We start from the raw sequence: 487,587 nt of genomic DNA, 5'->3' as shown, positions 1-487,587 counted from the left end.
ATTTCACTAGGAGGGTGGTGAAGCACTGGAATGGGTTACCTAGGGAGGTGGTGGAATCTCCATCTGTAGAGATTTTTAAGTGATCTGGCTAGAGGATGGGGGCCAAAATGGGAGGGGTGGGCCAACAATGCCCAACACTAGTACAGGAACCTTTTCGCCACCCCCTACTGCCCAGCTGGAATTAAAGCAGTCCCAGATCCCAACTCTGGCCCCTTGCTGCCCCCTTGGGGTCATTCTACCATATAACTATCCCTGTGGCAGCCCTCTCCCTTTCCATGTTATGAAAACAGTCACCCTCTAGGCACAGGCCATTGTCCTGGCTCAACCAAGCTCTAAGCTAGGAGAAGAGGCAGCCGTGTACCAAATTTGGTGGTCCTAACTCTTACCATATAGGAGGAATTCTTGAACAAACAGACAGATGGGCAGACAGACTCACTTGCTCACAAACAGACAAACTCCCTCAACTATATAGTAGATTATGCACATTAATAGACAGACCATCACATTGTTATACCGAATCAGGTTAATGAAGCATCAGAAAGGGCCAGGGAGAGACTCAGTGTCAGTGGAGAACAAAAGTCAGCTCACACTAAGCATGTCTGAAGTTGCCTCCTTACCATCCAGAAGGAATGTCAGCATTAACTCAAATTCACTCATGCACCTTCCCTGCTAGAGAGAGACTAAACCGACCAAGCTAGAGGCTTAATGTCCAAACATCACTGACACGTTCAAGAGGCAAGAAAGGCAGATCATAAGGTTTGGAAAAGGAAAAGAAAAAAAGAATTCTGAAGAAAGAGAGGGGGTTTGGAAAGAATAAAATCAAAGACTAAAAAAGAATGACAGAGGAACTAGACTAAGGGAACACATGAAATGCTGATAAAAAACGGATGAAGGGCTGAGTCATCAAGACAGCTGCGTGTATGTTTTTGAATTGTCTCCAATTCATCCCATGAAGTGCGTTTTCCCCAGAAAAGCTCATGATTCTATATAGGTTAGTTAGTCTAAGGCTACGTCTTCACTGCAGGCTTCTTGGGCAAGAACTTTTTGCGGAAGAGATTTTCTGCAAAAAGTGCTTGTGCAAGAGCGTGTCCACACTGCCATGTGCTTTTGCATAAGAGATGTGCTTTTGTGCAAGAGAGTGTCCACACTGCCACGGACGCTCTTGTGCAAGAAATCTTTGATGTTGGCCATCAGAGCACCTGTGCTTTTTCTGATGGGGGTTTCTTGTGTAAGGAACCCCTGAGCTATGTCTACACTTGCGGCTTCTTGCGCAATATGCAAATGAGGCTAAGCATGGAATATCGCCGAGCCTCATTTGCATATCTAATGAGCCACCATTTTTTTCAGAAGAGGCTCTTGCGCAAGAAGAAACGTCTACACTGCCCCTCCTTGCACAAGAAAAACCCTCTTGCGCAGTGTCGTTCTTCCTGAAAAGTAATAGGTGTAACGGCGTTGCGCAAGAGGGTTTTTCTTGTTCAAGGAGGGGCAGTGTAGACGCTCCTTCTCAAGCAAGAGCCTCTTCTGAAAAAAATGGTGGCTCATTAGGTATGCAAATGAAGCTCGGCGATATTCCACGCTTAGCTTCATTTGCATATTACTCACGCAAGAAGCCGCGAGCGTAGACATAGCTCTGTTTGTGTACATGCACCTTTTTGTGCAAGAGCTCTTGCACAAAAAGGCTTACTCCTCATAGAAAGAGGAATAAATAACTCTTGCTCAAAAAGCCCTGTTTTCTGATGATTTACTGTACTTTTTCTTGCGCAAAAACACGCGTGTAGTGTGGATGCTCCACAAGTTTTTGCTCAAAAACTCTACAGTGTAGACGTAGCCTAAGGTGCCACAGGACCACTATTTTTTTAAAAACACACTTTAATAGTATTTTATAGCAAGTTTGATTTGTACAACATTTCTGGATCACTGATCATTATGATGTTTCTAGTTTTAAAGCGTCTGAACATTTCCCCAGCTTTGGATGGGGCAAAATCCTTCTGACAACTTGGACACTCTAAATCCCCCCGTTTCTTTCTGAGTGACACACAGGCTCCGCAAGTGTGTCTGTTAACAGCTGACTCCAAGGATGCCTTCCTGGAACAGACAGCATGTGGGCAGGCATATGTGTTGCCCACAGCTATAAGCACATTACACTGGGTGAGTGCCACTGGTTCCAGAGGATGAAGCAAAATGGGCAGTGTGTCCTACTCCCATTTGAGAGAGCCTAACTTTGTGTCCAATATTTATGGCAAGGTGTGATGTCATGTGTGTTCATTGATAAGTACAAGAAGATGAGAAAGGCCAGTCTTAATTTACGTGGCCTTTATTATGTCACAGGCATAATCTTATTACATACAGAGGTGTGGATGTTTCTGTTCATGGAACTTTTGGTGTTTTTACAAATCGATGTATGGAAGCAGAGGTGGGCCAAAATTGGTACCTCATATGTAACCACCTTCAAATTTTTGGGTGGGGATAGGATTTGAATATTCAGATCATAGCATCATAGGGTTGGAAGAGACCTCAGGAGATCGAGTCTAATCTCCTGCTAAAAGCAGGATCAATCCCAAATAAATCATCCCAGCCAGAACTTTGCCAAGCCAGGACGTTAAAAACCTCCAGGGATGGAGATTCCATCACCTCCCTACAACCCAGATCTCATCCCTGAGGTTCTGGTTATGCATTGGACCCCGTACTGGAAAAGGCCAAATCAAGATAGGATGGAGCAGAAATCTTAAAGATTTTGGTACCATCTAAACCAAACCCAAACCTCAGTTTGCTCTAAAACCCTACCCCAAATCTCAGCTTAAATCTAATATAGGCCCAGATGTGGCCACAGACAGACTCCCAGCCACCTTCCTCCCGCCTCCGCCAGGCTTCTGCGCAATCACAGGCTCCCAGTGCCAATGGTGGCCCCGCCTCCCAGCCTGGGAGTCCCAGCTGGTAGGCAGGGCCGCGATCACTGCTCCGGGCACTTCAGAAGGGTGCCGGGCTTGCGGGGGCAGACTCTTAGCCACTCCCGCCGCCCCCACCGGGCTTCTGTGCAATCACAGGCTCCTAGCGCTGATCGTGGACCTGCCTTCCAGACACACACCCCACCCACGCCAGGCTTCTGTCCGGTGCGCAGCCAGAAATATCAGAGAATACTGGACATTGCACGTCTGGTATTCTCTGATATTTTTTACTGGACAAAGAGCGCAAATACCGGACTGTCTGGTAGAATACCGGACACCTGGCAACCCTATGCTATTGTTATTACTTATATACCATCACAAGTGTGTCTGACACCACATTCTCAGAGCCAGATGTCATTAGTTTCTCCATGCTGGACTTTTGGCAATAACACTTCCAGAGACATCTATGCAACTCAATCCACAGAGAGCTCATCAACCCCTGTAATAATTGCAAGTATGTGTACACTTAATTGGGACCTAAAGATGGCCATACACTAGAACAGAGATGTCGTTCGCAGCGATTCAAGCTACACAGAGATTCTACTGGCTATTTCCATATAAAACCCATTTTGCACCTTGATTCGGTTTGTGTGGTATGAACCCCTGTAAGCCGGCCGCTTGAGTCCTGGGTCCCTGACCTGTGCTCAGGCCTGTAAGTAAGGGTCCATTGGTTCTGTTCAAACCACAGGCCCTGAAAGCAAGGCTGGCAGCAATATAAATACAATCCCATTATCAATAAGACCCCAGGTCCTGGTTCAGGGTGGGGCAGCCAAAGAAACACAGTCCCAAAGTCAATACGGCCCAGGCCCTGGCTCAGGGCGGGGCAGCCAGACAAACACACTTCCCCAGGCACAAGGGGGAGGCTGCCACCCAATATGTGGTGTGGCAGGGGGGATGTGGGCCCTCCCTACTCCACCGTGTCCTGGCCCAGTGCCCTAGAAGTGGCAGCATTAGCTGCCACTGGGGATCCAGCCCACAACATGCTGACACACTCTAAAGTGTTATTAGATCAGCCTAATAATCATTGGCTTCCCCTGGGCCTCTTCCTGACTTCCCCTCAGCATCTACCTGGCTCCACTCCGGCTGCTGGCTCTCAGGGGCGTAGTAGTCTGCACCCTGGGGCAGGGTAAAGAAGGTCCGGGCTAGTCCTCAGCCTCTGCCAGGTCCTCAGGACCCTCCTGGCTTGGGAGCTCAGGGCAGGACTCTGCTTCTTCCAGAATCTGGGGCCTTACTAAGCTCCTAGGCTGGGCTTTTATCCTACCTGGCCCACCCTTTGGCCTCTGTGGAGTTAAAGGGGCAGGACCCAGTAGGCCCACCCAGCCTCAGAGAGGGGTTCTTCCCCCTCAGGGTCAGTGAGTGGCCACCCCTGTTCTCTACAACCCTCACAGCTGTTTCATGGCAAATAACCCCTAGCATCTATTCTTCCAATGCCCTACAGGGTGAAGCAAAGTACTTCCTGATCTCTCCGGGGCCTCCACCACACACTTCCGGGGGTGGGCGTACCAGCGGATTCCCCTCAAAATTGCACGAACAGTAATTATATCCCCAGTCCAAGTGGACCAGCTCTCCAAACGTTTCAGGAAGGGCCCTTAGATGGTTATAGCCCAGCCACAGAGTGCGCAAGTTTCTTAAAATACACACATTCCCCGGCAGTTGCTCGAGAGAGTTGAACAGCAACAGCAGCGTCTCCAGCCTCTCCAGATGCTGAATGCTGGGAGGAAGGGTGCTTATTTGGTTATCACTGACATCCAGAAAGGTGAGCTGTCTCAGCTGGCAGAGCTGGGCAGGCAGTTCCGTGAAGTTGTTGTTGGCCAGATGCAGGCTGTGTAGCTTGCCCAAGCCACCGATCTCTGGCGGCAGGGAGCGCAGGCTGTTGTTGCTGAGGGTGAGTCTCTCCAAGTTGCTCAAGGTGCCAATCTCGGCAGGAATCTCCTTCAGGTTGTTGGAGTCCATGTAAAGGAGGGTCAGGTTCCTCAGGTGGCTGATTTCTCGAGGGATCAGCTCCATCCTGTACCCCAGGCAGCTTTCTCGTTCCGGGCTCATCTCCAGGGCCTGAAGGCCTTCCAAGCCAAAGACCCGCAGAGGCACCGACACCAGATCCTTGCCTTCTATTTTGAGTTTCTTCTTCCTTTCACACTTAGGGTCATGCTCTGTGACGTATTTCCACTGTGGATCATTCCCTGGATTGAAAGAACCAAAGGATCGAGCTGATTTCATTCTTCCACCACAGATGGATTTGAGGGAACAAGGAGAAATAAGACCCTTTCTGGAGTGCTACATTCTCAAATTCTTTATCCGCCTTGCCCCAACTGATGCTACTCTTTCTTCTCCGCCAGGCGAGTTAACCACACAAATACTCAGTGCTCAGGTTGCTCAGTTACGGCCATTAAGTAAACACGTCGTCCCGGTCAGCTGGATTCCTTCCCTTTCAGCAGCGGGCTCACAGCCAAGCCCACAAAAGGGGCACTACCTCCTCAGAGTCTGTGATGTTCATCTAACCCAGTGAGCCATGGGAAAACGTGCGTCTCACTTTAGCAAGCAAACCGGAAACTCTAGATCGGCGCAGCCCACCTGCTCTCTTCTGACTGTGTGTTTTACTAAGCAGGTGCTCCAAGACAAACTTGGGGCCTGACCCAAAGCTCAATGAAGTCAATAGGGGGTCCACTGACTTGGCTGGTGCTCTGGATCGGGCCCTGAACATCCTACTGCCTCACTTTCTCCGTGTGTAAGAGGAACAATAATAGTTGCCCACCACACAGTAGTTTGGGAGGCTGCATTCATGAACGTTTGTAAAGTGCTTGGAGATCTGGGGGTGGAAGTGTCTCTGGAAATGTAAAATATCTCTTATTAGAGGAGGGCCTAAATGTTCATGTATGTGAAGTCAAAGCTAGGCAGATGACACAGCAGGTGAGTATCAGGAAAATACACACCAGTTTCTAATGGTTCCCATTTAACACAATCCCCTTGTAAGGGAAAGGGACATGATAACTTGGAAAAGTAACATTTACCTGAAGCAAAAAGAGCCTAAGGGAGTTTCTTATTTATATGTGAAAATTCCTATCCGGAACTGCTGGCTCTCACAACGGTCTGGAACAACTCAAACTAAAACCATCCTGCATTATTATACGTGGGGGAGAAAAATGACATGTCCAAAAATACAGTGCTGGTGTAATGATATGTATTGTACTACCGTAGCTGTGCAGCCTCCTAGACACTTAGACGGGTCAGTATCTCAGAATCTGGGTCCTTCAGTCAGTGTTTCACAGTGCAACACCCATACAAGTTGTTGTTTTGTATGTCTGGGCGCTGTTCAACTTCAGCTACCCATCTGAACCATGAGCTGGATGTTGGGCTCTGGCTCTCAAGGGCTGGGCTTTTAGGACCATAAGGCACTGGCCTGGCAGGGTCTTTCTGCATCATCGAGTTGCAGGATCCCTTGCAATCACAATCCTATAATTCTTTTCATAAATTTCTCCAGCTCCAGCTTCAAACTAATTGTTTGCCCCCATCACTCTGGCTGAGTGTCACTCCTCTGTTCAGTCTTGTTTCCAGCAAGCATCTTGGTGGTAAGCAAGGGATATCTTCAAGTCTCACCACTGCCAACACCCTCTGTTGGTTGGTTTCCTACCTCTAAATAGATTATGCCCAAGGTTGGAATCCTGTGTGTTCAGCTTCAACTCTTTCACAGCCTCACAGAAAAGTACCACAGAAAAAAGGGTCCCAGCATCAGGAGGCCTGGTCACATGTCTTGGTCGGATTAACCCTAGTCAGACCCACTGCGGGGGAGGGGATCAAAAGGGAAAGTTGCCCCGGGGCCTGGTGACTCAAAGGAGCCCAGGGCACCTGGCTGCCACCATTGTTCTTTCAGGAGCAGCAGTGGCTGGAGTTCTGGACCCTATAAATCACCACCAGAGTGCCATACCACATGCTCTGGATGGCTCTCAGGGCTGTTTGGAGGATGGGGGAGCCACTGTGGTACACTCCGGGCAGCGCTGAGGGCTGTCTGCCCATCTCTGCTCCTTCCATCTGAAGCCCTGTCCCTTCTGGGGGTAGAACCACCTCCCCTCTTAGCCCAGGGAACCAGCAAGTCCGTCAGATCTAGCCCAGGTTTACAGGAAAAACAAGATTATTCACAGATTATCGACTTGAGCACTGGGCCATTAAGTTCCTTAAGTAGCACTAATAGCTTTCTCTAGCACTCCTAGATCAATAAATAGGTTTATACTCCATATTTCTAACTTCAAATACAGGGATAATACATGCACACAAATAGAATATACATGATTAGGGGATTACGAGACTTCCAACGATAGGTTACATGCCCCATTCTGCATAAAGCATATCTGAGTAATGGATATACATATTCAAAAACATATTTCTGTAAAAATATGGATGTGCAACATCACACACTCCCAATCTCTACTGGAAATACATTGCCTGATACATCCTTGGACTGCATTCACATCCTTGGACTGCATTCACCATTTTTCCATGGCTCACATTAGTGACTAGATCCTCTTGTAATTTAACCAGTACACCCAGGTCTTTCTCCTGTTCTGTTGCTTCCAACTGTCATGTCCCCAGCTGATAGCAAAATTTTTTGTTGTTAGTCCCTAACTGCAGGACCTTTCACTTTGCACTATTAAATTTCCTCCCTTTGGGTATGTCTACACTACAGCACTAATTCGAACTAACTTAGTTCGAATTAGTTAATTCGAACTAAGCTAATTCGAACTAACGCGTCTAGAACTAAAAACTAGTTCGAATTAGCGTTTTGCTAATTCGAACTAGCAAGTCCACATTGAGTGGACTCTGAACAGGGCTTAAGGATGGCCGGAAGCAGTGCCGGCAGGGCATCAGAGGAGGACTTAGAGCGTGGAGATGCTGTCTCAGGCTAGCCGAGGGCTGCGCTTAAAGGGTCCCAACCCCCACCCCGGACAGACAGTTCTAAGGGGTGCCCCGCTTGCAAAGAAGTTCTGGCTTGGAGTGCCCGGAGTACCCACGCTGGGCACATCACACCACTCGGCCATCAGCCTGGCTGCACTTGCCGCAGGCTGCCATCTGGGGAGAGGGGGCAATTGGGGGGCTGCAGGAGAGCTTCCACCCCCAGAAGCCCGCAGAGCCAGCCCAGTCCTCCCCATCGGGGGCTCGTACCCCATTCCTCCCTCACCTCCTTCCACTTACCCTTCCCTAGCCCCCCTTCTTATTGATGTACAAAATAAAGATAACGTTTCTTCCAACATTGACTCTGTCTTTATTGAACAAAACTGGGGGAGACTGGGAAAAGGAGGTGGGAGAGGGGAAGAGAAAGGCTGGGAGAGGGAAGGGCAACTAACATGATCAGGGGTTGGGAACAGGTCCCAGATGAAGAGAGGTTACAGAGACTGGGACTGTTCAGCTTAGAAAAGAGGAGATGGAGAGGGGACAGGATAGAGGTCTCTAAAAGCAGGGGTTGGGTGGAGAGGGTGCATTCAGAAAAGTTCTTCATGAGTTCCCATAAAGAAGGACTAGAGGACACCAAAGGAAAGGAATGGGTAGCAGGCTTGAAACTAGTAAGAGAAAGTTGTTCTTGACAAAGCAAATAGTTAACCTGCGGAACTCCTTGCTGCAGGAGGCTGTGAAGGCTACAACTAGAACAGAGTTTAAAGGAAAGTGAGATCAAGTCATGGAGGTTGGGTCCATGGAGTGCTATTAGCCAGGGGGTAGGAGTGGTGTCCCTGCCCAAAGTTTGTGGAAGGCTGGAGAGGGATGGCACGAGACAAATGGCTTGGTCACTGTCTTCGGTCCATCCCCTCCAGGGTCCCTAGTGTTGGCCGCTGTCGGCAGACAGGCTACTGGGCTAGATGGACCTTTGGTCTGACCCCCTTGATTTTCATGCACACCTGCTCCTGGGTGGCCAGGCTGGCAGCTCTCCTGCCCTAGACGGCCACTTTCCTGTGCCTAGTGCGGAGATCGGGTGGGTGGCTCTGTGCCGTGCCAGGTGCAGGGTCTGCTGGCTGGGTGCTGGCAGGCTTGCACCTGGCACGGGCACCGTAGCCAGCCTGTGCCCCTTTAAGGGGTTTGGGGCCGGGAGGGGGGCATAGAGTTTCCCTGGTGTTGGCCAGAGTGGACACCAGGGAAACCTGGGGAGGGCTAGCCTCCCACTAGTTCGAATTAAGGGGCTACACACCCCTTAATTCGAACTAGTAAATTCAAACTAGGCTTAATCCTCATAAAATGAGGTTTTCCTAGTTTGAACTAAGCGCTCCGCTAGTTCGATTCAAATTCGAACTAGCGGAGCGCTAGTGTAGCGGCTATGAATGTTAGTTCGAACTAACGTCCGTTAGTTCGAACTAACATTGTAGTGTAGACATACCCTTTGCTATTAGTCCAGTTTTCAAAGTTGTCCAGGTCTTATATGAGATTCTGGTCCTCCTCCATATTGGTAATACCTCCCAACATTGTGTCATCTGCAGATTTTATTAGTACACTCCCAGGCTACGTCTACACTGGCCCCTTTTCCGGAAGGGGCATGTAAATTTCACTAGTCGTCGTAGGGAAATCCGCGGGGGATTTAAATATCCCCCGCGGCATTTAAATAAAAATGTCCGCCGCTTTTTTCCGGCTTTTAAAAAAGGCCTACTTTGAAGTAGGAATAAGAGCCTCCGGAAAAGGGCACTTTTTCCGGAGGATCGGGGCCAGTCTACACGCTCTTTTCCGGCTTTTTTAAAAGCCGGAAAAAAGCGGCGGACATTTTTATTTAAATGCTGCGGGGGATATTTAAATCCCCCGCGGATTTCCCTACGACGACTAGTGAAATTTACATGCCCCTTCCGGAAAAGGGGCCAGTGTAGACGTAGCCCCAATGTTTTGTGTCAGGGTCACAAATAAAAATATTAAATAAGATTGGTTCAAAGATTGATCCCCAAGGAACTGCACCAGTAACCTCCATCCAGCCAATTCAATTTTCAGCATGAACCACTTTAATCTCCCATTGAATCTGTTCCTTATCCATCTTTTACTTCTTTTATTCATTCTTATCTTCTCCAGTTTAATATTTTCTCATGTGGAACTGTATCAAATCCCATACTGAACTCCAGGTAGGTTAGATCTACTGCAATCGCTTTGTCTAATCAAGTTGGCGTATTTAGCAACCCAGGGGGAAATGAAGCACAGAGACCAAGTGATCTTACACAGGAAGTCTATGGAATTAAATCCAAGTCTTATGAGTCCTAGTTTAGTACTTTTCTCATTGTGCCATCCTTCCTGTCCACTGGAGTTGATAGTGTTACAGCTAGGGGCATCTCCCACCTGGTCTTGTGCTCAGCACATGGACCCAAGTTATACGCTGCATTGGAAAACACAAAATAATTCAATTTACTCTTCTACAGCAGCCTGTTCATTTTTGAAACACACATTTCTAAATAAACCACCAGAGCAGCTAGTCAACTTTAAATAGTTTAATAATCCCACATTAACAGCAAGGGGAAAAATATGCTCAGTAAAATAGCACCATGAGACTGAATTGAAAAGAACCATTCACAAATGTCAGGAAGGGAAAATTACTGACCAACTCCTAAAGTGGCAGTGAAAAGCTAATACAGGCTAAACAACTTAAACCACAAAGAAAATATCCTTAAATAATTTAACAAACACATTTATTTCCCCCCCCCCAAAAAAAGATTTTGGGGTGCTCATTTTATAGGGTGTTTGGAATAATAGCCTTTTTATTACAATCACAATAATTAACATAAAATTTTAAAAGCACTGATGCCATAAAATGCACATACACTTAGCACCACTTTTAATATAGAAATAAAATATTGTCCGTAGCCCCAATCCTATTGAAACAGTAAAGTCCACCCTCTCTTTGTAATACTGGACTACGTGATGGGGGGAGGGGCGCAGCGCTACTGAGGTATATATTTCAGCTTGCTGTGCCGATGGTGTAATAACAGAGCCCACTGCTGTAGTGTGGTACATCTCATCCTAGAGATCTCAGGTCACTTTATCAAGGAGTATATCACCTTTTCTAGTTTATAGCTAGAGACACAGTGGCCCAGGCAGGTTAAGGCAAGAAATGCCAGTGCTGGGTGCAGAACGTTTGGCACCCAAATTAGCTGCTGACCATACAAAACCCTACACGCTTGCTTAACAATAAGCACTGTAAGTAGCCTGATTTCAACTGAAGCACAGGTATAGCATTTAGCAGAACTGGGGCCTAGGTGACCTCCCCAGGGGAATTGGGGGCATGCAGCACTTCAGGAAATCATGCAGCACACAAGGGCCCACAGACGTGCCCCAATATGGCTTTAGATGTCTACTTTTAAGTAGCCATTTTCAACCCAAGTGACTCTCAGTCATACAAGGCCTGCTCCAATGGCAACTGGTGTTTACAGACAGGCTCCCATTGACCTCCCTGAGCCCTGGATCAGGCCTACTGTGAGTCTGTGGCAGGGCCGGATCTCCTAGCTCCAGTCCTGGGCCAAGGCTCCTTGTCTATGGTACCTCTCTTGTATATGGGCTACCAGAGACAGGCTCAGCTGCTTCCTGAGCTGGGTACCTGCCTTCCCGTGACCGGTACGAAGGAAGTAAGCTTTAAGGAAATGGATGGAACTGGAACTGAACGGCTGCAAAGCCAGCTTAGGGACAGCATGGGAGCAGGGGACCAGAAGAGAAAGCAACCGCTGGGCTCCCCTTGTGCTAGTTAGGGTCTTAATGGCCAGCACATAGATGCTCAGTGGTTAGATGGAAATGAAACAGAAAGGTCAAATTTTCTTAGTCAAATTCCACTGATCTGAAACTATGTGCTAGCAGAGTTTCCCATGGCATCTTCCAGGGCAGCTTTAGACACAAGCTAAACAGACACTTCCCCTGGGACTCTCTAGCTAAGGGGATGCAGGAGTAATCCTGGGGTGCCTCCAGTCCCTCGGCACAGACTGGACCTAATCCCCCTCGTTCCAATCCTGTTTCTCCTTAGACATGCAACAGGCAGCATTTGGCCTTCCTGGAGCTGCCAGGGAGCCTTTTCTGCGGGCACTGACAGTGTCAAAGGTTTGGAGGCGTGTGTGTGTGGGGGGAGGGGGCAGAACTAATGGGAAACAACCCTGGGGGAGGTAGGGAGGAAGGGAACAATTTGGCAGGGGTACCAATCTCATCTACTTGTACACTGGTCCCTGTAGAGCCAGGTCTGAGTATGTATGCCTTGGTCCCCGTCCAGCCCTTCCAACAATAAGGCTGTGTCTAGACTAGCAAGTTTTTCTGCAAAAGCAACTGCTTTTGCGGAAAAACTTGCCAGCTGTCTACACTGGCCGCTTGAATTTCTGCAAGAACACTGACGATCTCATGTAAGAAATCAGTGCTTCTTGCGGAAATACTATGCTGCTCCTGTTCAGGCAAAAGTCCTTTTGTGCAAAAGCTTTTGCACAAAAGAGCCAGTGTAGACAGCTCAGATTTGTTTTGCGCAAAAAAGCCCCGATTGCGAAAATGGCGATCGGGGCTTTTTTGCGCAAAAGCACATCTAGATTGGCACGGATGCTTTTCCACAAAAAGTGCTTTTGCGGAAAAGCGTCCGTGCCAATCTAGACGCTCTTTTCCGCAAATGCTTTTAATGGAAAACTTTTCCATTAGAAGCATTTGCGGAAAATCATGCCAGTCTAGACGTAACCTAAGTGTTTTATTACCAGGCCCAAACTGTCACCTAATTAGGCTGTGCACGGTCCGCTCTCACAGAGCAGGCACTTGGTTTCAGAGCAGACATTTTTGGCCTGCTGCTGGAATGAGAAACAGCTGTTCTTAGAATTAGTCTAGTAGTTTCTCTTTACAGGACAGAAAAGTGGTGATTGAAAGAGCCCTTTTAACTAACTGCCGCTTAGGCCTGCTGATGTAGGGGCAAAACAGGCAGTTGACGCAGTGCCCAGTGATTCAAAGAGGTCCAAGACTCCCAGCTACCATTACTGCCACTGGGCTCTTTAAATCACTGCTGGAGTGCCATGCCATGAGCTCCAGGCTGCTCTGAGGGCCCACCACAGTCCGGGCAATACTGAGGGCTGGCTGCCCGTAGCCCCGCCTCTTCTGCCAGAGGCCCCGCCCCTTCTGGGAGTCATGGAGCTTCCCTCCCACACATTACCCTGGGCCCATAGAAGCTGTCACTTCTCCTGATGCCCCTAAGAGTGCAATTTTAACCCCACTGAAGCCAGTCTCAGAATTCTCATTGACTTCAAAGAAGCCAGAATTCACCTGAAGTATTTAGGCTGAAACACTTGTCTTCTTCCTGCAGGCTATTCTCTCCTCAGTGTCCATCCACAGCTCCCAGGAACTGAAGTTGTGTCCATGGACACAGGGAGGGAGGACTAGCTCTCTTCTTTGGTGACTCAGCTTTGCCAGCCGTCTCGCCTGGCTATCATTTGTTTCTAAATCCCAAGCTTTGTTCCTGGAGTGGGAAATAAGAGCTGGTTTTGTTGAGAAGTGAAGAGCTGCTTCACAGGGTGGCATTAATACTATGAACCCCTTCCCTTCCCCCCCCCCTCCTCTCCCAGCAGAATTAATGTGATTTCCCTGCATAGGAAGCCCACCCCGATGTTTTACATGTTTTCCTTTTTCATTAAAGCTACCCCATCAAGCTTCTCTTTTTAATAACAGCAGCCTTTTGGCAAAAAATGCATGTAAATTTCCAAGATCAAGACACTGCAAGAAACGTAAAATACCTCTCCCCAACTCAAGCAGTCACTTCCCGAGTACCAACTGCCCTCAAAATTAGATTCCACTGCATAGTCTCATGGAGAGAAAAGGGTCTGGACCTTGTTGAGCATGAACCTTTTTATACATTTCCCTGTATAGAGGTAGGGGGGTGGGTGACAGAGCATCCTTCTCTTCCCTCCCCCCTCCGTTTTCCTATTTATTTCGAGTTTTCTTATCCCCTAGTCATAACTCCAGTCATCTGAAGAAGTGGGCTGTGCCCATGAAAGCTCATGATCCCATCTACATGTTTTGTTAGTCTATAAAGTGCTACCAGACCATTTGCTTGCTGTTCTTTTCTGTAACAGACTAACTCGGCTACCCCCTGAAGCTCATTCACCCAGTGTATAGGATCCGGACTCTGTGGAAACCAGGGCTGCTTTGTTCTCAGCCATGTACCACGTGTAGGCATGTGAATGTACATCACTAGACATGATGTACAGACAGTCTGATGAGTTACCGAAGTGACAGCAGTGAAATGTCACATTAGCATGGCCCAGTTAACAAGCCAGGCTGCTGGAAAAGCCTGACTTCTGTAAAACCTGAGAAATGAGGTCTCAGGCTACCAAGGGTTTGGTTGGGTGTGAAGCATGCCCTACATTCCCACGCGAGTAGGGGAATTGAATCCTGGCCTGGCCTGGCCCAGCATCATGCTGTGAAATATTGTGACTGACGCCTCTGATGTTGAAATGGAGACAATACAGTGAGGCTATGTCTACACTCATGGCTTCTTGCACAAATATGGCAGTTCTAATAGAGATTGCCTATCTCCTAGAACTGGAAGGGACCTTGAAAGATCATCAAGTCCAGTCCCCTGCCTTCTCAGCAGCACCAAGTACCATCCCTGATGGATTTTTGCCCCAAATGGCCTCTGCAAGGATTGAACTCACAACCCTGGGTTTAGCAGGCCAATGCTCAAACCACTGAGCTATCCCTCCCCCAGCTCTTGCACAAGAATCCGCAGAGTGTCTACACTGTCTGCCCACTCTTGCACAAGGAAATTTACAGTACGGTGTGGTAAGAGAGGGCTCCTTGCGCAAGGTCTATGCTCTTTTTTAACAGGTGTAAGCTCTCTTGCGTGAAAGCTCTTGCACAAGAGGGCACTGTGGACGCTCGGCCGGGGTTTCTTGCGCAAGAAAGCCCTATGGCTAAAATGGCCATCAGAGCTTTCTTGCACAAGAGAGCGTCCACACTGCCATGGGCGCTCTTGCGCAAAAGCATAGCAGGCACATGGCAGTGTGGACGTTTTCTTGCACAAGAACCCTCACGCAAGATGTTCTTGAGCAAGAAGCCACTCGTGTAGACGTAGCCTGAGTGTACTGCAGAGGGCTGCCCTGCGAGGAAGTGGCACCAGTAGAGGCATTCTCTGGAGTTACTTGGAAGCAACAAACGCTTTGCTGCATAGAACTTCCATGTTTACTAGCCTTTATAAAGCACAGGGACAGCCACGGCTTATTTGCACAGGGGTGACACACTTCCAAACTACAGAGGCAAGGTTTTTACCAGGGGATTTAATCTGTTACTGTTATTTCATGTTTAACAAACAAAATATTACCCATGTTGGGGGCGGGGAAGGGATCCAATGTGTCAAAATGGTGATGTCTGTGCCGTGCACACTGGTTCTATGTCTGGGATGGACCCATGCCCCCAGCTTGTGGTGCCTGGTCAGGTTCAATACCTTGGAAGGCAATGCCATCAAGCGAACATGTGCTCTGGGGATGGATGTTTCAAAAGAGATCTCACTGAGGCAACAAGAAGAGCTGCTCAGATTTTCAGCACCACTCAACATTCAGCGGTTCCCACTGAGAGCACTGGAGAATGCCTCACCCTCATTGGGAACCAGGTGAGGATCTGTGCACTGGAAATCTGGGAACTTCATTCACATGCCTTCACAGGAGCTGAGTTTTTCCAAAAATCCGGCCCAGCTGGTGTTGGCTATGTTTGAAAATCCGTCTCGTGTGTATGTCTGGGTATGCAGGAGTTTAGAATGAGGAAGGACTTATTGTAGAAGAGATTGTCTTCCCAAAACCCAGCCTGGCCAATCCTAATCTTTATTCATTCTGTATATATGTACATCAATTTCTGCAGCCAGGCGGTCCTGTTAGCTTAGGAGCTAGCTTTGGGGGGCAGGTGTTATTGACCTCTTGGGATACACACAGAATTTCCTTCTCCAAATGCTTTGTTGCGCTCACCACTCTGGAAAAGACAAGACTACATTTTCCACTGCCCGTTGTCCACTCCTCTTTCCAAAAGGCTACACCGCTTTGACCGTGTTCCTCTAGATGACCAGAAACAGTGGCCTGCACATCCTCTCAGATTTTCTGTCCAGACACAACCAAGCTAATCACCTCCCCTGACTTCCTACAGAACATATCCCCAGCCAAGTACTGGAAGATCACTGTATTCCCTCAAATGGGTGTGGTCCATGCCCCCACGGCAGGGCAGCAATAGAACTCTGCTAGCTGAAGATGTCGAGGAGCATGCACTTGGCACTTGCTGGCCGCTTGCTTCTCCTGGACAAGCAGAGGCCCCGGTTACCAGGAATAAAATCTTTGCCTTTTGGAGTGGAACTCAAGAGCACGTACAGGGTACAGGGAGAACAATTCTACTGGAAACCGAATCCCTCTTCATCTTCTCAGCTCTCCTTTGCCTCGTTTGCAGAGCACTCCTCATGCTGAGAAAAGCCAGGCAAGTGGCTATTTATGATTAAAGTTGGTATCCTTAATGAGCAAGGAGAATATAGTTCTGGGAGATCCTACACTTGTTGTCTGTAACTTATTGTCCATTGTTAGCTGAACGCAGTGGGGACTAGCTATTTTTCAGTCTCCCCACGGCACTGTTTTCCCCAGTGCGTTTTAGCAGCTTGCAATTAGTGCCAGCAATCCCACTGTCGGCTTGTTTCTCACAGTCCCTAGTGTGCGCCACACAGTGCACTGCGATTTTCATATTCGAACATGGAAAGGAAGCCTGGAAAGGAATTCACCAGCTGAGCAGAGGTTTCACCCCTCACATGGGTTCCATGTCAACCACAACGGTTATGCTAGATATCGATATCATAGGTAAAAAGTTATTTTTAATTTTTTAAAATTTGCCCTGATGTTAGAACAAAACCAAACTCATTTCTCACATCAACAAAGAGATAATAAAAATAATCATTAATAATAATAATCTGACCGACCGGCAGCATATGTTGGCTTTGATCATTTCAAAGGCCTCCCATACAGAAATGCAAGAAGGCAACACTCCAAGAGCTCCTGGTAGCTTTGCTGAATTCAAGTTTTAGAAAGCAGACTGGAGAAAGTCCCCAGGGCTGCTTAGGGCCCTTTGACATTGCCAGGCCGGGCGGCCAGACTTGCATAGTAAGCACACTGAGAAGGATCGCACTGTCCATTGGCTCCCGGAGGTCCCTGTGGGCCCATGAGGCCTGGCACCCCTGCTTCTCCTTGTGGACCAGGTGCACCTGGCATCCCATCTTTACCATAGCCAGGTTCTCCTGGAAGGCCTGGAATGAAAACAGAGGGCCATTACTCTCAGGACTGACTCATGATGGGGACTAATTTAGCTACCACTACTCAAGAGAGAGATCTTGGAGTCACTGTGGATAGTTCTCTGAAAACATCCACTCAGTGTGCAACAGCAGTCGAAAAAGCAAATAGAATGTTTGGGATCATTAAAAAGGGGATAGAGAATAAGACAAAGAACATCTTATTGCCTCTATATATAACCATGGTATGGCCACATCTTGAATACTGCGTACAGATGGGGTTGCTTCATCTCAAAAAAAGATATATTGGCATTGGAAAAGGTTCAGAAAAGGGCAACAAAAATGATTAGGGGTTTGGAATGGGTCCCACATGAAGAGAGAATAAAAAGACTGGGAAAGTTCAGCTTAGAAAAGAGGAGACTAAGGGGGAATATGATAGAGGTCTATAAAATCATGACGTGTGTGGAAAAAGTGAATAAGGAAAAGTGATTTACTTGTTCCCATAGCATAAGAACTAGGGTTCACCACATGAAATTAATAGGCAGCAGGTTTAAAACAAACAAAGGAAGTTTTTCTTCATGCAGCACACAGTTAACCTGTGGAACTCCTTGCCAGAAGATGTTATGAAGCCCTGGATTTAACAGGGTTCAAAAAGGAGTTCATGGAGGTTAGGTCCATCAATGGCCAGGATGGGTAGGAATGGTGTCCCTAGTTTCTGTTTGTCAGAGGTTGGAAATGGATCACTTGATAATTTCCTGTTCTGTTCATTCCCTCTGGGCACCAGTATTGGCCACTGTCCACAGACAGGATTCTGGGCTGGATGGACCTTTGGTCTGATCCAGTGTGGCCATTCTTATGTTCTGATGGCAGCCACTCTGGGATCAGGAGGTGAACTTCAGCCAAGTGCGGAGGTATGTGGCTCAGGCCCATTTCGCCAGGCCAGGCCCAGTTGGAGGCACTTCCCCACATATCACTCATAGCAATGCTCACTTCCCTCACTGGTAATTTGCCTGCCTTGTGGTTCTAGGCTGGTACACGGAGCACAGTGAGGTATTAACAAAAAACCCACCTGGAATTCCTGGAGGACCAATTTCACCCCTCTGACCAACGCCGGTGTCTCCTCTCTCACCCTTCACACCTCTTTCCCCTGCAGGATACAACCCAAACAGGTTAGTGTGATCTACACAACCCAAAGAGGGGCCCTGATCCTGTCTGGAGCCATAAGGCCCCGCTGTCATTGGAATACAGACATTATGCAGAGAGCTCCCCAGTTCCTAGCTGACAGATGAGACCTGCTGGCTCAGGCTGGGACTGGTCCTGGAGAGGCTGGAGAGCTCTAGATGCCTCTCTGCATTCTTCAAAGGCCCTGTGCAAAGGTCAGTCTCATTTCTGACTCCTCTGCCAGGGACTGCTATGGCAAGGGCTCTTGGGGGCCCATAGCCTGAAACGAGGTGAGGCCGAGAGGAGGAAAGGTCCAGCTCATCATCTAGCAGGACTGTATTGCTGGGCAGCTGCAGCCATGGGCTCCCTCCCCAGGGCCTGGGATGCAAATCGGTTGTGTCACAGCACGAGATGTTTTCCTCCCCGCTGAGGCAGGCAGGGCCTGATTCTGCACTTTGCTGAGCGCTCAGAGCCTGCTCCAGCGGAGCCTAACCTACACACATTTCATTTGACACATGGGGATTACCCCGCCTACAGCAGTGAGAGGACTCAGAAAGTGCATGTTGCTCAGGCTCTTAAGAGTTTTGCTGGATGGAGGTCAGAGAGGGGTCCAGAGAGACCCTTGCAGGGTCCGACAATTGTTTATTGAACCAACGGGTCTGTGTGTGTAGAGCTTGTGAGCGACAAGCTGGGGTGTAAATCCACAGCACTCTAGCGTGCAGTGCTCAAATAGCCATGTAAGCATGCAACACAAATGATTAGGAGTTTGGAACAGGTGCCATTAGAAGGGAGATTAATAAGAGAGAGAATTTTCAGCTTAGACTAAGGGGGGATATGATAGAGGTCTATAAAATCATGACTGGTGTGGAAAAAAGGAATAAGGAAAAGTTATTTATTTGTTCCCATAACATAAGAACTAGGGGTCACCACATGAAATTAATAGGTAGCAGATTTAAAATGCACAAAAGGAAGATTTTCTTCACGAAATGCACAGAAAACCTGTGGAACTCCTTGCTGGAGGAAGTTGTGAAGGCTAGGACTTTAACAGGGTTGAAAAAAGAACTGGATAATTTCATGGAGGACAGGTCCATCAGTGGCTTGTTAGCCAGGATGGGTAGGAATGTTGTCTCTAGCCTCTGTTTATCAGAAGGTGAGAATGGGCAACAAGGAGTGGATCACTTGATGATCACCTGTTTTGCTCATTCCTCGGGGGCATCTGACATTGGCCACTGTCAAAAGACAGGACACTGGGCTAGATGGGTCTTTGGGCTGACCCAGATTGGCCATTTTTATGTACACCCTGTAATTGCCCAATAAAAATCCCAGGGAGCTGTTTGTCCTGCTGCTATTTCATTGTACTAAGCACTTCAGAGTCATCCCAAAGCAATAACATGACACCACAGATCAGCGGGATACTTACATAAAGGGTGGCTCTCTCCAAATTCTCAGGATGCATTTTACACCGCACACATATTTGTTATTCCTAAGCCAGAGAGCTGCGTCTAGACTGGCATGATTTTGCGGAAATACTCTTAATGGAAAAGTTTTTCCATTAAAAGTATTTCCGCAAAAGCGCGACTAGATTGGCATGGATGCTTTTGCGCAAAAAGTGCTTTTGTGCAAAAGCATCCGTGGCCATTCTAGATGCGATTTTGCGCAAGAAAGCCCCGATCGCCATTTTAGCCATCGGGGCTTTTTTGCACAAAACAGTTCTTCCCTGTCTACATGGGCCCTCTTGTGCAAGTATTCTTGTGCAAGAGGGCTTTTTCCCAAGAGGGAGCTTGAAAATATTTGCACAAGAAGCACTGATTTTGTACATTACAAAGTCAGTGCTCTTGTGCAAATTCAAGCGGTCAGTGTAGACAGCTGGCAAGTTTTTGCGCAAAAGTGGCTGCTTTTGTGCAAAATCTTGCCAGTCTAGATGCACCCGAGATGTTTCTGAGAACTGTGGTTTGGGAAACAAAGAAAAAAAAACTGATAGAAAGAGTTCTCTGCAAATACTGAAAAAGGGGCAAGTATTGTTTTAAAAGCAGCAGAACAAAGCAGTTCTTGCTGCTCTATTCCCCTCGCTCCTCCCATACTTACTCTCTAAGAACCCTTGGGAGCTCAGAACGCACAACAAGCCACAAAGCTTTGGGACAAGTACCTCAGCATTCAGGCTGCCTCAATATGTTCTCTGATTCACTCACCTTTTGGACCCACTGGGCCGGGGGGTCCTTCAGACCCTGTCTGTCCAGGCCGGCCTGGTTCTCCTGATGGGCCTGGTCTTCCTGGGAGTCCTTCCTTGCCAGGAGGCCCCGGAGGCCCTGGTCTGCCTTGTGGTGCTTTAATATGTGCTGGCTGCATCTGAGCCATGAGGTAGGCTAGTTTGGCTGATGATAGAGACAAAGGTGGTTTTGTTAGGTTAGAACAGTGGTGGGCAACCTGTGGCCCATCAGGGTTCTGTGTGTGGCCCATAATACGTTGTGTTTTCTATTGCCTATGCACAGGGTTGCCAGATTCTGCGGGTGCCCCTCCGTGGAGGGGGTTTTCCCTACCAAAATTACTGAATTGACATGCATACAAAGCAAGGGCATGTGAAGTGAGGTAGGTGTTGATTGCACACAACAGTGTGAGAGCCGTGTGCTCCCTCTGCATTCAATCAAAGCACGTTCAAACGGCACACCCTGCAAATTATATTCTAGGTATATAAGTGTAGTTAGCAAGTGTAGCTCCCAGGAGACCATCTTGGTTACGACAATCCTGCAGCCCTCTGAGCTGAAGAAGGGCCACTCATGCAGCCCACTCACTAGCCCAGGGTGCCCATTGCTGAGTTAGAAGGCTCTGAGAGACAAAGCCAAGCGAACACAGGCAATAGGGCCAACATAAAATCATGTTTTCACTGCCGAACTCTTTGTACTTTACAAACTACTTCCCCTGGCTTCCCCATACAGTCCTGCAGTACCAGCCAGGATGGGGCATCTCCTAAGCCTTAGATCACTTTAACCAACCACTCTGTTGTCCCTGCAGTCAAGAATATTTTCTGAATCTCTCCTGCAGACTTTTTCTTCCTAATCCCCATCACATGGCTTGTAGAACTGGTTATTTCCTTTCCTGCCGCTGCATTGTTACCTGGCCGGCACTCAGGCAAAGCTGAGTTTGTGACATCATAATTATTTCCATGGCAACAGGCTCTGTTCCCAATAGGGTAAAATGAGAACGTGGGCTGGAGGGGGCGAGTCCTTGTACTAACAGAAGCATCCTCCGTCTCAGTAACTAGAAGAACGTTGGCCAAGACAATTTCACTTCACAAGTTGCCCTTTTCTCAAGTTGCTTCCCTCTCAAAATTGTCCTTCAATGCTTGAGGACACAAAGCACATGAGCTGGGGCTGTACAAAGCATCTTCTGGAGCCCTGGACATGGGGTGGCTTGCCTGGTATCGACACTTACCATCTAGCTGCTTTCCTAACTCTTCTTGGATGAGCCTTCTCAGAGTCTCCAGTGAGGGAGAGTCCCCCTGGGGAGAAGAGGAATAGCGATATCAAGAAGGGCAAACTAAACCCTTCCCCGGGGGTGCTTAGAGAAGCTGCAAAGAGCCTGAGTCAGTTCCCCCTGGTGGAACCGCTAATGCTGAAGAGTCTTTCAGGGAGCTCACGGGGGGCACAACTTACCTACAATTCACACCTTGCTGGGAAGTCCAGGCCTGGATTTATTGGTTCAATGCATTTCCAGCACAACATCCACCACCACAAGTATCTGGTGGAGATTAAAATTACCCCACCCTAATGGGACCCATCAGGAATACCACTGAGAAAATACTGCCACCTTTCCACATGTGAATCTTCCTAGCTGTCAAAGTTAGACAGGACTCACAGATTTGTCAGACCGCTCTGTTTATTCAGCAAAGCTGCTCTGCCAAATTAACCCAGAAAATGTGAGTACCATACAAGGTTCAAACCCCTTGATTTATACAGTCAAAAGAAAGCCAAGTTAGCAGGATTAAAAGGAGGGGCAAAACTTCACATGATTAGTGTGAGACTTAGTCAAGTATCTTCATTTCAACATCAAGCACACAGTAATCTCGGGTCCATATCTCCCTGGTTATCTCTAATTGCTTTCTGCTTAACACTTAATGTTCCTTTTCCTGTTAACTCAGGCCCACCTGGCTAGCACATTGATCTGCATACCTACAAACAACATTAACATACTTTTCTTCTTCCTGTTCAGAGACAAACAGTATTCCTTCAACTTATTCAATTATTACAGCACAATTCATCTTTCTCTTACATTATAATTCTTTCTACTTTCACATAGTGAAGGTGCTGCCGCGTGGCCATATGCTGTGCTTCCCTCCCACAAGGGGGCAATCAAACTCATCGTCTAGATGATGGTGTTATAGGCATTGATTCAGAATGTGTAGCAGCACACAGAGATTGTAGCAATCTGACCTCATGCCAGATGCATCTACACAGAATGCAAACCACAGTTTCTTCCTGGCTTCCCCTTGTTTTGATTTCCGGCCAGATGAAATTTGAAAGCAAATAGAGTGAGTAATTATGTACTGCCTGCCTAAATTCCCTTCTGGAATTCCAATGGTAGGTTGTAGTTTTTTCCCCTTCCCCTTCCACAATGTTTCCTCTAATGTTTTTATCCATGTGCACATTTTTTCCATCTATGTCCAGAATACATTTTCATGTGTTCCTAGGCTTGTGTGAATATCCACTACCGATAGAAACACAAAATCTACCTGTGTGCACTCTACTAATCAGCTTGGGTACGTCTACACTGTAGAGCTATTCTGGGATACTGCAAGTATCAATATTCCACATCTACTGAAGCAGCCTGTTATTTCAAAATAGATTTCAAAATAATCTATGCAAATAAAATACACAATTTGCATAGCACAAATTACGTAGCTTATTTCAAGCTAAGGGTGTTGTGTAGATGCACCTCTGGGTAGTATCTGAATTTCTCCAGAGCCACTGCACAAGCTCACAGCTTTCTGTGAACACTACTGTCCTCTTCTCTTCTGTGCAGGTGAAGTGTGTTGTTCAACATCTGTTGTATTGCATCAGAAGTGAATGCATTTGAGGGTACAACATTGTATAATCTGTGCTGTACATCGGTTTTGTAAAAAGCTTTAGGACTCTTCTGAAATTAAAGTTCTTATTCTCCATTATTGATTGTAGAACACATTCAATATTTTTTGTAAAATTAAACTGTTTCATGCTATTAAAATTATACAAAATGTCTTTCCCAAATATGGACAGCTTGGTCCCTTTGCCCCCTATCTCCACGCCACACATTAAACATAAAGTAAAGACATCCCCCAGTGTCAACAGAAGTGACCTCATTACAATCAACATATGTTTGGAATGCCTCTTCCTGACCAATTTAGAAAATACTTTTCAAAGTTTAGACATCTCTTCTGAAACCCAGAAAAGGAATTTGTGGATTTTTCCATTGAAGATTTTTTCAAAAGCTCATTACTTTTAGTTGTTTTCATTATTCATAACTCATTCCTGTATTTCATCATGTGTCTGTTGTTAGCCAATAAAGATGTGCTTTGTCTAAAACGTACCCGTTCTTTACATCAGGGAATATTTCACTTCTAATTCCTGTGAGGTAAAAGCCTCAAGGCAGAATTAATTTCTCAAAACATTTAGTCCACTTTTACTAGTATAAAATATTTGTCCTCACTCTTCTAAATACTCAGTCTGCAGGCACTTTAAGTGAGTAGTGTTATTTGTTACACAGAACCAATTATTCAAATATAATGTGAGCTCTTGAATTTTCATGAGCTAGTTCCAATAACAGAACCAGGAATATATCAAGGGTCCCTGTAGTACATCATCCTCTCTTGTATTTCTATGGTATGTATGGGCCAAAAGTGACGGCATAACCCAGATACTGTTCAGTGCTAACCCAGGTTTGTAATCTGATATGCAGAGAATTGAAGCCTGCGTAGTACCATGGGAAGCACACCATTTAAAATCCTTTTTGCTTTTTACTAAAAATACAGAAAAGAAGCAAAAAACAGGTACCGTATGTGAACTGTAAAGTATTAAGTCAGGCTTTCATTTTTATCAATCTCCTTTGTTTTCTTTAGCTGAGGTTGATTTTCACTTGAAATCTCACTGCTGGAAAAGATCTTGTGCTGGGGAAGATGAGGGTTTTGTGGGGCGCAGGGCAGTGCAATTTCACAGGGCCCCCATGTGACACGGCGCATGTGCCGTGGTGCCACGGTGCATGCGCGGGGCCTCTTGAAGCGCGGGGCCCGGGGCAGCCGCCCTGCTCGCCCTGCCCTGTATCCGCTGCTGCCTTGTGCGGTACCTTGTGTTATCAGACCATGCCAAAATGGGGCAAACTTCTACCTGTTTTAGGCTGTTTAGGACATTGCTTTTAGCTGCCTCTTTCTGGTTACAGGGCTTACAGCAGTGTTGTGAACTATATTCTTGGCCAGCAAGGCCAGACTCTTATTAGACAGAAGAAAAAGGTAGCGAGAGCTAACAAAAAGAAGAAATAAATTAGGGAATGAAATGGGCACATTGGGGGAGAGATGCATCCACCTCTGGAGTTGACCGTGGCACCTGCTGAACACCACACAGCAATGCCTACAGCAGTTTCGTATAGGAAGTGAAGGAGATCATATGCATCCCACTGCAGAAGTTTCAGGCCAGGAATATTTTCTTTCCCCGACTGGAATTTGCCAACCATCCCCAAATTAACTTTCTCTACTTAAAAAACAAAAACAAAAAAACACGGGAATTTCAATGACCTCAGTTGTCCAAGATCTCAGTTTCCTGCCTTGGTTGACAAACACTCCGGTTAGTGGTGGCCACTTAATTCCAACATGGTTTAGCGGGAGATTGCCAGCAGGTGCAGCATTCCTTCATTGTGTGCAGGGGATTCAGAGCGATAGAGGGGAGCCCTACTGCACATACGCTCCATGCGTACCTAACAGAGGAAGAACGTGCTGATAGCACTGCAGAGTAAACTGCGACTCCACACAGGTCGCTCCGCAACAACGTCGGGCTGTGGTCATGTCATTAAGGGAGTGTTTCTATACAATTCTCTGGAAGCTCACAACCACCATTCTTACCCTGGGTCCGGGGAAGCCTGGCTGTCCTGGAGGTCCTGGTGGGCCAGCTTGTCCACTGTCGCCTGGAGGTCCCTGGGGACCCATCAATCCAGTGTGGCCTTTATGGCCAGGTATGCCAGGATCCCCAGGCAGGCCTTTCTCTCCCTGTGGGCCCTTGTCACCTTTGACGCCAGGATCTCCCTACCAGAGAGAACCAGCATATCAATACAGAAAACAGCGTGGCCCTTCTTCCCCAGCCTAATGAAACACAGCATGGTTACTGGGCAGAATGGAGCAGGTTGCCAAGTGGCTCTGGCTCCTACCCCTGCGGTGAGTGTGTGAGGGGTGACCCATACTGCCACACCACGTCAGACACCCTGGTAATCTTCCAGCTCACGTTACACACGGAAGGGGCAAGAGGACGGAACAGGGGTAGAAATGGGCTTGAGGGAAGGGGCGGAGTGGGGTGTGCATGGAGCAGAGACGGGTGGGGATGAGGTGCGTGACGGGGGTTGCCCTGGGTCCCGTGCCTGGAGCACTGGGGAGCAGGTTGCACCTGGCCTAATCCTCCCCCCCCCGGTCAGGGACAGCTCTGCTAGTAACACATCCCAACACACCCTGTCTCCTTTGGGTCCATGGTTGCCTGGTTTCCCGGCGGCGCCCTGTAATGAAACAATAGGTATGAGTACACAAGAGCTAGCCATATATAACATTAATGACAGGATGCTAACCCTTGGGATGGCGCCCAGGCCCTCCAGAAAATGAAGGCCTGTATACGCCACAAATCCCTGCGTATGACACATTTATTTATTCTTGTCAAACCAGTATCTCAGGAAGAAACTAGCGCAACCCTGGTGTGCATGCCTGGTTCTACCATTGAACAGAGACACCAGTAGGGCTCTGAAAGCAGGAACTGAACTCACCTCTTTTCCGGAAGGCCCCTTCTCTCCTGTGTCTCCCTAAGAGAGGAGAAGAAAGTACATAATACACAACACTCACAACAGTACAACAACGCAGGCCCCCCCAAAGTCACACACCAACAACCAGTCCCCATTCTTATCCCACAAGTAAGGTGATTTCACTTGCTTTCTATGGAATGGATAAGAACACAAGAACGGTCAGACTGGGTCAGACCAAAACTCCATCTAGCCCAGTATCCTGTCTGCCAACAGTGGTCAATGCCAGGTGCCCCAGAGGGAGGGAACACAACAGGTAATCATCACATGATCCCTCTCATGTCACCCATTTCCAGATAAATAGAAGCCAGGGACACCATTCCTACCCATCCTGGCTAATAGCCATTGATGGATCTAACCTCCATGAATCTATCTAGCTCTTTTTTTAACTCTGTTAAAGTCCTCATTTTCACCACATCCTCTGGCAAGGAGTTCCACAGATTGTGCGCTGAGTGAAAAAAAGCTTTCTTTTGTTTATTTATACCTGCTGCCTATTGATTTCATTTGGTGACCCCTAGTTCTTATATTGTAGGAATAAATAAATTACTTTTCCTTATTCACTTTTTCCACGCCAGTCATGATTTTATAGACCTCTGTCATATCCCCCCTTATTCTCCTCTTTTGTAAGCTGAAAAGTCCAAGTCTTTTAATCTCTCTTCATGTGGGACCTGTTCCAAACCCCGAATATTGTGTCAAGCACAAAACGTTATAGATCATTAATCCTTGGATTTCTGATACTCTGTCACCAAGTGACATCTTCCTGATTGGTGAGCCAGGAATCCAATGAGTCAACACTAACTAAAGGGAGTCCCTATGGTCAAAGTGCATCTCCAAATATACTGCCTCCCATGTGAAAGATCCTAAATGTAGGGAATCAGCCATTCCTACAAAGCAAGCAAAGGTGTTGAGATGGATGTATTGTTAATAGGGGCTTCTAGTTTTTCTTGCCATACAGTTCACTTTGCTCCTGAATGTTTTAGCAGCCTCTGTTAAGTTTTCTTGAGCTAGTTTCCTGAATTCTTGGATAGCGCGGTTAGGTTTCAATAAAGCACTCCCCATTTACCACTCTCTTCTATTCTGTATATACCATACCAGAATAAATAAGTATTATAATTTCTCTATTTTGGCATTCACTGCAGGATCTACCACCACAATATTGAAGCATGGGACTGAAAAGGCAACACCAGTATCACTGTGGCTGATGTTAAGTTCTGAGCACATTTTCACACAACTAAGGAGAATAGAAAAGCATCTGTAACACGTATAGGTCAAATTATGTGTATTCATATAGCCTTTGAAACACCTCTTCCCTGATTAGATTGATAGTGTGTTTGTGTGTGTCTCTGTAATTGATACATCTCGGATAAGTTGGAAGTGTGTGTAATCAGTTGCACAGGCACGAGGTGTATTTATTACATATCAGTGCAAACAATCACGTGCTGAGGGGCATATCTCTTGCCAACCAACCCAAAACTGGGACGTATTCCAACATTCCAAAACCGCATAGCAGATATAAACAGCTACTTTAGTTTTTAAAGAAAACAAACTTGTTTCTTCTTTCTCCTCTCTGCCACTAAAAATGGTTCCAGCTTGAGACAGGCTAGGGAAGATTCAGTCCTGCGCTAGTGTGATGGTTTTAAAGTCTGTTACCCTGTGTCACTGAAGGGCTGGAAACAAGAGCATTAACTTAGTGGGGAAGGAGAATCCCAGCTTCTCACTGGGATCAGACATTTGCCTCTAGATCTGGAAGGGCCCAAGAGACAGGATTTTAAGGGGTTGATATTTTTATGTATAGAAAAGCTGTTAGATCACGTCAGGAAATATTTTACGTTTAAGTTACAATATACATGTTGAACCTCTAAAATCTGAAATTCTCTGGTCCGGTAACATCCGTGGTCAGGCATGACCACAGATGTTCCAGGATCAGAGAGTCTCCAGAGGGTGGGGGCCCAAGAGCTGGCGTGTGGCTCAGCTGGGCTGTGAGAGGGTCTGGGGGCCAGTGCATGGTTCAGCTGGGTTGTGGGGGAGGGAGGGCAGGAGCTGATTTGCAGCTCAGATGGTCTGCGAGAGATGGGAGGGGGGGTGGCAGTGCCAGGAGCTAGCACGTGGCTCAACTGGGCAGGGGGAGGGAGGGAGGAGTGGAGTGGAGAAGGAAGCCCGTTGGGAAGGCTGGCAAGGGGGGACGTTAGGAAGCAGGGGGCCTGAAATGACCTCCCCTGGTCTGGAAAAATCCCTCATCCGGGACCAGTCAGGTCCCGAGGGTGTCAGACGAGAAGGTCCAACCTGTACCTCTATTGCTGAGCCTTGGACAGTTGGTCTCAAGGTACCTAGGGCCTTTAGCCTTAGTAAAAGAATACAAGAAATAGTCTGGATATTCTTAATCGCTCTAACATATTCCAGCTGCAGCTGTTCTGTAATATCCATGGCCCATGCAGAATGCTCTAGTGAGTGATGTGACTGCCCCAAACTCACACTGTGCAAAACATTTAAACCACTCCTTCATGAATACCACATTCCTACTCAGAGCCTTAGGATAGGTGTCCTTACTACAAGTGGAATGAGGAGTAACGGTAGTTCGAACTAGGAAGCCTAGTTCGAACTACCTAGTTCGTACCCCGTGTAGCTGCGCTGCACGGGGTTCGAACCAGCGGGGTTTTAAAAATGGCGGCTCCCCGCTTATGCAAATGAAGCCCGGGAAATTCAAATCCCGGGCTTCATTTGCAAGTGCGGTATGCCTACATTACCCTCCTAGTTCGAACTAGGAGGGTAGTGTAGACATACCCAATGAGATTATACTCCTTCTGTGGGCTATGGAAGTGGACATAGTTCTCTTTGAAATAATACACAGGGCTCCTTGGAATACCAAGAGGGCTTCTGGGTAGTTAGCAGAACACACAAGGCTCCAGTGATATTTTGTCCTTCCCTCCTCCAGGCTGAAGAGTGAAAACCAGGGAGTGGGTGAATAACAACCACTTTGTATCATTCAACTGATCCTTACCGGAGGGCCTCGAGGCCCAATAAATCCAGGAAGTCCAGGACTGCCATTTTCTCCTTTGTTTCCTTTTGGGCCCTTGGAAAAACAAAATGAAACATGAACACCAGCAGCTCCTTCCCCCATCACCTTTTCTGAGCTGCCATAGTTTGTGGAGAAACTTGAATCCTCATCTGCCCCTCCTGTTTTTTCTCAAAACAAAGTCCCTAAAACTCTGCACGGTGCACTGCTGAGAATATTTGTGTGAGTTCAGAAAGAACTGGAAGTTAGCTAGGCAGGGGCCCACAGAAGGAAACACCTTATGTTCTAAACTTGCTGTGGGGCTGCCCTTTGTGTTGGGGGGTGAGGGTCATTTTACCAATGTTAGAGAAGTTGGATAATATCAATGAGACCAAAGCCATTCGTGCTGACCAACACTGTGTCAGCAGCATACACCTTACTTGTGTCATTGTTAAGAACATGAGAGTGGTTCATTGGGTCAGACCAGTATCCTGTCTGCCAACAGCACATGCTTCAGCAAGCATAAATGGTACAGGGCAGTTATTAAATCATCCAGTCCCATACAGTCTCTGGCCTTTTACCAGTTAGAGGCCTAGGGATACTCAGAGCATGGGGTTGTATCCCTGACCATCTTGGCTAATACCCATGATGGATCTCATGATAGTACAATGTTCACAAGACCATAATACATTTTGTATCAAGTATTACTTGTGAGGTATCATTTGAAAATGTATAATCTGCTGAACATTATTATCCTGGTAACAATTATACAAAGTTTTAGGATTCTACTGTATGGCATTAATAAGTTTAGAAAGACAGGCCCAAAACAGTTCTTCAAAGACACACTGACATCTCATCTAGGTATTGACAAAGCCAAGGGGACTAGTTAAACAGCCACTATTTAGCTTGAAGTGAGAGCTTTACATACTGGCAATGAAAACAGCTAGATGCCCCCTGTAAACAGATTGGCTGTTGCCTGAACCCCAAATGGAGATAACGTTCAATGAGGAGAAAATGATGTAAGAACAGAGAACACACACAACACAATTTACCCCTTCCCCTCATCTCTATTTGCAGAAAGTACAATGTTAGAAAGATAAAGGAAGCATCATTGAACTGAGAAGGTCCTGACTCTTACTGGTTATGCCGTTGGCTTTTGTCTGAACCTGAAATCCCAGTGAAACAAACTGTCCGGACAGAGGAGCTCCAGCAAGCAAGAAGGGAACTGACCTGCATTTCATCAGAGGCACTGAATACAATGGGTTTACTATAACTAACTACTGAACCCAGAACAACTTTGGGGAACAATAAAGGAAAGCCTCTTCAGTGGCCTTCTAGCACCTCAATGCTGGCAGACTAGTCTCACATACAAAAGGCCCCCTGTGAGGTCTGTCCCCTGCTATGACCTTGCTTTAAGCTGTTGCCTGCCATTTCCCAGAGTGAGTTGTTCTAATGCTACTTCCCCCCTCTCCACAGAGGCTGTTGCCAGCTCCCCCAGGCCTCTCAGCCTCTGTGTCACACTCTGTGGGGGCTGATCTCAGACAGGCCAGTCACATTAAATACATTTGTAAGGCTGTGACATGTAACTCTTGTCTCTGGGCTGGGTTATAAATTACCCCCATAATTGTATCAACATCCCTGACTCACTGTGATACTTACTGGGTTACCTGCAGGACCAGCTTCCCCTGGGGCACCGGGTGAGCCATTCTTGCCCTGGATTGAAGGGAAAAAGAACAGACTGGGAATCAAAAAGGATGCAACTGGGAGCTTCTTTGTGGCCACACATTTTGCCCAGACAATGCAGGTTCTTGCCCAGAAAGGTTTTCCCCACTGCCTCCAGGACACCTCCAGGACACTGGCACTCAGACGCTAAATGGTGCCCTGATTCTATGGTGATGGGCACATTAGATAACACTGGGTAGGTGGCTAGATGTGACCCTTAGCCTGATTAGGACAGAGTTCTGTTGTAGACTATGATAATATCTAGTGGATGAAGCCTAATAAATGTTTTAAAAGAAAGTACAAATCATTCATTGGTGATAACAGGCTTTCTCCACGGTGAGGTATGAGAGTTCCTTTCAATCTTATGCTACCACCTCGAAGAATAGTGAAGAACAGATGAAGAATGCTTATATGGTACCTCTCCTCCTAGGGTCCCTGCTACTCAGACTTCAGAAATCACAAGTACAATTCTCCTCTGGGATCAACGTGCAAACACTCAGCTCTGACATTCTCCTGCATTCTTCACTCAAGGATCACTTTGGCCATCTCTCAAAAGCAGCCACCTCTGAACCAAAACACAGCAGCGTTTCAAAAGCGTGCAGCAAAATGGTTCTTGAGTTAATTCAGGCTGATGAGCAAGAATAGGTTCTCCTCATATCTCACATTCATCCAGGAGAAGTTCCAGGAGGAGCAACATGTGACTGCATAGGTAAGAGTTTGGCCTTATCATAGTGGACCACAAGTTGAATATGAGTCAACAGTGTGATGCTGTTGCAAAAAAAGCAAATATGATTCTAGGTTGTATCAATAGGTGTGTTGTAAGCAAAACTCGTGAAGTCATTCTGCCGCTCTACTCTGCACTAGTTAGGCCTCAGCTGGAGTACTGTGTCCAGTTCTGGGCGCCACATTTCAAGAAAGATGTGGAGAAATTGGAAAGGGTACAGAGAAGAGTGACAAGAATGATTAAAGGTTTAGAGAACATGACCTATGAAGCCAGGCTTCATGAACTGGGCTTGTTTAGTTTGGAAAAAAGAAGATTAAGGGGGGACATGATAGCGGTTTTCAAATATCTAAAAGGGTGTCACAAGGAGGAAGGAGAAAATTTGTTCCTCTTGGTTTCTGAGGACAGGACAAGGAGTAATGGGCTTAAAGTGCAGCAGGGGAGGTTTAGATTGGACATTAGGAAAAAAATCCTAACTGTCAGGGTGGTGAAATATTGGAATAAATTGCCAAGGGAGGTGGTGGAATCTCCCTCTCTGGAGATATTTAAGAACAAGTTAGATAGACAGCTGTCAGGGATGGTGTAGACGGAGCTTGGTCCTGCCTTGAGGGCGGGGGGCTGGACTCGATGACCTCTTGAGGTCCCTTCCAGTCCTATGATTCTATGATTCTATCCTCTTACAAAAAAATTAAAGTGTCAAAAATGGTCACAAACCCAAAATCCCCTCCTCCTGCCCCTCCCCCCCACATTGGTTTAGGTCTATCAACCCATTTTGTTTCAATTTTAACCTGTTTTCCCTTTTAGTGTAAATTGAGTAACATTTGGAAATGAAACGTTTCAAAGAAAAGAAACCCCCAAGCTTCAACAATCTCAAAACAGGATGTTTTAACAACCCAAACATGTTTTCTAACTAAATCTTTTTCGAGTCAGGTGACTCATTAAATGAAATTTGCATTTCCTTGACTAAGCAGCATCTTTCAGTGTAAAACATTTCACTGAAAAATTTCAGATCAGCACTACTTGGCATCTCAGTTTCACATGATAGAAACTCCATCCCCACGGACAGAAGGACTCTGCTCCTCTGAGAGACATCTTTGAGATGACAGCCTGGCCCCTTGCCTCAAGCCTGGTAGCATACAGGAGACACAGAGATGACCTGGGAAGACAGCCGGACATTTCTCTCACACAGAATCCTGAGGTACCATAACGATGAGTTGTTGGATTGGATTCCATCTCATTTAATCCCTCATTCAGTCATGGGAGACATGTAAACCAGGCATAAGGAGAGGGCAGAGCCAGTACACCATATATGGAGAATGTTGGGGATAACTGGAGAATGTTGGGGATAACTTCTTGACACAGGTGCTGAAGGATCCGACCAGGGGCCATGCACAGCTTGACCTTCTGCTCACAAACAGGGAGGAACTAATAGGGGAAGTGGAGGTGGGTGACTACCTGGGAAGCAGTGATCATGAGATGGTAGATTTCAGGATCCTGACCAAAGGAAGAAAAGAGAGTAGTAAAATACACACCTTGGACTTCAAAAAAGCAGATTTTGACTCCCTCCGAGATCTGATGGGCAGAATCCCCTGGGATGTTAACATGAAGGGGAAAGGAGTCGAGGAGAGCTGGCAGTATTTTAAAGAAGCCTTATTGAAGGCACAGAAAGAAACCATCCCAACGCGTAGCAAGAGAGGCAAACATGGTAGGAGACCGGACTGGCTTACAGGGGAAATCCTTGGTGAACTTAAGCACAAAAAGGAAGCTTACAAAGAGTGGAAACTTGGACAAATGACCAGGGAGGAGTTTAAAGGTATAGCTCAAGAATGCCGGGGGGGTTATCAGGAAGGAGAAAGCGCAAATGGAATTGCGACTGGCAAAGGATGTGAAGGATAACAAGAAAGGTTTCTACAGGCATGTTAACAAGAAGAAGGTGATCAGAGAGGGTGTGGGACCCTACTGGATGAAGGAGGTAACCTAGTGACAGATGATGTGGGGAAAGCTGAAGTACTCAATGCTTTCTTTGCCTCTGTATTCACGGACAAGGTTGGCTCCTGGACTTCTGCGCCAAGTGACGCAAGATGGGATGAAGATAGACAGCCCGTGGTGGGTAAAGAACAGGTTAGGAACTATTTAGAAAAGCTAAACGTACATAAATCCATGGGTCCGGACTTAGTGCATCCGAGGGTACTGAGGGAGTTGGCAAATGTCATTGTGGAGCCTTTGGCTATTATCTTTGAAAAGTCGTGGAGATCGGGAGAAATCCCGGATAACTGGAAAAAGGAGGCCAAGGAGGTTGGAGCTCCAAACAAGGGAACAACTGCAGTGCTTTAGTTCTCACTAGGGGATATTTACACTGGTAGCTGCCAAGAAATGGGAATCCTCTCTGGAGTGAAGGGAAGTGAAGGGGAGAGCCCATGAGCCAGAGGTTCTCAGATGGTTACATCCATCTATCTGGGATTTTTATGCGGTGTTAGGACGGTTATACCTACACACGAATCAAAGCCCTCAACACCCTGTATCCAATAACCTTCCCAGCTCATCTGTGAGGAATCAGAGCATGCAGCAGAGCCAGGCTGTGGGCAGCCTGACAAGCACAGCTGGCCTGTAGCAGGCTCCCTGCTTAGCTATGTTGCCTGACTGGTGGGAAGAATCAGCAGACCACCTCTTAGACCCAGCAGCAGCAGCAATTCAGTGGCTACTCAATGCTCAAAACTCAGAGCTGCTCCAAGCATCTGTCCATTGCTGTGATAGCTCCTCTTTGCTCCCAGCCTTCCTTCCGTCCTGTTCCTTCCTCAGCTCCAGTCTTGCCTCACTTCAGGCAACCCAGTCCGGACCCTCCGCATGGATCCTCACTTCTGATTCCAGCTCCAACCGCTAGAGGTCACTCTGGCTCCAACCAATAGGAACAACTGCCCATGCCCCAGTCTCTGATATCATTCATTAAAGATAAGAAAGTCTCACCACAAGGAGAATGGAGAACACCAACATTTGCATGAACAGAAAATCATGCCATTTACAATTCAGAAGAGAGAATAAATCCTAAACCTCAATCCCTCCTTCTGCAGTATGCAAGGGCGTTGCATATTTAATTAAAGTAGCACTTCCAAAGTGGCCCTCCTATCTGTCATACTCTGAATGGCTTTCTTATGCAATACTTTCCTTCTTTGTACTCAAAAGGACATGAAGCAGAAAAGGAACAAGAAGGACTGCTGCTTTGCCCTCTCACAGACCCATCCATAGCCTCTCCAAAAGGAATTTGGCTCATCTAGGACCAATGATCATTTTATTTCTGATTATTTTTCTCTGGAAGCCCCAGGGCCAAGATGCATTAGTGAGTGAGGCCAGCACCGAAGGATGGGCATGGAACAACAGGATATATTACAAAGCAGATGCAAGGGTCGTTTTAGCTAACCCCCTAAGCTCGTTGCTTGGAAAGTCCCAGTGTTCCAGTTCCTGGCCTTGCTGCCTCAGTCAGCACATGGTTCTGATTATAGACCAGGTCTCAGAGTTTCTGTTTCAGTAGCCTGCTTTCCCAGAGAAGAAAGAAACTGCTGTCCCTTTAGGGATGTGCTCAGGTCTGGACAATCTTGTTTGTATTCACATTTGGGAAGAACTGCTTTTTAAAACACAAGAAAGCAATGGGAACAATTTATCTGCCCTCCCGAGTGATGCCTCATGAAGTTTAATATGACTTTTCTGCACGGAAAGCCCTCTAAGCACTCGTTTTCTGCAAGGTTTCAATAATGACGAGGCATCTTCTCTCAAAAGTGAATCTCATTCTCTCATTTCCACAAGAAAATATATTCATAGAATCATAGAATACTAGCACTGGAAGGGACCTCGAGAGGTCATTGAGTCCAGTCCCCTGCCCTCATGGCAGGACCAAGTACTGACTAGACCATCCCCGATAGACATTTATCTAACCTACCCTTAAATATCTCCACAGATGGAGATTCCACAACCTCCCTGGGCAATTTATTCCAGTGTTTGACCACCCTGATAGTTAGGAACTTTTCCCTAATGTCCAACCTACACCTCCCTTGCTGCAGTTTAAGCCCATTGCTTCTTGTTCTATCCTCAGAGGCCAAGATGAACAAGTTTTCTCCCTCCTCCTCATGATACCCTTTAGGTACCTGAAAACTGCTATCATGTCTCCCTCAATCTTCTCTTTTCTAAACTAAACAAACCCAATTCTTTCAGCCTTCCTTCATAGGTCATGTTCTCTAGATCTTTAATCATTCTTGTTGCTCTTCTCTCGACCCTCTCCTATTTCTCCACACCTTTCTTGAAATGTGGTGCCCAGAACTGGACACAATACTCCAACTGAGGCCTAACCAGCGCAGAGTAGAGTGTAAGAATGACTTCTCGTGTCTTGCTCACAACACACCTGTTAATGCATCTCAGAATCACGTTTGGTTTTTTTGCAACAGTGTCACATTGTTGACTCATATTTAGCTTGTGGTCCACTATAAACCCTAGATCCCTTTCCGCTGTACTCCTTCCTAGACACATGCTTCCCATTCTGCATGTGTGAAACTGATTGTTCCTTTCTAAGTGGAGCACTTTGCATTTGCCTTTATTAAACTTCATCCTATTTACCTCAGACTATTTCTCCAATTTGTCCAGATCACTTTGAATTATGACCCTATCCTCCAGAGCAGTCAGAACTCCTCCCAGATCGGTATCATCTGCAAACTTAATAAGCGTATTTTCTATGCCAATATCTAAATAGTTGATGATTCACAGATATCATAATCAGACCCAGGTGTCTCAGGTTGGATGCTCAAAAGAAGGTGGTACCCAACAATTAACACCAGGTTTGAAAACTGTAGCCGAAGGAAATTGCCTAGGAAGTCAAGCGTTGGGGGCAAGATCAGAACTCAGAAGCAACTACTAGGCAGCTCGTAGCTGAAACCATTAGACCTCTCTGCTTTTATACAGCTACCTGTTCCTAGATACTACTGGTCACCTGCTGCCATTGCAAACATCTCTCAGCTCCTCCTTTCCTAAAGTGAGTGAAACGTTTTGGCCAAATTAATCAGATTCTGGTTCCAAACCAGAGCTCTGGATTCTGTGACACCCCTACCGCCAAGAATCCATCCTTCAAAGGCCGCTTGTCTGGAAAGGAAACTCACTGGCTGCCCTCTGAGTCCTCGAGGACCTTGAGGTCCAATGGGGCCCATATCGCCCTGGAAGAAAAGAGAAATTGTTGTACTAAGTGAAAGACACTGATGCAAAGGCAATGAGAGCACCATCTAAATATTACACACTGCTTGGGCCTGACTCCTACAGCTCATGGACCGGGAGGAAAAAATGCAGAAAATGTCTGTGAATAAGAGGTTCTGGCCCGGCAGGAGGGAAGACCAGCTTGTTGCATTTCAAAAAGTGTGTCTTTAGGGTCAGTCCATGGAGCAGGGTATTTGCTGGCCACACTTAGGTTCTAACTATACTGGCTTATTACTGCGTTTCTCAATCTGGGATCTGTAAACCCCATGAGTCTGCCAGCCCTGCTGATCAACTGCTCTGAGTCAGCAGTGCAATAGGGCTAAGGCAGGCTCCCTGCCTGCCCTGGCTCTGTGCTGCTCCTGAGAGCAGTTGGCAATTCCCTACAGCCTGAGGGGGAATCCAGGGGAGTACAAGGGGTCTCCGTATGCTGGCACTTCCCCAAGCGTCAACTTTACTGCAGCCAGTGGGAGCTGTGGGGGTGGAGCCTCTTCCTCTGCAGGGGCCGCAAGGACCATTTCCAGGTGCAGCATGGGACCAGGGCAAGCAGAGGGTGTGCTTAGTCCCTCTGACCAGGAGCCATCCAAGGTAAGCAGCACCCCACTGGAGCCCAGCCCTGAGCCCCAACCTGCACTCTGAACCCCTCAGCCCCAGCCCAGAGCCTGTACCCCTCCCATAACCTAACCCCCTGCCCCAGCCTGGTGAAAGTGGGCGAGGATGGGGAGGAATGAGCAACAGAGGGAGGGGGGGATGGAGTGTGCCCAGTGAGGCTTTGAAAAAGGAACAGGGCCTCGGGGAAAGGGGCAAAGTAGGTGGCAGGGCAAGGGTGTTTGGGTTTTGTGATGAGACAGTTGGCAACCCTACAGGCCGTGGGAGGGAGGGAGACAAAAGAGGACACGGCATTTGGGGGAGGGGGGGAGCGTGTAGCGGAAGGGGCAGGGATAGCACCTGTGGCTGAGCAGGGATTTGGGAGTCCCAAAAATATTTAAATAAAATGGAGGCCTGTGGGATGCTCACATTTGAGGACTGCTGGCTTATGGACCTGTTATTGAGTCTGAAAAAGGGGGCAGGGACACAGCTCCGATCCCTGCTCTGCCGGACCTTTTCATTGGCTACCATGTAAGACAAATCCCACAGTCTGGCAGGCAACATTTGCCAGGGACGAGAAGGGGAGGCAGTCAAAACCATTTTGCACGGAGCTGGCAGGATGGCTCATGTGGCCCATCCCTCAGGGGCCCCTCCAAGATAATACAGTTCTCACAGGATGCTCCCCAGGGCTTTGTTTGACAAGGGATGTCCTATGACATGATTTTTCTGCCCTGGCTCCCTCTGAGTAGTGCCTTGCCCTGCAGGCAATCTCATGGATTCCAGTGGGGCTATTTGTGGAATAAGATGCTTCTCAGGATGAGGAGATGAGACAGAATCAGGCCCAGGAGAACTAGGCCAAGTAAAGTACTGCTCAGTGGGAACAAGCATGGCAGAATGAGGCACAAGAGAAACAGGGACCTTCATTCTGCCGTTCCATTCAGGATCTAAACCGCTAATATTCCAAAGTCACAGCTAGTACTTCAGTGTCAACAGGTTGTAGGGTTGCCAGATGGTTCAACAAAAAATACCGAACACCACCCCACCCTCAAAAAAACACCTCGGGAAAAGATTTTGTTGAGCAAAAAAAAAATAAATGGGGAGGGAAACCAAAGTTGCTAAGCAAAAAAAAAAAAAAAGAGGGTGCTGTGCCTTTAAATGGCCTCGTGTTCCTCACTCCCCCGTCCCCACCAAATGCGTCAGGGGAAAATTGTCCCCAACGGGCTTCCATCTGAGGGAAACAAGAAATACTGGACATTTCACATGTTCAGTATTTTCTGGTTCTTTTACCGGATGGGGGACCCGAATGGGGGACAGTCCGGGCGAAAACCGGAGGACACCTGGCAACCCTAGTGGGTTGAGAAGAGACAGAGCCCCTCAAGTATCTACCCTGAGGAGCACTGCCTGTAAGTCCCCTCAGTCATTCTCTCTCTCTAGTACAGTTTTTCCAGTTTTCTCGTTTACTCTGAAACAGTTTTCACTTGTCAAGGGATGGAGACTTGCTGCCATGCCAAGAGTACACTTACATCCTTCCCCGGTGGGCCCTCACGACCGGCCGGCCCGGTCCCGCCTGGCTCTCCCTGGAACACAGAGCAAAGGAAGTATTAATGAATTCAGTGCATTGCACACGATAGAAATGCTGGATTCTGCAGTCCTGGAGTGCGGTTTGCGGCCTCGGGGCATGAGATCTGGTTAAATGGTGTAGGGGTGTAGAGAGTCGTGCATCTTGCTTTCATGCCAATAGGCACAACGCGGTTACAACCTGGGAAGAGCTGCTTTAAAAATGTGTCATCTGCAAGGCTGAGCAGCCCTTTCCAACAAGGCCTTTGCTAGTGAGAGTGCAGTGTCTGTGAAGGCAGGTGACACACTCATCACGGAGCAATCGTTTTAGGGAGGAAGAAGGGAGGGTCTAGGTCATTGGGGCTCTCTGACCATCCTGCAATGTGCCACTGGGCCATCATTTATTTCCCAAAGAGAGTCAGAAGTAGGCAGACGGCCACTCAGTTTTCCATCTCACTCCTATGGCAGGGATCCCTCGGTGCTGCTCTGCAACATGAGAGTTGAGAATGAAGCCAACTCTTGATGTGAGACTTGAATTCAGGACTTTCTGATTGGGAGGCAAGTGAGCCTAAAAGCTCCATTCCCCTCATCTTTGAAATCAGCCTGAAATGCGTGGTGGTGTGTGATTTCATACTAGTGCAGCCTGTACGGTCAGTTCTCTGCCCCTCTGGTCCGCAGCTACGAACCAGGTACTGTGGCTTTCGGGCCAGTGCAGAAGGAGGTGTGCTGTGAACCAGACATGCACAGGGACATCAGGAAGGGAGCACGAGGTTGTGCTGCACTAACCCATCAGTGACCGCTCAATAAGCCAGTACTGATGTTAGCTGGGAGTCAAGGCAACAAAGTGACCTGGAGTGCCACTGACTCTCCCCTATACTGTGCCCGACACACACAAAGCTGGGCGTGTTACTCACCCTGGGTCCTGGGGGACCTGCATCTCCTCTGGGCCCCTTGAAACCCTGCAGAAGAGACTGACATTAACACCAGCCAGAAGCATGGACCTGCGGGAAGGCCTTGGTTGAATGGTGCATGCCCACTGGCTGCCCTTAAAACCTCGCCAATTTGGCCCTAGAAAACCAGGCCCTGGTCTGCGTGGAATTGCACCGTGCCAGGAAACGCCCAGGGAGGGCTGTATCCCAGGGAAGCAGCATCGACTTAGCAGCACGGTGTGTGGGCGGAGCCTATGCAGGTGTAGCTACTCTTCCAGGTGAGCATGAACCAGAGCAATTAGGGAAAGGGGTGGGGACTCGCTCTCCCCTGACCCATCCACTTTGGAGATGTGTGATGCATGGCTGGAGGCCATGGCCTGAAGCAGTGAATGACCCTGACATTTGGGGCACACAGACGGCTTCTTGTGTCCTGACCTCCAGGCAAAGAACCTGCACAATCTGCTCCGGGGAATTCTGAGGCAAAAGACCCAGAAGTGTCCTGTTCCATTTCCTGGATTATTTTTCATCCTTTATGCCGTGGAAATGCCTAGATGCTTCAGCCAGGCCAGACCTTTTGTATTAGGTGCTGTACACACATATAATCAAAGACCATCCCCGCCCAAAGATATTCCAATGTATAAGATAAAACAGTTTCTGAATTAAACCATCTGCTGTAGCACCTACCGGTAACCCTCTGGCCCCCTCTTGGCCGGGGAGTCCAGGTTCTCCTGGTTTGCCCTATTGGAAACAAGTACATTCAGATTCCGATATTGTTCCATCATTCCTAGCATATGCATCATCATCATCCAAAAAGGGATTCTGCCCTTCCCTGTTGGTTGCAATGCGGGTTCTAGGGATAAGTCTAATATGAATGCAATGGAGATGCTCTCACAAAACTCACACCTGAGTGCACACAAACCGGACATATGGAACACAGGAACCCTGCACCCAGGTGTAAACCTACCCTGGCTTCTAGAACTGTGAGCTTTGCAAGTCTAAGAAGCACCCACACCTGTTGCCAGGCATACCTGACTGGACCAGATTTTCAAAATTAGGTGCATGCATTTGCGTGCATCTCTGATGCACACATATAAAAGGGGTATTTTCACAGAGAAACGGGGCATGTGCAATTGTTTATGCAAAATTGTGTGCATTGGACTCTGAAAACATGGCCCTGTCTATACAATACCTTTAACACTGAATATTTGTCCGCTGTCAGGATAAGGAAAGAACTCATATTTTGGAAAATCACTGAAAGGGGATAGGGGCAACAGATCCAGGAAGCACATTCTCAAAAAAATATGCACATGCTAGGGGAATGCTGTATCCTGCCCACCTCATTAACAATACCTTTTGGCTGGAAAATGCCAGGTCAAGTCCTTTTCCTCCCAGCGCCCAGTTAAAAACAATGGGGGCAATCAAACCCAAAACTTCCTATCCAATTTTCGCTCTGTAGCCCAACTGAATTTCTCCTGATTCCTTCTCCATAATCTTCCATTGGCTGGTAAAACCTGGCTCCTTTGGTTTAGTATTATATAACAGACTGGGGTCTCCTTAGAATTTACAGTGACATAACCAAGAGAGAGCCACTTTGAGCTGCAGATACGATTCCCAGCTCCAGGAGACGTGCCCATAGTTAGCACTGAGTTCCTGCACTACAAATAGAGCATCCCTGCAGCAGCTTGAGCAACTGGATACTCAGCTCAGCTAGCCCCTCCGGCAGCTCCCCCCACTACAGCTGCTTGTCCTGTTAGCTCTTCTTAGCACGGCAGCTTGATGCTGTGTCCATGGGTGTGATCACTCCCCCAGCTCAAAATGCACACCTGCCCTAAGAGTAAGGCGGCCAGGTCTCCTTTCAGGGCAAGATTTGCATGTTAACAGATCGCTTAAAGCACTGCAGCATTAATCAGGTGCATGCAAACAGGCTTCCAGGTCCTCTTGGGAGTCTGAAAGCAACAGCCAGTGTGGCTCTGAATGCCTGGCTACATTAGGGTGTCTACAGAGTGAATCCTTACTAGTTCCCCGGGAGATCCAGGCTTGCCATCCTTGCCGTCAGCGCCCTGTAAGTGAAACATCTGTTAGGGGTCCAGGTGGCGATAACAGAAGATGGGTGCACCCTTTGTTAGGGTGAATCTTGAGATGACTGGCCACTGTGAACCATGAAATCAGGTCCTGTGTGACACACCATTCTCACTTCTCCACCTCAGCTATTCACAGGCAACACAGTCTGTCTGGCCACACGGTCGCTACGCCCACACCCTGCCAACTCCAACTCTGTCTCTCTCCAGAATGGGACATGCACAAGAGCCAGATGCATGATGCTTCACCTTGTTAGTATCCCTAGTGGTGCTTTAAGACAGGAATGTAAGGCCAGAGCAGCAGGTGGCTTAAATCAGCATTGTTCCACTGCTACATTGATTTACACCAGAAAAGGCTCTGGCCCATAGACATTAGCGATAGACAAGCCTCACTAGATCCATGCAGTTGCCAGATGAATGGGGTTTCAGCTATTAAATTGATCCTGTGCTTGTTCTTGAGCTCAGACCAGGGGGATCATTACACTCTGGACACTAAGCCTTAACAAAATCCCTGTAGCAGTATGAAGTGCTGACAATTATCTATGCCCACATGCTTGGAGGCATTATCTCACATTAGTGCCCCTCCGGGAAGGTCTCTGCCAGGGAAATAAGAGTCAGGCAAGAGGAACAGACAAATCTCTTTTGGAAACTATCCCTTATCTGGCAAATGCTTGACTCAGAATACACACTGAATGGAGTCCCATAAAACCGGAGTTAACTCAACAACATCAATCTCATCTCTGCTCCGCGGCAGCTCAGAAACATCACTTACAGTGGACACAGGCTGGCAGGAAACGTAACATAGTGAATGGGAAGTAATTTGCAATTGTCACTTACCTGAAGGCCAGGCAGTCCCGGTGGGCCTGGGGGACCAGGTGGGCCATCTTTACCCTGTAAAGTGGCCACAGATGGGTTATTGTTCAGACAAGATTTTCAGAGGCCGCATCAGGAAGAAGAACAACTTAGTAAACTAAGAGTTGGAAGGGAAGGGGGAAATTAATTACACGTCTCTAATGCCTCCACAGATTTCCACTCCCTGATGGACCAAACTTTGCTTTGCTGTATTCACAGTTATTGGCACAAGAGGCCAAATTCAGCCCTCTCTCCCACCCCAGATAAAGAAATGCAACTCTCATCGAATTCAGTGGGACTTGCAGCCTTTAAGATGGGGCTGGATTTGGTCTCAAAAGTGTAAATTGCATTGTGGGAAATGGGGAAGATGTGGATAACAACACAGCAAGTCTCTGCCCAGCTTTGTGCTGTAGGGATTAATATTCAAATCAGCCAATGCATGTTTTATTGTCTGTTTGCATTACACTGGTGGTTATGAAAGGGGACTGTCCCAGTGCATGAAATCCTCTGGTTATCCATGGGATTGTAGAGCACACAAGTTCTCACACACACTGCTGTGACTGTAACTGAGTGGGCTGAAAGAAAAGCACATCCTTGGTCTCTCTGCTACGACGACGGCTAACTCATCTCACCACAGCCAGCGGGTGGGCAATTCTTGATTGTTCCTGATGAAGGCTACAGTTGAAGATATGGACAAAAGGTGACAGGCTCGTTAGCCAACCCAGAACAATCCAGTTCCAGATTTGCATCATTAATTACACACTGCTGCATTATTCTGACTCAACAGCCTGTGTGACTCTAGGAAGCCTCCTTTCGGAAATGAGACACTTTGCGGTAACAATCAGCCAGATTCGGGAGTGAAGATCAGTCACAACCAGATCAGATTCTGTCTCGCCCAGGGATTTTTACTGCCATCCATCACTGTAGTATCTGAGCACTTTCCTTGTACAATCAGCAGCAGTAATGAAATCCCAAGAAGGCTTTGTGGAGCCTCTAGTATTTCACCCTTATTATCCAGCACTGTGTCAGCAAGTGAGGGTCCTGCTGGGAAATTAACTGTGGTTTGTTGATTCATTGTTGCACTAGGGTCAATTCCTGCATGGATAAGAGAGGCGGTAGAGACTCTCTTGAGAGAGAGACCTAGGATGTGGGCTGAGCAGCTCTGAAAGTAACCATAAGAGATGACAAGCCTGAATAGAAAGCTTGGACTGGATTCATGAGGCTTAAATAATTCCTACCCCAGTAAGGGAGTAGATTTTATCCTGCTGTAACCTATGTGAGCTGACTTTGCAGAACAGTAGGGAACCTGCTCCCTGAAGAGTTTTCCCATCATATCCCTGCTGTATCAGGAATTCTCATTCTGGAAAGCTTGGATTGCATAGAAATAAAGGAAATAAAGAGTTTCCAGCAGGGCCTATTCAACATGAAGAGCATTTTAAATATCACTTGCGGGGCTTGGGGAAAATACCCTGTTTGCTTCAGTTCAGCCTTACTTTAAAGAAGCTAATATTGTTCGCGCGGGCCTATGGCTTACTATATCCCCTGGCATTCCTGGGGGTCCTGCAGGTCCTGGTTTGCCATCTGGTCCCTAAATAAAACAAAGCAGAAAGAATATGAATTGCTCGTACATAGTGTATCCTTGTCAGCACAGTCAGTACCACAGATGGCAACGCTACCACTTTCTTTCGTTCAGTCATACTAGTGTTCATTCAGATTAATTCATCACAGAAAAGCAGCCATCAACATCTGTATATAATTACCCTTCTGACCTATAAGCAGATATTTTAGTTTGTTTGCTGTTCCAGAAAATATACAGTAATTAGAAAAAAAATATTGTGCCCCAACTAATTTTGAGAAGAATAGAACTGCTGGTAGAAAGATCTCAGAGCACATACTACAGAAGGCAAATCTTGGAATCATTAGGCTAAGAAGCAATGGAATAGGACATGAAGTAAGGGGCTTAATTTGCAGCAAGGGAGGTTCAGGTTGGATATTACGGAAAGCTTCCTAACTGTCAGAGTGGTTAAACACTGGAATAAATTGCTGAGGGATGTTGTGGAATCTCTATCACTGGAGATAGTTAAGAGCAGGTTAGATGAATATCTATCAGGGATGATCTAGATGGTGCTTGGTTCTGCCATGAGGGCAAGGGACTGGACCTTCCCATTTTAGTAGTCTATGATTCTATGCTTAGTCACCGTGGCCAGAACAAGACATCATGGGCATAGGCTGCAGCAGGGAAAATATAGGTTAAACATTATGGAGAATTTCATTCATTACAAAGTCTCTGTGAGAAGCAAGCTGCTCAGGGAGGCTATAGAATTATCATAACTTGAGATATACAAGGCAACCAAATAGCCTTCATTGGTAACCTCACACGCCCTTCCTGGTGAGGTTGGTGTCACAATGGCAAAGCAAACGTGCAGCATAAATCCAGCCATGATCAGAATGCTGTTGACTTTGGGATTAGGAGGGGGCTGCAAATATTTAAGAGGTGGAGGGTCAAATTGCAAAGGGGCCTACCTAGCTTAAGCAGTGGTGGCTTCAGGGAATCAGGGAAAAGATGGAGCTCTTGAGGGACACAATCCACTCAAGAAAACATGTTTTAGTCAGGTCTCCTTAACACTATCTGGATAAGACTTTTTTCATGTAAGGAAACACCATTGCTAATATGGAGACTGGGGAATTTGGAAATGTGAGGAGTGAGACCTGGGAGACATTCCGATTGGAAGTAGTTTTAGAGAGATAGCTGTGTTCGTCTGTAGCTTTAAAAAGGAGTAGTTCTATGGCACCTTAGAGACTAACAAAATATATACAGTATCATCAACTTTTGTGGGCAAAACCCACTTGTTCAGATGAACCTTAGTGGAGAAAAAATAAGCCTAGGGAAGAAGCTATCCACAACATGAAACACTTGAGATCTTTGTTCTAATATCATTGTATATAATTTAAGGAGTCAAAGAGCCAAATATCTTCCCTTTTGACCTTTGTTATTTCTAAAGTCAACCAGCAGCCTCCTATAGTACATATGGGAAACACCATTATTTTTACCATGTGATCTCAGTGAAAAAAAAAATTCATGCCACTTGCCTTTTCTATCAAACAAGCAACTGAAGCTTCACATAAATGTACATAGGTGAGGCAAAGTGATGGCTGCAAAATGCTTGCATGATGTGCTAAGTATCATGAGTGTGGGACTCTCAGATACTTCAAGGTCTATTACGAACCCAAGCATCAAAGAAATGGCACCGGTGTGGGTGGAAGCAGGTCTCTGTGGCATATATAGGCTGCAGTTACATTTATTAGTGACACACATACACATGAAGCATGATTTGCTTTTCAGTATGAGGGGGAAAAGTGGAGGAAAACTTACAGGGGGCCCTGGGTTTCCAGGAGGTCCCGAGAATCCAGGCATCCCAGGGTGACCCTGCAGAATCAGAAGACAACTATTACATTCGTGCCAGATCCATTCTTCCCTCTTAAGTCATGTCCTCCAAATTTTAGGGCAGTAAATGGCCGTCATAAGGAAGCAATGATGTAAATGTGAAATGAGTGAATGCACAGAAGGGTTAGTTGGTCCTACATTACCCTGGGATTACAAAAGCCTGGACTTGCAAAGCATGCACATTTATGCTGTCTCTAGGGGTACATCTACACTAGCTCGTTAGTTCGAGCTAGGTAGGGTAATGAGGGCAAGCGGAGTTGCAAATGAAGCCCGGGATTTAAATATCCCAGGCTTCATTTGCATGTTCCCGGGTGCCGCCATTTTAAAATCCTCCTTAGTCCGAACTCCGTGCCCACGGCTACACGCGGCACTGAGTAGATAGTTTGAATTAAAGATCCTAATTCGAACTACTGTTACTGGAATGAGGAGTAACGGTAGTTTGAACTATGATCTTTAATTCAAACTACCTACTCCGTGCCATGTGTAGCTGCGGGCACGGAGTTCGGACTAAGGGGGATTTAAAAATGGCGGTGCCCGGGAACATGCAAATGAAGCCCGAGATATTTAAATCCCGGGCTTCATTTGCAACTCCGCTTGCCCTCATTAACCTACCTAGCTCGAACTAACGAGCTAGTGTAGACGTACCCTAACCCTTTAATATACATTGGCTTTGGATAACTTGTCAAGAAACCTAATCGCAGCCTTGGTATGAGTTGCATATTTTGTATGCAAAGGAAATATTCACTAAGCAATTGGTGCAAGGTTAGCAGTCAGTCAAGAAAGAAGCACAGTTCGAATGCAGATGTACTTTTCCTGAGGCATCTGCTGTTCTGTGTTTATAGGAGCTGGGAGAGAAAAACCAAAATGCCAAAGTGGAAGGATGCACAAAAAGAGAGCTGGGCAAAATGTTTGTAACTTCACACTTAATGCATTTGCTGGCTTCATTACTATATCCAAAATCTTGCCCTCCCTCAGTGGTAAGGTTAACAAAACCTTCAGGAAACTTTGGCTTAGTTTTGGTCAAAATGTGTCTTAGTCCCCTGTTCCTGTGGGATCTCATTTCCTCTGGAAATTACCCCGTTTCTTTCCCAGACAAGACAGCAGCCTCTCCTTAATCTCTTACCCAGCATATCTTTGCGTAAGCAATTTGGGTAGCTAGGTACTCACACAGCCTGGAGTGTTTCAGGTGCTAAGGTGAGAGAAAACAGCAGTATAGCAGCACCAGGATATGGTGGAACCTTCTGGATCCTGATGCTGTAAAGGCTGCCCACCCCCATGTCTGACCTGTGCACTAGCCAAATGGTCAGCCCTTAAAAACCAACAAGGAGTGAGGCAGCCAAAGGGATGCCTGCCAGAGGTATCAGAGGTGGTGGTGACAGTGGGAAGAAAGGCCACATGACTGCTGCTGGTCACTAGACAGAACATGAAGATGCTGGTGCACAGGGGTTTTAGGTGGTCAGCATCCTGATGAGGAAGATTCCAGCTCAAGTCTTCTTACTCCAGCTCCTCTGGAGGTTGTGGGAGCTGAGGATCTTCATCTTTCTCCCCACTGAGGAGAAAGTCGCCAGGGAGAGAAACCTAGTTATGTCCTATACTCCAGTTGCACTACTTGGGAAGCAAACACTTTTACCTGTCCACCTTTTTCACCAGCATCCCCAGATGTCCCACGGTCTCCTTTAGTGCCCTGTTAACAAACAAAGCCATTAAAAGCCATTAAGATTTATGACATTCTGAGCTGCAGGATCCACGTCAGCCAAGCACCTTACAATATGCTTAACTTTAAGCCCGTGCTTAAGTCTCATTGACATCAATAGGACTCACGTATGTACTTAACGATAAGCATTTGGTTAAGTGCTTTGCTGAATTGGGAGTCTCACTATCCATCTAACATACATTTATTTGTCCGCTCCTCTCCCCCTCCCCACAAAAAGCCAAAGCAAACAAAAAAAAAAAAAAACCCAACAACAAAACATTGTCTGGAAACTACTCTGGCTGGGGAGCCCAAATATGACTTGACCAATGTCCCAACTTAATACTAACTTGCCAGGTGTGGAATCAATATCTCCCCAACACAGCATTGGTCAATATATTAGAACTGTTAGGCAAGTGTAACTGTTGGGGGAAAATGGTCTGTTGTTTAGTACTTAAAATGCATCTGGATGTTTGTCATTGAGAAGAGCAGGAAGGGACGGACTGACTTAGGACCAGCCATTCCACTTAACTACACTATTGGGAGTCCTTTTTACCCCACCAGAGTGTACCATTCTGGGCCTTTCAGGAGATCAGCACAGTCTGTGCATTACATCCCAGCAAAACACTGCCATGCATTTTGGAAGGAATGCCAACAGATGCTGGATTCCGGGTTACGTTGCTGTGATGTTGCTGAGGAAGCTGCATGATTCATGGGAAAAGTCAGAGAGGCAGCACAGGGCTTGTCTACCACTCAAGTTCTACATAAGTTCTGCCCCTCCACATTCTGCTTTGGCCTTTGCTCTAAATAAGAATAGAGTCGATCCAGGTGACATTAATAGAGGAGAATGACTGACCTTTGGACCATCCACCCCTGGAGGGCCTGGGAGACCCCGGGGTCCAGGATCGCCCTACAAAAAAGAGGAAAGCGCTCAGTCACACCTGTAGCTTACAAAATCAGAAAGACACTCTAACTGATCAGTAACCCATCAAGTGCAGAACCAACAGACACAAGGGTGAGCTATCACTTCTGCAGCTTAACACAGTCGAGTCTGAGTCCAGCTAGCCAGAGTGCTCTAGGCCTGTGTGACACACTCCTGATTACATGTATTCAGCAGCAGAGGGACCCATCAATACCAAAAAGTGCCTGTCTTAAAGCAGGCTCTTCTTCAAAAGACAGGCCAGCCACTAGAGGGAGACATAATCATAGTCACAACAAATTTCAGACATATCGTAACTGGGGCCAGGTCTACACTACATCTGGAAGGTTGGCTTAAGGTTCGCAACTCCAGCTACATAAAACACATAGCTAGAGTTGGCTTACCTTAAACCAAGTTTGGTGCCATCTTCATAGAGCAAGGCCGATGGGAGCAAATGCTCTTGTCAGCTTCCTTTATTCCTCTCAACTGCAAGGAGTACTAGTGCCAACTGGAGCTGTTCTCAGTATTTGATTTAGTGGGTCCTAAGTACACCCGCTAAACTGAATGCCAGGAGATCGATCTCCAGTGTGGAATGTGAAGATGTGACCTAAGAGATTTATGCTCAGATCTGGGATGGGAGACTTCCCCCCCCCCCAAAAAAAAGGTGATGGGAATCTCTCCTCTGAACTTGTACTCAACCGATGTCCCAACTTAGTACCATGAGGCCTGGATGGTGGATATAATAGATCAGGGGGCATGGTGGTACCAGAGGTGCTTTGTTTTGCATAAAATATAACAACAGAGGTGTGGTTGCTTGTGGTGATTAAACATCCCTTGAGGCTTTCTACAAAAATAAGTGTTTGCTGAACCGGAGGACTCACAGTGTGCCTCCCTAGCTTAAGCTGGATATGGCGCCTCTCACATCCTGCCTTACACAATCCCTGTGTTCCACTCCAACACAGCAGCCCTCCAGTGGCCAGGAGAAGTGATGCCCACATAGGTTGAGTGCTTTGGAGTGAGAGGAACCATGCAATTGGCAGATGTGAGATGCCATGAGATGTGCAGGAGAAAGCACAGAGGACGCATGGGGCCGGACGATCAGGTACACCAGTCACTCCACTGAGTTCTATGCCAATGTATGTAGAACACACAAGCTGGTGTAGAGGAAGAGGGAGCCTCTTAGGCCTTGTAGGGAGGCTGAGAGAAAGAGCTGAAATCAGAGCACAGGGGAGACTAGAGAAGTGGGTACTTCTGCGGTTATGGACATGGTATATGTGGATTGAGAGTGAAGCCCCAAGATGGTCCCTCTCCCACTTAGATCCCTAAGTCTCAGCTTGACAAAACCCTGTCAGGGTTGATTTAGTTGGGATTGGTCCTGCCTAGAGCAGGGGGCTGGACTTGACGACCTTCTGAGGTCTCTTCCAGTTCTATGATTCTATAAGGGGATGGTTTGAGATAACATGATCTTGGTAACTAATTGACCATTCATTATCAGAGGTAAATAGGTCAATGGAGGGATGATAGGAGTTACTATAGAGAACTTTCTGGGTGTCTGGCTGATGAGTCTTGCCCACATGCTCAGGGTTTAGCTGATCGCCATATTTGGGGTCGGGAAGGAATTTTCCTCTAGGGTAGATTGGCAGAGACCCTGGAGGTTTTTCGCCTTCCTCTGTAGCATGGGGTACAGATCACAGCTGGAGGATTCTCTTCATCTTGGGGCCTTCAAAGTATTTGAAGGCTTCAATATCTGAGACATAGGTGAGAGGATTATTCTAAGAGGGGTGGGTGAGATTCTGTGGCCTGCTCTGTGCAGGGGGTCAGACTAGATGATCATAATGGTCCCTTCTGACCTTAAAGTCTATGAGTCTATATGTTAAGGATGCAGTCCTGCAAACCTCATTCTCATTGAGTATCACATATTCACAGGCCTCCGCCACCTTCTTGTTCAACTCCCTCCTAAAAATTCACTCTCTCCTTCCCGCAGGCTTCCTGACAAACAGAAAATCCATTCAGCTATCTTGGAGCTACTAGGACTGTCTTCTCCTGTCCTCTCCTCTCCCTTTCTGATTTGGTTGTTTCCCTCCCTCTTCTCTCTGTTTGCAGCCTCTTGCCCTTGTCTGCAGAGGGCTTGGCTGAAATGTCCTTTCTACCTTTAGCAGGCTTCCCCGAGGGATATATAGGAGGAGCGAGACAAGGGGGATGGCTCCTGTAGTCCAGGCTGCTTTCAGGATGGGAGCAATCCCCAACACAAAGGCTACGTCTACACTGGCCCCTTTTCCGGAAGGGGCATGTAAATTTCACCAGTCGTAGTAGGGAAATGCGCGGGGGATTTAAATATCCCCCGCGGCATTTAAATAAAAATGTCCGCCGCTTTTTTCCGGCTTTTAAAAAAGCCGGAAAAGAGCGTCTACACTGGCCCCGATCCTCCGGAAAAAGCGCCCTTTTCCGGAGGCTCTTATTCCTACTTTGAAATAAGAATAGGAATAAGAGCCTCCGGAAAAGGGCGCTTTTTCCGGAGGATCGGGGCCAGTGTAGACGCTCTTTTCCGGCTTTTTTAAAAGCCGGAAAAAAGCGGCGGACATTTTTATTTAAATGCCGCGGGGGATATTTAAATCCCCCGCGCATTTCCCTACTACGACTGGTGAAATTTACATGCCCCTTCCGGAAAAGGGGCCAGTGTAGACGTAGCCAAAGATTTGCTGGAGGGCAGAGTATTCCAGTCATCCCCTGCCACCCTTTCATTTGTCCCATTTGTCGTCTAAGCTCCTTCATGCTACCCGAGCAGGTTAAAGGTGCTGTAACAGAGCTGGAATCCTATTTCTGGCCTTTAGACATGTCTATGAAGCACCTAGTGCCTGAAACTGAATACAGGACTATTAAAATCAGCGATCAAAATGGTCCTGAAGCCTGGACCTTACTGCAGATCTCTCACCATTTTCCCATTCAGTCCATCTCTACCCGGAGGTCCTTGGGCACCTCTGTCACCCTTGAAGCCTGGCATTCCAGGGAGCCCCGGCGGGCCAGGCGGGCAGTCGTTGCACACATCCTGAAAGAGATGAGAGTATTATTGAGGAAACTGAGGCTCCCTTCTAGAGCTACTGACATTCAGTGTGAAGTCAGCAAGGTGGCACCATGGGCATGGAGCGGTAGGTCTCTGCTCCATTCAGATTAATGGCAGGCCATGGCATTGGTGTGGTCCCTGAGTAGGCATTATGGGCAGTCCTCAAATGGGCCAGCTGAGTCATAGCTCAGATTAAAGCCAAGAGCATGGAATGCGGGAAATGTCTATTCCTATGGGGGGAGAGAGAGGAGAAACGTGAAGCAAGAATACAAAGAAAAACAGCCTCTCTTGTGAACTTATCAAATCAGTGTCTTATCCAACCTCAAAAGCTAGGCTGGGGGAGTGCTGAGAGGGCTGCTCTCTAGGGAAAACCCAGGGGCTGCAGAGAATTCGAGGTGGCTTCTATTCTATTTTCTATAGGTTCTTATACCAGGTGGATCCCCATAGTATCTCAGGAGTAGTGCACTGAGCAAGGTGACTACACATCGGTTGTGCGCTGTTTGCTGTCTCTCATCCTCTTCCTGCAGGGCACAACGTGCAGTGGAGTGTCTTGCTTTGCTAGAGCACGTGGTGGTTTTACATACACGTCCCTTGCTGTGTGCTTATGTGAGAGAAGGCAGGTTAAAGAGGTGAGGTTTTTGGTGGTCCTTCACTCCAAGAGGAGTTCATGCTACAGTCTTACCACCTCTAAAGAAAGCAGGTTAGGGGGCACTTGCCCTCCCCGTGAGTACCGCGCCTATACTCAGCAGATTGGGGGCAGGCACTGTGGAATAAGACGGAGAAGTGAAGCGCTGCCCACTTGAGGTCATGAAAAGGCTCTTGGTATTTGTTGCAGGGGCAGATGTCTGCCACAGTGCCCTGGCCAAATTCCACCTGGAGCATTACGCTCTTGCTGCCCTTTCACTACATATTCTATATCTCAAGAAACACCGAGCAAGCATACAGAATTCCGAGCCTTTCATACAGAGAGGCAGTGCAGTCCAGTGGATAAGGCAGAAGGGTTAGATTCTGTGCCTAGCTCTGCAGAGATCTATTGTCTGATCTTGGGCAATGCACTTTGCCTTTCTTTTCCCTGCTACTCCTCGGATGTCTTACCTACTTTAGAATAGAGGCACTTCAGAGAACGGTCTGCCTCCTACTTTATAGCCCGTAGAACAATGGGGCTCTGCACAAAGCTGGGGTCTCAGTGCTACTGTAACACAAAACAACCTCATACAGTGCACATTGTGTAACGATATTTGGGATCTTTCGAGAAGAGATGCAGTGTAAACATCAGGTTTCATCTCAAGATAGTAACCAGAGAGGGCTGCTCTTTTCAGCTCTAAGAAGGAGGCCAGTTAGCAAGTCATTTTTCAGTGCTTTTTAATCAATAGGTAAAGATTTCTCGCCATGTCCCTAGACAGCTTTAAAATTTCTCCACTGTGCTCACGGCCATCACTAAAGATTTAGCAGCTGCTCAGCATCAAATACAGGATCATTTCCTATGAAATCGTCTTCATGGACTGCAAAAGGAAACCTGCAAACCCATATTTTCAAACATGGGCGTTTAATGATAGACATTACCGCCCCTATTAAATACCAAATGAAAACGTGGCCTGATTTCAAAAAGGAGCTGAATACCGATAGCTCAAACGGTCTTCGGTAGGAGACGTAGGGGCTCAGCATTTTTGAAAATTAGGCCCCGTTATTTAGATGCTTTCAGCGGTGTTTAAAGTCTACCTTTAGGCAATTCTTTTTGAAAATATTTAATCCCAGAAATTCAGAGTGTCAGTTAGAGCTAAAAGAACAGCAAACTTTGGGATGTTCTAATTTACACTAGTTGGAAGGGACCTTTGAATGCTGTTGCACTGGTGGATTTTACTGAACAGAGCCCCTTTGGTCTCTAACATGTCCCTGCTGGCACTAGTGTGACTGTACAAACTGCTTGCACATGTGGCTGTTTAGAATGTTCAGATGCACACCTGGAGCTGACGGTTCAGATGAATCCCCATCACGGAGCATTAGTCCAGTTAAAAGCAAAAAACAATCTCATTACAAAGGCTATTTAAGCCATACCTTGACTAGGAGATTTATGTCCTCAGGAGAAAGCAGGGAGGAGGCACCCTGTGGAAAGATAAATCCATTGGTTAATACAAATGTAATAAGTAGCTCTATAAAATGAGACACTGAAGGTAAGTTTGCATGAAAATATCCTGTGGTTTGGTACTGATTTCCCTTGCACTGTCTGGTGCTCATTAGGGCAAATATGTCTCTTGTCAATTGCATTATGAATTTATTCCAGAATACAGGGACGGACTGGACAGATTCTAGCCTGGGGCTTGCATGAAAATACTAAGAGACTGTTGTTCGGGGCTTTTGCTTCCATTCACATACAGCATATTCAATTATTTTTGTACCGAGCCAAACCTACCATAGACACTTCTGCCATAATCACTCTTACCACTTGTAACTGTCCTCCCAATAAGAATAGCAAGCAAGCAAAGTTTCACTGTCCTCTGCGAAGAGTGGGGTATATGGAGGTGAGGATATAAAAAGGGAGAAGAGCAGAACATTTTGGGATTTAATCTAAAAGTGAAATGACGTACTGGCTTTCCAGGAGGTCCTCTTTCCCCAGGATTTCCAGGTAAACCCTATGGACAATGAAAAGAAAAATCAATAAGATTATCTCACAATCTCCTCTTCCCTATCCTCATACACACACCATCCCAGGATACTGCTGGGGTCTGGGATGACTATACATCAGTGGGCAAGGGATCTAGTCACAATAGGCATTGTCATTGCTCTTTAAACATGTTTTTCCCCTTAGTCCTGGCAGCCTTGGAAGATGGCTGCACTGAACAGTGTCTTTTTTTTGGCTTTGCACTTGTCTGTAAAAACATTTTCAGGGTTGAAGAACTTTCCTCCTCCCTATGAGCTGCTGATGAAGACAGTATGTAATGCTGATTCAACTAAAAACCAGTAAACAATCAACAGGGGCGGGTATAACTATATTAATCACCTCCTTATTAATATTCATTGTGTAGGAGTTAACATTACTAAATAAGGTTTTAAGGAAAATAGTGATAGATGTATGAATTAACATACTAAAACAGATGAAAGGGTGTAATTGTTGGCAATTTGTTGCCACTCGGCCATTTTATTGAATGTCCGAGATTAATGTGGATGGGCAATAAAGCAGCTCTCTTTACCCTATCTGCTCATGAGTCACCTGTTTCTTCTCTAACAGTGAGTAGATACCTTGAGGCTTCCCTTGAGAGTCCAGGATTTTTCTCTGAGGCTGTGTCTACATTGGCACCCCTTTCGGAAAAGGGATGCTAATGTAGCATTTTGGAATAGGCAAATCCGCAGGGGATTTAAATATCCCCCGCGGTATTTGCATTAACATGGCTGCCGCTTTTTTCCAGCTTGGGGAAAAGCTGGAGAAAAGCGCCAGTCTGGACGTTATTCTCCGGAAAATAAAGCCTTTTCCGGAGGATTTCTTATTCCTACTTGAAAGGGGTGCCAATGTAGACGTAGCCTGACAGTACACCTTCTCCGGTGTTGTTCTACCAGGCTCAGTAATGGGACTTTCCTGACATTGCACCGGCTAATAGGTCTTTTAGATTGTTCTCCCAGATGTTTGACCTACATATTTCTTTGGTTCAGTTTGTTCTATTGCTAGTAACTATCTCATTGGCCCACCCGAAAGAACCAGCTCCTGGACTGGGACAGACCATTTTGTTTATTGAAATGACAATATTGATGGTAGGCAGACTTTTTTACTATAATAATCTCTCGCTTTCTTTACTTACATCCTGCCCAGTTGGCCCCTGCGGGCCTGGAACACCCGGTAAACCTCGAGGGCCCTGGTAAAATGGGAATAAATAAAACTCATCAGAAATGTTGGCAGCCCATTTATACCCTGTGCTCCTATTTAACAGCTGCTCTATTCCTGTCTGCTGCAGAAATGGAGCTCTCCGCCATTTAACTACCAGGACCCATTTAACTAGCAATACTCTGGCATTTGAACTGATTTTCTAGAAAACCCATCACACTCCATGCTGATATAATATCTCCCATTAAAGGAACTCCAGGAACCTTGCAGCCTCACAAGCCCTTGGTGCTGTAGGCATTCTAGCACTTTCAGAGCAGTGAAAGGTTAAGCAGTGAGTCAACTGACTCATCTCAGGTCATGCTGAAGAGAGGAAAACAGAACCCAGATAGCCTGTCTCCCTGTCCCCTGTACTCAATGACAAATACAAGGAGAATGATTCTGATCTACCAGTATCACTGTAAATCAAGATTGACTCTAGAGTATCAGCAGAAATCAGGTTAAACAATATTATCCCAACAAAGTAGGAGACAGGTGAATCCTGGCTGTCTTGTGACTGGTTAGATACAGCAGGACATAAAAATGGCCATACTGGGTCAGATCAAAGGTCTGTCTAGCTCAGTTTCCTGTCTTCCAACAATGACCAATGCCAGGTGTCCCGGAGGGAATTAACAGAACAGGTAATCAACAAATGAACCCATCCCTGTTACTCATTCCCAGCCTGTGATAAACAGAGAGGCTAGGGACATCATTCCTACCCATCCTGGCTAATAAGCTTTAATGGACCTAACCTCCATGAATTTATCTTGTTCTTTTTTGAACCCTGTGAAAGTCCCAGGTCTTCACAACATCCTCTGTCAAGGAGTTCCACAAGTTGACTGTGAGACAATGCATTGTTATTTTCTACCTAAAGTCCAGCAAAATACTTACAGGCAAGCTTAAAATTTAAACACATTCATAAGTGTTTTGCTGGACTTTAGGCAGAAAGTAATAATGTGGTGTAAGCATGTGAGTAGTTCCAAAACTGAACAGGCACTTAAGTGCTTTGCTGCATCGTGGCCTAAATCATGTAGCTGTATCTCTCCATCATTACCAGGCAAATGGGAAATATAAACACATCTTAACAAAATCATCACTATAAACGTTGCACCATTGTAAAAGCTGGTGTTGTTAGCAAGACATACTGTACCGATGGCCCTTTGTCTCCTGCTGGTCCCGCAGGGCCCTGCAAACAAACAGCAACAACACAGATGAAAAGGCCAGTAGAACCTGAAATCAACATCCTATGTGATCAATTAGAGAACAGCAACATAAGTTTAGGATTAATGAAAAGCACAGGTGGAGCAGTCAGGAAAAGGAAGAGAATCAGCATGGCAGGTGGTCTCCCTGAAGCAGATGAAGCAAGCAACAAAGACAGTAAATGGAGGAAGAGAAGTGTAAAAGAAACAATCCAACAGTCTTCCAGGCAGCGAGTGACGCTAAGGTAACACAGCCCAGGGGGGTCACAGCAGCTGCTCAGTGCAGCTTTACAAGCTGTCTAATCCACCAAGCTGAACCCCTGAGTAGTTATGTTGCAGAGGGAGGGAGAGGGAGAAATCCCTGTACAATAACCAACATCAAACAAGTGGAAACAGTGAAGAAAACTTCCATGTAGAAATATCCTCATGAGAGTTCTCCCCTTTGTGCCATGTGGAAAGCTCCCGGGCAGCTCTGGCAGGATGGGCACATATTGCTAGTATGTAGCACTAGAAGATTTACTCAGCATTGCTCAGGTCCTTAACTCAAATAGGTCTTTTTCTTCACTGAAATCATTGCTCTGAGGTGGGGCTGGGGATGAGGGGTTCAGTATACAGGCTGCCCTGCAGACAGAGGACAACCCAAGCCTCCTCACCACAGCAGGCTGGGGCCAGGTGGGAAGCTCCTGTCCATGGCCGCTACAACAGGTACTGCCAGGGGAGGGGTGCATGTCCTCCCATTGGGGGACAGTCACCCAAACAGACAAACGTTCTGAATTATATTGTAGATAGCTGTCCGTTCCTCCAACGCTGCCCCCTGCTGGACCAGTGGGGCTATAGTTGTCCTGGTTGCCATCTCTGGCTCCTTGCTGCCCCCTGTGGCCATCCGGCAGTATAACTCCCTCGTATCAGACCCCACCCTTTCCATTTTATGCGACTCAGTCAAATTTCACACACATCCTATTATCTTAGGACAAGCAAGCCCTTTCCATGCTTTAAGTTACAATAAGAGGAAGTTGCAAACCAATTTTGGTGGTCCTAGTTCTTTCCATTTAGAAGGAGTTCTTGAACAAACAAACTTACAGACAGATGGACGAACAGACAGACACACATTTCTAAATATATAGTAAAACAGTGTTTTGCAAACATTCATTTTCTCAACCCAGAGGTAGAAAAATCAACATTTTACCTCCCCTGTACAGATGGCAAAGCAGAGACAGAGGTTAAGTGACATACCAAGGCTGCAAAAGAGTGAGATGCAGAGCTCAGAGATGGTGACTTTGGGTCCTGAGTGAGGAGCACTAAACACATCCCTCATTCACAGTGCTGTTAAAGGGTCTGATTCTGCAACCTTTACACATGACAACAGCTTCATTGAAGTCACCCGGAGTCAGGCCCTCCAGTTTGCAGTTTTATTTACATATTTTGTCTATTGGTGCTCACCTACTTTTTGCCCCACTTCGATCTTTTACATCAGTGCAAACCTCAACTCCAGCTAGATCAAAACTCCAGACTGAGCAGCAGCCAGTGTGCTGAGATCAGAATTAATGGGGAGTTAGAGATGAGAAGAATCCAAAAGAAAGAAAGAAAGAAAGAAAGAAAGAAAGAAAGAAAGAAAGAAAGAAACACACACACACACACACACACACACACACACCCCCTAGGGGGAGAGAGAAAAAAGTCTGATTTTTTTTTTGGAAGCAGAAAGGGAAATAAAAGTCAGAACAGTTCTGGGACTAGCCTCACATCATCACTGAGAGCAACAGGTCAATACTCATGATCAGGCTCACTGACCAGATGTGGGGGAGGCAAAGGGGGCAGTTTTTCTGGGGCCTATCAATACAAAAAGGCTTGGAGCTTCCAGATGCCACTTCTGCCACTGCAGTAGCAGTGGCAGCTGAAGCTCTGGGCCCTCTAAGTTGCTGTTAGAGCAATGCATAGCAAACTCCACTTAGCACTGAGCGCTGCCTGGGAGAGGCACAGAACTCTTCAGGAAGTGCTAAGGGCTGCTTTGCCCCAGCTTTTAGGGGGCAGGGAGCAGACTCCCGCCATCAACCTTGTGCAGGGGCCCAGGGAGGCTGCCAGTCCCATTGCCCATGATACAGACTGGTAGATGGCAATACCATATTTGTTGTGAGCAACACACTAATTCTTTCCAACTTAGGAAAAAACAATGCTTTGAAGTAAGGAGAATGATGTACACAGTTGAGCAAGATTCTGACACTCGTAAGCCTTGTCTACACTAAAAGGAAGATCGCCACTGCCGCGCTCAATCTTCCAGAGTTCAATTTAGTGAGTCTAGTAGAGACTCACTAAATTGAACTCAGAGGGCACTCCTGCTGGTGTCCAGTACTCCTCCTTTTGTGAGCAGTAAGGGATGCCAGTGAGAGCATTTGCTCCTGTCAGCCTCCCACTGTGGAGACACCACCAAGCTTTGCTTCAGAGAAGCCAACCACAGCTACGTATTTTATCTACTGGAGTTGTGTACCTTAAACTGAGTGCTTAGTCTAGTCATTCACATAAACAGATATTAAGTCCAGAAGGGACTATTAAATCATCTAGTCTGGATTCCTGAAAAAGGTAGGCCTTAGAATTTCGTCCAGTCACCTGTTGTGAGCCCAGTAACTAGAGCTCTGTGCAAATAACAATTTTTGGCGGGAGGAAGAATATAGGACAGTGGAGATACAAAAGTAATACAATTTCATGGAGTTTGCAAGGACTGAATTTTACATGTAACTTTAATCATTTTCAAGGATACAATTTTCAAGGATACAGAAGGAAAATGCTTCCTGTTCTTGTAACTGACTACATTTATTTGTAAAATTCATTGTGTCCTTGACACTGACCAGTGAAAGTAATGTTTTATAGTAAAGACTTTGTTGCAGACATTGTCCTTTGAAAAAAAAATATCTAAAAGATCAAGGCTTGGGGGTGTTTTCAGAATTTCCATGCTGTCAGTGAAATGGTGATTTATAGAATACCCTACCAATAACTAAAAAATAACAAATCATAATGGCACACTAGGCTTCACAGAAGCTAATGTATTTTCTTATTTGAGACGTTAATTTCAAAATGTTCATTTGTGCAACTGAAATTAATTAGCCTGGTATAATCATAATCACATTTAAAGGATGAGCCCTCCTGTCTGAGACGCTTTTGGCTTTCCAATGGAAAAACAAGATGTCATTTAGAAATCATGGCAACAGGATTTTGTAGGTGCAAATATAGGAGAAGGAACAAATAAGCCATGTCTAAACGGAAGATTGATGCGGCCACGATTGATCTTCTGGAGTTTGATTTAGTGTGTCTAGTGAAGACTCACTAAATCAAACTCAGAGGGCATTCCTACTTCTGCAAACAGTAAGGGAAGCTGATGGGACTGTTTGATCCGAACGGCCTCCCACTGTGGGGATGGTGGGAAAACTCAAAACCAGGTACATCAACTCCAGCTACCTAATTAACATAACTGGAGTTGCGTATCTTGACTCTACCTTCCCTTTTAGTGTGACCTGGCCTCAGGAATGGGCTAGCTAAATACCCCGCACATCTCATTCACAAAAACAATCCCCAGCATGGGAAATGCAAACTTTACAGGTCAGCACGTATCAATAGTTATCACAAAGTGATACAGTTTGCCATAGCAAAGTTACTTCCTGTTCCGAGTATAAAGGGAAAGAGCAATATCTAGATACCACTGAATGGTATTGTTGGGAAGTATTGACTGAAGTAGGGTCTATTAACCTTAAGACATAGTATGTGGGGATGCACAGATTTTAGGATGTTTGGGTTTGCTACCTTCTCAGGAGTGTGATCAAGAGTGGAGTTTGTTTACACACTTACACACCTGGGGCCTGAATTTGCAAGATTCTAAAAAGCATCTGAAAGGTGAGGAGTGTCCTCAGATCTCACTGATAATACCAGGGGACAGACTCACTCATTACCTGGGAGGAACAGACCCCTCAAGGCCATAAAAAAACAGGCTACAGCATAGCTCCAAAGATGTACTTTGTATTCTATGGAAGGGGTGAAAATCCCAAAGATGAAGACACTAGATGGCGCTGTGGACATAAAGGGGCATAACTGTATAGGATTCACACACATCTCAGTTGAAAAGTATAATATGTGCTTAAATAGTTACAGTACTGCAGACAAGTAGATCTTTTGAAAATTGGGTTTTAAAATAATGTATTAAGACTTCTGACCACAGAATAGACTTTAGCCAGGATGCCTAATCTTTTGCTTCAATTTCCCAAAACATAGTACAGAAGGAAAATAATGGCATTTATTTAAAACATGGTTTTGGTTTTCTCTCTTAACCAGCCTCAGCACGCAAGCTGGGGAAATGTGAAGTCAGAAAGGCCTCCCTCGCACAGTGAAAATGTCACTTGTGGTCTATTGGTATTAAGTGATAATCTGTATGGGAGCTAAGTTGCTAGCGAGACATGCTGTGCAAACAAAAACAAACACCTCCCAAAAGACCAAAAGACATTTGGTGTGAAATGACACGGAACTCTGGTGTCACACAACACCAACATGATTGTTTCTGGAACTGCAGAAACAGATATTAACCACTTTGAGACCATCACCTTGCCTGCCTGTTTGGGCACGTTTATACTACAGAGAAGATCGGAGCTGCTGCTGTCAATCTTCCAGTGTTTGAATTAGCAGGTCTAGTGAAGACACACTTATTCGAAATGAGTGGGGCACTCCAGTTGACACCGGTAGTCTCTCTTCCACAAGGAGCAAGGGAAGTCATAGGAAGAGTGTTCTCCCTTCAACTTCCTGCAGTGTGGACAGCGCCAAAAGTTGGGTTAAGCTACTTCAACTTCAGCTACGCAATTAACATAGCTGAAGTTGCATGGCTTAATTTGACCTTGTCCCGTAGTGTAGACATACCCTTTGGGGGAGGGGGATTGGGGTGACAAATTTATAAACCCACCAGCAACTCCCTATGACCGATGTGTTAAAATCTGGCCAATATCAGTTTCTGGAAGCTGTCAGCAGTTTGCAACTTCATTAGGTAAACTAATGTTAGAACTGCAAGAGAATTCACCCTACAGTGCAGCCTTCGATGCTCATTTCAGCAGCTGGCAATGGCCATGCCCTTGTCTTGTTACCAGTGAGGGAGCTCTCTTTAGTACTTACAGGAAGCCCAGCTTCTCCAACTCCTGGTGCACCTCTGTCTCCCGGCTGGCCAGGGAGACCAGGAGCCCCTCTATCTCCCTGAAACAGCAAGAGACAAAAGATTTAGAAGCCACGAAGAGTCTGTATGTTTGAGAAAAGCAACCAATGGCTAACACTAATTTTCAGCTCAGAAAACATCACTGATGCTTCCAACGCATCCCACGTGAAACCACCACACAGTCATTACAAATACGCTGCGGAGGCACTATGATAACATGGCGACATGGAAAAGTCACCGGTTCTTTATACTAGGGAACATTCACTGGCAACTCGTCATATTCTGCAACTGCTTTCCCTCTTTCAAAAGTGCTCAGCCCCATTTTCTGAGTATACGTGTGACTCCATTCTATGCCACACCATGCAACAGAATGGGAGCACAGAGCCCATAATTATTTATCCAGTATGTGGATCAGCTAGCATATCGCATTCCATTTCCAACAAGGTTCTTCTTTTGCTAACTGGGTTGACCTGATGTACAGAGATGAGGTGAGGACCTCAGATCTTTGCTGGGACAACCAGCGTATAGAATACTGCTGCTTTCATGTGGTTTTATACGTGGAACTCTGATGGCCTGCAGGATAGCAAGTAGTCTGCAAGGCACAGGAAAACGTCATTCTTGTGAGCAGCCACTTACTTTCCTATAGTAGGTTGTACACACAGGTAACTGCCAGGTGTTTATTCTGAAGATCATAGAAGATACAGTTGGAAAGCAACTATAGAGTAACAGAATAACATTGCCCATTCCATTATCAGTGCAGAGTTGTTCCTTATGATATATTGTTAAGTACTTTATCCAGGGCAGTTTTAAATTACTCAAGAATAGAGTTTCAACCACACCCTTTAAGAGACTATTCCATAAGCTAAAAGACCCCATTGTTAAAAATTACCATATATACTCAATCATAAGCCTAATTCTTTTGGTAAAAAAAAATTACAATAAAGGGTGGGGGCCATTGCATTTTACCAATTTTTGTTAACTTGGGGGATCTGCAAACTTTAGTTCCAGTTCAGCAGGGCAAACTGCTATTGCACTGAGAAGTTTTATGTACCTGAAGTATCTGCAGGCACGGAGCCCATCAGCTCCCAGTGGCTGCTGTTCTCCATTCCAGGCCAAAGGGAGTGGTGGGAAGTGGCAATCAGCTTCCTGAATCTCCCATTGGCTGGGAAAGGTTAACAGCAGCCAATGGGAGCCGAGAGCTCCATGCTCATAGATGCTCCAGGTAGACAAAACGTCCCAGTGAGTCAGTGGCTTACGCTGATGAGCTGATACCAGAAGTTTGCAAACCGCCTATATAGAGTCAGCTTATGAATGGGTTATTGAAACTTTTACAATTTTTTAACTGGAGGAGGGGATTGGCTTATGACCAAACAGGCTTCTGATCAAAAACATACAGTAAATTATTCATAACAGAATTCAAAAGCAAGACCAGACTTTTGTTGTTTCAACCCTTTTTTTCCTGCTTACCATTTACTTTTGGGTGAGTAAATCATGTTCATTTTGAAGCTGTTTTCAGTCACTGTAATCAGCCTTTGTTCACAGGCTCCCGGATGGAAGTTTCCTACAGATACTGAATACACCGGGGCCTGCTGTATTAACATGGTGGGGAAACAGCAGGGTGCAATGGGGGAAGAGAGCTGCAATCCAAAGGTCCACTCCAAGGGTGGATGAGCAGCAGAGCGTGAAGGAAGCAATGTCTGTCATATGAGGGGAACACCTGAGCGACTGCAAAGGAATCTAAATTGCAGCTGATCCTACAACTGTAATGAGTCCATCATTATATTGATTCAAGGTTGCCAGTGAAGTTAGTATGAGTTGTGTCTCAGGAAGCATGGCAGAACTTGGCCCCTCATCTTAGTTATAGCTTTATACCGAGATATAAGTTATTTACTAAGCTACTATTTCCATGTACACAACCAGAGAGACATTACACGGGAAATACGTAGAGTTGCTTGGAAAGTTTCTCTTGCAACCTTTTTCCACAGAAAATCAGGAAGGCATTTTGAGTAAATGTTTCACCAAAAATATATTTTCCAGTGAAAAACGGACCATATGTTCAATGAAATCTTCCACCAGCCCCAGTGACAACGTGCAAATGTGTCCTGATTTCTGAGTACGATCCACAGAGGGATGGAGGTAAAGGCTCACCTTGTGTCCGAGGAGTCCTGGTAAGCCTGGGGAGCCTCTTTCACCCTAAATAGCCATAATCGAAACAGAAAATAGTCAACACGTACCATGCAGAAGCTTGGCCTTTGAAAAATAAAGAAAAGCGATTCTTACATCAAATGAATAATTTCGTGGGATCCACGAAGGAACTTAGCAGTTGTGACACTGAGCGTTTAACTTTTAGGCATCCAAAGAATCACAGGAACAAAACATGGTCCAGAAAGCCTGAGTTAGGAGCCTACCTATACAGTGAATGGGGAACGAGAGACACCTATGAATATAATCCCCCAAAGCCAGTCTACTAGGTGGGGAGCTGCCTAGTAGGAGATTCCAAGAAGAGGGATGTCTGTGCTAAAGCTTCAGGGATGTGTCCTTCTCTGCTTAGAGATACACAAATGGGAACCCACTACCAGGAGTCTGGTGGCTTAGGCACCAAAGATGATGTCTCGTGGGGACTGAGTTAAGTCCTTGTGATGTCCTGAATCCACTGAAAATGGCAAGGGGTGGAAGAGGAATAGCGGCAGGAGCTCGCCTTCTAACTTCTATCTTAATAGAGCACTCACCTGGGGCATGGGAGACCCAGCATCAGCACCCCCCTCTGCCTAAGAGGGAGACAGGACTTGAACAGGGAGGGATGGGTGTCTCCCACATCTCAGGAGAGGGCTCTAGCCATTGAATTACAGGATATTCAGATGTGGGGCTCCTTCAATCTCTCCCAGTGAAGCTGTTCTACTGTGGATAACTGCTTAAATAGTCATTGGCCAGAGAGAGAGAGGAAGAGCCCACCTGTGAGGTAGGAGAACAGCAGAGGCGAGCAAGTTTCCTGTAGGTGCTGATATTGACAGCCGTATCCACTCAAAGGGTGGCTGTTGTCAGTCTCAGCGCGTAATAACATAATGCTGCACTACAGTTTTATACTCTGCCTCTGCCGAGGCAATTTCATTTGAATTCCTCTAGAAACTGGGCCTAGTCGGATGCAGAGTGCATAAAGAGGACTTACCCGTTCTCCATCTTTACCCTTCCCAGGTAAACCAGGTATTCCAGCAGGGCCAGGCTCACCTGACAGCCCAGGTAGTCCTGGTTTTCCTTCCTTTCCTGGGTCACCCTGTGGAAGGCATGCCAATTGTGAGCTAAGGTCCATTTCTGGAGCATATCTCCCAGGAGGATAAATATGTCCAATGCTTCCGTCTAACTTGTACAAGCAGAACGTTCCTCAGTGTCATAGGAAGCCCCGTTGTATGTTATTACATGAATGTAATGATGCATCTTCACCTTTATAGTCAATACTCTCATGAGGGTGTTGGGATTTCTCCCTTTAAAAGAAAACTTTAGTCCTAAATGGTTTGGGGCTTTGCTAGGATAAAGTTTCCTCCAGTCTGTGTAATATCGATGCAGTTACACTCAGCAGAAGAGCTTGAGTTACTAGTCCTCTGCTTTAACAAGCAGGGGAGAAAGGACTGGTAGCAGGGTGTTCCTTGTAAGGGGTCCTTCCCTCTTCCGTTGGAGAGGGGTTCTTGATTCTAGAATACCCTTTTCCTTCACGTTTCTATTGTGGTGCCACCGTTTGCTTTGGAAACATACTAGAAGACGCATTTAATTCAGGGAACATTCGGGTTGGAAGGAAATTGAGGGATCTGATGAATGTTGGGAACATGGATGGTGATTTGGTGGGAGGGCTCGATATACTGGGACTTCTCTACATTTTGCAATGTTATCCTTCTGTTGTGTGCAGCTAATGCCAATGTTACTGTTAATCATTTCTAATATGGAGCCCATTCAAGGATCAGGGCTCCATCATACCTGGCTTGGTACTGGTGACAGTCTTCACCCAAGACAATTTACAGTCCAGAGGCAGACCATAAAAGTTGGATGAGACAGACAAATGGAGGGGAGGATGTGCTGGGAGGAGAAGGGAGCTGTACAATTAAAAGAGCTTGGTATGAAAGCAGAAGAAGTCGCAGCTTGCCTAGCTGGTGCTGTAAGATTTTGCTTACAGCTGGAGATTTACAGATTGAAACAAAGAGCTTAGAACCCCCCACAATCATCCCAGAGCAGTTGTGTTTTCAAGCCAATGACAAAAGCGAAGAAGGTTTTTTCACTGCAAGATCTCCTGTCCTATTAATACTGGTAGTGGTTTATACAGTGAGAATCAAGAACAATTCTATGGCCCGTTTTACATAAAAATTCAGACTACATGAGCTAATCATTCCTTCTGGCTTAAAAGCTATTAATCCTGGTCACCACTCAGAGTGCTAAAAGTCCAGACACACATTTATATGACAGACATGAAATAACTGCTGTACCTTTTCACCCTTTTGTCCATCTTTCCCAGGTTGGCCAGCATCTCCAGGAAGACCCTATGGATTAAAAAAATGCTACTGTTTAAAACTGTTCTTTTGGGTGGTATTTGATTCTAAAGGAAATGAGATAGACAGAGGCACTGGACTTTGCGTCTGGAGGATTTGGACAATTTATACATTGTGGTTTATGACGCTCGCCTTTCCTAGTACAGACTACTTGTTATCCTGAGACCAATGAACAAGAAGAGATGTACATCAGCTGCCTGGAAAAGACAGAATGAACTGCAAAGCAAAAGCGAACACTAAATCGTTCCAGATTTGTGCGCCACTTCTCCCCTAACCAAAATATATCTCCCTCCTCTGCAAAATCCTGCTGGAACTTCCTGGTTTGCTGAAAATAACCCAGAAAGCACGTTAGAGATCAGAGATACCAGAAGCCTTATTACAACCAAAAGACTTACCACATTTATCGTTGTGTCTGATCCCCTACCCCAATATTCAGTATACAAGGCGTCCCTGCTATAAGTCACCCCAGTATACATCTGTTCCTCACTAAAGTCATCGACACTTATAGGAACTGATGCATTATAAATCCTCTCATTCCATGTTCTTAATTCACACAAAAAAAATGGGCAAATGGAAGTCAGCCATGGGGAAAAAAATCCCTGCTTTATGTTGTTTTGCTATGAGTTCAAGGTGTTTGGACCATATTATAGAGAGGACAGCCTGTAGTGGGAAATTCAATACACAGCTGGGATTAATTCAGTGCGCATGTTACCCTTGTATTTCACTTTTCATTTCCTTGAAATAATAGGCGGATGGGCTCATATCAGACTTCTCCGATACTTTCTAGCTTGGACCAGTGGTTTTCGAACCACAGGTTGTGACCCATTACTGGGTCGTGGAATATCAGGCCCTGGGCCTCATTGCTGTAGAGAGATCAGGTGACCCGTGGGGGTGCTATGGCAACTACCTGCCTGTCCTGGTGCCGTAAACTACACTGCGCTCCTAAATGGAGGGGGGAGTGCACAGGTCTCCATGCACTGCCCATACTCCAAGCTCTAGCTCCACACTCCCATTGGTTGGGAAGCTGCTGCTGCCGGTTTCTGGGGTGCAGTATGGTCTGCGGTGCCAGGAGAGGCAGTAACCTGCCTTAGCACCCCCACTGCACTGCTGACCAGGAGCTGCTCAAGGTAAGCCCCTCTTGCTTCAGCCCTGACACCCTCTCCTCACACACACAAAACTGGAGCTCCCTCTTACAGCCCAAAGCTCTCTTCTTCAGCCCCACCTCGGAGTAGCCAAATTATGTTGGGTCATGGGCATCAACAATTTTCTTCAACTGGGTCATGAAAAAAAAAGTTTCCCTCCAAACTGAAGAATATAACATTCCTTTCTCCTTCCCTTTCTTCCATGCTGAAAGAAGGCCGCGATTTGTAAGTCGGGAGTTTCAAGACAGGTGCTTTCAGGAGGTTGTGGGATGAACTAAACCTCACCAATAAGGCCAGGGGAGGGCTCGGTTTGAGCTCATCACTAAGCAGTGCAAATATTTGGAGTTATCCAGCATCTGTTAGTGGTACAGCCCGCCCTGTGGGCTTGTATCGGTTGTTCTGACTGCAAGTTAGAACACAGTATTGAAATGAATATTATTTTCCCACTTCAGCTGTCTTTCACCTCATTCATGAATATGCAAAGTATCTTCATGATGTTAATACAGCCCAATTTAATTAGAATTGGCAGAGAGAACCAGTAGGCAGCTGATCTAATAATAGTTAGATAGTCTATTAGCTCTTATCACGTCACCCAGCACTTCTGTTGCTCTCATTTGCACAGCTGATGTCCCTGAATGTGTTGCAATTAAAAGTTCAAACCCTGTACTAACTCACACAGGTATAAAACTAGAGTAAGACCAGAGACACTAAAGGAATTATTGCAGATTTCCACAGACCAGCCTCTTCAGGCTTGCACCTGGACTGCCGTTACTGTTCTGATTCTGGCTTGACTACAGATTCTGAGCTTGTTTGTGACTCTGGACCTCGATTCCAGCTCCACCCTTGGCCCATTTCCAATCCAACATCTGGCTTCGACCTCTGCTCCAACCGCTAGGCCTGGCCAGGAGGCAGTGCCTGACAGTGAGAACGTCCTATTGAATATACCACTCCCAAGCTATCCAGGACCACTGAGTATCTCAAAGAGAGTAACAGGCTGCAATTCAGAGGTGGCAAATATTGGCCCATGGGCCAAATCCGGACCATCAGGCTTAGCCCCTGGTGGGCCCCAACTGCTATATTTACCTGTACCTCTGCAGGCACCGGTGATCATAGCTCCCATTGGCCACAGATCACCGTATCTGCCCAAGAGGAGCTGTGGGAAGTGGTATCCCATTCCACACCACTTCCTACTGCTTTTAATGGCCAGGAACAGTGATCCGTGGCCAATGGGAGCTCTGGTCGCTGGTACCTGCAGAGGTACAGGTAAATATAGCAGCAGACCACCAGGGGCTAACCCTGGTGAACTACAAAAACAACAGCAGCAGAACCTGAGAGATGGAAACCTCAGAAACCAAGCAAGAGAAATGTGGCAGGGTACAGATGGGGCTCAAATCCATTGATGAATACATACCACATTTCCTGACAAGCCTTGGAGACCTGGGGGTCCAGCAGGACCAGGAGGACCCTGTTTTAAGAAAAAACCATGAAAATATTATTTGTATTATTGTAGGAGCTAGAAGTTTCAAATGAGATTGGAGTCCACCTTTTCCTAGGTGCTGTACAAGTACAGAGTAAAAGAGAACACCTGGCTCAAAGATTTTACAGTCGGCATTAGGATTCAACAGTACACAACAGGTTAAGACATCTCTTGGGAATTTAAAAATTATCCATTGCCACGATAAATCCCGACAGATGCTCCACCAGCTTGGGGAAAACAATCTCACCCTGAGAATAAAATACAGAGGGTCTGATCACGGATGCCATTATGCTGATTTATCACAACGATACTGGCTCTAGGGCAACAACGTCTTCTCGGACATTTCCACCCTTTCCCTGCTTTTTATATGTGCAGCGAGGTCGCTATTTCAGCCGGTGAATATTCGGAATCGGTAGCACAAGAACTCAAAGGCTTCGACCCCCAAGGAACAGTCAGACACACGTCCAACTTCCTTACACTGACGTGGCAATTATGGACCCCATCCTGCAACCAGTTATAGGGCCTGATCCACAGCCTAATGGGAAGACTCATACTGCCTTAAAGGGCTTTGGATCAGGCCCATAATGATAGATCCTTCTTTGTAGAGCACGGTGAGATCTATGGATGAAAAACGCTAAAAAAGAACGAGGTGTTCTCAGCGTTGTTGCTATTACTAAGGCTATGCCTACAGTTACACTGATGTCAAGTATGTGCACTGCATGCCCCTTAGATGAGATGCTAGTTAGGCGAGTAAAGACATACCAGGGTACGTATCCTACATTGCTGTCCACCCCCCCACCCAGTGCCTTCCCCAGCTACACTGCTACTTCCAGTGTTGTGTCTTCCTACTGGTACCTTTTCCTGCCCCAGGGAAAGGCTCTAGCAGAGGGAGGCAGCAGGGAAAAGCTCAGGCCATTCCCCCCGACTCAGGGGTTTCCCCTTTGCAGGGAAAGTCTCCAGCAGTGGGAAACTGCTCAGGCCTGGGAAGATAATGGGGAGAGGCTCCAGCAGCTCCCCACTGCCAGCGACTTTCACCTCTGTGTGTAGTGACACCCCTTCATGTGGATGCAGCCTGTTTTTCACGGCAGCATCTACCCTACCCTGGGCACTCCCACCAGGCCTAGAACAGCCTGATAGACTTCAGTAGGGGAGCAGTCATGGTACAATAGGCCGTAACTGGGCTGAAGGACAGAAACGATCAAGGCAAGGACATTTTCTGGTATCGAGCCTTCACCAGACGGAAGGCTCCTCAAAACCATTTCTCTACTGCCTCGTGCTCTCTTCAGCACCTCCTTTTCTGCTGGGCTTGGCTTGAGCAAGGCGTAAGAACCTGCCCTCCCTGGGGTACACTGGGATCGGAGTCATTAGCGCTCGCTTGCACTCAGCTCAGCCCATGGGAACATCGCTCCCCTGACAGGCGTGTGTGGTGGTTTTATGGAAATAATTCGCCTTTTTGACAAAACACTGAATTGACGACGCAGGAGGAGAAGCGTAAAGCTGCCCCAGATCAAAACCAGGTTGTGGCTCTGGAGGAGCGATAAGCTCTCGGCACCAGATGTTAGCCTGCGCCTGAAAGGCATCCCCAGAGCTTTAATAGGCACCATGCCTGGAAACAGGGGGGGGGGGGGGGAGAGGGGCTCATCTGAGTATCCGACTACACAAACAAAACTCGGGCAATCTGGAACCATGTTCATTGAACTGCCTGGAGCACCTATGGCTGAGCAGTTTGTATTTCTCTTTGCTCAGAGTCACAACTCTTGTTGGAGCTGCAGAATATTATTAGTCTGTAAGGCAGCTACTTCTGAAAGCCGTCAGGTGTGTTTCCATGGAGAAATCTGCCCTCAGTGAAGCAATGACTCACAGTATCTCCTGGCTCTCCTCTGGCTCCTTCCTGTCCCTTGGCGCCCTAGGGAGAAAAAAAAGGGACTTAAATGGATTAGAAACCAGACTCATCTGCTTACCAGACAAGCAGCCTGGGACCCTCCAGACACTGGAACATGCTCAGTCTAGGCAGCAGGTTGAGCCAATCAATTCACAAAGGACTTAGTGCCAAGCTGATGGCTTCCAGTTCTCTACCCAGCAAGAACAGGTGATGTAGCAGCTCCAAGAATTAACCGGGTAAAGAATTAACAATAGTTGATCAGTTCAGAGGCTGTTATTCAGCACGGATGTGGGGACTGATGGCTACTCAGAGGGTATGTCTACACTACAAAGTTAGTTCGAACTAATGGATGTTAGTTCAAACTAACTTTCATAGGCGCTACACTAGCGCTCCGTTAGTTCAAATTTAATTCGAACTAACGGAGCGCTTAGTTCGAACTAGGAAAACCTCTTTCCATGAGGATTAAGCCTAGTTCGAACTAGCTAGTTCGAATTAAGGCGTGTGTAGCCCCTTAATTCGAACTAGTAGGAGGCTAGCCCTCCCCAGGTTTCCCTGGTGGCCACTCTGGCCAACACCAGGGAAACTCGTATGCCCCCCTCCCGGTCCTGGACCCCTGAAAGGGCGACGGGCTGGCTACGGTGCCCGTGCCAGGTGCAAGCCTGCCAGCACCCAGCCAGCAGACCCTGCACCTGGCACGGATCGAGCAACCCACCCGATACCCCCCAGCCATCCCTCTCTTCCCGGGACCAGGCTGGCGGCTCCCGGGAGCTTGCCCGGAATCGCAAGAGGCGGGCACCCGCCTAGGCTAGTGCGAACATTGTGGACCTCATTCACGATCTCCGCACTAGGCACAGGAAAGTGGCCGGCTAGGGCAGGAGAGCTACCAGCCTGGCCACCCAGGAGCAGGTGTGCAAGAGAATCAAGGGGGTCCACTGAGACCCCCGACCCTGAGCCCTGAGCTTACAATGGCTGTCCTGGGTCAGACCAAAGGTCCATCTAGCCCAGTAGCCTGTCTGCCGACAGCGGCCAACCCTGGGGACCCTGGAGGGGATGGACCAAAGACAGTTACCAAGCCATTTGTCTCGTGCCATCCCTCTCCAGCCTTCCACAAACCTTGGGCAGGGACACCACTCCTACCCCCTGGCTAATACCACTCCATGGACCCAACCTCCATCACTTTATCTCACTTCCCTTTAAACTCTGTTCTAGTTCTAGCCTTCACAGCCTCCTACAGCAAGGAGTTCCACAAGTTGACTCTGCTTTGTGAAGAACAACTTTCTGTTACTAGTTTGAAGCCTGCTACCCATTCCTTTCCTTTGGTGTCCTCTAGTCCTTCTTTATGGGAACTAATGAAGAACGTTTCTGTATGCACCCTCTCCATCCCACTCCTGCTTTTAGAGACCTCTATCCTGTCCCCGCTCCATCTCCTCTTTTCTAAGCTGAAAATTCCCAGTCTCTTTAGCCTCTCTTTATATGGGACCTGTTTCCAACCCCTGATCATTTTAGTTGCCCTCCCCTCTCCCAGCCTCTCTCTTCCCCTCTCCCACCTCCTTTTCCCAGTCTCCCCCAGTTTTGTTCAATAAAGACAGATTCCATTTTGGAAGACACATTATCTTTATTTTGTACATCAAGAAGAGGGGCTAGGGAAGGGTAAGTGGAAGGAGGTGAGGGAGGAATGGGGCACGAGCCCCCGATGGGGAGGACTGGGCTGGCTCTGCAGGCTTCTGGGGGTGGAAGCTCTCCTGCAGCCCCCCAATTGCCCCCTCTCCCCAGATGGCAGCCTGCGGCAAGTGCAGCTGGGCTGATGGCCGAGTGCTGTGATGTGCCCAGTGTGGGTACTCCGGGCAATCCAAACCAGGACTGCTTTGCAAGCGGGGCACCCCTGAGAACTGTCTGTCCGAGGTGGGGATCGGGACCCTTTAAGCACAGCCCTCGGCTAGCCTGAGACAGCATCTCTACGCTTTAAGTCCTCCTCTGATTCCCTGCCGGCACTGCTTCCGGCCATCCTTAAGCCCGGTTCAGGGTCCACTTAATGTGGACATGCTAGTTCGAATTAGCAAAACGCTAATTCGAACTACTTTTTTAGTCTGGATGCGTTAGTTCGAATTAGCTTAGTTCGAATTAACTAATTCGAACTAAGTTAGTTCGAATTAACGTTGTAGTGTAGACATACCCAGAGAGGGCAAAATGCATGCCCACCTGTAGGGCCTACGCACTACCTATATCCCCGTTCAGCTGGAATTTTGGCCCTGACTTGCAGGCTGTGTCTACACTGGCCACTTATTCCGGAAAATCAGCCGCTTTTCCGGAATTACTTGCCAGCTGTCTACACTGGCCCCTTGAATTTCCGGAAAAGCACTGACGATCTACTGTAAGAAATCAGCCACTTTTCCGGAAATACTATGCTGCTCCCGTTCGGGCAAAAGTCCTTTTTCCGGAAAACTGTTCCAGAAAAGGGCCAGTGTAGGCAGCACAGTAGTGTTTTCCGCAAAAAAGCCCCGATCGCGAAAATAATGATCGGGGCTTTTTTGTGGAAAAGAGCATCTACATTGGCACGGACGCTTTTTCGGAAAAAGTGCTTTTCTGGAAAAGCATCTTGCCAATGTAGACGCGCTTTTTCCAGAAATATTTATAACAGAAAACTGTTCAGTTTTAAGCATTTCCGGAAAAGGCTGCCAGTGTAGACGTAGCCGCACGGTGTAACTATAGGCACAATAATAACACGCTAAGGATGAATGTCCATGCAAAGGGCCTGCTCTGGCCGTGTGAACCACAAAAGTCAATGTGGATAGTCAGGAGAGCTAACAGGATCTCCCGGCCCCTGGGAAATGTGTGTGGGGGGGGGGATTGGGGGGGCTCCAGACTCCTGGACAATGTAGGGGGTGGCTCCTTGCCCCCAGAAGGGGCAGAGCCTCAGGCGGAGCTGGGCTCTGAAGTATATGATGCAGGGAAGGACCCAGGCTCAGGCCCTCTAGAATCACCGTCCTCCAGGGTAACTGTCCCCTTTGCCCCCCCCCCCATCGGTGGAAGGTTCGTGTGGGATTTGCTGTGTGTGGACTTCACCAGCAGAGCATTCAGTAGCATTACAGCTTTGGCTGCCTTGCCATCACTCAGCCTGCCACTGCCCTCAAACCTTTCTTCTTCTTCTTCCTTTTTTGTTACGTTCGCCACAGTGCTTGTTTAAGGCAGCTCGAGACTGACAGTCCAAGCAACAGTCAATTTCTATCCCCGGGCCAGGCACAGCGCTGGCACTGCGGTTTTCTCCAACACTACCTAGCAAACTGGCTTCAGCCCTAAGCTGGCGGGACCATGACTAGGGAAGAGAGTGGTAATGCTGTGCCCTTTCTGGTGAGACGGTCAACAGGAGCTGTGATCAGGGCTCATTTGCAATGGTGTTTTTTGCCGTCCCGGGAATTTTTCAGTGGCAGCTAGCCTAAAACCGTGTCCCCATTTCGCATACACCCAGGAGACTCTGAACCCTGCCCTGGAATCCTTTTCTAAGGCGTTGTAATCCCAATCGATGTGTTAGCCCAGTGGGGAAGTGGAAACAGAGCAGCCTCAGCTCTTGAGAGACATGGGCTGAGAGAACTGCTGCTTGCAGACCAATGTAGAGACACTTAGGGCTCCACTCTTTTCTCCTTCACCCTGGGGTTAAGCAGGGGGCACCTAATTCCATAGAGGTTAATGGAGGGCTGAGAGGGGAATCGGACCTTCGGCATCCAGGAGCAGGGAATGTGTGAAACCATGTGCACCAAGACAGCAAATAGCTGTCAGTCCAAGGAGTGTAGTTGAGGTGGCTCACCTGTGGTCCTGGAGGTCCTGGCAGCCCCATCTCACCAGGGACACCATGCGGCCCCTGCAAAGGAAGGGGAGGAAGGAAACAACTCATTTATTCTCCTTGGCAAACGGTGGTTTGGCTCATTTTTTCCCCGCTCTGGGGAAGAAAAGGATTTTGTATGTTGGGAGCTACCATAGCTTGGGTTCATTCCAGATAGGAGGGAGAAGACATGCCCATTTCTCTTGAGCTCACCCAACCACTACTGTAGAGGAACAATGGGTTAAAAACTTAGCATTTCGTAGACACACACACACTCTCTCCTGCTTTCTTCCCCCGCCCTTCCCAACACCAGGAGACCTTACAACACCCTCCACAAAAGAATATGATGCCTATCCACATTAAGTTAGCTAGAGGGCAAGGGAGGCTCAAAGCTATTTTGGAAGAAATACTGTCGTGCACTTACAGGTTCCCCTCTGCCTCCTCGATCTCCTTTCTCTCCTTTCGGCCCAGTTTCTCCCTGCCACAAAACAATGAGAGGATAAAGAATGAAAAATAAATGAGTTATCTCTCCGGCTAGCCTGATAAAAAGCCAGCACTCTGTTCTTTGGCAGAGGCATTAGACCTGTTTCCATACTGAGGCTGATATTAGGAATTTCTCATCCCACGTTCACAGCTGAATGGATTTTTCATATGAAGTGACTATGAGCTGCACTGAACTTAGAGCCCACCCTGTGGCCTGAAAGCAGAAAAGAGAACACCCCATTAGGGGTATGGCCATGAATGCTATCTTTACAAAGGGTCTAAGGTTAAGACCCCTCCAACCAATTAAACAGGCTTTGGAACAAAGCCAAATGAATGAGAGAAAGAAACTTTTTCAGCTCAACCACTACCATTGCCACTCATAGCTAAAGGACTCACATTGGAAAGATGAACAACCCCATGCCTTCTGTCCAGAAGAGAGACTTTTTTGGGGAGAGAGGTTGTTAGTGGCTACAGCTCAGCACAATAGCTGTGAAAAAGCCCCCTGCTTTTCTATGTCTAGTAGAAATACATTTTCAACTAAAAAATGGTTTTTCGAAAGAGAGCATCGAGACTGCCTGAGTGCTCTCTTCCAAAAAAGCAGCTTGCTTTTGCGAAACTACTGGTTGTAGTCTAGATGTTCTTTTTCCAAAAAGGCTTTTTCAAAAGTATATTTCGAAAAAGCCTATTTCGAAAGAGGCTTGCAGTCTAGACGTAGCCGCTCAGAGAGGATGTTTACATAGCATCTGCTGTCTTAAAAGTTATATTACAACTTGGTAAATTAAGGGCCAGAGAATTCTCTCTTGGATACATTTATTGTCCTGATAAGTCAGAAATGAAACATCCACAATAATGGTACCAGGGTCAATGATTAGAGCCTTACACAAATACAAAATCTGTGTCCGCATCAATGAGCAGTGGATATCTGTGTTGACATCCATGAATGTGGATACCCATGTGTCATGATCATGAGGGTTAACCAGCATCCTGTGGACTAAGGGGTTAACTATATCCCTTACCTAAACCAGGTGGCAGGCAGCCAATAAGAATGTAGGTAGGAATTTCAAACTAGGACAAAGGAATATTTGGTTTCTCCCTCCTTTGTCCTGGGGCAGTTCCTTCCAGCTACTGAGACAGACAGACATATGTCTCTCTTCAAGAAACCCTTCTTCACTTTCTGTAAGTAGGGTAAAGTTTAGATAAATCCGTTAAGTTTTACTGTTTTATGGTTTGGGAAATGGGATCTTATGTTTGTGCATTTAAACATGGGTTTTGCTCTCCTTTGTAAGTTCCTGGCCCATGGTAAATTTCTCCTCCGTGAATATATTATTTTGTTACTTTTCCATCTAGTTATTATGCTTGCAACAGGAATATTGTGGTGATATTAAAAGTTCTTTCTCTTTCCTTTTTATTAACCTGGTAGTGGTGAATGATTGTGTCCTGGTTTGTATTTTAGGGGTAAGATTTCCCAAGTGATCTTTCCCCTGATTTTTTTATCAATACTTGGGTGATGGCAGTGGAGATTTTATTCCCAAAATCTAGGTTGTTAAGATTTTGAGGGGAAGTCTTATACCAAAGCCTGGTAGATAAGGTTTTGGGGTACTTTTACTGGCCCCCACTTCTGGATTTATCGTGCCAGAGTGGGGAAGGAGCCATGACACCATGCATATAAAGAAGATATATGCAAATCTCCAGGGTTCTAAATACAAAATTTGTATCTGCCTCCGCATCCTTATCTGTAAAAATGAGCTGCAGATTAGGGATTAATAGTCAATGCAATAGTCTATAGGGCTTCTCCGCCTTTGAAGTGTAGCAACAGCCCCAGGGTGGTTTCTACACATCAAAGGTGAAAGCACTGTGGGGAGCACGGGGCCTGCAGTCCCCCCGCTGGCCCTGTGCTCCTCATGGTGTTTCAAAGTGGCAGCACCGCAGGGAGCTCAGGGTCAGCTGCCGCTTTGAAATGCCTTGTGCAGCCTGGGGACACCCCAGCTGGCCCTGCAGTGTTTCAAAGCAGCAACGCCACATGAAGCCCAGGGTCTTGTCCCAGGCATCCCCTCCTCACCCGTCCCCTACCCCTCTGCTTTGCTGCCTCTTTCTGATAGAGGTAGCAAGCGGGGGTGGCGGGGGGAGAGCAACTAGTCAAGTAGCCTGTCGACTATCCGATAATCATTTGCTTATCGGATGGTTGACTAGTCCTTCACATCCCTACTGCAGATAACCACATCCACCCACGAATATAAAGCCAATATCCGCAGATTAGTGGTGCATCTACGTAGCACCCTAAACTCAAAATAATATTCGCAGTTTGCGCTACACAAATTGCGTATCTTATTTCAAATCTATTTCAAAATAGCTTATTTTGAAATTTGGCACGTGTACACAGCGCTGAATTTCGAAATAATGCACAATTTCGAGACATCCCTTAACCCTCATGGAACAAGGGTTACAGGTATCCCAAAGTAGACACACAGTGTAGATGTATCCTTAAAGGGTTCTACCAGTGAACTATCCCATCTCCCTACAAAGTTACAGAGCTAATGCCATTATTCCTGACTCATCTCTGAAAGATGGGAGTGCATGGGCTAGCCTTGGGTATCACCAGTGATGTGGATTCAACAGCCACTCTTTGCAGCTTCTCCCATAAACTTCTTCTTGTGTTCATAAAGTTTCCCCTCCCTGCTGCAACATCACCACATCACTATTAGTTGGAACCGTCTAATGGGATTCATTTACCCGGTCTTTCCTTTTTATGATGTCTGCATATTTCCATGCTGGTGGAATATGATACAGCAGGAATCCACCTTTGCTTTGGATTCTGAAAAGCCAATGGTCACATTCATGCTATTTGCCTATATTTTAGTGAATGGCACAGTTACTGGAGAAGCGACTGTCCTCTATTGGTGTGAGCCCACTACACTAATGATTCTAATGGTGTAGGACCAGGCTACTTAAGAAATTCCAAATCTCTATGTGAATATATGCTTTCAGGCAAGAACACTCAAACTTTTTTGGTTACATCATTGTATAAAATCTTTTAGTTGTCCAGTCGAGGAGCAGAAGCAATATCATGCAACACCACAACTAGTCCAAACAAAGAGTTCATATAGTTCTTTGTGGTTTGAAGTTTGTTCACAAGATCTGTTTCTCAAATCATTTCCACTAGCAACAGATTTGTGAAATTCACAATCTATCTGAAAACTATTTTCCAAACAAAAAAAATAAAGACTGAACTTACAATAAATATGATTTACAATAAATAATTCAACTCAACTTAACACTCGTCCTATTCAGACAGTCTCAGATGCCACCTAATGGCCTACAGAAACATGGCAAACTGGTTTACTAAATTTATATCAGCCAAATATGGTAGCTACACTTTGGGTGAAATAACATTTCAAACGAGTATGCGTTTTTGTAAATCTTCTGCATGGTGAGAATACCCAAAGTGTCGTCATATTTTAACAAGGTCAAAGAAAAGGATGTTCTTAATAACTGTAAATATAAACAGGTATTCCCATGGAAACTAAGGCTGCAAGAGGAAGTAATCACTCAATAGTCTAAGGAGGCAGCTCATTATTAGTCTTTCAGCCTCCTTTTTGCCTCTGTATTTACATTTTAGTTGAAAGATAGTACCATCCAAGTGAGCCTCCGGGCTTGGGGCCCGATTTTTAAAGGAACTGGGAGTTAGGAACCTATTCTTAAAAATCTGTCCCTAATGTCATTCAGTAGCCACTACATAGGTAGAATACAGGCAGGGCAAATTAACATGCCTCAATCTGAACAGGACAGGATCACCTACATGGACCCTCCCAATTAGCTGAACACATGGCCAATCTGCTGAGATTGTCAGTGCTGTCAAACAAAGCTACATATTACATGGGTCTGGATTCCTATCCAGGGCACATGATCTTAAACCCCCTCTCATTTCATACAGCTCAATGAACAGAGATGGGACGGTTCCAACTAATAGTTGGATTGGATTGCAACCAGCAGCTGGATTGGAACTAGCGGCCCCCATTGCTAACCCCTTAGTGACTGCCTCTTGCTGTTTTCATAGAATCATAGAGCTGGAAGAGACCTCAGAAGGTCATCAAGTCCAGCCCCCTGCTCTAGGCAGGACCAATCCCAAATAAATCAATCCAGGCAGGACTTTGTCAAGCCAAGACATAAAAACCCCTAGGGATGGAGATTCCACCACTTCCCTAGGTAACCCATTCCAGTGCTTCACCACCCTCCTTCTGAAATAGTTGTTCCTAATATCCAACCTAGACCTCTCCCACTGTAACTTGAAACCATTGTTCCTTGTTCTGCCATCCATCACTACTGAGAACAGCCTCTCTCCAGCCTCTTTGGAACCTCCCTTCAGGAAGTTGAAGGCTGATATCAAATCCCCCCTCATTCTTCTCTTCTGCAGACTAAACAAACCCAAATCCCTCATCCTATCCTCATAGGTCATATGCTTCAGCCCCCTAAACATTTTGGTCACCCTCCGCTGGACCCTCTCCCATGCGTCCACATCCTTCCTGTAGTTGAGGGCCCAGAACTGGACACAATACTCCAGATGTGGCCTCACCAGAGCCGAATAAAGGGGAATAATCACTTCTCTGGATCTGCTGGCAATGCTCCTCCTAATGCCCCTAATATGCCATTAGCCTTCTTGGCTACAAGGGCACACTGTTGATTCATATCCAGCTTCTCATCCACTGTAATCCCCAGGTCCTTTTCTGCAGAACTGCTACTTAGCCATTTGGTTCCCAGTCTGTAACAATGCTTGGGATTCTTCTGTCCCAAGTGCAGGACTCTACACTTGTCCTTACTGAACCTCATCAGATTTCTTTTGGCCCAATCCTCCAATTTGTCTAGGTCACTCTGGACCCTATCCCTGCACTCCAAAGTATCTACCTCTCACCCTAGATTAGTGTCATCTGTAAACTTGCTGAGGGTGCAATCCATCCCCTCATGCAAGTCATTAATAAAGATTTTGAACAGAACTGGTCCTAGAACCAATCCTTGGGGCACGCCGCTAAAAACCGACTGTCAAGCTGACATCGAGCCATTGGTCACCTGCTGGGACCAACCTTCTTGCCAGCTTTCTATCTATCTTACAGTCCATTTATCCAATCCATATCCGCTTAACTTGCTGGCAAGAATATTGTGGGAGACCGTATCAAAAGCTTTGCTAAAGTTAAAGTATATCACATCCACTGACTTTCCCATGTCCACAGAGCCAATTACCTCATCATAGAAGCTAATAAGATTAGTCAGGCATGACTTGCCCTTCATGAATCCATGCTGACTATTCCTGATCACTTTCCCCTCTTCCAAGTGCCTCAAAATGGATTCCTTGAGGATCCTTTCCATGATTTTTCCAGGGACTGAGGTAAGACTGACAGATCTATAGTTCCCTGGATTGTCCTTCTTCCCTTTTTTTTTATATTAACTTCTGCCCCACTAGAAAAAGAAGCAGAGTGGGTCAGCTTGCACCCCACTATTTTGTGAGTGTGCAAGAGATTGGGGAAGACTGCAAGGAGGACTACTGCCTTCCTGGTTTATGCAGGACACGATCAAAACTACAACACTGGCATTCCCAGAATGCAAGATGTCTCAAAGAGCAGAGGGGACAGGGCACACTGCACCTTCTACAAGGAGTTCTCTCCAGAGCTACTCCTCTGTTAATACAATGAGGAGTCCTGTGTCACCTTAAAAATTAACTGATTTATTTGGGCATAAGCCTTCATGAGTAAGACCCACTTCATCAGATGCTTATGAAGCAATGCATCTGATGAAGCGGGTTTGTACCCAAGGAAGCTTATGCCCAAATAAATCTGTATAGTCTTTAGGGGTACGTCTACACTGTGGACTAAAGTCGAATTGAGCTACACAGCTTCACCTACAGCTTCACCAGCAGGCCTCAGCTGGAGTACTGTGTCCAGTTCTGGGCGCCACATTTCAAGAAAGATGTGGAGAAATTGGAAAGGGTACAGAGAAGAGCGACAAGAATGATTAAAGGTTTAGAGAACATGACCTATGAAGCCAGGCTTCATGAAGTGGGCTTGTTTAGTTTGGAAAAAAGAAGATTAAGGGGGGACATGATAGCGGTTTTCAAATATCTAAAAGGGTGTCACAAGGAGGAAGGAGAAAATGTGTTCCTCTTGGTTTCTGAGGACAGGACAAGGAGTAATGGGCTTAAAGTGCAGCAAGGGAGGTTTAGATTGGACATTAGGAAAAAATTCCTAACTGTCAGGGTGGTCAAATATTGGAATAAATTGCTAAGGGAGGTGGTGGAATCTCCCTCTCTGGAGATATTTAAAAACAGGTTAGATAGACATCTGTCAGGGATGGTGTAGACGGAGCTTGGTCCTGCCTTGAGGGCGGGGGGCTGCACTCGATGACCTCTTGAGGTCCCTTCCAGTCCCATTATTCTATGATTCTATGATTAATTGAATAGCTGAAATCATATTAGCTTAACTCAGCTTTAGGTGCTCTCTACAGTGCAGGAAGTTGAAGGAAGAACACTTCCTCTGACTTCTCTTACTCCTTGTGAAATGAGGGTTACAGAATTTGGAATAAAAAGCCTGTCCTTTCCAAGTTATTTGAACATAATGGGCTTGCTGTGTAGAAGTGCACTTGGTTATTTCGAAATAATGCTGCAGTGTAGACATGCCCTAAGGTGCCTGTAAACAGGTTCGACCCTCAGAGTCCACTACGAGCTAAGTGTGGTACAGAGAGTTCAGCCTGAGCAGTCACCATTAAGGCCGGTGGCCCTTTTATTATGCACATTCGCGTTTACACCCGAGCCGGATCGGCCTGCTGGCGGAGTAGGGGGGTTCGGGCCCACCCCCTCTCCGAACCCCGGCCCAGGGCCCTAAAGGCAGGGACCCGTGGTCCCTCCCTCGCGGATGGGGGAACGCCCCAAAACACACCCGCTCACGGGCTCCACGACCCCGCCCTGGGCCGCTTCCTACTCCACCAGGCCTCCCGGCCCGTCTCCCTTGACCCCGCTTGCCTCACCTCTCCTTCCTTCTCCCCTCCTCCAGCTCCGTCTGCCGCGCTCCCCTGCACCGTGCCGACCCCGGGTTTAAATCCCCCGCCGGCTCCGTTCCCCCTCCACGTCACTTCCCCTGCGACGCCTCCCAGCCACCCTTCCCCCGTGACATCATCCCCCTGCGCCTCGCCGGCCCCTCCCTCTTGGGCCCCGCCGGGAGGCGCCCACTGCCTCCCGACGCTCCCTGCGCCGGCTGCCGGCGTGTTCCTGTAGCCCGCCGCGGCGGGCTGGGCCGTGTTCCCCGCCCCCCGGTGTGGCTGCCCAGCGCCTCCCGGCGCACTCTCCGTGCGGGGCGCGAGTGCCCCGCCCCACCGCCCGGCATCTCCCGGCGCGCTCTCAGTGCGGGGCGCGAGTGCCCCGTCACAGTGCCACAGGACTCCTCTCTGTTTATGCAGCTACAGACTAACACGGCTGCCCCACTGAGAGCTGTCCTATTATAATGTCATTCTGCACAGCTCCCAAAGACAGCACTGTGTCCTAAAGGAACAACTCAGCCCTTATGGCTCGATATAGACCCAAACCCATTTGTCCTAGTCACGGCATTCCATTGATGATTGACCAGCTTTAAGGTAAACGTATTTAACTAATAGGGAACAATGAATGAGTAAAGAGAAGACTGTTGCTGCTGAGATCCCGTAATCCCTGGTTCCCCATCACTGTGAGAGAGGCAGCAGGAAGTATCCTGCAGGATGCCTGGCACTTTCTAACTTCCTCCTGAAACTTTTGTCTTGAGAGCACGGCCCCAGTGATGGCCAACCTCTTGGCTGACACCGCAGAGTTTGAACCAGCAGCCTCTGGAGCTAAAAGCATGATCTCAAGCTAAAATTCTGTACCTAAGGACTAGAACAACTCATATGCCAATCCACAAAGGAGACATATAGCAGACACTCATCATTGAATTACACCCCTCTGCAAACATGTCATAACTTTTCTGAGCTTTTTAGTCTGTGAATATGCAAAGTGAAGCTAACTCTACCTACACCTTCCCTATCTCTGTTGTGGATACCTGGAATCGTGGAATTATATTTGCTGATTTCCCCTAAATTAAATGCCATTGTTGTCATTTTACAGATCAGGAAACTAGACCCAGAACTCTCTGCCACTGACTCTACGGATTTAATTCTCCACTGCATTGCAGCTGATGCAGTTATTTACATCTGCACAAAGTGATGGCAATACACCGCAACAGAAGAACACTGAGACCTTGTATTTACACCTGTACAAAAGTGTTACTGGGTATTCCATAGGGCTTTATGAAAACACTTGTATAAATATGACTATGACATAACTGGACTATGCTTTATTTGAAAGGTGGTATCATTGGAAAGCTTGTAATCTACTGAATAGGATTATCCCATTTGTGTGCACGTATCATTCCTGCATTTGGGGTTAGAAATATGGAGTATAAACCTGTGTTATTGAAGTAGTTATGCTAAGGAAATGCCACTAAGAGTACTCGAGGGTTTTTATTATTCATTGGTAAGAAAACAATGACTTGTAAATGGACTTGTTTTTCCTGTAAGCAAGGGAGAAAGGGCTATTGTGTATCCTTCCAAAAGGCGGCCATATCACCTAACACTGGGCCCCACCTTGGACGCTGTACTTTTCCACTGAAAATGAGAAAAAATTTAAACTGAACACAAAGGATTCTCGCCTTTGTCAAAATCTCTATAAATGTAGGAAGCCAAATAATAGGGGCAGCTGCCAGATGTCAAGACACTCCGGAGTAGCACCCAGAATGGCTGCTGGAAACATCTAAGACTGAAGAGAGGAGAGGATTAAGCCCAGACTAGGAAGCTGTCCAGTCTGAGAAAGAAGCTTATCAGAATAACCAAAGGTGGGATTGTCCATGTAACCTGTTTCTTAGTTGTAATAGTTAGTGGTGTGGTCTGTTTTATTTTATTTAGTAACTCACATTGTTCTGTCTGCTGTCTCTTATGACCATTTAAATCCTATCAATAAAATCACTTTTGTTTATTAACAAGCCCTGTATAAAGTAATTTTTACTGAGAGGAGAGACAAGGAGTCTGCAAATCTCTCTTTACCCTGAGAAAGAGGGCAAACATGAGCTTACTATGTAACAAACTTTATACGGAGCAGGATGGATTTATCTGGGGTTCAGCTCCCATTGAAGCTGTGCATCTGGGTGCTGAAGTGAGTCCTTTAACTGAGCCTTCTCAGAGTTGATCTGATCTCAGTGTCGCTATTACACTGCAGTGGGCTGTGACTCCCATCTCCGTGTCATTGATGGAGGAGGTTGGAGGTCCTGGTTCAGCAGACCAGAGTTGAGAGGAACCTAGGAGGGCAGTTAGGTTGGCTCAGTGGGATTTCAGCACCTCAAGTGACAGTCTCTGTGACTGAGCCCATGACACAAAGCACAGACAAAATCCCATCATTCTGCTCTGATAGCATGTGTCACTTGCATTGTGTAGATATAAATAAGTTGCAAGACCATGGAGAATAGAGATAAAGTGAAATAAAACCTACGATCTGTCATGCTGAGCTCTACCATTTTTGTTTTTGTTTGTTTTGTTTTCAAATATCACCCCTGTGACCAACCAGCTGTGCTCTGTGTTGTTTGTTCAAATCGCCCTAGGCTCTACTGGTCTCCAAAAATTATCACCCTGCATTCCTATGTCCCAGTCCTGTACCTCTGCACCTCTGAGAGCTCTCACCATCTTGTTGGGCTGGGACAGAATACACCTGCATCCCAACCAGTTACTGGGGATGTTGTGATTACTGGGACAACGGTGGCATTTTCATGGTGACTGGCCACAAAATGGTGATATTGCTTGGAGCCAGACACCAGCTGAGTTCTTTTGCACAATGCCTTTAAATTACATGTAAAAACCCAAGATGATTTTATCTATCTAAGAGGCTGGTTTTATTAGACAACTTTACTTACAGGAATCTGAGGGCGTGGAGTAAACAAGGTTGTCTGGAAAGAAAAATCAAAAAATTAAATAAAGTTAGTACAAACACATTCACAAAAGTCGTCCTTCAAAGTGATTTTCCTAAAAGGTCAATCATCCCTCTCTCTTAGCTGGCAGGTCCTTTCATCTAATCTAGCGATCTTCAGAAAGAAAGGATCCCAAACATGCCTGAACGCTGTTGGGGTATTTGAAATATGAATCCCGAGTTTTCAAACGAGCCCTATGGTAATAATGAAGGCAACCAAAATCCCAGATTCAAACAGTTTTGGAATCTGGATCTAACTTTTACTCTTGATCCCATCTCTAGCATAATTAAAATCCCCCCTTTGGACCAAATTCAGGGCCAGTATAAGTAAGGGCACCTTCCTCTGAAACTGACAGGTGCTTTCCTATTTCCAGGAGGGGTGCGGGAAGCGGACAAGTTTCAATTTGGTGATTCGTCGGGTCCTATGTTGAACTCAAACTAATTCCATTTGTTTCACAATGGGTCCCTGGACTCTGCAGGTCTCCTAGGCCACAAGCACAATATGGTTTATCAACTGGAGCTTCTCTCATAAAGGACTGGAGGGTAGATGGGCACTGGATTGGGATTCCCCTGAGCCAAAGGAATGCCTTAAATCTATATTGGTAATGCAGTGCAACCCAGTCTAGGATTCCACCTGCTATTTCTATGGGCATGGTAAAACTCAAGTGGCATGCTCTCTGCAAGATCTGCTCAGTTTTCCATTGAACCATGTTGAAAATAAACTAGTTTCTTTGGGAAACCACCAGGAAATCCTGGACTGAAACACCTTGCTTGGTTTAAAAGAATCCTGTATGATCCATGCAATAAACCTGCAACTTGTAAACTCTTTCTCCACCTCTGAGTAGGCACAAACACACACTCTTGCCCCAGCTCGTACATCTATTATACATGCCACTGATAGGAAGAGATGCAGAAACTCTGTGAAACTGATGCTATTGTATGAGGGAGCAATGCATCAGAGAGATACGAACACACCAACCTCTTAAGAATTATTGGACCAATTGCATCCATGGTCTAGCTCCAGTGAAGCTAACGGAGTTATACAAGTGTGAAATAAATAGTTCCTGGTAAAGGAATGAGAAACCTGGGAGAACTGAGTTTAGGAGGTTTGTGCAGAAAATGAAACTGCCACCTATTTGTCTGTACACCATCTCTGCATTAGCACATGGGATGGATGCAGTATTACTTACTGTTCCGGGTAAACCTGGGGGACCAGCAGGGCCCACGTCGCCCTAAAGAAGCAAGGGTGAGGAGGCATATGTAAGGAATAGGATGGCAACAAACTAAAACACAACACAACTACGATTCTGCAACATTGCAGCTGCAAGATGTGGCTGTACCAGATGAGACCTACACAAAGGAGGTCCTGTCAGCTTAGAATGGATACTATAGATCCCAGGACTCTTTTGCTGACAGATGGATTTTACCCCAATGTCCTTGGCCAAAATTTTCTCTCTCGTTGTTGTGCAGTTTAACACATGAAAAATGTCAGTTGGCTTCCCCTTTTATCCCAGGGGACTGGGGGTGTCCATGCACTATTTTGGGGGCTGAAGGGGTGAGAGGCTGGGCTCTGGGAGTGAGTTTGGGTGCTGAGTGCAGGCTCTAGGATAGGGAAGGGAGTGGGGGGGGGGGAGGCATGAGGGAGAGTGGGGGGGACAAGGAGCAGGAGAATGGATGTGGTGCTTACCTGGTACCTGGGCAGCAGCTCTTAGGCATGGGACAAGGGGTTTCTGTGTGCTGCTGCCCACCGGCACCTCCCCCACAGCTCCTACTGGCCACAGGGAAGCTCAGGGTAGGGCCAGCGCATGGAGACCTCCCTAAGGGGCCACAAAAATGTGCTGGCAGCCACACAGAGAGTGAGCAGGCAAGAAGCAGTTCTAGCTCCACGCTGCTGGTGGTTGTGGAGGGGGGCTCTGCCGGGCCCTTTAAAATGACCCAGAAGCGGGCAGGGCCACAGGATGCTGTGAGACAGGCGCGTGGGGCAGAAGGCAGAGCCGGGGGGAGACCCAGCCCTGAAATTTGCTGTAGCTAGGCTACTGTGCCAGGAATATTCTTAAAGTCCAGGCACCATGGGTCCATACACTTCACCTTCCCTGCTGGGGGGGAAGGTTGCATTATGTGTGAAGGAAAGCATAGAATCAAATGAAATAAAAATCTTAAATGAACCAAACTGCTCCATAGTATCTCTATGAATCATAACTCCATGCTCTAATAGTAAGATTACAGCAGCAGGGATATATTACTGACCACCTGACCTGGATGGTGATAGTGACTGTGAAATGCTCAGGGAGATTAGAGAGGTTATAAAAATAAAACCTCAATAATAATGCGGGATTTTGACTATCCCCATGATGACTAGATACATGTCATTTCAGGACAGGATGCAGAAATAAAGTTTCTTGATATCTGAAAATGACTGCTTCGAGCAGCTGGTTCTAGAATGCACAAAGGGAGGCACAATTCTTGATTTAGTCCCAAGGGAACACAGGATCTGGTCCAAGAGGTGAATATAGCTGGACCACTTAGGAATAGTGACCATATATAATTAAATTTAACATCCTGGAGGCAAGAAAATCACCACAGCAGTCCAACACTGTAGCATTTAATTTCAGAAAAGGGAACTACCCACAAAAAACGAGGTTAGTTAAAAAGAAATTAAAAAGTACAGTGCCCTAAGTGAAATCTCTGAAAGTCGCACAGAGATTTTCTAAAGACACCTTAACAGAGGCTCAACTTAAAGGCTACGTCTACATTGGCCCCTTTTCCGGAAGGGGCATGGTAATTTTTGAAATCGCAATAGGGAAATGCGCGGGGGATTTAAATATCCCCCGCGGCATTTAAATAAAAATGTCCGCCGCTTTTTTCCGGCTTTTAGAAAAGCCGGAAAAGAGCGTCTACACTGGCCCCGATCCTCTGGAAAAAAAGCCCTTTTCCGGAGGATCTTATTCCTACCTTGAAGTCAAAGTAGGAATAAGATCCTCCGGAAAAGGGCTTTTTTTCCGAAGGATCGGGGCCAGTGTAGATGCTCTTTTCCGGCTTTTCTAAAAGCCGGAAAAAAGCGGCGGACATTTTTATTTAAATGCCGCGGGGGATATTTAAATCCCCCGCGCATTTCCCTATTGCGATTTCAAAAATTACCATGCCCCTTCCGGAAAAGGGGCCAATGTAGACGAGCCCAAATGGTATACCCCAAAATAACAAAACATAAAAAGAGAACAAAAAAGTGCCACCGTGGCTAAGCAATAATGTAAAAGAAGCAGTGAGAGGCAAAAAAGCGTCATTTAAAAAGTGTGACGTTAAATACAAGTGAGGAAAACAGAAAGGAGCATACATTCTGGCAAGTGATGTGTAAAAATACAATTAGGAAAGGCCAAAAAAGAATTTGAAGAAGAGCTAGCCAAAGACTCAAAAAGCAATAGCAACTTTTTAAGTACATCAGAAGCAGGAGGCCTGCTAACCAACCACTGGGGGTCACTGGATCATTGAGATGCAAAAGGAGCATTCAAGCATGATAAGACCATTGCAGAGAAACTAAAATAATTATTTGATCAGGCTTCACCACTGAGGATATGAGGGATAGTCCCAAACCTGAGCCAGGCTTCTTAGGTCACAGATCTGAGGAACTATCCCAAATGGAGGCGTCATTAGAAGAGACTTTGGAACAAATTGATAAATTAAACAGTAATAACTCACCAAGACCAGATGGCATTCACACAAGAGTTCTAAAGGAACTCAAATGTGAAACTGTGGAACTATCATCTGTGGTTTGTAACCTATCCTTTAACTCATCTTCTATACCATATGGCTGGAAGACAGCTAACGTGATGCCAAGTTTTAAAAAAGGCTCCGGAGATTATCCTGGCAATCACAGGCCAGTGAATCTGACTCAGTACCAGGAAAACTGACTGAAACTAGAGTAAAGACCAGAACTGTCACACACATAGATGAACATAATTTGTTATGGAAGAGTCAGCATGGTTTCTGTAAAAGGAAATCATGTCTCACCAATCTATTAGAATTCCTTGGGGTGGGTGTGGGGGGTCAAGAAGCATGTGGACAAATGAGATATAATGTATTTAGAGTTCCAGAAAACCTCACCAAAGGCTCTTAAGCAACGTAAACTGGCATGGGATAAGAGGGAAGGTCCTCTCATGGATTGGTAACTGGTTAGAATATAGGAAACAAAGGGTAGGACTAAATGGTCAGTTTTCAGAATGGAGACAGGTAAATAGTGGTATCCCTCAGGGGCCTGTTCTGGGACCAATCCTATTCAACATAATTATAAATCATGTGGGAAAAGGGGTAAGCAGTGAAGTAGAAAACTGTGCAGATGATTAGGCCCAGCTCTAGGGCAAGGCGAGCAAGGCAAATACCTTGGGTCCCGCACTGCTGAGTATTCACCATCTTCCGGCCGGCCCAGGGGCCCCGCTTCCCCCACCCTGCCTTGGGCCCTGCAAACCCTTTGGCCAGGCCTACAGATGATGCCATACTACTCAAGCTAGTTAAGTCTCAGGCAGACTGCAAAGTATTATTAAAAGATTTCTCAAAACCAGGTGACTGGGCAACAAAAAAGCAGATGAAATCTAATGCTGATAAATGCAAAGAAATTCACACTGGAAAACATAATCCCAGGTATACATATAACCAGGGCTTGCCGAACCGATCATTCTGCGCATGCGCGGATCGCCGGAACCCAGCTCTTCCGGGTTACAATCTACTCACCACGGGCGAGTAGACTGTATAATTTGTCGAGCCCTACATATAACATGGGGTATGTCTACACTACCCCGCTAGTTCGAACTAGTGGGGTAATGTATGCATACCGAACTTGCTAATGAAGCCCGGGATTTGAATTTCCCGGGCTTCATTAGCATAAAGCCGGCGCCGCCATTTTTAAAAGCCGGCTAGTGCGAACCCCGTGCCGCGCGGCTACACGCGGCACGGGCTAGATAGTTCGAACTAGCTAGCCATTCCGAACTATCTGTACGCCTCATGGAACGAGGTGTACAGATAGTTCGGAATGGCTAGCTAGTTCGAACTATCTAGCCCATGCCGCGTGTAGCCGCGCGGCACGGGGTTCGCACTAGCTGGCTTTTAAAAATGGCGGCGCCGGCTTTATGCTAATGAAGCCCGGGAAATTCAAATCCCGGGCTTCATTAGCAAGTTCGGTATGCATACATTACCCCCCTAGTTCGAACTAGGGGGGTAGTGTAGACATACCCATGATGACTAAATTAGCTGTTACCACTCAAGAGACAAATCTTGGAGTCATTGTGGATAGCTCTCTGAAAACATCCACTCACTGTGCAGCAGCAGTCAAAAAAGCAAAGAAAATGTTGGGAATCATTAAGAAATAGATAGATTATAAAACAGAAAATATATTGACTCTGTATAAATCCATGGTATGCTCACATCTTGACTGCTGCATGCAGATGTGGTTGTCTCATCTCAGAAAAAAATACTGGAATTATAAAAAGTTCAGAAAAGGGCAACAAAAATGATTTGGGGCATGGAATGGCTTCTGTATGAGAAAAGATTAATAAGACTGGAACTTCTCAGGTTAGAAATGAGGTGACTAAGAGGGATATGACAGAGATCTCTAAAATATAACTGGTGTAGAGAAAGTAAATAAGGAAGTGCTATTTACTCCTCATAACACAAGAACTTGGGGTCACAAAATGAAACTAATAGGCAGCAAGTATAAACAAACGAAAGGAAGTATTTCTTCACACAACGCTCAGTGAGCCTGTGAAACTCCTTGCCAGAGGATGTTGGGTGCATTTAGATTACAAGTTTTTTTTCAGAAAAATGTCCGTTTTTCTGAAAAAACTTCACCTGTGTCCACAGTGAAATCACATTCTTTTGAAAGAAAATCGAAAGAATGGAGGGGGTTTTCCGACACTGGTAAACCTCATTCTATGAGCAAGAACTCCTTTTCTGAAAGAGCTCTTTCAGAAAAAGGCATGTGTGGACGCAGAAGAGGGTGGTTTTTTTTTTTTTTAAAGAAAAGGAAAAAAAGCACAGGTGCTATGGTGGCTATTCTGCCCAGAGTAATCACAGCTTACATGCGAGAGAATGTCCAATGAGCGTGCAAGCATGTGCAAGCTTCTTTCGAAAAAGAAGATCACTTTTTATGTGCTTTTGAAGTGTGAACACTTTTGAAAGAAGCTTGCAGTCTAGATGTACCCGTTGTGAAGGCCAACATTAAAAAAAAACTAGATAAATTCATAGAAGATAGGTCCTTTGATGACGATTCTGTTTATTCCCTCAAGGGTAGCTGGCATTGGCCACTGTCAGAAGACAGGATACGGGGCTTAATGAACCATTGGCCATACCTGTTATAGTCAATCTTATGTTCTTATGTTTTCTTAATAGATGTCTGTCCAGGCTACTTTTGAGGCTGGGGGCTGGACTCGATGACCTCTCGAGGTCCCTTCCAGTCCTATTATTCTATGATTTCCATTGTTCCACTGACACTGTAGCTTGCCTATTTCTGCTGTACTATGCTTTACCCTCAATCCTTTGTTCTTCTTTCTTTTTGGTATAAGTGTCTGCTGCTTTCTGTGACTCACCTTTTCACCTCTTTCACCTTTGAATCCAGGGAGTCCATCTCTTCCTTTTTCACCCTAGGAACAGACAAAACACTCTGATTTTACCGGAAACACCCATACCTACTGCACCATGACCACAATGCCATGGTACTTTTTTACTGTTGTTTGATCTTATGGAGTTGGTTTAACTGCAGCACTAGCAGTTAAACCAACGAGTAACATCTTGAGATTAGTTCACAAAAAGAAACAAGCACTATTTTCCATAGCTAACAGTTTGCACGTCCATTTATGGAAAAGAGATTGAGAACCCTAATTCAATTTGCAAATAAAAATGATGTTACTTGAAACTCTTGAAGAAAACATAATTTAACATTATTTTTCTGTTGGGAACAGAAGAGGCAGTAGCATGATCAACCACGCTGAGGCTACACATTTGGCCCTGTGTAGACGGGCCAAATGTGGGGAAAAACCTCTTCTGAAAAAAAATTGGAAAAAAGTACACAAATTAAAGTTTGCAATTTGCGTACCTTTTTCTGAAAAAGAACTGCAGGGTAAACATAGTCTGAGTGACACTGTGACAGGGTGGACTAGGCCCAGAGGCCCCCTGATGAAGGGCCTGTGATCCTGCCACATCCTGCCCCCAAAAGGCCATATAAAAGTCCTCCAGGAGTCAAGAGTGGCTGTGGAGGAACCAGCCAATCAAGAGCCAGGAAGGCCTACAAAAGGAACTGCAAAGCACTGTAGCAGTTAGTTGCAGGGCAGAGCTCAAAGAAAGAAGACAGAGGGTGACTGGCTGGCTGAGGGAAAAGCAGTTGCTTTTCCGGAAAAAGTGGCCAGTCTAGCCAGCCTGGCTTATTTTAAGAGGAATAAGGGATCTTTTGGAAAAGGCTTTATTTTCTGAAAGATCCCCGTCTAGACTGGCGCTTTTTTCTGGCAAAGCTCCGAGCCGGAAAAAAGCGGCAGCTATTTTTATGCAAATGAAGTGGGGGGGATTTAAATCCCCGCTTCATTTGCAATTGCGATGTGTCTAATTTGCATCCCTTTTACGGAAAAAGGATGCAGTCTAGACACAGCCAATATGAATGGCAATGCATATGCATATGGGCTCCAACACCCAGTGAAGCCAATGCCAGGATGCCCATTGATTTCATTGGAGATTGGCTCAAGCTCTATATACATAACCACCTGTAAACACTATGGGCTAGATTTTTAAAGCACCAAAGTGACAGAAACCCAAATCCCATTGAATTTTTCAGTGGGACTTATGTTCCTAAATCACTTAGATGCTTTTGAAAATCCTGATGCATTTTCTCTTTATAGTGCATTGCTGCTACTTCCTCACAACCATTATGAAATCAGCCATGACCTGTGTCAATCCTGAACATATATTGACCGATTGGCCCCTAGCTTGTGAGCTCACTGGCTATCTGTGTGTTAATGGAGGGGAGCCGATGTGCTTTCCAGGGGCTGTTCAGCTCTTCACCACAAAGATCACACCCAGCGAGAGGAACTGACAATGGCCCCAGTCAAACTAAGCAACGCCTCAAAGTCACTCACCAGATCTCCCTTCTCTCCCTTCTTCCCAGGTAACCCTGGAGGACCAGGAAGGCCTGTTTCACCCTGTAAGAGAGCAAGAACATGTGCAGTCTGCCCAGGAAACTTCGCTGCCTGGATTGTTGTTGAACTTTGGGGAATAATGAAATAATCAGAGAGGAAATTGTGCTAGAAATATGCTGGATCTCCTTATACTAGGAAGCAGGATTTGTGCTGTGACAACTGGTGTATGGCATTGTCCTTCCATCCCATAGCTTTCTCCCCCGCAGAGTCAGAAGAGGTACATATGTAAGGGACCCCCCAGGCCAGATGTCTAGTCCCTTTTTCCCACCCCAATAAATTGTGGATTGTCCCTGATAGTCAGTGCTCAGGCATGGCTCAGTCTAGATTTCAGTGACCTGCACTAGGTTCCCATGTCCTCCAGTGGCAGACTGTTCCACTGCTTCATCAACCACAATCTCACTTCAATTAGAGTAATGGGGGAAAAATCCCATTCACTTCAATGAGAGTTGGGCCAGGCCTACAGAAGCCATCCTACCCCATACCCATGTGTCTCACCAAATAATTGCCCCTCCTTAGTGTTTCCAGCGATCGGTGCCTGCAGCCAGTTATCACATTCCCCTTGGTTGGCCCTGAGCTGAGTTCTTTTAATCTTTCCTTTGGCCCGTGATGCTTTGCACTTCTAGATACAGTCACCCAAGGTGGTGGGAGGGCAGCTGCTGGGTACCCACCCCACTGCCCCAAGATTTCTGACAGTACTAAGTTCCATCCAGGATTCCCTGAATCAGCACATCCTCTGGCCAGCCGGATTCTGTCCTTTCTACATCTGGGGCTCAGCTGGGCTGCTCCAAGCCCCCTGCCTTGCAGCACACTTCCCACCACTAAGAGTTGCTGCAGCCAGAGTCCTACCCTGTCCCTCTCCTCAGGCTCCCTGGTTCTGGCTGCTGCTCTTGCTAAGGGCACACTGGGATGCAGAAAGATCCAGCTGCAGGGGAATATGATGAAAGTCTGGAGGATCTGCCTCTGGCTCCCTTTGAAGCCAGCGCCCTGTGTCCACAGTGTGGCCCTACCGTCTGCTACCAGTGCCAGTCCGTGAGTCTGCTGCTAGGGTCAAATCAATCTCATTTTATCTAATTACTGACGGAAGGATGTATTCCCATCTCTGGTTCCTTCACAATGCTCTGGCCGGTGGCCTTGTTTTGCTCAGTTTTGCCTGCTCACCTTCTCACCAGCTAGACCGTGATCTCCTGCATCGCCCTGGGAAGACAAAAACACAGCTTTGGTATTACAGGGAAGTAGAATCATATGATCCTAGGGCTGGAAGAGACCTCAGGAGGTCATCGGGTCCAGCCCCCTGCCCAGCAGGAAAAATATAGCCTCTTATAATCACTATGCTACATTCCCTGTCACATACACAAAATAGATATGTCACAGGCGTTCCTCCCTCCCTCTCTGGCCCAGATCTAGAAATGGGCCCAGCTACATGGGTTAAGTTCCAAAACCACAGGGAGCAGCCAGGATCCAATATGCTGAAGCAAACCTACCAAAATGTCACATGTGAGCATCAGGCCTTGAGTTCTACTTTGGTTCCATCTCTATTTCCAATGGTACATTGTGACGAAATCATCAGTGTGCAGGAGAGAAGGACGTGCTTCTCCTTTCCCTTACAGTGGTGTTACACAAATGCAAGCCTACCAATCACAGCAGAGCTACTCCTGAGCACCGTGGCATCAACACAATCAGAATCCATCTCTGGCTGATTCGATTCATGCTTACAGAGAGCTCCGGGACTTGGACTTCCTTACCTTGGGACCAGCTTGCCCAGGAAAACCGTCCTGTCCCCTCTCTCCTTGTTCTCCCTGTAAAGAACACAAATGGAGATTCAAAGAACAATTCTCCAGAGGTGCAGTAAACGTGAAGACAAGGGCTTCGGGTGGATCTCCAGGGACTCCATGGGTGTGTATGCATGCTTTGTTTGTTTCCCGAGATGCTGTCCCTGCTCTTGAAAAATGTGTGCACACAATCCCAAAGCTGACTCGATTTCACTCTGGAATAACATGGAGCCAAGTTCCTTCTCTGAACAGCCTCAATCCATTGTGTAAGAACAGCTCATCATCAAAAGTTCACTCCTTATTTCCATTCTGAATTTGTGTAGCTTCAACTTCCAGCAAATGGATTGTGTTGTGCCTTCTCTGCTAACTGAAGAGCACGTTATTAAATAGCTGTTCCTGTACTTGTAGACAGTGACTAATCCCTTAACCTTCTCTTCGTTAAGCTAAATAGATGAAGCTCCTTGAATCTATCACTGCAAGGCAGGTTTTCTAATCCTTTGATGCAGGCCAGCACCTTCAGGCAGAAGAGATGTAGCACCTGCCACCAGCATTCCAAATCTGCTCTAAGGCTTCAACATTCATACTGCCACCACCTAACACGAGTGGAGAAGATAGTTGCTTAAAGCCTTACAGAGAGCCCTTTTCCTTAATGTAACCATCAATACTTACTGACGCTTCCCCTTCTAAGTCAAGACACGTGCTAATTCTCCACCTGGATAGCCAAGTAGGGAAGAGTGCGTGGCTTTGACATCTATCATTTTGAACAGAATTTATTGTATTGTGTTCCTGTTGCACTTAGCCCCTCTGAGAGGGTACAATATCTGGGGCAGGGCTTGGAAAGGAAGGGTGCGTTCTCTTTCCAGTAGCTGGGACAGGCGAAAGAAAAACCTGGGGTAACCGCGGCCCATATTTTTGGTTGTTACTCATGAGCTTTAGGTGTTTGAATAATAAATTGTGCCCTGTGAAAAGAGCTGTGGCATCTGGCAGGATTGTAACTATACCTAACAAAGTGCTGCATCAGCCTCACAAGGGCTGGCTATACCAAATTCAATACAATAACTTCAGCTCATTTGCCCTGAAGCTGTGCCCAATGGCTCCATGAAGTGGAATGGACAAACATTTAGCATGGAGGAGTCAAACATGCTGTCTGCAGAGCAAGGTCAGGAGGTAACTAGTGTAAAAATTGACATAGCCCGTGCCACTTGCCTTTTGGCCCAGAAGCCCAGGAAGACCATTTAATCCATCCTTGCCAGGCAATCCCTAAACAAGAGAAAATTATCAGCTGCAGGAGTTCACTTATGTTCAGACCATTGTAAACCTGGACACAGTTAGCGCCCAGCCGCTATGAGATACAGGCACATATGACCTCACTGTGCTCTCGTTTATGCTGGTTTTAAGGACAGCAGAATCAGCCCCATTGATTCTTTGCTGAGTTTTCACATTTCTGTTCTATTTTCCATCTGGATCACAGGGAAACATCATGTAATAAACATGTTCCCTAGACGAATAATGCAGCTCCTATCCAATAAACCAGTCTTGGTAAATGGCCACTGGATGTCACTATTGCTACAAAGAAAGAACAGCAAACACTTTACAGACTATAAATAGACTAATTCTTAAATAAGTTTAGAGGTGGTATCTTTACTCAGCGGTTTCTACTCTCTTCTGCTTCCAAAAATAAAATAGTCTGTGTCTTTCTTTGAGCATCAGCAATTTATTAAATGTATACTCTATTGCATCTGTGTGGAAGTATCAGTTAGCGGGATCATCATGAAAAAGATTTCTCTAATGTACTGGTAATATAGGAAAGAATCTAGTCTTAAATCTTGCCACTATAAGAACCTTACAGTTTGTGGGGCTACCTAATTGATCCTAATTGATCTGCCTTGACATTAAACACACCATGGAAATTAATTTGCTGTTCTAAAATAGAGCTTTTGCTTCAATTCAGATGCTAATTTAGGAAGTTTCTAGCTTTTTAAGGAAATGAATTTTGCAATAATTTGAAGGCATAAAATATAATAATAATAAAATATAATAAAATATAATAATAATAATAATTTAAAAACATTATTGCCTGAATGCAATCTCTCATCCCTAGAGGTTTTTAAGTCCCGGCTTGACAAAGCCCTGGCTGGGATGATGTCTTGTTTTGGGCAGAGGGTTGGACTTGATGACCTCCTGAGGCAGGGGTGGCTAACCCACTTAACAAAGAGAGCCAAAACAGTGGTGGAAAAAATACGAAGAGCCGCACTAGAATTGTCAAGCAAAAATTATTTTAAAAAAAGGACGCTGCTCCTTTAGGAAACAAGCTTAGGCTTTTTGGCCATATCAGGCTCCCATCAACAGCCGCCATCTTCGGTGCCATTTTGAATTGCCGCCTTGGTGAGCACAGGGGAGCTGGAGGCCAGGGGAGGGACTGGGGGCGGGAGGGTAGCCGGGGGCCATTGGGGGAGGGGCACATGAGCCGCACTTTTGGGAGAGAAGAGCCGCATGCGACTCACGAGCCATGGGTTGGCCACCCCTGTCCTGAGGTCTCTTCCAACCTTATGATTCTATTATTCTTGTACTAAAATCCCAAAGCATATGTAAGACAGATTCTTGAATTAGCCAGCAGAAGGGTTTGAATCCATGATTTCTCTTGCTGAATGCATAAGTCTCTAGTGCATGAAAAGGAATTGTCCAAGTGGTTACCTGTAGAAGACTCATTAACTGTTTTTGTGGACAAGCTACCATAAAGAGGGTAGAAGTCAGGCCTTGTCTACACTAAAGGGAAGATCGCTGCTGCCATGGTCAATCTTCTGGAGTTTGATTAAGCAAGTCTAGTTAAGACTAACTAAATCAAACTCAGAGAGTGCTCTGGCCAGCATCCAGTACTCCTGCTTTTGTGAGGAGCAAGAGAAGCTGATCAGAGCATTTGCTGCCACTGGCTTCCCACTGTGGAGATGCCACCAAGCTCAGTTTAAGGTAAGTCGACTCCAGCTAGGTATTCTATGTAGCTGGAGTTGCTTACCTTAAGCCAAGCTAGTGTAGACCTGGCCTTAAATATGCACAATCAGAGATGATGGAAATGAAAACAGCAGTTCTAAACTTACCGCTGGTCCTGGTGGTCCAGTTTTACCAGAAACACCAATTTCTCCAGGCAATCCCTAGAAATGAAACCACAACAGGGAGCTATGTTCAGCATTTAGGCCTTTGCAACACAATGACATTTACACACTTTCTGATATTGCAGCTTACTGACTTCTGCTCAAATAGATAAGCACAATGTGCTCACTTACAAAGGCCAGCTTCTACCTTAGGAGCTGGGAATAGTTGTAACAGTTAGTTTACTTCTGAGGGAATTCTGTGCCAAAAAATGAAAATTCTGTGTACAATATTTTAAAAATCTGCATATTTGTCAAAGTAACACAATATAATCACACCATTTTTAATTATTTGCTGGCAAATATTTTGAAATAAATTTACCAAAATAATTGAAAATATTACAATTATGTTGTTACTGTGTTATTTTGACAAATACCATTATGCAGATCTTTACTACAGAATTTTAAATGTTAAATATTTTTTACCCAGAATGTTTAATTTTTGGTGCAGAACGCCCTGAAGAGTATTAGGTTTCTATGCGGCACAATCTGGGGGTTGGGGGAGAAATCTGGATACAAAAAGGCTTTTCGAGGGTTCTAAGTGCAGGGGAAATGGCACTCCGCAGAGGAGACCAGGTAAAGGTGGCTAGGGGTTAGCAGGGCGCTGCTGGGGAAGTGGGGCTTTATGGGGTTGGGATCAGGGTACACCTGGTTAGGGCTCAGAGAGGTGGGGATCCTGATATGAGGGTCTCCCAATGCAAAACATGCAGCTTGCTGGGGTGGAGTTCAGGGGGCTTGGGTGCAGGGGGCTCCCACTGGGGGTGGAGGGGCAAGATGGGGGTTTCCAGGTGCAAGAGGGTCTGAGACTCAGGGAAAGGTGCAGGGTAGTCCAGATGCATGGGGGCTGGACAGATAGTGGGAGCAGCTCCCTATGCAGTGACCCCTGGGGAACAGGAGGTAATATATGGGGAGCTGCACCCACTGTCTCCTCAACCCCTGTGCCTCTGCACTCTCCTACACCCAATCCCCGATTGCTAAGCTTTACCCCCCAACCTCCAGACTCTTACCCCCTATCAAGCCCTTTCCACGATGGGAAGCTTTCTGCAGCCAGGGAAGGTTTCTGAGGGTTGATCTGATCAAGCCCTGACTGCTCCATGCAGGAGAGAAAGAGGGTGAACTCTGTCTCCACAGTCCCTCTTCCCTTACCACCGATCCAGCTGGGAGTGACAGCTCTGGTGGGCTATGGCATCCCCAGTCCCTTCCTCCCATCCTGACTTACAGCTCCTCTGGGTGCCTGAATACAGGCACCCACACTGCTGGGAAGGGGTGGGAGAGCCCTGATGCTCCTGCTCTTTGTTCCCCTCAGAAGCCATTTTTCTGCAAGGAAGGGGAAGCAAGGAGACTCTGTGGGGGACGCACTTCTACACATGTGCAGTGGCACAGAATTCCCCCAGGAGTATGTGAAGAGGCACCATCACATGAAGTCAACCAATGGCTCCCAACAAGGAGATGCGAACATGAATGTGTCCTAGCTAAAGGCCCGATCTCATTGAAGTTAATGGCAAAGCTCCCATTGATGGGAATAGTCCTGCAACTTAGTTACTTCAAAATGTTATTTCTATCCCCTTGGAAACAATCAAACAAATCTTAAGCAAGTTCCCTTACTGGAGCACCTGGAGGTCCGGGAGGGCCAGCGACACCAGGAGACCCGGCAAGACCCTGCAAAAAAAGAAAAAAAAATGTTTTATCCAACCCACTGACATTCCATCTTGAGTGTGAAAGGAGGAATCTTCAACTAGGCACAGGACGTTCTGCTCCCAAATGCCGATTTTAACCACACACAATAGTGGCCTTTATTTCATTAATCTCCATTTAAAAAAAAAAGAGGACACAGGCCAGAAGTGAGCTGCTGCGGGGAGATGGGGAGGGACGGGAAGGGGGCTGTCCTCACAAGTAGAACAGAATGACCAGCTTTGCACAGGCAGCTTCTTAAATCACTAACGACCCTACCTGCAAGATGAACTCCAGATCTGGTCGTGATGCAAGAAACAAGTGAATCTCAGGCAACCGCTACTCACTCACAAGGCAGAACCTGTCCAGGGACACATTCTAGCCAGAGCAAACTTAATGTAATCCTGATAGATGTTGTTTCACAGAGAAGCCGAGAAGGAAATGATTTATCTCCAAGACTGGCTTTTGGGAGTAAATACGAATGAGACACGGTAGGTTGTTTTGTTTTTTTAAATATGACTGTGCCCAAATTCCTTCAAATGACTGGACCTGATGCCATTGAGCCAATACTTTACAAAAGAAAACTCCACACCTATAGCTCTGCCATTTGAGTCATAGTCAACACAAACATGGTGCAGAAAGTGGCCTCAATGTGTTATACCAGAGGGAGATGTAAATACTCCAGCTGTTCATCTGGGCCCACACGAGACTGCCTGCAGTACTGCAGCAAGCTGGTCCAGTCTGGTTTTAAGCGACTCAGGCAATAGGAATGACACCGCTTCCCTTGGGAAAACATTTCCTACTCCTGTGTCCTCACGATAGCCATGAGATTTACTCGTGGACTTTAAGGCCTGAAGGCAATGGCATAATCATGTAGTCTGGCCACCTGCACATTGCAGGGTGCAGTGCCTCTGCTACCCACTCCTGGAGTAGGCCCCAAGCCTTTGGCTGAGGTGCTGAAGTCCTCAAATCTTGAGGTAAAGTCTTTCAGAGATTGCACTCTTTAATCCAAACCAGCAAGTGAACTGCGCCCCATGCTGCAGATGAAGGCAAAACTGGCCAGGGTCTCTGCGAATCTCACTGAAAACACCTTCCTGACCTCAAACACGGTGCTCAGCTAGACTGCCTTTGGAGATATTTGCTCATAATAATCCCAGAGAGGCACCCTCCTCAGACTGTCTCCTGCATAAACTTACTGGCAGAGGACCCCCCCGCCCAGCTACCCAGTATGCCACTCTATGTTGCTTGTTTCTATCCTTGCATGGCCATAGACATGTGTGCCCTCAGGCAAGGTGAGGGGGGGGGCACTTCTGCTCTCTCAAAAGAGCAGAAGGGGTAGGGCTGGGGGCAGCCAGCCCTCCCCTTTAGAGCTGCAGTAGAGGGTAGAAGCCCCGCCAGGCCCCTTTGAACCATTGGGTTTGGGTGCAATTGCTCCTTTCCCCTCCCCCTGTTGGCGGGCCGGTAGACAAATCCAGGTTGTTTTCCTTTCACCGCGTGTATCTTTTATTCCACATCACTTTTACACACAGAACATCCCATTAGCATCACGTTGCCTGAGCTTCCCCTTCTTGCCTCTTCCTTCTACTTACCTCCTCCCAGTTACATCATTAGCCCAGCAATTACCACCCAGGTGCTCATAAGCTGCCATCAGAAAGAATTTAATTGCTCACAGCTGAGCCTGCAGTTGTCTTCACACTGCAGCCGCCTCAGTGAGTAGGGTGCTGTTGCTAACACTCGGTTGTATATCAAGCTTATCTTGACAAAAGTTGGCGGGGTTTTTTTTGTTATTGTTGGGGATTTTTTGCTTTTTGTTTTTTGCCTCCACTGCTCCACTCGGAAAGATGTCCCAGAGCTTCACTCCTCTGGTGGTCAGAAACCTTTGTCTTACTTTGAGCTTAAACATGTTGGTTTCCCAATTATTTCCATTTGTTCTTGAGCCAACACTGGTTTTAAACATACTGTGGCTGGTATAAATGTCAGTCAAAAGTATCAAATGCAGGTGCCTAAAGTTAGACACCAACATCCGTAATTAGACACCTTAAGAAGTGGTTTGAACTCCAGAGGTGTTGAGCCCTCTGCTCAGGATGGAAAGGGATGTGGGTCTCTACTCAGAGAGAGGTGCTGGCTACAGACCTGAGAGGGCATTCTGTGAGCAGAGCATGGAGGGGGTTAAAGGAGTATATGCCCCAAAATTGCAGTACTGAGGCTCACTGAAGACCTAGGATGGAATTACTCATGTGCTTAAAGTTACGCACGTGTCAAAGAGCTTTCATGGGTTGGGACCTAAACAAATAAAGTAAGGAGGAAATGTAGCCTGCCTGTTCTGTTAATTTTCAGTTTTCCAGCAGCAGTTTGCAGAGAGCTCTGAGGCTTATTTCGAAAGTGCCCAAAGAATGAAATGGAACTGGAGACAGACACAGGAGCAAAAACAAGTCAGCACTTTGGCCAACAGATCCCATCAATGCCACTATTCAACATCACAGGCCGCAGGCTCCGGGACTGGAATATCACAGGTCACAGGCCAATGTAGTGCTTCTTCTTGAAGGAAGAGATGAGAGGGGGGAAGACGGCGGCAAGAATGAAAGATGAGGCCCTGGTGGTGGTGGTGTTTTAGATAAGGTCGCAGGCATATGAAATGAGGACGTTAGGATACATTGACTCAAAGGGAGTCGAAAAATTGACAATGTCACACCAGCAGAGGGGGTAATGCACTCAGGAATTGGATCAATTGAAATTCACTGGCCTTGCTGCAGTTCTGTATCGTGCACAGTCATTTTCTACAGCATCTCAAGCTACAATAGATGTGAGGCCATTACCAGAACAGTAGTTACAGCAGGCCTGAAGTGCAGGTAGAACTTGACAATCACAAGGGAGATCTGGAGCTGAGTCCCTAGGTTTTACCAACTTCTGCTGGCGTGATCCAAGCCTAAGCTGGAAGTCCTATTAAGGGGAGTTGTAACTGCACAAAGTTCCTATAAACTTTCCTACATGGAGGCTCCCGCAGCCAGAAAGTGCTACCCCAAAACTGGATCACGCTAGCCAGGAAGAGGCCACAGCTAAAACTTGCACCTTGCTAAGCTAGCAAGAGAGAATAAACTTTAAGAAGCAACAGCATAAATCAGCCTAGTGCAAGAGACAAAGCAACAGGTACTGGTAAAATAATCTGTGGTGACCATGCAAGGACATTTAGAAGATGGGAAGTGAAGGGGCTGGTGTTAAAGAAGACAGGAAGCTCAGAGATGGAGGCAGAGAAAACTGATCCCATTCCCGCAAGAGCCAACACCACATAGACACAAGAGAATCAGACCCATTGTGAGCAGGACATAGAGAAGAATGAGTTGGGGGTGGACCGACCTGGGATGGTCAGAATGCTGAACCCCTCTCTCCCCGAGCTGCAGTTTGTTTTTAAAAGGCCTCTCAGAAGAGATGGGTTTTACAGTGGAATTTGAACAGAGAGGGGATGGCTCTGGCAAGCAAGGCAAGGCAGAATGTCTTAAGAACATAAGAACGGCCATACTGGGTCAGACCAAAGGTCCTTCTAGCCCAGTATCCTGTCTGCCGACAGTGGCCAGCACCAGGTGCCCCAGAGAGGGTGGACCGAAGACAATGATCAAGTGATTTGTCTCCTGCCATCTCTCTCCAGCCTCTGACAAACAGAGGCCACGGACACCATTTTGTCCACTGGCTAATAGCCTTTTATGGACCTAACCTCCATGAATTTATCTAGCTTCTCTTTAAACTCTATTATAGTCCTAGCCTTCACAGCCTCCTCTGGCAAGGAGTTCCACAGGTTGACTACACGCTGTGTGAAGAAGAACTTTCTTTTATTAGTTTTAAACCTGCTACCCATTGATTTCATTTGGTGTCCTCTAGTTCTTCTATTTAGGGAACTAATAAATAACTTTTCTTTATTGGCCCTTTCCACACCACTCATGATTTTATAGGCCTCTATCATATCCCCCCTCAGTCTCCTCTTTTCTAAACTGAAAAGTCCCAGTCGCTTTAACCTCTCCTCATATGGGACCCGTTCCAAACCCCTAATCATTTTAGTTGCCCTTTTCTGAACCCTTTCCAAGGCCAAAATATCTTTTTTGAGGTGAGGAGACCACATCTGTACACAGTATTCAAGATCTGGGCGTACCATAGTTTTATACAAGGGCAGTAAGATATTCTGGGTCTTATTTTCTATCCCTTTCCTAATAATTTCTAGCATCCTATTTGCCTTTTTGACCGCTGCTGCACACTGTGTGGAAGTTTTCAGAAAACTGTCAATAACTCCAAGATCTCTTTCCTGATTTGTCTTACACATGGCACTCTGTGGACGAGGGCACAGAACAAAGGAACTGTCACACTGGGTTAGACTCCTGGGCTATCTAGACTTGCATCCTGTCTAAGACAGAGGCCAGCACTAGATACTTCATAAGAAGATGAAAGAAATCCCACAGAAGAAGGCAGATATGGAATATCTGCTCCCCTGCAGATGAGGTTTTATAGCCAATACAACAGTCTTTCGTTATTTATTAACTATAATAAATCTGGATGATCTTGCTAGCCACATAAGTGTCTAAACCATCTCTGAATCCTACCAAGTTCTTGGCCTCAAAAACATCATATAGCAATAAGTTCCACAGGCTAAGCATGATTATTGGTACCACTAATCATTCAAGTGCAATCTTTTTCTATCGTAACCATCATGATACTCTGAAGTAGGTTGTTTATGCACAAATACATGACCAATTCACCTACATAAGTGAAAGCACGGGCAATCTACAAAACCGCACCCTTGTGGGACAACTATCTGGGCAGAGGTCTCCTGAGGGGGAAGGCAGCTTTAATTTATATTGCCAGAGCTCCTTGGGAGATGCACTGAATGGGAATACTTTCTGAGCAGCCTGGTGCAGCCAGTTTTCTGGGCAATGCTGCCATCTCTAGAGCAAAGGAGTTGTATGCCACTAGAACTGCTGCTCCTGACAAATTTATTGTCACCAAAGGCCTGCAGGCTTGGCTGCCCGAACTGATCAGGGCCAATGGATAGAAAATGCCGTTGTGTCACACCAGAATGTGCAGAAATCTGTCATGCCCTTGTCCCTTTTAAAGTCATTTCTGCCACGATGCTTACAGCAAATCGATTTGACTTGTATACACGTTGACACTTCTTGTTCCCCTTCCCCTGGGTTCTGCTGGTCTTTCGAACCATAGCAAGGACTTCTCTTGAATCTGTAAAAAGGACCTGCCCCATAGTGGGTACTACTACAAATAAGTATAATATATAAGCTACATTGTACCCCTAATAATTCACCCAAGCTCATACCATATGTCTGCTATACGTCTTTTCTCCTTGTTGCTGATAATCAAGATTAAATAGAATTTGGTTTCTCTGATGACCTCTTCAGTGATCATTCAACCCTGCAGATCAAAACTCCCTTTCCCAAAGCCAGTTCCCAGGGCTGTCACATTTAAATTCCAATCTGGGAGAGACAAGGACACTGAGTTATAAGAGTATTTCACTTTGATTTTGTTTGATTTTTTTCCCAAGGCCCAAACAATTTCATACCCTTCCAAGTATCACTTAGCTGCAAAGCAATTTAGAGCTTGCAGGAGGTAGAACCAATTATAACCTGGCTAAAATGCCCTGGCATTAAAAGGCAAGACAGCTACTTCCATATTTTGCATGTAACTGACGTGGGACATTCACTTTTCTTTTAATCTGGATGCATCCACTGCCCACATGAGCTTGAGGTGCAAACAGGATTTTTCTCCTTTATGGTCTGCTTGCTTTTCCTATGTGAGTCACTTGCTGACATCACAACCCCATCCTATGTATGTGACAACCTATCACTCTAACACAGTGGAATAAAATTTCCTTTATTCAGCCATTTCTGTTGATATTAATTTTTGTTTACATACTAGCAAGAGATAAGGGGAGGAAGCACAATATAGAAGTGCATAGAACAACGCTGGGAGAATTATGTTCTATTCTCAGTTTTGCTAGTGTGACATCTTGTGGACTGTCATGCTCCATGCCTCAGTTTCCCCATCTGTAAAATGAGGATAAAGCCAGTCTCACAAGGATTTTGTGAAGTTGAAATCATATTTTTAAAGTGAGATGAGCTCACCTGATGAAAAAGAGGCTATAAACAAGTAAAGCATTCCCATCCAATATATTCCACAGGAAATGTGCATACAAACCCTTTAACCTGGTTAAAGCTCCAGTATAAAACAAAAGTCAATATATATAAGTTGTACAATGAAAAGGCCTGAAAAACTTCCATTTTGAAACACTTAATGGGAAAAAAAAATCCACATTTTTGATCAAAAAGAAAATGTTTCAAAATTTCAGAACAACTTTTTACATTTTGAACTGACATTTTGAACAAAAAAATATTTTTTCCAAATGTTGACTTAAACTGAAATATTTTGTTATGACTTTCCCAATGGAGATAATTTTTTCCCACACAACCACATTCTCCAATGAGACAGTATTTTGGTTGAAGAGTTTTACTCAGCTCTCTATCTAAGGACATTAAGAAAATAAGAACGGCCGTACTGGGCCAGACCAAAGGTCCATCTTGCCCAGTATCCTGTCTGCCGACAGTGGCCAATGCTAGGTGCCCCCAGAGGGAATGAACAGAACAGATAATCATCAAATGATCCGTCTCCTGTCACCCATCCCCAACTTCTAGAATACAGAGGCTAGGGACACCATTTCTACACAACCTGGCTAATACCCATGGGTGGACTTATCCTTCATGAATTTATCTAGTTCTTTTTTAACCCTGTTAAAGTTATGGCCTTCACAACATCCTCTGGCAAGGAGTTCCACAGGTTGTCTGTGCACTGCGTGAAGACATTGTGCATTGTGTAATACAGGGGCTGTTCTCCATGTTTAAGAATTTAATTCAAGTAGTTAAAGCCTTCTGAAACATATCATTCTCTATATGCAGAAGGATGGTTTGCCTTGTTATTTCTCAGTTGGGTACCAGAAATGAGATAATGGTAGATGTTTCCTCCTTTTGCGATCTGCATGGTTTTGAAGGATATCAGAGAAAGTGAAGTTTACTCTGAGGCTGTGTCTACACTGGCCAGTTATTCCAGAAAATCAGCCGCTTTTCTGGAATAACTTGCCAGCTATCTACACTGGCCGCTTGAATTTCCGGAAAAGCACTGACGATCTAATGTAAAATCATCAGTGCTTTTCCGGAAAAACTATGCTGCTCCCGTTCAGTCAAAAGTCTTTTTCTGGAAAACTGTTCTGGAAAAGGGCCAGTGTAGACAGCAGAGATTTCTTTTCCGCAAAAAAGCCCCAATCGCGAAAATGACGATTGGGGCTTTTTTGTGGAAAAGTGCGTCTAGATTGGCACGGACGCTTTTCCGCAAAAAGTGCTTTTCTGGAAAAGCATCCTGCCAATCTAGACGCGCTTTTTTCTGAAAATACTTTTAACGGAAAACTTTTCCGTTAAAAGCATTTCCGGAAAATCATGCCAGTGTAGACGTAGCATGAATGTTCATGGATTGCTTTCCACTGTCTCATCAATAATACTACAAGGTTCTCCTTCCCCATAGAGAGGTTTGGGAAGGAATAAAATACTCATCTATAAATGCTAACAGAGCACTAGGAGTCTTGGCCTGAGCTCACTTTTTTTGTAAAAGATGGGGGAAGAGGTGAATAGATGTACCATGTATGATTCATATGAAGGCATAATGACTCCTCCAAAGAACCACCATTGAAAATGAAGCTGCACAGATTTAGCTCACATATTCCATACTGCTATGTAAGAAATGCTTCTGCAAATACTTAACCTATGCAACCAACACTGCAATGAAGGTTTGTTTAGGCATCTCATAGATTTGTGAAAGTGAGACAGGGGTGAGAAATAATTTTTGAAGGGGGGGGGCACTTCACAAATTTCTGAAGAGGTCACAGGCCATCCCAAAAGAGGTAGGGCCAGAAAACGTCCCGTACTCCCCCACCCACTGACCCTGATTGGCCTGGGGCGGGGGAGCACATGAAGTCTTTGCCCCCTGCTCCCATCCTGCCAGGGGTACACAGCACCTAGAGAGAACCACCAGCTGTTTTGAACAGCTGGCAGTTCCTTCTAAGCATCCTGAGCCTCTGGCGGCAGAAGGAAACTTCGTGTGGCTTGAGGCGGCAGGGGAGCAAATGAAGTTTCTCACTCCCTGCTCCACCCTGCCAGGGGCATGCAGTGTCTAGAGAGAACTGCCAGTTGTTTTGAATGGCTGACAGTTTCCTTTGGTGCTGCATGCACCTGACAGGAAGGAGACACTTCACACATTTCCCCTTCCCCCGAGCCCATCCTTTTATGAGTGAGACAAGCATTTAAGCCACGCAAAATTATTTGGCTGCTGATATAATGCTAGCAAAATACATGGCACTCATGCTAATAAGCCCTTAGCTCCAACTTCTATATTTGTCTTTATACATCTGCAGAGCCAGTCACAGCCTCTGAACCTCTGAAATGTCATCTCTTGTTGTATCTGCACTCGCTCCATCAAGCACCTCATCTCAGGGCTTGACTTCATATCCAGCACTCCAGGGGCACAGATGCAGCACTTAGCAAAGATGGCACCTTCCCCAATGTGAGACTTTCTCTCATCAGTTGGATTAATCTTCCGCCCCAGGATGTGGTAGGTATATTGATGGGAGAAGCTCTCCAATCAAAGCAGCACTATCTACACAAGGGTATGTCTACACTACCACCCTAGTTCGAACTAGGGTGGTTAATGTAGGCATCCGAAGTTGCAAATGAAGCCCGGGATTTAAATATCCCGGTCTTCATTTGCATCTTGCCGGGCGCCGCCATTTTTAAATGCCCGTTAGTGCGGACTCCGTGCCCGCGGCTACATGCGGCACGGAGTAGGTAGTTCAGATTAGGCTCTCTATTCCGAACTACCGTTACACCTCGTTCCATGAGGAGTAACGGTAGTTCGGAATAGAGAGCCTAATCCGACCTACCTACTCTGTGCCGCGTGTAGCCGCAGGCATGGAGTCTGCACTAACGGGCATTTAAAAATGGCGGCGCCCGGCAAGATGCAAACGAAGCTCGGGATATTTAAATCCCGGGCTTCATTTGCAACTTCGGATGCCTACATTAACCACCCTAGTTCGAACTAGGGTGGTAGTGTAGACATACCCCAAGGGATTAAGTCAGTAAGTCAACATTAGTCTACACTACAGATCTATTTCCATATAACTACAATGGTCAGGGGTATGGAATCCATAGATGCTAGAACTAGAGCATCTACTAAAGCAGTGTTTCTTAAACTGTGTTCCGGAGCACACTGGTGTGCTGTGAGACAATCGGAGGTGTGCCACAGAGAAAAACAGAATTCAAAATGGCAGCCCTTAAAGGGGGAAGCGACTTTTTTTTTTTGGTTCAATAAATTTCCCCCGACCCCTTTTTTTTCCCCTCAATTTCCCCCCGACTCTTTTCCCCCAACCCTTTTTCCCCTGACCTTTTTATTTATTTATTTTTGCGCAACAAAAAAATTCTTGGTGTTCCCCATTAAAAACACAATATTGTTTAGTATACCTCCGTCTTAAAAAGTTTAAGAAACACTGTACTAAAGCAATCCAGACTTGACAGGGTTTCCCTTAGATACTGGATTTGCAGTTTGGTTCGTTGACTCTCAGCACCTCCACTATATAAATTATTCCTGCACGTGGTGGATTTTTCACACCCCCGAGTGAGGTAGTTATATTGATATAAATCTGTATGGCCTCAGTCTCCCGTTTCCTTCACTCCTCTATCAAGCCTTCACTGTTGTCACACCAAGATCTGCAATCCTTCTAAAAATGTGCCTCAAAACTCCCCTTTTCTATAATGCTTGCCACAAGCAGCTGACATCGGAACATGAGTTCGTTACAACTGTTCTTCATTCCCCGCCCCCCCCCTTGCCTGCTGGCCGCATCTCCGTACACTAACATTTCCAGTGCTAGACTTTAGATGAATGCTGCGTTACAACACTGAAGTGAATCCTCTGCTTAAATCCAGTTTTGTAAACCAAGATTAAAAATGATAAAAAAAAAGACTGCTGGCAACACAGAAAACCAAGACCCCAAGAGCCATTACTCCTGCACATCTAACTTGCATGGCTTTTTAATCATTTTAAGTGCTTGCTGCATTATTCATAATGGACCAGGTCTCTAGTTATTAAGTCAAGTGGCAGGATAACTGGAAAACCAACATTATTTTAAAAAAACCGTTCTGAACAGAAATTACTGATAACCTCCCGGGGCCATAAGAATGCAGAGGCTTTGTACCTTGCTATTTCTTACAGTACTAAGAAAATCTTCTTTTCAGCACTAGGCGATGTTTGCTTAATTTTGTATCTTAGCATAAGGCACAGCCTGGGATTTCTTATGTTTATTGATGAACAAGCTTAATTTCTCCTTTTGGTTTGTTTTTATTGAGTCAGTGCAACAAATGAAAATGTAAAATCTTCATCTTTTTTTGGTGTGTTTGTTTTTTGCTTCAATGCTCTCAGTAAGCCAACAGGCTCCAGGTTTTGTTTTTTTTCCTGTTTCAAAATACAAAATCTTATCAAAGCTGTTCCTGTGCCAATTCCCTTACCACAAGTATCTTTGGGAGACTTTGGAATTAGACCTGAACGTTGCAGTGCAGGTGTAACGCCAACAGGCAGAACCAAACTGGGGCCCTATGGAGCTTAGTGCAGGAGCTTCTACAGCCTGAGCTAAAAGCCAGCTGGCTCTCAGCTAAGTCTGTAGAGGAAAGCCATTCTCTCAGTAGCTGGACTAAGTGCCACTACATGGGACAGTGAACCACACACAGTAGATGTGTGGGTTACACAAGCCTATGTCTGCTTTTTTACACAACCCCTTACAAATGACTTACCTTGTAAACAGAAGCTCAAGAACTCAGCACATTCCAAGGTTTATACTCAAGGCCTCTTTAAAAAGGCAATAAGCTTGAAATCAGAAGTGCTCCAGACTTATGTCTACACTAATCAAATTAGAATCCAGATTCCAGCGATTGTCAGTACTGCTGCTGCTTGCACCAGGGTTAATCTATTAGTGCAGATGTTTTTATCACTGCGTCACACAAATCTATTCAGAACAGAGAGATAAACTGCCTCAGCCTGTGCATATTAGCTCTTCTCCTACTAGCAGTCTGTGCTAGTCTGCACTACTTCTTACCGAAATACAAATATGAGTTTTACTTACATAGGCAAGGGAGAGGTAGCAGACATGCACCCAAGAGCTTGGCTGAAAAAATTCCACTTTCTTGGTTTTAACAAGTTTTCAGGTTGAAACATTGATAGGAAAAAAGTGTGTTTGTGGGGAGGGAGGGGGATTCTTTGCTGTCACAAAAGCTCTATCCTGTTTTTCAACCAGCTTCTTCACACAAGTTGGGAAGGGGCGTGTGTTTTGTGGGGGAAAGGGATGTTATCACAGGCACTGGTGTCATCCCAGAGTCTTCTCAGATGTGTCACAAGATCTTTCCCTTCCTCCGGGACAGCCAGCAGTGATGGCCAAGAAGGACAAGAATCATTGCAAGGTATCCTGCTGTCCGAAGCAAGCTCAGCTCCCACTCGCTGTCCCCTCTTCTCCAAGACACAAATTGTTCTCATTCAGTAGCCCCAGATAAAGACGCACACTCATGCCCATATGTCCATGTGTTGGACCTCATCATTATATCTGATCTGGGTGCTGCTCTAACTAAAGTGGAGTAAAATGCAAAGCCTGTGATTAAGAACATAGGAACGGCTGCACTGGGTCAGGACAAAGGTCCATCTAGCTCAGTATCCTGTCTGCCAATAGTGGCCACTGCCAGGGTTCATCCACACAGCAGCGTTATTTCGGAATAACGGAAGTTGGAAATAACACAGTCTGCATCTACACGACAAGCAGTTATTTCAACATTATGTCAAATCATGTTGAGCTGGAGGACTTTTTACTCCGATTCCTGTAACCCTCAGTTTACGAGGAGTAAGGGAAGTTGGAGGAAGCGTGCTCTTCCTCAAACTTCCTGATTGGTAGACAGTGCCAAAATCTGAAATAAGCTATTTTGACTTGAGCCAAGCAATTGATGTAGCTCAAGTTGTGTAGCTTATGTTGGCTTTAGCCCTGCTGTGTAGATGTTCCCCCAAATGCCTCAGAGGGAATGAAAAGAACTGATAATAACCATTGATGGATCCATTCCCCATGAATTTATATAGCTCTTTTTTTTTTTGAGCCATGTTACTGTCTTGAACTTTACAACATACTTTGGCCAGGAGTTCCACAGGTTGACTGTGTTGTGTGAAATACTTCCCTTTTTTTGGTTTAAACTTGCTATCTATTAATTTCATTTGGTGACCCCTAGTTCTTCTGTTATGGGAATGAGTAAATAACTCTTCTTTATTCCCTTTTTCCACACCAGTGATGAATTTGTAGACTTCTATCATATCCCTCTTTAATTGTCTCTTTTCCAAGATGAAAATTCCCAGTATTATTAATCTCTTCTAATAGGGCAGACGTCCCATGCCCAAATCATTTTTGTTGCCCTTTTCTGAACTTTTTCCAATGTAGAGACACCTTTTTTTGAGATGAGGTGCATGCAGTATTCAAGATGTGGGAGTATCTAGAGTTTATATGTGGGTTTATATAGAGGCATTAGGATACTTTCTGTCTTATTCTCTATTTATTTCTTAATGGATTCCTGATTCTGTTTGCTTTTTTGACAGCTGCTGCATATTGAAGAACACATTGATTATTATTTAAAGACCTTGTCTTAGACATTCTCTTTTCCCCTTGAATATATTCTCTGAATCCATGCACTGGTTTACTTCAGCTCTTTTTTAATCAAATGTTTCTGGAAGTCTTCTGTCATACGCACAGGTCAGGGTGCTGTTGTAAGAATATGCATAATTTTCTTTATTCTTAAAGTTAATATACGTGGTGGAAGAGCAAATGGTCAGTCAATTTAAAAATCTCTTGATAGCACTGTAGTTTTATCTTTTTCTGATCAACATAAAATTTGCAAGCTTTGTTTTGCTAGGGCCAAGGGAAAAGCTGCTTAATGCAAAATCAGCAAACTTTTCCTACAATTAATATTGAAATTGTGCCATGAAAGTATATAAAAAGCCCTGCAGAGCTTCACTTAAGGTAGAGTTATGTTCATTGCGTGATCGTTAATTATTGATTAATTCACAGACAGATATCCGGAAATTTATTCTTTTAAAGTGGGTTGTTCATAATGTCTGTAGCACTCAGCAGGAAGCTTTAATGTCATCCAGCATTACAAAGAAACCATCAAAATGCATTTGAAAATACGTGAATGTATTCCCATTCCAGGCAGCTGGTGAACAACTGGTAAACCAGATGCTGCGGAATGAAACACAGCCTGAAAAGCACAGACATGGCAAAAAGCAGAATCTAAATGACAGCATTCTAAATTGGAGATAATTGGCTTCACCTGAACCCACATAGCAAACCATCGGATTTTGTCTCTCATGGCTTTCACAGTCATCTTAACACCTTAACACAGCACATCTGCTAAAGAATCCATTTCGTGCTGATGTTTCCTAGTAACAAGAGCATTACTTGCCAGGGGAAATAAAATAAGTATCAGCAAAGCAAAAACAACCGACAGCTCACGATGCCCTGGTCACTGTGTACATCACCAGCCACTGCAGAGTCAAAGCTCTTCTGTGTCTGTCCCAAGTTTAACTGACGGTAGAGCTAAAATCCTCACTCATATGAATGAGGTAGGGTGTATTATCAAGACGACGGTTAATGGGTTGTTATATTCTTGCCAGGGTACTCAATCGTGGTGTGTGGGCAAACGGTGGAGAAGCTTTGTGACCATCCTCCCTTTCTTTATGGCAAGAAGAGAAGGGATTCCTGTCAGAGGGCAGCCACCTCCTAAGAACTCCCTCATGGCCTTTGGGAGGGCTGTGGTACCCTGCCTCAGTTTCCCCCTTCTTCCGGACTCTTTAATAAGCTCCACACAGGTTTTCTTGCTGCCCTGCCAGGGCCTGTTTAATGGCATAAATCACTGAAAACAATCCTCAAAGTCCCCAAATGAAATCCATCACTAAAACTCATACACAGCTTGGGTGACTTTAGCTAGCCCTGGACCTCTGTGATGAGCACTCCAAACATTGGCTGGTTTCCCTAGAGTACTGTTTTGCTGTAGAGCCTGATTCAGGACCTCCCCCCCCCCCCCCAAAGGAGGCAGCCCACCAGCTCCCTGCAATTCTTCCCCCAGACTGATCTCTCTCAGCATTTATATAAGGCCCAGCTGTCCTTTTAAGACAGGGTTTCTCAAAGTGGGCCATGGGCCTGCTTTGGGAAAGCTGCCAGTAGACCTGCATCACTTTGCTTATCTAAAGAGTCCATAACCACAGAGCCTTACTGCTCCCATTGGCCTCAGTTTGCAATTCCCAGCCAAAGGAAGCCGTGGGAAGTGGTGTGGGCCAGGCCTCCGCTTCTCCTGGCTCCCCTTGCCTAGACATGACAAACCACAGCCAATGGGAGCCGCCAGGCTCCATGGCGATGGACTCTTTAGGTAAACAAAGCAGCACAGGCCTGCTAGCGGCTTTCCTAAAGCTTGAGGAACACTGCTTTAAGGCGTCAGCTGACTGCCTTAGTCCTATCTCCTCAAGCTGGGAAGCAGCTAATTCATTAGGGCTGAGGTGGAGTCGTCCCCATCTCCCCTTGAAGGAGTTCCCCGTGCTGTGACAAGTTCCCCAAGCCTTTTTCTGTTGCCAGATGGTGTCACTGTGTTGGGATAGCTGTGAATCACTGCCCCCTTCCCCTTAGCTCATCCAGCTTTGCTTACAACAGCAGCTGGAAAGGAAGGAAAGTTGGAAGCAACAAGCGTTAATGTGGCTCCCCAGCAGGGTATATGACACCCAATAGGTGAAATTCTGCCTTAATTTACTCCTCAGGCAAACCCACTGACCACTCGTGGAGCTGCAAAGCTCTGGTCCAGTAGCCTTAAACCCAAGAGCAGGAATCACCCTCACTCTCTATCTTCTTTATCGCGCATCCTCCTCCCCCTGAAAGCTTCTTTGAACACATCTTATTCATATACTTGTGTCACCTTTTACTGAAACTCTGTCGCTTCTGATATTATTGCCTTTGTGTTATAAGGAAGAAGTAGAAATGTCACATACCCGAGGTCCAGGCAAGCCATCGAGTCCTGGGAAGCCAGGTTCACCCTTCTTGCCCTGTGCAATCAGAAGAAAATCAGACATTGAAAACCAGCAGCAGAGATTGCTTCTCTCATAGTCCAGACTCTCTCTGTGGAACACAAAAGGAGCAGAAAAGTAGTGTGAACATTAACCACACGGAACTGTTAGGATTCACAGGCCAGATTCTGCCCAGGGTTTGTGCACACAGCTCCCAGTAACTTCACTGAGTCTCTCAAATGTTCAATTGGGCTCATATTGCACTGCCAAATTAAGAAATTCTCTGGAAAACAGGACAGAGACACAACAAAGCTAGGCTACATCTACATCGTTGCCTTCTTCCGCAAAAGCTTATGCAAATGAAGTGTGGAGTGGAATATCGCCACATTTCATTTGCATAATTAATTAACAGCCGCTTTTGTGCAAGAGGCTTTTGCGCAAAAAGGAGCTGCGTAGACGTCTCCTTTTTGCGCAAAACCCCACTCTTGCGCAAGAGCCGTTCTTCCTCATTTTTTCAGGAAGAATGGCTCTTGCACAAGAGGAGGTTTTTGCGCAAATGAAGCGCAGCGATATTCCACTCCATACTTCATTTGCATAAACTTTTGCGGAAGAAGGCTACAGTGTAGACGTAGCCCGAGAGTACCAAGAAACTGATGGCTTGGTTGCGGTCTGTCAGCAAGAAGATGAAATTCACCTGAATTAAAACTCAGGCTCATAACACAAAGACCGGAAACACTAATTTATTACCACATTCCCCCAGTGCATCTGTAGAGTAGTGGTAAAGATTAATGATTGTTGGCTAGACACCATCTCCTGATACCCACCTTCACCTGGTGCACATAGGCAAGAAGTAATGCTATGTACTATGTTTGCATCATATACTTTTCTCCACCTCAGAGCCTGATGGGGGAACAATGCCAGTAGCCAAGTCTGTTATGGCAAAGCTGATCAGATACCAGAACCAGGCCTGATTATACACAGCCTTAGGAGATGTGCTCACTTCTGGGATCTCTACCCCAGCCTGTATCCACCATAGGCTCTTTCTTGCCATTTACTGAAGAGATCTTAGATTCAGAAAAAAAAAAGACCAAACAAAACGCCAAGTACTTTATCTATGATTGAGTGCTTAATATCAAATATTCTGATTAAAAAACCCAGAGAGCTCCAGTGACCCCACAGTTAAGCATAAAGTTGACCTGTGAAAGGCTAACACCTGTTTAAACAAACACATTTAATGGCTACAATAGGTTCTTAGCCAAAATTTCCCCTCTTCCCACAGATTTGCATAGAGCTGTGTGCAAGCTGGCTACTCTTATCCTAGATGAGGCTGCATTTTAGCACCGCTGTATCTCTGTGATTGTAAAGAACTTTCAGATCTTCTGAGATGAAAGGTACTTTAGAGAAGAAAAATACACTCTTATTTTTTGGTACCTAACACCTCACCAGCTCCATAAGCCAAAAGAGCCCTCTAGCATGACTGCCTGTGAAAATAATACAATGGGCTCATATGTTTACTATAATTTCACTGGCCTTCCCTTGTCAAATGTGCATAAAGGGCTCAAGACTGTCTTATCTGTCCCCAAGGAATTCCCTGACTGCTACCTTTAAAATGTTTGTTCTGGATGTTAGCAAACCTGCAGGTGGGTGAGTGGGGAAAGGGAATGTTGCTACAGGAAAACTAAGTTGCTGAAAATCCTTAGGGCATGTCTACACAGTAGGGCTAAAGCTGAAATAAGCTACGCGACTTGAACTATGTCAATTGTGCAGCTGAAGTCAAAATAGCTTATTTTGGCTTTTGGCCCCATCTACACAGCAGGAAGTCCAAGAAAGAGCACTCTTCCTCCAACTTCCCTTATTCCTCATAAAATGAGGGTTATGGAGTCGGAGTGAGAAATCCTCCAGCTTGACATTATTCTGACATTATGTCAAAATAACTTATTTGTAGTGTAGTCCCGAACTATGTTATTTCAGTTATTCCAAAATAACACTGCTGTGTAGATGTTCCCTCAGGCTATGTCTAGACTGCAGGCTTCTCTCAGAAGAAGCTTTTCTGGAAGAGATCTTCTTCCGAAAGAAAGCGTCCACATTGCGAAAGGGCATCAAAAAAGCGATCTGCTTTTTCAACAGATAGCATCCAAACTGAATGGATGCTTTCTTACATGTAAGCTGTGGTTCCTATGGGCAGAATGGCCTCCAGGGAACCTGTGCTTTTTCCTCTTTCCTCTTCTTGCAAAAGAACTCCCTCTAACCCAACCACAAACACCTTTTTCTGAAAGAGCTCTTTTGGAAAAAGGCTTCTTCCTCATAGAAAAAGGTGTACTGATGTCGGAAAATCCCCTCTGTTCTTTCAATTTTCTTTCGAAAGAACATGATTGCAGTGTGGACATAATTGAAGTTTTTTCAGAAAAACGGTTGTTTTTCTGAAAAAAACTCTGTAGTGTAGACATACCCTTAGAGACTGAACTCTCGGTCTCCAGATAGTTTCTGTAGGAGTTGGGTTTCTTTTAGGCATTGGAGAAAGGCAATGAAGTGAACTCTAGCACGCCCAAAGTTATCTTAGGAAAGCAGAATTCACCTTTCCTTGGCTTGCACACTCAACAGTCACACCAGTTTTTGAGGGATTACCAGTTCCAGTGCTAGTCCCTATTCTCAATAAAAAGACAGCACTAATTAAACTGGTAACACTTCTAGAACCGGTAAGAATTCTGGAACTGCCAAACTCTCTGTCCCAGAAAAGCACTGCACCCTGCACCCTTTTAGGCTGTGTCTAGACTACATGGCTCCATCGATGGAGCCATGTAGATTAGGGTTGTAGGCAAAGGGAAATGAAGGCGCGATTTAAATAATCGCCGCTTCATTTAAATTTACATGGCTGCCGCACTGAGCCGACAAACAGCTAATCAGCTGTTTGTCGGCTCAGCGCGCTAGTCTGGACGCTCCCTTGCCGACATCAAAGCCCTTTGTCGGCAGACCCGTTATTCCTCGTGGGATGAGGTTTACCGGGGCTGCCGACAAAGGGCTTTGATGTCGGCAGGGGAGCGTCCAGACTAGTGCGCTGAGCCGACAAACAGCTGATCAGCTGTTTGTCGGCTCAGCGCGGCAGCCATGTAAATGTAAATGAAGCAGCGATTATTTAAATGGCTGCTTCATTTCCCTTTGCCCAATAAACAAATCTACATGGCTCCGTCGACAGAGCCATGTAGTGTAGACGTACCCTTAATGTCTACACTCCTGCTAGTGAAAATGTTTTGTGCCTGGGAGGATGGAACAGACACCACAAACTGGCATCAAGCAATGACATCCAACAAAACCACTTGATTCCCCTACGGGGGGGACCTATGGAAACATCTGGATACCCCTGAGGCATGTACATGGCTGATGACGAGGGGTGGGGGAGAGGTAGCTGCCCCATGGCTAGTGGCTGTTGAAACTAAAATTGAAATCCCGGTGGCGTGGACTGGGCAGCTCGGAAAGGCTGGCTAAGGCAGGTTAGCTCCCCACCATGCCCCTTCCACCCAAGGTCTACCCTTTCCAGAGGCCGAGAGCAGGCCCCTAACCCTGCCCCAGGGCCCGACAATACTGGCAGCAGCTCTAGACACAAAGGCTGCATCTAGACTGGCAAGTTCTTCTGCAAAAGCGGCCGCTTCTGCAGAAAAACTTGCCAGCTGTCTACACTGGCCGCTTGAATTTGCGCAAGAACACTGACGATCTAATGTAAGATTGTCAGTGTTCTTGCGCAAATACTATGATGCTCCTGCTCAGGGATAAGCCCTCTTGCACAAATGCTTTTGCGCAAGAGGGCCAGTGTAGACAGGTAAAAACTGTTTTGCGCAAAAAAGCCCCAATGGCGAAAATGGCGATTGGGGCTTTCTTGCTCTAAACCGCGTCTAGATTGGCACGGAAGCTTTTCCGCAAAAGCGTCCATGCCAATCTAGATGCTCTTTTCCGCAAATGTTTTTAACGGAAAAACTTTTCCATTAAAAGCATTTGCAGAAAATCATGCCAGTCTAGATGCAGCCATAAGGTGTTTGCATTCATGGCTGGCATAGTCCCCAAGAGCCAGATCCAGCTGCTCTCTCTCCACTGTGGAAGGGCAGTTGGATGCAGGAATGGGGATGCACACTGAATACTTATTATGGAATCCCGTGCTACCAGGTCTCACAGCACACTGATGGACAATGCAAATCCGGTGTGTGGTTCCAAGGGGAGGCTGGTGTGTAGAAAGGATAGCTGAGGAATTGGATTACACACAGGATGTCTAGGCTCTTGTCTCAGCCTTGCCACCAATTTCCTATGTGACCTCAGGCAAGTCACTTAATCACTTTGTGCTTTAGTTTCCCATCTTTAAAACAATGGAAACAACCTCTACATGACAGCACTACTGTATGTATAAAACCATTAATAGCTGTGAGATGGACACATGCTACTGCAATGGGGACATAGAAGCACCTAACAAAGAAAAGAAGTTCTTTTTCTATTCTTAGAGCTCACTGAAAATGTGGCCCTTCATCTTAGGAAGGGTGTTTTGATTAAATAAATGCCTTGTGCTAAATGGTGAGATTTCTTCTACAGATGTCTCTCTTAATCCCACGTTTTCTGCATGTGATAGTGTCTAGGGGTATGTCTACACTACCCTCCTAGTTCGAACTAGGAGGGTAATGTAGGCATACCGCACTTGCAAATGAAGCCCGGGATTTGAATTTCCCGGGCTTCATTTGCATAAGCGGGGAGCCACCATTTTTAAAACCCCGCTGGTTCGAACCCCGTGCAGCGCAGCTCAATACGAGGTGTACCGGTAGTTCGGAATAGGAAGCCTAGTCCGAACTACCTAGTTCGAGCCCCGTGTAGCCGCGCTGCACGGGGTTCGAACCAGCGGGGTTTTAAAAATGGCGGCTCCCCGCTTATGCAAATGAAGCCCAGGAAATTCAAATCCCGGGCTTCATTTGCAAGTGCGGTATGCCTACATTACCCCGCTAGTTCGAACTAGCGGGGTAGTGTAGACATACCCTCAGAGTTTACAGTTGAGAGAGATTCAGACATTTGCTGATGTTTTTATATCTTTTGTTTGGGTCAAATTCTGTCCAGAGAGGGACACCTTTGGTTCTCAAGGGGAAGAGCAGGTGGAAATATGTCAGAATTAACATATTCAGTGAAAGTTATCCACATTTTGAATTTTACTGGGGGAACATGAAAAAAGAGCAAATTTTCACATTTTTCAGTTTTTTTCACCTGTTCTGTTAATTAAGAGCCTGGGGGCAGAATCAGGACCTTTGCTTGTTTTTCTCTTAATAAAAATAAATACTGTAAAATGTCCCAAATTGAAGGAAGCAACTGAAAAGTGATTAGCGGGACCTGCTATGACAGAAGGAGTTCATTCAGCCAACTGTCCATCCCATACCAAACACGAATATGCTATGCTAGTCATCCAAATATGTGTCTTATTTTCCCCCTCATTATCCCCTGCACCTCCAATATTCTGTAATATCATATTGAACCAGCTATTGGCCAGGGCAATTGATTGCTGCTGAACTCCTGGGGTTTAAATCTGCAGCAGCCACACCACAAAGAGAGCCAACCATTTTAATACAAGTAGCAATGTTCATTTCACTGTCTGGCAGAAAGAAGCAAGTATTGAAGGTCCTGAAAAAGAAACCCCACTAACAAAATATTAATGCACAAAGACTGGATTTGTGCTTCCACCACATTAACAGGAAACCTACCAACTGTTACACTTATCTACGTGCCTCTACTTTCTATTCAAGACACATTTCCCAATCAATTGTTTACAACCAGGCTCTAAAATACAACCGGATTTGCTCCAATCCCACAGACAGAAACAAACACCTACAGGATGTATATCAAGCATTCTTAAAACTAAAACGTGCACCCAGAGAAGTGGAAAAACAGATTGACAGAGCCAGATGAGTACCCAGACATGAGCTTCTTTAAGATAGGCCCTACAAAGAAAACAACGGAACTCCACTTGTCATCCCCTACCACCCTCAACTTAAACCCCTCCAGCATATAATTAACAGTCTACAACCTATCCTGGAAAATGACCCCTCACTCTCACAGGCCTTGGGAGACAGGCCAGTCCTTGCCTACAGACAGCCCCCTAACCTCAAACAAATTCTTTGCAGCAACAGTGTAGCACACCTCCATCATACTCACCAAGGAACCCACCCCTGCAATAAACTCCAGTGCCAACTCTGTCCACACATCTACACAAGCAACATCATCACAGGACCTAACCACATAAACCACTATATCAGCAGCTCATATAACTGCACTTTCACCAATGAGACCTGTGCCATCAAGTGCCAGCAATGCCCCTCTGCCATGTATGTTGGCCAAACTGAACAGTCCCTACGACAAAGGATTAATGAACGCAAATCAGATATTCAAAATGGTAACACCCAGAAACCTGTTGGGGAACATATTAACTTGCCCGGGCACTCATTAATGGACCTCAACGTTTCCATATTATTACAAACCAATTTCAAAAACCAGCTTGAAAGGGAAGCTGCAGAGCTTAATTTCATTTGCAAGTTTGTTACCTACAATAGAGGTTTGAACAAAACCTTAACATTCCACATCCTAATGACATAAAAGAACCAAACACCAGTACTTAAGGGTACTTAGAACCCTTTCGATCAGCTTCATTTAACATGGAAACTCTAATTGACTATTCTTTCCCCTTTTTTCTCCTTTCCTCTCCTCTCCTTTCTTTGCCCATCCCCTCTTTCTCTGCTATTTATTTGGAACCCGGACCCCTTAAACTCTGTTCATCTGAAGAAGTGGGTTCTGCCCACGAAAGTTCATGATACCATCTACATTTTTTGTTAGTCTCTAAGGGTATGTCTACACTTGCAACTCTTTCAAGAGAGGGATACAAATGAAGACATTTGAAATTGCAAATGAATCTGGGATTTAAATATCTCATGCTTCATTTGCATATTTGCATTATGGCGCTATTTGGAAATAACAGATGCTGTTAAGATGCGGTTATTTTGAGAGAAAACCCTTCTCTCGACATAACCCTTATTCCTCATACAATGAGGTTTACCAGTTATTTCAGGAGAAGTTTTCTCTCGAAATAACCAAGTCTTAACAGCATCTGTTATTTCAAAATAGCGTGAAATAGCACGATAACGTGACAATGCAAATGAAGCACAGGCTATTTAAATCGCGGTTCATGTGAAATTTCGAAAGTCTTCATTTGCATCCCTCTCTCGAAAGAGGGTGCAAGTGTAGACATACCCTGAGGTGCCACAGGTCTATTGGTTGGTTTTTAAGGTTTTCCTATTACAGACTAACACGCCTACCCTTCTGAAACTCATGAATGGCTCTCAGGTTGCGACCCCCTCCATACAATGCAAAATTATAGCAATAATGAAGTACAGTGAATGTGGATGCACTAGCTCTGGCTCCAAATGGATCGAATAAATTGCACAGCCCAGCACAGTAATGGAAGCTTTAAATCACACGTCACATTGTATGCCTGTCTCCACAATGGATCTGCCAATTTACAATCAAGGAGTGCTGAGATAAGTACGGCACATAGCCAGATGCTAGGGAAATGTATAGGATTATACACAATCAGGATATTTTAGTCAAACACACTGCTCAACTTCAATTTCCTATGAAATTAACTAAGGCAGCTTTTCTTTGGGGGGGGGGGGAAGCACATTTAAAATATGTTGGGATTTTACACCACAGGTCTGGCTCTTGATGTCATTTGGCTATTCCCATGCATGACCACCCTTCTGGCTAGTTATGTTTTAACAGGACTAAATTATTATGGATGAATCTAGGTGCCTGAATGCAATCCCACAGGAGATACTAGGTCCATACTCCAGTAGTTAGCCTAAGCCACCACCTGCGCTGCCTTGCCCACACTGCTCTGATATGCTAACTCCATCCACGCTGGCATGTTTGTAATAAAATAAATATTTCTGGGAATCGTGTGATGATGGGGGACTTTAATTTCCCAGCTATCCATTGAAGGACAAGTGCTACTAATAATGGTAGGACCCAGATTTCCATCGATGTGATAGCTGACAGATTTCATCACCAAATTGTCACCAATCCAAGAGGAGATACCATTATAGATTTGGTATTGCTGACTGAGCTGGATTCACTCTTCTGGGGCCCAGAGCTATAAGATTTTGGGGGGCCCTCGAGGCTCCAGTGTGGGACCAAAAATGAGGGGTTTAGAGTACTGGTGCGAGCTTCAGGTTGAGACAGGAGTGTGGCTGCGGGACGGAGTGCAGGCTCGGGCGAGGGGGAGAGGGAGGCTGGGATGAGCTTTCTTGGGTAAAACCCACTTCCTCAGTGGAGATGAGTCTCTGTATGGCAGTTAAAATGAATTATTACTCCAAGTTCTGTATTCATTTGCCTAGTAAGGATTCTATTTGTTAAAGAAAAAATGTTGCCTGATTCTGTTTTGATGTCTGTACTGTTATAGACATGCTTGTCAACTGTATTTTGAAATAAATCACCAATTTATTTGATACCGACATGAACGTATTGTGTTATTTTGACAAATAAAATATGCAGAATTTTAAAATACTGGGCAGGGATTTTTTTTTTAATTTTTGGTGCAGAATTTTTAGTTGTTTGGCACAGAATCCTCCCAAGAGTAAGTAATTCCTCCAGAGGTGAGTGGTCTATTACTAAAATGAGCGGGTGAGGCTTTGTGACCTGCAATGAGCAGGAGGTCAGACTAGACAACCAAGATGGTGTAATCTGGTTTAAGACGTTAAATCTATGAGTATGTCTATCTAATCTGGGAACTCTATAATAACGGGGGATTTTAATTATCCCCATATTGACTGGATACATGTTGCCTCGGGAAGAGAAGCAGAGATAAAATTTCTCAATGGCTTAAATGACTGCTTCTTGGAGCAGCTGGTGCAGGAACCCACGAGGGGAGAGGCAATTCTCCATTTAGTCCTGAGTGGAGTACAGGATCAGGTCCAGGAGATAACCATTACAGGACCGCTTGGGAATAGTGACCATAATATAATAACATTTAACATTCCCGTGGTGGGAAGAACACCTCAGCAGTCTAGCACCCTGGCATTTAATTTAAAAAAGGGGAATTACACAAAAATGAGGAGGTTAGTTAAACAGAAATTAAAAGGCACAGTGACTAGAGCCAAATCCCTGCAAGCTGCATGGAAACTTTTTAAAGACACCATAATAGAGGCCCAACTTAAATGTATACTCCAAATTAAAAAACATAGCAAGAGACCTAAAAAAGAGCCACCGTGGCTCAACTACCATGAAAAAGAAGTAGTAAGGGACAAAAAGGCATTTTTTAAGAAGTGGAAGTCCAATCCCAGTGAGATAAAGAGAAAGGAACATAAACACTGTCAAAACAAGTGTAAAAATGTAATGAGAAAAGCAAAAAACAGATTTTGAGGAACAGCTAGCCAAAAAACTCAAAAAGAAATAACAAAATGTTTTTTAAGTACATTAGAAGCAGGAAGCCTGCTAAAAAACCTGTGGGTCCCCTAGACGATCGAGATTTAAAAGGAGCAATCAAGAATGATAAAGCCATTGCGGATAAACTAAAGGATTTCTTTGCTTCAGTCTTCACGGCTGAGGACAGTAGGGAGATTCCCAAATCTGCACCATTCTTTGTGGGTGATGAATCTGAGGAACTGTCCTAGACTGAAATGTCATTAGCGGAGGTTTTGGAACAAATAGAAAAACTTAATGTTAACAAATCTCCGGGACCGGATGGCATTCATCGAAAAGAACTCAAATGGGAAATTGCTGAACTATTATCTGTGGTTTGTAACCTATCCTTTAAATCGGCTTCCGTACCTAATGACTGGAAGGTAGCCAACATGACACTAACATTTAAAAAGGGCTCTAGAGGTGATCCTGGCTATTACAGACGGGTAAGTCTAACTTCAGTACTGGGCAAATTTGTCGAAACAAGTAAAGAATAAAATTGTGAGGCATGTAGAAGAACATAATTTGTTGGACAAAAGTCAACATGGTTTCTGTAAAGGGAAATCATGTCTTACTAATCTATTAGAGTTCTTCGAAGGGGTTAACAAACATGCAGACAAGAGGGATCCAGTAGATATAGTAAAAGCGGCAAGGAGTCCTGTGGCACCTTATGGACTAACTGAAGTGTAGGAGCATAAGCTTTCGTGGGCAAAGACCCACTTCCTCAGATGCATGCATCTGACGAAGTGGGTCTTTGCCCACGAAAGCTTATGCTCCTACACTTCAGTTAGTCCATAAGGTGCCACAGGACTCCTCGCCGCTTTTGCAGATTCAGACTAACATGACTACCCCTCTGATAGTAGATATAGTATACTTAGATTTTCAGAAAGCCTTTGACAAGGTCCCTCACAAAGGCTCTTGTGTAAATTACATGGCCATGGGATAAGACGGAAGGTCCTTTCTTGGATTGAGAACTGGTTAAAAGACAGGAAACAAAGGGTAGGAATAAATGGTAAATTTTCAGAATGGAGAGGGGTAACTAGTGGGGTCCCCCAAGGGTCAGTCCAGGAACCAATCCTTTTCAACTTATTCATAAATGATCTGCAGAAAGGGGTAAGCAGTGAGATGGTAAAGTTTGCGGATGATATCAAACTGTTTAGGATAGTCAAGACAGAAGCAGACTGTGAGGGACTCCAAAAAGATCTCACCAAACTGAGTGACTGGGCAACAAAATAGCAAATAAAATTTAATGTGGATAAGTGTAAAGTAATGCACATCGGGAAAAATAACCCCAACTATATGTACAGTATGATGGGGGCTAATTTGGCTATGACAAATCAGGAAAGAGATTTTGGAGTTATCGTAGATAATTCCCTGAAAACTTCCACACAGTGTGCAACAGCGGTCAAAAAGGCAAATAGGATGCTAGGAATTATTAAGAAAGGGATAGAAAATAAGACCCAGAATATCTTACTGCCCCTGTATAAAACTATGGTACGCCCACATCTTGAATACTGTGTACAGATGTGGTCTCCTCACCTCAAAAAAGATATTTTGTCCTTTGAAAGGGTTCAGAAAAGGGAAACTAAAATGATTAAGGGTTTGGAACGGATCCCATATGAGGAGAGGTTAAAGCGACTGGGACTCTTCAGTTTAGAAAACAGAAGACCGAGGGGGGATATGATAGAGGTCTATAAAATCATGAGTGGTGTGGTGCGGAAAAAGAAAAGTTATTTATTAGTTCCCATAATAGAACTAGAGGACACGAAATGAAATTAATAGGTAGCAGGTTTAGAACTAATAAAAGAAAGTTCTTCTTAACACAGCGTGTAGTCAGCCTGTGGAACTCCTTGCCAGAGGAGGCTGTAAAGGCTAGGACTATAATAGAGTTTAAAGAGAAGGTAGTTAATTTCATGGAGGTTAGGTCCATAAAAGGCTATTAGCCAGGGGATAAAATGGTGTCCCTGGCTTCTGTTTGTCAGAGGCTGGAGAAGGATGGCAGGAGACAAATTGCTGATCATTGTCTTCGGTCCATCCTCTCTGGGGCACCTGGTGTTGGCCACTGTCGGCAGACAGGCTACTGGGCTAGATGGACCTTTGGTCTGACCCAGTACGGCCGTTCTTATGTAATTACTCCCACCCAGCTGCAGTGAAGCCATCCCCTAATTCACCACTGTGCTAATCCAATGTACCCCCTACATCTCACTTTCATGCTCAGATAAGTCTTTAGTGGTACATTGACCACATGCTGGTCATCTGAAGAGAGGCGGATTTCAAAGCTTATAGGCTGCTGGACATACTGCTGTACACTCCCTAAGAATCCACTCCTCCACAGACCCAATGATGCAAGAAACCTCCACTGAAACGCTGCCCCCCCCCCCAAGCCTAGGTCAAGAGGTGGGTATGGGGAATAAGCAGATTCTGGCCTTGCAATGAGCAATATATAGGAGATGATCTATTTCCATACAGATAACAGAAGAGGTTAATTTGTGCTGCAAAAGGAGCCTGTCTTTCCCTCCTGTGCAGTGCTGCTGAACCTTTCGCATCTTGCAGAATGAGACCTCCTGTAAAGCAGCATAGAGATGCAGAGGCAGAAAGGCTAAGAGGACAGTTTTCTCCATTGCGGGGGGACGATTTGGCCATTTGCAATTGAGTCAAAAAAAAGCAACAGCCGCACTGCTCTGCGATGTACCAGCCTGTTCGAAAGGCAATGAAGAAACTCACCGGGAGAAATTATACCTACGAGAGGAAAGCTCCGCGAAATGTCACGTCGCCTATTAATGCAACAGTCAGAACCACCAATTACGCTCTGCTGCACATTGCGAGGCTCGGCGAAGTGAAGATCAGTGTGTAGCCTTTGACTACGCAAGAGACATGTTATTTGCCTTGATCAGCAACTTGAATAATAACACCGTAAAATATGTGTTTGATTGGGAATGAATATATTTACCCAGCTGGCAATTACAGTTTTGCCCTTGATTTAATCTAGATGATCAATCACATTATTGCTCTTTTTGTTCATTTGCCTACATTTCCGTTCCTGAGCGGTTTGTTTCGCTTGCCTTTGCAAGGAGAGATGCTGACATTTCCATGGTCCAAAGAGCAGCCCAAAGAGCACAAGGTTGCTAAGGAAGCGTTTACCCTCGGGAAAGAGGATTAGGGATGCCTGGGGAAATCTGGGGCTATGGATTGGTCGGGCGAGAATTCGAACAGATATTGTAGCACAAGACTATTTTCCAGTTCACTGTCTAATGGAGCTTAAGCCTTAGGACAGCTGGTTCACTGCAAATCGCCAAATGCACTTCTGGAGCAGCCATTGTCGCAAACCAGAGATGGGTTGGGCTCCAGGCATGAATGCCAGGTTTGCATAATTGTGGGTGGTGCCCAGATCTCGTCCAAGAAGAGCCATCCCCTCCACAGGACAGACTGCCCCGGGCGCTGCACTTTGGGGAGCCCTGTGCTTCAAGGGATCGCGGGGTCCAGGGCAGTCTGGAGGGTTAGCAGGGGCCTGGCGCCGGCTGCAGCAACCAACCTGGCCCCAGCCTGCTGGCTCCCAGAGGAAGCAACCGCTTCCAGAAAGAGGCAGGGCAGGGGCAAAGGAGCGGATTGGGAGCAGAGCAGCCTGGGGCTGGGTGACTCACTGCTGCTGGCACTAGGCTACCCTGGACCCTACGTCTCCCTGTAGCTCTTGGCCCTCCAAAGCATGGGGCCTAAAGCAATTGTGCGGGTCCATCCTATGGATGGGCCAGCTCAGGCTGTCTAGACTGCACAGTTTTTCCGCTTCTTTTTTCAGAAGAGGCTTTTCCAACATTTGGCCAAATGTTGGGAAAACATCCTTTTTTGGAACATCCCTTCTTCCTCGTAAAACAAGGTTTACAGGGATGCCGAAAAAAACCAAGTCTGCTCTTCCAAAAAAAAAATTGGAAGAGCAGACATGTTCCTTGGATGCAGCAGAGTTTTTCCGGGATGCCAGAGGTATTCCAGAAAAACTCTGCAGTCTAGATGTAGCCTCTGAAAAGAGAAGATCAAATGCTGGCGGAGCTAGACCCACGTTCCAGAATATTGGTGGAGCATGAGCACCATGGGCACATTTAACTCACCGCCTATGGCTTCAGGGATAGATGTAGCTCTCATAAATTAGGAGGTGTATGGTAGCAAACATGTGGCCTGTTTGGGGGCAAAGAACTGGATGGCATGCCTTGGCTGTATTTTTCTGTGGCCTGTACCATTAAGGTCTAGCATGAGCTACAGCCTGGGCCAGCAGGGTGAAGCCACAGTACCTTCTGGAAGACTCTCCAACAGTGGAGCTTCTGTTTAATACTGACCAAAATTGTAATAAAATGCTCCAGTTTTAAATGGCGCCCTGTGCTGAGGGTGAACCAGCCTGTGAACTAGCCAGTTTGTAGGAGCCACGGAGAGGGGATGCTGGGCCAGAGATGAATGAGGGTTTCTGGACACTGGGGAGTACAATAGCGTGGGACTGGGTCCTTCCACGTGTGCTACAGCTTGGCCCCTAACTCCTTGCACAAACCCCCTTGCTACCACGGTCTGCCTGCCTGACATGATCCCTCTCCCTCGGCTGTTGGTTACAGATTACTCCCTCCATCTGGAATGAACATGGTTGAGATGGTTCACATGAGGAAGTCATAAAAGACGCCACAGAGAAATGGGCAGTCAACTGATCCATAGTAAGTTATGATCAGGAGAGATGGGAACGAGGTGGGGGCATGAGGGCTCTCTTCTGGTGGAAGAGGGGAAGGCCTGGGAAGGGGAAGGAAAAGGAGAATCTGGTTTCACCTGTCATACCCTCTCCCTCCCCATTTAGAGCATGGAGCTGAGTACCCAGCTGGCCTGAGAATTCTAAGGATTAAAGCCTGAAACTGTCATCTGACCCATGTCTGTTGAGCATATAGATGAATGTTGTGGTAATTATCAGGTTAGCTCAATGGTCCGGGTGGAAATCCAAGCTTACTCATACCAGTTGTGTTGGAGGAAGTTTAATGCACTAAACTGATAGTGAAAGTTAGGGTTCAACAGAAACAGCATTACTATAGCCCAGAGCAAAATGGCTTGGAAAGAGCTGCCTTTAGAGAAGTCCACCCGGAGCATATACACTGCTCCTTCCTGCAGCTTTCTCTTACTGTCAACGCCCAGAACATTGGCCCTCACAATTCAAGGTACCTCTGAGCAGTGGTATGTTGCAACACAACGGAAGCAATGTGTGCATCATATCACACCTCAGGTCAAGTTTACCAGCCTCTAGGCAAACTAGTTAGAACCCAGCTGTAAACCTTAGTGCCTCTTCATTGTGTTTAGTATGCTGCTAGCATGATGGGCCCTGATTCTGGTTGGGGGTCTCTGATGTAATAAATGATACCAATAATTATTGTATGCAGGGTGCTGGAGTTGGTCTTAGGGCATCAGAGACAAGGTGGGTGAGGTAATATCTTCTATTAGAACAACTTCTATACAAGCTTTCCAGCTACACAAAGCACTGCTTCAGATCTGAGAAAAGCACCGAACCCTGCATAAACGATCAATATAGCTCAAAAGTCTGTGTCTCTCACCAACAGAAGTTGGTTCAAAACCAGATATTCCCTCAGTACCCTTTTCTTTCTAACAATAATTATTGCTTTATATTAGACCAACAACTACAACTCACAGCACCACAATAAATTTGTAAAAAACCACACAGGATATAAAGAACTCTTCATACTGCTGCAATGTCTGACATGAAGATGCAATAGCGGTGGGTATATGTGCTTCTGTAAAGTCTGTTTAATTTAGCTGTCGGGTTTCAAGTAGTAGAGGTTGCATATAGTATTCACATAGAATCCCTTAGAATACATTATACATCTGGAACTCGATAGAGTCCAATTCTGAGGTTTGCAGTTTATAGGGAAATAATTCTGTAGTAAAATTCTGAACAATAATCTTTATGAAAGAAATTTCACCAGTTGTGTTTGTATAGCTCCTCTGATAGGTTAGCTGCTGCATGAAAGAACATGAGCAAGGAAAATATTGGCGTTATTAGCAAAAATATTTCTCAGTATTTTAGCTTGGGGATAGTTCATTGTTAAACAAAACAAAACAAAACCTTCACAACAAACCTCCACAACAAACAAGAGCTTTATGGGTAAAAAGGGAAATGCTATTGCCTAAAATGTATCTCCATGAATTAGCAATAAATTCTGATTGTGAACTTGCGCCATGGATTTGAGTAGTCTGGAGTTTTGTTAAACCATTGGCAACATTCCTGAATTTCAGATGCTCACATGCACTTGCTCTCCTATGACTTTCCACTACGTTCTCACAGTGTCTAAAAGCAGACTGTCTTCTGGAGGTCGCTGATCATATTGGCTTCTCACACTGTGGGTCAGGACACCAAAGTGGGTCATGAATGGGGTCACCAGGGCTGTCATTAGACTTGCTGGGGTCCAGGGCCAAAGCCTGAACCCCACCACCCTGGGCCTTAGCCCTTGGGTGTCAGCTTTGGCCCACCCACATAGGTGGTGGGACTTAAGCTTTGACATTGTTCACACACCTTCCACTCAGGTAGACTCAGGCTGGCCTTCCTTGGGATTATTTCCTAATTTTTGTTATCAGAGTGGGGTCATGGTATAATGAAATTTGAGAATCCCTGTTCTAATGTATAGTTGAGCTATTCATTAAATACCCCTAGAGAGTGCTCCAAGTGCTCCAATAATTTTTGCTCTTTTTTATGTTTCTGACTGCTAGACAGGCAATATCAACCAAAACGGTCTTATTTGTCTTCTTTTCTACAGTAACTATGCCCGGCCTCTTTGCCTAGACCATTCTGCCTGTGACTGTTGCCAGATACCATGTAAGCTTAGCCTCTTCCTTCTCTAGAATGCTTTTAATTCAGTGGTTATAATAGCTCATGTTTCATGTAAATCCATACTTGCCTCCAATACTCCAGTGCAGACTCTGGGCGAGCTCATTGTATTCTTATTAGTAATATTTGTATTCCGTAGTGCCCATGTACCAAACTTATGGGCCCAGGCATTCATTTAAAAAGTACTTATTCTAAAGAAACAAAACTCTATTTCCTTGTTACTGATGATTTATTGTAATTGCTCCAATCTTTTCCATTGGCTCTGACAAAGTCTTGCTTGAGTCTATGAAGTAGACAAGCTGAACTAAAATACAGTAGATCATACTGAAAATGCATGCAGGAAGCTGTCCTCTCATTCCTAAATAGGATTTACTGTCTCAGGGTTAATTCAATTCGCCTCTTGGTTTCCTATTGCCATTTCAATGTTACAAGGAGGAGAGAGGAAAATTATTCTCTTTAATGTCTGTTGATAGGACAAGAAGCAATGGGTTTAAACTGCAGCAAAGGAGGTATAGGTTGGACATTGGGAAAAACTTTCTAACTCTTGGGGTGGTTAAACACTGGAATAAATTGCCTAGGGAGGTTGTGGAATCTCCATCTTGGGAGATATTTAAGAGCAGGTTAGACAGACATCTACCAGGGATGAGGACAAGGGATTAGACTTGATGACCTCTCTACGTCTCTTTCAGTTCTAGGAATTCTATGATTCTATGAGGTAACTTGAGTTACTTGTGAGAAGAGAATTGGACCTGTGGGTTCTAGATAGTGATAAATAATCCTCAAAACCTTTTGTGCGAAAGTCTGGTTACCCTAAAGTCTGCATGTTTTTTTGAAGTGCATCCAGACTATCTACACTTTCTGAATTGATTAAATTGTGTGGGACATCCAGCAAGAAGAGACTGTCCTGGCTCAACGTATGCAAATATTTAAGCAGCTCCATCAATGGGCAAACAGTAAGAAGCCTTTTATTTTTCTAAACTGTTTCTCTGGTATTAAATTCCACCCCCGCTCCAGAAAAAAAAAAGTACATTCAAATGCTCACAACTGCATGTCTTTTAGGACAACTGCAGTGAGTTCAAAGATGAGGGACAGATGAGAATGGCAGATAGTTGCTGTTCCCACTGTGCAGTCTGGATATGAGGATGTCAGCATAGAAATTTAGACTGTGGCTGCCTGTAGCACAGAGATAGTCGGAAATTCCTGGCTGATGAATCAAACACAATAGTGCTATTTGGCCTAGGTTTCAATTATTATTTACTAGCCCCAAGAGTGGATCAAAATATTCACTGACGAGAGGCTTCAGTTTAGCATTTCAGCAGATGTAGGAGGAGATCCTGGGCAATTTCCATACACCATTAAATGATCCTTCACAACCTGTGACTAAAGGAGGCTGTCAGACAAGCCCTTGTAAATACCAACTTCTCTGCCACATTAGCTAATCCTCTCCCCAGCTTCACTCCGGAGCTGCTAATTTCTCTCTCATTTATAGGAAACACTGGGAAACAAGGTTAGTGAAATCCATGAATGTGTGCCCAGTAAAAGTCTTTGGTACACAGAGACACCATTACCATTAAACTGAAAGCTCGCATGAATTGTTTCCAAACTGGGGGTTCCGGGATCACTGGCGTATGTGTGTGTGAAATAGAAGGGCTATTCCCTTTTTCTGAACATCCCACTACTGCCACCATGTCAAGGCTGTTCTCCACTCTGGCACTTCATGGGGGCCTAGAAGAGACTTTAAAATACCCTGCCACTAAAGGCTTACAAACTCCCCAGAATCACACACACACAGGATGACTGATTTTAGAAAGGGACCAAATTCATCTCTGGTGCAATTCCACTGACTTCAACAGAGCCTATTGCCCCCAAAGCTCCTGGGTGTGTTGAAGGAGCACTCTTGCTTCTTCATCCCTTGGAGGAAGGCAGTACATCCACCATCCTCCCGCTGGTCTTTCTCCCCGGGCTTGTGGGGGGGCAGGCCATCATCTCTGAGTTTAACCTTGCTCTGCCCAAAACTTCCTGGGGCAACATGCACCCCGGTAATGCTCAGAGACTACAATTCCATCAGGAGCCACCAAAACAACGTACCAGGTGGATTCTTCCCCACTGACGTCACCCTCATTCCAATCAGATGTTGTTGAGTTCAATGCAGGAATCCCTGAGTAGGGTTTGCTGGCCAGTGTCATGCCAGAGGTCAGAGCAGGGGATCACAATGGGACCACAATGGCCTAAAAATCTATGAAATCCATCTCCATTGGTGGGCCCTGCGCTTGGGCTTCTTGTGTGCTACTCTCTCCCACACTCCCGTCTATCGGCCCCAAGGAAGAGTCCAATAGAACAACAAACAGCAGCAATACCAACGCTGCCCTTTTCCCCAATCAGCTAACACTGCTCTCGTGTCCTCATGCCCAATAACGACCAACCCCTTTTCTCTCCTCTCCCCAAACTCTCTTGCAGCTACAAGCAGGAGTTCCCACTCTTTTCCACAGGCAGGCCTCCCGCCCCTCCGATTCAGGCATTCAAAGACTGTATACATCACGTACTCTACAGAATCCTTTGAGATGATGCTTCAAAGGAGGTGCTGGGAGAACTGGTACTAGGTTTGGGTATGTCTACACTAGCTCGGTAGTTTGAGCTAGGTAGGCAAATGAGAGCAACCGGAGTTGCAAATGAAGCCCGGGATTTAAATACCCAGCATTTCAGGCAACAGCGCCGCCCAGAGGGAACAGCCAGCATTCCAGGCAACAGCACCGCCCAGAGGGAACAGCCAGCATTTCAGCGTTACAGAGTCACAGACATTGGGCTTTTATATATATGACTAGCCAATTAGCCTGTCATAAGACTGGATTTTCAGGTCTCTCCTCCACATCGGTCCTCTCTCCTGAGACTCTCTCTCTCCTCCTCCTACCACCTCCCCCTCCCTCTCTCTCTCAGCTCTCCTCCGCCTCCTACCTCTCTCTTTCTCTTCTCCTCCCCCTCCTGCCTCTCACTCGGGGGACCATGGAGCCATTTGGGCTTTGCACTCCCTGTGCTGCATGGGGAGCGTGGAGCCCAAACGGTCGCTTGCAACACTTGCTCCCACGTGGCGGCCCGGCTGAATGGCGCAGAAGTCAGCCGAGCGCCACGGCGGGAGGCGAAGGGGGGCGAGGCGGTGATGTTCACGGCCAAGGGGCGGGGCCTGGAGCCGTTGTCACACTGCACGCCACCGCTCCAGCCCCTTCCCCTCCAGCCGTGGCACTCAGCTGAGTTCTGCGCTGCTCAGCCAGGCTGCCGCGGGGTAGCAAGTGGAGCAAGAGGCAGTTTGGGCCCTGTACTCCCCATTCAGCATGGGCCACCCAGAGCAAACAGCCAGCATTTCAGGCAACAGCGCCACCCAGAGGGAACAGCCAGCATTTCAGCGTTACAGACTCACAGACACTGGGCTACTATATATATATGATAAGTGTGGTGTAGACAGCACCAAATTCGAAATAAGCTACTTCAAATTGCATAGCTTATTTTGAGGTACGCACTACAGTGTAGAGGTACCCATAAGGTTTACTTATGACAGAAGTTTCTATTATGATTTGGAATTTAAGATTGTAACTTATTTGTGTGTGCCTGTGCGTGCATAACTCTTTTCTCTCTGTATGTTACCTTCTTTCATCTTGCAAATAGCTCTTTTTCCTTGTTAATAAACCTTTAGTTAGTTTGTTACAGGACTGACTACAAGCATTGCCTCTGATGAGAGGTCTTTGATGAGTAACTGACCTCTGCAGTAAGTGGCTGGTGCTTTGGGGCTGAGAGTAACTTGAATATTGTTGGTTTTGTTACTGCAAAGTAGGAACTATCACAGAGTGGGTGGCATGATAGATCAGGATATCCAAAGGAATTGTCTGTGATTCCATGTTAGATCTGTAAATGCCTGAGGCATTTATATTTTTTACGTGATTGGCGAAACCCAAGTATAGAACTCACAGCCAGCTTGAGGTTTATATCCAGCTTCATAGCAGTGTGTGTTTTTCGTCAGCATCAGCCACTGTTTACTCTAAGGGAGAGCTTTTATACTGTAGCCCTCAAGTTCTGGGATGCATTTGTAAATTAAATTGTTGGATATGTGGTGGCATTTGCTATTTGCTCAGAATTGGCCTCCATCTTCTCACTGTAGGCTAGAGAGGCGATTGATCTACAAATGAAACCACGGCAACAGGTAATCTGCTCCTCTGTACCCTGCTCCTCTATAATTATTATTTATGTTATTAGAGGCTCCAGCTGTAATTGGGGTCCCATTGTACGCAGTATTCAAAATGTGGGCATACCATGGTTGTATTTACAGACAATAAGAGATTTTCTGCATTATTCTCTATCCCTTTTTTAGTGACTCCTAACACTCTATTTGCTTTTTTCACTGCCACTGCACATTGAGTGGATGTTTTCAGAGATCTATCCACAATGATTCCAAGTTCAGGGGTTTGCATACCTCAGATATTCACAGACTCATTGAATGGCTATTTTTTTTTCCGTTACAAAAGTCTGTCCAGCTAAGTTTCTTAACAACTCACAAAACTCCCTCCCCTAGAAAGTTTCATGATTCAATTCAACAAAGCAGCTAGGGAAACTCTCAAATACAGTGTGCACCCTAATGACAGCGCTCATCAACTGATCATTATCATAAGCATTTTATATTGTGCCACAGACACTGACAGATCACAGCCCTTTACTCAACGGATACTGTCTATTAATCTGATTAGAGAAGTGATGTTTCCAAGCAGGCTTTAAAATCAGGGACAACGTGGAACATCTTGCTTCATAAATAATGCACAACGTAAGTATTTGCTAAAGAGATCGCAAGGGCACTGTTTCCTAAGCACTGGAGGAAATGAGAGCTAAAGGAAGTGCCCTTTTCAATTAAGGAATTAACCTGGTCCATCCTGTGTACCATCATTTCCATGAGATGATTCCTCAGTCAGTCCTTTATGTAGTTTGATTCTGTGACATGTTCTCTCCCTTGTCTCTTTCTTCTTAGATCACAAGTAGTTTTAATGAGAGTTCTTTAAACAGCTTTGCTGCTGACTCAGGTGGCAGATGTCTAGGAAAAATATACCTCTAGTGTGTACAAAGACATGGCCAAGTCGCTATGAGTGCAGGTCAAGGTTGCCTCATCAAGCTACCCAGCAGCTACACAGAGACTGGAGTGACCATCTGCAAAGTGGTTAAGCATGTACTTCACTTTCAACCTTGGACTCTGCTGGCTGATAAGATGCTTCTCACATCACTGGGTTAATACAAGGGGAAGTGAGTTCAAAGCTTTTGTGTGATTGGATCAACCTTAGCCGCTTTGCTGTTATGTTTACACAGTGCAAACGAGGGGCCTCGGTCACAACAAACATGACGAGAATTCTACAAGAGGAATCTAACTAAACACTAGGTGAAGCGTGGGAAAATGATGAGCTACCACTTTGGGAGCATTTTAGTTTAGTACAGACCAACAGGAAATAAAACTAAGCACAGGGGGCTAACGATCCAAAGCAGATTTGATTAATTTAGTATTACTCAGACAAAATTACTTCTGCGCTGATTACATTTCTTGGAAGATCTGATTTACATGCATAGATGGTAGCTCTTCCTGCTCTCTATCCAGGGGCACTGTTCTGATGAAGTCAATAGGCTCAGGGAAGAATTCCATTCTTGCAAGTTCTGATGTTACACACACACACACACACACACACACACACACACACACACACACACCCATCACTGGAGTAAATGTAATCACCAGTTTACTAAGTCTGAATCTTTGTTTTGACTTGTACTCTTACGTCACACTTCCAAAGCCAGACACTGCAAGGGAATGTCTATTTGTCCCTAAAGTTTCCAGTTGAGTATTAAAATCCTGGATTCATTTCTATTGGTTTCATTTACAAAACTTCCCCATACTCGTCATGTTTGATCCAACAGCGCCCCTTCAAAAGATACATGCTGGGGAGAAATAAAGCCAGAATTATTTTGACCACTGTGAGCCATGGACATACAAGAAATGATCGGGAATGCCAATACATAGTTACTTCCAACACGCAGCTAGAAATCCACCTTTCTGCAGTTAGTTCCTTACTTCCTTTGCTCTACTGCCCTACCAGGCTTATAGTGGTAAAGTCATGGTCACCGTTTTTTGATCTGTAGGACAACTCAAGGTTTCTCCCCATTCTCTGCCTGTTGGACTGAACATCACCTTTGAGGACAGTGGAGAACTGTTCCATTCAAAGGAAGTGAGCATTCTGAATGTGCCCCAAAGCCCCCATTACCCAAAAGGGAGCATGCCCATTGCCTACTCCTTCCTGGGATATTTTACTGTCCATGTTAGTTCCACTCCACAAGCTAGTGCAGAAAGGGCATTCAATTCTAACAGTCCCTTGCTGTTCTTAAAATCACTCTGATTTTCAGAGTGTTATCAGTGTGAACAATTATTGCTTTGTTGTCGATCACTGAGAACCTCATTGTTCAACTCTCGTTCCTGCTGAATACTTGCACTGAATCTGAAGGGACTAGCGGTGGGAGTTATTCTCAGTGCACAGGCTACCCCTCTGATGCATGATTCCATAGTCTATAGTTCTATGATTTCAAAATAACCCCCTTTAGGTTGAATTTATAAGCAGAATGTTCACACTACCAAACCTGTTATTTTGAAAAAATGGGTCATGGAATTCGAAATCTGTGCTTCTGTTTTACATCAGGACTAATGCTAATTCTGAAATAGTTATTTCAAAATAATGGTAGTGTGGATGCTCCAGTGCAGCTATTTTGAAATAACTACTCCCCAGAGTAATGCAAACTAATTACTCCCCCATGCTCCGTGGGGCTCTAAGTCTGAGGTAGTGTATCCACATTAACGGAGCCTGCCTCAGACTACTTTTGAGGCTTCCCCATAGTGTGGATATGCTGGTTTGATTTTTTTTAAATCAGGAGTTAAGTCGAATTTAGTAATTATACTAAATTTGAATGTAGTCGAATCCTTGCCAGAGGATGTTGTGAAGACTGGGATTTTAACAGACTTCGAAAAAGAGCTAGATAGATTCATGGAGGTTAGGTCTATCAATGGCTAATAGACAGGATGTGTAGGATTGGTATCCCTAGCCTTTGTCGGTCTGGAAATTGTGGCCAGACAGCCCGCCTCCATCACATCCATCTTATTTGCCTCCCTGAAGCATACAGGACAGAGAAGGAGCAATAAAATCAGCATAGTCTATGCTGGCTCATCTGATCCTGAGAAGCTGAAACATAGATATGAGGAGAGATCAGGATATGCGAGACTGCCACCGGCTGGCACCTATGTTGATTCGAACACACACACAGTCCCTGGAAGAGGAATTTCCCACTGAGAAAAGAATCCCCAGTAATTCCAATTTAGTTATCTTTCTTACAAGTGTAAATTAAGTTCACAACTCCCTTGTAAGAACTGGTCTCACAAAAGACAGACAGCCCCATTTGGCATGACAGACAAGAAAGAGAAATGCATGACCCCATGGGTATATAAGATGGGCCCAGCACACACTCACTTTGAGTGTCATTCTACCCTCTACCTGCTGGTCGGGTTAGGTGTTTGACCTCCCGAGGTTCTATGGGGACGCCCACCTCGTATTTTCGTCTTTCCTAGGAATTGAGGGACCGGCCCTGGCCTGACATGCTGGAGTCGAGAGGCACAGAAGGGGGTAAAAATGGTACCTGGATGTGGTCCTCTGTCTTAAGTGTACACATAGAAAGAGTAAGCTGTTACTTGGTACCATTATTTCTATTTTTCTATCTTTATCTTCTTTGTAACCATTTTTAAGATCTATATTTTGCTAGTAGTTAAGAAATAGAACAATAGCCATTGCAACCATATGATTTATAAGCTTCTTCAAATAAACCTGTAACTGTTTAAGCTTTAACCTGACTCCTTCAGTTGCTGTAACAGAACCAAGCACAATTTAAAAGAACTTCAGCCGGTCATAAAGGGACAAATATAGGGAGAGCTTGGGCGTTTGGATTTGTGTCACACCCAGGTGGCACAATCCACTGGGGCACCTTTCAGCCTTTCCCCAAGGCTGCCCTCTGCGAAGGAACCCCTGTGTTCTAGCAGCTAAAATCTAAGGTGTAATAAGCTCTTCCTATATAACGGGGCGTCTGTTGGCCTGCAGGCCACCCTCTGCGATGGGACCCAGGTCCTAGCAGTAAAGGCACGGACGTTAAACCTTTTCTCGGAAACATACACACACACACTGCCCTGACCGTCGGCTGACAGAAATGGATAACAGGAGAGGGATCACATGATGATTAACTTTTGTATTCTCTCCCTCTGGAACATTTGGTATTGGCCACTGTCGGCAGACAGGATATTGGGCTAGATGGACATTTGGTCCAGTGTGGCCATTCTTATGTTCTTAATTTCAAAATAATTTCCTAGTCTAGACATGACCCAGTATGAGGGAGGGTAACAGACTCAGCACAAAACAAAGCAGATGCATGAGAGAAGGATGGATGCATGAGAACAAAAAAATGCAAAATAATATTGTAACTGCATCTTAGATCACAGGCAACATGAAAATAATGACCAGCCACGTGTAGACCAGCACTGATTAATTAGTACTCCCCTAGTGTAGGTGAAGTTTTATTCATACAGAGAGGCCTTCTATCTTGATAGCCATTGGGGAATATGCTACACCAGTCTGAGGCAGCTTTGTATTGTTATAACTGCATCCAAACTTTACTGATTTAACTTTTTGGATAGAGAAATGACATCCTTAATTGAAATAACTAAATCACTACAAAACCTGTGTAAACCGAGTAATGTGTCCCAACCCTATTGAAACAAAGCAGCCACCCAGCTGAGCTACTGAGAAGTTTAGGAAATAAAAATGCCAACTCACCCTTTGACCTTGTAAACCAGGAACTCCTGCCTTGCCTTCCAGACCAGCTGGACCCTTTCAAAGAGAAACCGTTTACAGATAAAGTAGTACGTAAAAAAATACTGATGAGCACAGGCAAGTTGAATAATTTCAGAGCGATTGCCACAGAGCATGGGTATCCAGATGCCTTTTATCTGAAAAGCAAGTTATCTGGTGAATGCTTAAGAGGATAGAATAGCACAGAAAAGGTGAGTCAATGTGCTGATTTAATAAGGGGAGCCAATAACCATACCAAGTTATATATTTTAAATCAGATTTGCCTCGCTGACTTAGTGATACATCTTCCTAATGTTGACAACTTTCCAAACCATGATGCAATTGTCACAGCAAGACAGGACAGTTCACAGCTTCAGGAGTGGGAACAGACTGTATAAAAATGAAGCAGCAATTCTGGTATGATGGGTACTGGCTTGTAGAACTAGATCATAAGATATAGCTGAGGGAAAAAGTCTACAATTGAAGCCCAATGGAGAGAATTTAAGAAGCCTAGATTTTCATAAGAAAATTTATGAAATTCACTCCCAAGTTCCTCCCCCCACTATCTATATTAATCATTTGTGATTTTTGCAATGATTTAACTCTCATCTGTAGCAATCATAATCTGAGATTCATGACATTGTTGTCTAGGAGATAACAGAAGGTTCCTGTTTGGGAGCTAAGCTGAGAGGTGCTAAGTGCCAACAGCTTCCTGGAAAATCAGTAGGTGTTGAGGGCAGTCAACACCTTGCGAGAGGAACCTTGTGAGTGAAGCTCACCCTATGCAGAGAGCCAGCCCAAGAGCTGTACAGCACCTTCAGGGATCAAGTGGCACATGGCTTTGAGCGGCTCATCCTCAAAGGGTGAATTCCTCTTGCTAATGCAGAAGACATAAGGTTGCGTGCACCACACACGCTACTCTCCTGAGTAGCGCCCAGGGTTTTGGGCGGGTCTCCAACAGTGCTAGAGAGAATTTCAGCCTGCATGACCCAATATTGCAGGAAAAGAAACTACTTACCGGCGTCCCCGGAACTCCAGGAGGGCCTCGTGGGCCTGGCGCCCCCTAGGAAAATAAATAAAAGAAACCCAACATCAGTGTTCAAGAAACTGATTTCCCCTTTGAGAGAATGGATTCAAGGGCACTCGCTTGTACACATGCCAGGTCTCCTTGAACAGCCCTTCTATATGGGTGTGGTGTGAAATTCACCCCAAGCACAAGGGCCATGTATATAGTTTGAACCTCCCTTCCTTCCACAACGATGCAATGCAGAGGCCCTGTGTGCTCATTCACCCAGCACAAAGGTCAGCCAGTACAAAGTTTATGCACCATGATGACTTGCACTTGAGCCCTATACTGAGGGGCTATGTCTAGACTGCATCCCTTTTCCGTAAAAGGGATTTAAATCCCCCCCTGCTTCATTTGCATAAAAATGGCTGCCGCTTTTTTGCGGCTCGAAGCTTTGCCAGAAAAAAAGTGCCAGTCTAGACGCGGATCTTTCGGAAAATAAAGCCTTTTCCGAAAGATCCCTTATCCCTCTTAAAATAAGGAATAAGGGATCTTTTGGAAAAGGCTTTATTTTCCGAAAGATCCGTGTCTAGACTGGCGCTTTTTTCCGACCAAGCTCCGAGATGGAAAAAAGCGGCAGCCATTTTTATGCTAATGAAGCGGGGGGGGATTTAAATCCCCACTTCATTTGCAATTGCGATGTGTCTAATTTGCATCCCTTTTATAGAAAAGGGATGCAGTCTAGACACAGCCTGAAGGTATAAGTGGGCTGTAAGTGGTGCATGGAGTGTGTGCTGATCCTTTGTACGGGGCCTTACTGACCCTTTGCCCATGGATGACTTTTTCTCTTAGGCCCCTAATTAATTCATGAGCCAGTGCAGAGCCCAGCTGGTATTTCCCGCAATCCTGGGGTTGGCCCAGGCCCTCATCCCAGTTAGGGCTGCTCTCAGTTGTGTTGAGATGCCCAAGCCACCTATGCTGTTGTGACCACTGTGGAACACCCACATCACAGAAGTACCCTGGTCCCACCCAGAACATCCCATGCAACAGAGCCGTTGGAGGTGAACAGGGGTTGTTTCAGAGTCAGCTCCCGCAATGGGTCTCCTGCACCAGGGTATTCTCCAGGGCCTTGTGAGGCCCCTTTGCACTAACAGAGCCAGGCATAGGGCTCTGAAAGTATAAAATATATATTTAAAACACAATGGCAGTAAGAGACAAAACCAAATGGCTTCCTGTCACTCTCTATGTGTCTGTGTTCAGTGACACCATCAAGACAAAAATCTAATAGGGTTGCCAGGTGTCCAGTTTTCACCTGGACTGACCATTATTCGGGTCCCCCGTCAGGTTAAAAAACCCAGAAAATACCGGACATGTGAAATGTCTGGTATTTGCTGTTTCTCTCGGATGGAAGCCTGGTGGGGACAATTTTCCCCTGATGCATCTGGTGGGGGCAGGGGATTGAGGAGCGTGGCAGAGGCATGGCGAACAGGGGGCACGAGTGGGCACTTGCCAGGCGCCTCACAAGGGGGTGCTGGGCTGGGGTGGGAGCAGACAGCACACTGCTCTGGCCCTCGTGATCCTTTGAGCAAAGACCCGGGAGCTGACCATGTGATGCCTCCCTCTACACACTGTGAGCAGAGGCAGCCGGGCCAGGTAGCAGAAGCGGCGACTTTAAAAGTAAGATTTCCTTACCCGGCCATCCTGTTCCTCCGGTGCTTGGCTCTGCAGGGGGGAGGGGAGGATTTGATTGGGGTGGGGCACTCCCGGCACTGGGAACCGGGGATGCCTGGCTCTGGGGGAGGGGTGAGTGCACTGGGATGGGCGGTGCCTGGCTTAGGGGGAGGAGCGAGTGCATTGGGATGGAGGGACTGGCTCAGGGGGAGGAGTGGGTGCATTGGGGGCTAGTGTGTGGCCCTACTGGTGTAAGAAACTCTGCACTTTTTTTTTTCTCTCTCAAAATAAATTTTTCCCGGTGTTTTTTCTGGGAGGAGAGGGGGGTGTTCGGTATTTTTAGTTAAACCGTCTGGCAACCCTAAAATCTAATCAAGTTTTAAATCCCTATTCACACCTTTTACTCTATTAAAAGCAGAAAGGAGCTTGACAAAGTAACTGACTCTTTGCCATTTGTCCTGTTTATGTTCTCTGTTAGACTGACCCAGCACTATGAAAGTAGCCTGGCCAACTTCACTTGCTGGTTCTCAGCCATTAGTAAACAAGATTTTTTTTTCTTCCATGTCATGAAAATATTTCTACTCACATTAGACTTTGCAGCATGCTTTGAAACCAAAAACTGATCTGGGCAGCTGAGCTACCTGGTAGCATCCCTTCAATTGTTAAAAAAATACTATTACTTCTTACAAAGTCTTAGAGGGGTTGCTACGTTAGTCTGTAACTTTATAAATGAGTAGTCTTGTGGCATCTTAGCCCTGGTCTACACTACGGCTTTATTTCAAAATAACCCTTCGTTAGGTTGAATTAATAAGCAGAGTGTCCACACTACCAAGCCCACTATTTCAAAATAATGGGCCACTTATTTTGAAATCTGTACTCCTGCTTTCATCAAGGAATAATACTAATTTCAACATAGTTATTTCAAAATAGCAGTAATGTAGATGCTTTGGTGCTGCCAAAATAACTACTCCCCAGAGTCATTCAAACAAATTATTCCCCATAGTAATAGAAATGCAGCCGTGTTAGTCTGGTGTAGCTGAAACAAAATACAGGACTATGTAGCACTTTAAAGACTAACAAGATGGTTTATTAGATGATGAGCTTTCGTGGTCCAGACCCACTTCCTCAGATCAAATAGTGGAAGAAAATAGTCACAACCATATATACCAAAGGATACAATTAAAAAAATGAACACATATGAAAAGGACAAATCACATTTCAGAACAGAAGGGGAATGTGGGGGGGGGGGGAGGAAGGTGAATGTCTTCCACTATTTGATCTGAGGAAGTGGGTCTGGCCCACGAAAGCTCATCATCTAATAAACCATCTTGTTAGTCTTTAAAGTGCTACATAGTCCTGTATTTTGTTTAAATTATTCCCCAGTGCTTCCTGGGGCTTTAAATCCAACGTAGCACATCCACATTAATGGAGCCTGCCTCAGACTAATTTTGATACTTCCCCATAGTGAAGCATTTTGATTTTGTTACACTGGGAGTTAGTAAGTTGAATTTAGTAATTTCAAAATAGTTTTCTAGTTAGACATGGCCTTAGAGAGTAACAAAAATATCATGAGCTTCTGTTAGTCTCTAAGGTGCCACAGGACTGCACATTGATTCTTACATTTAATACAAGAGAGATATTGAACAGCTCTTACTTACTTGCTCTCCTTTCAGACCTTCCATTTGTACCTGAAATTAAGATGCCTGAGATGTAAAACAGAGCACACTGGAGGAAGGTGTATCTAGAAAGCTTCAGGCACATAATAATTCTCTGTTTTCCACATCTAATCTCACTAGCTGCCCCTCCCTCATGATGCCTTCTAACTTTCACTGCTTACATTAACCATGCGTTAACACTGCCTCCTTTCCCCACACATCCTCGAACTGTGCTGTGCTGTCTGTGTAGCTAGCAATTCCTGGCCCGGACCTTGAACTCTTGGTTCTCTATGCCATGGTTCACATCTTTGTGTTGCTATACAATAACAAGGACAGTACTACTCGCTGTGTTATCTTCATAAAGGAGATTAAAAGCTCCTTGAATCTTGTCTTATTTTCTGCTTGTAAAGCATTATAAGCACCACTGGTACCATATGAACAATGGGCCACATTCAGGGATGATGGGCAAGTTAGATCCCTTTATACTAAATTAAGTCCTAATCCTGCAATGACATAAGTCAGCATGTGCATAACTTGAATCATAGAACTGGAAGGAACCTCAAGAGGTCATGAAGTCCAGTCTCTTTCACTCCCGGCAGGACCAAGCACTGTCTAGACCATCCCTCACAAATGTTTGTCTAACTTGCTCTTAATGGAGTTTCCGCAACCTCCCTGGGCAATTTATTCCAGTCTTTAACCATCCTGACAGTTAAGAATTTTTTCCTACTGTCCAATCTAAACTGCCCATTGCTTCTTGTCCTAGCATCACAGGTTAAGGAGAATATTTTTAATCCCTCTTTGTAAGAACCCTTTAGGTCAGGGGCAGGCAATAAAGACACAGTGGACCACCAGGGATAGTCCCTAGAACATTTACCTACGCCTCTGCAGGTATTGGCAATTGCAACTCCCGGTCATGGCCAATGGGAGCAGTGGGAAGCAGCGCAGACGGAGACACCGCTTCCCACTGCTCCCATTAGCTACGAATGGTGATCCAGCTAATGAGAGCTGTGATCACTCAATGCCTGCCGAGGTGCAGATAAATATAGAGGTGGGGACCCACCAGGCCCACTTCTTTGAAATTGGTTTATTACTGCCACACATCCCTTACACCTGGGTATTTCAGACCCTCCTTTCAGCTCTCCACATATCCTACTTCTTCATAATTCCAGGTCTACCAAATACTGCAGTTGACCTCCTTACTGGGATCCTAGAAGCCAGGAACTCTTGCTCTCAGGAATCTTCATAGGCTTCAGCTTCTTGTCCATTTGGAAATCCCATACGATACCCATCCCTTCATGTACAAAATCCTCCTAGCCCACCCCTGCTTTCTGACAAGTTCACAGCTTGTGTTAATGCTAAAGCAATGTCTTACTGCAGAGCCCGGCAGTCCTGGGAGACCCGCTTCACCCTGCATGGAAAGGGAAAAGACAGACAAGCAATGAAATAGAAAAAAGTCTTCAAATTACTTTTCAACAGCAGCCTCTTGCCCTTATAGTCTGTCTGCATCATGCTGCAGCTGCGCCCACACACTTCCCGGGCAGAGGAGATTTGAATATACAATCCAATTTGCATATACAATTCAATTCAATTTCCCTGTTTTGTATAGGTGGCATGAAAGGCCTGATTCACCCCTGGGAATTTACCATTCCAATTGTACCCCAGTGTGAGACTATTGATTTCAGTGCAATTGTACCAGCACAAAACTGGAGTAATACAGGGATGAATTGGGTCCATAAGCCCTAATTTGGCCAACAGAATCCTTATTGTTGGGTCTTTTATCTGCTAGATGGGAAAAAAAACAGCTTGACTGTCACATCTCAGAGTAAGCAGGGCTGGAATTTAGAAAACACACACACACACACACACACACACACACACACACACACACACAAACACACACACACACACACACACACACACACACACACACACACACACACACACACACACACCAGGAAAAAGCTGATGCAAAGATATCATTTCATTTCTCTACAATGTCCTTCCATTCATTAATTGCTCCCTGACAGACCTATGAAGTCTTTCATGGAATTTCTGGTTTCTTGGTTAAGTCTCAGTTGCTGGAGGAGGTTTTGAGTGGGGGGTGGATATGTATATTTGGGGCAGCATTAGTGACAGGATGCATTGTCTGTCATTACTGTCAACATTTCCAAGAAATCCCAGGAATACATACATGGGCTTGGCTCCAGTTTTATTTAGGATCAGATCCTGCTCTAGCTGAGATCAATTAGAATGTTACTTTGGCTTCCATGAGCACAAGCATTTACATCACACTTTGAAGTAGAGTTAACTCTGTGTACTTCAGTGGGGTTACTCAGGATCTGTCTTAGTGAGAGAGCAAACTCAGGTTTCAGGGCCCAATCTATCAATTCGCTGCCATTCATCAACTGGGTAGATGCATTTGAGACCAAGGAGATTAACCAGCAGCACTGTAATTTCTAGACATGTTTATTCAAAATGGAATGAGTCTGGATGCTCCTTGGGCACTTTCTCCAGCTCACCTTTTCTCCTTTGCGTCCGTTGGCACCTGGAGGGCCCGTGCTACCCTTAAGGCCCTGAAAAGAGATTGACAAGATAGCATGAATTACCATCAAGGACAAGAGGAAGGCCAAAGAATAGCTGGAGAAGAGACCTGGATGTGAATGTGAGGAAAATGGGCAAAAGCTGGAGAGAATTAGAAAAGGTGGCACAAGACAGAGAGGCTTGGAAAGAAATTATTGATGGCCCATGATCCCATAGGAGCTAAGGGTGAACAAGAAGATGATGATTTACCATTCAGGGGACACACAGAGCCTTAGGTCTGGAATAATTTTGCCAAAGCGCAAGCTGGAGCTGTCTAGTGACTTAGGATATATCTACACAGCAATCAAAGACCTGTGGGCCCAGCTGCTGCTGGTCCAGTTTGTCTAACATGGGCTGCACGCCTCACAATTGCAGGGTGCATGTTCGAGTTTGCGCTGGAGTCTGGGCTCTGAGGGTGTGTCTAGACTACAGAGTTTTGTCGACAAAAGTGGACTTTTGTCGACAAAACTATACCTGCGTCTACACTACCGCTGAGTTCTGTCGACATAATGTCGACAGAACTCAGCAGTTTTGTCGACGCTGGTAAACCTCATTTTACGAGGCATAACGCCTTTTGTAGACAGAGTTCTGTCGACAGAAAGTGTTATTGCATGTAAACTGTCCTTGCATCTACACTGCTATGTTGACAAAGCAGCTTGCTTTGTCGACAGAACTGAATGTAGTGTAGACGCTCTTTGTCGACAGAAGCTTTGTCGACAATATGTGTCGACAAAACCCTGTAGTCTAGACGTACTCTGAGGGTTAATGCAATACAGTGAAACTAAAAAAAAAAGCCCAGTTGATCCAAATAAAAGCAAAGGAGGAATTTTTGCACAGACAAAGGTTTTGGCTAAATGGACTCAGTCAGAGGAATGGAGAAAATCATCAAACTGCCTTTTCTGGCATCTAGTTTCCGGGACAAAATCCCCCCCCCCCCCCCCCCCCCCGAGAATTCACTCCACATGCAGGAGCAACGGTAAGGTACCACAAGTGTACTTCACTAATAGAATTCATGAGCCCCGACCGCACTGGAATATGAAGGGGGAGACTGGCAGGAAGAGGTACAAGTGGAAGGATTCCTTCTGTTCAGCTCCATAGGGAGTGGAATGCTGGAGCAATGCTATAAAACAGGGGTCTCAAATTCATGGACCACAGGTCATCTACAGCCCAAGCAGTTGCACAATCTGGTATGTGTGTGGCTGCTGGAATATGAGTCCCTAACCACTCGGCAGGATGTGGGTGTCTGTACCCCTCTCCCAAGCCTAGCTCCTACTCTTCCCCCCTCCCATGCCTCTTCCAGCCCCTGTTCCAACCTCTTCCCTCCGCTATTGCCCCTCCTACCTCAAGCCCCCTCCCCGTTGGACACAGCGATTACCAAGGGGCCTGCTGCAAGGTAGCAGCAGGGGTCGGGCCCACCCGCATTCACTGTGGCGACAGGAGCCATGGTGAAGTGGAGTGACTGGGCTGGCCTGAGAGATGGCAGTGGAGCAGAACAGAGGCTGCTGCATCGCTCTGCTTCCCTGAGGCTCCTGTCGCCATGGTGAGTGCTGGGGGGGACCCGACTTCCACTGCCAGTCCCAGCCCACCCAGGGCCTCATGGGCTAACCTAAGTATGGTGGACAGTCCCGACCACAGAATGGTCGGAGTGGCCACTGCCAAGCTCCCAAAAGTGTGGGGCCCGGGGTTTGAGTTTGAGACCCCCTGCTGTAAGCCATTTTCCTCTGCCCTGCAGACACGGGGGTTGCTGCAACCCTGATGAGTCGGCAGCAGTTGCTTCTTCATTTAGGCTGGTTTTGAGGGAGCAACAGGATCTCCTAATTCCTGTCGAGGCCAGCCCACATGTGCAGCCTATGCCCAGGGATAAGAATTGGCCTCTCTGCTGCAGACAAGCCTCACAATGCACCAATTGTGCAACACGGTATCATAGAGAGAAATCTCTCCTTAGGAGCCGCGAATGGTCATCTTCTGCCCTACTATCCCATTGCCATTTCTCAATCCAACCAACGTAGCCACAAATGTTAACTAGTTCTGTAAATAATTGAAATGGACACACAGGATCCCAGTGCAGTGTCACATCCCCTCTTGTCGAGATACTGGCTAAATAGTAATCAGAGAAATAAAATCACCATAGCCCAGGTTAAAAATTGGCTGAGGAGCAAAGAAGAGAGGGTACGTCTAGACTACATGCCTCTGTCGCCAGAGCCATGTAGATTAGGCTACCAGGCATAGGAAAATGAAGTGGTGATTTAAATAATCGCTGCTTCATTTAAATTTACATGGCTGCCGCACTGAGCCGATCAGCTGTTTGTCGGCTCAGCGCGGTAGTCTGGACGCACGGGGATCGACATCAAAGGCATTTGTCGACCACCCAGGTATGTCTCCTGGAAATAAGCTACGCAACTTGAGCTATGCAATTAGCTAATTGCAAAAAACTAATTGCATAGCTTAAGTCAAAATAGTTTATTTCAACTTTTGGCACTGCCTGCACGGCAGTTATTTTGAGATAGAACACTCTTCCCCTGACTTCCCTTACTCCTCCAGCAGTCCTCCAGCTCCACATTATTTCGACTTTACGTCGAAATAACTGCTTGTATGTAGACACAGACTTTGCTATTTTAGAATAATGCCAGCTATTCCAAAATAACGCTGCTATGTAGACATAGCCTTGATGGCCAGATTTTTCCATTTCCTTGTGACAGGGTGTGTGTAAACCCCTTCCATCCAGTCCAGTTTGGCACTATTTCACACATCCACTTTACATAGGGAGAAATGACTACACAAGGTATGAGGCAATGGAAACAGAAACGTCCTGAGGGTTAATTTTAATAAACACACATGGAGAAACAAGGGAACTATGCTGCAGCATGATGAGTACAAAAGTAGCCACATATTTGAGTTCCACCATGGAACCTGTAATTAATTCTGCCTTTGGTATCACCTCTCTTACATCCAGTGCAAATGAGCACGCTATCTCTTCAGAAAGGATATTTTTAAAGGGCACTAAAGATTTGTTGACAGCTTTGACTCAAGTGCTTGGAAAATGCTTCAGATCTGTAAATATCTCCACATCGCTCCTGGAGCACAAGGTGACATTAAAGATTGCTTTCCTTGGAGGAAAGAAGGGGATGGTGGCTAGAGATGGAGACACAAACTGCTTTGTGTCGACTCTGGCAATAACAACAGGGCTATTGTTGTCTCCTGGCCTTTAAATATTCTAATGCCTGAAGGCTAGAGCGGTAAGAAAATAAAATATTTCCCTCCATTGCTGCATAACTGTACAAAGTGCATCCTCCTTTTTATTTAGTCACTAGAAGATCTACCTGACATTGCTCGGGTTCTTAACTCAAATAAGTGGGTTTTTTTTCCTTCATTTGAATCATTGCTGTGGGGTGCGGCTGGGGCTGAGGGGTTCAGCAGGCAGGTTGCTCTGCAGAGAGAGGACAACCCCAGCCCTCTCTCACCACAGCAGTTTGGGAATAGATGATAAGCACCTGTACATGGCCATTGCCACTGCAGGCACCAGGGGACGAATGCATGTCCTCCAGCTGGGTGACGGACAGACAAACAGACACACAAACAGACAAACTCTCTGCAATATATAATAGATAGCTTCCCCTTTTTCCATCTTTACCCCTGCTGGCCCAATGAGGGTCCAGCTGTCCCACTCCCAAGCCCTGACCCCTTGTTGCCCCCTGTGGGTCATTCTACAGTATAACTGTCCCTCCTACCTGACTCCTTTCTTTCCATTTTATGACACACAATCAAATCCGGGCACATCCCATTGTCCTGGCTTTAAGTTATGAAAAGAGGAAGCTGCATACCAAATTTGGTGGTCCTAGGTCTTACCACTGAGAGGAGTTCTTTGAAAAAATAGACTCACAGACAGACGGACACACAGAAAGACAGAGAGATGCACAACTCTCTCAAATATATAGTTGATATGGCTGTTCTACTCCCCACACTAGAATCACACTGCTCCTCGGTTGACATGAGATTGGTCAGTACAGAACAAGGTTGTTGAACGCAGGGACCCGTCGGGTCAGAACTGGGTATTCAGAAAGACCTTGATGTTTTAATGAGATGCTCTTCTGCTCCTACAGTCACAATATGTCAGGAATAAGTCCCATTTCAGTAGCCACCTTCCTATTTATTGTGCATGAACCCCTCCTTCGGAGAACAACTTTGGAGTATGTATTTACTACATACCTGTTTCCCCTCTACACCTGGCTTCCCTGGGAATCCATCAAGGCCTCGTTCTCCCTAGGGAAAAAGAAGAGAGAAGATGATAACTTATAGTTCAAATCCTTTACCTCCCTCTTTTGCAAGAGACAGATCAGTCCACATAACCTTCTCTGCTACTCACCTGCAGACCTGAGAACACAAAAATTGATCTAAGTCTGTTATTTTGGGAAACACCCATCTTCAGAAAGGATGGAGAGGCCTATCTACAGTAAAGAGGTGAACTGTGTTGTCATCAGGCAACCTAGTAGATATTTTCCATTTCTAATTTCTGTAATTTGTAAATTTCATACCACTCTTCATCATCTTTTTTTTTTTTGTTAACTGGGAGAAGTGTCATGGCATGGTCTGGGGAATAAGGCCTGTCAGTCAGAACTGCCTTCTCCCTGTCTTACTAATGTTGTTATTAGGTATTTCATAATAATTTATAACACAACTTAATCCATTTCTGAACCAAAATATTGTCTTAGCAGGTTTTCATGTTGCTGTTCCAAGTCCTGCAACTCTTATTCAGTGGAAATCCCCACTGAGGGAAATGGCAAAGATACTTGAGTAAGGACCAATTTAGGCTTTCAGGGCAGAGCCCAGTAATAATACTTTGCATCTGTAATATGTCTCTTTTCATCTGTGGCTCTCAAAAGGATGGTCTTTGGACAAAGGCAGCAGACCGATTCAGCAGATCTGGGTTCAATTCCTGTCTCTCCCACAGATTTCCCATAGGACTTCGTCTCTCTGTGCCTCAGTTTCTCATCTGCAAAATGGGAATAATTGTTCTTCCTTCCTAACACCCTTTGTCTTTTCTGTTCAGATTGTCTGATCTTTGGGAGTGGGACTGTCTCTAACTATGTGTGTGTTCATCATCTAGCACAATGGATCCCTGATTTAAGCACTACTATTAAAATATTATATTATATTATAATTAATCATAACAGATTTTGTTCATTAGCAAATTCTACCAGTAGAGGCAGTAATTGGTAATTAAATACTATTTTGAGTTTTGGCTTTAATAATCTCAGTTGTGATTTATACCTCTTCACATAAATGTTTGAGTTAGGCTATTATTGGTAAAGCAGTACTTATAGCATTATTATAGCATTAGGTTTAACTACCAGGGAGGAAGGGTGTACGTGTGTGATTACGTTAGCATGCTGAAAATGGATTTATAAATCAATGAATTGATGGGGAGGGTTTTTTTTAGAACGTCTATAAATCTTGCATCAGAAATGCTATTTCATTCTGCACATTAGGTGACATAGCCACCTGAGGGAAGGACTTTCTAATCTTTATCTATTGTAATTATGAACTTGTGTTGGTTCATTTTTACACACACACACACACACACACACACACACACACACACACACACACACACACACAGCCTGCTTGAATTAACCTCTTTGTATTCTGCAGTGTAGATCATTTGAGACATCACAACTTTACAGACTGCTGACCAATGGAACACTGACATCTTTTTGGTGCATCTATGACATCAGCGTGGGGCCTCATAAGACAGATTCATTGCCAGAGGATGGTAGACGTTGTCAAATCCTCTCAATATCACACAAAAAGAGGGCTGAATAAGGATATGGTGCTAGACTTGGTTGAAATTTTTCCAACGATAATGATTTTTGTTCTGTTTTATTTTTGTCATAAGGTAGGTTTTCAAATGAAATGAAAGTGTTCCTTGTTGGTGATGTGGAGAAAAAACAACTGATTTTTCTTTATCTTTCCTTTTTTTTAATGCAAATCTGTCAGAGAACCAAAAGCACTTCTTCTGAATTTTCCATTTCAAAACTGTTGTGTGACTCTATCCACTTTCTATCTTCCAGCTCTTGCCAGGTGGAAGAAAACTATCAAAAAGGGTGAGAAAGCAGGTAAAACCCCATTTTCTAATACTTTGTTACTAATTCCCAATTTCTACAACCACTTAGAGAGCAGTATCAAAGTATTTAAAGTACTACTTTCTGAGGGTATGTCTTCACAGCACTGTTTTTTTCAAAATAACAAAATGAGCATCTACTCAGCAAGCCATTATTTCAAAATAATGTCGAGATGGAGGACTTCTTACTCAGACTCCTGTAACCCTCATTTCACGAGGAGTAAGGGAGGTTGAAAGAAGAGGGTTCTTCCTTCCACTTCTTGGTGTGAAGACCGCACCAAAAACCGAATTAAGCTATTTCAACTTCAGCTACGCAATTGACGTAGCTGAAGCTGCGTATCTTACTTTGACTTTTCCCCTTCAGTGTGACTTTATTTTTAAGGGTTAAAATATTTTCCTCCCAACTTTTCTATCATTTTTTTTCTCATTGGGGAAATAGCAAAAAATCTGGGAAAGTGGTGGTGGGACACTCTCCCAGGAAAACTGCATCTTCCCAATGGGAAACAGTTGAAAGGCAAATTTCTATATCAAAAGCTCCCAGCTCAAGTATTTTGATATGTCCAAGTTTCTGATCAACGCTATATGACCTATAACAATATTATCCTTTATTAAATGTTGTATTAATCTTGTGATTTTATGTGGAAACTGATCACTTACGCGATGAAAACAATGTTCCAGGGAAATAGCCTACAGATTTCTGATCCGGACTTTGGTTTACCATTACAAAAGACACTGAAAATTCATCCCAGATTTCATATGAGGCCTGCTGGGACAGGACTTTGGGATGTTAGTGAATGCTGTATGGGGACTCTATACAACTTCAGAAATGATCAATAAGGCTCTAAGTTATGTACTGCTCCATAAAGTCAATGCTTTGATTTAAGGTGCTCCCAGTGTATAGTGACATAAGAGCCTTGTGGGAGATTTCACTTCTCTCTGAAACATCAGGATAATGGTTTGATGGAGCAATATTCAATATAGAGACTAATGTTCCTATTTAATATAACAATTCCTATATTCCTTAGGCTGGGAGAAGCATACATGATCTTTATTAATGCTTTAAAAATGGTGCTGAAAGTGGCAAAAATTTAGATTCTGATTTCTCAGAAGCAATAAGCAGTTGCAGACTGAAAAGCAGACAGGGAGCGATCTTTGGCCTGGCTCTTAACGCCCACTACTTTCACAGTGGTTCCAAGTGGTGGAAATTAAAACTAGAGGGATAAATGTTCTGAGTGCAGTATCGATGCACTGTAAATGCCCAATTGTTATAGCAGAGATCTTGGATTTTATGCCGAGGCCAGAAGGGAAAGAAAGACACTGTAGCTATGCCAATCCCTCAGAAGGGAACAAACCCAATTCACTTGTTTCTCATTTTAATTCTTGTCTTGTTTTGTCAGTTCCCTGCCCCCTCACTGTTCTATCCCTCTTCCTCAGCCCAGTGATGGGAGAAAAATCCATGTTCCTCAGGGATGCAAACACCTCCACAGACCAGACAATATTGTCACAGGAAAAAAGGCTGATGGAATGGCTAGACACAACCCACTGATCCATCTCTTCTGGCCTGACCTCTGTAGGCGAAGGCATGAGGAAGATTAAATGATAACGGGCATCTGTCCAGTTGCAATGGAAAACATAGAACAAATGAAAGGGAAAAATGGCAACTTGACAATAAACAACCATATGGATGTTGGGAACAGAGCACTAGCCAATGGTGAAAGAGAGAGAGCTGGGAAGGAAATTGGACTGGGAGACTAACTGTAACACCAACAGGCAGAACTGAACCTGGGACCTCTGGAGCTTAGTGCATGAGCTAAAAACCATCCGGTGCTCAGATAAGGCTGTAGAGAAAACTCATTCTCTCTCTGTATAAGTGGTCTCAGTGCCACTGCATGGGACAGAGAACCACACCCAGTAGGTCCCTGGGTTGCCTAACAGCCATAGCTGAGGAAACAATTGATGGGGTTTTTTTTGGTTTAGTGGCCATTTTGGGGAGAGGATTTTTTACCCTGTTTGTGTAGTTCAAGCTAGTCACATTTCAAACTAAAACTGTGTTTCAAAAGAAAAGTCAATCTGTTTCGTTTCATAAATGTCTAAACTGAATGTTTCAACGTTGGGGGAGTTCCCCTCCTTTTTATTTGACAAGTTCAATCTAAGATTGCATTCTTAGCGAATCAATTATTCCACCCTTTTTTTCCCAGCACTAGTGCAGGTTGTTCCTCTTTAGCCCGGCACCCTCAGGACCTGACCAGTACCAAACCAGAGAATTTGTCGGACTACAGGATGTCAATACTGTCTAGTACCATTACCAGCACTTCCACTGCTTACTGGGCTCTTAGAAGACATTTAGGGGTAAATTAGAACTAAATAACAGCACAGAACATTGAGAGCCAGGACTGGTGGCTGTAAACAAACTTTATGGGACCATGGAAAACTTGGCCACACCCATGAAAAGTGGACATCTGGCAAACTAAAATCATGCTGGACCACCGTTGTTGCTGGACCAGAGACTGCCAGACTAGAGAGACTTAGAGAGGTTTAACCTGTAGTGAAGTATCAGAGGGGTAGCCGTGTTAGTCTGAATCTGCAAAAGCGGCGAGGAGTCCTGTGGCACCTTATAGACTAACCGAAGCGTTGGAGCATAAGCTTTCATGGGCAAAGACCCACTTCGTCAGATGCATGTAGTGGAAGGAACCTGTAGTGACACTCCACGAATGCCTCTGCAGCTGGCTATCAGCAGAGGGAGCTCAAACACAGGCAAAACTCCCCAGCTAACATTGTAAAAGGTCTTGCCAAATTCCCAGAGTTGACTGGCGTGAATCCCCTTGCTATTCTCTGCACCCTGCGTCTCTAATGGCCTGGCAGCTCCGTACCTCAGAGCTGGCTGGAACAAACATGCCTTAACTGCATCATTGCTCTCTAACATAAAAATAAATCACAGTGCGTGTCCACCCTTACTATGCCATCCCAGCACAGAGACCCCCACATTCAAGGAGGTCTGCATGCAGGGTTGGGCATTACGTGGTACTGAGTTCTCATCCCAGATAACACAGTCACTTGCCCACTCATCCATAACATGAGGGTGCTGATAGTCACTGGCCAAGGCACCTCTGTGTCCATTTGATTCCCTAGCTGCTGCACTGAGCCACTGACAGTCACCTATATATCGGAGCAGCCACAGATTGCTTTAAATTACACTGGAGAGTGACCTGCAGCCCACTCTGGATAAAGCGAGCGCAAAGCCACCTTTGCAGTCCAGCCTCCTGCGCTGCACTGCATGCGCCTCAGAGGACTGTGGCTTCTACGTTGATTGTTGGTGGCAGAGAATAACAATAACCCAACTCAATGAATGTGACATCAGCCCTAGGCCATTCATCTCTACCCAATCAGAGCCAGCCGCATGCCCTGCCGCCTATCGGGATAGGAGAAAATTCACCAATGCAAAAAGCATGGAGCAAAGCACTTGAAAGTGATGCTACTTTTTGGGAACCCAGGACTGGGAGAGCACTTACCTGTGGTAGCCAAGCCAGCAACCCATGCCAACTTGTGTTTATAGACAAAATAAAGATAAAGGAAACTGGGTGGCTCAGGAAGCAGGTCATCAGATGGAGATATCTGTATTTCTAGGTTAGCAGCTCTGGTCAGTAGCGTGCAAAGGTCATTATCACCTATTAGGTGGGTAATACCCCATGTGAACACATCATAGACTCATAGACTTTAAGATCAGAAGGGATCATTATGATCATCTAGTCTGACTCCCTGAACAGTGCAGGCCACAGAATCTCATCCACCCCTCCTAGAATAATCTTCTCACCTATATCTCAGATATTGAAGCCTTCAAATACTTTTAAGACCCCAAGATGCAGAGAATCCTCCAGCTGTGATCTGTATCCCATGCTACAGAGGAAGGCGAAAAACCTCCAGGGCCTCTGCCAATCTACCCTGGAGGAAAATTCCTTCCCGACCCCAAATATGGCGATCAGCTAAACCCTGAGCATGTGGGCAAGACTCACCAGCCAGACACCCAGAAAGTTCTCTATAGTAACTCCTATCATCCCTCCATTGACCTATTTACCTCTGATAATGAATGGTCAATTAGTTACCAAGATCATGTTATCTCATCAAACCATCCTCTTCATAAACCCATCTAGTTTAATCTTGAAACCAGATAGATCTTTTGCCCCCACTACATCACAGCAGTCTCAGAGGGATAGCTGTCTTAGTCTGTAACATTACAAACAACGAGTAGTCCCGTGGATCTTAGAGACTAACAAAAATATATAGGAAAAACTTGAAAAACAACAAATGGTGTGGTAGCACTTTAAGGACAAACAAAACATGTAGATGGTATCATGAGCTTTTGTGGGCACCGCCCACTTCTTCAGATGACTGGAATGTTCGAAGTCCAGAACCAAGAATAAATAAGGGAAGGGGTGGCAGGGGGGGAATTGGAAGAGAGAAGAGGACATTGGGTAGAGAAGTTTCAAAGGATTAGCAGAGCCAGTCTGCAACAGGAAAAAAACAAATATTTCAAACACTCCGGTCATCTGAAGAAGTGGGCTGTGCCCATGAAAACTCATGATACCATCTACATCTTTTGTTAGTCTTTAAAGTGCTCCCAAACTATTTGTGGTTTTTTAAGTTTTTCCTATTACAGACTAACTCGGCTACCCCTCTGAAGTTTTTAAAAATATATTGAATCATGAGCTTTTGTAGCCTAAACCCACCCACGCAGGTGGCACTTGTTGGAACTCTTTGCAGCGAGCCCAGGGAACAAATCGGTCTGGGGTTCCGAACTCCCATGTCACTCTCACGAGAGGTCACTCCAGCTCACAACTGCACGGGGCGGGCTGTAAACCACAGGGTACCAGCCCCACACTCTTCCCCCATGGTACATTCATTTACAAAGCAACAGGCAGAGAGGGAAAGCAACACAGCAATTTCCTAGGCGGTGGCTCTGACGTGCTCTAGTGATACCTTGTCTCCTCGAGTTCCCTTTTCTCCTCTTTCTCCCTGCAGGCCCTAAAAATGAAAACAATAAAAAAGGGAAATTACAAGGCTTCATACAACACGGCCCCTATTCTCTTCCTCAGAGAAGGAGCTGGGTTATTCACTAACCCTCTGGCAGCAAAGGACGATATTCTTGCAAAGATCTGTCCTGTAAACCAACAAGGATGTTAATGTTGCACTGAGGTGGTGCAAGAAACTGGGGTTAAGGAGAAACTGGAAGGTACAGTAGTGGGTAACAGTGAGCACTGACTGCTGTTGAATAATCCCAACCCAACAGGGCAAACACAGCTGGATGAATGAGTGACAATGTTCATTTGGGCACCACGTGCAAATCCACAGCTTTCCAATTAACATGAAAGCTATAGAAGGGTTTGCTGCATCTCAGATAACTGGATGGCCGCACATTACACACATAATAGTGCTGACACACCTACAAATAATCAAATGAAGGAAGGGGCAGAAATGTAACCTTTCCTGTGAATAGTCACACGGCATGGTAGGTGTAGTTCACGTCTTTTGTAGCAACTGAGCAAACAGCAGGGAAAACCTGCAGCAACAGGACACACACACTCAGTTGATGGTGACCCATCAGGAATGGCTTGTTCATGGAATGTTTTACACTCTGGTGACTTTGTATTTTAATACTTCACTTATCTCCATGTTACAGTGCAGCGGGCTTAGCTGAAAATTAATGAGAGTGGCCCTGCTCAGGTTTGCTTGGTCCAGAGGACAGGTTAGATGCTGTTATGATTTCAGGCTGTACGTGAGCGCAATCAAATGCCGGACAAGCCTCTTCGTGTCTGACAGTATATTTGTGATCAAACTGCTCAAATGGAAAAACCAGCTATTTTCTCTTGAGATGAAGTCACTGGATTTTATTGCACACTTGACACTCCATGAAAAATCACTGCTTTCTAGCTGCCTGTCTCTTTTTTCCTCTCTTCCCATGCCTCTCTAGGGGTTTAACATGTGCAAACATGCTTGGGAGAAAATCAGGCAGATATTTTGTTCTTGAGTTCCCCTTGCGGTTCACTTTCAAAGCTTATTCCTATCTGCTCATCTTATCAGCAAGGGTAAGCACAGGTCTAATTGTCAGTGCTCATCTTTAGTGCCCCATTGCTCAATTACTAAGTCATGGTGTGTCCCCTCCTTTCATTCATGAGATCCAAGTCATCCAAATGCATTCCCTCTTACAGTACGGCCACAGAGTTATACCAGGTGTGAGGTCACGGAAACCTTCTGGGTGTTAAGAATTCCCAGGTCAGAGAGAAACTGACCATCCCCCGATGTCTTGTGGTCAGTGCCAAATGATTTAAAATAATCCACTTCAGGCACCCTGATGCATCTAATTTGGTGTGTGAGTAGAGATGTTTCCTCTAGACCCCTTGTGGTGCCTTAAAGCATGTGGATTCATATAGCTCTTTTGAGTCTATCTTAGCTACAGCAGATGCAGTTGAATTCCCTTAGACCTGTGGTCACCAAACAGTAGACCGCAATCTACCAGTCGATCTCAGAGGCTCTAAGAGTCGCTCTTGAGCCCTCTCTGAACTGTGCACCTGTGCAGTACTTTTACATTTGCTTTCCTCATTTGAGGAGCAGCTACTCACTGAGCAACAACACAGGTGAGAGACTATGCGGAATGGTGGGAGGTCGGGAGGGCTGAAACACCCCGGCCAGCTGGCTGTGGCTTTCCGCTGAAAGAGGCTGCCCCACGCTCCAGCTGATCAGGCAGCTTCTCCTCTGCGCCTGCCCACGTGGAGCGTGGGGCACCCTGGCTGAGCGCCATGGCAGCTGGGGGGCGGGGGTTCAGATTGTTAAGCTAATCAAAAGTGACCAGAAAAGCATGACTTACGGGTGCTCCAACGTAGCCTTTAATTCCTGGTGGACCTCGTTGTCCCTCAGATCCCTAGGGAGGATATAAAACATTGAAAAAGACAAGAGGTTAATTCAACAGAGAAAGCAATAAATAACGTAGTCAAGAATTAAACTGGCACTTCCTGTGAGATGTTCCAGGGAGGTAGCTGTGTTAGTCTGAGTCAGCACAAACAACAAGGACTCTGGTGGCACCTTTTAGGATATGTCTACACTGCACGCTTATTTCGAGATACGCTATTCTGGAATAGTTATTCCAAAATAGTTTATTTTGAAAGAGCACATCTACACTGCTGGGAAGTCTCAAAATTAGTCCAAAGAAGGCCTCCCTAATGTAGACGTGCAATCTCGATTTAGAGCCCCAGGATGCAGTGGGGAGGAATAACTTAGAATGGCCCTAGTAAGGTATTATTCCAAAATAGCAGCAGTGGAGCATCTACACACGCCTTATTTTGAAATAGCTATTTCAGAAGAGGCATTATTCCACGTAGAATGAGGTTGACAGATTTTGTCTGTTATTTCAAAATTATTTAGAAATAAGGGAATGGCTGTGTAGACGCTCACATTATTTCAAAATAACACTAGTTATCTTGAAATAACGGTGCAGTATAGGCACACGCTTAAAGACAAACAATTTTATTGTGGCATAAGCTTTTGTGAGTTGCACTTCACTTTGATGCACAAAGTTAAAGAAATAGATGGTAGAGATACAGAGATGGGAGTATTATGCTAGTGCTAATTCAATCAGGGTGGTGAATTTGCACTGATGTAACACTCCCTACCATCAGTTGTTAAACCTTTCCTTTTGCCCCCAGTGTTCAGACACCAATGCCCGTTATTTGTCACACCTTGCTTTTCACCGTTTTACCACTTGGTTTTCAGACTTGTCCCTTAAAGACAAATAGGTACACGCAGATTTCTGTATAAGCTGTTTCAGTGTTGCTACTAACTGGGGGCCAATTACATTAATTTGGCACTTCCCGGCTCTCGACTGGGTGAGGTGGGGTTATTCTGAAAACAGGATGAGAAGGGCACAAGCCAATAAAGGCAGCATGTTTGACAATAAAAGCCAATTCTTTGTGAGAAGCGAGCCTCGGAGTTTAGAGAAACACATACAATGCAAGCAATAGCATTCCCTTGTACTCTCAGGCTGGGCTGGAGAGTGACAGATGTGATTCGAACTTGTTATCACTCTCTCTGTGTTTATTCCAACACATAATTTCTAAACAAATGGTCAGGTTCTTAGCTGCACTTGTGTCAGAGGGAGTGCAAGGAAACCAGTTACAAATCTGTCCCAACCCTTTCGGTGTTATCTACCAGATGGGGCTAGTCAATGCAGCGTGTTCTCCGGTGCTACGTCTATACTACGATCTTCTTGAGGAAGAGGAAATGCAAATGAAGCGTAGTATAGATGTAGCCCTGACGTTTTCATCACACATTAGGCTCCAGGTGGGACAGGGCAGGAAATAGAGTTCTTTGCTGGCAGGAGTGTGTGTGTGGGGGGGGGTACTATCCATTAGACTGACGTAAAGCATACACCCAGGTCAGTGAATGTGGCACCGATTGTTTTGAGATTGTACTGTTAAGCCAGCTGGCTTGGTGGCTCGCCAAATAAACGTTTTCCCTTAAGTCAACTCCAATTTTGGACTTTCTTAACTCCTAAAGCTTCAGCTTCTGAAAGAACGTGTCCTCATGTCCAGCCTACGCTGACAATGCCAATGGCTGATAATTCCAGCAAACTGAAACTATCCAAATGAGGATGAGGGGCGCGCGGCATCCCTGACAGCTGCCATCAGGAGCCGCGTGCCCGGCTCCCGCAGTGCCGGCCCCAAGGCACCGGCCAGCAGTGCCCTTCCCCCTGCAGCTGCGGGGCTCTGCAAGGCCCGGCGCACACACCAGCAGCACTGGCCGAGCCAGGCAGTGCATGCGCCATGCACCCCGGGGGCGGGCCCTGGGCTGCACGCTAGCTGCCGTGGCCGGCGCGCACATGCACCGTGCGCCCCGGGGGTTCTGTGCAGGAGGGGAAACGATCTGTTCACTGTGATGACCTAGATGCAAATGACCAGGAACTTGGTGATGTTACAAGTCCTGTTTGCACCACAATGTGAACCATGCAAGTTACAACATGTGCATGGTACTGGCACAGAAGGATGCTGTCCCACAAGCAGGGCCGGATTAAGGCATGGGCTAGCTGGGCAGCTGCCTGGGGTGCCAACCTATGACAGCTGCCATCAGGCGCCGCGCACCCAGCTCCTGGATCGCGAGCTGCAGCAGCTCCCAGCGGCCAGCCTGTAGCAGCCGCCCGGGGTGGGAGCCGCGTTAACCCCCGCAGCGCTGGCCAGCAGCGCCCTTCTCCCCGCAGCCGCGGGGCCCTGCATGGCAAGGCTCGGCCTGCCCCGGGCGGCGCACCAGCGGTGGTAGCTGGGCTGGGCCGGGCTGGGCACATGTGTCCTGCTGCCACCAGCTCCAGGCGGGGCCGCGCATGCGCCCTCCCCCAACCCGGGGTGCAATTAAACTGTCTGCCCCTGGTGCTGGAATGGCTCGGTCCGGCCCTGTCCACAAGTACCCATGACCATTTTGCGGAGTGAGGCTATAGCAGTTGGGGATGTGTATTAAAAGCTCACAGGGGGAGATGTATTTTAAAAGTCAAACTACCAACTGAAATCATGGGCTAGACCACTCACAGATCGAAGAGCTGATTAGCACTGCCCGACTGTGGTTGGGGACTGTGCCAAACACAGAGGCAAACCCTTGGTACAAATGTGGCTAGATTCAAGCACATCTATGAGGCCTCACACAGATGCTTTCCTGAGGTGCAGGGACTCATGCAGAAGAGTGTGGGTGTGGCTTCGTCCCCTCAGGCAGACAGGGGTTTCCTTCTCTTTGCTTTCTCTCTTCCAATCAAGGGGCCTCTTCCCTGCTCTTATTTGGATGTTTCTTCCCATCCCAAAGCCACTAAGTCTCACACAATTCAAGGCCAAGTCTCAGCTGGGTTTTGGGGGAAGCGTTGACAGTCTGTTTACACTATATCTGTCTCTAACCCGCCAAATCAGCTCCTCATTCCTGACAAGCACCAAGTTTTCCCACAAAATGTGATGAGAGAGAACATTTGTAATATTATGGGAGTTGAGCGAGGGACAGGAATGTGCCCAGGAGACCTCACTGAACAGTGCAAGCAGTTAACTTCATTTAAATTTTTATGAAAACAAAAAGGTACTCTTATTAGATTTCTATTGGCATTCCTAGCTAGTCTATCTAGTGAGGATATTCAGAGGGGATTTCATTACTGTCCTCCTCAGCTATCCTAGGGAGATTAAGTCCTTTGGGGATGAAGTACTATTACCATAAAACTGTAGTGCCATTAGCCCTGCTTCTGGAAGTTTCTGTGATACAGTTACTGATGTCTGCAACAATTGTTCACTATGTTTCTGACAGAAAAAATAAATGCATAAGATTGACCCTAGGCAAGAGACTGGAAAATCCCTCAGCCAAGTAGTTTAGCAGCTCACTGAGTTTCCTGAAATGTATCCATAGTGCCTGCATTGTTGTCTGTGAGTGTATCCTTCGTAGCTGGGAGTAAATGAAGACTAATTGAACATGGGAACCACTGTGACTCCACTGATCAGTGAAACTGCAAGTTAGCTCTCCTCAGAGCCTGCAGCAGAACCTGGAGATCTCAAAGTCACCACAATGGTGCTGCTAAATAAAGATAAGTTACCTGACTAAAACCGAATCATTACAGCAGCAATAGGAGATGTGACCTTTACATTTACCAGTGTCGTCACCTTTACAGTCCCAGTTATCAGCTCTTCACTTATATATCCATGTAATAAGAAGATGACTTGGGGACTTCTTTTAAACCCTTAGGCTATGTCTACACTGGCGGGTTGTTGCACCAGAAATATGCAAATGAGGCTAAGCGTGGAATATTGCCGAGGCTCATTTGCATACCTAATGAGCTGCCATTTTTGCGGAAGAGGTAATCCCTAGTTCTTATGTTATTCCTTATGTTAGTTCTTATTCTTTTTCTCCACACCAGTCATGATTTTATAGACCTCTAGCATATCTACCCTTACTCTCCTCTTTTCTAAGATGAAAAGTCACAGTTTTTTTAACCTTTCTTCATATGGCTGTTGTTCCAAACTCCTAATCATTTTTGTTATCCTTTACTGAACTTTTTCCAACACTAAGATATTTTTTGAGATAAGGTGATGACATTTGTATGCTGCATTCAAGGTAAGGGCATACCATGAAGTTACATAGAGGCAATAAGATATTTTCTGTCTTATTCTCTATCCTCTTTTTTTAAATGATTCCTAAAATTCTGTTTGCTTTTTTGACTCCTGCTACACACTAAGGTCACATCTAGACTGCATTCCTCTCTCGAAAGAGGAATGCCAATGAAGGACATTGAAAATGCAAATGAAGCGTGGATTTACAAATCACTTCATTTGCATAATTGCATCCAAGCGCTTTATCGAAAGAGGGTTTTTCAGAAAAAAACCCGCAGTTTAGATGGGGTTCTTTCAAAAAAAACCACCCTTATTTGAAAGACCCCTTACTCCTGAAAAAAATTAGGTTTAAAGTTTCTTTTGAAAAAGGGTTTTTTTCCCCCAAAAGAACCCCGTCTAGACTGCGGGGGAAGGAAGGGGGAATTTTGAAAAACACTTTTTGAAAAAAAGAGCTCAAATACGATTATGCAAATGAAGCATGAGATTTGTAAATGTGGGCTTCATTTGCATTTTCGATGCCCTTCATTTGCATTCTTCTTTCGAGAGCGGAATGCAGTCTAGCCATAGCCTATGTGGCTGTTTTCAAAGAACTATCCACAATGATCCCAAGATCTCTCTTGAGTGGTAATAGCTGATTTAGTCCCCAACATTTTGTACCTATAGTTGGGATTATGTCTTCCAATATGCATTGGTGCCACAGAGCTGGCCAGTATACATAGGTGACAAATTCAGTTCACGTCACCTGCCACCCATTCCCCCGAAGGATGAGTGTATCCAGAGTCATTAGGAAATAAAGGGCTTGGGTTACAAACGACTATATTAAATGCTTCCCCTTGTTCTCCCAGCCAAGCCCTTCATTCACAGCCGCCGTTCATCTTTCCACAACGCCCTGTCATGCAGCTTCCACAATGAGCCCCTCTGTGCCGCTGAATGTAATCCCCGTGCTGCCCCTGCATTCGCTGGCTCGCTGCCAGGCATTTCAATCCAGTGATGAGGACATGAGTAATACATGTGTGCTTCTGAGCGGGCCCTATGGGATCCCTGGCAGCGTGTAAACATTTATCCACAGAAGTGACAGGCAATTAGGGAACGGGCCTGTCCATATCTCCATGGCTAACAAATCTAGTGTGCCCTGTACAAATGAATGCTGCTTGTTGGCTTCATGGTTGCAAAAACCAGGATTTTACCAGGGTGCAGAAAAGTACTAGATACGTTCATGGAGTTAGGCCCCTCTGGTAGCCAGGACAGGTAGGAATGGTGTCCCCAGCCTCTGTTTGTCAGAGGCTAGAAATGGATGACAGGGAGGGATCACTTGTTGATTCCCTGTTCTGTTCACTCCCTCTGGGGCTCCTGGCATTGGCCACTGTTGGCAGATAGGATACTGGGCTAGATGGACCTTTGGTCTGACCCAGTGTGGTCGTTCTTATGTTATTTCTCTCCCCCCTCCCCCATTATAAGGCAGTAAGTCAATAGGAGCTGGATCTATGGAAAGTGAGGATACAAAGAGGCTATAAACATGGGCCTGTAGATCCAGGCTTGTTCCCAGTGTAGGGCTTAGCAATGCATTTACTGAATCAGACTCCCAAATCCCGGGGGGGTGTAAATGCTGTTGTACATCACCAAGTCACTGTGAATTGGCAAACACGGAGGCACCCAAAATTAATGGAGATTTGCTGGTTCAAGCCTGACGCTCTCTGAGTCTTTCTGATAATACTCACCTATTTCTGTGGGTGCATGAGTGGATGTACTGATGTTTTAACAATGTTTTGTAGGCAATATGCAGTATCATGCTAATACTGTGCACTTGTTCCCTCCTAGTCATAGAATCATAGAATACTAGGACTGGAAGGGACCTCAAGATGTCATCAAATCCAGTCCCCTGACCTCACGGCAGGACCCAGCACTGTCTAGACCATTCCTGGTAGACATTTATCTAACCTACTCTTAAATATCTCCAGAGATGGCAATTCCACAACCTCCCTATGCAATTCATTCCAGTGTTTAACCACCCTGACAGTTAGGAAGTTTTTCCTAATGTCCAACCTAAACCTCCCTTGCTGCAGTTTAAATCCATTGCTTCTTGTTCTATCCTCAGAAGCCAGGAAGAACAAGTTTTCTCCCTCCTCCTTGTGACACCCTTTTAGATACCTGAAAACAGCTATCATGTCCCATCTCAAACTTCTCTTTTCCAAACTTAACAAGCCCAATTCTTTCAGTCTTCCTTCATAGGTCATGTTCTCTAAACCTTTAATCATTTTTGTTGCTCTTCTCTGGACCTTCTCCAATTTCTCCACATCTTTCTTGAAATGTGGTACCCAGCACAGGACACAGTACTCCAACTGAGGCCTAATCAGCACAGAGTAGAATGGAAGAATGACTTCTCGTGTGTTGCTCACAACACACCTGTTAACTAGTCAACGTGTAAAGACTCACACACATGCTGCCAACATAAGGACACCGAAATGCCCAGGCAGGAAATACAAGTTTTGACTTCAGAGCGATGAAAGACTCACCTTAGGGCCCACTGGACCAGGAAGTCCAAAGGCCCCTGGCTGTCCTGGTTCCCCCTGTAACAAAGATTACATGGATTAGTCATGTGGTTTCTAAGGCCTGGACTCCATTTTGAAATCTCCACAGCTGAAGGATGCATGGGTGTCACCGATGGAGGCTCTGCATTGCCTCCAGTGCTCAGCTTCCACATATCATGTGCTAGTGATTTCTAAAGCCCACAGTGTGCTTTTTCTCAGGCGCAAACATGATGGGGTCACACCCAAGTAAATATACCAATGAAATACCAGGTCCTTCATTAGTCCTCTGCAGGCAGCTTCCCGAGCAACAAACTGTCTGCTCCAGTGTTCATGCCACATTAGGAGTTACAGCTGGTCAGCCCTCTAAAAGCTACCCCACAAATGTGAGCATTAACTGTCGGGCCAGTGCAGTGTACCTGCCATGTCTCCCTATATCATAGGCACTCCCAGAACAGCCTCATGTATGAGATGATGCAGTTGCATGGATTCAGCAAGGTACTTTGGGACGTTCTTATGCCTTGTAATATTGGGAGGTGCCTCTCAAAAACCACCATAGGCGGCAGACTCGGGCTATCCACAGACACAGCATGAGAAGGATGGGAAGCAAGAGAGCATTCTGCTTTGTACCTACTCCTGCCCTATTATGTATGTCTGCCCTCCCAAAGGAATCCCTTACCCAAGTGGTCCCCAGCGGCAGCTAACCCACCACCAGGGAGCAAGGCCTACACAGCCAATGGGTTCCTGCACCAGGAAAAGCAAACAGAGAGACAGGCAAAGAGCACAGATTAGCAGAAGGGAGGTAAGAGAAGAGGCTACACAGGAAGTTGATTTAAGCATAGACGGGGTAAGGTCAGAGTCCTGGAGGGCAGGGCTAACGTCCTGGAGACAAGCTGAGAAAGGTGCCCTCATAAAGGATGCTGGAAAATACACGGACATTTGTCCTATTCTGCAACATTCAGGATAAGGGCCTTTTATGCAGCATGCTTTAGGTTTCTCCTGCAAAGCCTGTAGTTCTCCCCAGTCCCAGAGCTTTGAACAGTGTCCGCCTCACCCAGACACGCCCAATCCTCTGCTTTTTGTGACTGGGATGCCTTTCCTGCCTTTCACTGCCTTTCCTGTTTGCCCTTCTCAGCCACTCCAATCATTCTCCCTTCCCACCCTCTCCCCAGGCTGGTGGCCCTTTGCCTGGTGTGAAACAAATGGCTGAGTTTCACGCCTGCAGTTCTTAACCCACACAGCAGCAGCAAGTCCCAAACCGCCCCCTCTCACAGCTTAATGAATTGTTACGGTTCTGCCTCTGGAGTCCCGCAATATGCTTAATCCATATGACATCTGAAGTCTTCGTGAACCTGTAAGGAACAATGCTGAGGTCATTAACCTCTTGTCACTTGTTTCTCTTCCTCCTAACATGGCCACACAAATCCCCGAGGCATGTCCCATTCGATATAGATTGATTTCCACTGCCGGGCTCACGCTGAAAGGAAAGGATTACAACAAAGGAACAAAAAAGCTTACAGTTTCTCCTTTCGCTCCATCCCTCCCGGGGGGGCCGGGCGAGCCTGGGGATCCCTGCAACACAACAGAATGTGTGTCAGCATAATAGTCACATCAGCGGAAAGCACAGAGGTGTGAGTCATATGGCAAGGGGAGAATAGGAGAGGAGGAAAAATCACTGCATCATGGGCAGGAACTATTTACAGTCTCATCAGGGCCCACTGTCAACATTAACCCTCTCTGGTCAGCAGATGAGCTGCGAGGGACGCACCCTTGTCCATTTAAAAAGAAAACAAGATAAAAACACTGTCACTACTAGAACATGTAAACTTGCTGTCGGATTATTGTCGCCTTTTGCTTTTCCCTATGTCCCCATTCCATTGCATTTTGTACCATCAGTTGGGTCTTGGCCATAGATAATATCTCTGAGGCAGGGACCATCCTTTACTACCTATTTGTCCAGCTTCCACAACAACCCCAGGTATCCTGCAGCAGTGTACCCTGTAAGCTGAGCACTTGGGTGGCTGTCCAGAAGAGATTCAGGTGTCACCCAACTGATTGGCAGAGCACTCCATAGCTGGCTACAGCTGCCAGCATGTGTTTCTGCTAGTGAAGCATATCCACATATGCCTTAGTGCACATAACAAAATTTATTCCACCCAGGGATGGAAAAAAATAGAGGAAACACTGCCCTGCAGGCATTGCTGTAGAACAAATAAAGTCAGAGTGGCCGAGCACCCAACAGCTGCCTACAGGTGCCAGCATGCGTTTCTGCTGGTAACACACATTTGCACATGCCTTGGTGCACATAACAAAATGTATTCCACCCAGGGATGGAAAAAATTAGAGGGAACACTGAGGTAGGGTTGCCATATTTGAACTTTCAGAAAAGAGGATACCCCTGAGAGAGAGTGTATCTGCATCAGTATCTACCAACTCACGTTGTATTATATACATACACAACCTGAGTTGGTAGAAACGGATGCAGATACACTCCCTCTCAGGGGTGTCCTCTTTTCTGAAAGTTCAAATATGGTAACCCTAAACACTCCCCTGTAGGCATTGTTGTAAAACAAATAAATAATAAACGGAGCCTACCACAAACGAAGAACATAGGCTCTTGAAAAGTTAGACAAGGCAACGCTCATGGAATAACCACAAGAAAATGAGATTTGAACAAATGGAAGTGAAAATCCTATGGAACTGAGGAACCTCTAGGTATGCTTTATTTTTAATTCTCACTGTTGTTCTTATTAGTGATAGTAAATATAAGGTATGGTGCCCCACTGTACCAAGTGCTGGGCAAACACAGAATACCTAAACCTTGCCCAGCAAGATACACAATCTAAAGATTCAGGATAGGGTGTTGCAGGATATGACAGCCAAAGGTATGATGAAGAATTGGCCCAGCATGGGCCACACTGCTGGCTAATTTTTTAATTGGGGTAAGAGGCCAGAAGGAAGGGAGGAAGAAAATGAAAGTAAAAGGAATAGGCACTGGAAACAGTCTTGTTTATTATTAGAATGAACTAACCTGCTGTGCATTTTTGGGGGGGGGAGGGGACTCTAAGCAGGTCATGAAGTGCTGCTATTTTTCAAGGGTAGTAAGCCCTTAAATGCCTAAATCACTTCTGACAATGGTACTAAGTTCAAAAGTTATTTGAGCACTTTTGAAAATTTTGCCCATAGCAAATGATACCTTTGACAAGAAGTTTAATTCCTGGAATAATCATGTTTATAGGGGAGATTTAGGTTGAACATTAGGAAAAACTTCATAATTGTCAGGGTGGTTAAGCAAAGAAATAAATTGACTAGGGAGGTTGAGGAATCTCCATCATTGGAAATATTTAAGAGCAGGTTAGATAGACATCTATCAGGGATGATCTAGATGGTGCTTGGTCCTGCCATGAGGGCAGGGGTCTGGACTTGATGATCTCTTGAGGTCCCTTCCAGTTTTAGTGTTCTATGATTCTATGCTGTTCCTCAAACTATTTGTTTAGACAAAAGAGAGATCATGTTAATCATGACTTTGGACCCACTGCAGATGGTATTTTAGAGCAAGTAATTTAAGGCATCAACAGTAGTGGCTGAAAAAGGCCAGCCAATTCAAGCAGGAAGGATTTGGTCTTTCCAGACCAGCAATTCACAGGATTGGCTTTGTGTCGGATCCCATTGCTCCAGAGTCATGAAATTCTGGGTTTGTAACACCCTCTAACAGTGGTTAGTTCCAGAAATAAAATACCTGTTTTGTCAGGATTAGTACTAACAGCATTAGCGGGGCCCACAACAATGACAGATGTGTCAGAGTGAACTCTGAAAGCAGGTCATAGCTCCCAATGTATGTGATGAGCTTTATAAGCAGATGGGGATGCATCACAGAGGGGAGACAAGAAGGAAAGCCCAGGGAATGGGCATAAAGTAATATTGGCACTCACTGGGATTCCCTCTGAGGCTCTGTGCAGAGAGGACTGAGGTTTCTTAGGTGATGTGTATCAGTGCCCCACATACCATCTAAGGGTTCGTTTACAATAGCCCCTAGGGCAACCGAAATTGCAAATCAAGACCGGGATTTAAATATCCCCCGCTTGATTTGCATGTTCCCGGCAGTCGCCATTTTAGAAATTGACTAGCCCAAAGTAACTGCCCGCGTCTACACATGACAGTGCAATGGGATTCCGATTTAAAGCCCTAACTCGAATTAGCTGGTATTCCTCCTGCAATTTCGGTCGCCCTCATTAGCCTCCCTAGATCAATCTAGGGGGCTAGTGTAGATGTACCCTAATAGTACAATTGTACAGACTGCAGGTGAAATGAAGGATGCCTAAGCATTTGGGGAAGAGAAGTGGTTAAATGTCTAACAAATTCTCCACTGTTCCCATCAAAGCTTCTTTGGGAACTTTGATGCAATCCTGAGGACTTTCTTCTCCTTTGACCACTCTTGGGACCAGGACAGACTGAAGGGGCTAGGGACAGAAAGGTCTGTAACAAAACCTAAGATTCTTGAGAGCATGTCTACACGGAGCTGTTATTGTGATAATTTAAAGCATAATAGCTAGGCCACACTAAACGCCCAGATGGAGTCCATTGCCAAAGTAAACAAAACAAAACAGGACAAAGGCACTCAGTGTAGAATAGGAGTATGGACCCAGGGGGTTAATATCAGAGCAGATATGCTACATTTGTCCTTCAGGGCTATTTCCTCATGCAGACCAGCTCAGAGTCTCAACATTCCTTTGCTGTTGGCCAATGGCTAGGAATCCAACTGGTAAAAAGTGTATCTCATGTCTTTCTAGAAGCTAGCCCACAGAGGATAGGACAACTTTCTACTGTAGTGGTTCTAAAAAGTTTTGACCAGCTGATAAATCATGAGGGAGACAGTGTGGCAGCTTGTGATGGACTTTCTAGGATTTTTGTTTGTTTGTTTTGTGTTTGTTTTCCAGTTTGCGTGTTTTAAAAACCTACAAAATTGCATATAAAAATGACATTAAAACATTAAAGTAGTAAAGTGAAGTACTCAGAAGTCCAGAGATGTCAGAATTAAGGTTCCAGTGTATATATTATCTGAGAAGGTTGCCTGTACACATATGTACACACAAGAGCTACAGCTACACACACAACATGTCTGATAAATTAAAAGCCAGATTCTGCCATCCCTACTCACTTTTCTAGTCATTTACTCCATGTGTGGAACCACTGCCTTCAAAACACATTTGTGGAGTAAGGTACTAACCAATGTGAGACAGAGAGACTGGATCTGGCCCATATGTATTTAAAGATGCATATGGCAACTTCTTAGGGGTTATAAAAGCTGGCATCCACAAAATATCTATTGCATATACATAAATTAAAGTAATTACTTTCACTGCCAAGCCAGATTTCTTGTGAATTGAACCCTCATGGAAAGCACTTATTTTGGATTTTCTAATGCATTGGGAGGACGGACAAGGAGGATCAGGTCTGCTCTGTGTGAATGGTTCCCTAATGAGACAGAAAACCAGCAAATAGCAAATTTGATTTTCAAGGCAATCACTTGCTCAGAGAGGTCAATATATCTGGGAAGGAACTGCTGTTTCCTGAAAAAACAGCTTGCAACATATGTAAGAAGGCAGTTTCTTTTCTTTTCTTTTCTTTTAGAGGAAACAGGAAGCAAAATCCTCTTTCCTCACTATTTGTTTCCCATGATGTGGTGACACTAGCATGGGTGAATGGAAAAGTCCTCTTTGTGTCAGACTGGCAGGTGGTAGCCAATCAGCATGCATGATTTGAGGCACGGCACTACAAGCATGAGAAGAACAAGATAGAAGGTGGCACCAACGTTTCAAGCAGAACAGCTTGGAGTGGACAGCTTGGATCTCTGTGAGCCTCTGCCTGTCTGCCTAGTGGTCCACAAAGAGCAGCTTGCATTAGGAATCTGGGTGCCCTTCCTGCCTGGATGAGCATTTAAACACCCCCTCTCACCTGCCTATCCTGAGCAATGTGAAGGAATGCACCAGCAGAGGCAGCTCTGCCTGTACACCGTGCACCTCCCTGCCTGGCACTACAAAGTTACACATGGAGGGTTGTGCATTTCCACTTCCGTTGTTAACCCAAGAGAGTTACTTTCCATCCCTCAAAACGAGTGCAAATCACCTGGCCCAATCAAGGGCTGAATCAGCAGCTGCTGGTGCCTTAACAAAAACACAGGGGTGGATTGCAGTGTCCGGTTCACGGCTGTGCTTTCAGCAAGTGAAAGATGCAAAAATTTGGAACAGATTGGGATTAGAACAGCACCAGGCTTGGTCTACCATAAAGTTTAGCCCCCCGTAGATTATCAGTTAGTACTATGAGAAAAATACAAGTCAACGGACATAGCTGTGTCAGCAAAAGACCTACTGTAGACATAGTCATTCTAGCAAAAAAGTCCTTAGGCACCTTATTTTTCTTTAAGAACTGATATTAACTATGCCAGTCAAAAGACATGTTTTTCCCTAGTATAAACTGTGTCTACACCCAGAGAACTTGATAGTATGCCAGTAATTCTGGCTAATCCTTTTTAGTGTAAACAAGGCCTTAGTGATAACGAGTCAATACAATCATATTTAATAACCATTATGTTCTGATTTGGTTCACTTGTATTTATTATTTTAGGCTGGAATTCACCACATGCAAAGGGTCTGGCACAGGGTCTACACCCCACTTACATCATTCTGAAAACAGAGCTTACAGGGGGCATACTACTTGTAGTAGTACCTCGCAGAGAAATCAATTTAATCTTTAATGAAAAGAGGTGGCTGGTTGACCTAAATGTCAGTCACAAGGGAGGCAAGAGAGTTAAATTGGCATTCCTGTGCCTTAGGAAAATGTATTAGAAATACAATGTATTTCCTATGTAGGATTAAAGTATGTGTATCGCAATACTCAGAATTCAAAGGGTCTGTTGTAAGTAACAATTCCATCACACACAGGCAGGATTTGAACTTCCTACTAAGATCCCCCTCTCCCAATAGATATTGCAAAATATACCAGACAACTTAATGCTAAGATCAAAGTACAGCACTCTGTGTTGTTGGAGGTCCTGTCTACATTGATCACCACACTATTTCACATGAACTACATTGAGACCCTGGGATAGACAGTGCTACAGAAGTAACTTGAATGCAGCTTGTCGTATGTGGCTCTATACCGGGACCATCTACGTTTATATTGGAACATATCTGTATGTTGAAACAAACTCGTTTAATAAAGGAAGGGAAGTGGCTTGCACTTAGGCTACGTCTACATTGGCAAGATTTTGCGCAAATACTTTTAACACAAGAGTTTTTGCGTTAAAGTATTTGCGCAAGAGAGCATCTACACTGGCATGTGCTTTTGTGCAAAAGCATCCGTGCCAGTGTAGATGCTCTCTTACGCAAGAAAGCTTCGATGACCATTTTAGCCATTGGGCTTTCTTGTGCAAGAAATTCATGTTGCCTGTCTACACTGGCCTCTGGAGCAAGAACAGTTGCACAAGAGGGCTTAATCCTGAGCAGGATCATCATAGTTCTTGCGCAAGAAGCCCTGATTTCACACATTAGAACGTCAGTATACTTGCACAAGAACTCCCTGCCAGTGTAGACAGGCAGTAAGTTTTTGCGCAAAATCATGTGCTTTTGCACAAAATCATGCCAATGTAGACACAGCCTTAGAGTTAGATCCTAGACTGCCAATGCGATGTCTACCGAAATAAAAGAATATCCCCTCAGTAACTTTTTAAGCTAACTAATCATTTTATCTGCCTTTATCCCATTCACTTGCAACTCCTCAAGTAGCTGCCAAGTTTACAAACATTTCAGCTTGAAAACAGCTGTGACCTATAATCACATATTTTATTTGAAACTCTGGGTTGTGACCTATGATAATGGAGATGAGAACTATCTAAACAGGAAAGTAATGGTAAAAATCAGCCCTAAACATGCACTTAAACTGTAATTAGCCCTGCTGCCTTCCAATTCAAACAATAATTCACTTGACTTTTCCTTCTCTTATTCATTTTATCGAGGGGGCTATGGGAGAACTGTTAGTGCAGAATCTCTCTTCTTTTTGTTGTTTCTGTTATACAGGCTCCTTTTCTATGTGTAGGAGCCTCTTGCTTTAATAAAAATGAAATCAAATTTCTGAACATGTTATTACACCATCAGTAGATGTGTCCTCCACTGGCATTGGGAGTCCTTCAAAAGTCAATCAAATAAGATTAGGTGAAAACAACCCTGAATCAGCACTGTCATGAACTGGGAGAACTAGCAGGCCTTTTCCCTGCCTCACTTGTATGAGTCTGTAATTGGCTAGGGATCTTTTACCACCAGCTCCAGTCCAGCCCAGTGATTGAAAGAAACGTCCATTTCGGGAATATTCAGTGGCCTCTTTGCAGTAAGATAGGGGTCACAATCTAACTGAGAAGACTGCCACTGCTAATTGGCGCACTCGGCTAGAGGCCACGAGCTGATCAAGACAGGGAAATTATTTACTGTCTCTTCCCTACAGATGGTCTCTCCAGCTCGGAACAGAGGCTCTTCAGCTGAGAATTGTGGGGAATTCTGCTTGGCTGTGGTTCATATTTGTGTGGGCTCCAGGGCTGCCCCCTGCTACCTTTCCCCAGAACTATTTATACATTTTGGGTGCGTCTAGACTGGCAAGATTTTGCGCAAAAACTTGCCAGCTGTCTACACTGGCCGCTTGAATTTGCGCAAAAGCACTGACTTTGTAATGTACAAAATCAGTGCTTCTTGCGCAAATACTTTCACGCTCCCACTCGGGAAAAAGCCCTCTTGCACAAGAATACTTGTGCAAGAGGGCCAGTGTAGACAGGGAAGAACTATTTTGCGCAAAAAAGCCCCGATGGCTAAAATGGCATCGGGGCTTTCTTGTGCAAAATCGTGTCTAGACTGGCCACGGATGCTTTTGCGCAAAAGCACTTTTTGCGCAAAAGCATCTGTGCCAATCTAGACGCGCTTTTGTGGAAATACTTTTAACGGAAAAACTCTTCCGTTAAAAGTATTTCCGCAAAATCATGCCAGTCTAGACGCAGCCATTAGGTTTTTTTAATTGGAAAAGGTTTTTCTTAGTATTTTCAAGGTCCCAGAGGAAATGTTGCAAAGATGGAAATTCAGTCCGGGTCTCCTGAGTCTCAGTCTATTTAGTGCCAAGCTCAACTCTTCTTCTCTCCTGGTTCCCTGGCATACATTTAATACATTAATATCTGTGGTTCACAACCAGGGTATGCGTATCTTTGGGAATATGCTGAGGTCTTCCAGAGGCTATATCAACTCATTTAAATATTTACCTAGTTTTACAACTGGCTACATAAAAAGAACAAGCAAACTAAAATTTCATACAATGATTTGTTTATAAGGCTCTATAATACTATATGCTGAAATATAAGTACAATATTTATATTCCAATTGATTTATAATTGTGCAATAAAAATGAGAAAGTCAACAATTTGTCAATAATAGTGTGCTGAGAAGCTTTTGTACTTTTTTGTCTGATTTTGTAAGCAAGCAGGTTTTAAGTGAGCTGTAACTTGGCAGTACGCAAGACAAATCAGACTCCTAAAAAGGGTACAGTTGTCTGGAAAGATTGAGAGCCACTGCATTAAACCACATAGCTTTAGGAGGCCACCAGCACTTTTTTTGTCCTCTTCTAGCTTTTTGTTTTTCAGAGTTAGCACCCTGTGAATTCTGGCGTGTATGAGGCTTTAAAAAGTTGTCACAAAACAGCCAACCTGTGGCAACATTCCTGTGCAAAGTGTCATCAACATTTTTAGAAATTTCATTGAACTTTGTGGATGTTCGGTGAAGGGTTTTGTTTTGTTCTGTTTTGTTCTGCAGTTGGTATTTCACTCAGCTCTGAAAGCTGCTGACCAGAGGCAGCACAGATGACTGAACTCTTGAAAGCACAGGTGCAGAATTCTATTAGTGTAATGAGGTTAAAACCCTATTAATATGTTGGCAGATTTCACATCAAAGCGGGCATTACCTTATGCCGCTACAGAAGACCAGCAATTCATCAATTCATCTCAACTAAGAGTTTGCTTTAGATCACTCATCCAAAGAAAAAAAAAGAAACTCAACAACAAAACAAACCCAAAAACCAGCCCACCTCAGTCACTGCCCATCATTCTGATTTAATAAATACAGATGCCATATGGGTCTGCTTTTCAGGGTTCAATGAGAACTACAGGTGTTCTCAGCCTCTCTAAAAATCAGGCCGTTATTGTACAGGGAATTGATAGAAGTCTGGCTAAGAACCCTCACCATATTGTAAGCAGCTATTTTAATGATTTCATTCATTGCAGAGGAAAAATACGAAGAGCTCAATCGTCCTAGAAGGTCCAACCCTACTGTGCATGCACACTGCCCCCAGCTGGGGCTCCAGGAGGCTCCAAGAGTCAGGGAAACACAAGGGCTTCAGGAGTTTCCAGAGAGAGGAGGTGCTTCATCCTTTGTGCGCTTCTTGGAGTACGATGGAAAGACCACAGGCCTAAGCCACCTCTGCATTACCAAAGTGGGGCAAAACTGTCCCTGAAAACCAATGATTTTGGCCCATGAATTTGTACATCAGGTGGGGAAGGTGAATCCAGTAACTAGTTACAGCTTCCCAATTCTGTATCCAGCTCAGCAGTGGCTCTAGCTCCAGCCGAGTTTAGAGAAGCCATGGAGCTGCTTTAAAGTCTGCCAAGCCAGTAATGGTCCCTAGCAGACTTTCTACCATTCCCATCCTGGCCATTCCCTCTGCCAATTCCTTACCATCCCGCACAGTGGGCATTCTGAAAGAGGAAGAAGCTAGTGGCATAATGTTCCCTTTGTCAGCTGCATGCCCAGCAACGACTCTTCCACCTCTAGGATCTCACCTGCTGGGAAGAGGAGGCCAATTTCTACTACTTTCCACAGCAGATGGTGCATAGAGAGTGCAGCGGGGAGAAATTTTGAGACTAAGCGTTTCAGTGTACACGGCCTGATCTCATTACAGCTCCTAAAACAACTCCCTTCCACAGCTCCAAGATTTGTTTGATCGGCTGATGAGTTATTAAGAATTTCTAAAGTTAAAGAAGAAACCCCAGCACATTGTTTGCTGATCTGTTATTGGCGCAACCTACAGAAATCGAGGCCAAAGATCAGCTAGAATCGATTGATTTACTGGGCTCCAAAGCACTCCACGTTTCCAAGTTGTAGTGAGGAAAATTACTCAGTTTCAACAAGAGAACGGCTGTAAGAGAACGGCTGTTTTTTGTGAGCTCCTTTGGAAGGACTTACAGTGGTGAAAAGGCCTTCTGTTTTTATAATCCTGAACACACACAACCCCACAATAGCAGAGTGGAGTCAAGCCTGCATTCCAAGGAGCATGTGGCCACTGTACAGGGAGTTGTACACAATGGGGTTTGTTTTTAGAGTAGCAGTGCCAATATTCCTTTGATGCGGCATTACATGCAACTCTCAGAGCATATTCGGCCAGGTGAAGTCACTGGAGGAAGGCCAGCAAAGAGTATGGCTCATTGTGCCTGTGTGTTGTTAGATTCCGAGTGTATTTACAGTGCCGGGTAAATAACAACAGCTGTATGTATCTCTGATCAAATCCTATTTAAATCAACATGCATGTAAGATGCACACAGGCTCCTGCCAAGTTGCCCAGGAAGACCTGTGTGCTGAAAAAAATGATAAGAGGGTTGAGATGGTATTGTAACATCTCTATACCAACCTGCCACAAGGTCTGAAACACTAGACACATGGATGCACGGAGCCAAGCACTAAAGACAATATAACTCTATCCTGGATATATGCTACTGACACACACTGGAGGGGTCTGTCCGTTTCCTAGGTAACTTGTTACACACAGTCTCATCGAACTGAATCATTGTCCTGTTCCTTTGCCCTTGCAGATGCAAACTGCAATTATCAGTTGTACAGATTAGACATTATATTTTAAAAAACCCTAAAACTCAAACCAACCCCAAAACAAAACCAGACACAAGTTTTTGTGATTATTGTTCCTTAACATTCTTCTGCCTTTTCAAAGTCTGCTTTTAAAAATTTAGATATTTGGGTTAAATTTTGAACTGAGACAAAGCGTGAGCTGTTGTGCTACATAACGTCCCATTTGTCTCTAGGAAAAACGACCCTCTCCACTGTGGCTGTCTTCACTCAGGATCAAAGCTTCAATCAGACAAACAGCTTGCCAGGCACTGGCGAATGAGCGTGCCTTGAAGCAGAACAAAAACACGGTCGCCTTTAGCGTGACATTGATTAATTTGTAGCCTCCGGCCTATAAATAGGATGTGGTGATTGTAGATCTGAAGCTCGCAGATGATATGTAAGGTACCAGGCAGATGTTTTTTCCCTGCCGGAGAAACCTATTAACTCGCCTTGCCCCACTTCAACACAGACACCAACTCTGGCTCTTTTTTGTTACCCCAAGGTTTTTATTGTAGGTTGCCCTGGGTCCAAAAGGAGCCAGAGGTAAAAGTAAAGGGATACAGGCCAGTGTGGTATACTGGTAAGAAAGTGGCTGAAGCATTCAGTACTTTCAGAACCAGCTTATTTTCAACTCTGCTTCTCCCCCAGCCCTCGGCTCTGCACTGCCTTCTGCTGGTGCTACCCAAGTCACCTGGTCCTGAGGAATAGGCCAGCCTGCTGTGCTAGCTGCCCCAGGAAGAGGCCTGGCTGGCACTGTGTTGAATCACTCCCGGTTGGCACCCAGCTGGAATAAGGACGGGTGCTAAGGAACAGCCCTTCCACAGTGTCACTGCCATGGGGCTGTGAGGGAGCAAACCCCAGCCCTGGGCCTTTACTCCCACGGGGCCTGAGGCAGCTGAGTACGCTGCCTGTCCCCGGCCAGGAGAGGGTCTTGGAGCACCTGGAGGCAGCGCGTGCTGGGCTGTGAGTTATGCCATCCAGCAGCATAACCTCTAGTTTGTGTTTGCACAGGGGGGAGGAGAAGCAGACGTTAAGTGTGTAGGGGTGGAGGTGGGTTGCAATACAATCACACCAGTAAGAAATGTTACCTTTCACCCCTAAGTATGTGTCACTGAGCAAGGAGATGACACAGCTAATAGGTCCCTCTGAGTGGAGCCCTAATTCTGCACTTCCATCCCCATGGGTTGAAGCCCTGTGCCCACACAGAGCCCTAGTGATTTACCCTGGTACAGCCCCACGGTCTGGGGCCTGGCCTTCCGTAGGCTGCCCAGGGCAGATTCTTGCCAGGAGGTTGTGAGCTACTGAGAGTAGGTCGTCTCAAGGGTCCGTCAAGTACTCTGTACCCCCCGGTGCTGTAAAACTGGTTGACCATCATCATGTGCACTCCTCCGCTAGGCTGACTAAAAAAAAATGTTTCTGATCAAGAGAGTGGTTTTCTAGCAGAGCGTTTTCTCATCCCACTCTTGCTTTATTACCCAGCAGCATCAGACAGACAAATTAGCCGCTTTCTGCTGACATAAGAGAGCCCAGACAATGTTGGCATTTGAAGTTACAGCATCTCAGTTATGCATGGCTGGGGCAGAGTACCGGCGATTAAAGAGAGATGAAACATCAGTGGGCCAGAGCGGTGGTGTCTGCTGGCCATGGTCTGTTGGCTCTAGGACCTTATCTGCCCTACCAGTCTTCATCCTCCAAGAGGAAGATGAGTCCGGCAGCAAGCTTTGACATGGGGTGTGTAATATGGAGAAGGGGGGACCTGACAGACAACTGCCTAACTTTATCAATCCATTGCAGCATATGGCACTGCCCCTGGTCTTCTTTTGATCTCATGAATGGGGAAGGAGGGGAAACTGGTTCATCTGGCCACAAGGACAGGTCTCAAAGCTTTTAGTCTGGGGGAAGACTGAAGATCGCATGTGATGGGGGTTGATGTGTTTGACGGACCACAGGGCTGGGGGTGACAGCGACCTGTTTTGTGCAGCACCTCGGGAGGCTATAATTTACCAGCATTTTATATTGTACACTCACATTAGAAGGTAACATAGGAGGGCTCTTTTCACCTCCCCCTGACAAGCAGCTAATCTATACCTGTCAGTCGTAATATTGTGTTAGAAAGAGTTCTGCATCCCGGCACCCTTATCAGTGACTGAATCACAGGAATGGAGAGGCTCAGGAGCTTTCCGACATGATTCGGTTTCCCCCTCAGAGTTGAGCTTGGCAAGGAAATGCCCGAAAGAAAGGTGGTGGAGAGTTCACAGCTTTGTCACTGCCAGCAGATGTCATTGCGTACCAGCAACAGGCCCGGCAGTGGGAGACTGGGACCGAGATTCACTGAGATTCTCTAAAGGGGAAGGAAAAAACCCTCCATACGAGCCTCAGAGTTTCTGTAGTGTTGAGAGCTAAGCTGTCAGGATGCAAAATTATTATTATGTGTGATCTGGCTTCTAGTTGTTTGTTACAATCTGCAGCTGTTATTCTGGGTCACAGAAACCACTGGTTTTATCTAAAACCCTTTAATTACTGTTTAAGGGGAAAGAAGCCAACCCAACCTCCACTCCTCAGTTATTTAGCTAACCATGCAGAAGGCACTCTGAGTACAGGAAGGAGGGTTTAGAAAATACTAGAATCATAGAATTAAACTGTCCTGACCAGCCAAAGCGATGGAGAGTACAGGCTGAAAGCACTAACTCTTAACCATTGTGGATCAGCTTCTATCTGAGACTCTGAACATTACAACTACTAACTATTCACACGCCACGTGACAGCACTGAGAGGTAGGTGAGCTGTTATTCTACAGGGGAACCTAGGACACAGAGGGTGTCTCTGCATGGTGATAAAAAACCTGCATCTGTCCTGGATCAGCTGACTCAGGCTCATGGAGCTTGGCTCCGGGGATGAAAAATTGCAGGTAGACATTCAGGTTTGGATTGCTGCCCGAGTTCTGGGACAGTGCAAGCATGGAGGGTCTCAGGGCTGCGGCTCCAGGCTGAACCCAAACATCCACACGGCAATTTTAAACCCCGCAGCCCAAGTTAGCTGGCTTGGGTGAACCATGGCTCAGCATCAAGGCTTTTATCCCTGTGTGGACGTACCTAGAGAGGACAAATGCTGTGTGATCTTACAGTCACAGTGGTGGGGGGCAGAAGAGACCACCAGATCATGTAGTTTGACCTCCTGCATGTCACGAGACACTGACACTGCCCAGCACTTGCAGATGGACAGAGAGCTAGGAATGAAACCCAGAAGTCTTGATTTCTAGTTTTCCTGCTCCAACCAGTTTATTTATGAACTAAAAAAAAAAAAACCAACAACAATGCATCCCCGTCTCTCCCAGCTCTGCTCATGAAAACCACCAGCTGCAACGTCCTCAGAACTTAGTTGATTTCTGCTGTGAATCAGGATCTAAGGTAGGGGTGGGCAAAAGGGCCTCCGTGGGCTAGATCCGGCCCGCCAAGTGGGTGGATCCGGCCCACAGAGGCACTGCTACTTCCCTGCCCCCAGGCTAATTAAGGAGTGTGCCACGCCTCTTCCATGGCATGGGTGCCTAGTGGAAAGGAGGGGCAAAGGGGTTCCCCCACACCCAGATCAATCATGGTCTGGGTGTGGGGTAGCCACACCCCTTCCTATTTAGGCCCCACCCTTTCCAGGGTGACCTGGGGCTACTTCAAAAACAATTTTGAAGTGGCCCCCAGGCAAAATGTATTGCCCACCCCTGTTCTAAGGTCAGCTTCTCCCAACCACTCCCTGTATGTGAAAAATGCTGACTAGAGGCATTTCAAACAAGGATCAACTTGTTTATGCTTTTCCTCTCACTTTTAAGTGTCCAAATGTAGTGAGGAGGGAATGAAGAAGCCACCCATCCGTTGACTCATTCCACAGAGGCCATCTCTATATGAAAAGGGATTTTTATTAATTATCGCTATTATTGGGTTATGGTAGCAAGTGGAAGGCCCAAGTGAGACTAGGAGCCCATTGTACAAGGCACCTTACAAACACAGAGTGAGAAACAGTCACTGCCTCAAAGACATGCGAAGTGCAGGAGAAAGAAAGTATGAATACCTCCACAGAGGTACTGAGGTGCATAAACCCCAGGCTTTAGTCCCACTCAGCTGCTGCATACCCCTATAGATGCCTTAGAGTTTTTGGCAGCTAGTGTTTGCAGGAAGTATTAGTGTTCCCTAGATACCCCTGTTTCTGACTCTGGGAATCCAAACTGTAGCCCCACCCCAGGTGTCTGGATAAATGTCTCCCACTGTGATCCAGGAACTGGGGGGGATAGATGGATTTTGCTTGTGGAGGCCTAATAAGATAGGTAGACTTTAAGAATACCTGCCCTGTGTGGGCCCCATTCAATATCTGGCCAGAGAAGCAGGTAGAGGTGGTGTGCCCACTGAATAACTTTTAGCTCAGAGACTAACCCACTCAGCTGGGACGTGGGAGACCAGGGTTCAGCTTCTGATGGGAGAAAGCATTTGAACAGGGATTTTATACCCTACAGCAGAGTGCTCTAACCATTGAGCTGTGGGAAATTCTGACCTGGGGCTCCCTCACTCTCACCTGTGACAGGGAACGACTCTGTAGCCTGGTGCTAAGGGCACCGCAGGTGGGAGACCAGAGCCCAGTCCCCCTGCTTCATAGCCCTGTAATTATGTATACACAGTGAAACAGCTTTAATACTATTAAGCCATTATCATCCATAATGAAACCCGCTCCCACGGCTTGTCCACTTCTCCTACAGCCCATTCTCCCACAGAAAAAAATCAGTCGCACAGGAGCTTCCCAATGCTAGGGGGAGGAGCCCCAATCCAGGGACCACATCTGGCCCCTGGGCCTTAGGTTCTCCATCCCTGCTCTACCATCTTTGCCCCATCTTCCTGAATAGGGGCAAAGATGGTAGAGGAGGGATGCTGATGCTCCCAGGCTGATGTTGATCAACAAAGATGTTGATCCTCCCAAGCTGATGGGGACTTGAAGGTTTGTGTGGCAGACTTTGCTGCCAGCTCTGAGTAGGGCAGATTATGTCAAGTGTGGGAGGGAACTTTTCAGACACCGTGTGGCTGTGTCTAGACTGGCAAGTTTTTCCGCAAAATCATCTACTTTTGCGGAAAAACTTGCCAGCTGTCTACACTGACTGCTTGAATTTCCGGAAAAGCACTGACGATCTCATGTAAGATTGTCAGTGCTTTTCCAGAAATACTATGCTGCTCCCGTTCGGGCAAAAGTCTTTTTCCGAAAGACTTTTGAGCAAAAGGGCCAGTGTAGACAGCACAGTACTGTTTCCCGCAAAAAAGCCCTGATCGCAAAAATGGCGATCGGGGCTTTTTTGCGGAAAAGCGCGTCTAGATTGGCCACGGACACTTTTCCGCAAAAAGTGCTTTTGCGGAAAAGCGTCCTGCTTGTGGAACACACACAGAGCACAAAGATACTGGCTCATGAATTATGCCTTAGGCTATTAATCCAGATGCAATCTGCATTCCCACAACATACAAGATCTCATTTAGGACTAACCTCCGTAGCTGGCAGCTGAAACAGACTCATCCGGGTAAATTAGACACAGCAGGAAATGTGACACATATGGTAGAGTGGTTATTCATACACATCACCACCACTGGGCAGATTTGAACCAGGGATCTCTGGAGCTTAGTGTAGGAGCCACTACAGCTTGAGCTATAAAGCTAGCTGCCTCTTAGCTCAGGCTGTAAATCTTCCTTGTTCTTGTCTCTCGCAGTAAGCGGTTTAACTGCCACTACATGGGACAGTGAACCATACTACGTGTGTGGGTTACACAAGCACACCTCTTTGCAGATGCAATTAACTGCTTGTGTGTACAAGTTCACATTGTGGGATGATGGCGTAATATTTGGGGCACAAGGCCTAGGCACTGTGCCTGTCACTCCTCCGGTCTGCACATACATATTTCAGCACTGAAGGTGCAACACACAAGTCATCTCTGTAATGCCTAGACCAGGGGTGGGCAAATTCTGGCCTGCAGGCCGGTCCTCAGGGTTAATCGTTGGCGGGTCCCCACTGCTATATTTACCTGCACCTCCACAGGTATCACACGAACGGTGATCCAGAGCTGCGTTCGTCTGCTACCTGTGGAGGCGCAGGTAAACATAGAAGTGGCAGCCTGCTGGGGCTAACCCTGTGGGCGGCTGTTTTTTTATTACCCACCCCTGACCTAGACACAACAAAACCAGTTATGAATGCTGTTTCAGCCTGCACTATGAATTCTCTCATCTTCTACATCAAATAATTTCTTATTCCTAAACTTTCCAATGCAGAGTTGAGGATTACAGCCTGCAGTTGCTGGTTTCCTATCATTAATATGCTCGGGGCTGTGTTATATTGAAATATAAAGATGCTCCACACCCTAATTGTTGTCAGTAGAGTTACACTAGTATAAAGCTGGCATCACAGAGTAGAGAAGCCTCACCTTTCAGCCTACGAACTGATTTCTGATTAAACTAGCCTGAGCCACCTGCACAGACATAAATGTTTATGAAAGCAACGCAATCTCACCATTTCCATTGTTGGAAAGAGACGGGAACTTCTTGTACATCGGCACTGGAGAGACAACCCCTGTTCTTAAAGAAATTGCAGTGCAAAACAGAACAAAGGAGGCCTCCCTTTTGGCTTCTGAGTGGAGTCTCTTTTCTCCAGACTGTATTTCTCGGACAGCACCAACATACCAAACATAACGCTTAGGGATGAATGACCCTTGCCATGTGAGAAACACAGGCTGATGTCTAAGGCTGCATTGTGACACTCTGTCTAGAATGCCTACGGTAGGCCAAATTCTGCCTGTTGATGGGAGGGGTTGCACGTAAATGCCAAAATTTCACCTTTATTCTTCCCATCTCTGTGGATGACTTAGTAATACTTCCTCTAAAAAACAGCCTTCATCTGGAATGTGAGAAGGTCAAATGGTGCATTTCAGATGCATATGATCAATAGATTATAATCAGAGAAAGTTGAGATAGGAAGGTTCAAATCAGGCCTGCCCATGGAGATGCAAAGGGGGCAATCACCCTGGGCCCTTTAAATTACTGTCAGAGCACACTCTGGGCAGCTCTGAATGCTGGAGGAACATGTTGTGGTCCTGGCGGTACTGAGGACTGGCTGCCTGAGGCCCTGTCCCTTCCAGGAGCATGAAGCCAGCCCCCTACCTTACCCAGGGGCCCCAGGACCTGAGTGCCAGTGAAGCTGTTGGCTCTACTGATTCAAATGGTTATAAACTTTACTTTTCTCTACCTATGCAGGACTCTTCCCTATAAGAGATTTACAAATGCCTTGTCCAATATAGCTATAAATATTCCAAGCAGTCTGATTCCCACTGCATTGTTCCTTGTACAGTGCATTCCGCTTGTACAGCTGAGATTTATCATTCTGATTAGACTGCATTTTACACACTCTGCACAGCTGGAATGGAGACTACACAAGAGGCAAACAGTGACGAATCTTAACTTTCCGGTGAAGTGTGTATGAGAAAATATATTGCTTCTTTTACTAAAATCCAACCAGCACATATCTCCTGAATTCTCTTTGTTCATATGGTCTCCTGAAGTTCTTATGGGCCCCAAAATTAGAATTTGAGCCAAACAAAGTAGTGGAGTGAGATATGATCTAAATCTTTTGTATAATTAACAATATCATCATACCTGTTCTCCCTTCTCTCCTCTGCCATATGCTCCTCTGCCCTAGAAAGGAGGGGAAAAGGTACATTTAACATAAAATAATGCTGCATTGCACTTTTATTCAAGGATCTCAAAGCACTTTATGAATATTAATTGACAAAAGATTCATGCAGATTCTACTACTGATTATTTATAAAGGCGCATAAATGTGGATGAAACCTTATTAGCAAGCTTTTTGAAACATGCATCTGTTTACAAACCCTGAAGCCATGTGTTAATTTGTTCTGAGACTTCTACTCTTTGAGTTGGTGACACACACGAGGTAAAAGTTTCAAAGGAGGAGAACTTTTATCTGTTTTCACAGCATGGTTCCTAAACATTGCCAGAGACACTGTATAAGCCTTACTGAATGCCTTTTTACTCTCCTTTTCAGTGTCAGTAAACATTGTATTTATCATGCACTCTTTGCAAATACTACTAAATATTAAATACAAAATAGAGACAATGTATTTCAGGAAGGCAGATTTTGGTAAGCTCAGAGAGCTGGTAGGGAAGGTCCCATGGGAAGCAAAACTAAGGGGAAAAAGAACTGAAGAGAGTGGGCAGTTTTTCAAAGGGACATTATTAAGGGTCCAAAAGCAAGCTATGCCACTGAGTAGGAAAGTATGGCAAAAGACCGCATTGGCTTAACCAGGAGATCTTTCATTTTACTGTGTTTACTAGCTCATGTTGTTAGAAAGGAAGATAATACATGTACTCCAAGGTTAGTGTTAATTTTCTTTTTTATTTGATTTCATATTAAATATCATAAGCATTGTTCCTCGTTAATATATCCCTTGTTTTAATGTATTTCCTTCCTGTGTGTGTGTGTGTGTGTGTGTGTGTGTGTGTGTGTGTGTGTGTATTAGTGGTGCACATCGACACACTGCCTCAATATTCATGTTGAACATAAGAAATTTCAACCCACCCCAAAAGAAATTTCAATCCACCCAAGGATAGAAAAAGTTAGAGGGAACACTGGAATACACACATCCTAAGGGATGCTGAATACAAAGAACAGAGGGAGTCTGCTGAAAATAGAATTCTAGTCACCAGGGCCCACTCACGCTATGTAAAAGCACTGCCCCTTTCTAAGTCCCATCTAATCAGTAGGAGAACACCCATTCTCCCATCTCTCACATTCCACATTCTGTCAGCCTCCAATGACTCTGACTTACTGAGTCTCCTTTTTCTCCTTTTAGACCAGGAAGTCCTGGGTTGCCACTTTCTCCCTAGAAGAGAGAAAAGGGATGTTAGCATCACCAGATGTAAAGCACATTGTTCTGCCAAGCACACAGCTATTACTGATGGTGCCTAACAATCGATTTAATTGTTCCATTCAGTTGTTCCATTTTAACGTTTGTATATTCGATATTTTAATTATGTATTTAAGCATATCAAAGATTCATCTCACAAGACTGAAACCAACATTGTCCCAAGCCTCACCATATCATCTAGCAGGGCAAGGGCTGTTGCAATCAAAAATCCCATCCATGCATCATCTTGATTCCAGTATATGGGAAGCTTGGGTTTTGGTGTATGATTTATACACAGGCATTGATTTTAAAATACGCATGGAATCCTGAAAGGGGCAATGGCAAGGCAAAAAGATTTCTTGCAGCTCCCTCAGAAAACCTTAATGTTACAATTGCTATTCAGCACAGCAAGGACCCCCAGCCCTTTAAATGTGGGTTGCATTAAAGCCACAGAGACCTCTCCTTTAGCTGTTAAGATGGCCCCCCAAAAGGGGGGAAATAATGAAAAATTTCTAAAATGTCAGTCATTTCTGTTTTTCAGGTTTCAAAAACGAACCATTTTTCAGTTCTTCGGAATTTGCCATGAACATTTTTATTTCAGATTTTTCCCCCATGCTGTGGGGTTTTCTTCCTTGTCCCCCCTTTATGCTTCTATTTTGAAACAAGCAGGAAGAAAGGGAAAGGGGGAAATAAGAAAGAGGGGGACATTTTTCAATGTTATCCATAAAACCCAGAAAATTATATATTTGTGACCCCCACGCTGGCCAGGAGGGGTTAATGAGCTATGGTGGGCAAGAGTGGTTAGGTTGGGAGGGAGCAGTTGAAAGGACAGAGCCAGCTCAGTTGGGCCACCGTGTGGGTAGACAAGCAGACTGGAAGCTCCTGTCTCATGCAAGGGTCAGGCTACAAACTGAAGGGTGGAGTCAGCCAGGCCCTCCGTACAGGAAAGTGCCAGTTTGTGTTTATGCCGGATTGTGAGTTGGGGACTCCACTACCCCGGTAGTGATTGAGTTTTCACAGTGACGAGGGCAGAGAATATGCTGCATCCAGAAGAGCAATGTGCAGAAGACACCACGGGGAAAGCGTAAGCAGAACTGCCATGCCACGAGGGGCATGCAAGGACAGCACTTCTGTGACACCAGCTCTTATAATTTTACTGTCATTCTCATGACATTTGCTGTTTTTTTCTTATCGCTCCTGGAGTCGTGATATAGATGAGACTTTTGGCTTCCATTTTAAAAAGTATATTTCTAGCCTTTGTGGTGGCAGAGAAAATCTTAAAAATATGACTGGGTAAGGCACAGAAACCAGAAGAAATTGAGCCTGGTTTTTTTTGTCTTTTCAAATCTCATAAACCAAGCACATAAATGTTGAGGCCTGATTCTCAATTTCTGAATGTTTAGCACTGGCTGTACTGGAGAGGGCAGGACCCAGGTGAATAGCTCTTGATCTGCTCTCAAGAGTCAGTCAGAATCTGAGCAGGATAAAAGGTATATGTACCGGCTGGGGGAAGGAGGATACTCCTGCGTAAATCTAGCCTAGATATTAACTGGGCCAGAAATGGCATAAAGGGCTTTACATCCATTTACTAATTAATCTTCACAGCATCCCTGTGAGGCAGGCACAAACAATTAGCACTATTTAGTGGATCCAGAAGGTGAGCATAAGAGAGTTAAATGACCTCCTCTTCTCCTACATTGGACAAACTTCTCAGACACTTCGCCAAAGAATCAATGCACACAAAACAGACATCAGACAGTTTCACAAAGAAAAAACAGTTTCTTGCTATTTCAACCAGAATGGGCATAGTCTCAATGACCTGATTACCTGCATCCTGCTTCAAAGAGACTTTAACACAAGACTTCAAAGAGAAGTCTCTGAACTGTCATTCATGCTTAAATTTGACACTTTACGAATAGGCCTTGACAAAGATGCTAATTATCTTGCCCATTACAAAGATAGCTTCCCCAATTATCATCTCTAATATCATTAGCTCATAGACATTAACCTCCCCGCCTCATCCTCCCTCTGTTCTAAAATCTGATTGGTCTATTTTATATGTGTTCACATTTTTTTATTGTATCCCTTTGGTATATATGGTCATGCCACTTTTCTTCCACAATTTGATCTGAGGAAGTGAGTCTGGCCCACGAAAGCTCATCACCTAATAAACCATCTTGTTAGTCTTTAAAGTGCTGCATAGTCCTGTCTTTTGTTTCAGCAAGACCAGGCTAACACAGCTACATCTCTATTACTCTCCTACATAGTGACACATTTGCAGAGCTTGTATTAAAATTCAAGAGTCAATTAGATCACTATTCAGTTAGATCACTATTAAACAAACCTCATAGGTCCTTGGATGCACATGGATTGCGGAACACCAAAGCCAGGTGATTACTAGCCTAGATCAGTAAAGAAGGATTGCTAGTCAATCCTCCATCTACAGTACTGTGTTCGTGTCATTTTACTAAGAGTGAAGTGGGGGCAGTGGTCCCCAACCTTTCGGGGCTGCCGGGCACCGGGGGTGGGGCTGCTCACATGCCACGCACCCAGGGTGGGCCCACACATGTGCCGTGCACTCGGGGGCGGGGCCATCCATGCGCTGCACTCTCGGGGGCGGGGATGCCCATGCACCACACACCCGGGGGCGGGGACGCCCATGCACCACATGCCCAGGGCAGGGGCTGCCCATGCGCCGCGTGCCCAGGGCAGAGGCTGCCCATGTACCACACGCCAGGGGCCGGCACCACGCATGCACCACGCGCCAGGGGCGGGGACAGCCCAGATCATTTGGCGGGCGCACATAAATGCCCCCACGGGCATCATGTTGGGGACCACTGGCTAGTCACTCATGTTTGTTACAGGAATTTGCCAGTGGGTAGAACAAGATACATTTTCTTTCTTTTGTTTTACCATTGCCATCCTTTTGTGTTCTTTTCACAGTCATTTCTCATGGTCCTGCCATTCTAAAGAATAGCCCGTCATCACTTAAATTGTCACAGCCTAAGATAGGAATGGGGCTATTTATAGACCCATGAACACAATAAGCCAAAGTCTCAGCTATTTTAAACAGGTGCAACTTAAATTTCAACAGGCTTGACTCTATTTACTGCAGCAGAAAATATATACCAAAAGCATTTCTTTCTGCATCCCTGAAACGTTTAACCAGTGCAGCGAGTCTCTCCAAAAGGCCAGGGTTGGGTCTTTTAACCTCAAAAGCCACACAGAATAAGAGACTCCATCAGAGGTCAGCATCATCCAGCTAAGTATGATTTAGAATCATCCAGGAAAAGAATGGTTGCTTGACTCTGTGAATTCTAAGAAGAAGCCTGTCTAGAAATATAGCCCAAATTTCACTTCAGCCCATTACTCAAAATGCTTTAGCTAGGATACCCCAGTTTCAGTGAATGTCTAGAGGATGACTAACAGTAATGAGGTGGCCTATTGGCTTGGAGACGGTGCAGAATCCATGCAGAATTATTGGAGAATCATTAGAGTTGTGATGTCAGTCTCTTAGGGTACGTTTATGCTACAGAGTTTATTCGGGAAAATGGCGGTTATTCCAAAAAAACTTCAATTACATCCATACTGCAATCACGTTCTTTCGAAAAAAAATCAAAAGAACAGAGGGTTTTTTCCAACATTGGTAAACCTCTTTCTACAAGGAAGAAGCCTTTTTCCTAAAGAACTTTTTCGGAAAAAGGTGTGTGTGGACGGGGGAGAGTTCATTCGCAAGAAAAGGAAAGAGGAAAAAGCACAGGTGCCCTGGTGGTCATTCTGCCCATAGTAATCACAGCTTACAAAGTAAGATAGTGTCCATTCAGTGTGGACGCTATCTGTCAAAAAAGCAGATTACCTTTTCGATGCGCTTTGGGAGTGTGGACGCTCTCTTTCAGAAGAAGCTTTTTCAGAAGATCTCTTTGGAAAAGCTTCTTCCGAAAGAAGACTGCAGTCTACACATAGCCTTAGATGATGTGTTTGAGAAACATAATGTAGAAACAAAAATGTTGCCTGTTAGTGAGTGCTTCTACAGGCTACATAAAAGTACAATTGAGCATAGTCAAGACACATACACACACTCACAAATTAATTTGATTTTGTTCCTTAAACTCTTCATGTCATACAGAATATCCCAGCATTCAGTACTTATAAATAGAGGTACTACTGACCTTTTGACCTCTGAAACCTTCAGGGCCTGTTGGACCCCTCTCACCCTAAAGAGAGAACAAGGAGAGAATTTGGAGACTGCTCTTCTTACTACATGCCAGCACACTAGGGTCCACCAGAGACAATGGCAACAACCCCACCATGGAAGAGTCCATTTCAGTGGGCAATGGATAGAAAGGTAAATGTCCTCAAAGTATGAGCAACAGCACACACAAAAGAAGTCAACGATAAACACATATTGCAGCAGTGCTAATATCTAAGTGGCCTCTTCTGACATAAAGTGGCTCAATTCCACACCAGGCAAGGGTATGGTTTCCACCTGGCTCACATTCACCCTATGAGCCTATTCCTAGTATGTCCTACAAAACCCTCACTTAATAGGGGAGTTAAAAATTGCAGATTCATGTTCTAGGTTGATCTCCAGAAGCCACAATCAGGATCAGGATCCAAGGAAGTAGGTGGTGAGACAGTCTTTCCCCAAACAACCTTACAAGCCAGGTGTCTGATCCTGCCTGGAACTGCATGTCAAGCACCGTGACGGTCCCCTACTAGATCCTACTCCACAAATGAAAGGAGCCTGCCAGAAAGAAGCAGCAAAGGTTCCCAAAAGAGAACGGAGTCACTCACCTTTTCTCCAGCAGGACAGGAACAGTTGAGGGTATTTTGAGCACCCACTTGTTCGCTGCCAACAGTGGGTCTTATTTCAGGAGGTGGTGGTTCAGTGACGACTGTCACCTGACACTAAATCCAAACAGCTCATATTATTATCAGGTTGTCCCTTTTAGAAACCTCACTTGCCTTTGAGCTACATTGATATTTATCAAGACGTGTTGCTAACTACGTCAAACTCCAGAGACTAGGGATCATAGATTTGTTTGGATTAGGGGTTTTTAAAACTACTGAAAGGCACAGTCTAGATTGCACATCTGATTATCCCAATAATAACTACAACAGTGATTGAGGCACTGCAGACTTCTGCCATACTGTGACAGTGTTTCTTGCAACACAAAAATCTTTCCATTGGGAACTGTACAGAGACTACTAACTAGCAATGGTTGCTGCCTTCGCTTTTCCCATGCAGCAGCAACGGGAACCACTAACTACTTTTAGGTGGAATTGTTATTCTTTCATCAGCAATCGAACCCTTCAGACTTTTCTGTTTCTTATGAGAGTTTGACAGGGAAACAGGACATGAACATGTTTAATTCTTTATACTTTTCCCTTTTTCGGTAAACTCATCACAGTCACGTTACTTGATTCACTACCTTTATGACATCAGACTCACACTGCTGCATCCCCTTATTTGGATGAGTGAGTGAGTGAGTGAGTGAGTGAGTGAGTGAGTGAGTGAACAAAACATCTTACTGGTCCAGAGGGAATATCACAGCAGGTTTCCAGCTCAGCATGTCGGGAATCACAATAAATCACCATCCGCTGAAGATCAAACTAGAAAACAAAGACAAACAATAGGGCCATGTTTGAGACTGTGTATTATCAATGCCAACTTATGCCTAGTGTTTTGATACTAGCGGTATGTCTAGACTGCATCCCTCTGTCGGTAGAGGGATGCAGATTAGGCAGGTCGACATTGCAAATGAGGCAGAGATTTAAATATCCCGCACCTAATTTGCATAAAAATGGCCACCGTGTTTTACCAACTCAGCACTTTGTCGGCACAACGCAGCCGTCTAGAGAGGGATCTGTCAAGAAAGAAAGCCTTTTTTGTCTGATCCTGTAAACCTCCTTGCAGGTTGCATAAAGGATCTGTCAAAAAAGGCTTTCTTTCTCGACAGATCCCCCTCTAGACTGACGCTTTTTGCTGACAAAGTGCTGAGTCGGCAAAATGCAGTGGCCATATTTATGCAAATTAGGCACAGGATATTTAAATCGCTGCCTATTTGCAATGTCGACCTGCCTAATCTGCATTCCTCTGCCGATAGAGGGATGCAGTCTAGACATACCCTAAGAGTGCAAACAATACAAAGGCCAGATGAGGGTAGACCATGATGATTCTGGAGGTTCCATAGCTGACACCCATTCCTCTCTGTCAATACCCCCATTTACTGTGAAGGGCACTATGTTAACGAGATCCGATCTGTGTTCATTAAAGATTCTATGGAGCTTTTTACATTAATGAGCATTTATATTAACCTCCCTGTTCTGGCCAAATTCCTATCTGGAAAGTTACGTCTGCCTAACTACATTACCCTTGCAATTTCAACTGGATAAGCGGATGTTCATTGTGTTCAACTCCCATACTCATTTACCCCTAATGATTTTACATGCACACGATGTTTACTTTTCACAGATCCCTTCTAACTTCAGTAGCGTTCCCCTAACTTACACACATCTAAGAGAACCAAGCCTGCTGTAAATATCTTGATCTTTTCACTAAGACCAAGCACGGTACTAAGTTTACCACTGGATGTATTTTCTGTGAGGTGAGGACAAATCTTGACATTGCAGGAGAGAAACTCAGTGATTTAATGAATATTTTCTTCCACTTCTACCCATAAAACTCAATGTAAATGTAACACCAGCAGGCAGAAACAAACCTAAGACCTCTAGAGACTAGTGCAGGAATCTCTACAGCTTAAGTTATAAAGCCAGCTGGTACACAGCTAAAGCAAAGTCACTCTTTCTCCCTGCAGGTGGTCTAAATGCCACTACAGGGAACTTGCCACACCCAGAAGGTGTGCTGGTTACATAAGGCCAGGTTGGAACAGTAAAGAGGTGTCCAGTCGCTGTTTGGCATTATGCAGATTTGGTGAATATGTTTGTGAGTGATCATTAGGTATGAATTTGGACGTGAGTTAACAATGGCAAGCTCAGACTGGCCAGAAGCTCCCTTCTTATATCCCTGCACTGCACGCTTCAGTATGCTCATGGTAGAGGACGGAAACCCTCGTTTCAGATGAGATGTTGGCCATTCTCAAACTGTTCCTCAAACACAAAGATTAAGGAGATGACAGTGAATAAAAAGAGGGCTCAGAAAGGACACCAGAAAACCCCATCAACCTTGGCTAGAAGGGCTCACCCCCTTGGGGGATGAATCTGCAGACTCAGTACTTACATCTATGGGCACGCTGTCATACAGGCGTTTGCCAATCACAGTCTTCCCTTGGATGTCAATATTTTCTCTGTCTTCAATAGGCAATGTCTGCACGAGTTTGCAGTCAATGTAGAGGGAGACGCTCTTGGACTGAATGCTGAGGGCGATCTTATGCCAGTTGCGGTCAAACAAATCGCTGACTCGTGCACTTCGAAAGACCACTCGCACGGCGTCCTTGGTCAGCCCAATGGAACTGTACTCCACGGCTTTGTTCTCCCCATCCAATCGGATAGAGACCTGAGTAACAACAGAACGTTGCCAAGAGAAACACAACTTCGCTCTCTGTACACGTATCCTTTTGCATAAACTGTGCCCCAACGTGCTTTATAGAGTCAACATTTCTAATAGTAAAGGGGAAGGAAAAGAGAAGTAGACAGAGTGTGGGGCTCATAGCTGATGATGGGAGAAGAAATTAGATTGAGAAAAGACAAGGTGTGTTAAAGAGATGGCAATGGCCTACATTATCTGCCTTTATGACTAAAAGAATCAAGCTGTGTCCAAAAACAATAAAAAACTAAAAAGGAAGGACTGAAATTCAATCAAGTTTTCTAATGAAAGATAAACAGCCCAGTTTAATCAGTACTAGGTAAATTCCTGTCCCCTCTAGCATTGTAGAATTCACACTCTACCCACTAATTGTAATTATCTTTCTCTTTCCAAGGTCATTGCTAGGAGCATATTATTTCTCATAATTCCTCTATCAGATGGCTCAAGTACAGTGTATAGTAGGCCATGGGATGTAGGAGCAAGCAGATAAAGGGTAACATAGCACCTAGGTAAGCTAGATGCCTAAGTCCCATCTTTAAAAGTGATTCAGGCATTTAGGAGCCTATGCTGTATTGATTTTCAATGAGATTTCAGGTTCTTGTCAAAATCACTTTTGAAAATGAGGCAGGCATAGGCCTTTTTGAAAATTTTACCTGTTGCTTTTCACTTTCCAAATTTCAGGAGGTCAATTATTTTAGTTGTAAACAACAGGAAGTCACTGTCTGGTATACAGGATTTGGAATTAAGGTGGTACAATCTCACAATAAGTTACATTTCCTTTTATCAAAGAGCATTTGGTACTTTCAAAAGATCGTGACAGCTGCATCAATCTTTTTTCACTGGCTACTTAAGAATCTAGCTAGCTAGGTTCTTATACTACCCCCATCCCCAGTGCTGCCTGAATGCCTCAAATATCTGCCCACATCCTTTGGAAGTTTAGATCCAAAGGAATAATAATATTTAGCTCTGTGAAATCAATCAGTGGCAGCCCACTCAAGAATTATGAGTAACTGTGCAATGAGAAAATAAAATGTAGGAAGAAGACAAAGCAAAAAAAAAAAAAAAAAAAACCCACAAAACAAAAAAACAAAACCTCCCAAACAAAAAAGGGAACATGAGAACCTTATATAATGAATAAACTTCAGTATCATGAGTGGTCCTATGTATGTCGGGGATGGGCAATAATTTTTGTTGGGGGGCCACCCCAAGAATTTGGCAAGTGGTGGAGGGCTGCTTTTTACCATTATATTAACAAAGGAGGTAAGGGGGTCTGAGATGGAGGTTGGGTGCAGAAGAGAGCTTGGAGTAAGGGATTGGGGTGTAGGATCTGGGAGGGAGTTTGGGTGAAGGAGGAGTTTATGACCTGGGGCAGTGAACTGAGGTACAGGAGGGGGTGCAAGGTCTGGGAGGGAGTGCAGGAAGGGTGCAGGGATATGGGTTATGACCAGGGATAGCAGTTTGGGTCTGGGAGGGGATTGTAACCTGAGGCAGGAGTGCAAGAGGGAGTGCAGGGATTTGGGCTGTGACCAGGGACATCCGATTGGGGTGCAAGGTCTGGGAGGAGACTGTGACCTGAGGAGGAGTGTAGGAGGGGATGCAGTGTCTGGGAAGATGTATGGGGGCTGGAGCATGGGTGCGAAAGGTTTGGGTTACATGGGGCAGGGATACAGGAGGGGGGTAGAGTGTTAGGGGAGGAAAGGCCTGGGATGCCAGAGGCAGGCTGTGGCAGGGAGACCTTACCTGGGTGTCTCCCAGCCAGCAGCCCAGCAAGTTTCTTAAACAGGACCCCTGCCTTCCACGCCCCTGTATCGCTTACCAAGAGCCATGTTTGCTGCTGCTGCAAACACTGTGAGCTGGAGGGATGAGGGGGAAGGGGGCACTTCGCATGCTGCTTGTCCTGCAAACAGGCAGCTGCTATTGGCTGGAAACCGGCCAATGGGAGCTCGTGGGGGCTGGAGCAGTGTGAGAAGCCTTTGCCCCTTCCCCCAGGTTCTCACGGTCACTGAAAAACATGGCCATGCTGTAGCTGGCTTCACTGCATACCGAGCAGGGGTGGAGCAGGCTCAGGCTCTCCTGGGCCGAATCCAGCCCACAGATCATATTTTGTCCAGGCCTGATGTATGTGGATCCACCACTGCTGAAAGTCATGTGGCTGGTACACCCCAGACAGGGACAAAGGGGAAATACTGAAGATCGATGATAGTGTTTTAAACTATACAAACGTTATGCTAAAAAGCCGTTCAAGCCTTGGAAATCTATTCTAGCTTACCCCCCTGAATATAGGGGGGATGGTAAGGGCCGTGAAAAGTTTCCAGGAACAGAACAAAAGAGAAAAGACCACAAGGAGGGAGAAACACATAAGGAATAGGGGGAACCAGGGAGGAAACATAAGTCAGGAGACAGCAGTAAGGTCACAGATGCTGGGTAAGCGACTCCTTGAGGGATGGACCACCCACCATGTAAAAGCAGACATAAGGCAAGACACAACCTGCCTGCCTGCCTTTCTGCCCAACGAGGGTCCCAAAGGACTCCCAAGTGAAGGGCAAAATAGAAAACATCCTGGCTGTGTCTAGACTGCATCCCTTTTCCGTAAAAGGGATGCAAATTAGACACATCGCAATTGCAAATGAAGCGGGGATTTAAATCCCCCCCACTTCATTTGCATAAAAATGGCTGCCGCTTTTTTCCGGCTCGGAGCTTTGCCGGAAAAAAGCGCCAGTCTAGACGCGGATCTTTCGGAAAATAAAGCCTTTTTCGAAAGATCCCTTATTGCTCTTAAAATAAGAAAAGGGATGCAGTCTAGACACAGCCCATGTACGTAGCGTTTATTGTTTTGCATGAGCCACACTCTCTTGATTGGGTATGAAGGAAGAAACGTGCTGAATTCTGTGCAAAGTGTCACAGTGTGTGTGAACTGCTTCCCAACTGCTGCCTGCTTCTGAGAGAGTTAAACTCGCACCTCAGAGGTACAGTTCTGGGGCAGGGTGTATTTAAGTAACAGGGGCAACCTTGGGGGCTTAGGGCAGGTGGGCTGAAAAGCCCCATTTCCAAGGAGGGGTTACAGGCTGAGAGTTGGTGCCCAGGAAATGGGCAACAGAGGAATGAGCACAAGAGCCTGGTGAGGCTCTAGACGTGTGTAACCCCTGGTGATCCAGAGTAGCAGAGATTGGATTGCCCCTCTCAGTTATCCTAATAAGTGGCCAGGAAGGGGCTCTCACTAGGTTCTGTGACTGTACCACTGTATTATTTTCTATCTGAGGAATTGGAAGTGTTTTACAAGCATTAATGAATTAACCTTCATAAATCTCGTATGGGGTAGGGAAGCATCATTATGCCCATTTCACAGGGGAGTAAACTGAGGCAAATGCCTGTTAAGTGACCTGCCCAAAGTCACCCAGGATGTCTGTGGCAGAGTCAGGAGGAGATGTCACCTCTCCTGAGGCCTAGTCATGTGCTTTAACTGTGAGGCCATCCTCTTCCTCTCCGGGTCAAGCAATACGTTTTCTATACAGCACCAGCTGAATGAAATGATTGAAAAGCTCAAAGTGCTTTTAAAAAATTAGGAGAGTGTCTTTCTCTGCCCATTTCCTCCTAAGCCCCGCCACTCTCTGAGGTGCAGAAACCCAATGTCAGTCATGGGCCCTGTTCAGTTTCATTGGCAAAGGCAGTTTGGCAGAATCAACTGGCAGTGTCAGTCAGACAAAAGGAATGTCAGAAGGGGGAGTGAGGGGTTAAAGCAGAAGAGTCAACTCATGTGGAAAAGACTGGAAAAGGCCCCATACCTGTGGTATGCCGTACTTGTCAATAATCTGCCAAATATACCAGTCTTCTCTCCTAGAAGCCTTCCGAAATTTGAAGGTGGCTACAAAGGCATATTCATCAGGCAGGCCCTGTGGGAATACACCCCTGGGGGAAAGGAAGTGGCAGAGAAATGTAACAGACAACAATGAAGAGCAAAGACTTTAACAGACACCCCGGCATGTCCTGGCAAGATTTTCCAAAAGTATATGAGGGGAATGTGGGGACTGTCTTTCTTCTCAGTCGGTGGCCATATCAGTGAGGGTTTGTTTTTGGTATTGCTTCTCACTTGTGTGTGGCCCCCTGACTGATTTTTTCTGTGGGTCATTGACCCCTGAGCCAAAAAAGGCTCCCCACCCCAGTCCTCTAGGGAGACCTGCAACCAGACACAGTCAACCCGTTTGCTAGCTGCTCACACAAATGCTTTCCCCCCGCCCCAGACACACACACACACAGCACACCATCCTGACGTGGCTTCCCCTGGTGCCAGCATCCGGTCTGTGGCACAGCAAAAAGAGAGAACCCAGAGCTCCCTCCCCTCCAAGTTGTGGAACCCACAATAATTCCACATCACAAAAGAGCAGGCCCATGGGTTGCCACTGTGCTGCCAGAGCTCCCATGGGGAATAAATCTGGCATGAAAGTGGCAACAAAAGCTCCTGGAGCCATCCGGAGGAGGTGACGAACAGCCAGTTCAGTCATAGCTTTCCTGCCAAAGGACACACAGCTAGGCCTCGTGTACCTTTGACATGTATTTGTGTGAACCTCCTGCCGCACTGCTGTCTGCTTTGTACAAAGGGTGTGTTTCCCTTCTCTGAAGAGGGAAACAGGCCCCTCTTCAATCACTCACAGATTCAACTGGCCTCTCCCCCATTCCCCAAGGAGCCTTTCAGAATAATGAACTAACCACCACAAGGTCTCCATGCATTTATTTCAGGAGAGAAGTGCATCCCAGCTGATGCTTGGCTGTGAAGCCCCATTTCTTTGCTGGAGAGCCGGCATGGGGAGTGCTTCCCGTACTAAGCCAATTACACTCTGTGTTTCCATTCATTCTCCTTGCCTGCCTATCTTCCTGACTTCTTTCCTGGGCTTCAGTGCCACCCAACTGACTCAGGCTTGCAGGCCTGGTGCTACAGGGCTAAAAACAGCTGTGTCTATGTGCCTGCTCCTGCTGGAGCTTGTGCTTTGAAACCCAGGGAGGGAGCATTGGTTTGAGAGCCCAAGCTCCGGGCCAAGCGGGAAGGCCTACACTGGTATGTTTAACCCTATAATACAAGCCCTGCCATCCCAAGTCAGTTGACCCGGGCTCTAGGACTCACTGCCATGGAAGGGTTTTTCAGTGTAGATGTTCCTCTGTCTCCTGCGGGTTTCTCCCCAGCTCTCTGCTCTTTTTTCCAGTCCCCTAGGGCCATGGGGCTGCAATCCCCTTTTGTAACCAACCACCTGCACTCCCTACATCTCTTTGCTCCAAGGACTGGGCACTTTGTGGTGAAGCTCCTGTTCTGCCTTCTGTCCCCTCTGCCCCTGCTCCCTGGAAACACAGCAGGAAGTGAGCTAGCTCAACCTCTGTTATAGGAGACAGCTTCTCACCCCCAAACCTTTGGCAGAAAGTCACATTCGCTTCTTCTCTGGCTACACTTCCCACATCCATTCTGAAGCTTCCTGTAATGAAAGACAAACCGACCTACACACTTTTAACTTAGAGTACGTCTAGACTACATGCCTCTGTCGCCAGAGGCATGTAGATTAGGCTACCAGGCATAGGAAAATGAAGCGGCGATTTAAATAATCGCCGCTTCATTTAAATTTACATGGCTGCCGCGCTGAGCCGATCAGCTGTTTGTCGGCTCAGCGCGATAGTCTGGACGCGCAGGTGTCGACATCAAAGGCATTTGTCGACCACCCAGGTATGCCTCCTGGGATGCTTCATTTTCCTATGCCTGGTAGCCTAATCTACATGCCTCTGGCGACAGAGGCATGTAGTCTAGACGTACCCTTAGTGCTGGCAAATGATCAGATTCACAGTCCTGAGAAGATGTCCCTTGTATTTACCCACCAAATGGACATAGGATTGGCAGAAGCAGTGTGAACATCTCTCTTACTGGCCCCTACCCAGGGCCTGATTCTGCAAAGCATTTATGCTCATGCTTCATGGTAAGTATGTACGGAAGTCCCATTGAAATCAACAAGACTTCAGCATGGGCTTTGCTCAAGAGGGATGTGCTTAAGCACATGCTGAAAGTTAAGCTTGAGTGCTGAGCGGATTTTTTTGGCCCAAGAGCTCCCACTCAACATTGCAAGTGGCCAGTGAGGAAGTAAATAAACTAACTTAACTTAGACTCCATGTTCTCCAAATGAGAAGCATTTACAAGTGTTTACCCTTGACTACACTACTGGATGTGCCCATTCTTGGCCACTCAGCTTGACAAAACCCTGGCCAGGTTGATTTAGTTGGAATTGGTCCTGCCTAGAGCAGGGGGCTGGAGTTGATGACCTTCTGAGGTCTCTTCCAGTTCTATGGTTCTATAATTCTATGAGTGCCGTGTGGTTCTGTGGAGGCCTCTGTGCTAGGAACTGGCCTGAAACCACTGATTGTTTACACAGAGATTGCTGAGTGGTTCCATCATGTGGATTAAAAGTGCTGACAAGTAATAATCACCTGTTACCAGCCCCCCTCAGCTGAAGAGCAGGCTGCAAGTTCCCATCAGACACAGCCTTTGAGCTGAAAGCAAACACAAAGGCACCTATGTTGCTGAGAAGGAATAACAAAACCTGGAGTTGAAGTCCTTTGCCCCTGAATCTTTTGTAGAAATGCAGTGGCTGATAAGTAACAAAAGCGTTGCTCATGAGATTTCATTTATTTCCCTTCTAAAAACATTGTTATCCACCAAGGGGCTCAATCTGGTATCTGGAAATCCAAATACTGTGAGTAAAGTCTCAGGAAAGGTCTTATTTCCCTGCCTTCACCTAAGCTGAAATGAGCTGATGATCCATCCTGCAGAGTATCTGAAATCTTGCTTTACAGGTTGCCTGGTATCCACAGGGAGCTGGCTGCCAAGTTTGTAATTTGGTGAACACAACAAGCCACAGAAAAGTTCTCTATAAAGCTCCAAGCTGGAAGAAATCCCAAGTGCAGCAGGTTAGCTTACGAGTTAATTAGCTCAAGTTCAAGCTCAGATGAATCACAGCTTCAGCATAGAGAAAATGACAACCCCCCACTTTGGGGACTTCCTAGTCTCACCTTGATTGCTCATTGCCTTTCATTTGCCAAAAGAACACGGACTCCTCCACCCACAACCATCACATCACACAGTAACAGTCACCAATTTTTGTTCCTGATATGAAATGTAACCAAAGCACGTTCTTTGCTTGTGTTTACGCAGATGCCTAACATTTCAGAGATTTTGGAAATTAGTTGACAAAAATTAAAGCCAATACTGAAGAGCAAAGGGAACACCTGCACAGCTCAGACTTGTAGGTCACTGAATGCTCTGAGCCCGCTGAATCAAATCCAGCCGAGGCCAACAGTGGCTACAATTCACTAATGGCCGTTCAGTGAGCAGTGTATCTGAACCAAGGCTGGTGGGTTCATCCACAGGGCTAAATTACTCTCACTGGCCAGAAAACTTGCGGAATAAAGCTTTGGAGGAGGAAATCTCCATGAGAAACCTCTGTAGAGATTTCCCCCACTGGAGAAATGGGGCTTGCTCCCCTGAGTAACCCCGTTGATCTCCTGGGACCTCATCAAGCGGCTGTGATCATCTGTGAAGGGGATCTAAACTGATTTGTGGGCTCTGTGGCCTGACTTGTGCTCACCTCACTCCCATCACCAAGGTTCCAAGTCCCCATTTTAGTCACTTTTGGGCTGCAGGAGTGGGAGGAGTCTAGATCTGATCCTAAAAGGAGGGCCTTGCTGCAGAGGTGCTTTGGGAGAAAGACAATAGAACTGCAGCTCCAAGGTTGACCTGTCTTTCTTCAGAATCTCTGCAGGGCTGGAAGGAGAGGAGGTTGTGCTGACCTGGCACCCCCTTCCCTACCCATAAGTCCCAGAGCCTAAGGAGTGCTTTCTGTAGCATCCAGAGAAACAGTGCCACAGAGATAGCATTGGGTGCAGGGAAATGTAGGGTCAATTTCCTCCTTCATCATGCTCATTCTCAGGGAGCAGCTGTCCATATCCCAACAGCTACTACGGCAAATCTCCTCACAGGGGCCTGCTGCTGAATGAGCCAAGGAGAGGGCTCCAAAGGATCTCCATACACGTCAAGTTTGAGGCACCAAGGAAAGCCTGCAGAGCTTGTGCCTACCCCCACATTCTAGAACTCAAGCACCTGCTTAACTTTCAGCAATAGGGTTGCCAGGTGCCTGGTATTGACCCAGATAGTCCAGTATTTTTGCCTCCTCTCCAGTAAAAAAATTCAGAGAATATTGGACAACTAAAATGGGGACGGGAGTGTTAGGTATTTTTGGTTAAACCATCTGACAACCCTATTCAGCAAGTACTCATGTCTCACTGAAGTACAAATACTTGAGCCGGGGGCCTACTTCTGCAAGATGAACAAAGGGTTTCACTTTCCAGGACCACCAGTCTGGTACCTTTTCCCAGCACAAAATGCTCACATCTAACTTTATTTTTTTCCAAATGGAAAATAAAACCATTTAAATATATTACTCAGTAAATTAATCAATTGGTACCTAATTATGAGAAATTGCCATGAATTGGTAAACACTGTTATTAATTATTTGGAGGTAGGGGGTCTTTGTTTTAGTGCTATTCATAATTTCTGTTCCAGGTTTTATGTAGATATATGTGATTTCATTTTCCTTGAATGGTGTTCCCACAGGAATCTTCTTGGAACCCACAATTCCTCTGGCTGCTGAAGACAAAAACAGAATAGACTAAAACTTCATGGAACTTGAATTTGTTTTGCTTCCAAACTGCTGGAGCTTGCAAGTTAAAATACAGAAGAAGAGTGAAAATAGGCAGGATTTTTCCCCCTTTTTGATCATGTAAAAAGGGAAATGTAACTTCTAAAAAATGTATCTATACATGTGTAATGGATATGTGGAGTACTGGCCATCACTTGGTGACTAAAGGGTTAAACTCAGGTAGCTAGAGGGTATTGGCAGGGAGCCAAAAGAACCAATGGGATACAGTGCTGAAATTTGAATTGTAAGGATATACTTGCCTGCCGTTTCTCTTTTGTGTGAGTTTTTAAGCCAGGAGCTAGGAGAAGCAGGATGTTTTAAATCCAGGCAGGACTACAATGGAATGAAAATGGACTGGACCTTGACGTGGATCATGAGTAATAGGGAAAAATGTATATTTGGTTGTGATCTGGTTATTTCCTTTGTTTTGTTGTTTGGTTAACTTCTCTGTGCTAATCCATGTGTATCTCCCTCTGCCATTCATTGTATCTAAACTGAAGCCAGGAGAAACTAAGTTTCTCTGTGTTTGAATTTGGTTTTCTTAGTTGCTCTGTAACACTTAGCAACCAAGTGTGCTTTATCAGTCTATCTTTTTTGTTTTGGTAGTAAAATCACCTTTTTAAAGGCGATGATTTGATTCGTGTGTCCTGGAAGGTAATAGGAGGTCTGTGTATGCGTGCCACGACTGAGAGGTCAGCTATCAGAGACTGTAGTTTGTGTTTTGTTGTTGTTTTTTTTCCTTTTTCAAGCTCTCTTGTGGTAAAAGAGCTTGGGACACTCCTCTGGAAGAAGTTCAAGTGTTTCTTCCTGGGTTTCAGAAGAAGGAGTTTTTACACTGGATGGTGGTATCTCCAGGGGAAGGGAATCTATGACCTGAGGGTGTCTGTTTAAGCAGAAGCCTAAAGAGGCAAGGTATTTTTAAGGTCTCTTGAGGGTCCCCACCTTCTGCACTCAGCGACCCAGAGTGGGGAACAGCCTTAACAACGTGCAACCCAAACACCATCTGGGATGATCCATCATCCCACCTAGTGTCACTTAGACCATATCCAAAGGGGATGAATGAGTTTGCTCTACAGCCTTAGCTTTTAGCCCAAGCTGTAGAGGTTCATGCACTTAGCTCCCGAGGTCCCGGGTTTGGTTCCTCCTCTCCACGTTACATCCCACCTAGTGTCACTTAGACCACATCCAAAGGGGATGAATGAGTTTGCTCTACAGCCTTAGCTTTTAGCCCAAGCTGTAGAGGTTCATGCACTTAGCTCCCGAGGTCCCAGGTTTGGTTCCTCCTCTCCACGTTACATACACCAGCTATGTTAAAAAATGATGCAGCATAAGTAAAAGCAATGCCAGAATGCCCCATATCAATGCCAGTGAAACCCCAGCCTGTCCTGGAAGGACCACTTTGAATGACTCAGAATGTACTGCTAGCCCAACACCTAGTCGTTGGCTGGCATCTGATCGAAAGCAATGGAGAAGCTCCCTTCAGCTTAAGAGGGCTTTGGATTTCCCCTTCATCCACAAGGATAACGATTGATATGCAAGATAGTAGGTGGAGCTGAGATGTGGACAACTAGCTATGGGAGCTGGCCGTAGAACACCAATTCATTTTATACAGACCACTGAATGGCCATTAGATGGCCACAATTTGAAGCCCAAGATGCCAGTGTTGTCTATTATTCATCGTAATCAAGGCTTAGATGCTTAATAAAGGAACTTGATTTTCAACCCAGCTGAGCCCCAGCTCTCTCTGAAGTCAACAGGGCTTCCTGAACAAGGGAACCAGCAAGAGACGACAGCAGACATGCCTCTCGGTCTTTTATCACTATTCTGCTTTAATCAACTCTTGTCTCGCTAATCTGTCATCTCAGTTAAACTACAAGAGAGCCCTGAGGAAGACAGAATTCACCGCAGAGATAACCACTGCCCTGCAATGCCGGAAAAAACTCAGCTCCAAACAGTTTCTTGCCTTACCCTGAGGGTAATTTTTGGTGTCTGTCGCTATAAACTAAAAGGCCTTCCATAAGCGTTTGCCATTTGGGAAGGCAAACGGAGCCTGTGACTTGATAAGACACTGACATGTAACGATACTCACTAAATAGTTGTAATGCCTTCCTGGAGCAAGAATGGCAATGAGCCCTCCTGCTGCACGATTCTAGAAGGGCTTCAAAACATGTTGATACCTGCCTCAAAATAATTTGTGGATTCACCCTCGCTCGTCCACACACTCAGGTCAACACCACTTCGTGATGAATAGCCACTGAACACAGCTAAGTGACTGAGCTACTATCAATATGGAAAGTTGACCTGAATTCATCTGGTCATCTGAAGAAGTGGGCTGTGCCCACGAAAGCTCACGATACCATCTATATGTTTTGTTAGTCTATAAAATGCTACCAGACCATTTGTTGTTTTTTAAGTTTATCCTGTACAGACTAACTCGGCTACCTCCTGAAGCTTCCGAATCCATCAGTCACGCATCACACATATCAGTCATGCGGTCCTCATGTTATCCTCTCTTCCTTAGGGGTTTGTGTTAGTGGCCAATGCTATAGGATCATAGTCTTATCCTGGGATCTGAAATTAGACAGAGCAAGACAGAAAGCTTATCCTGTCCAGATAACTCCATCGCAGCTTGGCCACTAACATCCAGAACCTGTTCCCAGCCAAGAGGAGGTTCAAAACTGTCCAATAGTCCAACAGAAAATCAAAATTAAGAGACACTTTATTCAGCACATGTCAAATCTCAGCATATTTCAGTAGGGATGGCATTCTGCCCCCTTCGAAGGTGCCCTAAGTGAGAACGCCCATCTAATTTTAAGACGCTACTGCCTTTCACAAGCTCTACAAGACACGGATCTTGTTGGCGGTACCACCAGATCCCTCTGCACAACAAGCCAGGAGACCAAGTTAAACCAACACAAATCAATTTACACCCCTCATTATAAACATGCCATTAACACTGACTGGCAAAGAGGTGTGCAAATTTTTCCCAGCGCTGCAACATGAAATCAGATTCAAGGAAGTGATTTTCTAGCTGAATCTCACTCTTCATGTCTCTGAACAGCTACCCTGGGCCATGATTCATGCCATCTCTAATAGATTTAAGGAACTTCTGTTCTCCTCACAGACTCAAGGGAAGCTCTGGTCAGGGGCACCATTTCAGATTTTGGAAGGGGGGTGCTGACCTGCCTATGCCTTTCTGACAGGGTGGAAGACAGGGAGAGCATGGAGGAACAGATGAGGACAGTGGCTTCAGCAGTGTTACCGAGCATGCTCAGTACAAGCCAAGCAGCAAATTGGGAGTGGGGGACCGATCCATTTGCCCCCCCCCCCCCCCCCCCCCACACACACACACATCACATCACCTCTTTCTCGGGCTACTAAGGCACTGGAAAATTCTCGGGTTTTTTGCAGGTAACTTAGCTGACAGGAGCCCTATATCTAATTCCCATATAAAAGAAAGAAAATTTAAATAAATATTAGACCCACTCAGCTCTAATACTAATGTGTTCTGACATCTTGTAGCAAGTCACTTAAGAGACACTGGTTAGGCTTAAAATTTTAATATATAGCTTTACTTTCTTACTAACTGCAGAGAGAGAGAGAGAGAGAGAGTCAGAACTCCTGGGCGCGCTCTCAGCTTGGAAGCAGAGTGTGGTCTAGTGGGTTACACAAGGGGCAGATACATTCGGGCTCTATATAGGTTCAGAATGGCCATACTGAGTCTGACCAACGGTCCATCTAGCCCAGCGTCCTGTCTGCCGACAATAGCAATGCCAGGAGCTTCAGAAGGCATCAACAGAAGAGGCATTCATCAGGTAATCCACCTCCTGTTGCCCATTTCCAGCTTCTGGCAAACAGAAGCTTGGGACACTATTCCTGCCTATTCTGGCTAGCAGCCATAGATAGACCTATTCTCAAACTTATTTTGTTCTTATTGGAACCATGTTATATTATGGTCCTTTCCACCATCTCCTAGCAAAGAGTTCCATAGGTTGATTGTGAAAAAATAATTTGTTTTAAATCTGCTGTCTATAAATTTAATTTAATTCTTGTGTTATGTTAGTGAAGGAGTAAATAACATTTCCTTATTCTATTTTCCCACACCATTCATGCCTTTCTAGACCTCTGACATATCTCCCCACTTTTAGTCATTTATTTTCCAAGCTGAAAAGTCCCAATCTTGTTATCTCCCCTCATATGGAAGCTGTTCCTTATCACTAATAATTTCCATTGCTCTTTCTGTATCTTTTCCAAGTCCAATACATCCTTTTTATTTTAGATGGTGTGACCAAATCTGCATGCAGTATTCACAATGTGGGCATACCATGACTTTATATAGAGACAATACAATATGCTCTGTCTTATTATCTATTCCTTTCCTAATGATTCCCAATGTTCTGTTAGCTTTTTAGTTTTTAGACTGCACATTGAGCAGATGTTTTCAGGGAACTATCCACAACGATTCCAAGATTTCTTTCTGGAGTGGTAACAACTGTTTTAGATCCCATCATTTTTGTACGTATAGTTGGGATTATATTTCCCTACGTGCAATATTTTGCATTTCTCCACACTGAATTCCATCTGCCTTTGTGTTGCCCAGTCGCTCAGTTTTGTGAGATCTCTTGTGACTCTCTGCAATCAGCTTTGCACTTAACTATTTTAAGTAATTCTGTAGTATCTGCAAATTTTGCAATCTCACTATTTACCCCTTTTTCAAGAACATTTAAATGTTTAACTGTACTGGTCCAAATTCAAATCCCAGCAGCACAACACTCAATACTATTTCCCTTCCCCCACCCCCTATTTTTAAGTACCTGGAAATGTTTTCATGATGATCTAAGGATCCCTTGATTACTGGAATGACCAGTCTTTTATTATTCTTAATCACCTGCCTCCCTTTTTTTATAACAAACTCCCAGTCCCAAAGGCAAAGCTGCAAGCAACTCAAACTCTACTGCAATTCAGAGCTGCCTTTGGAGCCAGGGTATGCAGCTTCAAGCAGCCCTCCAGTATGAAATCTAGAGGTTCAAACTCAGGAGGGGGACTACTAGTCCCCTAATTCCCCATAAATGGTGCCCATGATTCTGGTCTCCTCTGGCCAGTTTCTAAAATCTGTTTCTGTAGTTGCCATTCTCCCTAAGTTAATCATTCATTCTCATGTAGCACTTTCCATTCACATACCCCAAGCACCTTAAAAATAATATCATCACCATTATCCCCATTTTACAGATGAAGAAACTGGGGCACTGAAATTGAAGTGACGTGCCCAACGTCACTCAGCGAGTCATGTCAGGTAACCAAATTGAGGCTAATTGTTTTAGGGGATTCTCTGAATGGACTCTTTTCAGATTGTAAATTGCAAATCATCCAAACACTTCAGGCCAGCCTGCATAGCTAGGGCCTTACCAAATTCATGGTCATGAAAAAAACACATCACAGGCCATGAAATCTGGTCTGTCACTATGAAATCACTCTCTTTTGGTTTTTTGTATGCTTTAACCCTATTCTCTACAGATTTTATGGGAGGGACAGCAGTGTTTCTCAGACAGAGTCCTGACCCAAAAGGGAGTTGCAGGGGGTTTGCAAGGTCATGTTAGAGGGGTCCCTCTATTGCCAGCTTTACTTCTGTGCTTCCTTCACAGCCGAGTGGCTGAAGAGGGGCAACTGTTGGCCAGCTCTGAAGGCAGTGCCCCACTTGCAGGAGTTGAGAAATAAGGGTTCTCATATCATACCATTCCATGGATACTTCTGTGCTGCTGCCTACTGAGCTGGGTGGACAGACTGGTGGCTGTTGGCTAAGTGCACAGCTCTGCTGGCAGCAGCGCAGAAGAAAGAGAGGCAACACCATGCCACGGCGTCCTTACTTCTGCGCTGCTGCTCTGCCTTTAGAACAGGGCTCTCTGCCAACAGCCAATGCTCTCTTGCTGCCCAGTGTAACCGCCACCAGGCAGATTTGAACCTGGGACCTCTGGAGTGGAATATAGGAGCCTCTAATCTCTGAGCTAAAAGCCAGCTGGCTCCCAGCCCACCCTGTAGAGGTCTCTTGGTCTTAACTGTTGCTGTGGTCTCGGTACCACTTGCATTGCTCAGTAACCACACTAGGACTGTGTCTACACTCGCGGCTTCTTGTGTCAGAAGTATGTAAATGAGGTTAAGCATGGAATATCACTGAGCCTCATTTGCATACCTAATGAACCATTTTTGAAAAAGAGGCTCTTGTGCCAGAAGGAGCTGTCTACACTGCCCTTTCTTGCGCAAGAAAAAACCTCTTGTGCAATGCCGTTGTGCCAATTATTTTCAGGAATATCTCCGAATATCATTTGCATACTTCTCGTGCAAGAAGCCGTAAGTGTAGACATAGCCTAAGTGTGTAGGTTACACCAGCTCTGAAGGCAGCTTCACCACCAGCAGCACAGAAATAAGGGTAGCAGTAGCCACAACCCCCCTTGCAACAATCTTGCGACAAGCCCCCACCCTACCCCCCTTTGGCATCAGGAGCCCTACTATTACAATACTATGAAATTTCAGATTTAAATGGCTGATGTGAAATTTCCAATTTTTAAAATCCTATGACTATGAAATTGACCAAAATGACTGAATTTGATAGGGCCTTAATCATAGCACTTAGCACATAGCTTAAATCTTACAGTGAAGTCAGACCTAATGTACATGCAGAAGCTTCAGGGGGTAGCCATGTTAGTCCTATGAAGAAGTGGGCTCATGGACTATCTACGTGTTTTGTTAGTCTGTAAAGTGCTAACACTTTATAATGTATGTGCTTAAGTGCTTTGATAAATAAGATGGGGATTATTCATGCCCTTAAGACTAAGAAGATATTTAAATGATTGCTGAATCAGGACCATGACACATTTGTGTAGAATTTAAGCAAACAAACCAAGACACTGTCCTCTTCTCTAATTTTCCTGAGTCATACAAAATTAATCTCGGCCCATAATATGTAGCTCAATTATATCTATCCACATTTCACTGATCAAGGGTTATTTGGTACACAGAATTTATCCCTGTTCCTAAATTCATTTACCCTGAGACTTGACATAATTTTCAGACTTTTTTCCCCTGAGGTCATATTTTCACTTGTTAATATTTTTTTAAGAGAGAAGAGGGAGGGAATCCAGGTTGGTTCCTGGATGACCAAGCTTATGAAATCAAATAAATGTAAATGACCAGAGTATCTCAAAAATCCAGTGAGCCAAGGAGAAGAGTCAAAATAAATTAGAAAAATAACTCTTGTCCACAAGAAGGAACATAATTAATATTGATTTTTTTAATATTAAGTGTAAAACTATATCAGTGATATTTACTGCAAAAAAAGTTAATGATGACAATTCAATCCATTGTTCCATAGATCCTCAGTGAAATTATGCACTCATTCTTCTCAAGGCTAATGCTAGCAGAACTGATATGACAGGTTGAAGAGAGCCCATTTTGATGGATTGTGACACAGCTGGCAGCCTCGTGTTATAAAGGACCCTGAGAAACAGATCCATGTTGACAGAGGATTATTAACTGCTGTTCATTCTTTTAAGAGGTTAAGAAACTGTATTAGCAGCCTGATAACTACATCCAGTGGGAATCAGTCTCTTGCTGTTAGCAAGTACACACCTTGGAGAAAGTGTCACAAAATGTTCATTTTAGACTGGAGTGATTAATGGGATTAGAACTTAGGCTGCAGGCTGTGATAGGGTAATGGGAGCAGAGTTGAATGGGCAACTCAAAGCCTGTAGAAACTCCTTTATGCATTTCCCACAGATGCACTGCCTGGAGACAGCTGCTAAGACTCTGGGTTAACTTAAAAGAACAAAATTACAGACATCAGCGGCTCAAGTGTAAACGAGACTGGGAAACTTACTCAGTTTTCTGCACGATGGGGAAGCTTCCAAGTCGCACATAAGAACTCCGAATTCCATTTTCTTTCCTTCCAAAAATCTCCATCACACTGAACAAATCCACCAGGTCAAACCCTGTCCCAAAGTAGAGGGTAAAGACAAGACTGTGATCAGGTGACTGTGCAAACCACAGAAAAAAGGTCTCTCTCAGCCATGGATGCCAAACTTCAGAAATGGGTCCCAGTTCTGCTTTGAAGACATCTGAACCTAGTTCCAGCATGATTTAGTCTGTCAAATTACACCAAAATCAGAGTGATAAACACATAGAAAGAGGAAAAGAAACTGCAAATGCCTCAGAGATAAGAATGAAAATATACATGGAATTATTATTATTATTACTTGTATTACCATAGCACCTAGGAATGGAAGATATTCAATTAATTCATTAGAATTACACAGGTAAGAAGAAAAAATAACAATAGATAAAAATTAGGGAAGCCTTTTATTGAGCCTTAGGGAAGCCTTTATTAGTCGAAAGGCTTGTCACCGCATGATTTCTGTACCAGTTTAACTATATTCATTTTAAACAAATCCAACATAGATGATTTGGGGCAACCCTTTGTGTGAATGCAGTTGTAACAGTTTAGAAGTGTTTATATTGGAACAGCATATTATGATAAATTTCTATTAGGCGTTTCCACCAATTTAAGTACATCCGTTTTTAAACCAATGTAGTTGAATTGGAACAAGGATTGTATGTAATCCAGTCATGAGACAGAGTAATAGATAGTAGGAGACAGCAAAATATACACCTGAAGTATGCTGTCTGTTGTGCTGCAGGAGGAGGGGACCTTTTTAAAGTAGCTGATCCTTTGATTTTCATGAGTTTTCCTTGTTCTCAGCAGCCTTCCCTTCTTTCCATTCTGCTACTGCACAATCAAGAGGTTAAATAAGACAACTAAGATACTCTCAGGGCTTCATGACTTCATTCCATAACCACTTGGGTGACAACTCCAGTGACGGACCTTCTGACATACTGTCATCAGCCATGATTGTGTCTATAAATTGTAGCAAATAGAGATTACCAGGACATAAAAGCTCCAGACTGGCTATAATATAAAACCAACATGACCTGTCCATAGAAATGTACCGATATCGCTCATTTCACCCTGCAGTACATATTTTTCATTTAACCAAACATATTGACATGAGGAAAGAGCACTAGTGTTGTCTGTGAGAAATGCTTTGCATTGATTGGCAAGGAAGTTTTGTTAGCTGTCCACCAAAGCTAATTTGTGAAGGGGCAGGTTGGATCACTGCCAAGACTGCAATTCCAATTCTACATCAGCTGCCAGACTTTTCAAATGATATAGGAAAAGCTTTGCTATGTAGATACAAGTTATGGTGATGAAAACTTCTTCCAGGTCTCAGATGCCCAACATGCTTTAATCTTTCCCTGACAACTCAAGCAAACATTCTTATCTTAAGAGACTGTTTATTGCTTTCAAACTGTTACAGTTGATGTAAATGAAGTGTCAGGTTCAATCAATCGCTCCATCATGCCGAAATCCCTAAAAGAGAGCAGGATCCAGGCTGCTTATGCTGATAAAACAACACAATGAAATGGGCAAGCAAGCTTGTTAAAACTACTTTGCAAATAGAACCTAACGATAATTTTAATTGTACATCATGCAGGCAAATTACAGCAGAATCTCCTCGTTTCACACTAAAGATGGATGCACTGCAAATGACTTTAATTTTAGAGAATTGACGAGTAAATGAACAAACAGTGAAACAGAATCAGTCTCGCTTAGCAAAAAAACTTTGTTCATCTACCATGAGAATAGTACTGAAATTATATATTTATGATGCTTCAAAGCATATTCGTAAGGACACTGTGGGGTCATAATTTTCCAAAGGAATGAAGCTTTCTTAAGGAGACATTGCTGTGTGGCTTCCCATCATGGTTTTCAACTAATACATTGTAGGCTTAAGATCAGAATAGCAAGTATTAAAGTGTTTATTTTTCACTGCCCCATCCATCTACGACATAACCTCCCCCCTTAAACCTCCCCCCTTAAAGAGACACCCATCACATTTGCAAATTACAATTTTGCACTATTTCTTCCCCAGATTGTTTCCTTTCTGTGTCTGGGAGTATGTCTATTCTGCATTCCTCTGTCAGCAGAGGGATGCAGATTAGGCAGGTCAACATTGCAAATGAAACGGTGATTTAAATAGCCTGTGCTTCATTTGCATAAAAATGGCCACCACGTTTTGCCGACTCAGCACTTTGTCAGCAAAAAGCAGCAGTCTAGAGGGGGATCTGTCGAGAAAGAAAGCCTTTTTCGACTGATCCTGTAAACCTTCTTGCAGGAGGCATAAGGGATCTGTCGAAAAAGGCTTTCTTTCTCGACAGATCCCCCTCTAGACTGCCACTTTTTGCCAACAAAGTGCCACGGTGGCAAAAAGTGGTGGCCACTTTTATGCAAATGAAGTGCAGGATATTTAAATCCCCACCTCATTTGCAATGTCGATCTGCCTAATCTGCATCCCTCTGCCGAGAGAGGGATGCAGTCTAGACATGCCCTGGAAGAGAGAGGATGGCTTCTTCTCAAGCTGCAACTCTCTCTGGCCTGCCCTGCAAAGCACTGAGACTAGCTGGCTACTTAGTGATGAGTATGCTGCTAAGGGATGGAGAAGCATGAAACTTATTTATTAGTTCCCTAAATAGAAGAACTAGAGGTCACCAAATGAAATTAATGGGTAGTAGGTTTAAAACGAATAAAAGAAAGTTCTTCTTCACACAGCGTGTAGTCAACCTATGGAACTCCTTGCCAGAGGAGGCTGTGAAGGCTAGGACTATAATAGAGTTTAAAGAGAAGCTAGATAATTTCATGGAGGTTAGGTCCATAAAAGGCTATTAGCCAGGGGATAAAATGGTGTCCTTGGCCTCTGTTTATCAGAGGCTGGAGAGAGATGGCAGGAGACAAATCGCTTGATCATTGTCTTTGGTCCACCTTCTCTGGGGCATCTGGTGCTGGCCACTGTCAGTAGACAAGATACTGGGCTAGAAGGACCTTTGGTCTGACCCAGTACGGCCGTTCTTATGTTCTTATGTTCCCGTGAGAGTCAGCAAGTGTCTCCTGGCCTCCTTGAATTTCCTCTGGAAGGGAATGAGCCATGCAATGCTGTTGTTAGCAGGCACAAACCAAGTCCTGGGAAAGGATTATACAGATCTTAGCTTTCTGACCTTTTCCACAAGTAGAACAGGCTAACACATTCCATTCTTGGATAGCACAGTGCATGGATATACTATTGGTTCGCCAGTAAGGGTGGTAGACTTCAGCAGGGAAGATGAACTTTTCCTGTGTTTGATTGAAAATGTGGCCGCCACCAGCAGCACAGATGTGGTTAGCTGGATGGCTTCCGAGCTGTTTAATCAGCAAGGCTATAAATACGGCAGCTAATGAGATGGATAATACTCTTTGATCATCAGGAGCCTACTTCTTTATGGCCACTAAAACATTATGAGGCTACTGAAAACATCTAGCCTGATTAAGTCTCATGAAAAGCAATGTGCCCTGGTCAGACCAATAACATTAGAACAATGACCTGAAAGACAGGCTCTGTTTCACAGTGACAAACCTGACTAGGAAAGTAATTTCTCAGGCACTGCTCTGCTGATCAAATCAGACCGATGTCTCTTTATTTGCAGTAATAACTTTTTACAGAAAGAAGCCAGCTACTCTGGGTGCAGACAGCACAGTCTTACTGGACGATGGCAGGAAGAAAGCAACCAGACTGTGGCCGGGGTACCATTCACTTTGTCCTAGCTATAATCATAGAATCATAGAATACAAGGACTGGAAGGGACCTCGAGAGGTCATCGAGTCCAGTCCCCTGCCCTCATGGCAGGACCAAATACTGTCTAGACCACCCCTGATGGACATTTATCTAACCTACTCTTAAATATCTCCACAGATGGAAATTCCACAACCTCCCTGGTCAATTTATTCCAGTGTTTGACCACCCTGACAGTTAGGAACTTTTTCCTAATGTCCAACCTAAACCTCCCTTGCTGCAGTTTAAGCCCATTGTTCTATCCGCAGAGGCCGAGATGAACAAGTTTTCTCACTCCTCCTTAGGACACCCTTTTAGATACCTGAAAACTGCTATCATGTCCCCCTTCAGTCTTCTCTTTTCTAAACTAAACAAACCTAATTCCTTCAGCCTTCCCTCATAGGTCATGTTCTCTAGACCTTTAATCATTCTCGTTGCTTTTCTCTGGACCCTACCCAATTTCTCCACATCTTTCTTGAAATGCGGTGCCCAGAACCAAACACAATACTCCAATTGAGGCCTAACCAGTGCAGAGTAGAGTGGAAGAATGACTTCTCGTGTCTTGCTCACAACACACCTGTTAATGCATCCCAGATCATGTTTGCTTTCTTTGCAACGGCATCACACTGCTGACACATATTCAACTAATATTTGAGAACATTTCCTTTTAGAACTGATGTATCCACTCTGTGGTCTGAGGATCAAATGTAGCCCTGCAGGTACCCTAAATCGTGGCCCATAGTTACTATCTTCCTTCATTTGCAAAGCATGGAAGGTTAGAACTGCTCACCTGCAATTTTTCATTGCTGATGAACCTCTATTAATCTATGAAGGGAGATGCAATTATTCACAAATAGATTTCTCCAGTTATTTGGGGGATATTAATAATAGTTTATATTCAGGCAATGTGTTCCAGGTGATTGAGCATGGGTCTAGGAACTTCTAATTTCTATCCCACTTCAGAAAGTGACTTGTTATGCTGAGCATCGACAATTTGCTTAGCAGATCGGTGCCTCAGTTTCCCCCCTCTGTTTCTAGCACTCAAAAGCTACTTGTAAGTCTGGAGGACTGACAAGCATCCATAATTCACAAATTACAAGTTCTATTATTCACTACCAGCAGTGTAAACATCACACCAATTATTAAATCAATTTTCAGAAACAAGTTAAGCAGTAGTGATAGAGATGCAGCCGTGTTATTCTGGTCTAGCTGAAACAAAAGACAGAACTATGTAGCACTTTAAAGACCACGAAAGCTCATCACCTAATAAACCATCTTGTTAGTCTTTAAAGTGCTACATAGTTCTGTCTTTTGTTTAAGTTAAGCAGTTTGATTCAGCACCTTTAGCCAACATCAGCTTCTCTGTCTCCCAAAACCATATCTGCCCCATTAAGGGTTTTCATCTTCTGAGTGGCGGTTGTGGGGGTGGAAATCAAATGGTTTTCAGGCAAAAGAAATTAAAAATCTAATTTGCATAATCATTTTAGAAATACTTTGTTGATTTTTACAAGTAACTTGTTAAGATTTTAAACATTTAAATTCCTTAAATAAAAGAATTCCTAAAAAGCACACTGTGGAATAGGAATTCCTAGAAAGAGCACTGTAGAATAGGAATCGTTGAACAGAATGTGCCATTAATGACTTTAGCCCTTGTTTGCATACAAACTACAATTGAGGTTTTCATAGGCCCTTTGAACTGGCCTAACCCTATTCCCATTGAAGTCAAAATGGCTACGTCTACACTGGCACCCTTTTCCGGAAATGCTTAAAACAGAACAGTTTTCCGTTATAAGTATTTCCAGAAAAAGAGCGTCTACATTGGCAGGATGCTTTTCCGGAAAAGCCCTTTTTCCAGAAAAGCTTCCGTGGCCAATGTAGACGCGCTTTTCCGAAAAAAAAGCCCCTGTCGTTTTCCGGAAAAAGGACTTTTGCCCGAGCAGGAGCAACATAGTTTTTCCGGAAAAACACTGACAAATTTACAGTAGATCGTCAGTGCTTTTCTGGAAATTCAAGGGGCCAGTGTAGACAGCTCGCAGCTTATTCCGGAAAAGTAGCTGCTGTTCCGGAATAAGTGGCCCAGTGTAGACACAGCCAAGGATTTTTATCACTGACTGCCATGGGGGCAGAGTGACACACATGCTGAGCAGTTTTTCAAATCCTACCCTACTGTAGAAAAATTGGATCAGGCAGACTACCAACCCATATTCCCAATATTTTGTACAGAGGTCTACCCGAAATGGTACAAGGAGTCAGGGACTTAGAAGACTATAGATTTGTAACAATATTAAAACATTCTTCACCTGTACCACCAAGAGCCACCATTCACATTGTTTACTTTGCAGAATTTGCTCCATTTGGAAGGGGCACTTCAGCTATGTCTACACTGCACAGTTTAAGTGCAAAACCAGCTGTTTTTGTGCAAAAACTCATGGAGTGTCCACACCTCAAGCACATTTTGCGCAAGAACAATTACAGTGAATTGACAGAACAGAGGGGTTTTTGCGGCATAGGTATTTCTTTTTCTACGAGGAATAAGCCTTTTTGTGCAAGAGCTCTTGCACAAAAAGGTGTGCGTGTCGACGGGAAACAGGTTTTTTTGTGTGCAAAAACAGACTATCGAAAGAAGCACAGGTGCCCTGGTGGACATTCTGTCAATGGCAAGCAGAGCTTTCTTGCAAGAGCGCGTCCATGCAGTCTGGACACTCTCTTGAGCAAGAAGTCTGCAGTGTAGACGTAGCCTTGGATGGGCCAGTTTCCCTTTTGTTTATGGTCATTTGAATTTTCTCGTTCTTCTGCTGTGTAAAATTGGGGCTACTGCCATTGCCAAAGCCTCCAAGCTACATCTACAAAGTCTGGATTTTAATCTGAATTCCAGCTTCAGCAAATTTGGGAATGTGAGAATCAGGAACTCCAGCTGAAGCCAATCACTAACGTATGCCCAGAAAAATGATCTGATTATCTCCTACTCTCTAAACGGGAAATGCTCATCCACTGAAGACTCTTCTTCTAGAACATTTTCCTGAAGCATTAGTAAAAAAGGGAAGGGAGCAGATAAAGGTGGAGAGAGCAGTACTGGACAAATAAGGAGAGCAGTAAAAAAACAGTGAGAAGTTGAGACTGAATCAACAGTAAAAGAAAAGGAGGATTCAAAGCCACAGGCAAGCAGGCAATGGAGAACAAATGGGTACTATAGATATGGTGACCATATTTTCTGAACCAAAATTAGGGACCTGTTAGCCACACCCCCTGCCACAAGAAGTCCCACCCCTGGCGGTAGTTCTTCCGGGGTCAAGATGGACACATGACCAGAAGTAAAGGGTGTCATGTGACTCCTCTAAGAATTCCTCCCACCATCCTCTACCAATAGGGATGGGTTTGGACCCATGCAACTATCCTGCAATTGCATTAACCCAACTTGCATTGCATTAACTCGGGGGAAAGACACTGGGGGAAAGTGTTCCCGCTAAGATTTTCCTCCCATGAGTAGAGTGAATTTTGCCTTCTGCACAAGTACTGAGTTCATGTGCACTTGTTCAAATGTGTGCCATGGTGGCACCCAAGTTATTAATAAATATCTCATCAATCTCTCCTTTTCCCCTCTGCTGCCATGTCTCCCACCCTCCCCTTGCCCAATCTGCTCCCCTGGTGCCTGCTGCTGCCCCTGCCCCTACCCCTCACCCTCCTCTGCGGTCCTAGCTCCTGCCCTTCTCACTCCCCTCAGTCCTTTGGGGACCTGTCCCCCTCTCCCCCCCCCGCACCAGCCCTTCTCTACCTCCTGTATCCACTCCTCTTCAAGTCCTACTCTGATCATCTGTAGCTACCCCTCTCCTCTCCTAACACCTCCCTTTACCCACCTTCCCTGCCTCTGTCCTCTGGTGCCCATCCCTCCCCTGTCTGTATCTGCCCTTCTGTTTCATTCCCACAATCTCCTGGCACCTGCGCCTTCCCTTACCCCTGCACCTTCCTGGTGCCTCCCCCTTCCCTCACTTCCCCTGCCCTCCTCACTCTCTTTCTCCCTGGTGCCCACCCCCTCATCTCCCTCTGCCCGAGTTCCCTTCATGCCCCTCTGTGCCCTCACATGACTTTCTCCATTCCCTGCCTTCCTCATGCCCACCCCTCCTTTCAACCCCTCTTCTCCTAGCACCCACTCCTCCCCTCTCCTTTTTGTTCTCCTTGCTTCCATTTTCCCTCCAAGTATCACCCTGCCCCCTTCGTTTCCACCTCCCCTCCTTTTCCTCATTATCTCCTCTTGGCCCCCTGGCATTTGTCTCTCGTCCACCCTTCCCCTTAGTGCCTGCTCCTTTCTTTTCCTGCTCTTCCCCCTTCCCCTCAGCACAAACCCCTTTCTCTCCTCACCCCCACCTCCCTCTTAGTTCTCCTCCTGCCCCTTCCCTCACCTCTGCCTTCAATATGGAAAGCAGTTTCTGGGGGCTGGAACAGGGGCCATAGTGCTATTTTTATTACCACAGTCTGGCCCCGGAAGCCCCCATGCCCAAGCCCCTGGATGCTACCAGGGCAGGACTGTGTGCCAGGACTGGAGCCAAGGCTGACCACGGTACTCTTTTTAGTACCATGGTCCCGGTCCCCGCAGGCTACCCAGCTCCAGATGGAGTCAAGCGGCAGCCACAAGGCCCATTCCAGTGTGGCTGCCCAGCTGGAACATGACTTGTGTGGCTGCCACTTGACTCCAACTGGAGCTGGGCCATCCGTGGGGACCGGGACTGTGATACTAAAAATAACACCGCAGGCGGTCTCTGCTCCAGTCCCAACAACTGCCGAGCCCAACTGTGTCTCGCCCCACTCTGACTCCATGCAGCTCCTGCCAAGGCTCCAAGTTTGGGAGAGGCTCCACCAAGTTCTGCCTTGAACCTGCCTGGTCCTTGGGCAACAGCAGCAGCCACTGTACTAACAAGCAGCCTGGCGGAGAAGGAGGCTGTGCAACTAGACCAGGACCCTGCGTGGTAGAGGCGGTCCTGCGGGGGGATGGGAGAGGCCACACGCCACTGGAAGCCGGCCTGGCTACCTGCTGGCAAATCTCCAATGGAGCTTCCTACATGCCCTGCTTGGGGCTGGGGGGAGGAGGCTTCTGCATGGCATGAGGAGCAATGGAACAGAGCCATTTCTTGGTCACGTCTTCCCACAAGCCTGTGTCCCCATCAAGTAGTGAAATGTCCGGTGGGGCTTTCCATGACATTTCTCTACTTGATGGGGCACTGAGAAAGAATATTTAAATTCAGGACTGTCCCGGAAAAATTGGGACATATGGTCAGCGTAACTATAGAGTCACAGAATCATATAAAGGGCTGCTTTAATAGAGTTGGTAGCCTTTTATAATAACAGGAGATAAATAACACAAAATTGTTGTTTCCAGGGTATCATATTTTATCACTTGATCCCATGTTTATAACACTCAATTCTATTCATTTTATTGTTTTATTTATCTCTTTCAGCCCATTCATTCTCTCTCATCCCTTTACCCCTTCAGTTCAGCTGGTTGCTAGTGGCATATTGAGCCGCATTCAGAGTTGCTTTAGATGGTCAACTCTTTGCCTCATCACAAAAGGCTTTTCTATGTGGCAGACATGCTGCGTTTTCTGAATGATGGACATTTGGCTTGATGCCGCTAAACTCCTTTCTGCTACTTTCCTGCTTCAGCGAAACAAGATTAAACAGGAGTTAGTTGTCCCTTTGATGTCTTTTAGGCCAGATAGACTTGCGCTGGTTGAACTTAGCAGAACTATGTGCAGTAGATGCCAATTTTAATTTGTTCCTATAATTTAAAGCAGCTCAGGGCAATAAGCCGGATGCGGTTTGCCAGGATTAAGCCTTGGTAGGCCGCCGGCACATTTACCTGTGCATTCGCAGGTACAGCCATGTGCAGCTCCTATTGGGTGTGGTTCCTAGACAATGGGAGCTGTGGGAAGCATTGTCCTGATCTGCGCCACTTCCTGCAGCTCCCATTGGCTGGGAATGGCAATTTGCTGCCAAGGGGAGGTGCAAGTGGCCATACCTGCCAATATACAGGTAAATAAAGTGCTGAAGGTCTGCCAGGGCTAACCCTGGAGAACTGCTGCTGGCCTATGGGCCACTTATTGCCCACCCCTGGTTTAAAGCTTTGCTTGGATTCCATTATATCTGTGGTAGTGTCAGCTACTTTGGGAGGGGAAACCTCCTTTTGGAGTGGGGGGCATGAAGGCAGGGAGCCCCATGCATGTAGCCAGAGAAAAGTAGCAGATCGGGTGGAGTTTTCTGCATATAGCTAAAGCAAAGATGAAAAATCAAGGAGTTTTGCACCGATAGCCTCAGTGTCTAGTGTCTTCTTGCTCAACTTATTTTATATTTGAATTGCTTGTTTGCAATAAATGAATACTGAGAGTGTTGAATTAAGTCTCAGCACCACTACCCCCTGAGTGAGGGCATTACTTGAGGGTTGGGATTTTTTTGGAAAATAAAAGGAAAATGTATGTTTATTTCTTTCATTGTATTTTTCAAAAATAGTGTTATATTTATGCAGTTAATTTTTATTTCAGATTTCTTTAAAAAGGGAATGGTAACATTTTTCCATTTATTTGTTTGAGTAATTTTTTAAAAATGGGAATTCCATCAAGTGTATTTTTTTCATCCCTATAAATTGTTACTTTTCACCGGGTTTTAACAAAAAAGGGCTATAGTCAATGTGGTTTCCAATAATATTTTCTTCTAGTTTTCAAATCTTAAGCAGTGAACTTGCTGTGCCAAAACAGAGCACTACTTCAATTTCTCTATTTTATCTCTTTTCTGTACAGTTGATTGAAAAGCAATCCTATTTCAGGTTCATCCTATTTTTCTGGCTCATGTTGGTTCTGTTACTTTCAACATTACTCAGTTATGTCATTTTGGGGGACTGTACTTGATTTGGTGTTTCTCTTTTTAATTTGGTTTTATGAGACACAGTCCCATTCCAGGCACATCCAAACCCTTATGTTGCTTTAAGTTATGATAAGAGGAAGTATCAGAGGGGTAGCCGTGTTAGTCTGAATCTGCAGAAACGGCGAGGATTCCTGTGGCACCTTATAGACTAACTGAAGATGCATCTGACGAAGTGGGTCTTTGCCCACGAAAGCTTATGCTCCTACACTTCAGTTAGTCTATAAGGTGCCACAGGACTCCTTGCCGATAAGAGGAAGCTGCATGTTGAATGTGGCCGTCCCTAGCTCTTACCGTTTAGAAGTTTGTGATCAAACAGACAAACTCTCTAAAATATATAGTAGAGATAGACAAGAACACAGAAGGACTGCAAAAATCTCTGGATAGGTCAGGAATTCCTAGTGTCTGAATAAAGAATTGGAATCCATGCAGCAGCTAGAATTCAGTTGCCACTATCAGAGGACTTCCTTTCCTGGACTCCTAGCTACTATTATTAAACATTCCTTCCTACACAATTAATTCAAATGTGGCAGGCACATTAGTAACAGCCCTACTAATTCCCTTTGTTTATGAGCATTGTCAAAGTGTTGCTTTCCAGCTGCCTGGCTGTATATGATACTGATGCATAGTAAGAGTCAAGTGAAATAAGCTTTGCCCACAGGGGTAAGCCCTCACTCACGTGATTAGTGCCTCTGAAGTCACCAAGGTGACTGGACCTGGGAAGGAAGGAAAGGACCTCACGAGTTCCAGCTCTGTCACTTCGGGTAGACATTGAGGCTGTGTCTACACTGCACCCCTTTTCCGGAAAAGGGATGCAAATGAGACAAGTCGGAATTGCAAATGAAGCGGGGATTTACATTTCCCCCGCTCCATTTGCATGAACATGGCTGCCGCTTTTTTCCAGCTCGGGGCTTTGCCGGAGAAAAGAGCCAGTCTAGACAGGGATCTTTCGGAAAATAAAGCCTTTTCTGAAAGGTCCCTTATTCCTCTTAAAATCAGAAATAAGGGACCTTTTGGAAAAGGCTTTATTTTCCGAAAGATCCCTGTCTAGACTGGCGCTTTTCTCTGGCAAAGCCCCAAGCCGGAAAAAAGCGGCAGCCATGTTCATGCAAATGGAGCGGGGAAAATGTAAATCCCCGGAGCATTTGCAATTCCGACTTGTCTCATCTGCATCCCTTTTCCGGAAAAGGGGTGCAGTGTAGACACAGCCTGAGTGTGACTGCAGCTCAGAATGACACATTCAGGTTAGCTTTTATCTAGAGCAGTGAAGCCTTGGTAATCACCGAGGGTTCTGCATATTTTTGACCAGCTTGCACTGAACTTGGTGCTGGTGCAACTTTACCAATCTGGGGCCTGCACTAGCCAAAATAAAGCTCGCTCAGATGTGTTGGCTCAAGTGGCAATGACACCCCGTAATGGCAGGCTAGACACAACCTGCATCACCAGGTGACTTGGGGGGTGTCCCAGATCTACCTCAGCTGCAAATGTGGCAATTACTTCCCTATCTCACATGGTTATCAGGAAGTTAGAGGGTATCAAAAAAGTCCCTAAATGTTGGCACATCAGACAACTCATCCATTTAAAGCTCTTTCAATTCAAAGGTTCATGCTATTATATTCAGATCAGCTATGGGTTAATAAATAAGGGGTTAGTGATCACATCTGATGTGACAGATCATCTACCATGACCTACTATAGGTATAACCGTGGGTAGGGAGAAGGAACGGGAAACAGATTAGACAGAGCCTGCCTATACAAATTGAAAGCCACCTCCTTGCTGCATGTGTGTAGTGTAGTTGCCAAACATTGTGTTTGTGCATCTACTGTATGCAGCTAAGGGTCTCTTCTAGACCTCTCTTGCTATTCTAGTATAGCCCACTTCCTCCCTCCCCTGGAAATTGCCTAAGGAAGTGAGGAGACCGGCAATTCCTAATGCAGAGTGCAAAGGGAGGATAAAAAAAGACGTCACATTAGGATCCCCTGGACAACAAATGGAGCGACTTTGCATTGTCCCAAGATCACACCAGTGGATGGTGGCTCTTCTCCCCACAGAGCCATGATCCATATGCTTCTTTTCCCAGCGGCCAAGACGTGTCAGTGTCGAATATAAATAGTTTGAGCAATGTCATAATTAGCTGGTGAGTCAACGGCATCTTTGGAATTCAAACCCTACTCTGCTGATGGTTGGACATCAGAGAAGTGCTGACAGTCAATCACAGCTATCTCCGTCTATAATTGTAGGCAAGTGGGTTTTACAGTCTTGTTTTGCTTCAGCAGTACAATGTCCTTTACTGAGTTATAAATAAGCGGAGATTACAATACAAGTGTTTGGCTTGTTGGTGCCTAGAGATTTCAGTTGTGGGAAAAAGAGTCTCCAATTAGGCTACAGTGGTCAGTATTAGAATACAACCCAGAAAGCAAACAGCCTGGATGTCCCTCTGTGATGCCACTACAGCACACAGTACGTTCACTTGTGCAGGAGTTGGGGTGAATTAATTCTTATAATTCCACTGAGCTCTTTGGTATTCATGTACGTGTATCTTCTCTTCTCTTGCAGATTCCCCCTTCCGGTCAGCAAAGGATCGCTTAGTTCTGGAATGTTTCCTCCAAATGTGGCTAATTCTGGGACTATTATTTAACCCCATTTTGTTTCCATAGATTGTCCGGATATCATGGATTTCTAGATTCCAAGGCAAATAGGGGCTATTCTGACAATGTAGCCTGATCTCTTGTCACTAGCGGCCACAGTAGCAGTGATCCCTTGAGCTCAAGGAAGATCTCTTTCACGGGTTTTATTTTTTTACAGATCCTTTGGTGACCAAGGAGTCTAAACCTTGACCTGCAGGCTCATTGGCAGAGGTTGTAGGTGGTGTTCAAAGTCAGGGGTGGGCTACGATTGCTGCGTCACTGTTCTCTGCTGTGATGGGACATATCTACCCCGCACTGAAGGGCAGAGAGTAGCCCGGGCTCTGCTGGCTGAAAAGGCCCCACCCATTTAGCCCTGCTGAGCATGCTCCCAGCAAAGCCAGGGTGTAAGAGCTCAGGGAACCCTGCAGTTGGGACAGACAGCTGGGGGAGAAGGAGCTCAGGCCGCAGCTCCCAAAGTGTTCCTCCAGCAGCTGTCACCAAGTCCGCAGCCTCCCAAGGAGCAACGCCTACAGCCGCAGATGCTCGGGAGCAGCATCCGCAGCCATAGCGACAGTCTCGGCCATGGACCATACTGAGTAGGCAAGCAGACTACGGGGACGCCAGAGAGTGGCAGGAAGCAACCCAGGGTGGGGGATTAGCCTCCGGGGCTCAGTGTGTAGCAGCAGGAATCCCCACCGAGCAGGCAGTAGCTATTGTCTTTGCCTACAGGGCCCTGGACTGGGACCTGGTGGAGTGGGAGGGCCCGGGTCCCCCTACCACCCTTTTTCCCTACCCTGGCCAAACCGCTCCCTAGCCAGGAGAGGCTTACCTGTGACTAGGCTTCAGGGCCGCAAATCTCCTGGTAGAGGGGCACACACTTTTGAACCTAGCCAAAAGGCCGTAATTACCTCAATAGAGGGGTCTGGATTGCTGACTGAGCCTCAGGGCCGTAACTCCCCTGGTAGAGGGGCAGATACTTTTGGATGTGGCCAGAAGGCCGTAAGTACCCCAATAGAGGGGCCAGAACACCTTACTATAGGGGCAGATACGGTGGGCCGTTAGTTGCAGAGACATTCATATCGTCAAGAGGGTACGTGCCCCTCGACATCTGCCCTTTCTTTTCTGGAGATTTTCTGCAATGAGGCAGTTTTCCTCCAAAATGGCCAGTTTTCTGGCAAATTTTCACCAGTTATGCCTATCCTGGGCTACTGTCTCCCATTGTGTGTTGTCAATGTGACATCTCTTGCTGTTTGTCCAGAGAGTGTCTTTTTAATAATCATAATGGAGATTGCCTATCTCCTAGAACTGGAAGGGACCTTGAAAGATCATTGAGTCCAGTCCCTTGCCTTCTCAGCAGGATCAAGTACCATCCCTGATGAATTTTGCCCCAAATGGCCTCTGCAAGGATTGAACTCACAACCCTGGGTTTAGCAAGCCAATGCTCAAACCACTGAGCTATCCCTCCTCCCTAAAGAGTCTTTAAAGAGTTTCTTTTGCCCTCACCATTTCCTTTCTCCTTTGGTGAGTTGAGTGTACAGCCATCATTTTGGTAAGCATGTGTAACCACCACCAGACAGATTTGAACCTAGGACCACTGAAGCTTAATATGGGAGCCTCTACAGCTTCAGCTATAAAGTCAGCTGGCTCTCAGCTTAGGCTGTAGAGCATCCTTGCTCTTATCTCTCGCTGTCAGTAGTCTATGTGCCACTACATGGGACAGTGAATGGCCATTTTTGTGCAAAAACTCGTGGAGTGTTTTTTTGCAAGAAAAAGTACAGTAGATCATCAGAAAACAGAGCTTTTTGCACAAGAGTTATTCCTCTTTCTACGAGGAATAAGCCTTTTTGCACTAGAGCTCTTGCACAAAAAGGCACGTGTGGATGGACAACTGGGGTTTCTTGCACAAGAAACCCCTAATGGAAAAAGCACAGGTGCTCTGATGGCCATTGTGCGAATGGCCATCAGAGCTTTCTTGCGTAAAAGCATCCATGGCAGTGTGGATTCTCTCTTGCGCAAAAGCACATAGCAGTGTTGACACGCTCTTTCACAAGAACTTTTTGCAGAAGATCTCTTCCACAAAAAGTTCTTGTGCAAGAAGCCTGCAGTGCTGACGTAGCCTAGGTGTGTGGGTTACATGTGAATCAGGTGTGTGCACACTGTGCTCGCGCCATGCCAGCTGGTGTTATGGATAGCCAGGACCTCAGCAGCTGAAGATGTTGACCTCTGTATGGATAATGACATTTTATGTTGAAGAGCTGAAGAAAGTGCTGGTGTTCCAGGTTTTTCAGGTAATTTTGGCAGGTCACAGCAATAGAGGAGAGTTGGGATTACTCCTGCTTTATAACCCAGCGAGACTACCTACCACGGGCAATGATGGTGCAGTAGATTCCATGCTGAATCTCAACATGTATGTTTGCACTCTCACAGATGACTGCCAAGATAAGCAAAAGCGACAAGGAGTCCTGTGGCACTGTATAGACTAACAGATGTATTGGAGCATAAGCTTTTGTGGGCAAAGACCCGCTTCGTCAGATGCATGTAGTGGAAATTTCCAGAGGCAGGTATAAATATGCAGGCCAGAATAAGGCTAGAGATAACGAGGTTAATTCAGTCAGAGAGGGTGAGGCCCACTTCTAGCAGCTAATGTGGAGGTGTAAACACTAAGAAAGGAGAAACTGCTTTTGTAATTGGCTAGCCATTCACAGTCTTTGTTTAATCCTAAACTGATGGTGTCAAATTTGCAGATGAACTGCAGCTCAGCAGTTTCTCTTCAAAGTCTAGTCTTGAAGTTTTTTTGCTGCAGGATGGCTACCTTGAAATCTGCTACTGTGTGTCCAGGGAGATTGAAGTGTTCTCCTACAGGTTTTTGTATATTGCCATTCCTAATATCTGATTTGTGTCCATTTATTCTTTTACGTAGGGACTGTCCAGTTTAGTTGATGTATATAGCAGAGGGGCATTGCTGACACATAATGGTGTATATTACATTGGTAGATGTGCAGGTGAATGAACCAGTGATGGTGTGGCTGATCTGGTTAGGTCCTGTGGTGGTGTCGCTGGTGTAGATATGTGGGCACAGTTGGCACTGAGGTTTGTTGCATGGATTGGTTCCTGAGTTAGAGTTACTCTGGTGTGGTGTATAGTTGCAAAGATAAGCAAAGTTTTTCACATTTTCCAGTTCTTCTCCATCTTTCCAGATCTTTCCTTGCTAGGTCTGAGGATTGACCAGGAGTTGGCTGATGGAGAACTTTTGTTTTGCCAATGTTCAGAACTAGTCCTAGGCTTTTATAAGCTTCAGAGAATCAACTGTGGGCTGTTTGTAGATCCTCTTGAGTGTTCAGCTACAGCATCATCATCTGCGGACTGGAGTTTGGTTATCATTCCTGGTATTGTTTTAGTTCTGGCCCAGAGACCAGAAAGGTCAAAGAGGTTGCTGTCAGTCCATTATAGGATGCCAGCGCCCTATGGTACAAGGTCTTGGATTAATATTTTCACAGATGCCAGTATACAAACTTGTTTTATGCCAGTTCAGATGACAAAGGAGTCAGAGGTAAAGCCACTGCACAGAAGAGAGGCAGTCATCTGGCTGTGGAGGAGTCTTGCAATGGTGTTACATTTGCTTGGGCAGCCAAACTTTGACATGGTTTTCCACAGAGCCTCACAGTTCATAGCATCAGAGCTTTTGGTCAGATCCATAAAGGCCATATGCAACTCCTGGTGTTGTTCTGGACATTTTTCCTGGATCTACTTGTTTGCAAATATCATGCCAGTGGCACCTCATGATGGTTTGAAGCCACACTGAGACGTTGGAATTGCTTCTCTGTGATGGGGAGTAGGCAATTCAGTAAGATTCTCCCAATAATCTATAGGTGCTTAAAGTAGGGTTGCAGGGGTGGGATGCTGCAGCACTGCCAGGTTTTGGGCATCCCGGCCACATGCCCCTTCTACACAGGTTCCTGGCCACTGGCCCTGTGCTCTTGTTGCCCAGGGCCCAGTCACTGGGATCACTGTTCCATAGGGGCTCCACTTCTGGCTCTGGGTCCTGCTCGATAGCCATCTCTGCATGTGGACTCAGCGGCCAGCTCCAAATCCTGCTCAGATGCTGGGCCTGATGCCAGGCCTTGCATGCAACATCCTGCCCAGCCATGAGGCCCAAGTTCCTGGCCACCGTTCCCACATTCAGGGTCCCAGCTGCCGGCCTCAGCTCTACAGGGCTCTGAGGAGTGCAGACAGAGGTAAAGGGGGTAGGGCTCAGCACCCCATCTTAAAAAATTGTTCCCAGGCCACTGAGTAATCTTCTCAGTGAGGGAGAGGAGAGCAATCTCTCAGTAGCTGCAAATTGGCCCAATCTCCCTTTTTTGAAAACGGTAACAATATAAGCATTCTGTGGGTCAACAGGGATTTCTTTGGGGTGCCAGAGGAGCAGCAAATGAAGTTTCTTAGTCAGTTTTGTCCCCCCACTTTCAGTATTTCAGCTGGTATCCCACCAGCACCTGGTGCTTCATTGTTCATCATTTGCTTAATTGCTTTCCAGAACCCCTCAGGTGATCTCTTAGGCTACCTCTATACTGTAGCCTTCTTGCAGAAAAGCATATGCAAATGAAGCGTGGCGTGGAATATCACTGTGCTTCATTTGCATATTTAATGAGCAGCCGTTTTTGCACAAGAGGCTTTTGAGCAAAAAGAAGCTGTGTAGACAGCTCCTTGTTGTGCAAAAAACCCCTCTTGTGCAAGAGCCATTCTTCCTGAAATATGAGGAAGAACGGCTCTTGCGCAAGAGGGGGGTTTTGCGCAAAAAGAGCCGTCTACACATCTCCTTTTGCGCAAAAGCTTCTTGTGCAAAAAGTCTGCTAATTAATTATGCAAATGAAGCATGACAATATTCCACGCCACGCTTCATTTGCATATGCTTTTCCTCAAGAAGGCTACAGTATAGACGTAGACTTATATAACATAGAGTTCCTGTGTGATCTAGATGTAGCCAGTTATCTTATTTAATAAAGCTTTTATTGTTGTGGATAGGTATAATTAATTAATGTGTGATGGATAAGTTCAAGCAGGATAGGATCACATGAGTATAAGCTTGACAATCATTTATAAGTGAGAAGTGTGCATTCAGTATTTAAGCACAGTAAAGCTACAATGCAAAGTCTGGAAGCTGAAGCGTGTAAGATTTCAGTAGTCATATCAGTCTTGGGCATAAAGAGGGTGAGATGAGTATGTGACTCAGGAATAGCCCCGTATCAGCAATGTTATAAGATTACTGTGAGAATATTTCAGTGGGTGATTGGAAAAATATGCCAAAACGTACCTGTAGAGACTGCAAGACACTTGATTGTAACATCATGCGAAATTCTGCTGTTACCGCAGGTTACCATGGGGATATGTCTGTGCAGATGCTAATGAAAATAAGGGGAACTATGAGGATAGCCTATGAAAAGAGGAGCACCCCAAAGCTTATTGAGTGTGGAAGTACAAATAGAGGAAAATGGGATGACCCTTTCTTAGGGATATGTATGAGTCTTAGTCGGCATAAGTATATTTCAGTCTGTGTGAAGGAGGGAAGAAACGCCTGTGATGACCAGTATGACTACCATGCGTGAGGAGACTAATGACTGACTCCTGAGGGTCTCCCCACAGCAGATGTGAGATACGAGTGCGACTGGTCAGAGGGCTAAACGCCCCACAATTTCTGTCTGTTGTTGTATTTTTAGTATTGGTGGGACCGTTAATCTGCTTAGTGAAGCTGTTAATAAAGGAAATGGTAATAAAGTAGTAGTTTCTTAGGGTATGTCTACACTACCCCACTAGTTCGAACTAGCGGGGTAATGTATGCATACCGAACTTGCTAATGAAGCCCGGGATTTGAATTTCCCGGGCTTCATTAGCATAAAGCCGGCTCCGCCATTTTTAAAAGCCAGCTAGTGCGAACCCCGTGCCGCGCGGCTACACGCAGCACGGGCTAGATAGTTCGAACTACGTAGCCATTCCGATATATCTGTACACCTCGTTCCACAAGGCGTACAGATAGATTGGAATAACTAGTAGCCGCGCAGCACGGGGTTCGCACTAGCCGGCTTTTAAAAATGGCGGAGCCGGCTTTATGCTAATGAAGCCCGGGAAATTCAAATCCCGGGCTTCATTAGCAAGTGCGGTATGCATACATTACCCCGCTAGTTCGAACTAGTGGGGTAGTGTAGACATACCCCTAGCTACTCTTAGGGTCTCATAATACTAATAATATTCCAGATGCTGTAGCTCTCAAGAGACTGCCTCTTTAACCAATGCAGTCTAAGGCTATGTCTAGACAGTGGTGCTATTTCAGGATACAGCCAGTATCCTGAAATAGTGTTTTCCGACTCTTAGCAACAAGCCCGTTATTTCAAAATAATGGGCTTGCCATTCCAATTTCCTGGTAAACCTCGTTCTGAAAGGATTAAGGGACTTGTTGGAATAGTGATCTATTTTGAAATAAACTACTTAAACTACACAATCTGCTGCACCTGGGGTGGGCAGGACTCAAACCCCTAATTCCCCCAGGCAAATACTCAGGGCTGGCCTTACCATGAGGCGAACTGAGGCAGCTGCCTCAGGTGCCAGACTGGAGTGCGGGGGCACCACTAGGACCCACAGAACTGAGACCTTTTAAAGTTTTGGCCCAAGCAAGGGGGCATAAGGGCGTCATTTGAGCTCCCCGCCTCAGGTGCCAAAATGTTGTGGGCCGGCCCTGCAAGTTCCCTATCCCCTCAGGCGCTTCTCCATCCCTGGAGCAACTGGTGTTGGCTGTACAGATGCTCCCAGGGTGGGTGGAAGGGGGGCAGAACTCGAACTTGAGTTGCATAGCTTATTTTGAGCTATGCAGCACTGTATAGACATACCCTAAGGCTTTGTCTACACAGCAGGATTTTTGCACAAGGAGCTTTTTGCGGAAGAGATCTTCTGCAAAAACTTCCTGCGCAAAAGCACATCCACACCTCAAAAGTGCATCACAAAAGCCATGTGCTTTTGCACAAGAGAGTGTCCACACTTCACAGAATGGCCATCAGAGCACCTGTGCTTTTTCTGATAGGCTCTTTTTGCTCAAGAAACCCCTGTTGAGCCTCCACACACACCGTTTTGCGCAAGAACTCTTGCACCAAAAGGAGTTATTCCTCGTAGAAAGAGGCATATCTACACCACAAAAAGCCCTCTGTTCTGCCATTTTACTGTAAATTTTCTTGCTCAAAAACATGCTTGAAGAGTGGACACTCCAGGCGGGTTTGCACAAAAACCCTGTAGTACAGACATATCTTAAGAGATTAATCAGGAATAAGTTCACCAATCCATCTTTAAATCTATACAAGAACTTATAAACTGCCAGTCTGGGTCAGATCAAAGGTCCATCTAGCCCAACATCCTGGCACTAGCTTCTATCAGAAGACAAGTGCCCCAGAGGGTATGAACAAAACAAGTAATTATCAAGTGATCCATCCCCTGTTGCCCATTTCCAGCTTCTGACAAACAAAGGCTAGGAGAAAACATCCTGCCCATTCTGGCTAATAGTCATTGATGGACCTATCCTCCATGAGCTTACCTTGTTAATTTTTTGAACTCTATTACAGTCTTGGCCATCACAATATCCTCTGGCAAGGATTTCCACAAGTTGACTGTATATTGTGTGAAGAAATACTTCATTTTCTTTGTTTTAGCCTGCTGCCTATTATTTTAATTTGGTGACCCCTGGTTCCTGTGTTGTGAAAGAGTAAATAATACTTCCTTTTGTACTTTCTCTACACCTGTCATGATTTTACAACCCTCAATCATATTCCCCCTTAGTTGTCTCTTTTTTCAAAATGAAAAGTCCCAATCTTAATCTTTCCTCATACAGAAGCTGTTCCATGCCCCCTAATTACTTTTGTTGCCCTTTTTTGAACCTTTTCCGATTCCAATTTGCCTTTTCTGAAATGAGATAACCACATCTGCACATAGTATTCAAGATGTTAACATACCATGGATTTTAGTTAGAGACAATCTGATATTATCTACCTAGTTATATTGTAGTAGCATTGTCTAATTATCTATTCCTCTTTAAATTAATTTTAATTAGTCCAATATTCTGTTCACTTTTTTGACTGTCACTGAACATTGAGTGAATGTTTTCAGAGACACAATGACTCCAAGATCTCTCTCTTCAGTGGTAACAATGAGGCTGTGTCTAGACTGGCAAGTTTTTCCGCAAAATCATCTGCTTTTGCAGAAAAACTTGCCAGCTGCCTACACTTGCCGCTTGAATTTCCGCAAAAGCACTGACGATCTCATGTAAGATTGTCAGTGCTTTTGTGGAAATACTATGCTGCTCCCGTGCGGGCAAAAGTCTTTTTCCGAAAGACTTTTGCGCAAAAGGGCCAGTGTAGACAGCAGAGATTTCTTTTCCTCAAAAAAGCCCCGATCGCGAGAATGGCGATCGGGGCTTTTTTGCGGAAAAGCGCGTCTAGATGGGCCACGGACGCTTTTCCGCAAAAAGTGCTTTTGCAGAAAAGCGTCCTGCCAATCTAGACGGTCTTTTCCGAAAATGCTTTTAATGGAAAACTTAAAATAAATACATCGGGAGGGTGGAGAATTATTTCATGTTTATACATTGCCTACAAAACACTAAGTGTCACTAAATTCCTTGACATTTACTATACTAGACATTTTCCCTAGTGTCATGACCTGATCCCATTCTTCTTTCCTACATTCCCCTTATATTGTCTATTGTGTGTGATTGTTGTCAAATGTCCCTTAAGATTTTAGAACTACAGGTTGAACCTCCCTAGTGTGGCATCCTCTGGTCTGGCAACATCCGTAGTCAGGCATCAGTTTAGTTAGCCGGAAGTCCACTTATCATGGGTGTGGCCAAGTTTCCCATGGTGCCATAAAGTTTGTTTAAGCCACCAGCCCTGGCTCAGTGTTCTGCGCTGTTATTTAGCTCTAATTTATGCCTAAATGTCTTCCAAGAGCCCAGTAAGCAGTGGAAGTGTTGGTAATGCGTCTAGACAATATTGACCTTCCGTGGCTTGGCAAATTCTCTGGTTCATCATCGTTCAAGTCCTGAGGGTGTCAGACTAGAGAGGTTCAACCTGCAGTAGCTATCCTCTCATACTCAGTTTTATTCATAGACTGGAAGAGGAAAACAAGCTTTCCTGCCTGTTCCATCCCAAATTGTACCTCAAGTCCCGGCTTGACAAAGCCCTGGCTGGGATGATTTAGTTAGGGTTCGTCCTGCTTTGGGACGGGGATTGGACTCGATGACCTTCTGAGGTCTCTTCAAACTCTTATGATTCTAACTCCAAATGAACTAGTCATTTCACTGGACTAGTTGAATAAACTTGAAATGGAGGTATCATTCAGCCTGTACCCACACAAGAGAACACTGTCAGGGGATGCTGGAATAATTGTTATCCTGTGGGGTGTTAAGAGTCATTGAATCAAACTAAACCTTGTATGTAACAGAAATCATTTCAAGCCAAGAGGTGCTGCACCCTTAGTTTCACCACCGATGACCACTGCTGTCAAAAACTGGTTTAGCATTTCAACCACTTCTGGTTCTAGGTGCTTAGAACATAAGAACGGCCGTACTGGGTCAGACCAAAGGTCCATCTAGCCCAGTATCCTGTCTTCCGACAGTGGCCAATGCCAGATGCCCCAGATGGCCAATGGCTTCCTCCTGTTATGCGCTCTGCCTTTCTTTAAAGCTTGGCGCAAACATATACTGCTTCAATATTACTTTTTTATGTTGACTAGGTGATTATTAATACATTTTAATAATATTAACCTTTAACTTCTGTTGTCAAAAGTTCAGAATTTAATTTTTAGATAGGTTTCTTTTTAAAAGGAAAAATGAATTATATTTAATTTTTTTAAAAAAATCAGTTCATTCCAATAATTGATTTTTATCCATCCAGCTTACATTTCATCTACCTCCAAAAGCAGAGTGCTGGAACATTGAGTCCAATCCTGTCCCACAGAGAAGACTGACTTCTCTTGAATCGCAGGAAGAGAAAAAAATCCTGCTTACTTTGAAGAACGGAAAGCTGGCTAGTTATACCATCTCATAAAATTAGTAGGGACCCTGAGTCCAATTCCCTACCCTCATTGCAGGACCAAGTACCATATGCCCCAGATCCATAAGTGGCCCTCTCAAAGACTGAGCTCACAACCATGGGTTTAGCAGGCCAATGTTCAAGCCATTGAGCTATCCCTCCCTGCTAAGAATTCTCACCTGGAAGAATTAGCTTGATGGGGGAAAAAAAAGCTACCCGCTACTGTAATCTGTTACTTTAATAATCTGGTTATGAAGTCACTACACAGTCCTGACAACCTTTTTATTTTAGATTTAAGAGAGAGACACTGGCCTCAATAAATGACTGCCTTGTGCTATCAATCTGGCCAGAATAACTAAGTATATATCATCTGGGAAGTGGAAATGTGGGATATCGATTTATTGTCTATCTAGAAGAAGAGATGAGTAAAAGAAGAGTTAACATTGAAAACTAACTTCATTTTACTGGGAATTACTGCAATGGACCAAAAGTGATTGATAAAAGGGATGTTTTGCTTTTTCAGTGCTCAACTGAAAATACATTGAAAAGTTACTGAAGGCAAAGTGAGGCAGAGATTTATGAAACAAGTGACCCACCGTACCAGTCAGATACATAGTGGAGGACTTGCCATTTACAACACCTGTTTGTTGGGAAAGACTACCCAGTCGATATTACTTAGGGGAGACATGCCAGTTTTCTTGCCTATTATGAGTAGCAGCTAACACTGTGAACAAACTGATTTAATATCAGTGGGGCTACTTGCAGAATCAATGCCAGGAGCTGGACTACAGTCCTGCAAAAGTTAAAATTCAGGCCAGAGATGATTTATGGGGAATTCCCTTTTAGAGGAGTCCATGGAACAATAAAGATGCTGTCACCCTGCGATGACCGAGGTCTAGATGAAACCCTACCATTGCTGATAAAAGCAGCATGAAAATGGGAGTGACTGAACTGACACCCCATACCACCTCCCAAGTCTAGGCCATGTTAGTCCTGGTCTGCTCCCTTAATATTCCCCCTTATTTTGAAATAATAAGCCGAGGGTCCACACTACTAAGTCTGTTATTTCGAAATCTGTACTCCTATTTTCCTCGAGGAATAATGCTAATGTTGAAATAGTTATTTTCTAATAGCGGTAGTGTGGATTCTTCATTGCTGCTATTTAAAAATAATTACACCCCAGAGTAATTCCAAGTAATTATTCCCCAGTGCTTCCTGGGGTTCTACATCAAGGTAGCACATCCACATTAACAGAGCCTGCCTCAGACTAATTTCGAGGCTCCTCCATAGTGGGGAGACAGGCTATTTTCGATTTTGTTATTTCTGGAGTTATTATTTCAAATTTAATTATTTTGAAATAATTTCCCTAGTGTAGACATGCGCCCAATGGCTCCGAGAGCTGTGGCCAGACTTCTTGATTCAGACAAACATTCCAGGAATTTTCCTGATGGTTTTCAATCCCAGGATTTCCTGCCACCATCAGCAAGCTATAAAAGAGGCACAAATTATGCCCACTTGTGAATGACCGAATCTGGCCCACAGATGGCTGAAAAGACACACCAAAGCTCCCAAAAAAGCTGTCCTGTTACTAGCCTTGCTAGCCCTTTGATGGACTATAATTGTTCCACAGGAAATGAGTGTTCTTGGGGCTTTATTTATTATCCCTGCATATCTCTGCACATCTGTGACTGGCTCATGCCTGAGCTTCTAAAAAACCACTGCTGGGCCCTGGTCAGGTGGAAAAAAAAGTGGTTTACTGGGCTGGTGTCTCCTTCACACAGTCGAACTCAGCACCAGCAGGCAAGTCACTGGTATCAGATCAGAACAATAGCCCTGTGTCATGCCTACCTTCCTTCAGGGCAGTTCTGGCAGATAGCAGCCACTAGACAGTCCTTGACCCCAGCCTACCCCTCTGACAGAGTGGAAGCTGCCCAAGCACTCTCCTTGCCCAGAGAGCTCACTTTTTTAACCAGGCTTCTAAGCCTGACACTTACTAGGGGTGTAGTGGGGAGGGGCTGACTGAAGCCGCAGCAGCTTGTTAACTCTTTCCTGGCCACAGTGGGATTTGTATAACCCACCACCAGTTTCTTTAGTAACCCATCACCATTGCATCTAGGGACCTGAGAGCAATTACAGAGTCATAAAAGCTGGGAATGGGTGACAGGGAGTGGATCACTTAATGATTACCTATTCTGTTTATTCCCTCTAAGGCACCTGGCATTAGCCACTGTTGTAAGACAGAGTGCTGGGATGCATGGACCTTTGGTTTAATCCAGTATGGCCATTCTTATGTATGGAGCCCTCAATTAGCAGCATGGGTAGCCAAATAAACTGCTCTCTCTAAGATTTCGTACCTTAATACTGTATTTCTACAGTGATATGCTCCACTGCTCTTTCAATTTGCACCCACATCACAATGAAAATTCACATTTCATTTTCTGCCCACCATCAGTTCTTCCAGCATTGCTGGTTCCAATATTTCTCTCCATCACTGGATATATATTAGATTAGGGAAACCATGACAAAGTCAGAACATTTCAGTAAGCCCTACACCATTATGTGATTTTTACGTGATTATAATTCTCAGCTGCACTGCAGAAGGGAAGTCTCTGCGATTACCTGGGATTTCATCAGTCTCTCCATTGGTGTGTTTAAATCGATCTCCTTCTACATGGACATTTGGACACAGCACATCTACAAAGAAAAAGAATAAAAAAGCAATGACTATAAATGAAAGCGTAGTCACTCGATGGAAAATTATATCAATATAAGCAGTATCCATCTATCCCACTAGATGCCAAAATTCTAACCACTTTCAAATCAGTCAGAACTTGATTATGGTTATTTGCATTATGCTAGTGCTTTAAGGACATGGCTGAGATCGGGGCAGCGTACAAAAACATAGCAAAAGACAGTCCCTGCTTGGAAGAGTTTAATATCTAAACTCACAAAACTCTTACCCAAGCTCCTACCATTTTGTATCTCAATTCCTGCACCCTCCTTTGGTCTGGCCTGGATAAGTGGACTCAGAATGATGCTGTGAAGATCATTTCCCTAGACTGTTGCTTTGACCATGTTACCATTCCCTTTGCGTCGTTCCCCTCGCTCTCTCTTCATGATCATGGCAGCTACTTGCATTCACTTCTAAGGACCTTCATTGTCAATCCCCACCCTACTTATCTTCTCTCGTTTACTACTGAGTGGTCAACTTCTGCTTGGGATCAGTCCATGTCCATCAGTGAAATTTTCAAACAAGTGTAACACCTACTGGGTGTGGTTCATTGCCCCACCTAGTGGCACCTAGACCATTTACAGAGAGCATAAGAAGTCTGCTCTACAGCCTTAGCTGAGCGCCAGCTGGCTTTTAGTGCATGCAGTAGAGACTCATGCACTAAGCACCAGAGGTCCCAGGTTTGGGTCCGCCCATTGGAGTTATACAAGCACCTTTTTGCTTTCCCCCCAGATTGCTCCTTGTGCCCGGAGAAAGCTCCCTGTAAACACTGGCAAAGTAACCTCATTATACTCTTCAATAAACTCCTCCATGGTAAACCTTACAGCAAACTTGACAACAGTTAGGCTGCACCGAGACCACTGCGTATCATGGTGATCAATGCTGTCTCGTTCTCTTGGGCTTGGTCTCATTCTCTTGGGCTATAGGGTTTTTTTGGAAAAGGCTTTTCCGTCATTTGGCCCAGTCTAGATGGGGCCAAATAGCGGAAAAGGCTTCTCTTCTGGCAGAGCCCTTATAGAGGGCTCCCCAAAAGAGCGCATATGCTCTTCTGCAAAAAAAAAAAAAAAAAAAGTGGATGAGCAAATGCATTCCTTGGACTTGGCCGAGTTTTCTTGGAATACCTCCAGTATCCCGGAAAAACCCCACAGTGTAGACGCACTCTTGTACTTCCCTATCTGTCCATCTTTATCTATTTATTGTTTCTTGTCTTACATTGGATTGTAAATCCTTTGGGAGAAGGCATTGACTTTTTATTCTGTGTGTGATGGAACCTCTGGGCCCTGCACTTCCCCATCACTGCTGCCCTTGTGCGGAGGACGGGAGGTGCCGTAGCAGCACCTCGACTGTGCATGCACAGGCGTGCTGAGTCGCCGTGGCGGGTTCACGTCGCCCGCACACGGGGCAGGAAGGGGGAAGGAAGAGAGGCGTGCCACGGGGCACACTGGATGTCGGGCACGGCGTTGCTGTGCCTCCTTTGAAAAGGACACTGCCAACGGTAAGGGGAGAGGGAGAGTCAAGCCAAAGCGGTGAGACTGGCCAGGAATGCGCGCCTTGATGTCATAGTGGGTGCATGGAGACTCGGGACGATTCAGGCGATTGTTCACGATATGCTTGAGCTATAAGGGGGTCTGCAACCCTAGGGACTAACTGTGTAAATGGGAGTGTGATGAGCCCCACCAAAGTAGGAAGTGACCCGGGGTAGGGTTTCTGAAGGCCCATGGGTCGACATGTTATGGGTGGCGTCCCCATCAACCTTAAAGAGGTGGAGAGAGCGTGATCTCTTGCCTCTTAGGCCCTGGGCTGGGACCCAGTGGAGAGGGCAGGCCCGGGTCCCTCTACCTTCCCCCTCCCTCCATTGCTGAGAAGCAGAGGCACGGAGGGGAAGTGATTGGTGCGTTGACCAGAGAATTGTGGACCATATTAAAGACTCCGGTTGTTTTCCCCAACGGGATTGTGGACTTTGTTAAAAAGATAGCAGGGTGCACAAGGAGAGGGGTGAGAAATTGAAGCCAACAGGTGGCTGGGGAAGGAGGCTGAGGAGGTCTGCATCAGGATCTGGTGACACTGAGAGCCTAAATAGACAACTTGTCAGTATTCCAGCAGGGTACGCCCTCACACTGTGTCTTTGCAGTGCTTGGCACAATGCAGTTCTTGCTCACAATGGAGGCTCATAGGTAATGCTAGAGAAATACGAAAAACAAGCAGTGACTTGCTGTAAATCACAGAGGAGGTCAGTAGCAGAAAAAGGATCCAGATCTACTGAGCCGCAGTCTAGCGCCATATTCTTTAACTGCCTTGCCTCCCAAACTTTGGGCTTTGAGTATTTCCCAATGCTCCTTTATTTTGCTCATCCACAAAGCACTGCTGAGAACACTGCCAGGTAAGCCGTGTCAAATAACATTTGATACAAATCACACTAATACCCAACCTCTACCTAACATTTTTCAGTCTCCAAATTGGTGTCAACTTGATCTTCGAGTCCATCCGTCTATGCACAGTAGTGTCTGCCTACCTATCTCTTTACTGTCATAGATCTAAAGTAACTTTTTATTTATATTTTGTTTTCCTAGATCAATACCTAATTTCACACTTCTAAACAATGGGACATATGGCTCAAGGAGTCTGTTTAATGAGAAAATGAAAAATGTGCATACCAGACTGTGCATTAGAAACCATGCTACTATTTTTCTTTTCATACTTTAATGTTCAGCCAGGTGGGAATTTAACAATAAATACATCCCATGGTTTTCCAGTGTTATAATTCCATCCTTATATATCTTTCCTCGCACCTTTTGCTGATTATTAACCATTGCTGTGTTACAAAATGCATCGTTGAAATAATTTAATTCTTAAGGAAGAGACCTATCTTTTCTGTCTATCCATAAAAATTATACTCAATTTAGGAGTGATACAAACACAAAAACATGATCAGCAGTATTGATTTCAGTGACAGAGATTATGATACACTTGTTCCCCAAAGGAAGCCAAACCTGATAAGAAATGGACAAAATGTACACTCTAGAGCAGATACTGAAAGCAATCTCTCATATTATTAGTACAATACCTCTTCACAATCGTTTATGTACAACAGACATGACCAAAAAGCATAAATTAAACATCTGATTGGTAAGTATATCTTGGGACTGCAGCACAATGATAAGACAGCAGATTTGCTACCAACCCTCACACTTCTATGTGTGTTGCCTCTGGAAACTCTTTTTTATTCAATATGTCGTATTCTCCATTAATCCTGCTTTGGAACAAGTGTAACACAATGTGACGAGGGATGGATGAACTGATTTGGGTCATAGTCACCCATTCTGTTTTCTTTTAGTTTTTGTTCTGAACCCTCCAGTTCTCTTCTTCTAAGACCTTCAGGCACTCTAGGCTCTGGATAGAAGCAAAAGGCCCCCCAAATCCAAAACATGCTGTTTTGTGACATTCCCAGCCAAAACTGAAACAGCAAATTCCACAGATCTCAAAAGGAAATCTTATATTCCCAATTTTGTTGGTAAATAGACAATTCCCACCTCCTCTCCCTCCACACACACACACCCAAAGCACTAGAACATGTGCTATTAGCCAGAGTAGTGTTAACATGACCTAAATGATGGCATTTCTGCTACCACCCTTATAGACTATTCCACAGCCTGAAATATTTCAGCACTGGGAAGCTATTCCATATATCAAGAGGAAAATTTACATTGCTCAATTTCATTGCTTCTTCCTTAGTGAGACCCACCTCTACTATCACCGTAAGATTTCCTCATCTCCTTGGAGCTGAGTTCTGCCTTCATTTCCACAGATCCACCTCTCAGCAACTTCACTGCTGCATTTGCATAACAGATTAGAGCCTGCTATCTGTACCTTTCAACTACTCCTAGATAGCTTCGATTCACCAGAGTTAGCCCCTGGTGGACCACTGCTGCTTTATATACTTGCACCTCCACAGGTTAAAGCTTCCATTGGCTACGGATCACCATACCCAACCAATAGGAGCTGTGGGAAGTGATTGTAACCAGGTTAACTTCAATAAATTATACCAGAGTAAAATGGGAGTAGAATTTGGCCCCTGTATTTTTATTAATACAGGGGCCTTCTCATGAAATCAACCCCAGCCCTTCAATTACTCTGCTTCCTTTCATCAGGACAGATATAGTGTCCTATAATTAGCCGTAGTGTTTTAACTAATGAGTGAGTATCACCAAAGTAGCACTGAAGATTTTATTATCCAAGCTTTTTGGATGAAAGCTTTCAGGCTCAGCACAGATACATCAGTGAGTTTACTGGTGTACTGAACATGTCTCCACTACAGGTTTGCACCTCTATAAACCAGAACTCTCTGGCCCAGCAATATCTGTGGTCGGGAAGGATCATGGATGTTCCAGGATCAGAAAGTCCCAGCACACAGTGGAACTGGGGAGGCCAGGAGCCTGGGAGAGAGTGGAGGAGTGTGTGGCTCAGCTGGGCTGTGGGGAGGGGTGTCAGGAGCTGGAGTGCGGCTCAGCTGGATTTTGGGGGGTTGGGAACTGGTATACAGCTCAGCTAGGCTGTGGGGAAGGGAGGAGCCGGAAAGCCAAAGATAGGGGACTCACGCCGGGTCCCACTCACCTCACTTCTGCTTTTTAAATGTATTAAGAGGCAGCAGATGCACAATGTCCTGAGACTCAGCATGAGCCAGGAATCAATTGATTCCTGGCTCTCGCCCAGCCCCTGCGACCTCCACTGCCTCCTGCAGAGATGGTGCTGGGGGGAACCGGCTTTTAAGCCAGTTCCCCCGCAGCAACGGCTCCTGCTCCCTCAGATAGAGGCAGCAAGTGGGGGGAGTGACTAGTTGAGAGACTAGTTAACTCTCCGATAAGCTTTTGCTTATTGGATAGTCAACTCATCGCTTACAACCCTAGCATATAGATATAAAACACTTGAAAGACATAACATGCTATAGTGTTCTCAAAAACCGGAAGTTCAATTTTGCTCACTTCAATATTCCAGAACAGTAGTAATGGACAATGGATCACAGTGTACTGCAGCAGAATTTTAGTCATTCCAAACAAGATATGATTTTGATCATACTACTAGCCACATACATTACACACAAGCAAACAGAGGAACGGAAAGAGCTTAACAAACAGTCAAGAAAATCCACAACCAGAAAAACCTTTCCTTACTCTTCTGAGTTACAGATCAACACCAGTAGCAGCTACTGCATATAGTCCAGTACAAATCCTGATAGGAAGGCAACTCAGATTCTTTTCTGAATTTGAAACAATGGTTCTAGCTCCAAAGGGGCCAGACATCAACAGAGTAGCCTAATTACATAAAAATGCTAAAAGAGCTTATGAACACGTTTACACTACACAGCTAGAACTCATAGAACTATTAGGAAGAGAAACGGATGACCATCTACATGTCCAATTGGATGGAGAAAAATGATGCACAAGAAGAAAAGAAACTCAGTGCTCCAATCACATTTGATTGAGACTAACAGAAGACAGTTCAACAGAATCAATCAACATATACAGTTGGTCCCTCAGAAAGAAGTATCAACAGAGCAGATCAGGAAGAGAACTCAAAAAGGACAAAGTAATCACACCCCAGTCATTGCAACTAACAGCCAGCCTGATGACCAAACTGTTACACTTTTGTGGATCATGTAGTTGGAAAATCAGTACAACACTTTCATACTTCAAAGATGGTGTGATGGTGTAAACACTGTAAATGGCAGGAATGGAGAAATTAAGGGGGAGATGTAATGGACTGCTAGTCTAAATGATACTTTTTGGCCACTCAGTGGCCATGTGCAAAAAATACATTGTTTACATTAACTTTAGCCATATCTGGCAGATCATTGAAGGATTTGGGGATGAATACACTTGGTATAGAAGTACCTGACAGCATGTCCCATTTGTGTTCAGCCAAGAGAAGAGTCCAAATGTTCAACTAAGAAACAAGTCTAGTGTTCACGTCTCAGCTGCAAAACAACTCATTCTGGCACAAAAGCAGTGATCACTTTTGCACAATTTAGCATGCTTTAACTTATTTGGAGCAGACAAACAATTATACTGACGGAGTGTCTAGATATGAAAGAACTAAGCCTGCAACTTAACAGCCTGGCCACTTGCGCCCAAAAGTTTTGAATGCCAATCTGGCAGCACAACAATCAGTGCCGGCTGGCATTCACGTTTAAGTGCTATTTCCAGAGGTGGAATTAGAGGAAAGGCAGGACAACAGCTGTTATTCTACAGTCTTTATCCAAGATCTGAGGCAAATGTGATTGTCATCCACAAACAAGAAACCCACTTGCAACAGTGTTTTCAATAAGCCCTAAATCAAACCTTGTATGAATGTTGCAATCCTTTATACAACTCCTCGGGAAAGCTCTGTAGAATTGGGTGTCTAATACCGATGATAATTGCTAGAGAGAAATAAAGTCTTCTCTGAAACAAACTGCCTCCTTTCGGGGCTGCCAAAGCCCTCCTCCAACTAGCTCTTAAAAATCCAAACAGTCTATAGATGGGAAGAACACTTACATACTGTTTCAAAACCAGCCAACCCCCTACTTTCCATCTACAAGGGAAGCCAGTTTCCTAAAAGCTTCTGCTCCGTAGCACACTTCCCTGGGCTTTTCACAGAGCCATCAGTTTATAGTCAGAAAGGGATCACTTGTGGCTTATTCCAATTTGAATTTGGCTGGCTTCAGCTTCCAGCCATTGGTTATTGCTTTCCCTTTTGCTGAGAGATTAAAGAGCTTTTGAGCCCCCAGCATTTCCTCCTCATAAAGAAACGTATACACTGTAATCACATCAATCTTCTTTTTGATAAGCTAAACAGATTGAGCTATATAACTGCATTTGGCTTTACTAAAACACATGTTGTTTGAATGGGCCCACTTTTACTAAGCTCTGTATGACTACCCTAGACTCATTATCTGACAAACCTTGTGCCATCCACAAATTTTAACCGCAGTGATTTTTATTTTGGTGTACATGCTGAAAAGCATCAGGACAAGACCCAATCCTTGCAGAGCCTCATGATAAACCTTCCTATAACATGAGGATTTCCCTACTCATAACTACCTGTTTAGATTGGTCAGTTATCCAGTTTTTAGTCCATCTCACATGTGCTCTATTGATATTGTATAGTGGTAATTTTGTTTTCATAAGACTGTCCTGATACTAAGACAACTCCTACCTATGCATATTGCATCTATATAGTTATGTTTATCAAACAAACTTGTAATCTCCTTGAAGAAGATTACAAGGTTGTTTCTGCACTGATTAGGCCTTAGTTGAAGTATTGTGTCCAGTTCTGGGCACCACATTTCAAGAAAGATGTGGAGAAATTGGAGAAGGTCCAGAGAAGAGCAACAAAAATGATTAAAGGTCTAGAAAACATGAGCTATGAGGGTGAAGGAATTGGGCTTGTTTAGTTTGGAAAAGAGAAGACTGAGAGGGGACATGATAGCAGTTTTCACATATCTAAAAGGGGGGGGGGATTATTCTCCTTGGCCTCTGATAATAGGACAAGAAGCAATGGGCTTAAACTGCATCAAGAGAGGTTCTGGTTGGACATTAGGAAAACTTCCTAACTGTCAGGGTGGTTAAACACTAGAAAAAATTGCCTGAGGAGGTTGTGGAATCTCCATCACTGGAGATTTTTAAGAGCAGGTTAGACAGACATCTATCAAGGATGATACAGATCGTGCTTGGTCCTGCCATGAGGGCTGGGGACTGGACTCGATCTCTCGAGGTCCCTTCCAGTTCTAGTATTCTATGATTCTAAGAATGAAGTCATGCTTGTTTGATATGACCTGTTTTTCATAACATCATGTTGGCTACCAGTAATTTTATTTCTATCCTTTATTTCTTTATTCACTGAACCCTGCATCACTTTTCCCATTTTCCCTAGGGATTAATGTTAGTTAACTGGCCTATAGTTACCCAACTCATCCTTTTTGAATACTGGCGCACTATTAGCACCTTCCAGTCTTCTACAGAATTCCAAGAAAATGAAATTTTGATGAAAAAAATAACGTGAGCAGGCCAGCTCTTTTAGGACTCTTGGATACAATTTATTCAGGGTTGCTGAAGGTGACTGCTTGCTTTCTTATGATGGCTGAAGAACCTCTCTTGTTAGCTGCTTGTTTTATTCTACAAGGACTGCCATCAGGAATATCCCCATAGCTTTCTGTTCCATTCCTCCAGATTGGTTCCTCAAGAGCTGATTCATGATAATGGTTGATACATCTACTTGGGCTTAATGCCTCCTGGTTCTCTTTCCTGTCCTGGTAACAAATCTCCAAATTATTCATAACCATTTTTGGCTTCTCCACCAATGGTATGCCCTTGCTGCCTGTAAGCCAGCAGGGAGGTCAGTGCAGGGACAATGAGAGCTGTGCCTCCTCTATTCAGAGTCTGATGGGGGCCCCTCTAGACTGCTGTAGGGGCCCAACATTAACAGGGTATAAGAATACCCCCTGCATGCCTATGCCTTTTCATACACATGCTGCCTTCCCCATCCTACAATGCCCTCTGCAACAGCGGGGTTCCTGGCATAGAAAACACTTGCAATAATGCTCTTCCCAAACAAGCAGAAGAGGAAATATAGGGAAGAGGATTAATCTGTTTACTCAGCCTAGCAGATAAATGGTTGCGGTACTTCTGTGGGGAAGCACTCCGTGAATATAAAATTCTGTAGCATGTTGGGTGATCCTAGTGCCTATGGATGTTGTGTATACCGAGTTTCTCTCACAAATGGCTCAGAACTTTACATATGCATATTAGAGCATTATTAGTATCAATAATTATCATAAAGGTGGGTAAATCACAAGAGTAGGATCACAACAAAGATAATTATTGTAGAAGTACATGCTTTGCTCACCCCTGGCGGGTCACAGAATCTTGCGTAGATGCCCATCCACTCCTGTGACAAAGTGCAATTTGTGTAGCTTTTTTTGATAGATAAGTATAGTTGAGACCTAGCCTGAGTGAGTGAAGTCATCGAATAATGGTTTAAAGACTTCCAGTTTCAGAGGATCCACCATTTATTCTACTTTAAACCTGATAATGACATGCCCCATGCTATGAAAGAAGGTGAAAATCTCCCAGGGTCTCTGCCAATCTGACCTGGGGGGAAAATTCCTTCCTTACCCCAAATATGGCAGTCAGTCATTTTCCCCAGGTTTGGTTCTTCTCTCTGCTGAGATATACTCCAACACAAATGCCACCACACTTATCTAGAGATGGGAAAATTCAGTGTGAAATTTAGACCTCGCACATAAGTTGCTGCTCCTGGATTTCAAACAGAACAGGAAATGCTTGAGTGGCAAGACTGATTTTTGTGTGTGCTGTATCAAAACATGAGCTCTGGGGTGCTACCTGTTTTTATTTTATCTCCTGTTAGTGCTGGAAACAAAGCAACAATTGCTTTCAAACAACAGTGTTTATTGTTTGCACAGCACAAGGGTCTCACTTACTGGTAGTTAAAATTGTATGCTTAAGTAAATCAACTTTCCTTTGTAAACTACAGACATATGTTAAGAGGGAAGAGTTTTATGAGAATGAAAGCTTTTTCTAAACAAAATTAACTCTGGGGGTTTCACGAGGTCTGGAATGCTGCCTGGTTCTCAGAGGAACTCCCTTCTGGCCCCACAGTACTGCATCTTGATCATTCAGGGCATGTCTATGCAGCAGGGCTAAATCCGAAATAAACTATGCAATTTGAGCTACATTAATTGCTTAGCTGAAGTCGAAATAGCACCAAAAGCTGAAAGAAGCTATCTACACAGCAGGAAGTCCGAGAAAGAGCACTCTTCCTCCAACTTCCCTTATTCCTTGTAAAATGACGGTTACGGGAGTCGAAGTAAAAAGTCCTCCAACTCGCCATTATTTTGACATTATGCTGAAATAACTGCTTGTAGTGTAGATGAGGACTATGTTATTTCGGAATAACATTAGTTATTCTGAAATAACACCGGTGTGTAGACATACTGTCAGAGAGGCTGATTCATGGCAAAGCCAGACACTTCGGCTACGTCTAGACTGGCATGATTTTCTGGAAATGCTTTTAACGGAAAAGTTAAAAGTTTTCCGTTAAAAGCATTTTCGGAAAAGCGCGTCTAGATTGGCATGGATGCTTTTCCGCAAAAGCACTTTTTGCAGAAAAGCGTCCATGGCCAATCTAGACTCGCTTTTCCGCAAAAAAGCCCCGATCTACATTTTCGTGATCGGGGCTTTTTTGCGGAAAACAAATCTGGTCTGTCTACACTGGCCCTTTTGCGCAAAAGTTTTGCGCAAAAGGGACTTTTGCCCGAACGGGAGCAGCATAGTATTTCCGCAAAAAGCACTGATTTCTTACAGTAGGAAGTCAGTGCTTTTGCGGAAATTCAAGTAGTCAGTGTAGACAGCTGGCAAGTTTTTCCAGAAAAGTGGCTGATTTTCCAGAAAAACTGGCCAGTCTAGACCGACCCTTCAGGTACATCTGCACTGCAACGCTATTTCAGGATACTGGAATATCCCGAAATAGCTATGCTGCATCTTCACAGCAAACCTGTTATTTCGGGCTCGCTATTCCGACGTCCCTGTAAACCTCATTCTACAAGGAGTAAGGGACGTTTCGGAATAGCGCTTTATTTCGAAATTTGGTGCTGTGTAGACAGCACCAAGTAACAAAATAAGCTATTTCAAAATAGCATTGAAATAAGATACGCAATCTGCGTAGCTCAAATTGCGTCTCTTATTTCGAGTTACGGTGCAGGGTAGATGCACCTTTCATGTCCTGTTTAAATCTCTGTGTGGCTGATGCTGCATGCTGTTTGCAGTTCTCTGCACTACCTTTGTTTTCTTCTCTCCTTAAATTTTGAATTTCAGTCTCAAATATAAAATTTCATTCCTCTTTTTAAAGGCTTCTTTAAGCTACCTTCCTATACATATTTTATACACACACACAATCTATTTCCTGCAAAGTTAATTTTCTGAGCTGTTCCCTTTGAGAATGAGCCAATACTTCAAGTGAAATGCCTCCTTGAAAACAAATTAATAGAAAAGACACTAATACCTTTCACTTTAATTATAGTGGTGGCCCTGACAGGGTAACAATACAGCAATCGCTTCAGACACTAGTGGGATAATTCCTAGGGGAAGCAGATATGACAGTATTGTAGCACTTAGATCATTCCACAGCTTTAGTAGCTACGGCAGCTCTTGCTTCCTTTCTGAAATCACTCTGTGTAATGCTGCTGAGCAGTGGATACCATCCAAATCCAACCCCACTAGGAAAATGATCTTTTTCTAAAATGGGCTCTCTCAGCTTCCCCTCCAATGGTGTGAAATGTGATGCACCAAGGTGCTTGGATTCTGGGGTGATAGGGCTGCTAAAAAGCAGAATAAAATATGATAGGAAGGTGTGAAGAAGGGGCACACAAAATTGTTCCTTTGTATGGACTGGACAGACACAATCAATGGCACTCCCAGGACACCCACCCTCGACATGACTGCAGAGAGGCTGAGAGGAGGTATAGCCTTGACCCAGTCCTGTTGTCCCTCCAGGCAGCAAATCCACTCAAGCACATAGGGAAGCATCCTAGGAGATGTGCAGTGAGAATGCAGACCACATGTGCCTGCAAAGCATCAGGAGGAATTTTTCTGTCCTGCACCCTCGGCTGCCAGTAGAAAGGGCAACATTATCAACACCCTTAGCGTGACTGGAATGGGGTAGCTGCAGCTGGATCTTTTGTTCTACAATTGTCATGTTTCAACCCAGGGGGGGAGCAAAGTGATTCCTGTGTTGGGGATACAGCACTGTCTCCAGGCAACCAACATGTCAGCAGGCCAGTTACTAAGCCTGGTGGCAGCAGCAGATAGGTGGCAACTCAAAGCCTTCACTCCTGGCTAGGATAACTCTTGCGTCGTCCTGGTCTGAGGACAGGGCTACATTTACAAGGCTTCGCCAGTGTTTTAATGAAGATGTTCTGTGCTGACAGAGCTCTCCTCTCCACATCGTTAATCCACCTCCCAGAGGTGGGAGCCATGTTGACGGAAGAACCTCTCCCACATGTAAGGGAACTGTTAGCCCCTTACTAAAACTCTGTGGGAGTTTTTGATTCTCCAGCTCCCAGTGTCAAAAGAGGAAGGGTCCATGAGAAATCAGGGCCCTGGGACTGACAGACCCCAGAGACAATGGAAAGCAGCCAACACTCCAGCTCAGCCTGATTGACAGGGTGGACAGGCCAGTGAGGAAAGCAAGAGGCCAGGCCCCGTCCTCCCTGTGAGCTGGGATTGTTCTGGGTCTCTCTGAGAAAACAGAGAGCTGAGAGACAGCTAAGAGCAGTGCAAGCTGTGTGCAGAAGAATTCCGGCAGCAACAGAGAGCTGAGAGACAGCTAAGAGCAGTGCAAGCTGTGCTGAGGGGCAGTTTTTGCAGCAGCAGAGCCAGACACACAGCTCAAGGAGCGCAGACCCTGTGTTGAGCAGCAGACTGGCAGTGCTCAGAGAGCCAAAAGGAACAGAGAAGCAACGCAAGGAGCCAGAGACTGGCCAAGCAGCACAGCCTGCCGCTGGATGTGGTGAGCAGCTGGGAACTGCAAAGTGTGGGGAGAGGCTCTGGACTGGGAGAGGGGTCTGGCTACTTAGAGCATGAGGCTGTGTGGTCACTGCCAGAGCAAGCATGTCCAGCCTGCAGCCCCCCTGCAGCACATCCAAGGCCTCTAAGGGGCCTCTAAGGAAGAGACTGTGGACTGTCCTTACACTCTGCAGGCTGCTGTTTTGATGTCCCTGTGCTACAGAGCAGGGCTGTGTGTTCTCATTTAACCATTCTCATTTTTTTATTCTTTTCTCTTTAATCAGTTGATGTTTAATAAATTGTATTTACTTTGAACCTTATGAAGCGATCACTGGGCCAAGAAGGCCTGCAGTGTAAAGAGAGCACCTCGGAGTGGGTACACCCTAACTCCTGCCCCTAGTGACTACAAGGTCAGGGATTAAGCCCCAGGAAACCTGGGCCCAGCCTTGTTGGGGTTTCAAGGGCTCTGCTACTCAGGAGAGTGGAGGGGGAGCCCTCAGGATCAGGGAAGCCGTGGGGTAAAGGAAGTGGGAGTGGGGACTCAGATCCTTTCGCTGGTCCATTTCACCGGGGTGGTATAGAAGCCAGGAAAGTTCCCCACAATAGCAGGACCATTCCCCCGCTTACACACAGACACAATACTGTCTATGTGGGGGGGGTTAGGTTGTCATAACTATGTTGCTCAGGGTGTAGATTTTTCTCAGCCAGAGCAATTTATTTATATCAAGGAAAGTCTGTAGGGTAGATCAGATCTAGGACTCAGCTCTGCCTTGGAACCACCTTTGCCCTACTCCCAAGTTACCTGTCTCTGGTCCTCAGCTCCAAGCAGGGCCGGACTGAGCCATTGCAGAGCCCCGGGCAGACAGTTTAATTACACCCCGGGTTGGGGGAGGGCGCATGCACGGCCTCGTCCCCGCGCGTGGGAGAGGGCGCGCGGAGCTGGTGGCGGCAGGAACATGGGCCCGGCCCGGCCCAGCCAGGCTCCCGCCATCAGGCACCCCGGGCAGCTGCCCGGCTAGCCCATGCCTTAATCCAGCCCTGGCGCCAAGTCATGATTTCTGACCCTAGGCTACCACCACTAGGCCTGACTCATGCTCCAGCCACACACGCGATCTTAAGCTGTTCATTAAAAACAACGAGCAGTCCTTTGGCACTTTAGAGACTAACAAAAATATATAGTATCATGAGCTTTTGTGGGTAAAACTCACCTCACCAGATGATGAGTAGTATCTCTCTCTCCTTTTATCACAGTGCCTCAATTTTGATTCTACTTTATGCCTGCTCTGTGGTCCATTTGTCTTGCAGCCAGGACAGTCCTTCAGGCTATGACTATACTGCGGGTTTTTTTTTGCGGAAGAGGATATGCAAATGGTATGCACATTTGCATATCTTATTCCGATTCTTTTTGCAGAAGAGGTTTTGCCGCTAAAAAGCCCTGTGTAGACTGAGCAATTTGTCGGAAAAAAAACCCCTTTTTTGCAAGATCCTGTAAACCTCAATTTTTGAGGAATAAGGGATCTTGCGCAAAAGGGGATTTTTCTGACAAAGGGCCCCGTCTACACAGGGCTTTAGTGACACAGCCTTCTCTGCAAAAAAAATCAGAAGAAGATATGCAAATGAGTGCACAAACCCCCTTCCCCCCCCTACACACACAATGTAGACATAGCCTTACTGACAGGCTCACAATCCAAGCAGCACCATCTATGGGTGACTTACACAACCGGAACTGTCACCAACATACTACTCAAATCAGACACACCACAGGAAACAGCTCTCTGCCTCTCTTGCCACACCCAGTCCTCTGCTTTAACCACTAGTCCATGCTTCCTTTCTTCATTAAAAGCCACCAATGAACCTTTTACATCCTAAAGCCATCTTGGCAGAGATCCAATCCTTTCTCCTATCTCGAGCATATTTATTTTGTATTCCCCCCATCATCCTGACACACAAGCTAGTACCCCTTTGGGTCGCTGACAGCAGATTTCTATTGTTGAGAGGGTCGGTGGAATTAGCTCGGTTTAAGTGAGCAGCATCCAGAATTAATTTGCACACGAGCCTACGGGAATAAATGACGTGACTGGAGCAGGGAAAGCGGCACAAGAGCTCTGTGCTTCCAGGTTAATTTGCGTCTGTCTGCCTCTATCCAAACCTGCTGCTGGTGTGCAGGGAGCGCCTAGGCAAAGAGGGCAGGGTTTAAAGAAAGGCAATTAGCAGCAGAGCATTATCAGCCAGGGATTGCTGTGCTGGCTGCAAGGCTTCTGTCTGGAAGATTTTGCCTCCCTTGGGAATGAAGCAAGGTGAGGCGGTAAGAGGTGAAGCACGTTCAATCCCATAACTGCAGGGTTGCCTGAGTGGCTAATCATTGCCTCAGCAGTCAACTCCACATCAAAGCGGCTTCATGCTGATGCTGAGTGAAATAGTCAGGATGACATCATGCACAGAGTCTGGGCAAATTCGGGCAGAGGGGAAGAGCGGAAGCCCCGCTATACTTTTCCCCAGCAGCTAGCTCAGTTCACCGGTGTGAATAGCCGAGGTCTAGCTCTCTGCTTGCTACCTCAGCAATCCAGCATCCCTAGACAAAGCCAGACGGAGTCTGATTGTGCAGCTGCCTTATTGCCTTATTGCAAGTGCTCTGGTCTGGGTGCAAACTGAACAGAAAGACAAGCTAATTATATGTTGCCTTTCAAAGTGGAGCCAGGCAGATCTACGAGCCAAAGGCTTCAGCAGTGAATGCAAGGCCACTGGGGCCCAGATTCAGTCCATCCCTGAAGTACCATTTGGTCAAGGGGTAGCCCTGGTGCCAGGGATTTAGATGGGAGACTGTTGCTTGCCTCAGCCAGAAGTCTGGGCCCTAGACTATGTGCTGCTCTACTCTGCCTAGAAGGTCAGAGTCTTAGCCAGCCAATTAATTAATGGACATAAGAACATAAGAACGGCCGTACTGGGTCAGACCAAAGGTCCATCTAGCCCAGTATCCTGTCTACCGACAGTGGCCAGCACCAGGTGCCCCAGAGAGGATAGACCGAAGACAATGATCAAGCGATTTGTCTCCTGCCATCCCTCTCCAGCCTCTGACAAACAGAGGCCAAGGACACCATTTTATCCCCTGGCTAATAGCCTTTTACGGACCTAACCTCCATGAAATTATCTAGCTTCTCTTTAAACTCTATTATAGTCCTAGCCTTCACAGCCTCCTCTGGCAAGGAGTTCCACAGGTTGACTACACGCTGCGTGAAGAAGAACTTTCTTTTATTAGTTTTAAACCTGCTACCCATTAATTTCATTTGGTGTCCTCTAGTTCTTCTATTATGGGAACTAATAAATAACTTTTCTTTATCAGCCCTCTTCACACCACTCATGCTTTTATAGACCTCTATCATATCCCCCCTCAGTCTCCTCTTTTCTAAACTGAAAAGTCCCAGTCGCTTTAACCTCTCTTCATATGGGACCCGTTCCAAATCCCTAATCATTGCCCATCTGGAGATTGCCCATCTCCTAGAGCTGGAGTGGACCTTGGAAGATCATTGAGTCCAGTCCCGTGCCATGCCTTCACAGCAGGACCAAGTACCATCCCTGACAAATTTTTGCCCCAAATCCCCTCTACAAGTATTGAACTCACAACCCTGGGTTTAGGCCAATGTTCAAACCACTGAGCTATCCCTCCCCCTACTTCTCACACACCCCTTTTCAGTGGCAGATTAGCCAGCTGGCCACAGAGGCCTGTGCACAAGGGCCCCAGAAAATAGTGGCGCCCTGGAAAAATGGGCACCTCTGCACCCTGGTCTGCTCTGCCCACCAGGTACTAGTAGGGCAAGACCCCACGCCCTGGCCCCAGAAGCGCCGAATGGGCAGGGGGAACCCCCATGCTTTGACTTCACTCTCTCGCAGGAGTGCTGAGGTGGCAGGGGGCAAGCCCCAACACCCTGCCCCATTTCCCTGGCAGGAACTCTGGGGAGAGCAGGGGGGACTGCAGTTGTAAGGGAAGGGGCCCCCATTTGCTCTGGCCCAGGATCTTACAAAACTAATCTGCCTCTGCGCTTGACTGTGTGACATAATGAGACGGAGGCTACGTCTAGACTACACTCTCATCTGAAAAAGCTACGTGAATTGCGTTCCGCAATTTGAGTAGCTTTTTCCCATTGTTTTTTCAGAAGCAGCTTTTCCGACATTTGGCTCTGTGTAGATGGGGCCAAATTGTGGAAAAGCCTCCTCTTTCAGATGAGCCCTTATTCCTCATGAAACGAGGAATACAGGGCTCCTCGAAAGAGTGTGTCTGCTCTTCTGCAAAAAAAAGCGGAAGAGCAGACGCGTTCCCCACAGCGTAGACATACCCAGAGTGGTCTCCCTGCAGGCTCGACATGGAGGAACGGCCACAGATCCACTGCACTCCATCAGGCTACGTCTGCACTACCTGGTTATTTCGAAATAATAACTCCGAAAAATAACTATTTTGAAATAAGCTTATTCGTCTTCACAAGCAGGCATTATTATTTTGAAATAACAAGCTTGACAGTGTGGATGCTCACTTTGTTATTTCGAAATAAAGGGAGTGATTTCAAAATAACTCCCCAGTGTAGACGTGACCTCAGTGTTGGGGCATGTCTACACAGCAGGGCTAAACTCAAAATAAGCTATGCTTATTCTGACTTTTGGCACTGTCTTCACAGCAGTTATTTTGAGATAGAAATAACTATCTTTCCCCGACTTCCCTAACTCCTCGTACAGTGTGGGCTACAGGGGTCAGAGTAAGCAGTCCTCTAGCTCAACATTATTTTGACATGATGTCGAAATAACTGCTTGTGTGTAGACACGGACAATGTTATTTCAGAATAACACTGCTGAGTAGACCTAGCCTTGGTGAATGTCACTTGGTTTTGCATTGCAACTACACAATCACTTTGTCTACCTAGGCACCCCACTCAAAGGGCAGGATACCAGTGTGCTAGGCATGGCAAAAGTCCAGAACAGAGTGTCCCTGCCCTGAGAAGCTAACACATCCTCTTGAAGGCTATTTGACCCTAAGCAGATAGCCAGAACACCGGAATCTATGAACTACTGTGAGACACTAATACTGACACATTTTTGATCAGCCACCCAAAACAAGGTTCTAGTCTGATTCACACAATCAGCAGAAACCTAACCCTGCAGGTTGGCTAGGACTAGTCGTCACATCTCAGCTTGGTAGAAGTGCTACACAACTTTTAGCTACCACTGTAAGCAGCCCCAGCTTTACAGCTCATCCAAAAGGCTGTGAGGCTGCTTCACTGCAGCATTGGGAACTATTTGGCCATCTTTCATCTGCTGATCTCTAAACAGGGAGCATTTGACCCATTGACTGATATTCCTCCGCCCCCAGCAGTCTGGTACACCTTACAAGATTAATGGATGGACTCTAAGCCCTGGTCTATACTAGGGCTTTATTTCAAAATAACCCCCCTTAGGTCAAATTAATAAGCAGAGTGTCCACTCTACCAAGCCCACTATTTTGAAACAAGGGGACGCTTATTTAGAAATCTGTACTCCTGCTTTCCTTGGGGAATACCGCTAATTTTTGAAATAGTTATTCTGAAATAGCAGTAATGACGAAGCTCCCATGCCACTATTTTGAAATAACTACTCCCCAGTGTAATTCAAATTAATTACTCCCAGTTGCTTCCTGGAGCTCTAAGTCGAGGTAGCGCATCCACTTTAACGGAGCCTGCCTCCAACTAATTTCGAGGTTTCCCTGTAGTGAGGACACGTAGAATATATAGCTGAAGTCGGCTTATCCCGCTTGTCCACCCAGCAGGATGCTGACAGGAGCAAATGCTCCCATTGGCTTCCCTTACTCCTCACGTCTGTGAGGAGTACCAGCGCTGGCTGGACCTGCACTCAGAGTTCGATATACAGGTCTGTACTAGACCTGCTAAATCAAATGCCAGAATGTTGATCTCCAGTGTGGCAAGTGAAGACATACCCTGAGGTACCACAGGACCACATGTAGCTTCTGACCGGACACAGCAGATTTTTTTTTAAATGTAGCAATTCCGTTCCAGTCCTAAAATTGAAACGGATAGGAATAAAGAACAAAAACTGTGAAGGTTTGGCTCGTACAGGTTATAATATCAGAATATTTAACCTGTAGAACACTTGCACTCAGAGAGAAACTCACTGCCACAGTGAGCACCAAAGGGTAATATGGTTGCATTGTTAGCTAAGCCTCTTACTCCTGTTGCTTGTTGGAACTTCAAGCAAACCTATCCATTGTGACAAAACACAAAGGAAATTAGATCTTGTTAAATGGGCACTGTCAAACCAATAAGGGCCAAAGGGTTGCCAGGTGTCCAGTTTTGTACCAGACAGTCCGGTATTTGAGCTTTCTGTCCGGGAAACAAATTGAGACAATACCGGACATATCAACGTCCAGTATTTTCTAATTAAGTAAGTTTTATTATTAACATGAGTATCAGTACCTAGTTGCGTAGATGCCTTCACACTGTGGTGGGGGTGGAAGGCCAGGGCGGGATGGAATCCCCGCAGCCGGACTCACCCGTGCGCCCCGCCAGGGCCGTGTGCGGGATGGGCAGCACCCCAGGATCTGTGTGCGCCTGGTCCAGCCCCACTTCCTGCCAGCCAGTTTCCTCCCCCCAGTCCTCCCCCAGCCAGCCCCATTCCTCCTGACCCCCTCCCAGTCAGACCCCTGCCAGCCAGTTCTCCCCCCGGCCAGCCCTGCTCCCCCCAATGCCTTCCTGGCCAGCCCTGCTTCCTGCTGGCCATTCCCCTCCCTCCCGATCTCCACTGGCCAGCCCCACTCCCCCCGACCTCCTCCCGGCCAGCACTGCTCCCCCCAGTGCCCTCCTGGACAGCCCTGCTTCCTGCCGGCCATTCCCCTCCCCCGATCTCTGCTGGCCAGCCCTGCTCCCCCCGACCTCCTCCAGACCAGCCCCATTCCGCCTCTCCCCACCTGAGATCAAGTGTGCCTGGTATTTTTTCGAAATCATCTGGTAACCCTAAGAGTATGTCATTTCTTTTAAAAAGAAAAGCCAAAAAGGAAGAGAAACACTTGCATGGTTATCTAAAATCTCAGTTAAAACTTTTTTTTTTTACTTAAACTTTCTTTTGGAATGTGTTAAATAATAGGAAGCCCTAACATAGCATTTTGTTACAGCATACAGCAAGAAAGTGAGCAAATTAGAAACAGGTGAAACAAAGCAGTTTAGTTTCCAGCTGATGAAAAATAACTCTATTTGTACTCTGAAAGTGGAAATACAGCTGGAGGGCTTGTCTACATGGGGAAATTTATCATCATTACTGTATCAGCATAATTATACTACCAAAGTTAAACAGGTGCAATTCCCTGTTTGGACACTCATTCAGATTAACAGCAGCATTTGTTGGTTAAGCTTACATAAAAAGCAACTTATTTTGAATAAAGGTGTCCAGATAAGGAATATTGGACAAAGTGTAGCAGTTTAATAATTCCGCTATAACAGGGTTGGTTCATTTTGCCATGCAGTTAAGCTCTGAGTCAAGTTTTTGTTTTGTTTTTAGGCCTTTTATTGTGACATTGTACCTTTGAAATAAAGGCATATTGTGGTGGTGTTTTCTTCAGAAGACAAACTGATAATTAAGGTAGATTAACATACCAGGACATGGGCATTAAATAGGATTTTCCTTTTTGGGGCTGAAACTGGTGAATTTTAGCAGCTATGCCCATGAGAGAACATATGCATGGCATCCACCTAACAATAAGGCTGGTTCTACCCAATGTTTTTTTAAACAACAAAACTCTTCCAGAAGCACTGAGGTCTAAGGGTACGTCTAGACTACATGCCTCTGGCGACAGAGGCATGTAGATTAGACTACCCGGCATATGAAAACAAAGCAGCGATTTAAATAATTTAAAATTTAAATGGCTACCGCGCTGAGCCAATCAGCTGTTTGTCGGCTCAGCGTGGTAGTCTGGATGCTCCGCGGTCGACATCAAAGGCATTTGTCGACCTCCCAAGTATGCCTCATCCCAGGCACGGATGAGGTTGACAAATGCCTTTGATGTCGACCGCGGAGCGTCCAGTCTACCGCGCTGAGCCGACCATAAGCTGATCGGCTCAGCGTGGCAGCCATTTAAATTTAAATGAAGTGGCGATTATTTTAATCACCGCTTCATTTTCCTATGCCAGGTAGTCTAATCTACATGCCTCTGTTACCAAAGCCATGTAGTCTAGACGTACCCTAAGTGACTCCAGCTTGTGTCAACCTGTTCCCTTACAACACAAACAGAAACAATCCTTCTAGATCAATCCACACTAAGTGGCATCTGCACCTAATCATTTTTGAAAGAACAAACAATGATATCAGGTCTGTAGTAACAGTGCATAATGTCATGACATGGAGTACCTGCATGTTGTGAAGTAATGTAAACATAATCTAAACTCTTCTGAAAGGAGACGTGTCCATCACGCCATCTGTCACAGAGAACATTTGAGAAGACATGAGACATTTCTACCAGCCCCGCCCCCTCTGTTGAGGCCCCACCCCTGGGAGGGGAAGAGGAGAAGCAGTGTGTCAAGTGCGCACATGCCCGCCCCCCCCCCCCACCACCACCACAGGGAGGAGAAGAGCAACATTGGTGCCCCAGCATCCCCAGAGCAGTGGGGAGGGAAGAGGATGCATGACCTGAGCCTCCCCACCCCTGGGAGTAGCAGGGAGGGAGGAGGCCATGTGCATGAACCCACCACCACAAGGAGGGGAAAAGCACTCACGTGTGCACCCCAACATCCTCAGAGCAGTGGGGAGGGAGGAAGCCACAGGTACGTCTACCGTCACAAAAGGATGGGTAATGCTCGTACACACATAAAAAACCATACAATCAAATCCAAAGAAATGCTAAAACAATAGCTAAAAATCCAAACCAAAATTCTTCTTTTTCCCAAATAGAAATATTTTCATTTTAATATACTGCCCCAGAAATGTTCATCAAAATGGAAACATTTCAAAAAAGTCTTGGTTCCTGACAAAGAGCATTTTCTGCCCCCACTATCTCCCCCCAAGTTATAATAAAATGTTTCCAATGTCCTCAAGTAGGGGATGTGTTTCACCTGCCTCAGTAGCAGCTTCCGCTCACTCCTTGGTGCAATGCAAAATATTGACTGTGACCTATCAACCCCTCTGCAATATGAGAAGTGACTCGCTGAGATTTGCTCACTTCTCCAGGGCAACGCAGTATCTGAGACAGACCTTAGATTTAAACACATTCCCAGTGCAGGGCACACCACTTGGAAAGAAACAGACCAACAGAATCCATTTGCTGACCTTAGGAACCTGGTGTTCTTGCTACAGACTGGATTCTGCCACCTTTACCTCATGAGGGTGTGTCTAGATGACAGGGTTATTGTTTTTTCGGAAAAGCGGCCATTTTCCCTGAAAAAACTTCACTTATGTCTATACTGCTTTTGCATTCTTTTGAAAGAAAAATCGAAAGAACGCAGGGGTTTTTCTAACATTCGTAAACCTCGTTCTACGAGGAAGAACGCCTTTTCTGAAAGAGCTCTTTTGGAAAAAGGCATGTGTGGACGCAGAAGAGGGAGTTCTTTCGAAAGAAGAGGAAAAAGGAAAAAGCATAAGTGCTCTGGTGGCCGCTCTGTCTGTAGTACAGGCAGTCCCCGACTTACGCGGATCCGATTTATGTCGGATCCACACTTACGAACGGGGCTTTTCTCGCCCCGGAGCTCGCGGGCGGCGGTACCGCCCAGAGCGCAGCGATACCGCCACCGCGTCCTCCGGAGCAAGAAAAGCTGCTCTGGGTCTCCCTGGTGTGCTGGGGACTCCCCCCCGGCACAGCAGGGAGACCGGAGCAAAGCCGCAGAGGCGGCGGGACCTCTGCGCCTTTGCTCGGGTCCCTGGTCTGCTGGGAGGGGAGGGGGCGCAGCTAGTGCGCCCCCCCCCCCCCCAGCAGGCCAGGCTTTTGTTGCGGGACGCCTGGGGTAGAGCAGCTGGGGTGCTGCCGGGTTGGTCCTGTGGGGACCTACTCGGCAGTGCCCCAGCTGTTCTGTCCCAGGAGTCCAGATTCAGCCGCTGTTGAAATTGATCAGCGGCTGATTCCAGGAAGCCGGGGGCAGAGCAACTCTACCTAGGGCTTCCTGTAGTCAGCCTGTGATCAGTTTCAGCAGCGGCTGAATCTGGAGCCAGTTCCGACTTACATACAAATTCAACTTAAGAACAAACCTATAGTCCCTATCTTGTACGTAACCCGGGGACTGCCTGTAATCACAGCTTACATGCAAGAGAGCACCCAATGAGCGTGGATGCTCTCTTTCAAAAAAGCAGATTGCTTTTTCAATGTGCTTTTGAAGCGTGGATGCTCTCTTTTGGAAGACGTTTTTTTCAGAAGATCTCTTCCTAAAAAGCCTCTTTCGAAAGAAGCTTGCAATCTAGATGTACCCTGAGATTCTTTGCAGGGTAAGGTACTACTGAGGATGCATGAAGATGGTGAAATGAAGCTAAATGGCATTCTCCCTAAATGGACGATTGAGGAAAAGGCTTTTAACTTTATTTTAGGGGGTGAGAAAGGCATCTGCAGGCTGGGAATGGACATCCCCAGCAGTTGTATATTTGGTTACTCAGAGAGAAACTGCCTTTTATTGACTTAGAAATCATCAGAGAAAGAACCCGTCTGAGTTTCAGTGAGTTCTGAAGGAAGATTCAGTTCAGTTCTTATTGTATCCAAAGCGATTTGCCCAAAACCAAGCCTCCAGGTCTTTTAGCTCAAATTTTCAAAGGAGAATATCATCTGCTGGGCAATTTCTGGTTCTAGGAAGTAACACAAAGCTGCATTTGGGTTTCTTATAATTTACTGTACTGTAGGAGAATGCTTAAGTAAAAAAAGTGTATTGAAATGTTAGCTAACTAAAAATCTATGTCAACATGAGATTTGGACACCAGGTGCTTTTGAAAATCCTAGCCTTTGGGTTTTGAAATAACAGAAGAGACCAAAACCTAGCAGAAGGATCTTTTGATCTCAACATTTCCTGCCACAGCAGAGCACGTGGAAGTGCCTTAGAGCACAAACGGGTTCGGGGTTATAAATCAAAGGGGCCATCAGCTAAGCTATGTCCTTCTGACCAAGAGCAGACATTTGTCAGACAGTTCTTCCCCGCTCCTTGTTCCATGACAATCACTGCTCATTCAGTCCCATTTCTTAGAGGCAAATAAAAGGTGCACACCAATGCTTTAGTCAAGATGGCTCTTTGGGGGAAGCGGTTTAAGAACAAAACACAGGAAAAAGTGAAAATTCTTTCATGACCCTGTCCCACAAGGGGTCACTAGAGGCATTTGATTGGCTAGAATGTATATGCTTTTGATTAAGATATTGCAAGGTGGGTCCTTTAAAAATAAGCTTCAGAGGGGTAGCCGAGTTTGTCTGAAAATGGAAAAACTTGAAAAAATGATTAGTCTTGCAGCACCTTAGAGACTGACAAAATATGCAGATGGTATCATGAGCTTTTGTGGGCACAACCCACTTCTTCAGATGAATGGTGTTATTAAAGGTCCAGTTTCTAAATAAATAGAGGATCGGGGGAGAGGGGGAGAAGGAAAAGGAAGAAAAAAAGAGAAAAGGGGGAAAGAAATAGTCAATTAGCATGTCCATGCTACATGAAGCTGATAGGCAAGGTACTAATTGTTCCTATGTACCCATTGTTTGGATTTTTATGTCATTAGGAAGTGGAATGTAGCGGGCCATCCAGCCAATGTCTTTATTCATACCTCTGTGATAGGAATCAAACTTGTAGATGAAGTTAAGTTCTAAGGTTTCCCTGTGGAGTTGGCTTGTGAAATTGGCCTGAAACAATACGGTGACTTTGAGCTCCATTAATGAGGGCTTAAAATAAGCTTTGGCTCATTCTATTCAGACAGCTGTGCCTTATTTCCTTGCAGTTTAGATGGTCACTCTAACCACTATCACCTCATACAAGGAGATGGGACCTACAATGTCCTCAGGAGAGCAGCACAGACCAGATCACCAGTTCTAAGCTTAGTTCTTCCTGCACTGCTCTCCCATTCTTCCTTCAGGGTACATGTGGGCCACATGGGGAGAAATGGCCCTGACATTTCCTCAGAGAGACACTCCCTGTCTAACTAGGTGTTTATAGAGTTACTGGCCTTAATATATACCCAGGCTATGCTATACCTTGCTCAGAGATCCTTTAAAGGATCTGAGAAGTGAACTCAAATCGACAGTTCATCTGGATCAAGTTCCTGAGAAAGCCAGTCGTGCACTCCCATTTTATGTGAAAGATTAACTTTGCATCTGTGTTTTCCCTGCCCCTAACTGACTGGGGATTCTGGCAGCTTTCCAGGCCACTGCAAAAGAAAACCGCTCGGCTGACTCATGTATAAAGTCTTTGATTTCTCTTTAATCCTCTCCATTAGAGCATGCTTTGCCTTCTAATCAGCTGCATGTTTGCCATTTTTCCCCGGTCTCCATCCACTCTGAGGATCAATTTGCAGCATCCCAAGAATCCGACTCCTCACTTAGGGTATGTCTAGGACTGGCATGGTTTTCCGGGATACCAGAGGTATCCCAGAAAAACTCTGCTACATCCAGAGAACGCATTTGCTCTTCCGCGTTCTACGAAGAATAAGGGCTCCTCTGAAAGGAGGCGACTTTTCCGTCATTTGGCCCCATCTAGACTGGGCCAAATGACAGAAAAGCCTCTTCTGGGAGAAGTATCAGCTTGAGCATTCCTCTGACCAAAGCCTCAGTGCTAGGGGTCTCACTGACAGGGTTACTCTGATGTCTGAATAACCTACTTATAGCCTCCTCTGGAGAGAAAGAACCAGTGAGTGAGTGAACCTCAAAGTGGGTGGCTTATTCATAGAATGATAGAAACATATGGTTGGAAGGATCTTAAAGGGATCAGCTCATCTTACCCATGTTATTCTGTGACAGCACAGAGGTTCTGACTATTAGAGATTTCCAGGAAGTGTATGAAACTTTATCAAAGCGGACAGGATCATTATTTTGACATCGGCATATTTGTCCAATGGTATCATGGGTGCTAACGGGTTATATTACTTAATCCATTTGCCTTGTTTGTTTATAGTATAGGAGGTTTCTAGCCTCTGGTCATTAACAAGGCTGGTGTTTTATGTATTTAACAGGCCAGGTTATGGTTAATGGTATTTCCAAATGATATTATCACCTGAAGAAAAAGGGGCGTGTTGAACATAAAAGCTTGGATTTAGCAAATGGTGGCTTTTCCCCCTTGATGATCCGACCGAGTCTTACCGGCAATATTGTTTTAAATAAGGAATAATTTGAAATAGCTGGATGAGAATCTTCATTTTGAGAGTAAAAATGAATTGCACTCCTGTGGAATGCAATCAGAACAAGGGAACTCTCATTTTAAAAATAGAGTGCATTTCCATAACCAACATTTGTTATGGCAATTATGTTTCTCTGAAAATTAATAAAATTCGCAATGCGACTCCATAGCCCTTTATCTGTAAGCCTGCTGTGAATGGGGCGGCAGTTGAGGCCAGACAGTCTTTAATTAATAGAGTATCTACATCCCACAATTAGACTTCATCTCTGAGTGACACACTCAATCTGCTGTAGCAGGCAGTTACGTTGTGTGTGTGTACACTACGCCTTATGTTGGCATAAATTATGTCGCCCAGGGATGTGAAAAAGCCACAATAGGAGCCATGCTGAGTTTTCCCTGGTCAAAGTTTTTTTTGTGTACGATCTTTATATTTCAGTACTCAACCCACACATTGTATTGTCTCCTCTTAAGAGTGCAGTAGCGGTTATAACATTTATGCTATGCAACGGCTTTTCAAATCTAGGCTTAGGATACATCTACTCTGCACAGCTATTTTGGGATACTGGAGGTATCCCAAAATAGCTACCCAATGTCTACACAAGCCACCCATTATTTCGAAATATTTTTCAAAATAAGGGGCGCACTATTTCACCATCCCGGTAAACCTCATTACACAAGGGATAAGAGTTGACTCAAAACAGCACGTTATTTTGAAATTTGGCACTGTGTAGACATGCCAAATATCAAAATAAACTATTTGTGTAGCACAAATTGTGTATATTTTTCCCACTTTCCTGTCAAAAGAGGCTTTTCCAAAATTTGGCGTATCTACACAGTGCCAAATTTCAGAAATATGTCCTCTTTTGACACATCCCTTCTTCCTCGTAAAACAAGGTATACAGGAATTACAGGAAAGATTACGCCTGGTTTTTCAAAAAAAATTCCGAAAAAGCAGACGCGCTCCTTGGATGCAGAATTGCTTTTCCGGGATACCTCTGGTATCCCAGAAAAGCAGTTCAGTCTAGACATAGCCTTAGATATGTCTGCACTACAGCTTCTGTCAGCATAATTTAGGTCATGCAGGGGTATGAATAAACCACCCCCGAGTGACATAAATTATACTGACACAAGCATTCATGTGAACAGCACTATGCCAGTGGAAGAGCTGTTCCTGCAGACACAGCTTCTGCTGCTCACAGAGGTGGTTTCTTTATGCTGGAGGGAGAAAACTCTGCTATTGGCATAGAGTAGGGTGGCCAACCCATTATAGGGAAAGAGCCAAAATAGTTGTGACTATAGCATTAAGAGCCAGGGGGAAAAGTTGTCGTGACCAAAAAAAAAAGGCCTGCCCCTTTAAGAAACGCGTTTAGAGGCTTTTTGGCCACATCAGGCTCCCGTCAGACTTGAAGATGCCACTTTTAATGGCCGCACCGGATGGCTCTCCTGCCCCAGTGAGCACAGGGAGCCAGGGGCCGTTTTCTGGGGCGCAGGGTCTGCTTCACGAGCCACGGGAGCATCTTCGTGAGCCACACCCTGGGAAGAGCCGCATGCAGCTCACGAGCCGTGGGTTGGCCACAGCTGGCATAGAGCACCTTCATCAGACATGCCGCACTGGAGCAACAATGTTGATGTAGCAATGGCGTACATTATGCAATGCTCTTTGGCAACACAACCCCAAACATTTGGGGTGTACAAGTAGAGTCTGATTTCAGTGTGCTGTGCCCAAGCCGTCCTCTGCCTTCTGTATCAGTGTGGGACATGTACAAACTTGAGTGTTGTTCCCAACATAGTTCTGACGCTGGGAGTCTCACGACAAGAGTCACTCTCCTGTCTGAATATGCTCCCCAAAGTTTATCTCCAAAGCAGGCAGCTGATTTACAGCCAGGCATGGGAATATTTTTCCATAAATCAGCTACTTTTCTATATTCCCTTCCAGGACCAGGAAAATCTTATAGAACCTTTAGAATAAAAGAGCTTAAATTAATTTATAGTTGCACATGCTATTTATACATACACACATAGTGACTGACAGGCACACATTTGCCCTGCAAACGCAAAATTGAACATCAAGTGGTATACTCCCAGCCACCTCCCTTGCTATTCTGAAATCTGGGTGCTTCACTCCCCTAGCAGACCACAGACCCACCCAACATGAATAGCAGGGTTGGTGACCGCTGTGGCTACAGTCCGTAGATTTTAGTAGCTGTACTCTATTGACAGCCTGATTCTCAAGCAGTTTAAAAAAAGAAGCCCGGAGCTGCAGCTATAAAGGGAGCTGGGTGTAGCATGGGAGGCGGGAAGGGACTGACTTTTCACTGAATGGGCCTTTTTCTGCCAAACAGACTAATTTCATATCAGGAGACTCCAGCGTCAGCAGGAGGCCTGGAATCTGAAATAAATACATAAGAGATGACACCTAACCACACTTGGATGATCAGATCGCAGGTTTTTATCTACTGCTTGCTTAGCTACTCTACTTAATTGATATCAATGTCCTGCCCCATTTCGCAGCATTCAGTAATGGAGGTAGGCTCCCCAGGATTAAACAAATTGAAACTAACCAGTCAGTCTTCTGCCTGCCCTCTATCTACTTGACATACTTAGCCCTACAGCAACAGCCCGTTTCAGTGTTTGGAAATGCATAATAAGTCACCGAGAGTTTCCTGGCATTAATCTTTCAGTCTCTCAAGGAAAACCCTTTCTAGGAGCAAAGTGGTGGGGAAAACACACTTCTTGGCAACTATTTTTTCTTGTACATTTTGTGGGCAGATGGGGATTCTATTTGGAAAGGGATTCTATTTGGAAAGAACAAGGAAAGAGAAGAAGAAAGAGCCCATCATGCCCAAATATAGCCTGTATTACTCTGGCATGAATTAGCTTACCATGGTACAGTCAGTACACACTGACTGCTTGGCATCAATTGGCCCTTAACTGGGGTTCGGATCTGGAGTGAAAGGGAAATGAACGGCCTTTGTAGTTGGTGTAGGGCAAAACTCGGGGTGCCTGTTAAGTGCTAGACTGAGCCCCAAAGAGATGTGCACATGGGGGAAGAGACAAGGTGCCTTTGCTGCTCTTGCATCCTCACAGAGCCAAGCACAATCATCATTCCTCCATTCCCCATGGCTCACTGATGACTCCTTGCTCATGAACTCTGCAGTGAGAGCTACAAGGCAGGTGTTCGGGGAGGAGGCAGAGACCATAGCTTCACCATCTCTCAGCTTTGGCCTCCACCACAGAGGAGGAGAGCAATCTGTGTGTTCCTAAGGGCTGGTCCAGCTTGGTGTGTTCTCCCTATGCCCCTGGGAGCCCTAGGGGGCATTGGGTGAAAAGCCTCCCTGAGTTCCTCAAGGAGCTGGGAATTTTATCAGCGCTATAGGTAGGCCTGTGCTTTCATGGCCTCCTAGTTGGGCTAATCTAGTGAAAGCCACCTCAGCTGGCAAGCCAGCCTCCTCCTCAGTGGAGAAGACAAAGCATGGAAACTGCCCTCTTGGCAGCGCAGAGATTGTCCCCTCAAATCAGGCCTGAGGTCCACTGGAAGGGGGTCAAGTGGAAGCTTGTTTGACTGCTTCCTCAATGGCTGACACAATGGTGACAGGGTGAAGAACTGGAAATGAGTGCTGGTGTGCCTGTAACCAGCTAGGAGATGCTAAGCAAGTCACTTCATCTCTGAGACGCACACCTATTGACCCAGGTGTAAATAACTACAAAGCAATGAAGAATCAGGGTTTAATAGGAGCCTGGCCATTTTGATTTAATAACCGACCTGACACTGGAGGCTTCACTCTTACGGTGCGTCTACACAGCATCCTAAACTCGAAATAAGATACGCAATTTGCACTATGCACATTGCGTGTCTTAGTTCGAATCTATTTTGGAATAACTTATTTTGAAATTTGGTGCGTCTACACAGCACCAAATTTCAAAATAACACACCGTTTTGAGCTAGCCTTTATCTCTCATGCAACAAGGTTTACCAGGATGGCGAAATAGTGTCCCTGTTATTTCAAGAAATTTTGAAATAATGGGCAGCTTGTGTAGACTTGGGGTAGCTATTTTGGGACCCCTCCGGAATCCCGAAATAGCTGTGCAGAGTAGACGTACCCTTACACCAATATCTTACTCCACAAATTAAATGAGTAGTAAGGAACTTTTTACCCTGAGTACTGATGACAAAATCAGGCCTTAAGTCATTAAGCTATGGTCCAAGAAAACATCCAGATCCCTGCCATTCCTTCAGTAATAGTCTGAATTGAGAGCATTAATAACTTCCAAGTTGCCAGAGCAACTGCCATAGAATTTGATTAAGGAAAAGTGGTTTTGTTCCCGGGAGACTAAGAGCTTCTTTTAGAAGCTTTAGCATGGCACGAGATTTTATAACCAAGTCATATGCCCATGAAAAACAGCACCAAGGGGGCAGAAAATTGAAAAAATGACAATCTCTTTTATCACAGGCCGTCCGTAACTAGCAGGAGAAATATATCCAAAGCCAAATTACTTGAGGCACAAAATAAGCTAAAACACTAGGTTACAGAATGTGGCGAAAGGGTATAGTAAGCCAACCACTAATTCCACTTATTTAGGGGTTATAGGTTGTATTCAGATGTAAGTGGTATGTACCCAAAACAGTATATTTAACTAAATAAGAAGTTACAAGAAGGATTTTAAAAGCTGCAGTGTAAAGGAAAACCCCAGGGCGGGACAAGCTAACTGTAGTTGATAATGATTCATAATTTTGAGCATTCCATGGATTAAAAAGACTCCTGTATGCCTGTTTACATAATGAAGACTGTGGTGCCTGCCAATGTATTAAGCAAAGAAAATAATGTGAAATGGATAGAAATGTCTTTAAAATATAATATTAAGCGATGGAAATCACTGCCACAGGGTATTAATTGAGGTCACGGGTTTACCAAGAGCCCAGGTAGAGTTAGATATGTGTAAGTAAGCAGTGCATCTGCAGTTACGCTTGCTATCAAGAAGATGAGCAGAGCCAAAGGACGTATTGTGAGGAGATATGCAGTTCTACAAAGGCGGAGCCATTCTCAATTGGTCCTCATGCAGCTCTGCTAGCACTCACCCATCCTGACTTGCTGTTCCAATCCAGAGGCCTTTATACAGTGCAGGGAAATCAGCAGCTGATATCATAAAGAATTCTCTACACATCCTGTTACAGACAAATGCACAATTGGCCCTACACAATTTGCAGGCACCCTTGTCTTTCTTGTGACACATCAGAGCCCTACATCTGCTGGACTACCTGGATCACATGATCTGGCAGGCCAGTGTGAATAGTCTCTGAAAAATCTTTGCCCACCCACTCCTTAGTGCATTTTGGGTTACAAGGGTCTCCACATGAGCTGGCTGATCAGATGTTGTTTACACGTCTCAGGAATCTAATTAGACTGCAAAGCACTATACAAAGCGGGGCGGCTTCTCTGATGAGATACAGGTAGAGAGATTTTGCTGCCATTATGACCGACAAAGATTTAATTAATTGCAAACAAAAGCCAACCACTTGTTATGACAGTATGAGAAAACAGATGCCTGCATTCTAATTGCCGTGATAAATTATTTGCATGGTTCTGGCTTACTAGCGTCTGCCCCTGACCTGGGCATATGCCACCCTGCCGTCACTGTGAGACTGTGTGACTGATAAGTCTCTTGCACACTGCTGGGCAAATCTCTTTCACGTGCATTGTAACATGCCCACTGTGCAGTGAGGATGCCAGCTAGATCACTGCAGTGCTGATAGCTCTCCAATACCGCCCTGAAATTCCTCCTCATGCCTAGAAGGACAGACAAGTGCCCTGCAATTCCCTGGGAATGAATCATAAAGCACCTCAGCTCACCGCAGCACTGAGAACCTCCTCCGAGGGCCTAACATCACACAGGAGGCAGCGTGGTACCAGTGAGGACACAATAATTCGGGTAGAGCTTTGCAGTGTGACGACTCACACCCAGCCAAGGCTAAATTCGGTTCTCGGTCAGATCCAGGGGCCAATCCCTCCTGCAGCAAATACATCCTCGTGCTAGGAGCTGCTCTGCAGGTGTCCCAGCAAAGATCCTCACTCCAGATGCGCAGCTCCTTTTGCTCTGCCTTGCCATGCAGGCTGCCAGCTGCGCAGAACTGTGCCGCACTGTGCAGTAGCTGTTCTCCGGACATCACTCCCACTGCAATGAGAGGCCGACTGCCAAACTCATTTGCATGTGTGACCTAAGCCAGTGGGCTTTCAAACTTTTTTTCTCATGACCCAGTTAAAGAAAATCATTGATGCCCATGACCCAATGTAATTTGACTAAAGTGTGGGGTCCGGGGTGGGGCTGAGGATGAGAGTCTTGAGGGTGTAGTAAAGGGCTTCAGCTTTGGTGGGGGGAGGACAGGGCTGAGGCGGGCTTACCTCCAGCAGCTCCCGGTCAGCGGTGCAGTGGAGATGCTAAGCAGCTTCCTTCTTGTCTTGGCACTACAGACCATGCTGCGCCCCAGAAGCAGACAACAGCAGGTTCCAAGCCAATGGGAGTGCAGTGCTAGTGCTCAGGACAGGGGCAGTGCACAGAGTCCTGTGCACTCTTCTGCCCCAGCCCTCACCTAGAAGCCGGGCCTGCTGCTGGCCACTTCTGGGGTGCAGCGCCAGAACAGGCAGGAAACCTGCCTTAGCACCCCCACTGCTCATCCTGCGGCAACAGGATTCAGGGCCTGACATTCCACAACTTAATACAGGTCAGGACCCATAGTTTGAAAACCATTGACTTAAGGCCTATGTAGGGCTATGCATGGGCAATGAGGCTGGGGTTTTCCAAAATGGTCGCTGCTGGCCTACCACGGTTCATTCTGAAGTCAGTAGCAAACCACCCATTCAATTTAATGGGTGTAGCATCAGGCTGAGGCCAGGGGCCTTTGAAAAACCTGCCTCAAAAGAGCCATTGTACTCTGAAGGGCGAGGCTGGAAGGGTGGTGATTCCCCCTGTTAACTGACTCTTACTAACTAGCCAATAGCCCATCATAAGACAGGATTTTCGGGTCTCTTCTCCACGTCTTATTCCCTTTCTACCTCACTCTTCTCTCCTGAGTCTCCAGACTCTCGCTCCGTCTCTCTCTCTCCTCTTCCTACTGCCTCCCTCTCTCTCTCTCAGCTCTCCTCCGCCTCCTGCCTCTCTCTCCATTTCTCTTTTTCTCTTCTCCTCCCCCTCCTGCCTTTCACTCTCTCTTTCTCTTTGGGCTCCATGGTGCCCATGCAGCACTCATAGAATCATAGAATCATAGAATAATAGGACTGGAAGGGACCTCAAGAGGTCATCGAGTCCAGCCCCCCGCCCTCAAGGCAGGACCAAGCTCCACCTACACCATCCCTGACAGATGTCTATCTAACCTGTTCTTAAATATCTCCAGAGAGGGAGATTCCACCACCTCCCTTGGCAATTTATTCCAATATTTGACCACCATGACAGTTAGGAATTTTTTCCTAATGTCCAATCTAAACCTCCCCTGCTGCACTTTAAGCCCATTACTCCTTGTCCTGTCCTCAGAAACCAAGAGGAACAAATTTTCTCCTTCCTCCTTGTGACACCCTTTTAGATATTTGAAAACCGCTATCATGTCCCCCCTTAATCTTCTTTTTTCCAAACTAAACAAGCCCAGTTCATGAAGCCTGGCTTCATAGGTCATGTTCTCTAGACCTTTAATCATTCTTGTCGCTCTTCTCTGGACCCTTTCCAATTTCTCCACATCTTTCTTGAAATGTGGCGCCCAGAACTGGACACAGTACTCCAGCTGAGGCCTAACTAGTACAGAGTAGAGCGGCAGAATGACTTCACGAGTTTTGCTTACAACATCACTCGCTTGGCTCCTGCTCAGCTGAGCACCACAGAAGTCAGCCGAGCACCACAGCAGGAGGCGAAGGGCATGACAGAGGCACCAGGCCCCTCCCCCGGCCATGAACATCACCGCCCCACCCCCCTTCACCTCCCGCCATGGCACTCGGCTGACTTCTGTGCTGCTTAGCTGGGCTACCACACAGGAGTAAGTGGCACAGGTAGACTGGCTGAGCAGCACAGAAGTCAGCCGAGTGCCATGGCAGGAGGGAAAGGACCTTACAGAGGCAACTGCGCCGCCCAGAGGCAACACCAAACACGACAGCATTACAGAGTCACAGACATTGGGCTACTATATATACGACTAGACAATTAGCCCGTCATAAGATGGGATTTTCAGGTCTCTCCTCCACGTCGGTCTTCTCTCCTGAGCCTCTGGTCTCTCGCTTTGTCCTCCTACTGCCTCCCCCTCTCTCTCAGCTCTCCTCCACCTTCTGCCTCTCTTGCCTTCTGCCTCTCTCTCCATCTCTTTCTTTCTCTTCTCCCTCTCCTGCCTCTCACTCTCCCTTTCCCTTCTCCTCCTCCTCCTGCCTCTCTCCCCCCTCCGTCTTTCCCCAGCCCCTTTCCCCTTCCCCTCCCACCGTGGCACTCGGCTGAGTGCTGCCTGCTCAGCTGGGCTGCCGTGAGGGAGGGGGCAAGGCGGTGACGTACACGGCCAGAGGGCGGGACCAGTTACATCACCACCCCATCCCCCCTGCCCCTCCCGCTGCAGGGAAGCCCAAACGGCTGCTTGTACCGCTGGCTCCCCTGCAGCAGATCGGCTGAGGGGCACAGCACTCAGCTGAGTGCCACAGTGGGAGGGGAAGGGGGATGGGACGCTGACGTACACAGCCTGGGGGCGGGGCTGTGTACATCAGCGTTACAGACTCGCAGACATTGGGCTCCTACATATGAGGTCCAGATCTGATTTAAATCACCTGAAAAGTTCTAACTACATTAGGTTGGCAGAGTTGCCCCTGGGAGTGTGAGATCCGTCCTGTTCTTCTCATTCAGCTGCCACAGAATAATTAGCTGAGTTCCAGTTGTGATGCTGAATTCTGCCCTGTGCAATCTCCCTTGAATATCATGTGTTTTCAGATGTAGCTGAAAGCATGTTTGGGAGACAATAAAGGGGTTCCCCAAGCATCATTCTGAAACATCAAAATGGCATATATGTAACGGAATATATGGCATATATGGCCTGTGGAAAACGTGTTAATAGTGATGATTGCCAGAGAAAGAATGAATCCAGCTTTATTTTCCTAGCCCAGGTGCAGTTTGATAAATGCCTTAGTTATACCCAGAAAGACTGAGGTGATTATAAGCCCATCAAGCTGTAAAAATAAAATGATGGAACAGTTGAGATGGGACTCAATTACCAAAGAATTCTAGGAGAATAATGTAATTAATGCCAGTCAACATGGGCTTATGGAAAACAGATTTCAGCAAATTAACTTGACGTCTGTTTTTGATAAGATCAGAAGTTTTGTTGATAATGGTAATACTGTCAGTCAATAGGATACATTTTCGATTTCTGTATGCCATTTGGCATGAAACTGCATGGCATAAGAAACCAGGGAAATAGAACATTTAACATGGCACGTGTTAAATGGATTATAAACAACCTAGCTAATAGCTCTCAAAATATAATAGCAAATAGGGAATCATCACAGAGAATATGTGTTTTTAATGGTGTCCCATAGGGATTGGTTCTCAACCCTATGCTATTAAATCATCATGATGTAAAATACATTGCTGGAGTCAGCTTATCTTAAGGCGAGCTTGGCGCCATCCCCACAGCAGGAGGCCAACGGAAGTAAATGCTCCCTTCGGCTTCCCTTACTTCTCACAAGAGCAGGAGTACCAGATGCCTGTAGGGTTGCCCTCTGAGATCAATTTAGCAAGTCTTAACTAGACTCGCTAAATCTAACTCTGGAAGATCGAGGGAAGTCCAGTTATTTCAGGGAAGTCCAGACTCAAGACTTCCCTAAATTAATTCCTGTTTGAATTAGGCCATATCTTTTATTTAAAAAAAATCAAATTGAGTTTTTGTGTACTCCAAGGAAGATCTTCAGGCTATCTTTAGTGTGTTTCCTGATGCTTATGCATGCCTTGGTCTTATGCTCAAAATCAAAAAAACCAAAGTGCTCCCCCAGCCCACTCCAAAGGAGGGTTCTTCCACCCCGTCTATTAAAATCAAGAGAGAGGCACTGGAGATCATTTTCTCTACCTTGGAAGTTGACTTTCATGCAGGGCAGATATTGACATGGAAATCCAGCATCATCTGAGCTGTGCCAGTGCAGCCTTTGTTCGTTTATGGCACAGGGTCTTTGAAGATCATGATGTTTGAACAGACACCAAACTTCTTGTCCATCAAGCCATCATTCTCCCAACACTGTTGTATGGGTCTGAAACCTGACAATCTACTGACATCACTTGAAAGTCCTTGAGAGGTATCGCCAACGCTGCCTCTGCAACATCTTGAAGATCAAATGGGAAAACAGGTGTACTAACATCAGTGTTCTGGAAGAGGCAAAGACCACCCGCATTGAGACAATGATCATCCATCAGCAACTTTGCTGGACTGGTCATGCTGTTCAGATGCCAGATCATTGCCTCTTGAAACAGGTCCTCTTTTGTCAGATGAAAGGAGGATACCATAACATGGGAGGACAATGGAAGCTTTATAAGAACTTGCTAAAGGATAACTTAAAGAAGTGCAACATTGACATTGACACCTGAGACACACTCGCCCAGTATCGCTCAAGATGGAGACAAGTCCTATGCAATGGCCCCCTGCATTTTGGATTTTTCCCTCTGCCATGCTGAAAAAGAGAAGGGGAGGAAGGAGAAACTGGCTTCTAGTCATGGTCAACAGCCTCCTGCTGTACCTGGAAACATCTGTCTTCACCACCATAGAACTTGTGGTTCAAAGATCAGCCTGATCAGCCACTGAGTTATCAGTCCATAACTCCCATGGAAGATGATCATACTCGGCAACGAATGACTGCCCATCAGTAGGGCCTGTGATGTGGTGTACGGCCCGACACTAGTGTACTGAAGGTTAAAGAACAATTCAAAACATGGGAGGCAGGGCTTAGACATGAACGATGGCTTACTTCATCACGTGTTCCAGAGCTACTGTTTTACCAGGTTAGGGTCCCTGGCTGGTTGGCGAGGCCTTCTTCAAGGTCTTCCAAGCCCTACTGCCAAACTTTCTCAAGCCACTCACTCCACAGAAGCCAGAAATGAGCCCCAGCTGAGCGAGGAAGACCCTCTCAAGTGCAGTCAGAAAGAAGTCCAGGAGAAATCCAGAAAATGACTAATTGTGGTAAGGGAGGGCTCAAAGATAGGGTAGGAAGTGCCCCATAGGACAGGTATAAGGGGACCCACCCTTAGGACACATATCTGAGCTATTATTCACTGGGCACTGGGTTGGAACCCAGGTTTCCTCTACCCCAGCCACTGCCTCTCCCCATTGGGTGGCAGGCCACTAACTCACCAGGTTCAGATTTCAGCCCCCCAATTATCGAAACATATTAGAAGATAGTCCTCACCTTAAAGAGCATTAGGGCAAGAACTTAAAAAATGGGGGCCTCAAATTGCATCCCATCCATTATTTTAGTGTCCCCAAAAAAGTGGCCTGATTTTTCAAATGTTCTGAGCATCCAGCAAGTCTCATACACCTTTTGTAGAGCTGCTGGTTGCTTAGAATTTTTTAAAACTGGGACAAAAACTTACATGCCTAAATATGAACTTAGAGGACTACATGTAGACACCCATTTTTGAAAACTTTGGTGTCTCAGTCTAAGACATCAAGTCAAGAAAGTCCTTAGCTATGTGCTTAACTGTAACGGCATGCTTAAGTTCCATTAAGTATGTACTTTCTGAATCAGGGCCTAACATTGTTTTAGATTTGTATCCATTGATGTTTTCACCATTGCAGGAAATTATTGTGGGGGTCAGACAGACAGTTGAGACGGAGAGTCAGAAAGTTAAACCTTTATAAATCGTTAAAACACAAATAGTCAACATTATGTGTCAAAATATAAATAACACACATTGTTATAAATCAAATTGTAATAAATTCTCAAGCAAATTTCTGCAAATTTCATTTATTACTAATAGAAATATTTTCAATGTTTGTGAATATATGGACAAAATAGATTTTTAGCAAGTTTTCGTGATTAAAAAATGAATCCCTCCAAAACACAATGCCCCTCCACATACACTCTCCCCCCCCCCCCACACACAAATTCAAAGATCACTGACATAAAATGAATTTATGAGCCTGTCCCATTGTCTCACATATAGGGTACGTCTAGACTACATGCCTCTGTCGCCAGAGGCATGTAGATTAGGCTACCCGACATAGTAAAATGAAGCGGCGATTTAAATAATCGCCACTTCATTTAAATTTACATGGCTGCCGCGCTGAGCCGACAAACAGCTGATCAGCTGTTTGTCGGCTCAGCGCGATAGTCTGGACGCGCGGGTGTCGACATCAAAGGTATTTGTCGACCACCCAGGTAAGCCTCCTGGGATGAGGTTTACCTGGGTGGTCGACAAATACCTTTGATGTTGACACCCGCGCGTCCAAACTATCGCGCTGAGCCGACAAACAGCTGATCAGCTGTTTGTCGGCTCAGCGCGGCAGCCATGTAAATTTAAAAGAAGCGGCGATTATTTAAATCGCCGCTTCGTTTTACTATGTCTGGTAGCCTAATCTACATGCCTCTGGCGACAGAGGTATGTAGTCTAGACGTACCCATAGATTCTATTCTGCCTGCCTCAGCAGAAAAGGCAACTCCCAGCAAAGGTGTCTTCAAGGACACTGAGTAAAACTGCTCTGTCTCCTTCCCTGGACTGTTAAGTGTACTTCAGCCACTAGCTTGTCTTTAGTACATTGTTTCTGTGTAGGGTTGCCAGATGGTTTCACAAAAAATACCGAACCCCCCCCACCCCCCCAAAAAAATCTGTTGAGCAAAAACAAAAACAAAAAGGTGAGAAAAAAAAAAGACTGAAATATAGCCATGGCCCCTTTAATACCCAGGCCACTCCCCTCTCCCTCCACCCTAGAGGAGTTCTGTCAAGCACCCAAACTGGGCCTCAGGAAAAATAGAATACCAGACATTTTAGACGTCCGGTATTTTCTGATTTTTTTTTTTTTTTTTTTTTACCAGATAGAAGGTGCAAATACCAAGCTGTCCAGTTCAATACCAGACACCTGGCAACCCTATCTCTGTGCTGCACGGAGTCAACAGACTGCAGCATTTGGTAACACAGTTCCTTGGTTTTCATGGGTCCATTTATCACAATGTTCAGGGAAAGATGAAAAGAAAGGGATTATAACCCATTTCTTTCTCAGGTGAAGACTTGATTGCAACATGGAAAGATAGTTAAATAGTGGAAGCAACCGCTCAAAACATAATGTATGCCTGACAATAGACCTCTAAATGGGAATTGTCCCCCATAAATGAAAATATTATGAACTTGAAAAGCTGGATGATGAGTGCAACATAGATACATGCGGAGTATGTAAGACTGTGTTATGGAAAAAAACTGAGGCTGATGCCCACAACCGTCCAATGTAAATACAATTGCCGGATTGAGTAGCTATGGAAACTAAGAATTGCTTGATTTACAGAATAATACGTATTTTAAAGTAGAGGTAAGATCTGGTGTGAGTCCTGATTCTGGGCCCGCACCAGTTTAAACACCCTGATTCAACTCATAGTGTAAATAGAAAGCTCGTTATTGCGAAATAAATTAGAATTAACAGGCTTCTTTTTCTGATTCCTGTAATCCTCATTGTACGAGAAGTAAGGGAAGTTGGAGGAAGAGTGCTCTATTTTGAAATAAGTGCTGTGTAGACGCTCCCTATTTTGAAATAAGATATGTAACTGACGTAGCTCAATTTGCGTAGCTTATTTTGAATTAAGCCCTGCTGTGTAGACATACCCATAAGGATTACATTGATTTTCCCAAACTAACACTAGAATTTAGAGTCTTTCTGGATTCAAATTCACAGTTTAGTCCTCTGCACCATGCTGCCTGCAGTACAGTATCAAAATTGTTTACACAGAGACTGTTTTGTCACTGCCAGAAAAAGTGTTTTTTCACAGAGACCTCGGACATTTATTTCACTGTAAAAATCCCAGTGTAGGCAAGGCTGTTTACTGTGATGTCATTTGACAAGGGGAAATCCAGGTGTGGTTCATAGTGTTGTCTTTGTCTAGTTACATCATCGTAACAAGTGCCAGCAGTTTTTCTGCATGAGGATTTTACAGTGATTTTTCCGTTAAAAGATGTTACACACGTTAGTTATCTTGTTGCAAACCCTCCTCCCCTTTCTGGCCATGAAGACACAGCCTGACTATATATAGTAAAAAAAAAAATTCAAAGTATTTCTCAGCATATGGATCAAGTTATGACCTAGCTCTCACACAACTTAAATCTGAATAATAAAGTTACTCAGGGTGTAAATCAAGGCAAAAAAGTTTCCCCCATATGCAGCCATCTCTAGAGAGGAAGTCTGTATCTGTCTAACATTGTACAAGAATACAATGCAACAGTGTAGGACATACAAAGGATGAAGAATGGTATATCAGGGCAGGTTATCCTGCTGGAAATGTCCTCTCAATATTTCCGATCTTGGGGGCCCATGAATTCAACAGTGGCAAGTTCTCTGATTATTGGGAGACTTTTGGCAGCACACGCACATATTCTATTTCATCTTTTGTAAGGTATCAATAGGGCATTAGTAAAATGGACTTTGTTACAGTCCTTCATTTGCATTTCAAAGCAACCAATTAGTGAGCAAAATAAAAAGTCTGTCTTGATGTCCAACATCTTTCCAATACTTTTGCACTACATTCCAAACAGATCACCAGTTGGAAAGCGGAGAATTTGGCCTTTGGATGTAACTCGTAAAGCCCCTGGTGAGATTGAAACACTAACCCTACAATTTACTAGCAAAAATAACCCATGCTTATAAATCAAGCTGTGCTCTGCATGGAGGGAGGAATATTCTTAGCAGACCAGTGCAATGTGATGTACTTTAATTATTATGTCTGTGTGTATAGTCTGTGTGTACAGTACATGTGAGGACAAAACGAGGCCTGAATTCATTTACAGAAAAGCTCTTTAATATTGTTATAAACTTGCCACTGGGTGGAATGTCTTGTTGCTGTAAAGTGGGAAATGGCCTGTCCAGAGTGGCTCACAGTCATGGATGCCTACCACAGGGCAGGCAGGCAGAAAACAGGCAGACACTCCAAACTGGTGGTGGGTTCTGTCATTAGAATTCACCAAGCCAGTGCCAAATCTGAACTCCTGGATTACTGTAACAGTCTCACAACGGAGTCAGACAGTCCCCTTCATACTCTTCAGTCCATCTTGGGGCCCAGACAAATTGGACTTTGTGATAAAATAGTTACTTACACCAAAAATCACATCACATTTAAGCAGCTTACAGTCCTGAGACACCCCAGATCAATTGGGTCTCTAGCTCTTATACCAAAGACAATGCTGGCAGTCAATTCTATAGTAAACTCACTTAGAGAGTAAGTGAATGATTAAAACAGATACAAATATATGCACAGGTGAGTCACACGTTGCAATTCAAAATGGTGGCAGTGATGTAATAAAATGCCTATTTCTCCAAAGTCTTTTCAAGGTACCCAGATGGTCTCTGGGGATCTCCACTTAGCATCTGTTACACTTCCCTGTAAGAATCCAAGCAGTCCACAGATAAGGGATCTTTCCTTGAATCCATACCTTTAACTTATTCTCACAGAAAACAAGCTGACCATGTCGATACCCACATAGAGGGTGGAGAGTGAGGAATGTATTTGGAGTCTTTTGATCTCCAGTCATCACACACAATATCACTGGCTTTGAAATTAGCACTTCTCTGTTAAAATTCTTAATTTACATTTCACAAGGCTTTTTGGTTTGATGGGTTATATATATATATCTACAGAAGGAAAGATAATATAATGATTGCTACTACATCATAACAACATACAGATAAGTGAAACTAATACAAGTGACATCCCAGTAGATTTCATGAACTTAAACTCCAATTACACCATCAACAATTACTTTGATCTATATGAATATACAAGTGAATTGGCCTAGGTCTCAGGCAAATGTCAGACCTAAGATTTCGGTATGAATGAATTTTAGTACCTGGTCAAAAATGAGATACTTATTGATGGAAATCAATCTCATACAACATAATAACTCCTGGATAAAATTATTCCCCTGGGCAGAGGGCCAGTTTAAAGCTCATGCATCATCTAAGTCCTAGCTATGGCTCCAAAACCAGAGTTTTAAAAGAGACGTAGGTCTTAAAATGGAGGTTAACTTCATTATGGAGCTTAGGGGTGTGAAATATCCATACCGCTGACTGATTCAGCTATGCTTATTTAACCCCCAGGGTGCACCGTTACATCAATGGAAAATATTTTTCCTAATATCCAACCTAAACCTCCTAATATCTAATCTAGGTTGATGAAAGCCCATTTCACGAGGAGGGTGATGAAGCACTGGAATGGATTACCTAGGGAGATGGTGGAATCTCCATTCCTAGAGGTTTTAAAGTCTTATCTTGACAAAGCCCTGGCTGAAATGATTTAGTTGGGATTGGTCCTGTCTTGGGCAGGGGTCTGGACTTGATGACCTCCTGAGATCTCTTCCAGCTCTATGATTCTAACCTATCAACTGTTGCTTGAGGAAGTGGTGTTCCTACAGGAACAGAAAAAGCCCTTTTGTCCCTATAGTCTGCATCGATGCTTCAGGATTTCAGGGCATAGGTACAGTCCTATGGGGCTGTTGAATTGTGCTGTAGATGTTTGGGCTCAGGATAGAACCCAAACTTTGGGGCTCTTACTTTTCCATTTTTAGTCCTGCGTCTCGAGCCCAACTTAGCTAAAGTAGGCCAGCTGCCACTGTCTTTTCTTCCAATGCAGATGTACCTTTCGTGCACCATGAAGGGCTCCCTACAGACCTGGTTTGCTTCCAGGACCCTATCATCCAAATACCATGATGTGCCTAGCAAGTAACTCTGCCAGCCCTGGCAGCGAGAGGGAAGTCAACTCCCAACACTGTGCTCTAGAGTGGTAGTGTTGTCACCTGTGTGGGAGTACATCCCTGAGCCAAGGGCAACTGGAGGAAACCCCAGGCTTTCATCTGCACCTGAACGCTTCATGTAACCAGTTATACCTATGCATAGTGGATGTAGAATGATGCCATTTGGATTTGTGCTTGTGTGATGTAGTGGGCAGGCTATACCCTCTGGGCATCCGCTGGTGGCTGTGTGTGGGCTGGGGTTGACCCCTACTGGCCGGTACCTGTAGCACTGCCCAGCAGGACAGCTGCCTTAAGTCACGTAGGCAAAAAGACCCGACCGGTTGAGGGCAGGCAGGGAACAAAGGAAGGGAGGTTTTGGGGGAAGGGGTAGTTGCTGGCTGGAAGACATGAAGGAAGCAGCCTTAGCTGAAGGCTGAGGGTCTAGTGTTGACAATGGACCCCCTAATTCAAGGGGTCTGATGCATCCTGGCCCTGACTCCTGAAACCACATCATGTCTATGAGGAGCAATAAGCCCTTTCTATATTACTGCTTGGCGGAGTCTCATCTTGCTGCAGGCAGGGTGCAGGATCGGGGGGTACCCGACGTGCCTCCACACCTTGTCTACACTTATGCAAGGGTGCCAGGCAAAAAAAGAAGCAGCCCCAGAGTGTTAAAAGGGTGGATCCCTTGCTGGGTGGAGCCAGCTGCTTGCTTAGAAGCCAGAACAAGAAGCCCAAGATACACAAAATCTGCCCAGGACACATGGTTTTGGTACTTACAGGCTATTCAGCTGCTTGAGGGGAACATGGTGAAATTCTCTGGTAATCTATTTTGTTTGCACCAGAAAAAGCCTATAAATAAACCTGACATCTCAGAAGGGCTTTTTGTGCTTCACCTGCATTCCTGCTGAGTGTTAGCCCAGGTTTTTGGCAGACCTTTCCTTCACAGTCCTTTACCAAGTAAACACCAAAAAAAGATAATGTCACCCAAAGGATAAGTGTCCTATCTTTTACCTCACAACTAAGAGCCTCATCAGATTCCCATTGGAGTCCATGAAAATGGCTTTTGTATCAGGCCCCTCTGGCTATGTTTACACTGTGGCGCTATTCCCGAAAATAGCTATTCTGTGTCTTTTTACCGTACCCATTATTTCGAAATATAACGGGGTTGCTATTCCAACACCCCTGTAAATCTCATTCCATGAGGGTTAAGGGAAATTTTGGAATAGCCCTTTATTTTGAAATTGGGTGCTGTGTAGACAGTGCCAAATTTCAAAATAAGCTGTTTCGAAATTACCTTGAAATAAGCTATGCATTTTGCATAATTGCATAGTGCAAACTGTATGGTTTATTTCAAGGTAAGGGTGCAGTGTAGACGCATAGACACTCTCTATGACCCGATTTCAGAAAAAAATAGAGCTCCAACAAAATCAAAGAGAGTGTAGGTGCACAGGGCCTTCAAAAAACAAGCCACTAATGACTTCCAGCACATGACAATATGTTGCGGGTTTGTCAGTTTCTATTTCACTGTTTCTCTTTTTTCAGTCTCACACGATTTAGAAATGGCTCCCATATTCACCACATTTCTCTTTCTGTTCTCTAAAATGCATGTTTCTCATAAGATGTAATTTCTCCTACATCTGAGAGCTATCCATTTCCTGATGATCTCAATTTTTTTCCAATGTCTATGACTTCCTTTATCTATCATCAGTGTAATCTTCTTTCTGCCTTTTACTATAATTTAGACATTGTTTAGCAAGGTTTCTTGCAAGAGCTGGGAGAAAGAAACCTTTGAACATATCTCAAAATAGAAGTAGAGATGCCAAAGTGCCAATAAGAAGAACATGAGCTTGCTGAAGTGGGTGTTTCATTTTTTTTAAGGCTTTGTTCAGTTTATATTGGTGTCTCCTGTTTTATGTTGCTGTTATTTGTATGTGACTATCTTAAGATAAAGTAGGATAATAAACCAATAGGAGGGCAAAGAAAATGCAAAAGATTTAATCATTTATTTTCTAGTAGGCTGGAACTCTGCCTTGGAAATTATTCCTTGTAAAGATCCCAAAAGTCTGGCCAGAGCTCAAGACTTTATTCTGTTGTTAGTTACCCCAGAATAGATTAGATGTAACTAATACAGCACTTCTGCATCTATTTTGTGTAAACATTAGAATTAAGTCCTCTATTCCCTGGACACCCAGGAAGAGAAATAGAGCTCACAGCAGTCATCCTGACTGCCCCTGGGCTTCAGAAGGATCTCAGCTGGACATGTGAGTAGTTCCCAGCAAGGAGGGAAGGGAAGGGATAAAATCACCTTCCAGTGAGTTTTCCAGCAGAGCAAGCATCAGCCCTCAGAAGAGAATTTGCCCTGTTGCAAAATCCATAGTACACTTCTTGGCAGAAACGAAGGAGCATCTGTAGCTATGCTGCATTCTAAGATACAAATTACTGCCCCTGCCAAGTTGTGTCCAGCTAGACACACCCAAACATAAGAGAGCAACACCACAGGAAGTGTAACACCAACAGGCAGAACTGAACCTGGGACCTCTGGAGCTTAGTGCATGAACCCCTACTCACACTGCAAGTGCCACTACATGGGACAGTGAACCACACCTAGAAGGTGTGTGAGTGACACAAGCAGCAGTTAACCAAGAAGTATGCTTGTTTCAAAAGTACAGCTAATTAAGATCCATGGGAGTGAACTGGACTGCATGCCCCCAGAGAGTCAAAGAACTTCTGAAATGTAGTAAAGTTCTCCTGAGGCCTCGGACTGCTTCTGAAAGTGGAAGGCCCTGACCAACCCTCCCCACCTTTGTCTGTTGCTAGTGCTGGCACTTAAGAAAAAATAGCCCTAATAAGTCTGGGCATTTTCATTGTCCAACCACTGCGTTCCTAAATCTCAATCAAGAGCATTTCCAGTGTCAAGCAACAACAGCATTTCTCAACCTCAGTTAGCCACTATCCATGTGCATGCACGGATCTTCTTGAGTCTAGCTTCAAACAGAGCCTCATTTTCCCAAAGGGGGCTACATTCGCCCTTTGAAAAGCATCCTACTCACCTATCAATGGCAATATATCTTTCTCTTCTCCATATCTTCCTGCTCTCAGTTCTAAATCATACACCTGTAAACACTATTTTGAAAGCATGAAGACCCATGGATCATCCCCAGAATTTGTACAGAAATATCTCTTCTCTTGCCATCATTTAAAGCCATCACCCAATTTGGTCACTAACTCTAGTCCAGAATGTAAGTGGAGTAGTTTGGTAAAAATATCAGCCACTGACACAGGGTCTTCTGAGTGCATGTATTATTTTCAAGTATGTAATGTTTATTTCCATAGTACCAGATCAAGCCTAAAGTATTATTAATGTACTCAGTGACTCACTCACAATGTTAAATCATAGCCTAATATAGCAAGGCATAATGGAAGTTCAAAACAGAAATCCAATGAGACCGGAAACAAGTTATTCTGTGCAGCTGTAATGCCAACAAGTGGAACTGAACCGAAGACCTCTGGAGCTTAGTGCATGAGCCTCTACAGTTTGAGTGAAAAAGCAAGCTGGTCCTCAGCTAAGGCTGTAGAGCAAATTCATTCTCTCATGGTAAGTGATCTAAGTTGCACTACATGGGACAGTGCACCACACCCAGTAGGTGTGGGAGTTACATAGTTCCCCTAGCTGAGGAAGCACATCCTGAGCTTCAGGGACATCCTGGTTGAAATTCTAGACAAGCCCCCACTTGTAATGCCAATAAGTAGAACTGAACCTGGGACCTCTGGAGCATAATACATGAGGGTCTACAGCACCTCACCTAAGGCTTACTCTGTGTAAGGGGTCTCAATACCACTAAATTGGACAGTGAACCACACCCAGTGGGTATGTGGGTTACATAGCTGCTGCACAAACCTCAGGATCCATATCACTGCTGATCCCCACATTTGTACAGTATAGTAAAAGGTAGAACAGTGATAGAAATGTAGCCGTGTTAGTCTGGTGTAGCTGAAACAAAATACAGGACTATGTAGCACTTTAAAGACTAACAAGATGGTTTATTAGATGATGAGCTTTCGTGGGCCAGACCCACTTCCTCAGATCAAATAGTGGAAGAAAATAGTCACAACCATATATACCAAAGGATACAATTTTAAAAAAATGAACACATATGAAAAGGACACATCACATTTCAGAACAAAAGGGAGATGCGGGGGGGGGGGGGCGCGCGAAGGTAAATGTCTGTGAGCTAATGGTATTAGAAGTGATAATTGGGGAAGCTATCTTTGTAATGGGTAAGATAGTTAGTGTCTTTGTTGAGACCGACGCGTAGAGTGCTGAATTTTAGCATGAATGCCATTATTGGACCTAACCGAGTTATAAGATCAAGAACACATATTCCTGCGCACCCAGAAATATAATTTATGCTATCATGTGCCGAAAGTGTCCGTCTGCTTTGTACATTAGACAAATGTCTCAGACACTTCGCCAAAGGATCAATGCCCACAAAACAGATATTAGACAGGATCACAAAGAAAAAACAGTTTATTGCCATTTCAACCAGAAAGGACACTGTCTCAACGACTTAATTACCTGCATCCTGCTTCAAAAGCCTTTAAAATCTGCACTTGAAAGGGAATCCTCTGAACTGTCATTCATGCTAATATTCGACACTCTACGTGTCGGTCTCAACAAAGACACTAACTATCTTACCCATTACAAAGATAGCTTCTCCAATTATCCCCTCTAATACCATTAGCTCACAGACATTTACCTCTCCCCTTCCTCCACATCTCCCTTTTGTTCTGAAATGTGATTTGTCCTTTTCATATGTGTTCATTTTTTTTAAATTGTATCCTTTGGTATATATGGTTGTGACTATTTTCTTTCACTATTTGATCTGAGGAAGTGGGTCTGGCCCACGAAAGCTCATCACCTAATAAACTATCTTGTTAGTCTTTAAAGTGCTACATAGTCCTGTATTTTGTTACAGTAAAAGGTAGGACTGGGAGAGCCATTGCTGGCCAGTACAGTGCAGAAATTTCAGCTCCACCATTGTTCTTCATTCCAACCATGTGTTCGCACCTACCCCTTCATCTGTAAAACACCAGTTCTCCTCTACATTATTCACCCTAAGAAAGTTATCTGATCTCAGACTTATTGTCTCCTTTGATGATGTCTCCACAGCCTCGCTCTCCTGTTTTATCAATGTCAAATTGCTCTGTCCATTGGGAGATTTTTTTTTCTTTAGATCTAATCGGACCCTAAATATTTCACTCATTAAAAAAATAGCAAGAGCAGTTGCACCACATCGAGAGACAATACATCATCGTGGCAAGCCGAGTTGGATCACACACAACTGTGTCTGGTGAAACTTTGCTTCCCTATTCAGTCATTGCTCCTTTCACGCTGTCTGCCCTTCCCTCCATGCCGTTGGCAGACACTGTCCTATCCCGCACTCCAGAAATCTTAATTTCACTTTGTCATTTGACGCCTCAAGCAGATCTAACTGTCCAACCAGTGTCCTCTCCTGAAATTTGCACATTTCCCGCTAGCTCTTAGTTTTAACAATGCTGCCTTCTCTCTTCCCAAATGTCATTACCAGCCATCTGGATCTCTTTGGTTTTATATAGAAATCAACCCACTAATTTAGTAAACTATCCCTTCTCTGAGAAGATCCCTATGTTCAATAACACTAAACTCCCTTCTTTTTATCCACACTTTAGGATACCTCCTTTCTCCCCATCTGTATTATTCCTGAAAATGAGGGTAGATAGTTCTAAATAGTGTCAGTCACAGTTTTCAGGAGGCCAAATAATTTCCAGTGGACCACAACACAATGAACAGAGGAGTCAAATGAAAAGTGGAATCGTATATAGAGAAAAACATATCATTTCCATTCCCAGAAATAAATAAAACATATACTTCTATCTCTGATTTGATCCCACTGGAAGTGGGCCCTCAGTTAATGTTGCTTTGGCTTATCCAACCCAGAAGTAAACAAACCATGACTGCAACTGATGGTAAAGTAGCTTTTTAAAGAATGGAAAATTCAGAACACTAGTGGATGGATGGATATGAAGAAAGAGAGAGAAGAGGACCTACAGTTAAAACCGAACTAGAGTTGATAAGCATATGTATAGGACTTTCAGAGACACACAATAATTACCCTATTACAATTCTGTTTATTAAAGTAATATTATCTCTACTTACTTTCACAAAGCCGTCGTCTCAGTTTCCCTCGTATTTTATCAATGGCATTGTAATCGGAGACATGGAACACATGGGCAGATTTAGGCTCAGAAGCAATTTCATCCAGTTCCTCCTTTAAGGCCTCACCAACTCCCACAGCAAAGATCCTGATTCCTGCCTTACGGGCTGCAGTGGCTGCATCCATGACATAATCCTGACTTCTTCCATCAGTCAAAAGTATAGCCACTTTCTTAATGGTTGGATCACTAAGCCTCCCACCAGCCTCTTTGGAAAAGCTATAGGTGTTGATGTACCTAAGGGCATCCCCAGTGTTTGTATTGCCTCCATAATACTTAATGTTCCTTGCCGCTTCTTTGATTTCCTCACGAGTTTGGTACCTTCCCAAGTCAAACTCCGTGGTTGGCCTGTCGCTGTAACGTACCACTCCTACACGGGTCTTGTCCGGTCCAATCTCAAAGGTATCGACCAGATTAGATACCCACTGGCGGACCTTCTCAAAATCTTCTTTACCCACACTGGAAGAGGTATCCAAGATGAAGACAAGGTCATAGTGGACATTCTTGCAACCTGCAGGATCAATGGAAGATACTGCTAAGAGAAGCTGAAAGAGGATCATCACATCTATCTTAACCTCTTTAGTCATGTCTATTTAGTGTACTGACTCTGTACTGAAGGCATTTCTCTCTGTCCCACATAGAGAACACAAGCTTCCAGCCATTCTTCTCTGTGATTTTCTTCCCATCAATTTAGGAGATCTATTGTAGATCTGTTGCTTTCAGTTCATTGCCTCTCCTTTCCTGTTCTGCTTGCTCTGTCTCCAACACTCTCTTTTTTGCCTACGCTGTCTGCATATCTATGAGGCTGGTCTTCTCTTTTAAAAACCTAAGCAGCCCCTTTTCCATTCCCAATTCGAATGCAGTGCATTGAAAAGATATTGTCACAGCCAGAGATCTGTGTTGACCAAGCCTGCGCCAACCTTGACCTTCAACGTTCCCTCTCAAATGATAACGCTAATTTATTTCTGCGTAGCTGCAGGTAATTATGTTTCTGTCCACAATGTCTCAGAGAATAAAAAATAATTTTGTTATGAACTTGTCTCTTATTCTGTTTGCCAATGTGTGTTGACTAAGGGACCATTCCTGGAATAGTAGACTGGCTTCCTTGACAACAAAGTACAGCTCCTTTGCAAAGGAAGCGTTTCCCCACCCCCACAACCAGCCTCATCTTCAGTTAAAATATTCATAATTAGAAGTCTGTGTAATCCAAAAGGCCCACAAGTTTTAATTGCAGTTGTCTTCAACTAGGAAGCCAGACTAGTTGGATATTTCACAGACACCTTCAAGGAGGGCTTCTCACCAAAAGTGTTTTCTGCTTTGTGTGAGCATTTGCAAGGCAAGGTGCTATATAACCATAAGACCAGGGGGCAGGGGAAGACAGACAACACAAGGCATAATCAGAGTGCCCTACTCTGTGGTAAATTAATGAAGTCCCACATATGTCTGAGTTTATAAAAGGCTAGATGATTCTTCAGGATGAAAACTGCTATACACATGTCGGCTGTGTCTACATTGGCACCCCTTTCCGGAAAAGGGATGCTAATGAGACACTTCGGAATTGCAAATCCATGGGGGATATTTAAATCCCCCGTGGATTTGCAATTCCGAAGTGTCTCATTAGCATCCCTTTTCTGGAAAGGGGTGCCAATGTAGACACATCCGTCATGTATTGTCATGTATTAAGTTCATGGCCCCAGATCCTCTAGGGAGAAGCAAGTGCTTTGTGCTGCACTGCCAACAAAATGTGCCCATAAAGCCAGAATGCCCTGCCATGGGAAAAACACCTTAGAATAGAAGGATGGAGAGCTGGCCTGGCAGCTCCTAGACACCTCTCCTTCGACTGCAGAGTCAGAGCTAAGGGGAGCACAGTCAGAGTTTTCTTGCACAATAGATAGACATTATGTCATGTGATTGTAAAGTTCAACTCATCATCAGCTGTAAAGATGATGGGAAAAGTCCAGCATCATTAATTTATCCTGTCCGGGAAAAACAGGGTTAAGCCCAGCTAACTGAAGAATATATCATTTCAAACATATTCAGCAATGGCTATGCATGTTGTGTCTTTTAACGCATCTCAGCCGGTGACAATAAGTGTAACTTAAAACAATACAGAGTATAGAGAAGAAATCCCATCTCTTATCAGGGATGACTGTCCAGAAAACGGGGTGGTTGAGGTGAAGACAGTGAAGTTTATTAAGGAATTAATACAGGAAAACACTGTGTTCAACAGGGCTAATCCTTAATGGGTCAGTGATTCTTTCTTTATATACTTGACAGAGCCAGTTGAATGTTTCAATATTTGGTTCAAAAGCTTCAGAAGGGTAGCCAAGTTAGTCCATAATTGGAAAAAACTTAAAAAACAACGAATAGTCTAGCAACACCACAGGGTGTGTCTAGACTACAGGGTTTTTTTCAAAAAAAAAGTAGCCGTTTTTCAAAAAAACTTCACCTGGGTCTAGACTGCAGCAGTGTTCTTTCAAAAATAAATCAAAAGAACATGGCAGGTTTTTTTGATCACCGTAAACCTCATTTTACGAGGAATTACACCTTTTTTTGAAAGTACTCTTTCAAAAAAAGGTGCTATTGAATGCAAACTGTGCTTTTTTGGAAAGAGAGCGACTAGACTGTCTTTTGAAAAAGCGGCTTGCTTTTTTGAAAAATCTGCTTGTAGTCTAGATGCTCTCTTTTGAAAGAGGCTTTTTCAAAAGAGTCTTTCAAAAAAGCCTTTCAAAAGAGGCTTGTAGTCTAGATGTAGCCTTAAAGACCAACAAAACATGTAGATGGTATCATGAGCTTTCGTGGATACAACCCACTTGGTTGTCAGCACATACCTGCTCTCTGTGCCTCAATTTTCTCTCCGCTTAGGAGGAGTGCAAGAAGAATCAGCATGTAAGGCATCTCTCTCTTCTTCTCACACAGCCTCAGCTCTTCACTGTGGTGAGAAATGGACTATAAATCCATCCCTTGCCTAGGAAAAGAGAAAATAATTGAGGAGTGATTATTAACTTACAGAATCATGAGACTGTGGAGGAAACAAAAGCAACAATACAAACTCTGGAACTACACATTTAGGGTCGCCTCCGCCGGCTCTCATTTTTCTTGAATAGGCACTGGCAGTACAGAGACAAAGAGGCAAAGAGTTCACTCTTCAAAAACTAAGGTTTTTTCTCAGGCTCCTATCAATACCCAGCAGCCTGAGTGGTCTGAAAGGGAGAGATTAATAGATGATTTTAGTTTAAATGAGCCCACCAGCAAAGGGATAATCAATTCATCAAACTTGAAACCACTGAGTCTCTCATGTTTCTGCCTCAGGAGGTACTCAGTTCAGGTCAGAGACATGTTTATAGCCATACGCATCCCATTGCTACCTCACCAGTGACCACTTCCAGATCTTAGACATCAGAACTGCTGTGTGCTAATAAGACTGACTTTGTCCTCATATATGAATGCCTCACCATCAGGTAGCTTTGTCTACATGAGATGGTTGCACCAGTTTAACTTAAGTTATATCTACACTATCGAGACAATACCAATATAGCTGTGCCAGCAAAGCCCAATGGTATGGATGGAATCTACTCTGGTGGAAGAGGTATTTCCTAAGAATACTCCTTCATCGAACAAAGAAACAGAACCATTTATCCAACTGACATAGCACAGCTGTGTTACACTGGGTCACCACAGTGACATCAGATTGAGGTGTGGATTTTTCACACCGCTGACCAACATTGCTATGTCAACCTAACTCAAGTATAGGCTAGGCCCAGAAGTGGTATTTTAAACCAACTAGGTTAAATCCAGTGTAAACAACTCTGTGGGTGGTAGTTTGATTTAAGAGTGACTTATTTTGATTTAATTTAGATGAAGCTAGTGAAAACTCCCCTGCTTTTGATACAAATTAGAAATTCAGAAGGGTTTGGTAAACGATTTCCAAAACTGGGCCAGCTCCATTTTTTAAATTGAAAACACAGTTGGTGAATGTTTAAGTGTGTGCCTTATATTATTTGTCTTACAGTAGGGCTCACAGTGCACTCGGTGTCGTAAACCCACATCCAGGCACCAGTCCTACTCTGAAGTGCTTCCAAACGAAGGAAATATTTTAAAAGATACTCTCAATGATTCTAGAATCATGCTTCCCTCACTAATGTACAGAGACGCCTTAGGCTTGTTTCCTCACTGAATTTTTATTTCCTCCATCACTTACAGGCACATCGAGTACCAATTGCAAGACTGTGATATTTAAGCGATAGGCTGTGAATGTTGGTGTATTATTGTAGAGTTGCTCTTGAGTACGGGGCTATTTCTTTTCCTCTTGGAACCATTTGTTTTGGTGGAAAACATCTCAAAAGAATTGTGAAGGAGCCAAGGCTATTCTTAAAAATAAGCTTAGCAGGTCTAAACTTAGATCTATCTTGTCAATGTCCCTCTAAAGTAAATGAAGGCATGATGTGGGCTAGAGGAAGTAAAAATCTAAAAGCCCAGATGCAACTCTCGATACACCTGGGTAAATGCAGGCAGATTGGCTACGTCTACGCTACATGCTTCTTACACAAGAAGCCTTTTGCACAAGAGTTTTTGCACAAAAAATTCTTGTGCAAGAGCACGTCCACGGTGTGCTTTTGTGCAAGAGAGTGTCCATACTGCAAGAAATCTCTGATGTCCATTCACAGAATGGCCATCAGAGCACCTGTGCTTTTTCCCATAGGGGTTTCTTGCACATGAAACTCCTCTGGAGCATCCACACTTGCCTTGCTGCACAATAGCTGTAGCGCTAAAAGCAGTTATGCCTCAGAAAAGGAGGTTTACCTATGGCGGAAAAAGCCCTCTGTTCTGCTGCTTAACTGCCCATTTAATTGCATAAGAGCTCATTTGAGGTGTGGATGCTCTGCAGGTTTTTGCGCAACAACAGCTGTCTAAACATTGTAGTGTAGACATAGCCAGAACATGCTATATTTTCCACAGCTGATAAGACATCTGGGCATGGAGAAACAATGCTTATCACACCTCCTACACTCATTAGAAATAACATTTTAGAGGTGACAAATAAATGCAATTGCACATTCTCTTCAGACACCTGAAATGTAAAGGCTCAAGCATTTGAATAGATTAAGTGATCACTATAACATATGAAGATATACCATCTCACAGAACTGGAAGGGACCTTGTGAGGTCATTGAGTCCAGTTCCCTGCTATCGTAGCCAGACCAAGTACCATCCTTGACAGATTTACCCCAGCTCCCTAAATGGTCCCATTGAGGATTGAGTTCATAACCCTGGATTTAGCAGACCAATGCTCAAACCACTGAGCTACCCTCCCCCCAAATCAAACATGCTGGTAAAAGTTATTGATGTTGTCCTTGATGGGTTGCAGCCTTGAGGCCTATGAAATGCTGGTGTTCAGAAACTTTCCAGCAGGTGTCACTATGGCACAATGAGGCAAAGAAACTTGGTGCTAGGCAACCAGACCTAAGGATGACTGAACTGAAATAGCTTGGACAGTTATAGTCAGGGTTTACTTTTAGATAAGCACACTACTGACATTCCAATCGGTCAGTCTCATTCATAAGACTAAGAGCCAAAAATATTGAAAATTGCTATGGGAGTTTTCATCCCAGTTTTTAAAACTTTGGAATTGTGGCTCTGGAAAACTAAGAGTGGTCCAACAGCACTTATGTAAAATCAACCATCTTTTCAGTAGTCAGCTGCTCCTTTCTCGAGTCTCTGTCATCATTGTGCAACTAGACATGACAAAACACTCAAGTTTTATGAATAATTTTAAAGAAACAACCTTTGCTAATTTTAGCCCATGTGAGCCCCAAAAGAAAGGGGACAGATTTCCAGCTGGTGTAAATCAGAAGAGCTCCAATGAAATCAGTTTACACCAGTTAAGAATCTGATCCACAGTGTTTACATTGGTGATCATGTCTGGCTTATATGTGTGGCTTGTAATAGACTTCCACTTCCAATGGACACCAATACCTTCAAAAATCATACATTACCAGACCACAGAATTATGTGTTATGTGAATTAAAGGCAACAATGTGAGATCAAGAGATTCTTCCTTGCTAAACATTTGAAGAACTAAGTATCACTATCTTAAAAGATATTTCAAAATAAATTGCTATGTCCAGGAGAAAAATAGTGGGACTCAAAACCAGAATGCCTGCTCCAGATCTAGGCAGGTGATGACTATTCAATATACAAAGAGTGCTCAACACCCTTTTTGCTGTAGACCCTGGCCTCATTTGAACAGAGAACCAGTTGTATGAAAATATTGCATATTGTCTGTATATAGAGAGGAATTAACTGAGTCTGACCCACAACCATTTAAACATGTGTGCAATTTTATCTTGAGGGGTGTATTACTCTGACGGCAATAGGATTACTTGCATCATTATTGTTACACTCCCACATGCACTAATAGAATTGGAGACAAGGTATTTTCGGTGAGGGCTCTAATCTGCTACAGAATTTGCTTCCCATTTTATTTCATTGACGTGAGAATGTGTCAACCCTGAGGGTGCAGTGGAAGGTCAGTATTTTTCTCTCGGGTTGTTCCTAGACAGAGGAATAAAGAGGTGCATGGTTTTTCCTTGCTGCAGTGAAAAGGAGGAAGCACCTCTGGGATCCTCTCCAGACTTAAAAGTTTTCCATCTCTGCCATGCACCTCTTTATTCCTCTCTCAAGGAACAGCCTGAAAGAAAAATACTGACTTTCCACTGCACCCTAAGAGTCGACACATTCTCACTTCAATGTTCAAATAACCAAGCCCAGATTAGTGGACAGCTCCAGACATTTCTTCGGGTGACTCTAGGATGCTGCTGGTAAAGGACTGAAGAGGACACGACATAAGCCATAGTTTGTGACTGGTGTCTAGACTGAGGTGGATTAGCCACTGGGACAACAGGGTCTGTGCCCATGGGGAGCTGGAAAAATGGGTTCCTCTGTACCTCAACCTGCTTTGTCCACCTGCCTGGGGCTCCTGCTAGGTTGGAGAGTCGTGGCTTGTGCCAATCTGCCCACCCAGTGCTCCTGCCAAGGAGTGGGGCAGAGTTTCATGGGCTTGTTCCGCTCTACCCACTTAGTTCACCTGCTGAAGGGTGGGGGAAACACACCCATGACAGCTCCAGTCCCAGCTAGAGTGCCAACAGGGGGGTATGGTGGGACAAGCCCCTGCTCTCCAATCCCATTTCCTCAGCAGGATGGTCAGAAGGGGTGGGGAGGGACACCCCCTTGCTGTGGCCAAGGGCCCACCCCATAAAAGATTATAGACAGAGACAAATCAATCACATGGTGAATTGTCTCTTGTGCTCCAAAGGTGAGAGATGGCAGCATCTGCCTCATGGGGCTCTGAATTAGTTCAATGCTCACCACTGTTCTCAAGGCAGGTTGAAAGCTTGAAATACCTTTGTGGAATCAGCAATCAGCTGCGTCTCTGGGACATTAGCATGATCTCCGAAATCTCTGCAATATTTCAGACAGGTCTCTGGAAGATTCTGGAGGTTCTCATTAATTGGGACATTCAGCTATGTCGCCACTCTCTAGATTTTGGGTGAGGGCAGCCATTCAGTGGTGTCGATTGTAAGGTTCTAGTTAAGAGTCTCATCGTATCCCCACAGAGTTGGTACATAAGGGCTGTGTCTAGACTGGCAAGTTTTTTCCGCAAAATCATCTGCTTTTGCGGAAAAACTTGCCAGCTGTCTACACTGTCTGCTTGAATTTTCGGAAAAGCACTGATGATATCATGTAAGATCGTCAGTGCTTTTCCAGAAATACTATGCTGCTCCCATTCGGGCAAAAGTCTTTTTCCGAAAGACTTTTGCACAAAAGGGCCAGTGTAGACAGCACAGTAGTGTTTCCGCAAAAAAGCCCCAATCATGAAAATGGCAATCGGGGCTTTTTTGCAGAAAACCGTGTCTAGATTGGCCACGGACGCTTTTCCGCAAAAAGTGCTTTTGCAGAAAAGCATCCTGCCAGTCTAGACGCGCTTTTCCGAAAATGCTTTTAACAGAAAACTTTTCCGTTAAAAACAGAAAATCATGCCAGTGTAGACATAGCCGAGCTGCATATTCAGCAGCCAAGCATATCAGTACAAGAGTCACTGTTCAACATGTGCCCACATCAGCACCCCATGTTGTACCTAGGAGTTTTCAGGCAAGACTAGTCCTTACTTCTTTCTTTCCACAAGGAGCTGTAAAAGTTGACCTTCCGGCCAAGGTTACTCAACTGCTTTTGAGTAATATCATTAGCCCACAGACATTTACCTTTCCCTCCCCACATCCCCCTTCTATGAAAAGGACAAATCAAATTTCAGAACAGGTGTTCGTTTTTTAAAATTGTATCCATTGGTATATATGGTTGTGACTATTTTCTTCCACTATTTGATCTGAGGAAGTGGGTCTGGCCCACAAAAGCTCATCATCTAATAAGCCATCTTGTTAGTCTTTAAAGTGCCACATAGCCCTGTATTTTGCTTCAGCCTTCTAGTATATGCTAGACACAAAGCCCTGACTCTGCAACTCAGAAGACACTGAAACAGCAGACCCAAAGCTGAATTACATTGCAAGCATATTGCAGCAGGAGTCCCTCTTACCCAGGCCACTGCTGGAGCCAGCCTCTCACTCCCAACCCCAGGGGTTGGGGTTTGCAACAAGTCTCTGTAGTAGGGAGCCCAGCCACTGGTCCTGGGACCCCCTCCCCCAGCTGTTTCCATTCTAGTGCTGGAATGAATCACTCTCTAGCCTTTTGCTGTCTATCTCCTGCACTTCTCTTTCCGTCCTCTCATTCACCACCCTCCACTCCCCCAGCTTCCAATTGATGAGGCTTTTAAAGGCCTTCAGACAGACAGCAGTGGAGTCAGCTGGCCCCAAAGTGCCTGAGCCAGATCCCTCTCAGCTGCTGTTAATTGTCCTGCAGCCCTCTGCTTCTATAAACAGGTCTTTTAGGCGTTTTGGGCTACCTTTTTCCTCCTCTGCAATAGCCCTCTGGCCTGATCCTGCCACTTTATGCATCTATTTTTGTTGCATTTTATGTTTCCTTGATGTCAATTTATTCAGCACATTATGGCCTTCCCTCCCCCCACCCCTAAGAGCTTAAAACAACAAACAAACAAACCAGAGTACAGGGAGAAAAGAACCCCCTGCCCTTGTTGGCAGTCTGGCTGTAAAGAACCACAGAGGTGTTGTTCAAGTCACAAATCTAGCCCTCTGGTAAAACTTAGTACAATTTCACCGCAGTGAAAATACAGGAGCAAATCCACAGAAGTCAATGGAGTTACACTGGTAGAAAACTCGTGCAAAAGAGGGAAAGCTGACTTGAGTATTTAAGAAGGCGTCACTTGGAAAATTATGTTTGGAAAAGGGAATATAAGGGATAGACTCAAAACACTGATGCAAAAGATACAGCATAATCTCTTGCTCTGATGTACAGCTAGTACAAAGTCTTTATATTCAAAACAGTTTAATTCAGAGCCTTCCTACTTCTGCTTTTATGACAAACTTAAAGTTCAGACACACTGCAGAAGTTAAAAGATAGAAAAAGACCTATTTGGCCATCTATTCCATTTCCTACCACTTATAGCACCATTCTCTATATTTTCTAGTAGTTTGACCAGTTTAAATCATTTGAGTGATGGGGTTTCCATTGGTTGGCTGAAGACAATTTCCACCTGCTAGCAGCAAACATGCACAGATCACACACGGCTACTGCAAAAATCAATTATTCAGGGTGAAATATAAAGAACATGGCCTAATTATAGACACGGTTGTATCATGCATGCAGGATCCTTGCACATTTGCTGGGACTGGGCAGTATAACAGAGCACATAAATGAAACATTCTTCTTGCTGCCTAGGCCAGTTTTTTTATTAATTGCTTAATTTCACCCCATTATGCCTATGCCACTAACTGTGACAATGGGCCATGTAAATTTAATGGCCCAGGTATTCTGCATTCATAACATGACTTTGCACTGTCACCTTAACGAACGTCTGCAGTAGCCATCTCTAAAGAAGAGGTTAGCTTGAGGTGGAAAAATGGTGTCTAATTATATAGAACTTCAGAAAAATAACACAGCACATTAATATATTCTGCATCCCAGTATAGCCAACGTGTTCTGTGTGCGCCTTTAGACTACTCAACTAGGCAGTTTATTATCTGAATTGTTGCTGATGAGCAGGAAGTGGACCAAGTAACAGGCAGATAAAAGAGAGGATTTTTATCAGTCTGTGTTTCCACAGACCTTTGTCAGAAGCTTTCTAAAAAATTCTTAAACAAAAAACAGGACTATGTAGCACTTTAAAGACTAACAAGTTGGTTTATTAGTGATGAGCTTTTGTGGGCCAGACCCACTTCCTCAGATCAACTTGTGGAAGAAAATAGGCATGACCATATATACCAAAGGGATACAATAAAAAAAAGTGAACACATATAAAAAGGACAAATCAAATTTCAGAACAGAGGGGGGATGGAGAGGGAGGTAAATGTCTGTGAGCTAATGATATTAGAGGTGATAATTGGGGAAGCTATCTTTGTAATGGGTAAGATAATTCATGTCTTTGTTAAGACCCTGGTGTAAAGTGTCAAATTTAAACATGAATGACAGTTCAGAGGTTTCTCTTTCAAGTCTGGTGTTAAAATGCCTTTGAAACAGTATGCAGGTAATCAAGTCGTTGAGACAATGCCCTTTCTGGTTGAAATGGCAAGAAACTGTTTTTTCTTTGTGATACTGTCTGATATCCATTTTGTGTGCATTGATTCTTTGGCGAAGCATCTGAGACGTTTGTCCAATGTACATAGAAGATGGACACTGTGGGCACATGATGACATAAATTATATTTCTCGATGAGCAGGAATATGTGAAATTAAATTAAATTGATCACCAAATGAAATAAATGGGTAGCAGGTTAAAACGGATAAAAGAAAGTTCTTCTTCACACAGCGTGTAGTCAACCTGTGGAACTCCTTGCCAGAGAAGGCTGTGAAGGCTAGGACTATAATAGAGTTTAAAGAGAAGCTAGATAATTTCATGGAGGTTAGGTCCATAAAAGGCTATTAGCCAGGGGATAAAATGGTGTCCTTGGCCTCTGTTTGTCAGAGGCTGGAGAGAGATGGCAGGAGACAAATCGCTTGATCATTGTCTTCGGTCCACCCTCTCTGGGGCACCTGGTGCTGGCCACTGTCAGTAGACAGGATACTGGGCTAGAAGGACCTTTGGTCTGACCCAGTACGGCCGTTCTTATGTTCTTATGATCTTATAACTGAATTGGTTAGGTCCAATAATGGTGTCAGCAGAGTAAATATGTGGACAAAACTGGCAACGGGGTTTGTTGCAAGGAAAAGTTCCAGGGTTAGTATTAGTGTGGTATGTACTGTGGTTGTTGGTAAGAATCATCCTGAGGTTAGATGGTTATATGTAGGAGACTAGGGGTCTGTCTCCCAGAGCCTCTCAGAGTATAGTATCCTGTTCTAATATAGGTTGTAGTTTATTGATAATGGGTTGGACGGGTTTAAGTTGGGGGCTATAGGTGATGACAAGTGGTGTTCTATTGTTGGTTTTCTTGGGTCTGTCTTTAAGTAGATGGTTTCTGGGTATTCGTCTGTCTCTTTCAATTTGTTTTTTTATTTCTCCAGCTGGGTAATTGAGGTTTATAAATGCTTGGTAGAGATCCTGAAGTTTCTGGTCTCTGTCAATGGGATTAGAGCAAATGCGGTTGTATTGAAGGACTTGGCTATAGATGATGGATCGTATGGTGTGTTCTGGATGGGAGCTGGAGGCATGAAGGTAACTGTATGAGTCGGTGGGTTTTCTGTGGAGAATGGTGTCTAGTTTACCATTGGTGATTTGTACTGTGGTATCCAGGAAATGGATCTCTCGTGTAGAATGGTCCAGGCTGAGATTGATGGTGGGGTATAGGTTGTTAAAATCTCTGTGGAATGTCTCCAGTGTTTCTTGGCCGTGTGTCCAGATCATAAAGATGTCATTGATGTAGTGTAAATAGAGAAGTGGTAAAAGGGGACGGGATTTGAGGAAATGTTGTTCTAAGTCAGCCATAAAGATGTTAGTGTACTGTGGGGACATGCAGGTACCCATGACTGTGCCACTGATCTGGAGGTATAAGTTGTCCTCAAAGTGGAAATAATTATGGGTGAGAACAAAGTTACACAGGTCTGCTGCCAAATTGGCAGTGGTGTCCTCTGGGATAGTGTTTCTAATTGCTTGTAATCCGTCTTCATATGGGATGTTGGCGTATAGAGCTTCTACATCCATGGTAAGAAGGATGGTGTTACCAGGGAGGTTATCTGAGAGTTTTGATGGAATAGTTAAGACATTACAGGCCTGATCCAAAGCCCACTAAAGTCAATGAAAAGACTCCTCTGGAGGGCAATGTGGATTGTATCAGAAGGTCCACATGTGGCAGCCAATCTAGAGTTTTGGAACATCTGTACCAGAGGGAAGATGGGCCCTAATGACCGATCCATTCTAAATCCATCCTCAAGACCTACTTCTGCCGAGATGCCTCCAAGAAGTCGTCCAGGCAGCCAAGGCTGGGATGAGCGGCAGCCAAAGACAGCTGGTTTCATATACTTGAGAGAGTTTGTCCTTGAGTCAGTCTGCCTGCCTGTTCAAGAACTGCTCCTAAATGGTAAAAGCTAGGACAACCAAATGTGGTATGCAGCTTGCTCTTATCATAACTTAAAGCAAGGTCAGGGTTTGAGTGTGCCAGGAAAATGGGATGTCCCAAAATGGGGTTGCTTCTCAGAAAACCATAAAGAAAAGAAACAGAATCACCAGGCACATGAAAGGAGAAGGCTGAAGCTCTTCCCCCCAGTTTGTTCGGGAACATTGCTGGCTGTTCTCCTACGTCAGGGAGTGGAAGGAAAGTGCACAGTTTGCTGCATTCCTCACTCTGGCTGGGGAGCGCAGGGGGCAGACGAATCTGGACATGCCCCAGCCAGGAGACATGCACCCCTTCCCCGGCTATGCCCACTAGAGCTGCAGCATCCATGGCAAGGCAATTCTCATCTGGCCCGAAGCTGCTGTGGTGAGAGAGGGCTGAGGTTTTCCTCTCCCTGGGCCAGCCTGCATCCTGAACCCTTCATCCCCAGCCCCACCCCAGAGCAATGATTTAAATGAAACATGGACATTTTCATTTCATTCTCCCTCTACCCCCCCCCCCCCCCAAAATTGAGTTAAGGTCCTGCACAGGAGAAATGGGAGGTGACCTTCAAGTCTCAGAACTATCAATTTGTGCACAGTTGAGCTATCTAAACACTATTTCCTCCAAACTTCCCTCCCTTCCCTTCTAGTGCTTATTATATTTAAAAGTTATTCCCTGTCTCAAATTAGACTACAAACCCTTCAGAGCAGAGAGCAGGTATCTTCAAGGCCTCTGCGTGGTAAGTGTAATATGAACAATAGTCAGAACTACGTAACCCCAGCTAATTCCAACATACTGTGGAGAACCAACATTTTACTTGCATCCTCAAAGAACTCCACTTGAATCCCAGTCACTTCTGAGAGCGCCCAGCTGGACCTGCTCTGGGAATGAACCCTGGCTGTGGAATGAAGGAGGCTGTTTGTCAGATCCCTGCTGCATTAACTGAAGAAGTTGGAAGGTATGTAGGAAACGAGGCAGAGGACTGCAGGAAGAGAACAGACAGCCGCATGGTCAGTGCAGCTGAATGCTGCCTTGGAGATAGGGCTGTCAGGTGTCCAGTCAAAAAGGGGAGTTGGCAGTGTCCAGTCAGATCTACTGAGCGGACACCCAAAGTCTGGTTACCTCAGCAGGAAGAGGTGGGGCGGCACGGGCTTATCACCCACGCCAGTCCTACTCAGCCAAGGCTGCCTCTTACCTGCTTTGGGAAGTTGCAACTCCCAGCTCTACCTCCTCAGGAGAGCCCCTCCTGACCTGAGCAGATGAATCGGGGTGATGGGGGGCAGATGAAGGGAAAAGCCCTGAGTGGCAGGAGACATGGGGAGGTTCTGGTACTCCTGCAGGAGTGGGGGCAGGGGAAGGATGACAGACTCGCCAGGCCCCTGGACGAGGTAGGGGCCCTGGCTCTGTACTAATAGAAGGGGCAGGACTGGAGGGCAGCCAACCCTCAATGACACCCAGACTGCATTGCACCCATCACCCACCCAGCCCTTTGGCCACCTGAGGCTGCGGCAGCGATTTAAAGAGCTCAGGGATGAAGCAGCCAGGATCCCTGGGCCCTTTGAATCATCAGGCCCCAGGATAGTTACCCACATTGCCTCTCTGCCCATCGGCTGGAGTGTCTGGTTTTTAAATACAGGCAGTCCCCGACTTACGCAGATCCGACTTATGTCGGATCCGCACTTACGAACGGGGCTTTCTCGCCCCGGAGGTCGAGGTAGCGGATTGCTACCTGCGAGCTCCGGGGCGAGAAAGCCCCGTTCGTAGGCTGCTCCGGTGCCCCTGGTCTGCTGGAGACCGTCTCCAGCAGACCAGGGGCACCGGGCGGGTTCCCGTGCTTCTGAGGCTTTGCCGCTCTGGGCACTACTGGACCAACCCGGCAGCACCCCAGCTGCTCTGCCCCAGGTCCTGATTCAGCTGCTGCTGGTCAGTTTCAGCAGTGGCTGAATCAGGACGCCTGGGGCAGAGCAGCTGGGGTGCTGCTGGGTTGGTCCAGTAGTGCCGAGGAGCGGTGCTACTGGAGCAACCCAGCAGCACCCCAGCTGCTCTGCCCCAGACATCCCCAAGTCAGCTGCTGCTGAAACTGACCAGCGCTGACTACAGGAAGCCCGAGGCAGAGTTGCTCTGCCCCAGGCTTCCTGGAATCAGCACTGATCAGTTTCAGCAGCAGCTGACTTGGGGAAGCTTGGGGTTCTTAAGTTGAATCTGTATGTAAGTCAGAACTGGCGGTCAGTTTCAGCAGCGGCTGAATCTGGACGCCAGTTCCGACTTACATACAGATTCAACTTAAGAACAAACCTACAGTCCCTATCTTGTACGTAACCCGGGGACTGCCTGTATTACAAAGTTGGCAACCCTCCCTAGAGAGTCTGATCTCTGCCTCTGTCACAGAGTCCCTGTGTGTTGCTGGGCAAGTCACTGAAACCAACTTCTCCCCTGTGGTCACTACTGGTGTATTCCTCATTTCCTGCGTACCCCACGTGACACCTTGCGGTAGGAGCTGCACAAATGTGGGGCACTTGCGGGTGAAATTGACATGAGTGGGCCCTGTGCTTAAAAGTGCTTTAAAAATGCCTAGCACTTTGAAAAAAATAAAGTCTCGGGTGTCTCAAATTGGGCACCCAAAGCTAATGGATACTCGGGACCCTAAGGTCTCAGAGCTTCAGTTCCCCATCTGTAAAAGGGAGCTGATGCTGCACCCTCTCCTCACAGGTCTTGTGAAGTATTCAGATGAGCGTCATAGAAAAATCCAGGAGGAAGTGAATAATTCTGTCTGAGCAAGTTTTGAATAGTGTACAGTAAATAAGGCCAAAGGTCTTACATTGAACAATGACAAACAAAATACAGAATGGCTGCTCTTTAAGGCATGGAAGGAGACTTCTATGGAAAATAATATGTCATATTGTCTGAACGTCTCAAAAGGGTAGCTGTGTTAGGGTAGGTCTACATTGCATTCCTCTTTCGAGAGATGAATACAAATGCAGCAGAGCGAAATTGCACATGAAGGGTGGATTTGAATTTCTAGCGCTTCATTTGTATAATGGCATCCGGGCACTTTTTTGAAATACCCTATTTGAAAGGAAAAAAACACAGTCTAGACGGGGTTAGTTCGAAAAAAAACCCTTCTTTCAAAATAGCCCTTAAACCTCATTTTTTAAGGAGTAAGGGTTATTTTGAAAGAAGGGTTTTTTTTCAGAATAACCCCGTCTAGACTGCGTTTTTTCCTTCAAAATAGGTTATTTCGAAAAAGTACCCGGACGCCATTATGCAAATGAAGCACAGGAATTTCAAATCCACGCTTCATTTGCAATTTCGCTCAGCTGCATTTGCATTCCTCTCTCAAAAGAGGAATGCAGTGTAGATATACCCTTGGGCTGTGTCTAGACTACAGGGTTTTTTTTAAAAAAGAGGCCTTTTTTCGAAAAAAACTTCCCCTGCATCTAGACTGCCACCTCCTTAGTTTGAATTTAAATCAAAAGAACGCAGCGGGTTTTTCAACCATGGTAAACCTAATTTTACGAGGAAGAACATCTTTTTTCAAAAGCGCTCTTTTTTGAAAAAAATGCATTCTTGAATGCAAACAGGGCTTTTTCGAAAGAGAGCATCCAGACTGCCTGGGTGCTCTCTTTCAAAATAGTGGCTCGCTTTTTTGAAAGAAGTAGTTGCAGTCTAGACACTCTCTTTCAAAAGAGGCTTGTAGTCTAGACATATCCTTAGTCTGTAACTTTAAAAACAACTAAAAGAAAACCCCGAGTAGTCCTGTGGCACCTTAGAGACTAACCAAAATACAGTATACGTATAGTATCATGAGCTTCCGTGAGCAAAATCCACTTCCTCAGATGAGATGATATTGTTAGTCTCTAAGGTGCCACAGGACAACTCATATTGTACGAAAAATTCTTAATTAAAGCACATGCATGGGGGGGATTAAGGGTGTAGAGTCAATTTTTATTCTGACATTTTCTAACTTCTGAGTGCTCTGCCTTTGCAAGCGTAATGATATTCTGCAACTGTACTTTGTGGGTGCAATATACCAACACCCCCACCACTCACACCGCCACACACAGATCAAACTGATAGAAAGGGTGAGATTCAGATTCAGAATTCAGTAATTCTTTGCTCCTTGTCATATGCTGAGACCATGCATCTGTCAGCCTGATCTCTTTTGTAAAAGCGTCTCTGGCAGACTCTCTAAAACGAGCTCTTACTGGTCTCCTGCCAAATTGTAGCAGTTCTAAAATACTCTACTAAGCACCAGTTGAGGGCTTTACGAAGTATTTTTTGCCTGCTGCAGACACACACAGTCTGCAGGCTAAAGCCTAGATGGAATGCCCCTAAGCATATGTACTCAGTGATTTACAAAGGGAAAGTTAGCTCATGATTTTTTTTTTAAATTAATGCTTGCACAGTATTCACCTTGTGGACTAATTACCACTATTGATAGTCTGAGAACCACACACAACACTCATCTGTGCTAAAACATCCTCTTGTTGTTACCCCAGTCTTCTCTGTGCCAAAAAACCTCCTTTGTGTGTCTTGGCTGCTTATATCAAGTCTTGTTGTAGATTGTAAACTCTCTGGGGTAGGGCCAGAAATTTACATTTTCTATGAGGGTATGTATACACTAGCTCCCTAGTTCGAACTAGGGAGGCTAATGTAGGCATTTGAAGTTGCAGATGAAGTCCAGGATTTAAATATCCCAGGCTTTATTTGCGTGTTGCCGTCCGGTCGCCATTTTTAAATTCCACTAATCCGAAGTAACTACCCGTGGCTACATGCAGCAGTGAAACGGTAATTCGAACTAAGTGTTTAGTTCAAATTAACTGTTACACCTTATTCCATTTAAAAATGGTGACTGGACGGGACTAGTTTGAACTAGGGGGCTAGTGTAGACATAACCTGAGATGCTCAGTATTTTGAAGCCTGCCTATGTTTGAGCCTGCTCGGTGTTAATGCAGAAACATTTTAAATAACGCTAGTTAACAGACAAAAAAAACCCTCTCCAAATTCTTCTTCCCCCACCCCATCATTTTTGAGTGTATCAGAGCATGACAGCCCTGAAACAGCAATTCCCTATCCACAGCCACCCACATACTTGGCAGTTTTCACTGAGCCAGCATTAGATGCATTTATAGTTGCAGAAGAGACAGACTAGCCAGGGGTATGTGGTGCCAGGCTACTAAAGGTTTTGGCTAAAAGACAGCCAGAGGCCTTGCCAGCTTGCCTCGTCCAGGCAAGGGCCCCAATTCAGATCTTTCACTTGTTTGATACCCCCTATTTACTACAGTGGATTAAGTCCTGATGTAATAATCACGGGAGACCACAACTAGGCCCACAGTGATGTCTAAATGGAACTCCTATAGGTCAAACAGTAGAGGCTTTAGAAGAGCCCGTACGGGTTCTACCCCGGATACCACATACCTCAGGTATAGGCATCTGTGTTGTACGTGTGCAGCAAATGGATTCTTTGCAGCGAAGGAGACAGCTGACCAAGAAATGTTTTATGTGAGAGCTCACTGCGCTGCTTCGCCAGAGCTAAGCTCTAGAGACATATGGAGCTGACGTGGAGAAAGCGACTGGACCCCAGTTTTGTGCCAAGCAGGCCCTGAGGTGTTTCAGGCCAGAAGACTGCTAGGGGATAGGGTTGCCAGGTGGACTATCTCGTTCAAAACCAGACAGTCCAGTATTTGAGCTTTCTGTTCAGGAAACAAATTGAGAACATAGAAATGTCGGGTGTTTTCTAAATGAGATGTAATGTAGATTGTGATGTAATGTCAAGTGTATCCGGTATTTTTGTTGAAACCATCTGGCAACCCTACTAGGGAAAAGCTTATTGATGAACAGGCCGTTCATGATGGGATGGCAAGATCTACCCGCACCAGGCCCATTTCCTGCTTTATATCCACAGGGAAGTTATTCCAGCGCCTCACATGAAACCTGATCTTTTCTTTTCCAGTACAGTGCAGGAGTATGTAAATAAAAGGGCCCCTGTGTCATGCCTTTATATAGAAACCGGAGTCTTGGGAGTGAGCTATGGATGGGGTTACAGCCTAAATTGGTTTTGAAATATGCTGCCTATTTTTTATCAATGAAGGGACAGGTGGTGGAGCCCGGATTTGGGTGCATTTCCTTGCCTGAGTAACTCCGTCCCAATGGCACCAAGGGTCTCATGGGATTCCTTGTCCCAGGAGGAGGAAGAGTTCACCAGGATGACGGAGGGGTCTATAACTGAGCCCCTAACCTCTCTTTTAGTTCAGGATGGTTTATAGCAGGGGTGGGGAACAGATGCAGCCCTCAGCTTGCCTGGATCTGGCCCCTGAGGCTTGGGGTTCCCCCCTACCCCGCATTGGGGAGCTCATGCTGGTGAAAGGTGGTTAGAGGTTTGTTTGAATCATAGAATTTTAGGGCTGGAAGAGATCTCAGGAAGGCATCGAGTCCAGCCCCGTGCCCAAAGTAGGACCAACCCCAACTAAATCATCCCAGCCAGGGCTTTTTCAAGCTGAGACTTAAAAACCTCTAGGGATGGAGATTCCACCATCTTCCTAGGTAACCCATTCCAGTGCTTCACCACCCTCCTAGGGAAAGAGTTTTTCCTAATTATCAACCTAGACCTCCCGCACTGTAATTTGAGACCATTGCTCCTTGTTCTGCCACCCCTCACTACTGAGAACTGCCTCTCTCCATCCTTGTTGGAACTTCCCTTCAGGAAGTTGAAGGCTGCTATCAAATCCCCCCTCACTCTTCTCTTCTGCAGATTAAATAATCCCAAATCCTTCAACCTCTCCTCATAGGTCATGTGCTCCAGCCCCCTTATCATTTTGATTACCCTCCTCTGGACCCTCTCCAATGCATCCACATCCTTCCTATATGGGGGTCGCAGAACAGGATGCAATATTCCAGATGTGGCCTCACCAGTGCCAAATAAAGGGGAATAATCACTTCTCTGGAGCTGCTAGAAATACTCCTCCTAATGCAACCTAATATGCCATTTGCCTTCTTGGCTACAAGGGCACACTGTTTACTCATTTCCAGCTTCTCATCCATTGTAATCCCCAGGTCCTTTTCTGCTCAACTGCTACTTAGCCAGTCAGTCCCCAGCCTGTAACAGTGCTTGGAATTCTTCTGTCCCAAGTGCAGGACTCTACACTTGTCCTTGTTGAACCTCATCAGATTTCTTTTGGCCCAATCCTACAATTTGTCTAGGTCACTCTGGACCCTATCCCTACCCTCCATTATATCTACCTCTCCCCCTAGAGTAGTGTCATCTGCAAACTTGCCAATGCAAGCTTGTTTCTCACTTATGTGCAGCCCTGGACTGATTTTTCTGTGGGTCAGTGGCCTCTGACCAAAAAAGGTTCCCCACCCCTAGTTCATGGGACTACATTGTGATTTGGACCATGGCCCCACAAAAGGATGCCAGACCCATTTGCTTGGGCTACTAGGCCCTTGGATCCAGGCCTGCCTATGCCCTCTCAGAAGAGGCATTCAGTGGGTCAAGTCTTACTAGTTGTATATGCCCTGACATGCTGGCCAGCACAGCAGAGGGGTGCTGGAACAGACCAGCACCGACTGACTCTCCAGAGCAAATGGGAATCAGCGAGGGAATTGGGACAAAAGGGTGCTTCCTCACCTGGAGTATCACAGCACAGGTGCCCCTTGCTCAGCTCTGTGAGTAAAGACACAATCTATCCCATAGCAGACACTGTAAACAAAAGCATCTCTTGCCACAAAAGGTTTAGTCATCTCTCTCCATCAGCACCACATAATGGCTACGTCTACACTGGCATGATCTTGCGCAATAACTCTTTTGCGGAAGAGTTCTTGTGCAAAAACTCTTCCAGAAGAGAGCGTCTACACTGGCATGTGCTTTTGCGCAAGTGCATCCTTGCCAGTGTAGACTCTCTCTTGCACAAGAAAGCTCTGATGGCCATTTTAATCATAGGGCTTTCTTGCACAAGAAATTCATGTTGCCTGTCTACACTGGCCTCTTGCGCAAGAACAGTTGTGCAAGAGGGCTTCTTCCTGAGCAGGAGCATAATAGTTCTTGTGCAAGAAGGCTTGATTTCATACATTAGAACGTCAGTGTACTTGTGCAAGAACTCACGGCCAGTGTAGACAGACAGCAAGTTTTTGTGCAAAAGCAGCCGCTTTTGTGCAAGATCGCACCAATGTAGACACAGCCAATGAGTTGAAGGAGGAAAGAGCAAGGGTGGGGAGCAGGAACCCAGAAACAGATTCAACACAGCTGCTTGTGTTAATCCAAACCTCTTGGAACATCACTACCCAGCTGAGGCGTTGAAAAAACAACCAACAAAACTGCTCGCTGCCCTGAAATTAGAATTACAGCTCCACGAAGAGCTAACATTGGCAGCTGGGGCCTTTTGCAAGGGAGAGCCCATGCCTGTCTCTCTGGCTAGGTCTAGACTGCCGCTTTTTTCAGAAAAAGGTACGCAAATTGCACTGTGTGATTTGCGTACCTTTTTCTGATTGACTACACTGGGCCGAATTTCGGGAAAAAACCCTCTTTCAGAAGAGCTCTTCTTCCTCTTGAAACAAGGAAGACAGGGCTTCCAAAAGAGCGCACCTGCTCTTCCACAAAAAATGTTGGAAGAGCAGACATGTTCCCTGGACGCTGTGGATTTTTTCTGGGATAACTCCAGTATCCCGGAAAAACTCCGTAGTCTAGACATAGCCTGTTATTGGCCGCTGCCTTCAACATCACGAGTAAGAAGAAAAACAGAGGCAGTGGTGGAGGAAAGATAAAGGAGTCCTGCAGAAAAGTGTCTGGAAGCAGCAAATGAAGAGGAGGTAGCCAGGCAAGGGCCTGCAATCCTTACTAATTTTACAATTAGTAAAATGTGACAGCCTGAAGTGGGACTACTAGGCCGCTCTCAGAGAAAGGATGGAGAGAGACCAAAGAGCCCTCCAGAAAGGAGCATTGCAGGGAGACTCTTCAGGAAACTGGAGGGAGATCCCAGTTTCCTCTTCCTAAATCTTGCACCCACTTGGAACTCTCATACCACGCAGTCCCAGACAAAGGGTATTAATGGTCAACAAGTTCCCACTGGAAGCAGAGGTAAGCTTGTGCCCCCACGGCTCACCAGCTGCAGAGAGGATCGACAGAGACTCATTCTATCCATCAAGTCCTGTTCCAGCTCTGTGTGCCTCTGGCAGGTGGAGAGATAGAAACGGATCAACAGTTCCAGCATTCACTGGAAGGAATCTCAGCCATCCTGCTATATTTTTGTCAGCTCCTTTCTCTTCCCTGCCCCCAACCCCCTCCTTTTCATTCATTGTGCAGAGATTAGAAAGTGGTGGCATCTGTAGACAAAAAAAGGTCCCAGCGAGAGAGCACATCAAACAATTGAAGGACTATAAGGAGCTGTGCAAACAAAGGGAGGGATAACAACGAGCCCTGGCCATTTTAATCATGCCTTGTCATTCTTTTAATTGCCCCTTGTGGAATCCTGCAGCATGGAGCTGGTCTTGAGAGACTGCGAGGTGCCTGATTCTTGTAGCTGTCCACTTCTCCTGCTGAATTTTGGTTTGCAAAAGCCAGATGCTTGGATTAACAGTAGTGATGGCCGAGCATGGAAAGCTTTGGCGAGGGAGGGGTCTCAATTCAGGCAAGTACCCAAAACTTTGGAGTTTTGATCCATCCCAAGCAGGATACCAGTTCCTCATAACCTAAGGGGAACCATCAGGCCAATTATCTATGCTAAACATCACAGGTCTACTCTACTTGACTACACTTACGCTAACTTATTTAATTCTTACAGACCTGTAGTTTGCCTTTATAATAGTCAGCTATAATGCAGGAAAAGCCAGTCCTATGGGCTTCAGGTCTTAAGGTAAAACTGATCTCTTTCTCAATATAGTAACAAAATCTCTGTGTTGTAAAACAGACTTGAATGGGGTGACCAAGATGGCATTTACTGGTGTAAAACACTGATATTAATTCTGTGTATACTGCATTATCTTATGGGAGCAGCCTTTGAGACTCTCCTGTGTCGGAGGTTTAGAATGGAACTGACGGGCAGGGATTTCTGGGGAGTTAAACTTCAGTTAGAACGTCTTTCCTGTCACTGACTGTCTATGCATTGATCTTACTTTAGAATGCCCAGAATCATACTAATTAAACCCTGATGCCACCAGCAAATCATCTACATATGTGTGCATGTACACAGACAGATCCTCACCTACACTTACACATCATAGCAATGGGTACAATAGATGTGCAGACTTATCCTGTATACAGGAAAAGACACACGTTAGGTGTTCTATTCTGAAAGATTGCTGAAGGGCACTGTTTTTACTCCAAAGCTCTTACTTCTGTGCAGACTCATATTTTACTTTGGTGACTAAAAACAAGTTAATGGGTCCCCCCCCCCCTTTATCCCTGCAGAGGCAACACAACTAAGAGTGTGAGCAGCATTCTATTCCTTCTTGTGCAACAGAATTGTTTGACAACGTTATTTTCCAGTTCTTACCTGTATATACCCATGGAACACCAAGCCGGCTGCCCACGTGCAACCCAGAGCCTATGCTGGCCAGTGGAATTCTAATTGCTAGTGGTAACGCAGAGCAGAAGAGAACTCAGAATCACAGATATAGTCCAACCTCCTGTCTAGTACAGGTCAAAGTATTTCATTGAACAACTCTTGCCTGAAGCCCAAAGACATCCTGTCTTGATCTGAGAACGCCATGGAGTGAAGACTCCAGCATATCCCCAGTAAGTTAGCCCAGTGGTTAGTTTACCCCATTAAATTTGTACCTTATCTCCAGCCTGTATTTATTTAACTTCAGCTTCCAGTCTTTGGATCTTGTCTGCAGCACAGCACAGAGTGAGTGGCCAGGCTAGGAATTAAGGAAACAAAGTCTCCTAAGTTATGAGAAACAAACATGGAAATCCACAGTGCCATTTTTCAAGTCACTTTTCAGAGTTATCAATTCACTTTAAATCTACGACAAAAGAAATTGCAGGCAGAGACCCCATTAACACCTCCTCAAGAACAGGTAACTGGCATATAAGGGTAGCAAGTCACCTGTCCTTCAATTACTCCATCAATACACTCAGAGCATTGCTTCTGCCTTCCAAGCAGCAGCTCATAAGGGAATGCAAACACAAGGTGATGCTGAGTTCTCAGACTGAGAAAAGCAGTTCATTTATTTGTACACAAATGCACAGAAAGTACCACCCAAAAGTTCCTTACAAAGCACTGCTGGTCTCCATAGCAATTGGCATTCAGTGTATTTCCATTGGGAAACATTTTTAAAAGATCCTTAGGAAAGTACATTTTTCTTCATTATTTATGTATCTCTAGTTTAGTAAAGGCTTTTGGTCCTTCATATGGACTAGACTCGTTGTCCATTCTGTTTATGCTGTTTCATTTCCACATGGCATGTGCTGCATGCAAATTGCTAGAGTGAGATCCCAAATCTAAGGAGGAATTTTGCCTAAAAAATTAAGCACATTTGAATCCAAAACCACTGAACTGTGTCTTTCACGTCCAGCCCAAAGCTTTGCATATGCCACAGCAACAGAATGACTTGCATACTTCATGCAAATCTTCAATGTATTAGGAAATTTAATGTTGTTACAACTAAGGCGACGTAAGTCCGCAAAAGAGAAAAGGATTACAACAGAACCTTATTCAGGGCTTGTCTTCACTACATGGAAGGTCACTGCTGCCATGATCAATCTTCTGGAGTTTGATTGAGCAAGTCTAGTTAAGACTTGCTTAATGGAACTCAGAGGGCACCCCCACTGGAGTCCAATACTCCTCCTTTTGTGAGGGGTAAGGGAAGCCGATGGGAAATGTTTGCTCCCATCTGCCTCCCACTCTGGGGACGCCACCAAGCTCGGCTTAAGGCAGGGGCGGGCAATAATTTTTGAAGGGGAGGCCACTTCAGACATCTTTGAAGTGGTTGTGGGCCTCCCCAGAAGGGGTGGAGACTTGAGCGGAAGGGGGCATTGAAATAGGTGTTGAAAGGGCTTGCACCTCCCCTGGGCTCCCAGGTATCACGTTAGCAGGGGGCAGGAGCTGCGAGCCCTTTCAATGGCTTCCATTGACAGGGCTCACATTTTCCCTGTGGCTTCTGTTGCTTGACAGCTGCGGGGAAGGCACAAGCCCTTTAAATAGAAGCAGTTGAAAGAGCTTGCTGCATCCCCGGCTCCAAGGCAACATATTAGGGGGCGGGGCCAGGAACTGCTGTCCTTATCTAGCTCTTCTATTTCTCAAGTCCACAAGAGAACAGAGGCTTGATAGAGTACATTCCAGTTTTCACAGGCATTTCAGCACAAGCTTTTCTTTGCACTGCTAATACCAGTACACTCCATTCTTCTACCAACAGTGGCTGTAATAGTGTCATACATTAGTTACCGCCTCTGTTTAGGTTTGATTCATTTACTCATTTGGAATGATTTGCTTAACTACACTCAAGCCTTCACTATTTACTTTGTGTGTGAGTATCCCACTCAAACTTTTATGCTATCACACAGTCACTGTCTCTAGACACTTTGGTCCAGGAGACATTGTTTTCACTGAGCACTCAAATGTGTCTGATGAGCCACCACTGAATATACGTTTACATGTTTTCAGATGAAGTTCCTCTAAACTGAAGGTATTAAAGGAAAGAGACAAGTTTTAAATGACAGCAAATAAGGTGCAATATTAGTGTATCTTAGCAAGGACATCATTACAAAGCTGCCAAATTTAAGGTTTTCTGTGCAAAGTGCTTTTAAATTGTTCAACTGCCCTCCATTGTAATGTTATCACTAGTGTTGTTATTCAACATTGCATATGTTAAACCATTGTCGTATCTGGAAAATATTTATACATTATCATCTTGCTTCTGTGTCCTAGAGGCATAGGATTATTCCCGATGTTACTGTGCATAAAAGTGTCAACTTTATAACACTCAGGTGAAGAATTACACAACCAAGACTTCATTTCACTGGCAACCATTCAAGAATTAAAGTATCTGAGACAAGGAAATACCATCAGACCAAAGAGAATTTTGAAAGGATCATGCAAGGGCAAGCAAAGAACTCTAGTTCAACATGTTTAAGTTTCATCAAATTCCAAATGGCAGGACTCAGAAATGGAAACGTAAAGGAAGTCTACAGTATATAATATTTGGGAGCTTGATTCCACTCCACTGTACTGCACCAAATCTATACCAGTGGGTGTCAAATCAATCAATGGGGCAACACTAATTCAGAATGGCAGTAAAGCAGTGCAGGCCCTTGGAGGTGAGTTGGACTTGCCCACCTGCCCTTAATGATGAAGATTTCTCAAGAAACTTCACATTTATTTGCAGGGACTTGGTTGGTGTAAGGTCCCAGATTAATGTAACTCAAATGGAGTCTTCTCTTTAACCACAGGCATGCAGCAACTCAGCAAGCTTCCCAACAAAGCCCCACTGATATGACACAACCCTCCAAGTAGACCCCTCTACGTGGAAAGCAGAGTTTAGTCCCAAACACATGTAGGGCTTGGCTGTGCTCTTGCTTTACTCAGCCAAGCAGGAGAATGAGATGAGAGTCTGCTCAGCAGGTCAACCCCTCCCCCCCCACACACTCAGTCAAACAGCCTCAATCATGGGTCCATCTCTTGCATAATATAAGAATGGCCATTCTAGCCCATCAGGTTCCATCTAGCCTAGTATCCTGTCTTCAGACAGTGGCCAATGCTAGGTGCCCCCAGAAGAAGTGAACAGAGAATCATCAAGCAATTCCACCCATCACCCATTCCCACCCTCTGACAAACAGCAGCTAGGGACACCATTCCTACCCATTCTTGCTAATAGCCATTGATGGACCTACGCTGATGGACCTGTGGTCACTGGATACAGCCCTGCACGCAAATAGGCAGAAAAGACAGAGATTTGTCTATCCTCTTCCACTCCCTTGGCCAAATGCAAGGTCTGAGGGAAGTAAACTGCACCTTTTGAGGCTTTCAGTAGTTTCCCTTCCAGCACCTGCATACAAACCAGGAGAGGAACACAGGAGTAATTGGGTGCCCACAGCCACTCGTGGGGCAGTGCAGTTTACTCTACACTCCTCGTTCAGGGCATTGCCCAAAATCAGGGAGGCTGACAGAATTGCTGGGCCCCATGGCCAGTTATACAGCAGTCTCCGCACTCCAGGAAGGAATGGGGCCTCGGCCAGAAGGGGCAGAGCTGAAGCAGACAGGCCTCAGCACCACCCAGACAGCACCATGCCCCACTCCAGCCCTTAGCACCACCCAGAGAATGCTGCTCAGAGCTCCAAAGGCAATTTAAAGGGACAGTTGGCCAACTTTCCCCTTCCTCTCCCTCCTCCCCCACCTTGCCTTTAATCAACAGAGAGGATTAGGATTAGAAAATATGTTCACTAGCACCAGCTGCAGTGGGTGGTTGGTTCTATGGGCACCTGTTTATTAGAAACCCACCAAGACTAATTAATTAGAAACCCAACAAGACCCACATAAGCCACTGACCAGCAGTTAGAAGACAACAGCTTCTGGTCCAGGACCTGGATCCCTGTATCAGGACTAGTAATATTGACTACCAGCAATGTTTTGGCTCACCTTCTTCCTTTCTACAAAAGAAGAATCTGAATGAATTTACAGCCTTTTAATTCCCCAGAATAAGTGTTCAAAATGTTTAAGGCAGGACTCCCAAAACTCTTCGTTCTGGCCTAGCTGTTTCCACTGAAGTAAAAGGTAAAACTCAGTTTTGTTCACTATGGGTATGTCTACACTTGCCCCCTAGTTTGAACTAGGGAGGCAAATGAAGCATACTGAAGTTGCTAAGGAACCGTGGGATTTAAATATCCCGTGCTTGATTAGCATATTCGCGGTCAGTCGCCATTTTAAAAAGCCAGTAACCTGAATTAACTTGCCGCATGTAGATGCGGTAGTCCGATCCAAAACCCTTCCCTCAAATTAACTGTTACTCCTCGTGCAATGAGGAGGGAAGGGTTTTGGATCGGACTACTGCATCTACACACGGCAAATTAATTCAGGTTACTGACTTTTTAAAATGGCAACCAGATGCGAATATGCTAATCAAGCGTGGGATATTTAAATCCCACGCTTCATTAGCAACTTCGGTATGCTTCATTTGCCTCCCTAGTTCGAACTAGGAGGCAAGTGTAGACATACCCTGCAATGTTAGCAGAGTTAGGCCAAAGCAAAGTACTTGTGGTAAAAACCCACCCATGATTTCTAAAGGATCCAAAACACTGACCACAGAGAAGGAGTGTAGCAGCTCAAAGGCTAACAGCTGATCCTGCCACCCTTACGCATGTTGAGCAGTACTTCATGTGCAAGGTATTGCAATGGGACAACTTGCAAATGAAGGGACTAGTCAACATGAGTAAGGAGGCAGCAGATTCTGGCCCTCAATGAGGCAGCCATAATACAGCTCATTATTATTTGGGACCCTAGCTGCCTCTTTGTTCCATAGAGCACTAAGAAGATTTTAGTGCTCAATAAACCACAGATATGAGGACTGAGAAATGCTGGCTCTGTTAAAGCCCTAGAATTACGGTATAGAGAATTGACATTTGTCCTATTGATACCGAACCCTACAGTCAATGAACATGGTGTATAACTGTCTAGATAATAACTACTCTGAAAATGTTTAACGGTTCACAGTTATGCTGGAAGGGCATAACAAGTGGAGTTCTGCTGAGGTCAGTTTTGGGACCAGTTCTGTTCAATATCTTTGTCAATGATTTAGATGGTGGCATAGAGAGTACAATTATTAAGTTTGCAAATAATACCAAGCTGAGAGGGGTTGCAAGTGCTTTGGAGGAAAGGGTCAAAATTCAAAGTGATCTGGACAAACTAGAGAAATGGTCTGAGGTAAACGGGATGAAGTTCAAATGAAAAGTATTCCACTTAGGAAGGAAAAATCAGTTTCATACATACAGAATGGGAAGGGACTATCTAGGAAGGAGTACTGCTCAAAGGGATCTAGAGGTCATTGCAGGCCACAAGCTAAATATGAGTCTACAATGTGACACTGTTGCAAAAGAAGCAAACATGATTCTGGGATGCATTAACGGGAGTGTTGTGAGCAAGACATGAGAAGTCGTTCTTCCGTTCTACTCTGTGCTGATTAGGCCTCAGCTGGAGTATTTTGTCCAGTTCCGGGTACCACATTTCAAAAATGACGTGGGGAAATTGGAGAAGGTCCAGAGAAGAGCAACAATGATGATTAAAGGTCTAGAAACATGAGCTATGAGGGAAGGCAGAAAGAGCTGGGTTTGTTTAGTTTAGAAAAGAAGACTGAGAAGGGACATGACAGCAATTTTCAGGTTTCTAAAAAGGTGTTCCAAGGAGCAGGGAGAAAAATTGTTCTCCTTGGCCTCTGATGATAGGACAAGAAGCAATAGGTTTAAATCTATGGTTCTAATACAAAGTTAGCTTCCTGTATAACACAAACGTTTCCTCCCAGAAAATGTGAACTTTTCTGTCCATGTATTCCCCCTTTTTCCACTGCCATTAAGATACGTTTCCAAGAAACCTTTTCACCAGCATACTCTCTATTCCAAGAATGGGTATACTTAAATTCAGGAGAAGCTTTCATACAGTGTCAGAACAAGGATAGTTTTGTGTTTGAAGTGTAGACCAGGGAGTCAGGACATCTGGGAGTGGCATTTCACTCAGAAACATTTCTTCTGTAACCTTAAGAAAGTCACTTAACTTCTCTGTAGCTAAATTTCTTCACCTGTAAAAACAGGGGTAGCAAACAAACAACTCTCAAAATATTGCATGGTCTTCAAACAATGGACAGGGAGTCAAAATGGCCAACCTTGGTGGTAGGCACCATGTCCTTGAAGTTAGTGGAAGCCGTGCATGCTCACTCCTGGAGTATCAGGCCAATTTTTTAGAGGACTAATTATAGATGGAGGAGGCAGTTTGTCAGAGGCACAAAGGAGAGTCCGGTGCCCAACCTGCACTGAAAGTTAAGGGTAGTTTGGCACTGACTCCTTTGTGCCATTGAAAATTTCCTCTCCGGAGTCCTAACTTGGAGCATACAAATGTCATCGTTTCAGCCCGTAATGTACTGTTTCCCCTTTCGTGATGCATCCCAAGGTCATTTGTTGCCTGACAGCAGAAGCCCATACTGATTTCTCCTGTGATTTATTAAGACTTGACAAAAACAACTATGAACTTGTCCTCTGTGATAAATGGTGAACTGAAGCACCATCTGCCAGGACTAGACAAGCTTACACAGCCCACAGAGCTGAAGGAGATTGAGCCGCTTCACGATGTTGTTAAACACCCGAACAAGTCTGGTAGTCAGCCGTCATAAAATGTTCAGGAAGAAGAGAATGTTGTCTGGTCGTTGTTCACACCGGACGCCATGTAATCCCAACAGCCTGCCCCAGGCAGACAAGATGACATACCAGGAGAAGTCAATGCCGGCTCCTCTGCTGCAAGCCTCTAGACTTGGGTTCTGCTTCTGGCCTCTGGCCTTGGCACCCTGCCTCAGCTTCCTGGCTCGTACTCCCCAAGCTCCTGGCTGCCCACTCCCTGGCCGTCTGCTCCAATCTCTCTGGTACGGGAGTATTCATGCTCCTGCTGTGCCGGTTTTCCCCCTCAGGTCTCCAACCCCGGAGCACCCAGAAGGTCCCTGACAATGTTGGACCAGAGTCCTGGACTAGAGAGGTTCAACCAGTACTTATGCTGCAAGCTCTTTGGGAGCAGGTCCTCTTTGTTTTATGTTTGTACTGCCCCAGCACAATGGGGATTAGGCCCCTAAACGCTACTGAAACAGTAAGGCTACATCTAGACTGGCAATTTTCTGGAAATGCTTTTAATGGAAAAGTTTTCCATTAAAAGCATTTTCGGAAAAGAGCGTCTAGATTGGCATGGACGCTTTTCCGCAAAAGCACTTTTTGCGGAAAAGCGTCTGTGGCCAATCTAGACGCGCTTTTCCGCAAAAAAGCCCCGATGGCCATTTTCGCGATAGGGGCTTTTTTGCGGAAAACAAATCTGAGCTGTCTACACTGGCCCTTTTGCGCAAAAGGACTTTTGCCTGAATGGGAGCCGCATAGTATTTCTGCAAGAAGCACTGATTTCTTACAGTAGGAAGTCAGTGCTTTTGCAGAAATTCAAGTGGCCAGTGTAGACACAGCCTAATAATTAAGTGCAAAAACTAAAGGAAAAATAAGAAGCAGAGGAGCCTACTGTCAGGGAGGAAAGCAGGAGAAGACAGATAAAGCAATCAACTGAAAAGATATAAAAAAAGGACAAAGAGCTTTGAAAAGAGCCAGTAAATGAAGCAACAAAATAAAGCAATGGACTTCATGAGGAACCCAAGGGAGGGAAATGCAGGCAAATACAAAGGCCCCCAGTGGTGAAGTTGTTTTAATTGCAGGGATCAATCATCAAAAGTACTTACCCATGTAATTAAGAAAAATCCCACAGAAAACATAAAAACAGTTCTTAGAATAACACCACAGGCGGCAGCACAGTTGAACAGCAAGATGGGGGTGGGGTGGGAAATTAGTCTGAAACAACTCAAGTACTCTATTAGGGGAGTCCTCAGTCCCTCAGATGTCCTCAGTCCCTCGCACAGAAAGGGGGCCTTTTTCCTTCTGCTGCAAGAAGATGAAGCTAAGACTATACCAAGCCTGGTGGTGTCCCTGGCACAGTCCGTCACAAAGGCCCTTTCTTGCATCCATACCATCCCAGGTTGCAGACCTGTGGATCTTAGTAAGTGGAGCAGAGTTTAGCTTGGTCAGTGCTGGGATGTGACATCACTACAGAAACTCCAGGTGCCCCAGGAAGTGTCGCGGATCATTTCTGTGTGACCTCTTCTCTCTGAACTGTGACTGGCCCAATGCCCTATTCCGCAGGTCAGAACGGAGCAAGCTGCCCAAGTCTCGGTCTAGATCTATGGGGCTCAAAGATCACATGGAATAGTTTCCTAGGGCAAACGCATTGACACCACTGTTGATGTGGATTGAAAATGGTGCCTACTTATCATCTTCCCTTGCAGTTTCATTTGGTTAAGATATTCTACAGGTTGGACCTCCCTGGTCCAGCACCCTGAGGACCTCCCTGGTCCAGCGCCCTCAGGACCTGACTGGTCCTGGACAAGGGAACTTGCCAAACCAGAGGAGGTTGTGGGGGAGGGGGCTCTCTGCTCCACTACTTGCCCCCCACACCTGGCACGACTGCCCCCGTCCCCTGGTTATGGCAGTATTGTGGGCTCTGTGGCCCCATGACTTCTAGTGGCACCCCCAGCCCTACTGGCCCCGCAAGCTCTCGCTGCCCTGATAGCCCCACGATCTCCAGTGGCCCTGACGGCACTCGCGGCCCACTCCTTCCCAGCCCTGCTGGCTCCGGGCTATGCAGTCCCCTAGCCCCATTGCCTCTGGTGGCCCTGATGGCTACCCAGCCCCGCTGGCTGCAGGCTCGGGTGCCCCACAGGCTCCAAAGCCCAGCTCTGCTCCCAGCCTCCAGTAATCTCTGCACTGGGGCTCTCTAGTTCATCAACATCTGTGATCCTCCCAGACCATGGCTGTGGCCAGGCCAGAGAGTTTGGGACCTCAGAAGTTGAACCTGTATTTCATCTGCTGCTCTGAACTATTGGGTCCTGTGGCTGTGAGGGTATTAAACGGATGCTGCACGCCACTTCAGAAATGAGCGAGGGGATTCCTGGCTCCACAAAGCACTTTGGGATGAGGTGGGGTGAATTCCCCCCCCCCCATGCTGTGGTGACAGGGCACACACTGCATGGCTTCACTCTTTGGCTGCAACTGTGACAGTCACAATGATAAACGCTTTTCTGTAATACAGGGGTTAAATAGCTGCTGTATTCAGAACTGAGCGGCTCAGGAATTTCCAAGGCATCCACAGCAATAAACGGCCCTCTGGGGAGAAGGGAATTTTCTACTGACATGCCAACCACTTTCTTTGTATCTCAGTCCATGTAAACCTTGCCGCTTTGGAAGGAAATACCTCAGATCCTATCAGCAGCTATGTAATGTGACAGGCAAGTCACGACTGCAAAAATTGCACCTGAGTCAAGAACAATAAAAACAGAACGATAAAGATTTGGCTGAAGATAAATTAAAACCAAAAAAAGCACAAGTCCAGAAATGTGCAAAATGTTAGAGCTAAGAGTCCCCTGGAATGGCATGCCAAGTGGCAGAATAATATTGCTGCTTTGACCCCTCGTACAAAAATCATTGCGAGCTAACACAGCACAGTACGACAATCAAATGCAAGCAATTAAGCCAAACTCAGGGAATATCTCACATTGCAGAGAGCCATCCATATATTTGTAATGAACCACATCGATGCCAGAGCAAATACATTGTTTTCCAGGTTATCCTAATGCTTGCACCCATACCATAATAGATACACTCAGATATTAGCATTGGCAAAGCAAATGTGTGTGTATGCGGCAGGGGGAAGGAAATCCATGCAAGAGCGTAACCCTGCCTGAAAGGGCTCTGTTTCTCACTTGCCAATGGCAGATTTTCATTCTTTCCTAACCCCATTTCAGGGCCCAGACAGCTTGTGTAAATTATAATTGACCCTTGCCAGATGCTGACCCGCCCCAGTGGTTTGTATTGTTTATGGCCAGCTTTGCCCAACTCTGCCCATTTGGAGTTTAAAATAGGTTACACAGACAGGGGCTGGCTTGCTATCTTTCTCCAATTGGGACTCACAACATATATCCGGGGTAAATGGCAGAGGATCTAGCTAACTCTTGGCTGGGAGGAAGCAGCATTCGAGGATGCCAGAGACTGGAATCCACCACTGTAAAACCACTTATGTAACATTTGTAAAACAATTTTAAACTACATGCTGGGCAAAGACCAGACAGTAACTCTCCCCCCTCCATCACGCGCCATGTAGCACAAATGGATAGGTACATTATTGGAGTTCAGAGACTCAGTCTTCCAAGGCATCGGGTTTTGACCAGTGCAGACAAAGAGGCAGGATACTGGCCAGGAAAGACCCCATAATGGCAACCCCTTTGTTCAAAGGTCTATTTGTGCACCCACTAAAATGAAGAGCAATGCTCCCATTGATTTCAGTGGGCACACCAGCAACTCTCTCATTCTCATATTGTTTCTAGAAACACATCATTTTGCTGCACACAGTACTGCATTAAGTTACCTTTCCTGACTCTGCCAGAAAGTTCAGTATCCATTGTGTAGCCTGTCTGGCTATAGTTGCTAATACTGTCGGGGGCGGTTTTTATTCCACTCCAAATTAGAGCAGTGGTCTATGATGACACACCCTCACCAGCCCAGATAATAATAAATAGCACTTGCACAGCTTGCCATTTTTAGAGTGCTTTTCAAACTTCAGCTACTTATGTCCTACTTATGTGCTGTTCAAACATTAGCTACATTAGTCCTACAAGCATCCTGGGAAGTTGGAAAGTGAATATTATAATCCTTGTGTTACTGATTAGGAAACAAGCAAAGAAAATAAATGCCTTTCCCTCAGACAAACCTTAAGGCTACGTCTACACTGGCATGATTTTCCGAAAATGCTTTTAATGGAAAACTTTTCCGTTAAAAGCATTTTCGGAAAAGCACGTCTAGATTGGCAGGATGCTTTTCCGCAAAAGCACTTTTTGCGGAAAAGTGTCCATGGCCAATCTAGACGCGGTTTTCCGCAAAAAAGCCCCGATCGCCATTTTCGCCATCGGGGCTTTTTTGCGGAAAACAGTACTATGCTGTCTACACTGGCCCTTTTGCACAAAAGTCTTTCGGAAAAAGACTTTTGCCCGAACGGGAGCAGCATAGTATTTCCGGAATAGCACTGACGATCTTACATGAGATCGTCAGTGCCTTTCTGGAAATTCAAGCGGACAGTGTAGACAGCTGGCAAGTTTTTCCGCAAAAGTAGATGATTTTGCGGAAAAACTTGCCAGTCTAGACACAGCCTAAGACCCTGATTCAGCAAACCACTCCTATTCAGCAAAGCACTTAAGCATGTGCACCAACTTTAATGGGACGTAAGCTCCTTCTTAGAATCATGACTGAGTCGTGACTGAAATCAGTGGCAGAGTAGAGAATTAGAACTCAGCAGGACCTAACTCCTAGAGCCATGCTCTATCCCAAGAGGTTAAGGCTGGGGGAGGAAGGGAGAGAGGTGTCATGACATCATGGTCATGGCCACCTTATCCTTCTCATATTGTTAACTGGGAAGGGGAACTCAGCTAGACCTCAGCTAGAAGGGAAGGGGCCCTGATATGGATTTCTGTATACTCTGGTTCCCTTGCCGCACTGATAGATAGATGCAGCCCAGCTTTATTCATTACTTAGTCACAGCTTGTCCTGGGAAAGGACTATGGGACAAGTAACCAAGTCTGGAGGGGATGGGGTTTATTAGAGTGCGACCATTACCAAGGAACATTGAGGCCTTGACTTAAGTAGGAGTTCCGCTCACGGAAGGCAGGAAGAATCAAGGACCTTGAGTGGCCAATGGGAAGAGGGAACATGGAACAACCAAGGATATGGATGACCAAGGAACTTTTCAGTGCAATGAAGAGAAGTTGGGGAATTTTTCCTACTTCAGACAGGTTAGGTGACATAGTACAGGGAGAAGTCCCAGGTGGGGCTGAGTGAGAGGTCACCTAGTAGGTGGGGTTCTCTGTAAGGCTCTCCCACCCATGACAGGATGGGGGGGGGGATGCGTATGGGCGATGCAAGGAGTGAAAACTGCAAGCATTCCAATGATTTAAAAAAATAGGTCTCGAGAAAAAGTCATAAAATGACAAAATTGACGTCGTCTTTGAAGCAGACATAATTACAGAGCATTTTGCAGGAGACATATTTTAATGAGATTTCTAGCCTGCATTGGAGGCCAAGGAATATCTTTTGAAATATCACAGTTTCCATCAAGGGGCTAGCGCTGGCATGTAAGAGAGAGGTTTGCCCTAAAATATTTGGCATGCCAGGAAGGGGTGTCAGGTGAGGATTCAGGGTGTGTATATACAGATGTGCAGACACACACTCAGATCTCAGAGCTCTGGAAACCCACCCAAAGATTTCTATTCCTCCAGAAAGTGCCCTGGCCAGCCCCCAGACCTAATTCTCCCACTCGTACTCATTCAGAGTAGGACTTTATTGCATGGGTAGTGCCACGGGAGTAGCAGGGGAGAGAATGGCCACTAGTCAACATTTCCTCGTCTCACCTCATGTGAATAGTCTCACTCAAATCAAGCCTAGGAAATGACTTCCATTGATAAAGTGAACAAAAGTTGGTCCCTAACCCATCAGTTCAGGCACCACTGACTCCTGGTTAGAGGTTGCGGACTGAAGTCAGAAGATATGGCTTTTAATCCAGACTCTCTACCCACAGATCTGCTGAGTGACTTTAAGCAAGTCCTGCAATGCCGGCATTGAGCTTCAGTTGAATCCAGAGCTATTCCGCCGAAGTCTGGTTATACAGAAACCAGAAGACTTGGTTAGACAGCACATTTGGCCCTGGGCACTGTCAGAAATAGACCATTGGTCTGACCTAGTATGGCCAAAGGAGCCACCAGACTCCACAGGCCCTTGGGTAAGGTGGTAGTGGCGGGGTGGGGCAAGCATTGCATTCCCAGAAGGGACCGGGCCTCAAACAGAAGAGGCAGGGCTGGGGGCAGCTAGCCCTTAACACCGCTTGGAGCATGCTGAACCCCTCCCAGCTGTCAGCCGCATGGAGTGTGCGGCGTTCAAGCAACAATGTAAAGGGCCCAGGGCTCCATCTGCTGCTGCTACAGTAGCAGTGGTGGCAGCTCCAGGCCCATGTCAATCGCTGGGCCTGGGGGCAACGGTCCTCTTTGTCCTCCCCCATCGGTGGACCTGAGCATGGCTGTGCTTATATTCTTGTGTAAGTCAATGAAGACTCTTCAGCCTTGCCTGGGCGTCACTGAGATCAGAATGTGGCTCTGAATATCTCTGTGCCTCAGTTTCCACTAGTCAGAATCCTGGCAGAGAAACGCCACAGTAGCCCCAGAGCAGGTGAGCCCAATGATAATAGCAGCCTGTTTGGAGATCTACCAGAATATCCCAGTTCATCATCAAGGTGGTAAAAGTCTTTCTAAATCACCTTCAATCATGGTGAGCTCTACTAATGTAGCCCTATGGGTCTGCAATGCTTACTCCCGAGCACAGCTCTGTAATAATCCACTGCCAGTTTTGCATCAAGGAGGGTGGTCAAGTGCCCAATATTTGACCAGAAAGTCTGGTCAAAGAGGGGCCTGACAGTGTCCAGTCATCTCTACTGACCGATCACCCCAAGGTTGCTGCAGATGGGGTAGGCACTGAGATATCACCTGTGTCAGGCCCTACTCAGCTGGGACCACCTCCGACCTGTCAGGTGACTATAGCTCCCAGTCCCAACTCTGCAGACAAGTCACTTGGGCGGGGGTGGGGAAGGGGGAGGGGAAGCAGTGAGTGACAGGGCTTGGGGAAGAGGAATGAATGGAAGGCAGGGCTTTGGGGGAGGTAGAAGGTAGCTTGGGGTGGGGCTTCAGGGGGAGAGATGGGGCGGGGGATGTTCCGAAGGACACTCATACTAGACCAGCCAGTTAATATTACAAAGTTGGCAACCCCCATAACCCTGTGTAAAATAGCAACACTGTCATGAATAGAGCACACTTTATACAAAGGATCCTAAAGCACTCTGCACACAAGGCACACACAGCCCCTCTGCGTGGCACCCTCCACATATGTATGAAGCAACTGTCAACTGGAAAACACAAATGAGAATGGCAGGAACTGAAGTCTTGATAAACAATACTGGGAAAAATCCCTAATACGTGCCATAGGATCTTCAAGGCCAGATTTATATATGTGTGTATTTGGGGAGTAAAGGGGGGTGTGCATGTGCCTGGTGTGTACTTGCATGTCTAATTCATGCATGGCAATGGACTGCAAAAAGGCTAGTCAGATGCATAGTTAATCATGTGTCATAACAAACAGGAGAACGGCACATGCAAGTTTAATGATCATGAATGTAGATCAAGTGTGCAGGAACATGATTTTCAAAATCTCCCCCTCCGTGTCCATACAGAGCAGACCAAATGTGTTATTTTAAGGTCTGAAGCACATGCATACACACCGCACTGAGTGCACACTGAAGGGTGCAAAGTGTCAGCTGTCAAAGAGTCAGCGACCTCTCTGAGAACATCAGCTATATAAAATGCTACGAAGAACATGTAAAAAGAAGTGCCGAATGAGGCAAAAGCTCTATGTTTACAGGGGAAGCCAAATGCTGCAATGAAAAATTGGGTCAATGAAGCTTTGTAATAAATAGGAGGTGGAAGAATTGTCACCCAGAGCTACACGAGGTCCCACATAGTTAGGTAGAAGCTATAACTACCAGGAAAAGGCTAGATAAATCAAAATCCTGATCAGAGTGTGACCTGCAGAAGCAATGTGAAAAATGATGGCTATAAAGGAACACTGCTGTGATATCTGAAAAGCTCATATCAGCTTGAAACCTTTGACTTTTCTTAATGGTGACATTACCACTTCCTAAGTCTCTGCATCTGTCTTACCACAATCAGACAGGAATCTAGCAGTTTCACAGCAGCTGGCTCCCTCAAGTTCAGTACTGTAGCAAAAACAAGTTGGCAGAAACACATCAACACAGTGTGCAGGCACAGTTAGGATTTTGCAGACTACATTGAAAAGCTTGGGTTAGGTACAATTTAATCCAATTCCTCTTGGTTTTTCTGGTGTCATTAACTCCAGATCCTGTTGCTACATGTCTACAAAAACTTTTCTGTACTAGTTTCGCCCACCGTGTGCAAGGGAAAAAATGGATCCAAACTAATCAACCAGGGTTGTCTTCACAGAGCATGGCTGTTAGGATTACAAAAATTCCTCTTACCTGTTGCAAAAAAGCACCAGAAAAGCTGCTACCTGTTGCCCAATTCCCGAGCCACATTCAACACTCAGATGAAAAGTACTTTGCAGAGTTGTCAGCCAAAGTGGAGACTGACAACTTGTCCCCCTGATTGGAAGGGAAAAAAAACCACAGCAAAACTCAGCAGGTTGCTGGAGGGGAGAAAAAGCCCCTTTCTTTATATCCTACATCCCAGCAACCGACACAGAAATGGGAAAAAAATGACACACATACACAGAGCAAGAAGGGGTGAAAGAAATATGAAGGAGTCCAGCTCTAGGGAGAGATGATCTAACTGCAAGAAAAGCAGCCGGGAGTAGGGACAATGCTCAGGGTTAGATTAGTCTGCGGGAGAGAGCTGCAAAGTGTAATGACCTGGGATCTGGGAAAGGGGTGTGTGGGAGGGGTTGAGGGAGGGAAGAGGGGTAGGGGGTGTGGTGAAAGGAAGGGAGAGAGCTCTCTTGGATAGGGAGGGGGCAGAGAGTGCTTTGAGGAGGACGGGATGGAAGGAAAGAGTAGAGAGGAAGGAGACAGAGTCTGGTTTCGGGTGGGAGACCAGGGAGGGCTGGTTTGGGGATGTACATGAGAGAGGAGAGGGCTTATACCAGGGTATTCTGAGGGGAGAGTGAAAGTGGAGACAGGAATGGATCTGCGGAGCAGGAGGAGGCTGAGAGAAAAGGGCAAGAGGCTTGCTGGGTTAAAAGGGAGACAGGGAGGGTGAGGAGGATGGGGCAGGGGACAGGTTTAGGGGAAGAGGAGCAAGGGCAGCATGATAGGAGAGGGTTAGGGGACAGGCTTGGGGGGAGGGGGAGGAGGCTAGAGTCAGGTTTAGGGGATGGGGAGAAGGGGCAGAGTGGGAGTAGGGGGCTGAGGCAATTGGAGGGAAGGCAGCATAGGAGGAAGGGATTAGGGGAGGGAGAGGCTAGGGCAGGTTTAGAGGAGGCAAAGCAGGAAGAGGGCCTGGAGCAGAGTTAGGTGAAGGGGGCAGGGGCAGAGTGGGTGGATGGAGTGGGCAGCTTTAGAGGAGAGGGAAAGGGAGGAGGGGGAGCAGGGGGCACATCAGTGGAAGGGAGTTAGGATCAAGTTTAGGGGAGGGGGAGCAGGCTGAGAGCAGGAGGAAGGGGCTGGGGAAGGTCTAGGGGAAGAGAGGCAGCAAGAAGAGGGGTCTAGGGCAGGTTTAGAGGAGGGGAAGAAGGGGAAAAGTGGAAGGAGGGGTCTGGGGCAGGTTTAAGGGAGGCAGAACAGAAGGCAGGGATTAGAGGAAGGGTTAGGGGAGCCATGGGGGGAGGGGCTAGGGCAGGTTTAGTGGGAAGAGAAGCAGGGCAGAGCAAAGGAGGGGGAGAGGAAACAGGAGGAGGGAGCTGGGGCAGATTTAGGGAAGGGGAGCAGCAGGGGGAGGCTAGGGGCAGGTTTAGGGGAAACAATGGTTGGGGGCAGGTTTAGGGGAGGGGGAGCAGGGGCAGAGCAAGAGGAGGGGCAAAGGGGAAGCAGGAGCAGGGGCGGAGGAGAGGGTGGGGCAGGGTTAAGGGAAGGGGGTGAGGAGCAGGCTCTGGGGATCCGGTTTCAGAGGCTATTAAAGCACACAGGAGAGAGGGAGAAAAGCAAGAGGCTGACAGCTCCCCCGACCAATTATAGCCTAACTTTGCCAAGTATTTTGGTCTCCTTATGGCTGTATCTGAAATAACTGTCTATGGAGAGGACGGGGCAGGGGGAGGGGAGGAGAAGCAGAGGAAAAGATGAGCAGGCAGCAGCAGGAATGTGAGCCCCTTGGAGGACATGGAAGAATGAGCACCCTTTTTCCCCTTGTCATCTTCCTGCATGGCTGGGCCAAAGGGCAGAGAGTGAGGGACACATCCCTACTGCCTTTGGGAAAGAAATGCCCATTTTGGCTCGGAGAACAGGTGGCTGCCTCGTCCCTGACCTCCCTGAACTCAGAGTCTAAATAAAAAGCCCTCAGCAGAGACATTTCTGGCAGAATTTCAGCCCTGGGCCTGTTTGCTGGAGCCGTCTGTCCGTCCTACATCCACCACCACATGCCTCTGATCTTCATTCCTGGAGAGACCCCATCGCCACACTCAGACGCCCAGAAGTCTGCTGCTCGTGTGGGGATTCTTTGTGGTGCCCTCACAAGAGGGACAAGGATAGGGCTGGTTTCACGGCACTAGTGACCACTAATTCCTGCACCTTGCCCATTCGGTGCCCATTCTGTGGCTCTTTACTCTGCGAGCAATCCCATTGGTTCTCAGCAGGCGGCTCTCAAATAGAACGCTGCTCCGTGAAGGGAAAGGTGGCAAAATCAGGCCTCCAGCGAGCAGACTGTCAAGGGGTAAGCACAAACCCAGTAATCCCATTGAATTCAAAGGGACTGCTGAGGTGAATAGGATATTTAAGATATGGTCCCTTAGCAATGTGATAATGACCCATAGCACGCATTTCTTTTCCTTGCCCCACTTGCTATTTGTCCACACAATAGCCTGTCATCACATGCCTGTCAGTCAAGTGACAATAATATTAGGCTTTGAGTGTAAGTAACCCTAAGGGTTCACCTTGCTGCACCCGGAGCTCGAAATAAGATACGCAATTTGAGCAATGCAAATTGCGTAACTTATTTTGGGTTAATTTCAAAATGGCTTATTTCGAAATTTGGTGCTGCCTACATGGCACTTATTTTGAAATAAATCACTGTTCCAAAACGTCCCTTACTCCTCATGGAATGAGGTTTACAGGGACGCCAGAATAGCGAGCCTGTTATATTTTGAAATAACGGGTGCGCTCAAAAGATGCAGAATAGCTATTTCAGGATACATTTGGCATCCCAGAATAGCGCTGCAATTTATATGTAGCCTAATACCGCCACATAGAGAAGTATGGATCCCACTTCCTCCTGCATTATGGTTACTCAGACTCAAATTCTAGTTGCCATGGGAAACACAGGTGGTGGATACCAGGTACCCTCCATTCCAAGGGATCAAGTGGGTAACAGGCAGAACCACTCAAAATACAGTACCCACGATTTACACTCACCTATTCTGCCACCTCAGGAGAGCTCTGGGAGTCATCTCTGTATACCATACCTCCCAGTATTCCCCCTGGGGTGATGCATGTATACATTGACTAACCCTTCCTTTGGGGTGTGCCTATAGGCACGTCCGATCCCTTGTTAATTCTCACAGCACTCTACTGAGTTAAAAGGCAGCCATCACGGGTTTGCCTGTTCATGGAGTTGTGCTGGTTTGGTGTGAGATGTGGTCTTACACTAGTCTGTTTAAACCAGCTAAGGAGAGGAAATCAGGGAGCTAATGGGTTCAGGAGGCATCTGCTCTAATGTTTTCTTTATAACACCTGCTGCTGAGGTGGTGAATGTTATTCCTGACTTGGGCTTTCACACATTCCTGAGACTGCTCCAGGCCACCATATGTGATAGTTTAGGAAGGAAAATATCTGTTAGATCCCCAACCAGGGCAAGAGATGTTTCTTATCACCTAGATTTCCTGTGGGGTCAAAAACAAGCTCTGCTAATGGAGGAAAACCGTGGTCTTTTACAACTATTCCCCCAGCCCTTCGCTTGCAGAGACCCAATTCAGCAAAGCACTTAATCAGCAAGCATGTGCTTTTGTGCCTTGCTGAACTGGGGCTTCAATTTAGTGTTCAGAGTAAACTTGGCCTTTTACAAACTCTTCATGGTGTTGGTAATGTGGCACATCTCCAGCAGTGCCCTTGGGTCTTGCGCTTCTGTGTGGTTGTTGTATGCCTCAGAGGCTTGCTGTGACCCTCCACATGGCCTCTTATCTTTTATAGAGGCCAGGGTCACAGCCTACTGAGCCATCCTCATCATTGGCCAAGTCAAAGGATCTGGGTGAAATCCTGGCCTCCCTTTCTAGGAGCAGACTTTTCAGTGGTATGGGAAGGGTTGGGGGGAACCCAGGCCCACCCAGTACTCTGGGTTCCAGCCCAGGAACCCTAAGCAGCAATTGATGCAGGTTTTCCTCTAGCCCCAATGCAGCAGTCTTTTCCCTGGGCCACTTCCCCAAACTCTCCCCTAGTACCTTCTCTCTGGTACCGGAGCAAATCTTTCCTGCTTCAGCACACTCTTTCCTTTTTCAATCCTCAGCTCTCCAGCAACACACTTCCTCCTCTCAGTCCTTCACTCTTCTCCTTCCCCCTCTTACCTTTTAAACTAGCCTAGCAAATCTTAATGGGCTGCAGGTGCCTGATTAGCCTGTTGCTTCAGGCAAGCTCGTAATTAGCCTCAGGTGCTTGCCTGATTTGATTACTATGGCAGCAGTCTCTGGCAGTTTATTCAGGAAACAGAAACGCATTCACCCAGCTCCCAGCATGCCTGCCCTCCACCAAACTATTGTTTCCAAGGACCCAGGCGACCTGGCGCGGGTGGAGGCCTGCCAAGCTGTCTACTCAGTGGCCTCCTCCACCCAGGTCAACTAGGTCAAGAGCTCTGGCCTGATGGTGGGGGTCGGGTGGCAGGCGAGTTCCCTCCCACCTGCGCTTCAGGCCATCAGGTGGAGCGCAGGTCCACTGCTCTATCTCAGCATTTTTCTCTCTGCTGCACATCCCTCTCTGCTGGAGAACTGGCAAGGTTTAGAGTCCAGGGTGGTTGGGTGGTTGAGGGGATGGACGGGACTGCTCTGGTGCCTCTCCCTGTGTGGGAGGGTGCTGGTGCTTAACCAACTGGTCCTGTCCATGCTCTGGCAAATTCTCAACACCCTGGTCCTTCCGCCGGGTTTCTTGGCTCAGATCCAGCAGCCAATGCTGCGGTTCTTCTGGACAGGACTGCATTGGGTCTCTGCAGGGGTTCTCCATCTCCCCCTGGAGGAGGTAGGGCAGGGCCTGATGTGTTTGCGCACACGGGTTCATGTCCTCTGCCTCCAGGCCCTGAAGAGACTCTTATTTGATGAAGGTCGTCCAGCGTGGAGCATGCTTGTGCACGCTTTTCTTCACCACTTTCGAGGGCTCCGATATGACCGGCAGCTCCTTTATTTGAGGGGTCTTCCGCAAGACCTCTCCAGGCTGCTGGCCTTCTACCAGGACCTCCTCCGGGCCTGGAAGCTGCTTGCGGCAACCAGGTCCTTGGGAGCCATTGGGGGTGGGGGAGCAGACCTCCTCGTGGAACCCTGTACAATCCCCATCTACGTTTGCAAGCGGTGGAGTCCCCGTCGGTGTGCCAGAGGTTGGTCCTGGCAGAAGTCACTAGAATCGGAGACCTCCTGGATTACAATCTTCTGGCGCTCACCCAGCACATGGGGCTCTCCACCCTATATACTCCCTGGCGCATACTTCAGGAGGTGAAGGAAGCTTCGCTGCACACTGCTCGGGTGTACCTAAACAGGGTCCTGCGAGAGGGTGCACCCTGCCCACCCCTCACCCCAGGCCCTCCTGATCTCTCCATTGGCCCCCAGCCCTGCATACCTTCCCTTCCACCTCCCCCTCATCACCTGAGCTGACTGCACGCATTGCAGCTGGTCCCCTTCCGAACCACACCACAGAGTCACCTGTACATGCTCATGCTTCACACGCTGCACTTCCCCACTGTCGTGTCCCACCCAGACACCAACTGGCAGGACCTCCTACCACCAACAGAGGGTGGGGAGCCCCGGTGGGCCAGTCTCTATTCGACCTTGGTTCCACGGCCCACCAGGGACATCAGCTGGAGAATTCTGCACGGCGCGGTGAGCACGGGCATGTAGTTGGCATGGTTCACCCCCATTCTCAACACTTGCCCCTTCTGTGGCATGAGGGACACCCTGGCGCACATCTATCTCGAGTGCGCCAGGATACAGCCCCTCTTTCGGCTCCTCCAGAACCTCTTGTTGAGGTTCTGGCTGCACTTCTCCCCTCACCTACTAATCTACACACACCGCATCCGTGGCCTCACAACGTAGCAGGACCTCCTGGTCAACCTCCTCCTGGCTATGGCCAAACTGTCAATTTACAAAACCAGGGAGCAGAGGTTGGCCGAGGGAGGGGCCTGCGACTGTGTGGCCTATTTCCGTTCCTGCATCCGCTCGTGTATCTGGACAGAGTTCCATTGAGCAGCATCCGCTGGCTCTCTATAGACCTTCGGGGGGCAGTGGGCGCTGTCCGGGGTTCTCTGGTTGGTGTCCCCATCAGGTTCCCTCGTTTTAGCCCTTTGACCCTCACACCCGTCCCTGTTTTCTCTTTATTTGTCTCAAGTAATTAGTTGGTTTTTCAGGACTCTGTGGACCCTCCCCATAGGCTGGAGGGAGGTCCTTTAGATGTGGGCAAGCTGGCACCCGCCCAGCTCCCGGACACCAAATAGGACCAAACTGTTGTAGCCAGATGCTCTGGGTCTGTCACAGTAATAATTTGGGGGCCTGAGTTAAAAGTCTGGGCTGACACTTCAGCAGGGGGTGCGAAAGAGCAGGGTAGAAGAGAGCAGGTCTGTAAGCCAGGGCAGAAAGTTAAGATAGCTGTCGAGGTCTCCGCTATGCATTTACCCTGGAATGGTTGCATGGTTATTTCTGGGTCTCTCAGCAGAATCAGTACAAGAGATGCACAATGGCATAAATAGCTAACCTTACCTGCTGTTTTGAGCAGGTGTTTTTCCCAATCTGCCCTCAGTCACAGTTCATGTGCTGTGTAGTACTGAGACTCATATTTTACAAAAGCGGAAGGCTGAGTAAATTAATCATCACTAGACCTGAGCAACAGACACAAACTCATAACAGAACAACATGAAATAATACGAATGCTAACACTTACAATAGCACTTCTGTTCTTCAGTCTGATTTGCTTTACAATCAATTAATTAATCATTAACTTGGCATAACTTCAAAGGCCCATCATAGAGTGCTGGGGTTTCTCTCTTTCTAGCATTAGAACTTGATTTGAAGCATTTGTTAGCTTTGCAACAGAAAAGGGAGCTTTTCTCTCCACCAACTGTTGCTCTAGCTAACATCAGTCATAACTGAATAGATCAAGTGGTGCATTCAACTTGAGCACTACATTCTGTGATGTCCTTCCAATATACTCTAACGCTTTTGTGTTCTAATAAAATTGTTCACATAAATATCGATCCCCTTATCTACTTGTTTCACAGCTGTATGCTCTTAAGCAGCAGTTTATCACAGGTTCTCTTCAAACTAACATAATAAGCTCAATGCGCTGCTAGTTACTCCTACTTTTGGATCCATGTGGTTGGCAACACAAAATGAAATCTTTCCTATATCAATATCTCTAGATCAAGCTTTTCTATATCTATATCTATATCTATAGATACGATCTTCAGGGGACCTCAATGTGATTTAAAGAATATTTAAATGGTAATTTGAAGTTTCTCTCTTTTAGGATTTAAAATTAAATGGTTTAATCTCAGACCATTGGCGTGCATGGGATACTGTCATGTTATTGATGCATATCTGTAAAGGTTAGCCCTGGTTTTGCAATTCCTTGCATTCTGATTACAGGTCTCCTATGTGCATAATCACCATATAGTTGCCTCTCAATAGCTATAGAGTATGGAGAACCCCAGCGTTTTAATTGACTGACAATCTGAATGCAGATAGTTGCATAATCACTGGGCAGTTATTTTGCTGTAAATGTAATGTGATTATGCAATTCCTCTCTGCTCTGATTGGTTACTGTAATCCTCCTGTTCTAAACAATTCCTGAAGTTAGACAGTAGCAGGTGTCTGCCAGGAAAAAAGAAGCCACCTCGTGTTTTTATTCTCTGCAAAGGTAGCACAGAATTTTCCGGAAAGAAAAGGTAGGAAAATAGAACAAAGCAAACTATGCAAATAGTTACTTATATTAAAATATCAAATGATTTAGAAAAGGTAGATTTGGGGGGATCTGTTCCCCCATATCATAACACAAGACTAAAGGGACGTTCCGTTCAATGAAAAGATGGGGAATTCAAAACTGATATAAGAAAATACCTTTTCAGTTTCACGTAACCGTTAACTAGATGGTGGAACTTATGGCCACTGGAGGTTGTTGAGGCCAAGAATGTATAAGTTTTAAAAAGTGATAGAAATGTAGCCGTGTTAGTCTGGGGTAGTTGAAGCAAAATGCAGGACAATGTAGCACTTTAAAGACTAAGATGGTTTATTAGATGAGCTTTCGTGGGCCAGACCCACTTCCTCAGATCAAATCTGAGGAAGTGGGTCTGGCCCACGAAAGCTCATCATCTAATAAACCATCTTGTTAGTCTTTAAAGTGCTACATTGTCCTGCATTAAGTTTTAAAAAGGAATCATTTGTTTAGATAACAAAAAATATTAAATTATAGTAGTTAATGCTACCAAAAAAGTGAGAGGGATATTAAACATAAAGCTTCAGAACTTAAGCCAATCTCCAATTATTAGAGATCTGAATGAGGCTTATTGTGGGAGGTCAATTATCCTGCATCTGCCTGCAATAGGGACCTTACACTTTGCTCTGAGTCATCCTGTTCTGACCACTCTGAGAGACAGGACACTGAATACAGACCCCAAGTCTGACTCACCTAGACATTCCTACGTGCCTAGGAAATTAATTGAGTTTTAAAATGACAAGCTAGCTAGACAGAATTTTTTTGATCCGCTGATTCGTTATGATGTAAAGAAATGAAAATGAAACTACCAAGTGGAATGTAAACATCCATAAATCATAATCCTTTTATCCTAGTGTCGATTGGCTGGTTTCCATTAATAAATAGTAGGATTTGCCAGTACCCAGCCCTGATTCACAAATCACTCATGGTTTAGAAACCAAGCTGCTGAATCCCATGCTGAAATATCACAAACACATTTTCACTTATAAAGCTGAACAAAAATCAACTATTCTAAGAACCCCATAGTAAGTTTTCAAAACAGCACATTTTCTACAACACTGAGGCATGCTAAGCACTTAATGCTGTCTCAACGGTATGGCTAAAATAGGATCCCTAACAAGACTTCTTTATTTACTCCACTGGATGCTGACATTTCTTGCGGTTGGACTGTGCTTTGGGCCAAAAGCTGAAATCACTGGGGTTTTGCCCAAAGCCAAATCCACAACAAGCCAGTGGGAGCAGCGAGCACCCAACCAGTAGAGCGGCCAGTGGAGAGATGCTATCAGCGGCCAGCAACGTAATGGCAGCATGATGAGCAGCCAGCAGGTCAGCAGCAGAAAGACGTACTGAGTGGCCAGCAGGGCGGTGGCAGAGAGGCATAATGAGCGGCCAGCAGGGTGGTGGCAGATAGCAGTAAGCAGGCGGGTGGCGAGTGACCAGCAGAATGAGTACGATGCTTCTTTACCTTCCCCCCACTCAGAATGGGAGAGGAACTCTGCAGATGCACCTTGAACTCTGGGTCTGTTCTGACCAAGGGCAGCAACTATGAGTGGGGTGCCGAAAAGGGTTGGACATGTGAAGGGAACACATAGGTGGCTCGAATTAAGAACCTGAGAGGAAAAGGACATTGCCCAAGCTACTTGAGATGGGTCTGTTACTGATGGTTTATGTTTAAGAACTCTGTGGTGTTTTCCCAAATTAATGCCAAGTTACTTCCCTCCCTTTTATTAAAAGTTTCTTTTGTATGCTCAGACTCTGTGCTCGCGAGCGGGGAAGCATTGCCTCCCAGAGGCATCCTGGGATACTGTGTGAATTTCCCAGGTTACTGGGTGGGGCCTCAAGCCAGTTCTGTGTTGAATGGATGGAAAGGAACCCCTAGATATTGAACCCGGCCCTGGCTGCTGCTGGCTTCACCTGGCAGAAGGGTTACACATCAATGCACATTTGAGAACAGGCTGCTATTTTAGTGCACTGATACAGTTCAATACTGGGGTTTCTGTTTGGGTCTTTAAATTATTGACTTAGCTAAGTCAATGCATTGTGCAGTGGCATTTGCTAAAAACAGTACCAGTGATTTAACAACACTTCTTCCACTTTATTCAGCATGATGCCAGGTTTGAAGGATCTGGTGTTAGTGTATTACAAACTCACCTGCGTCCTCTCATATCATGGGCCACATCATCAACTGCTACATAAATCAGTCTAGCTCCCCTGACTTCAACGGAGTAGGCTGGTTTACAGCAGCTGAGGATCCAGCAGCATAGCTTTAGGTTGCTACATGAGAACTCTCACTGGAAGTTGTCCACCTCTTCCAGGACAGTGGCACCTCTCTTGTATGGTCTGTTGCTTGATGGTAATCAAACAGCAAAGTGGCTGTAATTCTAGATTAGACTCTTCTAAAAAAAGTCATAACATGCTGGGCTGGAACATCATTCCATCCACTTTACGGAACAGTTGTGCTAAAGGTAGCTATAAAGTGTTATGCTGTGTTGGGCACTTTACATTGAAATTTCACTTTTAAATACTAGATAACTTGTGCAGAATTTTGTTCTGCAGCCATTTTGTTTCCAGACGTCAGTGCAGATTGTCAGACAAGATGCACACTCTGTCCACGCTTCACATTATCTTATTTTTGCATATGATCTTCCGTTTGTCTCTCTATATATGTAAAATAAAGGTCATTTTGACTGAAAACATTTTTGTGTAACAAGAAACACAACAAATAACAGCACTTCAAAATGAAAGCTATGCTTCTAAGATTAAGGATAATGGCATACCTGCAAAATACAATAAGAACCATGTTTTGCATGAGATGTAAGACTAAGGTTTCATCTACCTGTGAAAACAACCTCACAGCCAATTTTATAAGAGTAGAGGACATCTATTCTGATATCCTGGCCAAATCATTATGGGGCCAATTCTGCCATCCTTGTTCATAGTACCTTACTCCAAAATTAATTCTGTTGGAATGGCCTGTTTCAAGTTTGCACTGATTTATAACATTGTCCTTTGTATTGAGTATTGGCTCATGTGACAGAAATAAACCTCATTTAAATACAAAACTGCAGCATCACAACATATCAACTGTAGCATTTACTTAACTAAACCTGCAATCAGTATGAAAGCAGTGAATCAGATGGGAGAGGATGAGTTCATAGAATACAGAGGCTATGTCTAGACTGCAGGCTTCTTGTGCAAGAAGCTTTTATCGGAAGAGATCTTCTGCAAAAACTTCTTGTGCAAGAGCCCATCCACACTGCAAAAGTGCATCAAAAAAGTGATGCACTTTTGTAAAAGACAGCATTCAGAGTGCATGGGCACTCTCTCAAAAATAAGCTCTGATTGCTATGCACAGAATGGCCATGAGGGCACCTGTGCTTTTCCTCTTTCCTCTTTTTGCACACACAACCCCTCTTCCCCATCCACACACACCTTTTTGTGAAAGAACTCTTTTGCAAAAAGGCGTTCTTCCTCATAGAATGAGAAATACTTACGCTGGAAAAACCCCTCTGTCCTTTCAATATTTTTGTGCAAAGGCGCACTTGAGGTGTGGATGCTTCGTGAGCTTTTTCAGAAGAATGGCCATTTTCCAAAAAAAACTCTGTAGTATAGACATAGCCTCTAGAGAGTATAAATGCTGTGGTAGCAGCATGTGTCTGAGATGCAACATTACAGATGACTAACAAAGACTGGACACAAGCACCATGGAAGTGGCATATTTATCAGGTGTGTATAATTTTGCTTTTAGTCAAACATCGGCTTTCAGAAGAAACAATGTTTTAATGCCCAGACAAAGCCTACTCACTCGGTCAAACTGAGTCTGTTTGCAAAACAATGTGGGAGAATGAAAAAAGGACATGGACATCAAAGACGAGATTGGAATCCAAGGATTTTTGGTAAATTGAAAAATGTGTGTGTGATCTGTTGGCGATGCCATTTTGGGAAAGAGAAAACAGGAAAAAATGAAACCAGAACTATGTATGGGGCAGAAGGGAGATTAATGGGTTTGTTATTCGTAGGCAGAATGACTGAGGAAGGGCAGATGGGAAGTAAAGAAGACCTCTGTTTTGTAAGGGTTCAGGTTCTTTGATGATATTCTGTTTTGCTGAGGTAAATTTCTATGTGGAGAAAGGGATTAGCTACTCGACCACCTCTACCAAGGTGGGGTAGGGAATCTGAGGAGCAACTGGAAGGGGGAGAGGGCAATGGCTTAAAAGATGGGCTCAGGGTGGGTTCTCTGCCTAAGGAGACAGGGAACAGAAAGGCAGAGAGAGAAGCATAAAAATAAGTGTTCCAGGCAGACACCATGGCTGGATGGAAGGGGCAGGAGACACAATATAATAAGACAAGGACTGATATATGAGGGAAACTTGAATTTGATGTGGTGGGAGCCAATGAAGAGACTGGAAGGGAATAGCACGGTCAAGGTGACAGGCCAGGAAGATGGGGTTAGCGGCAGCATTTTGAACAGCCCACGGTGGTGGAGATAGCAATGTGTGTCTCCGGGAAGCCAGAAACTATTCTGCAAAGTGGAGCAAAGTTTGTAACTGAGTTAGGGGCAGCCATATTAGCAGTAAATTCCTGAGATAATTGTACCTGGAGTGCTGTCAGGGCCTACAAACCTAGCAGCTGTCCCTAAGCTCTAAAGAAAGTGTGGCATCTATTATAACCATAGACACAAGTCCTGTTTGCTGTGCTTTTCTTGTTGGGAGGCTCTGCATCCTCCCTGAATATCTGCACAGCTCTGGCCTGGCATAGGAGCTGTAACAGCAGAGATGAGATCCAACCAAGATCCTCAAGGATTTCATTACCATCAGGAGAATTATCAGTGCATTGTAATGTGGCACTGGGACCTTTCCATCAGGCAGCTCTGAGTTTACCTCAAAGGCTGCTTCTCTCCTCTCACTCACAAACATAGGGCAAGGTGAAAGGAAGCAACATAGTGTCAAAACCATCCAGCTCAGGGGACTACAGCTTTAGCCAAAACCCAGTGTGCTTAACAGGGCACCCTGGGAAGGACTAGAGGCCCCCTATTTTGAAATAAGCGTCTACACAGCATTTATTTTGAAATAGCCATTTAAAAATTGGCACTATCCCTTGACGCATGAGGCTTACCAATTTCAAAATAAGCGCTCCGCTATTTCGATTTAATTTCAAAATAGCGGTTTAGCTCTGTAGACACTGGTAAAGTTATTTTGAAATAACGGCTCTTATTTCGAAAGAACTTTGCTGTGTAGACATACCCTTAGTGAGTGTGTGTCTACAGAGGAGGCAGAGAACGGTGATTCTAACAGCATCTGTACAACTTCCCAATGCTGGACCTGCCACAGCTCTGTTCTGGTGACAGCTAGAACTAGGGATGTGAATGAGCAGTCGATTAGTCAATCGATAAGCCTAGGCTTATCAGTTAATTTAGTTGACTACTGACATTTCCCACCTCCGTTAACTGCCTCTGTATCAGAGGCAGCGAGGGGAGGGAGCAGGAGCCAGTGCTGGGTGGAGACGGCTTTCCGCAGTGACGCCTACCCCCCTCACCATCTGGCTGCTGCCTCTATTGGAAGTTGAAGCAAAATGCAGGACAATGTAGCACTTTAAAGACTAACAAGATGGTTTATTAGATGATGAGCTTTCGTGGGCAGACCCACTTCCTCAGACAAATAGTGGAAGAAAATAGCCATATATACCAAAGGATACAATTAAAAAAAATGAACAAATATGAAAAGGACAAATCACATTGCAGAACAGAAGGGGGATGCGGGGGGGTGGGAAGGGGGAGGAAGGAAGGTAAGTGTCTGTGAATTGCTGATATTAAAGGTAGGGAGAGTGGGATGTTTGTGAGTTAATGGTATTACAGGTGATAATTGGGGAAACTGTCTTGGTAATGGGTGAGAAAGTTCAAAGTCTTGTTAAGTCCCTGGTGGTAAGTGTCGAATTTTAACATGAATGACAGTTCAGAGGATTCCCTTTCAAGTGCAGATGTAAAAGGTCTTTGTAGCAGAATGCAGGTGGCTAAGTCATTTAGAGAGTGTCCTTTCTGGTTAAAGTGGCAAGAAACTGTTTTCTCTTTGTGATCTTGTCTGATATCTGTTTTGTGGGCATTAATCCTTTGGCGAAGTGTCTGAGATGTTTGTCCAATGTACATAGCAGACGGACACTTTCGGCACATGATAGCGTAGATTATATTTCTGGATGCGCAGGAATATGTGTTCTTGATCTTATAACTCACTTGGTTAGGTCCAATAATGGTATCAGCAGAATGAATATGTGGACAAAGCTGGCAACGGGGTTTGTTGCAAGGGAAGGTACCAGGGTTGGTATTAGTGTGGTATGTCCTGTGGTGGTTGGTAAGAATCATCTTGAGGTTAGGTGGTTGTCTATAGGAGACTATGGGTCTGTCTCCCAGAGCCTCTTTGAGTATGGTATCCTGTTCCAATATTGGCTGTAGTTTATTGATAATGTGTTGGACAGGTTTTAGTTGGGGGTTGTAGGTGATGACAAGTGGTGTTCTATTGTTGGTTTTCTTGGGTCTGTCTTGAAGTAGATGGTTTCTAGGTATTCGTCTGGCTCTTTCAATTTGCTTTTTTGTTTCTCTGGGTGGGTAGTTGAGATTTATAAATGCTTGGTAGAGATCCTGAAGCTTCTGGTCTCTGTCAGTGGGGTTAGAGCAGATGCGGTTGTATCGAAGGGCTTGGCTATAGACGATGGATCGTGTGGTGTGTTCTGGATGGGAGCTGGATGCATGTAGGTAACTGTATGAGTCAGTGGGTTTTCTGTAGAGAGTGGTGTCTAATTTTCCATTGTTGATTTGTACGGTGGTGTCCAGGAAGTGGATCTCTCGTGTAGAATGGTCCAGGCTGAGGTTGATGGTGGGGTGTAGGTTGTTGAAATCTCTGTGGAATATCTCCAGTGTTTCTTGGCCATGTGTCCAGATCATAAAGATGTCATCGATGTACCGTAGGTAGAGGAGGGGTGAAAGGGGACGGGAGTTGAGGAAACGTTGTTCTAGGTCAGCCATAAAGATGTTAGCATACTGTGGGGCCATGCGTGTACCCATGGCTGTGCCGCTGATCTGGAGGTATAAGTTGTTCTCAAACCGGAAATAATTGTGGGTGAGAACAAAGTTACATAGGTCTGCTATCAGGTTGGCAGTAGTGTCCTCTGGGATAGTGTTTCTAATTGCTTGTAATCCGTCTTCATGTGGGATGTTGGTATATAGAGCTTCTACATCCATGGTGGCAAGGATGGTATTATTGGGGAGCTTATCGATGTTTTGTAGTTTCCTTAGGAAGTCAGTGGTGTCTCGGAGATAGCTGGGGGTATTGGTTACGAAGGGTTTGAGAAGAGTGTCTACATAGCTGGATAGACCAGTAGTGAGCGTGCCAATACCAGAGATGATGGGACGTCCGGGGTGCCCAGGTTTATGGATCTTGGGAAGTAGATAGAACAATCCTGGTCGGGGGTCAGAAGGTGATTCTGTGAGGATTTGTTCCCGAGTAGCTGTGGGGAGGCTTTTAAGGAGACAGTGTAGTTTCTTTTGGTAGTCCAAGGTGGGATCAGAGGGGAGAGGTTTGTAAAATGTGGTGTTCGAGAGTTGTCTGGTTGCCTCCTGGTTATAGTCGGCCTTATTCATAATGACCACAGCACCCCCTTTGTCAGCTGGTTTGATTACAATGTCCAGGTTGTTTTTGAGACTCTGGATGGCATGGTGTTCAGCGCGGCTAAGATTGTGTGTCGCTTGTTGTCGTTTGCGAATAATGTCAGTCTGTGCGTTGTTGCGGAAGCTGTGTATATAGAAATCCAGATTGTAATTCCGACCGTCAGGGGGAGTCCACATAGAATTATTTTTCCTTTGGTGTTGGTAGGGGGGATCTGGTAGGTCAGATTGATGTTCAGTGGTGGTTTGGAAATATTCTCGGAGACGGAGGCGGCGAAAAAAAGCCTCAAGGTCACCACAAAATTGTATCCAGTTTGTGGGGGACGTGGGGCAGAAAGAGAGACCCCGGGACAAGACAGACTCTTCTGCTGGATTGAGTTTGTAGCTGGAGAACACATATTCCTGCGCATCCAGAAATATAATCTACGCTATCATGTGCCGAAAGTGTCCGTCTGCTATGTACATTGGACAAACATCTCAGACACTTCGCCAAAGGATTAATGCCCACAAAACAGATATCAGACAAGATCACAAAGAGAAAACAGTTTCTTGCCACTTTAACCAGAAAGGACACTCTCTAAATGACTTAGCCACCTGCATTCTGCTACAAAGACCTTTTACATCTGCACTTGAAAGGGAATCCTCTGAACTGTCATTCATGTTAAAATTCGACACTTACCACCAGGGACTTAACAAGACTTTGAACTTTCTCACCCATTACCAAGACAGTTTCCCCAATTATCACCTGTAATACCATTAACTCACAAACATCCCACTCTCCCTACCTTTAATATCAGCAATTCACAGACACTTACCTTCCTTCCTCCCCCTTCCCACCCCCCCGCATCCCCCTTCTGTTCTGCAATGTGATTTGTCCTTTTCATATTTGTTCATTTTTTTAATTGTATCCTTTGGTATATATGGTTGTGACTATTTTCTTCCACTATTTGATCTGAGGAAGTGGGTCTGGCCCACGAAAGCTCATCATCTAATAAACCATCTTGTTAGTCTTTAAAGTGCTACATTGTCCTGCATTTTGCTTCAACTACCCCAGACTAACACGGCTACATCTCTATCACTATTCTATTGGAAGTAGCAGTGTGGGGGTGGGGGAAGGGACAGGGCAGGCTGATGCAAAGCAGCCTTTGTCCACAGTGAGCCTGGAGCCCTCTGTAGACAGGGGCTGCTGCCACGAAGTACCCACCCCCACCTCTTTCCCCTCTCAGCAGCCTCTGTGCATGGGAAGTTCAGATCCCCCATGGACAGAGGCTGCTGCCACCCGCGCTGCTGCCTCTGTATCAGAGGCAGAAGTGCAGGGCGGCAGGCAGCTGGTCTGCGAGGGGACCTGTTTTTTAAACTGGTTCCCCTTGCAGAGTGGCTTCCACCTGGCACCCCGCATTGCTGCCTCTGGTAGAGAGGCAGCCGTGTGAGGTGACAGGGGGCTCCCTGGAAGTGGGGCTGGATTGCGCTGGCTGCCAGCCCCGCCCCCAGGGACTATAGAATAACTGACAAACTGCTAAGAATTCATGCGGTTAGTCGACTGTTCAATTAACTAATAGCTAACATCCCTAGCTAGAGCATCCTGGCCATGTCCTACCTGGCCCCCCTCTCGACTTTGACATTCACCCTGTCCTGGAGACAGGACATGATAGGCTCGAAGACCCCTCATCAACCTCTTTAAAGGATATTCAAGGCCCTGTTCCCTCACTCCAGTAGGGAGAAGGGACCGTACCATGTAGCCCATGGATTTTTCACAATAACCAGCCTTGTCAATCTTAATCCAAATGATCTGGGAGACAACTGTGTGGTGTGGACACATGTCTGAAAGCCTGGAACCAAGGGCGCTGGGACTCTGAGTGGGGCAAGGCTTGCAGAACCCTTGGCATAGGCTGGCCTGACTTAGCCTTTGGGTTAATGGTGTACCGAGAGGGAAGTCAGCCTGGGCTGGGGAGAGGGGTGAAGAGATGCCTGGTGAATGTGCTGGTTGTACATACTACTGGAAAACCTAAGGGGCCAGTGCTGGAGGTTAAAGCTACTTTCTGTATGTGCACCTCCCCCAGGAAAAGCAGTAGTTGCAAACATCCCACCTGTCTCAAGGAAGAAGTGTGCCTGTGCATGACCCCAGATGGGGTACAAATTACACCCAACATGGGAGGACCAAATCTAGACTGCAAGTCATCTGTTTCAGCCTTCCTGGTACATGATCCCCCTTCACTAATGCGGCAAAATAACCAGTGTACACCCTGCCACGGGTAGTTTGCTCTCTCACTCACTCTTATCGGGAAGCAGCCGTATCATTTCCATTACGGAGGCTTTGCCTCCACTGATGAGCCTACTTGAGTGACTGTCACAAATTCGGGGGTACGACACACTCCTCACCGCTTTCCCCCGCCTGCTGCAATACAGATATTGTCACGGCTTTTGTGACGGAAAGGACTTGCTTGCCTTGACCTCTCCACCGCTCCTCTTCCCACCCGTTTCCCAAGGGAAAGGAACGTTTAACCTGCATTCAGCCCCACGCTGCTGATGTTGATGGAATTAGGCCACGAATGAACTGGGCGTTGACTTTCTTTTTCATGGGTTCCTTGTTTCAAAGTATCCGTGCAAATATCCCCAAGTCAGTATCATTCAGGAAATTATCAGGCATCAAGGAATGAAAGTTGATGCCTAATGGCAAGTCCACACCGGAAAACTGAGTGACATAGCTAGAATGGAATAAGCTTATTCTGCTGTAGCTATGCCAGTCCAAGTTCCCCTATAGATAAATCTTTAACCTGCGTTAGAACCATCATGTTGACAGACACTGCCCTGAGCACAAGTGTGTAGTAGGCTTAGACATGTATTTGAGGAGTAGTTATCAATGGCTCTCTGTCAAAGTGGGGGGAACATTTCTAGTGGGGTCTCTCAATGGTCCATCCTTGGTCCTGTACCAGTTAGTCTTTTCATTACTGACTTGGGTAATGCAGTGGCGCGTATGATTATGAAATCTGCAGATGATTCCAACTTGGGAGAAGCAGTCAGTGCATTGGAGAACAAGAATTAGAAATCAAAATGACCTTGACAAACTCATGGCCAGTGGCAGTGGCATGGGGGACGGGAGCAGTGCCCGCAATGTACTGCGCCACATAAACACCCTTGTGCCCCCTTGGGAGCTGTGCGAGGTAGGCACCCCAAACCCTGCTCTCTCCTCCCCATGCCCAGACTCCATCCTCCCATCCTCACCCTGCACCCCCATCGTGCTCCTGCACCCTCTCCCTTCCAGACCCCACACCTCCTGGACCCTCCCTCCCCTCCAGACTCTGCACCCCCACCCCACTCCTTCACCCCACCTCCCACACCGATCCAGGACCCCTACGACCAGCCCACTCCCAGCAGCAACCTCCCACACACTGACCCTTCTTTTTTAGCCTCAGGCTCCCAGAGGAGTTAATCCAGCCCTGGAGGTAATCCCAGAGCCTAAGCACTTCCCCCCGATGGAGACGGAGCTTGAGCGGAGTGAGAGGCATGTTCTTTTTTTCCTATTTCTCAATTGGAGGTCATATTTGTGAGGGGTTTAGGGGTTTTTTTTCTACTTATCATTTGGGGACAGGTCAGTGAAAGGTTTGGTATTTTATTTTCTTCTTGCTTGTGTGTGGCCCCTGACTGATTTTTCTATGGGTCAGTGGCCCCCAACCCCCCAAAAGTCCCTGCCCCTGTTGCAGTGGATCAGCTGTGGATTGAGTACAAGTCAATGATGTGATAAAAGCTAATATCAATCTGAGTGCATTATCAGGAGTGTCGCATGTAAGACAGGGGAGGAACTTGTCCTGCTCCCTTTGGAGTGCTCTGTCCTATTCTGGGCATCACACTTTAAGAAATATGTGGACAAATTGGAGAGAATTGAAAAACATGTATGCATAAACATGAGTCTTGAGAAAAGAAGGGAGGGCCTCACAACAGTCTTCAAATATGTGAAGGCCCGTAACAAAGAGGAGGGAGATCCATTATTCATTATCCATTATTCTCCAGGTCCACTGAAGGTAGGACAAGAAGTAATCATCTTAGTGTGCAACAAGAAGATTTAGGTTAGATATTAGAAAAAGTTTCTAACTCTAAGGGTGTGTCTAGATTACAGGGTTTTGTCGACAAAAGTGGACTTTTGTCGACAAAACTATACCTGCGTCCACACTGCCTTTGAGTTATGTCGACATAACGTCTACAGAACTCAGCAGTTTTGTCAACATCTGTAAACCTCATTCTATGAGGAATAACGCCTTTTGTTGACAGAGTTCTGTCGATAGAAGGCATTATTGCATCTACACTGTCCTTTGCGTCCACACTGTTATGTCGACAAAGCGGCTTGCTTTGTCGACAAAACTGGATGTCGTCTAGACGCTCTTTGTCGACAGAAGCTTTGTCGACAGTATCTGTCGACAAAACTTCTGTCGACAAAACCCTGTAGTCTAGACATACCCTATGAGTAGCAAAGCCCTGAAGCAGGCTTCTAAGGTGGTTGTGGAATTCCCATCACTGGAGAGTTTTCAGAACAGGTTAGCCACCATTCAGGGATAGTTGGTCCTGCCTCAATGGACTAGCTGACCTCTTGAGGTCCCTTTCAGCCCTACATAGCTATCATTCTGTGAACACAGAGCACGGGAATATCTCCAGTTAACTGGACGAGACTAAAACTGTTCTTAAAAAAAAAAGGAGGGGGGAGGCTTTGGAGGGTTTTCTTCTCACTGTTTATTTCCCATTTCATTTAATTCCACTGCTTTGTATGAAACTGCATTTTTAATGTTGATGGCGACCCTAGAGAATGCTGCTCTATCAACTGCATACATGGGGGGAGAGGGTAAGGAACGCAATCACCCCCCCAGCTAGCTCCTGCAAGAGTGCAGCAGAATTCGCGGTTCATAGGCTGGGTTTATTCATGACAGAAGTGAGCCATCTGCTGGACGGCTCCTGTAACAGCCCTTTCAAGGAAGGCTGGACTGCCCCTGGGCTGTAGGAATTTACTGGCCTTCTTTGTGGGTGTTTGAAAACGGCCATCCTTTCCCTCACTGGGGCTGGAACAAGGGCACCCCCGGGCTTGACTTAGCAGCAACAAACACCAACCGCATGGTTTCCATGGTTTCCAGTATCAGCACCTCCACTATAACAATGGTTCCAGCACCTCTCCTGTCCAAGCAAGCACTTCCACAAACACCCCCTCTGAAGAAGGGGGAAGCTGTCCAGAGAGTCCTGAAATCAACCAGTTCAATAGCTGTCACGTGCCAAGTCGGCAGAGCCAGGGCCTGTCCTGAGTGGTGATACAGCCCTGCAAGCTGCACGTGGACACGTTGCCTGAGGAAGGCAGTGTGCCTGAGTCGATGAGACACTGGGCTAGGAGCCACGGTGCCTGGGTTCTGTTTGCAGCGGAGCGGCTGCGCTATGACCTTGCTCAGGTTTTCTGGGCCTCTGTTTCCCTCTCGTCCTTTCTGTGTCTCTCTTTTTCAAGGGTTCACTTTTCAGCAGCACCCTCCCAGATGTGCGCCTCCAGTGTCAAGCGCCATAGAGCCTTGCACCCCCTTGAGGCCTCTGGGTGCTGCTGTAATCTCAGGAATGTCAAAACCATCCAGCTCAGGGGCCTACAGCTTTAGCCAAAACCCAGTGTGCGTAACAGGGACGCAATCACTCAGTGCCTGAGTGTTAGGGTGAGTTTATCCTTGCATATTATTATCTATTAGTCGATACGAAAGAGATGTGAAATGCTAAACTCTGCTCCTTTAACTGCTAAATAAAGATCAGATGCACCAAAGTGACTTTGGGGCCTGAGTACAGTATTCAATAGTCACGTAGGCCCTACTGTTGCCAGGTGTCCGGTTTTCGCCCAGACAGTCCATTATTTCTGGCCCCTGTCTGGTAAAAAAAACCCAGAAGGCCGTTGGGGACATTGTTCCCCTGCTGCACCTGGCATGGGTGGGGGAAAGCAAGGAGTGTGGGGATTCTTAAAGGCTCAGTGACCTTTTTTTTGCTCAACCAAGCTTTTTTCCTTCCATGTTCGGGATTTTTGGTGAAAGCATCTGGCAAGCCTAGTAGGCCTGAGCCGCCAAGGGTGCCTACCTCCCACTGAAGTCAACACAGGTGAGGTGGAGGGGGTGGAAATATATTTTAGTGGAGCAACTTCTGTTGAGGACAGAGGGAAGCTTTTGAGCTCCAAGGTGCTTCTCCACAGGCCTGGAAAAGAGCATCCGTTACCTTTAAAGCCACTGAGGTACTGTGAGTCTTGTTTTTTACTCAGTTCCATGATTTAACTGTTCTAGAATATTCCAACCTGTCCCTGTTATCAAACCATCTCAGGGCAGCTCCACTGATTTACCCCTGCTGAGTATCAGGCCCTGTTCTGCACTTGTCTGGAAGCACTGCCTGTCACCAGGTGGGATAATGGAGCTCCGCTCAGCCTCTTCTAATCTGCTGGCTGTGCTGACTGCTTTTTTTCTTTGGGCCTATTCTTAGCAACTGTGTGTTAGACTGTGCCTGAGAAGCGAGGGGGCTGGATAAACTGTTTCAAGGTGAAGCTGATTAGCATCTTGACTTGGGTGAGGGGTGTCTCCCATTAGCTAACGGGGCTGGAATAATTATGGCTTGTTCAATTGTCACTGGCAGGATCCTGGTGCCGCAGCAGCTAGGTATGACATCTCGACAATAGGGCAAGCGGGTGGATTTACCACATGAATTATCCCCATAAGTGCATCCCCAGTCTCCGGCGTGTTTCTAAGCTTCAGACTGGAGTTTGCTTCCCATACCCACTCGGTGCACTCCCACTTTGATTTCCTGCTGCTGACAGTCGCTTGGAATGAGAAATGCTGAATGGGGGAAAATCGGTTATGGAAAATCTTAATTAAACGAAAGAAAGGTAAAGGGACGTTCCACTGCATCAAACACAAATGCCTTGCTTGCAAGACCTATCACGCCTACTCATGCACTCCAGAGAGGCTGACTCCCCCGCTTCAATCTGCCTGTGATGTCAGTCTTAATCGTGTACCTAAAACCCTTCCTAGCTATCATTTTATGCTTACTCCCCTAATGCAAAGGAGGGGCTCCCCACAACACTCACCATGTCTACACTAGGAAAGTATTTCAAAATAACTAAATTTGAAATAATAACTCCTAAAATAACTCTTTTGAAATAAGTGTTATTCCCCAAGGAAAGCAGGCGTGCAGATTTTGAAATAACCAATCTCTTAATTCAAAATAACGGGCTTGGGAGTATGAACGCACCACTTGTTATTTCGAAATAAAGAGGGTTATTTTGAAATAGGTCCCTAGTGCAGACCAGGGCTTACAAAGCTACCGTACCACCCAATGTCAGATCCTTCCCTCAAACTCCTCTCTGCTGTGATGCCCACAAAAAAACTCGATCCCAGCTGCAACCATGTTTTTTCATGCTGACCAGTGTTGCCTCATTGTTTTCTTGTGCTCCTTGGGTTTGTTTTCTCTATGGCTATGTCTACACTACAGGGTTTTTGCGCAAAACCAGCTGTTTTTGCACAAAAACCCATGGAGCGTCCACACCTCAAGCTCGTTTTTGTGCAAGAAAACGTACAGTAAAACGGCAGAACAGAGGGCTTTTTGCGGTGTAGGGATACCTCTTTCTACGAGGAATAACTCCTTTTGGCACAAAAAGAGTTCTTGCACAAAAAGATGTGTGTGGACGCTCACCAGGGATTTCTTGTGCAAGAAGAGCCTATCAGAAAAAGCTCAGGTGCACTGTGGCCATTCTGTGAATCGCAATCAGAACTTTCTTGCACAAGTGTGTCCATGCAGTGTGGACGCACTTTTGAGGTACGGACGCACTTTTGTGCAAGAAGTTTTTGCACAAAAACTCTTCCGCAAAAGACTTCTTGCGCAAAAACTCTGCAGTGTAGACGTAGCCTGTAGCTTTAGACATAGATTTCTGGCTCTTCGAGGCTGGGATGAGCATTCAAATGTATGTCTGTACCGCATCAAGCACAGTTGGCTCCTAGTTTCTGTGCACTGCCAACATGCAAATAAATACTAAACAAATACACAATTGTTCCCTTTTGGGAAAGTGAATCTAGCCTGGCCAGAATCCCTTGCTGCTTATTATAGACTAGCACAGGTCTGTTGTACTGCGGCTAGCAATAGTGCTGGGGCATTTTTAAAAATTTAAAAAAAAAAGAGTTCATGAAATGTCAGAGGGAAAGAGCCATGAAAACCTTTCAGTTCATTGTAGGATTAATAACTATTAATCACACGCCACTCTCTCTTTGCCGCTTATTGTTTCTTTTATTAATATGGGTATTGTCCAAGGTTGGTAGTTCCTCCCCTCCCCCGACTTTCATGCTAAACCTGAGTCTATGGTTGGAGGTTTGCATGTTGCATGGAGGGGCAAGAACAGTTGATGGGCTGAGGTTCCTGGGCAAAGGGGAGAAGGGGAGGCAGGTGGGGATGGGGAATGTAACTTAGAAGAAATGCAGCTAATATCACCCCTGAGCATTTTTCTTGACTTTGTTTTTCTGTTGCCTGTGTAAAGGGCCTTCCAGTCTGAGCAAAGACAATGTCTCCCTAAGGCTCTGAACAATTATTTGGGGGACTGTCGCAATAGAAGTAACAAGTATGTCTTGTTCTGGGCCTCTCTCTCACCTCATGTTCCACCTTCCAGCCTGAGAAGGAGGGGAGAGATGCAGCAGCTCTGAAGATAGGGTTGAGACAAGGGGGAGCTCTTAGGAGCTGGCCTAAGTGTGCATTTGTCCCTCGTGACCCCCTGCCACACTGCCAGTTCTGATTGGTATGGCTATGTTGGCACAGCAGCATCATTTCTGAATAACAAAGAGCACATCTACAGTGTAAGCCGTTATTTCCAAATAATATTGAACTGGGAGACTTCTTACTCCTATTCCTGTAACCCTCATTTCACAAGGAGTAAGGGAAGTCAAAGGAAGAGCACTCTTCCTTCGACTTCCTGCTCTGTAGACAGCGCCATAGGACAACTTAAGCTATTTCAACTTAAGCAACACAGTTGACATCGCTCAAGTTGCGTAGCTTAATTCAACTTTTACCCTGCTGTGTAGAAGTGCCCTATGTGAGTCATTCACACATTGGGCTGCATCTTGAGAAGTGGGTAAATAAATCCCATTTCAGGTACTTACATCAGCACTTGGGAGCCTGACTACAGGTCACCCTACAAATTCATCATCCAACTACTCTACTCCCCAAGGTGCCTCCCAATTGAATACAAATCAAAGATTTGGCTCCTAATAGTCAAAGCTCTCCATGAGACTAGCCCTGGTCTCTTAAGAACTGGCTTCCCTCCATGATCATGTGTTACAGTTGCTAATCGCAAGCTTATTTGACTTTTCTAGTCCTCTTAGGTCTAAAAAAGTGCTACCTGCTTCGGGCTGGGCCAGAAATACTCAACTGGAAGTTTATAAATCACTTGGGAACTTCTATGGGTAGCAGGAGCCAGCAAGTGCAGATGAGCAAACAAGAGAAACAATCTATTTGCAAAAGCGGAGAGGAGTCCTGTGGCACCTTATTGACTAAGCAAAGTGTTGGAGCATAAGCTTTCATGAGCCAGGACCCATTTTGTCAGATGCACGTCATGTCAGATGCATGACATGCATCTGATGAAGTGGGTCCTGGCCCACGAAAGCTTATGCTCCAACACTTCGGTTAGTCTATAAGGTTCCACAGGACTCCTCACCGCTTTTGCAGATTCAGACTAACACGGCTACCCCTCTGATACTAAAAATCTATTTGGGTGATGTTGCACTTCTAAAAGCCTGCAGTTCCTATTCGCTCCATGTTGTAACCGGACTTCCCAGTTGTTTCTTATTTCATCCGAGCTTGTTAATCGTCTCTAGGTCAGGAACACATTTTTGGAAACAGAAACTCTCATCAACCTGCCCAGGACAGATCAAGGAGCACAGGTTAAAGCACACAGTGTGCCAGCAAGGCCCCACTGGCTTTCACTCGTTTGAAATGTTGGCTGTGATTGACTCTCAGCGCCCCAGCTTCAGGGTCTCGGTGAATATTTAGGGGAAATGATGATGTTCAAAATCACATCTGTAACAAACTGAACATTAAGGCTACCTGAACCATAGGCCCCCATAGCATTACCACATTGATCCCAGGGGCCAGTGCTGCGCCAGTTCATTTCGGATGCTACAAGGTTATTTTCCACATGCCTAGTGTGTCTGGACTGAATGGGCTGTAGATATTGGAGCCAATATGTCCTCCTTTGTATCCCCACCCTGAAAACCAGAGGCCTTGCTTTAGAATACTGTCCCTTGACTCCTGTGTCCTATGTAAAACACGTGTAGGAATGAGCTCGAATGGATATGCCTTCACATGTTCACTAGTTAATTAGTAGAAACGCCCACAGACCCAGAACAGGGCCCACTTGTGCTGGGCACTAGGCACACAGGAAGCTAAAGACCCTGGATGGCATTTTCAGAACTCCTTTAGATGTCTTAAAAAAAACCATCCCTGCAGATTGTATCATCTGGAAAGACAAGACATACACAGAGAAGGGAAGGGAAGGGGGGTGCTCAGAGATCAGAACGGGAAAAGTGCTCCACACTCTATTAGTTCTGGGCTCTCCACTTTCATCCTTTGCCCCATCTGTTGGCTTATTCAGCACTGAATCTGGTGATACCCCTGAACTGCAAAATTCTGGGGCAGGGACTCTCTCTGTTTTAGAGTTTTGTTTGTATCCTTTTAGCACAATGGTGCCCTGATCTCAGACTGCATCCTTAGCTGCCCCTGCAACAGACACAGCATGATCATGACTCACCTCCTGCGAGTCTAGATTTCTGTTTGTTCCCAGCTCCCCAGTCCCAAGGGCTAACTTTCTTTGCTTCACCACATCTTTAGCCTCCTGCCCTGAAAACGCCCATTTCCCAGATCTCAGGCTGCAGAGGTGAGGCCAGGGGAGAAGGCAGCCAGTCAGAACCCAGTACCCAATATCAAAGTCTGTGGAGGAATTCCTAGGCGGCAGCCTCAGTCTTGCTGCTCTGCACCCAGCCCATGTGGCCAGAGCAGTACCTGGGGGCTCTCAAGGTTCTCTCTCTCTTACTCACACAAACATCCTGTCCCTGCGTCTGGTTCCAGAGGGGCTGCTCTACCGCACGTTTCTGGCTGCCAGGGAAGTTCTTCCTGCTATCTGGGATTAGCCACACCCCGGGGGAGCTGCTCCACTCCGCTGGTGCATGTGGATTGCAATGCTCACAGATGATGTCATGCACCACTTGTGTGCTATGCACCATCATTTCTTTAGCTACGGTGCCAACCTCATAAGCTGCAACCAGCGCCTATCGCACTGATAACCAGGACGGTCTCAGTGTGACCTGGTGCTCTCCACACCTGTTCGTTGTATCCACTGGTTGTCTCTTATGCTTACATGATAAGCACGTCAGGGACCATCTTTTGGTGGTGTTTGTTCACGGCCTAGCACAGCAGGGTGCAGCTTCCTGTTGCAGTACAGATCGCCAGTCATAATGACAACCTGTTGAATTTAGATGGTGCAATGCGAAGCGAGTGTAGATAATGAGATTCCATAGGTACTGCAGAGTGCAGCCCCATGGCCACCACATCCCGGGACGGGGATCTTCAAGGCATCATTTGTACACAGTACCTTTGAGTCCTCAGCAACCTGTGGGCTCGGTCTCAGCCTTTCGCGATTTCCCCTCGTTATTTAGCATTTGGAATTTTTATCTCATTAAAGTGAATCCCATGGAATTTGTGGTTTTGGGTGAGTATAGTCCCATTGATTGCCTCCTCCACCCATCCAACTACCCCCCATGCTATCCAAATACATGCCTCAATTCAAATTCGGATGTCGGTCACAGTGGTGCAAATACAAACCAACACAATGGTATAAACACAAACCAGCTAAAGCCAGGGGCAAGCCTGGTTTGACATAATTATTTGCCTAGTTTCCTATTGATCATAACTGGGAAGGTGAGTGGAAGGTTAACTTATAAACAGGGGCTTGACAACCAGTGTGCTGGAGTCGGGTTGTCTGTGTTAAGTTAAATAGCAACACCCTAATGTTATGGCCAAGATAAACCTGGAAGGTACAGCCCAGGTTCCATGTGAACTCATGGACAGAGCCTGCTGTCCAGAGATTGCAAAGTAATCACCCAACCCAAAAATGTGTGATTGATAGCGAATGCACTTCACCGTGCAAGTGCATCTAAAGGAAAAGGTTGTTTGTGTAACTTTGGATGTGTGGTACACCTCATCCCCACCCCCATGCCTCAAACTGATTTTCTCAGCATTGTTTTGCTGTGAAGGAACCTGAAAGATGAAATCCAACTGAGTGTTTTGGACACCAGAGAACTGGATGAAATGTTCTCCCAGAACGGGGCAAGCGGCTCTGGATAAGCTGAGAGGAAAAGGACTTGGAGAGAATCCCAGCTAGTGGCATTAGACTTGAATTACACAGTGTGTAAATGAGAGCAGGGTTTGGCCCCTTGTCTATCATGTACACTCAGCTTCTCCTTCTCTTTCTTAATTTTGCTTTAAGGCTATTTTTTCAAAAAGGAAACCTTTTGAACTTGCATTTGCTTTCTCCATTGAGTTGTATACATTTACAAGGCTGACTGTTTGTTAGTCACGTTGTTACTCCTGAGGGAATTCTGTGCCACATATATATATATATATATATATATATATATATATATATATATATATACACACACACAAGTTATTTTAAAATGTTGGAAATTTTAATTAGGTAATTTTGCTTGCTAAGGAGTCAAACAGATGACATAATATTCCCAAAAGGAAAAAAAACTGGAAGAAATAAAAGACGCATTGATCGATTTGAAAGCCAGAAGTGACCACTATGCTCATCTCGTCTGACTTCTGACAAGGAATCTCACTTGGTAAACTGAGTCAAGGCCATACCATCTGTTTGACCTAGAGCAGATCTTTTAGAAAGGTATCCACTCTTGATTTAAATACTGCAAGTGAGGGAGAGCATGTTCCAGGATAAGATGTTCCAATCTTTAGCTACCCTCACTGTTAAACATTTGCTCGTATTACTCTGAATTTATCTAACTTCAGCTTACAGCCAACAACCACAGGACATACCACACTAATACCAACCCTGGAACCTTCCCTGGCAACAAACCCCATTGCCAGCTTTGTCTACGTATTCACTCTGCTGATACCATTATTGGACCTAACCAATTGAGTTATAAGATCAAGAACACACATTCCTGCTCATCCAGAAATATAATTTATCCTGTCATGTGCTGAAAGTGTCCGTCCGCTATGTACATTGGACAAACGTCTCAGACACTTTGCCAAAGGATCAATGCCCACAAAACAGATATCAGACAGGATCACAAAGAAAAAACAGTTTCTTGCCATTTCAACCAGAAAGGACATTGTCTCAATGACTTGATTACCTGCATCCTGCTTCAAAGGCCTTTTAAGACTTCACTTGAAAGAGAATCCTCTGAACTGTCATTCATGCTTAAATTCGAGACTTTACACTCAAGTTTGAATAAAGACGCTAATTATCTTACCCATTACAAAGATAGCTTCCCCAAATATCACCTCTAATATCATTAGCTCACAGACATTTACCTCCCCCTCCCCCCCATCCCCCTTCTGTTCTGAAATTTGATTTGTCCTTTTCATATGTGTTCATTTTTTTAATTGTATCCTTTGGTATATATGGTTGTGACATTTTTCTTCCACTATTTGATCTGAGGAAGTGGGTCTGGCCCACGAAAGCTCATCACCTATTAACCACACCTTGATTTGTTCTTTGTCTTGGTCTCTGCCACTGGCTCCTGTCAATGGCAGAGCATCTCGGAGAGACCTCAGGCAGTGTGGCACTGTATGGTGTACTGCAAGCTGGGTGGCAATTTTTCAACTTCCTAATTTTGCTCAGAGCACAGTGATTTCCCAGTCACTACTCACCAGTCTTTCTCACCCCGTTATATTTAAAGCTTTGAGGGTAAAACCAGCTTCTGCTCTTCCTGATCCACTCACATCACTACCTTCCTCCATGCCCTCCACTGGCTTCCTCTCTGCATTATATCCATTATCCCTATCCCCACATCTCTGCTCTGTCTCTGGCTGAGATGGTATTTTACTCTTGAGGCTACTCCTGCAAACCAATGGCTGCACATCAGCTCAGCTCTGCCCTCTTCGCAAGGCACTTTGGGGGATGGGAAGCCCTGCACAAAGACTAGGCTGATGAATTCATCTGTTTGCCAGGGAATCAGGAATGAACCCGCTGCAAATAAGAGAAGTTTAGAAGAACGCAGGGGCAAACAGTTAATTGCAAGAGACGGCTGCTTCATGACGGATTCTGCATCTAGTCTGTTAGTGCCCGCTGTAGCACAAGGAAGAATCAGTGAATAATAAAACATTACTTTTATTTCATAGTATTGCTCTATGTGACAGCAGCATTAGCCGATTAGCAGGTAGACTACTGAAAGATGCAGCACTAATGTCCTTTATTGGACAAGTGCGTCTGGATCTAATGTTCGGGTGCTCTGTAGATTTGCACTAAGCATATAGCAGCATCAGGGATGAAGTCGGGCATCGTGTTCAATCTTCTTCCACCTGAATGATGTCCCCTAAGGCCATCCTTCGGGTAGATGGTCTCCTAACAATGAGGATTTCATCTGATTCATCTTGGCCAGTGCCTCTCCCCCAGTGCTTTTTGGCCATGCTCTCCAGGAGCTTGCTTGCATCGCTGAGGGTTTTTTGCGTGCGTTGACCTGCGGTTTGCTGCTTCACCTCCTCTGAGCTCAGTCTTGTGGCTTTTAAAGGCTTGGCTTTTCCAAGCTCCTCCTGTTTCTCTTTCATCTGCCTCAGTCTAAAGCGGCGCCGGACAGTGTCGAGGTTGGGGCTCTGGCCATCTGGAACCTTGGTGTCCTCCTGTGGGCTAGGTGCTTGGAGGACATTGCTCTTGCCTTTGGGGATTAATAGCGTAGAGAATGTCACTGGGGCATCTTCAGTGGCTGGTTTGTTATCCGGCTTGGAGCTTGCCTCTGTGGGCAAGATCACTTGGATTTCACACAAGGGTTTCAGTGAGAGGGGCCCATCTCTGTACTCTAGAATAGCCTTCTCACTCAGCTTTATCTTGTGCATGTTCTCCAGTTCCACTTGGGCCAGATTTTTGACCCTTTTCACATGGGGCTCACTGTTGATGGAGCCGACACTGGCCAGCTTCTGAGCAGCCAGCTGGGCTTCTGCCTGGATGCTCATAATCTTCTGGAGCTGGGCTTCTTTTACTTCCAGGGGGATCTCCAGAGGGGCCAGCTTCACTGGCCTTTTCAGGGGTAAGTTCTCCAGGCTGCTTACGTCACCTGCATGAAGTAGACGGGGAGAAATAGACCCCTCTTTTGTGAGCCTCTCAGCCCAGAGTTTTGTCTCCCCCTTGCTTGGCTTTGTCTCTACTGCACTGGGAGGAGGAGGATGAAAACTAGGGGCTCTGGGCTCACCCCTCTTTTTTCCATCTGGCAAGAGGAAGATAGGGTTTTTCTCGGGCCGCAGGTTCATGACGGTAACTTCACTCACTGTGCAGCTGTACTTGGACCCCAGGCGTTCCTGTGCCACTGGAGCAGCCTGTAAGAACAACAAATGTGCAAACAAGTCATTGCCATGAATTCTGTTGGTTGTTACCTCTCGTGTCTCTAAATGAAAATGCAAGAGTTTGTGGAAAGGACTGGACGGAAGCCCCCTAACCACAGAACATCCCACAGCAAGGAGAGCTTCCTCCCACACCCCTCGGTGCCTTATGTCTTGTCAGTCTAGATGGGAGAAAAGCATTTCAGTCCCCACATGCCTTCAGTACTTCTAGTGAGTCTGGCAACCAGCCCACTGGTAACGCCAGACATGGCCACCCGTGTCTCAGCTGCACAATGAACTATCTCTGTGCTTTCCTCCACTGGGCCTCTCCACATGGAATGTCCATGCTGAACACATGCACTGTGCTCCAGATCTTCCCACCTGTTGAACTCATGTCTGCTGTGCTGTTTAAGAACATAAGAATGGCCCTGCTGGCTCAGACCAAGGGTCCATCCAGCCTACTAGCCTGCCTGCTGACAGTGGCCAATGCCAGATTCCCCAGAGAGATCAACAGAACAGGTAATCATCAAGTCACTTATTCCCAGCTTTTGACAAACAGAGGCTAGGGACACCATTCCTACCCATCCTGGCTAATAGCCACTGACGGGCCTATCCTCCGTGGATGTAGCCAGCTCTTTTTTAAACCCGGTTTAAGTCCTGGTCTTCACAACATCCTCTGGCAAGGAGTTCCACAGGTTGACTGTGCATTGCATGATGAAATACTATTTGTATTTGTTTTAAACCTGCTGCCTATTAAAGGAATTGTGAGGAATGCATCTCATTTATGCCGACTCTGAAAAAAATAAACCATGAACATGACTTAACTAGTCTACCTATTTCTTGTCCTCCTCTCTCTGTTTTTCTGTCTCTATCTTCTGAGTATCTGCTTCTCACTGTCTGCGCTATGCCTTCATATCTGGCTGGAGTGCACTGAGCACCAGATGGACAATACTCAATAATTGTGAGAACAAGCTTTGTGATGTAAGAAAGAGTTCCGCCAACCGGGCACTAGAAGGTAGGCTCGATAGTCTCAAGATACAGCTACACTTCAGCCAGGGGCATGATTAGCAGTTTGAGAAGCCGTACCCATGCAACCTGTATCGCAGCTACTTTGCTCACTGTAGAAGTGAGGATGCAGTGTTACAGGCTGAATAATTATGTTCAGTTGTACAAGGTGAGCTTGTACAACTGAAAGCCCAAGCTATTACATCCTTACTCTTATCATTAGTGAGCTAGCCCTGGCATGGCTAATGGGGATCCATCTACACTAGGTGGGACTCATGTACAGGTGCAATGTACATGTGTCCTTAGAGTATAGACTACCTGCTATTACCTATTTTTTCATTAGAATAAAGCTAGCACAGGTACATATAAAGGACCTGAGACACACTCTCCTGGATGCAGAATAGACTTACCCTGACTCTGTTTGTTTCCATTGTACTCAGTTCTGAGAAGCTGGATAATAACAGTTCATTTTCTAATTCAATGTTGTCCTTTTACACTTGACAAATATTTGGTTCCCTTGCAGTGGAGCAGCTCCATGAATCTGAATTTATCTAGTTCTCTTTTGAACCCTGTTAAAGTCCTAGTCTTCAAAACATCCTCTGGCAAGGAGTTCCACAGGTTGTCTGTGTGCTGCATGAAGAAAAACTTCCTTTTGTTTGTTTTAAATCTGCTCCCTATTAATTTCGTTTGGTGACCCCTAATTCTTATGTTATAGGAACATGTAAATAACTTTTCCTTATTCACTTTCTCCACACCAGTCATGATTTTATAGACCTCTATCATATCCGTCCTTAGTCTCCTCTTTTCTAAGCGGAAGAAACTCAGTCTTTTAAAATTTCTCTTCATATGGCCAAGAAGCAATAGGTTTAAATGGCAGCAAGGGAGTTTAGGTTGGACATTAGGAAAAACTTCCTGCCTGTCAGGGTGGTCAAACACTGGAATAAACTGTTGAAGGCAGTTATAGAATCTCCATCTCTGGAGATATTTAAGGGCAGGTTGGACAGATATTTGTCAGGGATAACCTAGATGGTTCTTGGTCCCTTGAGAGCAGGGGACTGGACTTGATGACCTCTCAAGGTCCCTTCCAGTGCTAATTCTATGAAACTCCTGTCTAAAATTCAAACATACAAAGCAAGGAAGGAGAGGGGCTCAAATACAAATGAACTAAACTGTGAGAAGGAGGGAAGATAATAAATATGGGGCCCACCAGTGATCATTCAAAAAAAAAAGTTGAACAGTATTTTAGGTCCCTTTAAAACCTGAGGATTGAAAGGCTGAGATGGATTTCCTTCCTGGGGGTGAATACCACTTTTCAGTGCCCATCAACCCAAAGGATAATTCGTAAGCTCATTTCTTTGCTGAGTTGCCATGTGATAGTGGGATTATCATTAAAAAAGTATTGCTAGAGCACCCCACCTGAGTGCCTCCAGGAACCTAACGGCTTCAAATCCTCCCAAAGCAACCAGTGGAACCAAACCCAAACTGAACCAAACTGTGTTAGAGAGGCTATCTAGCTTAGAGTAGAACCCTCCTACGAAACAAATGTAAACTGCAGCCAATAAAGCAGTAGCTAGCTACATTCGTAGGGTACAGGAAACATCCACTGAGCCTGCAGGTTATTTCCTCTTGCCTCTTTCCTGCTATGATTTTGTATGAGTTGCAGAGAAATAGAGTTGACTGGTTAGAGCAGCCCCTGATGTACTCAGGGAGACGAAGGACAAGCTACCTTTAACAGATTCTGTGCACCTCCTAAATCCCATTAAAGCCCTGCCTGAGCTCAGCACACAGGGACATATTTCACCTTCTCCGACCCTGCACATGTTACTTAATAGCTTCTGAGAATACTCAGCTCTAAAGTGTATAATACAACCTACAGCTTAATTAATTAACAGGCCCAATCTTGTACGGGTAGCTGCTCCATGCACAGAACTCCCCTTGGAGTAAATGAGAGTCCCATGTACAGAACAATTACTTCCCACTCCTCGGATCAAAGGTGCTATTCAGGAATAGAATATTACTAAAGAACCCAGATGGTTTTGTGTAGATGCCACAGCCATCTGTGTAATTTCAGTTCTTTCCTCAATGGCTTTAAATTGAAGGCAGCTCCTGTAAAGATCTGCAGGATAATGGTGGGGGAGCTACGCAAAGGTTGTACTTCATTGAGGGTGGCTTTTAAATAACAAATGCTTTATAATTAGCCTCTGTTTTATCTAGGTCCCACAGGGTTAGCAGAGAAGTGTACTTCTGCGATTATCACTTTACCTGCATGGCAAGGTTCTGCGGAAAGAGCTAGTGCACTTGTAGAGAGAAGGGCTTTCCAAAGAGCCTCGGGAAACTAGATGCTTTTTAGACTCCCACGTGGCCCTTTCTGAGCTATGCTATAGAAGATGCCCTCTCTGTGCATGGGTCTCCCCATCCCACCCAACGGGATGGAATTGGGTGGTCAGGCGTGACTTGCCCTGGGTGAATCCAGGCTGACTATTCCTGATCACTTTCCCCTCTTCCTAGAGCCTCAAAAAGGATTCCTTGAGGATCCCCTCCATGATTTTTCCAAGGTCTGAGGTAAGGCTGACCTATCTATAGTTTCCTGGATGGTCCTTCTTCCCTTTTTTAAAGATGGAGCACTACATTTGACTTTTTTCAATCGTCTGGGACCTCTCTCGATCTGCATGAATTTTCAAAGATAATGGCCAAAGGTTCTGCAATGACATTTGCCCACTCCCTCAGTACCCTCAGATGCATTAAATCCGGACCCATGGATTTGTGTATAACTTGCTTTTCTAAATAGTTCTTAAATCTAAATGTAGACCTACCCTGGGTCTTGGGGTCCCCTGTCTTTATCAAAGGTTCTTGGTCAGGATAAGGAGCAGGGAGGGACCATGAACCTATGCAAATCCTGATGAATCTGTAGCTTTTAAGGAGCCAGACCCCTGCTTCATGTGAGGGAAAAGGGCAGACCACTCCCCTACAGAACTCTATATGGGTATGTCTACACTACCCCGCTAGTTCGAACTAGCAGGGTAATGTAGGCATACCGCACTTGCAAATGAAGCCCGGGATTTGAATTTCCCGGGCTTCATTTGCATAAGTGGGGAGCCGCCATTTTTAAAACCCCGCTAGTTCGAACCCCGTGCAGCGCAGCTACACGGGGCACAAACTAGGTAGTTTGAACTAGGCTTCCTAGTTCGAACTACCGTTACTCCTCATTTCACGAGGAGTAACGGTAGTTCGAACTAGGAAGCCTAGGCACCTAGTTCGTGCCCCGTGTAGCCGCGCTGCACGGGGTTCGAAGCAGCGGGGTTTTAAAAATGGCGGCTCCCCGCTTATGCAAATGAAGCCCGGGAAATTCAAATCCCGGGCTTCATTTGCAAGTGCGGTATGCCTACATTACCCCGCTAGTTCGAACTAGGAGGGTAGTGTAGACATACCCTATGTGACTCTTCGTGGAGTTGTCCTCCCTTTCTAGGGTTTTACTTCAAGAGGGGCCAACCCAATGCTGTTGTTGTAATGTACATAGGAGCACTGGGTATATCACATTTGAAGCACTGCATTATAATGGTCTTAGTCACACTTGTGACGTTCACGCCCCCTGCTGGCTGGGAAGAAACTTATAACCTATTGTTTAAAAAAAAAAAAAAAAAAGGCCCAACAACCCTAAAACTTTCCTAAATAAAACAAAGTACTAAATCCCATTGCATCAGGATAATCCGTGGCATTAAGCTGTTGGCTGTTATGCAACTCAGTCGCTTTTCTCCCCACCATTGTGTGGAACAGCTGAGCATTGCAGTTCAAAGGGGGTGAGAGAGATACAGGAGCAATCCAGTTCACAGATCAGATCCTTAATCTTATCTGCTTGAGAGCTGGGCCCAAAGACCAAAGAGTCCCAAGGTTAAATCCCTAATTAACTCAGCCATCTTCAAGATTCTCCACATGAGCTGTGAAATCCAGAAGGGCCGGTCCCTGAGCCCCTGAGGCACATGGAGAGCTGTTCGATGGGCTGTCATGCAAAAGTCTGTCACCTCAGCTAGGAGAGGAGAGAAGAGGGATTTATTTTAAAGGCTAAAACACAGCTGCCGCGCACACTGCGGACGAGGCCGGTACAGTGGGTTAGCGTAACACCAGTATGGCCAGTCCTCCCAAATCACTCCCAGAACAGGAGTGAGCCACCCCGCATATCCGCTACATCCATCAGCCCTGCCTGTGAGCCAGCAGAAGAAACTTGCATCCGCATTCATCCCCTCAAACCATTTTACAACATGATGTCATTTTGGGGACTCAGCATAGGCTTGAAAACTAGTGCAGGAAGAACACTGAATAAGTCCCACAAAAGTAACCACAGAAGCACAGGAACAGGAACAATGCGAGGCCTGCTGCTGAAGGACTACACCACACAACATTACACACCCTACAGTGCAGGGGGAGCGAGCCTGTCACCTCACACAGGCAGAAGGCTGAAGTAACTATGGTGAGATGCTGGTGCTGGCAGGTTTAGAACCAGGCCTGCAGAGCCTTTGCCTGGAGAAATGTGTGTGCCCTGGCCAATGCTGGAAGAGAAAACCTCCAGATTGCGCTAGAAAACTATGAGAAGGTGTTTCCTGGACGTCCCTTGTGGGCCTGTTGAAACCATTTCTAAATAACCACAACCACAAGCACAATTTTCAGAAGTGGCTAGACAGGATAGCCCATTGCGTGTGGGGGGGTGTCACTAGCCTATGGCTTGTGGGACCTGCTCCACCAACATCCTGTGCTACTGTGGCCATGTCACTTAGTCTCACAGTGCCTCAGTGTCCTCTCAGTAGAGTTGGGTTGATAGCTCCTCTCTCTTTCACAGGGGAGTTGTAAGGACAAATACATTGAAGATAATGTGGTGCCCACACAGCATACTGATGACAGTCAGATTTGGGGTGCCCAAATGGACACACCTTAATGAGGTCAGATTTTTCAGCGTATAGATGTTCTGAAAATCAAGCCTCTTCGAGACTTCCCACATTTGACATCAAAACATGGAGGCCCCCCCAAGATCACTAGGGTTACATCTAAACTGCAGAGCTATTTTGAGATACCTCTAGTATCCCGAAATAGCGATTCCATGTCTTTTGAGCAATCCCATTATTTCAAAATATAATGAGCTCACTATTTCGATGTCCGTGTAAACTTCATTCCACGAGGAGTAAGCGCTGTTTCGGAATAACTCTCTATTTCGAAATTAACTTGACATAAGCTACGCAATTTGCATAGCTCAAATTGCGGCACTTATTTCAAGCTACGGGTGCAGTGTAAACGCACCCTAGTTGTTTTTGGAAATCTTGGCCGATAATACAGAGCATTGATGTGCCAGTTTACAAAGCCCCTATCTAAAGGTGGGTCTTGTTCTCCTCCTTTTACGTGTCCGCTTGTTTGGTGAGCGAAGGGATCAGGATATCACACATGATATGCTATATTTAGTATGCACTGCAATCACATTCTAGAATCTATCGTTATATATTACGGAATGCAGTCTACAGGTGCTATTATCAGGTCTGGATTTGCACTGGTTAACTCAGAATGGTGTCGTGTGGGCTTAATTCATCTGTGTTTGTGAAGCTTTTGGGGTCGTGGAATGAAAGAGGTGACAGTTGCGTTATTATCCTTCTCCTCAGTGTCATTATAATTACTTTGCTAGGTCCCCATCACATACCTCAGGAGAGACGCTGCCACTTCTCATTGTGTTTTCATTTAAACAGGGAATGTGTGTGTTGTCGCACCCACACGCTCCGCAAGTCATGTGCCTGGCCATACTGGTTGCAGTGATTTGCATTACCCAAAGACTCCTGTACTGCTGCTTAGAGTTATACAAGGCAGTCAGTCTGTTACTTAACTCTTGGCAGGCTTTTTCTAATTTCTTTATCCACCCACCGTGCTGTCTAGCAGACAAAGCATGGGTCTAAGTACCAGACTTTCCTGAATCCCGGTCCTGTGCCTGACACTGATCCCTGCATGGCCTTGGGCAAATCACTTAAGCCAACGGTTTCAAGCTGCAGTGCTTACCCAGGGTCTCAATTCCATATTTAGACCACAGCTGGCTAATTTTAGCCTCCTAAATCCAGGCTTACACATCGAAAACAGGGATGTGAATTTCAGCGAGAGCTGCTGGCATCTTGGTAAACCAACCATGGATTGCTGTGCCCCAGGTCAGGATGTAGGAGCCTCGCCTGAAGAAGACGGTTTTAGATACAGGTTTCTTATGTAGAAGAGCTGAGCTGGTGCAATTCCCTTTTGCTTCCATGGGACTCTGTGCTGCAGTGAAGAGCTGCACTTGCAGAGAGGAGCAAACTGCAAAGCGCACAGACAAGTGATATGCTGGGGGGCCTATCTCTGAGCAGGCAAGAGTGTCCCACAGAGCCACGTAATTTGTAAAAGCAGAAGAATGAAATGGAGACTCACCTTCTACCTACCAGCTGCTTCACAACAACAACAACATTGAACACCCCAGATGATAGTGACAGGACAGAATTTGCAGAGGCCAATACAATCAAGCTCCCAGCCAGCTATAGAAATTTGACGTTTTCTCAGTATACAGCCTTGTGCTATAAAAGCCAGACAGTCATAGCTGCTTTCTACAGTGGAAATTCCTGCCTAGAAATTAATGTGGCATAAGAAAGCTCAGTGTTCTCAGATCAGTGACAGCACTCCTTCGGTCTGCCTGTTCCAAAGGGGCAACTTTCTCCATAGGTTTAAGTAGATCCAGGCATTCTCATGTCCTCTCATTTCTATCAGAGCCTCAAAGGGGGGCACTGAAGATTTCAGCTCCCCCAATTTCAATCTGCGTTAAACCAGGTGATCAATCCAATTCAAACCTGTGAGTTAGGCCCAGTTCTTTTATAGGGTGGTGTTGAGCCTTGAACACTTAGGGTATGTCTACACTACAAAGTTAGTTCGAACTAACGGACGTTAGTTCGAACTAACTTTAATAGGCGCTACACTAGCGCTCCGCTAGTTCGAATTTGAATCGAACTAGCGGAGCGCTTAGTTCGAACTAGGTAAACCTCATTTTACGAGGACTAACGCCTAGTTCGAACTAGCTAGTTCGAACTAAGGGCTGTGTAGCCCTTTAGTTCGAACTAGTGGGAGGCTAGTCCTCCCCAGGTTTCCCTGGTGGCCACTCTGGCCAACACCAGGGAAACTCTATGCCCCCCTCCCGGCCCCGGACCCCTTAAAGGGGCACGGGCTGGCTACGGTGCCCGTGCCAGGTGCAAGCCTGCCAGCACCCAGCCAGCAGACCCTGCACCTGGCACGGCACAGAGCCACCCACCCGATGCCCCCCAGCCCACCCCCTCTTGCCGGGACCAGGCTGGCGGCTCCCGGGAGCTTGCCCTGGACCGCAAGAGGCGGGCACCTTCCTGGGCTAGTGCGGACATCGTGGACCTTGTCCACGATCTCCGCACTAGGCACAGGAAAGTGGCCGTCTAGGGCAGGAGAGCTGCCAGCCTGGCCACCCAGGACCAGGTGTGCATGAAAATCAAGGGGGTCCACTGAGACCCCCGACACTGAGCCCTGAGCTTACAATGGCCGTCCTGGGTCAGACCAAAGGTCCATCTAGCCCAGTAGCCTGTCTGCCAACAGCGGCCAACCCTAGGGACCCTGGAGGGGATGGACCGAAGACAATGACCAAGCCATTTGTCTCGTGCCATCCCTCTCCAGCCTTCCACAAACTTTGGGCAGGGACACCACTCCTACCCTCTGGCTAATAGGACTCCATGGACCCAACCTCCATCACTTTATCTCACTTCCCTTTAAACTCTGTTCTAGTTCTAGCCTTCACAGCCTCCTGCAGCAAGGAGTTCCACAGGTTAACTATTTGCTTTGTCAAGAACAACAACTTTCTCTTACTAGTTTGAAGCCTGCTACCCATTCCTTTCCTTTGGTGTCCTCTAGTCCTTCTTTATGGGAACTCAGGAAGAACTTTTCTGAATGCACCCTCTCCACCCAACCCCTGCTTTTAGAGACCTCTATCCTGTCCCCGCTCCGTCTCCTCTTTTCTAAGCTGAACAGTCCCAGTCTCTGTAGCCTTTCTTCATCTGGGACCTGTTCCCAACCCCTGATCATGTTAGTTGCCCTCCCCTCTCCCAGCCTTTCTCTTCCCCTCTCCCACCTCCTTTTCCCAGTCTCCCCCAGTTTTTTTTCAATAAAGACAGAGTCAATGTTGGAAGAAACGTTATCTTTATTTTGTACATCAATAAGAAGGGGGGCTAGGGAAGGGTAAGTGGAAGGAGGTGAGGGAGGAATGGGGTACGAGCCCCCGATGGGGAGGACTGGGCTGGCTCTGTGGGCTTCTGGGGGTGGAAGCTCTCCTGCAGCCCCCCAATTACTCCCTCTCCCCAGATGGCAGCCTGCGGCAAGTGCAGCCGGGCTGATGGCCGAGTGGTGTGATGTGCCCAGTGTGGGCACTCAGGGCACTCCAAGCCAGAACTTCTTTGCAAGCGGGGCACCCCTTAGAACTGTGTGTCCGGGGTGGGGGTCGGGACCCTTTAAGCGCAGCCCTCGGCTAGCCTGAGACAGCATCTCCATGCTCTAAGTCCTCCTTTTATGCCCTGCCGGCACTGCTTCGGCCATCCTTAAGCCCTGTTCAGAGTCCACTCAATGTGGACTTGCTAGTTCGAACTAGCAAAACGCTAATTCGAACTAGTTTTTAGTTCTAGATGCGTTAGTTCGAACTAGCTTAGTTCGAATTAACTAATTCGAACTAAGTTAGTTCGAACTAGCGCTGTAGTGTAGACGTACCCTTACTTTGCTCTCAATAATTTTCACTCCCTCAAGCCATGTTCTGTGGCTACTGCTCACTAAAAACCGTTGCTCTGTTAATATATTTTTCACATGTTCCTGTTAGGCTGCAGGCAGGATGCCATGATATTGTAGTGGTGATGTAACTCTTAGCACAGGAAATCTGCTGGCACTTTGAGACCAGCGGGGAATCAATACAGTTTCTTTACCCAAACTTACAGAAACACACCTGGGAGTCTATAGCATTCTGACTTTTCCCTTAAAACTGCATTTTCTTGTTGAATTCCTCAAGGTTTACAACCCAAGGAAGCAGGAACAACCCACTCACACTCGAAAAGACGATATAGTTTGATGTCTCTCTTTTTCACAAGTTCATCATCTCTCCCACCCTGTCCCCTTCCCACTTCATTTGGAGGGAGTTTGATGTAGCTAGACGTAGTTTGATGTACCAGTAATAGAGCACGTGGCTGGTAGTTAGGAAATTCATACTACTGACTTGCTGCATGGCCTGGAGAAGTTACTGAACAACAATAAGCTTTACAATTAGGGTGCATCTACACTGTGGATTGCTATGCAAATTGCGTAGCTTATTTCGAATGTATTTCGAAATAGATCACTATTCCGAAATGTCTCTTAATCCTCATGGAACAAGGTTTATACGGAAGTTGGAATTTCAAGCCTGTTATTTTGAAAGCTATTTTGAAATAATAGGCTTGTTTAAAAGACCCGGAATACCTATTTTGGGATACCGGAAGTATCACAAAATAGCACCACCGTGTAGACATACCCTTACTGAAGAACGTACAGCATGTTTTTCATGAACAGGAACTGCGAGGGCTGGTCAGTGAAACCTGATGTCCTGGCCTTATTCCGATCTGGGGAAGGATCCATTCTCTTCCTACCTAAATTCCTACCTGTAATTTCAATGCAAACCGGTGTTTTTCTTTGTGTCCTGTCCGATGGTGTTTCGCAGGGTGTGTCTAGACTACAGGGTTTTTTGAAAAAAATTGCCTTTTTTCGAAAAAACTTCCCGTGTCTAGACTGCAGTCGTGTTCTTTCCAAAGCAAATCGAAAGAACGTGGCAGTTTTTTTGATTGTGGTAAACCTCCTTTTATGAGGAATAGCTCCTTTTTTCAAAAGTATTCTTTCGAAAAAAGGCGCTATTGAATGCAAACTGTGCTTTTTCGAAAGAGAGTGTCTAGACTCTCTTTCGAAAAAGCGGCTTGCTTTTTCGAAAAATCTTCTTGTAATCTAGACGCTTTCTTTCGAAAGAAGCTTTTTCAAAAGATTCTTTCAAGAAAGCCTCTTTCGAAAGAGGCTTGTAGTCTAGACGTAGCCGCAGTGTTGTGTACTGTTATGCAGCCCTTATGTACCAGACATTTCAGCAACAGCTGGATTCCTGTGCATGCCGTTTGGAAAATGCCGTAAGATCTTCCAAATGGAAGACAGAATGCATTAATCTATGGCATGAAAGTATAGCACGCGGGGAAGTGATAATTGTTTATGTATAAAACCAGCTACATAAACAGGGCCAAATAACACTGTGAGAGGCACTTACACAGCACCCACTGAATTCAGCTTTTTGGCAGCTACATCAAGTAGCAATTGACTGGAGTGCCTAAGGGAAAACACTCTAGATTTGAATAGAATAAGCCTCCGACCATAGCTACCGCACTGTGAAAACAACCAGACTGTCTCAACAGTAAATCTAACTCCAACTGAAGAAACCACCAATGATTAAAAAAAAAAAAAAAAAAAAGATCAGTGCATACAAGAGCATCGCCCTGCTGCTCGGTTCCTATTGATGTCAAGCAAATGAGATTAAATCAGGACATGCTCAGGTCTAGTAAACCCTTAAACACTGCCTCATATTTCAGATATGGCCAAAACCTCACCCCCGATGAACGCTGCTTTGCTGAGGCCACGCAGAGCAGGGAGTAACCTCCCATAGGCAAGCAGCTGGGAATTCTGCATCACACACAGGGCACCTCTCCCTCTCACCTTGCACAAAAGGGACATACTGGGGTGGGCAAACTAGGGGTGGAAAGGAGCAAGGAGTCCTATCTGCTCCCAGGTGGCACAGTAATCCCTTTATCTGGCAGAGTTTAAAGCAGAGGTGGGAATCCGGCCCTCGGCTTGCCTGGATCCAGCCCCCTGAGGCTTGTGGCTCCACCCCCACAGCAGCAGGAAGCTGGTGTTGGGTCTCCAGCCCTGCACCTCCTCTACAGCTCCCCCACAGGACCTCCCACAGCTCCCACAGCTCCTTCACCCCCTCCTGCCCAGTCCCTACACTTCCACTTTGCTCCTGCATTCTCCTGCCTCAGAGCCTAGGAGGGCTCACAAATTCTACTAGCCCAGGCCTCCTTAGGCTCTGGTGTGTGAGGGGCATGTGGGGAGTGTCTTTGGGATTTTGGGGGTGTCTTTGGAATTATTATTATTTTTTTTTTGCTTGTCACTTTTGTGCGGCCCCTCAACTGATTTTTCTGTAGGTCAGTGGCTCCTGACCCAAAAAATGTCCCTCTCCCCTTGTGCTGAGTGCTGTTTTGGCCCCGACTGCTCCAGGATCGGAGGAACAGAAAAATGGCTTAGTGTCACCGGGTCCCAGCTTTGCCAAGTGTAACCTGGACTCTGGTGAGCACTCCAGACAGCTCCCAGGAAGTGTGCCCGGGTCTGATACACATGTACAGAGCCGTGTGAAAACAACCCAAAGGAACCCTCGAATGCTCAGTGAGACCTGCAGGCACAAAGCCTACGGTGGGAGCAATCAAAGGAGCTGCTGTGAAAATGGTGACACCACCCCGTATTTGTGCTTCTAGCAATCTGCACAAACATCCAAGAGAAAACTCAGCTGGGAAGAAACAAGCCAAATGGAAATCCCAAGCAATCCAGCCAGGACTTCAACCAGCAAATGAAAACAGCACCCTCCCCAAACATCTAACCCCCACCACATGCTGTACAGAAAATGAGCCAGTTCCCCCCTTCCCCCACACACACTATAATTAGTGAGTATCAGTGACCGTGGTCAGGCCCTTTGGGTGAAACCCATGACTGTGCAAGTGCCAGCAAAACCCAATGCACAATTTACGGGGCTGACGTGGGACTTAAGTTGTGGATCAACGTGTGGGAGACCTCAGAACAGGGCACAATTTCATCCTGCATATAACCCATAGGTTTTCCCCTGTGGGCTTAGAAGGGGTTTCTAAGGGCTTTTCCAACCAGAGAAATGGATCAATATAGTTAATCTGGAATATTTCCCTAAGTGAACACTCTGTTCCAGAATAAAAACCATTTTCTGTGCTGGCTCAGCTGAATTCTACCAGACTAGATCTAACAGAAGAGTTCTTCCAGCAGCGATTCCAGTCCATGTCCCATATGTACCTCAGGGCTAAGATATTTGTACTGTGAAACAGCTGGAGCCAAATTCTGCTCCTGTTTTCATTCCTCCTTCTCCTGGGCTACGTCTACACTGGCATGATTTTCCGGAAATGCTTTTAACGGAAAAGTTTTCCATTAAAAGCATTTTCGGAAAAGCACTTCTAGATTGGCAGGATGTTTTTCCGCAAAAGCACTTTTTGCGGAAAAGCGTCCAGGCCAATCTAGATGCGGTTTTCCGCAAAAAAGCCCCGATCGCCATTTTCACGATCGGGGCTTTTTTGCGGAAAACATTACTGTGCTCTCTACACTGGCCCTTTTGCGCAAAAGTCTTTCAGAAAAAGACTTTTGCCCCAATGGGAGCAGCATAGTTTTTCCGGAAAAGCACTGATGATTTTACATTAGATCGTCAGTGCTTTTCCGGAAATTCAAGCGGCCAGTGTAGACAGCTGGCAAGTTTTTCCGGAAAAGCGGCTGATTTTCCGGAAAAACTTGCCAGTGTAGACACAGCCCTACAGAGCCAGGCTGGGTCATACTCAAGTCCAGCTGCTTGCTGAAGTTCCTTAAAGAGGGTGGATCTGAAGCCCAGCCTAATCACATTATACACAGGGCCCTGACCCTACGCTCTTATGACACTTGTAGTCTCATTCACAGCCATGTGCTTCAAGGTGCCAAAATCCCTTCCAGAACTTTGCCAACATGAAAGACTCTTCTCTATGAGATTCCTCTGGGCATCACCCATTCCCCTCCAGTAATCACAGCCAAGCTATCCGAAAAGCCACTGATGATTTTGGGTCCTTCAATATTTGGGTGCTCAACTGGGGAGAAATTAAAGGGGACCGTTTTTCATAGGACCGGTGCTCAGCACACCCTGAAAAACGGGGCACTTTCACGTGGCTGAAGATTGGGACCCCAAGAAAGGCACCTGTGAAAATCTTTTCAAGAAGGCTTTCTTCTGTCTCCAAGTTTTTGGGGAGGAGGGAGGATCTCAGGCTTTTGCCCACTGTGAAACGACATCTGTGATCAACGTCATGTTTTGCTCAGATTTAATGGGAGGTCCGTCTCCATCATGCATTTATCACAAACCCCATTGATTGGGTGTGCTGAGTGCATGCCCTGGAGAATGACGTCTGCGAACTAATGCCCCAGTCTGGCAAACACTTACACATGTGAATACCTCCATGCGCGCAATGACACAAATGGTCCCGTTGGCTTGAGACAGCCTGCTCATGACTGGCAGAGGGCAACCACAAAGTCACAGGGAAATGTTAAAATAGGGCTTAAGTGGAGCTTGCTCCTGACCGCTGACCATCCAGCACAGAAGTGGATTTCACTTCCCATGAGATAAGTGCTCAGGTGCACACTTGTAGGAGAGGCTCTCAGATCTGAGCAAGGCCGTTCCTCTCATTCCAGTCAAACAAACTATTCAGTCTCAATGATTTACCAGAAATTTGCTCCCTCTCTGCAAGGTCACACACAGACCCCTCTAGCTCTCAGCGTCCAATGACCTTACTTCCCAGCACCTCAACATTGCTGCACCTCCCACGCGATTTCCAGACAGATTTTCTTCCTTTCTTTCCACATGCCACCTGTGATGGAGGCAAGTCTTCCTTTCCCAGCTGACCTGGAAAGACTTTTGGTTCTCAGTGAGTAAAAGGAGAATCAGTGCATCTCCATCCAACAGACCCAGGTCCCAAGAGACCTGCGTTAATTCTCCCCTGACAATGTTACCCACTGCAATTTACTGTGCTGCTGCTTCATGCCATCAGCATACGGTACATGACAAAGCCTATCAGCGCTTAATATGCTTATGTAAAGGAAGTTAAAGCTATTACATGGGACTTGTCTCAGCAGGTGGTGAGGAGCAGGAGGGCTCTGGTTTGCATCTCTCATTTTTTAATCATAGAACACTAGAACTGGAAGGGACCTTGAGAGGTCAATAAGTCCAGTCCCCTGCCCTCACGGCAGGACCAAGCACCATCTAGATCATGCCTGACAGATGTCTGTCCAACCTGCTCTTAAATATCTCCAGTGATGGAGATTCCACAACCTCCCTAGGCAATTGATTCCAGTGTTTAACCACCCTGACAGTTAGGAAGTTTTCCTAATGTCCAACCTAAACCGCCCCTGCTGCAATTTAAGCCCATTGCTTCTTGTCCCATCAACTGAGGTCAAGCAGGTCAAGGTCCCCCTCTTCCTTGTAGCACCCTTGTAACATGACTAAAGGTGGGAAGGAGGTGAAATATCAGATCCTCTCTGACTGCTGTAGCTACCATCAACATACCTATAACAGCCACCCAATTAGGCGGGCAGCCAGAATAATGCAGGCCCATGTGAATACAGGCTGTATTGGTTTGCCTGTTCTGGGAGGACAGTATGACTGTCAGCTTGTCTGTGAGACCATTTCCCTGATGGTAGGCTTCTACACCAAGTGGAAGTACAGCCCTACCTACTGCTCATGTTGGATTTGTTGCAAACGGGGAAACAGAGGTACAGAGTGACTTTGGCTCTGCTCCAGCGAGGATCTGAAGCACACCTGCCCCTATAGGTAGGGAAGAGTCCCACTGGCTTTGCTGCATCAGAGCTTCAACAACCCTTCCAACATCACACTCCGAGTCAGTGGTTGCAACGTGTCCTAGCCCCATATCCCATCTTTCTTTCCACTGCCTTGCCCCATCGCCCCAGTTAGACCTGCCCGCCCCAAGAAGCCATGTGCCAGAGTGAGAGTTTTATCCGTGCTGATCATCCAACCTCCCTAATGACTTTCATACCCGAGTCCCAACTCTCCCTCACCTTCCTACCCTATCTAACAGGTTAGGGCTTGTTTCTGCACCTCTCTCTGCCGCGTGCAGGCAAACGGGGCAGGGATGAAGTGGGCACCATGGATGTCCCATGCTGCTTCTTGTGGACCTTCACTCAAGATCCTGCTCCACTTCACTAAAGATCACTTTGAACAGCTCCTTCGCTGGAGACGGAGGAACGGTGCAAGGATCAGGTGAGGTTGTTGGTATCATTCAAGAGCTCAGCTCACTTTAAGGTGACCCTGTGGGGCCGGGATGTAGATACAGGCAGTCCCCGGGTTACATGGATCCTACTTACATCGGATCCCTACTTACAAACGGGGTGAGGCAACCCTGCACTAGCTGCTTCCCCCCAGCAGACCAGGGAGACGCAAAGCTAGCGCCCTCCTCCCAGCAGACCAGGGAGACGCGGAGCGGCTTTTCTCAGCAGACACCTCAGCTTGAGAATAAAGGACTGAGGGAAGTGAGGTGTGGGAGAATAAAACTGAGCTCTGGAGAAATGGTTGGCTAGAGTTTCCCCTACAAAATGTACCAGTTCCGACTTACATACAAATTCAACTTAAGAACAAACTTACAGTCCCTATCTTGTACGTAACCCGGGAACTGCCTGTATTGTATCTGAATATTGATTCCATTGCTTTAGGCCAATAGGCTCAACTTCTATGGCTGGTCATGAAGAGCAGCTGTGTTTCAATGTTCAGATATACAAGCCCACTAGCAAGGCCTCCAGTGATGGTATTGAAAAGAGAATGAACAGACATAGCTCTAACTGCCACCTGAAGGCTAAAATCAACCCTCCCCCTCTTCAGGCTCTAATGCTGAGGCCGGGGTCTTTGGCCACACCCAGAAACATGTGAGAAGTCAGCAGCCTGCTTCCAAAGCTACAATTCATGCAGTTACCATGCACCAGGCTATGTGCATATGGTCCGTCTGCACTGCCGTGCAGCCACTGAGATATGGTGTGTGTCCTGGGCTCTCACAGCACCTGGAGGGGGATATTGTGTGGTCCACTACCTGCCCCGCACTCCGCATTCTGTGCACAGTGCCGTTGCTTCTGCTCCTTGCTGGGGGGCAGAGGACTGTACAGTCACCGACGCCTCTTATCCCTTTCACGCATGCCCGCACCGTGCTGAACAGGATCCGCCACTGCTTGGCCAGGCTGGGATTAAGTCCAAACTGCAGAGCCTGGTACAGAGCTCAGCGGATGCTGCGCAGCGTGATGAGAAATCTGCGGAGCTCTGTTATCGGTGTTGGCACAGATCGTGCGGCGTGTGATTCACAGCATACAGGTGCACAATAGTTGGCTGTCTGGCTCGTATAGGGAAAGCACCAGTGTGGTAATCCATGTGCTTACACAGCTCACTGTATTCTCATCGTGTTAGTCCCATCTTATTCTGTTACCATGGCGAGAAAGGGATGGGACGAGGCCCAACAAAACCTGCGTAGTAAATCCAGGTTTCCCCAATGTTGCCTACCAGATCTCAGAAGGACCAAGCTGGCACCCAATGGAGCTTCAGCTAGGAAGCTCTAGACTCCATCTCTAGCTTCTACAGCCCTCTCTGTGCTCTTTGCTTTTGCCTTCTGCCTCCTTAAGCTTTGTCTACACTTCTAAGATTAAAGTGCTGATCTAACTACACTTTGGCGCAGAAGTGTGGTCATGACCCCAGCACTGGGAGAGAGCACTCCCAGCACTCTAGGTAAACCATCTCCACAAGGGGAGTAATGAACCAGCATCAGGAGCCTGTTTACACTGGTGCTTTTTAGTGCTGCAATTTGCTGCTCTCAGGGAGGGAGGGGTGTTTTCACACCCCTGAGTGAGAAAGTGACAGTGGAGACAAGCCCTAGTTTTCCTCAAATGCTGGAAAATGATGCTATTATTCTCTAGCTGCCCCATCTTTAAACCACCAACTGCAGTCCTCTTAGACCTGAGGTCTCCGAAAATACAGTAGGAAGATTCAGGCCTGAAAGTCCCTATTAAGACTTTACTCAGTAACCAAAGCCTGGGAGGTCAGACAGCTGCACAACTACTTGCCCCTCTGATTTTCACCTGGCCCATTTTGGTAGCCATGGTGATTTTCTTCTCTGAGGGATTCAATACAGCTGTCGGTGGACCAAGTCCCACAGCGAGGAAAATTACCAGCCTGTTTGGGTTATAGAGAAGTCCTCCAGAACGGAGGAGGAATGAAACCAGTGGGGTTGTAGAGAAATCATGCTAAAAACATGCAATGAGTTGATCAGAGAATGGTCGGACATTCCACGGCAGGGATAAAATTCCTTACAGCGTGCTGGGTAGGTCACAAATTCGATCTCATCTGGTAAATTCCGTAGATCTTTTCCATACAGATTGGCACAAACTGGCACCCTTCCAGCTGAAGGCTGAACTGCCATGGAAACCAATTTACTTTCAACCCCTGCAAGTTGATCCCCTCCGTGAGGCCATTGATGGAGCAGTGCAAAGTCAAATCCTACACTTGCTGCTACAGGATCACCAAAGGACTTCTGGCTGCACCTTCTGCCGGTACTACAGGACTCTGTCAGGTCCTGGCTACCAGCAGAGCCTAACCCTGACCTCTTTTAAGCCAGTGGAGACACTTCTTTTCAGAGGCTCTTTCTGCTCTCGCCACCAACATTAGGTCCCCATGGCTACGTCTACACTGCAACGCTATTTTGGGAGACCGGAGAATCCTGAAGTAGCTATCTTGTGTCTTCCCAGCAAGCCCACTATTTCAAAATATAATGGGCTCACTATTCCAACATCCTCATTCCACGAGGAGTAAGGGACGGTTTGGAATAGTGGGTTATTTCAAAATTTGACGCTGTGTAGACAGCGCCAAAGTACAAAATAAGCTATTTTGAAATAAGATTGAAATAAGATGCGCCATTTGCATAGCTCAAATTGCGTATCTTTTTTCGAGCTACGGTACACTGTAAACCAATTTAGACCAATGCTTTTTTGGGAAGGTTTTCGTCTGGTTTTACTGCCTATGCTGCACTTTCACATCTTTACATCATCTTTCGGCCCATGTTTGCTCAACACCCCACTTGCTAATTCCTGCATGATTAATTTAAAAGGCCCGTCTGCTCCAGTACTTCTTATTAGCCAACGGCTCCTGTCTTGCGCTCAGATTTGTCCCAAGACAACGATTTTAAAGGTGAATTTTTGTCCTCTCTCTAAGGCCAGAATCCCAGCTCATCAGCAAGTTCCCGGCAGCTCCTCTACTCACCAGCCGGCCCGGCAGTGCTTGCTTTGCTCTGTGTGTTATCATTCCCAGCTGCGACTCCGGCTGCCAGGGAGATGTATTGACTTCTCTGTGTTGTAGCTGCTGTGGCAGTGTCTGCTGCAACAAAGTGCCTCTGTTCACTGGGGATGAGCGAGGGCTTACAAATATTGCTCAGGGATAAGCAATGGGAGGATTAGGGTCAGTGTTTATTCAGGTACTTAGGGAAATTGGCCCAAGGTGGATTCTGAATGTCAAAAAGACAAGCATGAAAATACTCCCTCTGCTCACACACAGTCATTCTCCCCTGCCCCTTTATCTTTCTCTTCCTTCTTTTCTGTCCCCTCGTTCTCTATCTCCCTTCCCTTCTCAGTTTCCTTTCTTTTCGCTCTCCGTTACTTTCCCTCTGGTTTTACTCTCTTTCTCTTTAGTTCTAGAACAACCCCTAGCACACTGGCCACAATCTGTAACCCTGGATTGCTAAAATGAGTCTCCCACACCCTAGTGTCAGTATCTAAATATAAGTGGTCTGATTTCCATAGGTGAAATCACTGGGCTCGCTCCCAGTGTTCTTAGTGGGGCTGTGAGTACTCAGCACTTCTGAGAATCAGGCGAGTTATACTGTAACTCTCCAACAGTCGGGTGTCACGTGCCCCAGACACGAGCCGGCTGGCAGCATTAGGCAAGTGCTCAGAGGCGAGTGCTCAGTACTCGTTGAATTAGCCTCCACAGACTTCACCCTTGAGGGTTCCCAGGAACACTTGCAGGTGCTAAGTAATGTAGAGGACGGCAAAACTGCAACATAAAGAGCAAAACAATAGTTCCCAGCCCAGCCCCTAGGGAGGCCTGAGCCCCAGGCAGGCTCCCCATTTGCCTCGCCCCACCCGCATGCCACTCAGAAACATGGCTGCGTGGCGGTTTTTCTTTAAAAACTGTGAGTCCGTGGTCCCTCTAAACTGTGAGGTGGCACAGCTTCACAGGTGATTAATCAGTCCTGCCCAGTCAGCAGCTCAGGGCTCCATGCACGGAGCTGATTGACTGGGCAGGGCTGATTAATCACCTGTGTAGCTGTGCTGCCCCACAGCTTAGAGGGAACACTGGCTGGCAAGGAGTCTGATTCAGGAATGGGCTGCTGGCTGGTAAGTCTCCTGGCCAGACTCTACCTCTGGCACCCTAGCCCCTCCCTTCCTCAACCCTCCACCTCCCACTCCACATACCCAAATCCTCAGCCCCCCTCCTGCACCCATATCCCCTCCCAGGTCTGGCACCCCAATCCCTGCCCCAGATCACAACCCCCTCCTGCCCTAGCACACAACCCAAATCCCTGCACCTCCTCCTGTACCCTAATTCCCTGCCCTAGGTCACAATCCAACCCCCTGCACCCCAGACCAGTGCCCCAGATCACAACTGCCTCCTTCACCCAAACTCCCTCTCTTACCCCAAGCTCCCTTCAGCACCCGACCTCCATCCCAGACCCCGCATGTCCTCCATTAATATCATGGAAGAGTGCAACCATCGACCACTTTCCAAAAAATCTTGGAGTGACCTCCTCCCCAACCAAAATGTTTGCCCATTCCTACCCTAAGGACTGCCCAGTCCAGCCAAGTGAAAGGAAATAAGATCTCTGTTTTCCTAAGTTCTAAATCTTGGGCCATGTAGTCCCATGCTTCCATCCTGCTACACCTTTCCTGTTGCCGCTAACACCCTCCCACTCCTGGCTCGCTTCTGCCTTCAGACTGTGCCTCCTTTTCAGGCACTCCCGTGGGGTTCCAGAGTTCTCCGCTGGCTGAACGTTGCATTGCAGGTTAGCTAGCACCCAGGAATGAGCCAGCAGCCACGGCATTGTATAGTATTGTGGGTGCAATGAGCCCTACAGGAGGGACACACTGATTTGACTTGGTGCCATGCTGGTGACAACCATTGGCACATGGAGCAATCACTGACCAATGGCCTCTCTCCTTGCTCATGGAGGGCCACATCTCAGCCAGCACTGGGTGCCCACAACTCTCATCAAAATCAGTCCCCACTCAGGACTTGGCCCTGAGTGGGGAGCTTACCAATCGGAAATCCCTATTGCAGCTCCAGAGAAAGTAAATCAGGTCACTGCCACTGGGTCCTGGATCCAGGGCACATTCTACAGAAAGGATTTTACATCAGCCTTGCTAGCAAGAGATGTATCATTGGTGGGAAGGAGGGGGCACCCACCTAGCACCCACCTGGCACGCACCCTGTGCATCAACTCACTGCCCAGTCAGAGCTACTGAAACCCTTTACCTCCTACTGTTCTTGGCAGAGGTAGCTGCGTTCACACCCTGCTGCCTGCTTATTTTCCACTCACTGTCTGAGCTGGTGCTAAAGCATCCAAGGAGCTGAGCTTTTGTCAGTCACAGCACGAATGGCACAGAATGGGTGCAATTTGCCCTCCTGTGCTCTCAGCGGGGGGGGATGGGGGGGGAATCAAGCAGGTACGTGATCCTTCTAGCCCCATTGCTGTCTAGCCTACAAATCCAGTAGACTAGGCTCAATCCAGCATGAAGCTCATGGTCCAAAAGGGCAGTGGTTGGCCTCCTGCTTGTCCAGGCTGGAAAGACAAACCAGCAATGCACTCTACCCTCATGAGCCAGGAAAGATGATTTGTGCTTTGCCATCTTCCTGGAGTACCACTCCAAAATAGGGTTATTCCTCCTCTTGGTAACTACACTGTGCTAAGAAAAAACAAGTAACTAGAACCTTTGGTATCTTGCACCTGTCATGCCCAGAGTGGCTTTGCCAGTGTTATATTTGAAAAACTGGAAAATGAATGTCTACTGTATGCTTTAGGAACCACATCTTACTCCATTGGGCTAAACTGAACACCTGAGACTTAATGGAGCCCTCGTCTGCTAACATACACATTCATGCTTTACGCTATGAGCCACTGTGGGTCTGTCTCAAGTATGTAAATGGAATGAGCACACTTACAAAGTAATGCCTAATATTTCCTGTGTGAACAGCAGGCCCTTTTCATTACATAGCCTGAGCTACAAATGAAGAGGTACATACACCTACCCCCAAAAGCTTGAAATCTAAATAGACAAGACCGATTAAGCATGTACAAAAGGACACATTATCAACTTACTTTATAGGTGAGAAACTGTGGCGATGAAAGACTAGGTGATTTGACCAAGGACATGTAAGGGGTCTGTTGCAGAGTCAGGAACTGACTCCAGGTTTCTTTGAATTCCTGTTGCTTTTGACTTTGTAATCTTACAATTCTCCTGAAACTAACATCTACATTTCACTGCTGGCCAGTGGATTTTGCTACAGCCCCTTCTGGGTGTTCATGAGGAAATATATATTACAGGATTGTGCTGATGAAAATGTAGATTCCATTTATAAGCATGCTTAGTGGTATACTATCCTGAAGGTGGATAATAGCTGCTGGATGCCAGTTTCCTGCTGAAAACACTGCAAATCTAGATGATATATGACATTAGTTGATCTTCCACATTATGAAGGTCCCATCCACCAAAGACCCAGTGTTAAGGTCACAGAGTTAGCTCAACAGCGTGCAGCAATAGCATGCAAAGTACACAAGATGCTCTGCAATGATAAATGTGCAGCTGCAGGGGCCTTTCCTCCGGCATCTCAATCACCAAAAGCACAGACATGAATGTTGTACAGCTACAGAATAATAATCTAAACAACAAGGAGAGGATAGAGTAGCAGATTTTTTTGTAACTTCCATAGTCTAACGCTTTCTGAGACTGTTCTGCGCTGCGCTTCCCCTTGATAAAACATGGGACAAAACAGGGACTTCAGATCCCCTATCTTTCAGAGTCCAAGCCTGGGGGGGATAGTAAAGGATAAAGTGCAGCAGGAGTTGTGGAGTAGAGATCAGTGTTGAACATCTGACTGAAAAAGTGAGGGCCTCGATGAAGGACTTGAAGGATTGTAAGGTAGAATGGGGGACACACTCAGAGAGGGTACTCCCAGCATTGTGTGGTGTCAGAAATCCCACAGAGATGACTGTGAAGCTATGTCTAGACTACAGGCTTCTTTCGGAAGAAGCTTTTCTGGAAGAGATCTTTCAGAAAATCTTCCGAAAGAGAGCATCCACACTGCCAAACCACATTGAAAAAGCGATCTGCTTTTTCAGAAGATAGCATCCACATTGAATGGATGCTCTATCACATTTAAGTTGTGATTACTATGGGCAGAATGGCCACCAGGGCACCTGTGCTTTTTCCTCTTTTTTCGAAAGAACTCCCTCTTCCCCGTTCACACACGCCTTTTTGCAAAAGAGCTCTTTCAGAAAAAGGCTTCTTTCTCATGGAAAGAGGTTTACCAATGTCGGAAAAGCCCCTCTGTTCTTTCGATTTTTTTTTTTCAAAAGAACGTGATTGCAGTGTGGATGTAAGTGAAGTGTTCTGGGGAAAATGGCCATTTTTCTGAAAAAGCTCTTCAGTGTAGACATACCCTGAGAGAAGATTACCAGGTAGGTATCATAGACCCTGATCCTGCACCAAGAATAAGATGCCAGGGCCGTCACAGAATTCCATGGAATTCAACAGGCTTACCCATGAAGCTTCACTGCAGCGTTTGACCAACGCATGATGGGTTAGCAGAGCTCATGTACAGCAGGGGCCTGATTCTGATCTCACTTAAAACAAAGTAATTTCAGTGGATTTGCTCCCATTTACACCCTTAAATAACTGCTTCTCTTTTGTCTGGGCAGGAGCTATTCCTTTGTTCAGCCACACCCTTTAAAACACGCTATCAGTGAATCACCGTAATTCCGCACTTGGTGTGATGGCATACATTTCACAATGATGTGAATCTTCAGTGTGTTGTTAGCTCTCTGAAAAGCACACACTCTGTACCCATTTGTAATACAGTAATTATGCAATCAATTAATTCAGTTGCTTACCACTTGAGGTTAACCCCCCTCCCACACACACATCTTTATAGCACTGTAAACTTTCAAATGGAGTCTTTGAAAAGTAAAACCCAGACTAAGCATCTCCCTCCTGCTGGCTATAGATATTGTGCCATTGGTGATCTGAAGGAATGCTTCTCTGACAGCCAGATGGAAGGGGGGAAAGGCCCTGGGTGTATCTACATAAATACAGCTTGCTCCTGCTTTGCTTAGATTTGCTAGATGTTCAGCAGAAGGAGGGGCATTTTGCTCATCGTAATCAACTTAATTTCTGACCCAACACCAGCTGGGTTTGTATTAAAGGCAGGGATAGCTGAGATATGGTTGCCAATCTTTGTAATTATTGTGGGAATGCAGAAAAGCAGGACTGTGCTTACTCTGTGGGTACATCTACACTGCAACGCTATTTCAAAATAACTTAGTCCATGTCTACACAGCAGGCGGTTATTTTGAAATAGTGTCAAAATACTGTCAAGCTGGAGGACTTCATACTCCGACTCCTGTGAATCATTGTACGAGGAATAAAGAAAGTCGGAGGAAGAGTGCTCTGTTTCGAAATAAATGCTGTGTAGATCCTCCCTGTTTTGAAATAAGCTATTTGATGCAGCTCAATTCGAGTAGCTTATTTTGAATTAAGCCCTGCAGTGTAGATGCACCCTTTGAAAGGAAAGGGATCATAGTTAGCAGAAGGAACCTTGCTATTCAGGGTCTCAACTTCCAAAGCTCATAGGGTATGTCTATACTACATTCCTCTTCCAAGAGAGGAATGCAAATGCAGCCAAGCGAAATTGCAAATGAAGCATGAATTTACAAATCCCACGCTTCATTTTCATAATGGCATCCGGGTACTTTTCTGAAATACCCTGTTTTTCAAAAAAAAAAACACTGTCTGAAAAATGAGGTTTAAGGCTTATTTTGAAAGAAGCGTTTTTTTCCTAAATAACCCTGTCTAGATGGTGTGGGTTTTTTTCGAAATAGGGTATTTCAATAAAGCGTCCAGATGCCATTATGCAAATGAAGCATGAGATTTGTAAATTCACACTTCATTCACAATTTTGCTTGGCTGCATTTGCATTCCTCTCTCAAAAGAGGAATGCAGTGTGGGCATATCCTATGAGAGTAAAAAGGGTCAGGGTAGGTTATTCTGCTCAGGAGGCTACATAGTCTTTGGAGGGGTACTCTCTGGACTGGTTTGACCTGTTACATCCACTGTTCAATGAATAGAGCTTAATGATCTCCATTAGGAGCCTCCCTCTTATGTTAATTGTTTTGGAGTTGTGTTTCTTCTGCCCTGCCTGCTTGCAAGCTCAAATTACAAGAGACTGATGTGCAGAGGTCCCAACCCTGGGTGGATGGCAGCGGATGGTGACTGACAGCCAGCAGGGTGACAGTGGAGAGGCGTAATGAATGGCCAGCAGAGCGATGGTGGAGAGATGCAATAAGTGGTCTGCAGGGTGGCAGTGGAATGGCTTGATGAGTGGCCAGCAGAGTGGATGGGGAGGGGCCAATGGACTGAGAGGAGGGGCCAATGGACTGAGCGAGATGCATCTTCACACCTGTGTTCCTGATTCAGTATTGATTAGAGGGAAGAGCTCCTCGTGTTGAATCCACTGCTATACCTTGAGTGGGCCTTGCCTTTTCTGCCATGGGAAGTGTAGTGGTAAACTGAGGCAGTCCATGGTAGTCTGCTAAGAACCCCTATTAAAATCCTAACTTTGTGGCAAGGCTTAGGAACACACAGAACAAGAAGCTAACATGACCCTGGTCGCCCTGGCAACCAAATGAAAGAGGGCCTCACTAGTACCAAAAACACTTCATGGAAGCTGTTCTCCTTTAATCCTAGATAATAAGCCTGGATCCCAAGGACCATGCCAACGCGAGGCAGTATCACCCCGTAGTAGACGCATCATAATTTCAGCAAACAAAGTTGCCATTAACATGTCTGTTTTGTTTATGTTGGTTTATTTAGCTTGTTAGGAATAATTATCTGTATTATTGATAAGATGTTTAATTGGTGATGGGGACATTGTGTAACCTTTGTAGTTTATTGGCTTTTGTGCTCATTTCGTTTTGCCACCTAGAACCTATTAAATTGTTTCTACTCCGCCCATTTGCTGCCTATATAATCTATTGTAATGTTTTGATTAACCAGTGTTCACCAGGTTAACCCCTGAGGGACACTCCACTAGCTGTGTGCAATAAATCCTCTGCTTGTTTTCACCTGCATCCAGAGTGTCCAAAATTATTCCCTACAGGAAGGCTGACTAGGCCCAATCTTGGAGAGCTTGGGAGCTGACCTTAATGTAGAGCAACTAGAAATAAACCTATCTGAGTCTCTCAATTCAGATAAAACAAAATACAGGACTATGTAGCACTTTAAAGACTAACAAGATGGTTTATTAGATGATGAGTTTTTGTGGGCCAGACCCACTTCCTCAGATCAAATAGTGGAAGAAAATTGTCACAACCATATATACCAAAGCAAAATGCAGGACAATGTAGCACTTTAAAGACTAACAAGATGGTTTATTAGATGATGAGCATTAATCCTTTGGCGAAGTGTCTGAGATTAATGCCCACAAAACAGATATCAGACAAGATCACAAAGGGTGTGTCTAGACTACATGCCTCCTTCGACGGAGGCATGTAGATTAGCCAGATCGGAAGAGGGAAATGAAGCCGCGATTAAAATAATCGCGGCTTCATTTAAATTTAAATGGCTGCCCCGATCTGCCGATCAGCTGTTTGTCGGCAGATCGGGGGAGTCTGGACGCGATGCCCCGACAAAGAAGCCTTTCTTCATCGACACAGGTAAGCCTCGTGAAACCAGGTTTACCTGTGTCGATGAAGAAAGGCTTCTTTGTCGGGGCATCGCGTCCAGACTCCCCCGATCTGCCGACAAACAGCTGATCGGCAGATCGGGGCAGCCATTTAAATTTAAATGAAGCCGCGATTATTTTAATCGCGGCTTCATTTCCCTCTTCCGATCTGGCTAATCTACATGCCTCCGTCGACGGAGGCATGGAGTCTAGACACACCCAAAGAGAAAACAGTTTCTTGCCATTTTAACCAGAAAGGACACTCTCTCAATGACTTAACCACCTGCATTCTGCTACAAAGACCTTTTACGTCTGCACTTGAAAGGGAATCCTCTGAACTGTCATTCATGTTAAAATTCGACACTTTCCAAAAAGGACTCAACAAACATTTGAACTATCTCACCCATTACCAAGATAGTTTCCCCAATTATCACCTCTAATACCATTAACTCACAAACATCCCACTCTCCCTACCTCTAATATCATCAATTCACAGACACTTACCTTCCTTCCTTCCCCCCCCCCCGCCCTGCATCCCCCTCCTGTTCTGCAATGTGATTTGTCCTTTTCATATTTGTTCATTTTTTTTAATTGTATCCTTTGGTATATATGGTTGTGACTACTTTCTTCCACTATTTGATCTGAGGAAGTGGGTCTGGCCCACGAAAGCTCATCGTCTAATAAACCATCTTGTTAGTCTTTAAAGTGCTACATTGTCCTGCATTTTGCTTCAGCTACCCCAGACTAACACGGCTACATCTCTATCACTATATATACCAAAGGATACAGTTTAAAAAAATGAACACATATGAAAAGGACAAATCAAATTTCAGAACAGAAGGGGGATGTGGGGGGGGGGGGGAGAAGGTAGATGTCTGTGAGCTAATGGTATTAGAGGTGATAATTGGGGAAGCTCACTTCAGATAATGAGCATAATAACTGCTACCTCCAATGCTAGGTGGTTGTGAGAATTAAATACTGGCTCTAAGGCACTCTGAGATCCTTGTCTGAAAGGTAGAAAGCATTGGTTCCTGGGCTTTCTGAATTGAGATTTGACCCCCCTTCAACATCCTTCCTTGTGCTCGTAGTGTAGCAAATATTGGAGGGAGATTTAGTTTTCAGGAGTTCTGAAAAGCTGAAAATAATAAATAAAATGTGGTGCTTTTAATCTGCCGAGAATTTTACAAATGTGACTCTCTCCACACCTCTAGTGAGCATCATTATTCCCACAACTGAAGAAAGGAGGGCCAATTGTTGACCTGGCATTCCTGAGGGAGCCAATAGGAGAACTCCAAGGAGGATCCAGGAGAGCCAGACTCCCAGGTGGTGCTCAGTCCACACCCAAACAGAAGCAAGAATGTGATAAATTTGATGCATGTCATTATCGATGGCTGGCTCGTGACATCAGGTGAAAACCACACACAGCTTGCTGGCTTGGCAGACACGAAGTATAGATGCTCATGGGAGAGTGTACTGCTCAAAACCTGCTTCCAGACTTCTAATTTCCAGATGGTGCCACATCAATGTGTCAGAGGGATTTTTTTCCAAAAATGAACCAAGTGATTGAAATGTTAAGTTCATGCCAAGCTTGGTAGAAGCCAAAAATGTAAACAACAATTTTTATTATTACTATACAGTTTACAGTAGTGCCTAGAAGTCCTCACTAAGCCTCAGGTTGCACTGGTATTAAGTATTATATGGTATTAAGACTCAGGCCCTGCCCCAAAGGACTGTATAAGCTAAGCAGGTGGGAGAAAGAAAATAATAAATTTACTTATACTTTTCAAGGGGTGGAAACTGAGGCACAGAGTAAATGACGTGCCCAAGTCACATAGGAAGTCAGTGGCAGAACCCAGTTTCCTTTTAGGTCTGTTCTCACAGGTTTGCATAATTGTTTTCAAATAAATGCATCGGTGTTTTAAAAAAATACCTAACACTCATTATGGGCAACCCTATAATAACTAAATAATTTGTGTGTGTATCTGAGGTGAGGGAAGAATGGTAATAAATCATGCCTGGTGTGAAGAGAATTAATATAATAACATTGGATTAAAATAATTATTTACAGAGAAACCCAGGCAGCTTCTTTCTATGCTGCATGTTTTTAAAACTGACAGAAGCAACTACTTAACTACTGTACATAACTATGTTCATGTTGTAACTCATGCTTTATTATGAATGTACAGGTAAGTACATAAAAATTCAATGAACTGTATTACACCTTATTTAGACTGCAGCTTCAGTGAAATATAGAGCATCACCAATAGACTTTCTCTCCTACCATTCAGTAGCAAGTTACAAACAAACTCAATGAAGCCAATCGGCTTATAATTTATTTAACATGATGTTTCAATTTATATTCAGATTGTATATTCCTTTTTTTTTTTTTTTTGACAAATGTGCTATATCATACACACACAAAAAAAGGAGCTACATTTCTTACCAGGTTAGAATGAAATAGCTACAGATCTAGAATGCCTACTTGGTTTATATTCAGACAGTACCTGTCATTATGCATAAAGAGCCGGCCAAATTCTCTTTTCATTTTCATTGGTGCTGATCCATAATGATTCCAATGACATGGTGGAGCTACTCTGGATTAAGACTGTTGACAGCTGTTGAGAGTTATGGTCAGTTGTCACCACCAGAGTAGTGTTCTGTTAGTTGTTGTTAGCCAAAGCTGGGTTGGGCGTGTGTGCTCTCACTGTGTGCTGCCCCAGCTCTGCACAGATAGGAAGCAGAGCAGAGCCTGAGAGAATCCCCCAATAACCATAGAATCAGATAAGAGACAAAGGCACCTGGCCAGGTGTCATGGAGTGTGGGGGAGTCCCCAGGCCCTGCACCTCCATCCGGAGTCACACGTGACTTTCAGTCAGCAAGTAGAACAGAAGGTTTATTGGGACACAGGGACACAGTGTGGCTCAGATTTGTTGTTACTGGAACCAAGAGCATTCAGTGCAGCCCATCTTGGGGAAAAGGGGGGCCCAGAGCCCCAGCTCTGGGCCCCTGCCTTGGCCCCCCCAGGCCAGCTAGGCTCCCTTCTCCCCCAGCCAGCTGAAAACTAATTTACACTCACAGCCCCTACTCACAACCCACCAGGCAGCCCCGCCTCCAGCTTTGTCCTGCTCCCAGATCCCAGGCGTTATTTGCTGTCACCTAATCCTCAGGACATGAGAGACTGACATACTTCCACAGTGAGTCATGCCCAGCCTTCCCCTCCTCATCCAGATAGTGCTGCAGTGCCCAGGGAAACTGAGGCACATGCACACATACACAGAGTTACTCCAGAACCACACAGGACAATAGGAATGACACAGCATAACAAAGCAGCCAGAGTGAACACAGTCCCCTCTACATCACACCAGGTTTATTGTAAACAGGGCCAGCCCACAACATTTTGGCACGTAAGGCAGGGAGCTCAAATGATGCTCCGTGCCCCGTCACTTGGGTCAAAATTTTGAAAGGTCTCAGTTCTGTCCTCCTTCCTTCAGCACAGCACTCCACCATCTCTGTGCATCTAGCGCAGAGAGAATACATATGCACCAGCAGCAGACAACAATTTTCTACACTCTGGGTCCTGTGGTGCTCCCCCACAGTCTGGCACCTGAGGTGGCCGCCTCAGTTCGCCTCATGGTAAGGACAGCCCTGATTGCAAAACAAAGCACAGTAATAGTTGCCAGCAGATTCTACCAGACCATTATGCATATCTGCCCCCTGACTATGGATCAGCTCATTCAGAGGTGGGATTTTCCACTGGCTACTAGGCAGACGAGGACAATCCCTCTCAGACACATCATATTATACACAGATACAAAGAAACTACACATCACTCCTGACATCTCAGGCTGCCACCCTTTGACATTCCTCTATGCCATCTTGCAGTTGGTAAATCAATCAAAACATCACTATCCATCACGCTATCCTCATGAACTCTATCCTGAACCTGAGTCAGTTTGTTCCTTTTATCCATGGGGAGTGTGTTGGTACCAAGAGGTTTCCTAGTGCGGTGTTCTGGTACCACCCTTCTGGAATGTGTTTGTGCATATGGCCTGTGCCTAGTATTTCTTGGGTACGTGTGTTTCTGTTTTTGGCAGGTTCTATGAGCAGGGCCTGCCTTTCCCTCACAGCTCAACTTTGCTTTAGAGTAGCAAAGCCTTGGCCATTTTCACCTAAGCCTCAGGGCTCACACCAGGCCTGTCATTCATGGCTTATGTTTCAGACCCTCTTCTTACTACAAACACCAGGCTATGTTTGCACAGCATTTGATCCATTGTCTCAGTGAAATGCCTGCAGATTCGTGCTCAACATGGACAGTTTCTGTGGCTGTTCCTCAAGTTCATATAAAAGCAGCGGCGGATATAGGGCAGGGCGAGTGGGGCGGCTGCCCCGGGCCTCACGCTTCAATAGGCCCCGAGCACGCACTACTACCTGTCAGCTGTGGCCGTGGCGCATGCGCGAAATTGTGCTGCCCTGGGCCCCGCAAAACTCCCATCCGCCCCTGTATAAAAGGTTCAAAGGTCTCAGGCAGCAAGTCTCATTTATGAGGGATTTGTGTTTGTTTACACAAGTGCCAGTATATTTGTTTTAGACAGGTGCCGCACACCTTCTATGGGTGGTGTACTGTCTGTCTAGTGGCACTGAGGCCACTTACAAAGAGAGTAATGAGTCTCCTCTTTGCCTTCGCTGCAGGCAAGCTGGCTTTTAGTCCATGCACTAAGCTCCGAAGGTTCCAGGTTCAATTCTGCCTGTTACACCAGCTCTAATTAAGTATAAAATCCATTTGCTCTGATAGACAATCAGAGCTAAGCAATTATTTAGCTAAGGATTAGATGACAGATTGATAATACATACACCTGGTGAGGCTGTTGTTTTTAGCATTGGTTCTATTGCACTGTGGCTGAAAAATAAGTAAGAAATTTCCCAACAAAGACAAAATGTGAGAGAAAGGGGATAGTTAACGTTGAGGTGTGGAAGAGAGAGAGAGAGAGATGTTTATACTTCAGATGCCATTTATGCTTTGGTAGGAATTGTAGCAAATACATCTTGCAAACAATGACATTAAGTGATGAATGGGATTAGGCAACATCATTTGGTTCACATAGATTTAAAGAAAACACTGAGTTGAGAGCTAGTGAAAGATGGCGGACTGGACTTAATGAAGTCCCTTGTGCCAACTTTGCTGGGCCCTGGCCTACATTAGGGCTTTATTTCAAAATAACCCTCCTTAGGTCGAATTAATAAGTGGAGCGTCTACACTACCAAGTCATTTATTTCAAAATAACGGGTCGCTTACTTAAGAAATCTGTAGTCCTGCTTTACTCAAGGAATAATGCTAATTTCATAATAGTTGTTAGTTTTGAAATAGCAGTAGAGTAAATTACTCCCCAGAGTTAATTCAAACTAATTACTCCCCAGTACTTTCTGCAGCTCTAAGTTGAGGGAGTATGTCCACAATAACAGAGCCTGCCTCGGACTAATTTTGAGGCTGCCCCTTAGTAAGGACATGCTATTTCACTTTTGTTATTTGGGGAGTTATTAAATCGATTTTAGTTATATCAAAACAGTTTCCTAGTGTAGACATGCCCTACAACATTGACTAATTTGCCTGAAGCTCTAATTTTTCAGGTGGTGTAAAGGTAGGTACCCAAATTCCATCGGGATGTAATGGATGATGAAAACCTAATTCCCTTAGGCACATTGGAAAACCCAGCCTTAATTCTGTTCTGGTAGGACCACTTGTAACCGAATTTCTGTGAGTGCACCTGAGTGCCAAATTGGGCCAGAAGCATTTAAGAGCATGTGTAAAGCGCACTTCAGAAAAAGCCTAAGACACTCCTTACTCCCTCTGTGTTTAAATTCTACAGGCACTTTTGTTTTACATTCATTTGCCTTAAAAGTGTTCATTTATGAATATACAATAACGTCATTATAACCCATTCAATCCACTTAGCAGCACCATAAAATTGGAATGAAGGTTTTTGTTTCATTCGGTTGTAAGCAAATGAAGCTGCAATAAATCCTCAATTAGCACATAGAAAAAGATTGAAGGAATCTCTTCTTCCCTCCTCCACCCTCCCGCATTTCACTGTAAACAAAAATGTGTGGCTGGCATTCAAGAGGAAAGAAAATCTAATTTAAAGTCACTTTAAATCTTCAGTGATTAATGCCATGCCAAGTAAGTCATTAAAAATCCCATAAAATATGATCGTCACCACAGGAAAAAAAATCAAAGGGGATTAAAAAAAAGAAGAATCAGGAAAGAATTATGAGCCAAAGCCGCCACTAAACTACCAAGTAATGAATTGCTGACAAGGAAATAGGAACCATGCTCTTGTCTTTGGGGCACTGCCCTGGGATTTGTGAGATCTGGGTTCAAATCTTGTAAGGCTAACTTTTGACAAATCATTTATTCTTTCTGTGCCTCAATTCCTGAGGTGTGAAATGGAGATGACAGTGGTTCCTAGCTCCTACCCTTTGTTTTCTCTATTTAGATTTATTTCGATTTTCAAAGTACATAAGAGCATAAGAATGGCCATACTAGGCCAGACCAAAGGTCCATCTAGCCCAGTGTCCTGTCTGCCAACAGTGGCCAATACCAGATGCCCCAGAGGAAGTGATCACAACAGGTGATGCCTTCCCTCACATGATGCCTTCCCTGTCTCCAACTTCCAGAGAAGCAGAGGCTAGGGACACCATTTCTACCCATCCTGGCTAATAGCCATTGATGGACCTAACTTCCATGAATCTACCTAGCTCTTTTTTATTTTTCTGTTAAAGTTCTAGCCTTCATTGCATCCTCTGGCAAGGAGTTCCACAGATTGACTGTGTGCTGAGTAAAGAAAGTAAAGAAAGCAGGGACTATCTCTTATTATAAATATGTACAGCACCTAACACCATGGGGCTGCGGTTTCAGCTGAGTGCTGCAGTCATATTAATGGTCAAAGTATGGTCTAAGCGTCTGTTCTGTTCCCCCAGCTCTGACACTGACTTATTTGGTGGCCATGGGTAGTTACCACAAGAGATGAGCCTCAATTTCTCCATCCCAACATGTGAAGAGCATTATCTCCAGCCAGGCAGGAGTGATTTTTGAAAAGAATAAACCCACCCCCAAACTTCTATTTAATAGACAACTTTGTCTCCAAGACTTCTGCTCTTCTGTCACACTGATGGCTGTCATTGAGGGATCTCCTTGCCCTTGTGACATCTTTTTTTCACTGCTAGGGAACATTCTAAATTTAGGGCTGAGTTTTGGCTAGTGTGGTGTCACTACCCCTCTCAACATTCAGACTCAGGCCTTGCAGCCCCTATTGCATGGCTGATGACATGGCTTTAATTGCATCATTCATTATACATGCTCACTAGGTTCTGGCTCAGGCAATCTCATTGCTATTTCAGAATCAGGAACAAATCTTTCATGAGAGGTGACCTGTGTGACCTGGCATTATAGTGGCAAGCATACTGCATATTGCACATCAGAATGGTATCTTGATTTCAGCTCCTCATTTTCCTTTCGTTACTCTGATGGTTAGATTATTCTGGGCCAAATGGTTCCTCCGATCCCATTTCTTGCTGGCTTTAGCTTTTTTTCTTAAAAGGAAAAATTGCCTTCCATTTTACAAGGAACAGCCATGTATTCTAGATGTCTGACAGCAGGGGGAGCTTTTCTGAAATAAATATTACCCAGCAGCTAGCTCATAGGAGTGACAGCCAAGACTCTTGCTGTCTATTTCTGGATCAGCCACCGGCTCTCTCTAGGATATGGAAAGTCACATCACTGCTCTGTATGCCAGTTATCCCATCAGATAAAGTGGACGAGGGAGGAGCTAATTTTAAGGATTAAATATGGTAGACCCAGATAATTTCTGCTCCATGTTAAATGAGATTTTCTTCCATTACACTTCTAGGTACAGAGCACTTGGCTCTTTTATATCTCATCTACAAACTTTTTATTTTCATGATTTAAAAGAAATCAAATGCTAAAGATGCATCAGTTTCTGGGTTCTAGCCTAGAGTAATCCAAAACCGAGCGTTGACTGTCGGGCAGCCACAGGTGTATATTAAGCAGAAAAGCAGCAGCACATACCATGTGGACATGAATGTGGTAGCAGTTATGTTTATAGTTCCTATCCTCAGTTGTCAGCAGGTTTTGAGCCTGGGACCTTCTGTGCCAAAACACAGATGTTTGCCGGTCTGGGCTAAAAGAGGATCTCTGATAACTGGCAACAGCAATAGGCTGTAATCCTCTTGTAGACAAGCCACTGCTGGAGAAGTGAGATGTGTATTGAAAGAAGGTTGAAAGGACAGCCGTCTGGTTCAGTGTTTCTCAATCCGTGGTACAAGAACCCTTAGGGGTACTTGAGAGAACTGAAATTTGGAGAAAACTGAATTTTTGTTTTAAGTTTTACAGCACTTTATTATTTTTGTACTTTTTACACCCAAAAATGTCATCGTCCACCCGGCTATGATGAAGTTGCTTAAATATATGTGTTCCAATGATAGGAAAAAAAATTGTGTGTCTGAAAACTGTAGGTACTGAGGATTCTTTTACATTTTTTTAAAAAAAGGAGTACTTTTTTTTTAAGGGGTACTTTATAAAAAAAAGTTGAGAGACACTGGTCTGGTTCATGCACTGGATTGGATATCTGACTTCCATTCTTGGTTTTGCTGCAGGCTTTCTGTGTGTCCTTGCTCAAGTGACTTAGCCCTGTGCCTTAATTTTTCCCATCTGTGAAACGGGATAATAACTTTCCTTCTCCCAGCTTTTGCTTGTCATATCCATTCCACCTGTTAGCTTTCCGGGCTAGCCATCATCTGTCACTAGGTATCTGTACAGCACCTAACACAATGGTACTCTGTTCTCATTTGAAGCCTCTAGATGCTGCCCGAATAAAAACAATACAAGAGCATATACCCGTTGGTGCTAACAAACCATGCTGATGAGTATGGTATAAAAACTCAGCTAGTATATCTCACCTCCTGGAATATGGCCCAGGATCACACCAGAGATGGTTTGCAGGAAAAGGGAAAGTCCTACATTCCAGAAGCACAAATGCTGCTACAGTGGGTAAAGTAGCAGTATTTATATTACTATCAAAGAAAGCACCAGTGGCAGCAACCCTGCGGCATAGGGGCCAGGCTGGTGCCGAGCTGAATGCACCTGACGGCATTTGGGTGTACACTGCTGGTCAAGTATAAAGGCCCTGGGGCACAGCTGGCCCCAGCAATCTGTAAGAACTACACATGTCCAGAAAGACTGCATTATACTCTTCCTCCCAACAGAATTACTGGTGACATCACAGCCACTCGGGCTAATGCTAATGAATCAAGCCAGCTAGGGTGACTTTAATAGAAAATGTCACCATGTGGAGAGGCCCATCAAAGGCAAGATGAAGGATTTGGCCCCTCTTTTAATGCTGGAATTTCTACTCTACTTTCTCTGGGAGTTTATTCACCTTCTTGGGGAGGCAAATTACTCAGACAGAAATGATTATAAAACCGCTTACAGGCACCTGGCTGGGCTGTAAAACAGATTGCCAGTTTCACCGCTGGATGGTATTTTAAAACACTAGGCTCCTTTTATATAGTTAATAGTTGTTCTTTTAAAATAAATGTAAATCTTATCTGCAATACAATTTAGCAATCCTAGAATCTCATGTGGCTAAATTTAAAAATTCTGCTGGATAGATGCACTGAGAGAGAGAAAGCAAGAATGGGCCATACATAGCACAGGTGGGCTACATCTGCACTGCAATGCTATTTCGGGATGTTGGAGTATCCCGAAATAGCTATACCGCATCTTCACAGCAAGCCCGTCATTTCGGGCTCGCTATTCCGATGTCCTTGTAAACCTCATTCTATGGTGAGAAAGGGACGTTTCAGAATAGCGCTTTATTTCAAAATTTGAAATAAACAACGCCAAATGACAAAATAAGCTATTTGGGGATACTCCGAAATCACATCGAAGATACGCTATTTGCTGTGTAGACTCACCCTAAGGCAGGGTTTTCCAACCTATGGGTCAGAACCCATTACATTTCAAAAGGGTCACCAAGTGTCTCCCCAGGTGGCTCTGCCCCTCTCCTTCCCCTTGTCATGGCTCCTTCCCCACTCTGGCATGATAAATGCAGAAGTGGGGGCCAGCAAGTGTACCCCAAAGCCTTATCTACCAGGCTTTGGTATAAAACTTCCCCCAAGATCTTAAAAACCTAGATCTTGGGAATAAAACTTCCGCTGCCACCACGCAAATGTTGCTAAAGAAACCAGGGGAAAGATCATTTGGGAAATCTTCCTCCTAAAACAAAAATCAGGGCACACCATTAACCACTGCCAGGTTAATAAAAGAAAAGAAAGAACTTTTATTATTACAACAATATTCTGGTTGCAAGTATAATGACTAGAGAGGAAGGTAACAAAATATACTCATGGAGAAACTCCATGGGCCTAGAACTTAGTTACAAAGAAAAGCCAAAACATCTTTTAGCAGTGCCAGATCTCAGATCCCATACCCAATCCATAACACAATAAAACCTAACGAAACTGCCTAAACTTTACCCTACTTACAGAAAATGAAGAATGGTGTCTTGGAGAGAGAGAGAGACATGCTTGTCCCTCTCTGTAGCTGCAGAGAACTCTCAGAGAGACAAAAGGGAGAAAAGAAAAAAACCAAATTCCTTTGTCCCAGTTTGAAAAGTCCCACCTACTTTCCTATTGGTCACTCCACCTGGCTAGGTGTAGTTAACCCCTTAATCCCCAGGCTGCTGGCTAACCCTCATAATCATGACACCCCTGTTTTTGAATTGTCCTGGATCACCAAGTCTTCATGAATTGTCAAAATGGGTCCCCATCTGGAAAGTTTAGGAACTGCTGCCCTAAGGGAAAGCTTTGTGTGGAGAGAGATCTCTTTTATTCTGAGCCTTTAAAGGTGGAAGCAGGAGCTACTTTTCAATTGAGCAAAGGAATCCTGCCCTTAGTCTGCAGAATAAATTTGTGGCCAGTTCATTGCGAACATTCACAGTAGGCCTGATCCTACCCTGCTGACGTCAGCAGGTCTTGATCTGCTTTGTGTTGCTTGACTACACAAATCAGATGATACCGTGGCTGCCTGGAGAAACAGTGTGCAATATGTAACTGGCCAGGTCCAGATTGGAAAACTTTACAATTTGGAATTCCCTTTCAGAGAGGAACCAGACCAGATGCAAGAGCGGAGCATGGCAGTTCACAGTAGCCCCTGCAGTACTGGGGCTCTGTATGATGGACGTGGTTGCTCCAGTGGGTAGGAAAAGGAGAGCAAGGGGCAATCTTCAGACACGCAGCCAAACTTTGTGCCAAAACCCCTCAGAAACTGATGCTTTGGAGCTGCACTCAAACCAGTTAGGGATTGGGTCACTATTGCCCACATGTCTAATAAGAAGGTATCTCTTTAAGAGATCTAAGGAGGAAATGGGAGGTAGAGGGGCGTAAATTCCTCTAAGTCATTGTTGCTAGGCAGATGTAGAACAAGGATTCCATGCCCCAAAGTTTTGGGTGTGGCAGCTTGGTAGATGAGTCCCTGAAGCTGCACCCATGGACTCTACTGAGAGTGAGTAATCAGGAAACCCGCTTTAAAAAAGGACAAGTGAGCTGCGTGACCAGAAAGCAGCTGACTAACTAACTCTGCAGCAGGCTAATGCTATTGTAATTCCCCAGTGCAGGGAAGCCCTGGCAGTGTTAGTTATAGAAGGAGGAAATTAGAAGGGCAAACCAATTTATTTTGTTTTAATTAGATGCCTTGGTTGTTATTTGCTTTTAGTCAAGCTGTCTCCATGAATCTGGGTCACCAGCTCTTTTCTTATTTAAATGTGATGATGGGGGAAAGAGTCACTTTGCTATTCTCCATTTTGTGGCTTTTCTGGTAACAAAGTTATTCATTTATTTAGTTAACTGCCTAGCTAAGGGAGCGATTCCATAGTCTAGCTGAGGAATCAAAAATCTGCAGGGGTCTCATTCGGACACCTCTGAAAGCAAGAGGAGGGAAGATAGAGATGCAGTGCTTCTGACTTGGATGACTGCCTGCAGTTGATGAACAAAGGCTCTGAGACTCAGGTGAACTCAACCTAAAGCTTTTGCAACTCTTGAGTTACTTGTCATTGGCTTTCTGTGGGGCCTGATCTAGGTAGATTGAGTTTGCATCTTTTTCTGTATATTGCTGTATAATGTATGTGGATTATAAAGTAGCCGTGCTATGTAGTGAAAATTAAGCTATTATGTGGCCTTTTGATAAGTTGGTGCTTAAGAATTAAGTTCCTTCCTTTAGTTCTTGGTTGTGCGAAGGTTCACCCAGTGCAATGCCCGCTGAAAATCCTCAGTGACTGAATTCTGGATCTTCATGTGCTTTTTTTTTTGTTGGAGTTGTGTTGAAGCACATGGACAGAGGGGGTGAAAGAAACTCTAACCTTCCCAAGGTGTGTCTACGCTGCAGGGCTTACCTCAAAATAAGCTATGCAAATTGAGCTATGTCAATTGTGTAGCTTATTTCGAAATTGCGAGCGTCTACACAGCACTTATTTCTAAATAGCACTCTTCCTCCAACTACCCTTACTCCTTGTACAATGAGGGTTACAGGAGTTGGAGTAAGACGTCCTCCAGCTTGACAGTATTTTGACATTATTGGGAAATAACTACCTGCTGTGTAGATGTGGACTAAGTTATTTCGAAGTAATGCTGCTGTGTAGATGTACCCCCAGAGTTTACATCACTACTTATCTGGCACCTCTGGCTGCTTCTGTGCTGTGCACCTTTGGTTCAGAACCCTACCACCAGTTTCACACTCACAGCACAATGGCCTCACCCTGACTTACACCAGTCATGTCACTCATTGCAGGGGAACACCAACAGCACTTCCAGTCCAGAGTCCCCAAAACCCTCTCCCCTGCAGCATCCTCCCCCTCTTGTTGGGCCCTTACTGATGTCATCAAGCACATTCACTGCCTCCCAAGGGCAGAATGCACCAGCCTGGGATGGAAGGTCATAAAATCATGAGTGGTGTGGAAAAGTGAATAAGGAAAAGTTATTTACTTATTCCCTCAATATAAAAACTAGGAGTCAATGAATGAAATTAAAAGGCAGCAGGTTTAAAACAAACAAAAGGATGTTCTTCTTCACTCCACACAGAGTCAACCTGTGGAACTCCTTGCCAGAGGGTGTTGTGAAGACTAGGACTTTAACAGGATTCAAAAAGAGCTAGATAGATTCATGGAGGTTAGGTCCATCAATGGCTATTAGCCAGGATGGGTAGCAATGGTATCCCTAGCCTCTGCTTCTCTGGAGGTGGATGATAAGAGAGGGATCATGTGAGGATTACCTGTTGTATTCCCTTCCTCTGGGGCATCTGTCAGCAGACAGGATACTGGGCTAGATGGAGCTTTGGTCTGACCCAGTATGGCCATTCTTATGTGAGGAATTTACCCTTTAGTTGAATATAACTCACTGAGAGGGCTTAGTAAAAGTAAAATGAGTTATTAACAAGAGAACCTAGCTTTAAGTGATACCAAACAGAAGGAACTGGGATAGCAATGGCAACAAACAAAAGTAAAAATATGCTTCTGGGATTGGGCTCTGTCCCCTTTCACTTTTATAAGAAATCCATCTGTACCTTAGGATATGTTTACACTGCAACTAGATATGTGACAGACCTACCGTGCCTAGCTTTAATCAGGCTAGCTTGCATATCAATAGCAGTGAAATCACAGCAGCATATGTTAGCCACTTGATTATTACCAGGGTCTGGGGCAGACTTATCCAGCCCATTCTGCCATGTCTTCTTGGCTATTGTTGTGCAAGCCAGCTTGGCCAAAGCTAGTCATGCAATCCACAGTCACACCTCCGACTGCAGTATAGACATAACCCGGACAGCATCAGTAACACCTTTCTCATACCGCTGTGCTGGTGTTGGACATTTTTTCCCCCTCCTCCCAGAGGTTTCCATGTGGAAGAGATACTTTGGCACTGCCAGCTTTTCTTGAGCTGCTCCACTAGCAACAGCAGTGTGAATGTTGTAGCATGAGTGGGGACTTGTACAAGCCACCGAAGCATTGACTCGAATGGCTAGCTTGAGCAAAGCTAGAGTCCTCTCACCTGGACTGGGAAGCACGCTCCTCTGCGCAGTGTAGACATACCCTGTAATGCTCTGAATACTCTTGACCTGATTTAAGACCCCAGCCAACATTTTTCTAAAAGCACCTAAGGGTACATCTTCACTGCACAGTTATTTCAGAAGAAGCTATTCCGGAATATTGCAAGGCAGGTTTCCCTAATGTAGATGTGCTATCTCGATTTAGAGCCCCAGGAGGAATAACTCAGAATGGGCCTGGTGAGGGGCTACTTCGAAATAGCAGAAGTGGAGCGTCTATACACGCCTTATTTCATAATAGCTATTTCGGAAGAGGCGTTATTCTTCGCAGAATGAGGTTTACAGAAGTTGGAATAAGCCGTCCGTCGTATTGAAATTATTTCAAAATAACAGAATTTCTGTGTGGACGCTCACATTGTTATTTCAGAATACAGGCAGTCCCCGGGTTACATGGATCCGACTTACATCGGATTCCTACTTACAAACGGGGTGAGGCAACCCCGCACTAGCTGCTTCCCCCCAGCAGACCAGGGAGACGCGAAGCTAGCGCCCCCCCCCCCCACCAGACCAGGGAGACGCGGAGCGGCTTTTCTCAGCAGACACCTCAGCTTGAGAATAAAGGACTGAGGGAAGTGAGGTGTGGGAGAATAAAACTGAGCTCTGGAGAAATGTTTGGCTAGAGTTTCCCCTAAAATATGTACCAGTTCTGACTTACATACAAATTCAACTTAAGAACAAATCTACAGTCCCTATCTTGTACGTAACCCGGGGACTGCCTGTAACAGCCGTTATTCCAAAATAACTTTGCTGTGTAGACACATCCTAAGTGATTGAAGAACACAAAGCGTTTGCAAGAAAACTGTGGTCCCAGCAGCTTCCTACAATAAAGGTAAAGCTCATCTGTAGAGGAGACAGCTCTTGGGGGCCAGTCCTAGATTGCTGAACGAACTCTGCCCAGGAACCAAGAAGCATTGCAAACTGCATCACCTTCCACTCCCATGGCAAGGCACCTTTCTTTGACCTGCCTTCTCGAAGGAAAACGTAGCACCGCGTCCAAACCAGACACCCCACTGCGCACACTTCTCTTGCTGGGGAGAACACACATGTGACCGCCACTAGTCCTGTTGCTTACTGCACTGTTGGAAGATGTTGTGGTGCTATGGTGAGGAGTGTGGATTAAGAACCCACGTCAAATAGAAGAGTTCCATGCTCAAATATGATGGGGGCACTGAGCAGCCCATTGCTATTGAATGAAACTCGGGCACCTTCATGTCTAAACTGCTTTGGAAAGTGGGACACAGCTGCTTTTAAGAACTTATCCTGCACAATTAACTTTAAGCACATGAGGCATCTCACTGACCCTAGCTGGGACTACTCACTTACTTTATCTTAAGCACCTGGGCCAGATTTTTAAAGGTATCTAGGTGCCTGCTGGGATTTTCAAAAGCAATTAGGTGCCTAAAAAACACACTGGAGTGTGAGGCACCTGGATGCTTTGGAAAATCCTATTAGATGCCTAGATACCTTTTAACAATATGGCCTATAGTGCTTAGGGCGTTTTCTGGAGAGGGTATGCTGCAGGATTGAGCCTTAATTTGCATGAAACACACCCTGCATTGCTCAGAGCTCTGCCGGATCCACAATGACACCAACCACAAGGAGAGCTCTGATTGGACACAGCGCTCCTCTTCCTGTCTGGGGCCCTGTCTCAATGTTGTGGACATCAATCTCTCGGGGGTTGATGTAGTGGGTCTAGTAAGGACACACTAAATCAAGTGCTGATTGCACTCCTATCAGCTCCAGTACTCCACCAGGTCATGAGGAGTGAGGATAGATAGGAGAGTTTCTCACATGGTAGAGTGATGGTAGTGGGGATGTTTTACAGAAATTCAAACTAAGCTATTAACATAGCTGCTGTTGCCTATCTTAGCTTGATTTTGTCCCCTAGAGTAGATCTGCCCTGGGTGTGCCCAGCACGAGGGGTCTGACAGGTTTTTGGGCACCAGTATCCCTGTTAAACTTCAGAGGTGATTCATCAGCCCCGCCCAGTCAGTCAGCTCTGTGCAGGGAGCCCTGAACCTCTGACTGGGTGCGGCTTAAGGGAACCCTGCTGGTCACAACTATAAAAACACAGAGGCAGCTCTGACAGCCGTACATGAGACTGTGGGTGTGTCTAAACTACATGGCTCCGTCGAGGGAGCCATGTAAACTAGTTTACCCGACATAGTCAATGAAGCGGGGATTTAAATAAACCCCGCTTCATTAAAATAAAAATGGCCACCACACTGTGCCAATAATCAGCTGATCTGGCACAGCGTGGCAGTCTAGACACGGATCGGTCGACCGTGGTCACATCTCTTTCCAATATGCTGCACTGATCAGATGCTCATTGAATGAATTTATGCTCCACTCCAGACCCTTGAAATGATATTAATTCCTCTGTCCTTGTGACAGCAGCACTAAGGATTATGTCCGGGGGTTTCCATGGAACTCAAGGCCAGTATCAACTGAGTGCCTGATTCCCACAGGACCCTGTGACAGCCCCAGGCTAAATGACTATGAGTATCTTACCTCATTCTAATGCACTTGCTAATAAATCACTAAATGTATCTGCTCAGCCACCAATTAACCAATGGCCTTATCCCTGTCTCAGGCCCAATCTGGCAAGGTGCTTAATGCTCTGACACACTGAAATCAATGGGAGTTGAGCGCTCATCTCTACCCATGATCGGCCTCTAATGTCTATTAAAAGGTACCAAACCTCTTACTGCGTTTACCTAGGAATATCATGCTCATCTTCATTATTATTATTATTAATGTTGTTGGTTGTTGGCAGTTTGCCAAAGGGATTGATTCCGCTTTTATAATTGGGTATGAAATTAATTTAGATTGACCTAACCCCCAATTCCTCCAGGCTAATCCAAATTATATTTATCTAGCGTTTTAATCCTCCAGGGGCTGATCCTTCCTCACGGGAGACACCAGCGCTGCTGGGGAGAGAACAGTTTCTAGGAACAGTCTCCAGCCTCTTCTAAAACATCTCTTTTGGGCTCAGTCCTGCTTCACTGTGGGGAAAGGAGGTATAGCCACCAGGGCAGATCCTTAGCAACCAATAGTCACTGAGCGACTCCAATTTACTCCAGCTTCAGGATCTTGCCCATTGATTTCCACAATGCAGGCCTGGGCATCGTCTCATAAGCTTCACAATAATGGCTCACAGGGGGTTGTGTGCTAGGCAAGCTGCCAGAGAACCTGAGCTATTTCAGTCCCCCGGGTCCTCTCATGTTTATGAACCTCATTAAATACTTCTACCATAAACTGTTGGCCGTGTACGTTTTCTTTCCCCTCCACACAGTGCTCCAGATAGGCTCAGAGCTCTGACCCTCCAGGAATGCACTGATGCCTCATCCCTCTGCCATTCCTTTTTGTTTGGGCCTGAGCTTCCTAATCTAGGAAAACCATTTAACCGGAGTTATATCATCTCCAAGGGCTAGGCCCCAGTCTTCTGCTACCGTCTCCTCCCCACCCGCCAGCTCTTTCGGAACCTCTTTCATCTCTTTCCTTCAAGTTTCCTCTTCCTTTTTGTAACCTCTGCTTGCTAATTGTGTTTTGTTTCATTGCAATTCACAGGGTGACTGAGTTACAGTGCTGGAGGGGAAACTGCTTCTTCCATTTCTGCTCCAGCTAGGGTTGCCAGGTGTCCAGTATTGACCTGGACAGTCCTGTATTTTCGCCTCCTGTCCAGTAAAAAAAATCAGAAAATACCGGACACCTGAACTGCCTGGTATTTTCTGATTTTTTTCCCTGCCAGGAGGCGAAAATAGTGAACTGTCCAGGTCAATACCAGGCACCTGGCAACCCTACATACACGCAGCAACTGGGCCCAGCCCCCCCTCCGCCCAGGTTACCTGGTTCCGTAGGGGAGCTGTCTGGCCCAGAGCACAAAAACAAGATGGCCGCCAGCTGCTTGTTAAAGCCAAAAAGCCTCAAAGGCGTTTCTTAAAGAGGCCATGCTGTTTTTTTAATTTTATTTTGTATTATTATTATTATTATTATTTTTGCTTAATAACTCTCAGGGTCCTTTTTGTTTCTCAACAACTTTGGTTCCCCCCCTTTTTTTTCTCAACAGAATTTTTTCTCCGGTGTTTTTTTTTTGGGGGGGGGGAGGATTCGGTATTTTTGGTTAAACCATTTGGCAAGCCTAGCTCCAGCCAGGTACGCACCTGCTTTTTATTTACTTCCTAAGGAGCTAGCTTCTCCCTGTGGCTGGCTGAACAGAACAGGCCTCGCTGTCACTTGCTAAACCAAACCGAGGGGTTGGGTGGCTGCAGATGGATGAGACTAGCACTCCCCTTCATTTACCCTGATTCTACTGTCAATCTCCAGGGAGTCACAGTGGCATTTTGGCAGGAGCACACGTATGGCCAGGTTGTTCAGTTGCTGTGTGGACACACAGAACGGGAGCTTCTAGGAATTGGCTCCACTCTCTGGCATGCAGTGAAGCCCCTGAATTTGAAAACCTGAGGCGGTAGGAAGGGAGAGTAGATAATGGAAGGTGATGTCTGCTGAGGAAGGTATTGACAGGGAAGGGAGTGGCTGCTAATGGTTTTGACCTTTACTTCTCTGTAAGTTGTGTTTCCAGTCGTGTTGTTCCTTCTCCTTCCCATCCAGCCTGGGCTGGCCGATCATGCTTCTCCCACATCAAAGTCAGCTCCCTTCCTCCTGATCTGAGGACAAAAGCACCTGAAGCATTGGATAGGTGCCTCCTCATTATTCCTGTAGACATCGAAATAAGTATGGCGTCTCTGCTCTGCCAAGAAGCACCTCAGCAGCCCAGGGAGCCAAGCGCCAATCAAACCAGGATCTGCTCTTCTGTGCTTGCTGGCCACTGGTTCTGACATCTGATCCTTCACACAGAGAGCTGGCATGCCACAGGGACATTCCTTGCAAAGACGGATGGCCATTCTGAGGTGGGGACGAATCTCTGGGTTCTTACTGTGGCATAGCCTGTGTCAGACAATATGCTCATGCTGGACCCACCAAGTGGTTGAAGATCAGCAAGCCTACAGGGGAGAAACCCAAGAGAGTTTGTGGAAGGTCTATCGGACATAATCCCCTCACATACTGTGGACTTCCAGGACCTTTCTCAAATCCTTTCAAAGCCCTCCCATCTTTTGAGCCCTAAAGGAACCTATAGTTAAAGTCAGTGGGAACATTTCCAAGCCAGGAAAGAAAACCCTTTGGCCTGGATCCTCTCATGGGATAATTCTCCTTTGTGTCCCTTCCCCAGAGTAAACCGGATTAAAACCCAGCCATGCTCAATCTTCTCCAGTAAACCCTACTGTTCAGGTCCTATATCACCTCCCCCCTTCCAGCCCGTGCCACGTAGTCATCGCTGGGGGATGGTCTGGGCATTCTTACCCCCAGCAATCTCTGGCTGTTAAAATGTCCTATTAGGAACAAAGGAACCCACCATAATGGGCTGCCTCCTTACTGTGCAGGTCTTGTCATGGATCCCTGTCAGGGTTCGGGCTCCCCCTCAGGCTTACAGCCCAATCATCATCGGGGTTGCCTGCCTCAAAGTCACCACCCTCCACCTGTGTTCTTTAGTTCATAGTCTCGGGTTGTTCTGTCCTCCGAGTGTTCCCATGGTTACCCGACTGCTCGGGCGGCCATCATGCCGGCTCTGTGGTGATGCAGGACATGATTCGGGGTTTACCTCGCTCCAGGTTTCAGCTCGGGGTCCTCCCTGACCGCCGGGGCATTCTCCTCCGGGGCGGAGTTCAGCCCGCAGCTTGCCGGTCCACCGAAGTCAGCGTGGGCTCCCCCCCGGGTTCCTGTCCTTGGCCCCTTACCCCTTCCTGCTTCTCCGGCTTCCTCTTCTCCGGGCTGGCATCCCTGCTTTTTGAATCCCCCTCCAACCCTAGCCCCGCCCCCTTTCCTCCGGGGCACGGGCTGATGACATCAGCCAGCGTCTCTGCCCAGCCAGTACACGTGTACAATCCCCCATTCTTCCCTCTCTTCTGCCTTGGCCTGAGATGGATGTTTATTTTGTTTCTGACTCTAATAACTTAAATCCATACACACTCTTATCCATGAGGATCATACTGGGTGATTTTGTAGCATCTCCCAGCCTAGGCGGTCAAAGCATCTTTCAGACATGAATAAACTTGGTCTCCCAACCTCGGGTGATCTAGACAAGTGTCCATTCTCCCCTTTTTGTACAGGAGTGGGGAAATGATGCCTCCAGGAAGTCAGGGGCTTGCCAAAGATTTCATAGTGAACCAGCAGTGCTGGGAATAGAATCTATGTTGTATTATCCCGTGTTTTAACCCCGGAACTCTTTCTTCTTCCCTGGAGTTGTGCCCATATCCAATGACTCCCCATCCTCTATCACATGAAATTCCCACTTTCAGTCACCCTTGCAAACCTCTTCACTACACCACCCATCCCTGCTTATCCTCCCTTGCTACATTGTACACTGCTTCCTCTCTCTCTGCTCAGCTGGCATTCCTACCCTCACCTGTCTGTCACGTTCCCACCCACAGCGTCTCTTCGTGCTTCCATACTACCTCCTAGGCAGGCTTGGAACTTATCCCCATGAAGGCCCACATCTGCTGTGCAGCCTGTAGCACAAATTTGTATACTAAGGACATAGGACTTATCTACATAATGTGATGGGGCAGGTGTATGAATCTATATTGCTCTAGCCTGCTGCACACCAGTTACCCTGCTAGTGGGCATTAAAAGTCCCAGGACAGACTTTACCATGCTCCCATTTCAAATGCTGCTGACTAGTAAGCTGTTGATTGACACACGAGATCGTCTCGAGTGGAGAAGCACTTCCCCAGCTCAAAGTGTAGACAGGCCCTGTCTCAGTGGGAGACGTAGCCCAATAGATGAGAGGGAAAATTGTCTCTCATTTCCCCCTATTTGTCTGTTTGCCTTAGTACTGGGATCATCCCTTCTTGTTGGTCCAGAAAGCCCCAAGCACATAGTGGTTGCTACCATAAACGACTACTACATAAAGTAACATCTATACGATATTTGGGCATATCCCATCGAAGAGGAGGTTTGTCAGTATTTTAGGTGAAGAAAGACACAGAGAACGAGTGGCGTCCTCCTCTTCATTGAAGAATATTTTGATGTACTGTGGGTTGTGATATGACAGTACCTGTAAGAAACTGAAGTTACTTTCACCCCTGAACTGAACCATGATGAGCCAGAAAAATAGGATGAACCTGGAATCGGATTGCTTCTCAATAAACCTTACAAAGAAGAGATAAAGCAGAAATGTAGTTGTAAGTCTTCTTCCTCATTTTAAATGAAAATAAATTGCAAAGCGTAGCATTCACTTATAGACAAACATGTTTTTGAGTAAAAGACAAAAACAGTGCTGGATACATCTTCCAGTAATAAATAATAATTATACCTAGAGTGCTTTTTAAAACTTTCAAAGCACTTTTTACCAACATTAATGAAATTAATTTACCAGACCATCTTTGCCAAGCATGACATTTGAAACTGGCTAATAAAGATTCCTCTGCAGAACAAATACTTTGCTTTTTTGTAAACAGAAATGAGACAATCATTTTTTAAAACAGACAACACCGGCAGCTTACGGGAGAAGATGCCTGAACTCCCTAGCTTGATGATGTCTCCAATCCACAATCAGTCAGAACCTCACTATAACATATTCAAGGATGGAATTTCGAGCGGGTAGGAGTGGGCAGCAGCCGTGCACTCTGGGACACGGCTTGCTTTTCACCCCATTCCCCGTGAGCTCCCTTCACCTGTCAGGTGTCGGAGGCATGCATGGAACACAAGTGCTTTCCTCTCATTCCCTGATAGTTTGGGGAACAGGATGAAAAGCAAGCCGCGTCCTGGTGTGCATAGCTGCTGCCCCCCTACTCTCTCAAAATTCCACCCTTGAACATATTCGTCCAAAAAAATCACTAGTAGCCCAGTATCCTGCAATAATGCTAAGACACTGGTCATATCCCTGCGCTTCACCTCAGTTTTCCTACCTGCAAAATGGGGAGAAAGACACTGACTTCCTTTGTAAAAAGTGCTTTGAGATCTAATGAATGTGGAAGAGCAATCAGAAAAGCAAACAGAATGTTAGTAATCATTACAAAAAGGGACAGAAAATATCTTATTGCCTCTGTATACACCCATGGTATGGCCACATCTTGAGTACTGCAGGCAGATGTGGTTGTCTCATTTCAAAAAAGTTATCTTGGCGTTGGGAAAAAATTGAGAAAAGAGAAACAAAACAATCAGAGGTTTGGAATGTCTGCTATCTGTGGAGAGATTAATAACAGATTAATAATAGCTGGGATTTTTCATCTTGGATAAGAGGAGACTAAGGGGGGATATGATAGAGGTAGAAGTCTATAAAATCATGATTGGTGTGGAGAAAGAAAATAAGGCAAAAGTATTTACTTGTTCCCATAACACAAGAAGTAGGAGTCATCAAATGAAATTACTAGGTAGCAGATTTAAAACAAACAAAAGGAAGTATATCTTCACACAACACAAAATTAATCCGTGGAACTCCTTGCCAGAGGATGTTGTGAAGACCAGGGCTGCTGCAATCAATCTTCTGGGGTTTGAATGAGTAGGTCTAATGAAGACACGCTAAATTGAACTCAGAGGGTACTTCCATCGGCACCAGTGCTCCTGCTCTGGACAAGGGGTAAGGAATGCCAATGGGGGCGTTTGCTCTTGTCTGTTTTCCGCTATGTGGACAATATGGAAACTCAGTTTAAGCTACATTGACTCCAGCTACATAATTAATGTAGCTGGAGTTGTGTATCCTAATTGGACCTTCCACTCAAGCCTAATAGTGTTCAAGAAAGAACTAGATAAATTCGTGGAGGCTGGGTCCATTAATGGCTATTAACCAGGATGGGTAGGAATGGTGTCCCTAGCCTCTTGTTTGTCAGAAGCTGGGAATGGGTGACAGGGGACGGATCACCTGATGAATCCCTGTTCTGTTTGTTCCCTCTGGGGCACCTGGCATTGTCCACTTTGGTCTGACTCATTGTGGCTATTCGGATGTTAAAAGAGTCCTGCCCCAAAGAGCTTAGAACCTCAGTTCGCATGATGAAAACTGGGAAATATTTGTATTATTCTATCTAAATCTCATATCCCTCTCAGGGCTATTATCCTGCCTGGCGGCGTAAGATTAAATCAAAATAAAGAAACCAGGCAGGAAATAACAGGCTAGAAAAGGAGCAATCCCTCGAACATAGTAGCCAGGTTTAAAGCTGTGAAGAGGGACTCCGTAGCCCCACCTTTGGAGAGGGAGTTGTTTGCCAAGGCTGAAAAGCAGGGGCTCAAAGGCAGTGAAGGCTGACAGAAAGAGACTGACTGGGAGTGAGGAAGCTACATCAAGCAAGCTGAGAACTGGGTGCCCAGGAAGGACAGTAGGGCTAAATCAGAGCTATCTCACGCGGAGGTGGAGGGGGGTAAGACTATGCACATGGGTCTCGTTGTTCTTTAAAATCCATTCTGGAAGCCCTGGGCATCTCTGGGCATGACAGCCCCAACTTTGTTTCAAAGAAGCTGCTTCGGCGTCCCTCCCAGCCGTTACTGCCCACTGGGACGTCTTGCAGGTGCCAAACTCATGAGGCCTTCTGGGTAATACAGTTGGCAATCAAAGCTGGACTCCGGAAACCCCTCCAGCCCAAAGAGCAGTGAAGGCACGGATCTGTCACTTGACAAGGGAACACTTGGGGGACTAGAAAAGGGTCTTGGAAGGGGCAGCCTCTCTCGCAAAAGTGACACAAAGCCACTGTATTTACCCTAGAGGGGACAAGCTCAAACCCACTTCATGATGTCTTAAAAGGCGGCTGCTGAAGATGAACTGAACGTAGGTTTTAAACTGGCACAAGATATTGACGTTCCATTTAAACTCCTAATATACTGAGAGTTGGCACGGTTTAAGATCGGGCAATAAAAGCACTAACCTCCATTAAGTCCTGCTAGCTTTAAATCTCCGTGTAGCGCTGTCACCCCATCAGGCCTGATTGTTGCCTGCAACAGAGCTTCCCTATGACCTAGATCCACATAGTGTGTGCTGTTGGGGTTGTCACCATCTACCCTGCCTGATGTCTGCCACAGATCCACAGCTGATGTAAATCGGTGTGGCTCCGTTGACTTGACAGATTTCCAACAACCAAGGGTCTGCTCCTCTACCCCCACTCCCCCAGGAAAGCTCTGAAGGCTGCAGATCAGAGAAGTCTCCTTCAAAGTGACAAAGGAGCCAGCAGACGTCGCTGGATGTTTTAACTCAGAAAAGAGTGCAGGATTCTGGCCCTCAGCACAGAGTCTGTCTCAAGTGACAGTTTGCTTGTTGTACTGCTATGGTGTTCCCAGAGTAGCTGTATTTTGGCCAGGTGACTGGTAAAACATCCATGTGGGTTTCCAGGTCATTTTGCCATTTTTGGGTAGGAGGTGTAGATGCTGCGTTAACAAAGGTGTACTATTAAAGCTGGTCTTGAGCGGCTATTTGGATAAAAGGATTCCAGCTACAGTGGGCCTTCGGCTAATTTTTCTTTTGAAATCAATCCCCATACTTCCGATGATAAAGGATCTCAGAGGGGCAGCCGTGTTAGTCTTGTCACTTTAAAAACAACGAGTACTACTCGTTGATGCTAAAGGTTTTACAGCTCAAACCAGCTTCCGTATCAGCTGGAGTTAATTTGTGCATTCTTTGATGCAGCATCCAGGCTGACTCTTCTTGCCACTAATGACTCCTTTTGTCATCTCCCAGCTACTCCACAGTTGATTCTGCCTCACCTTCATTAAGTCGATCCTTCAACAGTCATTCGTGACATTCGCCATGGGAACCTGTTCCTGCATTCAACCTCCACACAACGAGATTTAAGTAATAATCCCAGAGGCTCTGGTTATTACTTTCATCAAGAGACCAATGACAGCAGCAAACTCTCTAATAAATCACACAATAACTAGGGAGGCAGCTACATTTTAAAGGATGTAAGCTCTTTTAAACCATAATCTATCATTCCTAGACAAATAAGCATGAGAAGGAATATTCATCCTAGTTTTGAAAATGAAGGAGGACTGCCATGTGAGTAGGTGATATTGGTAGAGCAGATGCCAGGACATGCCAAAACTCCAGGCATCACCAAACACAAACAAATGCCTAAGTGGAAGCCAATCTGGCTCACCTGTGGACCCCCTTGATTCTCTTGCACACCTGCTCCTGGGTGGCCAGGCTGGCAGCTCTCCTGCCCTAGATGGCCACTTTCCTGTGCCTAGTGCGGAGATCGTGGACGAGGTCCACGATGTCTGCTCTAGCCCAGGCAGGTGCCCACCTCTTGCGGTCCCGGGCAAGCTCCCAGGAGCCGCCAGCCTGGTCCCGGGAAGAGGGGGAGGGCTGGGGGGCATCGGGTGGGTGGCTCGAGCCGTGCCAGGTGCAGGGTCTGCTGGCTGGGTGCTGGCAGGCTTGCACCTGGCATGGGCACCGTAGCCAGCCCGTGCCCCTTTAATGGGTCTGGGGCCGGGAGGGGGGCAGACGAGTTTCCCTGGTGTTGGCCAGAGTGGCCACCAGGGAAACCTGGGGAGGGCTAGCCTCCCACTAGTTCGAATTAAGAGGCTACACACCCCTTAATTCGAACTAGCTAGTTCGAACTAGGCTTAATCCTCGTAAAATCAGGTTTTCCTAGTTCAAACTAAGCGCTCCGCTAGTTCGATTTAAATTCGAACTAGCAGAGCGCTAGTGTAGCGCCTATTAAAGTTAATTCGAACTAACGTCTGTTAGTTCTAATTAACTTTGTCGTGTAGACATACCCTAACAGATTTATTAGGGCATAAGCTTTTATTTTACCCACAAAAGCTCTGCCCTGATAAATCTGTTGGGTCTCTAAGGTACCGCGGGACTCCAAGTCAGGGTGGATGGAAGTGGCTCGTTCACAGCAGTTGACGTGGAGATATGAGTATGGGTATGTCTACACTAGCCCCCTAGTTCGAACTAGAGAGGCTAATGAGGGCGACTGAAATTGAAAATGAAGTGCGGGATTTAAATATCCCATGCTTCATTTGCATGTTCCCGGGCGGTCGCCATTTTTGGAAATTGACTAGCCCGGAAGAACTGCACATGTCTACACGCGGCAGTGAAACGGGTGTTGGAAGTAAAGCCCTAGCTCGAATTAGCTATTATTCCTCCTGGAATGAGGTTTAACAGCTAATTTGAATTAAAAGCTTTACTTCGAACTCCTGTTTCACTGCCGTGTGTAGAAGCAGGCAGTTCTTCCAGGCTAGTCCATTTCCAAAATGGCAACCACCCAGGAACATGCTAATTTGCAATTTCGGTCACCCTCATTAGCCTCCCTAGTTCGAACTAGGGAGCTAGTATAGACATACCATCAGTCTCTAAGGTGCCACGGATCTCCAAGTCAGGGTGGATGGAAGTGGCTTGTTCACAGCAGTTGATGTGGAGATGTGAGTATCAAAAGAGGCAAAATTGCCTTCAACCTATTAAGATTCTTCTTCAGTCCTAAGCTGATTGTATTGAATTTTCAACTGACTTCCAGTTCAGACATCTCCCTTTGTAATGTGGTTTTGTAGGATGGCTACTTTCAAATCCATTAGTGAATGCCAGGGTGGTTAAAATGTTCCCTTACAGGTTTATGAGTGTTACTTTTCCTGATGTCTGATTTGTGTCCATTTATCCTGTGTTGCAGAGACTGTCTGGTTTGGTCAGTCGACCCAGCAGAGGGATATTGCTGGCACTTGTATGCAGTTGTATGAGCCACGGATGTTGTGGCTTATGTGATTAGGCCCTTTGATGGTGTCTCTTCTATAGGTATATGGATAGAGTTGGCAACGGGGTTTGTTGCAGGGATAGGTTCCTGGGTAAGTGTTTCTGTTTGTAAGGTTCTGTTGTCTGTAGGCAAGGATTGGCCTGTCTCCCAAGACCTGTGAGAGCGAGGGATCATTTCCAGAACAGGTTGTATATTGTCAATGCTGCTCTGGAGGGGCGTAAGCTGGGAGCTGTAGGTGATGTTCTGTTATTTTCCTTGTTAGGCCTGTCTTGAAGTAGGTAACTTCTGGGTTCTTGTCTGGCTCTGTCAATCTGTTTCTTCAGTTCCCCAGGTGGGTATTTAAGTCTGAAGGATGCTTGATAAAGACCTTGCAGGTGTTTGTCTCTGTCTGAGGGATTGGAGCAGATCCAATTGTATCTTAGGGCTTGGCTGTAGACAGTGGATCTTGTGATGTGTCCTGGATAGAAGCTAGAGGCACTTAGGTAAGACTAGCACATTGCATGCCAAAGAGTAATCTTACAGACTGCAGTCCCTGGTTCCTGTCTGCTTGAAGGGAAATTGACAGTAATTATTTTTACCCTAATGTATTTATTTGAATTGCAATAACGTTCAGCCACCCGTCAGCTTTGCAGCCCCGTCATAATCGGCGCTCTACAAACACGTGGCAAGAGTCTCTCCGTGCTCTGAAGCGCAGATGAGGTAATTACTTTTAAAATATTTTACGTAATTATATTCTCATTAAAGTAATGTCTCCCTTTCCATTGCCCTCTTAATGAAGCCTGAAAATAATGGGCTAGAGGCAATTCTGTGCCCAGTATCCATGGGGTGCAGAGAGGGAAGTCTGCAGCAACATCTGCCTAGGACTTATACTCTCCCCTAAAGTAGCCCTAAAAGGCCCTCTGCAGGGGGAGAATTGTCGTGTCACCACACCCGGCCTGCACCCAGTGTGCCACCCCCACCGAACTAAGTTGTTCAGGAACTAGATATGCCAGCAACAACCTATCAGGAGACACCCCACCCATGGGGTAACCACTAGGCAGAAGTGCTACATTCTGGCCCTGTGAGCCAAGGATCCGTTTCAAATACGTGGCCTGATATTTCATGGACACGCCCATTATGTACTTTTCCACCAGGTAAAACACTGATTGCTGTTAGCTGGTCCCAGGACTTCAGAACAAGCCAATGCAGCACCGGACTGTTTACTCACTTGTTGGCTAAAACAGTGTCCATCTGATTCCCACAGAGTGCTTGCTTGTTCCTTCCATGAAAGCACACGATGGATGCTTGTTGTTTAATCCTGGCTCAGGAATGGATCTGGTGAGTGGGAAAAAGATAATTAAAAATGGCACACATACCCTGCTCAGTGACATTCAAGCGATGGGGGATGAGGGTTCAGTTGCAATATTCTACAGTGATGGTGACTTGAGTGACCTGCCTTTGCTTGTGCCTTAGCTGGGGGTGTTAGCCAGGTTGCCACAGCTTAATCCCCGTTTCAGCATTTCGTCTGACTGCCTCCAATCTCTGCACTTTCAAACCAAAGCAGATTCTGTCTTTACTTCTCGGAATCTGCCCTGTGTGGAGTGGTGTCACCATGCATGGTTAAACAGCTGCCACATGCCTACCCAGAGGTGGCTGCCTTTCAGTGGGTGGTGAACGAGGGCCAGATTCTCCCTGCAGTAGGCAGCAATGCAAGTTAGCCACAACCCCTGTGCCATTTGGGGGAAGTGCAGTTGTCTAGCACTGTTCGAAAAGTGAGCTGTCCTGGTTGGAACAGAGATTTGGGCAAAGCACAGGGGCAACACCTGTCATGCCCTGGCCATGTCTGAAAGATGTTCTGCTGCAACTGAGCTTTCACAATGCAAATGGCACCCCATCCACCCTGAGGGGTGTATCAGGAGCAACGACGCTAAGACAGTGGAGGTACACAGATGCAACATCAACGTGATGAGAGGTTAGCGTCCATATTCCTTCTGTAACGGGCCCTGCCCACCTATGGCACTACATGGCTAGTACACAAAAATGAAGAAACCCTCCCAAGCAGTCACAAAGCTAGAAGTGCGGGTAAAGCTACAACATTATGAATTGAATGTAGGTCCCGGAAATGACAATCTTCCACTGCACTTTTGGCTTCTTCTGAGGGGGTAGCATCTTACACCTACTTTGCATAGATATAAACGACTCCAGCAGGCCGCGGCGAATCAGCCCTGTTCTCTCCCAACGCAGCTGTGCAGGGAACAATGGGCACACCAGTGCCCTCGCAGTCTGTCGCACTGTTACGAATCCACTGACTGAGGCAGCATCACTGAGGGGTTACACGAGTGTAAGGAGAATCAGGCCCAGCGGTGCTGCATGGAAGCCGTACATCTGGGAGTGTTGTTTGGCCGGGGCATTCTCCTGCCCTCTACCTGCTGGGGAAGGCGGGTGTTGGGGTGGAGTCTCCAGCACTGGCAATTTTATAGGGTTCCCTATAGCCTGCACTGTACAGGAGGTCAGACTTGATACAGGACCTCACTGGGCTAGAAACCAGGCCTTCAGCATGCTCCAATAGCTCCATGCTACCTCATAGCAGCAGCTGTAACTAGTGTGTGGTCCATGGCCCCATGACCTGCCTTGAGATACTTTGTAAGGACAGGTACTAAGGTAAATACTGTAAGTGCAGCTACCACAGCTATACCATCAATCTACCTCCTAGTTCCCCATGGAAAAATATATTAGAACGAACTCCCTAATACCTCTGCCAAGCCAGGGCTGCAATCTGTTATTCACTGGTTGGTCACTACCCACTTCAGTTAGGAAGAGCATTAGCTCGCAGGCAATAAATTCAGCCGATTACAGCAGTATTCCCTGCCACTCTGCAATGGGATCTAAACGACGGCTTGGTCTAAATGATGGAGAAAGCATTTAAAGTAATGTCCCTGATGAATAGACTCCAGTGCGCCTGATGGCTTACTTAGAGCACTCAATATAGTCATCAATGAGGGAGAGTGAAACCAGAAATGTTCTTGTTAGAAAGCGTAAGGTGAAATGTCAAAGGAACTTACTGGATAGATCTAAAGTACAATCAAGTGTAGTGCTTCCACCTTTCACGCCTTTTAATGCGTTTTTCTCTTCCTTCAAGGTCCAGGCCATTAAATAGGAGTCTGAAGCTAAGTGAATCAGAGCCTGATATTCTTAACTTGCGATAAAGCAATGTAGGAGCTATTAACTACTTTGTGGCATCCATCGACACGGGGTTTGATCTTACTCCTATTAAAGTCAGTGGGAGTTTCGTTTTTAACTTCAATGACAGCAGGAGATGTCCAGATAGTCACCTGCACTATATTAACTGCAATAAACCCCAGATGATGTGAAACTCTAAGGGTACGTCTAGACTACAGGGTTTTGTCGACAGAAGTTTTGTCGACAGATACTGTCAACAAAGCTTCTGTCGACAAAGAGCGTCTACACTACATTCAGTTCTGTAGACAAAGCAAGCTGCTTTGTCGACATGGCAGTGTAGACGCAAGGACAGTTTACATGCAATAACGCTTTCTGTTGACAGAACTCTGTCGACAGAAGGCGTTATGCCTCGTGAAATGAGGTTTACCAGCGTCGACAAAACTGCTGAGTTCTGTCGACGTTATGTTGACAGAACTCAGCGGTAGTGTGGACGCAGGTATAGTTTTGTCGACAAAAGTCCACTTTTGTCGACAAAACCCTGTAGTCTAGACACACCCTGAGTTTCAGCTTGTTACCAACTCAAAACTCAGGTTGGGTGGATCCAAAGGTTCCCTGAAGTCCACACAAATTCCACATCAGTTTGGGCCACTTTAGATTTTTCCACTGAAATTCCAGGAGGCCGAAGGTTTTGCCTGTTTGGAGGAGAAGGTAGATGATATTCAGCATTTGTGATTGTTTCACTTTGAGGTTCAGGGTTTGCTGGCTGTATTTAGCCCCTGTCATCCCAACACGACTGGACTATGGGCCAGATTTTGCTCTCATTTATACCAGTAAAAATATGGAGTAACTCCACAAAATTATCCTGGATTATTTACACCACTGTAATTGAAAGCAAAAGTGACCTTCTGTCTATAGGAAAGTACTCAAGACCCCACTTAAGTGCAGCTATCCCTGCAGCTGTGTAACAGTGCCTGCAAATCCTATCTCAAAACAGATTTGAGATAGGAAACTTCTGTAGCCTATCTACAGAAGAAAACTTCTGTAGCCAGCTCTAGGACAGGGGTGGGGTACCTAAAGCCTAGGGGCCAAATGCGGCCCCTGGGTTACCTGGATCTGGCCCCCGAGACTTAGGGCCTCCCCCAGCATTGGGGAGCCTGTGCTGGCACTCCAGCCCATCCACTGCCTCCCTGCAGCCCCCCACTCCGGACTGATTTTTCTGTGGGTCGGCAGCCCCCCACCCAAAAATGGTTCCCCACCTCTGCTATAGGAGGAAAGTGGGTTGGTAGGATGTAATTGCCGACACTAAAATGTCTCCAGGACGACAGAATTAACAGCCAATGCATGTGCACGGTGCAGTAGCATCTTTCACAATCAGAAGTGGCTAGTGCTGCAGTTTTACTGTCCATCTAGAAGACAGCATAGCGCCTTCCAGCTCCACCCCAGACAGGAAGGCTGAATGGTAAAAACTACCCATGCATACAGTGTAGCAGAAAATGAGAACTCCGTTCCTCTTGCTGTGGTCAAGAGGTGAGTTCCAGCTTCTGTGTTTTGCCTGTTTCTGCTGACGCCATCACTGACACTTCAGCATAAATAACACAACTCCCTCGGCTAAGCATCAGGGCTGCTATTATCCACTGCGGGAAAAGTGCAGGTGAGGGCAGGTGACATAAGTGTTAGAGCAGGTGAAATTCGTTTGCACGGCCACGTGGGTGTAAGTTACAATGCTTTGTTATGCACAGCTGTCCAGGGGAGCCAACGGGATTGATGGGCCCCTGGACTATGTGGGGGGCCGGGGTCTCCATGATTCCGGAAGGGGCAAAGCCTACCAGCCCCCAGTGCCGCCTGCACGGTACAGTGCACCCCCCTCTCAGCCCTCAGAGTCGGCTGTAGTGTGCACCACGGTTCTCCCACAGCGATTCTAAAGGGCCAAGCCTCTGGTTGCTGGAATAGCAGCAGTGGTGAAAGGGAGCCCCGGGCCCTTTAGAGTCACCTCACCGTGGGGCAATTGCTCCCATTACCCCCCTTTCAGCGGGCCCGCATCTGTCTCCTCCTCAGTTTGCCCTGGATGCAACTTACATGCTGGTGGGGTTTGGCCTGGAAAGTTCTTTTAATTGTAACTCTATGCTGCCACTGTGTACCCTGTCACATCCATCCTGGGGGGACATCTGCAGACTGGCTTCCTTTCTGCTACTCTCCCAGCAGTAATGGCAAGCTAATAACATCAACAGCCCCTCTAGCAGATGCAAAAACAATAGCAAATACACAAACGCCTCCCCCATCAGAATTCCCTGCAGCAGAATATATAGAGCATAGGTCCCTGAGAGGTGCTGATGACACTTCTCATCGCAGTATTTCATGCCCAAATGTTGATTAAGCAGACCTGTCACTGAATGATTTGCTAAATAATGAGTTAATGGCCCTGAGCTAATGCTATGCGTATCCCTGCTTCCAACCCATTGTGATGAAGGAAAGTCCGCTATACTTGTGGAGTAGGTTATTGTTTTAGAATGAAAAGTAATGGTGGTGCATGCACATTTGCAATGCCTACTAATACAAACCTTCCATCCATGGAGTTCAGAGCACGGTGCAGAGGAGATACAATCATTACCTGTTTTACCACTAGGACAACTGAGCACAGAGGAAGGGACTGGGCCAAGCCAGCAGGTGAATGCCAGAGCGGGACACAGAGTTGATGTCATAAGAACATAAGAACGGCCGTATTGGGTCAGACCAAAGGTCCTTCTAGCCCAGTAGCCTGTCTGCCGACAGTGGCCAGCACCAGGTGCCCCAGACAGGGTGGACCAAAGACATGATCAAGCGATTTGTCTTCTGCCATCTCTCTCCAGCCTCTGACAGAGGCCAAGGACACTGTTTTATCCCCTGGCTAATAGCCTTTTATGGACCTAACCTCCATGAAATTATAGCTTCTCTTTAAACTCTATTATAGTCCTAGCCTTCACAGCCTCCTCTGGCAAGGAGTTCCACAGGTTGACTACACGCTATGTAAAGAAGGACTTTCTTTTATTAGTTTTAAACCTGCTACCCATTAATTTCATTTGGTGTCCTCTAGTTCTTCTATTTAGAGAACTAATAAATAACTTTTCTTTATCTGCCCTCTCCAGGGCATTGTCCAGGGCTTTGTCCCTGTGCTACTTCTGCAAATATTAAATTCAACCTAATTAGTTGATAAAACTCATTTTCCTTTTCAAATCCCATTTTTTTAGCTTAAAATGTTTTCCTTGGGCTAATGGCTTGTCTGCAGCACTGTCCAGACAGGAACATAATATCATGCCGCTACCAAATTAGAGCCAACTGCACTCTGGTCTGTCGAAAAGCCCATTCGTGGTACACACCTTTCAGTGTGTCTTCGTAGGCAACTGCTGGGACTGGCAAGGCAGAGATATAATGTAGCTGTTTTCAAAATGTGGCAGGCTTTTCTCTTCCCTGGTGAAATGGACAGTTTTCTGCAAGGTGCCTGTGAACTTCATTTGTTCGTCCCGTACAAATGAAACAATGCTAGAGAAAAGAACCTGCGGAAATATGCACCACTGGTGCGTAACAGGCCAAACCCTCTCTACCTCCTGACACAAAACACTGGGGCTATGTCTACACTCGCGGCTTCTTGCACAAGTACGGCTGTTCTTGTGCAAGAATCTGCAGAGCATCCACACTGCCCGCCTGCTCTTGTGCAAGTAAATTTACAGTACGGCATGGTAAAAGAGGGCTCCTTACACAAGAGCTCTGCTCTTTTTTATCAGTTGTAAGTCCTCTTGCGCAGGTGCTCTTGCACAAGAGGGCAGTGTGGACGCTCGGCAGGGATTTCTTGCACAAGAAAGCCCTATGGCTAAAATGGCCATGGAAACTTTCTTGTACAAGAGAGCGTCCACACTGCCATGGGAGCTCTTGCGCAAAAGCACAGCACACACATGGCAGTGTGGATGTTTTCTTGCGCAAGACTTCTTGCCCAAGAATCCTTGCGCAAGATGTAAGAAGCCGCCAGTGTTTTGTGCAAGTTAATTAATTGTGCTAGGATCAAAACAATGCAAGACCCAACTACACACAGGAGAATGGGGAGCCTCCAAAGGGGGAGAACAGCGGCTCCTGCTGGCGACAGCAAGCCAAGCACACAGGAGAGCTTCCTGCCTCCTACTGCATGTTCACTGAACCTTGGAAGATACAAGTAAGGACAGAAGCCACCGTGACATGCATCACTAGACAGACATAAGAAACCAGAGCTCTTGCAAGCTAGGAAAAGGGGGGGGGCGCATTTTAGTCTCTGGAACTGAACATAGGTGAGAAACCTACTTAGGTGAAGATCATCCACCTAAGACAAAATAATGAGGTGCCAGCTTCCATGTAAGGAAGTCATGACTGGGAAGAAGAAAATTCCTTTCCCCAGTCAGTCTTGAAGAAAGCCAGTATCTTGCTAGAATATGTTTTATTTACATATTTTGTTTGGGTTATAACTCTGTCTTCAGTCCTTATATGTCAACTTACTTAACCCTTGGCGTAGTGTGTTAACAGATTTATTTTACCTTTCTTATAAACAAGGTCAGTGCTGGGTTTAAAGGGAAGGGTGTGTTCCCCTCAGTTGCATTACAAAGTCACAATGAGGTTGTCTGTCTCTGTCGCCAGAGGCATGTAAATTAGACTACCCGACATAATCAATGAAGCCGGGATTTAAATATGCCCAGCTTCATTAAAATAAAAATGGCCACCGCACTGTGCTGGCTCAGCTGATCGTCGGCACAGCGCGGCAGTCAAGACGCGGATTGGTTGAAAGGGAACGCCTTTGTTGAACGCTCCCTTATGCTTCGTGAAATGAGGTTTACAGGAGCGGTCGACAAAAGCGTTCCCTGTCGACCGATCCACGTCTTGACTGCTGCGCTGTGCCGACGATCAGCTGAGCCGGCACAGCGCGGCAGCCATTTTTATTTTAATGAAGCCGGGGATATTTAAATCCCGGCTTCATTGACTATATCAGGTAATCTAATTTACATGCCTCTGGCGACAGAGGCATGTAGTCTAGACATACCCTAAAGGAACAAATGAGCCTTATTTCTCTGAACTGTCCAGGAAAGGAGAGAGCTGGCTATTGCAGAGAACACAATTTGGGGGAAATTCAGGACTGGGAGTATGTCGGGGCTACAAATAGTAACTAAGATGGTAGACGTCAGTGTGAGACCGTGGGGAGGCTGCTGGTATCAGCATTGCTGAACCAGCATGTCTAGTGCTCAGACACTCAGGGCATGACCAGCATGCTGGTAGGCTGGTTGTGAATAGCCTGAGCTGGAGGCTACAATCGAAAAGTGAAGCACTTAAGTCTGCAGAGTTGGTAGCGACACTATCCCTCTTTGGTCAGGATTGAACCACCAGATGTCGTTACTAATAATGAGGTGATAGTATACAAAGAAACAGGCACAGAGCTAATTGGATGTGAACGTTGTGAGTCACTGTTAACCAATCCTGTCTCAGGGCAGCCACTAGATGGATAGTTAGGGAGGGGAGTGATGGCTGGTGGATAGAGAAGAATCCTTGCATCATGTTTGCTGAGTGTGCCAGTGTCAAATCAAACACCGCTAATGAGCGGGGGTCTGTCAATCAGCCTGCGCTCATGCAGCAGGTATGCCCTGCACAATACAGCATGTGATAGCTCTAGTATACTGCACATTAACATCAATGAGATTATAAGGGGGGAAACTAGTGTGGATTCTGGCCTGATTTTTTTTTAGCCAATAGGGTAGGAATATTCTGAAAAGAGGCACTGTAGAAATGGCATTGGAGGTCTCCATCTCCGTTTATACTATAGGACATTTTCTTACATTACAAATCAAAAGTTGCTTAAGACGGCCCATCTTTTAAATCAGCACAGAATCTGAGAGTCCAGCTGGGACCCATTCTGGCATGGGCATCACTGATGCAATTATATCAGAAGATGAAATTCTAGACTCAGCTAACCTCATGGAGCCTGATTCTGATCCCATTTACACTGTTTTTGGGCTTCAAGAGAATTACTTCTGATTCACACTGGTAATGAAATAGAAACGGGGATACTGGCTTCTTGCCCCTGCAGTTACTGACTTGATAATACAAGGCCCTTATGTTATCTTGTTCTGGTTTATTTATAACATGGCATATGGAAAATGAATTAAAAACTGGCTAACAGTTCCAATCAGTATTGGAACCGAATACTGAGTGATGGAATGGTGATCTTAATACTGGATGCCTTTCTAAAAGAATGCTCTAGGTTCAACCACACCATATTGGCTGAGATGCAGGAATTACCAGGTGAAATTCTACAGGGTCATAATGGCCCCTCTTCTGGCCTCAAAATCAATGGCTGAATTCCTGGCCGCACTGAAGATCAATGGCAAAATCCCTCTCAATATCAGCAAGGCCAGATTTTCACCCTGTGACTCGGTTTCCTTACAGTTGCTAGCACCTTTGGCCAAATCATACTCTTGAGTCTACACAGTCTAGCAAATTGAATACAACTGAGAGAAAATAAGATCTGAACAACAAAACTACAACGTGTGATTTAACAAGTCACCGTTTTTAGCCAGGGGTGGATTTATCACAGCAGTCGAGATCTCTGTTGCTTTCCATTTGCCAAGTGCTGTGTTTATTTCTGAGCACGATGGATGTTCTGCCGATATGCAATAGGGGATGTTTTTAGCCCAGCCTTGACGGGACTTCCGATAACAATTCCAGCCAACGAGTGGTATACACACCAGAAAGCATTTCCTCCCTCTCCTTCAAAGGATCTAACATTGGACTTGCATAAAAGCAAAGCACAGAACAGGAGGACAGGTACTGCTGGCTGAGAGTCTCCAGCTCTGGCTACACCGGAGAGCTTCCAGCAGGGTAGTAATGCACCTGTGTAGTTCTAGTGTAGCCCCTTTAAAACATTGGGAAAGAGCTCTCCTGCCAACTTAATTAATCCACACCCAGTGAGGGGTGACAGCCATGCTGGGAGGAGGATCGGTCTAGCAATGGTGGAAGAAGTTCATAGAGGACATGTCCACCATTAGCCAGAAGCTGGGAATGGACGACAGGGGTTGGATAACTTGATGATGATCTATTCTGTTCCTTCCCTCTGGGGCATCTGGTGTTGTCCGCTATCGGAAGACAGGATACTGGGCTAGATGGAGCCTGGCTCTCACCTAGTATGGCCGTTCTTATGTTCTCATGGCGTTGCTGGTGCTCAGCCTTGTGTAACGTAAGTCACTCGGTGGGAGGCTTACTCACACCCTTGAGTGATATGACTTATGCTGGCATAAGGGGTAGTGTAGACATAGCCTCTGGCCCCTGCTTAGCTGTGACTGTGGTGTTACTTTGAAGAAAAGTGCCCAATTAGCTTCTAGAAGAGTGTTTCTCACAGACTAATCCATGGACGGGCACTGGCCCCCGAGATCTCCCTGACTATTTTGGAAGGCAGCAAGCTTGCATCAGAATGGCTTGGGAAATGCTGTGATAGAACACATGCTCTTTTTGCTCATGTTAAGGGGCTGGTTTTTTTACGGGTACTGAGAGGTCGGCTCCTATGGACTGCAGCTGAAATTGCAGCTGCTTCACATCACAGTGGTGGGAAGGCAGGAAATCAAGCCCCCGAGATAGATGATTAACTTCAGGCATCCAAACTGGGAAAAAAAATCCCCTTTCTCTCTGCCTCCATTTCTGCCACTGCTCCTTCTGCAGTGTGGGGTTAGTGATACTGGCCTGCCTCTCTCATAACATCATAGAATACTAGTACTGGAAGGGACCTCAAGAGGTCATCAAGTCTAGTCCCCTGCCCTCACAGCAGGACCAAGCACCATCTAGATCATCCCTCTCTCATGTGCTCTTACGCTAATACTGGTGCTTTTTGATTAGCAGATGGAGGGTGCTGCAGCAATGCAGAATAGCATTATTGGACTTGCACCAAGATTACAGAGGTTAAGAACTTGCCGACATTTCTTGAGACTATTTTTGGCAAGCTCTTAAAATAGGACTAAGAAAAACAGGATTACTGTAGCATGCTGTGCCTACATGCCTTTGAACAGCTATGTCACTAGCATCTGATACGGTGTAGTGCTCCTAATACTGAGGTCTTATTATCTGGGTTCTGCGGGCCTCGAATATACAGCTTCTTTTCTTTCTTGCTCTATTCCTCCTGCTGCTCCTTCAGCCTGCCCTTCACCTCAGACATCTCTCTTTTGTCTACCTGAGCCATTGGCTATGAACCCTAACGTCCCTGGCTCCAGTTCTGATTTGAGATACCTCAGTTCCCACTCACTTGAATGGGAGGTGAGGACATTTCTCCTCTCTTGGGGGATGCTCACCATTTCAGAGTCAGACCTGTATCTCTGCCTCCTCCCTTAACTTTATTTATTTTCCCTACCAGTCACTCCAGGTTTTCTTTTGAATAAATCATCATCTAATCACTACCAGTTGGTCCTCTTGGTGCCACCCCTAATCATTTCTTCCTTTCCACTGCTGAAAGGGAGCTTGGTCTTGTGGTAGGACACTCAGGAACAGATCCCAAATCTCCCAACTGTTGCTGATGCTGTTTGACCTTAATCTAGTCTCTCTCTGTACCTCCATTCCCCAGCTGTAAAACAAAGATACCACCCTGTCTCACACCCTTCTGTCTTGTTCATTTACAGGGTGGCTCTTCTGCACGCTGACTTTTTCTTCTTGCACAGCACATAAGAGGATAGGGCCCCTGATTTCCGCAGGGCCGCCCGATGCTACTGTCATCCAGTTTAGAAATGAATGCTACCTTGCGTTTGCAACTTTCAAACCTTAGTACATGGATATAGCAGTATCTGCCTTCAGCTCTTTTAATCACATCCCCAACCATACAGTAGCTTCTACAATTCTATCAGGAAAAAGGAATATGGATAATCGTCTCGCAGAATCTCTCAGCTGAATGCTACTTAAAAAAAAATTGGAGATACCTTTCATGCAGTCAAACCCCTAACTGCAGGCACACTGTGGCCTCTGGCCTTGTCACATTATATAACATAAAAGCAGATAGATTAGGTGCAATGTTTAAATAGAGGGAACTACATGTGAATACAAGAAAATCATTAGTAACCACGGCAACTAACTGTGATGGAACCTTTCTCATAACAAATACCAAAATAAGCTACAGGAAAAAATAAAATCATTTGTAACATTACAAAAAAAGCGTTTCCAGTTTAATCATGTCTGTAGCATCAGAATTCAAATCACGCACACAGAGACCTGGGCAATTAATACAAATATGTTAAGTATTGTTTGGATAACAAATACTTTAGCACGTGCATACAAAACTAGAAACTATTGCTGAGCTGCTGTGGATAGATTATCATTCTGTTTAGTTGTAAGCCAGCACTGAAGGTATGTGTATAAATAGGACTCCACCTATGAGTAATTTAAGGTCAGAGTAGGGCCTATTATACAGAAAGTCATCAGTATTCTAGGAACCACTCATTTATCGTGAGAAATGTACAAAAGCATTTTATGGATTTTAATGTTTTTAGTACAATCTCTTTGAATCAGAATATGGTGCAAAGAGGCTGAGGGAAGGGATGGCTGGTTCATACAATGGGGAATTTTCAAAGGTGCCTAGGTGATTTGGGACTTGTGCTTCTAAATCACTTTGGTGCTTTTGAAAATGCACCTCTAGTCACTGGCCTTAGGAGATCTGGGTTCTGTTCCCAGTTCTGTCACAGTCTTCATGTATAACATCGGGTAAGTCATTTAATCTCTGTGCCGCCCTTTCCCTCCTTGAAAACACTCTGAACATGTAAAGCTGAAGGCCAGATTGCCATTAATATTCTCCAAGGCTATATCTACACTATGGCTGTGTCTACATTGGCACCCCTTTCCCGAAAAGGGATGCTAATGAGACACTTTGGAATTGCAAATTCCGCGGGGGATTTAAATATCCCTCGCGGCATTTGCATGAACATGGCTGCCACTTTTTTCCGGCTCGGGGTTTTGCCGGAGAAAACCGCCAGTCTAGACGAGATCTTGCAGAAAATAAGCCCTTTTCCGGAAGATCCCTTATTCCTACTTGAAAGGGATCTTCTGGAAAAGGGCTTATTTTCCTCAAGATCCCATCTAGACTGGCGGTTTTCTCCGGCAAAACCCCGAGCCGGAAAAAAGCGGCAGCCATGTTTATGCAAATGCCGCGGGGGATATTTAAATCCCCCACGGAATTTGCAATTCCGAAGTGTCTCATTAGCATCCCTTTTCCGGAAATGGGTGCCAATAGACACAGCCTATGTGTTTTGCTGGAAGAGGCAATGCAAACGAAGCGCTGATTAGCATTTTCTTGCACTTCATTTGCATAATCGATTCCAATCTGTTTTTGCACAAGAGGATTTTGCACCAAAACATGCAGTGTGGACGTGTCTGTTTTGCTCATAAACCCCTTTTTGCCCAAGATCCTTATGCCTCGAGGCAAAAGGGGGTTTTGTGCAAAATGGGCACATCCACACTGCATGTTTTTGCGCAAAATCCTCTTGCGCAAAAACAGATCATAATAGATTATGCAAATGAAGCACGAGAAAATGCTAATCAGTGCTTCATTTGCATTGCCTCTTCCGACAAAACATGTAGTGTAGACATAGCCCAAGAGAACAAAAAGCCTTTGCAAAGCTAATCACTCTTAACTTATGACAGGGGAACCCACATACATTTGAAAGTTTTGGTGCTGATAATATAAGCCCCCATAGGTTGGGTTGCATGTGTAAACATACTAGAGTGTGCAAAATAAGGTGGGATCTCTCAGCAGAATACGCTGTCTGCCTAGTTCTCCTGCCCTCAATATCTTAGAACTGTTGCTCCCATGGGAAATACCATCAAGAACCTGGAAGTGAGGTTTACATGGCAATGGAAAAACCCAGGGGGGAAATGTCTCTCCAGTGTTTGTGGACACAGAATTGGCTTGCTTTGTCTAAAATGAAAAATCTTAAGGGTGGAGGCCTTAATTTGTCTCATCCAATGTGTCTGCCCTGATTCTAATCCACAGTTATAATCTAAATTGCTCAAATAGTAAATCAAACAGGAAGTGACAGAGCTACAGGTGGGACATCAGTCTTTATTGGCTTAAGGCAGCTGTTAGCCCCTTTCAGGCAGAATTCAAAGTTGCCATCTGCTTTATAGAACCATAGAAATGTAGGGCTGGAAGGACATAGAGCGTCCATGACAGGTGATTGTCTAATCTGTTCTTAGAAACCTCCAATGCGGTGGCTCTACAGCCTCTGTTAGAAACATATCTGAGGGTACAACTAGACTGCGGCGGGTGGGGGGGGGTTCAGGACATGGGAACGCGTCCACGGAAGCGCTTTTTATACAGAAGAGCAAACACGCTCTTTCAGAAGCCCCTGTATTCCTCATTCCACAAGGAAGAAGGGGGCTTTTGAAAGAGAGGTTTTTCTTCTGAACTTTGGCCCAGTCGAGACGGGCCAAATTTTGGAAAAGCCTCTTCCGATAAAAGTATTGGAAATAGATACGCAAAATGTGAAGCGCATTTTGCGTGTCTTTTTCCAATAGATCCTCACAGTCTAGACGTACCCAGAGTGATTAACTATCCTTCCAATTAGAAAGATTTTCTTTACATATCACCTAAATTTCCCTTGCTGCAGATTAAATTATTTGCTTCTTATCCTACTTCCAATGGACATGGAGGATAACTGATACCTGTCCTCTTTATAATAGTCTTTAACATATTTGAAGACTAAGTTCCACTCATTCTTCTTTTCCTGAGACCAAACATACCCAGGTTTTTTAAAAATGTTTCCTCAGGTCAGGTTTTCTGAACTTTTGATCATTTTTTGTTCCCGTCATTTGGACTCTTTCTACATCTTTCCTAAAGCATGGAACTCAAAACAGGACGCAATACTCCAGCTGAGACCTCACCATTGCCAAGTAGGACTGGACAATTATCACCCGTGTCTTACGTACAATACTGCTGTTAGTACAGCGTAGTATCAGCCTTTTTGTGTGTTGACTCACATTCAATTTGTAATATGCTATAGCCCCCCCAGATCCTTTTCAGCAGCATAACCCATTTTATAGTTTTGCTTTTGATTTTTTTTTCATCCTATGTGCAGTACTTTACAGTTGTCTTGACTGAGTTTCATCTTGTTAATTTCAGACTCATCCACCAAGGTCATTTTGAAATCTAATCCTATCCTCCAAAATGCATGCAACCCCTCCCTGCTTGGCGTTATCCACAGATTTTATGAGCCTACTCTCCACTCCATTTTCCAAATCATTAATGAACATATTGACTAGTACTGGATCCTTGCAGAACTTCACTGGATACATCCTCCAAGTCTGACAGCGAACCATTGACAACTATTCTTCAGAGAGGGTTTTTCAATCTGTTGTGTACTCACCTTGTCATAATTTTATCTAGACCAATTTTCCCTAGCTTTGCTAATGAGGATGTCATGTGGGTCAGTGTCAAAAGCCTTACTCAAGGCAAGAGTTCACATCTACAACTTCCCCCCCATTCACTAAGCCAGCAACCTTGTCAAAGAAGGAAATTAGGCAGGGGCCGATGAAGACTGTAGGTGAGTCACTGAAGCAAGGTGGACATAGGAGATTGGGGGTCTCCAGAGGGGAAGAACTCCAGAGTGTGGGGGCACTGTGGCAAGGCAGTACTCAGGTAGGAGGATCTGGGTCCTGATCTAGAGTGGGGGAAAATAACAGTAACAGCGGGTGAGACACCAGCCAGAAGGGGGCACTCCAGCACCAAAAATGCTAATTCCCTGAGTGACCATCTGGAGGTGCTCTTGGTGGTGAGGCCTGCCTTCTTATAACCTCTATCGTATCCCTTCTTAGTCTCCTCTTTTCAAAGATGAAATATCACAGTCGTATTAATCCCTTCTAATATGGCAGCCGTTCCAAACCCCTAACCATTTTCGTTGCCCTTTTCTGAACTTTTTCCAATGCCAAGATATCTTTTTTGAGATGCCTGCTTGTGAGGCTAAAAACGCATTTGCTCAGAAGTAGGAACAGATGCCTAGGGAAATTTTATTGAAAAAAATGTGGGCACTGAACAATTTTAGGCACTTTCACAGTTGGCAACAGCTGAATGAAACCCAGTGGGAATTTGTTCTGGGATTTGGGCACTTTATGGGGTTGCCAACCCTCCAGGACAGGCCTGGAGTCTCCAGAAATTACAGATTAATTTCTAATTAAAGATTATGTCATGTGATTAAATTTCGAGTTATACGTCCAATCAAAATTGGCAGTCCCTGGCATTTAAAGTGGCAGTTGGGTACCTTTTTTGTTATTCCAGCCCTAAATGTTTACAAATTGACTGCTTAATAATTGGTTCCAGTCTCTTTCCAGGTGTCCAAGTTAGGCCGACAGGCCTATAATTCCTAACGTCCTTTTTGTTCCCTTTTTAAAAGATATGTGCTGTGTTTACTCCTTCCAGTTGTCTGGTATCAGACTTGTCTTCCATGACTTCTCAAAGATAATCGCCAATGATCCTAAGATTGTTTCAGCTACTTCCTTATAAACTCTAGGAGGAAATTATTCAGGCCCTGATGACTTGAATACATCTGACATATCTAAATACTCTATCTGGTTTGTGTTCCTTCCCTCTTATTGCTGTTATCTGTGTGGAGTATCTGGTCACAGTTACCTTTTTTAGTGAAGACTGAAGCAAAATAGGCATTAAATACCTCAGCCACCTTGATGCTATCTGTTATTTGTTCCTTCCCCACTAAATAGAGGACTGACGCCTTCTTCATTTTTCTGTTGCATCAACTATATTTATAGAATTTTTCTTACCTTTCTTTCTCCTTGAATCAGCAGCTTACATGGGTACAGGATATTTATTTCAGAATAGATAAGGGAGTAAGGAATTTAGCACTGTTAACACTTAGGCCATTCATTAAAAAGTTACATCTTGGGTACAGCTGCATGCTCATCTACCCTGAGCAAGCAGGGAAGGAGGAATCAAAACAAGTCTGTAAATCAATAGAAGCAGGGTCTGCCAGGAATATGCCTCATTACCATGGTTGCATTTATCAAGACCCCTTATTTAATCCTTACACAACCCAAAACACTTTTTGCAGGGCTCCTTTTTGATTTCAGGTCATTAAAGAGCTCCTTTTGAAGCCCTATTGACCTCTTGCCAGTCTTCCTATCTTTCCTTCACTTCAGGAGAGTTTGCTGATGAAGTTTTAATATTGACTCCTTGACAAACTGCCACCTTTCCTGAACTCCTTTTTCCCTCAGATTCTCCCCCGCCCCCTCTCCCCTCACCCTCCCATGGACCTTTACCTGCTAGTTCTCCAGATGTTCGATACTGGCATCTTTTTTTTGGAGTTTCTTGTTCTTATTTCATTGCTCCTTTTCCTTCCTTTCCTTACACTCAAGAAATCTGTCATGATATTCTCACTTTCACTGAAATTGCCTTCAACCTTAGGGGGATGGAGCACATGATCTGTGGGGAGAGCCTGAGGGAGTTGGGCTTATTTAGTTTGCAGAAGAGAAGAGTGAGGGGGGATTTGATAGCAGCCTTCAGCTTCCTGAAGGGAGGTTCCAAAGAGGGTGGAGAGAGGCTGTTCTCAGTAGTGATGGGTGGCACAACAAGGAGACGTGCAGGAGGGCTAGGTTGGATATTAGGAAAAACTATTTCACTGGGAGGTGAAGAACTGGAATGGGTTACCTAGGGAAGTGATGGAATCTCCATTCCTAGAGGTCTTTAAGTCTCAGCTTGACAAAGCCCTGGCTGGGTTGATTTAGTTGGGATTGGTCCTGCTTTGGGCAGGGGGCTGGAGTTGATGACCTCCTGAGGTCTCTTCCAGCCCTATGATTCTATGAACCTTCATATTCATAACCAATTCCTCCCAGTCAGTAAGAATCCACTCGAACACTCGGGGTGCGTCTAGACTGGCATGATTTTGCGCAAAAGCAGCCTATCTACACTGGCCACGAGTATTTGTGCAAGAACACTGACTTTGTAATGTACAAAATCAGTGGTTCTTGCACAAATACTCTGATGCTCCCGCTCAGGGATAAGCCCTCTTGAGCAAGTATTCTTGCGCAAGAGGGCCAGTGTAGACAGCCATGTAAATTTCTTGCGCAAGAAAGCCCGATGGCTAAAATGGCCATCGGAGCTTTCTTGCACAAGAGAGCATCTACACTGGCACTGATGCTTTTGCGCAAAAGCAAATCTTTTGCGCAAAGGCACATGCCAGTATAGACGCTCTCTTGCGCAAATACTTTTAACGGAAAAACTTTTCCGTTAAAAGTATTTGCGCAAAATCATGCCAGTCTAGACGCAGCCTCGTACTCCCAGTTGTTCAACACTATAAATGACTCATCTCAGACCCAAAGATTTAAGAAGATCGGCCCTTCACTCAGTGTTTACCAGCTCAATCTCAAAGGTCTGTCACGCAATACGTGCGACTACCTTGCCAGACCTCTGAAAGAACATCATATCGATGTCATACTTCTCCAGGAAACCCACTGCAAAGATGAGTCCCGCCTTAAGGTTGCTGGTTATAACCTCATAGCAAGTGTTGGTGCGGCTAAACATGGCATCGTCACCTATGTCAGAAGTGGCATTAAGAACGCAACCATCATATGTGAAAGGGAATATAAAGAAACAAGAGGAGCGGTGTTTGCAACCATCCAGATTGGAGCACTCACTATCACAAACGTATACAAGCCACCTAATTCAGAATGGCCAAACCCCGCACTTCCTAGTTTGACCCATCCAGCACTCTACAGTGGCGACTTCAACAGCCACCATATCGATTGGGGTTACAGTACCAATGACAGGGCAGGTGAACAGCTGACAAATTGGGCATCAGCAGCAGATGTAGAGCTGCTCTTCAATTCCAAAAAGCCAACGACATTCCTCTCTGCACTCTGGAACACAACGCATAATCCAGACCTGTCCTTTGTCACCAAAGATCCCCAAGGACTACCGCTTGCTACTACAAAGTCTGTGCTTGAGCCATTCCCATATAATCAACATAGTCAAGGTTCACTGAATTGGCCTGGAAATCCCTGTCACTGAAGCACTTCCAAGACCACAGTGGAACTTCTGCAGGGCTACCTGGGAAGGTTTCAGAAAGGCAGTTGAAGATTTCATCCATTGAAAAGAGCCATCTCCCAAAAACTGCTTTTTATGGGACTTATCAAGAAAGCAGCAAAGAAAAATATCCCACTTGGTTTTCACAGAGAGTATATACCTTGCTGGTCATCCACTACAGAAGAACTACTAAAGCAATACAAAAAGACCAGTGTTGTTGAGCAAGCCACAGTGCTTTTAAAAGAGATGGATGAAGAGCGCCTGGCGAGATGGAAGGAAACAGTGGAGAGGCTGAACGTCATACATTCCAGCAGGAAACCATGGGCCCTGCTTCGTCATCTGAGAGCAGTTGTGCCACCAAAGCTACGACCACTAGTGGTAACTGCCAACCAAATTTCTTCTCAGAACATCAAAAATGTCACCAGACAAAGACAGCAGGTGAGAGATCGAAAGGGAATACACCCAGAACTCCCAGTGATGCCCAGAAGCCAGTGTTTTCTCTGCTCCGTACACAGAAGAAGAAATTAAAATAGCATTAGCGGCTATAAAGAACAAGAAAGCTGCTGGCACAGACAGAATATTCCCTGGCTACGTCTACACTGGCATGATTTTCCGGAAATGCTTTTAACGGAAAAGGTTTTCCGTTAAAAGTATTTCTGGAAAAGTGCGTCTAGATTGGCAGGATGCTTTTCCGCAAAAGCACTTTTTGCGGAAAAGCGTCCATGGCCAATCTAGACGTGGTTTTCCACAAAAAAGCCCCGAACATCATTTTCGCGATTGGGGCTTTTTTGTGGAAAACACTACTGTGCTGTCTACACTGGCCCTTTTTTGGAACAGTTTTCTGGAAAAAGACTTTTGCCTGAACGGGAGCAGCATAGTTTTTCTGGAAAAGCACTGATGATTTTACATTCGATCGTCAGTGCTTTTCCGGAAATTCAAGTGGCCAGTGTAAACAGCTGGCAAGTTTTTCTGGAAAAGCGGCTGATTTTCTGAAATAACTTGCCAGTGTAGACGTAGCCCCTGAGTTTCTGAAGAATTTAGGAACGAAGGGGAGGAACTGGCTGGCTGCACTTTTCACATCTATCCACCAAACAAGCTGCCTCCCTACAGGATGGAAGCAAGCAACGGTGATTGCAGTTCTTAAGAATGGAAAACCACCGGATAGTGCCTCAAGCTACAGACCAATAGCGCTCCTTTCCGCTACCCACAAAGTGATGGAGCAAGCACTGTTGGCTTGTTTGTCTACCACCATAGAGGCTGGGTTATCAAAAGATCAGTGGTTTTATGCCAGGCAGATGTACGTGCAACCAGGTGCTGGCCCTCACAACCACAATTGAAGTCGGCTACCAGGCAAAATGAAGACTGGCATAGTCTTCTGTTGATCTGTCATCTGCATATGACACAGTGTAGTGAAAGGGACTACAGTGCAAACTATCAAGGTCGATTCAGTGCCAGCCGACACTTCGGCTGTTGACAGCAATGCTTGGCAACCACCAGTATCGTGTGCACCTCAATAACAGCATTAGTAGACCCAGAACACTGAATAATGGTCTCCCACAGGGCTCCGTACTGGCACCATCGTTATTTAATATCTATCTTAGTAATATCCCAAAAACTGGCTCTTCAATGTTTATCTACGCAGATGATATCGCACTGGCTGCACAATCGCAATCTTTCAAAACTGTTAGCCAGATGCTAACATCCGACCTATTGACCATATCTAACTACCTACAGAAGTGGCAGCTCAAACCAAATCCAGACAAAACTGTGGTCACAGCTTTTCATCTAGATAACCGTAATGCCACCACAAAACTTGATGTTGCTTTCTGTGGGAAAAAATTGCTTACAAGTACCATCCCAAATACCTAGGTGTAACACTTTACCATACTCTGTCCTTCCAAAGCCATCTGGAACAAAGGAGAAACTAATGCCAAGGATCAACCGTCTAAGAAAACTCACTGCAACCAGTTGGGGAGCTGGAGCATGCACCTTGGGGACCTCAGCAATAGCCCTGGTGTATTCTGTTGCTGAATATTGCTCTTCTGTGTGGTCAGAAAGTGCCCATACAAAGCTAATCGACACTCAACTGAATAGTGCCATGTGAGTGATAATGGGACCTTTAAGACCCACTGCCATAAAATGGTTACTGCTGCTGGCAAACATTGCCCACCAAACATTAGTCGACAGGAGCAGGAATACAGACTATACCAATGTATCAACCGCAGCAGCCAACCTCTTCCCATCCAGAAATACTCTGATCAGCCACCAACATTGCATCTAAAATCCTGTAAGCTTCCCTGGCAGCGAGCAAAGGAAGTCACAACCAATGTCAAGAAACTGTGGCAAGCTGAATGGCAACAAGTAGACGTCCCAAACAAACATCTTGTGTTGGATACCACCACTGAGCAGAAAGGCTTCAATCTTCCCCAGAGACTGTGGTGTGTCCTAAACCAGCTTAGGACTGGTCAGGGCAGGTTCAGTTATCTACTACATAAGTGGAATTTGTTGCCATCTCCACTTTGTGATTGTGGCAGTCTACAAACTATGCATCACATTGCTGCGGAATGCCCAACATGAAAATTAATTGGCTCATTGGAAGATATCCACAATCTAACCAGCGACACTGTTCATTGGCTGGAGAGTTTGGATGTCCAACTTTGACGAAGAAATATAGCATTGAACACAACATTCAAAAGAAGTAAGAATCCAGTCTAAAATGGCTGTTCCCCTGATTACTCTCTTTACTCTCTGAAACAAACAGTTGTCTCCAGTATATTCCAAAAAACTGTTGGACATGTTGTGTTTTGCTGGATTACATTTCCAGCAGATATTTAGGTTGTAACGTTTCCCATTGCTACTACATCCTGTGTTTTTTATATGTCTGTTGTTTCTTCTAGAAATGATCCATTTACTGCCTGCTCCTGTTTTGGAGGTTCATAATAGACTCCTGCTATATCTCCCCTGTTTCTCTTTCCCCTCTTTTGTCTTTACTTAGACTTTCATCTGGTTTGCCTCTTCCCTCCTGTTGCACCTCAGAACAAGTGGTGCATTATATACTAAGAATGTGTACACCTCCTCCCTTTCCCCCCTGCCTGTATTGCTGAACAAGCTATATACCTCTATTTTCATATTCTAGTCATGAGATTTATCCCACTGTGTCTCTGCAAGGCCAATTAAGGTGTAATTTAGCTTATTAACTAATACTGCCAAGGCTTCCTCTTTATTCCTAATATTCATGGCATTTCTGTATAGATATCTTACAAGGTGAGCAGGTTTCTGCATTGTTTTCCCTCTTGTAGGTCCTGTGACCCCACTGAAATATTCCATCCTTCCCCTCAGCATTCAGCAATTTGTTAAGGACACCTTTTCTATGTACTTACCTATGGACTTTTGCCCCTTTGAACCTAGCTTAAAAAACTCCTCATTAGGTTAATGACTTGTCCCTGTCTACTTATCCACTGCCTCCCTTTACTCCTGTCCTGATTCCTGCCACTCTACTAGCACTGGCCTGTGCTGTGTACTTTTACGTCATTTCTGCATTCCTGATTTAAGAGCTGTCTTTTCTGCAGTGCCTGTCACTTCTCCACCTCCTCTAAGGCCTCAGGTGAGGTAGCCCAGCTGTTGCTCTGGCACTTTGCCCCTCTAAGCCTTCAAAATATAACTGCCAGCATGCAGATTTGAACCTGTGACCTCTGGAGCTTAGTCTAGGACTGTCTACAGATTGAACTATAAAGCCAGCTGACATTATTCCGAAATAACATAATGTGAATCTACACTACAAGCTGTTATTTCAAAATAATTTCAAGATGAAGGATTTCTTACTCCAACGCCTATAACCCTCATTTCATGAGGAGTAAGGAAGTTGAAGGAGGAGTGTCCTTCCTTCGACTTCCTGCAATATAGACAGCGCCAAAATTCGAGTTAAGGTACTTCAACTTCAGCTACACAATTGACGTAGCTGAAGTTGCATACCTTAACTCAACTTTTGCCCTGCTGTGTAGACATACCCCTAATGTGGATGCGCTATCTCGACTTAGAGCCCCAGGAAGCACTGGGGAGTAATTACGTTGAATGATTCTGAGGAGTAGTTATTTCAAAATAGCAGCACCATAGCGTCCACACTATTGCTATTTCAAAATAACTATTTCAAAATAAGAAAATGGAAAGCAGGAGTTATTATTTCAAAATAACCAGCCCCTTATTTCGAAATAATGGGCTTGGTCGTGTGGACGCTCCGCTTGTTATTTCGAAATAAGGGGAGTTGAAAGAACTCCCCAGTGTAGACCAGGGCAAAGAGATTTGGCCTCATTGCAGCTTGAGAATCACCCAAACTGCTCTCTTGCCCAGGCGCTTAAGACAGTCTGGCTGAATATTCAGTTCATGTCCATCACTGGCAATCTTGTCATTGACAAAGCTTTTGTGGCCCATCGGATCCGATCACGGACCATGTAGCAGCATTCTTCGCATCACATGCTTCGGAATTCTTTGCTCTTCATTTTCTCTTAACACGTCCATATCCAAAGAGCTGCCAAAACCCAACCAGTGCTGATGGAGGTTGTGGCTGGGTTCTACTAGGGATGTCCTGACTAGGGATGTTAAATATCGGTTAATTGAATAGTCAAGTAACCTCAAGAATTTTTATCAGTTAGTCGACTATTCTATAGTCCCCGGGGGCGGAGCCAGCAGCCAGTGCTCTCCAGCCTCACTCCTTAGGAGCTCCCTGCCACTCTGTTCTGCTGCCTCTGTATCAGAGGCAGCAGAGCAGGGTGCCAGGTGGGATCTGGTCTGCAAGCGGAGCCAGTTTAAAAAACAGCTCCCCTCACACACCGGCTGCCTGTCCCCCAGTGCTGCTGCCTCTGATAAAGAGGCAGCAGCGCAGGGTGGCAGCAACCACTGTCTAGGGTGGGTCTGAGCTCCTGGACCTGGTGCAAGCCAGAACAGAGCTGGGCTGCCTTCCCGCCTGGCTCCTACTACACTTTAAATGCAGAGCTGTTGCAGGGGTAGGTCCCGGACCCATTTCAAGCCAGGACTGAGGTGAGCTGCTGGCCTGCCTGGTAAAAAATGTACTGGCAAGTAGGGGGGAGAATGTGTGTAGTCTATAGCATTAACATCTTTGCTTTTGCTTATCGGTTAATCGACTGCACTGTTACATTCCTAGTTGTGACACTCAATACAGAACAGCTGATACTGACAACATGAAACCAAAACATCCATCAGGGGTCCTTCAGCCTCCCTCAGCAGCCCCTCTGTGCCACAAAGTTGGTATAACTGAGTCCAGAGATCAGTAGCTTTTCAGCAAGCGGGATGTCATGATGTCCCCATAGAGGCTGCTGAAAGGCCCCTCACATGGCAACAGCTGCTGCAACTTGAGCTCCGTATCTTTGAAGCATCCTCCTGCACCATCGGTGATGGGTAACATGGGGTAGTGGTGGGACAAGCCGGTTAAATGGTTCATCCCGGAGTACACAGCAAGTCAGTTGTTGAGCTTGGAAGGGAACATCAGCAAGTGAACAACGTTGACCCCATAAACATTTCCTCCAGCTCCTACTTATCAATTTCTCTCCTATAAAAATAATGTAATTATTATTTAATTCTAAAGATAAATGTGTCGGAAAGAATCTCCACGCAAGAGCATGGGTTTATAGTTGTTCTGCGGCTCCACTCCCTTGTCAGCCATTGAAATAGCTAGATCCTTAAAAAGGTTCTGGACGAGCCACAGAGCTAGCAAGCTTTAAAGGAGACTACCTGGAATGATTTCTCTGCCTGCCTTTGGCTGCTCTGCTTTAAGCTGGAGGCAGAGCTGGAAGATGTATGCAGGGTTAGTTCTGCTTCTCCCTACCTAGAAACGGGCAAGAACAAACACTGGGCAATAATCGATGTCAGAGCAAAAAAGACTGACAGTGTCTGCCTGTAATTATGCTATCACTCTCTTACCTGCACCTCAGCGTTCAAACAAGACCCCAGACATACTTCCCATTCGCAGCAATGAGTGACGGCTCAATACTCTTGCCTGAGTCTTTTCTCCCTGAATAGAGACACGTCACCATACCCTCCCTAATCAGTGCTTTATAATTGCATTCTGCCTGCCTAAAAATCCCACTCTGTTGGCCAAATTATTCTTCATGCCTCTCCTGAAATGCCTCTTTGGCAGTGGTAAATGATTCTATCCCCCTGCCAGGGGGGACTGCATTTCCTTGGGAGACGTCTTAACAACCTATGCACTGGGGTTGGCACAAAAGTCTAGGAAGACAGGTTCAAATCCTGCTGTGGCTGACTGAGCATGACTTTTATTTACTCTCTGTGTGCTTTGTGAATGAGACCAGTTAAAAATATCATAGCCCTACCTGCTGTGCACGGACATGAAAGATTTCATGGTGATAGAGTAATTATTTACCTGTGGATAATGTACACAGCGGGCTCTTAATTAGCCCCTTCTAACCTGGTATTTATACTGTTGTCCTCTCAAGTCCTGAGGGCCTCTCACTTCTTTGCAGATTACATAAAACGAAATGAGTAGGTGAGATCTAAGGAGATTTTTTTTTTTAGTTATGGGTAGAATGTATTATACTTGTGGAGATGAGGACTGATTAGGCCATTGCTAATAAGAACAGACAGCTGTATAATTTAAATGACTGTGTTTTCTCACGTATGTTAATGAGGGCAGGAGGAGAAGAGCGCCCAGCACTCAGCTGAGCGCCACGGCAGGAGGGAAAGGGGGGCAGGGTGGTGACATACACGGCCCCGCCCCCTGGCTGTGTATGTCAGCGCCCCACCCCTCTTCCCCTCCCTCCACGGTGGCTCGGCCGAGCACTGCACTGCTCAGCTGGGCCACGGCAGGGGAGCAAGCGGCCATTTAGGGTCTGCACTTAGGGAGCGCGGACCCCAAACGTCCGCTTGCCGCCGCTTGCTCCCCCACCGCGGCCCAGCTGAGTGGTGCAGCGCTCGGCCGAGTCACCATGGAGGGAGGGGAAAGGAGGTGGGGCGCTGATGTACACGGCCAGGGGGCGTGGCCATATACGTCAGCGTTACAAACTCACCTACACTGCGCTACTCTATATATGATAAAGGCAATCACATTTCACTACTTTTATCCCACTATTTTCTTGTTAGTGGCTAAGACTGGGCCACTTATCAATTTTATAGGTAAAGACAACAATATCTTTGAGGACCCGAACCTAATAGCCTATGGCAGGGCATATCTTACAAATCAGCACGCATGTGGCATGGTCCCTGTGAGTTTTCAAGTCCTGCATTGGGTTTGACGGTTGAATCCCATTTACTTAAAAATGGATTTGAGAAGGGCATAGCTTGTTTGAAATAATCTGGTGCTAAATGCAGAGCATACACACAGAGGGCGCACCCTGAATCCAAAATGAGGGAAAGAGAACTTTTCTTTTTTCCTTTGATATCAAAACTTTGAGTTCATTGCCCTTGACTTTCTTAAGGCATCTTTTGTTACATTATCATCATGTTTGGATTGGGAACATCGTTTTGAAATTCATGGAGATAAAGTTATCAAGTACACCCAGTGTAAGCTGAACACATAATAGAAAGCTGTAAAACTAAAGGGTCTGTTTGTGTGAGTTATGCTACTGTACCAGTTCTTGAAGAGACTACCGGCTGCTAGCCTTTGAATATATTCGATTGTTGGATGTTCTTGGACCCTTTCAAGGTTACAGCATGCCGCCTCTCCTCTACATACATTTGCTATCATATTCAGAGCTGTGTAATGACTGTACAGTGCTGTGGGCTAAATGCATTTAGTTGTTCTCATGGCGTGTTTTAAGGGAGAAATACACCAATGTACCAATATTTACAGATTCAACTGCATAACCCAGGTTAGCATGTGCCAAAGAATTAAAATGCTTGTTAAGTTCAAAGAAAAGTCAGCTGAATTAGGATCCGCCACAAGATCCACTTCAGAAATAACAACTCGCTCCTAGCTAGTGCTTCTCAGCTGTAGATCTTGGCAATTGTTAATACCTAGTTGGGAATAAGAATGTGCCAAATCTTGCCAGATCAACACAAAAATCCCATTTGCTTCCTGACCAGTGTTCCCTCTAATTGTTTCCATTCATGCACGGAATAAATTTTGTTATGTGCACCAACGCAAGTGCAGCTATGCACCTCCAATAGAAAAACATACTGACAACTCTGCTAATTAGCTTGGCTGCACCTGAATTTTTCCTGGGCGGCTGCCCAAGCACTCGGTTTACAGGGAACGCTGTTCCTCACTAAAGACTACAAAAGCAGAAAAGCAGGCCCATTTCCCCTCTTCTTTATGTTCTTCTAAGGGATGTCCTTTGGTGCAATATGTGTGGGGGAGGCAATATGGACTAGTGTCTAGACACTGGCCGAGGAATCACAAGACCTAGATTCTATTCCCAGCCCTTCCCCAGCTATGTGACTCTGGGTAAGACATTTCACCTTTTCTGCCCAGTGGATCAGGAAGATTTTGCCATGCACAGCACCAAGGAGCCTTTATCCCAGCTGGGGCCTCTGTGTGCTACTAATAGAATCATAGAGTCATAAAATCCTAGGGCTGGAAGAGACCTCAGAAGGTCATCAAGTCCAGCCCCCTGCACAAAGCAGGACCAATCCTAACTAAATCAACCCAGCCAGGGCTTTATCAAGCCAAGATTTAAAAACCTCTAGGGATGGAGATTCCACCACCTCACCAGGGAACCCATCCCAGTGCTTCACCACCCTCCTAGTGAAATAGTTTGTCCTAATATCCAACCTAGATCTCCCCCACTGCAATATCCCATGCCACGACGATCTTTCCCAAACCCTTTAAAACCAGAAATCTCTCAGGGTATGTCTACACTAGCCCCCTAGTTCGAACTAGGGAGGCTAATGTAGGCATTCGAAGTTGCAAATCAAGCCCGGGATTTAAATACCCCACGCTTGATTTGCATCTTCCCGGCCAGTCACCATTTTTTGAAATTTACAAGTCCGGACTAACTGCCCTCGTCTACATGCGGCAGGGACCCGGTCGTTCGAAATAAAGCCCTAGTTCGAACTACCTGTTATTCCTCCTGGAATGAGGTTTAACAGGTAGTTCGAACTAGGGCTTTATTTCGAATGACCGGGTCCCTGCCACGTGTAGACGTGGGCAGTTATTCTGGACTTGTAAATTTCAAAAATAGCGACCGTCCGGGAAGATGAACATCAAGTGCGGGATATTTAAATCCCGGGTTTGATTTGCAACTTTGAATGCCTACATTAGCCTCCCCTGTTCAAACTAGGGGGCTAGTGTAGACATACCCTCATACTCATGCAAATCCTCCTCTTCCTTGATGTGGCAATGGAACAATTCCATTCTAGATTTAACACGGGGCTATTAATTCATTCCAGGGATATCCATGGGTAACTGAGAGCGGGCCATTGTACTGCTTAAGGCACAATGTCTGGTGGTGTGTGTTTGCATCTCACTTAGAACTCGAAAGACTTATCCAGACACATCCCACCGAGATATTATTGCAGTTCTCCATGGGGCTTGCCGATCCAGCTCCTGCAGCTCATTCCTTAGTCCTTACAGATGCTGAAAAAGAACTCGCCCAGCCAAACAGTTTTTCAGCTATTAATGGATAGAAAAAGAGTTTGGATTTCAAAATCATTCATCATTTTCTTCTCCTAAAAAAAAAATAAGGCCCTGTAAATGACAGGAACTCATTCTATTCCCACCTCTGCCATAGACCTGCAGGATGACCTTGGATAAGTCATTTTGCCTCTCTGTGCTTTGGTTTCCCCATCTGTGAAAAGGGAACAATGCTACTGCCCTTCTTTGTAAAGCACTTTGAGATCTATGGATGAAAAGCATCACAGAAGAGCCTGATATGATTATTATTTACTCCCCCTTGGCCTCTGCTCCCTCTTTGCAAAACAGGGATACCATTTTGGACTGTCTTGTCTATGTAGACCCCAAGCCCTGTTAGTGGAAGAAAATGTCTTGCACTATATGTTTGCACAGTAAATAGGTTCTAATTCATATTGGAACATCTAGGCACTACCTTAATACAAATAATGAATAATACTGAGGGAATTACATTGTTCTGGGCCTGGCTTATTGTTCTTCTCTTAATTTTATGAGACTTATCCTCATGGTTTCCTGCTGATGGAAAGCAGGAGTAACTTCCTGAAGCTTGACAGGGTGTAAGGTAAATCTGCCCCTTTCAGTCTAGGGATATCCTTCAAGATCAGAGAAAAAGTTTCCTGTTTCAACATCTGCCAGAAAGCTGCACGACTGGAATGCCTTTAGTTGCTATGCGCCTCATGGATGGAACTGTCTTCTCCTAGCAAGCATCAAGATCACTGGCTGTATCTGTTTTTAAATTGCTTGCTATAGCTTGCATTGTTCCAGTAGATTTTATGAGGTGCCCTTTTGCTCTAGTAATGATTTGTTGTTCTACTGTGTTTCATTAAGCTATTATTTGTGAAGAGCGTTGCGATGCATTGCATGAAAGCTGCAGTATAAGCAATTTATGGGACAGAATGCCAATTCTAGTATCAACAGGCTATGATTAATGGCCCTATGCTAAATGTTCAGTACAATTGTTCCTTTCCTGAAATCCACGATGTGTTGGGATCCGTGGATTAAAAGCAAGAGAGAAGATGTTGCATACAATAGCTATAACCATCTCAGCTGATGGCAACATAGGAGAGCAAGTTGAATAACATGACAAATAATTCCAGATATTATCTCCTTGAACATTGCTGTCAATTAGTCATCAAAAGAGCGTTCAACCAGCTACAGAGAAAAGCTAACAGCCTCTCAAATAATCTGTTTGCTGAATGATGGCAAAGACATGAGGAACCCATCTTTCATCACAAAATGTTCAACCCATTCTATTATTGTACAGCCAGAGTGCACCTAGAGAGTGTGTGTTATTTCCAAACTGTCAGCAGGTGGCTCCTATGCATTCAACACAATTGCTCTTGGGAGCAGTGTGTGGAAGGAAGCATTTGTCTCTGCCCAATGAATTCCAGGTTCTTTTTCCTTAGAAGGATTCTCCGTAGGACCAGTTGCTGTTGGCTAGCAGCGAGTTTGTTGCCAGGAGTCAGACATTTCTAACCATCCCCAGGGAAATGAGGTTCTAATGCTCATTAGTAATAAAAGAAATGATAAAAAAAAGAAATTTTAAGAATCTGTTAATTTCATACGACTGCTCAAGAATGGAACCATGCTTGTTCAGTCAGCAACCCCAATCCTGCAAGCTCTGCTGGGAAGGAGAACTGTTATATTCATGCAGACCCCATGAAAGTCAAAGCCCCACCCTCACACCCACCATCCCCACATGAAACAACTTCCAGGATCAACCCCTTAGACTGGTCCTCTCTGTAGAAGTAACATCAGCCCACAAAACAGTGTAGATTTCTACACGCCATTCTCCTGTGGCAGTGCCCTGTAGGTCGTGGATAGAGCACTGTTAGGCTGTGTCTAGACTACATGGCTAGTCTGGACGCTCCCCTGCCGACATCAAAGCCCTTTGTCGGCAGCCCCGTTATTCCTCGTGGGATGAGGTTTACCGGGGCTGCCGACAAAGGGCTTTGATGTCGGCAGGGGAGCGTCCAGACTAGCGCGCTGAGCGGACAAACAGCTGATCAGCTGTTTGTCAGCTCAGCGCGGCAGCCATGTAAATTTAAATGAAGCCGCGATCATTTAAATCGCGGCTTCATTTGCCTTTGGCAAAAATACAAATCTACATGGCTCCGTTGATGGAGCCATATAGTATAGACATACCCTTACATCTCAAAATATTTCCTTGCTATCCATTCTAAATATGCTCTTCTGTTTGATTTCCTTGAACATCTCTCATGTGGTGCTTATATCATCCCTACCGCTGTGGGATATGAGCAATTCATACTATTGCTCAGAAATACCTGGAATCTTGCTCTCTCTTTATTTCTTCTTGGCATACTATTATTTTATTATTTACTATTCTCTAAGGTGCGTTTACACAGCCCCTTAAACTTGAAATAAGATATGCAATTTGCACTATGCAAATTGTGTGTCATCTCGATTCTATTTTGAAATAGCTTGTTTTGAAACTTGGCGCATCTATGCAGCGCCAAATTCCGAAATAACGCTCTATATCGAGCAATCTCTTATCCCTCGTGTAATGAGGTTTACCGGGATGGTGAAATAGTGTGCCCGTTATTTGGAAAAATAGTTCGAAGTAATAGGTGGCTTGTGTAGATGTGGGGTAGCTATTTCAGGATACCAATAGCTGTGCAGTGTAGACGTATCCTAGGGTTTATAAAGAAGTGTCTGTCTGATGCTCCAGGGGGACAAATAACTACTCCAGCATATCTAATGCTGCTAAATACTCAGGCAACTCCAAAACAATCCAATTCTCACTAAACGCACCCTCTCCCCAGCAATATTGGCTTGATCGCCTGCAGTCCTAAACTGATATGGCTGGATGATCAACCCATGTGGGCTATTTTCAGACAAAAGCAGCGGAAAGTGTATTTCAGAGGAAAGGGGCCATTTCTGTGAGCTGTCCCCTCTCTGTTATTCCAGGGAGGATGCACTCTGCAAACCTTTGCTGGGAGCAGATACATAGGATAAGCTCGTTAGGGGCATGGCAGTGTTGCAGGGGGAGAAACATGTTCCCACACAGGAATATCCTAAGCCACTTTTATTATTACTATAATTTTTTATTTTATCACCTACTGCTTCATGGAAGAGAGGTCTGATCTGTAGTCTCTCTCCAGCTGTGAGTTTCTTAAAATATTTGACAGCAAAGGTCTATGTACAATATAAAGCCATAAGAACTATTGTTCTGGACCTGATCATGGTCCATCTTGCCCAGTACCCTGTATTCTGACAGAGGCCACTATCAGGGCTTCAGGAGGAATATACAGACCAGCGTAATTATGGTGCCATCATTCCTATCTTCCATGCCTGGCTTCTGATAACCAGAGGCTGAGGGTCACCTCCAACCATGGGGTTACATCCCTGACCATCTAGATTAACAGTCATTCATGGATCTATCCCCCATGTATTTCTCTAGTTCTTTTTTGAACCCAGTTATATTTTGACCATCTCCACATCCCATGGCAAATGAGTTCCACAGGTTTTTCTGCACTCTTTGTGGGAGGGGAGAGTACTTCTTCCTGTACAAATTAAATCTGCTGCCTATCAATTTCATTGGATGATCCCTGGTTCTTGTGTTATATGAAGGGGATAAATACCACTTCCTTATTCACTTTTTCCACACCAGTCACGAATTTATAACCCCCACCTTAGTCATCTGTTTGCTAAGATGAACAGCCCTCATTTTGTTAGTCTTTCTTCATAGCCTCAGTCATCTTTTCTTGTCCTTCTCTGAACCTCATATTCTGTATACTTTTTAAAATGGGGTGATGGAATTGCTCACAACATTCAAGGTGTGGGTGTACCATGGATTTATAGAGGGGCATTATGATATTTTCTATTGCATTAGCTACACCTTTTCTAATGGTTCCTCACATAGGGTATGTCTACACAGCAGCATTATTTTGGAGTAACTGACATTATTCCTAAGAAACGTAATGCGTGTCTACACTACAAGCCTTTATTTCGAAATAACGGCAAGCTGGAGGACTTCTTACTCCAACTTCTGGTAACCCTCATTTCACGAGGAGTAAGAGAAGTCGAAGGAAATGTGCTCTTCTTTTGATTTCCTGCTGTGTAGACAGCACCAAAAGCCAAGTTGAGCTTTTTTGACTTAAGCTACGCAATTGATGTTGCTGAATTGCATAGCTTAATTTGACTTTAGCCCTGCTGTATAGATGTCCCCATACTGTTCACCATTTTTGACTACAGCTGAGCTCTGCTCTGAGGATATTTTCACAGAACTTTCCAGGATGATTAAACATTTTTTTCTTGAGTGCTAACAGCTCGTTTAAAATGTTTCATTGTTCATGTGTAGTTGGGATTATTTGGTACACTCTGCTTTCCTTTGCACTTAACAGCATTGAAGTTTATCTTCTATTTTGTTGCCCAGTCACCCAGTTTTGTGAGTTCTTCTCTCTTAAATTGGAGACCTTTACAGAACAAAACAAGCATAACCAACAGACTTCCACACAGCTTGACTTCCCCTTTCAGCTCTCCTGTTTACAATTCAGTACAATATGTGGAAACATCTAGAGTACGCCTACACTGCAACACTATTTTGAAATAACTATTGCTATTCCAAAATAACTTAGTCTGTGTCTACACAGCAGGAAGTTTTTTCGAAATAGTGTCAAAATACTGTCAAGCTGGAGGACTTTGTACTCTGATTCCTGTAACTCTCATTGTACGAGGAATAAGGGAAATCGGAGGAAGAGTGTTCTATTTCAAAATAAGTGGTGTGCAGATGCTCCCTATTTCGAAATAAGCTACAGCCAGTCCCTGAGTTGCGAATCGTTAACTTACATTCGCAGTTATGACCTAAGCTGTCGTAAATGGTGGACCTCAAGTTACGAACGTGATCCACGCTTACAAACAACCCGGTCGCATGTAACCCTATGGGGTCCAACTTATGAACGAACTGAGTTACGACCAATTGCTTTGTCCATAACCGGTTTGTAACTTGGGAAGAGGCTGTATTTCAAAATAAGATACGCAATTCAAGTAGCTCAATTTGTGTAGCTTATTTTGAGTTAAGCCCTGCAGTGTAGACACACCCATAGTGGCACAATCAATAGGGGTAAAGGGTGAAGGTAACTTCCTGACTTCTTTTTATATGAGAAGAGAATCTGGAGACAGAGTTATATCACCAGCTCTTTATGGGCAGACATTCTAGGTCTTTCATGTATCTGTAAAGCATGTATTGTGGGCGCTTCAAGAATACATTAACAACAGTAATCGACATGATCCTATGAGAGAGATTGTCACTGGTGACTACGGAGTCTGAGACGATGTTACTCAGTGGCAGCATATGGCTTATAGCAGGGTTACTCAACTTTGGAAGCTCCGGGGGCCACAATTATACCTCACAGCACATGCCGAGGGCCGCAACTTGAGTGTGGTTGCATATGCATGCAAATACATAAATAGATAGCTGCAGCGGCACAGGAGCCAGCAAACAGAGCTGTAAACAGGGGAGTTTGAATGGGAGTTTGTAAGGGGAGTTTGGATATTTGGACTTGTTTGGGGTTTGTTTTCGCTGTGGAGGGGGTGTTTTGGTCTGTTTTTGTGTTCACCGGACTAATAGGATTTTGGTGAGAAAGTAGATAAAACACAGAGGCAGTAGTGGCCATGGCCCAAGTAGTAGACAACACAAGGAGGATGATTGGATGTGGTAGCTGCGGTATGTACATGATTCTGGAGGGGATACCTGAAAGGAGTTTTGTTTGCATGAAGTGCCACCTGATAGAGCTGATGGAAGAAAAGATCAGAGGACTGGAGATGCAGGTGGAAACTCTAGTCGAGTTTTGAAGGGGGTTTGAGCAGATGATGGAGCAAAAGCATGAGGTGGCTGAAGGGGAAAGCTTAGATATGCAGATGGAAGCAGGATCAAGGGACTCAGAGGGGGGACTGCTGGGCAAAGAAAATGGACAGTGGAAGCATGTGACTAAGAGAACCAGGCAGAGGAAAAGATGGGTCAGGGAAGGAAAAATAGAGCTCAAGAACAGGTATGTGGAGCTGGAGAATGAAGAAGGGGTACAGCAGGTAGATAAAGAAGATGGAAGGGCAAGGAAGAAGAGAAGAGTGGCTAGTCCCATAGATAAAGGGGAAGAGTTAATGGAGACAACACCAATAATGAGCATTAGGAGGATACAGGATGGAGGAAAAGAGGATTACAAGGGAAAATAGGAATGGCAAGGACTTGCAGCCAGAGGAAGCAAGAGATAGATCAGACAATCGCACTGTCACTAGGAAAAGGCAAGTCTACGTGATTGGGGATTCCTTATTGAGAAGAATAGATAGGCCTGTAACCAGAGCTGATCCAGAGAATAGAAGGGTGTGCTGTCTGCCAGGTGCTAAGATACGGGATGTGGAACTGAGGTTGAAGAGGATTATTAAGGGAGCAGGAGGGAATCCATTGATCATCCTTCATATAGGAACAAATGATACGGCTAGATTCTCACTGGAATGAATTAAGGGAGACTATGCTAGGCTGGGGAGGATACTCAAGGAAATTGAGGCTCAGGTGATCTTTAGTGGGATTCTGCCTGTTCCTAGAGAAGGGCAACTAAGATGTGACAGGATTATGATGATCAATAGATGGCTAAGGCAGTGGTGCTATAAGGAGAGCTTTGGGATGTATGGTCACTGGGAGGCATTTATGGACAGAGGACTGTTCTCTCGGGATGGCCTTCACCTAAGTAGGGAGGGAAATAGACTTCTAGGATGGAGGCTGGCTCAACTGATTAAGAGAGCTTTAAACTAGGAATTTGGGGGAGATGGTTGGGAGATGCCCAGGTAATCTCTACGCTGGATTTTAACACTGAGAGGGAGGAAAACGAAGTAAGAAAGGATATAGCTGGGGGTAGGAGAATGAACATGAGGAAGCGTAGGGAGGATACTAGTCTAATAGGTCATATTGGAGGTACAATGTCCGTGTCAAATTGGGTAAAGAATGTGAGTGAGGCCAAACAGCAAAAATTAAGATGTTTGTACACCAATGCGAGGGGCCTAGGTTACAAAATGGAGGAACTAGAGCTATTGGTCCAGGAAGTAAAACCAGATATTATAGGAATAACAGAAACATGGTGGAATACTAGGCATGACTGGAGTACAGGTGCTGAAGGGTATGTGCTGTTTAGGAAAGACAGAAATAAGGGTAAAGGTGGTGGAGTCACATTGTATATCAAAGATGAGGTAGATTGTAAAGAAATAAAAAGTGATGGAATGGAGAAGACAGAGTCTGTTTGGGCAAAAATCACATTGGGGAAGAAAACTATCAGATCCTCCCCTGGGATAGTGCTTGGAGTGTGTTACAGACCACCAGGATCCAATTTGGATATGGATAGAGACCTCTTTAATGTTTTTAATTAAGTAAATACTCATGGAAACTGTGTAATCATGGGAGATTTCAACTTTCCAGATATAGACTGGAGAACAAGTGCTAGTAATAATAATAGGGCTCAGATTTTCCTAGATGTGATAGCTGATTAATTCCTTCATCAAGTAGTTGCTGAACCAACAAGAGGGGATGCTATTTTAGATTTGGTTTTGGTGAGTAGCGAGGACCTCATAGATGAAATGGTTGTAGGGGACAACCTTGGCTCGAGTGATCACGAGCTAATTCAGTTCAAATTAAATGGAAGGATAAACAAAAATAAATCTGAGACTAGGGTTTCAAAAGGGCTAACTTTAATAAATTAAGGAAATTAGTTAGGGAAGTTGATTGGACTAAAGAAATTATGGATCTTGAGGTGGAGGAAGCCTGAAATTATTTTAAGTTAAAGTTGCAGAAGCTGTCAGAAGCCTGTATCCCAAGAAAAGGGAAAAAAATTATAGGCAGGTGTGTTAGACCAAGCTGGATGAGCAAGCATTTCAGAGAGGTGATTAAGAAAAAGCAGAAAGCATATAAGGAGTGGAAAATGGGAGGGATCAGTAAAGAAAGCTACCTTATTGAGGTTACAGCATGTAGGGACAAAGTGAGAGAGGCTAAAAGTCAGGTAGAGTTGTACCTTGCAAAGGGAATTAAAACCAATAGTAAAAGGTTTTATAGCCATATAAATAGGAAAAAAAACAAAAAAAAGAAGTAGGACTGCTAATTACTAAGGATGGAGTGGAGGTTAAGGATAATCTAGGAATGGCCCAATATCTAAACAAATACTTTGCTTCAGTCTTTAATGAGGCTGATGAAGAGCTTAGGGATAATGGTAACATAACAAATGGGACTAAGGATATGGAGGTAGATATTACCATATCCAAGGTAAAAGCCAAACTTGAACAGCTTAATGGGAGTAAATCGGGGGGCCCAGATAATCTTCATCCAATTATATTAAAGGAACTGGCACATGAAATTGCAAGTCCATTAGCAAAAATTTTTAAAAAATCTCTAAACTCAGGGGTTGTACCATTTGACTGTAGAATTGCTAATATAGTTCCTATTTTTAAGAAAGGGAAGAAAGTGATCCGGTTAACTATAGGCCTGTTAGTTTGACATCTGTGGAAAAATTTTTGAAGGAGAAAGTAGTTAGAGACATTGAAGCTAATGGTAATTGGGACAAATTACAACATGGTTTTACAAAAGGTAGATCGTGCCAAACCAACATGATCTTTTTTGAGAAAGTAACAGATTTTTTAGATAAAGGAAATGCAGTGGATCTAATCTACCTCAACTTTAGTAAGGCATTTGATACAGTACCACATTTAATTATTGGTTAAATTGGAAAAGATAGGGATTAATATGAAAGTTGAGAGGTGGATAAGCAACTGGTTAAAGGGGAGACTACAGCAGGTCATACTGAAAGGTGAACTGTCAGGTTGGAGGAAGGTTACTAGCGGAGTTCCTCAGGGATCAGTTTTGGGGCCAATTTTATTTAATCTTTTTATCGCTGACCTTGGCACCAAAAGTGGAAGTGTCCTGATAAAATTTGCAGATGACACAAAGTTGGGAGCTATTGCCAATTCAGAAAAGGATCGTGATATCATACAGGAAGATCTGGATGACCTTGTAAATTGGAGTGATAGCAATAGGATGAAATTTAATAGTGAAAAGTGTAAGGTTATGCATTTAGGGATTAATAACAAGAATTTTAGTTATAAGCTGGGGACACATCAGTTGGAAGTAACGGAGGAGGAGAAGGACCTCAGAGTCCTGGTTGATTATAGGATGACTATGAGCCGCCATTGTGATATGGCCGTGAAAAAGGCTAATACGGTCTTGGGATGTATTAGGCGAGGTATTTCCAGTAGGGATAAGGAGGTGTTAGTGCCATTATACAAGGCATTGCTGAGACCTCATTTGGAATACTGTGTGCAGTTCTGGTCTCCCATGTTTAAGAAGGATGAATTCAAACTGGAACAGGTAGAAAGAAGGGCCACTAGGATGATCCGAGGAATGGAAAACCTGTTTTATGAAAGGAGACTCAAGGAGCTTGGCTTGTTTACCTTAACCAAAAGAAGGCTGAGGGGGGACATGATTGCACTCTTTAAATATATTAGAGGGATAAATACCAGGGAGGGAGAGGAATTATTTAAGCTTAATACCAATGTGGACACAAGAACAAATGGATATAAGCTGGCTAGTAGAAAGTTTAGACTTGAGATTAGATGAAGGTTTCTAACCATTAGAGGAGTGAGGTTCTGGAACAGCCTTCCAAGGGAAGTAGTGGGGGCAAAAGATCTAGCTGGCTTCAAGATTAAATTAGATGGGTTTATGAAGGGGATGGTTTGATGAGATAACATGATCTTGGCAATTCTGTTCTGACTATGGTAGAACCTCAGTGTTACAAAACCTGAAGAACGGGAGTTGTTTGTAACTCTGAAATGCTCGTAACTTCAGAAAAAAAACAACCCTTTATGGTCGCTCTTTCAAAAGTTTACTCTGAGGTTCTACAGTACTTGAAATTTGAGCTGCTTTGGTTGACCCCCTAGATCACCTGGTGTGTGTCTACACTGCACCCTTACCTCGAAATAAGCTACGCAAATTGCATCACTTATTTTGAGGTCATTTTGAACTAAAGCCCTATTCCGATAAATCCTTTAACCCTTGTGGAGTGAGGATTACAGGGATGCCGGAATAGCATGCCTGTTATTTTGAAATGTATTTCGAAATAATGGGCATGTTTAAAAACGCAGAATAGCTATTTCGGGATACTTCCTGTATCCCGAAATAGCGTCACTGTCTATATGTAGCCTAGTACGTTTGTTCTTCAGTGGAAGAGCGTAACTTTGAGGCTCCATGTTCCAGTACAAGTCATGCAAATACGTGCTTTGAATTGTCTGTTAGGTTACGTATGCCTGCTAATAACCTCCTCCTCTCAGATTCCTCCAGGAAGCTGGCACTCACACAGCACAAACATGGTCAAAATACATTGGTTTTAAAATGCCAGTCACATAGTTCTGGGAACTGCTTTGCTGTCTTTGCCCAGCTGTAAGGCAGCACACTCCCCGCCACAGAAGACTAGTTAACACCTTGTTGAGGCAAAAGAGTCAGCACTGAGCCAGAGGGGAGAGCGCCAGCTACTGAATCCCCCAACAGTGCTTCTGTTAACAACTGTATTTCCACTTAGCTGTCTCCCAAGGACCAAAATTGTTGAGCTTCTGTGATCTAATGAGGTCACATTGGTCAGAGCATAACCTGTTATTAACAACCTTGAGAAATTATTCCCCAACTGTTAACACTTACTCACTTTAATGTGTATTTAATGCAGGATATTTGTGGTAATTGGGTTCTCCTCTCCCTGGGCACACTTAGCTCCCATAGAAAAGCAGAACAAACACCCTCCAACACTTTCATTTAACAGCGAGTGTTACAGGGAGTGTTCTGGTTGGGAAGGGTTCTGGGCTCCCTTCAGTGATGTGCTTCTGACTCATCCCCTATTTGTAGCAAGAAGGGATGGTTATTATCCAGCATGTTAATATGAAACGTCATTGCTAATTAGGTGAGATGTGGGAGTCATCTGGGTCCCTGTAAACTGTAGGTCATGCCAATATTTGATTCCTCTGAAGATTTTAAAGCAGCTGGAATAGTTGCAGGGGAAAATAATTAGTGTGTCATCTTACATGGGGAAATCATGATTATCTACAAACTAATTCCCTTTAATATTGTGCTACTGTGTTAGAACAGAGCTCTTTGCTGATATAAAAGCTGCCGATCATACTAGGTAAGGTATATAAACCTAGCAAGAGACAGTCCAGTCCCCAGCTAGACAAAGCATGAGAAGGCAAACATAGATGCAAGAGAAGCAAAGTGACTTGCCCAAGGTTACATTGCAAATCAGTAGCAGGTCTGCTGAGCCCCAGTCCAGTGCCTCAACTACTACACTGCATTGTTGCCTGGTCCAGAAACTGAGAGTGCATTATACACTTTGCAGCTGGTTTTGAAGGTAGGAAAAAAATTACTACAGTTCACACCTAAATGAGGTTCTCTTGAGAAGCAGCTTTTTTACTGAGCATTTATGGCAGTTAATACTGTAGCTGGTTTTGAGCTTTCTGTTTGTTTGCAGAGGGAAAGCTAGCCATATGTTCATTTCAGGGCTGTTTCCCTTGACAGCCAGGAGAATTGATATTCCCTAATGCTGTGTCGCATCACTACCATGTTTGGATGCCTATTAGCTCTGGCACTAAACGTCCCAATTTCAGGTCTGTTTGACTCAGAACTTTGGTTCATCCCATGGCAGCGATAGGGTTTAGCTGTAAAATTGGGGGTTGGGCTAAACTCCCTTGAGGTGCGTGGTTTTGTGGGGCCAGACTCCCTATTCCTGTTGGAAGGAATAACAGGGGAGGTACCCAAATTGTTCCATTGGTGTAAGAGTTTGCTTCCCTGTGTAGTAGGACCTCCAAACATTGTGCAGCCCTGCATGAAAAATAACAGAGACCTCTGGCCAGTTCTGGCTGCAGCAGAGATGTCCCTCCAGAACACCCCCACTTGATAATGAGGTGCCCCAATCCCTTCCCTCTCAGTTAAGGGATTCCATAGCCAGCTTCCTGGGGCTTGTGCTGTTTCTTCCTAATCCTGTTAAATTGTCCTCTGCTAGCTGTACTCAGTGTTACCTTCCAGGTGAGTTGGGTGTGTTGGCGGGGGGAGGGACTGTGTTACACCTGCCCTGTAACTGGAGCTGCCCTGAAATCCCTTGCTGATGTATCCCCCGAAGTGGTCACTGCTGGAAGTATTTGTGTAAGTGCAGCTTGCCAGTCACACACTGGCTCTCACCAAGCTTGGTTATTCAGTAGGGTGACCTCCACAGTCCCCCAGTCCTGGACTTTGCCTCTGAAATGTCTGTTTGGTATTGCCCAGCCCTCTCCTTGAGGGTCCAAATATATTAAGCCCATTATTCCCTTAGGAGAATAAGTCTCTTACCTCCAATAGAGTTACCCAGACACTTTAAGTTAAACATACTGGCTTTAATAAAACCATAAAACCAGTTTATTAAGTAGGAAGAGAGAGATTGAGTACAAGTAATGAGCCATAAAAGTCAAAAATGGTTTCCAGACAAATAAAGATAAAACACAAGTGCCTAACAACAGACCATGTTAGACTTAAGCAAAATTTCTTACTTTCTGCTTCGAGCAAGATTATTGACTAAATTCTTCAGAGCAGGGACCCTCTCTACCACACCCCGACTCCGATGGCAATTTCTGTTTGTCGGCTCAGATTCAAAGAATATGAGGAGCAGGGAGATGGGAGGGACCCTAGGGATGATTCTCTCTCCTTTTTATGCTCAATTCCTTGCTTGAAACACATTTCCAGCTGAGACGAGGCATCTATGTGGAACGATGTTCCCTGCTGGGATTTTTTTTTCACCCATTCGAGCTTCCTTTCTTTTCCCTCCCTGCCTGATGATTCTGCTTATGGCTTAAATGCTAATTAAGGTAAGTATAGATTCCTTTGTGTAGGATAGATGGGTTAAGGTGACTTTTGCTTGGTCAGGGCTATGTGGTTTGGAATATGTGTTAATAATATCCTACAGGGGAATCTTATAAAGGTGCATCTACACTGCACCCTAAACTCGAAATAAGATATGCAATTTTGCACTATGCAAATTGTGTATCTTATTTCGATTTTATTTTGAAATAGGCTATTTCAAAATGTGGTGCATCTACACAGCACCAAATTTCAAAATAAAGCGCTATTTTGAGCCATCCTTTAACCCGCGTCTGTTATTTTGAAAAATAACAGGTTCCTTGGACACGGGGTGGCTATTTCAGTATCCTGAAATAGCTGCATCTTGTAGACCTGCCCTAATGTCACATACAATGTTGCCACCCATTTTCTCAGGATATTACAGTTCAGCAAGTTACGAATTTTCAAATAATACCGCAAAATGCGTATCTTGTACATAGATTATTACAGTAGCATGTAGGAGGCCAATAGAAGGGTGAATTCCATCACACTCAGGATGGTAACAACATCTTTCAAAAAACAGAACTCAAAACAAAAGCTTTGTAAGTCTTCCAGCCTTCCCTGGAGGCCAGGTTGTACCATCTCAGTCATTTCTCCCCTGGTGTCTCAAGCCTTCTTCCTTCTTTCATAGCCTGTAGCTCAGGCCTCTACTTCACCCAAAAGTCTCTCCTGAAACTTCTCCCTCATCTGTGGCAGACACCTGACTGTGTCATATGACCTTCATTTTCCCCATCAGTGGAGGAGTGTTGGCAGTGTCACAGTGGTTGCTAAGGAGAGTGAGTCTGAGACCCAATCACCTTGTGATGGAGGCTTTCCTACTTCTAGTCTCTGCTGACATGTAGAAGCACACATACAAGAGAAACTGAAAGGCATAATTCAGAAACATTAACTGAGCGTTTTCAATACTGCAAAAAGCTTGGTTTGCAGGATGCTAAAATATCTTGAAATTGGCTTTACAATCAAGAGAGTTTTTTAGAGAACAAAATAACTTTTAAATTTCATTACTTGTCTATTTTGTTTCTGATTTTTGAGACTTTAGGGTACATGGTTCCCAAACACTAGGGCTAGAATCTTGCTTTGTTTTAAAGAAGTTTGGGGATTTTCCATTTTTTAATCAACAGAAAAAGTGGTTTTCAAAAAATTGAAATACACTTGAACCTCCATACTCCGGATGTCCCTAATCTAGGAACACCCATGGTACGGACCCTGTCTGCCGCTCCCTCTCTCCCACAGCTGGGGGAATGGCAATGCAGTGAATCACTTCTGAGGTTTTTCCCCATTACTCCCATAGTGGTAGGGGGTAATATCTGAGCATGGTGGGGGGCATATAACCATGTGTGCCCCCAGGAGCGGGCCACCAGGTAAGCACCCCATCCCTAGATCCCGCACACACTCTCCCTCCCAGACACTAGCCCAGCACCCTCCATGATCCACAAAACTTCCTTAATCCAGCATACCCTGTTTCCCAGTATTGCCAGATTAAAGAGGTTCAACTGTGTTTGGTTGGGAAAATATCCATTTTCTTGCTTTGTTTTCCATTGTGAAAATTTTTTTTTTCAAGTGGATCATCCCAAATCTGAGCAGTTGGGTTTGTTGAACAAAATTGAAATATTTTATTTAAGGTCAGTTTGATAATCTATGTCAGTCTAACTTGTTGCAGTGCCTCATGGGTGTTATAATTCAAGTACCTTGTACGCATTCTTCTTTACGAGCCAATCTCCCTGGCTGGACTACCTGGGCAGGCAAAAGCAGCTGCTATCATACATGGAGCAGCCACACACGCGCAGGGTGGATGTGTAACATGGTGTGACTCACCAGCACAGTACCTCCTGCTGTTCACTCTGGGAATTAGCTCCACTCAGCACAAGAGTGCCCCCTTTCTGCCGGTGTCTGGCCTGCTGTTGCTGTTAATGGCCCCACCACCTTGTGTTAGGACCCACCTCCGTCCCAGACTGCAGTGTCCTTTCCTCCAGGTACTGCCCCACAGCAGTGCCGCCAAACTCTGGGGTCCTCTCCCTCAGAGAACCCCCTACCCCTTTATGCCCACCTTGCCCCCATGACCCTACTGCCAGTCATCATCTAACCCCTTACCTCAGGGGCAAACTGCAGTCATAAGACCATAAGAACAGCCATACTGGGTCAGACCAAAGGTCCATCTAGATGTGTGCTGTCTGCCGACAGTGGCCAGATGCCCCAGAAGGAGTGAACAGACCAAGTAATCATCAAGAGATCCCACTCCTGTCATTCACTTCCAGACAAACAGAGGCTAAAGACACCATTCCTACCCATCCTGGCTAATAGCCATTGAGGGACCTAACCTCCATGGATCTATTTATCTCTTTTCTGAACCCTGTTAAAGTCCTAGTCTTCACAACATCCTCTGGCAAGGAGTTCCACAGATTGACTGTATGCTATGTGAAGAAAAATGTGATTTTGTTTTTCTGCCATGGCCACTCAAACTAGGCAAGGGGGTGTGGACCTGCTATCTGTGCCTGCCATGGCTCCCTCCCTATAACCATAGTGCCCCTCAGCCTGGGACTACTCCAGCAGGAGCTCCCCTGGCTCACCCTTGCTTTTCCCCAGCACTGCTCTGTCCATGTTACCTCACTAGCAGGCAGGTAGGGCCTTCTCCCGCCAGGGTTGGCGTGAGAGTATACTCAGTCCAGCCAGCCATCTCTTTTATATAGCCCTCCTGGGCTGTGATTGGCTGCTGCAAAGCCTCTCGTGATTGGCTACTAGCTGCAGCTGTTTTATCCCTTTTTATGCCTAGAGAGGTCAGCTGCAAATGACCCCTCTGCAATATTCTTTAGCATTTTAACCACGCCCCTGCTATAAACAGAAGTCCACAGGTCCTCCTCCATGTTGTCCACTCAGTATTCTGCCCGTGTCTCTAATAAGCAGGCACATGATGCTCATTGTGGATGTGCTCGCTGGACACTGGCAATGGCAATAGCGGAGAACGTGCTTGGGCAGATGGTTATCGGTCATGCTGTTTGCTTGTCAGTAGCTGGCAACTCATCTGTTGTCTGCAATGTTTCACAGGGAGCAGGAAGAGCACTGGCATGACCTAAATTCAGTCCTGCTGCTTGACATAGGCTGGAGACGATGTGTGGCACACGCCCCCTCACGTGACATTTGCTCAGGAGGCAGCATGATTGCCTTCGGCCCACACCTCCAGGAGCGAGTCCCTCACTGGGTCTCTAGGCTGGCCCTGCAGTGTGGCACTGCTAGCAGTCTGAGGGAGAGCTCCTTGAATAGAGTTCCCCAAGTATCCATCCAAGTGAGTGCGAAAAGACATCAGGGCACTTGGGACACGTCTACACAGCAGGCTAAAGCCGAAATAAGCAACACAGCTGGAGCTACGTCAATTCGAAATAGCTTAATTCGGCTTTTGGCGCTGACTCCATAGAAGGAAGTCCTAGCTACAGCACTGTCCCTCCAACTTCCCTTACTCCTCGTAAAGTGAGGGTTACAGGAGTTGGAGTAAGAAGTCCTCCAGCTCGACATTATTTTGACATGATGTTGAAAGAATGACTTGTATGTAGACGCCAACTATGTTATTTTGGAATAACGTCCTTGAAGAACAGAATAGGGGAGTAAATCCTATGTCTTTGCCAGCAGTATCTCCCTTCACCAGACTTGCCATGTGGACCAATAAAATAAATAAAGACCGATATTCAAGCAAGTATCATCAGTTAGATGAGATGATGATTAGAACTGATTCTCAAAGCAGAAATCCCTTAATTCTATTCCAAAAAGATGGGCCTTTGACAATGACGTCTGCAACTCTGGCAGGGCAAAAGACTTAGGGCAAAAGATTTAGTGGGCTGAAGCACATGACCCACAAGGAAAGGCTGAGGGATTTGAGCTTATTTAGTCTTTAGAAGAGGAGACTGAGGGGGGATTTGATAGCAGCCTTCAACTTCCTGATGGGAGGTTCCAAAGAGGATGGCGAGAGGCTGTTCTCAGTAGTGAGGGATGGCAGAACAAGGAGCAATGGTCTCAAGTTACAGTGTGGGAGGTCTAGGCTGGATATTAGGAAAAACTATTTCACTAGGAGAGTGGTGCAGTACTGGAATGGGTTACCTAGGGAGGTGGTGGAATCTCTATCTCTAGAGGTTTTTCAGTCTCATCTTGACAAAGCCCTGGCTGGAATATTTTAGTTGCTATTGGTCCTGCTTTGGGCAGGGGGCTGGACTTGATGACCTCCTGAGTCTCTTCCAGCCCTAGAGTTCTATGATTCTATGAAAAGTTATTCTCAGTTTGCAAACACACAATGCTCTCAGGCAGGCTAGATTAAAAACCCCGAGGCTTTTTCTACACTGCGCCCATTTGGCGCAACGAATATGCAAATGAGATGAAGAATGGAATATCGCCACACCTCATTTGCATAATTAATGAGGTTCCATTTTTGCGCAAAAGCCCCCTCTTGTTTAAGAGCCGTTCTTCTGCATTTTTTCAGGAAGAACGGCTCTTGTGCAAGAGGGGGTTTGTGTGCAAAAATGGAGCCTCATTAATTATGAAAATGATGTGCAGCAATATTCCACGCTTTGCCTCATTTGCATATTTCTTGTGCCAAACGGTTCATTGTAGACATGGCCCTACAATTTGCCTCAAAATCTCCAGGGCCAAGGGCAGTTCTGACTGTTCCAAAGCCCTGGGGTCTGACAGGATCCAGACGATCTAGTCTGAATTCAGAGTCCCAAGACTAGCTCTGAAAAGCCCTCTTAGCTTGGCTTTTTGCTCCGGTTCCAAGCTCTGCAGATTTCCTAACATGGCCATGCGAGTGTCCTGTCCTGCCAACTCTGACTGTCATGACTCAGTCGACTGCAGTCGTTGCTCTGGGACACTAGGGGGGGGTAATGCGGTTGCGGACAGGCAGCGAGGAGCAATGTGTGTCTTGCGGGGAGGTTGTATCACAAGCCTTACAGGAAAAAAAGAACAAGCGGGAGAAAGTGTCCTCAGCCTGCTATTATTGATGCCATTGGCTTTGAATTTTGCTTAAAAGCTTTCTGTTTTCGGATCCCATTACAGTGCCACACAGGCCATTAGTTAATTAAGTTATGCCACTGAAGTCTCTAATTGCCTGGCGGTGTTACTACTCATTTTCTGCCAGCTCTCCCTGGGCCTTTCCCTTACCACCCTCACTGCTCCCCCCAAACACATTTGGGAAATAAAATCCAAGCCCAGGTGGCACGGAAGTGGAAGGACATTCATCCTTGGTGAGGTGGATCCAAGCCTGGCTCCCCGTGCCATGGGCAGCAAATCACCGGTTCCAAAGGACGGCGGTGCTGAGAGCGTTGGGATGCAAATAGGGTCGTCGAGATGCACTGAGCCCTTGCAAACGCATTGGCATTGTCAGTGCCTCGAAATGCTCCCCTCCCCCTTCTTCCCACTGCTCCTCCTGGGACAAACCGAGTGTTTCCTAGAAATGGGTGAATTTCAACAGGACACACAACCCCACTGGGCTGCTGTGAGGCTGGTCAAGGACAAAGCATCAGGCAGCAGCCCAGTACCAGGACAGGTGCCCCACAGAGACACAGGGAGGAAGGGGAGCTGGGCCAGAGCAAATAGAGACGTCCTGTGAGATTTCCTCACCCCTGCACAACCTGCACTAGGGGTGCTGGGAAACATTGAGGGTTTGGGGCCTCTAGGGCTCAGAGCCTGGGAAATCTATCTGCCGAGGCGCTCCCTTGTGCCCATCACTATGATATCTCAGCACCTCCCTTCTCTTCATGTGCCTTCCCCCATAGGAGGCCCATAATCCCCATCCCTGCAAGGCCAGGATGTATCCTTACCCCTATTTTACAGATGGGGAACTGAGGCACGGGGATACTATCCTACAGAGCTACAGCAGTGTAACTGTGTCCTTCGGGGTGTGAACGATCCACCTGCCTGGGGGACACGTTTATACTTACCTAACCTCTGTGGGGACAGCGCTGTGTTGGCGAGAGAGCATCGCCTGCTAAAAGAACTACCCCCTCTGTGCATGAAGACAAGCCCTTGGGCACCTGCCCAGGGCATCAGAAAGGCCACCACAGTCTCATGACTCCTCGCCCAGTGCTTTTACATCAAGTCTATCCTGCCAGCTGAGTATGGGCAGCTTTTCAGAACAGCGTGGGCAGGGCCAGATTAAGGCATGGGCTAGCCGGGCAGCTGCCCGGGGCACCAACCTATAGGGGGCGCCTGATGGCAGCTGTAAGGGGCGCGCAGCAGGGGGTCTCCCGGATCACGGGCTACAGCAGCTTCCAGCGGCCGCCCGGGGTGGGGGCCGCGTTAACCCCCGCAGTGCCAGCCAGCAGCGCTCTTCCCCCCTGCACAGCCAGGCTGGGCCCACCATGGCCAGCCCCGGGCTGCATGCCAGCGGTGGTAGCTGGGCTGGGCACGTACGTCCTGCCTCCGCCAGCTCCGCGCACGCCCTCCCTCACGCGCCAGGTGGAGGCGGGGCCACGCATGCGCCCTCTCCCATGCGCCAGCGCAGGGGCGGGGCCACGCATGCACACTCCCCCAGCCCAGGGGTGCAATTAACCTGTCTGCCAGGGCACCGGAATGGCTCGGTCCGGCCCTGAGCGTGGGGGCAGAGGGCGAATGGGACCCAGAATGCCTGCTTCCTCTCCCTTCTGAGGCCACATCTCTCTGTGGGAAGGTTGGCAGCTGGTCCCATCCTGGCGACAAGCCTGTTCTATGCCAGGGAATAGGGGGAGGTGTTGGACATAGGGCTGCATGTACGGCCTCAGCTCTAGCCCAAGCCGTGCAGAGCTGTTGGGACGAGGGGAGTGGGTGATTAGGCAGCCTGGCCTGGCCTACTTCCGCAGCGGGCCCCGCCAAGCAGGGTCACCCTGGCCAGGAGCTCTGGAAACTCATGGAGCCACCCTAAGAAATGCTGCTTCTGCGCCAGAGGCAGCTTTTGCCTCTCGAGGCTGCCTCTTATGCACTACTGAGCTTCCTACCCCTCCACTTACAGCAGCTAACGGATTGTAGGCTCTGTGTTCCTCACAGAAGGTGAGCCTAGGGCTGAGTCTCTAAGTCGGTGGTTCTAATCTGGCCCAAGATGGAAATTGTGTGGGCACAGCTCCTGAGAGGTGCTGAAAACAGCCACTTCCATTGATTACAGAGCCTCTCCCTGGGCTGCTGGCTCTCTTCTGAAGCAGCACAGTGTAATTGCCAGCTCTGCAGAACTGGCACTAGACATAAGCAGGCTAAGGGTGTGTGTCTACAGAGCACTCCAAATAAGCTATGCAAAAAATTGCATAGCTTATTTCAAAATAGCTTATTTTGAAATTTGGTGAGTCTACACAGCACCACATTTCAAAATAATGCTCTATTTCAAGCCATCCCTTTTTTCCTGGGATGGCAAAATAGCGTTTCTGTTATTTTGAAAAATATTTCCACATAATAAGAGGTTTGTGTAGACACAGGGTAGCTATTTGGGATACTGGAGTGTAGATGTACTCTAAGGCTTTGTCTACACTTAAAAGTTGAAAGCGCAGCCACTACCAGCCTTAAACTGTGAGGCTAAGTCTATACTGTAGCCTTCTTCCGCAAAAGCTTATGCAAATGAAGCACGGAGTGGACTATTGCCATGCTTCATTTGCATAATTAATTAGCAGCCACTTTTGCGCAAGAGGCTTGTGCACAAAAAGGAGCTGTGTAGACAGCTCCATTTTGGTGCAAAAATCCCCTTTTGCGCAAGAGCCATTCTTCCTGAAAAAAAGAGGCACATAAAAAAGCCACCTTCAGCACATCTCAAGGCTGACAGGAAAGCAAGCCCAACATGCCACACAAGGAGTCTTAGAAGGACTGCAACCTTGCAACACATTTTCCCACTGTCCATGTAAGAGGTATCCTGGAAAAACTCCACCGCGTCCAGGGAACGCATCTGCTCTTCCAAAATATTTTTCAGAAAAGCAGATGCACTCTTTTGGAAGCCCTGTAAACCTTGTTTCGTAAGGAACAAGGGCTCTTCTGAAAGAGGGTTTTTTTTCCAAAATTTGGTCCTGTAATCCTCGTTTCATGAAAAAGAAGGGCTCTTTTGAAAGAGGGTTTTTTTCTGAAATTTGGCCCAGGGTAGATGGGCCAAATTTCGGAAAAGCCTCTTCCAAAAAAAGAATCGGAAAACTACGGAGCGCAATTTGCATCCCTTTTTCCGCAAAAGAGGTGTAGTGTAGAGATAGCCTCAGTATAATACAAATTATACTGGGATACATTCCTCTACCAATGACAGGTTGCCACCTCTGGGGCATTGCAAATGTGATAGCTGTTTAATAGTGCACAGCAATACTCTGTAACGGTCTAGGGCAGGAAGTCATGAGGGGACCGTATCCAAATGAAAGAAGAGTTGAGGACACAATGTTGCTGCTGCTTCTGGAATGTGATTGGGGTAAACACTTTCCTATTCTCTTGTCAAAAACACCACCACATTTGTAATGATCACAGGTAGTCAGGACCGGGGATTTGCTTCTGTTCCAATTGTAGCCCCTCCAGCATAAAGCCTTGCTAGGACATTGGGTCAGTGCCGAATCAGGGGGAAGCATGGTCCTTTACCCTTGTGGTAGAAAGTGCCTTTGTATCTGAGGAGTAGTTGTCAGACAGTCCTCTTCCCAGAGCTTGTGGTGGGGTTCAGGGTCACCCGGGCTAAGGCTACTGAGTACTCTGAAGACAAGGGTTGAGACCTTGAGCTTGACGTGCCCCCACACCACTAGGGTAGAAGAGGGTCTCCAAGCCAGCTGGAGGTGGTAGAAAGTATCACTGTTGCTATGTAAGAAGTTAGTGTTAGCAGGGATACTCCTAAACCAGGACTAGGGAACCTCAGGTCCGCAGGCCGGATGCAGCCTCCAGCTTGCCTGGATCTGGCCCCCAAGGCTCAGGGATCCTCCCCACATTGGGGAGCCCGTGCTGGTGCTCCAGCTCCCCTACCACCCACCCACGAGGCTGGAGCACACAAAATCTACCAGCCTGGGCCCCCCTAGGCTCTGGTGTGTGAGGGAAAGAGGGGAGCATCTTTCTCCTCAGTCAGAGGCTTTTCACTTTGCTTCTGACTTTTCTGCGAGTCAGCGGCCTAAAAAAGGTTCCCCGGTCCTGTCCTAAAGAATGAACTGAATTAGCCAAGTGTGGCCGTGCACCTTCAAACTCACATTGGTTACAAACACGTCCAAATGTTTTTCTTTGCACACCGGCCTCACCCGTGACTTGCTCAACCAGTTGTTCTTCGTCCAGGAGCTGATCTTCTCCAGGTGTTGGGCCATCTTGGCCATCGTGGGCCTGTCCCAAAAGGGAAAGGGGGCTGTGTGTCCTCTGCATGTTGTCGGCTCTTGAGTCCTGGTCTCATCCATTCATGTAGTGGCTGTGTGTGAATGATGACTAGGACAGGGGCTAGAATGAATTCATGTGGAGCGCCATAAGGGAGAGGTGGAGATGCAGTGTCCCTCCACTATCCCGCAGGTGCACAGGTAAAAGTGAATGGGAGGGCACCTTGCGCCAGCATCCTTCACAGGAGGAGGGATGGCTTTGGGCCCCCGGAAGAGGTAGGGCATCAGGGCAAAGATGCAGCCTGCCCTTCATGGAGCAGCAGCCAGGAAATCCAGGGCTGCAGTGGCAGAAGCTGAGTGACGATCTGACAGGCTGCCTCTTTTTTTCCCCCTCCGCATCCATCGGTGCCCCTGCTGGTAGGGTCCAGAAGTGCCGCCTCACCAGCGCTTTAAGGAGGGTCCATTTTGGCTGTCTGCGGGACGGTACCGGTGGCCATTTTTTACTGGTAAACCATCGCAAGCTACTTTCACCTCTGTATGATGTGGCTTTCCAGACAGGATGCCGGCCATTTTAATGAATGCACCCTGCCACCTCACGGAGGGTATGTCTACACTACAGAGTTTTGTCAGGAAAATGGCGCATGATGTCTCCTCCCGCCCTGTGAGCAGCGCGTGGCACTTTGAAGTGCCGCGTTCTCCTTGCAGGGTGGGGGTAGGACGGGAGGAGACTTCGCGCACTCCCCCCGCCCCCAGGCCAATCAGGGTCTAGGGGCTGGGGCATGTGTGAAGTCTCTTTCCGCCCTGCCAGGGGCATGGGTGCCTAGTGGGAAGAGGGGCAAAGGGGCTCCTCCACCCGCAGACCAGGAAGCCCAGAAGCATTCTGACCCCACCTCTACTGGGCCGGCCCGGGGCTATTTCAAATTTTTTTGAAATGGCCACCGGCCAAAAATTATTGCCCACCCCTGCTCTAGCTGCAAGCAACACCTGCTGTGCTAGGAAGTCTGACGAGAGGGCATAATAAGAGTGTAGGTGCTGTAAGACAATTGCCAGAGGCTGGGCAATTTGATTTGTGCTTCCAAGGGCCAGAAGGGGGCCAAGAAGGTCTCCCGAGTATTTAACCCAGGCTCCCTCTCTGCCAGGGGTGTCATTTAAATACTGTGCATATGCTATAATGCAAAATGCACAAACTCACTGACCCCCCATGGTTTGGGAAGACAAAGTATTTACCACCAAAGGTTGGGCTTTTGCGAAAATGTCCATCGCCTGAAATCTCAAGCTAGAGAGAGGTGCCTTATAAATATTCACCTTGTTCACTATTGACAGAGATTGTACAAGCCTGGAATGAATCTAATCAAACTGAGAAATTTGAGGCTAATGTGTTTTTCTCCGGGCAAGGAGCTGTTTCCCTCTTCAATAGAAGGGAAATGGTACAGTTGTTTAGCACAGCCGTCAGCCAGCTGCTGTGGGTTGCCATTTAGACAGTGGAGAAACAACACCCAAAGGCTACCAGGCAAGGCAAAGAAGAAAACTGCTTCTGACAAGTGACAACATGTTGCACTCAGACTGCTTCTTATCAAAACATACGACAGTTTAGGAATCTACTTTTTTTTAAGAATATATATTTAGCCCCACTTACTAAATTGACTATCTCCTTTGTTAGTGTGTTCTGCCACCAGCTCTAGCACAGCACAATCCTGCACTTTCCCCAGACGCACCAATTGTTACTCAGGATGTTGCCACCAAATATTTTATGAGGGAGAAATGCGTTATGAGATAAATGACCCAATCGGCAGCTCACGAAACGAATAGCTTAGCAGCAGTGGCACGTGTGTGTGTGCATGCAAGAGAAAAAGAGAATAAACATCAGGGGACTAAGAGGTAATCTGTTTTTCTCTGTGCAAAGGGTTTGGTTTTTTTTTTTATCATCAGAGTATCAGGAATATGTCAAATAAATTGAATTATATAAATCCCAATAAGAGGGATGTGAATTTAAATGAAAACCCGGAGGAGGGAGTGAGAGGTCATTTGATGATGACAATAGGGATTTTGAATCATGCTAAGAAAAAACGCTGTGGATTTTTCAGTCTGCGTTGCTGGGGTGTTAATTTAAGCAAGCCTGGAACCTCTGAGCTGAACTCATCAGGCTGAATTCTTCCTCGTGCTCCGCCTAGTGCTGCTTGGTCAGACCAGCACAGAGGTCTCCAACCAATGACTCCAGCATCCAACTTTCTTCAGGAGGAGCTCAACCTCTGCTCTGCCCTAGTTCCCACCCCCACTTCATCCCAACCCCTACCCCTGCCCAGCTGCTTCCATTGCTCTTCCGAACCAGTTCCACCCCTCCCCGAGTGCCGCATCCCTGCTGCTCCACCTCCCTCCCAGTGCCTCCTACACATCACGGAACAGCTGATCCATGGCAGAAGGGAGATGCTGAGAAGGAGGGGGAAGAGCTGATCTGTGGGGCCACTAGTGAGTAGGAGCCTCAGAGTGGGGGGAAGTAGAGGCTAGAGGGGAGCTTCTCTGTCTGTAGGTACTAACCACCCACTGATATGTATCTGTGGGTGCTCCAGCCCTATGTCTCCAACATGCCACCATAAGGATTCCATAGCTTCATATGCTGATTTTGCCCTGGTGCAAATGACAGCTCAAGGGGCAAGGAGATGAATTGGGCTCATTTCGTGTGTCTTACAACAAACCAGCGGGTTGACATGAATTCTTTCCTGCCATCTATTGGTGAGTAAGGAGGAAGACCTCATGTCTGCAGGGACATGTTGACTTTACTTCAATGACCAACAGGCAAACCTGCTCTGCTAAAAGGACCAAGTGTGGCTGCTTTGATTTAAAATCCAGTGAAGTGTGGCCGCAAGGGGAATGAGATGTTGTTATCCATGCCATATGGCTAAAGGCCAGTGCATCTGTCCTTAACAAGCCCTACTCAAAGAGAGTCATCTCACATTGGATTCCACTCCCTACATCGGGTGGTAGTCATGAATTTGTGTGGCAACAGGAGTACGTCCATGCACTCTCCACCACCATGAACAAGAACAAGGGCTAAGTCTACACTGCAGAGGTTTTGCAGAAAAACTCGTGGAGCATCCACGCTACAAGCACGTTTTTGCACAAGAAAAAGTACAGTAGATCATCAGAAGACAGGGCTTTTTGCGCAAGAGTTATTCCTCTTTCTACAAGGAATAAGCCTTTTTGTGCAAGAGCTCTTGTGCAAAAAGGCATGCGTGGATGGACACCAAGTGTTTCTTGCACAAGAAACCCGTGTTGGAAAAAGCACAGGTGCTCCGTTGGCCATTCTGTGAATGGCCATCAGAGCTTTCTTGCACAAGAATGTCCGTGGCAGTGTGGATGCACTCTTGTGCAAAAGCACATGGCGGTGTGGACACACTTTTGTGCAAGAACGTTTTGTGGAAGATCTCTTCTGCAAAAAGTTCTTGCACAAGAAGCCTGCAGTGTAGACGTAGCCAAGGTGTTCCTGCTGGGAGGGGTGGACTTGTCCAGAACGGGTCCGAAGAGCCATGTCACTCTCCGCTTCAGTGTCTATAGACAGAGCTGGCTAGAGGCCAGTGAAAGTTCTTGGTTTTGTTCAGTGACTGTCGGATCTGAAACCAGAGAGGTGCAGTTCTGGGGGCTACGTGTGTGGGGACAGGGTTGTGAACACAATGAGGCAGAGGCCAGCTGGTGAAATCACAAAGGATAGCCCCGTCCCGGTGATGGAGGAGCCTCTGAACTCAGCAGTTTTAGCAATGAGCAGCAGCAGGAGAGGTGGCCTTCAAGGTGGATGTGATGTCACAATCAGTAGTGGAGGCATCACTCTCACATTTCCTAAGGATAGGAGGGGAACCCGTGTGATCGCACCCCTGGACTCCAGCCTTCACTGACCATAGCCAACACACAATACATGAGGTAGCAGAAGGGAAAACACTTGTTCATTGGTCACGGTGGAAGTAACTTCACATTTCTTATGGGGACTGTCCTATTGCAACCCTTCCAGCTCTTTAAATAGCTCCCCTGCTGGCTTTTGCTACAGCTCAGCCATCTCTTGCCAAAGTTGAGCACCAGGATGCACCCGCTTACCTTCATCTCTGCCCATTGGACTTCCACGCCACAAAGCTAGGAAACTGAGACAAAGGACGCTGACCAAGGTGCTGCGGGGTGGGAATTTTACTTATTGTTTGCGTACTCCTGAGTCACTGTTGTGGTGTTTTCCCAAATTAATGCTGAGTTTCCTTCTCTTCAGCATAACACTTTTCTTTTGATATATCCCGACTCCGTGCTTGTGAGTGGGGAAGTATGGGCGCTTAAAGATGCCCTTGGGTGAGGTTTAGTTTTCCCCGGTAAGGGGGTGGATCTTGAACTAGTTCCCTTTTATGTCACTAAATGAAGCCGCTACATACTCAACATAGCCCTTGTTACTGTCGACATTAGCTTTATCTGAACATGGAATTGTGGGATTTTTGATGAATGCATGAAAAGTATCAGTTTTAGGCGATGACCTAATAATGATTTTTTGAGATGGGACCATCAGCAACTCATGCTGTGATGGCTGCGGCAGCCATTTTAACAGTATAACCGCTCCTCGAGTTACGAACAAGTTATGGACCAACACTTGGTCCGTAACTTGAAGTGTTCGTAACTCAGATCCCATAGAGTTACATGGCGACTGCGCTGTTCCTAAGCGCGGATCGCCGTTCGTAACTCAGACCTGCAGTTACAACCACTTTGGTCATAAGTGCGGATGGTCATAAGTGGAGGTGGTCGTAACTCAGGGAGCGGCTGTATTGTCATAATCAGCAAATAGCATTGTTTTACAGTTGGATATACCAGGGATGTGTCCTTAGCTTTTGCTTCAATGTGACCTTACAATCATTGTAAGGAGACATTTTCTACTAATTCTGATTGCCACTGTGGTCATGAGAGAATTTAATCACATTTCTCTTTCAGATGCTAATTTGGTTGTGCAGAAGAGGCTTAGTGATTGGGTAAGTCCAACTGTACACAGTGGCGAAAGATATTAGATTACTATTGGCTAGTACTAGTTCTTCAAACATGTGAAAAAGATACAGGCTTGTCTGAGCGCCAGGTCCATCAGAGAAATCCCATTCCTCTGCTGACGGGGGGGAGTCTGTGCTTTGCCCAGAAAACACAGATGCGGAGTTGATTAATCCAGCGGCACCAACGAGAGATCATGCTGAATCTGGCTATCAAACTCAAGCAGAAAATATCAGATGTTTCCATATGCTAAAAGCACCTCCTATCCCCCTGGACATGTGAAGATTAGGTGATGGTGGTGGTAATAAACAGACTTAAATAAAAACTGTGGATGTCGGCACAAATCTTGCTACATCACATTCAGCAGGACTAAACTGAAAAGGGTTGAGAAATAAGAGCTAAATAGTATTATTAGGAGCCCCTCTCTTACCTTAATGGGGTTGGAGCTGTGTTTCTTTTACCCTGCTTGCTAAGGGCTGAAATTGCTGAGAGCTGACATCACTTGAGGCGGATGGGCAGAAGTAACAGCCAAGAGGTGGACGGCAGGGGATGGTGACTGAGAGCCAACAAAGAGGCCAACAGAGCTGTGGCAGAGAGCGTGAGCAGGTGGATGGCAAGTGAGATTTCTCTTTACCTCCCACCTTCTACAGGATGGGAGATGGGAGGTGAACTCTGTGGACGCAACTCTGAACTCTGGATCTGCACTGACTAAGAGCAGCAACTGTTAATGGGGTTCAGTGAAGGGTTGTGAAGGGTATATTTAGGATGCTGGACTTAAGAACCTGAGAGGAAAAGGACACTACCCAACCTCCTTGGGGTGGGACCGTTACTCATGGTCATGTTATGAGCCCTGTTTGAGGTGTTTTCCCAAATTAATGCCAAGTTACTTCCCTCCCTTTTATTAAAAGTTTCTTTTCTAGGCTCAGACTCCGTGCTTGCGAGTGGGGAAGCATTGCCTCCAAGGGTATGTCTACACTACAAAACCCTTGTCAGGAAAATGGCCATTTTTCCGACAAAACCCGAGTTACGTCCACACTGCAATCGCGTTCTTCCGAAAGTGACTCAAAAGAACAGAGTTTTTCCAGCGTTGGGAATCCTCTTTCACAAAAAGGCGTGTGTGGATGGGAAAGAGGGAGTTCTTTCGGAAGAAGAGGAAAGAGGAAAAAGCACAGGTGCCCTGGTGGCCACTCCGTCCAGCTTACATGCGAGAAAGAGTCCATTCAGTCTGGACGCTCTCTTTCAAAAAAGCAGATCGCTTCCTTGATGCATTTTTGCATTGTGGATGCTCTCTTTCAGAAGAAGTTTTTCCAGAAGATCGCTTCCAAAAAAAGCTTCTTCCAAAAGAAGCCTGTAGTCTAGATGTAGCCCCAAAGGGGCCCAGGTGTGTTGTGTGAATTTCCCAGGTTACTGGGTGGGAGCTCGAGTCACTTCTGTGTTGGATGAATGGAAAGCAACCCCTTGATATTGAACTCAGCCTTGGCTGCTGCTGGCTCCATCTGGCAGAAAGGTTAAATCACAATAGAGAGAGACAGGGAAACTGATCTGCTGAATATAGAGGGCTATGTTCCACTGCAAAATCCCACTCCAGCAGCAGATGCCATAATTTTTGATGGGGTAACTCTTGAGGACATGATGAAGCCGATTGTTAGCAACACATCTGAGAACTATGCCAGGAAAGTTGTCGTTCCATAGCTGGAGACACAGCTGGAGGGTTACAGAAGGATGGATTTGCTGTGGGATGTTTACAAGATCAGTTTCATAATCATAAGCACAAGAGGAAAGGGAGCCCGGAGTAGGGATGTGAATATTTAACTGGCTAACCCGTAAGCCTCACCCTTAATGCCTCGCAACACCTACATGACACAGGTGGCACATTACACCTGTTTGACTGGGGAAAAGCTGATGCACAGAAGTTAAAGCCAAAATTTTCAACCCTGGGTGCCTTTCAAATTAGAAGCCTAAATCCACACTTAGGTACTTAAATTACAGGCCCAACTCAGAGAGCTACTGGAAAGCCACATTGATTTCAAGGTAGTGGAAAGGCTAGTATAGACACCCCTGTTTGATCATTTTATTCTCACACACTTGCCAAAGATCACTCAGGAAGGAATAGAACCCAAGTCCGCATAGCAATCCAGGCCTAGTGTCATACCACTTATCCACCACCAGCCAGATAGAAAGAGCTGCCAAGCCAATGTTTGGGACAATATAACTCACCCCTGGCTTCACAGCTGGAGTCTGTGTTTCAGCTTTCTGAGAATTTCTAGGAGTGCATTCGAACCCCCGGAGGATTGGGACTTGCAATGAAAATAGCAACAGAGAAAGGTTAATTAGCGGGCAGGTACATTCGGCTGACAGCATTTCACTGAGAATGTGTTCAGAGAGAGTAAAACATCAAACCTAAGCTTGGGGAACTGAACTTGCTACAGGAGGGTTTGTGCTACTGGCAACACGCAAGTCTCAGTCCAGTGTTGGCTACAAACAGTGAGTATACAGATCAGGACCCTTTGAAAACTCCTCCTGGGACTTTCTAACCCTGTTAATTGTATCCTGTGTGAGTTGGGACTTGTACTCTAGGCCTGATTCAATCCCTGCCTCCATGTACATGAGTAGACTCAGTCCCTCAGTTACCAGCATTGCAGTGAATATGCAAATGAGATCATATAATTTCGTTTGGGTGTGACTGTTCTAATGAGATGGGTGGTCTTTCAGCTACAGCACAGGACTGGGGTGCGAGAAATCTGGACTCACATTCTGTCTCTCCCACAGACCTTCTGTGTGACTCTAGGGAAGTCACAAGGTCTATCTTTGCCTTGGTGCCCCATCTGTAAAAAGGAGGAAATCGTATCACCCTATGCAGTGGGGTGTTGGAAGGAAACATTCCTTATTTGTGTAATGGGTCAGGGATTGGACTGAAACTAAGGAGGGCTATTTCTAGCTCTGCCACTGAACTCCTGTGAAACCTTGGGCAAGTCCCTTCATCTCTCTGCAACCTCTCTCTGACTCAGCTATAAACTCTTTGGGGTGAGGATTGTCTCTCCCTGGCTATGTCTACACTGGCAGGTTTTTGCGCAAGAACTCTTGTGCAAGAACACGTCCACACTGCCATGTGCTTTTGCACAAGAACATCCATGGCAGTGTGGACGCTCTCTTGCGCAAGAAAGCTCTGATGGCCATTTCAGCCATAGGGCTTTCTTGCTCAAGAAACCCCTGCTGTGCATCCACACTGCCCTATTGTGCAAGAGCTCTTGCGCAAGAGGGCTTACGCTTGTTAGAAAAGAGCGTAGCTCTTGCGCAAGGAGCGCTCTCTGACCACGCTTTACTGTAAATCTTCTTGCGCAAGAGCGAGCAGGCAGTGTGGATGCTCTGCAGAAGAACGGCCATTCTTGCGCAAAAACCTGCCAGTGTAGACATAGCTACTGTGTTTATGCAGGGCCTGACCTCATGAGACCCTGACCTTGGGCAAGGCTTCTAACCATTACTGTAATATAAATCATTATCATTGGCATGAAGCTCTCAGCAATAGGGGCCATATGAGGACCTAGACATCTAATCGTGTGCAGTATGAGCTAGTTTTCTCTGAAGCCTGATGAGGCTGTGACGGATCTGAAAGTGCAGTGACTTCTCCCCAGCCGACCTGGCTCCTGAGGGCCTGCTAAACATTCAACCATGCCTCCAAATGCCCCATTTACTGTGCCTGTAAACATCCCGAAACCCTATGCAAGTTCTCAATTAATCCAAAAGGGACTGTAAAACTCCAAATCCAAACTGATGGACTGTGAAATCCAGATCACGTTGTCACCCACAGCAAACTCTCCCTGCTCGGCACAGAGCTATAAATAGGCTTTTATTATTAGCAAGCAGACAAAGGCAGCCGGGAAGATGCTGCAGAGTGAAACTACTCCTGGCTTCACTGATTTTTTTGTTCCCACCTTTAGAGAGAAGATGGGGGGAGGGGGGTAAGGAAGGGAGAAGGGTGGGGGATGGAGCTATTCAGTAGCAGCAGAGCCACATGCACCATTATTTTGGGGTCCAGTCTCTTTATTTCCTTCCTCTGCTCAAGATGATCTTTTTATTTTTTTCACTTGCCTCTCTTCTGAGCAGCCAGAAGGCATGGACTGCATTCCCACTCCACTGGGATCCAATACCCCCCGGCTCTTGTGTTGAATCCTCTCTTGAAGTGCCAGGCTGCAGAGATGGATAGAGCAACGTGTGTCCTCCTGCCCTCTCTTCTTTCTGTCTGAGAAAAGGAAGTCAGTCTTTGTTCTAACTGTTTCAATGTTTCATGGGCCCACCTGCTAATCCACCTTGGAACAGGTGGGAAAAGTCAGGGCCAGATGCTCCCGCAGGGTGGTCTGATAGCCCTGGTACTCTGGGGAGTTGTGTCTCCCACCAGGGTACGCATCTTTTGGGGGTAGGTAACTTTGTAAAAAGTGGGTCACAAAGGGGCCTCGGTAGAGAGACCCACTCTGCCCTCAACCCCCAAAAGCAACAGTCTCCTTCCATAAGTGGGGCAGGAGCTGCTACTAAGCGGCAGACGGGAGTTAGTAGGGGGAAGCAGGGTGCAGCGTGGAAAAGTGTTCTTTAGCCTCAGGACAAGTCAGCACAGGCAACATCCAGGCAAGCCTCTCCCACACACCCTAAGCTAAAGAAGCTCAGACTGTTTAGTCTTCATGTCCATTCAGACTTTGGGCCCAATTCTCTGGTCCTCGAGAGCCACTTGGTGCCGTTCCTCTGGTGTGAAGGGGCCGGAAACCCAGCAGCTCTGCCGCTCAGGAGATTCCCCTTGTTCAAGGGGAATGCCTAGGTGCACAGAGCTGCAGTATCAGCTCTCCGGCAGGTTCCCTGGGGAGCCCTTATAAAGCAATGTGGCCAGGGGAAGAAAGCGGGCTAGGATGTCTCTGAGTTCCAGCTGGTCCTGTCTGCTGGAATGACCACAGGCAGAGTATTCCGACCCCAGAGTCTGGGAGCATCAAAAGTGCCGTAGCAAAGACACCTTTGCCCTCTTTTTTCTGGGGCTTACACCAAGCACAGCTGAGCCAGACCAACAACATGAGCCCTTGGTCAGAGTTCTGAGGTTGGCACATATCAGTGATGTGAGCACCCGTCCCTAAAACAGGGCACTGGCAGAGCTGGGGATAAAACCCAGTTGTTGAGCTTCTCAGTTCTCTAGTCTAAAAGGTGGACACGGGGGCTATGAAACAGGTTTAAAACGCATTACTGCAGGCAATGCACAGTCAGCCTGAGGAACTCCTTCCCAGAGGATGTTGTGAAGACCGGGATTTTAACGGAGTTCAAAAAAGAGCTAGATAAATTCATGGAGGATAAGTCCAGTAATGACTATTAGCCAGGATGGGTAGGAATGGTGTCTGTAGCCTCTATTTGTGAGAAGCTAGGACTGAGTGACGGGAGAGGGATCACTTGATGATTACCCATTCTGTTCACTCCCCCGGGGGCAGTAGCATTGGCCACTGTCAGCAGGCAGGATACTGGGCTAGATGGATCTTTGGTCTGACCCAGTGTGGCCATTCTTCTGTAACTGGTAGCACCCATCTGCCATACCAAAGCTACTTGTTCTCCAGAATCTCTGCTTTCAATTTAAAGCACACTAACAAACGCCCCCAATAGTCGCTAGCTGTTCTGGTGACAATGACAACCTCAAGAATGTGACCAGAGTGCACGTCGAGCAGAGGGGGCTGAGTCTGCTGAGAGCCTGGCACAACAGGGACCTGCTCCACTCCTCTCCGTGAGGTATTAACTCAGACGCCAAGGGAGGACAGATCGCAAAGCTGCCGTTTCCATTATTTCTTCCCTCCTGTAGAAAAGGAGAAGAGGTTGTCATACAGCGGCACAATTTTCTGTGGATGACACCTTATTCAGTTGCCACCAGGAGATGGCACTTCAGAGAAGCCACCATTTTTTTTTCTTTTCACTACTGTTAAGGAGCTAAGCCTAAGATAGCCAACGATCATATTCAAGACCTAACCAAGGAGCCCAGTGAAACAAAGCAACAGAAGATCAACCATTGAACACATGCACAATCTACTGCAACAGCACTTTATTTTGGCAAGCCAAAAGGCGAGGGCATATTTGTGGGTAGAGTGTGGAACCAGCACCCTTTTTTCCCCATGGTGATAGACAGTGCTTTCCACTGGTGATGATACTGGTAGAACATCTCTAGTCCTGCACTTTCTGGTCCAGCAATATCCATGGTCCAGCATGATTTTAGTTAGCCAGATGTCCACTTCTCACTGGTGCGGCCAAGTTTCCTACAACCCCATAAAGTTTGTTCACAGCCCCCAGTCCTGGCTCGCAGTGTTCTGTGCTGTTATTTAGCTCCAATTTACCCCAAATATCTTCTAAGAGCCCAGTTAGCAGTGGGGCTGTGTCTAGACTAGCAAGTTTTTCCGCAAAATCAAATGATTTTGCGGAAAAATTTGCCAGCTGTCTACACTGGCTGCTTGAATTTCCGCACGAACACTGACGATCTCATGTAAGATCGTCAGTGTTCTTGCGGAAATACTGTGCTGCTCCCATGCGGGCAAAAGCCCTCTTGCGCAAGAGGGCCAGTGTAAACAGCACAGTATTGTTTTCCACAAAAAAGCCCCGATTGCGAAAATGGCGATTGGGGCTTTTTTGCGCAAAACCGCATCTAGATTGGCCACAGACGCTTTTCCGCAAAAAGTGCTTTTGCGGAAAAGCATCCTGCCAATCTAGATGCGCTTTTCCAAAAATGCTTTTAACAGAAAAGTTTTCCGTTAAAAGCATTTTCGGAAAATCATGCCAGTGTAGACGTAGCCTGGAAGTGTTGGTAATGCTGCTAGACAATACTGACCTCCCGTGACCTGGTTAGGACTTGAGGGTGCCAGACTAGAGAGGTTCAACCTGTAACAGACATGTTTAATGCAGTTTATCTTTAAGTTTGTGCAAAGCCTAACATTCATCAACTCTAAGCCCAAAAAGGACCACCTTGATCATCTAATCTCTCCCTCTGCATAATACAGGCTGCAGAATTTCCCGAAATCCAGTTGGTTCTGTTTTTAAATAAAAGCTTTCTACAACCTTTGCCCTTGGCTGCAGTCTTGATACTTCTGCCTCTCAATACACTAGTGGAATTAAAACCATCATATTAATGTTCAAAAGCATAAAAGGCCTTGTCCAGCCAAATTAACTGTCATTCACCCAATCTTTTCCAGAAAACCTCATGACTAATTGAAGTTCAAGTGATGTAAAGGCACTTTTGAACTCAACAGTGCACAGTCATTGAATTATGAAATTAACATCAGGACAATAAGGAATATTATCAACATTACAAATGCTCAGTGGTCTTAATAACTGATGGGAAAATGGGTTGATAGTAGTTGTTTAAATCTGTTAAGCTCTTCTGCTATGTGTATTGACACAGGTAATGAGTTCCCCAAAAGAAATGCTACACTTGAAAGCCTTTAGCACTAAAAGCTTAATTTAGTGTACAGTGAATAAGGCAGGATCCCCATTCACAGGTCGATCAAAATAGGATATGAGAGAGCACCAAAAGAGCAGACAAATCATGTTAATAGGAAGTCCGAGACATATTTAAAAATCTATACTGTAGTTAAAGCTAGAATGCAAAGTGGAGCCTACCATTCTTTTGTTCAGGAAATTGGTAATGGGATATTAAGCCCTATACTTGTTCCAGTATGGCCTGAAACAGAAGAGGATAAATATTATTACAATCTGATTACCACTGCAACTAGTTGCCATTAAAAAAACCAGCATTTTACAACAGGGAACATACCCCAGCACAGATTCTACTGCAGTTATTGTCTTTCTAGAGCACAAGGAAATGGTGGTATATCTTGTGGAATTGGTTGTTTTCTTCCTGGCTCTTGTACACAGTGACTTGGTGCTTTAATTTGTTTCTCGCAGACAACTGCCTGTATGTCTGAAGCCACAATTGCAAGTGACAGCAACTGGCATTTTTGGCAGAGATCGCAAAAACTGCCTGGGCCATGGAACTGGGATTATGCTCCCTGTCAAGACATGGTCCCTCTAGAACAAAGCAAGTCAGTGTGCTGGGAATGAATGTGTTCCTGCTAGCTATTATTGCTCTACCTGGCACATGGAGAAACACACAGGCTTTCAGATTAGATTTAATGGGAAAATTCAATTCCTCCCGGGTGTAACTGTATTGCAGCCTCTAAAAATAATATTGGATCAAGTTGGTACAGTCCACTGCCTTAATAACAAAGTGATGCCTCCCTCATGATTGGAAGGAAGGGAAAAGCTAAATAAAATGGGAAGTACCCAAGACTCTGAAAAGAGATACAGAACAAAACCCTGGGAAGTTCCACATCAGATAACAATTCTCTCCTTTGGACAGATAGGTTGGACTTTGCCACCCTCCTCCCTCAAGGTCACAAAGAGCTAGCTGAATCAGGGGTAGGGAACTTTTTTTGGGTCAGGGCCACTGACCCACAGAAAAATTAGTCAGGGGCTGCACACAAGCAAGAAACAAACAAAAAAACACCCCTCAGCAAATGTGGGCTCCCCAGTGCCTGGATCCAGGCAAGCCGGGAGCTGCAACCAGTCCCCGGGCCTTAGGTAACCCACCCCTTAGCTAAATGATAGGATTGATCTCACACACTACAAAAGCTCAGGACAAACACAGCTTCAGCTGAACCCTCGCCAAGGAAAAGGTGCCTCCAGACACTAGCAACACCTTTTGTGTTAGTTTTAGAAAGAAGGCTTAAAAAAAAAAGAGTCCCAAGATCATTGTTTCTTGGATTCACAGGAACAAAGGATAGTGGTTAAATAACTTCTTGTTATTTTAAAACATGCAAAAAAGTATTTAAAAACATTTTTAAAAGCATGCTCTGAGCAATGCCTTATGCCAACCTAATGATTAAGATAAAAAAATTATAGGCTTAACACTGGGAATAGTCACAATTCTTTTACCACTGTTTGATTCCACTTGCCTTTTTTTTTTTCTAAAGGCCTGGCATCCCTGGCTGACAGTTTAATTATTGGGGTAATGAGCTGGATAAAGGGACTTGTGCTGCAGTGACTCCCACTTACTAAACACTTGCTTGGAGCTGCAGCTGCAAAAAATGCCAAAGTTCCTCAGAGCAAAGATAATAATTTCCTTGTTGTCAGTGCACTTAACACTTATGAGTTGTTAAAGGAACCTCACCATTTTCATTGCTATGACAAGTTCATGGAAATCCAAACTGGCTACGTCCTTTGGACATGATAAGGCTCGATTGCCAACCATCTACTTTCATTAATGAGCAGTTACTAACATAGTCTCGTTGACTTCAAAATTGGGACCTGTGTTTAAACATCCGCAACAAATCCTAGTGCCATTACTCAGTCTTTATTTAGTCAAAACTCCTTATTTTGCCTGAAGGACAGAACAGGACCACGAGAATTTGGCATCCCATTGAAATTAATCCCTACAGGGTAAACATAGATTTACAGTTTATATCAAAATGTGATTGTTTTTCATTCGTGTTGAATACCTACAATTCCACCCTGTATTTTAGCATAGAAATTCAGGATTGATTCCGCTATCTCACATCTATGGGGAAATCAGGAGTAAATTAACAGGACTATAGAAGTATGCAGCCTACCACTTTAAAGCCAGGGTAGAATTTTCAGTTCATTGACACAGTGTAAATGAGAGGAGAGCCAGTGCCACGGAGCCAAACTATGATTATCGGCTTAAACCCATACAATCATATTGATGTCATTCAGGTCGGACAGCTGTAAATAAGGGCAGAGTCTGGGCCAAATTCAACCGTAACTGAATTTCACGCTGATTTGTGATACATTTGTATAGCACTGTTATATAAAATTGCTTGCGCAATTGTTCATTTAAAAAAAAGTGAGAAAAAAATACACAGCTCTCTCTGCCATGTTGTTCTATGATGAGATTACCAAGAAATGCACAGCCCATTACAGAACTGGGTCCTCCCAGTTTTCTTCATGAAGAAGAAATGGTCTGTTTGCAATTCCCCTATTTCTGAATCATAATGATGGTGCTGATAGCAAATTGCAACACACTTGGAATCCAAGCGAAAGCTCATATTCATTCCTATGACCTCATAATCAACAGTCTTTTCAGGAAGAAGACCTGTATCTGCATTTTTAATCTCTCACTTAGAACACATTTCATCTCAAAGTGAATCTCAAATATCTAACTACCCAGAAATCACCAAGAAAATGCAGCCACCTCTGGAATAAAACATGACAATTCTCTAATGAAGCACACTGAAGCTATGCAAGAGTTTCAGGCCAGGAGTGAAGAATATTATATCCAGTTTAAACCATAGGAGCAATTATATTCAGCATAATGTATCTATACAAAATAGATACCAAGCAGGGAAAGATCCCAAAACACGAGGGTTAATTGTAATTTTGCAAAAAGAGCCACAGGGACTTGTAATGACTAAGTGGTCAGCAATTCATCTGAAGAACCCGGAGAACAGGTTTAAGGAATACTGGCTCCAAAATAAGCACATTACCTACTGGCCCGCCAATGTCACTTCCTTTGCATCTCTGGCTTCTCTGGAGGTCTCTTGTCCACGTACAGAACCTCCTAGTGCTTCATAGCTAGTGAAATCTTGATGAGATAGTATCGCCGTTGCCAGCTGTTAATAAAATTGGCCTGACCTTCTTTTTCATTCTCCTTCCACTTTGACTTCTATCTGAACTGTCTGACAGTTGGGATTTAATTAAATCTTTGTGAATCACTGGGGGGATGGGGAGAATGTATTGAATAAAGTGAGTCAAATCTTGCGTGCTAGCCTCTCTGACTTCACTAGGCCTGCTCTCCTTGGGGTTTGCCATATGACTCAGTAAGTAGTGCAAACTGAAATCTGCTTTGCATGTTTGTTTCCCACTGGACAGGGAGAGAGGAAACAACACAGAAGGTGACCACAATATTTTGAATGAGCTATTTTACTGGGTGTTTCATTCTCCATATTCTCAAGATACGTGGCCATCCTGCTTTTGTTGTTTCTAATACAGTGCCCAAAGGCTCAGGCCAAGGCTGAATGGATGGGCACTCTAGATACGTCTACACAGCATGCTTATTTCGAAATAGCACATCCACACTACAGGGAAGCCTCAAAATTAGTCTGAGGCAGGTTCCCCTAATGTGGACACACTATCTCGATTAAGAAACACTAGGGAGTAATTACCTTCAGTGGCCCTGGGGAGGAGCTATTTCAAAATAGCAGCAGTGGAGTGTCCACACAACTGCTATTTCGCAATAGCAGTTTTGGAAAAGGCGTTATTCCCCTGGCAATGAGGTTTACAGATTTCAAAATAAGCCATCCATTATTTCAAATTATTTTGAAATAATGGAATTGCTGTGTAGACGCTCGCTTTGTTATTTCGAAATAACAGCTGTTATTTCGAAATAACACTGCTGGGTAGCCACACCCTATGGGAGTAAGACAAAAACAGCCCCTGCATCAGACATTTCACAGTCTAGGATTGTCACAAGATGAAATAGTTGGATGAGAAGGACAGGACAGTAAAATGGGTACATTACGCAAAAATCCGTAGCCATGGGGTTTGTCCGATCAACACCAAGTTAACTCACTCCATATTGCTTCATTCAGCTTGCTACCCTCCCAGAATTTTTATTCTGTTTTCTTTCTTTCATAGACATGCCAAGAGATCTTGGTATAGATCAGGCCTCCACTGTGCTGAACACTGACGATGGGTTTATACGGGATCACAATCTGACCCAGTAATCCATTCTGGATGGCCACCATTCTGTGGCAAGTGGCCCTATGTGTTTCGAAGCAAGCTGGATCTGAGTGGAGTATAGTCACTTCTTTTTAGCTTGGGGACTCCAGGGCACAGTTTTAGGCTCTGACCTCTAATCTAAGCTTTTTTTCTGGATGATGATGCTCAGCAGTCCTCATAGACTCATAGACTTTAAGATCAGAAGGGACCATTATGATCATCTAGTCTGACCCCCCTGCAAAATGCAGGCCACAGAATCTCACCCACCCCCTCCTAGAATAATCCTCTCACCTATATCTCAGATATTGAAGCCTTCAAATAGTTTGAAGACCCCAAGATGGGGTCCTGAACCCCAAAATCAGTGTTTGAGGCCCCGGCTTCCACCAATCACTTAGAGCGTCAGCTAGGCTGTTGGCCCTGGGGACATCTCGATTAACCCTTTCATGAAGAATATGCCTGGAAGCAAGAAACACAGGCTTGGCAAAGGAGTTTCCTGGCCATAATCACTTCATGCTGAAAAGCACTTAGGAGTAACATGTTTTCACAGAATAACTAAAGGCCTGAGATGCCCCCTTCCCTCTTGCAAGTCCTTCTGATGTGTGGTAGTAGTCGCACCATGCACAGAGTAGTGGCCCTTTTAAAAAAGGATACCTGCCTCTTTTTCTGTATGTTTGACCTGGTATGTTTGTCGCTTCTGCACTGTGGGAATCTGGGTAACAAGTCCATTGTTTGGCTGGTAGTGAAGAGACTATCTGAGTCAATGGCCTCAGATCATCATCTGGATGCCTTCTCTGGAATAGTCCATCAACAAGGTGTTAAAATAATTTCCTGGGCAGGGCAGCGGTTTGGAAGGCAGGTTAATAAGCCGCTTTGGGCAAGTTTTAGACATATGGTATGCGCATAATACAACAACGACGTTCTTAATACAAAATATAGTTCACAGCTTCCTTCGTTTCGCTATCCCTTCCCGTCTCTGAAATATCCACTTAAGGGATAAGTGAAACCCACTTCCTAGTAGGTTTCAGCTTGTCAGCAGCACAGCTTGATTTAAATCATGTGCATGAATGGATCTTGTAGTGGTATAAAGCTGTCCCAGTTATTTGCTCCCAAAAATAAACCAAAGATTACCATACTATCAATGGGCTCCCAGAAATCAGAGCCAATTTCTGCCTTCAGATGCTTGTGTTTGCAGCTTATCTCAGGCAATGGGTGTAGTACTGGCACATCTGAGGGCAACATTTCCCCCAAATGTGCTCCCTCCCCCCGAAAGCATGATGTCCACACTGGAACAAACAAGAAGCAATACCTCTGAGATGTATTCCAAAGAGACATACCAGGCCTTCATTTTCCTTACAGTTGGAGCCAAATTTCCTCAACCTTTGAAGTTTTTGATGTGACAATCAGGAGGTAGGCACTCCATGGGAAAAAGTGAGAGTATTAGCCCCATAGCAATGCTACCAACTGGCTGTATGCAATAGTACCATATATATAGTAGCTCAGTGTCTCAGAGTCTGTAACGCCGAAATGCTGGCTGTTCCCTCTGGGGAGCGCTATTGTCTGAAATGCTGGCTGTTCTCTCTGGGAGGCTCTGTTGCCTGAAATGCTGGCTGTTCCCTCTGGGGGGCGCTGTTGCCTGAAATGCTGGCTGTTCCCTCTGGGCGGCGCTGTTGCTGAAATGCTGGCTGTTCCCTCTGGGCGGCGCTGTTGCTGAAATGCTGGCTGTTCCCTCTGGGGGGCGCTGTTGCTGAAATGCTGGCTGTTCCCTCTGGGCGGCGCTGTTGCTGAAATGCTGGCTGTTCCCTCTGTGCGGCGCTGTTGCTGAAATGCTGGCTGTTCCCTCTGTGCGGCGCTGTTGCTGAAATGCTGGCTGTTCTCTCTGGGTGGCCCATGCTGCATGGGGAGTGCGGGCCCAAAAGGCCGCTTGCGCCACTTGCTACCCTGGGGCGGCCCGGCTGAGTGGCGCAGAAGTCAGCCGAGTGCCACGGTGGGAGGCAAAGGGGGGTGGGGCGGGGACGTGCAGCGTGAGTGCAGCTCCAGGCTCCGCCCCCTGGCCATGAATGTCACCTCCCCGCCCCCTTTCGCCTCCCTCCGTGGCACTTGGCTGACTTCTGCACCACTCAGCCGGGCCGCCGCGCGGGAGCCCAAACAGCCGCTTGCTCTGTTTGGGCTCCGCAGTCCCCCGGGTGAGAGGCAGGAGGGGGAGGAGAAGAGAAAGAGAGAGACAGAGAGAGAGGCAGGAGGTGGAGGAGAGCTGGGGGTGGGGGAGGCAGTAGAAGGAGGAGAGAGAGATAAAGATCGAGAGAGAGATCGGAGGCTCAGGAGAGAAGACTGACATGCAGGAGAGACCTGAAAATCCCGTCTTATGATGGGCTAATTGGCTAGTTGTACTATAAAACTCTATTGAGTAAGGTACCATTGTGAAACAGCTGGGCCAGATCACAGCAGGAGATTGATCCTATTGGGGTCCAGAAGGTGGGTGGGCATAAGCAAACCCACAACTAAAGGATCCTCCCCAGCTTAGAGGGTCCACAGAGCCCTAGACTCCAGCTAATTCTGGGGGACAAATCAAAGAAAAACAGGGGCCGGTGTGAAGGTCAAAAGGCTAGAATGAAGGAACCAGACAGGGACACCAAGCAGAGCGCCCCGGGTAACGCCCGCTCCCCCTCGAAGGCAGAGAGAGCCAGCAGACGCCACCCTGAGGAACTTGGCCTGGATGTGTGAACAGATGGAGGAGCAGAAATAGGCCCAGCAATTGCAGGCCCCTCCCTCGGTCAACCTCTGCTCTCTGGTCTTACAAATGGCCGCTTTGTTCATAGCCAGGAGGAGGTTGACAAGGAGGTCCCCTGACTTCGTGGGCCCACAGATGGGGTGTTAAACCAATGAATAAGGGGGAAAGTGCAACCAGAACCTCAACAGGAGGTAGCAGGAAATGGATCAATGGGAGATATATAAACCCCAAGATGACCAGAGCCTTATTCCCTGTGGACTGAGAAGAGGTTACCACAGTTTAATGAGAGCACCTGGAACTAACTAAGGTCCTTCCAGAGACCAAATAAACCCCCCTGTTTCAGTCAGGTGGGGGGACAGTTTTGAAGAGTATTATTGTTGACTAGAAGGTCAGAGCACCAGGGGAAGAGAAACCCTGCTCAAGTAAAGCAGAGGGACTTCCCAGGCCCAGAGGACCAAGAGAAACCCTGCTCAAGGGGAGAGAGGGCAGGAAGCCTACGCAGCTGAAGGACCTGGGACCTGGAGTAGAGGTCAGGCCCAGGTCCCTTCCCCACTCCCCTCCCTCCTCTCTCCCTTCTGCCCCCCCTCTCCCCCCACCAGTGCACTAGCAGAGCTGTCAATGCCTGAGAATAGGGGCAGGAGGTGGTACCTGACCCATTACACAAAGGAACAGCACCGGACCCACCATAATCGCATTAGCCATTTGCCATGCATATAAAAACTAGTAACAGGCTGATGATGAATAACATTGCATAGTGTGTGTACAAGCTGTGTGCAGTTATATATGTGTGCTGGAAATAGGTTTTTAAAATGTGTTTGGGAGACAGTGCATCCGTCCAGTTTGCCCTAGACAAAGAAGTGTTGAATTCCCCTCTCTGATGGCCTCGATTACAGGCAGAGGACAATGAAAGTACATTTACAAGCAAAGTAATCAAAGCCATCAAGCTAACAGTAGCACTTTAGAGCGCACGAGGGGACAGAGTCTGCACCCCAGGAATCCTTCCTGGCTCTTGTGGCAGAGACAATGGACTTTGCATCTGATGAAGTGGGTTATTTGCCCATGAAAGCTTATGCCCAAATAAATCGGTTAGTCTCTAATGTGCCACAGGACTCCTCATTTTTGTGGATACAAACTCACACAGTTACCCCTCTGCTAATGGACTTTGGATGATACATGGGGAGCAAAAAGACATTTTAGTTATCACTTAAAAGACAAAAAGAGACCGAATTCTTGGAATCTGTGAATGGTGTGAATCCTTCAACCACCTGAGTTGAAATGTCTGGGAACCAGCTATAGATAAGAAATTGCCTGAGACTAAGATTGTAATCTGTTACGATTTCGATACTAGAAAGCAAGTTTTGCTTTGTTTGTAATCATATCTTTCTTGTCTGCTTAGTATAATTTAAATCTCTGTTCTTTATTACTAAACCTATTCAAATTTTAATACAGAACCATCTTAGTGCAGTATATCAAAGTGAAGAGTGAGCGCATAGCCAACTTCAGAGACTGTTGTGCGCAGTATCTCTTTGGAGGCAGAGAACTTAATTTATGAGTGTCATGGTGAGAGGAATTAGACACTACACAGAGACATCTCTGGGCAACTTGGGAACTGGGGATTCAATGCTTTTGGCAGACCAACTTTTGAGCATACAACCTGAGATGTTTTGAAATGGGCTTGGTTTTTCACAGTATGGCTCAGGGGCACTCAAAGTTATTAGTCCCTTGTGGAAATTTTGACTTAAAAGAAATACAACTCAAACCAATTAGAATAGAGGGAGGGTATCAAGAAAGTTCCCGCAGTCTGCCTTATGCTATGTGAAAATCCCTCTTTGCGGATGCTTGTCTCTTCCGTCCTTGATCCAATCCTTAGCATTTAGGAAAGCTGTCAATGCCCAAGGAGTATACATTTTCATGTTCTCACCTTGAACTTTCTTGGGTAAAGTTACGTTATTTAATTGGATTAGAAGGAGAGCACTGCAGTACTGCATCCTTATCTGCAGTACTTTTTTTGTGATGGTATTGCCCGGTATGCACTACTGGCACCTCCAGTCAGAGCTTACCTGGAAAGAACGGAGCATACCAGCACTTCTGTACACAAATGTCCGACAGTCGGCTGGTCTGCATGTCTTAAAGGGGGCCGCCTGTCTTAAAAAGGCAATGATGGTCCCACCCCAGCTTTTTTTTTTTTGCTCAATAACTTTTCCTTTGGAGTACCTGCCTTTTTTTTAACAAATAAAGCACTGCTTCTCTAAATATCATTCACCTCTGGGACACTGTGCTTCTGAAACCTCAATCTGGCCAAGCACTTTAGCATCCCAGAGGACAAGAGGGGCTTCCTGGCAATCGGTGCTCACCCCCCACTAGCGCTGCAGAAGCTGAGCACCTTCTCTGGATCAGGTCCCTTGCTGCCATACAAAATGCTCAGGCTGACCTGTGTGTGGGACCCATGCAGCCATGTGACCTAGTGCCCAGTATATCCAGCTCGGGGGTGGAGAGGGGAGCTGAATCAGGAACAAGCTGCGGTTGTAAGAAAACACAGCCAAGCACTGGGATCACAAGCATGGCAGGCAGGCGGGGAGCAGTGTGTGAAGCAATTTTTCAAGCAGGTAAGAATTTTTTTTTCCAATGCGATTCCCAAACAGCGGCCATTTATCATCCTGTGAAAGAGATTTATTGTAGCTGAAATATTCCATCCATAACGCCGAGGGGCTGACACCCCGGCGCTGAAGCCAGGCGAGAACAGCCTGGTTTCCCTAAGTTCACACTTCAGATCTGATGTTTTAGGGGGAATAAACAAAGGTTTAAAACGGGACAGCAATTCCCAGTCTTCTCAGGGCAATCGCACCAGTTCACGGCTTGCAGTTGAGGAAGTGCCTTTGAATTGCCCTTTGCTGCAAAAGCGTTCGTCCACGAAGGCTGCTTTTGGCAGTGCGTGCATAGCTGTTGAGGTAAGCCCTGCTCTTTCTGCTCTGGAGCCCTTGATTACAGTGAGCTTTGTAGGGTTCGTGGCAGCAGGGCAGCAATCCCCCCAAGTCAATCCTTCACTTGGAATAGTGATGATGTTGAACTGGCCGCTATGAAGAGAGAGATTTCCTCATTTCCTCGGTGAGGCAACACGGGGGAAGACCCGGTGGCGGAAGAGGCACTGCCGTCTACCAAACTAAGGCCTTGCCTTTCGCTTCCTGCCCCACTGTTCCTTCTGCAACCTCCAACGGAGCCTGGCTTGCTGCCAACAGACTGGGGTGCTGAGTTTCACAGCGGCCCAAGTTCCCCAGCCGACTGGAACGCACACGATCAGCTGGGATCGAGGGGGGATGGCAGAGCCCTGGCTACCAGCCACACAAGCTGGATGTGCTTGTTCAGCTGAGCATCGTCACACTGTAGATTCAGGTTCCACTGATAAATTGTTAACCCATAATTAAGACATCATGGTTAAATCAGGTGTTGTAAAGCGGGGGGGGGGGGCGGAGAGAACCTATGGCAGGGGTAGGGATCTGGCCCCTGGGCTTGGGGCTCCCCCTGAGTATCCTCACCCCATCCCGCTCCTGCACCCCCCTCCTTCCCAGATGCTCACCATCACCCCTGCCCCCAACTCCATTCCTGCATCCTACCTTCCACCCAGATCCCCGTCACCAGTCTCCAGCCTGCTCTTGCATTCTCCTCCCACCCAGACCTCACATCCCCACTTCACTCCTGCACCCTACCTCCTACCCAGCCCCACCACTCTCACCTGCTCCTGTACCTTACCATCCTCGCAGATCCTCCAAACCACTCCTGCACCCTCCCTACTGGCCAGATACCATACCCCAAGCCAGGACCCACACACTGAACCCCTCATTTTGTCCCCACCCCATAGACTAGGGGGGGCTACAAAATCTACTAGTCCACACCTCACTGGTGTGTGAGGGGTGTCTTTCTGCTCAATTGGGGGCCATACTCATGAGGGTTTGTATTTTGGGGGGCTTTTTTGCTTCTCACTTTTATGCATCTCCTGACTGATTTTTTATGGGTCAGCAGCTCCCGACCCAAAAAAGTTTCCCCACCCCTGTTGTAAAGTATAACAGGGTCAATAAGTTGAATATAACCATGGCTTATAATCACCTGTTAAGGACCTTCTACCTAAGGCTGCGTCTAGACTACATCTCTCTGTCGACAGAGAGATGTAGATTAGGCATGTCGAAATTGCTAATGAAGCAAGGATTTAAATATCCCTCACTTCATTAGCATAAACATGACCACCGCTTTATTTTAAAATGGAGCTTTTTTTAAAAAAAAAACGGCAGTCTAGACACAGATCTGTCAAAAAATAAATCCTTTTTGAAAGACCCTATAAACTTCATTTTTTGAGGAATACAGAATCTTTCGAAAAAGGGTTTATTTTCAAAAGATCTGCATTTAGACTGCTGCTTTTTTTTGAAAAAGCTCTGTTTTAAAAAAAAAAAAGCAGTGACCATGTTTAGGCTAATGAAGCACGGGATATTTAAATCCCTGTTTCATTAGCAATTTCGATGTGCCTAATCTACATCTCTCTGTCGACAGAGAGGTGTAGTCTAGACGTACCAACAGTGCCCATAATCCTCTAAGGGTATGTCTACACTACCCCCCTAGTTCGAACTACCCCCCTAGTTCGTACCCTAACACGTGGAGTGCTCCTGTCTGGAGCATGTTTATAGAATGTAATTATTTATTAATGCTTTATAGCTTCGAATAATGAATCATTCATGTGATGTTTGACCATTAACATGCTAGGTTGGGGAACTATTCAAAAGACCACCCGCAAGCGAGGAGTGCAAAACAAAACTAAAAGCACCTTAGTACGAGCTGTGTAAGTGGCTTTTCGCTCCACAGAGACCATGGTGCAAAATGGAAAGTTTCTCTTATTTTACATTAGCACATAGGATGCAGGGTGTAATTGAAAGGGGAAAGTAATGTAGCTTGTCTGCTGTTTTTCCTTGCTTACTTTAGATAACTCTGCACAAAGCAGTTAGTGCTAAACAAGGCTGAAAATGCTTTTCAGAGCATGTAACTCATCTGATAATGTTCGCTCACAACTTGATGTTTAAAAAATTCAAGTACAGTAAAACCCTATGCAGAAAATCACTCTTATGAGGCAACCTCTCATCTTCAGAAAGCACTTCCAAGAACCTCCATGTGCAGGAAGCACAGCTCTACACTGCCTTTGCTAGAAAGCTCCTTCTTGTAAACATTTCTGTAGGCCTCTGGAATGGTCCCTTGTGACAAGTTTTGTTGGATAAAAAGTATTCAAATGAAGAAACTTAATACCAAATGTATACAAGCTGCTTGTGTTTGCATGGTTTTTTATTTCCTCCTGTTAAGAGGCAGAGCGTGTGGGCTTGAAAGACAGCTGTCAGTCCTTGTGTACCATCATCCAGACATCGTAAATTAATTCTAAGGATTCCATGTGCTGAAAGCTCTAACTTACTCACACTTGTATCTTCATTGATGAGTATTCCCTTTATTTTCAGTGGAGTTGCCTGGATTACTGGCTACTCTCCACAAGCATGGCCCTGAATCACTAGGCTATTGGAAAGGGCCAAAGATATTATAAAAAACAAAAGAGGCGAGGAGTGACTGACAAAGTGGGTCCTGGCCCACGAAAGCTTATGCTCCAACACTTCAGTTAGTCTATAAGGTGCCACAGATTCTTTTGCAGAGTCTGACTAACACGGCTACCCCTCTGATACTTGATATAAAAAACAAAGTTACCTAGTAAGCAAACGGGCTGGATTAAAATCGTAACTGCCAGCATCTGTAAAAATTAAAACGTAGGGGTTTAAAGCTTTAAATGCTGAAAAAAGCAATTCTGCTGATTCAATTGCCTGGCCTTGCGCTTTTGCATCCTAGGGGACAGAAGGCCTGGAGGGGCACTCAGTCCATTGCTTCCAATGTGCGCAGCGGAGGCTGGACACCGGCTCCGTATCCTGCCTCTTTAAAGTAAGGGTGGATAAGCTAGTGCCCATGGGCTGCATCTGGCCCAGCAGGGCTTTTCATTCAGCTTTAGGACACCAGTCCAGCAGTGTGGCGGGGCTAAGGCCTGCCCCCATGCTGCTCCCCTCAGCAGCTGGCACGTCCCACTGGGGAATGGGGGGCAGAGGACTCCACTCTCTGCCGACACCGGCAGGTGCTGTTCCTGCAGCTCCCATTGACCAGGAATGGGGAGCTGCGGCCAATGGAAGCTG

The 487,587-nt window shown here is 45.6% G+C and overlaps 3 protein-coding genes and 2 long non-coding RNA genes across 5 annotated transcripts; 2 read left to right on the top strand and 3 right to left on the bottom strand.

Moving 5' to 3' along the window:
- Positions 1 to 1,983: 1,983 nt before the first annotated feature.
- On the bottom strand, positions 1,984 to 6,187 carry LOC112545865 (uncharacterized). The gene has a single exon (XM_075919788.2). The coding sequence runs from the start codon at positions 5,160 to 5,162 to the stop codon at positions 4,362 to 4,364; it is 801 nt and encodes a 266-aa protein (XP_075775903.2). The 5' UTR covers positions 5,163 to 6,187; the 3' UTR covers positions 1,984 to 4,361.
- Positions 6,188 to 10,369: 4,182 nt separating this feature from the next.
- Positions 10,370 to 326,563, bottom strand: COL22A1 (collagen type XXII alpha 1 chain). The gene is made up of 65 exons (XM_075920074.2): positions 326,145 to 326,563; positions 311,063 to 311,145; positions 290,468 to 290,604; positions 287,581 to 288,147; positions 238,486 to 238,560; positions 212,453 to 212,564; positions 199,642 to 199,765; positions 195,554 to 195,829; positions 193,846 to 193,926; positions 193,108 to 193,221; positions 192,483 to 192,527; positions 188,236 to 188,289; positions 187,043 to 187,081; positions 168,976 to 169,029; positions 167,446 to 167,499; positions 160,681 to 160,734; positions 158,796 to 158,840; positions 151,910 to 151,963; positions 147,643 to 147,696; positions 146,496 to 146,531; positions 145,127 to 145,156; positions 141,810 to 141,854; positions 140,777 to 140,830; positions 115,559 to 115,612; positions 100,352 to 100,405; positions 98,696 to 98,749; positions 96,807 to 96,860; positions 95,574 to 95,627; positions 94,990 to 95,025; positions 93,772 to 93,834; positions 92,236 to 92,289; positions 86,854 to 86,895; positions 85,611 to 85,643; positions 75,605 to 75,658; positions 75,166 to 75,219; positions 71,343 to 71,387; positions 69,416 to 69,469; positions 66,800 to 66,853; positions 65,497 to 65,601; positions 64,479 to 64,523; positions 62,294 to 62,371; positions 57,103 to 57,138; positions 55,894 to 55,947; positions 54,688 to 54,732; positions 54,158 to 54,205; positions 51,974 to 52,087; positions 48,979 to 49,032; positions 48,063 to 48,116; positions 46,361 to 46,414; positions 44,522 to 44,575; positions 42,973 to 43,026; positions 42,073 to 42,117; positions 40,742 to 40,795; positions 40,043 to 40,087; positions 39,095 to 39,148; positions 36,896 to 36,949; positions 30,974 to 31,027; positions 29,321 to 29,392; positions 26,290 to 26,325; positions 25,984 to 26,028; positions 25,388 to 25,567; positions 21,736 to 21,802; positions 20,496 to 20,678; positions 18,215 to 18,292; positions 10,370 to 17,163 (listed from the first exon to the last, which is right to left on the bottom strand). The coding sequence occupies exons 3-65, from the start codon at positions 290,532 to 290,534 to the stop codon at positions 16,976 to 16,978; spliced, it is 4,743 nt and encodes a 1,580-aa protein (XP_075776189.2). The 5' UTR covers positions 290,535 to 290,604; positions 311,063 to 311,145; positions 326,145 to 326,563; the 3' UTR covers positions 10,370 to 16,975.
- LOC149525230 (uncharacterized) lies at positions 153,483 to 155,392 on the top strand. Its single transcript, XR_016348673.1, has 3 exons — positions 153,483 to 153,596; positions 153,772 to 153,816; positions 155,256 to 155,392. It is a non-coding gene; the product is annotated as an uncharacterized LOC149525230 (long non-coding RNA).
- A 29,437-nt stretch (positions 326,564 to 356,000) lies between the features above and the next one.
- On the bottom strand, positions 356,001 to 358,131 carry LOC106732051 (uncharacterized). Its single transcript, XM_025184880.3, has 2 exons — positions 358,017 to 358,131; positions 356,001 to 357,180 (listed from the first exon to the last, which is right to left on the bottom strand). Exon 2 carries the CDS (start codon positions 357,112 to 357,114, stop codon positions 356,158 to 356,160), a length of 957 nt encoding a protein of 318 aa, XP_025040665.3. The 5' UTR covers positions 357,115 to 357,180; positions 358,017 to 358,131; the 3' UTR covers positions 356,001 to 356,157.
- A 107,573-nt stretch (positions 358,132 to 465,704) lies between these two features.
- LOC142826683 (uncharacterized) lies at positions 465,705 to 467,245 on the top strand. The gene is made up of 2 exons (XR_012900883.2): positions 465,705 to 465,834; positions 466,873 to 467,245. It is a non-coding gene; the product is annotated as an uncharacterized LOC142826683 (long non-coding RNA).
- Positions 467,246 to 487,587: the final 20,342 nt, after the last annotated feature.

The sequence above is a fragment of the Pelodiscus sinensis genome, chromosome 2 (assembly GCF_052426305.1).
Source record: "Pelodiscus sinensis isolate ZL-2025 chromosome 2, ASM5242630v1, whole genome shotgun sequence".
Taxonomy (NCBI): Eukaryota; Metazoa; Chordata; order Testudines; family Trionychidae; genus Pelodiscus; species Pelodiscus sinensis.
The sequence above is the reverse complement of the archived record's forward strand: the minus strand, read 5'-3'. Positions and strand labels throughout refer to the sequence as shown.

What these genes read in the sequence shown, in the direction of transcription:
- COL22A1 (XM_075920074.2), bottom strand. Translation starts at nt 290,534, where the DNA reads ATGCCTTACATGCTGATTCTTCTTGCACTCCTCCTAAGCGGAGAGAAA. An exon ending in CTGGACCACCAGGACCAGCG is followed by an intron (nt 96,861 to 98,695) that starts GTAAGTTTAGAA and finishes TCTCTTGTTTAG; the next exon opens with GGATTGCCTGGCAAGGATGG. An exon ending in CAGGGGTGGATGGTCCAAAG is followed by an intron (nt 48,117 to 48,978) that starts GTCAGTCATTCT and finishes GTTTGTTAACAG; the next exon opens with GGCACTAAAGGAGACCGTGG.
- LOC112545865 (XM_075919788.2), bottom strand. Translation starts at nt 5,162, where the DNA reads ATGAAATCAGCTCGATCCTTTGGTTCTTTCAATCCAGGGAATGATCCA.
- LOC106732051 (XM_025184880.3), bottom strand. Translation starts at nt 357,114, where the DNA reads ATGAACCTGCGGCCCGAGAAAAACCCTATCTTCCTCTTGCCAGATGGA.